Source organism: Malaclemys terrapin, chromosome 5 (genome assembly GCF_027887155.1).
Source record: "Malaclemys terrapin pileata isolate rMalTer1 chromosome 5, rMalTer1.hap1, whole genome shotgun sequence".
Lineage (NCBI taxonomy): Eukaryota > Metazoa > Chordata > Testudines > Emydidae > Malaclemys > Malaclemys terrapin.
Window position 1 is genome coordinate 6,455,862 of NC_071509.1, and position 576,716 is coordinate 7,032,577.

Consider the following 576,716-nt stretch of genomic DNA (forward strand, 5'->3'; position numbering starts at 1 on the left):
AAATCCACGGGTCCCGATTTCCCCCCCAGTTCACACATTGTTTAGTTATTTTCACTAGTCCAAAGTCTCTGTAAAACTAAACCTTTCTGAACCAGTAGCTTTTCACTCTCACTTTGCACAGGTGTGAATGGTGAAACAAGGAGCAAGATCGTGAAGAATCGGATCCGGAGGGTGGCAGCTCCACTGAAGTTACTCTGGAATTACACCTATGGGCAAAATTTGGCCATCTGGCAGTTTAGCCTGAGGTAAGGGAAGGCCTTGGGGATCTGATCTAGCTAGAGTCAAGCTGGCAAAGAGCTTTGGGATTCCTGTTGTGAAAGGCTCCATATGAATGTGTAGTGACTATGGAGTAGGTGGACCTGCAGACATTAGACATTATCTACTCCGTCTGCTTGCTATTGTGGTGTTTGCTTCATGTTTTACCAGGGGTTCATTCCAGCAGGAGCTGACTGCCAAATAGGCAGGAAGGAGGACAAACCCTTTTGATAGCCACCCATTTGTGGATACTACAAAGACAGTGCAGAAAACCAACTGCCTTGAAGTCTCTCCCAGCCCCACGGGGAGGGCCACATTTTGACAAGATTCAAAAGACACAGGGAGACAAAGAACCTGTTGAGGTTGAAAGGGGAACTGTTGAAAAACAGGTGGGGGGGAGTTGTAATAACTGGGGCCTGGCAGACCTACCCCAGTTGTAAGCTTAACTGTGGGAAAGTAAATGAACGCATATAAAATGTTTTAATTACCAATAGCAATAAATGATAAAGTACAAAAGGGAGACAAAAGAACCTGCACAAAACCCTCACAAAAAACAAAACAACCCCAGCCAAAAAAACCCCACCTACATTAATTCAAGCGGAAAGGCCCACTAATATAACCCACGGAGTGAGTTAAAATTATGTTTAATAAACAACAGGAGCACGGGACTGGAAATCACTGGTGTGTCGGAAACTAGGCCTAAGTGATGAGCAAAATAATTAGTGGATGGGCTATTCCACCCCTCACTCCCTTTTGGGGTCCTTAAAATACTTTGTGGGGAAAATCAAGTCAAATGCTAGCGGGGAGACAGGTAGATGAGAAAGACCAAGCTTCACCATCATGGCTGCCATCCCCACTATCTCCTGCAACCCCAGGATCCACCATGACACGGTTGGGCTTTTGGCATCCTAATTCTGAGCCATGTCCTGACCAGACAGGGCCAGAGAGAAGGACTCAGATGACATCACCACCTCAATCAGCTCCGGCTGAATTCTGACCACCTGGGTTGTGAGACTTTGTCCCACACCTGCAGTTCGTCTTTCCTTTCTCACCTTCTTCTTCTCCCTCTTTTTTTGCCTTCTGTTTAATAAGAGTCCGGTTTAGCCAGCCAGGTCTGTATATGTTGCAACAGAGCTGCAAGCCTGTGACCAGAAAGGCAGCTAAAAACAATGCCCTGAAGAACTGCCCAAAGCGGGTACAAGTTAGCCTGGTCTCAGAGTGGCTGATCAGACCATGTGCTGGGCCTGTGTTTGTCCAGCACTTGCTGTTGCAAGTGAGATTCAGCACCAGAGACAGAAGCTGCATTTTCTATTTGTTGCTAGTCTTCCTCAAAAAGCGTGTTGTGTGTGTGTTTGTCTTCTAGGAAATGAGGTTGGACCTCAGCAACAACAAGAGGTCCAGCCTATCTCAATTGTTTCTCCTTAAAAAGAAAGTTATTACCATTTTTAATAACTGCCTCTCTGACAGGCTCTTAGGTGGTTTCTCCTTCTCCTTCCAGCTAAAGGGAAGGGGAATAAGCGATATTGTGGAAATGAAACCCTCGCTGCTTTGTATCTCAAACATTTTAATTGTTTTTCCTTCTGTTCCATATTTTTCATATAAAGTTTTAGGAAACTTTTAATGGTGTGTTTGCCAGGGGCCTAAACAGGCCGAAGTCTCTTTAGTCGGAACTCCAAATTTTGTTTTAAACTGTTAGTGCTGTACGGTGGGTCTTGTTAACATCTTTGCCTCCCTGGGCCCATTTATTCTATCAGAATTGAAATAACAGGAGAGAGACAGGGACTGTGGGGAGCAGGCTGAGCCCAGCCCCCCCAAGTGGGGGTACCTCAGGGAAGGCTGGCCTACCTAAGCTGTAGGTGGGACAGATACAGGTGTAGACTGTTTGTTGTGTTAACCCTTTCAGTCTTGTCAGGCTCTGTTCCGACGGTTGAGCTTCAATGATACTTTGATTTGAAAAGGTTGGTTTGGGTCACTGTGTCCTCCTGTGCTGGTCCCAGCTCCTGAAGGGAAGCTGCACCCTGTTGGGGCTACTGAGAGGTCATGGCAGGGTAGCCATGACCCAGTCTGAGGCTAGGAGAATAGCAGGCCTCCATCCCAGGTCAGGTGAAGCCAAGAGGCTTGAGTGTAACCCCCGCAGGTGTCAGAGAGACTGAGTAGGGTCAGACATGTTGCTAGCACGGACCCGTGACGGTGATATTATTAGAATCTGTCCGGGGCAGACTTTTCAGCAAGCAAAAAACAAAAGACAATAAATGAGAAACGCTGAAACCCAGGTAGCTGCTAGAGTGCTGCCTTTGAACAGCTGATGAGATGCAGCGACAGTGCTCTTATCGTCTTCCTTCAGGCGAGAATGGCGGCGGCTACGGCTGCTTTTTTTAATCTCCTTTGATAACAGCATCTGAAAGCCAAAATATTGTCATTTCGATTGCTACACAAGCTGACACATTTGGTGCTGCTCTTAGCCCAGCAGAGTCTCTGAAGTAACATTGTTTTGGCTCAACAAACCTCCTGATAAAAGGAGACTTCCCTTACTGGGAGCTGGTCTCACTGGGATGTATCTGGAGTTGTCCGTACCCTTCGATAGGTCGGGTCTCTAGTGCCCTCCTGTATGCACACCCTCCATGCTATTGTAATGATCTTTGTACTAGGTATGCCTTGTGAGGCATCATCTGAAACCTCCTAACTTGCTGATCAGTAATATCATGGTAAAAGGCATGTAGCAACACTCCGTGTAAAGTTATGAACATAAGCTGAAATCATGACTGAAGTGTGTTTCTCAGATCAGTCTGGGGAGGGGGCTAAACCATTTTCTCAACTACAAAGGGAAAACTGATGCCCCAGTCAGGTGTCTACAAAGCTGATGAGCCATCACCTATCTTTGGCAAGAAGGGGGGGCAGGGACAAAGATCAAAGAGACAAAGACATAGCATAAGAACGGCCATACTGGGTCAGACCAAAGATCCATCTAGCCCAGTATCCTGTCTTCTGACAGTGGCCAGTGCCAGGTGCCCCAGAGGGAATGAACAGAACAGGTAATCATCAAGTGATCCATCCCCTGTCGTCCATTCCCAGCTTCTGGCAAACAGAAGCATGAGGTCTCCTTCCTCCACCAGACCCCCTGTCTCATGGTTCTCAGCTGGAAATGCTTTTCAAAGAGAGACTGAAACTATAAAAAGGAGAGGCAAACACCCTCTCTCTCCACCTGCCCATCTCATTCTTTGCAGCTGGAAAGACAAAGGAAACAGCCCTTAGACCCTGGGGGCGGGGGCCTGATCTGAAAATTTGGTCAGTAATGCTGTTGGAAGCACATGGTGAGAAACTTTGCTTAAATCTAATATAGTCTGTAGAGTTAGGCACTAGAAAGCATTTTTATCTTTATATTTCTTGTAACCATTTCTGACTCTTGTGCCTCATTGCGTATACTCATTTCAAATCTACCTTTGTAGTTAATAAACTTATTCTATTGTTTCATCTAATCCAGTGTGTTTAAGTTGAAGTGTCTGGGTAACTCCATTTAGGGTGGCAAGTTGTGTGTATATCATTCCCTTATAGGAATAATGGACTAAATATACTTGAACTGTCCAGGAGAGGGCTGGGCAGTACAGGGTATACATTTCTGGAGGGAAATCTGGGACTGGGAGTGTGGTGGGGTCACCCTACAGTATAATCAAGGCTGGTAAGAGCCAGAGTGTAACCCAAGTGCGGCTGTCAGGTGGCAATTACACATAGAAACTCAGGATTTGGCTGGAAGGCTGTTTGTGTGAGGCACAGGTGGGAGCTACTGTCACCACGGCATTGTAAGGCACACAGAGTTGCAGGGCAGGGGTGACACAATCCCCCACTAGTCTGGATTGGACCCCAGTACATCACATTCCCAAATCAGCAGAGCTTAGGCCGAGTGACCGGATCTGCATGCTCAGTAGGATGGTTTTGTGGTTGAGGCAAAAGATGAGGGTGTGGCAACGTGCATGGAACTTGGAGAGAGGAGCGCGGGTTGCAGGAGGGAAGAGTTTGGAAGAAGCACCCGAAAGTCAGTCTGTGCACATGCCTGGAATGACAGCAGCAGTCGCAGCATCTCTGTAAATCGTTCTCTTAATAAAGAGATGGTTTAGTTTTAGAAATATGGAGTCCTCCCATCATGTTATTACCCAGCATACAGTACATGAAAGTTACCTCATCCAGTGCACCAAATGCCCCTATAGCAACTATGTGGGTGAAAGCAATCACTGTGCTCTCAAACAAACTCACACAGGAAAAGGATAAAAGTCAAAAACAGCCTATCACCTATGGCTGAACGCTTTCATAAAGCCATCGCTCTACAGCTGAGCTCTCAGTCCCCGTCCTCAAAGAAACCTGCGCAACACTTTCAAAAGACAAGCCTGGGAGTTTAAGTTCATAACTTTACTAGACCCTAAAAATCATGGACTGAATAGAGACACTGGATTTATGACTTATTACAACAATCTGTAATCCACTAATAACCCCCCTCGGCTGCTTCCCCCCCCTTGCATTTCCTCTCTATGACTGGAGGGGTTAACAGGCCACTTCACCTTGAATGGTCCCTTGAAATACATGTTAACTACTTATACTAAACAAGTTGTACCACCTTCTATTTAGCTGTGACACTCTAATTAAGTTTCCCAGACCTGAAGAAGAACTCTGTGTAAGCTCGAAAGCTTGTCTCTCTCACCAACAGAAGCTGGTCCAATAAAAGATATTACCTCACCCACCTTTTCTCTCTGGTGGAGGTGTATTATTAAAGGTTCTTTGTGTTGTGTTGGTCTCTTAGTTCTGCAATGTTCACATGAAGACTCCTTATGCCTTTGCTGATGCCCAGCCACCACACTGACTGGTTGACCCATTCACAGCATTTCATTAATCCTTGATGTCCCTCATGGATGAGGTTTAGGATTTCTCCTCGTTTCATTTGGAATTATAATACAATTACCCTTTAATTATGAGTCCATTTGACTCACTTAATTGTCCATGGACTGCAAAGTAGTCTCTTGTCACTTCCTTCATGTCCTTTAATACTGCTCTGGGGTCCAAAGTAGGCCCCACGGCCTTTTGGTTGCTTGCATCTTCCACTTTCATTTCAATAACACCTTCTAGGAGCCTATTTTAATCAGAGGAGCTGAGCGCCTGCAGGTCCCATTGGGTGTGTTCTGCCCTTCTGAAAAGTAGGTCCTGGAATGATGTCAATTCCCCAGTTTAGCAAACTTCCTCCTGGACATAGCTATTGTGTAGAAAACAATGTATTTGAATGAGTAGCTAGAAAAATGCTCCTGATTGCTAACCATGACAGAATGTGAATTGTCACTTGGGGGGTGGGAAGGAGGGACAAACAAACCAACCTAAACAGCTGACTTCAATTAACCAATCCTGTCAGAGGTTGCTGGGAGTGGGAGGAGTATGGGGCTGTATAAAACAGTTCCAGCTTATTCCAAGGTGTATAAGAGGAGAGGTAACACCCTAGAAGACTGAAGGACTGCTAAGGGGGAAAGCTGATCTAGAGAGAGGCTGAAGGAAAGACAATGACTGTGGAGACAAGGTACAGTGTTTGGGGAGGATGGGGTCCAGGCTAGGGTCTGCCTCCCTGGGAAACTTTGGATTTGCCTGAGAGGTAACAGAAATTATGGGGAGATGGCACTAAAGATCTCTGGGTGTAGTTGCTGCTGATGCATGCTTTATTTATTTAGTACTACAACATTCTTGTTGGCTCCCTTTTTCTTCCTGCCCCTGCAACACCCCTTTTTTTCTGTGGTGGTCAGGTTGTCCTGGCCCAGCTTGGTGACCCCAACTCCTCAGCAGGTAGCCTTTCACTCCTGTTCAGCAACATTTTCTATGTGCCTCCAGAGTCCACTGTCCTGAAGTGAAGATGTTTCTCTTTACTAACACTTGAACTTGCATTGTTGGCAAATCCTCAGTTATTTATCTGAGATGTCCCGCACACAAGCACTTCAACAAGATGTTATATGAATAACTCCGTATGGAAGTCCTGTGTTGAGGTTATAAATGAGATTAAAGATAATTGAGCCAAAACTTTCCCTGTAGTTGCTATTATCACATCACTGCAAAAGCTGTGGGGTCCTGACCTCTTGTGGTAATGGAAGATCCCATAACACTCTTGTAAGAACAGGGCATTCAACCCAGCATCCTGGCTGAATTCAAACTGGGCAATTACATTCTGCCTGCCAATAAGGGCAGCCTTTCCACTGACTTCTATGGGCATTGTTTCAGCCACTAAGCCCCCCCATACAGCTTCCGCTGGAGAAGTTATGCTTCGTTTCTTCTCCACAGAACAGTTGTGCTGTAGTGTTGCTGCTGGCTACCACAATTCACCCTAGAGGTATCTGCGCTTTTATGGTGAATCCACAATCCTTGGATACTTCAGCACCAGATTTCCAGAAGTGCACATACAGCTCTGGATTTGCATGCACAGATAGACATGCAAGTCAAGGGGCAGGGTTGTGTGTGCCTATCCACGTGTATTCATGTTTACATGTGTGATGATCAGATAAAATGTGTATTGTGTGTCCCCTTTAAAGCTAGATTGCATACAGGATAACAATGTGCTATTGCTGGCTAGTAATAATTACAGCTTTAGCTCAACTGGTAGAGAACTGGGCTTTTCCGTTGGGGGTTCAAACTCTGCTAATGACCTGGTGGAGGTGGTTACACGTGCTACAAGTTGAGCAGGTGCACTCTGACAATATCGCCCACAGCTTGCGAAGCATTTTGGAGTCTTTTAAGTTGAAAGTTGCTTTATAAATCAATTGTTGGATCCATCACATATTAATGTCAAAGTGTTTGCCATTAGAAAGCCAGCATTTGCCAACAGGTACCACACAGTTGCCGAAAACTATTTCCTGCAAGCATGGGTGGGGGAGAAGGGAAACTATGGTATCTCAGATTTCTCCATGTGCTTACTGTTGCAATCGTTACCATTTAAAAAATCATCACTTGGCATGTTCTCTAAATAATGCTCGATACAGCCCAGGCCAGAGGCTATTTGAAGTCTGCATAATTGGCACTTAACAAATAGATAATAGGGGTGTCTATTATAGTCCTAATTAAGAGTGTGAAGTTTCAGGGTTTATTACACTAATATAATAAGACTGATTCTCTTCTAACTCCAGTGTAAATCAGGAGTAACTCTGCTGCTTAAACTCCAGCATCACTGGGGCCTGCCCCATAGCTCATGATAACTGGAGTAGCTCCATTCACTTTAATGGCACTCGCTCAGTGTAGCTATACTTACACCAGCTGAGGATCTGGCCTTTGTTGTGAGTTCAGAATCTGGGCCGGTGAATTCAGTGAAATTCTTTAGGAGCAAAGACCTAATTCATTTATCATGAGACTAGCTTTTGGGGGGGGGGGGAGGGAGATAGCTCAGTGGTTTGAGCACTGGCCTGCTAAACCCAGGGTTACGAGCTCAGTCTTTGAGGGGGTCAGTTAGGGGTCTGGGGATTGGCCCTGCTTTGAGCAGGGGTTTGGACTAGACGATCTCCTGAGGTCCCTTCCAACCCTGACATTCTATGATTTGACAACACACTTCTCTGGATTAGAATTGATGGTTCTGGGATTGAGATGGGCCACTGGGGACTGCAACAGTTGAAGTCTTTCCATTTAGCACATTGGATTAGAATCAAGAATTGATGTGTCAGTGCTTAATTTACTAACCTGCCCCTCCCCTGCCTTTCCCTATATATCTAAGTGACAGTTAATTCACTTGAGGTTGATGCTGTAAGTGACTGGCCCCATACTGGTCTCAAAGCCATCTGCTTCCTAGACTTTGCTCCATAGGAACCTTCTCCACAGGGAACATAGCCTTGCATGCTGAATCAGGGCATACTCTCATTTTCATCTCTTCGCTGTTCAATAATAGCTGGAGGTTAGGCAGAGGCCTTCTGAGTCCGTTGGATATTAACACTGAGCTTCAGGTTGTGTTTGGTATCCATCGCAGAGAAAAGAGACAAGACTCGGAGAAGGAATTCTTAATTGAGGCTGCTGGACCCAGACAGACCCTGTAGTTCTCCCTGGTTCTGTCACTCCTGGTCTGTGCTGTCTAGGGTCACCACACAAGGCCTCCTGAAGTCTTTGTTTGCCATAAGCAGTGTTATGGGATCATGTTAATTTAGTAACCAGAGATACCAAATAGCTAGGCTTAATTGATTTTTATTTATCAAACATTATTAGTTAAAGATTCAAACAGCATAGCGCAGATTGGTGGTAACAGATGGATCTTTCTATCTGTGAGACAGTGTAGCTGGCCGACTGACTCAAAATCTGAGCCACGCTCTGCCTTTAGAGATACTAGGGTGGAGGATTTCACCATTTCTTTGCCTCACTACTTATCTGTTCTCTTTGACTTGTTTTTGAAGACTCCTCCCCCGGGATTGCACAGACCCTGGAGTAAACAGGACAAAGTTTGTAACTAGTTAATCTTGTTTTGATCCTCGTATTCCAGAAGTCAGCAAACCCAGAGACAACCTTCATCAGTTATAGCTTGATACGGTGGGCCAGTTAGCAAAGCAACAACAAATAGTTTGTCTTGTCCATGTTCTCTAGAATGTGTCTACCTAACACTGAGATTATACTTCCAATTTTCCCTTGTTTAAACCGTTCACGAGAATTAAAAAGCTGAAATGAATAAAATTCATAGTTGTACAAAATACATATTATGTAGCGTATAGGGCTAACACTAGAAACTTTACAGACTTTCTTTTATCTGGCGCCATACATATTTGCAAGACAGAAGATCTATAGTAGCTAAGCGTAGCAGAACATTAACTAAAGGCTGGCTGGCTGAGTGTATTTCTCAGACCTACTGTGTTCTCCTGCTGTATACTGAGCAAGGGTGCTACAGCCTCCAACTATACTACAGTTTTAGAGTTCTAGAAGCCAGGATTCCAAATATAATGTACAAGACTTACTCACCACTGGCTACTTTCTTATTCTGGTTATATAACACGAGTGATTAAAAATGAGAGCTGCAACAACAAACAAACCCCATGATTTGATTAATACATTGTGAGAGCTGAATGCATCTCCCTGCTGGTAGTTCACAAAAAGCAATTTACATTCCTAGTTAATGATTCGGTTTGAACTGTTGTTCCCCATGTATTCTGGCTACAAGAGTGAGCGCCACAAACCTTGATAAAGTCCATTTCTGATTTGGTAACTGCCCCTTTGGCATTTAGCAATGGATGCAACTAAAACTCTGCAACCTCCCATTTTTGCCTTTGGACTGGTGGCAAACACCGTGGGGCCTTGGCTTAGTCCAGTCAACAGCAGCCGTGGGAGGGACTGCTACAAATGATGGAGAGCACGGAAACTGCACTGGATGTCCTATGATGTTGACCAATTACTATTTACCTGGCCTAATTTGGATGGGATTTTCAAGAAGTGCCCAGCATTGGCCTAACCCTGTGCCCACTGAAGGCCAGGATAAGAATCCCTTTGACTTCAATGTTAGACCAACACCGAAGCGCTTCTTTAGGCCAACACTGAGTGCTGCTTGGACCCTCCCCCTGCTGGGCCCATCATTCTGGCACTAGCCTTGCTGAGTTCCCACACAGGCTGTCATTTTCAAAAGTGGCCTCTGGTGTTTGAGGCACCTCAGGTTTTGGGTGCCCAGCCTGAGAGGCTGAAGAATCCCCCACCTAAAATGGGTGGCCACTTCAGAAATTATGGTGTAATCTTGATGGTGCCCCTGCTCTTCATCCATCCCTGCTACCTTATTCGGCTCCTCAAGGCGTCCCATCTGAGGCTGGTTTGTGAGCCACAGTGATCATGTCTTATTATTTGTAATAGGCAGCATCCGGCATGTTCATTTAATAAATAGGTTAATAGATGTGAAGGCCAGAAGGGACCATTGTGATCATCTATCCTGGCCACCAGCATAACACAGGCCCAGGGACCTCACTCAATAATTTCCACATCAAGCCCATAACTTCTGAGCAAGCTAGAGCGTGTCTCTAAGAAAGATCTCCAGTCTTCAAGGGTTGGAGAATCGTAATTACAATCCAGATACAAAGAAGGCACGTGGGGGATGGGTACACAATAAGAATTTAGAAGAGAATCTAGTAGAATGGGCCCAGACTTCATTATGTTCTAATTTTAGACTGGTTTCTCAGATGGTGTAAATCCAATAACTCCACTGAGTTCAACACACCTTGCCCAATGAGGCTGGGTAACAAAAGAGTAGGGAAGGAAAAGAGGGAGGCCAGTATAAGGGTTATAAGACTAAGATCACCTGGGTGGTTGGTGATTCAATAGTTTGGTTTGTTTATGGTGAGATTTTTTTTCCAAGACAGAAGGGAGGGGCAAGCTCCCAAATCCCACTGGAAGTCAATAGGAGTTAGGTGCCTAAATCTCTTGTGCCTGTGCAAAGCTTCCTCTTGACAGACGTAAAAACAAGTAGTCCAAGCCAGAAAAGACTCTCAAATCACTGGGCAAGACCAGGCTTGCCGGTTTTTAGCATAAGAACAACAAAGGGAGGAGCAGGGTGCTAGAATTGGAAACAATCAGACAGGAATTCTATGGAGCATATTCAACACAAAATAAAATGCGATTTGTACATAGTGCCATTTAACCTCCTGCCCCACTGGCTAATGAATTTCAAATGCTGGAAGATAAAAAAACAAACAAATTAGTTGACCACCAGCAAAAGAACAGCATATTTTGCAGAGCTTTCCAGCATTGTATCTTAGGGGGCATCGGTAGGAGATGGACAGGCTCGGAGGAGGACTTAAAGCTCAGTCATTGTGTGACTGATAAAGATTTTAATTACAGTGTTTAATTCATTGCTCCAGCAACACAGATCTGAGCCAATAATACATCTTAAGGGCTCGGAAGTAACATTTGGAAGATAGATGTGCAGTGTCAGCAGCCCCACTGGGACGCACAGGCACTGGCCTACTGCAGACTAGCTTTCCAATGTATTTTGAGGGGTTTAATGAGTTCTCCAGCCAAGGAAAACAATATTTTTTATGGGTTCCCCTCCCCCCGCTACTAAACACTGGACAAGATTATCGGCTCATGGAAATCCGTCTCGCTCCATTGACTATCCTCCACTGACTACCAGGCTGGGGGTCAGATCCTCAGGTGGTATAACTTCAATGCACTATGGCACAACACCGATTCACACCAGCTGAGGGTTGGGCTCCCAGTTCTCTATAATCTGGTTCATAGAACATAGTCAAGGCAATGACCGTTGTATACGTCTTGGAAGATGAGTAGCTTTTTGTTCTAAGCTGTTGGAGAAGGATGGCATGTATAGAGATCAGGAATCAGCCAGCTGGTAATATGGTAGCCCATGTGGCAGACCATCTATATAGGGCCCCGGGTTAGCAAAGATGTGCTGAACACGGAAGAGACGATTGGCAAAAGTAGGCCTCCTATTGTTTCATCAGCAGAAGAACAGCAATACAAGTCTCAAGGCTTCCAGCTGACTCGGACTTAAATTTCACTGTGGATTATGGTGATGGCCTATCAACAGAGTGTTGAAGGGGCTACTGGCTGGTATGAGGCTGGAGACAGACCAGGCAGGATGGAGCCTCCTGGTGGAAGAATGATCACTCCGCAACATGAGCGGGACTGGGGTGCAGAGGCTAATCTTACGTGGGGAGCAAAATCCTTCTGTAATGTGGTCAAGGGTTCAGAGAGGGTCCGTTCTCCCATGATGCACATAGGTAATCCCCCCCCCCCCCCCCCACACACACACATTTCTACTGTTTTTATCACTGTGGGATTGTTGGTTGGTTCCATATCTTTAAAGGAATTCAGGCCTTGATCAAAAGTAATACTCCAACAGCCAGGGAAAGCACCCTTCAGACCAGATAGAGCACAAACAGCAGCAGTGAAGGCTGCGTCCCCTGTGCCAGCCTCCCTCAACCCGGACTGGAGAGAGCCAATCGCACAGCAGCTCACTCTCCCTAGCCAAGTTTGCAGCAATGTTACTATCTTGTTACTTGTAGGAGGGCTACTCGTGGACCAGGACCCCGTTGTGCTGGGTGCTGTACAAACATGGAACAAAAAGCCGGTCCCTGCCCCAGCGCGCTTACAACCTAAGTAGTACCAAGCATGCCAGCTGTGATGGCCCTGGGCATGTCTTCACTAGGTGCTGGGTTGAGATCATTACACACCCATTACACACCGGTGTCGGTTATTCCTTTGGGTCCCTAATGTCTGGAGCTGCATTTAAACAGCCACTTAGAGGAGCCCGGTTACTTGTTCCCTGTGGCCATGCACACACCTAAAAGAAGAAAAGGAATTTAGGGGTTATTTGATGGATTCCCAAACCATTCTAGGTGCCCACTCTCTTTGCTTCCCTACCTGAGCAACCAATCAGCCTTCACTGATGTTTGGGAGGTGGGGAGCTCATGATGTATTTGGAGTTTGGATACTGATGTCTAGTTAAGTCCCTCTTTACCCATGATTAATCCTAACACTAATGCGCACATGCTTCTGGGTAGCCCAGCCTCATAACCTCGGGGTCAATCTTCTGAGCTTTGGATCCATGCACAGCACCTACGGGCCAGTTCAAAGTAGAAATCTGGCACTGCCTTCAACCCTACCCAGCTGTTACAGCAGCAGCGTCTGCTACGTCTGTTGTCCTCTCTCAACGACATTGTGACCAGAGGCTCCACAGATCCAGGGCCACGTTTTCAGCGGACCCTGAACATCTCTGCCTCATGGTGTGGCGAGAGTTCCTGTTCCACACAGAGCAGAATCCCCTAAGACCAGCTACCTACAGCTTGATCTCTGGAAACATGGGTTCCACTGTCTTTTGTCAGGCTACAGTTTTTGTGGAGTATTCTATGATCCTTCACTGATAGACGCTATGTATCGTAAGTATAGCGTATCCTTGTTCTCTTTATGGCTATAGCTAATGAATGCATTGTCCTGTCTCTCTGATGGAATTACGGCAATGCTTGTATAAGAGAACCAGAGGAACGAAAAGAATGACCAGTTTGTAACAATAACAGGATTTATTTGAGTCCAGATGGTTATCCTATATAAACCACAGCATGTGTAAGTTATTGGGGAAGAGATTTTTGCAAACAAACTTGGCAGATTCTTGTCATCTGCCCCTTCCCCAAGACAGACAATGGACTTTCTCCTGGGGTTCTTATTAAACCAGACCCTAGAGACCCCACTATCCCATATGCTGGACACATGCATATTAAGAGATCGCTCCTGCCCTGGAGAATTTTGTCTAAATAGACACCACAGATAAAACCACCCATTTTACAGCTTGGGTACTGTGCTGCTTTGGCTGAGGATTGCAGTCAATGTAGTGCCCCCACAGCACCTCTTCCAACACACTGTGGCTTCAACTACACCAATTGCCAACAGACAGCAGCTCCCCGTGGCAAATGAGTGCCCTTCCACCGGCAGGTGTGAAGTTCTGGGTGGGGTTAGGAGTGGATGTAGGCAGGCCCTCCAGTGGCTTCTGACTCACCTTTAACAAGTAACAATGGAAGTGTCTTTCCTCTTTTAACCACACACCAAGAAGGTGTTATGGATGAGAGAGACGAGCGGCAGGTGATAATGGAGTTCTCTGCATTCTCCTGACTGTACAGCTCCAGGCCTGACTTTCAGCCACCCAATGAAACTTCCCAAAAGAACGTTGTTTTTGCTTACGTGACCCTAGATGTTGTCGGGGGCAAATTTGTCTCTCTTCTGCATCCATGTAAAGTCCAATTTCTTTGTGGAAGATTTTTTGGGCTAAAAATGGTTGAGGTTTTGGTTTTAAAAAACTGAAATTCTTTGCTTAATAAACAAATATTTGGCCGAAACCTTTTTTCAACTGAAACAGAACTCCTCTCACAAAAAATAATTATTTCTTCCTAAGGGGCGAATTCTGCCTCTTCTTCCCTGCAGCCAAGCTAGCATGATCCCCCTCTCCTGGGGGCAAGTAGCTGGAGTCACATTTGAGGGCTTGCCCGGCCTTCACATCAGAGCCCAGCTGCATGGGAGCTCCTTCTCCATCCCTGCCAAGTGAAGTTCTGAGATAGGGGCTCTCTCCTACTCCCATCTCCCTCCGTCTCCTCTTGGAACATATAAGAACGGCCACACTGGGTCAGACCAAAGATCCGTCTAGCCCTGTATCTGACAGTGGCCAGTGCCAGGTGCCCCAGAGGGAATGAACAGAACAGGTCATCAAGTGATCTATCCTCTGTGGCCCATTCCCAGCTTCTGGCAAACAGAGGCTAGGGACACCATCCCTGCCCATCCTGGCTGATAGCCATTGATGGACTCATCCTCCATGAATTTATCTAGTTCTTTTTGGGGAACAGGAACTCTTAATTTCCTGCCATCCATTCATTGTAGGTTTAGGGGCTGACCCTGCAAACCCTCACAGTACTGAAATCTCACTGGCCATGTCTGCTCCATGGGCAGAGGATTTGCAGGATTGCACTCACGGTGCTTTTCATGCAAAGTTCCCAGTTTCTAGAGACCCAATGGGGCTAGTGGCTCAAGTCAGAAGTGAAGGGAAAGGCAGCTGAGAAAGCTACCTCCTGATCCACCCCCTTTTCCATGTCAGTCTATCTCTTAGGAGAAAGAGGTATCCCTCAGGGCTTGGAGGTTTTTAAGAACAAGTTGGACAAACACCTGTCAGGGTTGGGGGTAGGTTTACTTGGTCCTGCTGCAGTGCAGGGGACTGGACTAGTGACCTCTCATAGAAATGTCAGGCTGGAAGGGACCTTGATTCTTAATGAAAGGCCGAGCTTGGGATGGTGAGGCAGGACCTACTTAGCCACAGGGCTTTGGAGAGTGAATAGGAGAGTGAAAGACACCAGCTTTGGATAAGGGCCTGATGTCTGATACAAAACCTTTCACTTGGTCACATGTTCAAACCCAGTGCGGGAAGGTGGGCTGGTTATTTGGTAACTCATGTGAAGTGAGGTTGTGGGTCTGAGCCTTGTTCCTGGTGGAGATTTGTCCTCATCCTGAGACCACTGGCTTTTCTGTGGACACAGGAGCCGTTGGGAGGCAAAGTCTGGCTGGACATAGAGCTGAAGCATAAATAGAATGTGAAACACGTTCGCTCAACCAGGAGTTCTGAGCTTGATGCAGGAATCACTAGGTGAGGTTCTCTGGCCCGTGTTAGGCAGATCAGATTAGATCACAGTGGTCCTTTTTGGCCTTAAAATCTAGGAATTCATGTTGATGAGAGGGTGGAAAACATGGCAGAATTAGACAGAGTCCAGCTGCAAGAGGTACTAAAGAAAATTAGGATCTTTCCAGAATATGGTGGTGGTGAATCAGAATGTCTGGAGACCAGTGGTGTAGAATGGGTCACTTTCCTCTAATACTGAACAAGGATCTTTGTTTGCATGGGGGGGGGGGGGGGGGAAAGTATCTTCATTAAAGCTCCTCTATTTGTCTTGGCCTCATGGCAGTGCTTCTGCCTAAAACCGTCTCCTGCCCAGTTTCTGCTGCAGATAGAAAGAAGTAGTGCATCTGTCTGACAGCTGCTAAAACTTAAGGCCAGGTTCAATGTTTCTATTCCCCTATTCTGGGGCCAAAAGGGGAGCGGGAGCTGCAAGCAGATATAGTTCAGCTGTTTGGAAAGCAGAGACTATCCTAGAACAATCCCCCGTAAAAGCTGAAGAGTATGTGTATATATAGCACCTAATTTTAAACCCTCCAAGAGGGAAGATGCAAGAAATTGAAGGTCTCTGCATCCGTGAAAGGGGGGGGAAGTGTTGGCAACATGAATTGGGGAGTGTAGGAGAATACCTGAGACATGTCTAATTAAAATATAATAATCCTGGTTAATGAAATGGAAGACCTCATCTGATGACTTTGGAGTGGATTCTCCAAAGTAGTAATGCAATGAATGAATCCCTCATACAGATATTGGAGTTACACCAGAGAGGAATTTGGCCCTGTGGTTTGAGAGGGAGCAGCAGCCTTGCTGTTTGGTCTTTAGCTCTGCAGAAAATGTTAATCTATAATAATCCCTAGTTCTCCTATGGTATCTTTCAGCAGATCTCAAAGCACTTGACAAAGATCAGTATCAGTGTCCCCATTTTACAGATGGGGAAAACTGAGGCTTAGATGTGAAATGACTTACCAAGGCCTCTCAGCAGGCAATTGGCCAAACTGAGGATAGAACCCAGGCCTTCCGAGTCCTAGTCAGTGCTTTAGCCACTAAGCCACACCACCTAGGAAGCAGCACATGCCCTTGAAGATGAGCTACATAAATGTGGTGGGAACTAGAAAGGCTGTTGAAGACAGCCTGGAATTGGGACTGGGTTCAGTGTGGAAGCAGGTGGGCAGTGAAGTGTCAGGAGCAGCGTGGGGGCAGATTTTGTTCTCTAGCTAGAACCTTGGTCTGGAAGGAGGAATATGTAGAATGTGATTCAGTGGATTTTCTGTACCAGATAATGTAATTCAGCCTTCAGAGTAAGGCGGCTTGACAATCTTCCATTGAAACTCTTTGATTTAACAATTTCCAGAGTGCGCTTTCCTCAACCTTACTCTTTTTTTAATCTGAACTTTTTTCAGCCAAAATCCAGAATTTTGGGCTGAAAACAAATTTTTAGTTTTCAGCTTTTCATTGGAAAGCGGGAATTTTCCAGACACACAAGCTGTGGTTGGGTTTTTCTGGTGGAAACGGCCGCCATTTTCTCCCACCTCTATCTTCGAGGCTGGGAAGGAATCAGGTGGCTCAGGTATTGAGATAGCAAGGTGACACCCCCACACAATCTGAACCAATCAGAGCCTGTTTCTGCATTTCACACCTGGCAGATCAAAGCTCTTCCTCCCTCAGTCCATGGGCCAGATGTCAACTCTCCCAGATTGTAATGGGTTCAAAACCCATCTCTGAATCTTGCAGCTCAGGCCTACGTGTGAAATATACCTTGACCCTACAGAGCATTCAGCAGATAAAGAGGGAAAGCAGTGGCTAAGAATCGCCAGTGTGTAGCGGAGTAGCTCTGTTTTTATTGGTGAAGAGGGTAGGTGGATGACAAGCTGCATTAAATGGGAATAGAACGTTCACTGATCTACAAAACCCTCAGTGTGCCGGGCTCTGCCTTCCTCCCTCCCTTCTTGAGACCAGCTGGGATTGTCAGGGGCAGGGCAGCTAACACAGGCCAGCGAGAGGCTCTATGGATTGGGGGAGAGATTTAACTGCAGCAGGACCCCAGCTGTGGAAGATGATCCCAAGTGAGGCCAGGGGCCAGATTTGCCCTCTCGCTTATTGCCCTGTGCAAAGTAAGTGTAAATCTCTCTCAAGCCAGAATTCTCCACCCACTTACACTGGGGTCAGCGCCTCACCCGCCCCGGGCTCCTGATTCTCTACTCTGTGGTGTTTTTGCATTGGAGAAACTTAGCTGCTCCTGATTTATCGGAGTGTGCTTACGCTGCAGTCAGAGGAGGGACTGCAGCATGTGTAGACGTACCCAGGCTAGCGTTGATCCAGTTTGCTCAGGCTTCACTGCTACACCTATTTGAGCTGCTTGGATGGGCACTTGGGCTCAACAACCCCCCTGGGGACCCTATGTACTTGCGTGGCTAGCCCATGCTGCTGCAGTTCCAGTGCTGTTGTAGTTCGAGCTAGCTAATCCCGTCTCCATTGCCAGTGTACACCTAGCTTTACTCTGGTGTCAGCAAGAGGAGAGTCCCCAGCATGTGTTGTCTGCATTTCACTTGTAACTGAAAATACCTCCATGTAATCAACAGCCCCCAGCCTTTACATGACAGGGGTCCTGCTTAAAATCGGAGATGGACCCAAGCCACAGGAGTCTGATCGGAATCTGGGGCTTTGGTTGGGGAAACTTCTATCTAAAATATCCAGACTGGATTCGGGATCAGGAAAGAGGCGGAGGTGAGGATCAGTCTGACATAAGAACAAGCAGATCTGCATGGAGTTTTGGTGAAGAAACCGATCAGGGACCACAGGGTTTGATCCTTGATCTACAGGGTCCTTGGGCACTAGTAAGTGGTGACCTGCTAACAGGTACCAGAATATAAGATGAACCCTGACAGAGGACTCCAGTCCTGGGAGCTGACTGGTGGAATGCTGGGGGGTACTGATTGGCTTAAGTAGAAGCTGTGAACCAAGCACAGAAACACCCAGTTGTCTAGGCAACTGGGTTCTGCCTGCTGAGGACTACTTCCCTTGCAACACCTGTGTCTACAACCTGCCACTGATCACCTGGTAACTTCATCCTGCCTGACTCCTGGTTTGCTCTCTGGCCTTGGTCTTGCTTCCTACTCTGACCACTAGGTCAGACCTCCCAGTCTTGGCAAAACAGCACAGATCAGTCCGTTAGAAGTATCCGTATCCTGTTGTGGCGTTCCTAAGCCAAATGTCTCCATCCTGGACTGATTGCCATACACAACCTTCCTTTCAAGGAAGAATGCTTAAGGATGGAGTCGCTTCAGCTCTTGGATCCCCAACGCATTCCTAACCCAAGTAAATTAGGTGTCTGGGATTTTACATGCACATGTTCCACTTAGAGGCCCCACAGACTGAATATATCCATGACCAGGCTTGTATCCCATCTTGATGTGTAGTCCTCTTACAATAGCAAGTGCCCAGCCTCTTGGAGCTGATGACTCAAACTCTGCGGAATGCTCTCTGTTCCCTTGCATGTTCAGTGGTGGCCATTTAAAATTCCATCTGTGCTAGAGGGGGATTTCTTGCCCTGCCAGGTAAATGCCATTGAATAACACTGAGTTTATGCTGAAAAATACTTTCTTCTTGGAGGAGGTGAAGAATTTTTTAAAGGGCCCACACAGTACCTTGTGCCACGTGGCTATACAAGCTCTGAAGCCACCCAGCAAGTAAAACTTCTTTGGCTCCTCTCCTGAGCACCTCACCTGCCTCTCTTAAATAGGAATTTAAAGCAACAGCATAATCATCACTCTTGTGTATGCGCCTGCAAAGCCCCAGAGTTCAATCTGTTTCTGTTCTGATTTATGCAGTGTTTCTGTAGTGTGTAAACCGTATGTTGAAGCCCACAGGCTAATTGCTTTCTGTCGGCTGGCGCTAGCTGGCTTCTTTTCTACACCCTCTCATCTGTGTCCGGCGACGCTGCAAGTAATATGGACGCACACCCCCTGTGTGGGGATTGTTTTTTCCTTCTGGCCAGAGTCTACATTTACAGCAATGGCCTGGCTCCGAGATTCAATTGAGGGCGATTGGTCCCTAAGGAGTACCCTTGAGACGCATGCATTTCCGTCGACTGGGTCCTGAAAGATTGTCACATTCATATGCAACACACTCCATTATTCATGCCTGAAAATAGGGCATGCTGTGATATCAAAAGCAGCACCCAAACCCTCACAAACTGCAGTCTGTAATTTATGTCCTACACCTGCCTGCACAAGTACCAAGATGCTCTTTCTGGAAATGTTCTCTTCCTCCTGCAGTACTGAACATAATGTGTTGACCATTGCTACTAAATCTACGGCCAGTGGGTCTAATTCTATGTTTAGTTGCACTGGTAGAACGGCACTGAAACCAGTGGAGTTGCTAGCAATTTATGTAGTAATGCTGACCCTGCATCAGCTCTGCTGCAGTAGGCTTGAATGCTGTCTCAGGGGGAGAGATGGTTCAAGCTGCCCTCTCAGTGCCAGGACAGAGCTCAGAATCCACCCAAAGGATGGAAATGCTGAGCCAGCAGATGAACTGAAGCTGGGGTGTGAGGTGATAAAATAAGAGTAGGGGACTGGGAAGTGAGAAGAAGGAAACATTTCAGGTCAGGACAAGCAGGAAAAAAATAGATCTGAGTATTTGAGCAGACCTTATCGGAGAAGGGAGGCAGAGGGAAATAAAATCTACAGACTTGCCAGAGAATCAAGGGAAAGAACAGCAAGGAAACGTAATTGGTGGGGAAAAGGGAATCAATCAAAAAGCCGTTAGATGTCAACGAGAAGCCCACCCAGCGTGGACCTAAAGTCCATGAACAGAGAATGACAGAACATCTAGTGAAGGAATACAGGGTAAAGGAGCCTAATGGAAAAGTCCAGGCCCGCTGGCTGAAGAAACCCAGCTTGTGGAGAAACTCAGTGAAAAGCGGTACAACCATGGGAACATCAAATCAAAAGAGCACTTCAATCTAAAGAACAGGACATTAAGAGTCGAGCTTGGCTCACAGCCAAGGCGAGGAAAAGTTGATTCCTCTCTGAAGTGACACAGTATATTGTTGAATAATCTTTTTAGGGTTTTTTTGTTGTTGTTCGTTTTGCTCCCCTTACTTCAGGGTAAGGAAGAGCTCAGAGGTTAATGTGTTGGAAATCTCTAGTTTATTATTGTAATGCTCTGTTTATGCTGCGGATACAACTCCTGGCATTTTTCCTTTAGAAATTCTAAACAAAAAAAAAAACCCAACCCTTAAAATTATCCCTTTTGTCTTGGTTTGCCTCTGCCTCTCCTCAGTTAGCCTAGCAGGGTCACCACCATGTGGCCTGGTGGGTCTTGTTGGGGTGTGGGCATGTGTCTAAACTTCATGGGCCAGGTCCTCACCTGCTGTAAATCCACTTCAGTAGAGCTATGTGCTTTACCCCAGCTAAGGATCTGGTCCCCGTTCTGTTCTTGTCTAGGACACAAGATAGTGAAGTCCCAGGCAGACTGCAAAGAGTTTCAAAAGGATCTCTCAGAACTGGGTGACGGAGCAATAAATGGCAGATGAAATTCAGTGTTGACAAATGCAAAGTAATGCACACTGGAAAACCTAATCCCAACTATCCATACCAAACGATGGGGTCTGTATTAGCTCTGACCCGCTCAAGAAAGATCATGGGGTCATTGTGGATAGTTCTCTGAAAACATCTGTTCAATGTGCAGCAGCGGTCACAAAAGCAAACAATGATAAGAGCCATTAGGAAAGAGGTGACTAAAAGTAAATATCATCATGCCACTATATAATCCATGAAAAGCAACAGAGGGTCCTGTGGCACCTGAAGAAGTGAGGTTCTTACCCACGAAAGCTTATGCTCCCAAGAACCTCACTTCTTCAGGTGCCACAGGACCCTCTGTTGCTTTTTACAGATTCAGACTAACACGGCTACCCCTCTGATATATAATCCATGGTACACCCACATCTTGAATGTTGTGGGCAGTTCTGGTTGCCCCATCTCCAAAAATACAGAGGTTAGAATTGGAAAAGGTACAGAGAAGGGCAACAAAAATGATGAGGTATGGAACAGCTTCTGTATGAGGAGAGACTAATAAGACTGACTCTTCAGCTTGGAAAAGCAACAGCTGGAGGGGGGTATGATCGAGGTCTCTAAAATCCATGAATGGTGGAGAGAAAGTGAATAAGGAAGAGTTATTTACCCCTTCCCATAACACAAGAACCAGGGGTCACCTGATAAAATTAATAGGAAGCCGATTTAAAACAAACACAAGGAAGTACTACTTCACACAACGCACAGTCAACCTGCTGTGGAACTCTTTGCCAGAGGATGTTGTGAAGGCCAAAACTAGAACTGGGCTCAAACATGAATTAGGTAAGTTCATGGTGGGGCGGGGGGGATAGATCCATCAATGGCTATTAGCCAAAATGGTCAGGGACCCATCCCATGGGATTGCATATCCCTAAGCTTCTGACTGCCAGTTCCTGGAACTGAACAATAGTGGATTGATCACTTGATTGCCCTGTTCTGTTCATTCCCTCTGAAGCACCTGGCATTGGCCACTGTCAGAAATCCAGATACTGGGCTAGCTGGACCATTGGTCTGACCCAGTATGGCCATTCTTAGGTACTGGTTCGGTTCTAGTTGGCTGTGACCAAAAGTCTGAGGCTTGTCCAGTGAGCTACCATTGCACTTCCTAGTGGATAGATGTCCATGCCACAAACTGCTACAGTAGTTGGCATTAATTGACACCTGTGCTGACAGGGAGGACAAGAACTGAATGGGCTGTCACTAAACAAACCTTCCATTCCTGCCATGGACACATTCCATCATAAATCAGAGGCATTTATTGTACAGCACAGCGACAACTATAAAAAAAATCCGCCTTCCACACAGTTCAAGTTCCAGTCTAATCTCCCCATGTTGACCAGGAACACCCCCTATCTGAAATGCTATATACAGCGCACACACAGCTGGTGGCAAACGGAAGTACTGCAAGGAAACTAGTCTTTCTGGGTCAGGGTTGAGATACAGTGGCAGGATGGCGGGAGGGATAGCTCAGTGGTTTGAGCATGGACCTGCTAAACCCAGGGTTGTGAGCTCAATCCCTGAGGGGGCCATTTAAGGATCTGGGGCAAAAATCTGTCTGGGGATTGGTCCTGCTTTGACCAGCAGGTTGGACTAGATGACCTCTGGAGGTCCCTTCCAACCCTGATATTCTATGAAGGTTACCTTGCAACTGCCCCTCCTGTGTCTGGATTGTAGCTGGAGTCTTCAGAGATGGTCAGCATTGCACCTTGCACAAACTTTGACATTTACTGACTAACAAAATTAAATGTAAATAAGAGAACCTCGCTGAATGCTGGCTTAAATTGCCACCAGAGCTCCAGGCCCTTTAAATCACCAGGGCAGCTGATCCTTCCCCCCGGGTCAGCAGCCCTGCCCGTATCGGCGGCCACTTTCTTACCGGTATGCCATACAGGCCTGAACCGGCTTACTTTCACCTCTGCCGACAAGTGAAGCCAGATGCCAAAAACAGCAGCAGCCGAAGCAATAAAACAAACTCAGCCTGCAGATTCCCCTCCTGAACCTGGCAGCAGAGTGAGCAAAGTCATTAAGGGATCATCCATCTCTTAAAATTGCTGCTACTTTAATTAAAACACTGAGGGCTTCGACATTTTCATTTTCATGCAAGGCAAAAATCAAATGGATGCACTGTTGCCCCACAGTGGCCAAGAGTTTAACTGCTGTTAACAAGCAGTAGTTACACGTGTGTGTCCAGGATGGAAACATGAGTAGTCCGTTCCTGAGCATCTCCTGTGGGCAGGGAGCCCCAGGGTGCCAGGTGCTGTACAAACATATAGCAGAACAGTTCCTGTCTCAAAGGCCTTGCAATCTAAATAGACAAGACAGGTCAGGGGTGGGAGGTACAAGAGAGGCTGAATGAGTGACTTGCTTAAGATGTCACAGCAGGGGAGTGGCAGAGGTAGGAATAGAAGGTATGTCTCCTGATACCCAGACTGGTAGCCCACAGCTAGATCACACAATAAACGACTTCCATTTACCTTCTTCTCAAAATGATGGCTTCTACCCTCCGTCCCAGGGTCAGTCTTGCTTCCTGCGGGTAAGGTGAGGACAGTGAGAACTAGTTATGCCCCAACAGCTGTATGCAAACACAGCTCACCTTCAGGCCGTGTTGTTGTTGGACCAGCTTGCACAGTTCTAAAAATATAATTCACGAACAACCAACTTGTGCAGTAACAATTCTTGCCACAGAACGTCATTGTGCTCCATACCTTTCCCCACAACCGTCACCAGCAAAGCTGGTGACATCTTCCCTTTCATCCAGGCACCAATGGCCTGAAGACCCCATAATGGTTGGTTGGATCAGGACGATACCTTAGTAAAGGCCCATTCCAATACTAACGTTTGATTTGGTAGGACTACAAATCCATTCCTAATGGACCCATGTCCACATCACCAAACTATGCCTCTAGGCTCATGGTTGGATTTATAGACCTGGTGGGGAAACTTCCACTGACCTTCTGATTTTTTTTCATCGCAAGCCCAGAAAAGACTACTATGATCATCTAGTCCAACCTCTTGTATAACCCAGGCTATAGAACTTCTCCAAAGTAATTCCTAAAGCAGAGTTTTTAGAAAAACATCCAATCTTGACTTTTAAAAATTCAGTGATGGAGAATCCATCGTGACCCATGGTAAATTGTTCCAAAGGTTAATTACTGTCCCTGTTAATGTAGGCCTTATTTCCAGGATTTTTGTCTAGCTTCAACTTCCAGCCATTGGATCATGTTACATCTTTCTCTGCTAGACTGAGGAACCCATGATTAAACACATTCCCTATGTAAGTAATTATAAACCATAATCAAGTCACCCCTTAACCTCTTTGTTAGTCTATATAGATAGACTCAAGGAATTCAGTCACTAAAAGGCAGGTTTTCTAATCCTTCTCCTGGCTCTTCTCTGAACCATCTCTAATGTATCACCATCCTTCTTGAATTGTGGGCACCAGAACAGGATACAGTGTTCCAGCAGTGGTCACACCAGTGCTAAATACAGAGGTAAAATAACCTCCCTACTCCAACTCGAGATTCCTATTTATGTATCCCAGGATCGCATCCGTTCTTTTGGCCACAGTGTCCCACTGGGAGCTCAAATTAATCTGATTATCCACCTCCAGCGCTAAATCTTTTTTTGGAGTCCCTGCTTCCCAGGACAGAGTTTCCCATCCTGTGTAAATATGGCCAACATTCTTGGTTCCCAAATGTATACGTTTCCATTTAGCCATATTAAAACACATTGCTTGCTTGCACCTGTTTAATGAGTGATCCAGATCGCTCTGAATCAGTGACCCATCGTCTTCATTATTTACCACTCCCCTAATTTCTGTGTTATCCACAAACTTTATCAGGGATGACTTTGTTTTCTTCCGGGTCAATGATTAATATGTTAAACAGGTTAGGGCCAAAACCCCAGTGGGCATATCCTGCTTGATGACGAGTTCCCTCTTACAATTACATTTTAAGACCTGTCAGTTTTAATCCGTTTAATGTGTGTCATGTACATTTTATATCATTTTAGTTTTTTAATTAAAATGTTGTGTGGTACCATATAGAAATCTAAATAGATAACATCAACACTATTACCTTTATCAGCCAAATCTGTAATCTCAGTGAACAAAGATATGAAGTTTGACAGGGTCTGTTTTCCATAAACACATGATGATTTGCATTAATTACATTACCCTCATTTAATTCTTTATTAATTGAGTCCTATACCAGCTGCTCCATTATTTGCCTGGGATTGATGTCAGGCTGACAGGCCTATAATTATCTGGGTAATCCTATTACTCTTTTGAAACATTGGCACAACATTAGCTTTCTTCCAGTCTTGTGGAACTTACTCAGTGCTCCAAGACTTGGGGGGGGGGGGGGGACATTAACAGCCCAGTGAACTCCTCAGCCAGCTCTTTTAAAACTCTTGGATGCAAGTTATCTAGACATGCTGATTTTAAAATATTTGCCTTTAGTAACTTCTGTTTAACATCCTCCAGAGATACTAGTGGAATGAAAAGTATTATCACTCTACAATGAGATTCTATCATCTGTTTCCCACCAAATACAGAACAGATACATGTATTGAATCCCTTTTCTGCATTATTATTGCTAATTCTACCATTTATGTCTAGAAATGGACCAATACCATTAGCAGGATTCTCTTTGTTCCCAATATAGTTTAAAAAACTCCTTATTGTCTTAACTCTGCTGCCCACAGATTTCTTCATTGCATCCCTTACCAATTTTCTACAATTCCTAAATTCTGATTAATATGAATGTCTATCAACTTCCCCTTTCTTCCATTTGTTCTATATTTTTATAGGTGCCTTCACGTCCCCCTTAAACCAGGCCAGTTTTTTAACCAGCATGGCTTTCTTCTTAAGTAGTAAGATTGGGGCATCGACTAAGGTGTTCTCAAATGATTCCCAATTATCATTCACATTTTTCATTAAATTCTTCCTCCCAGCTGAATTGGCTCATAATTGTGTTCTGCTGCATGAAATTGGCCCTATTAAGGCTGTGTGTGGATATAGATATATCTTACTGATCTGGACTTAATTCTGCTTGCACATTATAAATGTGATCAAGTCATGATCACTTGTACCTAAGCTACCATTAGTTTTTAGTTCTGTGACCAGCTCCTCTTTATCTGTTAGGACAAGGTCTAATATCGAATCCCCCCATGTTGGCTGCCACACTTTTTGAGGTAGGAAATGGTCATTTGTAATGGTTAGAAATTCCAAGGATGTTTTAGTACAGGTAGCATGAGCCCTCCAGCATGTCACTCAAATTGAAGTTTCTCAGGATCACTCTGTTTTGGGGGGTCCCCCCCCTACATCTTATAGATAGATGCATAGGGAGTCAGTCATCCTGTTGCCAAGTGTGATTTGGCAGTCTGTAGCAGATGCCAACTAAAACCCCATCTTGTGCTTGATCTGTTAGGACACTGATCCATAAGCTTTCAAGATCCCTTTCTTCCAAGTTATCAGCGACTCAAACAGATAAAGCCATTTTTTTTTTGACAGAGCGCCACCCCCGCTACCATTTAGCCTACTTGATCCTTCCTAAGTTGGTTAGAACCATTGATTTTAATATTCCAGCTGTGTGAACCATCCCAGCTGGTTTCAGTGGGATTCCACTAGATCAAATTTATTCTCCTAAATGAGCAATTCCAGTTCCTCTTGTGTTTGCTACCCAGGCTTCTAAGCTGTGGTATTGGTGTATAAGCAATTTTGTGTCTGAACTGGTTTTCATTAGAGCAGAGTGAACAATTGATTTGGGGGGGGGGGAGATGGAGGGGTTCAGTGACCACACCAAAAAAACTCCCCCCCAATTTTTTTGTTTTGAACCAAAACGGATTTCATTTTTTTTCTCAACAAAATGAAAAACCTTTATTTAGGTCAAAAGAAATGTTCCAGTTGTTGAAAAACCAAATGCTTTAATATTTTTTGATAGAAGAAAAGTCTCAGTTCTTTGATCAAAACAATTTTGGGTTTGTGGTTCTTCAATGAAATCCCTCAAATGTGGGGGGGGAAGAATACAAAACCTATTTTTTCACTTCATTTACCCCTGCCAAAAGCACTGAGTGTCTGTGCCCTTAAAATTGTGTGTACTTTTCTCAGCTATGATAGAGAATGTTTATACGAAGTAGGAACAAATACCTTCACTTATGAAGAACATTCCCCTGTCGCTGCCTTGCTAATTAGCTGTTATTAACACTGATAATAGAGCTATCCGATTTAATAGGCAGCAGACTATGGCAATTACAATGGGTTTGCCAGCTATGGTGCATAAGCTATTCAGCTGTGGGAACAAACCAACAAACGTGACCACAATGAGCATGTGGAGCAGAGTTGCTTGTCTGAGACATCCGCCAGGACAGCTGGCAGAATAATGCAATCGCTCGTCTGCACAGGTTCTTGTATCACCCTTCTTTGAGCGCCTATTTACTTTTCACGAAATTTCTGGTGGCATTGGTGTGGGGGGTTTTTGTTTTGGTTTTTTTTCCATGTCCATGAAAATTGAAATTTCAGGGTGTTGGGTTTTTTTTGGGGGGGGGGAGGGGGGAACAGCTGTCCTGTTTCCTTCCCTTTTTCTCTCATTCCCCCCCTTTTTTTTTTCTGCTGGAAAAGTGTGCCAGAAGGGGGGGGGGAATCTCCCCCTCCCCCTCCAAAAAAGTCTGAGCTAAAATACCACTTTCATTTCATTCAAAAAGTTGTGTGGCTTTTTAGTTTTTTGTTTGGTTTGGTTTTTTATAAAGAAAATGGCTTATAGGAAAGAATTGCAACCAGCAGCCCCAGCCATGTTTTCATTAGTGAACATCCAAACCACCAAGCCTCTAAGGGTCACCCTGCACTAATGTATTTTGGATCCTTTTTCCTCTTTTCCACTCCCTTAACAGCCCCCTGCTCCACCTCTCTCTCAAAGGCTACACTTCTGTCTTAGAATATCAGGGTGGGAAGGGACCTCAGAAGGCCACCTAGTCCAACCCCCTGCTCAAAGCAGGACCAAGCCCAACCAAATCATCCCAGCCAGGGCTTTGTCAAGCCTGACCTTAAAAATCTCTAAGGAAGGAAATTCTACCACCTCCCCAGGTAACCCACTCCAGTGCTTCACCACCCTCCTAGTGAAAGTTTTTCTTAATATCCAACCTAGACCTTCTCTCCCGCCCCCCCCCCCAATTGCAATTTGAGATCCTTGCTCCTTGTTCTGTCATCTGCCACCACTGAGAACAGCCAAGCTCCATCCTCTTTGGAACCCCCCTTCAGGTAGGTGAAGGCTGCTATCAAATCCCCTTCTCATCTGCAGACTAAATAAGCCCAGTTCCCTCAGCCTTGCCTCTCCCATGTCCCTGGGTTTCAAACAGGTTCTGATTCCTCTCAACCTGCACCACCTCCCCTCTCCCATAGTAACCATTGTCTCTAAAGTACTCCGTGCAGGACTCAGCAGTGGCATATGTTTATTGGCTCTAGTACTATGTATCCCACCGTGCACTGCACATCCTGACAAGTCCAGGACCTCATTCAGTAGCAGCCAGAGCCAATCAGATGGAACAAGGAGCAATGGTCTCAAGTTGCAGTGGGGGAGGTCTAGGTTGGATGCGAGGAAACACTATTTCACTAGGAGGGTGGTGAGGCACTGGAATGGGTTCCCTAGGGAGGTGGTGGAATCTCCTTCCTTAGAGGTTTTTAAGGTCGGGCTTGACAACGCCCTGGCTGGTATGATTTAGTTGGGGAGTGGTCCTGCTTTCAGCAGGGGGTTGGACTAGATGCCCTCCTGAGGTGCCTTCCAACCCTGATATTCTATAATCGGAGCCTGACGGATAACAAACTAGCCTTTGGAAAGGGATCTTCAGTGGGATTGTGTTCAGACAAGGACAGGCTGAGGCCGAGGACTTGCAGCAGCATGGAAGAGAATGTGTCCAAGGTCTCAACGGAGCATAGATTCATAGATTCTAGGACTGGAAGGGACCTCGAGAGGTCATCGAGTCCAGTCCCCTGCCCGCATGGCAGGACCAAATACTGCCTAGACCATCCCTAGTAGACATTTATCTAACCTACCCTTAAATATCTCCAGAGACGGAGATTCCACAACCTCCCTAGGCAATTTGTTCCAGTGTTTAACCACCCTGACAGTTAGGAACTTTTTCCTAATGTCCAATCTAGACCTCCCTTGCTGCAGTTTAAACCCATTGTTTCTGGTTCTATCCTTAGAGGCTAAGGTGAACAAGTTCTCTCCCTCCTCCTTATGACACCCTTTTATATACCTGAAAACTGCTATCATGTCCCCTCTCAGTCTTCTCTTTTCCAAACTAAACAAACCCAATTCTTTCAGCCTTCCTTCATAGGTCATGTTCTCAAGACCTTTAATCATTCTTGTTGCTCTTCTTTGGACCCTTTCCAGTTTCTCCACATCTTTTTTAAAATGCGGCGCCCAGAACTGGACACAATACTCCAGCTGAGGCCTAACCAGAGCAGAGTAGAGCGGAAGAATGACTTCTCGTGTCTTGCTCACAACACACCTGTTAATGCATCCCAGAATCATGTTTGCTTTGTTTGCAACAGCATCACACTGTTGACTCATATTTAGCTTGTGGTCCACTATAACCCCTAGATCCCTTTCTGCCGTACTCCTTCCTAGACAGTCTTTTCCCATTCTGTATGTGTGAAATTGATTTTTCCTTCCTAAGTGGAGCACTTTGCATTTGTCTTTGTTAAACTTCATCCTGTTTAACTCAGACCATTTCTCCAATTTGTCCAGATCATTTTGAATTATGACCCTGTCCTCCAAAGTAGTTGCAATCCCTCCCAGTTTGGTATCATCCGCAAACTTAATAAGCGTACTTTCTATGCCAATATCTAAGTCGTTGATGAAGATATTGAACAGAGCCGGTCCCAAAACAGACCCCTGCGGTACCCCACTCGTTACGCCTTTCCAGCAGGATTGGGAACCATTAATAACAACTCTCTGAGTACGATTATCCAGCCAGTTATGCACCCACCTTATAGTAGCCCCATCTAATTTGTATTTGCCTAGTTTATCGATAAGAATATCATGCGAGACTGTATCAAATGCCTTACTAAAGTCTAGGTATACCACATCCACCGCTTCACCCTTATCCACAAGGCTCGTTATCCTATCAAAGAAAGCTATCAGTTTGGTTTGACATGATTTGTTCTTCACAAATCCATGCTGGCTATTCCCTATCACCTTACCACCTTCCAAGTGTTGGCAGACGATTTCCTTAATTACTTGCTCCATTATCTTCCCTGGCACAGAAGTTAAACTAACTGGTCTGTAATTACCTGGGTTGTTTTTATTTCCCTTTTTATAGATGGGCACTATATTTGCCCTTTTCCAGTCTTCTGGAATCTCTCCCGTCTCCCATGACTTTCCAAAGATAATAGCTAGAGGCTCAGATACCTCCTCTATTAGCTCCTTGAGTATTCTAGGATGCATTTCATCAGGCCCGGGTGACTTGCAGGCATCTAACTTTTCTAAGTGATGTTTAACTTGTTCTTTTTTTATTTTATCCGCTAAACCTACCCCCTTCCCATTAGCATTCACTATGTTAGGCATTCCTTCAGACTTCTCGGTGAAGACCGAAACAAAGAAGTCATTAAGCATCTCTGCCATTTCCAAGTTTCCTGTTACTGTTTCTCCCTCTTCACTAAGCAGTGGGCCTACCCTGTCTTTGGTCTTCCTCTTGCTTCTAATGTATTGATAAAAAGTCTTCTTGTTTCCTTTTATTCCCGTAGCTAGTTTGAGCTCATTTTGTGCCTTTGCCTTTCTAATCTTGCCCCTGCATTCCTGTGTTGTTTGCCTATATTCATCCTTTGTAATCTGTCCTAGTTTCCATTTTTTATATGACTCCTTTTTATTTTTTAGATCGTGCAAGATCTCGTGGTTAAGCCAAGGTGGTCTTTTGCCACATTTTCTATCTTTCCTAACCAGCGGAATAGCTTGCTTTTGGGCCCTTAATAGTGTCCCTTTGAAAAACTGCCAACTCTCCTCAGTTGTTTTTCCCCTCAGTCTTGATTCCCATGGGACCTTACCTATCAGCTCTCTGAGCTTCCCAAAATCTGCCTTCCTGAAATCCATTGTCTCTATTTTGCTGTTCTCCCTTCTACCCTTCTTTAGAATTGCAAAGTCTATGATTTCATGATCACTTTCACCCAGGCTGCCTTCTACTTTCACATTCTCAACGAGTTCCTCCCTATTTGTTAAAATCAAGTCTAGAACAGCTTCCCCCCTAGTAGCTTTTTCAACCTTCTGAAATAAAAAGTTGTCTCCAATGCAGTCCAAGAATTTGTTGGATAGTCTGTTCCCCGCTGTGTTATTTTCCCAACATATATATCATGGCATGGAGTGTGCGCCAAAGTCTGTCAGAGTGGGGGAGATGGAAGGGGTGAGGCTGGGCACTATTAAAGAGAGACCGGAATGAGATCCAGGGTTACTGCAGAGTCATGGAAGAGAATGAGGCCTTGGCTGACTGGAGGGTCTCAGAATGAGGCTATGACTGAGGACAGTTTCATAGGCACCGTGGCCAAAACCAGTTGGAAAGTCACAGCAAGGGTGGTGCTGTGACACCGGCATCCAGGGAGCCAAGGCTCCTAATTTGAGTGAGGAAGAGGCAATGGGGGAATTAAGGGGCTCAGTGGAAGGTTTGAGGGCCAGGGACAGAAGTGGGGGAGAGGAAATGCAAAGGGCCAGTAGAGCTCTTCCTTTTGTAACTTGGTTTCCCGCCCCCGCCCCAGCTTTCAGCTCTCCTTCCCAATTAACCAGAAGAGTGAAAGTACTTCAGAGAATAGCATTAACCAATTATCCCCTGCTGCTCTCCAGGCTGGGGAGGAGAATTTCCCTCCGCGCGCATTCTCTTTTTCCCTGCTGAATTTTTCTTCATTAAATCTGCCTCTGGGAGCAGAAACAAATACAACATTTTCCCTTCCTTCCACAATACATTTACCAGGGCCGTCCGGCCCGCTCTGCTTTCTCCATTCTCATCGTAACTCTCTTCTGACAGTGTCTTTGGTTTTCACAGCATGCGCTGCTCTCCCCCGTCCCCCTCCCCACTCAGACTTGGCTCCAGGCAGCTATACTGGTAAGATGATCTAGTGTACACAGACCCCGTAAATGGGGTTTAAATGATCATTCCAAAGGGTCCACTTTCTGCTTCTCAGAGCAGCCGTAACATGTTCCATTGTCCCAGTATGAGGGCCTTAATAAGTGGTGGAGGAAACACAAGAGGCAGCTAAACACTCAGTAGTTTTATTATTAATAATTAGGTCTACTACTGTAGCATCTAGGAACCCTGACTTTGATCAGTGCCTTAGGGCAGTAGCTGTTGTATGAACACCTGGTAAGAGAATCCCTTCCCAAACAGCTTGCAATCTAAACATGCAAAGGGGGGAAAGAGGCAAAATGACTTACCCCAGGTCATGCAGCACAGACAGGCATACAACCCACATAGCCTAAACTCGGGTGCAATTTACTGGACTCCACAGCAGCTTTCCTGCAATGATTTCAAAGCGCTTCCCCAGGAATGAACTGAATCCCACAAAACCCTGTGGTGGGAAGCGTAATATTATTATTTCTCTTTTGCAGATGGGGAAACTGAGGCACGACGGTTGAGTTGCAAAAGAGAAACCTATCGGGCTGGTGCACAGTTCTAATTGTAAGGTCGTGCCCCTGGATGGGTTGTGAGAAGTAGGATATAATCCTGGGACCTCTGGATCTTAAGGCAGGAGCCACTACTGTTTGAGCTAAAACAGCCGGCTCTGTTAGTCAAGACTGGAACATGCGCCTCAATCTCTGAGTTGCTACCTCACCATTAGAGGGAGATCTATGTAAGCTACACAGTTAAAAGACAATTAGGAAAGAGATCCTCTCGCAAAGCTGGGGAGGACCAGATGTTTATCCTGCACTAGACAACTGAACAAAAAAAGCCCCTTGAAAATTAAAAACCATTCCCTCTTGTTTTAGCCATCATAAAGCAGTGACAAACAAACAGTGGGCACAAGCTCAATTTTACAAACCTTTATTTATCTGTAAGGACAATTTTTGAACTCGAGTGCCAAAAGTTGGGGAATTAAATCTGTAATTAGACATTAACATAAGCAGCCTGATTTTTTCAAAGCATGGAGACCCTGTATCTGTCAATTAGCATGAGAGCTGGCTGAAATCTTTTATTTGAAAGGGGTTTGTTTGTTTTTTTGTTTTTGTTTTTTCCAGTTGGAGGGGAAAAAGCTAGTTATGAAAACAGACATTTCCACAGAAAATGACCATTTTCTAAAGAAAAGTCAAGGGTTTCATCAAAAACCAAAATGCTCATTATTTATTTATTTTTACAAATTTCAGTTTTCACAGCAACTGACAAATTCTGATCAGTTGACTAAAGATTTCCAAATAGCAGAATCAGGTAGCCTGTATAAGACAAGGCAGATGAGGTAATATCTTTTATTGAACCACCTCCTGCTGGTGAGAGAGACGAACTTTTGACAATCTGCTAAATCAAGCTTTCTTGTAGATATTTGGTACCACCTGCTCACATGGGGACAGCCCCTGCTTTCTGGTCCAGTGGCGCTTGTAAGGTTGGCATGATGCACAGTAGTCTGCCGAGCCTATATGCCTTAGAGCAACATTGACTTTAATGAAAGATTTCTGGAAAACTGCCGGATCTATGATATATTCTTGCATGATAGAGTGGCAACGTGGTCTGGTGCTAGGAGTACAGGACCTGCAGGCAGGAGATCCTCATTCTGTTCCCAGTTCTGTTACTATATGGCCTGGTATGTCATAGAATCTTAGGACAGGAAGGGACCTCAAGAGGTCGTCAAGTCCAGTCCCCTGCACTCAGGGCAGGATTAAGTATTCGCTAGACCAGCAGTTCTCAAACTGTGGGTTGGGACCCCAAAGTGGGTCATTGCCAGGATCAGCATTAGAATTTCTGGTGCCCATGGCTGAAGCCCAAGGGGAACCCCCACGGGGGGAGGAGGGATGGGGCTTGGGTCTGCACCCCCAGGTCATATAGTAATTTTTTTGTCAGAGGGTTGCAGTGCAATGAAGTTTGAGAAACGCTTATCTAGACCATCCCTGACCGGTGTTGGTCTAACCTGCTCTTAAAAATCTCCAGTGATGGAGATTCCACTACCTCCCTAGGCATTACTCTGAGTGTCTCAGGGCATGGCTACACTTGCAGATTTAGAGCACCGTGATTTTAAACCAGCGCTCAGAGACCGCGGCAGGGAAAGCGCTGCAGTGTGTTCACATTGTCAGCTGCAAGCTTTGGCGTGGCCACATTTGCGGCACGTGTGGTGGCATTGGGAGCAGTGCATTGTGAGCAGCTATCCCACAGAGCACCTCTTCCCGTTCTGGTGCTGTGACTTGTAGGAAGGGAGTGGGGGGGGGGGTTGCGTGGCATTTTGGGTCCTGTCCCAATGCCCTGTGATGCATTGCTTCGCATCCCAGCAATCCCTGTGCTTCAGTCCACGTTTGGTGCCATCTTTTAATGTTTTTTGTACTGCGCACTGTCTTCCCTTTCAGTCTGCGGGAATGGATCCCGAACTGCTGAGGAATATGTTGATGGGTCTCACCAGCACGTCATGAATTGCAGTAGAGTTACTCCTTAAGCTACAAAGTGACAGCGAGGACTCCGATGTTGACTCACATAACGCATATGACACGACAGTTCTTGTGGCATTCACGGACATGCTCACCACAGTGGAACGCTGCTTTGGGGCTCAGGAAACAAGCACTGAGTGGTGGGATCACATCGCAATGCAAGTCTGGGATGACGAGCAGTGGCTGCAGAACTTTCGGATGAGAAAAGCCACTTTCATGGAACTGTGTGAGGAGCTCGCCCCCACCCTGTGGCACAAGGATACGAGATTGAGAACTGCCCTGCCGATGGAAAAGCAGGTGTCTATTGCAATCTGGAAGCTGGCAACTCCAGACTGCTACTGATCAGTTGCTAACCAGTTTGGAGTGGGGAAAGTCGACCATTGGAATCGTGTTGATGCAAGTTTGCAGGGCCATTAATTGCATCCTGCTTAGAAGAACCATGACTCTGGGTAACGTGCATGACACTGTGGCTGGCTTTGCACAAATGGGTTTCCTTAACTGTGGAGGGGCGACAGATGGGACGCATATTTCAATTCTGGCACCAGCCCACCTAGCCTCCGAGTACATAAATCGGAAGGGGTATTTCTCTATGGTTCTCCAGGCACTTGTGGATCACCGGGGGCATTTAATTGACATTCACAGATTCTAGGACTGGAACGGACCTCGAGAGGTCATCGAGTCCAGTCCCCTGCCCGCATGGCAGGACCAAATACTGTCTAGACCATCCCTGATGGACATTTATCTAACATTAACGCAGGCTGGCCCGGAAAGGTGCATGATGCACGCATCTTTTGGAACACTGGCCTGTTCAGGAAGCTGCAAGCCAGGACTTTCTTCCCAGACCAGAAGATCACCATACGGGAAGTCGAAATGCCCATTGGAGACCCTGCTTACCCTTTAATGCCATGGCTCATGAAACCCTACACAGGGAGCCTTGACAGCAGCAAGGAGCAGGTCAACAAGAGGCTGAGTCAGTGCAGAATGACTGTGGCGTGTGCTTTTGGCCATTTAAAAGGCCGCTGGCGCTGTCTGTATGGGAAGCTGGACTGGGCCAATGACAGCATCCCCACGGTTATAGAGGGTACAGCACACGCATATAACATTTGTGAAGGGAAGGGTTAAAGATTCACTCAGGCATGGACCTCGGAGGTTCAATACCTGGAGGCTGAATTTGAACAGCCAGAGAGCAGGGCTATTAGAGGGGCCCAGCATGGGGCTGCAAGGATTAGGGATGCCTTGAGGGAGTAATTTGAGGCTGAAAGCCACCAGTAATGGTTGGTGGCCTGCACGGGAGTGAAGTGCAGTGGTTCCAATGTTAGTAGGAATCTGTGTTTGCTACGTATGATGCCCTGACTTGCAGTGCCTATTGCTTTCCTGGGCTACGGTATCTTTTACTTAATGCAATAATAAAGAATGTTTTCAAAGCCAAAAATTCATTTATTGAAAAGAAACAACTTTTTGGGAAACACAGGGTGTGACATATCTGTGCTGGGTGGGCTGAGGGAAGGGGGTGGGATGCGGAACGGGACAATCACAGATTTGCATATGTCCTGCTATCCTACTCGGCCTTCCTGTCTAGAATGCTGTGCAACGAGTGCTGCACTTCAGGCTGGCTAAAATGCATGGGGATGGGGGTTGAGTGTGGTGGGTAAGGGTTGTAGTTTGCAGGGCTGGGTGGTGAAGCTACAGGTGTTGGAGGCAGCTGGTGGCGATAAGAACCCAGACGTTGGGGGAAAGTGGGTTGGCAGTGACAGGCACAAGGGAAAGAGTTTTGGAACAAGGACTGCGGGGGGGAGGGGGGAAGGGTGGGCACAGAAGTGCTCCGCCTGCATTGCTACAAGTGCCTGTATTGAGTCCGCTGGGCGCTCTATGACGCTTAACAGCTGCTCCATGCTTTAGTGCCGGTGATCTGCATTCTGCTGGTGACCCTTCTTTCACTCTCCTGCCACTCCTACACTTTCTGATTTTCATGAAGGGACTGCTACATGACTTCATGCAGCATCTCCTCTTTGCTTCTTTGCAGACGCTTCCTGATTCTTTGGAGGCTTTCGGCCGTTGATAACAAGGACGGCTGGGATCTCAAGGTTGTCTCTTTAAAGCCACAATGCAACACTTAACAGAGGCAGCATTGCTCACACCAGACAGAGCAATGATTCCGCCGTACTTAAAGACAAGCACAGTGTACACAATAGCAGCACTGGCCCGCCCCAAAGCGAGCGCACATAACCCCCAGGAGCCCCAAAATGGTGAATAAGTACCGTGGCGTGGGGCACTGAGTGTTTCACGGCCATGCTGTCTTCTGGGGTTCTGTGCCTTGGGGAGAGCCAACAGCTGTAGGGGGGGCCCCTATGCTGAACATTGTCCCCACATTTTCCATAGGAGGTCATCCTTGAAGGTATCTTGCTGCTGAGGGTGACCTGGGAAGCAAGGGAGGGTCTTCTACAATGTGGCTTCCACCCTGGCCAAGATGCAGCTTGCCTGTGTGCAGCAATGGTACCCCTGCCCCTCACGGCACATTGGCACAGACATGTTAGCCTTACTGGGATGCTCGGGAGGAGGCAGGGCCGGGGCAGGGATTTGGGGAAGGAGTCGAATAGGGGCAGGGAGGAGGCAGAGTTGGGGTGGAGACTCTGGGGAAGGGGTTGGAATGGGGGCAGGGGTGGAGTCAGGGCAGGGGGGCATGAGCACCCACCAGCACCAGGAGAAGTTGGCGCCTATGCTTACCAGACACGTCCTCTGATGTTTGTTCTTCCCCAAGTACCGTCCGCTGTGATTGGCTACCATCCTCCTGGCTTAAAAACAGCTCCTAGCTGCATGTATCTAGGGATGCTGGGCTGTCTCCCACCTCCTCAGCACCCTCGCTCCCACTTTCCTCCTCCTCCTCCTCCTGCCTTGTTGAACTGGGCTCTGAAGTGTCCATGGTGATCTTTGGAGTGCAGCTGGGGTTGCCCCCAAGTATTGCATCCAGCTCTTTGTAGAAATGGCAGGTCACGGGGGCAGCACTGGAGCAGCTGTTTACCTCGCCGGCTTTGCGGTAGGCATTCCACAGCTCCTTCACTTTAACCCCGCACTGCAGTGCATCCCGGTCATGGCTGAAGTCCAACCTGTCCCTTGATATCTGCCTGAAGGTATCGTAATTCCTGTAGCTGGAGCGCAGCTGGGACTGGACAGCTTCCTCCCCCCAAACACTGATGAGGTCCAGCACCTCGCCATTGCTCCATACTAGGGATTGCCTGGCACATGGAGGCATGGTCACCTGGAAAGATTCACTGAGAGCACTCCACGCCTGGCTGAGCAAACAGGAAGGGGATTTTCAAAATTCCCAGAGAATGTAAAGGGTGGGTCTGACGGTTGGTCACCTGAGGGCAGGGCAGTAGAGTTCAAAGTGATGACCAGAGTGGCTAGAACAGACATTGTGGGACACTTCTGGAGGCTGATCAGCGCACATTAATAGACCAGGGTGTCCACACTGGCACCTGAAGAAGTGAGGTTCTTGCCCACGAAAGCTTATGCTCCCAATACTTCTGTTAGTCTTAAAGGTGCCACAGGACCCTCTGTTGCTTTTTACACTGGCACCGTGGCACTCCAGCCAGGGCGCAGAAAGCGTTATGCCTCTCATGGAGGTGGATTACCAGGAGCGTTCCAGCCACGGAGTCAGGGCGCTCTACGTGCCTTGCCAGTGTGGACGCATCAGGAGTTAGAGTGCGTGGGGCTGCTTTAATGCACTCTAATTCGCAAGCCCCTAGTTCCCCCATCTAAAAAATAAGAATAGTAACGTTTAGTTCCTTTAATTTTGTGCAACACTGTGAGATCTTTGGATGAAAAGGGCTGTTTACGAGCCAAGTTGTTGTCTTGCTAATGTGCCAGTCAGACCCCACAGTACATAAGCCAAAGCTACAAATGAAGACTCGTCTCCTGTTACTCATTCCAGAACAGGAGGCAGTGTGCAGACCCGGGGAGATCAGTGTGTGTGCGCGTGTGTGTGTGTGTGTGTGTGTGTGTGTGTGTGGTGGGGGGGTTGGGTTACTCTCTGTGTATTAGCATGGAGGGGCCAGCCAGAAATGTCTTCTCGCCCAGCGGATCATGCTGCTCCGGGTACCTCTACTGTCTGTGCTGAGGCCCAGGATTTGTGGTACGCACAGCCGGATAACAGCTGATCCCTGCTGCAATGCCTGAATGCTGTGTGTCGCTCAGCCCGGCGGTGGCTTGCAGACTTAGCCTAACAGCTGGCTGCAGTTTAAACGCCCGAGCCCAAATTGAGTCTAAATGCAGAAGCCTTAATCAAGCAGAACCAGCAGGGGAGAGGAAGGATACGGTGGTGATGTGGCGGAGGGCAGATAGATAGAACCCTGCCCTCAAAATCAGCAGAAATGTTGTTTGGGGGGGGGGGGGGGGTTAGTTCAGTGGTTTGAGCATTGGCCTGCTAAACCCAGAGCTGTGAGTTCAATCCTTAAGGGGGCCATTTAGGGATCTGGCACAAAAATCTGTCAGGGACAGTACTTGGTCCTGCTGTGAAGGCAGGGGACTGGACTTGATGACCTTTCAAGGTCTCTTCCAGCTCTATGAGGATAGGTATATCTCCATCCAATATAATAAATTGTCTGAGTATGACCTCTAGTCCACTGTGAAGGACCTAACATCATGGCCTGATTGTGCCCTTGATTTCAAAGGTGCAGGATGAGATGTTCCCCAGGCAAAATCACCCTGGGTCTAACTCCACTGCTGTCACTTGACTTGTCTCACTTTCTCAGCAAAGGAGACCATAGCCTGAAGTTCCGGTTCCAGGGGAAGTGGGTAATTGGCTTGCGGTATTAAAACAGAGCTAGGTATGGTTGTGAAGCGTAGATCGTGCCTGGGAGCAGGGGATTGACCTCTGCTGTTCCTGCACCTTAGCTGGCCCCCTCCAGGTCTGGATTGAGGCATGCCACCAGGACAGTGTGGGGAAAGTTTCTCATGCTGCTCCCTGTGGAGAGAAACAGCACTTTTCTCTCCGGGGCTGTCATTCTGATTTTGCTCCTTTCCATCTGCACTAGAATTTACATAAAGAAAAACAGATTGAAATCTCCCCTACTCTGGGGGATTGGGACAGGGGGGAGCATAACCTTCCTGGAGGGCCCCTAAACACTGCAAAGAAGACTCATGATCTACCGCGCACATGATTAGTAATACACAGTGCTGCCAGAGCTCAACTGAGGACAGGGAAACACTTTACTGGACACTGTTCAAACCAAGTCTTTCCCCCAAAGAGTTTACAGCCTGAATAGACAAGAAGGTGAGAGGAGAAACATTTTGTCCAGGGTCCTGCAAGTCAGCAGGAGCGCTGGGAATAGAATCTGTGTCTATCTGCCAGATCACACTGCCTCTCAACTCATTGAAGATACATCCTGCATTCTGTGTTAGCACATTGTATAAGGATTGTGTTTTCCTGCCAATCCAGAAAGGGTCTAGCATACTCTTGATGCTATAGAAATAATCAGGAATAATATGCCCCACTTACCAAAATCTGTGTCAAATGCAAACCAAGCGGGTTCTAGGTCAGGACAGAATTTGCTTTCCTGCTTATCCTACCAAGCTTAGAAGTGAATGAAAGAATGTTTAAAAAAGAGGGGTGGGGGAGAGAAAGCCGGTCAATAAATAATAAGTCAACTGTTTTGTTTTGTTTTTATTAAAAAATAAATAAAAACAATGAGCAGAAAATTGAAAATCTATGACACTCCTTTGACAAATGTCCCTGTTTTTAAATTAGGACAAAGGATTTGGAACAAATGGAGGTTTATGTTTAATAGTCCTCTAAAGAAAGGGTTCACTTTATGGATGAAAGGGAAAATATCCTTTCTCACACACACACCCCGGAGTTACCAAGGCTACTGCAGCCTGTAGAAAGCTTATCGAGCTGCGTGCTTGAATTGTTGTTACTGCAGATCTTACGTGGATTTAAGAGAAGTGGCTTCATCTCAATACCCTGAAGTCTGGGCAAGAGACTGAGATAGCTGGGGCCATGAGCAGTAGTTTGGGGTGTCACAATTTTTGCCCAGCTGTAGAAGGGGTCTCAAGTCAGGCACCCAGGACGGTAGGCACTCAAAATCAGTGGCGACTTTTGAAAAATGTTGACTATAAGGTATTTCTAGGGTACTCCTCACCCTTCCATCAGGTCCCTCTTGTTGCTTGTCATGAACGATTCCCTACAGCGAAAGAGCTACATGTCCATCGCTAATTAAGGACACTCTGAAATCAGACAATTTGTGGTGAAGAAAAATCCCATGTCACTTTTTTTTTGCTAATTAGGGGTGTCTGTGTTCTGGCCCTGTTCTTACTAGGGTAATTCTGTTCTTCCTATCTCCATCCCTCTTTCCTCACCTTCTGGCCAAACCTATTACATAGTATTGCTGTTAGACAGCCGCTGTATCCTGCCCCAGCAGTGGCTGCATTTCAGTGGTGGGTGAAATGATTCCTTTGTATATTTGTGGCCCAATTCTGCAAGGTTCTGGCCGCCTTCCTTTCACAGTGAAGTCACTTGAGGACCACAGCACCTTGCAGGAGGTGCCCAGCTCCAGTGTCTCAGCAGAGCTTATAAAATATGTAAGACCCTCTAGGTCTCTTATAAACTCTACAGGAGCCTGACACGTTCTAGTGGTGTCAGTGCAAAACTTCTATGTAGCATGTGTAAGTTCTGAAACCTGCAGCACCCTGCAGGCTGTCAGAGGCACTGGACTCCTCCCTAAAACTAGAATCTTTGTGGAGATTTTTGCATAGCGGCCAGGATCTTGTTTGTTCACATGCAAGTAACTTTTCTTTTGTCCGCTATGATGCTCCCCAGGGCTACCCAAACTTGTGAGGCACCTGACCACTACTTGCCCTTGACCTGAAGGAGTCTTGTCTTTGCTTGCTATGGGTTAACCAACAGCCTCTAGCAGCACAAGCACTGCTTTCCCCACACCCGGCCCTGCACTCTCTGTACCAGTGGAAACAGGCACACACCAAAGTCCACAGAGTGTTCCCTGCAGTCTCCAGCCCCTATCCACTGGACACTCATGGAATTACCAGGCCTGAGGTTTCCAAGGGAACAGTGCACAGTTGCACACACCAACCTGGAAGAGTCAATTCAGGACCAGCACATCGCTTAACAGCACACCACATACATGGATGTGGAGTGAAACCAAGAATAAGGCCCTGTCTACACTAGCACTTATGCGGGCAAAGCTTGTGTCGCTCAGGGGTGTGAAAAAACCACAACCCTGAGCGACATCAGTTTTGCCAGCATAAACACGTGTGTGCACAGCACTGGGTCAGTGAGAGAGCCTCTCCTGCTGCTCGTTGTGCTGGTTTGATGCTGTCGACGGGAGAGCTCTGTCCTGTCGGCATAACGCGGCTACGCGAGCGATCTTAAGCTTGTAAGTGTAGACGTGGCCTCAGTTAATGATCAAAGAATAGAGATTCAAGTGATAGTAAATAGGAATGTTGGAAACAAATTTAAACCAAAATCATAGCACACTTTTTAGAGACTAGACTTCACTCTCTGGCCTAAGGAAGCTTATCCCAGCCAAAGATCTCTTCTGTCCTCCCTTTTTTGTGACGCAAAAGCTCTGTCCTTTTTCTTCCTCTGTGAAGGGAGCCTGCTGCCCACGTGTCTCCTTTGCCTCGCAAATATAGTGGGGCAAACTTTTGACGAATACCTCCAGATAGGGTCCCCCCTTCCTGCCGCTTTTCTCTTTCTGTTAGATTTTTTTCCACTGGAAATCCTTCATCCTGCATTCAGTTCTGACTGGTGATTGGGGACCCATTGTGAATGAGACAATACCCAATTTAAATGTAAACCGATAGATGGACAAACCTCTCTTGTCTGGTGGAAAACCTGTTTTTCACCTTTGCTGGTGACTAATACCTTGATACAGACATTTTTGCAGTACAGATACATAACTCCCTACATAGGATCTCTACATACATTTCACAATGATAGTGATGACCAATGAGACACCGGCTTTCATTTGAGATCTCATCTGACATTCTTTGGTGAACCAGAATGTACATACCAGAGTCAGGAGATTCCTGTAACTCCTTTGCCAGCTGGTTTTAAGTGGTTCTTGGGATGTATCTACACAGCACTGTTCAATATGTCCTTGTGAAGGAGTTTTCCCTGAGGCCCAGCTAATGCTGCAGTGCTGGAGTGCCTCGAATGAATTGTTTTTAAGCTAGTGGTGGCCATTCAATATTAGAAGATGTTTCTAAAGGTGCAGTGCTTGGGAGGGATAGCTCAGTGGTTCGAGCATTGCCTGCTAAACCCAGGGTTGTGAGTTCAGTCCTTAAGGGGGCCATTTAGGGATCTGGGGTTGGACTAGATGACCTCCCAAGGTCCTTTCCAACCTTGATATTCTGTTTTAAGGCGAGGTCTCCCATAAAGAGCTGGTCTGATCAAATGGAGCAAAAAGATTCAACCATGGAGACCCAATACCCATGAAGAAGTAGGGCGGTCAAGTGAGTAAGCCACTGGGCTCAGACACCTGGGTTCCATTCCCAGCTCTGGCACTGACCCACTGTGTCATTTAGGGCAAAACTGTGTGCCTCAGTTTCCCCATCTATAATATGGGGATGAAATGATGTTGACCTTCTTCTCCAAAGCACTCCGAGATCCATGGATGGAAGGCTCCAGGTAAGAGCTAGATTGGCTCTACAATCTGTCAGGTAGAAGGGGGAGGTTGTGTCAAAACCACAAAGGCAATGGCTTTACCATCTTAACTTTGAAATTGCTACTCCAGACCCATCATTCCAAACCCTCTCTCCACCCATCTCTTCTCCAAATGGCAACCAAATACAGCAATGTGTGCGCAGAATATCAGTGCCCTCATCACAGGGATTGGGGTAATAATCAGCGGTGAGCCCTGCCTCTTAGACATCCTGCCACCATTCACATTCTGTGCAGCACTTGCATGCTTTAAAGTGTGTGGCTCTGACCTCAAACTGACTCCAGCCCCCCTTCTCTGTTCAGGACATCCTCACGCTTTAACATGTCCAGCCAAGTGTTTCCATCCTTACGCACTCTTCACTCAGTGACGTCAATGGGCGCTAAGCCTGAGCACGGTTTGTCCAACAACCTTCTTAGTTTTCATCCCGGCTCAGATCTTTGCCCCAAATGCTCCTCGCTCGTTCCCACATGGGTCCTCAGATTTCCTCCTCTGGAGTCAGTTGCCATGCTGACCTGAGCCCTGGAAGCTCTTTAGGACTCATTAATCAAAGGATCCGATTCCATTCAGTGATTTGGTCAAGGTCTGTGCATGTTATTACCCATCTAGCTCTGTTACACATTTTTTCCAAGAACATGATGGGAAAGAAAAATAACCAAACAAAAGAAACCCTTTGCCGCCAAGTACTTTTGGGCAGCCAGCACAGGTATCTTCTTGCTTCCTGCTGCAGATTGCTTTTGCAGATATTCCACATCTCTGCTCTCCAAACGTACCCTAGGAGTAGAAATGTGTGTCTACACTTAAACCGCTACAGTGGCACAGCTGAGTTGTTATAGTGCTTCAGTGTAGATGCTACCTGTGACGATCGGAAGGGTTCTCTGATTGGCATAATTAATCCACCTATCCTAGAGGTGGTAGCTAAGTAGGCAGAATTCTTCCATGGATCTAGCACTGTCTACACTGGGGTTAGGTCGGTGTAGCTACGTCTCTCGGGGGGGGGGGGGGGTTCACACCCCTGTGAGACATAGCTATGCCGATGTAATTTCCCAGCGTAGACCTGTCCTTAGAAGCAAGCTGAATACCCCACCATAAACTCCACTTGCTGCCTACCTCAGAAAAGAGCATTTCCCCTCCTCTCTCCTGCCCTCAGACACGTTTGTACAGAGGAAGGTCTGGGCCTGAGTTTTGAAGAAGCACTGGGGCCTGGATCGTCGAAGGCGTTTAGGTGCCTCACTCCAAGTGAAGTCAATAGGATGAGCACTCAGCATCTCTGAAAACCAAGCCCTGTAAAATCAAAGAAGTCAGCAGAGCTGGTCCAAAAAATGAAAGTTTTCTGCAAAAAATATTGATGTCCTCCTGCCCCCATTTTTGTCCAAATTTCACACTTTTCAAAATGTTCTGAGCAGCTCCCGAAATCTGATCTGGATACAACTCAGGCACAACCACCGTGTGGGAGATAGCCCAATCGTTTACTGTCTTGTTGATTGATGTGTCTGTCTTAGGGCATGTCTGCACGGGGATAAAAAACCTGCCGCTGGCTGATGTCAGCTAGAGAATCTTGCCCGCATGCTCGGGGTTCAGCTGATCGTCATATTTGGGGTCAGGAAGGAATTTTCCTCCAGGGTAGATTGGCAGAGGCCCTGGAGGTTTTTCGACTTCCTCCGCAGCATGGGGCAGGGGTCGCTTGCTGGAGGATTCTCAGCGATTTGAAGTCTTTAAATCATGATTTGGGGACTTCAACAGCTGAGTCAAGGGAGAGAATTCTTCCAGGAGTGGGTGGGTCAGCTTTTGTGGCCCGCATCATGCGGGAGGTCAGACTAGATGATCAGAATGGTCCCTTCTGACCTTAGAGTCTATGAGTCTAGGTCTCGTGGGATTGGGCTGCTGGGCTGAAAAATTGCTGTGTAGACATTTGGGCTCAGGCTGGAGCCCGAGCTTGGGACCCTGCACGGGTGGAGGGGCCCAGAGCTTGGGTTCCAGCCCCAGCCCGAGTGTCTACACAGCAATTTTTAGCCCCGCGGCCTGAGCTTTGTGAACCCGAGTCAGCAGACCCAGGCCAGCTGTGGCCATGCTGCAGGGCTTTTGTCCCCATGTAGATGTCCCCTTAGGGTTTCCTATAGCAGCCTGCCTTGTGGTATCTAAGCACCTCTTCCTCTCTCTCTCTCTCTGTCACTGCTACAGCAGATCTTGTGGATTCTCTCACCATCCTTCTCCCCTCCCCCAAATTTCTTATGCAGTTTTGTCTATGGAATGGCATCTTAGATCACTTATTCTACACCTCTATGCCCTAGGGCCTTAGGCAGCACAGGGCTGTCCCTCTCAGCGCATCCGTCTGTCACAAGACACAGGGCTTCTGCCATTTCTCTTGAGTGGATTGTACCACTCTCCAATAATGGAAGAAGGGATACTTGTATGGTTACGGACGTGGTTTAGCACCCAATTCTGTCTCTGCTGCAACCTTCCTGTGTGTTCTTGGGCAAATCATGTAATCGCTCTGTGCCTCACTTTTTCATCTGTAAAATGGGGATAGTAATACTTATTTTGTCTGTTTTTAAGACTGTGGTTTATAGTGGTGGTGTAGTCGTGTTGGTCCCGGGATATTAGAGAGACAAGGTGGGTGAGGGCATATCTTTCATTGTTTGGACCAACTTCTGTGGGTGAGAGAGACAAGCTTTCGAGCTCCACAGAGCTCTTCTTCCGCTCTGAGAAAGGCACTCACAGTGTCACAGCTATATACAAAGTGGAACAGAATGTTAGGCATAAAGACTTAACACATGTTGCAAGAGACTATTCAACATGAAGTGGGGTCAGAGGACAAAGGAGAGTTAATGGGTTACAGATTGTTGTAATGAGCCAGTATCTCCACTGAGTCCATGATTTTTGGTGTCTAGCAAAGTTATGAATGTAAGCTCCCAGGTGTGCTCTTGAAGGGGGTGTGCAGGTTTCCTTTGATGAGAAGGACTGAGCGATCCAATATGGAATGACCACTTTGTGAAAAGTGGTTATCCACAGGTGATAGGTTATCATTTTTCGGAGTGAGTTCATTCATGAGTGTAGCGGTTGTCTGGTTTCACCCACATTGTTGTTGATGGGGTATTTGATGCGCTGGACAAGGTATGCCGCATGTTGTGATAGATGTGTGTAGGACCCATGGATCTTGAAAGATGTATTGTTCGGGAGCACTGATCATGGTAGCAGTGGAGTGTGACCATATGTCCCGTTTTGGCCAGGACAGTCCCTTTTTTAAGCCCTGTCCTGGTCGTTCAGACTGTTTTTTTTTTTCCAGAAGGAGACATTTGTCCCGTTTTGCTCTTGCCGACTTGATCAGCTGGCAAGAGCAAACAAGACAAATGCCCACTTTTGTCAAAAGTGGAACGTGTGGGGTGGCAAGGGGCGATGCCAGCCTCGCATTGGGGGGTGGGGGAGAGCAGGCAGTGCTGGAGCAAGGAATGACTAATGCAGCAACAGCCAGTTGCACGAGGGTCAGGGAGGGCTTGGGCGAGCAGAGACTCCCAGCCCCACAGGGGAGGGAGGAGGGCTTGGACCAGCCCTGCACAGTGTCCCGTTTTCCCTTTGGGAAATACGGTCACCCTAAGTGGAGATATAGCTGCAGGTTTTGCATCTGTTGTTCTGGCAGGGATCGGTGCCACTTTGCGTTGTTCCATAGGGAGCTTGCTCTGGTGATGAGCTTGGTGAGATGGGGGGTTGTTTGAAGGGCAGAAGATGGGGTTTGGGAAAGATTTATTTCCGGATGTGGTCCCCAGCAAATATGGTTTGTAACTGTTTGATGATATCTGGTATGGGTTCCAGTGTGGGGTGGTAGATGACAACTAGAGGTGTATGGTCAGTGGGCTTTTTTTTTCTGTATTGAAGAATTGCCTTTTACCGTGTGTATGTACAGTTCCCAGCACACTGGGCCCCGATCTCAGTTGGGACCCCTAGGGCTAGTGTGACACACAGAATAATAGCAGTGATAGATTTCGCTCTTCGGAGCTCTTCTTATCAGTTGAATTTTTCCCTTTTCATCCCACTCCTCCTAATTCTGCACTCCCGGGACCACCATAAACAATTCCTCCTTTCATTGGCGTTCTGAGCCTAGCCACTCTGTTGCCTAGGGCTCATGGAGAATCACTATTCGGGATCGGGCTAGCATGATGCGCAGTGGATTTTTTAGACATGGATTGATCAATCTCTTGGCTCTGTAAGGGGGAGCAAACAGGTAAACCTCCCGGACCCATGGGGGGTGATTAATACAAGTTATAATCCAATTCACACACCCCTGCAGGGAGTGATGACTCTTCTCACTTAGCCACATTTGCAGCACATCCCTTCTGGGTGGCTGTTTCTAAGGGTTTAGCCTCCCCCAGCACATTTAAAGGACAGGAAATGCCTCAGTGTTGGGACACATCAAAGGTCTTGTCCCACACTGGACTTTCCCCATCCCCCACTCCCAGGCTACTTATAGTGAAGGAGGCCATGTTTCTTTTGTGCCATTCAATTCTCTCCAGCCTCTGCATTCCCCTGCCGGGTGCTGCTCATCGCCTAAGCCTAGCGCTGTCTCTGTGATGGGCCAAACCAGCTCCGGACGCCCTTGGATTCTGGGAACATTCAGTGCTGGCACGTGACTACGGCTCAGATTCATCTTTAGGTGAGTCTACTGCCTTCAGCAAGCTGAAAAGAGTGGTAGTGCCTTACCTAGCCGGCACCCGCTTTGCAAGAGCTGGTGCAAAAGTGGTGTTGTGCATCCAGTTTTTCTGCTCCACCGACATAAGGTGTCTGGGGTAACCCTGCTGGCTTCAGGAGAGTTGTCCTGATTGACGGTGGCGTAGGTGAGAGGAAAATCTAGCTTGGTGCCTTCAGCTGACCTTTGGAATGGGACAAGGGTCCCCTTCGCCAAAGCACCCCAGTACAGGCTGTCCAGAGAACATTGCTTCAGTGCAGACATAGATCCCACTATGCCGCCCCACTGATGCACCCTCTAAAACAGGGCACGGTGTAAAGAAAGCAGCAGAAAAGAGTGTCTACATCTTACTGCTTTGTTCCAGAGGAGAAGAGGTTGATGGACTTGGCATGGCTCTTAATGGTAACCTGACAGGAGGAAATATGTTTGTGCTTTCTTTGGTTTCTTTATGATGTGCATATAGATAACCCAGAAAGTGTGTTTTTAGTTCATTTTCCCCCCTCTGTTTTTCACACGGCTTCCCGGGTTTGTCTGGAGGACCCAGAGAACTAATTTCATCATGGCATTACAAAAAAAAAACAGAGAAAAACCCTGAGCAATTCCAGTGGGAAGGGACATTTAGCCCGACTTGAGATGTTGTTGTCGTTGTCTTATTAACACTCATTGAACTCCGACACCTTGCACATAGGTGGGAGAAAAGCTCTCTATGTAAAAGTTCACACCACCTCCTGCCCCACCATCGAATGCTCAGAAAGCTCCTACTGCACATCAGTGATTCCCAAAGGGGAGTCCTCCATCACAAAGAGGCAAGATAAGCCTCAGTGTTCCTGATGCTTCTGATGTCCATTTGTTAACCGGGGGAGGATGGGGTGAGTGTGAAGGAAGAATATGGCGGCATGACCCAATGGGTAGGTCACTGAACTGGGAATGAGGAGAACTTGGCGCTAGTCCTGATGCTACCATTGACTTGCTGTGTGAACTTGGGCAAGTGCAAGTCCCTTGACTTCTTTGCTCTATCTGTTCTGTGCTGTAGCCTTATTGCTAATGCAGTGAGCAGGTGCCTGTTACTCACATTGTAAAGGACTTTAGGAGGCAAGGATGGAAAGTTCTGTAGAGCACTCTGAAAAAAGGCACAGACTTTTTCCCTATGGAGGTCACCTTCAAGGCCATGAGAATCATCACATGAGGCTAAAGGAGATGGAGAGAGGCACACAGGGGCATGCCATGAGGTTTAAGGCAGGGAAGAGGCTCATGGAGGAGTCAGATGATGTGCCTTGGGGGTCACAGAGACGAAGGTCTCATGGAGGACTTGGCCCAGGGGTCATGTAGACTGGGTTTCATGGGGACAAGATGGGGGGAAGGAGGGGCTCATGGGGGATGAGGTCTGGGGGTCATGTGGACTGGGGGGCTTATGGAGGACGCGAGTTGAGGATCATGGAGATGCGGGGACAGGAGGTTCCTGGGGATGCAGCCAAGGGATCATGTAGATGAGGGGGCTCATGGAGAATGTGGCCTGGGGGTCCTGTAGATGGAGGTTCATGGGAACAAGATGGGTATTCATGGAGGATGTGGTCTGGAGATCATGGAGATGGGGAGCTCATGGAGGATGTGGCCTGGGGGCTATAGAGATGAGATTGGGGTTCATGGAGGAGATGGCCTCGGGGCTCCTGGAAGCCAGGGTCTGGAGCTCACGGTGATGGGGATTCATGGGGATGAGATGGGGGTTCATGGAGAATGTGGGCTGGGGGTCATGTAGCTGGGGATTCATGAGGACAAGATGGGGGCTTCTCGAGGATATGGTTTGGAGATCACAGATACTGGGGGGCTCATGGAAGATGTAGCCCCAGGGACTACAGAGAGAGGGGCTAATGGGGACAAGGGGGGTTCATGGAGGAAGGCTGGGGGCTCATGGGGAAATGGGTTTGGGGCTCACAGAGGACAACTGGCTGTGTGTGTTTCCTTTAGAGGGGTGGAAAGGGAAAGCGCTGAAGGAGGGAGAGGGGGGAGCTCAAAGCCCTTGTGTGGAGTGGCCCCTAAGTAAGGGGCCGATGCACCACGGGGGGAGGGGGCAGAGGAAAGGAACAATGACCCAGGAGGGAGGGCCCCAGAACAAGGGGACAACGTCCCACGGGAAGGGGCGGGGAGGGGGCAGAGCACGCATCCAGTGCCCCACGGGAGGGGGCAGAGCTCGGATCGGGTACCCCACGGGGCGGAGGAGAGGGGGCAGAGCACGGATCCGGTGCCCCACGGGGAGGGGTTGGTGAGGGGCAGAGCACGGATCTGGTGCCCCACGGGGGTGGGGGGGGGGAGGCGAGGGACCAGAGCGTGGATCCGGTGCCACACGAGGGGGAGGGGAGGGGGCAGAGCAGGGATCCGGTGCCCCACGGAGGGGTGGGGGGCAGAGCTCGGATCCGGTGCCCCACGAGAGGGAGGGGAGGGGGCAGAGCAGGGATCGGGTGCCCCACGAGGGGGAGGGGAGGGGGCAGAGCAGGGATCTGGTGCCCCACGGGGGGGAGGCGAGGGGGCAGAGCAGGGATCCGGTGCCCCACGAGGGGGAGGGGACGGGGCAGAGCAGGGATCCGGTGCCCCACGAGGGGGAGGGGAGGGGGCAGAGCAGGGATCCGGTGCCCCACGAGGGGGTGGGGTGCAGAGCTCGGATCCGGTGCCCCACGAGGAGGGGTGGGGGGGCAGAGCAGGGATCCGGTGCCCCACGGGGGGGAGGCGAGGGGGCAGAGCAGGGATCCGGTGCCCCACGGGGGAGTGGGGGGCAGAGCTCGGATCCGGTGCCCCACGGGGAGGGGTGGGGGGGCAGAGCAGGGATCCGGTGCCCCACGGGGGGGAGGCGAGGGGGCAGAGCAGGGATCCGGTGCCCCACGGGGGTGGGGGGCAGAGCTCGGATCTGGTGCCCCACGGGGGAGTGGGGGGCAGAGCTCGGATCCGGTGCCCCACGGGGAGGGGTGGGGGGGCAGAGCTCGGATCCGGTGCCCCACGGGGAGGGGTGGGGGGGCAGAGCTCGGATCGGGTGCCCCACGGGGGGGAGGGGAGGGGGCAGAGCAGGGATCGGGTGCCCCACGGGGGGGAGGTGAGGGGGCAGAGCAGGGATCCGGTGCCCCACGGGGGGTTGGGGGGCAGAGCTCGGATCCGGTGCCCCACGGGGCGTGGGGGGCAGAGCTCGGATCCAGTGCCCCACGGGGGGGAGGCGAGGGGGCAGAGCAGGGATCCGGTGCCCCACGGAGGGGTGGGGGGGCAGAGCTCGGATCCGGTGCCCCACGGGGGGGTGGGGGGCAGAGCTCGGATCCGGTGCCCCACGGGGGGGAGGCGAGGGGGCAGAGCAGGGATCCGGTGCCCCACGGGGGGGTGGGGGGCAGAGCTCGGATCGGGTGCCCCACGGGGGGGAGGCGAGGGGGCAGAGCAGGGATCCGGTGCCCCACGGAGGGGTGGGGGGGCAGAGCTCGGATCCGGTGCCCCACGGGGGGGTGGGGGGCAGAGCTCGGATCCGGTGCCCCACGGGGGGGTGGGGAGGGGGCAGAGCAGGGATCCGGTGCCCCACGGGGGGGAGGGGAGGAGGCAGAGCAGGGATCCGGTGCCCCACGGGGGGGTGGGGGGGCAGAGCTCGGATCCGGTGCCCCACGGGAGGGGGGGAAGAGCTCGGATCCGGTGCCCCACGGGGGGGTGGGGGGCAGAGCTCGGATCCGGTGCCCCACGGAGGGGTGGGGGGGCAGAGCTCGGATCCGGTGCCCCACGGGGGGGTGGGGGGCAGAGCTCGGATCCGGTGCCCCACGGGGGGGTGGGGGGCAGAGCTCGGATCCGGTGCCCCACGGGAGGGGTGGGGGTGGAGGAGGAGCGGCGCTGCTGCGCCTTTAAGCCTCTCCCCGCTGTTCCCTGCCCAGCCGGAGCTGCAGCGGCGGCGGCGGCAGGAGCCGGCGAGGCGGTGGCAGCGGCAGGCAGCCCGCGGAGCGCCCCCACCCACCGCCCGGCGGGGAGACCCTCCTTCCCCCGGTCCCCGCCGCGCTGCCCGGGCAGGCGAGCCAGCCCCGTCCCCCCCCCCCCCCCGCCGCCCGGGGGCTCCCCGCGCCCCCCCCCCCCCCCCGGGAGAAGTTTGCAAAAGCCGCCGGTGCCCTGCTCCGGGGCTGGCGCGTGGAGCCAGCCCGGCCCCCGGGAGCAGCCGGCTTGCAGCGGGGACCATGCCCCAGCAGGACCCGGGGTCCCTGCCGGCCAGCGCTCGTTCCCCGGCAAAGAGCCGCATGCCCCGGGGGGATTAACCCTCCCGAGCCCCGCCGCGCCTGCTAGACCCACCGAGGGTGCGACCCGAAGCCCTCCCCCGCCCCCTCCAGCTCCGGATCTGCCCAGAGTCAATAGGATGAGGGGGATCTGTTACTTTGCCATGCTGATCCTCACAGGTGAGTAGCGAAAGCCCCTGCTCGGAGCCCGGCTTCCGCGCTGACCCTCTGCCCGTGGCTCTCCGGGCTAGCCCGGCCGAGATGGCGGTGCCTTTGGGGGTCGGTCCCCTCGGCTGTCTTTGCTTTTAAAGAGAGGAGCCAACTTTCTGGGTGCGGGGTGGGACTGGCCTTTGGGATGCTCGGGATGAGTTGCTCCCTCACTGGAGGCAGAGAAGGGGAGTGTGTGCTGGATAGAAAGAGAACCGGCTTTTTCTGGGTGTTTCCCTCTACTTCTGGGGCAGGGCTGCAGTTTAAAGGACACGGGGGATTGAGTCCCAGGGCTCTGGATGTAGGAGACGCCAGCCTGGGTCAGACCAGGGGTCCATCTACCCCATGGCCAGGACCAGATGAATCAGAGGAAGGTGCAAGGAACCCTGTAGTAGCAGTTCTGGAATAGCCTTTCCCCCCCAATCTCAGTAGTCAGTGGCTGGCTTGTGCCGTGGAGGGTTTGTAGCTGGTCCAAGATGAGTGTTTATGTTTAATATTTACGGTTATAACCCTAGATATTCTTGTTATCCAGAGAAATCTTTAATTCCTTTTAAAATCCAGATGTTGCTGCTTCAGTGATACGGTTCCACATGGGATAAAACTGTGGTTCTTTGGAAGATTTTTGAAGATCCCATCTAAGTCATTTAATGCCCCAAACTAGTAGAAGGGACTCTGGAAAATAAAACAAGATTTCAGATTCCCCAACCTGTCAGATCAATTTTCTGGGTCCTCCCTCCCCACCCCCTGCAAAAAATGTGGACCCAATAGAACAGGTCTTCTGGTTGTGTAGAGTGTCATAAATCCTATGTGTATGTGAGAGTCTGCCCTAGTGAGTATATAGCCTTACATTTAAAATGTGGACATGCAACATTTTCACAGTGGAATTGTACAGGGTTTGTTATTTCCAGCGTTTGTTTGAATTGCACATGGGGGATTATCTGCAGAGGTTTCTAAAAACCTATCTAGATCACTGAAGTCTGGATCGTCTCAAGTCTCTTGGACTGGACAGAGCGAGGGGTAGATGTTCTCCTTGTAATGTGTTTCTGTTTTCCTGTGATCTTTGGGAGCAGATTAGGAAGTAATGCTGGACGGTGCTGCTAACCACTAGGATACAGTGAATGGCATCAAAACATGCACCAAATATATTAAAAACATGATGCCACATTGGGAACAAATGCTTTTTGTGTCACTTGAGATAGAAAAGGGTTTTTTTTGTTTGTTTTTTGTTTTTTTTGAGGAGCAGAAGAGGTGCTGCTAAAAAGAATTAAATGTGATGTGATTTGTTTTGACAACTGAAACCAGCGATGATGCAGGTAGCACACAGACTGAATACTAGAGACTGTTCAAAGGGGGGAGGGATAGCTCAGTGGTTTGAGCATTGGCCCGCTAAACCCAGGGGTAGGGAGTTCAATCCTTGAGGGGGTCATTTAGGGATCTGGGGCAAAAAAAATTGATCCTGCTAGTAAAGGCAGGGGACTGGACTTGATGACCTATCAAGGTCCCTTCTAGTTCCATGGGATAGGTGTCTATCTCCAGCGTTAGGTGGACAGCAGTGAACAATGCCAGTCATTTAGCTCTCTGGATTTCTCTCTCACTTTAGCTGCTATTGGCACTGTGCAATTATTCTCACGCTTCATCATATTTTGTTTTGCAAACCTGCGGCTTCTATATTGTAAGAAAATATCTCCTCTTTAAGCCAGGGAAGAATGGGACTGGACTTAAAAAAGCCCTGAACCAAGAATGTCCAAGACACTAAGGATTTGTTTTGTTTGTGTCACTATTCTTGTGCTGTATGTTGCAAGGAAGTGAAGGAGAGAGCCCTGTCGCTTGAGATTTTAAAAAGTAGACGGGACGGAGTATTAGCAAAATACTGGAGGGAAAAATCCTGCACAGTCCCATGGGAATGGACCAGATTTGCCAATAATTTATTTCCCCTGATGTCAGGGTGGGACAGTGTCTCATTTTAAAGACAAAAATAGATTCTAAAAGAAAATTCGTTAGACCATTAATTATTACACTACAAGGTGATTCCTTTTACCTTTTTTCTGAGCCAACAAAAATTCTAGATTTCCCCAAAAGCAGGTGTTTTTCTACAGCCCCGATCACCATAGTAGCTGGAGTTAGGTAGGCAATCTCCATACAGCAAGGCAACAGTTAAAGGCACAGTGTGGTCATTTCATGCAGTGCACATGCATTGCTTATCTGCAAGTTAAACCAGGGGGTAGGTCATGGGTTTGGAACAATACAGTTTATTTACAGTTTAGAATGTATTCTGTGAGGTACATGCAGTATAGAAAGTGAAGAAAGGTAATACTGCACCTAAAGGTACCACCTTCCTTGAAGTTTACTTTCACATAAGGCTGCTGGAGTAATATTAACCTGGACTAATAGAAGGGCTTTTAAAAAGAACAGATCTCTATCTGAATACGTGACTTAGGTTAGCAGGTTTCACCACAGGTGAATGACAATTGCCACCGGTCAGAGTTGCAACATTAGCCATTATCAGCTGGCTTTCACACCTTGGCATTTGCCCCTAAGTGGTAGAGAGAGAAGCTCAAAAGGGAGAGCAAAATGACCCTTTTCCCCTTTGAACTGACATTTGCCCCGGCTGGGGTCACTGGTCAATGTAATTCCCGGTGGGATAATCTTGGGGAAGGCCGTCAGCATGAGCTAAAATTCATGAGAGAGCATAGATATTTTTCACTGGTAAAAGTGTTTGACTCTTTGTAATTATTTTTATGAATTAATATTTGTCTTGTGATTGCATCTGTCAGAGATCAGGGCTCCATTGTGCTAGGCACTGTACACGTATAGCATGAAAACATCGTCTTTCAAACTGGACCCAACAATTCCTGTGATAATTCCCAGTTTCTCTGTGTTTGTTGAAATCAGGCACGAAATAAATATCCAACTGTGATGAGATGGTATTAGTCAAGTACGTGCCCTTTGTTTTGTCAAGTGACCTTGCTCAGTGTAAGAAACAATGGGACGAAACATTGGTGATGGTGGGATTGTTTTTAGAGCGTGAGACTTTGTCAGGATTCCTGGGTCCCATTCTAGGACCTGCAGCTGACTCATTAAATGACCATTTAATCTCTCGGTGCCTCTGTTTTTCCAGGTTTTTAATGGATAGAGAAAGGAAGTGGTAAGGTTTATTTAACATTTAAAGAGCTTTGGGGTCTTTGGGTGACTGATGCTATAGAAGGGCAGAGTATCATTAATTAGTTTTATTAAAATACTTAGAGTGTAGAATCCTGTTTAGTGCCTAACCCAAAGAGTTTATGACCCTCATCTGCAGACTTATTTGTAAAGTGCAGAGCAGACATTTGTCACAATAGTGATCATACTTAATAAGTAATTAACATAATGATGATCATGAAACTGAAATGAAAAGGGTGAAATGTTGGAGGATGGGAGTTGGAAATAGCCTCTTTCCATTGTGAAGTCTCCATCATGCCCAGATGTGGTTCCAGACCATTACAACTCGCCTCTATTAATGATATACCCTGAGACTGTGAAGTGGCAGCTGGGATGAAACCTTTCCACTGTCTAGTAGTGAAGTGTTTACCTGGCAAGTTTTATTGTGCTTGGTACTTAATATAATTTGTTGGCGTATGTTTCCTGCAGATTAATCGCAGCCGCAATCAAACGGAGACGGCTGATCCTCTTGCTGCTTCTTACCTGTGAGAGGAACTCAAATCCCAGGGAAAGCACAAAAAGCTCTTGAGAAACCACATGTGTGTATGTTTGGGGGGAGAGGGGAATTGGAACGCTCCAAAAATGAGTGCGTTTGTCAGCGACACCCATCTCAGCTTTGCCAGAAACAAGCCATTGTTTGCATATGAATGTCCACCTTATACTTACATTTCTCAATGACGGTCAGAGCTGCATAAGGTTTAAAACGCTTCGCTCAGCAGGCCGCCCTCAGACACGACCACAATTCTGACTTGTGAAAAGACACCCAAATCCAGGGAAATGTGGGGGTATGTACTCTGCACTAGGAGACTATCTCCCCAGAGCTGCACTTCCTTAAATAACAACCGATATTTAGACCTGACACATGTTAATCCAAGTACTTTTCACTGACAGCAATGCCTTTTCTGCCAGAATGAACATTTTCACAATATTTTTCCTTGTATCTGAAATTTTCTGATTTTTGATGAAGTTTGAATCAAAAAAATGAAGAAAAAGGTGATTCCCCCCCCCCCCCAGCAATCTTTGTTTTGTTCTGAGGGTGAAAAACACACTTTTGTTTTTTTGCTGCCCTCTTCTCTAGTGTAAAAAATGAAAAAGAATTGGGGGAGTTTCCCACCCCCTCGCTCCATAAAATATAGTGGAAAATTGCACTACAATTTTTTTTTAACAAAAGTTAATTTTTCCCATTTTTCTGTGAATATACTTACATTTTTGACCATCTCTACTAATAGTAGCACCTATTCTTCTATAGCACCTTCCCTACAAAGGATTTCAAAGCCTTTTACAGACTGGGGGTGAAATCTAGGCCCCACTGAAGCCAATGGAAGTTCTACCAATTTCACCTGGAATTTTGTTATCAGTGACAATTAATAGTATTATTTCTATAGTGATCGCATGTAGATGGGGCGCCAGAACAGTGTGGGCCAGGGGGCCATGGCCCCGTCACTTTTAAAAGGGCCTCAGAAGAAGGGATGGCGGGGGCCACAGTTTGGGCGCCGGTGCCCTCCCCCCACTTTTAGGGAGCTTCCATCACTCCTGCACCTAAGAGTATGTCTACACATCAGCTATCAAGCATTCGTAAAACTACAATACTCACCTGGGGAAGCGAGGGAACAGATTGACAGAGCAAGACGGGTACCCAGAAATCACCTACTACAGGACAGACCCAGCAAGGACAATAACAGAACACCACTGGCCATCACATACAGCCCCCAGCTAAAACCTCTCCAGCGCATTATCCACGATCTACAACCTATCCTGGAAAATGATCCCTCACTCTCACAGACCTTGGGAGGCAGACCAGTCCTTGCTTACAGACAACCCCCCAACCTGAAGCAAATACTCACCAGCAACTACACACCACACCACACCACAGAAACACCCATCCAGGAACCAATCCCTGTAGCAAACCTCGTTGCCTACTCTGTCCCCATATCTACTCTGGCGACACCATCAGAGGACCCAACCACATCAGCCACACCATCAGGGGCTCATTCACCTGCACATCCACTAATGTGATATATGCCATCATGTGCCAGCAATGCCCCTCTGCCATGTAAATTGGCCAAACCGGACAGTCCCTCCGCAAAAGAATAAATGGACACAAATCGGAGATCAGGAATGGTAACATACATAAGCCAGTAAGTGAACACTTCAATCTCCCTGGTCATTCTATTACAGATTTAAAAGTCACTATCATTGAACAAAAAAACTTCAGAAACAGACTTCAAAGAGAAACAGCCGAACTAAAATTTATTTGCAAATTTAACACCATTAATCTGGGCTTGAACAGGGACTGGGAGTGGCTGGCTCATTACAGAAGCAGCTTTTCCTTTTCTGGAATTGACACCTCCTCATCTATTATTGGGAGTGGACTACATCCACCCTGATCGAATTGGCCCTGTCAACACTGGTTCTCCACTTGCGAAGTAACTCCCTGCTCTCCATGTGTCAGTATATAATGCCTGCATCTGTAACTTTCACTCTGTGCATCTGAAGAAGTGAGGTTTTTACCCACGAAAGCTTATGCCCAAATAAATCTGTTAGTCTTTAAGGTGCCACCAGACTCCTTGTTTTTGTTTTTTTTTACACATCAGCTAGACACCTGCGGTTGGTCTGTGCTAGCTGACTTGGGCGGTGGGGCTGTTTCACTGCTGTGTAAGACTTCTGGGGTTGGCTGGAGCCCAAACTCCTGGACCTTTCCACCTCGCAGGGACCCTTGAGCCCGGGCTGCAGCCCAAGACTGGAAGTCTCCACAACAACGAAACAACCCCGCAGCACGAGCCCCGTGAGTCGGCTGGCATGGGCCAGCCACAGGGTTTTCTTGGCTGTGTAGACTTACTCTCGGCGTCCCTGTCATGGGCCAGGAGCCCATTGTGTTAGGCACTGCACAAACACAGAACAAAAAGATAGATCATAAGCTCTTTGGGACAGGGACTAAGTAATTTAGCTTCAACAGTTCCCCCACTGGGTGCATAATCACCATTATCCCCTTTTAGAGGTGAGAAACATCGGCACAGAGTCGAACACCTGACTCCCTTATCGTCTTTTGAGAATCCTAGCCCAAATGACCTCAGCAAGAATGTGGCAGGACCAGGATTAGAACTCAGGAGTTCTTGGAGCCCTGCCACATGCTCAGTCAAACTAGACTGTTGTTTTTCTCAAGTCTAGCAGATTGAAATACCTTGGGGGTTTTGTTTTGCTTTGGTTTTTTTAAGTGTATGTCGTGCTGTGAAGGGAGCCCTTATTTCCAGCTCTCTAAAGGACAACTACATCAAACAGGGATAGTATGGGCTTCCCTAACATTGCCCCACCAGGGTGTCTGAATTCGGACCTGGAGGGACCAACTACATAGGTGTAAAAGCATCTTTAAGCCTCCTTGGTCCCTGCCTGCTGTGATCTCTGCCAAAGACAATATATTGAGCACACCCGCCCCACAGTGAGCTTCAACGTGCATCTGTTCACTTACCTGTTTTATAGCACTCCCCAATGGTGTTTTGACCCTGATTTTCCTCCTCTCAAATTCTATTGAGGAAACTTTGCAGACAAATCCTCCCACTGGTCTCGGAATCTTTGGTACCTCTCCTCTTCCCCCAGTGCTCTTTGGCGGTTCTGTCATAGGGCATTGAAGGAGAGGACTGCCATTGAGTTGAGTCTCAAGGACATTTGAGTTGAAGAGGGGGAAAAGGACCATGACATACTGGTGACTTGGGGCCTGATCTGAATCCCAAAGAAGTGGCGGAAAGGACTGCAGTTGACTTCAATGAGCTTTGATTCAGGCCCTCATTGAGCACCAAGGCATGAAGGTTTATATAAATTCTTCCTTTTGGCTGAAATCAAGTGGAGCATCAGTTTAACATCTGGTACATTCTTATATATGCATTTTGCATCCTGCACTTGCTGGGGATGGATTTAGTGATTGAATAAAACATTTTTCCCCCCAATACATAAATTTTTTTATATAATTTTTTTAAAAATACAAATATACATTTTTATCACCCTCTCTCCCCACCATTGCCAGCAGATTTCTTGTAGGAGTCATAGAATCATAGAAATGTAGGGCTGAAAGGGAGCTCAAGAGGTTATTTAGTGTAGCTGCTTGAACTGAGGCAGGACCAAGTAAACCTAGACCATCCCTGGCAGGTGTTTGTCCAACCTGTTCTTCAAAACCTCCAAGGACAGGGATTTCACAACCTTCCTTGGAAGCCTGTTCCAGAGTTCAACTATCCTGATAGTTAGAAAGCTTTTCCTAATATCCAACCTAAATCTCTCTTGCTGCAGATTAAGCCCGTTACTTCTTGTCCTATCTGCAGAGGACATGGAGAACAATTGGCCACTGTCCTCTTTGTAACAGCCCTTACCATATTTGCAGACTGTTACCAGGTCCCCTCCATCCCCCCAGTCTTCTTTTCTCAAGACTAAACATGCCTAGGTTTTTTTACCCTTTCTTTATAGGCCAGGTTTTCTAAACCTTTTATTATTGCTGATGCTCTCCTCTGGACTCTCTCCAATTTGTCCACATCTTTCCTAAAGTTTGTCCAGTTCTAGGCACCACAATACTTCAGCTCAGGCCTCACCAGCACCAGTAGAAGTTACCTCCCATGTCTTACATACGACACTTCAGTTAATACACCCTAGAATGACATTAGCCTTTTTCACAATTGCATCACATTGTTGACTCACATTCAATGTGTGTTCCTCTATAACCCCCAGACCCTTTGCAATATTACTGCCTAGCCAATTATTCCCCGTTTTGTGCTTGTGCATTTGATTTTTTCCTTCTTAAGTGTAGTGCTTTGCACTTGTCTTTATTGAATTTCATCTTGGTGATTTCAGACCAGTTCTTCAATTTGTCAAGATCATTTTCAGTTCTAATCCTGTCCTCCAGCTTAACGTAATCCACAAATGCTATAAGCGTACTCTCCACTCCATTATCCAAGTCATTATCCTTGTCATAGATAATATCTGAGTCATTATCCAAGTCCCTGTGGGACTCTACTAGATACGTCCTCCCAGTTTGACACTGAACCATAGATTGCTACTCTTTGAACATGGTCTTTCAACGAATTGTGCACCCACCAGGGGGGACGGAGTCTTCCTAAAAGTGTGGGGGGCGAGGTCCTGCCCCCCCTGTGGCCCCACCCCTGCACCTCCTCTCCCCCCCCCCCCGAGGACCTGCCCCCTGGCCAAGCCAGAAGCTGCAGATGGGCTAGGGAGCCCGGGTCCCTCCACCTGCCTGGGGTGAGGGGGGCGAGAGCAGCCCCCCGCCTCCTGGGGCCTCTGCTGCCTATTCCTTATAAATGCTATTATCCTCTGGGTGTTTACAAATTGACTGATTGATTAATAATTGGTTCTAATGTCTGTCCAGGTTTTGAAGTTTGGCTAACTGGTCTATAATTCCCCGGGTCCTCTTTGTTCTAAAGCTAGGTACGTTTGCCCTTCTCTAGTCCTGTGGAACTCCCCATCCTCCATGAGTTCTTGAAGATAATGGTTCCAAGACTGATTCAACTAGTTCCTTAAATACCCTAGGGTGAATTTCATTAGGCCCTGCCGATTTGAATACATCTAACTTATCTAAATATTCTTTGCCAATTCTTTTCCTATTTTGCCTTGCATTTCTTCCCCCTCGTTAATATTCATTGTATTAAGTATCTGGTTGTGATTAACCTTTTTTAGTGAAGATTGAACCAAATAGGCATTAGACACTCCGTGTTCTGGATGTCAGCCATTATTAGTTCTCCTTCCCCACTAAGTAAAGAATCTACACTTTGATTGGTCTTTCTCTTGCCCCTCCTATATTTACAGAACCTCTTCTTATTGCCTTTACTGTCCCTTGCTAGGTGTAATCCATTTTGTGCCTTAGCCTTTCTGATTTTGTCCCTACATGCTTGTGCTATTCTTTTGTACTCCTCCCTTGCCAGTTCTCCATATTTCCACTTTTTGTGGGATTCCTTTTTGATTTTCAGATAATTAAAAACCTCTTAATTGAGTCATAGTGGCCTCTTACTATTCTTCCTATCTTTCTTTCACATTGGGATAGTTTGCTGTGGCACCTTTATTATTGTCTCTTTAAAAAACCACCATCTCTCCTGAGGTCCTTTTTCCCTTAGATTTTCTTCCCAGTTTGCTGAATTTGTTAAAGTCTACTTTAAAAAAAAAAAAAAGTCCATTGTCCTTATTCTGCTGCTCTCATGCCTTCTTTTCCTTAGAATAATGAAATCTATCATTTCATGATCCATTTCACCCAAATTGCCTTCAATCTTCAGATTACAACATCCCTGTTGGTCAGTTAAATCTAAGATGGCTGCCCCCCATAGTACAGTGTGACCCCTCTCTCCACTTTCTGAAACAAAATGTTGTCCCCAATACATTCCAAGAATGTATTGGACATTTTAGGTTTTGCCATGTTACATTTCCAACAGATGTCTGGGTAGTTAAAGTCCTCCATTACTACCAGATCTTGTTTTGGATATGTCTGTCTGTTCTAGAAATGTCTTATCCACCACCACTTCCTGATTTGGTGATCTGTAGTAGACATCTGCCATGAAAAGTCCCCCTTTTATCTTCACCCAGACACTTTCAACTGCTCTGTCTCTCCCCTCCTTCTGGACCTTAGAGCAAGTGTATACACTCTTGATGTATAATGCAACATGTCCTCTCTTTTTACTTTGCCTGTCCTTCTTGAACAAGCTATGCCCCCCTATACTGATATTCCAGGCATGAGATTTCTTCCACTAAGTCTCTGTGGTAGTCATATGTACTAATACTTCCAGTTCTTCCCCACACTCCTTGCATTTGTAAATAGACATCTAAGATGTTGAGTTGATTTGCCCACTGTTATCCCTCTTGTTGCTCCTATGACCCTATTGCCCTTCTCCATTCCCCCCAACATCTAGCCCTCTGTTAAGGTCAGATTTTTCTATATCTGCCTGTGGACTTTTGTCTCCTGCCTCCTTTTCATCTAGTTGAAAGCCCTCCTCACTGAGTCAATGCGTGAAAAGGCTCTTCTCCTTCTTGGTCAGATGGACCCCATCTCTTCCCAACAGTTCTCCTTCCTGGAACAGCCTCCAAAGCCACAATCCTTCCGTCGACACCATCTGTGAAACCATGCATTCATCTCCAGGATGTGTGTGTCTCTGCCTGGGCCCTTGTCCTCAACCAGGAGGATGGACAAGAACACCACTTGTGCCCCCGACTCCTTCACCCTTGCTCCCACAGTCCCGTAGTCACTGCTGATCTGCTCAGGGTCAGATCTGACTGTGTCATTAGTGCCCACCTGGAGGAACAGCCTGGGGTAGTGGTCAGAGAGGCAATGAGCCTCCATAGCCTTTCCGTAATGTCTCAAACATGGGTGCCTGGTAGGCAGTACACCTCCCAGGCAGTACACCTCCCAGGAGACCCTGTCAGGTCAGCAGATGGATACTTCCATCCCCCTCAGAAAGGAGTCCCTGACCACCACAACCCTACACCTTTTCCTCTTGGGTGTGATGGCCGTGAGTTTCCCAGCCATGGGGCCAGGTGGGTTCTCCTCCTGTTGCCAGTACATCACTGCCAGTTCTTGACCATGATGGATTGGGGGGATGTGATAGGGAGCAGAGCATTGTCTACTGCCCAAGGTGGCCAGCAGCCAGTCCCCTCCCCAAAGAACAGCCAGTTCTCCTTCCTCCTCTGATGCCACTGTAGTCATCTGTAGTTTGTTAGCATCCTCCATCCTGTACTTCTCCATGTGCATCCAGCTGAAGTCCTGGAGCTCCTGGATGTGACACAGGTGAGACACCGCCTCCTGCAGCTCTCTCGCCTACTTTCTGAGGGACACCACCCACAGACACCTCTCACGCCCGGTGCTTCCCCTGGCCTGGCTTTCTTCAGCAGCGACATGCAGGCCACGTTCCCAACAAGTCACCAGCAGCTGGGTCGAAGCCTCCAGGGTCAGGATGCCTGTCTGCCAGGGCCCCCCCTAGGGCAGACAGAGGAAGAGCTAGTAATGGTGTTGGCGATGTGCCGTTTTCCTCCCATGGCGGGGTTGCAGAAGCAGCTCTTGAGGAGAGGGCCATAATAATAATACCCAGCTCTTCCATATTGCTTTTTGTCCAGCGATCTCAACGTGCTTCATGAAGGAGGTCAGAATTGTTGTGCCCGTTTTACAGATGAGGAAACTGAGGCACGGTGGTGACGTGACTTGCCCAAGGCCACTCAGCAGGCCTGTGGCAGAGCAGAACCCAGGTCTTTTGCATCCCAGCCCAGTGCTCTATTCACAAGGCAAGACTGCCTCTTAGGGATCAGCCCCAGGGGGGACAGCCTATGTGTAAGGGGAAGCATGATGGGCAAGTGAGCAGACAAGGCTGACGTCATTGTCAGAGCAGAAGTGACAAGATCAGAAACAAAATCAGGTTAACTGGTGTGTGTGTGTGGAGGGGGGCGGGCTTGTAAGTGAAGACAAGAAGCTTGATACAATGGAAGACGGGGTGCCCACTCCAGGGGGTGATGTGGTCAGAGAGATGGGCGAGGGAGAAGATTGCATTTGGTGTGGATTGTGAGGAGAAGAGTTGATTGGTGCGGATGGTGATATGAGAACCAGGGAGGCCAGAAACCGGGATAGGGTGAAGGCTGGTTGAGAGTTTAGCTGTATAGAGAGAAGGAAAGAAAATCTTAGCAAGGTCCTGGAGGAAGAAGTGGCAGAATTTGGACACAGTCTAGCAGGGCAAGATAATCCCTGGGTGACAGGCCCTGGTGACGGGCCGTACGGTGATGACAGCAAGGACAGAGAAAAAGAGGAAGGAGAGATTGGGAGGAAAGATCAGGAGCTTAGTTTTGGGTGTGTTGCATTGCATTGACAGACCTCCAGGAAATGTCAGAGACATTTTATAACAATACCTAGCTCTTTTCACCAGCACAGCTCAAAGCGCTTTACAACTTACAGATGGGGAAACTGAGGTGCACACAAAGGTGGAGTGGCTTGCCCAAGGTCACCCAGCAGGCCAGTGGCAGTGGTTGCCCAGGCATAGCGCCTAGGTCTCCTAAGTCCTAGTCCCCCTGGGTGCACTATTGTTATTGAATATTTGGCTTGTGTTAGCACCGAGGATCTCCGATCCCCGATTGTGCTAGGTGGTGTACAAACACAGAACAAAGAGATGGTCCCTGCCCCAGAGCACTTACCATCTGAGTGTCAGACAAGAAACAAAAGGGGGATGCAGACAGAGAACAGTCAGATCATTGTGATCAGCATAATAAGCAGTGGGCAGAGCTCACCAGTTGCCTGACTATTTAGAATGATTGTGGGCGTCCAGGCAGAGGTGAATTCGAAGGTTGGATTTGAAAGAGGACAGTGTACAGGGCTCTCCTTCCACATGTCTGGGATGCCATGGGAGAAAGCATGACCATCGTATGGTCTTTTCTATGGGCCAGCAGCTGAGTTCCCCCCTATTTTATTTTTAGGTGAAAGTTTCCCCATCCTCCTGGCTTCTAATATATCATGTGCTAAGGTTTGCTGGAAAGATGGGGGCCAGATCCTCAATGGATGTAAATTATCATAGCTCCAACACTAAGTGTTTCTTTCAAGTGATGACTGTTTTGTTTTCTTCTTTTCTTTCCTGGGCCAGGAACCACCTGTCCAAAACTCCATCCTATTCTGTATCCCCTCTGCTCTTCATCTCTTTTACGTTCACCTCTGAAAACATCTCTTTTTCTCTCGGTGTGTGGCTCTGAGCGCCTCTCTCTTTTTTTGCCGCTATTATTCGTTACGTACCGAACTCCATAACCATATAATTCATCTTTCTCTTTAAAGCCTTCTGGGATGCAGTTTGCATGAAAGGCACTATAAAAATAGTTGTATTGTGGTTTTGATTTATTGCCTCCAACTGCAAAAATCTCTCCTCTTTCCAATCCTTGCAGCATGTGGGTGTTTTGACAGGGTTGTGCAATATCACTTACTAAGCTAACCACAGACACATGAGTTGGAGGGTACCTTGACACTCAAGTGCATGCAGCTGGTTTATAGCTCACATGTCCGGTTTATTGAGGTGGGCGGGGGAATGGAGACGGGTCCTCCAATATCCCCTCGCTAGGTATGATTTAATGGTTTATCTTTCATACACCGCTGCTCTCAGCAGTGTATTGTTTGAATCCGAGGGGAGAGCAGTCAACTTTGGCAACAAGACTTTAAAATTGTCCAGATGCTAAATGGCTAGGATTTAGGGCATAAGGATCCCAATGGGTTTTACTTTCTGTGCTTGTTACTTTTACAAAGAAGACAAAAGCCCAAGCACGTAATTCAGATCAAGAGTCACCATTATTCATTCGCTGGAATAGCATTTTGCCTGGTGGAATTGGTGTCAGTGCCTTTGTTTCTGGCTGTGTACCAGCAAAGATGAATTTAGCTCCCTATGGTTTTATAAACAATGAAGAGCAATCCATAGGGGTGGGTGAAAATGGCCAAGAGGTATGTGGTCTAGTGACTGTATTCTCAGCTCTGCTTCCACTTGCTGTATGTTTCCCCTCCCGTCCTTATCTATTTAGATCAGGGGTGGGCAAACTTTTTGTCCTGAGGGACGCATCAGGTTTTGTAAATTGTATGGAGGGCCGGTTAGGGGAGGGGGTCGTGGCCTGGCCCCCACCTCCTATCTGCTCCCCGCCCGGGACTCCTGCCCCATCCAACTCCCCCTGTTCCCTGATGGCTCCTCTGGGACCCCTGCCCCATCCACACACACCCTGCTCCCTGTCCCCTGACCGCCCCCGGACTCCTGCCGCCCAATCCAACCCCTCCTCTCATTCCTGACATTCCCCCCCCCAGCCCCGGGACCCTGCCCCATCCAACCACCCCTTCTCCCTGTCCCATGACTGCCCCTGGAACCCCTGCCCCTGACTGCCCCCTGCTGCCCCATCCAACGCCCCCTCCTTCCTGCCTGCCCCCTGGGACCCCTGCCCCCATCCAGCCACCATGCAGCATGGAGCACTGGGTCAGGCCGGGCTCTGCAGCTGCGCTGCCCCAGAAGCTCACAGCCCAGCCGCCTAGAGCATTGCGCCGGCAGTGGGGCGAGCTGAGGCTGCAGGGGAGGGGGAATAGCAGGGGAGGGGCCAGGGGCTAGCCTCCCAGGCCAGGAGCTCAGGGGCCAGGCAGGACAGTCCCGTGGGCCAGATGTGGCCTGCGGGCCATAGTTTGCCCACCCCTGATTTAGATTATAAGCTTCTGGGGGGCAGGGACTCTCTCACTGTATGTACAGCACCCAATAGGCCCAATTTTTGGTTGGGCCTCTGGCTAGTACCAAAATAATAATAAAGCTTCCTGACTAAACAGAAGACCCTTTCCATACTTCTCCGTATCCAAGGTTCTGCAGAAAATAAATGCCCATGTACGTTATTGGGTATATCCTGGTTGTCATGGGGTTGCCTGGGCATCCTAAGGTGCCAGGAAAAGAGGTAAGGCCTTTGAGTATTGATGGTGCTCAGATTCCCCAGTGATGGGGCAAGGAAGGCAAGTGAGTCTTTCGCAAATCACTCCCCTGGCAGTTCAGAACTGGAATCAAACCCCTTTCTGAGGCACCATGGTGGGCCTATGTCTCTGGGCTTCAGCTGGCTGCTTCTGGGTTTCTTTCTCCGGGTAGCATCCGTAATCTAGATTATTTTTTTTTAAACTCTTGTAAATGAAGCACTCATCTGCTGTGGTGACAAATTAAGTAAAATAAGAAAGAAACTGAGCTTTCTGTGGGCAGCTGAACACCAAAGAGCTGCTGATGTGAGCATTAAACTTGGTATTAAAAAAGAGCTAAAAATGTCATGACATAAATAAAAGCAGGGGTAGGGGGGATCCTTTCCTCCTGCCTTGTGAGGCTCTGAAATTGGGGGGCTGCTGCTGTCTTGGACTTTATTATTCTTCAGTTATGTTAGCAGCTAGAGGCACTATCTGAGATCAGGGCCCCATTCTGCTAGGCATGATAAAGCTATGGAATAAGAGAGAGTCCCTGGCCTGAATAGCTTACCATCTAAATAGACACCCACATGGTGGGAGGAAAACTTTCCAGTGACTTGTCTTTGGGGCTGGCGTATGATTCATTGATGCTAAGGCCAGAAGGCACAACTGTGATCATCTAGTCCAGGGGTCGGCAACCTTTCAGAAGTGGTGTGCCGAGTCTTCATTTATTCACGCTAATTTAAGGTTTCACGGGCCAGTAATACATTTTACTGTTTTTAGAAGGTCTCTTTCTATAAGTCTATAATATATAACTAAACTATGGTTGTATGTAAAGTAAATAAGGTTTTTTAAATGTTTAAGAAGCTTCATTTAAAATTAAATTAAAATGCAGAGCCCCCCGGACTGGTGGCCAGGACCTGGGCAGTGCGAGTGCCACTGAAAATCAGCTTCCGTGCCGCCTTCGGCACGTGTGCCATAGGTTATCTACCCCTGATCTAGTCTGACCTCCCGTTTAGCACAGGCCATAGGATTCCCCCAAAATAATTCCTAGGGCAGAGCTTTATGAAAAACATCCCATCTTGATTTAAAAATGGTCAGTGATGGAGAATCCAGCATGACCTTTGCTAAGTTGTTCCAATGGTTAATTACCCTTGCTATACAAAATGTACACGTTTATTCCCCAGCTGAATTTGTTTACCTTCAACTTCCAGCTATTGGAAGTACGCTGCTTTTCTCGGCTAGATTGAAGAGCCCATTATCAAATATTTGTTCCCCAGGTAGGTGCTTCTAAACTGTGATCAAGTTGCCCCTTAACCTTCTCTTTTTAAAAGTAAACAAATTGAGTTCCTTGAGTCGATCACTAGAAGGCAGGTTTTCTAATCCTTTCCTCATTTTCGTGACTCTTCTCTGACCCCTCTGCAATTTATCAACATCCTTCTTGAATGAATTCCTTGATGTTGATAAATTGCGAGTCTCACAATAGCTGCTGTTCTACTTCACGCCCCAGCTCCTGGCATCCTGTGTTTGAGAACATTTCACCTTTTGTTTTTTAAATCTAGAGTTGGAGCCCTTGTTTCGGGTGGAAGCTTGAAATCATGATCCAAGTACACCCTAGGGGCTCAGAAACCAGAACACACAGAATAGCAACCTCCACATTATTATTTTTAAAAAAATCTCTCATGATTTTAAAGGCAATCTTAATGCTATGTTTTGCTACATCCTAAGCATATTTTTGGTGCAGAGTTAGGGGATAGTCCAAGTGCAATTTATTTTATTCTCTCTTTCTCTGTCTCGCCCGCCCCCGCCATCCCCGAACCCTCCCAGAGGTGGCCAAACAGCATGCAGGGCAATCCCTTCTCCCAGATATCTCAGCCCAATAATAATGCCTGGCTCCCAAGGAGCACCTCTGCCTCAAGAGTTTACTCTACTCAGAGACCAAGGTGGAGAGTAAACTCTCCGCCTGCTCCCACAGATCCCTTTACCCTGAAACTTGTATAACCAAAACCTAATGGGATGATCCCCAGGGGTATGCAGAGTTGTGAGGCACCTGCCCACCACTGGCCCGCAGCGGGAAGTGGGCTTGTCTATGCCTGGTGTAGCTCAGCTCTCGGAGACCAATAGCCTCTGGGAACACAAGCACCGCTCTCCGGGCCTCTGCAGACCTTGCTCTCTCCGCACAGGTCAGTGTTAATCCTCCAAGCCCTTCCTACAGTGTCCAGCACTTAACCACGGGCCACTTACAGAAATTACTAGGTTTGTGATCCCCAAGGGTACACTCCAGCTGGTTGATTCAGCTGAGGATCACTTGCAAATTCAACACCATTAATCTGGGCTTGACTAGGGACTGGGAGTGGCTGGCTCATTACAGAAGCAGCTTTGCCTCGCCTGGAATTGACACCTCCTCATCTGTTATTGGGAATAGACTACATCCACCCTGATTGAATTGGCCCTGTCCACACTGGTTCTCCACTTGCGAATTAACTCCCTGCTCGCCATGTGTCAGTATATAATGCCTGCATCTGTAACTTTCACATATGCATCTGAAGAAGTGAGGTTTTTACCCACGAAAGCTTATGCCCAAATAAATCTGTTAGTCTTTAAGGTGCCAGCAGACTCCTTGTTGTTTCTGAGGATCACATCCTTTATAACATCACAGCGCTGAGATATATTTATAGTGAAAACAATCATACTTTTATTATTAAAGGCTTAGATTTAAAAGATAACTGAGGATAATAATGGCAACAAATGGCTACACAAACAACAAAAAGTGTAACACACTTCCTAGAAAGAACAGGAGTACTTGTGGCACCTTAGAGACTAACAAATTAAAGTGCCACAAGTACTCCTGTTCTTTTTGCGGATACAGACTAACACGGCTACTACTCTGAAACGCTTCCTAGAGTCTAAATTTAGCTTTAACAGGCTAATTCCTTGTCTGAAGTAGTCTCACCTAAAGCAAACTATCTCTCACCATCTCCAGCCAACGTGGCTGGGATCCCTCTTTCATGAATGACAAAAGCACTGTCCTTTTTTGTTTCTCAGTGAAGATAAAGACAGGTGAATATACATCCTTCGTCTGGTCAAAACCTGCTTGTCAACCCTGCTTCGATTCAGACTCAAACGTATTTTCCAATATATATATACACATGTAACTCCTTACATAGATTCAGTACGTATATTTCACAACAATATTAATGACCAGTGTGATCCAGGCTTTGATTTAAGGTCCCACATGACATTCTTTATGGATAAATACTGTGAAAGCAGTGTGCAAGGTGTAGTGAGTTTGTCTGGCTTAATAAGAGTTGCTGTTAGAGAACAGGGAATCCTTTGCCAGTTGGCAATGAGGGATTCTTAGGGTCACATCTGACATGTATTTCTTCCAAGACTAAAAGCTTGCTCACATGCTAGGAAAAAGAACTTAGAAGACTATGTGTAACTGTGCCACCTGGTGACAGCTGCCTTAATATTACTTGGATACAATAAACTGACTCCTTCTGGGAATAGATGACTGACATACCAGAGTGGCTTGTATGTTTCACCGTTGATGTGGCTCTGGAGTTGCTCTTCCATTAGAATCTTGGTACATACAGTATTGTGCACCTTTAAAAGACTTCACACCAAATGTGACAAAAGAAAGGTATGGACACTTGGGACTTCTATAATAAAGGTTGTGGGTTAAAATTGCATGTTTGCTACCTACTAATGGAGAACAAAGTAAACTGATGTGGTGAATTATTATACAGGGCATGAAATGAATCTGAACCTACTTGCTGAAGGGACTGTATGGAGTTAAATTTGCATCAGTGTTTGTTCTGTCTCAAGCAGCCTTTACACTCCTAGTAACAAAGGTTAGCTGAATTATACTGACCGATTTGCTGCCAAATTTGCAGACAACTTTGTTTCATTCCTCCTTTCCCCCCCGTAATTCAGTTCATCTTGTTTCCTTCCCTTGTTAATGATCCTGTGCAACGTTTTCTGGACTTCGATGTAGCAGTTTTCCCCCTCCCGAAGAAACAGATCATGCACCTGTGCCTCTTGTTATGGCAACATCTTCTTTTGGATGGAGTGCAGGAGCCAAAGTGTCTCTGCTAAGAGCAATCCAAAAAGAAGACTTGCATGGCCTATAAATACCTTCAAGGTGATGAGAAGGAATTATTCTCAGCCTCAGAAGAAGCTAGGACAAAGAGCAATGGTTTGAACCGATGGGAGGAAAAGTTCAGGCTCTGTGTTAGGGAAACGTTGTTTTTAACAGTGAGAACAACTGGCATAGAAAAAAGTGAAGTAGACTCTCCATTGATGTAAATGGGACTGAACCGGAGTTGGTTAGAGTTGCAGAACTGGATCTAATGGATTCAGGTACCCAACTCCCTTTGAATTTTCTAGCTGCCGTAGGAAAGCCCTGTGATAATTCCAGCCACCGCTGAAATTTAGGCCACTGACAACCAAAAAGAGGGTTAAAGGAACAAATGGTAGGAGACCTAGAGGGGAAGAGCTTCCAGGACCCAGTTTCACTAGGAAGAACTTGCTGGGATGCTCTGTTGTACCTTTGAAATGAGAAGGGATCTTGGATTAGCAAATGATGATGTGAGCTAGTGGAAATGAGGACCCTGTGCAGGATGCGAGTGGCTCTTGGGAGTAGCACATTGGAGGAGTGAAGAAGGTCAGTAGATGAATAGGGTCTGGAGATGAGATGCACAGGGGAAAGGGATGGTCAGGAACTGGATTTGGGGAAACAGGAGGGCATCTGTAGAGCAACTGGGAGTCAAGAAGGGAAGAGTGGAGGCAGCGGGAGGGTCAGAAATTGGGTCAGGAATTTGATAGATTAACACCAAAGGGTGAGGGGATTGGATTGGGTTTCCCAGTCTGATCTCACTGCCCCAGGCCCCCAAGGGGAACTCTGCATTGCTTGTCACTTGAGATTCCAATTCCACTGGATCCACCTGTCATGGGGAGCTGGGTCATGTACAATCCCAGGTAATAAAGTTTCAAAGTTAGCACATGCACCCCTCCCCTGACTGAATGGAGGTGGCTCTCTTCTGTCCTTGTTTCACTCTGTCTGCAGACTATCAGGGCAGCCCTTGGATTGGGTTGTAAAGCCTGTTTGCAATCAAGTACCTATCACAGCAGGGCCCTAATCCGTGACTAGGGTTCTTAGGTGCTTCTTAGGTATGAATACAGTAAATACGATCATCAGGAAGGCTGGGGGGTGGGGGGACTTTACATTCTGGAGAATCCTGTGAAATCCACTAGGAATCCCTTGGGGGGGAGGGATAGCTCAGTGGTTTGAGCATTGGCCTGCTAAACCCAGGGTTGTGAGTTCAATCCTTGAGGGGGTCACTTAGGGATATGGGGCAAAATCAGTACTTGGTCCTGCTAGTGAAGGCAGGGGGCTGGACTCAATGACCTTTTAGGGTCCCTTCCAGTTCAATGAGGAAGGTATATCTCCATATATTTAGTGGTTAGAATAGGGATTCAGTACTCATGGAATCTATTTTCAGCTCATACACAGGCTTGGGCAAGTGATCTGGACTCTCTGTGACTCATTTGAGCCCTCTGTAAAATGGGCATAATTATGCAGTCCCTGAGTCAAAGGGGTACTGTGTGGCTTTATAATTGTATAGCCTTTGAGGTTCCTGTTTGAAAGGGGCTGTCAACATGCAAAGTACTGTAGCGAGGTGGCTAGTGCATGCCCCATTGCCCACTACTAGAGGGACTCAGAATTGTTCTACTGTGTGTCATAGACCTTATAGGTCAGATTTACAATAGCATCCAATGTGCATCCAGGTGTGCTGAGCTCTTTTGAATATCTGGCCACTTATTTCAGTACCTAAATGGGAGCTGAGCTCCTCTGGCCCGGATTTCTAGGTGCTGGCTGATCTCTGTCCCTATGCTATTAACCGCTAAGGATGAGTCTCCCTAGCTCTTAGCACCAGTCTTGGGGGTTGGCGCTGCTGGAGTACCGTATGCTCCCGGGACGTGGGAATGGCTAAGAGAAGCAAGAAGACAATGAGGAAACACCCTGGGCATTCTAGACTGTGGTATCTTCTTAGACCCACTGATGGTGCTGGACAAATGCATTTCAATTCCACCGCCTTCCTCCCCCACCCATTCATCTTTCTTCCTACTACTTCCTGTTAGCAATCCAGCATGATAACAATGCTGTGAGATAATGTAAGATAAGTGATAGCATCGCCTGCGTTTGGATGGGGGCAAGGGATACGTTTATGCAGAAGATGCACATAGCACATTTTCACAGCTGAGACCCTCACAGAGCATGGGTATTTTAGGTTAACCTGTGGCTTTTATTTGCAAGGTTTAATCCTTCCCTTCCTCCTTGTCCAGTAGGGTCAAAATCTGAACTCTCTTTATAACAGAACCCATTGGCTGGCTGGGTGTGTCCTCTTTGCTACCAACTATGTGCAAGTCTTTCTCTCCCCAGTCAGTCAGGTAATTTGCATCAACACAGACACTAGCTTGTTTACTAGTTTTCAGATCCTTAGCTGGGTAGTAGCTGGACCTGACCCCAAAGGGAGTCCTCCCCACTGGCCAACACTCAAGAAGCTGTGCTCAGCTTTCCTTAGCTTGGAGTCACAGATAGCATGACCTTGTGAGGATAAGGCACATGAGAAGAGGCTGAGGGAACTCAATTTATACCGAGTAGAAAAGGGAAGAAGATGGAGTGGGGGAAACATGATCGCCATCTATAAATACCTTCAAAGTAACAGTGTCATGGGAGGAAGAGGAATCAGTCACACTCCTAGAAGACAAGAGAAAGATCAAGAGTAGGAAGTGGAGGAGGAAAGATTTAGGGGAAAACTCTAACCAGTCAGAGGTACTGGAGAGTGGCACAGGTTCTCAGGCCATGGCCAGACTGCTGGGTTAACGTGATTGTTCTGCAGTAGAGTTCTGTATCTTGATGAAAGCTAGCTTGATCACGATGGAGTGCATCCACTTGGCATCTACACACCTGCAACTAGGACACGTTCAACTACGGTGGAACAGCATTCAACCATGGCTTCTGGGCAGGCATCTCAGAGTTCCTAGCAAAGCGGAATTTGCTTGGCTTTGTAGGGAAATGTAGTCTGCTCACCTGGGGATTCTGGGTGGAAAGATCACATGAAGGAGAGCTCCCACAGCCCAGGGAAGTGACTGAGGCTATGTCTACACTGCACTTTTGTTGGTAAATTTTTTGTCTGTCAGGAGTGTGAAAAAAACAGACAAAAGTTTTACCGACGAAAAGCACCGGTGTGGACAGCGCTTTATTGGTGGGAGATGCTTTCCCGCTGACAAAGCTACTATCCCTCATTGAGGGTGGTTTTATTTTGCTGGCAGGAGAGCTCTCTCCTACCGGAAAAGAGCGGTTACACAGGAGACCTCACAGCGGCACTGCTGTAGCCGCACAGCTGTGCCACTGTAAGGTATGCAGGTAGACATAGCCTGAGACCCTATTCCTGTAGAAACTCAAGAGCAGAGGAAAGCAGGTGTTAATGGGACGTGTGTGTGGACAGCCATCCAACAAAACCAAGCGGGTGAGGCTGGGTGACCCAAGAAGTCCTCTCTGACTGTCAATTCTACAGCTTACACAATGGGTGAGGAGACTGTGTCCTAATTCTTCTCAGGGAAGTACCAGATAAGCCCTCTACCATAGGTCTCCCAGCCTCAGGCACATCCTCAGTCTTTCATTCCATCTCCCCTCGCTTCCTTGGAGGATTTGACAGCACCTGGAGGTTAGGTTCATCACTCTCAGCCCCTCAGGACGTCCCCTGCTTCATCCACGCAGTCCAAATTAAACATTAGAAATATGAGAGAGAAATGTAATTGTCACCTTTTATTCTTTCATACTGTGACAGGGTAAGGAAACCCCCCCACCAGATAAGCAGCTGCTCTGGGCCCAGACAGCCCCACCCCACATCTGCAAACCATGCCTGGCTTGGAGGAGGAGCTCAGCTTGGGAGGGCAGCAGAGGTGAACTGATTTAGTTGGTGTTTGGTCCTGCTTTGAGCAGGGGGTTGGACTAGATACCTCCTGAGGTCTCTTCCAACCCTGATATTCTATGACCTGCGCTCTGAGCTCCTGAGGCCCGGCTGTAGTAATGTTACCAAACTCGGGATTCTCAGAAGGTCTCAGAGTTTGTTTGACTCCAGGAATTTAATGGCTTTACCCATTGGGAAAGAGGGGTCTGGTAAAAAATGATCCGAGGAAGTGGCAGGATAGCACTTTGGTGCAGAATTTTGCTCAGTGGTGGGCATCCTGTGGCCCGCGCCGCTTCCCACAGCTCCCATTGGCCAGGAACAGCAAACCGCAGCCACTGGGAGCTGTGGGCAGCCGTGCCTGCGGATGGTCAATGTAAACAAATTGTCTCGTGGCCTGCCAGCAGATTACCCTGATGGACCGCATGTGGCCCACGGGCCGCAGGTTGCCCACCACTGATTTAGCTGTTTGCACTGGGCCCTGGATTGGAACCCAGTGGGTGCAGGTACCCCTACCAATACCTAGGTGATGCTGAAGGCAGAGGCCGACCCCTGATACTGGGAGTCTAGGGGAGAGAAGGCTCTGAGGACAGAAGGGTCAAGATCCTGAGACCTCAGCCCAGGGGGAACCCTGGAGCCCCCTTGACTAAACCAGAGGGCTACCCTGTCATTGGACCCTGAAAGGGGCGGATATAAAACACATGACCTGGCGGGACCACCACAGGACCAGAGTGGCTGCCAACATGGGGGTGATAGGAAAGAAGAGAACCTGCCACACCCTGCCTGAGCACTGGATGGCACCTGTGGTGACTGATCCCCTTCACACATACACAATCAAGAGTAAATATTGACCCAAAGATTTGGATAACCACTGCCAACATCCCTTTTGGTCTCCACATGCAAAGGTCAGCAACTTCCTCCCTGCATCATACAACAATTGGTAAAATGCATATTTCCTTAGAGGAAACTCTCCAGGGTAAGAAGAGAATAGAGCATGTGAAATGAACTTTAACGGGGTGGCTGTTAATGCTTTGTCTGCTGCTGCCTTTGGTTTGCTTCTGATTTAGCAGTGAAAGGCTAAGAACCTGGTCCAGTAGCTACTTAGAGCCAAGGAACATAAGAACGGCCATACTGGGTCAGACCAATGGTCCATCTATCCCAGTATCCTGTCTTCTGACAGTGTCAAATGCCAGGTGCTTCAAAGGGAACGAACAGAACATGGTAATTATCAAGTGATCCATCCCCTATCACCCAGTCCCAAAATCTGGCAGTCAGAGGCTTATGGACACAGAGGGGTTGCATCTCCCTGACCATCTTGGCTAATAGCCATTGATGGATCTGTCCTCCATGACCTTAACTACTTCTTTTTGAAACCCAGTTGTACTTTTGGCCTTCACAACATCCCCTGGCAATGAGTTCCCCAGGCTGACTGTGCATTGCGTGAAGTAGTACTTCCTTTTGTTAGTTTTAAAGCTGCTGCCTATTGATTTCATTGGGTGACCCCCTGGTTCTTGTGTTGTGTGCACAGGTATAGAACTCTTCCTTACTCACTTTCCCCACACCAGTCATGATTTTATAGACCTCTATTGTATCTCCCCCTGCCCCACCTTAGTTATCTCTTTTCTAAACTGAACATTCCCAGTCTTTTTAATCTCTCCTCATGTGGAAGCTGTTCCATCCCCCTAATCATTTTTGTTGCCCTTCTCTGTACCATTTCCATTTCTAATATATCTTTTTTGAGAGGGGGTAACCAGAACTGGGCACAGTATTCAAGGTGTGGGTGTATCCTGGATATATAGATAGTGGCATTATGATATTTACTCTTATTATCTATCCCTTTCCTAATGGTTTCTAACATTCTGGGTTTTTGTTATTGTTTTTGTTTTTTTACTGCCACTGCACATTGAGCAGATGTTTTCAGAGAACTATCCATAATGATTCCAAGATCTTTTTCTTGAGTGGTAACAGCTAATTTAGACCCCATCATTTTGTATGGATAGTTGGAATTATGTTCTGCAATGTGCATTACTTTGCATTTATCAACATTGAATTTCATCTGTCATTTTGTTGCCCAGTCACCCAGTTTTGTGAGAGCCCTTTGTAACTCTTTGCAGTCAGCTTTGCACTTAACTGTCTCTTAAGTAATTTTGTATCATCTGTGTACTTTCCCATGTCATTGTTTACTTCTTTTTCCAGATAATTTATGAATATGTTGAACGGCAGTTGTGAAAAATGACCATTTATTTCTAGCCTTTGTTTCCTGTCTTTTTAACCAGTTACTGATCCATGAGAGGACCTTCCCTCTTATCCCATGATTGCTTTCTTTGTTTGAGAGCCTCTTGTGAGGGACCTTGTCAAAGGCTTTTTGAAAGTTCAGGTACACTATATCCACTGAATCACCCTGGTACACATGTTTGTGATCCCCCTCAAAGAATTCTAATAGATTGGTGAGGCATGATTTCCCTTTACAAAAATTGTGTTGACTCCTTGCCAACAAATCATGTTCATCTATATGTCTGATAATTCTGCTTTTTTCTATAGTTTCAAGTCAACCAATTGGCCTGGTACAGAAATTAGGCTTACTGACCTGTAATTGCCAGGATCGCTTCTGGAGTCTTTTTCAAAATTGGTGTCACATTAGCTATCCTCCAGTACAGCGACTGATTTAAGCGATAGGTTACATATCACAGTTAGTAGTTCTGCAATTTCCTATTTGAGTTCCTTCAGAATTCTTGGTGAATACCATCTGATCCTGTTGACTTATTACTGTTTAATTAATCAATTTGTTCCAAAACCTTCTCTATCAACACCTCAATCTGAACCGTTCCTCAGATTTGTCACCTAAAAAGAATGGCTCAGGTGTGGGAATCTCCATAACATCCTGTGCAGTAAAGACAAATGTAAAGAATTCATTTATCTTCCTTGAATGCTCCTTTAGCATCTTGATTGTCCAGTGGCCCCACTGATTGTTTGGCAGGCTTCATGCTTCTGATATCCTTAAAATTTTTGCTGTTAGTTTGTTTCTTTTGCTAGTTGCTCTTCAAATTCTTTTTTGGCCTACCTAATTACCCTTTTACACATGACTTGTCAGACTTTTTCTATTTTCCTCTGTAGGATTTGACTTCCAATTTTTAGAGTAGGCGTTTTTGCCTCAAAGTAAACCACCCCTTTTACTCTGCTTAGCCATGATGGCATTTTTTGTCATCTTACTGTATTTTCTATAAGGGGTATTATTTAATTTGAGCCTCTATTATGGTATTTTTTTAAATTCCCATGCAGCTTGCAGGCATTTCACTCTTGTGACTGTACCTTTTAATTTCCGGTTAACTAGCACTCTCATTTTTAAGTAGTTCCTCTTTTTGAAGTTAGATGCTACTGTGGTGGGCTTATTTGGTATTTTTCCATCTACAAGGATGTTAAAATTTAATTATATTATGGTCGCTATTACAAAGCAGTTCAGCTATATTCACCTCTTGGACCAGATCCTGTATGCCATTTAGGATTAAATCAAGAATTGCCTCCCCCCTCGCAGGTTTCTGGACTAGCTACTCCAAGAAGCAGTCATTAATGGTGTCTAGAAATTTTATCTTTGCATCCCGCCCTGTGGTGACATAGAATCAGAGGACTGGAAGGGACCGCGAGAGGTCATCTAGTCCAATCCTGTGCACCCAAGGCAGGACTAAGTATTATCTAGACCATCCCTGACAGGTGTTTATCCAACCTGCTCTTAAAAATCCCCAATGATGGAGATTCCACAACCTCTCCAGGCAATTTATTCCAGTGCTTAACCACCCTGACAGTTAGGAAGTTTTTCCTAATGTCCAACCTAACCCACCATTGCTGCAATTTAAGCCCATTGCTTCTTGTCCTATCCTCAGAGTTAAGAAGAACAATTTTTCTCCCTCCTCCTTGTAACAACCTTTTATGTACTTGAAAACTGTTATGTCCCCTCTCAGTCTTCTCTTCTCCAAACTAAACAAACCCAATTTTTTCATTCTTTCTTCATAGGTCATGTTTTCTAGACCTTTAATCATTTTTGTTGCTCTTCCCTGGACTTTCTCCAATTTGTTCACATCTTTCCTGAAATGTGGCGCCCAGAACTGGACACAATACTCCAGTTGAGGCCTAATCAGCATGGAGTAAAGCGGAAGAATTACTTCTCGTGTCTTGCTTACAACACTCCTGCTAATACATCCCAGAATGATGTTTGCTTTTTTGCAACAGCATATTTAGCTTGTGATCCACTATGACCCCCAGATCCCTTTCTGCAGTACTCCTTCCTAGGCAGTCATTTCCCATTTTGTATGTATGCGACTGATTGTTCCTTCCTAAGTGGAGTACTTTGCATTTGTCCTTATTGAATTTCATCCTATTTACTTCAGACCATTTTTCCAGTTTGTCCAGATCATTTTGAATTTTAATCCTATCCTCCAAAGCACTTGCAACCCCTCCCAGCTTGGTATCGTCTGCAAACATTATAAGTGTACTCTCTATGCCATTTTCTCAATCATTGATGAAGATATTGAACAGAACCGGACCCAGACAATATGGGAATAGTTGAAATCCCCTATTTTTATTGGGTTTTCTATTTTTTGTAGCCTTGCAAATCTCCCTGAGAATTTCACAGTCACCTTCACCATCCTCGTCAGGTGTTCGGTAGTTTATTCCTACTGCTGTACTCTTATTATTCAAGCATGGAATTTATTATTCAAGCATGGAATTTCTGTCCATAGAGATGGGTACAATTTGATTCATTTAAGGTTTTTACTATATTTGACTCTGTGCTTTCTTTCCCATATAGTTACACTCCCCCACCAGCACGACCTACTCTGTCATTCCTATATATTTTGTGCCCTGATATTACCGGGTCCCACTGATTATCATCAATCCACCAAGTTTCTGTGATGCCCATTATATCAATATCCTTATTCAATACCAGGCACTCAAGTTCACCCATCTTAGTATTTTGACTTTTAGCATTTGTATACAAGCACTTATAAAATTTGTCAGTATTTAGTTCTCTGCCTTCATGTGATGTAATTGAACATGACTCTTTCATGTGACTGTTTCTCTTCAGTTCCTACCTGTCCTTTATCAACTTCTGTCCTCTCCTATTTACTAGGCTATAGAGAATCCCTATTAATAGATCCTCCCCCAAGGGATAGCTCTGTCTGAACCGTGTGCTCCTCCTCCTCCTCCGCATCTGTTGGCTTTCCCCAGCCCTTAGTTGGAAACTCCTCTACGTCCTTTTTAATTTTATATGCCAGCAATATGGTTCCATTTTGTTTTAGGTGGAACCCTTCCTTCTTGTATAGGCTCCTCCTTTCCCAAGATTCCCCAGTTCCTAATAAACCTAAAACCTTCCTCCCTAAACCATCGTGTCATCCATGCATTGAGACCCTGTCTAACTGTCCCTGGGTGTGGAACTGGGAGCATTTCAGAGACTGCTACCATGGAGGTCCTGGAGTTTAATCTCTTACCTAGCAGCCTAAATTTGGCATCCAGCACCTCTCTCCTACCTTTTCCTATGATTGTTACTTACATGTCCTATGACCATTGGCTCTGCTCCAGCATGGCACATAACCCTGTCTTGATGTCTCAAGAGCTCCACAACCTTTGCGCCTAGTAGATGACTCACCATGTGGTTGTCCTGGTCATCACCAACCAAACAATCTATATTTCTATTAATCAAATCCCCCATGACTATTGCCCGCCTCTTCCTAATACCCCAGAGGGGTAGTCTCAGAGCGAGAGGATGCCATGACATCTGGAAGCAGGGTCCCAATTATGGGTTCATTTCTCTCCACTCCAGCTTGATGTTCTCTTTCCCTGAGATTTTCATCCTCCTCAACAGCACAGAGGCCGTCACACTTGGGGGGGGGGGGAACACTCTACTGTGTCTCAGAATGTCTCATTGATGTACCTCTCTGTCTCCCTTAGTCTCTCCAGTTCAGATGCTGTGGTCCCAAGAGCCCTTCCTGTACTTGGTCTCTGAGGGCCATGAGTTGCTTGCACCAAATGCACACACATGCCACCTGCCCATACGGCAGATAATCCTCCATGCTGCCGTCAGTGCAATAAAGTGCATAGCCCCCACTCTGCTGCTGGACTTCCGCCTACATTAGTTTTACTCCTGTGGGGCGTTTGTTGCTGTTGTTGTTTTGTTTTTTGACAGTGTGTGTGTGTCATTGTTGGTTTAAGTTTAGAGAACGTTAGGTGTAGCTGGCTCTCCCCCTCCCTCTCTAAACTCCCTTGTTCACTAACTCTATTGGTCGCGTAGGAGCTGGCTTTTTAAACCCAGGCTCGTCCTTAGTAGCTCCACCCCTTCCTAACGGGATCAGGGATCAAGGGATGGCCGGCTAGAGCTTCGTTAGGATGCTCTCAGCTGTGCCTACCTGGCTGCTAGGCTCAGCGCTCAGCCCCCCAAAGACACCACTCTATAAACCTCAATCCAGCGGGCACATGGCCAGCAGCTGGCACAATGCAAACTTACAGACAAGAAACTCACCCCAAGGGTCACATAGTCGCTCCTCCTTCACGTGGAGAACTCCCTCACCCAGCTCCCCTTTGCGCTAGCTCCAAAAGACTCCCAGTGAGTCAGTGGCCACTGGCTCAAGCCCTGTGAGAAGGCAAGACCTTCTGAGTTGAATCTGTACAGCTCATCTGAATGCCAGCTAATGAAGGGACGTAGACGCCTGCCAGGTTGTGAAAGCTGCCCAGACCTCGTGGCTGAGGGTGGTCTCAGAGGCTCTGACCTCAAGTGCTGGAATAAGAATGAGACATGAAAACTGACGCCGAAAACTTCACGTTGGTGAGAATAGCGGCTGAGCGTGAAGTCAACAGAGCTCAGATACGTGTATAAGAGGGATAGGGTTCTGCAAAGCTCCCGCTGACTTCAGTCGAGGCAGAATTTCAACCACGGTGTCTAATCAGCTGAGTGATCCCAATGAGGAAAGAGGCTCTGTGCGTTAGGCATTGTCCTGGCTGTCAGGAGAAACTAAGCTCTTCTCCCACCTCTGCCGCTAACTTCCTGAGTGATCTTCATAGGCTGTGTGTCAGAGACCGGGACGTGGGCAGTCACGTCTAGTGGCTGGAGCAGGAGTCGGTAGCTAGGAATTGGAACCTGGAGTCAGAGGCCAGAGCCAAGTGTCCGAGCCAAAGTCAGGAATTAGGAGCAGGGCTGGGTCTGAGGCAGGAACAGGGCTGGGAACAAGCAGGCCCAAGCACTCTTGCAGCCGTGGGTGAGTGCTTTGAGCAGCCAGTGACCTACTGCTGCTGCTGGGCGTAAGTGCACACCTGTTGTTCCTCCAGCCAATCAGGCATCTGACCAATCAGGAGATCCTGATGAAAGCCAGCTGTGATTCAGCTGGGAATCCTTTGTTGCCCACTTGGGTGGTGGAGCCAGCTGGCCCCAGGATCAGCTGCAAGCCCTAATTCCTGTCATTGTGACCCCACGTGAAGGAGTATGCTATCCTTTAACGGCCAATCAGAAGCTACAATCAGGACCACCTGTATATAATCAGGGAGGCTCCCTGTTGCAGGCGGAGGACTGTCCTGTTTAAAACAGGAAGAGGAAGCCGAAGGGCATGTGTGGTTAGAAGCTGCACAACTGGCAAGGGAGGTAGATCACTGAAGATTGGTTTGACCAGACCAGGGGTAGGCAACCTATGGTACGGGTGCCAAAGGCAGCACGTGAGCTGATTTTCAGTGACACTCACACTGCCCAGGTCCTGGCCACCGGTCCGGGGGGCTCTGCATTTTAATTTAATTTTAAATGAAGCTTCTTAAACATTTTAAAATCCTTATTTACTTTACATACAACAATAGTTTAGTTACATATTATAGACTTATAGAAAGAGACCTTCTAAAAATGTTAAAATGTATGACTGGCACGCGAAACCTTAAATCAGAGTGAATAAATGAAGACTCGGCACTCCACTGCTGAAAGGTTGCCGACCCCTAGACCAGACCCAGAGACTTTTGTTTTGGGATTTTGAAGCTCTGAGGAGTCCAAAGTTGGATCCTGAGGTGTACTAGCCTTTAAAGTATTGTACAAGTTCTCCTTGCAGAGGCTTCATTAAAAGGAGACCCGCTGATGTTAATTAGAGTGCTCAGCTTCTCCTTGGCCAGGCTGTGAAAGTGAACTCATTGTTATCCCCATTGAAGGGGAAACTGAGGCAGACCTCAATAGAGCCACACCCTGCCATGAGGGGATGCATAGGGTAGCCCATACCTCCTACAGCCTATTCCATCAATGCGTGTGATATCTTCCAGTGCAAAGTGGTGCAGAAGAGGAAAGTACTATTATTGTAATCTCTTAGGTGACGGTTGCACCTGATTCCCATGCTCTCTGCAGCTTCCCACCAGGGGCGTGCTTCTCAGGAGAGAGAGCGAGAGAAGTAACATGAATGTCGTAGATATTTCTTGGCTTGCTGAAGAAGTCAGCAACAGAGTCACTGCTGTCACCTGCCCAGGGCCGGCTCCAGGGTTTTTGCTGCCCCAAGCAGGAAAAAAAAAAAAAAGCCGTGATCGCGATCAGTTCTACTGCCGCCGCTTCAGTCTTTGGTGGCAATTCGGTGGCAGATCCTTTGCTCTGAGAGATACTGAGGGACCCGCCACCGAAGAGCCAGAAGTGCCGCCCCTCTCCATTGGCCGCCCCAAGCACCTGCTTGCTGGGCTGGTGCCTAGAGCCAGCCCTGCACCTGCCTGAGAAAAGAGGAAGGGGAATTGTTTAAACTAACTCCAGGGGGTGTACATGGGTTAATGGGATTAAACAGAGCCAAGGAAATTGTTGGCTGGACTTCAGGAAGAATTTTCTAACAATGAGACTTATTAGGTCTCCCAAAAGCAGGGGCGGAAGCCCCGTTTTAAATTGAGTTGCACAAAGCATTGGAGAACAGGGAACAATCTAGGACTGGCCACAATAAAAGCGTGACATCTCAGAGGTGAGTCTTTATTCCCTGGCCCGAATAACCTGGTATATCCGGGTGCAAAGCTTAATAGTTGATAGGGGTTGGTATCCATGGACTGCAGTGTTTACTATTACAGGACAGGGCGTGGGCAGGATGAATTACTAGGTATTTTCCCAGCTTCATTGTCTGTGATCTGTGCTCAGCTAAAGCCATTTGTACGTTACCACATGTCCCTGTTGTCAAGAGCACCTGCGGCCTGATCCAGAACACACTGGAGTCACTGGAAAGCTTCCACTTTACTGGGTTTTTATCTGACACACACAACTTTGTACGGCGCTCACTAGGCAGAAGATGTGAAGGGGGAAAAAATTCCTTCATGGTGGTTTTGTCTTGTAACAATGTTGACATTATGTGAAGTAACAGAGTATAAAATCTGCCTATGAGAGTCAGTGTGCAGAAAAGATGTTATTATCTGAGTCTTTTATGCCTCCTTACACTGTCTGGATAAGAAAAGATTAATGGGGGAGATAGATAGGAGCCCAGGCTCCCATCCTTATTTAAGAGATGTCAGGTCAGGTACGTTCATGTTGTTTTATGTTGATCGTTATATAAAGCCTATGAAGAGAGATGTATGTTTCTATACTCTCAACATGTCTTATTTTAATCTATAAATTAATACAAAGAAGAAATGTTTGTCTATTATTTTGGTGTGTATTATCAGTGCTTCTCTTTCACTCTTATTCTTTTGAATAAAACAGACACGGAGCACTTAACATATGCACATAATCAGTCTCTACCTTTCTCTTTGTACCTTTCTTTGTCTATCATTCCAGTCATATTTTAATTTACATACTAACATATCTTCAATACAAAAAAGGCTCATTGCTGGAACATCAAAGGCCTCGTGCTCACGGTTGTGCGTGCACACCCTCCTCCTCATATTAACACACACACACACACTCTCATATTCCCACACAAACATGCATGGACTCGGACACACCTTGAGCCGGTTTCTCCTCTCTCGTATACTGGCTAACCCCCATTGGTTTGACACGCAGATTCTCACATATGCGAACACCAACACATGCTGACACAAACTGACATCAGACTGACACACTCGCTACAAAATACATTTGCCCATAGGCTCACATGCATGAGGAATTACATGTTCAGACATAAGCACGCAGAGGCTTGCACGTTCATACCCATAGATTATATAAACACCCAATGTGATGACAGCTAGAGCATCTCAGGAAGAGAAGAACATTGCAGCATAGGTTTCCCACTGAATATTCAGAGGTCCCCAAACAGTCTTGTTCTCATTTTGCCCCAGACTGGCTTCCCCCCATCATCTCCCTGACACATTCTTTTACTGAGCTCATGCAGTGAGATTTTTTGATGCTGAAAGTAGTGGCATAACCTCGTCATTAGGCTAAGAATCCGCATTACTTAGACATAGCCTAGTGGGACTCCAGTAACCAACTGGACACAGTTTCCTTGTGGTCACTATTGCAGAAACCGTCACTGGAGAAGGAAGGCCTACCTAAATCCACAGTTCATTTCTAGCAAAGATTTCCTGCAACTGTATCTTGTTTTCAAGCTGGAATGCTTTGGATTCCTACATTGCAGAGTTCATGTAGCAGGTTCCCACGTTCATTTCTGCCGGGGAAAAAAGGCCTTTTCCAATCCCGAAGCCTAACAGAAGCTGCAGTAGGAAATAAAAACAGAAAGCCCATTAACAACCACATAACACCCAAGTTTAGAGCTGGAGGCATTTCCTCACCATTGCCCAGCAAAGCTAATGGAATCACTTCAAAGCAGTGGGGAGGAAACAACTGCCTCCAATTGACCTCACTGACTTTTAGTGGGTTTAGTGCTATTAAAAGGTGTCAGGTTTCCAGACCGAGAGCCAGAGGGGAGCATTCACAAGAGTGATTCAGGAGGCAAAGTGCCGTTCTCCTAAATCACATTTGTAAATTTCATTCAGAGCCCCTCTGTCCTCAGCACCAGTAGGGCATTGACAACAGCAAATGAAGCTCCCTCAGCAACAGGGGCGGCTCCAGGCACCAGAGCAGCAAGTGTGTGCCTAGGGCGGCAAGCCGCGGGGGGCGCCCTGCCGGTCCCTGCGAGGGTGGCAGTCAGGCAGCCTTCGGCAGCTTGCCTGTGGGAGGTCTGCCGGTCCCGCGGATTCAGCGGCAATTCGGCCGCGGGTACGCCGAAGCCACAGGACCGGCCCACCTCCCGCAGGCATGCCGCCGAATCCGCAGGACCGGGGACCTCCCGCAGGCAAGCTGCCTTTGTTCAGCAATGTGACTGAACTAGAGCTGTTCGGGAACCGGAATTTTCCTTCCATGGGAAATTCCGACGCTTCAAAACCGTTTTTGTTATGAATCAGACCAAAAAAAAAAATCACCACAAAATTGTGTGCATCAGTTTCCTGTGAAATTTCCCATCGATTTAATAGTAATACCTGATTCTTTTATAATGCTTTTTATCGGTAAATCTCAAAGTGATTTACAAAGGAGGTCCGTTTTATCGCCCCATTTTACAGATTTTTACATGTCATTTTTGTTTTTAGACTTTTTGTTTTTAATACAAAATAAATTTCAAAACAAAATAATTTTAACACGAAAAACCAAAATGTTCCATTTGGAAAGTGCTGGAATGGAACATTTCAACATTATCAAAATGCTTCCTTTTGGTGCTTTTTCCTCCCCCCCCAAACGAAATGTCATCAAAAGCCTCGTGTTCCCGCAGAAAGTTTGATATAGGTCAAATTGCATTTTCCAATGGAAAAACGTTCCATTGGAAAACTTTCCACCAGCTCAGGGCCAGCTCCAGGTTTTTTGCTACCCCAAGCAAAAAGAAAAAAAGCCGGAGTCCCGCCCAGGGCTGGCTTTAGGCCAATTCCACCAATTCCCCCGAATCGGGCCCCGCGCCCAGTGGCAGGGCTGCCGGGGTGGGGGCAAGTGGCCAAGAATCCCTTCCCTGGCTAGAGGCTCCTTTTTAATTTTTACTCACCCGGCGGCACTCCGGGTCTTCGGCGGCACTTCGGCGGCGGGTCCTTCACTCGCTCCGGGACTTCGGCAGTGCTTCGGCAGCAGGTCCTTCAATGCCGCCGAAGACCCGGAGCAAGTGAAGGACCCACCGCCAAAGACTGGGAGCGCTGCCCGGTGAGTACAAGCCCCACGTGTTTTTTTACATGTTTTGTTTTTTTTTTTTTTAGTCATCCCTGCAGGGGCCCCGTCAAAACTGTTCAAATCGGGCCCCGCACTTCCTAAAGCCGGCCCTGGTCCTACCCCTTGAAAAGGGCTGCCCCAAGCACATGTTTGTGTGACTGCTCTGCATTGGTCTCCTGTCCAAGCTGGCTGGAAGCAGAGAGCCAGATGGGTTGTGTTTTTGTCTGGCAGTGAGCAGTGCCTGGGTACAGGGAATGCAAACTATGGCTGATTGAAAATTTTCCATCTGAACTGTTTGTGAACAGAGATGTGGGTTTGCGCCTAAATGATTTGCTTTTTTTTTTTTTTTTGCAGAAAGTGTCTGCTTCTAGCACAAAACTTAGATTTTTTGTGTCAAAAATATGAGCCCCTGATAGCCAAAGAGTTTATACTTGAATATGTTGCCTCTCATGGGAGTTGTAGTTCATTTGTCTCATGCCCCCATTCCCTGTGGGCTGGAACTCCCTGACCGGACTAGATCTCCCATGATGTATTGCTTCCTTCCCCAAGACAGGAAACTGTGGTGCATCATGGGAGCGGTAGTCCAACCAGGGAACATAACCTATAGCAGCAAATGAGAGCATGAAGCCCCTGAAATACAACGCCCATGGGGCGCAGGGGCAGCATTCCCGAATCAAAGGATTTTGATTTTTTCCCCACAAAAATTACAACTTTCCGGTAAAATATTTTTGACAAAAACATTCTTTTCCACCCAATTTTGTTGAGGAGTGGGGGAACCCAACCATTTTCCTACCTGCTTTAGCATCAACACATTCATCCCCAGACCCAGGACCTGTTCCAAATGGCTGCCAACTCAGACACTTTCATGATGTGTGAGGTCTCCTGCTGGGCCCTGGCAGAGGCTACAGCTTGTACTACCAGAGCTGTCAGCAGAGTTTCTACTTTACCTGGTCGGTAACGCCAGCCTCTAATTTCTGAGAAAGAAGAGTTTGATCTTTTAGACAAAGAACATAAGTGCTTTGAAAGATGCTTTCAATCCTCCTTGAAGCTTTCTTGTAAAAAGACAAGAGACAGCTTGAAATCAAAAGGCCCTGGAAAAAGTAGCTCAGGGTCATCGAGTCTAGTGGAGAAGTGGCTTCCCTCATAAAATCCTTCTCGCACACATCAGCATTAATGAGTTTAAACCCGGTCCCTGCTGCAGATGATGCTCTGTTCTCAGGTCCACTCATTGGAGCCTCGCTCTGATATTTGCCGCTCCTTCCCTATGTAATAACTTCTGATATCCATGGGAGAGCCACGTCTGTAGGGATACTGGAGTCCAAATCAGGTGTGGTGATGGAGAGCACCAAGTTGCCTTGCCAATTCTACGCTGTGCTCAAAATGAGCCGCAAAGGTAGCAACCCTAACGACACGTGGAGACCCTAAAGAAGTTTAGGAGGGATAGCTCAGTGGTTTGAGCATTGGCCTGCTAAAGCCAGGGTTGTGAGTTCAATCATTGAGAGGGCCATTTAAGGATCGGGCGCAAAAATCTGTCTGGGAATTGGCCTTGGTTTGAGCAGGGGGTTGGACTAGATGACCTCCTGAGGTCCCTTCCATCCCTGGTATTCTATGATTTTACTTGCTCTACCCCTCAGAAATACCAGGAACCTTGGGCCCTATTTTCCCTGGTTTTGCTCTTGGACCCTTTGGAGGACTGGGGAACTGGAGTATGATAGTGGCGGCTGAGTAGGTTGAACCCTGACCTATGATGATCCCAGCCCTCCTTTGAGGAGGGAGGAGATATCGAGTCCTGGACTGCCTCCAGGCATTGCAAAGTATATCCAGCCTGGTTCTGTGAGAAATAGGTGCCTCTTCTCACTGGGATTCAGTGGAAGCGCTGTTCCTAATTCCCAGAGATCCCTTTGGAACGCCCAACCTTAATTTTCTGCTAATAGGTACACGCCCTTAGACTGAGGTTCAGAGAAGAACCTACACATATGCATCCCCAACACACGCACACCACAAATTCTCATCACACGTATTCATAGCACCCTGCCGTACACACACTCACAGCTCCATACACACGCTGAAGCCAGTACACGTGCCCCCCCGCCCCACATTGACACCTACATTTTCTTCCCTGAAATTTGGCCCAAATTGTTTATTGAATCAAAGGCTTATAGTAGGGAGGGGTGGAGGAGGAGACAGATAGGATCAAAATCCCAGGTCAGTCCAGGAAGTTTGCAAACACTGGTTCTCTATATTCCCCCTTATATCAAGCAAGTTGGCTCCTGCATGTAGTTGAAAGCCCTGTGAGTTTGTTTATGTCACCAAAGTGTGCTACAGCGAACCCATGAGAACTGGCACAATCAGCAGGTTTGCAGAGAAAATGAGATTTTTCCTGGCCAGTTTCCAGCTACAGCAACAGCACTCCAAGGCACATCTCAATTAATTAACAGAGTCAAACTTTATAAGAGATGATTGTTGGCCAAAAATAACCCGCCCCTTGGAGCTTTCTTTCTTTCTTTGTTTCGAAACCTATCGGTGCACCTGCCTTTGGGTTCGATGACTGCGTGTGAGACAGGAAAAGCCTGCCCTTAACCGAAACTTGGATGAAGAGTTAAAGTCATGATGAAATCTACATTCCCAAGTAGATCTTTGGCTGTTGGCCCTCAATAAACATTGTACTTGGGTGCCTTTGATCCTAAAGGACACTACAGAACTTTGCAGGTCATAAATGTAGAGTGGCAGATGACTATATTATTATGAAGTTGACCCAATCATAGTAGATATTTTTCGAAACTGCAAATTGCCGACTTCAAAATTTATTCTTAGGGTATTATTTTAAGGTTGATGTGTGACGGCTACTCAGAGATATAATACATCTAATTCAAGAAATCAGTTAAATTCAGAGTATGCAGAGAGATGTTGGGAAAGTCCTGCACTTAGGACGGAAGAATCCCATGCACTGTTACAGACTAGGGACCGAATGGCTAGGTAGGAGTTCTGCAGAAAAGGACCTAGGGGTTACAGTGGACGAGAAGCTGGATATGAGCCAACAGTGTGCCCTTGTTGCCAAGAAGGCTAACGGCATTTTGGGCTGTATAAGTAGGGGCATTGCCAGCAGATCGAGGGACGTGATCATTCCCCTCTATTCGGCATTGGTGAGGCCTCATCTGGAGTACTGTGTCCAGTTTTGGGCCCCACACTACGAGAAGGATGTAGAAAAATTGGAAAGAGTCCAGCGGAGGGCAACAAAATGATTAGGGGTCTGGAGCACATGACTTCTGAGGAGAGGCTGAGGGAACTGGGATTGTTTAGTCTGCAGAAGAGAAGAATGAGGGGGGATTTGATAGCTGCTTTCAATTACCTGAAAGGGGGTTCCAAAGAGGATGGATCTAGACTGTTCTCAGTGGTGGCAGATGACAGAACAAGGAGTAATGGTCTCAAGTTGCAGTGGGGGAGATTTAGGTTGGATATTAGGAAAAACTTTTTCACTGGGAGGGTGGTGAAGCACTGGAATGGGTTACCTAGGGAGGTGGTGGAATCTCCTTCCTTAGAGGTTTTTAAGGTCAGGCTTGATAAAGCCCTGGCTGGGATGATTTAGTTGGGAATTGGTCCTGCTTTGAGCAGGGGGCTGGACTAGATGACCTCCTGAGGTCCCTTCCAACCCTGATATTCTATGATTCTAAAGCTGTGTCATACCAAGGAGTGTTTTGTTGGTTTTGGGAGGTGGGGGAGATTTTTTTTAGCATCAGGTAGAGACTGTGCAATCCTTACATGTGCTGATGAGCACTTCAAAATATTACCCCTGAGCACAAGGGATTATTATTTATATTATATTAATACCTAAAGGCCTCACACTGGATCAGGACCCCATTGTGCTAGGCACGCAAATGTATAGTAAGAGACAGGCCCTGACCCAAAGTTCTTACAATCTAAATAGATAAGGCACTCACCATGTGGGAGGGACCACACAGGCATGGATTTAGCCCCTAATAATTTTTTGTTTCTTTGGCTGTCTAACTAGCACCCTTGAATTTAGGGTACCAATCTAAATGGTGTAATTCATATTCCTGGGTAATTATTATGTTTGCTGTGTACTTAGCACCATCAAAATACATTGACTATGAGGGCGAAAGTAATAGGATACAGATCTTTTCACTGATAGATCACCAGTTCAAATCCAGCTCTGGCTTGGTGGACCAAAAACCACCACCATCTTCTGACTCGGCTGTTCAGTGACATACGTGTCAACACCATACACATCCCCTTGGCAGGGCAGACAAGCACTGGAGAGGCCTGGGGACAGAGTTCCCCTCTCACCCACTGAGTTAGACACACCGGTATAAATGGAAGAACTCCATTCAGGTTACTGGAATAACGTGTTAGAGAGTGATTTCAAACCAGGAACCAGTCCAGTCCTTCCATCTCAGAGCTGAACGTGACAAGATTGGCTCTGACTTTGTACGTGTTCTGCGAATAAACAGGTGTGCATTCTCCTGAGCGATCAATCTGGCACCTTTAACCAGACTGAAATTAAAGAGGTGGGGGGAAGCATTAATAAAAATATGGCAGCTTTCCTAGGCCATTTCATTAACTATATCAGTGAAGCATATCGCCCAAAGTCCTGTATTTCTGCTGAATACTAACGTTCCCCCCAAACACTTGGCTCTTTCTTAGAACAATTGCTAGTTTGTACCAACTCAATTTAGTCATGCAAACAAAATTCAAAGTAGGGGGGGGGGGAAATCTGAGATGATAAAAGCAACAATTCTGCTGTCTCTGATTAGCTGCCTTCAAGGCCAGATTCTGCTCAGAGTGACAGTGTTACTTGGGATGTACACTGCTGTCACTAAAACCAGAATTTATCCCTCTGCACCAGTCACCTTGGTTTTAGCTGGGTTGGAAGGAAAAGGCTAAAAAAGGCAATTTCACATTCCCCGTGGAAAGAGGGACAACTCAAAAAAGAGCTTCTGTCATTTTTATTCTTCCTTGTGTTGCTCTTTCTTGAGAGCACAAAGCAGGAGGAAAAGGAAGATACCGAGACCATTATTAAAGCTGGTCAAAACTATTTGAACACCCAGGTTTTTGTTGAAAAGTGGCCTTTTCTCAGAAAACATCTTTTTTTTTTCTAAATTTGTTATCAGAGAACTTCTAATTTTTCTCAAAGAAGGCAGTATCTTTATTTGCAGTGTCGACTTGAAGAAGAGCTCCATGGAGCTCGAAAGCGGGTCTCTTTCACCTGCAGAAGTTGGTCCAATAAAAGATATTACTTCACCCACCTCATCGATCTCGTTATTTTTATCATCATTTAAATCAAATTTTTTATCAAAAAGGTTTTGAGATTGTTTTTATTGAATGAAAACTGGCTTCTGAGAAATGAAAAATTTCTATAACGGTTTCAATAACATTTTTGATGAAAAATCAGAGCAGTTTATTTGTAAAATGAGCCTGTTTTTTTAAATTAATGGAGATATCCCATCTCCTAGAACTGGAAGGGACCCTGAAAGGTCATCGAGTCCAGCCCCCTGCCTTCACTAGCAGGACCAAGTACTGATTTTGCCCCAGATCCCTAAGTGGCCCCCTCAAGGATTGAACTCACAACCCTGGGTTTAGCAGGCCAATGCTCAAACCACTGAGCTAACCCTTTATTATGAAACACCTTTAAAATGTAGAACTTTTTCATGAAACTAGTTTTCCATTTTTTCGACGAGCTCCAACAATTCTGTTACAGAGGGTAGTTATTCTGTGTTGCACAATTACCGTTGCATTAGAATGAAATGCAAATAGTACCATCAAAGCCAATGTGACTTATCCCAATTGTAAGGGGAGCATGATTTACATGATTTATTATTATTTGCATTGTGGTAGCACCAAGGAACCTCAGTCATGGAAAAGGACCCATTGTGCTAGGCACTGTACAGAACAAAAAGGCAGTTCTTGCTCCCAAGAGCTAGCAATCTAAGACAAGAGACCACAGGTGGATACAGATGAGAGTACAAGTAAATAATGCGACGTTATTGGTCAGCATGGTAGGCAGTGGTCTCTACACATTTAGTTTACAGTTGGTAAATGGTGGTGGTAATGAATTTTTCCCTCCACCTACAAAAATTCCCTTTACCAATGATGGAATGTTACAAATGTGTGTTTTGTTGCACTTCTGGAGAGCTAGTGCGATCTTTGCTTGTCAGTTCCATCTACCAATTGGCTAAATAACATCGCTCCAATTGTCCTTGTCTTTTGACGTTCGTTCCTCATCAATGTGGGCTTTTTTATCATTGCATATTGGGGCGGGGACAGATCCTCCTCATTAGGTCAGCGGGGCAGGAAAGACAATTTGGGCCATCCAGTCATACTCCTGCACCGTGTTTCCAGCTCTCACAATTTCATCACGAGGGTTGTGATATTTGAAGGGTTTTTTAATTAAATCCCCAGCATATGGAGACATATGATCACGTGGGACTCTCAGCTTTCTTTCTTTTTTTTTTTTTTTTTAAGGTAAATTTTCAGGCCTCACAGTTATGGGAAAAGGCTGGAAAAGGGGAAAGGGTCAAAACCCAGAAGGCAAATAAAAAGAAATGAACATCTTATTTTATTTTTAAAATCTCATGATTTTAAGTCAATCTGCCGATTTGGCGTGAAGCCTGGCTCGTGATTTTTGAACGTTTGGGGTGGGTGATACTGACCGCCTCGCCACAGCTGTAGTCGTGAATCTGAGGTGTGATGGGGTTCTGACCCGTCTCCCTTCCGGAGTCGGTTTCAGTGCTATGTTACTCTTCCTGGGTGAAATCTACCAGTGCAGCAAGCCGGGACAAGGCCTGTGCCCTGATTGGCTTTAGTTGGACTTAAATGGTGCCTAGGCCTTCTTGTGTAGCCGCTGCATGGGGGGGATCTTCACTGTCTGCAAAAAATGTTTTCCTTAATACGCTGTCTTAACTTTCCTTTTCTTAGCTTCAGGCCATGGTTCCTGGTCCTCCTGTTTTCTGGGAGTGTGAATGAGCTCTTTCCTTCCTATAGACTGTCGTCATACCTCCATGGGGTCTTTTTTCCCCTAAGCTCTATAAATTGAGCTCCCTTGCCTCTCATCCCTGGATCATTCTTGTTGCTGTTTCTTGTATTTCCTCTATGATGATGGTTTCTTCATTGCTATTCTGGTAGTGTCCACAATATTCTAAGCAAAGCGCTGCCAACACAGGGAGAAGGTAACAGGCCAGAGTCTCAACATGGCTTCACTGAACTCAACAGAGCTTCAGTGATTTACCCCAGTGGTCCAGTGACTCCAACAGAGCAGCACTGATTTACCCCAGCGGGGGAGCAGCCTACTGACTCTAGTGGAGCCGCACCGCTTTGCCCCCACTGGGGAGCTGTCCCACTGCCTATTTACACCAGCTGGGGATTTGGCCCCATTGGTGCCAATGGAGCTACACCTATTTATACCAACTGGGGCTCTGGCCCACAACTCCCTGCCTACAGCAGCTACCCTATAGTTTTTCTAAATTATTTGTGTATGCACCAGGGAGAGCGAATGTAGTGCTTGAGAGATGTTTATGCACGGACCGGTCAGCACATAGGCAGTGGCACTGCAATGTCCCCTCAGGCCAGCCCATCGATGTGCCTGACCGTTAACCTGCAGGGGCCACGCCTTGGCACGCAAGAAGAATTCACTCTCCACACCCATCCGGCGCTTGGTTTCTCTGCTGAGACTGCCAAGAAGAGTCCGCTGGAGAGGTGGGTTTTGTGGTACAGACACCGGGCGACTAGGAACTGGTTTGAGACCAACAGACTCATTTCATGCCCCTAGACAGCCATGAGCTGGGTGTGAATTAATCCTCCACCGCTGGGGAGATCAGAACTGCCCACAGCGCTCCAGGTTCAGTGACCCCAGGGCTGTTTAAAGTGGAATTATTATTACCACTCCATACAATCCCCCTTCACAGACATCTGAGGACAGCACTAGTACTGCTGGTACAACACCCTGGTACTGCTGGAGTCCTCTTTGTGGTGTATTTAGCTACATAACTGTTATTTGGGGGGGAAAATAGTGGGTGCTCGGTACCCATCAGCCACAGCTGTTCGGTGGCCCCGTTGATCAGCTGTTTGACAACTTGGGGAGGTGCTGGGGGGAGGGCAGAGAGCAACGAACTGGCAGGGGGCTTCAGGGGGAGGGGTTGGAGTGGGGGTGGGAAGAGGCGGAGCGAGGGTGGGGTTTTGGGGGAGGGGCAGGAAGAGGTGGAGTGAGGGTGGGGTTTTAGGGGAGGGGCAGGAAGAGGTGGAGTGGGGGTGCGTCCTCAGGGGAAGGGGCAGAGTGGGGGCGGGGCCTTGGGGCAGAGCACCCCCGGGGGAAAATAAAATTCAGTGCCTATGCTGTGTTGTCTGCAGAGGCAGGCAACAGGGCTAATTGAAAAACAATTTGGACAGAAAATAGGGTTTGGCTCTAAACACATGTTTTCATGAAAAGTGGTGTATTTCTGTACCCTCAGTACCTCCTGGGAGTTTTAGTTTGATTGCCTCATGTCCCTGTTCTCCTCTATGGGACAGGCTCCCTAGCCAGACGACATTTCCCATACTGCACCATAGCCAGGGGCTCTCATGATGTACCGCTTCCCCTCACCAAGAGGGAAGATGGTGGTTCATCATGGGAGATGTAGTCCAACTAGGGAGTCCGGCCTACAGATGAGAATGAGCACATGAGGCACTCAAACTACAGCTCCCATGAAGCACAGTGGGAGTACAGTATTTCCAAATCCTAGCATTTCCATTTTCCAATTAGCTCTAGCAGCAGCCATGTTGCGTTGAGTTCAGAGCAGATGGCTTCCGAGGAGACCCAAATACACTGCACTCACTCTTTGAGACACTGACTTTTATCCTTCCCTCATTTATAGTCCTAGTACAAATTAAAGGTCACTGAAACTGAAAGCACAGGGCTTCTCTTTGGGCATGGAAAAAATCTAACAGCTTTTCTCATTCTCGTAGCCGTCTGACACCTCAGACCCAAGTAACAAAGCCAATAAAAACACCGTTGATCAAATCGATCTTGCAAGTCAGATAGCCCCAGAAGGAATAAAGCTAAGCAATGAACCAGAATTCATATGCATGTAACTTCCACTGCGTTCCTACAGCCCTCGGTGTGTGGCAGGCGTGTTGAGCATACCATTGCTGTTCATCAGCCCCACAGCCGTTCACTGGCCCTGTCTAGCCATTGTCTCATTGTATCCCCGCAACCCAGCAGTTAGGAAGCCACAGAAACAAACTACCACAGGTATATCATTTACCCCTATCACCCGGGGTTCTTTTCCAGTCCTTTTGGCCTGAATTCTCAGCCAAGCGTAGGCTCCTTTCCACTGCTCAGGCCTGAATTTACACCTGCGTTAAGGTCCCGTTGCATTTCTAGCGTGCACAGCGGGGTGTCAGTGTAACTGAGAATCACGCTCTCTGTCGTAGAGGAACAGGAAGTGCATAGCACAAAGAGGTTGGAGGTGAGAGGATGGGGAAAGTGGACGGTGCTGGGGATAAGCCATCAGTCTTCTCCCGCTTATCACCTCCAATCCAGGTCAGCCACTATTAAAAGTTGCCCCTCTCTGTTAGCATATCGACGGTACAATGAGTCAGTGATTTTAGTGCAGAACCTACTAGTCCCGTGTCCACACTAGTGAAACCACCACCGCAGCTGCCTTCTTTACACGCATTTTCATTAGAGCCCAGGGTTGTAGCTGGCTTCCCCTGCCTTTGAAACCCAAGGGGAGGGGGAAATTGATGGCTGACACATGAGAAAAGACAAACTCAGGGAAAAGGGGAACGCTGCAAACAAGGGGGCTTTGATACAGGAGAAGGGCAGGGGATGTTTTGACAGTGATACTCTTCAAGTACATCTATGCTGCAGCTGGGGGCGAGACACTCCGCCCGGGTGAACAGACCCGGGCCAGCTCTGCTTGGCCTAGCTTGTCCTAATGCAACAGGGGTGGTGGCTCAGGCTAACCTCCAAGCGTGGACTCAGGGAGTTGAGCACCCTTGGACTCAGGCAGCTAGACCATCGTGCAACACCCAGAGTGCTGTTTTTAGCATGCTAGCTAGAGCGAGTCTGTCTACCCAGGCCCAGAGGCTCGATCCCAGCTGCAGTGTGGACATCCCCTTCCTGGCCAGAGTGTAGCTGATGTTAATCAGGCAGGCGAGAGGAGAAGCTAAGTGTCTTTATGAGGGTAAAAGGGAACGTGATGTCTTTGCTAAGTAAGAGCTGAACAGTGTTACTGCTTAAGTCAATGGCAAAACGGGCAGCACAGTGCCTTACTTTATAATGCAGATGGTGGTTGGGTGAGGGGACGGGGGTTTCTTTTAAAAGACCCTTTAATGGTATTGGGTCCAAATAGTTCTAGTCACTTTGATCTGGGCTGTCTGAACTTTGCCCCCTCCCAGAGGGGATAAGGCTAATGAATGATCTGTGGAGCTCTGCAGCCCCCCCCTCCCCTACCCCCACGCACAGCTGTTCAGTCTACATGGAGAAAGGAATAATAAGTCTTAGCCGTCAGCTGCACACAGCGGGGCCCTTCTCACACCCTTCGCACTCATGACTCTGTGTGCTCGCTAGCAGGCAAGGGAAAGAACTGGGGTTTGCTGCACCCCCAAAGCAACCCTGAGTCAGATCCATTCCAGGGACCTCACTGGAGCCACACCACGGGGGGCCTTGCCCTGCCTGTGTTTATAGGGGAGATCTGACCCAGATTTTAGGTTGATTACGGAGAGGAAATGAGATTTTACAAAACTTGCAGAAATATTTGCCTGGAATTTTTTTTCCAGCGGGGAAAGAGGTTTTTTTAAATTCTTTTTCAAGAGACCCTACGCCTCTAAAGCCTTTGAAATGCAGACATTGGGCTAGTACATCATTATTTATTACTGGTTAATTTATGGAGTCTAAAACTGTGCCGGGTGCTTCACAGGCAACCAGAAAAGATGCAGTTCCTGCCCCCAAACAATGTATCATCTCGGGGCCTAATCCTGCAACACTGCTGATATTAAGGGACTCAAGTAGGATTGTTCAGAGTAGCAAACACTCTGGCCCCAATCCTGCTCTGTACAATGGGGTTCTGTGGGGCTGCAGGAGTTACCCACACAGAGCAGCTTGCAGGCTCAGGGCCTTTACTGTTTAAGAAATGTTTGCAGGGTCAGACCTTGCATTTTAGATGTGCCTCCGGCTGATACCCAGTAGAGAGGTGATGGAGTGAAGAAGGATGAGAGTTAACGAAAGGAATGCATGAGAACTGGAAAGTGAAACTGACTAGAAACAAAGTGGTCAAAATAAATAATGCTTGGAGGGTGACATAGCACAAGACCTATGCTAGGGTGACCGGATTTTATAGGGGCAGTCCCGATATTTGGGGCTTTGTCTTATATAGGTGCCTATTAGTCCCCAGCCCCGTTCCAATTTTTCACGCTTGCTATCTGCTCACCCTGACCTATGCCCCATTTTCTGGTATATGGAAAATTGTGACTTTAATTTGTAAGGGGTTCTTGCAGGCAGGAGAAGCATGTGATCAGAGTTGGGCTGCAGACAGACAGCCTATAGCAAGCTAGGGCACCAGAACAGGGGCGCGGGTGTCGGGGGGCCATGGCCCCATCCCTTTTTACTGGCCATAAAGGCAAGTGACAGGGGGAGGGGGAAGGGAGGAGAGGAGCGACCGGCACGGGATCTTGGAAAGAAGAGGCGGCACGGGAGCAGGGTCTTGGGGGGGAAGGGGCAATGCAAGGCAGGGTGCTTGGGGAGAAGGGGCGGTGCGAGGGCAGGGCCTTGGGGAATGGGCGGTGTGGGGGCGGAGCCATGGTTTGGGCACTGGTGGCCCCCCACTTTTAGGGAGCTTCCACTGCTCCTGACAGTAAGGTGGGGTGAGTTGTGCCTCTCAGTTTTAGGGAGCAGCCTGCTTTGTCTAGCTGAGGTTTGGCGTTCTTGTGTGGTATCGTTAGGAGTTGTAAGACACCAAGTAGTGTTACGTTGCAATCTTCTTACGGGAGTATTTTATATTTTTATCCACACATTGCAGAACGTGTAAGTGAGGCCTGGACCTTGTGCTGGGCCAATGCACAGGGATGAGTTTTGCTCACATAGGGCTTGTCTACACTGCTGTTTAAGTCCATGTAAGTTATGTCACTCAAGGGTGTGAAAAAGCCCCCCCCCCCGAGCAATGTAAATTACATCGACTTAAAAAGTTGTCCTCATCGCACTGTGTCATGGGAGACGCTCTCCCGCCGACATAGCTTCCGCCTCTCGTTGAGGTGGAGGGTACATCTACACTACCCGCCAGATCAGGTAGTGATCGATCTATCAGGGATCCATTTATCGCATCTAGTGGAGACGCGATAAAATCGTTCCCCGATAGCTCTGCCGTCGACTCCGGAACTCCACCGCGGCGAGAAGCGGCGTCAACGGGGGAGCGGCAGCTGTCGACTCGCCGCCATCCTCACGGCCAGGTAAATCGACCTAAGATAAGCCGACTTCAGCTACGCTAGTCACGTAGCTGAAGTTGCGTATCTCAGATCGACCCCCCCCTCCTAGTGTAGACCTAGCCGGAGTAATTATGCTAACAGGAGAGCATTCTCCCGTCAGCACAGCGTGGCTTCCCCAGTCACTCTACAGCAACTCAGCTCGGTAGTGTAGACTCGCCTGTCATATAAGCAAGACTGACTATTTGATTTCCATTGGCCAAGCTGAGAGAAATGCAAAAAGGAAACAAACAGCACGAAGCCACGTGGGAACCAGGAATTTTCCTTTTTTAACATATACTAGGCCAGGTCCTCAGCCAAAAACCTCGCTGACTGCAAGGGAGCAATGCTGATTAATACCAGCTGAAGATCTGGCTCGACATTTTTTAAACCGACATTGTTCCTTTAAAAGATAAATCAACCCTTTGGAAGCTCTCTCCACCACACACATTCTATCTACCTCCTGCCCCGGGATAAAAGATTCCCCACGCATAATAATTGGCCAAAATGGAAATCACACATATTTTTCCCTAAGGTATGCACAGCCAAGCATCTGTGGTCTCAGCTGGGAAGTTCAGTTTTCATTTCACCATTCAGCTCCGTGCTCAATAGAAAATGCAAGAAGGACAAAAACTCAGAGGGCAAGAGAGGGTAATATCGCTGGCGGCTAAAAGTTCCTTTTAATCTGGGCCGTCCTCCTGCTTCTGAAAGGAAATGGGGTCTTCATTAAAGCCAGAGGAGAGAGCTGGAAACCTAGGTGTGTCGGGCTGGAGTGGTTTGTCGAGATAAGATTGTATTTTCTGAGCCAAGCACTGGAGCTTGGTTGTTATATCAGGAAGGGGTGGGCTTAGGGGGTAGGAGATGTTTAAACTTTGTAGGACGTCAGGAACACGAGGGGCACAAAAAGCAGCCTTCTCCGCGGGCGGTCTGATTAAGTTACATATGCACAAATCCAAGGAAGGAGGCAGGAGCCGGAAGAGCAGAATGAGCCTAATTGGTTTTTCCTTACCTTCCGCTCGGCAGAACCTCTCCTGCTTCAGCGCTGTTTGTGTTTGTTTCTCAGAGGCCGACGGGCGGTTCTTTCTGAGCGTGAGATGGAGGGACAGGAGGGAAAGAGGCTCAGAGTCAAAACGCAGCTGGAAAATATGTCAGCCTGACACGTAGCTATGTTAATATATACGTGGACCTAGGGTGGGATCCTCTTCTCACTACACCAGGGTGAGTAACCCCAGTGAAGGCAATGGGGCGACAGTGGTATAAAACGGAGGTGCGATCAAAATAAGATCTAAAGTCTATAAATGTGTGTAATAATATTCACGTGGGCTTGTGTAAATGGATGGGGCATACTGGTTAAAACACAGTCGCAGGTGCAAATCAGGTGTGAAGAATCACTAGGATCACTAGCTCATTCACACAATGCAAATTGTGTAAATCTTTCTTCAAGCCGCGCAGCGCCACAGAGTCTGTATCCTTTCCAAGCTGATGTCTTGAAGGGTGACGTCAGAAATGACCCTGAGAGAATCATCAAAGGATGGGAAATGTTAGGGGAGTAAGACATGCCACGGCCGGGACTGGCAAAAGGTTGTCAGTCGATAGGTTTTAATGCTACACTCGATTTCAGTGCTCTGGGGAGGTGTACGTCCTGTGAAGGGGGAGTTTAATCTGTCACACAGCAATATACCATGGCCACAAATAAGAAAAAGAACGCAACTGGCATTCCGCTGTCTGTGATACCTGAGGCGGGGTGTATCTGAAGCTCACGGAGGGGATGCTAGCCCAAGGAGACCAGTGAAGTGTGCTTGGTCGTATTTTTGCACATCTGCACAATCAACTGTGCATAGCAATTCAGCTTGTTGTCACTAGTGGGCAGGATGTGGTTTGTGGGTGGAGCTTGGAGGAGTACCACCCACCTCTTTCCTCTCCCTTTGCAAACCCTGAACCGAAGGAGGCTAAAGAAAAAGGGCCCCTGGATGTCTCAAGTCATTATTAATAGAGCTGTAAAGTCAATGGGGCTAATTCTATTTTCGCTCTAGTTTTACACTAGTGTATCTCTATTGCCTTCAGATTTATCCCAGTGTAAGTGAGAGGACAGGCCCTTTAAATCCAGAGCTGATTGGTAGTGATTGGTGGTTGTTAGTATCTGATGTCTACCTGACAGACTACGTGCAATGAATAAGGGAGTCTCAGTCCAGTTGCTAAAGGATAATTAAACCATCACTGCAGTTTGCAGTAGCTGACAGGCATATCATCAGCCTCAGAAGAGAGGGAAAGGACTGGGTGGGCCATGGAGACAGACCTCCCGTCTCCTCCAGAGAGCTGGATTCCCACAGAGCAGCATTGCAGAGGGGCATACGAGCAGGCTGGGAAGGAAAGATTGTTCCCATCCCACAAGAGATTTCAAGATTTCAAATTTTATTCCCACACCAAATCAGGACAAAACACCAAAATCTCGACCATTTTTGCAAATCAAGAACAACATTTTGGATTGGCTCAGTTGGAATGTTTCATTCTGACCTTTTAAAAAAAAAAAGACATTTTTTATTTAGTCCAAATTAGCTACATTTGTGAAACAAAAAGTCTTTTTCAAATGGGAAAACGTTTTTTCATTTCAAAAACGTTGGAATGGGACATTTTTGACAATTTCCAAATGTTTTCGAATGGGGATGTTTGTTGAAACTGAACCTTTCCCGGAGTTTAGACAAATCGACATTTAAAAAAAAAAAAAATTTTAACAGAAAATTTCTGTCCTGTTTGTTGTAAGTAAAGTACTTGTAGCCCACAACCACGCGGCGGGGGGGTGCCCTGTGCCTCTGTAGTTCTGGCTGGGCCACTAACCGCGCCGGATGAGTCTGCCATGGCCTTGACTAACAAGAGTCAGCTCTTTCATGCTTTAAGTTTCCAGAGGTCACAAGTTCAAACCCTGCTGCTGCTGCCCACCCACCCGGGGTGTCTTGTCACAAGTGAGCAGGTGTGGGTTACACTTGCACTGCCTGGGCCCTATTTGTTCTGTACAGAAACAGAGTATTGCAGTGTCCGGGATTGTCAATTTGGCCTCTCTCAAGGATGCTCTGCTCTGCTGAGTTAAAGACAGAGAGAGAAAAACCCCTAATCAGAGGCACTAACAAAAACATGCGGTTGGGCACCTGCTGGAAGGCTTTAAAAAGCTATGGGGTGTGCAGTGCTGTTCTGGGAAAAGGTCACCGGCAGAGCAAGTGTGAGGAATTAGTCAGCTGGGTGTGGGGGGAGGAAGCGGGAGAAGAGGAGGCGGAATGAGCAGCCCTGGGAGCGGCGTTATCCGACTGCAGACTTTAGAGGGAAGAGCAGCTGGAGGCTTCAGCAATTCCTCGTGTTTTCTTCTGTATTTCATCTTGCCACGGGGTGGATTGTGAATGATGCAGGAAGGAGGCATGGCCTATGGGAGGGATTGTGGGTAAGGCCCAGGCGTGGCAATCGGGAGCCCTGGGTTCCCTGCCCGGCTCTGGGACTTTGGGCAAGTCATGTCACCTCTGTTTCTCAGCCTTCACCTGTGTAAGACAAGGGTAACGAGTGGCCTGTCTCTCACAGGGGATTGTGAAGGATAACTGATGCTTATCAGCATAGGTGTTGACTCCATGGGTGCTCTGGGGCTGGAGCACCCATGGAAGAAAAACAGTGGGTGCTCAGCACCCACCAGCCACCCGCCGATCAGCTGTTTGGCAGGTCCCATGGATCGGCTGTTTGGTAGCAGGCAGGAGGCGCTTTGGGGAGGGGGCAGAGCAACCGTGGGAAGAGGTGGGGCTTGGGGGAAGGTGTGGAGTGGGGGCCGGGCCTTGGGGCAGAGTGGGGGTGGAGCCCACCTGGAAAAATGAAAGTCAGTGCCTGTGCTTGTCAGGTGCTTTGAGATCTCCTGGGAAAGACACCTTGAAAGCTTTAGAATTGTGTGATGTTGCCAGGGATCCATTTAATTTATTGAGAAATAAAACATGAGATGGCCGTTATGTCCGGCAGTGATTAGAAATCAAACGTCAGGTGGCCAGGTCACTACACTGGGACCCAGGAGCCCCGGTTTCTAATCCCAGCTCTGCCATAAATCTCCTGTGTGACCCCTCTCTGTTTCTGTGGTTCGAGCCTTTCGGGGCAGAGCCTGCCTGTCATGGGGCTTTCAGGAGACAGCTGCTACTGTGATACAAATTATAATGGGCACGAAGAGTTCTCCAAGGCTTCATAAAGGGTCAGTTTCAGAACTAGGAGTAGAACTCAGGTGTTCCTGGCTCCCAGTCCTGTGTGCAGACCTCTCTTGTGATCAACTTGCCTGTTTTCTTTTTAATGAGAAATGCAGCTTTCATCCGTGGTACCTTAGTTTTCCCTGGCGACAAGCACATGTTCATCTCAAGCCAGACATGTTTTGCTATAAAAGCTGTCAGAGATTATGGCCTGTACCGCCGCTGTCACCGAGGGATCAGAGTGAGACAGGTGTGAACAAAACTGTTGTTTGTGTAACACTCAGACACATCCTGCATTCAAAAATTGGGGTCAAGAACACCCTTACCTATGCTAACTTCTCCAGCCCCATTCCCCTGAATGTCAGATGCAATAAAATAGTTCCCCAAATGCCAGACGGAGCATAAAGGATATTATAAACCTAATGGAGCACGTTCATAGTTCTAATTGCAAGTAAAATACCAGCAAATGACTGAATATTTCAACAGGGTAGTTTAATAATTACACTGGGATGTGAGAGGCAGAATCAGGTTTGCTGCCAAGATGAGCTGAAGCTCGTTACCAGCGGAGTAGAAGGGGCTTTTACCAATGGATTTTGGGGGAAGCAGGGAATATTAGCCAGCAAATGCTGGAATAAATTACAGAGGATGTGACCTCAGCATCTGCAGCCTACCAGAGTTCTAGCTCCCCGGGCAGACCCACACGGGAGGGGTCTTCTGTAGGTGGTGTGATAACGGATAGGGTTGGTTGAAGAAGGGGCTTTTGTATGTGTTACTCTGAGGTCACTAAAATTCCGTCATTCTGAGCTCCGCCAGGTGTGAGACCCAGAACAACAGGCTGGCGAGGATGGCTTGGGATGTGAGTCTACGAGCTTGACAAGTGCTTTGTAACGTCATTGTTTCTAGTCTGACTGTAGTACAGTTTCTCCGTCCAAAACGGACAGGAATATATATATTAATTAACCAGGCTAGCTGGCCGGCAGTGGTTTCAGCACCCCACCTGCCCACCATGCTGACCGGTTCTCATTGTTTCCCTGTGCTCCTCCGTTTGTCTGTCCATATCCACCTGTTGTCTCTTGTCTGATACTTGGATTGAAAGCTCTTTTGGGCGGGGACGTCTGTTCTGTGATTGTACAGCACTCGGCACAATGGGTCCATGACCGAGGATTCTAGGTGGTACTGGCATGCAAATGATAAATAATAATAATTATACCTGGAACCCCTGGGCAGGGCAGGTGATGAACAGTGTGTGTGTATGTGTGTGTGTGTCTGGAAAATGTCCAACAGCTGAAATACCACTAATGCTACTACACTGGTGCTGACAATGCCAGCAGGGCAAATATAGATGTGGCACAGATGGCATCCACTTCTGGCTTCTATCCCCGGGCTAGGGTAGGGGGAATCCAGCTGCCTGGCTACCCTAGCTCTTCCACTGTTGCTACTATGGTGGTGTCAATGGAATTGCGCTGCTGATAGATTTCCCCAAATAGTCCAGTGTAGACACAGCCAAGGCGCGTTACAAGTGTGCTAGGTGGTAATTGCCTGAGGCCAGGTCTACACTACAGAATTACTTCGGTATAACCGCGTTGCTCAGGGGTGTGAAAATCCACCCCCCCTGAGCGACGTGATTATACCGACCTAAGCACCAGTGTAGACACTGCTGTGTCGTCAGGAGGGCTTCTCCCACCAACACATCTACCACCTCTCATGGAGGTGGATTAACTACGCCAGTGGGAGAGCTCTCTCCAGTTGTTACGTAGAGTGTCTTCATTAAAGCGCTACAGCGGCACAGCGGTGTCGGGGCAGCATTTTAAGTGTAGATGTGCCCTCAAAAGAGCATCAAACAGGAGTACAAGCCCTAATTTGGACAAAGTGTGTTAGGTTACAGTTGACAGTGTTCATAGAATCATAGAATCTCAGGGTTGGAAGGGACCTCAGGAGGTCATCTAGTCCAAGCCCCTGCTCAAAGCAGGACCTAATCCCCAACTAAATCATCCCAGCCAGGGCTTTGTCAAGCTGGGCCTTAAAAAGCTCTAAGGAAGGAGATTCCACCACCTCCCTAGGGAACCCATTCCAGTGCTTCACCACCCTCCTATGCAAGTCAGCCAACTATTTCATTGAACTCTGTGGGAGATGCTCAATCTATGAGATCAATTGCAAGAAATAGGAGGCATTGTTGGGTCCCTGCAATTCCCCTTTAAAGATGTGCATATTTACGAGGATGCCCTTTACACCTCTGTGTTCAGTAGACCATTGTCTACAGTGGCCTTGGGAGGGGAGGGGGTGAGCTCAGAGAACCTCACAAGCTAGCTACTACACGGACAAGCACAATACAGACATCTACATAGACAGGAAGAAGTAATGTTGGGTCTGGTCTGTACTCAGAGGAAGGGATGTTGTGTGGACAAATACATGAAGGATTATGAGGAACTCAAATACTACAGGGATGAGGCCAGAGAAGTACCTGAGAGAAAGAGAGACAGATGTGTATGGGTGGTGTTCTTCCTACCAATGCTCCAGTGTAGTGCTTAAGGGCCCACTGACTTTAAGATGGGATATAATTCTGTGATCTCAAGCACTGGTGTTTATTAAAGCTGCTGCAAAATCAATGGTGTGTTCGCTCTGGCCTCCTGGCTGCGTTCCAGCTGGAGTAATTATATCCCTCCTCCCCAAATTCCTCTTCATTTCTATTAGACATAATTTTCTTCTTCACTTCCTGACCCAAACAGCTGCATAGGTTTGTTGTGCAGTGTTGATTAAACAGTTGATTCCTATAGATGGTTGTCAAGTGCTTTATGGATCCTTTGGGATCTGAGCACTGGTGAAATGGAAGATATTAATAGAATTAATGGGTTAATTCCCTGCTAACAGAAGTGCCGCAGTAGAAGTGAGTCTAATGAAAATGCCTATATTCCCTAAACTGTTCCATTTGCAGCAGATGATTCACTCGCTGCTCCCTTCAAACAACATTAATGAGATTAAAAGCACATTTGCTAAATGTGTATGATCAAGGGGTAAGGGAAACTGCAATTAGCTTTTGACAAACCTTGCATTGCCAGCTTCCCACCTTGGTGGGGCACCCCGGGCTAGAGTAGGGGGAATCCAGGGGTGACTGTTGGGTGGTCTTTGTTGCAGAGGGATATGAAAGGCGGGAATCTTGCCTAGTGGTTAAAGAATGGGTTTGTTTGGATAAGGGTCTCCTGCCCCGCACCTTCACAAGAACATAAGAACGGCCATACAGATCAGACCAAAGGTCCATCTAGCCCAGTCTCCTGTCTTCCGACAGCGGCCAATGCCAGGTGCCCCAGAGGGAATGAACAGAACAGGGAATCATCAAGTGATCCATCCCCTGTCGCTCATTCCCAGCTTCTGGCAAACAGAGGCTAGGGACACCATCCCTGCCCATCCTGGCTAATATCCTCCATGAATTTATCAAGTTCTTTTTTTGAATCCTGTTATAGCCTTGGCCTTTCATCAACCTCATCAAGGTAAAAGGTGTTAATCTTTGTCTACACTAGGGAAAAGATCAGGATCATCTAACATTAGCTAAACCTGGACTGCCTCAACCTCTTCTCTTTTTTTTTCCTACTCCAGAGAGACCTAATCAGACTGAAAGCTGAGTTCTTTTCCTTTCCTTCAGCACTGGCTTGCCGTTTGAACTTGTAACCTCTCTGTGCCCTAGATTCCCCATCTATTAAGTGGGGAATAATGAAACCTACTCCCCAGGGCTTTAAGAATTAATGTTTGGAGAACACTTGGAGATCTGTGGGTAGAAGAGGCTAGGTATAGTTTGAATTTAGAGCTAAAAATATTCAGTGATTACGGTGTTCAGCTCCAAAGTTTCAGTTCAGCTCTGTCTCTGGTAAGCATGAAGTATTGTCACTATGGGGCTTCCTTTTGTCACCAATGGGAGGCAGCTACATTTGGAAGTATTTGTGGAGTTTTCTGTTTAGTGTTCAGTGGCCTAGCAGGAAGTGGGATTCAAGACCAGCACTGGCTAAAATAAATGTCAGCTTAGATGTCAAGGGCTTAAACATCAGTAGATACTGTAGTTGCTATAACTAGATAGTGTAATATAGGCTGATATTGTAGCCAAGCTGATACCGTAGACCCTATAATAATGTAGTGATACAAATACTGTAGATGTATTGGAGTCATTCAGGTGATGGTTATGGGACTCCTGCAAAAGAAAAGGAAAAGCATTTAGGAACGTATACCTAATAAGGGAGGCGAGTGGTCCAACTTTTTCAGTGATGTGGGCTACGGGCATAGCACGGGCAACATACAGAAACAAAATGGCGTCCTCTGCACAGCACAACTTTGTGTAACCCACACACCTCCTGGGTGTGGTGTTCTGTCCCATCTGGTGTCACTGAGCCCACTTAGAGAGAGGTTAATGGGTCTGCTCCACAGCCTTAGCTACCAGCCATGTGGCTTTTAGCTCCAGAGGTCCCAGGTTCAATCCTGCCCACTGATGACCAGGGTCTGTCGGTGTTACGCACTAGTCGTGCAAGGTCCCACTGCATGGAGGATGCCATGTGGTAGCATCAAATGGCAGGGGCTGAACAGGATTGTCCTAAAGGCCAGATCTTGCCAGCTGGCCACCAGTTGGACCTCCTAGAAGCACTGAACTGGGATGCAGGAGACCTGGATTAAAATCCTGGCTCTACTGGTGACCTTAGACAAGTCATTTCCCTTCCCTGTGCCTCAGTTTCCCTGTCTGTAAAATGGAGATAAAGATACTGCTCTCCTTTGTAAAACCTTTTGAGATCTACAGATGAAAAGTGTTGCATGAAAGCTTGGTATTGTTAAGCAGAGCTGGTGAGAAAAAGCTTTTTTTTCTGTAGCAAATGTTTAGAAAAACTAATGAAAATTCATTTTCATCTACATTTTTCCATAGAAAATTCTGAGTTTTTGCCAAAAACAAAAATAGTTCAAGCAAAAATGAAAATATGTTGCATTGCGGCTGCATTTCAGAGTGATCATGGGAGATGAAGTCTGGTCAGGGAGCCTGGCCCATTGGGGAAAATGGGAGTACAAGGGACCTGAACTACAACTCCCATGGGTCATCATGGCAGCATTTCAGAATCAAACTATTTCCCTTTTGCGGCATTCTGTTTTTGACAAAAAGATTTGTTGTTTTCATGGAAAGCAGAAACATTTTTGTGGAAAAAAATTTTTTTTTTGTCCATAAACCTAATTTTCATAGAAAAACAGATTTGACGGAAACTTTTCAGTCAGCTCTATAAGTAAGTAATTGTAACCAACCTTGCCAGCGAAATAAATTATAGTGCTATGTTTGGCTAATTTAAGATAATGACAACCGACAATGACACTTGTGCTTCCCTCCCACCAAAGACAAGGATGACTAATGGTTTGTGGCCGCCTGGCTGTGCGACTGCTGCCTTCTCTCCCTGAGCTAGGAATTCCCTTCATGATGGCCAGGCATGGTGCCGTGCGAGGCATAAGCAGGCTAAGCAATTGTTTAGGGCCCCAAGCAGCTCAAGGAGCGTCCCTTTTGCTTATTATAAGAACTTGCCTGTTTTGGCATTGGGGTGCCCTCCCCTCAAATAGTCCTGCTTAGGGCCCCCAGTGGGCTAGCTCACAGTCTCCTCCCCTCCCCTGCCTCTAGATTCGCCAGCTGTGCTTCGCTGTTTAAAAATGCTGTGAGGTTGTGTTGCTCGGTAAATGCAGCAGGCCCATGAGTGAAAGGCTGGTGTCTCTTTAAAAAGAGCACTTTGTGAGGTGCAACAGGAAGACGGGCCTTTCCAGCCCAGTGTGGTCAACACTCATGAATTTACTGTGAGTCTTGCAGTCCTTGGTGTTTTTCTTAAAGTCTCAGCTGCTGGAGTCATGGTGTTACCTGAGAATCTCAGTTTTTTGTGGGGGTGGGCAGGAAGGGAAGAGAAGTTTCGAACCCTCATGGTTCAAGAAAAGCTTGAAAACATGTATAGAGCCCGGCACGGAGACAAAATTTATATCCGCGGATGTGGATATAAATCGGATATCCGCGGAGCCACAGGGATCTACTGGGAACTGAAAGCAGCAGCATGTCGGGCCGCCGCTCGCAAGATCTGGCGTCCCATGTGGGCAGCTCCTCTGGCCTGGCTGTACCACCCCAGCCCCTCCCACTGGCGCGGATACCAGGCTGACCATCAGCTGTCCTGTTCATGCTAGAGTATGCAAGAGGCTCTGCCGATGTACCTCAGAAAGCTGGAGGGAAATGGAAAGAATCCAAAATGTATTGATTGTTCTAACAAAAATAAAACTCACGATTTTTAAGCAGTCTCATTAGTTTGGGATGTTGAGACCTGGAAATATTGCTGTTGGTTTTTTAAGATTCTTTGTTTTCCATGGGGAAGAAGAGAGAGATTTTTTTTTTAAATGTTGCTATTGTTGTAATAAAATCTGGAATTGGTGAATAGCAACCACTCGTGGAGAATTCCTTCTCATAATCGCCAGACTTTGGCAAGCCTCCAGGCAGCCTGCCCGGAGGAAAGAATTTATTCTGAATTATCACACTGTCCTTCCTCACTCTTCCAAGGAACTGTGCTCTGTGCAGGTCCTGAGTGGAGTGGTGACCCACCAATCACTCTGCATTTGTATAGTGCATAGCAGAGTGAGCCCCTGGATTTGGTTTGTCCCTAGACACACGCAGCAGTAAATCTGGAGTGACTCCACTGGAGTCACTCCAGATTTACATCACAGATGAATGTTGTCCAGAGCATTTACTCCACAACCAGCCATTTTTCAGACACACATGGGGCTGAATGTAAATGGATGTGCTTCCATTAAAATCAACAACGTGATGCTAACTTACACCAGGTAAGAGTTTGGCCCCATCAGAACTAGTTCTGAGTTCACACTTCAATTACAGCTTTGATGTTACTGGAGTTACACCAGATTTCCACCAGCATCATTGAGATCAGAATCAGTTCTGCCCTCTCAATCGGCATATGGGGCCAGAATCTGACCTGGGATATTGGTGCAAATCCAGAGAAACGCTACTGAAGTCAATGGAATTCCTCTGGATTTAAAGTGGGTGCATCTAAGATTAAAACCTTGCTCCCACATTGACTTGTTTATCACCGGCTTCTTTCCGATGTTTGCTCTTGTAACTTCTTGCGAAGTTCCTATTGCATGTTCTAGAATCGCTCTGTGTTATAGATCTCAGTGGCTCGTATGTCAAAGAAAAGTTAGATACTATGGGCCGGATTCTCATCTGGTGTAAACCATTGATGCTTCAATTGACTTCAGTGAAACTACAGCAATTCACACGGGCTGACTATACGGTACCATGTGAGCGCTCCTGCTCTCACGAAGTCAGTGGGATCTAAGCAAAGAATGGCATTGCAACAAATAAAAGCTGCAGGAAGATAAAACAAAACTTGCTGGAGACACTTGTAAAGAGAAGTACAAAGAAGCCAGCCTGCCAGCGTAACCTGGAGGCATCACCTGAGTGACACTGCCTGATGTGGAAAAGAATTCAGGTTGTAGGAGTTCGGCGCGCAAAGCACCTGGTTCACGAGGCTGTTAAAAGCCTGAGACTTTGGTTCTCAGAATCAAACACCTTCAACACAAGAGTAAAACCAGGGCAATCTGAAATCCATAAACTAAGGGCCGGGCAGACTGTACAGTTCTCCCTGGAATGTACTGACATGGATGAACTTTTTATTTTGGGCACTAACGAAAGCTGCCAAATTCCCAAGTATCTGAAGTTTATTTTTTTCAGTAAAACTTTGAGGGAGCCTCCAGAGGCCAAGGCTTGTCAAATCTTTGACAAAAACACAAGCAAGGAGCATTATTTGGGAACATAAGAAGGGCCAGACCAGGGGTCCATCTAGCTCAGTGTCTGGTCTCCAACAGCTAGAGCAAGGATAGCCCTGTGGCCCAGCCTAGTGCTCCAACTGCTGGATGCCCTGGCTCAGTTACTGCTGTGCCACAAATATGTACCTTGGCCAAGTCCCTTAGTGGCTCTGTGCCTCAGTTTCCCACGTGTAAAGAGGGCAATTATGGAACAATGGGCTCATAGGGGAAGTTTCTTCCTAACCCTGTTCGGCTAGTGCTGGGCTGAAGCCCTGAAGCATGAGGGGTTTGCTCCCTTGTGAAAACATTTAAAACTGGGTAAAATTTTCAAAAACACCCTAAGCCTCATTTTCAAAAGTGACTCCGGCACTTAGGAGTCCAAACCCCATGGATTCTCGAGCTTCTGGGCTCAGATCCACAAAGATATTTAGACACCTAACTTCCATTGATTTAAAATCCTTTGGGGATCTGGGCCCTGAGTGTCTGAGTTGCTTAGGCACTTCAGAAAATACTATCCACTATCTCATGTAACTGTATGTTCTCACTATTTGTATAAATGTTTTTAGGGGTTGAATCTTCAAGTCACTTTCTATCTATCTGTCACTCCCATTCCCTTGTTATGTGTGGGCCTAATCCTGAAGTATGCAGAGCCCATTCCTCTCCACCTAGTTCTTATCATCCTTAGAACTTTAGAGTGCTTTACAAAGGAAGGCGCTATCATTATCCCCATTTTACAGAAGGGGCAACTGAGGCAGAGAACTGAGGACAAGTGACTTGTCCAAGGTTACCAAGCAGGTCAGAGCTGGGAGTAGAACCCAGATCTCTTGAATCCCAGTCTAGTGCTCTGTGCATTACGATGCACTGAAAAACACAGTCAATTCTAGGCTATGGCAAACCCAGGCAGGGTTCAGACAGGAGAAATCCTGCATAATTCAAATAGTAACCCTTTGTGTCCACTGTCTATCGATGGGCAGCCACCGCTTTATGTGAATTTCATAGATTTCCAAAAAGCCCTTGACACAGTGGCTAGAACAGTTTTATGGCAGTTGCTATGCCACTGTGGAATCCCCCAGAAATTTGTGAATATTATTCAGACTTCCTTGAAAATATGAAATGTCAAGTAATACATAGCAGTAAACTGACTAAGCCATTTGACATGTGCAGTGTTGTTGTAGCCATGTTGGCTCAGGATATTAGAGAGACAAGGCGGGCACGGTAACATCTTTTATTGGACCGACTTCTGTTGGTGCGAGAGACTAGCTCAAAACAGAAGTTGGTCCAATAAAAGACATTGCCATTTGGAGTAACTGCCGGCATCAGACAAGAGAGTTCTATCCGTGACCGCCTCCTGGTAATGGATTGGGGAGAAATCATAGAGCAACTAATGGACTTCCATTTGGAAGCTAAGGGCTAGTCTACACTGGGGGGGTGGGGCGGATCGATCTAAGGTACGCAACTTCAGCTACGCTATTCGCATAGCTGAAGTCGAAGTATCTTAGTTCGACTTACCTGGCCGTTGTCCTCACGGTGGCAAGTCGACCGCCGTGGCTCCCCCGTCAACTCCACTTACTACTCCTGCCAAGGTGGAGTACAGGCATCGATTCGGGGATCGATTTATCACGTCTAGACGAGCCACGATAAATCGATCCCTGATAGATTGATTACTACCCACCGATCCGGCGGGTAGTGTAGGCGTGGCCTAAAAGACCTCGATTTTGCAGAGAATGTCAACCTGCTGTCCCATGCTCCCACGGATATGTAAGCTAAAACAAATGATCTCCAGACCTCTGCACAGTTCGTAGGGCTGAAAATCAAGACAGAAAATTAAAACCATGAGCATTGAGACACAAGAAACACCAATAACACTTTCTGGAGTTGATGTAGAAGAGGTCAGATGCTTCACGTATCTTGGCAGCAGCATAAGCAAAACAGGTGGAAGAGAGGAAGACATTAAAGCCAGACATGTCTTCTCGAGCCTAAAGCCAATTGGGAGAAACAGAAACCTAGCCATCCAAACTGAACTTTGAATATTTAACACCACTCGAAAGTCTGTCTTACTGTATGGTGCTGAAACTCGGAGACTTATCAAAATGATAGTGTCCAAACGCCGTGTGTTTATACATAGCTGCCTTACACAACCCTCAACATCAGATGGCCAGAAAAAATCACAAATGAAGCGCTTTGGCGGTAAGGAACACAAAACAGAAGTTGATGGAACAGGAGATTACGGAACGAAAATGGAAATGCCTAGCACAGACACGGAGCAAAAAACTGAACAACCTAACAAGATAGGCGGTGGACTGGAATCCCCAAGGCAAGAGGCAATGAGGTAAGTCTAGGACAACTTGGAAATGCACAACTGAAAGCTATTAAAATGACATGGGAAGAAGCTAAAACTGCAGCCGGAGATTACCCAAAATGGGACGTGGTGGTGAAGGCTTTGTGTTCCACATGGAATAAAGGGGGATAAGTCAAGTCAAATTCTCACCATTTCACAAGAAGTGCCCTGTACTTTGCAGAGTCGAGACCCGTGCTCTGTGGCCTCTTGAGGCATAGTTCATAGTAAATTGCATATATAAATTGGAACGATCCCATTTATGCTACTTAGATTGAGAAGGCTATTGGGGCCTCAGTACTTCCTGGATGCACTTGTCTGTGATTAAGGCAATTAGGAAGCCCACAAAATGTTTCCTTCTACAATGTTCAGGGCATTGGTGGCTTCAGTGGGGATACGCTGAGTTCAGTGAATGCATTTCTTAAGATGTACATAGTACTTTGGAGAGACCCTGCCAAGGTAAAAATATCTCTCTCACACACACACAACTGCACTAAGGTTGCAAATGTAAGGGGACTGTTGCCCCCTTACTAACACTCAGTGGGGGTGTTTTGGTTGGCTAGCTCCCAGCACTAAAAGGGGAGGGGTCGATGGCAAATCAGGAGCCTGAGACTAACTGTCCCCAGGAACAATGGGGAGAGGCCAATGCTCCAGATCAGCCTGATTGACAGGGCGGGCAGGCTAATCAGAGAGTCAGGAGGCCGGGGGGGGGTCCCGTCCTCCGTGTGAACTGGAATGGCCTGAGTCAGACAGAGTGGGGCCGAGCTAAGGAGAGAGCAGGGGCCCGAGCTGAGCTGGGGGCAGAGCTGCAGCCCCAAAGCCAGAGCACAGCCCAGAGATAGCAGAGCTGCCCTGGGAGCAGAGCTGTAGCAACCAGAGCCAGAGGGGCCAGACAAGCAGCCAGGGAGCAGGTCAGAGCTGGGAGCAGAGTCACAGAAGCAGCCTGCAGAGCAGAGCTGTGCTGGGGGCAGAGCTGCAGCAACCAGAGCCAGAGAGGCCAGAGAAGCAGCCCAGGGAGCTGAAGGCAGAGCAGCAGCAGCAGCCGTGCTGAGGCAGAGTGGAGCTGGAGCAGTCCGGAGCTGGGGCTGGGGCAGTCCGGAGCCGTGTGCAGTCCGAGTGTGGTGAGCAGCTGGGGAGAGTGAGGGGGACCCTGGGCAGTGGGCCCAGCACAGGGAGACGCCTCAGCCAAGAGGCCTTGCAGGCCAAACTTGCAGGGGGATCATAACCCCGACTGGGCGGGGGCGACGCTGGGAAGAAGGGTCCTGCCACCTAGAGCCTGAGAGCGTGTGGCCACCACCAGAGCAAGTGTCCAACCCACAGCGTCCCTGCAGCACAGCCAGGGCCTGAGAAGCAGGCCTGGGACCTACAAGGAACAGACTGAACTGCCCTGACGTTCCAGAGACACTGTTTGTAATGTTCCCTGCCACAGAGCAGGGTGATGTGTTTCCTTTAATCTTTCCCATTTTTCCTTATTCTTTTTTAAAATTAATTGTTAATTAAACAACTTGTATTGGCTTTAAATTGTATGGAATAATCAGTGGGTCAGGGAGGTGCCCAGTGCAGAGAAAGTACCCCGGAGTGGGGACACCCTAGCCCCTGTCCTAGGTGACCACAGCAGGGTTGGGGGTCGAGCCCCCCAGAAATCCTGGGCCCAGCCTTGTTGGGGTTACGAGGACTCAGCCAGACAGGAGAGTGGAAGGGGAGCCCTCAAGGGCAGGGAGGCCTCTGGGTAAAGGAAGTGGGAGCGGGGACTCAGATCCTTTCGCTAGTCCACTTCACCGGGGTATTGCAGAAGCCAGGAAAGTTCCCCACAATAGCGGGACCATTCCCCCGCTTACATAATTGGCGTCACGAACAGGATCCTATCCACAGGGTCCATCCCATTGGTTTTCTGGTTAAGTTCTAGTAGCATGGTCCGGGCCTAGTTGAGCACCCTACCATGGCTGGAATTGAAGAACTACGAACCCAGTTTGCTGAACTTCAGCGCAGATTATCAGACCAAGCGGAGGCATTACAGCAAGCTAGAACTGAACAGAGAGAAGCCTTATCGCTGGCCAAGGCAGTAATAGACCAACAGACAGCAGAAGCTAAGAAACCCCCTACTATTTACGTCCCACGGGAGCGGAAGGTCACGGAGTTTGGTGGCTTCCCGACTAGACCAGGAGACATTACAGTAGAGGAGTGGGTCAAGTCTGTGAAGGTGGCTCTGCGTGTGCTAAGAGTACCTGAAGAAGATCATGTGGACTTCATAGAGGAGCACCTCAAGGGCCAGGCCAAGGCCACAGTAAAGTTCATGGCAGTGGCAGACAAGAAAGATGTGGAAAAGGTATTTGAACTCCTCCTAAAAGTGTATGGAGACAAGGTACCTATTGGAACCCGACTAAAGGAGTTTTTTGAGAGAAAGCAGGAGCCTGGTGAAACTGTCCGGGCATACGCATATGACCTCCAGGAGAGAATGAGCAAAGTGGAACAGCGAGACCCTCAGCGAGTTCCAGACCCAGATACGGTTCTGAAAGAGCAGTTGGTGCTGGGTCTCCGTGATGACTCCCTCCGACGTGAAATGAAAAGGAGGTTTAAAGAAGAGCCCAGTAAGAAGTTCCATGAACTCATGCAGGCTGCCATTATGTGGTCAGAAGAAGAGGAAGTTCCTGTGGCAGAGGCGGCCAAGCCTAATCCCCATACACAAAGTGGGGGCCTAGTGAATGCAGCTGCTGGGGAAAAGGTCCTGCCCCAAACAGAGCTAACATTGGAAAGCTTAAGTGAAGCTGTCCAAAAACTGGCGGTCCAACAGGGGGAGATGCTGAAAGTGATGACCGAGTTGATGAAAGAAAAGAATCCCATTAGTATGCCAAAGTATCCAAGGGCACCGGGATCCCGAAGAGCCCCACTGAAGGATGAGCTGGGAAGATACATTTGTTACACTTGTGAAAGGCCAGGACATACTAGCCGAGAATGTCCACTGAGAAGGAGAACAGAGTCCCAGGCAATCGAAACCAATGGGGCACCAGGAGCAAGTGGTCCCTCTACAGTAGAAGGCCAAGCAGTGGCAGAAGGATTCCTAGGCCTGTCCTTTGTGGAAAATCCCTCTGCATACAGTGTTGAGAGGAACATGGGCAGTGCCAGCATATCTAGCGATTTCTGTAAGCGAGCATTTGGAGATTGTCTAACTGCTGAAGTATGTATAGCAGGGGTGAAGACCAGATGTTTGTTAGATACTGGCTCAGAAGTCACCACCATTACTGAGTCGCATTTTCAAAAATATCTGAAGGACAAGGACCTGACCATGCACAGCACACGGTTTGTACGTCTAACAGCTGTTAATGGACTGGCAATCCCAGTGGTGGGGTGCCTTGAAGCAGACATAGAGTATATGGGCCAGACACTGCCAGGAAAATGCATCTTCATCCTGAAAGACAAAGCCTCAAAAGGGAGCCATATAGGAGAAGGAGTCCCAGGGATTCTAGGGATGAACATCATTAGTGAGCTGAAGGAGCTACTGCTGCCAGGAGAAGGAACCAGGAAGATGAACTGTCATGAGCACTCTATGAAGAATGCTGTGCTGAGTAAAGTACTGGCTCGAGAGGAGAGGCAGAGTCTTTCCCTGGGCCCCACAAGGCATATGGGAAATGGTAAAGTGGGCAGAGAACGGAAGACCATTATTCCTCCTTGGAGAGGGAAGATCCTTGACGAACACAGCTGTGTACCAGGAAATGAGCTGCAGGTGACGAAGGAGAAGGGAGGACGAGTTACCTTTCTTCAAGAAAGATGTGATGGGAGACTGCAAGTTCCAGTTCAAGCGGCACGTCAAGGGCTGATTCCTGCACATGTGGCTAACATAAGGGCGTTGCCAGAGAAGCATCAAGAAGTCTTTTCTAAGAATGAGATGACCAATTATGATGACCAGGTCAAAGGTCACCATGACAGGCTGAAGACAGCCTGGAAAGTTGCTCTCAGAACAACTAAAGACAGAGCCCAAAGTAGGAAAAGGACTTATGATAGCAAGTCCAGTGGGGCTCTCATCAGATCTGGTGACTGTGTACCACTTCGTAGCCGTAGACGCCGGAGATGTAATAAAATACAGGACAAATGGAAGCCAAATCCCCCCACTGTGGTCACCCACAACAATCCCGAACTGCCAGTGTATGCTAACCAGCCTGAACGAGGAGGTCCTGGGATAGTAGTACATAGGGACCAGTTGAAACATTGTACTCTTACTCCAGACAGGGACCATAGGAGGCGTAGATCAGTACGCCCTGAGGAGGCTGAAACCAATCGGGAAATGGTTCTAGTCCCACAAACCGAATACAGAGGGGGACAGAGTGGGGCAAACCCAAACCCTAACAAGAATGGCCAGATCCTTCAAACTGACCCAGTATTACCCGAGGATAGGAAAATAGAAAATATGGGTAATGAACCGCCAGTCTTAAGAAGGTCCCAGAAAACTAATAAGAGCGTACTTCCTGTTAGACTTAAAGATAATTATGTTATTGGTTCTATGTAGTGTTTTAATGAATATTGTTATGTATAGTATTAAGAAGTAGATGTGGAATGTTAAATATGCTAATTGTTCTTTTGATAATTGCTAATGGGTTGTTGATATACAATGACGTGGGTATATGTTGTTACCATGGGGCCTGAATGTACCGATGTAAATATTGTGGATGTGGCAGTATTTTAGCAAGGGGGAATGTAAGGGGACTGTTGCCCCCTTACTAACACTCAGTGGGGGTGTTTTGGTTGGCTAGCTCCCAGCACTAAAAGGGGAGGGGTCGATGGCAAATCAGGAGCCTGAGACTAACTGTCCCCAGGAACAATGGGGAGAGGCCAATGCTCCAGATCAGCCTGATTGACAGGGCGGGCAGGCTAATCAGAGAGTCAGGAGGCCGGGGGGGGGTCCCGTCCTCCGTGTGAACTGGAATGGCCTGAGTCAGACAGAGTGGGGCCGAGCTAAGGAGAGAGCAGGGGCCCGAGCTGAGCTGGGGGCAGAGCTGCAGCCCCAAAGCCAGAGCACAGCCCAGAGATAGCAGAGCTGCCCTGGGAGCAGAGCTGTAGCAACCAGAGCCAGAGGGGCCAGACAAGCAGCCAGGGAGCAGGTCAGAGCTGGGAGCAGAGTCACAGAAGCAGCCTGCAGAGCAGAGCTGTGCTGGGGGCAGAGCTGCAGCAACCAGAGCCAGAGAGGCCAGAGAAGCAGCCCAGGGAGCTGAAGGCAGAGCAGCAGCAGCAGCCGTGCTGAGGCAGAGTGGAGCTGGAGCAGTCCGGAGCTGGGGCTGGGGCAGTCCGGAGCCGTGTGCAGTCCGAGTGTGGTGAGCAGCTGGGGAGAGTGAGGGGGACCCTGGGCAGTGGGCCCAGCACAGGGAGACGCCTCAGCCAAGAGGCCTTGCAGGCCAAACTTGCAGGGGGATCATAACCCCGACTGGGCGGGGGCGACGCTGGGAAGAAGGGTCCTGCCACCTAGAGCCTGAGAGCGTGTGGCCACCACCAGAGCAAGTGTCCAACCCACAGCGTCCCTGCAGCACAGACAGGGCCTGAGAAGCAGGCCTGGGACCTACAAGGAACAGACTGAACTGCCCTGACGTTCCAGAGACACTGTTTGTAATGTTCCCTGCCACAGAGCAGGGTGATGTGTTTCCTTTAATCTTTCCCATTTTTCCTTATTCTTTTTTAAAATTAATTGTTAATTAAACAACTTGTATTGGCTTTAAATTGTATGGAATAATCAGTGGGTCAGGGAGGTGCCCAGTGCAGAGAAAGTACCCCGGAGTGGGGACACCCTAGCCCCTGTCCTAGGTGACCACAGCAGGGTTGGGGGTCGAGCCCCCCAGAAATCCTGGGCCCAGCCTTGTTGGGGTTACGAGGACTCAGCCAGACAGGAGAGTGGAAGGGGAGCCCTCAAGGGCAGGGAGGCCTCTGGGTAAAGGAAGTGGGAGCGGGGACTCAGATCCTTTCGCTAGTCCACTTCACCGGGGTATTGCAGAAGCCAGGAAAGTTCCCCACAATAGCGGGACCATTCCCCCGCTTACACAAAGTTAGGAAATGCCCTAATTAAGGCTGCCCATGCAACCATAACTCAGTCTCCTTGTGCATGCGCATGATCGTACCGTCTTTACTTACATGACTGCTATTGTTGATAAAATGAGTGAACACCAAGATAGGTGCAAGGGGAAATAGTGATGAGGACGGGGCTGTGGTCTGGGTCACTTGGTAAGCTGGGCCAATTCAAACAAAAGGCCTACTACAGCAAATGAAAGGCCATGCATCTAGGAAGAAGGAACGCAGGAATCCATAGCTACAGAACGGGGGCCTGTATTCTGGAAAGCAGCGACTTTGAAAGGATTTAGGGATCATAGTGGACAAGCAGCTTCCAGTGTGATGCTGTGGCGCAAAAAGTCTAATGCCAAACTGGGATGTGGACATGGGAGAAGTGAGTAAGAGCAGCCAGGAGATTTTACCTCGGCATGCGGCACGGGTGAGGCCAACCTTGGAAAACTCTGTACAGTTTTGAGGCCCAGATCTTTTTTAAAAGTATGTTGCCAACTTGGAGAGGATGCAGGGAAGAGCCACAAAAATGGGACAAAATGCCTTAAAGAGATTAATCTGTTTAGCCAATCAAAAAGAGGATTGGGAGGTGACTTGATTATAGAGCAGAAGTACCTTCACAGGGAGAAAACACTGGGTAGCAAAAGGCTCTTAACTTAGCAGAGGAAGGCAGAACAAGAAGTGGCTGAAAGTTAAAGCCAGATGCATTCAAGATACAATGCACCATTTTTTAACAGTGAGGGTGAATAGCCATTGGAATAAACTGCCAAGCCAGGTGATGGATTCTCCATCTCTCACTGTCTTCAGATCCAGCCTGGATGCCTTTCTGGAAGGTCTCTGTAGTCAGACAGAAGTGATAGGGTTCACTGCTGGGTTAACTGGGTGAAATTCTCTGATGTGTGTTATATGGAAGGTCAGACTAGATGATTCAATGTCCCTTCTTAGCCTGAAAATCTAAGCGCCACATTCTATGTCTTCCACAGAGCTCCTGCCTCGTTCAGTATGCCAGACATATGGTGCTCGGGGAATTTATCAGCCATTTGCTGACGACAGAGGAATGTTGAGACTTAGAAATCCAGGGTTCTACTCTGGGTTCTGATGTGAGGTGTACTCAAGTTCCCATAGACCCTCTAGCCCCTGGCCCCTTCTGTCCATGACAGCCTCTCCTTGTGTCAGTTCTAGTCTTCCTCTCTTCCCCTCCCCACTCAGCTCCTCATCCCAGTCTCTTGCCCCATCCTATACTGCCTCCATGTCCCAGTGCCAACCCCGCTCTGGCTTCTCACCCTTCTGCAAGCCAGTCAGGCTGCTTCCTCTTCTTCCTCCTCCTCACTGCCTGGGCACCAGCAGGGGGACATTGTCTCATCCGGGTTCTCAGTCTCCCTACTTTCAGTTCCCAAGCTTGGGGCTACAAGGTTGCTAAGAGGAGCAAGGGCCAGGAAAGTCCTACTCGGTTCCGATGACCCTGGGATGGCGCATACACAGTACAGGCTGCGCTTGGAGAATTTGGCTGCCAAACGCTAACAAATCTCTACTGCGCATATACCGACTGAGACTTTTCAGGGGTTCATAACTCAACCAAATTGGGGCAGATTTTCACGGGGATGGCCTAGAGGCCTATCTGCCAAGTTGAGAGCCCCATTGTGCAAGGCACTGTAGTAAAGAGCTTGCACCTGGAACAGAAAAGATGGACAAAGGGAACCAGCAAGTAGAGGCACAAAGAAGTGAAATGACTTGCCAAAGGTCACCCAGCAAGATATTGGCAGAGCCAGAATTAGAATCCAGGACTCCTGGCCCTAGTTAGTTTTGCAGGCAGCATGTCTCATAACTTTATTCAGTTCTCATATTTATAACTAAATATATGAAAGGGGGAGGAGGTGCAGCACCTGAATTTTTTTCCTTTCTTTCTAGGACACCTTTTAAAAGTCAGCATCTGACCAGCATTACCAGAGGGTGGTATCTAAGATACTGTAGCAATTCCACATTCTAGGTGTCAGGGTTGTCTGTAGTTTCTCAGAACCTACTGTGTGCTTGTTAGCTATTGAATAGTGACCACTGTAATTTCATTAATAGCCTGTTCCCTTTATTGACCTTTCCTGTCTATTCTCAGGAAGCAGCATAATCTAGTGAGTAAGGCACGAGACCAGCACTCAGGAGACGTGAGTTCTAATCCTGGCTCTCCTCCTGTGTGAGTTTGAGAAGCCATTTTCCCTCTCTGTACCTCTCCTTCCCCTTGCAACCTTTGTCTGTCTTGCCTCTGTAGACTGTAAGCTCTTTGGGGGCAGGGACTGCGTGCTTACGATGTGCTTGTACCTTGGGGATTGTGCGTGAGACCCTAGACTGCACCTTCATAAAAATAAGGGGGAACAATTAGTGAGAGGAAGGAAGAGAGGAGGGGAAGAGCTGAGGTAATTAAGAGGAGAAATTCTGCAGCAGGTTGGAGGTTCAGCTGCCAGCTGGATTGATGTGCAGCCTGGGGAACTTCCAATGGTTTTCTTTGACTTTCAAATAGGAAAAAAATAAGGAAAAAAAATAGGCTACAATTTGCCAGAATGCGCACATAGCCCTCACGCCCCAGCTCGTTTAAAAATTGTCCATTGAAAAGATTTTTCAGTTGATGGCAACTATGGTTGTTTCCTAAAATAATGACCTTCATGCAACAGCATCCGTGAAAGCATGGCCAAGCAGGCTGAGTACAAACCTGGGAGCCAGGAACCCTGAGTTCTATTCCTAGCTGTGGAAATGGTTTCCTTGAATGGTATTCAGCCAAGTCCCTGTGCCTCACTTTCCCCATTTTTAGATGGGGGTGATAATACCCACCTCAGAGGGGTGTTCTGAAGATTGGTGATTCTCTGCTTTTTCTGTACCTGGACTCTTCCCCCATTTACTACTCCTGGGGGAATTCTGCACCAAAATTTGAAAATTCGGCACACAATATTTTAAAATTGTACAAAATTCTGCATATTTTATTTGTCAAAATAACACAATATAATCACTCCCGTTTCAATTATTTAAACTACAATACAATGGATGGAGAATAGGAGTGGGAGCATTGGAAGAAATCCCCAACTCCCCTCTGTCTAATGGTAATATAGCTAGTATTGATCCTTTTCTTCTAGTTATTAGTCAACAAATATATGCAGCCATATGCTCAGTGTTACATCACCGGCAACTGAAGAGCAAGTGGGGGGAATCAAACTCGTGATTTATATTGGCTACTGACCATCTCCAGGAAGGTCAGTAGTAAACAGTTCATGGAGCATATTTTGATAGGAAAATTCTTCAGTCCAAAAATGTAGACTAAACACTAAAGCACCATAAGCATTTCTAAGGCCATACTGTCCTTCACACCGCTCTGGCAATGTAAAGGAGCCTTGAAACTTTTACACCTGTTTTATACTCCTGGGGAAATTCACAAAGACAATGGGAACAATTCACTAAGCAGGCAGACTACTACATTCTGCTCTGCCTGAGGGAACAGAGCCTGCCCCATGCCTACCTCCTCAGAAACACCCCAAAGCCCTGCCCCACCAAACTGAGTGTGCCACAGTAGCAAGTGAGAGGGACAAAGTGTCTCTCTCTCTCTCACATGCATGACTGCCCAGCTTCCCCGCCCCACACGGCAGTGATTTACATCTCCACCAGCTGCTCTGAGTGCCCAAATCGACCTGCCTCTGCTGCCAGGGAGGGGCGCTTGACCACTCTCGTGGCTTCCCTTTGCTTCCCTGTCAGAAGTCATTTTTCTGCAGGGAAGCAAAGAAATCTGCGGGGGCCATGAATTCCGCGCACGTGCAGTGACACAAAATTCCCCCAGGAGCAAAACTAAGCGGGATCTATTTAGTGATATGGGAAGGGCATTTTAGTTAGGAGTGCTGATGTTTGGGGGTTGAGACCCCCTGAGCTAGTTCATGTCTGTCACATGCTTTGAAGAGTAAAAACACAGAGCCTTCTGTCATTGTTTACTCCTGGGCCCAGCAGGTATAAAATACTCCCCATCCTGACTCAGTAGCATTTTGCAAAGGGGAAGATGACTCCATAAAGTGCCAGCAGTGGAGAATCAGGCCCTGGGAGGAGTATTTATTTTTGGATTGGCACCAAGTAGCTCTGACTACTTTCTAGACATGTGACCTTGGAAGGGTTCACCTGGAACCAGATTCTGGTCTGTTTCAGCTATGCAAACCTTCAGTAACTCCATTGACTTTAATGGAGCTACTCCTGATTTACCCCAGTGTCAGTGAGATGAGAGCAAAGAATAGCATATTGAAATAATAACAACGAATGCCATTGAAGGAGAGCTGCAATTAGATGGTCACCTGAACAGGTTATTAGGGAAAAACTGTCTGTGACTGAACTTTATTACTTCTTGCTCTTTCAACCGCCATGGTTCAAGCCAAACTTCATGGTGCTTAACATCTGAATAAATGTTAAACGTCTCTAGAAATGGCCAATTGAAGTCAGACGAGAGAGAGCGGCCGCGAGGGCCCCATTAACCCCAATTGATTATATGATAGGAAATGTAATTTACCTTTAAGGCCCTGTCGATCTAAAGGACTGAAAGTCACTGACGTACAATGGGGTTTTTAATAGTACACTTGTTCCTGGTAAGCCTCCATAATCAATTTCTCTTATCCACGTCTCTTGTATTATCCATTATAATCATTTTTCCCTCACTCCCGCAGCGAGCGGTTTTGAATTCAAAATTTGTTTTCAACCCTGTGACCTTTTTCGGTTTTAATATGAAGCCTCTGAATAATCATTTAATGTGTGTTATAAATAATTACACATGTACCCAATCAAACCTGAATCCTGGAATTTAATTACAGGGTTCTGCTGCTGTTCCTGGGTGTGTTCATGCTTTTCGGAAGTTAACAGCAGCCTTCAATTGAATTACAGACCTGTGGCGGGATCGAGTTATCTTGGATTACATTTCTGTTTTACAGGATGGGTTATTATTTGGAGTGTGTGAGCGGAGCCTGGAAACATACTCATGCCAAAGGAAAGAAGGGGGATGGAGGGTGGGGAGCACTGCTTAATCACTTTTTATTACTATTATTATTATTGTTTATTATCAGCAGTCGGATGCCCTGTGCTTATCTTCTCGGATGTATTTGCAGAGTCTGTCTCAGTTGCTCAGAGCTTGGGGTGGGGGCTTTTTTATCTAGCACAGTAGAGACTCCCAAACTGTTCTGGTTGGGTCCTTCTTCTTCATGGGAGTCACAGAGCAGCTCCTGCCCATCTGGGGCAGAAAGTGACAACCCCCGCCCCCACCAAGGGCAGGCAGGCAGTTCATAGCCGGGGCGGCAGCAGGACTTGGCAGCCCCCATTTCTAAAAGAGCAGTGCTGAGCAGACCGGGACCCCTTGTCCTCCCTCCCCTCTGCCCAAAGCCTCTTGCTCCCCTCAGGTTTCAGGGGGTTTAACAGGCAGGGTGGAGGCCAGACCAGACCAGTGCAGCAGCGGGGAAAGCACGCAGGGAGTTCCCAGTGGTCAGGGATGGCAGGGGGTGAGCATCGGGGTGCTGCTGGGTTGGACAGCGCTGTGTTCTCCCTCGCCTCCTCCCAACCCCCCGCCATGCCCAAACTGCTGGGGAATTCCTATGTACTCTTCTTACTGCTGCCCTCATCTGGCCAGCCACAGCCCTGCACCCCACCTCGCACCTCTCCCCAATTAACCTCATCGCTCCGCCCCCCAAGGGGGCATCATGCACAGTTTGAAAACCAGTGCATTAAAGGACATAAATAGAATATTACGCCCTGTAGAGTGAGAATTTATATCCCTTCCACAGGCAGATTTTAACCCCAAACTCTATTATTATTTATCTTATGGTAGCGCCTAAAGGTCCAGACTGAGATCAGGACCCCATTATGCTGAGTTCTGTAGACACACATTGCAAGAGACAGTCCATGCCCTAAGAGTGCATCTTGTAAATAGACAAGAGTGGCAGGGGGTCTGAGGGAAGGGGGAGGAATATGTGATAATATAATTAAAGTAATGTAATGTATATGCACAGGGGGACTGAGTTAAGGTTACATGGGCAGCCTTAATTCTGGCATTTCCTAACTTTTGAGTGCTTGACTTTGCAACCTTAATAATGTTATTTTAATGTAGGGTTGTGGGGGGGAGAGGTGTTAATGTAATTTCCTAAGATGTTTAAAACAGGTTCCAGCATGTGAAACCAACATGACTCCCCACATGTGGGACATCAGCAGAGTTGGTACCTTTAGACCCACACCACAGATCTCTGCCTCTTGAGCTAACAGAGTATCTAGTAGCAATAGCAGGTTGTTATCCTCTATATTGACCAGCGCTAGAGGGGGCTGAGACACACACTTTGCCAGTGAGTTTCACAGTTGTTTGCTAACCGCAGAGGAATGGTGAGACTCGGAAATGTTGGGTTCCGTGCCAGGCTCTGGACAGCTCTGTGTTCCAATGGTCACAGACCCTTCTGCGCATTCCCCCAAAACTTGACCCCTTCTGACCCTTTCTCTCCAACCCGTCCCTTTCCCAGTCCTGTATCTTATCCCCCACCGATTCCTCATCCCAGTCTGTGTCCCAGCCCCAGTCTCCTCCTCTCAGTCCCCTCACCTAGCCAGTCCCAGTCTCCACCTTCCTGGGCTCCTCACCCCAGTCTCCCCCATTAGGCTTCCCATCCAAGTCCCAGTCTTCCCAGAACCCTGCTCCCAGTACCAGTCTGCCTCTCTGGGCTCCTCCTCCCGGCCATGCCCCCAGGCACCTGTGCTCGTCTCCCCATCTTGGGGAGTGCATCCCAGTGTTTGCATCCCAGGCCTGAGGCAGGCCCCCAGCATGGAAAAGAGCAGCCAAAATGCTTGGCAAATTTATAAGCAACTAAAAAGTGGGTCTTCTAACAGGAAGTGCCAGGCAACCTGAACTACAGCGAGCCAGCTTTGCCTCTAATATAAATGTGATGTCCTTCAGCCCTAAATGTCACTGAAAAGTGGCATGAAGAGCACCCTTTGAAGCCCAGTGGTTGTATAGAGTCAGAAGAAGGATCAATGGTCCTTTATTCTAACCAACAACATTCGTCTTCATAAAACTTCAGGGTTTTTTTTTTTTTTTTAGCTTTTGCTTTAATGAATTTTGTGACTTCCAGAGAAAACACACTGGGAAAAATGGAGTGGGGGAGGATAATTGAGAAATTGCTTAGCTCTGTATTCATCTTAAAGCACGGAGTGCAGATCGCATAAGCAAGTGTGGAATTATATGTGATTAAAACCTCCCCAGCCTTTGTGAAAACTGGTCGTATCCACCACTTAGTCATTCAAAAAAACCCTAATGCAACAAAGGAAAAATTAATCATCAAAAAGGCCGCTACAGCTCAAGCTTGACCTAGAAAAAATTTGGAAACCAGAACTAACGATTGATGCTGAATGCAATGACTCCATCAGACATTGCAGGGGGTTCGCCGAGCGGTGGGCTTCACCGTTGTTCCTTCACCCATCCGTTTTGTACATGGTGGGGGGAGGGAGAGCCTCATCACTCACTTCTTGAGTATGTACATTCCAATGTGTGCACAGCTGTGCCAGCTTATTCTTGGACTTGCTGAGATTTTTGCTAGCTCAGCAGAGTTGGGGCTAGATCATTGCTTGCTTGGGGGAGACCTCTAACCACATAGGTGCTCATTGGAATGGTGATGCATGGCCTTTCATTTGCTGTAGTAGGCCTTTTGTTTGAATTGGCCCAGCTTACCAAGTGACCCAGACCACGGCCCCGTCCTCATCACTATTTCCCCTTGAACCTGCTCGTACAGAGGTTGCAGTGAGTAGAAAATTGCTTTCCAAAGCAGGTGCTGAAGCCTGTTCAGCAGATGCGGAAAGCAAGCAGACCCATCCTGCATGGGCTTGTTCACCCCTCCCCTGTGTTTTTTGGCCAGGAGAGGGCAGGAGGAACTGGACCTACCCCAGATCCTGGGGTGCACAAATGAGTGAGTAAGAGCCACCTTCCTTCTGCTATGGGTGACTCCCATCTTGATGGTGTCTAGCAAGTAATTCTGATTCCAATTCCTGTGGTATGTGATTGATTCACAGCAGGGCCGTTATCCTTATGGAGCGGAGAGGTAACCGAGTCACAGAGCTTGCCCAAGGTCGCTCAGGGAGTCTGTGGCAGAGGTCTCCAGAGTCCTAGGTTAGCATCCTAAGCACTGGACCATCCTTCCTCTCCCACAGTGGCCATCTAGTGAGCTAATTCCCTGCCCCACATTTGAGACTGGTTTTGTGGCGGCGATACACCTGCCTTGGGGCACGCACCGCACTGTGGAGGTGGTTTGCCCAGTCAGTCACTCATGGAGTAGTAAGGTGGAAGCCAGCTCCATGGTGAGGGAGGGAAGCATCTATGGAGGACATGAGCAGGACATGTGCAGGAGAAGTATCCGAGCCTGTCTTCTGATCCCACCGACACCCGTTCTGCAATGAGCCACTCCCGTGTCCATGTGGGAGTGAGAGATGCAGTAGGGAATTTACAGCCAGACATCGGGTTTTTCTGGCTTCTCAGAAACTCTGGGATCAGAACCATTTTCTGAACAGCATCAGATTCATTTCCTCCTCTCTCAGTGACCTTCTGAGGGCTTGGGACTTCTTCAGCATGATTGAGGGGCCGAGGGCATCTCACTTGTTTGTGTATCTAAAACAAAGGACACTTCAAACCATTGGCAGTAAATCTGGATGCCACAAAGCCCCAGGCCTAGTGCACAGTGATCCTCATGGAGGCTTGTGTGCATGAGGCAGCGGCGGGAGGGGAAAGGCTGGGTATGAATATCAGAGGCACCATCACCCTCCTTCATAGAATGTTTGCTCATATCCCAATCCCAGCTCTACCAGTCACATCTGAGTCTTTCTGCTCCCTTTAGAAACTTGAGGGCTTCTTAAGAAATGAATAACATGAAGCTAGAGATGTTATCTGTAAGGGCTTGAGCTGCAGATCACATGACCTAGATTAGAGGGGAAATCCTACTTGCTTTACTCACAGGAGTAATCGCCTTCCTCTTGAGCATTGGTTTTACACTGGTGGAACTCTGATGACTTCAATGAAGTTACTTCTGATTTACATTGGTGTAAATGTGAGGACTCAGGCCCAATGTCTTCACCAGAGCCACCCCCAAAAATTTTTGACCATGTACCTGCAGCAGCCACTGGCCCGAGCATGTCGCCTTCCAGTCTGGCCCGCCCAGATGCAGTGTCACTCCCCATCCCAGAGAGGGCAAGGCCAGGCTGGGACCCCGGGGGGAGGCAGACCCACAGCAGTGGCAATGCAAAAGAGTCAACTTGGGTTTGGTGTTGTGACCCCCGTGCACCAAGTCGCAATGTAACTCATTCAATTTTGGCCGCACTGCCCCGCCCTCTGTCATGACGGAGGAGCTGCCGGGCCGGAGTTGCATAGGCAGTGGGGTGGCCATTGGTGCTCCTTCCCGCCATTGCCAATGGTACGCAATGGTCTTCACTAAGCCTATTCCAGTGAGGAGAGAGGAGCCGAATTCACATGCCACTGTGTGATTTGATCCATCTCTCACTTACCCAGGTTTGCCTCTGTTGACTTCAGAAGAGTTATTCCAGATTTACATTGGGGTGAGGCTCTGCTGTTATATATTTTTAACAAAAACACATACACACACACACACGCATCCCAAGACATCTTAAAGAATCACAAATTAGTTATTCATTAATATGATGATGTTCTGATAGGACCTTCCAACCCAAACCATTTCATACATTGTATACACACAGCATCACTAATATGCACCCACCTCTGCGTTGGAGAACAGCCACCGTTTCAGCAGAGGACCTGCTGTACCGTAAGTCCCGGTGCTGGGGTTGTGGGACAACTGGACAAATCTCTACTCTTATGAAAAGCACTGTGAGATGTTGTAATGTCCCCAAGAAGTAGGCAGGACTTGGGTTCTAGCAGTCTTACCCAAAGACCCTATCTAGATAAACTGAGTTCTGGTTCTTTAGAATAGTTGTACTTTCTTCTGATACCAGTGTTACCCCTCTGCTGAGCAGTAGTAGGTGTCTGGGATCTTGCAGGTCAGTTTCTCAGTAGAGGAGAAATCAGTGATGCAGAGTCTGGTATATTCTTAGTGTAACTTGTTTTATTTACACATGTACATCAGTCCTGGAACAGAAGTGGTCAAACAGCATGCAGGGCTCCCAGGAATTTCAGCCCAACACCAACATCTGGTTCCCAGGGAGCAACTTTGCCTCAAGAGTTGACTCTAATCAGAGGCCAAGGCAGAGACTAAACTCTCTTGTTGCTCACACCACTCCCTCTCCATAGACCCTATCCCTACACAGAAGCTTGCCCCAAACTAACAACTCATTATGTCTTTTTGAGACTGAAAATGTGCTCACACGCTAAGAAAAAGAACTTGGAAGATTGTTTCTAACAGGTGACCTGGTGATGCCTGTCATAACAGTATCCTGGAAGGTTGAAGTGCTGAGTCATCCATGTCAATATCTGAACATGTAGCTCCTAAGAAGCTAAATATTCCAATATAACAGACTTACCGTGCAGACTGACTCATGCTGTCCTGTGGAGCTACTTATAATGAGTAAGGAGTCGTGGTAGAAGCAAAATCTTACCGGGGGCTTTAACCACTCCCTCTTGGTTTGACGGCAGAGTTCAGCCAAGCATACAAACTCTACACATAGAAAGAACAGAGATAATTTTTAACAGGGAGGCTGATTAACCACTGGAACAAACTACCCAGGGACGTGATGGATTTTCCATCTCTTGATGTCTTAAAATCAAGACTGGGTGCCTTTCTGGAAGGTGTGCTTTAGTCAAACAGAGTCATAAGGCTCATTCCAGAGGTAACTGCGTGAAATTCTCTGGCCTGTGTTACACGGGTCTGATGGTCACTTCTTCAGCCCTTAAAATGTCTGTCGTGTTGTTCAGAAGAGTTGACATTGTGTCCTGAAGGCACATTCCAAACATGTTTCCGGGGCAGCTCATTGGGCTTGTCTCTTCTGGGTGTGGGGATGAAAGTGAGGGTGAAATGACACAACTCCCCTTGACTCCAGTGAGGTCAGGATTCTACCTATGGTTTTTACAGCCATTAAAGGAAATGAGATGTGAAACGCAGAGCTCTCTCCGTGGTAGAGGGGCTATGGGGAGCCATCAAAGTCTGCTTTACTAGTGCTCAGGCAGGCTGTGATGCAGTGGCGACAATCTATTTCCCCTCCAGACTCCTGATCTGGACTATGGAACAACCAAAGAACCATAGAGTCCTAGGACTGGAAGGGACCTCGAGAGGTCATCTAGTCCAGTCCCCTGCACTTGTGTCAAAGAAGAGACTGCCCTATAGAGACCCTCTCCCAGCGATTTTGCGCTGAGCAGAGTGTATGTTGGGAAGGGATATGGGAGGGTCAGTCAGTGCTTGGGGGGATACCACTCACGCATCCCCAGTTCACCAGACATTCTGGTGCTGCTGGGAATGGTGTGAACCTGCCTCCACCGGCATGGCCTCGCACACACGGTGCATATGAGGTTACGCCACATGAAGGATGCCATTTTGAAGAGCACATTGCTCCACCCCTATCGGCATGACCTTGTACACATGTATGGTGGATTCTGCGTAACCTGAAGTCTTTAAATTGAGATTTGAGGACCTCAGTAACTCAGCCAGAGGTTAGGGATCTTTTACTAGGAGTGGGTGGGCGAGGTTCTGTGGCCTGCGATGGGCAGGAAGTCAGACTAGATGACCAGCCTTAAAGTCTGAGATTCGGATCAAGGACAAAACCCCCGTCTGGTTTTGGCTCGGTTCCAGATGGGGGATAAAGCACCCAAAAAGAGGACTGTCTGGTTTCAAACTGGGCGTATGGCCTGCCTACTCCTGCAGTGGAGACGTGCTCAATACATGTTGTAGTTATATTTCTCCATGGTAAAACATAACAACTCCCATCCTCTACCCAAGAGCTGATCTCTGGCGGTGTCGAACAGCAGGGCTCTAGTTTTTCAGCCTAGGGTGCCTTCTCGGTATGGCCACTGACTTCCAAAAGGGCTGGATCAGCCCATTTTTAGCCCATCCAGTTCCCCTTTAAAATGTCCAGTCCAAGGGACTCTGGAATACTCCCAATGCCCTGGTTATGGCCAAGTATTGTAAGCGGATCACTGCTTTCTTCTGGGAGGAATAGATACGGTAGGGATGGGCACCTGAGAAACAGGAATAATATTGGCTGGAGGGCAGACCTGACGAATTGTCTTTCCTGTGGAGGCTGGAAGGCCAGACCTAACACAATTGCAGCTAGTGAAGATTTGTCTGCCGTTTGGGTGTGGAAGATCTGTATAAGCACATCGCACCTTGTTGATGCTATACAAATAATCCTCAGGTGATCGGGAGTGCTGTCACTAATGCTGCATGCGTGCTTCTTAGCTGCTCTTCGCCGTGTCTTTATATATGATCGTCTCATTTTACACTGTGCTTTTCCCGTCTGTCTATTGCATCCACCTGTTGGGGCGGGGACTGTCTTTTTATTATGTGCGTAGAGTGTCTCGCACAATGGGTGAACCCTGATTGGTGACCTGTCGGTGCTAACACAATACAAATAAATAATAATATGGGGTTAAATGAGATGAACTAAAGCCTCAACTCAATAAGGCACATTGACGTCACTGGGATTGCTCACATGCTTAAATTTAAGTGTGTGCTTAAGTGCTTGCTAGACCAGGGCCTACAAAATGTAATCCATAGACCTGAATGAGCTGTAAACGTAACACAGATCTGGGACCGTGTGATGAGTAGAAATGGAGTGAGCCGTATTGTAGTTCAAGTGACTAGGACATGATTCATATCCGCATTTCCCCGTATGTCAGCAGAAATATTCAAAAATCAAAGTGGACTGCTTGACACTTTTCCTGATCGTCATTTTCGTGTCCTCCTCCCTCTATAAATTCATCAAAGCCCCACTTTCTGCTGGGTAAAGAAGCAGAACCACAGAAGGAAAGACCATTTTATTTCTGTACTGATAAAAAATTTGCTCTACTTCGGAATGAGCCTTATTTTCACACTGCGTCTCTGCGCATGGGGCCACATCACATTTAGAAACAGTGAACCGCTGGGATGTCGCTTTCCTCCTAGAACTCCCCCGCATAACAGCTTTCTTCTCCAGAGCTGCTGAGAGGGAAGGAGACCTAGCCTGCACCTAAAACTTAGGTTGACCTAGCTGTGTTGTTCAGCAGTGTTGAAAAATTCACAGTCCCTGAGTAGAGTAGAAACGGCTAGGAGCTGTACAGGGAAGCCACACGTTTCACCTGCTGTTTGCTCACTTAAATCCTAGCGTTCTCTTTAGAACACTCACACTCTCGTGGCATGCAGAGTCAACTGAGATGAGGGGGATGTATGTGTCTAAGGAGGCTTTCATCCCCCAAAATCCCAAAGTGCTTAGCTAGGCCAGCCAGAATAGTGGCTTGAAAAAAATCGGTGATGGATAGGCTGATAAAGCAATCCACTTAGAGCTCAGCCTGTGAGATCTAGATACGTTCACTCCACTTCACGCAGCGCACAGTCAACTTGTGGAACTCCTTGCCTGAGGAGGTTGTGAAGGCTAGGACTATAACAGGGTTTAAAAGAGAACTGGATAAATTCATGGAGGTTAAGTCCATTAATGGCTATTAGCCAGGATGGGTAAGGAATGGTGTCCCTAGCCTCTGTTCATCAGAGGGTGGAGATGGACAGCAGGAGAGAGATCACTTGATCATTGCCTGTTAGGTTCACTCCCTCTGGGGCACCTGCATTGGCCACTGTCGGTCGACAGGATACTGGGCTGGATGGACCTTTGGTCTGACCCAGTGCGGCCGTTCTTATGTTCTTACTTCCCCTGTGTCTTCACTTCATTTCCCCTGTGTCTTCACTTCACTTCACTTCACTTCCCCTTTGAGGAGGGAGCAGCATCTCCTACACCTTTCCATTCCTCCCTGGCTGCTTCCTCCTGTCAGCCCGGGCGTCCATCAGGGCTCAGGTTGAGATTTTTCAAAGAGCCTAAGGATGTTAGGTGCCTATTAATGTTTGGTACATCGGCCCCACTCACTAGAGTAACCTACCACATCACAATCTTCAATACATTTATCCTCCCGACACCCCTGTCAGGCAGGGCTACTCTGCCCATTTTACAGATGGGGAACTGAGACACACAGAGACTAAGGCCCAGTTGATTTCAATGGAAGTTATGTACCGAAATACCTTTGAGGATCTGTGCCTAAGTGGCTTGCCTTAGATCATACAGGAAAGTCTGTGGTAGCACAGAGAATTGAACGGCGCTACCCTCCATTGTACGCTGTGCTCTTACCACTAGACCATCCTTCTCAACTTCCTTTTGCCCTGTTTCTATTGCATTTCGACCCCCCCCCCTTTGAAAATGCCAGCCTCTGCTTTTATAGTTAGCCTGGGTCATTCCTTGAGTGTGTGTGTGTGTGTGTCTGTCTGTCTCTCTCTCTCTCTCTCCTGCACTCTCTGTGTTCCCCAGACTGGCATTGCCTCGAGTCCCCAGTGCCCTCAGAAGCACGGCTGCCCCTCCCAAAGAGGGTTACACGGTAAACGCCTGGTGACAGATGTTCTCTAGCATCACCCGTGTCCTTGGAGACGGGCTTTGTCAGAAAGCTGTTCCTTTTCCTCCGGCTGGCTGGCTGCGGTTGAGGAACGAGAGGGAGCTGCCAAAGGAAGGAACTGTGTGCCTGGCGTGTGGGAAGTGAAGTGCTTAGGACACCGCTAGACCTCTTGCCTTGAGCTCTTAAAGAGGCGCTTTCACACTGGAGTAAGCATGAGAAGAGAGAATGCCGCTGCCAAAAGCAAACCTGCTCGGCCAGTCGGTCCCTTCACTTCCTCGGCTATTGTTCCATAGAATCCAAGGCCAGAAGGGGCCACTGCGATCATCTGATGTGATCTGCTCGGTAATACAAGCCAGAGAACTGCCCTGAAATAATTCCTGTCTGAACTAGAGCCCGTCTTCTAGGGGAAAAAATCAATCTGGATCATGGGCAACGAGTGAAGCCCCCCATTGGGGAGGCTAGCCTGCTGGCCCTGCCCCTTCCACCCTAGCCACCCTCCCCCACTTGCTGGAGGAGACCCAAGCTGCCCTTTCCCCCACCCCCATGGCCAGAGGAGCCCCGAGCTGCCCTCCCTCCCGTGGCCACAGGAGCCACATGCCCCGGCTGCACTGGCCAGCCCCCCCGATGCTAGGCTGCCTGCCCCAGCCCTAGGCCACTGCCCTCCCCCTCCAGCACCACCCCAGGCTGCTGGTCCCCCCCAGGCCGGCACCAGAGCTGACCCCCCACAGCCGGCCCCAGGGCTGCCCCGGGCCGCTGGCCTGACCCCCCCACAGCCGGCCCCAGGGCTGCCCCGGGCCGCTGGCCTGACCCCCCCACAGCCGGCCCCAGGGCTGCCCCGGGCCGCTGGCCTGACCCCTCCACAGCCGGCCCCAGGGCTGCCCCGGGCTGCCCCTGGCTGCCGCTGTGCCTGAGCTCCAGGCCACCAGCTGGAGCTGAGCCCTGCCGGCTTCAGGGTGGAGGGGGAGGCAGGGCAGGGCCTCGGGGCAGGGTGGCGGCCTGCGCCAGGGGAGGCTCAGCCTGCCCTGACCTTTGATACCCGCCGCCCATGATCTTGACTTAAAAATTGCCAGTGATGCAGAATCGACTGCAACCCTGGGCAAGTTCTTCTTACGGTTAACTACCCTCCCTGTTAAACATTTGTGCCGCCTTTCCATCTGAATTTGTCCAGCCATTGCAGCTTGTTGTCTCTTTGCTAGATTGAGGAGCCCATGATCAAATATTTGTTCCCCAGGAGGTGAAGGCACCTGTTAACCTTCTCTTTGTTAAGCCAGCTTCTGAGATTTCCCCCCCTCTCCTTTATCCCGGATTCTACCCGCTGCCACATCCAGCAGTGAAGCTATCTTGTGTTTGTGTCATACTCCATGTCCTGTGATGTCACGAATGGCGTGTTGTGATGTCACAGCTGGAAAAAACTGACCCGGAGAAGCAGGAAGCCTTGGTTTAAAACATGTGATGACGGCCCTGGTTGTTACACATGCAGGGACTGAACCCAAGTCCCGTGAATGGGGAAGCAGGCGCCTCTGCCGCTTGAAGTAAAGAACCCATTCCCTTAATTCAAATGCAGTAGCAGACTCATAAACAAATTCATGTGGGCCATCCACTAGTGGGAGACAAAAATCCGAAAGGCCAAAAATATAACTGGGTTCAAAAAAGAATTAGGTAAGTTCTTGGAGGTCAGATCCATCAGTGGCTATTATCCAAGATGGTCAGGGATGCAACCCCCTGCTCCGGGTGTCTCTAAACATCCAACTGACAGAAGCTGGCACAGGGGCCGGATGACTTGAAATTACCCTGTACTGTTCGTTCCCTCTCAAGCATCTGGCACTGGCCACTGTCAGAGACAGAATACTGGCCTTCACAACATCCCCTGGCGATGAGTTCCACAGGTTGACTGTGCAGTGTGTGAAGAAATACTTCCTTATTTGAGTTTTAAACCTGCTGCCTATTAATTTTATTGGGTGACCCCTGGTTCTCGTGTTATGTGATAAATCACTCTTCTTTATTCACTTTCCCCACACTGCTCACGATGTTATAGACCCTTATCATAGCCTATCTTCGTCATCTCTTTTCTAAACTGAATAGTCCTCGTTTTTTGAATCTCTCCTCAGATGGAAGCTGTCCCATCCCCCTAATCATTTTGATGCCCTTCTTTGCACCTTTTCCAATTCCAATATATCTTTTTGTTGGGATTCTGAGACAGTTCAAGGAGAGAGTCTGCGGGGGGGTGGGGGGGGACAAGAGGGGAGGTGACAACTTTCCAAAGCTGCCAGGCAGTAGAGGTGAGAGCATGAGAGTGGATGTGAACTGCCAGAAGCATGAGACTCTTCAGGGATAAAACTCAGCTGAGTGACATCCAGGGAGCAGGAATTTCTGAGGTAGCAAGCCCCAGCGAGGAAGCCTGAAAAGGCCTGTGGGCCTGAAGACAGGGCTATAAGGAAGGGGAAACCCTCAGAAAGGCCTGGAAAGACTCTGTGGGGAGAGCTGTGTAGAAGCTGAGAACCATTATAAACTTCTAAGACTCAGTGAGCCAGGAGAAGTATTGAGTATTTTATGGTAATAAACTATCCCCAGAAGAGGAGTGGTGTTCTGAGAACAACGGATGTGGCAGTTTGTTGGTGAGATGGATGGTAAACTGAGGCAGTGAGTGGGTTTAATGCCAGGCAGGAGAAGTCCCTACTACATGCCTAAAATTGAAATTGAACGGAGACACCAATACTAAACCAGACCGGAGATGGTGCATACGGAACTGATCGAGTTTGGAGGCGATATGTTTGTCCATGTCTCACAACCATACAGAAGTGTTGTTATCACAACTGTCCGACAGACATTTAAAACACCTCTTCAAATCCTGAGAGGGCTAGGATGAAAGGTCAGAACCCACCCCTGGCAGGTTGCCAATGTTACATTTCACCCAAAAGACAGCACCGGTCTGAAGTATTGGCTGGTTTTGACTTTCAAGGAAGAGCGGTAGATCATGAGCATCACTTCCCACAGCATCTGGCTTCCCCAATGCTCTAATAAAGTATTGACCCTGCTCAGTTTGTGCAATTTGATAGGGTCACAGCATGCAGAGACATGGAGGCAGGACAGTTTCAGCCACCAACAAATGGGAGAAAACTGATGACAGTGAAAAGGGGCTGGATCTGGATTTTGCAGTTGACACAGTACGTTGGAGAACTTGCTGAATATAAACTCTTACAAGGGCCTATAGAAATGTATACTAGGGGGGTCCCAGGGTAATGCTGGGCAAACCTTTTTTTTGGAGAAAAATGCAGATTAGGTGACACCAACATGTTTTGTGAATTGATGTTGGCTTTGCTCAATGGTGCATATAAAACAAATTCTGAAAGAGTCAAAACATTTAGTTTTGACGTTTTCTTTGAGGGGGGAAATCAATTTTTGTTTTGAAACTACTTTTTGTTTTGAAATTCGAGATTCTTTATTCCATGCACTAATGAGAGAGGCCAGGGCCGTGCTGGGTGGCCAGCAGCCAGGAGAAATGCATCTAACGTGTCTGCTGAAAAAGTTTGTCACAGAGAAAGAAAAGGCCTTGAGCTGGACTGTATTTGATCCTTGTGCACAATGTAGCTACCAGGGAGTGTGTTTCTTATGTTGGTGTCTGGAATAAAGAATCCTGACTCATATCCTGCATGAGAAGGTGCGGGAGGTAATATATTTTATTGGACCAACTTGTGTTGGTGACAGAGACAAGCTTTCAAGCTTACACAGAGCTCTTCTTCATATCCTGCATGTAACTGATGAGTGGCTGCACTGAGCCGAGGGCTGTGTTCCAGTATCCTTCTTAGACTAAGACCCACCACAGACAATGCTCTGAGGTAATGCCACATCAGTATCAGATGGTGTGGATGTAACTTTGCAGGGGAGCATCTGAGAACTTGTCTGATGTCAGGACATCCCTGCATGGTATAACAACTACCTGGTGAGGCCACATCTGAAGTATTGCATCCAGTTTTGGAGAAAGTCCAGCGGAGGGCAACGAAAATGATCAGGGGGCTGCGGCACATGACTTACGAGGAGAGGCTGAAGGAACTGGGCTTGTTTAGTCTGTAGAAGAGAAGAGTGAGGGGGGATTTGATAGTAGCCTTCAACTACCTGAAGGGGTGTTCCAAAGAGGATGGAGCTCGGCTGTTCTCAGTGGTACCTGATGACAGAACAAGCAGCAATGGTCTCAAATTGCAGTGGGGGAGGTCTAGTTTGGATATTAGGAAAAACTATTTCACTAGGAGGGTGGTGAAGCACTGTGTGGGTTACCTAGGGAGGTGGTGGAATCTCCATCCTTGGAGATGTTTAAGGCACAGCTTGACAAAGCCCTGGCTGGGATGATTTAATTGGGCTTGGGCTTGCTTTGAAAAGGGGGTTGGACTAGATGACCTCCTGAGGTCTCTTTGAATCCTAATCTTCTATGATTCTACCTGTGGCTCTAGCCACATGAGCTAAGCAGGGTCAGATCTGATCAGGACGTAGAACGGGAAATGTCAGGGAAGATACGTGTGCTGCAGAAAGTGATGCTATTGGTTCAATAGAGGGCGCTCTTCTCCCTGTGTCTGTACTGTACGTTTTTTCTCTTACTTAATTGGCCTCTCAGAGTTGGTAAGACAACTCCCACCTGTTCATGCTCTCTGTATGTCTCTATATATCTCCTCATTATATGTTCCACTCTATATGCATCCGAAGAAGTGGGCTGTAGTCCATGAAAGCTTATGCTCAAATAAATTTGTTAGTCTCTAAGGTGCCACAAGTACTCCTGTTCTTTTTGTGTCTGTACTGGCTCTGTCTTTGCATGGTGCTCGGTAGAACTACGATGCTACAGGTGCTATCACTAGTTATATCTCTAAGGGTAAGAAAAATACATAAGCCCAATGGATAGCGCATTGGACTTGCATTACCTCAGATCTCTCAGACCTCCTATGGGACCATGGGCAAATCATTGCACCTTTCAATGCTTTTCCTTCCCCATCTGTAAAATAGGAACATGGGTAGTTGCCTCCTTTGTGAAGTGCTTTGAGATCTCAGATGAAAAGGATTAGCCAAGATAGGGATTATTAATCTCAAAAGAAGTCAAAGGGCCTGATTCTCCACCCACTTGCATCATTTGGTGTCCTTCACGTCTGCGTTTGCAATGGTAGCATCCTATATGCCCTTTGAAGAGGTATAAATAACTCCACAGGGTGCAAAGGGATTGGATAGGGGAGACTTGGCCCCTACAGGATGGCTGGATGGAGTCTCATGTCGGTGTAGGCATATGAGAATTCAACAATCACTATCAATGAATATGTGGGAGATCAGCTCGATCCAAGAATTGCAAATACAATTGCATGTGGGACGCACACAATTTGTCCATGATCATTGCAGATTGTTGTATCCTTGCTTTGCACTGTTCATGTTTTTCGCATGTGTTAATAACTGCTTGGAAATTGGGTGTAATGGCAACATGACAAATTTACCCCCACCTTGCTCTGTCATGGGTTGTTGCTTCTCAGGTACTGGAATCAACCTGAAATGCTTTCAAGTTTGACCTCAGTGTATCTTTATACCATTTGTACTCACCACCATGAGAGCAGGTGCCTCACTTTAACCGACCACAAAATATGGCCTTGGGGATTCTTGAGTTGGCCATATGAACAAGATGCCCAGACCAACATAGTCGGAGCTGTTATGAGCATGCTTTGAATGCTGGACATCTGACAACAATTAAGGATTTAGGTGTTAGGAATCTTGTCCTACAATTTGACCCTGAAAACAGAGTGAAGATAGCACATCTGGAACTCACCACGTTTCCTGATATGGTGGTGATATGTTGTTAGCACAACTGCCTGATAGACATTTAGCTTAGTGCTTATTCCGAGACCCCAATTGTTCGAAAGGCAGCCGACAACATTCCTCGCCTTGGCTGTGCGAGGGGTAATTCCGGAATCCGTTGTGGCATTCTGTGCTGGCATGCTCCGTCGGCAAGAAAACTTACCCACGGACTTGAGAGGAGTGGTGGTGTTATTAATAATTGGGTGGGCGTGTGCATCCCCCAGCAAGTCTGGTACAACACTTCAGTTTTCTTTAGGCTAATTGTGAAACCAAAGCAGTTAACTGCATGAGCAAAAAGATGAGTTATAAATAGAATGTCATTGATCGACTGGTTTCAGAGTAGCAGCCATGTTAGTCTGTATCCGCAAAAAGAACAGGAGTACTTGTGGCACCTTAGAGACTAACAAATTTATTAGAGCATAAGCTTTCATGGACTACAGCCCACTTCTTCAGATGCATATAGAGTGGAACATATATTGAGGAGATATATATACACACATACAGAGAGCATGAACAGGTGGGAGTTGTCTTACCAACTCTGAGAGGCCAATTAAGTAAGAGAAAAAAAAAACTTTTGAAGTGATAATCAAGATAGCCCAGTACAGACAGTTTGATAAAAAGTGTGAGAATACTTACAAGGGGAGATAGATTCAATGTTTGTAATGGCTCAGCCATTCCCAGTCCTTGTTCAATCCTGAGTTGATTGTATCTAGTTTGCATATCAATTCCAGCTCAGCAGTCTCTCGTTGGAGTCTGTTTTTGAAGTTTTTCTGTTGTAAGATAGCCACCCGCAGGTCTGTCATTGAATGGCCAGACAGGTTAAAGTGTTCTCCCACTGGTTTTTGAGTATTATGATTATGATTGATCGATTGAGTGAACTACCAGTGCATGGTCATCAGCACATAAATGTGTTTTCTCCAGGAATGTGAGGATCCATCCTGACAAATTCTGGGCATGCAGGCACCTAGGCCCAGATCTTTAAAGGTATTTAGGTGCTTAATTCCCATTGACTTCAATGCGGGAGAGGGCCCAGATCCTTAGAAATATTTAGGCACCTGGGAATAGGAAAGCATGGGTAACTGGTGTTGTTTTGTAATCCTGCCCGAGAGAGTTTTGCATTCATGTGTGTTGCTCTTCGTAGTACTTTGATCACTCATGCATGGCACTACCCTGGTTAGCACTGTGTGGTTTGGATCTATCAGCAGCAGGGACTGAGCATAGAACCTTTCAAGAGTCTCATCTAAAGCCCGTGGAAGTCAGTGAGAAGCTTTCCATTGGTTTCAGTGGGCTTTGGATCAAAGTCCTCTAGCCACTTGAGCTAAAGGGGTCATTTCATTAGCTGGTAGAAGTAGTCCACTATCCAGCCACTAGGGGGCGAGGGACACACTTAGCAAACGTGATAGCATTTTTATTATTGTAGCACCCTTGTTGTGCTAGGCGCTGTACAAACGCAGCACAAAAAGACGGCCCCCACCCCCAAAGAGCTTACAATCAAAGTCTAAGACAAGCGCCAGCAGCTAGGTACGGACAGACCAGGAAATAATGAGACAGCCTTGGTCAGCTTGATGGGCAGTGGTCTCAGCACAGAGTTGTGCAAGCTGCTGCTGCACCTACCAGCTGGCGTTGCTCCGAGAACCTCCCGAGTTCGGTTGCTGAGCCGCTCTCACCAAAGAATTCTGAGCAAAACATCTCCCTAGCCAGGAGGATTGTTAGTAACAACCGACCAAGCTGGCCTGTGTAGTTGTTTCATTAGCGGCACGTTTTGTTCTGGGGTTTGAAGCCTGTTTTTACACCAAATCTCTAATTCCACCGAGCACAACTAATAACAATCATTATCAATCAGCGGCCACTTGTGTTGGCTGCTCTGACCTAATTCAGTAAAACAATAAGCCAAGCAGCATGTGCCGTGCAATGTGCACGGCGGGGATGGCTCTAAAGAAACACTCCCCGAGGGGACTGGTGGAAGCTCCGGCGCATGGGTTATTTAGAAGTGGGCTGGCTACCGCCCTGGAGGAGGTGCTGGGAACAAACCTTCACTGGTTCGGTTTCACAATGTGAAAGTGGCCTTACATGTTGCTGGTTCTGTTGTGCTTTTCACAGCATACTAAGGAGCTGGTGTATTTCGTTTCCGGCTTAGCATAATAACATGCTTCTCAACAGTCCCTTTCATGACAAGGCAACCTATTCATTATTTTTGTACAGCACCTTCAAGCATTTGGTATTGTAACAAATCATTGGCTAACTACCCCGTAGGGTTGTCACTAGGCTGCCCGTCACAATAACTCTGAGCTTCCTGGAATGGGTGGGGATAGAAGCCAAATCCTCTTGCCTCTAGCACTTATGCTAAAAGAGAATCTCTAGTAGCCTTAGCAGTACGGTGACTATGACACAAAATTGAGCAATACTGATTCTCCTTGTGCAGGCAGCGTATTCGAAGCACATTAACCAGTCATGATAGCATTATCATTATTCCACCGGCACGTGTGAAAACAAATCGTTGCTGTCTATAAAGGGCTCTGTCCTCATGTACACCTGAGCACCTGACCACGCAAATCTACATACGCAAGCTACAAATGTAATCTTAACATTGGTAACGACAATACAGATGAGCCAGGGAACTTCACAACTGCACGGCTGCATCCTTGGACACCAAAATTTGGTGTCTGTCACCCCCATTTTGTGGTTATCTTCTCCATCAAAGCCATGTTTGACCATTTTTTGGACCATTCTGAATAAACTGGAGGTTCGTTTTCCGAGTATTAAGTATTTTGCTGCTAATAGACATATCAGTATCGAGTAACCAGTTTGAATTTCACTGTCAGTATATTAAAACCAGGATCGTCTAACGGCCGTTTGGTGGCCCTTCCATGAAACTAGTTGATAGTGTTAGCCCATCCCCTACTAGGCAGGTGTCCACACTACAAAACTCCCAGAATGAGCTGGGAATCTTGGTGGAATGGGGCTGGAGACTCACAGCATCCTTTGGCCCTGAAAATCAGAGTGAAGACATGTTGCCGGGTGTAGCTGTCCATGGATAAACAGAGGACTTCAGGCCCTTGTGCTTTCTGGAATCTCTCATCAATGCTTAAGTGAATTAAGTAAAAACCTTTCAATTAAACTAGAATGACAGTAAATAGCTACTGCCACCTAGTGGAGGATCTGGGTGGCCATTTTCCTCTGAGCAGTAGAAAACAAGGCAACTGACACTCTCCCTAGAGTTCAGAGTTGCAGCCGCGTTAGTCTGTATCAGCAAAAAGAACGTGCCTTGTGGCACCTGAGAGACTAACAAATTTATTTGGGCATAAGCTTTCATGAGTTTAGCCCACGAAAGCTTATGCCCAAATAAATTTGTTAGTCTCTAAGGTGCCTCAAGTGCTCCTCGTTCTTTCTCCCTAGAGTGAATAGTTTGTCTCGGAAATAACGGCGATCGCTATGGTCATCCTCAGGACTGTGCCTGAATCCTAAACCCTTCGAGGGTTTTGAATCCACACCTTGTAAATGCGGAACGTCAATATTTAAAGGGACGTTGGCAGATCGTGTGCGAACCGAAATTTTCAGTGGAAACAGGTTTTATCTGCCGTAGGTTTGCAACCTGAACATTGCAATGCTGGGCTAGTGTCGGAGAATTGGGGCATGTGAACCTGGCGTCTGAGTACCCTGCTCATATCTTAACCTGACACTCCCCCTGCAGCCTCAGCTGGACAAAGCATGTTTCACGTCATTCCCCAAACTCTTGCCCAGCGTCACCATCCACATCACTGCGATGTCTGGCCCCAGAGCCAGCTACGTTTCAGTGCTGGATGGAGCTGTCCCCATAGCGTAAAGTGGGACCTGCTTGGTCAGTAAAATACTTTGAGATCCCTGAGTGAAAAGCACTATAGATGTGCTGAATACTATTTAAAACACGGGATGATCCTGATTTCCCTCACATGGTGAAAATCAGGAGTAACTCCGCTAAAGTAAGGAAAGCTACTCTGATGTGAGATCAGAAGGATCAGAAATATTTCTAAGGATCTGACATTGGGTATATATGGCCATATACAGGATGTGAAAATAAACTTCTGACCCCACCTGCCCACAGTAAGAGTGTGGAATTGACATCAAGCAAAGGGAATAATACAGGCAAAAGGACTTTCAAAATACACAAATAAAGAGAGACGGGAGCTGAAAGTTCTGTTACAACAAAGAGGCAGTAGGGGAAAAAAAACATATCCATGGTCCAAATGCCAGGGACCTGAATTTGGCACTCACATACTATGGTGATGGGCAGCAGTGTACAAATCATAAGGTAGAATTGTGTTGAGAGAGACCCCTCAAAGAACATGGTGAAAGCAAGACCATGAACTTGCCCATCCTTGTCAAAGAAGATCTGATTTAGGGCGTGCAGATCTGGTTGCCCCATCTCAAAAAAGATATACTGGAATTGGAAAAGGTTCAGAAAAGGCCAAAAAATTATTAGGGGTATGGAATGGCTGCCATATGAGGAGAGATTAATAAGACTGGGACTTTTCAGCTTGGAAAAGAGACGACTAAGGGGGGGATATGATAGAGGTCTATAAAATCATGACGGGTAGGAGAAAGTAGATAAGGAAGTGTTATTTACTCCTCCTCAGAACACAAGAACTAGGGGTTGCCAAATGGAATTAATAGGCAACAGGTTTAAAACAAAGAAAAGGAAGTATTTCTTTACACAACGCACAGTCAACCTGTGGAACTCCTTGCCAGAGGATGTTGTGAAGGCCAAGACTATAACAGGGTTTAAAAAGAACTAGATAAGTTCATGGAGGGTAGATCCATCAATGGCTATTAGCCAGGATTGGCAGGGATGGTGTCTCTAGACTCTGTTTGCTAGAAGCTGGGAGCGGGTGGCAAGGGATAGATCACATGATGATTACCTGTTCTGTTCATTCCCTCTGGGGCACCTGGCATTGGCCACTGTTGGAAGACAGGATACTGGGCTAGAGGGACAATTGGTCTGATCCAGTATGGCCGTTCTTGTGTTCTTATGTCCCTTTCGCTCATGGGCAGGTTAAGACGCATCATCCATATTGTAAATTACACAGATTTTCTCAGAGAGACACTTTCTTTACGTTGCATAAAATGACTTCCGAGGGCCATGCTGGGGGAAAGGTGATGTTATGTTGTCTGAGCAGCAAACATACCGCTAACAATAAAAATCCCCCAGATCTTTTAGTTAGTAAATAACACGATTATGGAATGGGTCATTTGTCACATCCCAGTTAAAGTTGCTTCCAGTGCCTGCATCGTAAACAGAAAGCACCAGCATTCAGGCCATTAGAACTTGATCTGTAAATCTTGCTCCCGGTCTCTCTGTTCATGTGAGCGGGTCTCAGCTTGAGAACATATTCACTTTATATTTTGTAGGCAAATTTTTGAATCCGTGAATGTTTGATTTATTTTAAGTAGGCTCCCAAAGTACCTTACGGTCTTTGCAGATTGTCTGTGTTTATACCCGGCATGGTTAGTATCTGCTGGAGTTCACACTGGGTCCCAACATCCATTCCAACCCACCTTTGCCAGTTGCTCATGTGATGCTGACAAACTAATTCCTTTTAGGCTGAAATTTTGCACATTTTTTCTTAGCCCAGACACTTTTTAGAACATCTGAGCAAAATCTGTTGTCCGTTTTTTTCAGTTTTTTTCAGTAAAAAAAAAATATTTAGACCTTTTCCCAGTATGTTCTGCTCAGAAAATTTGTGCATGGATAACTCAGCAGTGACTGAAGGCAGAGACACCAAACTTAGCTTGTTTTATAGATCTCATTAAGATTTAGAGAGCAAGCTCAGTTTGAAGAAAGTTGGTTCAGTAGTTTTTAAGGTTATAAGAGCTGAAGGGGGAGTTTCATGCATGCCTAAAAGAATGTTTCTATCAACCTTTTGGAGTGATCTAAACAATCCTAAAGTGCTGAATAAATTGAGATCCATGAATAAATTAGGCTTGCCTTGAACTAAAATTTGTCTAAAGTTTTGAGACAATTTATGCTTTCAGAGATGGGGGAGTTTGAGATGATTTGGAGTTTGACAGGATTGCTGTGGTTGAGAGCCAACCTCGGCATTTCAGAGCAGCCATGTTTGTGCTGGCCAGGAGCTTGGATGGACAGAATTTAAACAGCCAGATTCCAGCTGGTGCCCTCCATTCTAGCCAACACAGAAGCAGCTCTTACCAAAAACATCCTAATGCTGCAGAATGAGGCCCCCTCTCACTGGGGTGGGACACAACGGCGCTGAGCAGCCATTTTGGACAGGGAGCAAATGAGAACGTCACGTTAGTTTGAAATGGCAGCCGGGATGGCAAGGCCATTCTCTCACGCCAGGAGGATGTCACATCCACTCTGTAACCTGAGCGTCCGTCCCACAGGATACCCTCCCCCCAACTGTCACCCCCGGCTCTGGGGAAGAACAGCCACCTGCGATCCAGGCCAGCATTGAGCACCACACCCAAACGTTGGGGCTGTGTTCAATTGTGACGTGGTCACAGGGGCAGCTTGGATGGCTGAACGAACAGAGGGCAGCGAACGCATGTCAGCCACTTTCCTTCAGGCCGGGCCTTTCCTGGACTTGGTGTTCTCCCCTCTGTCTGAGATGCTCCATCTGCTCTCATGCCTGTTCACCGGGGAACACTGGGCCACCATCACGCTGCGTGCATGGCAGCGTCATGACGTTATGTCATCATAGTGCTGCACGGAGACCCCAAATTCAGCACCCATCACGGCACGGCTTTGTGTTAGTCCCTGGGCTTTTCCCAATGAGCTCTCTAGGGTGTCGTAGGCCAAGGCCCCAGGGCTCTGCAGCCCCTCGGTCCAGAGGTGCCGACTCCGTGGGTGCACAGGGGCTTGCAGCTCAGACAGACACACCTGTGCTAGCTCTAAAGTAGCCGTGTCGCCGCGGCTGCACCGGCAGCGAGATGAGTTAGGTGCTCTGAGTGTGATCCTGTCTGAAACCGTAGGTACCTACTCGGGGCAGCTAGCGCCCCCTGGTGCAGCTATAGCTATGCTGCTATTTTTAGCTAGCTGGCTCGCTCAGAGCTAGTGTGGGTCGTCTCCAGGAGATGTAGACGTACCCTCAGAGGGGAAAACTCGAGACCCCTCTGCCGAGACATTGGAAATGATCGGACCAGGCACGAGCCCTGGAGGGGTCCTAATGGCTCGCCGGTGACAAACTGGCCTGCCCCCGGAACATACACCGACCCAGTTACCGCACACCGGGGGGCTTGCCGCTGCACATCCAAACCTCCCCGCAGTTACTGAGGCTGCATGCACTTAACGTTTGGAGAATTTTCCCATCCGCCGCCCCACCGAAGGCGCGAGAGCGAGAACGCGCGCATGCGAAAGGGGCTGATTCTCCTCTCCTCCCGCATACGCCGCTGCCCTCCCTGTGGCGGGCAAGGCAGCCGCACCACGCTCAGCTGGTGGGAGACGGAGGGGAATCGGCAGCAACGCAGTAGGTCTGTCCATGCAATGGATTGCAGGGCTGATCCACTGCCTTTCGTCTGGGATCGTACAGTCAAAGAGCCAGATTTTTCCACTGGTGTAAATCACCTTTGACTTCAGTGGAGCTCTGCGATTTCCATGGGCCACAAAACAGTGAAAGAAGACATAGAATACCAGGGTTGGAAGGGACCATGGGAGGTCATCTAGTCCAACCCCCTGCTCAAAGCAGGACCAATCCCCAGACAGATTTTTGCCCTGGATCCCTAAATGGCCCCCTCAAGGGTTGAGCTCATAACCTTGGGTTTAGCAGGCCAATGCTTAAACCACTGAGCTATCCCTCCACCATCAGTTCATTCCCGGGGCTTTCCCTGTGCCAGCGTAGGGCAAAGGGGGCATGTTGTCCTCCCAGTTCCCCTGTAGGCGAATCTGTAGAGGCTGTGGGATGGTGTTGCTACACACTGTTAAGCAGCTGCTGTATTCCACCGTAGGCACATTAACAGCAGGAGGGGAGGTGACTGTATGTTGAAGTCCTGATTTTGCAGTTTCGACTTGTGCCCTTGAGATCAATGGGAGTTCATGAGTAAGGACTTCATGAGCGGGCCCATTGTTTGTAAGGTGCTTGGGGGAAGCCAGGCCATTGGGCTTGTATATTTAAGCAAAGACTTATTCAGAGCCTGGCCCAGAAAGTGGGAGTTGTTGTTGAATTGCTTTGATCTTCAGTCTGGGAGCATCGCACCCTGACTCTCTCTCTTGTTCTCTTGCAGAAGCCATGACGGAAGCAGTGAGTTCGGGCAGAGATTGCCTGCAGGCCGGGGAGTCCTGCACCAATGATCCCAGCTGCAGCTCCAAGTTCCGGACCCTCCGGCAATGCATCGCAGGCAACGGCGCCAACAAACTGGGGCCGGACGCCAAGAACCAGTGCCGGAGCACGGTGACGGCCCTGCTGTCCAGCCAGCTCTCCGGCTGCAAGTGTAAACGGGGCATGAAGAAGGAGAAACATTGCCTGAGTGTCTACTGGAGCATCCACCACACCCTGATGGAAGGTCAGTCGGGGCCACGTCTCAGCGGGCGGGTTTTCCAAACCGGGTCTTAAAAAGGAAATGTGTGTTGGTGAAACACGCCAGTTCCTGCTCCTTCTAGCCACAGAACAGGATCAGTGCAGGGAGCAGCTGGGCTAGCGTCTTCCCCCCTTGATATGGGCAGACTGAAACCTTCTCCAGGCAAGTTGAGTTGCCATCCAGATGGTGGCCTCTCTGCTGAGATGCCCATCTGGTTTGCAGTTAGTGCTGCCTCTGGTGGTGGTTTTTCATGCCCACTCAGATCTCACCTACCCATTTTCCCCAGGTTTCCCACCAGCCACATCTGATGATAGAGAGTTTTGGTTCCTTCAATGGACCAGCAGTGACTTAGACATGACAGGCTCTGCAGTCAGTCGCCTGGGCCACTCAGGTCGGGTCTACGCCTAAATCTTAGGTTGCTCCAACGACGTCACTCGGGGATGAGAAAAATTCACTCCCTGCGCAGCGTAGTTAAGCCAACCCAAGCCCTGGTGTAGACAGTGCTAAGTTGATGAAAGAAATCTTCCTTCGACCTAGCTACTGCCTCTCAGGGAGGTGGATTTGCTATGGTGAAAGAAGACCCCCTCCCATTGCTGTGGTGAGCATCTACACTACAGCGGTGTAGCTGCAGCGTTTCTAGTGTAGACATGCTTCAGTTCTGCTACCAACGGTATCCAGAATGGTGTTAACAAGGACATATCAGAGTGGCTACTTCATGCCTCAAGCTAAGGTGAGCCCTGGGCCGGGGGTATGTGTGCAGAGCTGCTACGCCAGCTGCATCAGCTAGACCATTTCATCTTCAAAGCCTTTGGTCTAATTCTGCATTGCCCCCTTTATCTATCATCATTATGACATAGCGCCCAGAGACCCAGTCAAGCTCCATCATTCTGGGCTCTTCACCGAAAGCAATCCCTGCCCCAGAGAGCTTGCAGCCTGCATTGTAACGACGTCTCTGGGCGTTCCATGTGGAAGGCACTTGGGATCAAGCCCCAAATTCACTTAGGGTACATCTACACTACAGCGGGGAGTCGATTTAAGATACGCAAATTCAGCTACGTGAATAGCGTAGCTGAATTCGACGTATTGCAGCCGACTTACCCCGTTGTGAGGACGGCGGCAAAATCGACTTCTGCCGCTTTTTGTCGGCGGCGCTTACTACCACCTCTGCTGGTGGAGTTAGAGCACCGATTCGGGGATCGATTGTCGCGTCCCGACGGGACGCGATAAATCGATCCCCGAGAGGTCGATTTCTACCCGCCGATTCAGGCGGGTAGTATAGACCAGACCTCAGCTTCATTTCTCCCCAGCTGTGGGGTGGGGAATTAATTATTATGAAGTGATTTTTCCCAAGGCTGCAGAGAGCATCAGTGACAGAATGTGGGTGTTCCTGCCCCCTCGTGCCTGTGCTGACACCACCTGGACACAACTCACACATTAGCACAGGGATGTTGTATTTGTGTTTCCAGCACTGGGAAAGAAATGCAAAACACAGGGGATACTCGGTGTGGTTAAAGCACAGAAACTGGGAGCCAGGAGATCAGGGGGTAATAGATTTATACATTTTAAGGCTAGAAAGGACCATTGTGAGCGTATTGCAATCTCAGCCAATGATTCCTGCATCAAGCCCATATCTCCTGGATGAGCTAGAGTTTGTCTGTTTGTTTCATACATCTTGATTTAAAGACACTCAGTGGTGGGGAATCCACCAAAGCCCTTGGTATGTTGTTCCAATGGTTAATTACCCTCACTGTTAAAAACATCCACCTTACTTCTAACCTGATTTTGTCTAGTTTTAGCTCCCACCCATTTGATTTTGTTATGCTTTTGTCTGCTACATTAGATCCCTTCCCATATAGGTACTTCTACATGGTTCTTTCCCTAACTGTGCTACAGTTCTGCTTTGTCTAAATCTCTTTACTGCTTTGTACCTCAGTTTCTCCATCTGTATAATGAGGCCAATAATCATTATCTAACTCCCCGGTGGCTATGAGACTTAATCTGTAATGTTTGTGTCCTGGGTAGAGATCTGTAACTGGGGAAGTGCAGCATTTTTCTTAAAAAAAGGAATAAACTAAAACTGTTTTTTGTTGAGTTTATATAAATGTCCCTTTCAAGTCAGTGTTGAAGAAATAATGTGGTGTGGGTGACAAAAAAAAAAACCAAAACAATCTGGGAGTTGTGATGGATCACAACCTCAACATGAGTCAGCGATGCGATGCTGTTGCAAAAAAAGCAAATGCAATTTTGGGTTGCATTAACCGAGGCACAGCATGCGAGTCACGGGAGGTGATAGTAACGCTCTACTCGGGCCTGATTAGGCCTCAGCTGGAGAACTGTGTCCGGTTTTGGTCAGTGCCTTATAGAAAGGATATGGAAAAACTGGAAAGGATCCAGAGGTGAGTGACAAAGATGATCAAAGGGATGGAATACAAGACACATCAGCAAAGGCTGAAGGAACCGGGTATGTTTAGTTTGGAAAAGAGGAGATGGCGGGGGGACATGATAGTGGTCTTCAGACACTTGAAAGGCTGCCATAAACAAGCTGGAGAAAAGCTGCCACAGAGGGCAGGACAAGAAGCAATGGGGTCAAACTACAGCACAGCACATTTAGATTAAATCTCAGGATAAACTTCCTGACTGTAAGAACAGTAGGACAATGGGACAGACACCTAGGGGGGTTGTGGAAGCTCCTTCATTGGAGGTTTTCAAAAAGAGGCTGGAGCCATCTGTCTTGGATGGTTTAGATACAACAAATCCTGCATCTTGGCAAGGGCTAGACTAGACGGCCTTTGCAGTCCCTGCTAACCCTGTGGTTCTATGTTTCTAAACCAAACTCTGTTGAGTTTCCTGCCTGACCGTGTCTTTAGGATGTGTAAGATTTGCGGCGCATGCTCCTGACACTGCATTTCATCCCCGCACCCTGCAAATATTTTAGTAAATGTTGATTTAATATTTTTTAAGCGCCCTTATAAAAGTGCACATCAGCAGCGATAACTCTCCCCTGTCAGGCCTGCCAGTGTTTTATGCACCATGAAAATTAAATGAGGAATAAAATGGCCCCTTCCAACCATAGGCTGCAGAACAGATAGGTTAATAAAATGCTGACAGGAGCAGAAAGCAAAGGTGCCGAGGGCGATGTTTGGATCGAGAGGCTGAGCAGAACAAAGTGAACGGGAAAGGCGCTGCCCAGACCTACCAGCAGCAAGGACCGCGTTGCCCATCTCTCAGAAACCTGAGTGCAGCTCTTAGGCTGAACCTACAAGGCGCTGAGTGCTGTGAAGTGAAGTCATTGGGAAATAAAGGGCTCAGCGCCTTGCACGATTGGGCCCTTCTTTTGGTTTGCTTGTTGGTTGAGTTCACTGTCAATGAAATCCCCAAAGCAAGGCATTTCCAGGGCTATTGTGGAGAGATACACAACCCGGGGCTCTGCTTCCATTAGCTATTGTTGTTGTTAATTATCTGTGTTACCCTAGCACATAGGAAACTGTTTTATCACCTTTTTCAGATTAGTCCTTGCCAGCAGGGGCGACTCTATGTTTTTTGCCACCCCAAGCATGGCAGTCAGGCGGCCTTCGGCGGTGTGCCTGCGTGCAGTCCGCTGTTCACGTGGATTCGGCGGCGTGTCTGCGGGTGATCTGCCGCCGCCGGTCCCACGCCTTCGGTGTGCCCGCCACTGAATTGCCACCGAAGCCACGGGACCTGCGGACCTCCCACAGGCACGCCGCTGAAGGCTGCCTGACTGCCGCCCTCACAGCGACCGGCAGGCCGTCCCCCGCGGCTTGCCACCCCAGGCACGTGCTTGCTGCGCTGGGGCCTGGATCCGCCCCTGCTTGCCAGCCCAGTGAGCAATAAGCCAAATGGAGAGTTTCCTTTTTCCCCCTACATATCGCCACTTTTCATCTTCATTTTACGGAATGAAAAATTGATCGTATGAAGGTTTGCATGACAAGTGGCTTAGCTTACGCTGATCTTTCAGGTTACCGTCACATTTGTTGGCTGCTGGGTGATACAGAAACTCGGAAATCAACATGGCTAACAATGATTGGAAGACTATGCTAAAGTCAGTGCTCAGGGGAGGAGCAAACAACATGTGCAATCATGTGTGGCAGCTCTGCAGGTCACGAAGGGTCACCGTATCAAAGCTTGGTTTGATAAACAAGCATCTGAAAATATTAAGAAATGTCAAGTACTAAAAATATTGCTTGGCATAGTCAAAACTTCCGCTACTTTAGGTGTCGCCTTCCACGGCCACCGTGAGGTGCTGGAGAGCAGCAAGTGTGGTATTTACCTGACAGACATAATACAACTTTTGCCCAACAGATCAGCGACACCAAGATAGTCAAATACTTGAGCAAGACAATTACTGGGGAACTTATACGTCTTTTAGCAGGTGATGCATACTTAATATCAGCAAAGAAGCTATGTTTTTTTTATTGTCATTGTAGATGAAGTCATGTATATTAGCCATGTTGATCAAATGGCCATTTTGCTTCGCTTCGTTAATGTTGATTGTGCCAAAGGAGTGGCAGATATAAAAGAGCAGTTTGTAAGCTTTGAGCAGTAAGTGAGGCAGATGCTGCATCCTTGTGTGACCGGTAATGTTTTATCCTGCAAATATGGATTAAACGCCAAATAGATGTCTGGACAGGAATAGGATAGTGCCAGTGTTATGGCCGGAGATCATGGAAGATTGCAAGCAAAAATGAAAGAATATCCTTCAGGCAGGGGAGACAAAGTGTGGGCACCATACATCCATTGCCCAGCACATCACATTAACCTCGTTTTGGCACATGCTGCTGAAGGTAAGGCCAGTCCAGATCTGAAGGTTTTCTTCACAACTTTGCAGGAAATATATAAATATCTCAGAGACTCTAACCATCGATGGGAAAAATTAATGATTAAGTCTAAAGAGAATCTTTATCTTCTTTATCTGTATCGTGCTTGAGAGAGTACAGCTTTGCAAAAGGAAGAGGAGATAATGATGCATTTCAAGCCCCCCACAGAAGTTGACAGGATTGATGCAGCAGATGAAATTGAACACGCTTCTGAAGAATGAAGGAGACCTTTACATCTAAAGGTACGCTGCAAGTCTAGATGGGCAGCTTGAATGAAATGAGGCAACGAAAGTAAATTTTGAGAATGTAATTGAATGCCTAGAAGATTAAACTGTTGCCGAACGCAGGAGTAGCGAGGACATATGTTGAGCAAAAAGCAACCTGTCTTTGATGGCTTGGATGGTTTACCTCAATCTATTATGGTGGCATAGGATCTTAGTTATCACAGCTGCAGCCTCTGGAATCCTACAGTCAAAGCAAATTGTCCTGTTCTAAGTCCTCTGGACTTTTGAGAGCACAGTGAATGATCTCAGCAAACTCAGAGCTGAAGAAAAATATGATAAAATTGTAAAAACATCTCAGAGCAGGTGGGAAGCAATAGGTTTTGAAAACGCAAACTATCCAAGCCACAGGAAGAGATGCATATGCTACATGGATGATGAATTTGCACACAATTCTGCATTAGAAGCAAAGGTAACCATCAAAGAAAATATTTTATACTTAAACAATATGATCGTGGAACTAAAATCTCAGTGTGAGGGATTTCAAGAGATAGCTCCTCTATTTGGTTTCCTCCATCCCAGGCAACTTCAAAATATAACTTTAAAGAAGGAAGTTCTTAAACTGATGGGAAAATACTCATATTTTTCTTTTAGACTTGATTCATGAGATTGCCTTTCAAGATGTATTATTTTACAAAGAACACATAAGTGTTCATTTTGTTGCTTGGAGTCCAAAGCTACTTGAATTTCAGTGTGTCAAGTTCTCTTGATGCTGTTTTACCAGAAATGGAAATGTTGTTTTACTTTTTCTCACCGTAGCAATTGGAGTGGCTAGTGCTGACTGCACAATAAGCACATTAAGACATGTCAAAAATGACATGTGTTCAGTATTATGACAGACATGGCTGAGTGCCTAGTTCTCCTGGCCGTTGAGAAAGATGAGACAGCTGGACAGCATCGTAGAATAATTTGCCAAGGGAAAATGTCGTCGGGGTGTGAGGGTCCAGTAATTGGATATACACAAGCCAACACAATTTGGGTGAGAATCCACTTTCGTTTAGGCCTGTGCTTTTTGTTTTATGGGACTTTTCTTCACTTTTTATCTTTAAAAAAAAGCCGAAGTTGATGTGACCATTGAGCCCTAAGCTTCATGTTTGGTGACCAGGCTCTGCCCCTTAAATCTGCCCCTGATTTAAGAGAGTCCTTCCAGTTTGACTTTTATTCTTCTGGCAAGGTTCTCAACATAGGGCTTAGTTCAGCCTTTCTACCTAACCATTGCCCTGTGGGTGGTGTGGAGTTGTGCAAGATGTTTCAATTTTACAGTAGTGCTGTAACTTTCTGAATAAATTATTTTCAAACTCTGCCCCTTGGTCATGATGGATCCTTTCAGGAAAACCAAATAAGTAATTGAAGATCATGTTTGCCGCAGTCTTGCCTGACTTGGTGGTGGTAGGGTAGGCTTGGACAAACTTAGTGAAGTGATCCACTATTACTAGGATATATTCATACCCTCCTTTGCTTCTGGCTAGGTGCAAGAAGTCCATTGATACAAGCTCAGACGGTTCTATTGTAATTATGTTAGTGGAGCTCTGGAATGCTGGTGAGGTTTTGACACACACGTACAGACTCTAGTGGTGCGATGTTCAATATCCCTCTTCATCTGTGGTCTCTTGTGAGACTGATTTCTTGCTCTGCTCCTAAATGTCCCATCTCTTGGTGTAGTTCTTGATATTTCAAGTGATCCAGCTGATTTCATAAGTAGGTTTTCTGCTAACGTATTCCATCTGTATCCAAATGCAACCAATGCCATTCACCCATCAGGGGCAGAGATCTTACCACATCCTCCTGTGCTCTTTTGGTTGTTCAGTGTATGCCCCCAAGGACTTATAATAAAGAATTTTAACAATAGATGGATCTTCCTTCTGAGCTACAAAAATGTCTTCTCACTGAATAGGCGTTACGGTGGATTTAATAGCCATGGAGAAGTCCTCTGCTGCCAAAGGGTTGGTAGTAATAACTGCTAACCAAGAAGACAGCATTAATAACATCTTTGCTGGTCTCTTCTGTGCCTTTCATCATATATTTTTTCCACATCAAGGGGCATTCTGGATAAAGAATCTGCAACCACATTAGATTTCCCTGGACAATATCTAACTTTAACGTTAAAGTCAACAACTTCTTCAACCTAACGGTGTGCTTTGGCATTCAGCCTGGCAGAGGGGAGGACATAGGTTCATGGGTTGTTATCCCTGTAAACTGTGAAGGATTGTGCATAGTGGAGGTAGTCACAGAATTTGTTAGTTACAGCCTGCTTCAAAGCTAGGAACTCCAGCTTCCCTGAATGAAGGTGATCATTTTTCTTAGCTGTAATTAGTGTTCTTGACCCATAACCAATGATTCTCGGTTTACTTTCCAGACGCTGGTATAAGACTGCACCTAATCCCTTACTGGAAGTGTCTTCTTTTTCCAAGTCCACTTTTGATGGTGTTGTGTGACAGATTCCAATGGAACAGTCAACAAGTCATAGAAATGGCGTTGCTACTTGAAAAAAAGTCTTGAAGTAACTTGGATAATAGGTGAGGAAGCCTAGTAGTTTGCGAAGTTCCCCGGGGATATTTGGTGGCTTATCTTCAAAATCATGAACAGCCAACGTGTCAGATGAATCCATCTTCTAACCTTCAGCAGGTACCTTCATTCCCAAGTAAAGTACCTCTCTCTTAAAGAGCTCACGTTTGGCAGCTTTCATCTTAATTCCATGCTTCTGCAATACTCTCCTTACATTCTCCATGTGTTCTTCAAAAGTGCCGCTGCACACAAGGACATCATCCAGGTAGGGAATGCATATCTCATCCCTAAATTCTGCAAGGCTCTCTTCCATACGTTGCTGGAAGGAAGCAGCCTAATCCATTCGTATAGACCTCATGGAGTAATGAAGGCTGTGAAGTGATGGGTTTCTTCAGTTAATGAACCTTGAGGGCCTTCCCTTGATCTAAGATGGAGAACCAAGATTTACCTCTTAATCCACTCAGAACATCTTGGATTCGAGAGATGGGTTGCTTGTCTGGTCTGGTTCTTCTATTCTGTTCCAATAGCTGATGCAGAATCTTAGATTATCATCCCTTTTCTGGACACATCACACTGGTGATGAACAGGATGACTTTGATTTTGTGATCCATCCCCTGTTTAGGAGATCTTGCAGGTATTCCTTGACTTCTTTATACAGTGGATAAGACACTGAGATGTAAGTCTTCTGTACATGTTGCTGGTCATATAACTTGATATGCATCTGCAGACTAGGTATCAGTCCCATGTCTTCGACTCCTCTTTCAGCATCTGCTGGGCCATTTTCCTTTGCATCTCTGTTAAACGGCTTAGGTTCAGTGCTGGTTCAAACAGACCTTGATTATCCCCTCTGGCTAGAGGTAGTTCTCTTTGTTGGCTTAGCCTTTGATCCTTGGGACTGTCATCTCTCATTTTTGACACTACTGCCACCAGGAAGGATTTTATCTACTGAGTATCCACTGGAATTTCAGATTTAATCTGCTGTAAAATTCCAAGCGCAGTTCATCCTTTCAGAATGATGTCAAGGGATATGTATCTGGTAAGACGATTCTTTTAGGTATTTTCACTGGTGTTCCTTTTTTGTCCAAATTCTCAGGTGACTGAGCAGCAGACATCTGGCTCAAATATTGCTGTTAAACTTTCAGTATCCAGACCTGTATGAATCCATCATGTTACATTAGTGGGGTTTTTTTTTCCTTTGGGGATAATCACATTCCTTCTCTCCATTTGAAGCATGCTCGGGTTTCAGAATTGTCGTTTCGGATGATGTTCACAAGAGCTTCCACTTTTGCCATGGCAACGTGAGGAAATACACATTGAATATTGTCAGTGAGGCTACATGCTGGTGCCTCATCAGGTGAATTTCAGGATTTGCAGCAGTGATATTTGACTATCTTCGCAATAACATTGTAGTGTTCTACCTTGCTCTGACCAGTCCAGGAACATCAGAAAGTCACCATCTTTGCTTAATTGGAATGGGACGTCAGTCCGTCCTTTATAAGGGATTTGAGTTCCACTGGCAGCTTTAAGGCCAAGACCATCTTCTATTTCCCGTAACTCTTTGAACTTTCTAAAGTGTGTCTCTGGGAGATTATCTTCTACCTACCAACTTGAGACCTTGCGTACCTGTGCTCTAGTGTCCCATAGGACTTGACAAAACACCACCCCGTGCATTTATTTCTAACTAAAGTAGCTATTCTTGTTTCCTGCTTCTGTGTAAGATGGCAACGGTAGGCTGCTCCTGGTAGATCAGACGCCGTGTCAGCTTTGTCTCTGCTCTCTTGTGATTTTCCTGCATGACATCCTGACTGATCGTATTCATTACTGCCACATCTGAAACAGTGGTCACAAGTACTGCCTCTGGCAGACTGCCTGCAGCCGCACATCCTTTTCTCTGGAGCTGCCTGTCTGCCTGTTTGATCAAGCCATTATGACTTCTGGACAGCTCGCTGTAATATCTTCATTTCGGCATCCACACCTTTGATTTAATCCCCACTAGTCTTTAGTTCCGTTATCTCATTCATTAATGAGTCACCTTTGGAGACTCCTTTCCCCTTGGGAGGAAGTGCTGCTTTGCTGTGGCCTTGGCTACACTGGCAATTCACAGCGCTGCACTCGCTGCGCTCAGGGGTGTGAAAAAACACCCCCCCTGAGCGCAGCGAGCGCAGCGCTGTAAAGCACCATTGTAATCAGCGCCTGCTATTCCCCTCGGAGAGGTGGAGTACTTGCAGCGCTGCGAGAGAGCGCTGTGAATCCGCAAGTGTAGCCAAGGCCAGTCTGCTGCTCTGTGTAGGGCCATTCCGCACAAGTACATGCTCCAGTCCCCAACTTCTGCTGCTTCTCTACCACCTCACCTATAGCAGCATGCAACGTCTCAGTCAGGGTCTCCCCGCAACCGGTCTGTCTTTTAAATAAAGTCACATCACAGTCTGAATATTAGAGAGAGAAGGTTGATGAGATAATACCTTTTATTGGACCAACTTCGGATGGTGAGAGAGACAATCATTATGCTCTCCAATGAACTCACATAGGAAAATGCTAAAAGACAAAAACACCCTATCACCTGTGGGTGACCACTTTTCACAGACTGGTCACTCTATGTCTCACCGATCAGTCCTCATCCTGGGAGCGTAAATTCATAACTCTTCTAGACACTCAAAATCACAAACTGAACAGAGACACTGGATTTAGGGCTTATTACAACAACCTGTAACCCACTAACCTCCTCCTTTTGTCCTATGACTGCAGAGGTGTTAATGGGCCATTCTGCCTTGAATGGTCCCTTACAATGTGCTAACTATTTATGCTAAACAATCTGTTCCACCTGGCAGTTAGCGGTGATGCTGAGAGTACCTTTGCCAGATGTGAAGAAGAGCTCTGTGTGGCTGGGAAGCGCCAGTGAAGCTATGACTTCACCCACCTTGTCTCTAATGTCCTGGGACCAACACAGCTAAGGCTACACTGCATACAAGTCTGAATATTGGCATTTTGCTGTCCTGCCAGGACTGACTGGAGGAACAGGTTTTGTACAAGGACAGGTCGTATCTTAGGTCAGATTCAGCTTCTTATGAGGCAAACTGTACTCTCTGTCTCAAATCAAGCGTCTGGGCTAGGAAATCCTGAGGTGTCTCTTCTGGCTCTTGGGAGCTGCAGGTGAAGTTCAGTTGCATCTTTTTCCTAGTAATAGGACCTTAAAATGTACATCCGTTTTTGGCAGACTCAAATTTAGGGTTACCATATTTTAATTTAAAAAAAGGAGGACACTCCATGGGGCCGGGGTCCCGGCCCCGCCCCAACTCCGCCCCCAGACCTGCCCCAACTCCGCCCCTTTCCCACCCCGCCCTTTTCCAAAGTCCCCGCCCCAACTCCGCCCGCTCCCCTGAACACTCCGCCCCCCTGCTCCTCCCCCTCCCCTGCTTCCCGCGAATCAAATGTTCACAGGAAGCCTGAAACAGGGAGGCAGCAGGTAAGCTGGGGCTGGGGCAGTGGCGGGGCGCGAGGAGGCGCGGCCCAGTCTGGCCCCCCCCGGCCGAGCGGCTCCCTCCGGTGGCCGGCCGTCCTGGCCAAGAGGCTCTGGCCCCGGCGTCTCCCGCCTGGCTCAGCTTGGGCCCTGGGGCGGCAGCCCTGGTTCCAGCCGAGCGGCGCCGGCCCCAGTGGCTCCAGCCCTGACCCAAGCCCCAATACCCCTCCCTCCCTATTTTCCCGGACATGTCTGGCTTTTTGGGATTTCCTCCCAGACGGGGATTTGAGGACCAAAAAGCTGGACATGTCCGGGAAAATCCGGACGTATGGTAACCCTACTCAAATTAGTTTTCCTTCCAAGTAGCCCCTGAGCCTCACCCCAAGGCAGACTGCCCTGATCACAGCTTCCGTGATCTCTGCTTCACTGTACCCCTTGGGAATCCCACTTTCAGTTGCAATCTACAAGGTGCTGAGTGCTGTGATGTGAAGTCATTAGCAAAGAAGGGGGGCTCAGCACCTTGCAGGATTGGGCCCTCTTTTTGGTTGAGTTTACCGTCAATGAAATCCCCGAAGCAGCGCGCTGCAGGGCTGTTGTGGAGGAATACGTACCGGGGTGTCTGTGCTTCCATGAGTTATTGCAGTGGCGGCTACAGGCACCAGCACTCCAAGCACGTGCCGGGGGCGGCAAGCTGCAGGGTCGCCCTGCCGGTCCCTCCGAGGGCGGCAGTCAGACTGCCTTCGGCGGCATGCCTGCGGGAGGTCCGCTGGTCCCGCGGATTCGGCAGCAATTCAGCGGCGGGTACGCCAAATCCGCGGGACCGGGGACCTCCCACAGGCGCACCACCGAAGGCAGCCTGCCTGCCGTGCTTGGGGCGGCAAAAAAGCTAGAGCCACCCCTGGCTATTGTGTACCCCATTGCAGGGCCCCATTGTGCTAGGGGCTGTACAAACCCAGAACAAATAAAAAGTCCCTGCCCCAAGGAGCTTCCAACCTCAGCATAAGATAAGAGACAAGAGATGGATATAGACTGATGGGGGAGTACGAGGGAACAATGAGGCAATTCGGTCAGCATGACAGGCAGTGCTGTCTGCACACCAGCAGCCCGACCATCGTCCAGTTTTTTGTAGGCTTCACGGCAAAGGAGAGTTTTGAGACGGGATTTGAAGGAGGACAATGGGGGCAGCTTTTTGGATGTTTATGGGGAGCTCTTTCCAGGGGTGACAGATTCTTCCTAAAAGTGGGGGGCCACAAGGCCCTGCCCCATCCATGGCCCTGCCCTGTCCCTCCTATTCCCCCTGAGGCCCCACCTCCTGGCCAAGCCGGAAGCTGGAGCAGGGCCAGGGAGCCACGGACCCTCGACCTGTCAGGGGGTGGGTGGGGGCCCGAGAGCAGCCCCCGAACCATGTCCCTGCCCAGTTCAGATGGAGGGTCCACTGCTGTCCAGGCTTCCCGGGCTGCTCTTACCCTGGTGGGGCTCCAGCTTCCAGCCTGGCCGGGAGGCAGGGCCTTGGGGGGAAGAAGACAGGAAGGGGGCCGGCCTGTGGCGAAAAGTGGATGGGCCAGGCTCGTCCACTCTCAAAAGTGACTAAGTGATTACAAGAATGACGGAGATTGACTGGGAGGGGCCTTGGAAGTGAAGACAAGCAGCTTCTGTTGGATGTGATAAGCAAAGGGGGGGAGGGGATCCGGCGGAGGGATGCAAAGCGAGGGGTGATGAGGTCAAAGTGACGAGCTAGGAAAATAATCTTTGCAGCAGCCTTCTGACTGGCTGCGAGTAGGGCAAAGTTGCATGTGTCACGACCAGAGAAAAGGAAGTTGCAGCAATCGAGACCCTGGGGCCCTACCAAATTCACCGTCCATTTTGGACAATTTCACGCTCCTAGGATTTTAAAAATCATAAATTTCATGATTTGAGCTATTTAAATCTGAAATTTCACGGTGTTGTAACTGTAGGGATCCTGAGACAAAAAGGAGTTGTTGGGGGGGTCGCAAGGTTTTTGTAGGGGGGTTGCAGTTCTGCTACCCTTACTTCTGCGCTGCTGCTGGTGGGGCACTGCCTTCAGAGCCAGGTGCCCGGCTAACAGCCGCCGCTCTCCGGCCGCCCAGCACTGAAGGCAGTGCAGAAGTAAGGGTGGCCATGCTGCCACCCTACCTAAAATAACCTTGTGACCCCCCTGTAACTCCTTTTTTGGGTCAGGACCCCCAATTTGAGAAACACTGGTCTCCTCTGTGAAATCTATATAGTATAGGGTAAAAGCACACAAAAGACCAGATTTCACGGTCCGTGACGCGTTTTTCATGGCCGTGAATTTGGTAGGGTCCTATGGAGACCCAAGACGATGACAGCTTGGACAAGAGTTTTGGCTGTTTGGATGGAGTCGAAAGGCCGTAATCTAAAGATGCGAGACAGTAAGAATTGGCACGATTTAGACGTAGCCTGGATGTGAGGATCTAGAGAGAGGCCCACGTGGAAGAAGATGCCCAGGTTACAGACCTGAGTAAGAAATAAAACATTGGTGGTGTGGCGTCCCCAGTGATTGAGAGAAAGGAGGTGTTGCTGAGGGCTTGGGGGAGATTAGTCAGATCCACTTCCCCCAGGGACTCTGCAGGCCATCGTTTTAGGTTCTGCCAGGGTAAGCACCTGGGCTGGTTTGTTTACCTGCCGCGTCTGCAGGTTCGGCCGATCGCGGCTCCCACTGGCCGCGGTTGGCTGCTCCAGGCCAATGGGGGCTGCGAGAAGCCGCGGCCAGCACATCCCTCGGCCCGCAGCGCTTCCCGCAGCCCCCATTAGCCTGGAGCAGCCAACCGCGGCCAGTGGGAGCCACGATCGGCCGAACCTGCGGATGCAGCTTGCCAAAGGTTGCCAGTCCCTGACCTAGAGCATCCCAGGTAAAGAGGAAAGCCTCCGCTCTGAGGTTCCCCCATGGAAAAACTAAAGCCTTGGAGGGCGGGGGGCAGGTAACTTACTGTGTTCTAGTTGTGTGAGAAATGCAGCTGGTTTCCCATCCAACAGTTGAAAGCAGAGCAGGTCATGGCCACTAGACCCCATTCCTTTCCTATGCGGTGCTTGGCCAATCTACTCTCCGATGGAAATGGTTCAACAACTGAGTAATAAAGACAGTTTGATCCACATTTTGGCCTTTTTCAAGCAAGAGAGCATTATCAGCGTCCCCGGAGCCTGAAAGCCAGACCTCGGAGTGGAGTGCTGCACAGAGGGGTATAGACAGAGGTAGTGACCAAGGTTTAGGGTGACCATATTTCCCAACGGGAAAATGGGACATTGCGTGGGGTTAGCCCAAGTCCCCCCATCTCCTGCAAACGGGGCTGGCCCGAGCTGCTCTCCCGAGCCCAGCCCCCCCCCACACACACACACACCCAGGGCTGGCATTGTTGTTCGCCCCAACCCTGCCTACCCCCACCCAAGTCTGCCATCCCCTCCCCCCCCGAGCAAGGCTGGCATCACCGCTAACCCCCCACCCCCACATGTTCCTCTGCACTCTACGTTTTTGAGAAAAGTGGGCATTTGTCCCATTTGCTCTTGCCAACTGATCAAAGTTGTGATGGCCGGGACAAGGCTTAAAAAAGGGACTGTCCTGGCCAAAATGAGCTATATGGCATGGGCGGCGGGTATCATAGGCTGGGGGAGTTCAGCCTCCCCCAGCAGCCAGGGGTGGCCCCGCCCACATGCCGCCCCATTCCCTCTCCTGCTGCCCGCTCTATGGGTGGCTCCTCCCCTGTGCCATGGCCCCGGCTGGGGCTGCGCTGCCATCTCCCAGGGCTAGGGTTACCATACGTCCTCTTTTTCCCGGACATGTCCGGCTTTTCAGCAATCAAACCCCCGTCCGGGGGGAATTGCTGAAAAGCCACACATGTCCGGGAAAATGGCCGGCACTTCCTCTCCCCCTGTGGCTCTGCTCCACTCCTCCTCTCTCAGATTTACAGAGCCAAGCTGCCCGAGCAAGCGCTACTGGCTTCAGGCAGCACCCCCCCCCCCGCCTCCGGACCCCGAGCCCCCAGCCAGGCACTTCTCCTACCCGGCTCCAGCTGAGCTGCTCCCACGGTGCAAGGTCCCGAGGCAGGGGGGGTGCTGCCTGAAGCCGGTAACGCTGGCTCCTGCAGCTCTGCTCTGTAAGTCTGAGGGGGCGGAGCCGAGCAGCTCAGTTGGAGCCGGGGGAAGGGACGTGTCCAGCCAGCTCTGGGTCCTGAGGTAGGGGAGGGCTGCCAGAAGCCAGCAGCTCGGCTCTTACAGTCTGAGCTGGGAGGAGCAGCTCAGGTGGAGCCCAGGTAGGAGAAGTGCCTGAAGCCGGTAGCACTAGGGCAGCTTGGCTCTTAAACAGAGCCGAAGAGTCAGGGAGCAGCAAAGCTGGGAGTACCATGCGCCGCTGATTGCACAGGTGGGGGGCAGCGCTGGGGGAGCTGCTCCGGGGAGTCGCCAAAAAGCACTGACTGTGGTGGGGGAGGAGGGGAGGGCAGTGTGAGAAAGGCAGGAGTGTGCAGAGGGATCAGAGCTCTGGCTGCGATGGGCATCGGGCTGCCTTGCCTGCAAGTGGATCAGAGCTCCTGGGGCTGGGGTGTGCTGTATGGCACTCAGCTCCCCATTTGTGATGAGACACAGCAGTGTGGTGGATCACTGCGAAATACCTGCCCAATCAGAGCTGCGGGGGCAGGGCTTGCAGGGGCTGGCTCCGACAGCTCCCATTGGAGCTTTTCCCAGCCAATGGGAGCCTCTGAGCTTGGCTTGTGGCGGGCCAAGCACGTGGAGACCCTGGCTGCCCCTGATCCTAGGAGCAAACACAATGCCAAAACGAAAATACAAAGTTCACTACATATAAAGAATTACGTTTTAGAATTAAAGAATTAAATAGCTCAAAATGTCCGGGATTTTACCGGGCAGGGAGGAGAACTGGGTGCTCCAAGGCATCTGGGGAGCTGGGAAACAGAACAGTGTGAGCTGCGTGTCCTGACCGCTCCCAAAAACTGAGGGCCGGGGCAGATCCTCCACTGAGCAGCTTCATTAAAGTCATGGGAGTCTATACTAGTGGAGTGCCTGACTTTAGAATTGGTGCAGCTGTTTCGTGTGGCTGGGAGGGAGGAGGGGGAATGTGGGGTGCTCAGGGGAGGGGGCGGAGACTTTGGGGAAGGGGTTGGAATGGGGACAGGGAAGGGGCGGAGTTGGGCGGGGCCGGGGGTGGGGAAAGGGGTGGGACCGGGGGAGGGGAAGGGGCGGAGCCGGGGCCCCATGGAGTGTCCTCTTTTTTCAATGTTCAAATATGGTAACCCTACCCAGGGCTGGGGGAGGGGCTGGGGCGGTGCTCGGCGCTCTAGGGTTGGGGGGGCTGGGGGCACTCTGGGGTTGGGGGCGCTAGCCTGGGGCGAGGGCCAGCAGCTGCAGTGATGTCCAGTGGGACGGGGGGATAGAAGGTGCGGGGCCTCGGGCGGAAGGAGTGGAGCTGGGGGCTTGAGCCAGCAGTTCACCCACCACCCATGCCGTATGGTCACCCTACCCAAGTCTGTAATAGCAGGGGGTGCTGTAAGTCAGGGCTGAGACACATCGGCAGAGTTGTGTGGGTGCTCTACACTGGAATAGCAGGGGAGTTGCGGGTCAGGATTGAGACGCATTGGCACAGCAGGGCTGGAAAGGCAGCGAATGCTGTAAATCAGGATTTGACTAGGTTTTGCTTCCCACTGCTCGTGACCCGGCTTAACTCGGTGTCGTGAGCCCCTTATTTTCTCTGAGCAGCAGATTGACTCGCACGTCCATTAATCACCACTGGATCTTTGTTTGCTCTGCTTTCATTTCCTTTGGGACACATTTTTCTAATACTAGTTACATATTTAAAAATCCCACATGTCTAATTGGCTAAACAAGGAAGCCGATCTGAAACTGACTTGCAGAGGCTTTGCTTTCATCCATACGTACCCAGGAGGCCAGAAAAGCTTCCTAGAAGCCTTTATGAAAATCAGTTGTGGAACCATATGCCCAGGGAATTTACATAGCCTAGCATTTACTCAGCATCTATTGAGCAAGTCTGTGTTTAGGCACTTCAGTATTTGGAGACACACTACCAGATGCCATGTGGTGTCATCAGAACATAAAAACTGCTCCACTGTAGCACACGAATGGTCCCCTATGCAGTCAGTGGCAGTCCCAGGTAATTCAAAGAAAGCTGTAAACTTGCCTTGTCATACACCGGTGGTAACTGCATAGAGCTGTGCATCAAGGCGGCGATTTCTTCCTGACCCCAGCTGGTGATCAACATATGCCCTGAAGCATGAGGTTTGATAGCCCTTTTATCCCAGCTAGTGCAGCTCAGGCTGCTGATCTTATCCATATAAATGTCTAATTCCCCCCAGTGTTTGTTTGTTTTTAAAACTTACTAAGCTATTTCCCTCAGTAATACTCTGTGGCATCAGTCGGTAGGATGGCACATTATGGTCCTTGGAGTTGATAAAAGGAGAACTCTGATGGAATAAAATTTCCGATATCCTTAATCTAGACCGGGAGGCTTTTGCTGGGGCTGCGTGTCATTCACTCTATGCTCAGCTGGAAAGAGCAGCATGCATTGGGAGCAGATGCAGTGTTAATAAATATCAAGGCACACCCAATCGAGGGTAAGGCAATAAGCAGCAAAACCTAGGGATGGCTGTCTGGAAAGCAGCAAGTTCGAGAAAGACCCCAGGGGGGGATAGAATGCTGGGTGCGTAGTGAATGAAAATGGCTACCATCACATGTGTATTCATGGAGTCTGTCCAGTTCCTTGTATAACTGGGCCCCTCATTGGTAGCAGAGAGGCCAAGAACTGAATAGTCCAAGGAAACCAAACAGCTCTCTCGCCCATAGAAATTAACCCACCCAGGCCAAGGTTTAGGTTCATTTTCAAGGGGTAGCCTTGGTGAAATCTCCTGTGGCCTGTGCCGGGCATAAGGATAGGACTTGGCTCCCCAGGGTTGTTGATCTGGCGTCTTCTACCAGCCCCTAAGATACTGAGCATTACTCTGGGGAAATGGACTCGCTATAAGAATAGGCATCATGGAGACCCATAATGCAAAGGCTGTTCTGCAGACTTTTGCACTGAGACAGGTTTCTAAAACACAAATCTCAGAAGCCAGAGCTACCTCACTTTGCTGGGGTTCAACCTATCTTCCTTTCACCTCAGGTATGAACGTGTTGGAGAGTTCTCCGTACGAGCCATTCGTCAGGGGCTTTGACTACGTCCGGCTGGCATCCATCACCGCAGGTAGGTGGGCTGGAGCGCCTTCTCCTACTTGTTGGCCCAAAGCAGGTTGCTCGTTGGGAGGGAGCCCACAATCCAGATCTGGGAGGGACGGACTGATTAGGCCTCTCCCTGCCCCGCCGCAGTCTGTCGCGCTGCACGGCCCCTTCTCGCATTGTCTGTGCCGAGAATTTCCGTGCTAAGCTGTTGAGACAAGAGCACGTTTTCAGGGGAGGCACTTTATATGATTGGACCGGGGCCATAAAGAGCAAGGGACCAGGGCAGAGATAGACAAGGGCTGGATAGGCAGCCTCTAAGGCTCCCCCAGCTGAGGTAGAAAACACCATGACTCTGGGAGAAGAGCTCTGGCCAGAAGAACCCTGCTCTCTCGGCGCCCATCCCCTTCAGGGCAGAGACGGCTGGCCGGATTTTTAAAAGAGATCAGCACTCATTGGCCCTATTCAGGGGCCTCAATGGAAGAAGACCTCTTTGGTAAATCTGGCCCCATGCCTGCCTGATGGGGCGATGGCAAACCCCCAAATGGTACCATCTTGCGTTGCACAGAGATCGGTACAGCGTAAGCTCCTGAAATTCGCCCCCTCCCTCAATGTGGAGGAAGACATGCAACAGCTTTGTGCCCCCGCAGTTATGAATTCCACACACTGGTTTTAGACAAAACAAAACAAGTTTATTAACTACAAAAGATGGATTTTAGGTGATTATAAGGGATAGCAAACAGTTCAAAGCAGATTACCTAGCAAATAAACAAAATGCAATCTAAGCTTAATATACTAACGAAATTAATTATAAGTAGCAAATTCTCACCCTAAATGCTGTTTTATGCAGATTGCAGAGATTCTTGAGGGCAAGCTACACTTGCTTACAGCTTAAAACTCCAGTTATTCCTTTCACAGGCTAGAAAACTCTTTAGCCTGGGTTCAGCCCTTCTCCCCCAGTTCAGTCTTTTGTTTCTTAGGTGTTTCCAGCAGTCTTCTTTCTTGGGTGGGAAGTCAGTGAAGAATGAACCACAATGATGTCACTCCCCTGCCTTAAATAGCTTTGGCATATGGTGGGAACCCTTTGTCTCCCCGTTTGATTCCCACGCCCGGTCAGTGGAAAACCACTAATATTATGATGGAGTCCAATACCAGGTGACTTGGTCACATGTCTCTATAGAGCCATAGCAGCCACAACTCGGAGGCTGTTGGTAACATCCTCAGGAAGGCCTCCTAGTGGGAGATTAGCATCTTCAAAGACCTATTGGGTTCCCTAATGGCCCTTCCCAGCCAGCCATCTAGACTGATTGCATTCTGTCTAGTGGGTGTTCCCCAGGTGTAAACGTAAATACATTTGTAATAGATGCATAGACAATATTCCTAACTTTAGATACAAAAATGAGACGTGCCTACAAATAGGATAATCACATTCAGTAAATCATAAACTTTTCAATGATATGACACATGACCTATCTTATACAAAATACATCATAATTATGCCATACTCATATCGTAATAATATTATTATGAAGAATATGGGGTGTAATGCCACAGGGGCACTGGAGCAGGGCCTCGGGGGAAGGAGCAGGACCTCGGGGGAAGAGGAGGCACAGGGACGGGACCACAGTTTGGCCGCTGGTGGCCCCCCCCCCACACTTTTAGGGAGCTTCTGTTGCCCCTGATTCAGGGCTGTGAGGCATTTACGGTAGCAGGAACAGCTAATATTGTCGATGGTACTAACTGAGACACTGGGTAGGTCTATACTTACCTCTGGGTCCGGCGGTAAGCAATCGATCTTCTGGGATCGATTTATCGTGTCTTGTCTAGACGCGATAAATCGATCCCGGGTCAATCCCGGAAGTGCTCGCCGCCAACGCCGGTACTCCTGCTCCGCGAGAGGAGTACACGGAGTCGACGGGGGAGCCTGCCTGCCACGTCTGGACCCGCTCTAAGTTCGAACTAAGGTACTTCGACTTCAGCTATGTTATTCACGTAGCGGAAGTTGCGTATCTTAGTTCGAAGTGGGGGGTTAGTGTGGACCAGGCCACTGATGCCGCAAACATTAACACGTGTGTTTAATTTGCACAGGCAAATACCCTCATTGACTCCACTTCGGTTACTCACGTGTGAGAAGTGAAGCACACGTGGAAGCAGTTGCAGGACAGGATCCTTATTCAGTAGTTTGCCAGTTCCATGATGAATCCTATGGTGCTCTCTCCTGTACATGTAGACTCTCTGTACACTGGGACTTTTATGCATGGCCAATGCCTTGCCATTTTTTGAAAATGGGATGAAACTGGTTAGGTAGCAAAGAAAAACAGACCCAGAACAGTAGGGCTCTGGAGCAGTAATGAAGGATTCAGAACCCAAATCTGTATCAGAGAGGTATTGAAAAACCTGTCTCGTTTTTTTACATTTTTACTTGTATTACTCCATGGCGATACCATTAGTCATAGCGTAGATCTGCCTTTCACTATGTGCCTGTGCAGCACCTAGCACAGCAGGGCACTGGTCTACTCTGGGACCTCAGCACTCCTGCCAACCTACTACTAAAATGCAAAGGAACTGACTGAAGCATATATCGTTACAATACCTCAGGGCAGAGTCATATCACCAGATATTTTTAACCAGATTTTACATAAATAATGTATTATGGCCACTAAAAAACATACAAATGGAATTACATCTATCTACTGTAGTAATAGTAATGATTTTAAAAGTGTGTCCTACATTGTTCTGTGGGTGGAGGAGAAAGCTAGCGTACTCAAAATGAGATTTAGGGCTTGTCTACGTTACCCGCTGGATCGACGGGCAGCAATCGATCCAGCGGGGGTTGATTTAGCGAGTCTAGTCTAGATGCGATAAATCGACCACCGAGCGCTCTCCCGTCAACTCCGGTACTCCATCAGGCGAGAGGTGCAGGCGGAGTCGACAGGAGAGCGTCAGCCGTTGACTTACCACAGTGAAAACACTGCGGTAAGTAGATCTAAGTACGTTGACTTCAGCTACGTAATTCACGGAGCTGAAGTTGAGTAACTTAGATCGATTCCCCCCCCCCCCCCCAGTGTAGACCAGGCCATAGACTTCAAGAATAATAAAGCCATTTCTACTAGCTGTTTGCTATACCCCAAACTGTGGGTAGTGTAAAATGGCATAACAAGACTCATGTCTGTGTATTATTAAACAGGTCTACACCATAGTATATCTACAGCAAAAGGTGCATCCACCAAAACAAAAAAATACCCTTCAACATCATTATAACTCAAAGTTAAACTTTTTATTCAAGTTAAACATTGTAGGCCAAAACAATTCAGCTAACATCAGGGATATTCCATAGCTTCAAGAGAAGGCAAAATATCACAGTCAATTGTTCTCTGAGGTCATCTTGAAATTCACAGCAAGATTGAAACTGACCTCTTCGAAATTTTTCAGATGTGGAGTGGCTGGTTTCAATGACTCACCAAAGATATTTTTTGTCTTGATATTGCATTCTAAATTTAGCAAGAGACTTGGCTTCTTCCTCCATAAAATCTTCTCTAATTGGCATAAAGTCCCTCCTGCTTCGAGTCTCAAGTTGACAGAGATGAAAAAGTTTGTCTTCAAATTCTTTTTCTTTGCAGCCAGAAGGAATCTCACTTTATCTCTTTTATCGCATAAGGAGATTTGTGAAGTCTCAGATGAATCACCTGACCACTCCTAGCAGGGATTCTCCTGTGTAAGAGGGATCATCTTGCATGCTTCAATCAAGTAGTTTAACGTCAAAATCAGAAAGATATGGATATTTTCCTTCCTCACCGATCCCTAATATTTGCATATAATGTGATTTTTTTTATCTGGTTTCCAAGGTCTCTCCTTTCCTTTCTAAGACAGTGTTACTCCCAAGTAACCACAGTATTGGTATTTTGAAGCATTCTCTTTCATGGCTTTGTGCATCTGTTGACCTTCCTCACTGGAGTAACAGCATTGCTTTGGGCACTCTTCTATCCAGATTGCTAGTCACTGAGACATTCCTATGCTTGAGATTCTGCTCTTTGCTTGCACTGGTGTACATCAAGGGTGGTTTTGCTGAGGCCAATGGAGTTACACCCTTTAGAAGTGAGTGGAAATAGGCCCATTGACTCTGCATTTCCTGGTAGAGACAACGTCAAGGTTTGAAAGGCATCAGATTTGCTCTGACTTTTCTTCCAATGATTGATCTCAGGCTGGGGAATATTATTATTATTTGTAATTTGAATTATCGTAGTGCCTAGGTGCCCCAGTCAGTTACCTGCTCTTTGCAAAGAAGGCCCCATCAGTCCACCAAATCCTCTGTAGGCCATTGCCTGAGAACATCCTCCAGTGACTTGCTCTTGAACGTTGGCTTCTTCAGTCATTCACCTTTCTCCTCGCTGTAGCTCCTGGACAATTACAATCGTGTAGCATTCACAGCCCTCCAGGTGTTTCCCGTGATGGTAGTTTGGTCACGCCGGTGAAAGTCCTTAGAAGCAGCCTTGAAGCACAGTCTCCATGTTGGAAACTAGGCTCGCCCGCACACACACCATCAGAGAGCCTTGTGCTGCTACTGCTCTGCAAACATCAGTCAGGCCTCAGAACAGTGCAGTTCCCAATGGAGATGACTCTAATCACCACCAGGTTTGGCTCTGATTGGCTAGGATGTATGGCTACAGCACCTGAAATCAGGGTGGCCTCAGGTGGTGACCCCGCCCAGAGCCACCAACTTTCCCGGACCTGGGTCACTGCGGATTGCATGGCCTTGGCTCCCATCCTCTGCCACCTCTAGCAAACTCTCCCCTTTCCCCCAGGCCCCATGTCCATCCCCAGCCTTGACCTTGGATGTCGTCTGAGGAGGCAGCGGAGTGGTCTTTCCCGTCTCCACTCATCTGTGATACAGGGTGGCCCCTTCCCCAGCTTCCGGGGTGGGAGCACGTCATGAAGGCTGAACCTCCTCCACTCTCAAATGCTGGAGTCCGCAGTGCCCCAGAAGCCTTCCCTAGCAACCGCGCAGCAGGGTTGATGGGATGTCCAATAGAGCATATGGTTGCCATGGAATCCCAGTAGACAGCCGAAGCTCTAAATGAGTTGTGGAGACAGAACTGCCAGGTGGCTCATCCCACCAGGCCAGGGTCACGGCACTTTCCGTGGGGGAAGTTTGCTGCCAGTGCTGTACTTGTCCAGTTGAATAGATGTAACTATGCCTGATGTAACTATCAGATTGTACAGTGTAACGACAACCAGGTGTGGAGAGATGGTGTAGGGTAGTGGTTAGAGCAGGAGACTGGCTGGGTGTCAGGATTCCTGGGGTCTGCTCGCAGCTGTGTGTGACCTGGGGCATTTCACCTCTGTACCTCTAAAAGTGGGAATTAATGGGCCCATCCAATCCAGTATCCTGGCCAGTACCTGAAGCTAAAGCTGGCAGAAAAATAATCCAGACAGGCAGAAAGAATTCCTTCCTGGCCCCTGGGGTGGTGATTTGACACTGTAGCATGGGGTTAGATGAACTTAGCTGAGGTTGTTCATCTACAGATGTTATCGCTGCTCATGAAATTCTCCAGCCTCTCTTTAAATCCAGCTCCACTCTTTGACTCTCTGACCTTTGGAAGCTGCAAATCCCAGTCTGGCTCCGTGCTGTCCGGAGAAATCTCTCTCTGCATTGACCTGCCCCAGACCTCACCGAGCAGCCTTCTTGTTCTTGGACAAGGGGGGGCAGGAAAAGAACAGATTCTTTCTGTAACTGATCTGCACTCAAATTCCCGCAAACTCTCCAACTTTCAAGGCTATACTCTGCTGGCTTCTTTCTTCCCACCCTGCCATACACCTCAACCTCCCGTTTCTTGTTCTGCCAGCCCCTTTAGCTCACTCATCCCTGTTCTCCCACAAACCAACATCTTCCATGCTGCCCCGCAAGCGTGGGACCCAACTCACACAGCCACTACCCTGTCCTCCATCAGAACCTTTCTCAAAGTCATCCCAACTGTGGCACTATCCTCCGGCTAATGGCCGGGCAGGTGGCGTATTACCAATCCACTCGGCTCTCTTGTCTTCTTCTCTTATGAAAGACTCTGATGCCTCTATTCTGCGCACTTTGCTGTGAACCTCTGTGACCTTGCGGACCTGTCTCTGTCAGGCTCCCATCTCTCCCACCCCTCTTGTGTTCTGCATCCCCTGTTGGGTTTTGACCCTGTTTAGATTGTGAGGGCCATGGGCAGGGACTGTCTTTCATGTTGTGTGTGTCACAGCCGGAGGGAGAGGAAGGATGGTTGAGCAGTTAGGATGCTAGCTTGGGACTTAGGAGATGTGGGCACAGATCTCTGCTCTGCCACAGGCTCCCTGGGTGACCCTGGGCAAGTTACTAAGTCTTTCTGTGCCTCAGTTTTCCATCTGTACAATGGGAATAATAATCCTGCCCTGCCTCACAGGGCGTGGTGAGGAGTCATGCATTTAACAGTGGGAAGGTGCTCAGATATGAGGGTGTCTAAATACCTTGTACCCAGTACAGTGAGGCTGTAATTCTGAATGGGTCCTTTCAGTGCTACTGTGCCACAAACACGGGCCTTGCTAGTCTCCGCAAACTCCAGCCCCATGCGTTACTCCCAGGGAGGGCACGATAATCTGAAATGGCGTTAGCGCAGAGTCATGGAGAACTGGGGCTTTCGTTAAGCCCGTTACAGAAATAGTGGGCAGTCCTGGGGGGAAATCCTGGCCTCACTGGAGTCCATGGCAAAAGATTTCATCCAGCTAGAGCTGCCCTTTGGGAAAACGGCACCGATCACGCCCCTATTGTGCCTCACAATGCACTGTAACAGACCTGCCTCTCACTGCCCTGGCCTGTCCTGAGAGACCCACCCCACCCCAGGGGCTCAGCCCACACTTCAGAAATACTGGCTTACCCAGATGGAGTGTTTGCACTTGTCTCTAGTGGCAGTAGGTTCTGGATGAGGAATTGCCAGCTTGAATCAGCCCTAAGGTCCATCTAATCCAGTATCCCATCTCCACAGTGGCCAAATGCTTCCAAGGAAGGGGCAGGAAACACCACTCTTTGTAAAGGACTCCACTGCATCCTGCTGCATGCTGTTCCTCAGATACCCACGACTGGCATCATCCAACGCCCACTGACATTCACGGGCATCTTCAGTGCTCGCTGGCTCAAGCCCCCACCGTGCCCTAGTCTCTCTCACCACACTGCTGGCAGGGGCAGAGTTCATGAAAGCATTTGTAAAGCAGTTGGACGTGCTCCCTTGAAAGGCGCCACAGAGTGTAAAATGTTGCGATAAATAATCTTAAGGTCACTTTTTGACCAGTTTACAGTATTTGCAGACTGCCTTCATTTGTCCTTTTGGGGAGAGTGGCGTGGCTTGGGGTGCAGCGTGGGCCAGGATGCCTGGCTTCCACTCCCACCTCTGCCAGCCACTGATTCGCTATGTGACTTGTTCCCTCTCCCTGTGCCTGGGTGCCCCCCTCTGCAATCTGGGGGTGGGGGGGCTGTTGTGCTTCTCCGTCTCGCAGGGGAGTTGTGAGGCTTACTTCATGCTTTGAGATCCCGAAACAGGGCAAAGCTTTAGACTTGTGGGGTTCTGGGGGAGAAAAGTGTTTCCCGAGTGATCTGTGGTGCTACGCGCATGATTTTGCAGCAGCCTGGTGTGTGTGCATAGCCATGACTTGTTACACCAGTAGGCAGAGTTGGCAATGCCAGGAAAGGTACTGTCATCGAAGGGGGGGGGGGAGTTGGCTCTGCCAGGTCCAGGATAGCCGGAGGGGTCAAGAATCTGGCACGGCCAGGTCAGGGATAATCAGCGGGGACTATCTGGGGAGAGATGGAACTCACATGTCAGGGATAGCCAGCTGGGGAGGTGAGCATAGGGGCTGGCACTGCCAAGTCTGGGATACCCAGCAGTCCATCCCCCACAGGGCCGGCTTCAGGCACCAGCAGAACAAGCAGGTGCTTGGGGTGGCACATTTCTAGGGGCGGCATTCTGGCGCCGGCCATCATAGGCGCCGACTCCGGGGCATGGGGGAAAAGTGCCCCTGCTGCCCCAGCTCGCCTCCACTCCACCTCCGCCCGCTCCCCTGAGCGCGCCGCCGCCGCTCCGCTTCTCCCCCTCCCTCCCAGGCTTCCCGCCGGGAAACAGCTGTTTTGCGTAGCAAGGCTGGGAAGAAGGGAGGGAGGAGAAGCCGAGCGGCGGGCGCTCGGGGGAGGCAGCAGTGGAGGAGCGGAGGCGAGCTGGAGTGGGGAGCGTTCCTCTGCCCCCCGTTACTTCCTGCGCCCCCCACCCTAGCTCACCTCCGCTCCGCCTGCTCCCCTGAATGCGCCGCTACTCCGCTTCTCTCCCCTCCCTCTCCTGAGAGGTAGGGAGAGAAGCGGAGTGGCGGCGCGCCCGGGGGAGCAGGCGGAGTGGAGGTGAGCTAAGGCGGGAGGTTGGGGGGGGGGGACGGAGGAAGCAATTGGGGGGGGAATGCGGTACACCCGGGGGAGGAGGCGGGGCTGGGGATTTGGGGAAGGGGTTTGGAAGAGGTGGAGTTGGGGGGGGCTGGGGCCAGGGAGGCACGAAAAAAAAGGGGGGAGCAGCCAAAAATGTTTTTGCTTGGGGCGGCAAAAATCCTAGAGCCGGCCCTGATCCCCCACCTGCTGCTGATTGGTGCTTTCTCGCCCGTCTCCTCTTTGCCACTAGCCCTGCCACCCTAGCCGGAGCCGCTCCTTCCCCCTCCGGAGGTGACATGCTGCTTCCACATGGGAGTGAGGGGGACAGTCTGAGTGGGGACAAGGGCTGTCAGCACAGCTGGGGAGGTGATATTTGCTTCAATCCAGAGTCTTAACCTGGCCCGTACCTGGCCCGTGACCAGAAACTCCCCCTCCTTCCTGGAACAGCGTGTGCTCCGTGAGCTAGTTTTCTAACGGCCTCGTCAGGACTAAATCATTAACCCCAGGGTGAATCCCAGCTCTTCTTGCTCCCCGGGCTCTGGGCTAGCCGGGGGGGGCAGCCCTGCTGTCCTCTGCGAGCTCGAGGCCCCTCGGGTGCTGGTGTTGCCATGGCCATTGCTAAACTTTGTTGGGGTCTCTGGGTCATGCAGGTTCCGAGAACGAGGTGACGCAGGTGAACCGCTGTCTGGATGCCGCCAAGGCCTGCAACGTGGACGAGATGTGCCAGAGGCTGAGGACGGAGTACGTCTCCTTCTGCATCCGGCGCCTGGCCCGGGCCGACGCCTGCAACCGCTCCAAGTGCCACAAGGCCCTGCGCAAGTTCTTTGACCGCGTGCCCCCCGAGTACACGCACGAGCTTCTCTTCTGCCCCTGTGACGACACGGCCTGCGCCGAGCGCCGCCGACAGACCATTGTCCCCGCCTGCTCCTACGAGTCCAAGGAGAAGCCCAACTGCCTGACCCCCCTGGATTCCTGCCGGGAGAACTACGTCTGCCGGTAACACTCACGCAGCACAGTGGGGCCCAGTCAGCCCCACCCCATGGAGGTCCAACCCACTGAAGCCTGAGGGGAGTCCTTCCAGTGACTCCATTGTGGGCCTTGAAGCAGGCCCTAAAGTGAGACCCTCTGCTCCAGGGGCTAAAGCAAAGGGTTGGCTAGGAGGAGCCCAGGGTCAAATGTAGGGTGAGCTGCTCATGGTGCATTCTTGAGGCAAATCCCTTGGATTGTCCCCCTTTTTGCCTCAGGTAGTGTAGCTGGAAACCTGGGAGATAAAACAAATGTCAGGCTGTATTAATTGCACCTGCTGTCCCAATGATCCCAAATCAATTTACAAGCGCTCCCTGCTAAGCCTCTCAGCAGGCATTGGAGCTGTGTTACCACTAAGGGGTAAACTGAGGAACAAAGAAATCAAGCCTTTGCCCAAGGTTATGCAGTGACTCAAGGAGCAGTGCCCAGCCCTGCTGACTACTAGGTGCATGTCTACCCACTAGGCATCACTGCTTCTCTGTGTAGGGAAACAGGAAGTAAGAGCCTCACTGGGAACCAGATGCTTAGCAGGAGGGATAATGGAGGAGGGGTGCACACAGTAACCATCACTCGCAAATGGGGTGGGAGCCCTCAGGAAATGTGGCAGACTGCAAGGCCGTTCAGCGGCTTGCATATATCTCCAGCCCCGCCTTTAACCCTAGCAGCCTCAGCAAGGGAGATGGCACGTGGTCACAGAAAATGGCTCTTGACTGAGACGTCCTTGGCAGGATCGAACTGTGTCTCAAGGCGTCGGTTTATGGACCTGCTAAGAGAAGTCAGAGCCGGAACTCACATGTTGTCCTTGCTGGCAGGGCCGGCTTTAAGCCGATGCCCCGGAATGGGGCCCCGCGCCTAAGAGGGCCCCGCAACGTCCGGGGCTGCCGGCGGAGCGGGGAAAAAAAAAAAGCCGCGTCCTGCTTCTCCCCCCTCCCTCCAGCGCTTGCGCTGCCATACAGCTGATCAGCGCAAGCCTGGGAGGGAGGGGTGAGGAGGAGGAATGCGGAGTGCTTGGGGAAGAGACGGGGCCAGGGTGGGGATTTGGGGGGGGATCCAATGGGGCAGAGAAGGGACGGAGTCGGGGTGGGGCCGGGGTGGAGTTGGGGTGGGGGCAGAGAGACAATTTGTGTCCCACCATGGGGCCCTGCACCTGCTAAAGCCAGCCCTGCTTGCTGGTGCTGATATGAAGAGTGGGAAATAACTGGCTGAGGCTAGGCAGGGTGCGTGTGTGTGTGTGAGAGAGAGAGAGAAGGAGAGAGAAACTACTGCGTTTTCCTGGGCCAAAAATAATTGGTGGGGGTGTGGTTTTGGTCCTTTTGTCATTTCTCTGCAGAAACCTCTATTAAAAGCCACAAAACTTCAGAAAAGTTTAGCTGGAGAGGCTGCGATACACGGCGTGTGCCAGCTTCCCACAGCTGCCTTCTTTAAAGGAGCTTTATCACTGCTCCAAGATGCCTTCCCCAGCTCTTTGGTGGAGTTGCTGCTTTGTATGTGTCTACACTGCAGACCTGGGGTGCGATCGAACCTTGAGTAGACATCCCTGAGCTAGCTTGAATCTAGCTAGCTAGTGAAGCTGCAGCAGCATGGGTTTCAGCGTGGATTAGCTGCCCATGTAATTACCCAGGGTTCTGCACAGGCTTGAACAGAGAATCATCGAATATCAGGTTTGGAAGGGACCTCAGCAGGTCATCTAGTCCAACCACCTGCTCAAAGCAGGACCAATCCCCAACTAAATCATCCCAACCAGGGCTTCGTCAAGCCGGGCCTTAAAAACCTCTAAGGAAGGAGATTCCACCCGTGTTGACGTCCATGCTGGTGTTGTTCTACTGTCCTGGGACCGGGGCTACCTGGGTTAAGCTAGCTCAGATATGTCTTCATCAGCTGCACCCCAAGCTTTTTCAGAGTGGGGACCAACTTCCATCCCCTAATTCAGCGTTGCCAACTCCTGCCATTTTATTGCTAGTGTTGGTGTTTTATTGCTACTTGGTGATGTATTTTGGACAGCCCCATCTGCTGGAATCCAGAGCTTACATGAGAATCTCAGCATTCATTAATTAAAAGTATGGCTCTAGCCTTCGTGACTGCAAAGAAAAGCTCGAAAATACAACCCAAGTGTACTCTGAAGGGCCAGAAATTAGAGCCAATGTCCAAAGCAGCAAGGAAATGCGAGATCCGGTCAAAGTCTGCAGAAGGCACAGAAACCAAAACGAAAGCCATGAACAAAAGCACAGCTCTTTAAAGACACATTTAGAGTAAAATAATACCGGGTTAACCCAGTTTTATACCCAGCTGTAACCCCTTGAATTCAAAGTGAGCTGGGTACTCGGCAACCCTTGTGCACCCACATGCTAGCTTAGAGACTGACACATTTATCTGGGCATAAGCTTTCGTGGGCTAGAACCCACTTCATCAGATGCATGGAGTGGAAAATACAGTAGACAGGTATAAATATTCAGCACATGAAAAGATGGGAGTTGCCTTACCGAGTCGGGAGTCAGTGCTAACGAGGCCAATTCAATTAGGGTGGATATGGCCTATTCCCGACAGTTGATAAGAAGGGGTGAGCCTCATTAGCACTGACCCCCCACTTGGTAAGGCAACTCCCATCTTTCCATGTGCTGTATATTTATACCTCTCTACTGTATTTTCCACTCCATGCATCTGATGAAGTGGGTTATCGCCCACAAAAAAAATCATATAATATCAGGGTTGGAAGGGACCTCAGGAGGTCATCTAGTCTAACTCCCTGCTTAAAGCAGGGCCAATCCCCAAATAGCCCTCTCAAGGATTGAACTCACAACCCTGGGTTTAGCAGGCTAATGCGCAAACCACTGAGCTATCCCATCCCCACACCTATGCTCAAATAAATTCGTTAGTTAGTTTCTAAGATGCCACAAGGACTCCTTGTTGGTTTTGCTGACAGACTAACACGGCTACCACTCTGAAACCAGTCACATGCTAGCTGTTTCTCAATATGAACCCAGTAAAAATTACAAACAAAGAAAAACCAGGTGAGCATAATAAGGCAGGAAGAAACTGTATGGTGCAGAACTCGCTGTTTATATATAGTTTTCTTTCCTGCCTTCAAACCCCCTTAGCCGTTGGAGTGCCTGGATCTCCTTCCACCACGCAGTCTAGTAGTCTATTGTTATTTGTGCTGCAGTCTTGTCTGGCAGCCCCAGGCAGGGCTTGGGGCCCCAGTGGGCTAGGTGCTGTATGTACAGATAACAAAGACAGACTTCTTTGTCCCAAAGAGCAGCCAATGTAAATGAGAGGGTACGATTTAAGTCATATTTTGCCTCTTGTAGAGGCCAGTTCTGGGCTGTGACACTGCGACATTTAGATTGCACTTGATAAAATATTAGAAAACAGTCTCAGACTGTGGCCCATGAAGTATTAGCAAGACAGGACAGCTTTGTGATATTCAGCCAAGGAGGCAAGAGAGCTGCATTCATTTCACAGCTCTGCCACAGACTTCTTGTGTAACCTTGGGCAAGCCGATGGGAGTTAGGCACCTAAATACCTTTGAGGATCTGGGCTTTAGTGTCCCTGGGCCTCAATTCCCCACCTGTATAATGGGGCTAATAGCACTTCCATGCCTCACAGGGATGGTGTGAGAATAAACACATTAAAGATTGTCAGGGACTCAGATACCATGGTGATGGGAAGCCATATAAGTCTCTTTGATAGTTTTGCTACCATTGCGGATGGTATGTGACTGAAACTGGAAGGATAGGTAGTCGGGGGAGGGCGGGGAGGGGAAATTGTTCCATGAGTCAATCTCTCTAATGAGACACAGTTTCCACAATGAAGAAGTTTGAGAGCCCTGCACTAGACTTCAGAGGACAATCCACTACCAGCCAGATAGGAGGGGGAAAGATAGACTGGATGATCTAATAGGCCTTCTGTGACAATCTGGGAATCTGTCTGGACAATCTATGACGTCTGTGGGGGATTATGAACTCTCTGTAGCTTTATGAGGCTGCAAACTCCATTGTGAAGGTGCAGCCCTTTGTCTTTTCTATTGTCCGTTTGCCTCTAAGCTGGCTGAAATTCCACCAGCTGGTGGCAAAAGAGCAACAGAGGTGTCATTGACTTAAAACGATCAACCACTGAAATGTAATCACTCCAGAAAATAAGAGCGCTCCTATCCAGGAGAGCTTGTTTGTCAGGGGAGAGGTCACCTTGGCAGTAAAGTCACCTGGCAAAGGTCTCGGCTCACCTGGGGAAGCTGGCAAGGGGAGGGTCACCTCACACAAGAGTCTGGATTGTCATAAAAATGGGTCTATTTGGCCATTTTCAGCAGCTCAAGCTGATGGAAGCTGATGTAGCTTTATGAGGCAGGGGAAACCTGCCTGCCAGCCTGCCTTCTTGAGCCTGGCGGGGGAGCAGCAACTATATGTGAAAGGAAGCGTAGAGTCAAATATAGTAAAAGTCTTAAATGACTCCAAGAGTGCCATCGAATCTCTGTGGATAGAAATTCCATGCTTGAATAATACGAGTATAGCAGAAGGAATAAACTTTTGACCACCTGACCAGTGTGCTGATGGTGATTGCAAAATGCTCAGGGTGATTAGAGATGCTACAAAAACAGAGAACCAAATAATAATGGGGGATTTCAACTATCCCCATATTGACTGGGAACATGTCACCTCAGGACAGGATGGAGAGAGAAAATGTCTAGGCACCATTAGAATATTAGGGTTGGAAGGGACCTCAGGAGGTCATCTAGTCCAACCTCCTGCTCAAAGGAGACCCATCCCCAGACAGATTTTTACCCCAGTTCCGTAAATGGCCCCCTCAAGGATTAAACTCACAACCCTGGGTTTAGCAGGCTAATGCCCAAACCACTGAGCTATCCCCCCAATGACTGCTTCTTAGAGCAATTAGTCCTGGAACCCTGAAGGCGAGAGGCAATTCTTGATTTAGTCCTAGGTGTCGCATGGGATCTGGTCCAAGAAGCTGAACCACTCGGTAATAGCAACCATCATGTAGTTAAACTTAACATCCTTGTACGGAGGAAAATGCCAAAGAAACCCACCACAGTAGCATTTAACCTCAAAAGGGGGAAGTAAATAAAAATGAGGAAGCTAATTAAATGGAAATGATAAAGAACAGTCCCATGAGTAAAATGCCTGCAAGCTGTTTGGAAACTTTTTAAAAGCATCATAATAGAGACTCAATCTAAATGCAGTGCCCAAATCAAACAAAACAGTCCAAGGCCCCCCCCAAAAAACCCAGTTCGATACAAAAAGACATCCTTTAAGAATTGGAAGTGAAATCCTACTGAGATAAATAGAAAGGACCATAAACTCTGGCAAGTCAAGTGTAAACGTATAATTAGGCAAGCCAAAAAAGAATTTGAAGAGCAGCTAGAAAAAGACACAAAAACCAACAGCAAAAATAAAAATAAAAATTAAGTATATCTGAAGCAGGAAGCCTGCCAAACAGTGGGGGCCACTGGACAATTGAGGTGCTAAAGGTGCACTCAAGGAAGAGAAAGCTGTTGCGGAGAAGCTAAATGAATTCTTTTAATCGGTAAAAAGAACAGGAGTACTTGTGGCACCTTAGAGACTAACAAATTTATTAGAGCATAAGCTTTCGTGGACTACAGCCCACTTCATCGGATGCATCAGTCTTCACTGTAGAGGATGTGAGGGAGATTCCCACACCAGAACCATTCTTTTTAGGTAACAAATCTGAGGAACTGTCCCAAGTTGAGGTGTCAATAGAAGAGATTGTGGAACAAATTGGAAAATTAAACGGTAATAAGCCACCAGTGTTGGACTGAGATTCACTTACTCAGCAGAAGGGTCTAACAAATCTTTATTAAGGCAAAACACTCAGCAAGTAGTGATCAATTTCTCACCAATGGGAAACTCACTGGAACGATTGCATCCCAGTCGCCTCCAGCACTGGATAATTTAGTTTCAATTTCCCTTTGTTACAAACGTGTACAAACGTATTTGTAACTTTCGGTTATCTTTTGTTATGTATTAGTCTCTCATTTCCATGTTAACTCTCCTCCCCCACCGGTACAGGTTTAGTGTTAGTTCAAATCGGTCATTTCTAGCTTTTTAGTTACTTTCTCTTTTCTTGTTCTCACAAACATGATTATGCTGCAATTTCTTACACATAGGCAGTTCTGCTTATGCGTATGCCATTAAACATTATCAGCACAGACTCTTAAAATCCACAGCAGGCTTAAATATGCCTTCGCTCCCAATACTTCCCACTAGGAAGCCATAGAATCCTTTCTAAGGTTTCATCAAAGCCTGCGTTTCGTCTACATCTTTTCTCCTTCCCAGCTGCCTAACCAAGCTCCTATCCTTCTAAAGGGATGCGATTAACACCACTACTAGTTTGACTTACACAAAGCCCATTGGTACCCATGGATTTTCCCCAATATCGTCTACTAACTCTGACCCTGGCCCATTTCCCACCAGACCCTAAGTCACTGTGAATATTTCGACTTTCCTGTCTTAAGGTCAACAGACATTCTGGATGTCTTTCCATTAAGGCCTGCACATTTAATGCAATTGTGGTATGACATTGCTTAGCTGTTTAGCGCAGTACCAGTCAGAGGGGCACTGGTTGATACATTGTGGATCTCATGCTGGGGAACTGGAATAATTGCCTTGTCCTCTGTTCGGGTAAGTTTCTTGGATCTAAGCAGAACATTGGCCAGTCACAATCATATGTTTGTCTTCCATATTGGAAGTGCCCGAGCCACCAGGGTACACAATATTTGCCTTCTCCGGCTTTTGCCACCTTGGCTTGACCTTGTCCCCATTGCCTCATCCCAACTGTGCAATTTTGGGTTTTTTTGCCAGCATGTGGACCCACATGTCAGCAACGTACTCTGCAAGACATCACAATGACATAACCAGGTACTACGTCTCTTGGAACAACATGAAGTATCTGGGGCTTTCCAGACCACCACCCTTTTTCCCTCCCAATCCTTACCACTATCTGAGGATGAGTGACATGTTCTTTTAAGATGTAACCTGCCATGGTAGGTTCCAATGAACGAGGGACTGGGCACTATTCACTCTTAATGCCTCATTTAGTCCTGTGGCCACTGGTACTGCTAGCACCATAGGAAGGATCCATGTTTCATCAAGCTTGCATCTTTTCTCAGCATAACAGACCATTGAGCAGCACCGAACCCCGCATCAAGCTACTCCTTCTGGTTTTGTCCACTGTTCTAGCATCTTCTCTGTTATGAACCTAGGCACTTCCCCACCTTGAATTTCCTTTGGTCCTATCGGTGTAGCTCCTGTATTAGGAAGCTGCCATCCCATGAGCAGGTAAATCACCTTTGATACGTGAGGCTGGTTCAGGATTTTTCCCATTTCATTGATTTTGCTGCTTCCACTTCCCTAAACACCTGTCCTGTTATCCTAGCGTCCTGAATATCTTTTAAATCCTCCCCTACAGCCTCGTTCTGTTGTTTATTTAAGTTTAACAGATTCTGTAACCGAAATCTCATTTTCTGATTTTCCTCCCACAATACTGTGATACCCATATGAACAAATGCTGAAGTTCCCAAAGCTCCAACTCCTTATACTGTTCCTCTATCTCTTTTATCTCCTTTTCCCTGACTCTGTCCCTTCTCAGGCCACCAAATTTCCTTCAATTCCATCCCATCCATCTAGCTTTTTAGTTACTTTATCTTCTCTTGTTCTCACAAACATGATTATTCTGCAGTTTCTTACACGTAGGCAGTTATGCTTATGCTGTTAAACATTATCGGAACAGACTCTTAAAATCCACAGCAGGCTTCTGTCAGGCCTAAATATGCCTTTGCCCCCAACAACCAGGACCAGATGCTATTCACCCAAGAGTTCTGAAGGAACGCAGATATGAAATTGCAGAACTACTAGCTATGGTATGTAATCTATCGCTTAAATCAGCCTCTGTACCGGATGACTGGAGGATAGCTAATGTACCGCCGATTTTTTTTAAAAGGCTCCAGAGGTGATCCTGACAATTACAGGCCAGTAAGTCTAACTTCAGTACTTGGAAAATTGGTTGACATGATAGTAAAGTACAGAATTATGACATACGTAGATGAACACAATATGTTGGGGGAAGAGTCAACACGGCTCTTGTAAAGGGAAATCATGCCTCACCAATCTATTAGAATTCTTTGAGGAGGTCAACAGTCATGTGGACCAGGGTGATCCAGTTGATATACTGTACTTGGGCCTTCAGAAAGTCTTTGACAAAGTTCCTCACCAAAGGCTCTTAAGCAAATTAAGAGGGCTAAGAAGGAAGGTCCTTTCATGCATCAGTAACTTATTAAAAGATAGTAAACAAAGGGTAGGAATAAATGGTCAGTTTTCAAAGTGGAGAAATGTAAACAGCTGGGGGAGGGGGGTAAGTATCTGTCCTGGGACCAGTGCTGTTCAATATATTAATAAATGATCTGGAAAAAGGGATAAACAGTGAGATAGGAAAGTTTGCAGATGATATAAGAAGATATATTAGAATTGGAAGAAGAATAGAGAAAGACAACACAAATGATTAGGAGCATGGAACAGCTGCTATATGAGGAGAGATTTAAAAAACCGGGACTGTTCGTCTTAGAAAAGAGATGATTCCGGGGGATATGATAGAGGTCAATGCAATCATGAATGGTGTCGAGGAAGTTAATAAGGAAGTGTTATTTACCCCTTCACCTAACACAAGAGCCTTGGGTCACGCAATGAAATTAATAGGTAGTAGGTTTAAAACAAACAAAAGGAAGTACTTCTTCACACAATGTACAGTCCATCTGTGGAACTTGTTGCCGGGGGATGTTGTGAAGGCCAAAACTATAACTGGGTTCAAAAAAGAATTAGAAAAGTTCCTGGAGGTTAGGTCCATCAATGGCTATTAGTCAGATGGTCAGGGATGCAACCCCATGCTCTGGGTATCCCTAAGCCTCTGACTGTCAGAAGCTGGGACTCGGTGACCGGGGCTGGATCACTCGATAATTGCCTTCTTCTGTTCATTGCCTCTGAAGCACTTGGCATTGGCCACTGTCAGAAGACAGAACACTGGGCTAGATGGACCATTCCTGACCAGTATGGCCGTTCTAATGTTCTTAGCTATTCCTTGTAGGTAGTTTAGGACATCAGTCAGCGAGCATATCAGTGGGCCTAGTTATATGCAAGTGCAGTAAATGCAGCAAGTTAAGTAGTGTTGACATCTCCCTTTGCGCTCTCTGTCCCATGCAGGTCCCGATATGCGGAGTTTCAGTTTAACTGCCAGCCATCCCCGCAGTCTGCGACTGGCTGCAGGAGGGAGAACTACGCTGCCTGTCTGCTGGCGTACACAGGAATCATAGGTATGAGGCTGTGCCCGTCAGTTGCTGATTCTCCTCTTCTCTCTCACCTCCTGTTCTGGACCATTGCTAGCCCCTCAGATCCAATGAGCATGCTCCATGTCCCTTCCGCCTCTTGCCTCCTCACTGACAACAGAGATGCTGCAATCAGAGCTCCTCTGACAATCCTGGTGGGGATGACGATGAGCCACGAGCCGGATGAGAATCCAGCTCGCTCCCCCATCACGGTGCTGGCTCTGCAAGGCTAATGGGTAACAAGTCACTTGGGTGGGTCAGCAGAAAAAGCAAATATGATTCAAAAGGTACCCAGGAAGCAGATTGCAGGTTTGGTCCTAATGGGCGCAAAGGTGTCACTCCTTATTCCTCGCCACCTGAGAGGTACCTGCCCATGGTCCATATAGTGTACAGTACGTGATATCAAGGTGTTGGAAGATTTAGTGTTGAATGCTCCCAAAGAACAAGGGCAAGTGTGGCATTTACAGCATATTTTTGGAACAGCAGACCCCACTCCTCCATGTTTCCAGATCCTGAGCGTCCATGGATTGGCAGTCCCAGCTCACCAGGCAGAATCACGTCACAGCCACCGCCGGTGGAGCCAGGTGTAAACCACCTTCCTCCACACTTCATTGGCTTCAGAGGGTTTTGGCTCAGGCCTCAGACAGAAGCTCTGAACATAGCATGGGTCAGTCTGGAAAAGCCATCTGACTGCTGCTGGAGCCTGGGAAGTGGGCTAGGGAGATGGGAAGGAGAAGCTGGTTTGGGCATATCCTGAACTTTTAGAGCCTATGGAGCCATTCACTCTTAATCCTCCCTTACTGGAGCCATGACCTGACCATGGCAATGGGCAAAGTGTCTCTGTGTGGATCTAGGTTGCTGCATACCCCGGGCTACACAACAAGCAGACTAAGGACTCCAGGAAGACGTACAGCGTTGTAGCAAAGGCAGTGAAGTGGGGGTGTAATGTCACGAGCTGAGTACATCACCCTGGCCTCTCTAACCCAGGGGTGTGCTGGGTATGTGAACGAAGCAGAACTGACCTGGAAAAATGGCCAGGAAAGAAGCAGGGTTCCCCACAGCGTCACTTCTTAGCAGGTAAACTGCAAAGGGAAAGAGGTCCTGGCAGCTCTAAGGGCAGCAGCGTGGAACCCACAGGAACGTGGCTGAGCAGGGAAGGTTTGCTCTGGGGAGCCCATGTGGTTTTGGTTCTCGGCCGGTTCCTCCAATAACAGCGACTCTGCTCCGTCCTTCTTGGCAGGTAGTCCCATCACACCTAACTACGTCGACAACTCGACCGCCAGCATCGCGCCTTGGTGCACCTGCAACGCCAGCGGCAACCGCCAGGAGGAGTGCGAGAGCTTTCTGCACCTCTTCACCGACAACCTCTGTCTCCGTAAGTAGCAGACGGGGCAAATCCACTGCAGGGCTGGGGGGCTCCTGGGTGCCTCTCGCAAGGGGGATGGAAAGGCCATGTGAAAAGAGGTCCTGCCACCAGCTCTGCACCTGCTGGTGGTAGGTGAAGTGGTCAGAGCATTGCCTATGCCTGCCGTCACCCAGACATGTCCCCTACAGGCTAGCAATGCTGCACATGACACAGCTAGCCTTCTCCCTTGTGCTGCCCAGACAAATTACAGCTGCCCCATGGGTCGGAGGGGGTCCCAGTGCCCTCTCACCTCCGGCACGTCCACGCTACACAAGGCAGAATTCAGCCCTCATGAGTGTTCCAGGAGCACCGAGAGGTCCCAGCTGAGATCAGGGCCTCGCCTGTGCTAGTGAGAGACAGCCATTGCCCTAAACAGACAAAGCCATCAAAGGGCGGGAGGGGAACCAGGCACCGAGAGGTGAAGTGACTCCCACAGCTCACCGAGCGGGGCAGCGTCAGCACTGGGCATGGATCCCAGCTCTCCAGACTCCCAGTCTGGTGTCCTAGCCACTGACCCATATTAGTTACAAGTACATTTAAAATGTAACCCACCAGACCCCAAGGAGAACTCAGAGGGCTGGACTGCTGTGTAAAATGGATGTCCTAGCCCTTGAAAGAGCTAGGAGAAGGTGAAGGCTGAGATGCAGTCTGAATTATGTAGACTGGCTAGAAACATCTTTATACCCCTGGAAAAGATGACAAGTGCTGAGGATGTCAGAATCCATCAGTGTCCTGAGACGACACGCGCTCCGTCCAGCAGCTGCCGGCGAGGCCCTGGGGCCATCACGCTTGAGAAAACCCGACAAGGGGGAACACTTGTGCCAAGAGAAACTAACTTCGCCAGCATTCTCCTGCGCTACCGTTACTCTGGCCGGAGAGAGCTGCATGTTTCTCCTCTCTCAGCCAGGCTTTCCCATTGGCCTGACCCTGCAGTGAAACCACAGCCATCCTGCGCTCAGATAACGAACGCATCACCTGCGTGATGGCTTCTCCTCAGGACCCGCGAGGAGGCGGCTGCCGGGCTGCGAAGCCACAGAGCGCCATCGGGCAGTGTGCAGAGGGCTGACGGCAGGGTGTGGCGTGCTGCGTGTTTAAGAGGGAATCCTGGGCCTCGTCTTGCAGGAGAGAGTCTGCAGCCGGCTGCCAGGCTGAGCGGCCCATGTGAGCTGCTCCCATACAAAGCCTGAGCCTTCGAGACTCCATGAGGGCCAGCAGCTCCCATTATCCCCTGGGATAACCGCTGCTGTAAACGCATTATGCCCTGATGTCACTGCATATCTAATGCTGTGAGCGATTGCCTTGCTGCTCGGCCTGTCGCTCTGCCCGGGCAAGAGGGAAGGTTCCATGTTGATTTTATGCCCCATCCAGTATCGCTCTGGGGTGAGCACCCAGGGCCCGATTCCCTCCGCTCAGCCCCTCGTGGAGTCACTTAGGCCCACATCCTCAAAGGCGTTTAGGAGCCTAATTCCTGGCTGAAATCAATGGGTCAGCAGGTGGGGAATTCCGGCATGTTGCTCACTTCTGTAGGCGACTCCACCCGGAGAAACGCCAAGGGGAACCCCGCCTGCTGGGTGCTCCCCATCCACAGCTGGCTCCGATGGTCAGACTGCACACGGGACGTGGCTGTGCGGGGCAGTGGAAACGGCTGCCAAACTTACTCGCTCCCGCGGAATCGGGGAGACGAGGCCGAGCCTTTCTGATGGGCTTTACAAACCAGACTGAATTCCGCCTCTCGCCACCCCCCAGGACAGCCCTCCCCGTTTTTACCGGGCAGGAATCTGAAGCTCAGGCAGGAGAGGCAGTGGGAGGCGATGGCTGGTCCATGCCCAGCCTGGCCTGGGGAGGGAGGCGCTGGTTTGGGGGTCTCGGGAGAGGTCGGGAGGGAACATTAACACTTTCCTTGAGAGCTTTGCTCTGATCACTCTTCCCCCTCTCGCCAAGAAAACGCCATCCTGGCCTTCGGCAACGGGACGTACCTGAACGCAGCACTGGCCCCGTCCGTGCCCCCGACGACGCAGATGTACAAGCAGGAGCGAAACGCCAACAGAGCCGCCGCCACCCTCAGAGGGAACATCTTTGAGCAGCTCCAGCCCACCAAGGTAGGGGTAGACCGAGGAGCTCACGGAGCCTTTGCACTAGCGCTCGCAGAAAATTCACGCTCCTCCTCGGCTTCCTGGACCTCATCTCCCTCCTTGTGCTGCCCTCTGCACCCTCTATGCTCAGCCCCTGCCACGTGTCCGGTGCCTCCATCACCTGAGACTCCCAGACCCCCCTGCCACACTGCACCCTACTCCTTCAGGCCCTTCCCAAGCCCCACTCCTTCATAAGCTCTTTTAATAAACCCAGTTCTAATCATCGGGTCACGCTGTCCTCACTCTTCTCCGCCTCTGGTGAGCTTGTCACCTGCTAAGTGCCCGGTGCGTCTATGTCACGATAGGAATAAGTGATGTTAATAGTATTGCCAGCAGCAGAGGCTTGGGAGTCAGGACTCCTGGCCCGGATGTGGCTTCCTGTGTGAACTCAGGCAAGTCACTGAACCACCCAGTACCTCAGTTTCCCCACTTGCTCTATCCCGGGGATGTCAACAATTAATCAATGTTCATTCAGCACTTTGAGATCCTCCATTGAAAGGTTCGAGACACAAGAAAAATATTGTTACGTTATTAGTTGTATTTTATTATTATGCTGAGTGGAGCCTCTCTATCCGACAGTCATCGTCAATGATTATTAGTTAAATAAACGATACCCCTGGTTTACGGTGTACTACAGTCATAGAACTATTACGTTAGTTCATCATTCCATAATAACAGTGCCCCTGATTCACTGCATGCCAGATCGCCGAAGCGCCCCAGTCCCTGGCCTGCAGTGACGAGTACTGGACCAGCTGGCCGTCGCTGTCTTTCAGGCTTGGTGGAACCACAATGCCGAGCTGGGGAAGCCGTTTCCCACGTACACTTCCCCTGCCATGCAATAAGGCAGCACGTCACAATCTGCCTCCAAACGCCTCTGTCGCTCAGCAACCACCTGCCACTTCCTGCCAGTGGCTGAGGTGGAGACGATTGAAATGCAGCTGCAGCAGCACTGATGGCTTGTCAGGACCTTGCAGTTGGCCCCTGACGTGTAGATACCTTTATCTGCACCACAGATAAATGGCCACGATTTTGGCTTCTACTTGTGTCCTGCAGAGACGCACAGAACTGGCTTAGCTTGTTACCCGCAGCTCCCTTTGCATTTGCCCTTTGAGTTGCATGTGGGGCCTCTCCCCGCTTTCCAGAGAGATACTGATCTCTTCTTGGGGAGTGTCTCTTCCCTGCAGAGTTAACCCAGGCTCTCTTCTGGGTTTTAGCCCAAACCCCTCTACCCTGTCGTCGTGAATCTTGCAAGAAGGTGGTGGTGAGGGGGAGTTTGTGCCGTTTGAAGTTTATACCCGAGTTATGGGGGGGACTTTAGGGTGACCAGATGTCCCGATTTTATAGGGACAGTCCCTATTTTGGGGTCTTTTTTCTTATATAGGCTCCTATTATCCCCCACCCCCTGTCCCATTTTTCACACTTGCTCTCTGGTCACCGTAGGGGGCTTTGTAAATTGGATTGTGGTGCGAAATTAAGGGAAGACACCTAAAACGGAAGAAGCCGTAGCGCTGGGGCCCGGTGACCCACACTCTGAGATGGCGGGGGGAGCTGGTTTTATTTTAGCCGCCAATAGGTTGGCACCTGTCCAGATATGAGAGTAGACGCAGAGCGTAGTAAAAGCAACCCTGAGCCATCCATCACGGAGAGATCATGCCAGCTTGCCCCTCGCTGCCATGGTGCGCAGTGGGTCCCGACAGGGTAAATACCCCTTGAGCCCCCAGAGCAAGCTAGCCAACCAGGGAAGAGAAGGAAATGGCCCCTAACCCTCTACAGGTTAACTCTGGATGTACGTCCCCTCTATTAGGGATGGAGCCAGCTTAGCCTTTGGGACGTGTCAGAGGTGAGTTAATTGTTAACCGGTTAGCATGGGAAGGGGTTTGCCATTCTGGGAGGGACGCCTCTACATTCATTGCTAAACATTGTGCAGATTTAGAAAGTCAGCAGGTGCCGTAGGTCATGTGGTAAAGGAGTCGTCCTGCGCCTCCCTCGGGTCCCTGCTTGGGCTCCATGGACTCCAGCCCTCTACCTGCACCCTTTTACCTGGGTTTGGAGGTGCCTGAAGCCTAGAATAGTTTACATGGCTGGGGGTGCAGGTTACAGCCTGGCATCCACTTTAACGCAGGCTGGACCCCACCTACTCTGCAGTGAGGATGTGGGCAAAAATCACTCCCCTGCTGATAGTCCTCCAGTGCCGTCCCACAAATCCCCCCCGTAGGACAGACAAGTTCTCCTGCCATTGACGCTGAAGCAATCCTAGAGCGTCTCAGCACACAGAGCCATGGGACATGTCCCCAGACACCGATGGGCGGGCAGCAGCAATGAGGACACAGTAATCCGAGTGTGGCTGCTCCTCCCCGGGTGAGGCTAACCTGGGTGCTCACACCCGGCACCCGACCCTACGGGTTATTAACTCTGCAGCGAAGACATCATCGCCCAAGATTACAGCCTCAACTCGATGTGCAAGAAGCAAGCTCTGCGGCCCTGGCTCGCGTTCCCGTGGAGGAGCAAGCTCCCGCCTGCATGGGATTACACATGTTGCCCTTACATTGCACGGGATCACTGGGGACAAACACAACAGGGTGGATGGAATAAATACAGCCTCAAACCTTCACCCACGGCTCAAGCCCAGCTGCAACCACAATCTTCTGGGAGGTTTGAAAACGTGCCAGTAACTTCCCCCATTTCAGGTATCTCTGCCCTTCCTGGTTCCCTCTGGGAGTGGAGGTGCAGACACATTTGAGGTTAAAAGTTGGCACTGCTGGTCCTTCCGGCTGCATACTGGAAGAGCCTGTTCGTAGAAGATTTTCAGGCCAGCGGTGCAGGCTGAAGGAGGACGGCTAGTCCTGATCAGCATCCAAACATTAGAGGGCTGCTCAGCCCTGGCACGTGGTTTGTGTCGTCCCAACTCATTAAACCCCCAGCCAGCTCTAAAGTGCGGGGTCAAAGTACAGACCCCCACCCATGCTCCAGATGTCCCTAAACCTCGAATTGCCAGAAGTTGGGACTGGACGACAGGGGACAGCTGCCTTGAAATTGCCCCGTTCTGTTCATTCCCTCTGAAGCGTCTGGCCCTGGCCGCTGTCAGCAGCACGATACTGAGCCAGACGGACCATCGGTTTGACCCGAACTGGCTGTTCTTGTGTGTATCATAGAATCATAGAATAGAATCATAGAATCATAGAATATCAGGGTTGGAAGGGACCTCAAGAGGTCATCTAGTCCAACCCCCTGCTCAAAGCAGGACCATTTCCCAACTAAATCATCCCAGCCAGGGCTTTGTCAAGCCGGGCCTTAAAAACCTCCAAGGAAGGAGACTCCACCACCTCCCTAGGTCACGCATTCCAGTGCTTCACCATCCTCCTAGTGAAATAGTGTTTCATAATATCCAACCTGGACCTCCCCCACTGCAACTTGAGACCATTGCTCCTTGTTCTGTCATCTGGTACCACTGAGAACAGCCGAGCTCCATCCTCTTTGGAACCTCCCTTCAGGTAGTTGAAGGCTGCTATCAAATCCCCCCTCATTCTTCTCTTCTGGAGACTAAACAATCCCAGTTCCCTCAGCCTCTCCTCATAAGTCATGTGCTCCAGACCCCTAATCATTTTTGTTGCCCTCCACTCGACTCTTTCCAACTTTTCCACATCCTTCTTGTAGTGTGGGGCCCAAAACTGGACACAGTATTCCAGCTGAGACCTCACCAATGTCGAATAAAGGGGAACGATCACGTTCCTCGATCTGCTGGCAATGCCCCTACTTATACAGCCCAAAATGCCGTTAGCCTTCTTGGCAACAAGAACACACTGTTGACTCATATCCAGCTTCTCATCCACTGTGACCCCTAGGTCTTTTTCTGCAGAACTGCTTCCTAGACATTCGGTCCCTAGTCTGTAGCAGTGCATGGGATTCTTCTTTCCTAAGTGCAGGACTCTGCACTTGCCCTTGTTGAACCTCATCAGGTTTTTTTTGGCCCAATCCTCTAATTTGTCTAGGTCCCTCTGTATCCGATCCCTACCCTCTAGTGTATCTACCACGCCTCCTAGTTTAGTGTCATCTGCAAACTTGCTGAGAGTGCAGTCCACACCATCCTCCAGATCATTAATAAAGATATTAAACAAAACCGGCCCCAGGACCGACCCTTGGGGCACTCCGCTTGAAACCGGCTGCCAACTAGACATGGAGCCATTGATCACTACCCGTTGAGCCCGACGATCTAGCCAGCTTTCTATCCACCTTACAGTCCATTCATCCAGCCCATACTTCTTTAACTTGGCAGCAAGAATACTGTGGGAGACCATATCAAAAGCTTTGCTAAAGTCAAGGAATAACACATCCACTGCTTTCCCCTCATCCACAGAGCCAGTTATCTCATCATAGAAGGCAATTAGGTTAGTCAGGCACGACTTCCCCTTCGTGAATCCATGCTGACTGTTCCTGATCACTTTCCTCTCCTCTAAATGTTTCATAATTGATTCCTTGAGGACCTGCTCCATGATTTTTCCAGGGACTGAGGTGAGGCTGACTGGCCTGTAGTTCCCCGGATCCTCCTTCTTCCCTTTTTTAAAGATGGGCACTACATTAGCCTTTTTCCAGTCATCTGGGACCTCCCTCGATCGCCATGAGTTTTCAAAAATAATGGTTAATGGCTCTGCAATCTCATCCGCCAACTCCTTTAGCGCCCTCAGATGCAGCGCATCCGACCCCATGGACTTGTGCATGTCCAGTTTTTCTAAATAGTCCCGAACCACTTCTTTCTCCACAGAGGGCTGATCACCTCCTCCCCATACTGTGCTGCCCAGTACAGCTGTCTGGGAGCTGACCTTGTTCGTGAAGACAGAGGCAAAAAAATCATTGAGTACATTAGCTTTTTCCACATCCTCTATCACTAGGTTGCCTCCCTCATTCAGTAAGGGGCCCACACTTTCCTTGACTTTCTTCTTGTTGCTAACATACCTGAAGAAACCCTTCTTGTTACTCTTAACATCTCTTGCTAACTGCAACTCCAAGTGTGATTTGGCCTTCCTGATTTCACTCCTGCATGCCTGAGCAATATTTTTATACTCCTCCCTGGTCATTTGTCCAATCTTCCACTTCTTGTAAGCTTCTTTTTTGCGTTTAAGATCAGCAAGGATTTCACTGTTTAGCCAAGCTGGTCGCCTGCCATATTTACTATTCTTTCTACACATCGGGATGGTTTGTTCCTGCAACTGCAATAAGGATTCTTTAAAATACAGCCAGCTCTCCTGGACCCCTTTGCCCTTCGTGTTATTCTTCCAGGGGATCCTGCCCATCTGTTCCTTGAGGGAGTCAAAGTCTGCTTTTCTGAAGTCCAGGGTCTGTATTCTGCTTCTCTCCTTTCTTCCTTGTGTCAGGATCCTGAACTCGACCATCTCATGGTCACTGCCTCCCAGGTTCCCATCCACTTTTGCTTCCCCTACTAATTCTTCCCTGTTTGTGAGCAGCAGGTCAAGAAAAGCTCTGTCCCTAGTGGGTTCCTCCAGCACTTGCACCAGGAAATTGTCCCCTAAACTTTCCAAAAACTTCCTGGATTGTCTGTGCACTGCTGTATTGCTCTCCCAGCAGATATTGGGGTGATTGAAATCCCCCATGAGACCCAGGGCCTGTGGTCTAGCAACGGCAGCACTTTAAAGTCAGCTGGCTACAGGATGGTACCGGTGGCCACTTTTTACCAGAACGCCGTACCGGCTTATTTTCACCCCTGCTGTTAGGTGCCCAGATACCGCTGAGGATTTGTGCTTCCGTTCCCCATCTGTATAAAGGGGATAACAGCACCGCCCTGCCTCACGGGGGTGAGGGGAGATCAACTCATTCATGACTGTGAAGTGCTCAGACACTACACTGGTGGGAGCCATAGAAGTACCTAGTTACAGCTAGATACCTCCTGAGGTCCCTTCCAACCCTGATATTCTATGATTCGATTCTATGATTCTATGATTCACAGCACATGCTAACAAGAAGACCTTTTTGGCCTGTGTAGGGACACCACCTCCCCCAATGACATTAGTTACAGCGAAAGACATTCTCTTCCACTGGCGTAGCTGCAGCTGCCCCGGGGGGTTTTTCTGGCATTGCTATGTCACTGGGGACATTGTTTTGTTTTCACACACCCCTGATTGGGAACTCTGCCAATATAACTTTTAAGAGTAGACCAAGCACAAAAAAGTGTTTGTCCTCTGTGAGTGTCGTGACTATTTTGCAGAGCCAGCGTCCATAACGTCCTCAACTGGCATGCTTTGTTCCACTTCCGCGTCCCTGCTTAATGCTGGGCTTGCCCTGCGGCATTCATTCTCCTGGGAACAAGAAACACTAAGCTGATTACACAGAAGTAGCAAAAAAAGTCTCCAGCCCCCCCCCCCCCCCTTAATACATGGAGAGGTGGCTCTGCTCAGAGGCGTGGTGTGAGCTGTACTGAGAGAGCCTGAGGGACTGTGAACCATAGGATGTGCCCCAAAAGTCTGGGTGTTATACCAACAGACCTTGGTTGTCGGCAGGTGGGATCCAACCTGGAACCTCTGGAGCTTAGTGCATAAGCCTCTACCGCATGAGCTAAAAGCCATATGGCTTTCAGCCAAGGCTGTAGAGAAGACTCATTAATTTCTCTCTCTAAGTGGTCTCGGTGCCACTAGATGGGACAGAGCACCACACCCAGCGGGTGTGTGGGTTACAAGGGCACCACACACACTTGCATACAGCACCGGGGGGGAGAGGAAACATTCCAGCAAACCCTCCTGCCCACCACCAGGGAGGGAACTGGACCTTAGATCATTGAGTTCACTCTGTACTATGGATGCATCTGCCGACAGTAACTGAGCAGGGGGGGGCTCTGTTATAGAATATCCATGTTGGAAGGGACCTCAGGAGATCATCTAGTCCAACCCCTGCTCAAAGCAGGACAAATTCCCACGCAGGTTTTTTTTTTTAACCCCGGTTCCCTAATGCCCCCCTCAAGGACTGAACTCACAACACTGGGTTTAGCAGGCCAATGCTCAAACCACTGAGCTATCCCTAATTTTTTAATAATATATGGAGATATACCTATCTCATAGAACTGGAAGGGACCTCGAAAGGTCATTGAGTCTAGTATTTCCAGCAGAGACAGGGAAGGATTAATTCCATTGTCCGAGGCACTGGTAAGACTTTATCTGGGTACAGTTCTGGGCGCCATGTTCAAGAAAGATGAATTCAAACAGGCCAGGTATCAAGAGGCACGACTAGGGTGATCGGGGACTGGAGATCCCATCGTATGAGAGGAGCCTAAAAGAGCTGGGCTTGTTTATAGCCTATCAAAGCAAAGGCTGAGAGGGGATCTGGTTGGTCTCTATAAATACATATGAGGGGTAAACACCGGGGAGGGGAAAGAACAACTTCAACTAAAGGGCAGTGTTGGCTCTAGAACAAATAGATCAACTGGCCAGGAATACACAGAGGCCGGCAATTAGAAGAAGGTTTCTAACCAGCGAATGAGTGAGGCTCCAGAACAGCCTCCAGTAGGAGCGGGCATGGGAGCAAACAACCCATCTAGTTTGAAGCTGGGGCATGGTAAGTTTAGGAATAGGATGGCGTGAGAGGGTTGCCTCTGAGAGCAGGAGACTGGACTGGATGACCCAGGAGCCTCCAGTCCTTTGGTCCTGTGTTATCTGGCCTCAGCCCAAAGTGAAGTCACGGTCAGGCCATTCTGCTCCACCGCTTGCCCTGTTAATGGTAGTCCTGAGCTCTGATTCTGAAAGGCCTCCCTTAGAAGCTGATGAGTCACTTCCACCCTCATCCCAGTGTAACTATCGACTTCAACAGTGCTGGTTTGAGACCAGAAGTCAGGCCAATGCTTCATAACAGGCCTCCATCCGCCTGGCCCTCACACCCATCCCCACCATGCACAATTTCGCCCGCAACACAGTTAAATGTCATGCGATGCCCTCGGCTCCTGTCTTTTACAGGCGTGGGAGGATGAACATGGGGTTGACCCTCAGCACTGTCTCTGTTCTCTTTGCAGGGATCTGGAGAGGAGCCGCTCCTAAGGGGCTCCACCCAACTGGCATCTGAAACCTCTGGCTTGGTATCCACCTCCTGCGCTGCGGGGTGGCTGCTGATGTGGGTTTCCATGGCTCTCGCTGCGCCACTCCTGCTTGCGATGTGAAACGGAGCGAGCACGCAGCAGGCGGTGACTCTATGCGTGTCTCTTTCTTTTTTTAAAAAAAAGCACTCGTTGGGGGCGGGCGGGGCTGTATGTGGAAATTGCCCTGCTCCCTCCCCGCCCCCCCAGCCAACATATTTTATTTTGTAAAATCGAAGGCGTCTCACCAGCTCGCTCCTGGTCACCCTTCCCGCTCTTGGCTCGCTTCTCGTCTCCAGCGCCCTGTAGCGTATCCATGGCGTTGCAGACCCACAGACGGGTCCCTTCATAGAGCCCAGCACAAGAAACCAGAGAGTCAGAGGCCCTGAGCTCTCCTGAGACAGCCGACCGAGGAAAGACTCCTGACAGATGAGCTGTCGGGAGGGTTTCATGAAACGCTGGCCTACAGGGACATGGTGGGTCTCACGATAGGCCATGCAACTTTCTACACCGTGACCCGAGCTGCGGCAGGACCAACAGAACCCCATCCCTGGCTCAGACTAAAGCCATCATCCACTTTGTCAGCAAGGTGTGGCCTTTGCCCACCAAGGAAGACACTAGGCATCTCTGCGGGGTAGCGCAGAGCCAGGGCCGTTGCCATCCCTGACCTAGCTGGTTTTTCGACATGTCTGACAGCATCCTGTGTAACTGGCGTGTAACTCCCAGCCGAACGCTGACCCTTTCCCCCTCTCCTGTAGAAAACCGTCTTCATGCGTTACTGGTCTTCAGGAAGAAACACGTGTGTCACTTTCCATTTTTTTTTGCCAGCTTTGGCAATTCATGGTGGCATCCCCTTCTGAGCCCGGAACATTCTAAACTGGCCCTGTCCAGTCTTTGGGGTAGTTTTTGTCACATCCAAGTGTGAGGTGAGAGTAGAATATATTGTCTCACGCAACGCTAGTCTTTTTATAATCGCTTGGTATGTGTAAGCCTCCAGGCAAGAACTGATGTTCGTGTCACTTGACTCATGTTCACATATGACAGGCGAGTTGTTTGGTCTTAAAGGTTGTGTCTACACTGCATCAGAACACCTGCAGCTGGCCCGGGTAGGAATCATAGAATATCAGGGTTGGAAGGGATCTCAGGAGGTCATATAGTCCAACTCCCTGCTCAAAGCAGGACCACTCCCCAGACAGATTTTTACCCCAGTTCCCTAAATAACCCCCTCAAGGGGGGAACTCACAACCCTGGGTTTAGCAGGCTAATGCTCAAACCACTGAGCTATCCCTCCCCCCGGTCAGCGGGATCAGGCCGTTGGGGTTATACAATTGCTGTGTAGATGTCCGGACTCTGGGACCCCATGCGCCCTGATGTCTACACTACAATTTTAGAGCCCTGCAGCCTGAACCAGCGAATATGGGCCAGGTGTGAGTGTTTTACTGCAGTGTAGACACCCTTCGTGACACAAATGATGTTCAGTGGTTTACTTGGTATCTCTCTAGTCACAGAAATGAAAGATGGGCTGGAAAAGGTTCAGCGGAGACCTAGCAACCAACCAACTCACCCACACAAATGACCACTGGGGGATACTCCAAAACCCAGCCGCCGTATGAAATGATCCAGGCACTAAATGTAGCAAGGCATGGCTTGCTCTGCTTCACATGGTTAAATAGTTAACAAGAGTTGCCCTTGTTAGGTTGGCTCATGCCCTCATGCTTCAGCCACTAAGTCAACCTCTAAATAATGGGATCTGGGAAGAAGCGTTCTCTACACTTGCTGCTTGCTGGATTTAGTGCACCATCTTCTGTCGGTGCATCAGGGGCTGGGCTGCTGGGCTAGATGGCCCATGGGTCTGAGCCCACATGGCCACCCCTACCTTTCTGTGGAGCTAGAGTGTATGATCCTGAGGGTGATGAGTGAGCCCCTAACTCCTGTTGGTATCAGTGGCCGAGCTGAGGGGTCTCTGTGCTGGATCAGGCCCATAGAGAGGTTGGTGAATTGCCCTCTCATTAAATACTCAGCCTGGCTGCCCCACGGAGGTGCCTTTCTTGAGGGCCTCCTGCACTTTGGGCCGCTGGGTTCCAGAAGCACATTCCCTGGGTCACACGTCTCCAGCGCCACCAGCAGCCGTTTCCTGCCACGTGGATTTGTTGGAAGGACTTTGACAGGGCCCAGCAGTGGCAGGTAGGGAGCACGAGCACCACCCAATGGAGCGCTGCAAGCACAAGGCCCAGGATAGGGGTTTGGCTGCAGTCCATTGCCCTCCTCTCCCAGTCCCCTCAGAAGTTGATTTCTTAGCTTGATTGCTTACATTTTAAAGGAAAATTGCAACAGAAGAGAAACATTCCCAGGCTCTTAGTCCAGTGTGAAATATGACCAATTAATACTCATGCTGGAGTTCTGGGCCTAGTTTAACCAAAGCCCTGTTATGTTCCCCCCACCCGGGTTGCAGTGACCAAAGCCGGCTCCAGTGGTGCACCTTGGCACACTAACATCTCACTGGCCTGGTTTGACAGAGGTCTCAGCTGTCCCAGAGATCTTCATAAAATCAGGGCTTATGGGCAGGGACACCAGGTTTAAATGTGAAACAACAAAGCTGGACACAGACCTATCCTCAGCTTGGTGTTATGCAGCCAGCTGGGAAGATGAGAGCTACGGAGAACAGCAGACAATGGCCACAGCTCATGGTACATTTTTCAGTTGTGTTTTTAGTGGGATGGGGTTAGCATGCACTAGCCTAGTCTATATAGATCCCGGTAGCACACTATGCATGGGCGAGCCTTTTAATAGTGCGTTAAATCACACGACTAACAGCTGTGCTATGCAAATCATGACCACAGCTGGCACAGCAGAGGCAGGATTTGAACACTGACCCAATGACAGCGAGACAAGGAGCTTACCTGTGTACCAGGAAGATACCTCATAAAGAGTCCTTTATGTGCTACACTCCTTACCTTTAAATAGCTGTGGAAATTTCCTGCCGTTCTGGCCGCAGTATCCTGAACTGCCATGCCAACCTTCTTGTGCTGAGCCACGGAATCACGCCCTGTTACTGGTTAGAAGGGTCATTAAAATGGCTGCCTTCTGGGAACTTACCCCACTGTCCAGTTCACGTCCCTGGGGCTTTTGAAATGCCGGGTTCCCATTTCCTGAGCTACGTGTGTTCTAAGTGAATGAGGTTTTTTTTTCCCCCTGCAGCCAGCAGTAGGAAAAGTCATTCCAGCTTTCCCTTAACATTGGTGTGGAGAATTTTAGTCATCACACGCTCGGCAGGGCGTAATTAGCTATAATTAAGGGGGGAGTGGCTCAGCTGGTATAAATTGGCTGAAGGAACTGGCATCAGCTGTCTTGCGTACTCCTGCTTAACGCCACCCTTTTTTGAGCGGCAGAGGGTCGGCTGGCCAGACAGCGCCTGTTCTCAGCCTCCAGAAGACTGTGCTCAATTGTTCCTTCAAAACCAAGGCTTGAAAAGCAAGCGGTCACGTTTCACACCTCAGACATGGTGGTTGGTCTTCAGGAAACCGGCCCTAGTTCTTGTAAGCCAAATAGTTATTGTTTTCCCCAGGCCACCCTTGCAAGCGCGGCAAGGCCAACACATTTCAATGGCGGCAAAAGTGTCACCCTAATTTTCTTCCCCGCGTGAAAGCCCCATGTTTTATGGATTCCAAACACTGGCAAGTATGGGCGGGGTTAGCCTACAAAAGGGGTCACAGAACTGCAATGGACGTGGATGCCATTTGATGCCTGGATGAAATGAACAAACTGTTGTGTATTTTGTTGGCCATGCTGGACGGAGTCAGCAGAGATCTGGCCGGGAGCCCAGTAGGTTTCCTACACCTATAGGACTGGGGGGGGTTGCCACTCAATTTAAAAATTCAGAGCTTGTTGATGCTAAGCAATGGCCAGGTGGAGAAGATGTGTGGAAGGGTTAACACAAGAGTTCAAGCCAACTTTCTCTCTCTCTCTCACACACACACACACACACCCTCCATATCTCTTCCCTCCCCCTCCACAAAATGGGATGACATTTTTATATGAACATTTCATCCCTTTTTTCCCATCAGCATTTGAACTTGATAAAAAAATTCATTACAAACTTCAACATTTGCAATTTCTTCTTTAATCAGTTCTTATACCCAATGAGAAAATATAATCACTTTTGTTTGGGGGGGGAGTTCCCTTTATGCTATGGGCCAAAATGATTACATTTTTCAATCCGCTCCACTAACCAGGGCCCTTGGCGTATCTGCTTGCACTGGAAAGGGACTGAGACAGCCCAATCCGTACCCCACAGACTTTCATAAGCACAAAGCTACGTACTTTTTAATAAAGCAAAATTCTGTGGCATCGCTGAGCTGTTTTTTCTGATGGGCCATTGCCGGAGCGGTTTGGGAATTCAATCGCCAAACCAACAACGCTACTGGTGAGGAAGCCATTTCTGCGGGAAGGAATAATCTCTGCAATAAAACAAGTGATGGCAGGAGATGCTAAGTGACTGTGTGTGCGCGCTCGCGGGGGCGGGGGGTCGAATGGCTGATGTTAGCGTATACTCCGGGGATATACTCTGTACTTAACTAAACTTCTATAAGCATCAGTATTCAAACATGTACATGAATAAAGCACACATGCATTTTCCTGATCCGTCGCTCCTCTTTATTTCACCTCTGATCCCATGAGTGTGGCCAGTCTGACACGCCTCCCCTGCGCTGGCCGGGCTCATTGTGTGAGAGCTGACCATGGTGGTCGGTTTGGGGCTGTGGGTGCCATTGTTTGGGACGGAGGAGCAGACTCATCAAGTGCTAGCCCGAGCCGCTGTCTGGAACAGGTCTGCTCAGGTTGGCAAGAAGGCTGGTGTTTTACTATGGGCATTACAGTAGCACCTAGTGGCCCTATCAAGGACAGAGCCGGGTGAGCCTGACTAGGAGGGGCGCAGGGCCGTGAGACCATCGCGCCGAAGAGATGCTAACCCAAGTTCCTGGACTCAATGCGACGGGAACAGGGTATAAATGTGGGGTCTACGTTAGCCAGGGGGTCACCTAGCTTGTGTCACGGTCCCGTCTGGCCTTAAACGCTACGACTATTAACTGAAAACATTTGTGCAGCCTTGGAATGTTAATAGAGACTCAGGCAAATCATGGTCATCCCCCCTACTCCCGAACCAGCGCCACCTTTGGTTTAAAAGCACACAGGGTTCCTGCACCATTTAGGACAGGGAAGAATAGCTTAAGTCAGGGGTTCGCAACATTTTGCTTTCTGAGACCCCCTGCTAACATGCTATAAAAATCCAGAGAGAGAGAGAGAGAGTGTGTGTGTGTGAGAGAGTCTCTCTCTTCAGCCGTAGCATGTATCAGCAATGATTTTAGTAGACTGCATGGGAGCGCCAAGGGGATTTCTGGTTAAGGAGAAGCAAAGGGGTTTTAGGAACACAGACCACTCAAGCATCTGCAGGAATTTCCCTAGCGGTTGCTTGAGACCCTATGTCCATCATGGCCACGGGCTTGGAACGAAAAGCCTATTCCCGTTCAAGCTGTGAAGGCAGGGTCTGAAATCTTAGTCTAGAGCCCAGCGATGGAAAGATGTTAATCCTCATTAACTACCCAACAACAACAGGAAGGGCAGCAGATGTTGGGGGGCGGAGGGGAGGGATGGGGAGACGGGGACCTGAGCTGGGTTTTTTTTTTTTTTTTAAACGGGCTCCCCTGCCTTTGAATAATGCCATGGAGCTTGGCAGGCAGTGCGGCCGTTTACCTGGTGCTCTATAAGCCAGGTCCTGGCTGGGTGCAGACTTGGCTACGTATCTGAACAAATGAGTTGCCACTATTACTCAGCCCGGTGCCAGTTTCTTTTAGCAGCAAGACAGGTCCCCCCATACACTGCCTATGCATAGCCTCTATACCCGCCGAGATCCCCTCAGTGATGTCAAGCAGTCGCCAGGCAGGCACGGTGTCATACAGGGTTTCTCAAACGTCATTGCACCACGATCCCCCCTTCTGACAACAAAAATTACTACGTGACCCCGGGAAGGGGGACCAAGACAGCAGGGCCGGCTTTAGGAAGTGCGGGGCCCGATTCGAACAGTTTCGACGGGGCCCCGACAGGGATGACTAAAAAAAAAAAAAAAAAACATGTTAAAAAAAACACGTGGGGCTTGTACTCACCGGGCCGCGCTCCTAGTCTTTGGCGGCGGGTCCTTCACTCGCTCCGGGTCTTTGGCGGCACTGAAGGACCCGCCGCCAAAGTGCCGCCAAAGACCTGGAGCGAGTGAAGGACCCGCTGCCAAAGACCCGGAGCGCCGCCGGGTGAGTAAAATTTAAAAAGGTGCCTCTAGCCAGGGAAGGGATTCTCTGCCACTTGCCCCCCACTCTGGGCGACCCTGCCACTGGGCGCGGGGCCCTCTTAAGCGCGGGGCCCGATTCGGGGGAATTGGTGGAATTGGCCTAAAGCCGGCCCTGCAAGACAGAGCTGCTCCGCCCGGGCTGGAGGGGCAAAGCCGAAGTGTGAGGGCTTTAACCCTAGGCGGGCAGAGGCTGTAATCTGAGCCCCGCCTCCCAGGGCTGAAGCCGTCAGGTCCTGGGCAGCCGGGCTCGGCCATTTGGCTTCAGCAAGTCTAATGCCAGCCCTGGCCACCTCATTAAAACAAGGTTGCAACCTGCTCCCGTCCCAGGGTTTGAGAGTCACCGGGCTACGTCATTTAGGGATACACTTTTCCACTACATCGGAATTGGCCACAGAGAAGACTGGAAACTTGGTGTTTCCATCATGCCAGCTGAAGAGGTACCATTGGCAAGCTCAGAACTGACACTAGCACCAATTGTGCTGTGGCAGCCTGTCTCCTTAAATACCAGGCCCACGGGAGGGTAGGCCCCTGGTACCTTGTGAAGAGCGGACACAGCCATGTTTTGAGACAGGGGATCTCACGGGGAAAAACGTGTTTGGTAGCTGGGCAGGAGAGTGAGACACCCAGGCTACTGCAGCAGTCTGCAACTTCCATCATTGCGCACAGCGGTGGGCCCCTAACAGTATAAAAGTGGGGGCGGGGGGAGAGGCGGCTTCGTTATATATTGCAGCCTGAAAACACTTGCAGCTGCGCGTGCTGAAAGGGGGGATGGAGTGAAGTGTACAATCAAAGCTGATTTTACTTTTATCGGCACAAAAGGTTTCAGTGGGAAAGGACAGATGTTTGGCCCCACAGGCACGCGTAAAGCTCAATGGTATTTTTTGTTGCTGTTGCTAAACTCCTGCTGGTGAACAGGGTCTCCTGTGGAGGCGGGGGAGAGGACATGCTGAATTAAGGACTCATTGTGCTCAGCGTTTAGGTTTATCGTCATCTTGCCTGATTCAAGCACAGAATGCTACAAGAGAACGGAAGACGCACTGAAACATAGCTCCTCGGCAGGTAGCGAGCACCCTCAGGGCCTGCCTTCCTAGCGCTGCTAGGACGGCCTAAGGGGCAAGGCACTGGGACTCAGGAGACGCGCGTGCCCTGCCCAGCGCTGCCACACACTAGCTGCATGATGTTAGGGAAGTGATTTTATCTACCGGGCGCCTCAGTTTCCCCATCTGTAAGGCAGGGATAACAAATCTATCAGCGAGCATCTGAGTTCTACTGTTTGATTAGCTGGGGCTGAGTCTGGCTTGGAGCTGGCTGGGAGTTAAAGCTAGACAAATTCAGACAAGCAATACAGCTTACGTTTTTAACACTATGGGTAATTAACCACTGGAAAAACCTTTAAGCCAGAACCCTTTCAATCCAGATGGGTTGTGTGCCTGCAGAATCCGCTCTAGTTCATCCACCGCTACTGGACTGGAAGCAGCAAATAATTCAGGGAAGTCCTATGGCTTGTGTTATACAGGACATTGGACTAGCATATCACAACTGTCCCTTCAAATCTCTGAATGAATCCTTCCGCTGGCGCTTACACCTGTAGAAATGAACTGATGGTAGCAACGGTGGGAAACTTTTGAGCAAACCTGCCTAGTGGGTACACGCAGGCTTCTATTTTTTACTAATAAGGCACAGCTGGAAATATCCCAATTCTTGTTCCACTTGCAGCTACTTATCTAGTGCATTTGTCCCCATCTTAGTATCTCAGGGATCTCTGAGCCATGGCTAGACATGCTGGAGACTCCAGCGAGCAGACAGCCTGCCAGACTTTTGGTCATGTCTGCTTGATTTGAATGGGAACCTAGAGGCCAGAGTCAGATCCTTTTTACCAATGGGCTCGTCTATCTGGCTGAGAAGGCAGAACACGAGCCAATGGCTGGAATGTGAAGCCAGACAAATTCAGTCTGCAGATAAGACGTAACTTTTTATCAGTGAGAGGAATTAACCTTTGAAACACTTTACCAAGGATCATGGTAGATTCTCCGTCAGGGGCCATTTTTAAATCAAGTCTGGATGTTTTCCTAAAAGCTCTGCCCAAGCAATTATTGTGGGGCAGGTCTCTGGCCTGTGTTAGACAGGAGGTCAGAGGAGAGGATCACAATGTCCCCTTTCGGCCAAGGAATCTGTGAATCGAGTGCCTGCCCCAATGGGTTTGCAGTCGAAACAGAGAAGACCAATAAAAGATGGGAGAAAGGAAGTAGAGGGGCCGAGGGGTGAAGTGACTTGCCCCAGGTCACATAGCGATTTAGTAGCAGAGCCAGGATTAGAACCCGAGTTCCCCAAAAGCCAGGTCCTTAACTACTGGCCCACACTGCTGTCAATGCAAGGGAAAAGCAGTGGCACAATGAACTTTGACAGGGGACGAGAAAGATGCAATGGGGACGATACTGATGGCCCCTGGCTGCAGTCACAGCACAACAAAAATTTGACAGCTGACACCCAGCTCCCATAAGGAGAGGATTAACATGGAAACAGAAACTTCCCATCAGCTACTGCAGTGCAAACAGTGCTAGAGCATTAACATGGGAGGAGCTGTCGCATTTTGGTTGTTAAAAACCTCATCTTTCCTCACCGAGCACAGAGACAGCTGTTGTTAGCTAACGGGCAGTGCTGGAGGGGTAGCTCTGACATGACAAATGTTCAAAGCCCTTCTTTATAAGGAGGAAGTACAGCTTGTTAACACGAGAGATTTCTGTTAAGAGCAGAGATCTGGGCCAATGGAAACATGGCTGGCCAGACTGCTGACAGCTCCCATCACATCTTGGATGACGGCTGGAATCCACTCCTGACCGGATTGTCAGTGGGCTGCTGACAAGGTTGCTGGAACAATTTGTGGGGGTCCTGAGAGCCATTGAAGCCTGTATATGATGGAAACCACTTCAAGCCAGGCAGTGCTGCAGCTATGAATTGGTCCTGCTTTGAGCAGGGGGTTGGACCAGATGACCTCTTGAGGTCCCTTTGATTCTAGGGTTGCTGATAGCATGGAAGCAGAAGCTTGTTTATCAAAGTCAGTCTATGGGGTTGATTTCAGTTTCCTCACAACGCCACCCCATGATCAACTGCCATGAGTCTGCCCTTCCTTTTACAGCCCCGGTAATCCCTTGCCTTGGTTTCGATGCTGATCTCACTCATACCAGCAAGAATGGGGAGTTGATTTACTGAAGTCACATTGATGTGAGATTAGAACCAGGCCCCTAGACTGTGTAGGGAGAACTGGACTGCTGGTGATATAACTGGGGAGCTGTTTTGGCATGAATAACACCAGCACATTAATTATTATTTGTAATACCGAAGTGCCTTGAAGGCCTTTCCTTTTTTCAGGGGCCGTTCTGACCTGTGTTTGTACACACTCGTTGCATTGCTTTCTGGGTACCTACCCAAAATTCCTGGCTAAACTCTCTGCGAGTACGGCTGCACTGCATTGTAAACCCTGGGTTAGAAGAACTCAAGGTAGCAGACCCTGGGTTTGTTAACCTAGGGCTTAAGCATCTACACTCGTTTGTAGCCCCAGGTTAGGAATTATTGAACCCTTGGTCCCAACCTGGAGCTCCAGGGTCTACACTACATTATGCGGGGCTGAGTCCAACCACCTAGATCCCAGACTTCCCAATGCCCTTCCAAAAGCTGGCCACTTAAGCCTTCTGTGGGGCAGTTTGGGGAAACTTGACTGTTCAGAAGACAAAGAAAGTCTGCCCGTAGGATTGTGAAATATTTTTGGCAGACTCCCAGAGCATGAGTCTAGTGGGGGTTGTGTCTACACTGCAAAGCAATAGGACTTGAACCCTGGGTCTTAGCTTGACTCAGGCTTGGAGCCTCCACTGCCATGGGATCCTGGGGCCAAGGCCTTGGTTAACACCATTTGTGTGTAGACAGAAGTGGGGTGGTTTAGGCTTGAGCCTGAGTTTGAACGCTGGGCTTACATAGGAGATTTGGAAAGGCCTTCTGTGAATCATGGTGGAAATGTGTGTGTGGGCAAGTGTCCAACACCCATAAATCCCTGGGAACTATCGCCATTTCCATAGCATATACTCAAAATGGAGGCCAGACTGAACAGTCAGAGCTTGCTCAGGCAGACAAATTTCTGCTGGAGCTCCTGGAAATAAATTGCCAAGCACCTCAGAGGAGGCAGGACGGTGGTTTCCACTCATATGTGCAGGGATCTAGAGAAGCAGCAGTTAGTGAAATTCGTGCTGCAAGAAGCACTCAATTCTCCTGCAACCACACAGTAACCAGCCGTATGTGTGAGGAAAGAGTCCCCACTCAAACTTTCTCTGGCTTTGTCCATCAGACGACAGAGACCAGAACCTTGGCTGGAATTGTTACTCTGGCATCGGTGTTGCCTTTTGCTGGTAAGTAGATGGACTGAAGCCAGGTTTGCAAGCAATGGAGATGGACCTGGCAAAGGGTGTCACATGTGTTCATGAGGCCATGTGGCCGAGGAGGGAAGGGCAAGTTCTGGCTGAAGTCTGAGGTCTTGATGACCTGTTTTATGAAATTGCCCATAGCATGAAATCCTTGGATAGGTAGATAAGGTTCTTCCTTATGTTGTCCTGTCTACATCCTGCTCCAGGATCCTTCGCCCACCTGAACTTGGATCCTGGAAAGATCCTGTAAGTCATCATGTCAACCCCTGGTCCCCTACTTTGGCACCCAAAAATGCAAGAGAAGAATGAAAACCTTCTCCAAATCAATGTTACCGAAACTGTAGAAAGTAGTATCTATTTTCTTCAATGTCACATTTCTACACATTCATTTTCTCCCCTCATCTCACCAATGGGGAAACTCAAATGCTTGTGCCATAGCTGTACTGAAGCATTATTTTACTGCTGATCACTGACGGGACTCAGGAAAGAGCCACACATTTGGAATACTTTTGTTTTAATTCAGATTTTTTTGTGGGGCATGTGAGTTAAACAGATAAATTTTTAATAGAAGCAAAATCTGCCTCAGTTCCTTTAGTTGATAATATATAGCTAAAGGTTATGGCAAGAGAGATGAATGGTAAGAATTTGACTTGATCCCTCTATTGTATTCACAAATACTACACAGCAAGCGAAAGAGGAGCATCAGACTGCCGACTCTAGTGATGAGCCCATAGAAACATGCTTGGATTCTGCTTCTCTCTTCTTCCCCACAAGAGTAAAAACAGCTCTGGAACAGAATACTCCTCCACCGTCTAGCTTTTAACTGGTGTGCAGAATTAACTTTAAAAACCCTGTTCTCCACTCCCTCTTGCCCCCACTACTTTAGTCTTGGCTACATGAGGCTGAATTTTAGGAACTGTGTATCCAGTTGAACTTCATAATCCGACCAGACTTTAGTAGTACAGAGTGAAGCAGCACAAATGATTAGGGGGCAGTGCTGATGGAAACCTTCAAGTTTCATAAATGCCAGGTTCAACTCTGCTTCCTCTCAGCTAGTGCTTAATCTGAAGTTGAAGAGGGACATAAAAATAAACAGAGAACAACAGACTCTGACTCTGCAGAAATCCCTGTTTCAAACAGCCGAGCCTACCACATTCTGGGCTGTCTGAGAGGGTCAAGTTGTCTCCTTTTCTTGGTTCCTTGCACATATGATTTGCCAGTTGGCTCCAAAATTTGACTATTTGTGGAATCTTTAGTAGAACTTTAAGAAATACAATCTCTGTGGATGTCAAATTATTCTTCTGATCTGTAGGAAGTATTGATTTACTTGCAAGAACTCTGGGAAAACTAGCAATGAGGATAGGAAATGGAAAGGCTGAGATGATACTTCATCCCTTTACTCCAGAAGCAACAAGTTAGTTGTAACTAACTCAGTGATATGCATTCCTGCCACCTCTGTCACTCCCAGTGCTTTCTAGTTTACTGGTTCTTAAGAATGAAAAAGCAAAGAAAGGCCATCCATGTAATTGTAGGTAACATTCAGAAACACAGTGGAGGTTGGGGGAAAGCTAAGGAGAAACATTCCAGATTAGTGAGCCTGAGGAAGGAAAGGAATCTCAAATCCAGATCATTTTCAGCTGACCTGCACATTGGTAGGAGCCCTTCGCACAGGAATCTCAGAATTTCTGTGACGAAAGCATAGCACTCCTTACTCTTTGGAGAGGGTTATGGGTGGATCAGGAAATACATTATTCCATGCTGCCATTCCCTAGGCTGGAAATCCAGACAAGAGCTCACAGTAATATTACCTCCATCTGGGTCCTAGCCTGGCAGATGCTAAGCTGTCACAGGGGAATGCAGATAAGAAGCCTGACTCCTGCAGGACCTGGACTCCAAGGGAGAGGAGTGATCCACAGCAGAGTGGCAAGGATGTCATCTATATGGACATCTCTATGGAAGGGTGTTGTCCTTTCCTGCAAATCCACCTGGCCTCTATGCTCTGCCGCTCTCACCTAACCCACCAGAGCAAGGCTGGTGCTTGGAAATCTCTACTAGGAAAACCCTACAGAGGTATCCTCCTCTGTCCTACCACTCCTATGGTTTTTCTTCCTGCCAACTTGGTGGGTCACTGTAGCCCACAAAAAGTATGGTTGTCTAAGGCAACAGGATCTAAGGAATAACAGGCAGAGCAGCTAATAGGGAATTGCTGTTGAAATTCTCAAGACACAATGAAAAGGCGGAGTAAGAAAAGTGCTCTGAGTTAGGAGGAGGCAGGAGAACCATCCAATCCGGATGTACGTCATAGAACTCAACCATCCGCTGGCTATGGGTCTAGCATCTCTTTACAAACTAAGCTGAAAAAAATACCCCAATGTCTCCTTGAAGGGGGAAAAAAAAGCCGGAAGCAAAATAAAAAGACATTTTAACCAGATTTTCTACTTTTTATTTCAGAAGAAAGTTTTGCATTATTTACTTTGTATTTATGTACATGTACTTCACATTTGTGTTGAAAATGTACCGATTTCCCATGATTCTCTTGTTCCTGCTTAAATTAGCTGTTATTTTACAATACAAAAAATTATACCAAAAAACTGCAGTCCTAAATACGTGTATGTATAACACCCACAATCCCCAGCAATGAAATAGTTTACAATACTTACTTGGTATTTACATATGAATGCGATAAACGCTAAATTATACATATTAACAAACTAAGCTTGAGTCGGAACACAGATAAGGACTGTAAATAACTACAGAACAAAAAAAATGAAGACAGAATTAGTTCAAGGATCTTAGCGTAAAGAACATTTAGTGTGCACAAATTTCAGAGTAATATAAAACCTATTTTTTTTTTATTTTTATTTTTTTTTAAAAATGGACCGATGTATTTTACACTCGTCCACAAATAGATTGGTAGTGGGTTTTTTTTTTTTCCTGGTGAGCATTTTGGAGTGGGTGGATAACACAGGGGGAAATGTCTTTAGTATCTGGAAGACACACAAAGGTAGCTTATTGTTTTAGAAAGACACAGTAAATTGGGTGACAATCATCCTTATCCAGAAGCAGAATAAACAGCGTGAGTGTTATTGTAGGCATTACTGGCACGTGATGAACTTACTTATTTCAAGCAACTAGAACAGAAAGCAAGGTCATGACTAAAATTATCTACAGCATGTCAGAAAAGTAAAAGCATCTCTTATCCCTCTTTTGCCCCCACTGCACCCCAAAAGCTAGTGCACATATATTCAAAAATGGAGATGGAGATGCACCTTTGCATATGAAACGTGCACATTTCTTCACAGAACCTGATCTTCCAGCTTACTTTAGGAGTGCTTTGTAAAACAAACTGTTGTATTCCCAAATGAAGATTTAAGATTAACCTTCCCCCACCCCGAGATTACTATGGAAACTTAAATGGCTTAGTTTAAAAGTCGCTCCTGACATGTACCATTAGTTTTTGTTTTAAGTTCAGTGGTGGAGCATACACATTTACAGATACAATATTTAAAGCATTGTGGCAATCCAATAGCCAACAGATTCAAAGTTCCATTTGACACTCCATCCTGAATGTAGGCTTTTATGAAAAAGAAAAAAAAAATCTCTAATGTTCATGTCAGTTCAGGACGGAGAATCAGCAGTCTTTGAATTGGCTTCCCTGGTTTTATTTCAGTCCCTTGGGGGCGGGGGGCATGTATTTCACTAAAGGGTCATTGAAGCTAAATTTAGGACTGGCTAGATGAACAGCCATTTGAGAAAACCCACTCTAAACCCAGTAAATATATAGTTTGGTACAGTTTTGCCAGACAGAGAATGACATACAAGAACTTCTCGGCTCTCTATGAGCTGAGGGATGAAAATATTGCATCCTACTTTTAAGGAAGTATATATCTGGCACAAGACACCTTTTATGGCCTGTCATTCTTTCCTATACAATATCACCATATTTTGGTACATTATATATTGGGAATTCACAGGCACCATGCACATCTGTACACTGGCATTTTTGGTACGGTATGTTTTTAACGCAACAGCTCTAAAAGAGACTCGATGGGTAGGTGTACCCATAAATCTTCCTCTGTATACAAATTACTGACAAACATGACTGCAGGGTCTGCCTGTATCCTATCATGCATGCTAAAAAATTCCAAATGGAATTCTGGTGAAACACTGGAGCAGGTTTGTGAACAAAAATTGGTTTCAATTAATGTATTTTTGTATCCAGTGGCACTAATTGACTTTTCTACAGTAAGCAGGTTGCAACATTTCCAGTTAAAAAGAAAAAAAAAGTCTCAAAGAATAACAATGTTCCCAGTGACCAGTGTGAGACCTTGTGTATCAAATTTCACCCAGGGTTATAAACCCCCTGAAAATAGTGATTTGGAATGGAATCACTAGCACAATCTTAATGAACAGCACGCCAACGACTTTATAATCTCATAATAGTGGCTGCTTTAAGTATAAATATCACCTTCTCTAATTGTTCTTTTTGAAATGGAAGAGCTGTATTTCGAACTACTTTGCTTATATTGTTCAAGTGAAATGCATTTAAATCCATTAAAATGTCAGATTATGCCCTCCTTGCTTTCTACTGCCAGATATCAGGAATTAATTTGATGACTTTTTAAAGCTCTGGAAAGTTACCTAATCATCATATGAAGAAGATAAGACAAAACTCATACATCATTTAAAATGCATCAAAAAAACATTAGATATTTCTGTTTTATATACACGCTAACTCTTTCCACATTCTGCACACTACTGTATAGTTTATGTACAAGTGCAAAATCAGTGTGTTATTTTTCATTTATTTACAGAATTACAGGTTGTTGTTTTTTAAAGAATCCCCTCCCCGACCCCCAATCATCCACTTTTGATGTTGGTACATTGATGAAACACCTGCAGTTTGTTTTCTTCTCCCCATCTCCTCCCCTCTCCTCACTCCTTCCCTGATAATTTGTTTTGAACTGGGATGAAAGTCCTTGCAGCTGAGATATGTATGAGAGTTCTCTTTTCCCTTGTCCGTATGGAGACAAGATTCAGAGCAGGGCTAAAGCCGAAAGGATCTTTTTGTTTCATTTATATTAATAAAGTCTTATTCCTCTATTTACAGTTTTTGGCTCAATTAAACTTAATGTTGATCAATGTCGCTCATCTTCCTTATTTTTAACATCTGACCCTTAACTCCTTTCTTGAGAGCGTTCTGGGCACACTTCCGCTATAAGCAATTGAGACAACAATCTGAGCGTAAGACAATTCTCTAAAAGGGAACAGAAATTATTTTATCTTTTAAGTAAAAATAATTTCACTTAATGGCCCCCATTTAGCAAAGCATTTCTTTACAGGGAAACACCTAAGCATAGGCGTAACTTTAGGCACCTGTTTAAATGCTGTCCTGAATAAGTATGGACTTAAACATAAGGTTAAGAGCTTTTCTGAATTGTAGCCCATGTTCGTTTTCCCAGTGTGATGGGTAATGGAGTAAGGGTCTATGAATTCTAGATCTGCATCTGAACTGAACATTTGTGAGGTAATTAAATATACAGGGGGGAAATTTTATCTTGTGTTATTTCTCTGGTGTGTTCTAGCCCGGGGCAGCCCTATAAACAAGGGAAGTTGCAAGTTCTTTTGGGAGGTGACTCTGAGGTAATCTGTGCACCAGCTAATATTCAAGTTGACTGAAACCCTTCACTCCACAAAGTTTCTCCTTATCATCCCCTCCTGAGGGCATTTAACTTGCAGGTTTAGAAATAGATTTTAAAAAAGATGGGTTTTTAACAAGAATTTTTCTGGAGTGTTGTATTTGTTAGGAGAAGATTCATTCGAGTTCTTGTTTGTAGGTTTGTGGCCCACCAACTTACAATCTTTACCACCACCACTGTTGTTCTGAGATGTGCAGTGATTTATTTTCCTATTCAAATGTTACACCTCAAAGAAAGAATTCCAGTTTTTTGAAAAACCTGAGGGATATGTTGTAGATTGCCAAAAACACAAAAGAAAAAAAAAAAAAGATGCAGTTACTTCAGTTTTATCTTGGGACGAGGGCATTAACATCAAACAATATTCAATAGTTACTTTGCAGTTTACATTTTTTCCTCCAATCAATTTATTTTTCAGTTAGTAAGTAATACCCCAGACTCAATCCCAGTGTTCTGAATGGAACTGAACTTACTATAGTTATTTAACAACTATACCTTGTTTGGTACCTTAACACAACAACGTGTGTCAGCATCAACATCGCAACTACTCTTGGCTGTGGTGTGGTAACAAAGTCTGTTAGTTAACAGTTACACTTTGGGTTTAAAAGCACTGGCGATACCGAGAATCTGCAACTCCTCTTATGTCAGATTCTAACAATTACAAGGTAGGCTGAATTTTGAGTCTAATAAAACTTGTCAGCATCATTTTGAGGCTCAATTGCAAAAAGAGTTAGTAAGTGTAATAAATTCCTTGCTACACGAAGCCCTCTTCTACAACTACCGGGTGTATCCTATCAGCAGTAAGTTTCCCTCAGATGTCCAAGGCAGCTACCTCACATTGTACAGTCACTGGGGGTAATTCAAGATTGAACATTCAAACACAAGGCGAAACAGAGCTACTATGTTTTTTTAAATTAAAATCCTCAGACCGACAAACAGGGAAGGTCAAATGGGCAGAAAAGGACTCAAAAGGTAACACAAAGGGATAATTAGGTAGCAGGCCACAGGTACACACAACTTCCATTTATGCCAGCTGGGAAAAACAGCAGCGTTCACATAAAATACAGGACCTCAATTCCAGTTTCCCCCAAAGATGCTGCCACCAGGTTAAGTAGTTCCTTGGGTGGGAAAATGCCCTCATCTTCCCTGACTACAAATGATGCATTACAAATGGCACAGATTGCCTTAGGTGACTAATTAATTTTTACAGGAACATAGGAACACAATTATGTAAAAACCTGCGTGTACTAATTCCCTCACTTCCTAGATCTGCTGAAGTCTAGGCACTTGTGTGCACGTATTTCAACTGGATTAAGACAATAGAAACACTAATGCTTTAGAAAACTACATTCAACTTTGCAAATATTGAATTCAGCGTAAGCAATGTATAATATTCAATCTTTGCTTCATTCTTTCCTACCTTGATGCTATATATTAAGCTGGACCGTATAGGACAAAAGAGCACTAATTAAATAATGTGGGAATAAACAGAAAATCTTTGAAATTATTACATCTGAAAAGAAAGCGACGAAGTTTAATATTGTTTTCAGGAGTTGAGGGCTGAGACTTACCTGGAAATGCGGCATCTTTTTTTTTTTTTTTCTCCTTTTGGCACAGTTTGATAAATATATGTACTATAATGCTCTTTCCAAGCAGAAACCTGAGTGTCATTTATGCTTGTACTACTGTTTTATTGACGTTGACCTTCAGTGGTGGTGATTAGAGGTTACTGGACGTGAAATAATTTTTTTTTTTTTAAACCGGGGGGGGGGGGGGGGGGGGGAAGGGGAAGGTTGAACCATCCAGTGGCATATGTCAGTAAAACTTAAGTGGAGCAATTGTCAAACAAAGCCAACTATCAAGTATATGAGAAAAAAGACTGGGCTCAAGGAAGTTGCGTTTTCCATATATTTTTAGTCTCTTTTGTGTCACAACTGTAAAATCTTTCTTCTCTTCCTCCTCCTATGTGTTACTGGTGTTTAAAACCCTAGAGAGACAGTTTATGATGTCCATGCATCAAATACAGGTTCCTGGCTGTGCTGGGGGCTGTTGTTTCCGATTTCGTACTGCTCCTGATTTCTCTTTGTAGGCAATTGGCATTTGTTGTGAAACGTCCACCAAAGCGCTGGCCACTGCAAGACCTGAAGTAGTAAATCAAGGTGGTTACAGAAGTGGAAGTCTGTGGACTGCAGTTGCATAAAATCTTATCCAAAAGGTGATTGATTTATTTTTAAAGAAGCATTTTGATTTGCAGATTAAACTTGATGGGGTACTCAGAAGCAAGCTATTCAATAATGTACGTTTCCATCAAAGCAACTGCTTCCTGTCACCCGCCAAAGATAATCTTCTGAACATAAAAACTGGGATATTAATTTAAACCGCTTTTATTTGAAGCAAGTAATCATTCCACAGAAGAACAGCAGTTTCCTTAAAGAACTTGGTGATGGCAGGTCCATTATGCTTCACAAGCACTCTGCAACCACACCTTCCTGGTCTGAAGACTAGTCACCCTCCCAAAATAACCATAGATGAGAGAAAACCAAAGCATTTACCTGGACATCCTTGAAGGTCTGAATCTGGCCTCTATTTAATCCAAATCCCTAATTACCCAATTCCCCCCTCATTTTGCAAAAACAGAACTCAGAAGCAATTTACACCCTCTTCTAGTCCCATCCTCCCCTCACCACACTTACTGACTTTGCTGATCGCTAAAGACAAAGATCTTGTCCTGACCATCCTCCAGCTGCAGGCAACAGAAGCTGTTCCAGAGGCTATCTATAGCTCAATTCCTCACAAAGAAACCATTAACTGAGGGGCTGGGAAAAGCTTGTAGTTTTGGGGGACTGTGTGTGTGAGAGAGAACAATCACATCTAACCTGATTTCCCTCATATAAAGTGTTAGGACAGGAGTAGGAAGAACAGCATCCTACTGCCCCATGCGCCCATCAGAAGAGAGAAAGAAGCAGGGCATGGCCTTTGAAGGTCAGACAGGTGGACCTCTCTCTGTGAGGGGAGTGGGGAGGCAAATAAGGCCCTTTTAAAAGTAACTATTGAAAACTTCCATCCACTTGTGGCCCCTGAATTTTTCCCAGTGACTGGTGTTCAGATGAAACGTATCCCTATTTCTTCTAAAACACCCTGAGGGGAAAACAAAGACAGACACCACAGCATATGGCTCTAAATTTTCACCAGCGATTACCCTGCACAAGCTCAGTGACGAGAAAAGCATCAAACCTCAGTTACAGTAAGTCTAGCATTTTCACCGTTAGCAGAAGTGGCCTGGTGAACCCTGCATGCCGTTTGTTTAGGGCTTAATTATGCCACCCTAACTCAAACTGAGCAGGTCCTTATTCTGCTAGTGAGCCCACCCATTTCAAAGAGCTGACTGGAGGAGTAAGGTTCAACCCAACTGGAGTCAAACGGAAGAATCTAACCTGTAGTAAATTAGATTACCTACTCTGTAAAATAAATTCCCACTGACTGGGGAATTTTATGTATTCCTGAATTAATCTGTAAGACATAGAGACCACGGTGATGGGCACAGTATAAATACCTAGACAGATTAGAAACATGTCAAAGCATAATGATATCATTCACCTGACTGCCCTGGTGGCGGGATACCTCCCATTCCTCGAGGCAACCTCACAAATACTGAGAGGACTGCTGCTCTGTTTCCAAAACAGGGTTCCAGAGCTATTGGTTTCGGAACAGTCTGTAGCAAAAAAGAAAAAGAAAGAACATTGTTGGTTTGTTTCCTCCCTGTTCCCTCACCCTTTGTCTTGTTAGATTGTACATTAAAGCTTCAGGGCATGAACTATGACTTTATCTATGGTTGACTAGTGCCCAGCACATTGCTGTCAAAACTGAAATCAATATTATGAACAATCATAAACCTAGTCGCCATAACAAAACACATTTACTTAATGAAGTCTAGTGGTTAAAAATCAAGTCTAGCACAAAGCTTCTCTGTATGAAGTATTACACTATTTACTCTCCTTGCAGGAGGTGCCGAGAGAGAGAGAGAGTGTGAGTGAGTGAGTGTGAAATGTAACTATGAGAGACAAGGATAACAGGTGAATTAAAAAGTGAAAAGGGGAAGACTGCCAAAGACACAAAGAGCAATTCAGCACCCAATGCTCACCGACGGTGAGTGGGAACTGGGTGTTTGATCTTTCTGCCATTTAGAAATCCCCCCCCAATGTATTTCTATTAACATTGGGCATTTCATTTAAAAAGATCAGCAGCTAATTTCAGTGGGTTTTGTTACTAAAAAGACAAGGTAATGAAAGAGTGACATGCTTATCTGCCTTTTAAAAGTAACAGCATCACGCTGATATAAAAATAGGTTATTACCTGACCCTGCAGGATCAGGGCCTATTTGCCAACACTTATGCACATGCTTAATTTTACTATGTAACAACTCTGCAGTAAGTGAAGAATGTGTAAGTATTATATAAACCTTAGAGCTCAGGTACTGAGGGTGAGCTCTTGCCTCTCTTGCGTCATATCAGCAAGCAAGCTGAGGTGGACTTTCTATCGGTTATGCTTTGTGGCTTTTAGTTTCCTGTTGATTATGAACACACAGCACCTAGTGGATTCTTTGATACTAATGAAATACTTATTGTGTATAGGAAGGAACAATCAGCTGCACACATACAAAATGGGAAATGACTGCCTAGGAAGGAGTACTGCGGAAAGGGATCCGGGGGTCATAGTGAATCACTATGTTTCACTTCTGTTTTGGTCCCCTACTACAGAAGGGATGTGGACAAATCGGAGAGTGTCCAACGGAGGGCAACGAAAATGATTAGGGGGTTGGGGTACATGACTTATGAGGAGAGGCTGAGGGAACTGGGGTTATTTAGTCTGCAGAAGAGAAGAGCGAGGGGGGATTTGATAGCAGCCTTCAACTACCTGAAGGGGGGTTCCAAAGAGGATGGAGCTCGGCTGTTCTCAGTGGTGGCAGATGACGAACAAGAAGCAATGGTCTCAAGTTGCAGTGGGGGAGGTCTAGGTTGGATATTAGGAAACACTATTTCACTAGGAGGGTGGTGAAGCACTGGAATGCATTACCTAGGGAGGTGGTGGAATCTCTATCCTTAGAGGTTTTTAAGGCGCAGCTTGACAAAGCCTTGGCTGGGATGATTTAGTTGGTGTTGGTCTTGCTTTGAGCAGGGGGTTGGACTAGATGACCTCCTGAGGTCTCTTCCAACCCTAATATTCTATGATTCTATATGAGTCAACAGTGTAACACTCAGAGGGTCCTGTGGCATCTTTGAGACTAACAGAAGTATTGGGAGCATAAGCTTTCGTGGGTAAGAACCTCACTTCTTCAGATGCAAGAAGAATGCTTGCATCTGAAGAAGTGAGGTTCTTACCCACGAAAGCTTATGCTCCCAATACTTCTGTTAGTCTCAAAGATGCCACAGGACCCTCTGTTGCTTTTTACAGATTCAGACTAACACGGCTACCCCTCTGATACTTGAGTGTAACACTGTTGCAAAAAAAACAAACAAACATAATTCTGGGATGTATTAGCAGGAGTATTCTAAGCAAGACATGAGAAGTAATTCTTCCGCTCTGCTCTGCGCTGATTAGGCCTCAAGTGGAGTATTGTGTCCAGTTCTGGGTGCCACATTTCAGGAAAGATGTGGACAAATTGGAGAAAGTCCAGAGAAGAGCAACAAAAATGATTAAAGGTCTAGAAAACATGACCTATGAGGGAAGATTGAAAAAATTGGGTTTGTTTAGTCTGGAGAAGAGAAGACTAAGAGGGGACATGATAACAGTTTTCAAATAGATAAAAGGTTGTTAACAAGGAGGAGGGAGAAAAATGGTTCTTCTTAACCTCTGAGGATAGGACAAGAAGCAATGGGCTTAAATTGCAGCAAGGGAGGTTTAGGTTGGACATTAGGAAAAACTTCCAAATTGTCAGGGTGGTTAAGCACTGGAATAAATTGCCTAGGGTGGTGGTGGAATCGCCATCATTGGGGATTTTTAAGAGCAGGTTGGACAAACCCCTGTCAGGGATGGTCTAGATAATACTTAGTCCTGCCTTGAGTGCAGGGGACTGGACTAGATAACCTCTTAAGATCCCTTCCAGTCCTATGATTCTATTTCATTAGGCATAAAATTGTAATACTGTATTTAAATGCTCAACGGAAACTCAATATAATCCAAGATTCTAGAAAGGGAACAGGAATCAAACAATGCAATTAAATTACTGGTGCCTAATAAAAAAGGATACAACAGCAAACAAAATGAAACTTTAACCTATTTTTATATTTCATATTAACCCTAATGATTACAATGAAGATTTATTAGTCTTTTTGAAATGTAGATAAATTAGTATTTTACAGCCTAAAACAACATAAAGGCAGTCTGTAAAAATCTGCAGTCGTAAACAAACCAATCTCCCCCACCGAAAAGGAAAGAAAAAAAAAAAAAGGATCAAACTCAAAACAATTATTATTCTATAAAGCAAGTGAGCATATACATGGGTGTGTGGGCTGTATTATCCGACTAGCAACTCAATTACTAGGGGTAATGGAGAGAGCACAGGGAAAGCTTCTTGGAAACTGAAGCAATACACAACATCCAGCCTTCTAGCCTACTCAATGGAGAGGAGATGCTGGGCATTTAAAAGTTTATTCGCAATCTCTGAAAAAGAAAAAAAATCCAAGCAAACGTCGTATTCCTTCCACTGTCCAAAAATGCTACTAAATTTGTGGGGTGTAATTTAGTGCTGCAGCATTAGCCCGGTGCTTAATCTTACTCCGAGTGTTAGCAACAATAAATAGCAAAGTCCCTGGAGAATACAATGGCATGGAACAAAGTAGTGGGTGAATGAAATGTTGGAGCAAATACAGAACTCATTTGTTTTATGATCTAATTTTAATTTATTCTCTTTGCACCACTCTTGGATTATAAAATACCTTTGCTACACCATTCCTTCCCCAAACAGAAATGCTAGATGCTACCCTTTTCAAATGGAAGCATTATAGATAACCTGCAGTGTCATGCTAGTGATTCAGCAGATAACCATCTTCCTTCTGCCAGTACTAAGCCAAAGCCTTTATACTAATGAGGATGGGCTGTGCGGCTGGAGGTGATATCTTTTGGGTGAGTTACAGAACACATCCTGACCTGCTGTAGTCACTCAAAATTCAATGCCACGGTCACAAGAGTGAAGTTAACCCTCATGCTCTGGTTAATTTCTAAATTAAAGTACTTACATTCTGTCTCCCTAAATGTCTACTTCAGGTTTATTTACTCATGGTAGTCTTCTCTTCCTGCACTAAACTGATCAGAAAAGCTGTGTGCTGTTAAACAGCTGTCAATTTTTCACCACAGAGGTGGTTGCATTTCCGTGGTGAATTAAGAGATTTGTGAATATACAATTTGTACAATAGGTAGCCAAACTGATTGTTTTAGGATATATTTGGAAGAAAGGGGTACAATAAATGCCCTATCATGTTGCTTTGGATAACTCCAGAATAAGTGCTATGTACTGCCTACCACTGTGCACTGTTTTGCTAAGACAGGCCCGTCATTAGTAATAACAAATACAGCATATAAAACAGAATCAAGTCTGGTGAATTTATTTCTGACAGCACCAACTCAGTCACCTGCTTTTTGAACTGTGACTCGCATGACACCTCATCTTCAGCTTGTGTTAGTGAGGGCCAAAAGCAAAAAGCAGCGTGGGGATACGACTCGTGCATCAGGCAATGGCAACGTTCAGTTTGATGTTGGCAATGGCTCAGCCTGTAGAGAAGGACATACTATGCCCTCTATTACATCTGGCAACTGATCACTGGAGTCTGGGGAATGTGTTTTACAAATATATAGACACACTCGTGAATAAGTCAAACAGCCATTTACTGGCTATCTTGATTGTGATCTCACCAACTGTGCAAAGGTGGAGCTGGCATCACCATGGGCCTAGACATTACCATGGTACATCTTAGCCTGTCCCACATAGTAAGGGCGTTTGACGCACTAGTCCTATATTCATATGGGCCACACCAAAGAAGCTTCTCTTATTGCTAGCAGATAACAGGGCTTCCAACTGAGCCAAGAACTATCTATAACCATGTATTTGTACAGCACTCAACACAATAGGGCCCTGATTGCGAGCATGATTTCTAGGTGCTTCTGTACAAACAAACAATAAGCAGCCAATGGGGAGAGCTTGCTCAGACTTCATCATGTTATTACTTCTCTGCCACAGACAGACAGTCCAAAAACAGTCCCTGCTTTCCTCACTCCCAGCCAGTAACCAAAGCATTAACTTGCTCAGTTTCCTAATTTTCCCCTTCTTTCCCATAACAGAAATTCTAGCTACCTTCAGTCATCTCCCCTATGACAAAAGCTCCAAATGCCTCATGCAAACTCCCCTACTTCCCTTGGAGACTGGAGTCCTATGTTATGAGATTAGGACTGCGAATGGTAGGCCACTGAATTCTCACACTGGAGATCCAGGTCCTCTTGCAAGATCCGAGGGAGGCAGACACAGCATGGACACTGAGCAAGGCTTGCAGTTTTCCCTTTGGGTGATAATGAATTATTGTGTTTTTGTATGATTGATGGCTGCTATTTTCCTCTTAGAATAGGCCTCTCCAAACTTTGCCACACCTCTCAGTAGCAGGTTCACCCAAAACAAATCACTATGGGGACTCTGACATTGAGTATTTTGCTAAGCCTGTCATTGAAATATAAAAGCAATTCCTTTTTATTAAAAACCTAATGATACAATAAAAGTGCACATTATGCAAAGCTATGCAAATTAGGTACAGCCCTCAGACTCTTGGCACATCACTAGTGCTGCCCTTGGTGTCCAAACACTTGGATGTCCAGATTTTAAAACCACATGGGGTCTCTCAGTTAGAACAGATGGCCAGGGATTGTGGTTAATGAGATACAAAAGATTTCACCTTTAGGGCACTGGTTCAAATGCACATTCCTATCATTGCTAGCTGATGGCCCATCAGAAATGAGTTGGTGCTTTTAGTCTACACATCACATAAGCCACGACTGGCACCCTTGTTGGCGGTTTCAAAGGCACCAAGGAGTGAATGGCAAAGAGACTTATTTCCTTCCGGTTACAACTGAGAGGTGGTCAGTGTCGGAGAAGCTTGCAGTGCTGCTGTCAATGCCATATCTGGACTTCAGTCTCCAAGACTGTCAATTTGGCACTTTTCATCAATGCTCCCTCCCCCCCTTTTAAGGAAAAACGTAAATGTGGCCAGAATGACGACTTTGCACAGGTGGTAAATGCCTGCACTGGCTCACCTCTGCCATTAAAGCTACTATTAATGGAAGGGTTCTTGTTTTCTTGTTGAACAACAAAATGCTAGGAGCCAAGGTAACTTGAATTTTATATCCAAGTTATGTCACATGACTTTAGTTCCTAGATCCCATAATATACACACGTCTGAGGGCTGAACTGCAATGTCAGAAAATGATGAGGTGCCACTGATTTTTATTGGCCAGAACAGCCATGAGTTTTGCACTGGTCAATATTAGAAAAAAGTGCCCTTTTTTATAATGTAATTTTAAAATGAATGGTATCTTGTTAACGACTGAGGCTATAAAAAAAATCTATTTTGGCATTTCTTCAATAAAGCTGCTATATTGACCAGAAATGCTGTGGACACAAGCCAAGGAATTATTTTGTTTGAGTGTTGATGTGTGCGTAATATGTAGAGTGTTATAGAATTATAGAAGTTAAAAATGGTCAAAGCCTCAGTTAGATCATCTAATTAATCCACCTCCCCTGGCAATATTGTTCCCACACTAGCAGTACATTTTGTAGTACTTCCTCTAGATTAGTTTTAAATGACTCAGGTGATGTGTCTACCAGCAGTTCCCTTGGGAGCCAATTTCACAGCCTAATATAGCTCACAATCGGGAATCATTAGGTGATGTTTAGCCTAAATTTGTTTTATTTCATCCCATTATTTCTATTAATACAATTAACATACAACACATGCTAACAATTATGAAAACTAATGAATACAGAACAATAAATATTCTATAGAATTTAAAACATTGAACAGCAATTTTATTTTTCTAGAACACATTTTAAGTATACTGGCATGTTTAATCCAGTTACTATGCAACACTGACAGGCCAAGCCAATTGCTTTTCGAACATAGTAGGACAAAATGTATTTTTAATGTTTTTATATGGCTTAATAAATAGTCCCAAACCATCACAAGCTTTCAATTTCCAGTAAGGCTATGTGCCTCACAGAGTTCCTTAAATGGAAGCAGAACCTATGGCATTATTACTGAAATAGTTAAACAGAGTTTCAGCTATGAGTCAGATGACTTCACTGTTGTAGAATAGTGTCAGGCTAAATTTCCAGAGTTTTTTTGAATGATATGATTGAAAACTGACCAAGCATTCATAAAATAAAACGTAAGCAATTTTCCATAAAAAGACAGATTAAATGAAGTTCTAAAAAAATCACATCCCCAGAGTATTTCATGTGCTTTCTCATATGGAGACGAATTAACTTCTTGTAATTATTTGAAGTGCACAATTCTTGATTAAAAATTCATATTCATCTTTGAAACCTTGGCCCTGATATTTAACTAGAAGCTGGCCCACCGTAAATTGGTCTTTTTCCTTGAATTGTTCAGCCCATTTCAATACTGGGTTTATGTCTGGAGTTTAAGAACATAATTTTTAAAAGAGGTGCTCAAGCCTTCGGGCTAGCCCTAGCATAGTCAACATTTGGGCATGACCACACTGATTCATCAGTATCTTGTATCAGAAATGCAAACGGCCACAAATGAACAGTAGAAAGATCAATGGGGAGTTATACCCAGCTACGTTTAATAAATAACCACCCCACTTTTAATGCAGGAAGCGTCAATCCAGCAAGCATTCAATGCAAGGTCTACGTGAAGGGAAAGATTAGTAACAGGAGAACTTGCAATGTTGCCAGGTAATGTTAAATTACAAAACCTCTGGCCCCATAACGTTCTCACAAATAAGGTAATAATCGCATTTATCTTGAAATTCTCCACTGCTGCCCTAGGGGTAGCGTAAGACAAGGCCACAGCATACAATATGGCCAATATGCATATGGCAAATGTTGAAAGTTCACCTTGATTTCACATGTACCAGAGGGTAGTTATGCTGTTAATTTCAATAGTAGGTTGCTTTTTACAATAAAAGGTGCACATAAAAAGGATGAAACAGCAGTTAGATTATCTCAGACACAAGGCACTTAAAACTTCTGTGCACAAAGGAATGCAAATAGGTCCTCTCCAATAGTTTTCAGAAGCTGTTGGTGTTGTTAGTGTTTCAATCAGAAAATTTCTGCCAAAGGGAAAGAAGAGTTTAAAAAGACCCTTTACTCAAAGCTTCACAGAGTTTGCTTTCTCTCCAGCCATTTCCCTCTCATCAGCTAAAATCAGAGTAAAAGCATTTCCAACTGGTCAGTTTTACTGAAAATATTATCAGCTTTTCAGTTTTATTTATAAATACTTAGCTCATACATTTACAAAATGTGGACAGTTAAAACTTGCCATCATTCCATTTACAGACCAAAATGTATACCCAGGGGGCAGGAGAACCAACCTTTGCAGACACATGGTCAGGACAAACAACAGATCACAGAGCATCACCACCAAATGTGTACTGCATAACAATGCAAAAGCTTTCTCGAAGCAGCAAATTATGTAAAATGAAACCCACACTGACATTAGCTGGAAATAATTCATTAAGTGAAGGGTTTAGCATCTTTTGTTGTTTTCACAGTACAGAGCGTTATTAGAGTATATTAAATTCTAGTAGAGCTAATCAGTTTTACACACCTCACTTGTCCACACGATCTCTAGGTTCTTACCACTAGCAACTACACATTACCTTGACAGGTGTTCAACGGGTAGCACACACTTCTATAAATTAGAAAGCAGGAGAACATAGGCAGAGTCAACAACAAATATAATTTAAAAGGCCAAAATGGATAAATCTCACTTTGTTCTTATGTTCCTCTGTACTGCAACATAACAGTAGCTATCCTGACATCCGTTCGCCTACGTGGATCACATTTGCTGAACGGACATTCTGGTTCCACTGTTGGTGCGTATTTTCAAAAGCAAACAGCGCAGTTACACACTGATGTGCAATCTGAGTGTTTTAGTATTAACGAATCAGCAATTATTCTTTTAAAAGGGAAATGATACCCTCTCAGAAGAATGGAACAAGTAATAAATTAGAACTAAAAACCTGTTATAGCAGCCCTTCTGACTGAAATGCAATGGCCTGTGGTATGTGAGAGGTCAGACTAGAGCAGGGGTGGCCAACCTGTGGCTCTGGAGCCACATGCAGCTCTTCAGAAGTTAATATGTGGCTCCTTGTCTAGGCACCGACTCCGGGGCTGGAGCTACAGGTGCCAACTTTCCAATGTGCCGGGGGGTGCTCACTGCTCAACTCCTGGCTCTGCCACAGGCCCTGCCCCCACTCCACTGCCATGATAGATCAAAATCAATGGTTCAATTAGTCCAGTACCCTGTCTTTGAAATTGGACAGCATCACAGCTGCTTAAAACGAAGGTTCAAGAACCATTATGCTAGGAAGTTATGGGATAACCTGCCTCTAGGTAAGCTTTAAGACAGGATACTTCTTTACAGTACATATAAAAACTGGACTGGATCATTACAAAATGTCCCAAGTGATGGAAGCCCCATTACTTCCCTGAAGTGACTATTCTGCAGAGCTATAGCTCTCACTAACATTTTTTTCTGATATTCAGTTTAAATTTTCCTCTCAATTTCATCCCATTCCTCTATGCAATATCCCTTTGTTGCAGCTTAATTCATTCCTCTCCTCACTGCCCCTTTAAATAGATATAGACAGTTGTGCTCCTCTCAAACATTGCTTAGTCAAACTATACAGTATATACTTGGCTTTTAATCCTTTTAGAAGTCAGGCCAAGCTCTCTGAGAAGTTGGGTTGCTCTCCTCTGAACTCCTCTAATTGAATCAATTTTTATAAGAACATAAGATCGGCCATACCGAGTAAAATCAAAGGTTCATCTAGCCCAGGATCCTGTCTTCTGATGCCAGGATGCCCCAGAGGAATGAACAGAACAGATTATCATCAAGTGATCTATCCCCTGTCGCCCATTCCCAGCTCCTGGCAAACAGAGGCTAGGGACACCATCCCTGCCCATCCTGGCTAATAGCCATTGATGGACTTATCCTCCATGAACTTACCTAGTTCTTTTTTGAACCCTGTTATAATACAGAAGTGCTCAGAACTGAATACAACAATCAAGGTGCACTTACAGCAAGGCTTTAGAAGTGATGTCTATGTGCAATTTTGTATTTCAAATTATTCCCCCCACCCCTCCACCCAAATGCAATAGCTTACAGTTTTCCAAGTCTGCACCTCATTTTTTTTTGGTTCAAATGTCTAACCGTTCTAGCTATTTCCTGGCCTTGCTGATATTCACAACTCCTCCCAAGTTACTGTGAATGTCCTGAGCGTGCTGTTTACCACCTTCTAGATAACTAACAAAGATGGTAAGAGTGGACAGAGCACAGGTCCCAGTGATACTCCACACCCATCTGAACATACTACTGTTTATCTCTACCTTTTAATAGCTGGGGCCTTCAGGCAGTTTTTGATCCCGTTGACAGCATTTCTTCCCATGCCAGTATGAATTGATTACTAGACTGACACAGGCTACACTTGTGCCACATTTCTGCTCTTTCTAAAGTAGAAATCAAGCTTGGTGTCTTGATGCCTGATAAAGGGACAATTAAGAATTTGCAGTGAAACTAACTTTGGCCCTATGAAAACTAATGTGGAATTAAATGCACGTCCATACCTCAAAGACATTAACATTCCAAACAAGCTGCAGACTGTTTTCTTGACAAAAGCCACTATTATTTAGCTATTTAGACTACTTGTAGACATGAATAGCCTCCAGTTCACCAATGAAAGGATAACCATCTATCAGTGCTGGATTCTAAGTGTGGATAACAGAACACAATACAGTGAAATCTGCACTAATGGCCATCTCTAGTTGACAATCCTGTCTTATGAGACTGCTTTACAATCTCCCTCAAGGTTTCCAGCACAATTTTGTTTGACCTGTTATGAAAGACAAACTTTACTAGGTATCTGTTTGTTGATCCCTGGGGTAGCTGCTTAGGACGACTTTCACAGTATATATCTTTACCTCTGCTGAGAATGTAAGTACTAGTTGAATGCTCTTCCCTACTTTAAGATACTTAAAGATCATCTATGCCAACACTCTAAAATATTCTCTAACTTCTGTTTGAAAAGCTGATTTTTAAGTCTATTTCCGACTGACTGCAAGAATCTTCTTAGAGTAGTTCAAAGAAAAATATCTAAACAATAGCCTGACTCCAAGTAACTCAGTTTAAAACATTTGCACAGGTTCTAGATGACCAAGGGTCTTAAATAGTCTTATAAAAGTTGTAATGTTCAGCGCGTCAGGAAGTTCAAACAGCTGCAGCCAAGGGCCAACAGTTTTTGTAATGGCCAACCAAATTTAAGAGAAGATTTGTGCTCTACTGGGTATCTGAATGGAAAAACTCCCAAAGGAGCTAGTTATCTGTTGCTTAGCTGCACACTAATAAAATTGTTTCCCTGCAGGTAAATGACTTTCTATTACTATGATGTGCCCTAGGAAAAATACTAATTGAAAACACTGTTCTAATATGTCCAGCTGGAAAATATTAGCTTAGGATGGAACTAGCTTGACGCTAAGCTGCCAGCTGGCCATGCACAATGGAAAAGGAAAGAGGCCACATTCCCCATTTTTCAACTCTCTTTTGTACCCCAAATAAAGTAGTTATTAACCAAAAACCTCTGATTCATGTGAAAAAAAAGCCATGGGTTTGTGATTAGCACTAAGAAATCTGTAGTTCTGGTGCCAAATGTGTACAGGGGAGGGTAAGCCAAAGAGAGGATCAACAACGGTGGCACACTGAATGGTAGAGTGACTGGATAACTACTTACGGTTCAATAACATACCCAACACTTCTGTTTTCAATCTCCCTGTTCTGGCAATAGGAAACAGAACGCAAAATATGCAGTTCCATAGTTGCGCATCTGCCCACTCCACATCAACTCGGATTCCTGCAATTCCCTTCAGCTAAGAGGATTTCCTACCAAAGAGCAAGGGGAGTGTGGACTAAGATGGTGGCTTCTCCTTTGCAAATTATTTGGGGAATTCCAGTGCAAGTGGAAAAGGACTGGGAGAAAAACTGAAATTGACCAAAGGGACATGTAGACGACATATTCAAAACTGAATATACCTGTTAGGTGTAGTTTCCATCACTTTCATTGGAGTATTAGTCAACAATCTAGACCATCTCTCTGGGAATATTTTCTGCAATACTCAGAGCCTACATTTTTGCATTGCAGCCTTTTAATTTCTCCCCCAAACCATCCCACCTGCACTGGAATGCTTCAGAAAGTTTCTACACATTAGCCTCAATTCCCGGTCTCTGGTCCTATTCTCAAATTCAGCAAGCTACAGAAATGATTGGAATTCTTAACTATCCTTTTACTCTTGAAAAGCTGGCCTTCACATCCAATTCCTGGGCCATGTAAGAATGTCAGAGCCTGCCAGGTCTGACAAATCAGATAAGAAAAGATGGCAGCCAGACAGCAGGCATCACGTAGAAGTGAGAAAGGAAATGAATGAGGTCCTATATGTGTTGCTATTTATGGAGCCCTTCACAACAGAGGGGCAGCCCTGTTTAACGTAGTTCTAATCAAAAAGAAAAAACAAAAGGAAAGGATAAAGAGAACAGAAAAAAGTCCAAAGGAAAAAAATTAGTTCAGAAAGCTAAACAGGAGAGGAGAGGAGGAAATGAACAGATATTGAAACACCCAAAGTGAAAACAAAAAGCGAACAGAAGATATTAACTGCAAACAAACTTGTCATGAAGTCAGAAAAGTTTAGGACAGCTCTACAATGTTTGGTTCTGGGCTAATACTGCAGGAGTGGTGTTTTCAGTTAGCTTATTTCTAGAAAAATTAGTTTAAGTAATGGAAAGAGGGGAAGGGGAAGTGCCTGCAGGAAGACTGGTTTCATATAGCATCTAACTCATTGCCAGTTCTTTTTGCCGTTCTAATAGCAAACGTAAAGCTGCTTTTTTTCATGGTAAAGGTCATTTTAGTTTAGATGATAGATCCTGTGAAAAGTCAGAGCAGAACTTTAATAATTCATGCTAGTCTGAACTTCTTAACCCTGATCTGAATTTAACAAAGACTGTCTGTTTTCATACTAATGATAAACGTATGCATGGTTTTTACAGTATTATTTTTGTTTTAAAGAAAGCTGGCTTTTCTGTAAACTCTATCAGTTTACTTCCCCAGACTAAAAAGATTAAGAGGGAAACATACAAACAAGTGAGTTGCGCATACAGTGTAAAACAGCAGGTGAAAAAGAAGGCCCCTGTAATATATTTTTATAGTACACCTATGTGAACTAAGCCAATATGTCAACATCTCTGTCAAGTAATACAGCTGTTGCATTTCCCCTAAAAAACAATGATGTTCACAGTAGTGCTGGACTGAGTTTGCAGAAACTGAAGTCAACTAATTTAGTCACCAAACAGGCATAGTGCAGGCAAGCTTTCCTGCAGTGGCCCACCAATATGCTTTGATCTTGATTTGGAGGGACCTTTTTTCAGGGAGAGAAGAATGTCCATAACCATTCATTGGAGCCTCGGCTGAGATAACAAAATTGCCAATTTTTATGATCATGTGTGTGATATGGACAACTGGTTCCATAAAGACTTCCTGTAACCACCTACTTCAGACTCTAAAAATGGAAAAGACCTAATAGGGCATCCAGGATATTAAAGAATCATAGAAATGAAGGTCTAGGAGGGACCTCAGTAGGTCATCTACTCCAGTCCCCTGCACTGAGGCATGATGAAGCATTATCTAGACCATCCTTGACAGGTGTTTGTCTACCCTGCTCTTAAAAACCTCCAATGATGGAGACTCCACAACCTCCCTAGAAAATTTGTTCCCACGCTTAACTACCCTGACAATTAGGAAGTTTTTCCTAACGTCTAACCTAAATTTCTCTTGCTGAAGTTTAAGCCCATTAGTTCTTGTCCTGTCCTCAGTGGAGAAGAAGAACAATTTATCATTCTCGTGTTGATAACAACCTTTTACGTACTTGAAGACTGTTATCACATCCCTCCTCAGTCTTCTCCAGACTACCCCCCCGCTTTTTCCCCCCAGTCTTTCCTCATATAGGTCATGTTTTCCAGACTTTTAATAATTTTTGTTGCTTTCTTCTGGACTGTCTCTAATTTGTCCACATCTTTCCAGAAGTATGGTGGCCAGAACTGGATGCAATACTCCAATTGAAGCCTTATCACTACTGAGTAGAGTGGAAGAATAACGTCTCATGTCTGGCTTACAAGATCCCTGCTAATACATTGCAGAATGATGTTTGCTTTATTTGCAATAGTATTACATTATTGACTCTCATTTAGTTTGTCATCTTCTATAACCTACAGATCCATTCCGGCAGTACTCCTTCCTAGGCAGTTATTTCCCATTTTGTATTTGTGCAATGTATTATTCCTTCCTAGGTGTAGTACTTTGCATTTGTCATTATTGAATTTCATCCTATTTATTTCAGACCATTTCTGCAGTTTGTGAAGGTCATTTTGAATTCTAATCCCGTTATCAAAAGGACTTGCAACCCCTACCAGCATGGTGTTGTCTGCACACTTTATGAATGGACTCTCTATCCCATTATCCAAATCTTTTATGAAGATATTGAATAGAACTGGATCCAGGCAGACCCCTAAGGGACCCACTTGATAGGTCCTTCCAGATTGATTGTGAAACAGTGATAACTACTCTGAATTTGCTTTTCCAACCAGTGTGCACCCACTTTATAATACATTTATCCAGGCTATATTTCTCTACTTTATGAGGTCATGTGAGAGAGCATTAAAAGCCTTACTATAGTCAAGATATATCACATCTACTGCCTCCCCCACATCCACTAGGCTTGTTACCATGTAAAGAAGGTTATTCGGATGGTTTGATATGATTTGTCCTTGATTTATCACCTTATTTTCCTCTAGGTGCTTACAAATTGATTGATTATTTGCTCTATTATCTTTCTGGGTACCAAAATTAAACTGACTGGTCTATAATTATGGCTCTGTGTCCATCATGGAAGTCATGGATTCCATGACTTCTGCGACCTCTGCAACAGTGAGTGTGGCTGACTCCAGGGCCGCCAAAGCATCTGGCTCCAGGGCTAACTGCCCAGGTGGCCCTGGGGACAGCCACACCAGCCACTACTTGGGTGCCCCCCACGAGTGGCCGTGGTCCATGTCCGTGTCCTCCCCCGCCGCCCCTGAATGACCCCCCAGACATGCCCCGCCCCCAAGATTTAGTCACAGGTATTTTTAGTATAAGTCATAGATATGGTCACGGGCCGCGAATTTTTGTTTATTGCCCGTGATCTGTCCATGACTTATACTAAAAATAGCCGTGACAAAATTGTAGCCTTATCTAGAATTCCCTCGGTTGTCCTTATTCTCCTTTTTATAGAGAGGGTCTATATTTGCCCTTTTTCAGTTTTCTGGAATCTCTCCTGTCCTCCACGAGTTCTCAAAGATAATCACTAATGGCTCATATCTCCTCACACAGTTCCTTTAGTATTCTAAAATATAGTTCAACAGACTCTGTCGACTTGAAGACACCTAATCTTTCTAAGTAATTCTTAACTTGTATCAAACTTTTTCAGTGTGTGGATCACATCTTAACAAAAAGATTGTCTTTTGGTTCATCTCTCTGTCAATTCTAACTCAGAGGCATTTATTTAACACCCTTTTAGAAATTACAGAAACTACCTACCAGTTGGACGTACCGAGGGCTTACTGTTCAAAAGAACTGAGCACTCACAACTCAAATTAAAGTACATGGGAACAGCTGATGTTCCAAAAATTCAGGCCCCGTAAGTATCTCAACCGAGTTGCCCAATCATCAGAAACGCTTAAAATTAGTGGATACTCTTGCGAGTTTTGGCCTTACTTTCTCTATTGCTCAGTTCCCTATTTGCAAAATAGGGACAATACCTCCCTGCCGGAGACAGAGGTTATGATAAATTGATGAAGCACTCAGATGCTGTGGTAATGCAAACCCGAGAAAACTCTGAACAAAATTAATTCTAAATTCAATGCAACGTTTGGACAGTATATAGCAAATACGGTAGGGGGTGCACATTGAACAGTGAGGCTGAAAAGCAATGCTGAACTGCTGCCTCACTTATGGAGAGCTGTCCATCCTGTGCCCTGAATGAGGCAGAAGTCCTATGGAAAAAATAGTATGAACATGTAATTAAAGACTACCAATTCATATGCATTAGGTGCAGAACTAAAGTCACATGGGCATCCTAATTCTGGCATTTCCTGGCACCTGAATTCTGGACTTCGCAACTTTAACATTCTTTTATCAATATTTTTGTTATATTTTATATACATACATAAACACACCCCACATATATTCTAAATATAGAATAAATATAAAATTCGGGGGGAGGGATAGCTCAGTGGTTTGAGCATTGGCCTGCTAAACCCAGGGTTGTGAGTTCAATCCTTGAGGGGGCCACTTAGGGATCTGGGGCCAAAATCAGTACTTGGTCCTGCTAGTGAAGGCAGGGGGCTGGACTTGATGACCTTTCAAGGTCCCTTCCAGTTCTAGGAGATAGGATATCTCCATTAATTTATTTATTTATTTAAATGGAGGGAATATTTTTTTCATCATCATGGTAAGGGCAGGCAAGAAGATTTTGTGCCGAGGCTCTTAAGTGAGAGTGCCATAAACTTATAGACTAAGTATGTGTACAGTAGATAGACAAATTGTACTCAGGAGAGCTTCGCTTTGCTTTCTAGTGTACAGGTCTTATATCAGAAATTTACCACAGCCATGATCTCTCTCAAATGCTTCATCTTCACTTTTAACTCTGCAGTTTCCTACAATTACAACATACTGCATCTAAAAGTATTCCAGAGTAGGGGGGAGACACTTTGTAATTCTCTCCTCCCTCCTACTTTGTATGCATCACATTTTGCTGTGAACATTTATTTGCATCAAAAAATACATTTATATCTTCACAGAATTCAAAGACAATTACTCTTCTGTTCCTTTTGAGAGACCTCACAAAAACTGTTTCTATTTGCAGCACCTACAGCTATTTCCAGCCAACTGTTCTGCTGTGTTAAGCTGTATCCTTCTTCATTACAAGCATAAAAACTAAAAATTGGTGTAACTTTTATTAAAATCAGTGTAGTCCAAAATATGTAAATGCATAACCTGAAGGCACAACATTAGGTCAAAACAAGATGATGGCTTTCAAGTGCTTATAGTTCCTTACAGGTTGCCAATGAGCAGCAGATGAAGATTAATTACAGGTAGGACTGTCCAAACAGCATGAACTCTCACCTTTATGCTTCCTCCAATGAGATCAGGCGGCTCTTCATCTGTTTCTAAGGCAACGTTGATGGAGGCAAAGGGACGGCTCGCCATCTGTTGCATCTCACGGAGTAGTTGCTAGTGAATAAACACAGAGGTATTAATACACTGTTCCAACATAAAGAATACAAAAATGTTCGACAGATTTTACTGAATATGGAAAGATATGGACTCCAGCATGCAAACGCTTCAAAACAAATTCCTGATGCTTTCACTGGGCATAAAGATGGCACAAGGGAACCTGATGAGAACAATTTCTAAATAAAACCAATTGTATAAATATAAACAGGTGTAAGTCACTCCAATGTGAAAATTTTGTATGTCTACACAAATCAGACAGCTGCCAGTATACTTGTCATATCGGTATACCACAAATTAATATTAAACATCCCTGTGTATTATTCTCAACACTCCAAATGCATCTGTGAACAGCAAGCATGGCTTGCAGGAATATGTTTTATTAAAATACAGTACACGTTCCTGAATAATCTTTAGAAGCTCCTAAAACACAAGAGGCATCTTTTATTGTTCTCTTTACAAGTTGAGTTTTAGTGTTATGGTTCTCTCTCAAACATACAATGGCAGTCTCTACATGGCAGACTACAGTTCCAATTTTAGTTCAGCAGTAGTAGGAAAAGATATCCTTTTTAGCTCCTGTGGTTAAAAGTCCCTTGCTCTAAATGCAAATCAAGTCATTGGTAATGAGATGTAGGTGTCAAACATCAATTCCAGCAGGAATGGGAATGATGTGGCACCCTGCCCATAAATAATCAAATAGCATCAGCCACTTAAAGATCAGCATACTAATGAAATCCCTTTGATTTATATACTGTACTGTATTTAGTATTACACTTTTGTATTACTATTACCTGTCAGTCACCTTACTAGAACTACTACTTCTGATCCCAAAGCAACTTTGCAGACATATGGAACAGTACTGTATCACCATTCATTCCTGTCCATGGCTTGATCATGTCCCTCCAGATGATGTCTGACCACCTAGTCGGTGGATGGCCTCTGGGTCTGACTGACTTTGGTTGTACTTGCACTATTTTCATTGGCATCCTATCATCTGTCTTCTGCAGTGTCCACACACCATTGTAATCTTCTGAATTGCAGCCAATCCCATATCCCGATTTCACATCCTACTCTCCTTCTAACTTAACTTGTCTTAAAGTCATTCCACTATACAATTGTTATCTTCTGAAGAACTTATCTTTACTGCCTCCAACCTTCTCATGTCTGTTCATTTAACGCAGCTGCCTCCAGAGTAATACCGTTACTCTATGGTCTGGAAGTAAAGTAAAGTATAATTTCCAACTGTGAGCTCTTCTGTATCCAGAGAATGTTGTCTCCTGTATGGCAGCAAAGGAAACTTGTAATTTCCTTAACTCCATCGCTACTAGCATGGGTCTGGCCTGGAGCAAACAGGGTTCTGATAGTCTAGCTTGGAATACATGTAATATGTTTAGCTGTTACCTGAAATGCATGACCATTTCCATTTGCTAGGTTTGATAAGGCCTGGCTCGAATACCATGTAAGTCAGTCTTGACTTGCTGTACTCTTTTTATAACAAGTAAGTTTCAGATGTAATGGCTTACTAGGCCAATCCGTCATATTCAGTTAATAATGATTTAGTTGGTGTTGGTCCTGCTTTGAGCATCTAGTCCTGCTTTGGACTAGATGACCTCCTGAGGTCTCTTCCAACCCTAATATTCTATGATTCTAATAGGAATGACATGTCATAGCCTGCTGGCCTATGTTTCACTCTAGTCCTCTTGCCTTCCCAGGTTAATGAGCATGGATATCAGTACTAAATGTATTCTATACTCAAAAAGCTAGACTACTGATATGTTGCCAAAGATTGCAAGTTAAAAATACTCCCCCCCACCCCATCCTTTCAATGTTCTTACTATTGGTAGGTCAAAAAAATCAACTAATTATTATTTGCAGGACTCAAGATGTGTTATGCAATTTGCAAACAAAATAAGATGAGTCCCTTTCTCGGCCAACCTAAGACTACAGTCTCAGGGTGGCAGAAGAGGATATAACATACCAGCACAGGGAACAAATTTAGGTTTAGCAGACAGTCCTTTAGAGCCATAATTTCTGTATTTTCTTTAAACAGTGCACCTCCTTCTGTCTCTCTTCCTCTCTTATCCAGCTGACTTCTGCTCAACTCATTCATTGCTGACCGAGGTTAAGAACATCCTTGTTCCTCATCTCTCTTCTACTCTGCCATTTCCACCCACAGACAGGAAGTGGGGAGCGAAAACACTGACTTGGTGAATTTGAAATAGGATATATAGCTGCAGGTCTCTGGTGTGAATGTAGACACGGTCAATAGTGACCAATAATCTCTGCTATGTAGTCTTGTTTCAGTTTGGTGCTTTATGTGAAAAGCTGTTTTACTGTAGTTCCCATGGATTGGTATCCACATCATACAAATCATCATCCGGTTTTGCACTCTTGTTGGCAGTATCAGCTAAGGCACCAAATAGGAGACTAAGAGACCACTCCTCTCATCCCTAGAGTTGAGACACATTGTACTCTTGGGGGAATTCTGCACCACTGCGCAACGCAGAATTTGTGCACAATTTCACGTTTTTCCTGCAGGACTGGGGCTGCAGAGCTTCTGGGAGCCACTAGGGGCTGCTGGACGCTGCAGAGCCCAGCTCTTAGTGAGCAGAATGCCCAGCCCGCGGGGATAGAGGTTGCATGCTCTGGCTGCCTGGTTTGGCAAAGGGTGAGGAAGGGCAGGGCTGCACCACACCACGGTCCCTGGCAAGACAGTAAAGAAGCTGGGGTGGATAAAGGCTCTGGGGGTGCAGGTGTCTGAGACGGGTGCTGCCCCACGGCTGGGCTCTGGAGGGAGTGGGGTGTGAGTGTCTGGGCAGGGCAACTCCAGGCACCAGAGTAGCAAGCAGGTGCCTGGGGTGGCAAATGAAGGGGGGGGGGGGGGGGCGAAGGACCTGCCATCGAATTGCCGCAGTGGAATGAAGCGGCGGTAGAGCTGCCGCCGATCGCGGCTTTTTTTTTTTTTTGGCTGCTTGGGGCGGCAAAAACACTAGAGCCGGCCCTGTGGCTGGACTCTGGGGAGAGGGGGTGCGGATGTCTGGGCTCTGGGGATGCCCATGGCTGGGCATTGGGGGGAGGAGTGAGAGTTTCTGGGTTCTGGGGGTGTCCACGGCTGGGCTCTAGGAAAGGGTGGTGTGGATATCTAGGCTTTGGGGGTACTCCGTACCTGGGCTCCAGGGTGGGTGTGAGTGTCTAGGCTCTGGGGGAAGGGGAGTGTAAGTGTCTGGGCTCTGGGAGCCCCACCCAGCCCCCTTCAGTACCCCCCAAGTGGAACTGGGTTGTCATAGGGATTTCTTTAACTCTCTACTCTGGGGGTGGGGTGGGGAGGATCTTTTGTTGTTGTTGTGTGTATTGTTGACATGCTTGTTGACAGGTATTTTGAATAAATTACTGGTGTGATTATGTTATGTTATTTTGACAATTAAAATATACAGAATTTTAAAATATTGTCTGCAGAATTTTTAATTTTTTGGCGCAGAATTCCCCCAGGATGATGTGGTGAGGCTCAGACCACTATGCCTCTTCTATGGACAGAGAACTTCACTTTGTAGGATTTCAATCCAGCACCTTTCACCAACACAAAATTAAATAGCAAATCTTGGTCTGATTTCTAAAAGATTAGCAAAAGCAACAAGCTACACAGTAGCACTGATTTGAGACATCGCCACAAACAACGTAAAGGGAAATCCTAGAAATCAGATTTTCTGTGCCTATGTTGATCTTTTTGACTACTTGCCAGGCAAACTCAGCAGTGGTAAGGAACCACTCACTGATCTATTAAACCTCCAGAGTTTTAGAACACTTAAAATACACTCAACAGATCGCAAACTAAAGCAAGTGTGAAGCAGATTGTTGAGTAGTCGTTCCCATAATTGTCCCCTTCAGCTATCATAAAGTGCTTTGTATAATGGCTGCAAAATCAGAGAACAAGCTGTCCTGAAAAAGATGTCCAAAAGAAGAATGAACCAACTCTTACAAGTAAGTTTAGTTTACTAAGCACAGTGTGAGGTTTAGCAACATCACTCCTGTTGAAATCAACAGAAACGTTATGGGATAAAATCCTGGCAACACTGTGAAAATACAAACAACTTTGAAGTGACATTACTGCCTACATTTTCACAATTGGACAAGGATTTAGCTCTGCAACTACCATTCATTTCAACAAAGGATTGTACCTTTCAGTATGAGTAATCTGAATATGTGGAATACTGTATAAATGCTGGCTATTATTGCCAGTTATTACAACAGACATCTATTTCAGAATAAAGTCTGGCTCTATCTCAACAACTGTATGGTTATATTTTAAGATGGAAAACCATTTCCTGTGTTTCAAACCGACTGACAGCTCATCTAAGGATAAGGAAGTCCTTTCAAAAGGCAACCCAACAAATATAGCCTGCGTACTTAACCTGCACCGGTTGAAGTTTGGCAGTTCAGCCTGTGTGCATATTTTAACGATATTGCCCTAGTTACGTGTCAAGCTCCCTGATGTAAAGCCTGGTTGCTTTTCATATTTGTATAAAGGAAATCATGTATCAAAAAATAAGATCCACTATAAAAATGGGGTTCTAGAAATAAATATTCCTTAATGAAGACCTTATTTTTCCCCAAGAGAGAGACATTTTGTACACTTAATCTGTGCACATATATCCCTGCTGAAAGACTGTCAATGGGGTTGATGGTTTAATGAAGGTTTTGTGTTATAGAGCTAGGGAGATACATTTTGCATGGGCAGTGTGTGTTCTTATCTGGAGAGAGAAAAGAAGATTCTAGTGAAAATGCGAAGTTTGTCAGTGGAAACATGCTATGTGGATATTAGGTTATGGTAAAGAGATGTCCCATCATTTGGAATTGCCTTGCTTTCAGTGGTTTGCTTTGTGGGATGTCACACAACCGACCTTAATCAATCACTTTTAAACAGTGTTGTTATTTATATAATACATAATTGATAGGGCTGCAGGAGTGTTTTAAATCACTTGTGCCCTGAACGAATACTTTAAGTCAAAATGTACTGTAAGTTCACAATATGATATAACATATACCGCCATTTGGAATGGCCAATACTCAGTACTGATGCAACTACATTTTTAAATCAGTGGAACACGTGCAAGTCTAATTCATACTGAGCATCACAAGCTAAAGAGATTACAGGGCAGTTGGCATAGAAACAGAGTCCCAAGGCTTTGGTACAACAAGAGACTAAGACTATTTGACAGTAACAAACTGAGCAGACAGCATGTGGTAGGGAGAAGAGGGTATCAAGAACGGACGACAATTGGGGGTGCCCCTCACATGGACCCAAGATAGCAAGTTGATGTTGAAGAAACTACACTGTTTCAGATCAGTGGCTCTTTAAAATCTAGTAGCTGTAATTCTCAGAACTGCATATATATGGACAGACACCCCAGTGGTGGGGAAACTCCACATTAATATTGATGTGTTACTGATCTGAGAAGAAAGAGCTTGAGAACTTAGGGAAATTGTTCAAGTGTCTTGCAATGGTGGAGTATTGCACGAGAAAGTGAAAAATGGCCATCTGGGTTGCTGGGTTGATTTATTAAAATAACCCAAGATGTATTTATTCTTGGGCAATGAAAGCTTGATCATTATATTCAGAGTAATAAAACAGTCCCCACTTTCTGTGTAATCATCCTGTTACCATCAATCTAAACAAACAACCCCTTCCTGAGTCTATCCCCTCCTCGGATTCTGATGGCTTCTTGAAAGGGACATCAATTCTTCTATGAAGGAAAAAAAAAACCAACAGTATTTTGGGTCTCAACTGCTACTTGTAAATCTTGGTTAAAAAACAGCGACATGATTTATTACTAAAAATTGTAATGAAGATAAAACAAACACTCATTTTTACCTTTATCATCTTATACTGTTATGCACTAAAAAAGGAGCAAGAGTAGAAAACAGCATTTCACCTTTATTATTTCTTTGACTGATGCCCCAAAGGGGTTTAGGCACCTACCAAAACAAAAAGATGTGATCCTTAAGGAGCTTACGCACTCCAGTGCTGTGTGACACAAAAAGGGGGAAACAAGAGAGTAAGGAGGGGTTGTGGAAGTAAGAGTAACATCAATATGGTTATGCAGTACTAGAGAACAGACATATGTCAAGAGGCTGATTGACACACAATGCAACATTAAGACTCTAAAGGGATTCTAGGGTCAAATTATCCTTAGTGGGGAGAGCAGGAATAATATAATGGGGGGCCCTAAAGTTGAAAATGAGTAGCAGAAGGCGAAATACAAGAGGAAGAATTCCAGAAAAATAACTTCTCTCTTAAAAAAGCCACAAAAGCTGAAAGAATATAAAGTGTTTTTCCAAGATGTAGAGATTCATTAATGGTTTTTAGAGCAATCTTAAATACTTCATTTTTCAGAATCAGTTCTGGAGACGCAGATCCTTCTGGAGCCTTAGTTTTTAGAGCTGCAACTGGCCTGTGCATCCAGTGCAAAGAAGATCTCCAGAAGACAAAGAAACACAGTAAACTGTACGCTACTCACTATCTTCATTAGAAGAACAGGAGTACTTGTGGCACCTTAGAGACTAACAAATTTATTAGAGCATAAGCTTTCGTGGACTACAGCCCACTTCTTCGGATGCATATAGAATGGAACATATATTGAGGAGATATATATACACACATACAGAGAGCATAAACAGGTGGGAGTTGTCTTACCAACTCTGAGAGGCCAATTAATTAAGAGAAAAAAAAACTTTTGAAGTGATAATCAAGATAGCCCAGTACAGACAGTTTGATAAGAAGTGTGAGAATACTTACGAGGGGAGATAGATTCAATGTTTGTAATGGCTCAGCCATTCCCAGTCCTTATTCAAACCGGAGTTGATTGTGTCTAGTTTGCATATCAATTCTAGCTCAGCAGTCTCTCGTTGGAGTCTGTTTTTGAAGTTTTTCTGTTGTAATATAGCCACCCGCAGGTCTGTCACTGAATGACCAGACAGGTTAAAGTGTTCTCCCACTGGTTTTTGAGTATTTTGATTCCTGATGTCAGATTTGTGTCCATTAATTCTTTTGCGTAGAGACTGTCCGGTTTGGCCAATGTACATGGCAGAGGGGCATTGCTGGCACATGATGGCATATATCACATTGGTAGATGTGCAGGTGAACGAGCCCATGAAAAAACTCGTACAGATACAGACAGACATCATCTTCCTTTCCAAATGCAAGCAGATGGACATCATACCAAAAGGACTAAAGGTAAAAAATCCATTACAATCTATATATCACACAGACTATGCTGAGAGACTGTGTCACACACTCTCAAAGAAACTGCGAAACCACCTGATCAGCATCCTATACAGCAAACAGGGAAAGATTAAGAATGAGCTCTCAGAACTGGATACTCTCATAAGAAACCAACCTTCCACACAAACTTCCTCATGGATAGACTTTACAAAAACTAGACAAGCCATTTACAAGACAAACTTTGCCTCTCTACAAAGGAAAAAGGACACTAAACTATCTAAACTGCTACATGCCACAAGCAGCCACAACAGTAGTTCCCTTAACCCACCCAGCAATATTGTTAATCTTTCCAGCTATACTCTTAGCCCAGCAGAAGAGTCTGTCCTATCTCAGGGCCTCTCCTTTTGTCCCTCCAGACCCATGGATATGATACAGTTCTGCGGTGACCTAGAATCCTACTTTCGACGTCTCCGATTCAAAGAATATTTCCAACATACCTCTGAACAGCATACTAACCCACAGAATCCTCCCTACCAGCACTACAAAAAAAAGGATTCTGCGTGGACTCCTCCGGACGGTCGAAACAACAGACTAGATTTCTACATAGATTGCTTCCGTCACCGTGCAAAGGCTGAAATTGTGGAAAAGCAACATCACTTGCCACATAACCTCAGCAATGCTGAACACAATGCCATCTACAGCCTCAGAAACAACCCTGACATCATAATCAAAAAGGCTGACAAAGGAGGTGCTGTCGTCATCATGAATAAATTGGAATATGACCAAGAGGCTGCTAGACAGCTCTCTAACACCACATTCTACAGGCCATTATCCTCTGATCCCACTGAGGATTACCTAAAGAAACTACACCATCTGCTAAAAAAACTCCCTGACAAAGCACAGGAACAAATCCGTACAGACACATGCCTAGAACCCCGACCAGGGGTATTCTATTTGCTACCCAAGATCCATAAACCTGGATATCCTGGACGCCCCATCATCTCAGGCATTGGCACCCTAACATCAGGCTTGTCTGGTTATGTAGACTCTCTCCTCAGACCCTACGCTACCAGCACTCCCAGCTATCTTCGAGACACCACTGACTTCCTGAGGAAACTACAATCCATCGGTGATCTTCCAGAAAACACCATCCTGGCCACTATGGACGTAGAAGCCCTCTACACCAATATTCCACACAAAGATGGACTACAAGCTATCAGGAACAGTATCCCTGATAATGTCACAGCTAACCTGGTGGCTGAACTTTGTGATTTTGTCCTCACCCACAACTATTTCACATTTGGGGACAATATATACCTTCAAGTCAGCGGCACTGCTATGGGTACCCGCATGGCCCCACAATATGCCAACATTTTTATGGCTGACTTAGAACAACGCTTCCTTAGCTCTCGTCCCCTAACGCCCCTACTCTACTTGCGCTACATTGATGACATCTTCATCATCTGGACCCATGGAAAAGAAGCCCTTGAGGAATTTCACCATGATTTCAATAATTTCCATCCCACCATCAACCTCAGCCTAGATCAATCCACACAAGCGGTCCATTTCCTGGACACTACTGTGCTAATAAGCGATGGTCACATCAATACCACCCTATACCGGAAACCTACTGACCGCTACACTTACCTACATGCCTCCAGCTTCCATCCAAGACACACCACACGATCCATTGTCTACAGCCAAGCTCTAAGATATAACCGCATTTGCTCCAATCCCTCGGATAGAGACAAGCACCTACAAGATCTCTATCAAGCATTCTTAAAACTACAATACCCACCTGCTGAAGTGAAAAAACAGATTGACAGAGCCAGACGAGTACCCAGAAGTCACCTCCTACAAGACAGGCCCAACAAAGAAAATAACAGAACACCACTAGCTGTCACCTTCTGCCCCCAACTAAAACCTCTCCAGCGCATCATCAGAGATCTACAACCTATCCTGAAAGATGATCCTTTACTCTCTCAGATCTTGGGAGACAGACCTGTCCTCGCTTACAGACAACCCCCCAACCTAAAGCAAATACTCACCAGCAACCACACATCACTGAACAAAACCACTAACCCAGGAACCTATCCTTGTAACAAACCCCGATGCCAACTCTGTCCACATATCTATTCAAGTGACATCATCATAGGACCTAATCACATCAGCCATACCATCAGGGGCTCGTTCACCTGCACATCTACCAATGTGATATATGCCATCATGTGTCAGCAATGCCCCTCTGCCATGTACATTGGCCAAACCGGACAGTCTCTACGCAAAAGAATTAATGGACACAAATCTGACATCAGGAATCAAAATACTCAAAAACCAGTGGGAGAACACTTTAACCTGTCTGGTCATTCAGTGACAGACCTGCGGGTGGCTATATTACAACAGAAAAACTTCAAAAACAGACTCCAAAGAGAGACTGCTGAGCTAGAATTGATATGCAAACTAGACACAATCAACTCCGGTTTGAATAAGGACTGGGAATGGCTGAGCCATTACAAACATTGAATCTATCTCCCCTTGTAAGTATGCTCACACTTCTTATCAAACTGTCTGTACTGGGCTATCTTGATTATCACTCCAAAAGTTTTTTTTTCTCTTAATTAATTGGCCTCTCAGAGTTGATAAGACAACTCCCACCTGTTCATGCTCTCTGTATGTGTGTATATATATATCTCCTCAATATATGTTCCATTCTATATGCATCCGAAGAAGTGGGCTGTAGTCCACGAAAGCTTATGCTCTAATAAATTTGTTAGTCTCTAAGGTGCCACAAGTACTCCTGTTCTTTTTGCGGATACAGACTAACACGGCTGCTACTCTGAAACCTATCTTCATTAGGAGGTTTAATTTATTTGTAGTGGAGAGAGGTCAAGAATCGAAAATATCTTTCCCAATAATTTCTATTCTGCTAGCAGCACCTCCCACAATTTTGATACATATTGCTATTTCCAGAGGCTGTCCAAAATTGCAAAAGCGGTTTCAGCTTCACATGTGTCAGATCAGAGAACCAGTTTCTCCCTGGCCAGTAGAGTCAGAGCACGATCACCATTGCTTCTTCTCACCTTTTGGATCACCTTCCCTAGGAGAGAGAAGGGTGCGAATGCACATCACAGTCCTTGCAGGCATCTGTCCCCGTGGACTTGGGGTGTATTTAGTTGAAGGATTTTGTCTGTTCTGCATCCCTGCACTTGGCAAATAGGTCAACTGAGGGGAGACCGAACATTTGCAAGATTAGAGTGAAGGACTTCCTGGTTCAGACATCACTCCAAGTACTTAACCTTGTATCTGCTGAGACAGTATACTTTTTGGTTCAGCTCTCCTTTTATATGTACTGCCTTTAATGAAAGGGGAGTCCTGTCTTCCCATTTCATTGTCTTTATTAATTTGCATGCATAGCTACAATCCTTGCTCCCCCTCGGTTGTTTCTGTATGCAACCGTGGCTGTGTTGTCTAATCGGACCAAGGCCTAGTTGATCTCTAGATAGCTCTGCAATCTCAACAGAGCTAGTTTGACAGCTTGATGCTGTGGTTCCTTTCCCCTGAGCTCCAGTTACTCTTATGCTGTTCTGGGTCCCAGAAGTGCTTCCTATATATTCAGAATGGTGTCTGTTGTGAGAACCTACAGGCCTGGAAGACACAGAAAGACCCCTGAGGACACTTTTGGGTCTGTCCATTGTCTTAGGGGATCCAGCATCTGGTTGGGCACCAATACCTGATCTTGCATTTGCTCTGGGGAATGATCCCATACTCCCAGAAGAAAGGCCTGGAAACTCCTGATATTTGATCTTGCCCATGGGAGACCTATCTAACTAAACACACCCAGAAGGCCCAGTGGGTAGAGTCACTGAGCTATGGTTGGTCTCATACATTTGTCCAGCATGGATACTGTGTCCTGGATCATCTGAAATCTGTCTAGTGATTGGTAGCTCTTTGTCATTGTAGTGTCTGTCTCCACTCCCAGGTGAATCATGGGTCGAGGGAATCAGGCAGCTTTTCCTGGTGTTATTGAGAAGCCATGTTCTTGGCAGCAATCCAGAGTTTGGGTTGTGGCACTGCATGCTGTGTCTTGCTGTGACTACCACCAGTCACTGGGTGCAGAGGGTGTAGTGTATTAAATTGCTCCCTGTAAGAATGTGCTGCTTACGGTGTACTACTTACGGCTGCCAGTCCTGCTGCTCTGAGTGGCATGGTAAGGAGGCGGGGAGCAGGGGGGTTGGATAAGGGGCAGGGAGTCCCGGGGGGCAATCAGGGGACAGGTGGGTTGGATAGGGGGTAAGGGACTAAAAAAATAATTGGATAATAAAATCTGTCTATCAGTCGTACAAGGGAATCTGCAGACTAAAAAGACGGGCATGAGTGTATGGATGGTGAAATAAGGTAACCACATAACCGTGTTTAGCCCATTGGGTTATCTTTAGTCCATGCATTATACTTTTCCGGGACAATCGCTAAACATCCTCCCCATAAAAAGACAAAAAGTGGGGGAATGTAGAAAGATGAGGCCTTGAAATATAAACCCTTGGTATCAGAGGCCCAGTATGAGGCCTGAACTCAAGTAACGGTCAAGACTTTGCGAACATAAAGCAAAGTTAAGCTGTGAGCCAGAGGCAGGCCCTGCTCACAGAAGTTGGCAAGAAGAAGGCTGCAAATTTCACATATACACATATCTAAAAGGTATCAAGTACTAACAGGATGAATTTGTACCCGGATGGCACCAGAATATTCTGGTACGAACACATTCCACAGCGATAACGAGGAACAGGCTGACCCATCCTAAAGACAGGGTCAAAAAGATAATATGATGGATAGAGTTGTTTGTTCGAACCAACATGTACCAGGAGAGAGGCACACATAGAGGGGTTGTACCTCAATGCGTCAGGAGTGATGTGTAACTTGTTTGTACCTGTGTATAAGAATGCACCTCTGAGTGGCTGTCTTTGTCCGGCCTAGGGGCCAATGGAGAGTCCCGCCACTGACTGAGCTGAGTTCATTGTCAGGGGGCACAAATTCGAATTATGTCCTGTACAGTCTGCTGGATATTTTATTAATAAATTCCTTGCAGCCCATTGACTGACATTCTGTCCTGGAAAAAGTTCTGTAGGTTGGTTGGCTTATTTTTGTGTTGTGTTCTTTTGGTGTAGTGGGTTTTGTGGTTCCTTTTTTCTTTTTCTTTCTTTCTTCCTTTTTTTTTTTTGGTATGTGTAGTACTTCTTTCCCTGGCTAATCCCAGGGGGAGGTTGTACACTACTGATACTAATCTGGGGACCAAACAAGAGAGATGGGCTCCTGGTACATATATCTCAATTGTGAAAATAGCTTGTTAGCTGTCCCCAGGAGCCTGAAAGGCTGTCTTGCCTGTTCCCCCAGGCTAGCTAGCACCCAAGTAAATGCTGTAGGAGCAACCTGGTACCACTTCGGAGCTTTTACTTAGGAAATCAGGATAATTTCCATCTTGAGAAGGGATTTATAATTTATCCCTCTGTAATCCCGTGACAGTGCAGCTTCATGGGGGGAAAAATCCTCATGTATCTCTGGTCACAGGCTGCCTGAAATACTCAAGCCTTTAATGTGGAGGCAGTTTGGGGTGGAGAGAGAGAGACCCTTTCCCGACTTTCAGAGTGCAAGGGTTTATGGCTGATGATCAGAAGGCACAACTCCCATTCTTCTGCTGCCTCAAATCTGAGCCCCTTTCCCTGGCAGAATGAGGGTCCTTGGGCTGAAAGCCAGACAGGCTCAGTTTCCATGAGGCTGCAATCTGAGGCAGGTACAGGCTTCTCTGCTTGATCAGACATATTGCAGGATGATGGAGGGCTGCTGAGCACGTTACCGAACATTGTGAGAGAGACTATGACAGAGACAAACCCCAGCAAATGCTCCCTCATGGGGCAGAAGGCAAAGGAGAAGGTGGTTTTATCCCCTGGCTTTCACCTCACTTATTTATTAATGATGCTAATTGCTGCTTTGTGAAGGACACACTTGCCTTCGCCTTTTTGGGACACGGAGTCTCTGGGTTTTGCAGGACTTACTTCAAAGTATAATGAGAACACCCCAATTCACAGTGGGAGGAAGAGAGCAGTGTAGGTCCCCTGCTTCTTTTCCAAGGGATTCTGGGACCCAATTTATAACTTGCGGAGGGGTAAGAGGGGGAGGGAAGGGGGACACGGAGCCAGGAGCCCAGACAGGGTCTTATTTTTACAGTCCTTTGTTACGCCAGGACCTACCCCGGGGTCAGCCGGATGAAGTCTGCATCCTCAGAGCCTCTTCCTATTCTGCGCTGTCTCCTGGTCAGGTTTCCCTGTGGTGGAATCATGGCTTCTTGGAGGGTTGGGGCCACAACATGCCTGTCCGACTCAGAGCCTCGTGCCTTAGCAAAGACAGGGTTTGCTGGCTCGGTGGAGGCTGGGCATTTTTTACCTTCTGCCATGCCTGGGAATGCTGCCTCATATACAGAGCACCTTTTGGATTCAGCCCACTGCTCTGGAAAGGGGAGCTCAGCAGGGAGGCTCTGTAGCAGAGGCTCCAGGTGGCTGTGACCACCACACTGCTCAGATCTCGGACCAAGAGAAGGCTTGAAAACAAACAAACAAAAAAACCTTTAACTGCCCGGAAAACACCTAAAAATAACAAATCTAAAGGAAAAGAACAGGAGTGAAGCAAACCGCCATTTTGCTGCTGCGGAGGCAGAAGATCTGTCAGCAAGCAGGAGACAGGCTACGCTGCAGCTTTGAACCTCCTCTGGAAACTGCAGACAGGAGGGGAATAGCCCATACATATCAAAATTGTGGGAGCCTCTGGGCTGCAGAAAACAAGATTTTATCTACCTTGAAAATGATCTCTCCAGCAGCTTAGGCAGCCTTATGAGTCCTTGCCATGTTCCTAGTATGAGAAACTTGCTTATTTTGCTACCCTTCTTATCTGCCCCTTTTGCATTTTCTGCATAGAAGCTCTATACCTCCTTTCCACTACAGAATGGTTTCTTTTTAATATTCAATTCCAGGAGCTTGGGAATTTATTCATACATAAACCCAGGCAAGTCCTCAAGCTCTCTCATTAGCAATTCCTTACACTCAACATTTTTAACTCTCAACTGATTCTAGATCTTCTGTCTGCAGGGATGTTGATCGTCATCAGCTTTGGGGTGAATTTTGTTAACTCACCAGATTACTTTTCATTGGGATTTTTCAGTGCCGCTCTGATCTGGACGGAGCTCTGTTTTACAATGATGTCCAACCCTCATAGCTGTCCATGTGCACTACAGTCTCTTCAAGTGAAATTAGATTTTTGCATTTAGTTCATCTTGCCATGCAAAACAGCAATCATTTCTCTCAGGCATCCTTATGGATTCTCTCTTTCCTCTTTCATGGCCTTCTGTACAAAGCTGCACTGGAGCACTTGATGGAGACCAGTAGCTTAAAGAAATTTGCCTCATCAGCTCTGTATCTCTTTGTAATTTTTAAATATGCAACAATGGTGCAAATCTATCCATTGGAGGGAATGTAATGAATAGTTACAGTTACACACAGGCTTCAAAGGAAGTTTCGCTCTGTGTGAAATGCTGAAACCCAGTTTCTTCTTGATTAAAATTCTCAAGTAGACAGTAGCATCAAAACGGACCCGACCTGTGGTCTGTTACTTAACACTTTAGGGAAAAAAGCTGATGAGATTTCAGATTGTGCAAGCAGCACCAAACTGCTGACCCTATCTTAAGTGAACAGTTCCTATCTTCCTATCACACAACACACTAAATTTAGTATATTTGAGCAGAAATCTGCAGTCCAGCAAGCACAAACTCAGTCCCCCCATTTCTTAGAAAAAATCAGTCTTTTCCCAGGGCAAGACTGAGAGCAATACTGATGCAGAATGAAAACGTCTCCTTTTCACTGACTCGTCTTTGATAAATACCTTCAATTCTAGCACCACCAAACCAAGTAGGATGCCGAGATGAAAAATATTCAAATCTCTCTGACCTTTCCTCAAAGCCCAACGCAATGTATAACACGGGTAATTTAATCAAAGATCAAAAACCAAAAAATAAATGGCCTGTGTGAACTGGTGGATTCCCACTGGTACAGGGAATTTGGCAGATGTTGGCTAAAGTGATTTGGCTGTCCAGCTAAGGCCCCAAAGTCTAGCCTCTTCTGGAGCATCAAGTCCAAAAAGTCTTCCACCCTGCTCCTGGGCTCCACTACAGCCCTTTTACTCAGTCTCCAAACTCAGCTGGCAGCTTTGAGGAGGGGCACACAAACACTCAGCAGGCAGCCCACCCGGGAGTCACCCTGCTCCAGGACCCAATCTGCATGCTGTGGCTCTCTCCCTTTCCCCAGGATCTCCTGCAGGAGTAGTCTTGCTCCCTGCAGCTCTTACCCCAACTGGGCTATATGCTTGCTTTTATAATCTGAATGCACACACAATTGCATGCATATATTTTAGGCTCTTAGAAATATAAGATGTGTAGCTACAATTCAGATATTGGGGTTTGATTCAAAGTTTGAATGCATATGGTTAGTTTGGCATCTGTTTATGTGCATACACAAATACCTATTTTTGTGCACACACATCAGGTATTACCCTACATTAGTCAGGCATGCACCAATGTACATGTTCTGTGGTGCATGCCTAACTCTGAAAAAGGTGTCCCACAGCATCTTTAAAACCTGCTCTAGAGTTCTCATTCGATACCATGTGACAGAATTATAGTTTCCAGGCTATTGACAGTCACTCTTTGAATTTTAATTCTGTAAATAGGATACAGATAAATGCATAGATACATAAAATATAACTACCCCACAGAGAGGATCTCTGTTTTTTCAGAAATAAGTGAACAGCAGCATTTGGCTACAATTGTGTTAGGTACTATGCATGTCAACAAATAAATTTTCTCAGACACTTTCATCATCACCGAAAATTAAGTTTTAATTCCCTGGAGCGGTGTTTGTATTAATGTTAGCTAATTAGTTTTGTAACTGACTTTGCAGGCTGTGTTAAAAAAGAGAAGAGGAGGGAATTAATATCCAAATGCTTCTCACCAGGCATTTCCACACTTCAAATTATAACAAACCTGGCAAGTAAAGCTGCTGGGAACTTGTCTCATGCTGAAATGACAGTGCATCTTTACTTAATCAGTCCTGGATTAAAAAACTTATTTATCATAATCATGCCCAATAGGAGAGGACACAAAAGCTGACCTTTAATAAGCCAACTAAGACGTCATTTTTAAGAAGGAAGAGAGGTGCATGGTACATACAAAATACAAGACATACAATGACAAGAAGCACCTTTGATTGACTATGGAGCTTTTAGCATAATAATGAAAAACTGTATCTGTCACTCATTTTTCAAATGGTCAAATTAGACACTTATACTACTGACTTCCATTGTCATAGAGAAAGATCTATTCCTCTGAAAATGCAACAGGCTGAATGAAAAAAAGAAATTGTGCTCTCGCTAGTGTTAAACTCTCACCACAGCCTGGAACATTGGGCTGCAGCTCTCTTTCAGTATATATCAGAAGCAGCGTCTTTATTAATACACCTAGATAGTTATCTGAACTGCATCAAAACTGCAGGTATAAAAAAGTATGTGCAATTGCATGTCTGATTAATTCTTTCAATTGCCACTATGGTGCATGCAAATCAGAAACTTACATGTATAAATGGTCAGCCACCCACAAGTTCAACTGTGGCTGAGGTAATCGGGCACACAAATTGACTTTCTTTGCACATGCAACCAGCCTTGAATCTACTCCTGAATCTCTCTATAGGTTAATAAATTGTTGCTGGACTTCCCTCTACAACCTCTCTCATTTCTGCTACACGTTTCTTAAGATGGTGACCATAAAGCAAATACAGTATCCACTGTGAAGATAACTTAACATTTATATTGTGGTGGAGCTTAAGAGCGACAACCAGGGTGGCTCCCATTCATATATTTCAAGGCCACATGGAACATTATGATATCTAGACTGATCATCTGCATAGCAACACATCACAGAATAATAGCAAGTGATTCCTGCATCAAGCACGTAACTTGTGGTTAAGTTAGAGCATACTTGACAGCCAAATAAATCTTCATTTACGTTTTCAAGTGATCGAGAATTCACCACATCCTGACCCCAGATAAATTGTTCCAATGTTTAATGATCTCATTGCTAAAAATGTGCACTTTATTTCAAGCTTGAATTTATCTAGCTTCAGGTTCGAGCCCCTGGAGCTTGTTATGCCTTTGTCTGCTGGACTGAAGAGGCAGCTACTTAGTCAGGCAGGTTTTACATAAGAACGGCTACACTGGGTCAGACCAAAGGGCCATCTAGCCTAATATCTTGTCTTCCGACAGTGGCCGATCCAAGTGCTTCAGAGGGAATGAACAGAACAGGTAATCATCAAGTGATCTATCTCGTTCCCCATTCCCAGCTTCTGGCAAACTGAGGCTAGGGACACCATCCCTGCCAATCCTGGCTGATAGCCATTGATGGATCCATCCTACATGAACTTATCTAGGTCTTTTTGTGAACCCTGTTATAGTCTTGGCCCTACAACAGCCTCTCGCAAAGAGTTCCACACGTCAACTGTGCATTGTGTGAAGAAATACTTTTTTTTGTTTGTTTTAAACCTGCTGCCTATTAATTTTATTTGGTGACCCTATTCTTGTGTTATGAGAAACAGTTAATAACACTTCCTGACTTTCTCCACACCAGTCATGATTTTATAGACCTCTCTCATATTTCCTCTCTAAGTCTTCTCTTTTCCAAGCTGAGAAGTCCCAGTCTTATTAATCTCTCCTTATATATAAGCTACTCCATACCCCTAATTATTTTTGTTACCCTCTTCTGTACCTTTTCTAATTCCAATGCATCTTTTTTGAGATGGGGCGATCACATCTGTATGCAGTATTCAAGATGTGGGTGTACCAGGGATTTATACAGAGGCAAAATATTTTCTGTCTTACTATTTATCCCTTTCGTAATGATTCCTAACATTCTGTTCGCTTTTTTGACTGCCGCTGCACATTGTGTGGAGGTTTTCCAGATAAGTCATTCTTGTAGCACTTTCCTGAATCCATGCCAATTTATCAACATCCTTTTTAAAGTGTGGACACTCCAAGTGCACACAATGCTTCAGTGACAGTCTCACAAATGCTGTATTCAGTGGTAATCCCACCTCCCTACTTTTCCTCTATAGTCCTCTGCTTATACATCCAAGGACCTCATTTGTTCTTAGCCACCTCCCTGCGCAGGGAATGCTTGCATAGTTGGTTATTCACCATGACCCCCATCCCTTTCAGAGCCACTGACTTCCAGGATAAACTCCCACATCTTATGTAACCTACATTCCATTTTCCTGGATACATGACCTTGCATTTGACACAATTTTAAAACATATTTTGTTCAAATAAGCCCAGAAGGCAGAAGCTGGCCTTCTGAAAAGATGACAGGTCTGATCGGTATGGTGAGGAGTCAATTGTGGAGGACTTCGGAAGTAAAGACACGAGGTTTGTATTCATTGCAGTGGGAGAGGAGAACCCAGTAAAGGGACTTCGCATGATGTAGTACAGGGGTAGGCAATCTATGGCATGCGTGCCAAAGGCAGCACGCGAGCTGATTTTCAGTAGTACTCACACTGCCTGGGTCCTGGCCACCAGTCCGGGGGGGGGGGGGGGGGGGGGCTCTGCATTTTAAATTAATTTTAAGTGAAGCTTCTTAAACATTTTAAAAACCTTATTTACTTTACATACAACAATAGTTTAGTTATATATTACAGACATAGAAAGAGACCTTCTACAAACGTTAAAATGTATTACTGGCACGCAAAACCAAATTAGAATGAATAAATGAAGACTTGGCACACCACTTCTGAAACGTTACCGACCCCAATGTAGTAAGAGCAATGAAAATGACTTTAGCAGCCACATATTGAATGGATATGAGGAAGAATCAAGGTCAGAGAAGGAGGAGGAAAATGGTGGCAGTCAAGCTCGAGATGATCAGGGCTTGGACAAGTTTTGGCAGTGTGGGCAGAAAGAAATGGTCAGGTCTTGGAGATACTGGGCAGGAAGAAGGGGCAAGAATTAGACATGGCTTGGTGCATACGTCAAAAGGGGGGGCTGAGTTGAAGATGCAGCCAAGATTATGGACCTGAGCAATAAGGATAATTGATGTATGCAGTATTGTTGTAGCTGTGTCGGTCCCAGGCTATTAGAGAGACAAGGTAGGTGAGAATATCTTTTACTGGAACAACTTCTGCTGGTGAGACAGACAAGATTTTGAGCTTACACAGAACTCGTCTTCAGGTGCAGGAAATTTACTCAGGGCATCACAGCTAAATACAAGATGGAACAGGCTGTTTGGCATAAGTAATTAATACATTTCAAGGGACCATTCAAGGCTAAGTGGCCCATTAATACTCCTCCAGTCATAGGGAGGCTGGGAGGGAAGCAGCTGAGGGGGTTGCTAGTGGGTTATAGATTGTTGTAATAAGTCATAAATCCAGTGTGTCTATTCAGTCCATGATTTTTAGTGTCTAGCAAAGAGATGAATTTAAGCTTCCAGGCTCATCTTTTGAATGCGTTGTGCAGGTTTCCTTTACGGATGAGGACTGATATGTCAGATACAGAGTGATCGCTTTGTGAAAAGTGGTCACCCAGAGGTACAGAGTTTTTGTTTGTTCTGACAGGGTCTGGTGCTGCTTTGAGTTGGTGTGTTCTGGTCTGTGGGGAACTTGCTTCTGATGAGGAGCTTGGAGAGGTTGGGAGGTTGTCTGAAGGGCAGAAGAGGATGTTCAGGAAAGATTTCTTTCAGGATGGGGTCCCCATTGAGTATGGGTTGTAGTTTAATGATGTGCCTTATGGTTTCCAGTGTGAGGTGGTTTCCACTAAGGGTGTGCGGTCAGAAGAGGTTTTATTTCTGTATCGAAGCAGGTTCAGGGAGAGTTGATGGCATTGGGTAAAATTTTCAGAAGCACCTAAGTAACTTGGAAAAAAATTGTACTGATTGTTAGTGATCAAAATAGGGAGGTTTTGGCCACAATCAGGCTCACTTGATGGCTGAACATTCACAAGGAGATATGGCAAAGAGAGGGCAAGATTTTAATTTGGATGGAGGAAGACAGGTCCAGAGTACAGAGGCAGATGTGCAAGTCATGGCTAGTTGACAAGATCATGTTTGTGGATAAGATCACCCAGAGATGGAAGTGGATGGAGAAGAGGAAGGGGCCAAGGATAAAGCCCTGAGGGACTGCATCAAGAGAGGAACAGGAGAAGAGGACCCTGCGCTGTACATGGCTCTTGAAGAAGAGATTTGAAAGACTGGAGGGAGAACCAGGAGAGGATGGAATCACGAAAGCCCAAGGATGACAATTTCAATAATGACAGGTTTCAGAGAAGCAGCAGTTTTAGTCTGTATCCACAAAAAGAATAGGAGTACCTTAGAGACTAACAAATTTATTTGAGCATAAGCTTTCATGGGCTACAGCCCACTTCATCAGATACATAAAATGGAACATATAGTAAGAAGAGATATATATACATACAGAGAACATGAAAAGGTGGAGGAGATATCTATCTATCTTCTTACTATATGTTCCCTTCTATGCATCTGATGAAGTGGGCTGTAGCCCATGAAAGCTTATGCTCAAATAAATTTGTTAATTTCAATAATAGTGTTGTTTGGTTGTGTCACGGGCACCCGGAGGGGTCAAAAAGGATGTAAATGAAGTACTGGCCCTGAAATTTAGTAGGGAATTAGGTCACTGGAGACCCTGGCAAGAGCTGTTTCACAGTGGGGAGAGAGTGCGTGCGCTGGGGAAGCGGGGGTTGGGAGAATGCAGAAGCCAGACTGAAGAAGATAAGGAATGGAATCTGAGGCCTGGAATTTAAGACAGCAGTTATAGATGGATGTATTAACTTATAATGCCACTATCATATTTTGTGCATTATTCTCTATCGCCACCTTGATAAATCTTAACATGTCACTTTCCAAAAGGCATGTGATAAAAGGACAAATGATTTCACATACCTAATAAACTACCATGTTTCATTTCATTCTAAGCCTCCTAAAAGCAACCTGTATCCATTTCCCTCTTTAAAGTGTCTAAAAATATTTAGTTATGTTGTTCACCGGAGAGAAAACAAGTGCACACTTTACAACCCTCTATCTTCTCTTTTCTAGCCCTATATAACACAAAAGATATGTAACTGCATGCAGAGTCCCTGTTTTCACTCCAAAACATGTTTCATATCATGCCAGAACTGCGTTCTTGACAAATGCTTAAAACTCCTTTATTTTGCTAGGAAATTTTTTTTTCCACACTATTTTCACATCCCAAAGACACCTCTTGGCTTCATGAAGCTGATGCAAGTCAGTGTAGGATTAGAGCCAGACTGTCCTTGTGTATTTTTAATTCTTTCTAGTTTTTTCCTGTATCTTCAAATATCTCAGAAGGTGATGCGAAAGTGTCTGGTTACAACCTGCAGTAAACGTTTTTGCTATAAATCTGCGCTGTCCCTCCTAGCTGCCTGGAGGTTAGGTACCATGGCATTACTTCTCTACAAAGGTTTCAAGCCATTTATTTTCTCTTAAATAATCAAGTTTTCAGCATGCAGCATCTGATTTGTTTTAGGTAATTGCTATGTCTTCAAAGTGCTTCCTCCTCAACTCCCCCTCCCTGGGGTTCAGCTTCTGCCATATGCTTTTCATCCAAATGTGTACCTTGACCAGGCAGATATTAGTTGAGTCTAGGTGATATTTGCACTGGAAGTAAAAATGATATACAGCCGGGTATCATCTGCATCATGCTGGTAATGAGACCAGAGCATCTTAGAATTTCATACAACATGTTCATGTGCACATTAAAAAGAATGGGGAAAAGCATCCTTGTGTGACTCCACAGGTGAGTGCTCCGGAGGCAGAGAAATAGCTATCCAGTTTCTGTAAGCATCCTGAAAATAAAGACTGGGCCCCATTTCAGAACTCACTTGCCAACCAAGTCACTTGGGGGGAGGGATAGCTCAGTGGTTTGAGCATTGGCCTGCTAAACCCAGGGTTGTGAGTTCAATCCTTGAAGGGGCCACTTAGGGATTTGGGGCAAAATCACTACTTCATGGAGCAGGTCCTCAAGGAATCAATTATGAAACATTTAGAGGAGAGGAAAGTGATCAGGAACAGTCAGCATGGATTCACGAAGGGGAAGTCGTGCCTGACTAACCTAATTGCCTTCTATGAGGAGATAACTGGCTCTGTGGATGAGGGGAAAGCAGTGGATGTGTTATTCCTTGACTTTAGCAAAGCTTTTGATACGGTCTCCCACAGTATTCTTGCCGCCAAGTTAAAGAAGTATGGGCTGGATGAATGAACTGTAAGGTGGATAGAAAGCTGGGTAGATCGTCGGGCTCAACGGGTAGCCATCAATGGCTCTATGTCTAGTTGGCAGCCGGTTTCAAGTGGAGTGCCCCAAGGGTCGGTCCTGGGGCCGGTTTTGTTTAATATCTTTATTAATGATCTGGAGGATGATGTGGACTGCACTCTCAGCAAGTTTGCAGAGGACACTAAACTAGGAGGCGTGGTAGATACGCTAGAGGGTAGGGATCGGATACAGAGGGACCTATACAAATTAGAGGATTGGGCCAAAAAAAACCTGATGAGGTTCAACAAGGACAAGTGCAGAGTCCTGCACTTAGGACGGAAGAATCCCATGCACTGCTACAGACTAGGGACCGAATGGCTAGGTAGCAGTTCTGCAGAAAAGGACCTAGGGGTCATAGTGAGAAGCTGGATATGAGTCAACAGTGTGCTCTTGTTGCCAAGAAGGCTAACGGCATTTTGGGCTGTATAAGTAGGGGCATTGCCAGCAGATCGAGGAACGTGATCGTTCCCCTTTATTCGACATTGGTGAGGCCTCAGCTGGAATACTGTGTCCAGTTTTGGGCCCCACACTACAAGAAGGATGTGGAAAAATTGGAAAGAGTCCAGCGAAGGGTAACAAAAATGATTAGGGGTCTGGAGCACATGACTTATGAGGAGAGGCTGAGGGAACTGGGATTGTTTAGTCTCCAGAAGAGAAGAATGAGGGGGGATTTGATAGCAGCCTTCAACTACCTGAAGGGGGGTTCCAAAGAGGATGGAGCTTGGTTGTTCTTAGTGGTGGCAGATGACAGAACAAGGAGCAATGGTCTCAAGTTGCAGTGGGGGAGTTCCAGGTTGGATATTAGGAAAAACTTTCACTAGGAGGGTGGTGAAACACTGGAATGCATTACCTAGGGAGGTGGTGGAGTCTCCTTCCTTGGAGGTTTTTAAGACCCGGCTTGACAAAGCCCTGGCTGGGATGATTTAGTTGGGAATTGGTCCTGCTTTGAGCAGGGGGTTGGACTAGATGACCTCTTGAGGTCCCTTCCAACCCTGATATTCTATGATTCTATGAACCAGTGCTGCATCTCAGAGGAGACAGTAACCTGCCATGTTAGTATCTCAGAATGAAATACTGCATACAGATCCCAGAGGACGAATATGGATGTCCTTCCCTTATCTAGGGGCAGGACGTGGCCATCCATCAGCACTGTCTGTCCCATGACCTGGCCAGAACTCCGATGGTAAAGGGACTAAAATACTGGCAGTATTAGGAAGCAGCTAGGATTATCTTGCCTAAAAATGGGAGATTTTACATTGGATCATAGACTGCAAGGTCTGATGGGGCCAAAGATGGTTTATTGAATTGGCCAGACTATGGCAGGTTTTCCTTTACAAAAATGGTATTGACAATCTGTCAGAAGAAGTCGTACTCTAGATACTCCTGGGCACATTTCACCAGATACAATAGGCATGGAACTGAATCATAGATGGTGACTTAGCTTTCAGTGCATTTTAGAGTGTCCTGCCCCAGTGATGTGCCAAATACTGAAGTGTGTTTTCTGTCTTGAATTCAGTGGTGTTGTTAAAGACTGTATGAAGGTAATCCTCTGCAAGTAGTCATTCAGCTGTGAGGCAGCTGTGAGTGAAAGTGATTTGCTTTTGGAAAAACACTGCAAGATGGAATTTAGCTGCTGCAATGGAATCAGAACATAATAATGGTCATACCGGGTCACACCAATGGTCCATCTAGCTCAGCATCCTGTCTTCTGACAGTGGCCAGTGCCAGACGCTTCAGAGGGGGTGAACAAAATGGAAATTTTGAATGATCCATCCTCATCATCCAACCCCAACTTCTGGCAATTGAAGGTTTAGCGACACCCAGAGCATGGTGCTGCGTAAAAGAAAGGTCTTTTCTCTACTATGGCAGTAGCATAGTATATTTCTGTTAAAATTCTAACTGAATCTGCCAGTTTCATGACACCATTGCTCCAGATTCCTTCTTTCCCACTTCATCTGATGCATATCAGAGAATGATGGTGCTCTGCAGTGGCTATGGGGGGGTGGGGGTGGGAGGTGTGTTTATAGTAGTGGCCAGTGTCTGGTCCTATCACCTCAAAGTATTCATGCTCTGTGACCCAACAATTGGGTAAAGTTTTCATAGAAATGGTTCTACTCCCAAGAAACCAGAAGAACTACCATATCTAGAGACAAAATAGAAACATTTAAAACCAGATGGCGGACTACCCTCCAGCACTCTGAGTGAAAACCCATTAGAAATTGTACATTCAAAGACCTAGAGATACTGAACTGATAGTAATTACTTTTTTTATTTTAATGGTTCATTTTTAAAGGTAGCCCTGATATGACCGTTTCTCAGGAACCAACAAAAAAAAAGGTTCTTGGGGTGCTATCCCAAAGTCTAAAACTTAAAAACAAACTCTACAGAACAAAGGAAACAGAATCACAGGGTGGAATGCTATCTAAGTTCTAATTTCAGTCTGAAGACATCTGCCTCTTACTATGGAACATCTGATAAGTGACTTCACGAGGGAGGCTTGAAAGTTGTACCACAGGCTGGGTTTAAATGAATTTCCCTAAGTTTCACAACTATTTGTTTAAAAAAAGGAAAAGTCAATGGCACAGACATATAGGCCACAACAAGGACTGAGACTGATGATGTTTTATAATGAAGCCCATTTATAGTGAATTCTGATTCAACGGAACAACTCTGTATATAATTGCAGCAGGGCCTGCTCACTCCCACCTCTGCTTAAATCCGCAAACAGCTCAGAGACAGTTTTGCTGGTAAAACATCTCAGGCAGTTTGTTTACAATATTCATTTCCACCACCCTGTACACTATGTAGCCTTAAGCCTACAGTCCTGGGGAGCCCAAAGCGCCTGAAGAAAGCAGGGAAGAGCAATCTCTCTCCCCCTCTCTTTTCCTGCTTTCTCCCTTCCTTCCTCTGCCTTTTGTATCATCTTTCTAAGGGCCTAGCTAGCCTCTTCATTCACTCAGCCCATCAATTAGACATAGCTCTAAGGTAATTAGGCCTGCTCTAAAGTAATTAGAATTGCAGTGACCAGAGTGCTGGCTAAGCTGCTGTTGCCGGTCACAATAATAAGGAATTAAATTCCCTATTTGTTTCAATGAACTACAGTGCACTGCATTTTTCTCATAGTGCACTGTACACAATCCAATTGTATTTACTGTATACAATAAAAACCACTCTTTGAACTAGTAGAGCATCTTTCCCCTGAGGATCCAAGAGTACGTTATCAATATTAAGAGTATGGAAATGATAACTTGACTATATTATGGTTTTACTGAATACAGGGAAGTGAAACAGTCAAAGAGAGAAGAGAGGGATCTTTCAGAAAAAGAAAATGCTGACAAGCTGTCCATCAACCGTAATCACATTTGTAAACAGAGTATAATAAACTTAGTGTAATGCTAAGATACCCCTTCACTTCCATTTGTGACTTAATGTCCCCACCACCAAAGGATAACTTTACACCAGTGACATTTTCTATTTAAGCTCTCATTAAATGTCTCCACTCCAGGTGGAACGTGGTATAATTTCTCAGCCTACATTCACTATAAACCCTGATTAACATTTTATTCAAGAAGTCAACAGGAAATTTTCTATTGAACTTTAGCTTTCTTTCTTGCCAAGAAGTTGAAGGGTGGAGGGGAAAAAAAAAAAAAAAGATGATCTGTGCTAAATTTAGCTACCTTCGGAGAGCAGGTAAAGTTTCAATGATTTAGATTATATTAATGTATAGTGTTAATTTGTTTGAAAATATTAAGTGACATTATCATTAATGTTAAATATCTAGTAATAGAAACAGCATCTTATGTTTGACAGAAGAGGAAGATGGAAAATATCATCATGAAGCAGGCTGTTGAATCAAATAATCAGAATGGGCATTCTCAAATCTAGCAAAGCTACTTTATTTACATACTTTACAGTGAAATAAAACTAAATGTGGATCCTTGAAGATATGCAGGAAAATAAGCACTTATCCAGAACTTTAAGTCTTCAAAGCACTGTAAAAATTAATCCACGGAACACCCGTGAGGTAACTACACATTATCCCCACATTGCAGCTGGAAACTTAAGCAGATAAATTAAATGACTGACCAAGGCCAAACAGCAGAGACAAGATTAGAACTCAGAACCTCTAACGATTTTGTGCTCATTCCTTAACACCATACTACCCTCTTTCTTCCCTATTACACATTTAGCCCACTACTTCACCCAAACAAAATTATACTTTGCACTCCTATAGCACCTCCCATTTGAGTTCAAAAGTGCTTTATAGATATTTATGAATTTAGCCGTAACTCCCCTGCAAAAGATAAGTATGACTATTCTTATTTAAAGACAAGGAAACAGAAGCACAGAGAGGCTGCACATGGTCACATAGGAAGTTTGTATAGTAGTTTGGAATGCAACCCGGACTAACCTGCTCCAAGTCCTGTATTTTATGTGGAGACCCATCCTTTCCGATTATAGCAGCACTCCATCATATAAGCAATAAGACATGATATGGCATGCAGCATCCCACATTGTCATATCTATGGTTTGTTTTCCTAGTATTATACTTTTGGAATAACATACCGTTGAGAGGAAATAACTATATATTTGCACTTTTAAAATTAGAAGTAAAGAGATCTGACTGATCGAAGGAGTAGCTCACAGGACTGGGTCTTATGATTCTACATGGCAGACAATTTGCCAAGTTTTAGTAGACAAAGGTAGCATATTTACATGTGCAACCCAGATTGCAAAATTAGAGCACTTTACTGAAAACAGCAAAAGTTAGCATGGTGAAAAGTCATCACACATTTATCAGAGACATACGTGCATGAAAAGTACATTTCCAGTGTGCTGTGATATACATTTCATATTCTGCGTGCAAGAAAGGGAAGATGGGAGCCTGGCTGGGATCTCCATAAAGTGGGAGGAAGAGCAATGTTATGGTAGCCTGGGTGCCTTTTTCAAAAGTGTACTCTTAACCCTCAGCTATTCCCCCCCCCCCCCCCTTAGAATTACAATATTTTCCCACAAACCACTGACGTGGCCCTATAACTTTAAAGTGAGAGTTAGAGCCATTCTGCTACAGAGGCAGTTAGAGGCAGGAGCTAATTGTAGTTTAACACTCCAGCAAAGGAGATGGGCTATAATAGCAAGTTTCTGATTTTCAAATTTCCGAACTGATTGAAAAAAAAGAACAACAACAACAACATTCCTACTATATACTGTTCTTACGCTTACAAACTCTGGAGTCTGAGTTTCTGGAACACAAGATGTTCCCCTGCCACACTTAGTGCATGACTTAAACTGCAGAACCAGGATAGCAACATAGGATAGCTTTCCATCAAAACGCTAATCAATGTATTTTATTATATACCTCTGCAAACAGAAGTCTATAAGCTTAACTCAAGGTAAATACTGAATGTGTCTGACTAAGTATATGTAAGAGATACACAAAAGTAGCAAAAAGTCATTTAGAGAACATTCAGTACTGTCATTTGACCTGCCTCTCTTCGTCGTGATGCCCAGCAACTTTGTTTAATCTTCCAAACTACGGCAGCCACCAGGAGCAAAGACAGGAAACAACTGTAGAGGAGAAAACACAAATGCTTACTGTCCTCATTCAGAATATATCAGCATTTGAAAGCTATAACAAAATAAAGGCTAGACTAGTCCTCTGATGAAAGGCTAGTCCTCTGATGAAAAAAGCTATAGCAGTGCAAAGTGCTTTGCAAACATTAAGTCTCATTAGGTACTAGGTCCACTTTACGGAGAGATAAACGGGAGACACAAAAAGGTTGTTAAAGCGACTTGCCCCAGGTCACACAGCAAGTCAAATGACAGAGCTGTGATTAGAATCCAGAAATTCTATTAGCAGTTTAAGACAATAAGGCGGCAAAAAGTGAATCACAAGGACAATGCCATACAGCAATCTTTAGCAATATTTATTTTAAATGAGAGGTTAGCTCAAACAAGGAATAATTTAGTATTCAATATGTACATCAGACAAAACTAATATATTTTTTCAAGTTTCAAGTGAAATATTTTAGCAAATTAAACTATGATTATTGGAGTCAAGTATCAGAGGGGTAGCTGTGTTAGTCTGAATCTGTAAAAAGCAACAGAGGGTCCTGTGGCACCTTTAAGACTAACAGAAGTATTGGGAGCATAAGCTTTCGTGGGTAAGAACCTCACTTCATCTTTCTTCACGAAAGCTTATGCTCCCAATACTTCTGTTAGCCCTATGATTATTGGAATTATTTTTCAAACAAAAAGCGTGTTCCCCCAGTGTTACATACATCATCAGACCTTACTTTCATTAGCCTATATTGAATCCCAACAAGGAGGAACAGAGAAAGATGGAAATCTACATTAACTGTTCGGGCTTGCAACAACAAACGTTTGTTTTGCGTTTTTCATCTCAGATGACATCTATTTCCCAATACAGCCGGATTTCCAAAAACACATTTAATCTGAGGTATTCAATTTTGATTTTACTTTGGTCCATTGCAAAATCATATGAAAGTCACTTTTCTACAGTTATGTAAGAAAAATTCAGACATAAAAGTACTTTTGAAGTTTATTTTATAGCACCCTATTGGTCCTACGCTTAATTGTGATATATTTTATTTTTTTATTTTTTCAAGTACAGAAACAGCATGCTCCACTCTCAAACCAGGAAGACATTTAGATTAATTTCTTGCCATCAGGACAAAGAAATGCACACGCATACAACGGTTGATTTATGATTTTATAGCTTCCGTTTCCCCTTTCTTTCAAAAAATAAATCTACTGATGTATTTAGTGAAGTGTAAGAACAGAATCTGCATGACCTGTAAATGGCATTTCTCCCACAAACAAGGTTAGATTTTGACTAGATGAATTTTTGCATACATCACACTTGAACAGGCACAAGTAAATGATGGAATAGCAACCTTTTTGAGCTCCAGAGGTTGTCCTGAGGCTGCCGTTAGCTTCCCCAGCATGAATGCCACAATACTTATTGAATAGTTTGGTAAGCTTTTTCCTCCTTTTCCCATTCCCAAAGAACCCTGAAGGCTCTCTGCAGGGCACAGCCTCCACTTTATCACAGAGGCCTACCCACTCTAAGACTCCTTGCAGAGAAAAATAAACAGAGGAGCATCCAACCAAAAATGGTGGAACTGAGACAACATGCTGAATCTTCACTCTTCTATCGTGCTGCTTGTTGGTATATCCGATCCCCAATCCTCCAGTTGTACGCTGGATGTTTAGACTACAGTCCTTGGAGTCAAATATCTTTTATTCTTCCTGTCCACAACACCTAATACAGACACTAAGTAAGTAATATCCAAAGGTCTGCAGGATGCCTCTCAAGACTGTCTAGGCCAAAGCAACGTCTATATCCTAACTGTAGCTAAATAAATAAAATAAATTAATGGAGATATCCTATCTCCTAGAACTGGAAGGGACCTTGAAAGGTCATTGAGGCCAGCCCCCTGCCTTCACTAGCAGGACCAAGTACTGATTTTGCCCCAGATCCCTAACTGGCTCCCTCAAGGATTGAACTCACAACCCTGGGTTTAGCAGGCTAGTGCTCAAACCACTGAGCTATCCCTCCCCCTGGCTGCTTGCCAGACCATCGGGCTAAAGTTCTGGTTTCAACAGCAACTTTCAGCTAAAAGCAAATGGATGGCACTTGGCTTATGGAAAACAGCTACTGTCATAGATTTACTGATTTTGCCATGACTCTCGATATCGCTCAACTCCCAAGGAAAAGAGATCTAGAGTTTTAGACTGTTCAGCAGCTCTTGACTGTTAGGACTGGCCCAGTCCTCTCAGATGGATTTTCTTTGAGATCCTAACTGATCTTTTCAGAAAATTTCTCTTGGAAATGAGGTACATAGCGCAGGATTGTCTACACTGTGTAATGCAGAGCATAATTGGGGAAGTTAACCAGAGCCTCACAAGAATGTACATTGGGGCTAGGAGATTCTGCCATTCCTTTAATTGCTCACATCTGTTAAACATTATTAATGGAACTCATATTTAAAAGCTCATTTGTCCAGTTGGAAACAAACAAAAAAGCCCGATTGTGAATTAATTGGATGATCGCTGTCATACAACAACAATCTCTAGAAGACATGAAGCATTTTTTAGAACTGTACATGCCGGTTTTCTCTTTTGCCCTTTTCCATATCACAGCTCCCCTTTTGTTTTTATCGCTGATATCACAGAATCATAGAATATTAGGGTTGGAAGATACCTCAGGAGGTCATCTAGTCCGACCCCCCCTGCTCAAAGCAGGACCAACACCAACTAAATCACTTCAGCCAAGGCTTTGTCAAGCTGGGCCTTAAAAACCTCTAAGGATGGAGATCCCCCCACCACCTCCTCCCAGGTAACCCATTCCAGTGCTCCACCACCCTCCTAGTGAAATAAGGTTTCCCAATATCCAACCTAGACCTCCCTCACTTCAACTTGAGACCATTGCTTCTTGTTCTGTCATCTGCCACCACTGAGAACAGCCGAGCTCCATCCTCTTTGGAACCCCCTTCAAGTAGCTGAAGGCTGCTATCAAATCCCCCCTCACTCTTCTCTTCTGCAGACTATATAACCCCAGTTCCCTCAGCCTCTTCCTGTAAGTCATGTGCCCCAGCCCCCTAATCATTTTTGTTGCCCTCCGCTGGACTCTGTCCAATTTGTCCTCATCCCTTCTTTAGTGGGGGGGACCAAAACTGGACACAATATTACAGCTGTGGCCTCACCAGTGCTGAATAGAGGGGAATAATCACCTCCCTCGATCTGCTGGCAATGCTCCTACTAATACAGCCCAATATGCCAATATCATAACCAAGACTATTTGAGAAAAGTATAAATAAAAATTCAAAATTAGCACTAGTTATCTGATTTTTCTAAAACATTTTAAATGCTACACTACATTTTGCAGAGGAACAACACTGATAAGCTTTTTGTACTGTCACAAGGAGGCAGCAAATACATGTGAAAGATATAAAGCCAATAAGGAACACACATATTCCCCCCCACTGCACTGCATCTTTCAGCAGCACGCCTAGAGGAGTAAAACGCAGTGTTTACTTGGTACACTTTTTAAAAGGATGTCATCTAATGGCAAAGCCGCAGGACCAAACTGAAAGCAAGATCTCTTGGGTTTACTCAAAGTAAAATAGTGTGAAATAGGTAACAGCATTATACTGTGATTCGGAGAGGTCTGCTTTCTGCTAACATCCCCATTTCTTCCACCTGTTTCACAAGCAACACCACAAACACTGAACTAATGGACAGTATTCTCCAGAATTACTAACATGTGGCAGTCATGTGTCGGCACCAAGAGTCACTGCTCTCCACACTTCAACACAATGCTGCTGGCTTGCCTTCACACACGTGGCCATGATGTTCTGTATTCCACTCTCATTGTGAACTAAGACCATTCAACAATTTCAAAATGCCCTTATTTCAAACAAAAGCCAACTGATTCTCCCCGTGGAACTTACTCCAGCCTCTTTCTGGCCTTAGCTCTGTCGACTCCACTCCCTTCTATCTCTGTTCATCTAGCAGCAGCCTCTTCTGTCCTGCAACACAATCTGGCCACTGCTGGGTTAGGTCTTCTCTTTGCAGCTCCCGCCACCCTGAACAGCACCTCTTCTCCATCTTTTCTCCACCTACCTACATCTCTTAAAGAGGTGCGCAGGAGTGATATTCACTCTGCAGTAAAAGCCTCAGCGCATTTTGAAAAAACAAGGCTAGACTGTATTTTAGCACAGGTACTGGACCCACCAATGCTGCCCACTCTGAGAAGGCTGAAAATAATTATGTGGAGCATAGTTTAAGACTAGTTCAGTTTTTCAAATTGAGGAGGGCAAGAGAGAAAATCGAGGCAATAGCTAAGTGTAAGACAATGGTAACTGAGCCACTGAAAGACAACCACATTGGGGTTTTTTTTAGCCTCTATGGGATGAAAACTAAGACCCATGCTCAGGACTAGATCCTACCACATTTAACCGCAAGTCTATTTTTAACTCTTATCTACAGCAGCGACAGAAAAAAAAATCTTAATGCTTTATATTAAGGGTGCATTTATAGTTTATAAAGGATTAATCAATGATAAATAGATGTTATAAGGCTATTACATGAGTTGTGCATGTTAGACAGTCATAGGCACATCAGCAGAGAGTATTAACCATTTAAGTGTCTATAATTTATTAACTTCTTATAATCCATAAATGTATCCTTAAAATAAATTCTGACCAAAACCTCAAACATCCCAGCCGCCTCTCTGACAATTTCCTTGCACTCTTAAGTGTCCTTAAAATTCTTAGAACCAGTAAGTTTTCATTTTTACATGACACTGGAGAGGAAGACATTGTAAGAGGAATCCTGACAATGAGAAGAGAAAATCCAGCTGGCACATTAAGGCCCAAATGACTGAACTACCCTACAATATTTATCAACATTAGAATGGCTAGTAAAAATGGCAGTTTTAAATCTCGAAATATACTGCAGCTTTGGCTCTAATATGCCTTAGCGTGTGAAAGTCAATTTGTAATTTCTGAAAGCACCGAGATGATGACTAGAAAAACATTTCAAATTATTCTGATGAAGTGGAAACTATTTAAGTGCTATCTGAAAGTAACTTTTAATGTGTGGAGAGTTATAGGTCACATTTTAGCTGTTCCGTGCATTAAAATCCAAACAAGATAGAACCAATACATAAAGCCTGAGTGGTTGACTGTATAATGATGCTAGGCTAAACAGACTGGTTAAATAGCTTCTTTAGTAATGCATGCATTGACATTGCACAGCTGGTATTTGCTGAACTGCTACCTGATGCTAATAGCAAAGGAGGGAAGGACCTAATTTACAGATTAATGAACTTTCCTTATTGTGGAAGACACCATAAGGGTTTAATAAACCATCACCCACTTCATCTTGAACAGTTGCCATTATAAGAGTGTTACAGTCTGGTACACTCTTGAATTTTATCATTCGCAGCAGGATGACTGAATCAAAAATACCTTTTGGGTAGGAAATTGTTTCATCTTCTTTGGCCTCGCTCAGAAAACACACTGGCCATTTGAACTCTGAAAACGGTAGTTAAACCTACTTGCAAAGTCCCCCTAGTAAAATGAGAATGATCCTGCAATATCTAGGAAAGGTACCAACCTTATTTATATTTAATGAGTGAAATAGATTTGCATGAGTGGCACATGAAAAGCCTGCCACTTTATTCACTGCCTGAGCAGAATGTCCTATTGCCAGTGCTGCTGCTCTTCTACCCATGATAACAAAGAGCAGACTGGTAACCTTCCCCATATACGAGGATGGGAAATGTCCCCAGGAAAAATATCAGTCCTACCTAAGTATTTATAAAATATTACTATAAATTTAATCTTACTTTCATCTAGTGTCTTTTCATCTCAAATTTCTCCCAGTACATGCATGTATTGATCTTGCTACAACCATCATTGGCAATTTTAAAATCAAGATTGGATGTTTGACTTGAAGATCTGCTCTAGGAATTATTTTGGGAAACTTCTCTGGCCTGTGTTATACAGGAAGTCAGACTAGAAAAATCACAATGGTTCTTTCTAACTTTGGAATGTGTGAAAACCTGAAATGCTGCCACTTCCAGAATGGACACAGCATCTGTTAGTACACAGCAGCTGTATCCAATTTAAAGAAGTGAAGATAATCAGTTGAATTCGGTAGGATTCTGGCATTTGTAAGGACTACTATGAAAAAGCACTCTCTCAACCCTGAAGGAAAGAGAGCAGTTACTGTGGGAGAACAAGTCCATAACATGCTGACACTGAAAGCTGCCAAAGGATCAGACTCTGCCCAGGACACAAATCTGCGTCACCTACAAAACAGAACTTTGAACTTCTGCCTCCTCCCACCAGTTTTTAGTTATGAAACTACATTGCTGTAGAATTAATGGACCAGGAGGTGGTTCTCTCTGGAGCTAGATAACAAACCTGAGGAATGCCAACTTTCTGCCCTTAGGTCCAGTAAGTGTCTCCTCTTCTTCTGGGGAGGACCACAACCATTATGTGATTATTGCTATTTGAAGTGCAGTAGTGCATATGGCCCCATTCATAGGGTGCGCCCCATTGTGCTAGGTACTGTATAAACAAAACTTCAAACTTTCAGCCATTGGATTATGTTATACTCTTCTCTACTAGACTGAAGAGCCCATTACTAAATATTTGTTCCGCATGTAGATACTTCTAAGCTGTAATCAAGTCACCCCTTAACCTTCTCTTTATTAAGTTAAACAGATCAAGCTTCTTGAGTCTATCACTATAAGGCAGGTTTTCTAATCATTTACTAGTTTTCATGGATCTTCTCTGAACCCTCTCCAATTTATCAACCTCCTTCTTGAATTGTGGACACCAGACCTAGACACAGTGTTCCAGCAACAGTCGCACCAGTGCCAAATAAAGTAACCTCTCTACTCCTACTCGAGAGTCTCCTGTTTACATATTCCAGGATTGCATTAGCTCTTCCGGCCACCGCATTACACTGGGAGTTCGCGTTCAACTGATTATCCGCCATGACCCCCAAATCCTTACCAGTGTCACTGATTCCAGGCTAGAGTCCCTCATCCCATAAATATGACCTGCATTCTTTGTTCCTAGACGTATACATTTACATTTAGCCATATAAAATGCATATTGTTTGCCTGCGCCCAATTTGCCAAATGATCCAGATCACTCAGTGATCACTCAGTGACCTGTCCTCTTCATTATTTATGGTCCCTCACAAATCAGTATGTGTCTCATCTACAAACTTTATTAGTGATTTTATGTTTTCTTCCAGGTCATTGATAAAGATGTTAAATAGTATAGCATCAAGAACCTACTAGAAACATTCCCATTTGATGATGATTCCCCATTTACAATTACATTGACCTTTCAGTTAGCCAGTTTTTAATTAATTTAAAATATGCCTTATTAATTTTATATTGTTGGGTTTTTTTAAGCAAAATGTCATGCAGGGCCAAGTCTAATGCCTTAGAGAAGTCTAAGCATATAACATCAGCACTATGACCTTTATCAATCAAGCTTGTAAACTCTTAAAAAAAAAAAAAAAAGGTATCAGGTTGGACAGTATCTGTTTTCTATAAACCCATGTTCATTTGCCTAAATTACCCCCCTTTAGCTCTTTATTGAGACCCATATCAGCGGTTTCATTATCTTGCTCAGGATCAGTGTCAAGCTGACAGGCCTATAATAACCTAGGTTATCTTATTTGCCCCTTTAAAAAAATTGGTATAACATTAGCTTTCTTCCAGTCTTCTGGAATTTGCCCAGTGCTCCTACAACTGCCTTCACATCCCCTCTAAATCAGGTTGTTTTTTTTTTTTTTTAATCCAGCACACCCTTCTCTCTCAATTGTGGCTTCTAGGGCACCTCATAAGGTGTTCTTAAATGAGTCCCAATTACACTGCTCTACAGCCAAAATGCTTCTGAAATAAATGTAGTCAAACTTTACTAATTCTGGGTCACTGAGAATGAAAATGATGCTTAAAATTGTTGATTGGCTCTAGTTTTCAAGATATGCTATTGGGTCAGTATATACGACCCTTGACTTGGGAATGGCGGAGGATGAGTTATAAAGGGAAGGGATCCCAATTTAAACCAGAAATGACTAAAATACATCTTTGACTGGATCTATGAATAAATCTATGACTGGGTTTGGACAGTACTTGCTTTTTAGGCAAAACAATGAATGATGCAATCTGAAGCTGGTATTGCGTCATACATGATATGAATTGCATCATGTTAGTCCTAGAAGTCATGGATGATGCAATCATAACGAAACTTACATCACTCTGCTGAACAAATTGCCCTATATCAGCTCTAGAAATGATACAGTGTTGTGCTCTCTTATTTGTCAGTGTTTGATTTTGCAAAGGGACACATTTCTGTTTAGCCAAAGTGAGCAGAGATGCCTTGTAATTGTGTGAACAGTGCGGATAACTTCTGCTATGTTTGTGGTGAGGTGACTTTTGCATCACAAAAGCGCAGTATAACCACTATGGTTAAGAAAGCTTATCACCTTTATTTTGGCTGCAAAATTGGAGATCAGGACAAGAGGTGGGCCCCACACATATGCTGCAATACTTGTGCAACAAATCTTCGCCAGTGGTTGAACAGGAAAAGGAAATCTATGCCTTTTGCAGTGCCAATGATTTGGAGAGAGCCAACAGATCTTACCAGCAATTGTTACTTCTGCATGGTGCCTCCAGTTGGGAAAGGTGTGTCAAAGAAGAAAAAGTGGACTGTGCATTATCCAAACATTCCATCAGCTATACGCCCAGTACCCCACGGAGAAGGACTGCCGGTTGGTTCCTGATGCACCAGAATCACTCTCACTTGAGTCAGATGAGAAAGAGGAAGAGGATGAAACTTCTGGTCCTGAACCATCAATGTCACAGGGCCCACATTTTCTCCCATCCTCCTCCTCTGAACCACACCTCATAACACAAGGTGAACTGAATGATCTTGTCGGGTAGTTCCAAATCCTTAAGAGTAAGGCAGAGCTGTTGGGCTCCAGACTACAGCAGTGGAATCTCCTGCCAGGTGATGTTAGGGTTTCCGTGTTCCGTGACCGTCAAAAGGATCTTGTCCCATTCTTCTTCATGGAAGGTGATCTTGTAGCCTGCAACAACATCGATGGTGTGATGGCAGCCCTCAACATCGTTCATGATCCAGATGAGTGGAGATTGTTCATTGATTCATCGAAGATGAGTCTTAAAGCTGTTTTACTGCATAATGGCAATGTTTTGCCATCAATTCCAGTTGGTCATGCAGTCCACGTGAAGGAAACCTATGACAACATGAAACAACTTTTGAGGTGCATAAACTATGACCAACATCAGTGGCAGCTTTGTGGCGATTTGAAGGTTGTTGCTCTCTTGCTTGGTCTGCAGACTGGATACACAAAGTACTGCTGTTTTCTCTGCGAATGGGATAGTCGTGCAAGAGATTCCCACTACATCAAGAAAGATTGGCCACTCCGACAGTCATTGGAGCCTGGGAGGAAAAGTGTTCAGCATCCACCACTTGTTGAATCAAGGAAGATTTTGTTACCACCCTTACACATCAAGCTGGGTCTGATGAAGAACTTTGTCAAGGCCATTGACAAAACACAAGCAGCTTTCAAGTACCTCCGTGGAGAATTTCCAAGGTTAAGTGAAGCTAAGATAAAGGAAGGTGTCTTTGTTGGTCCTCAGATTCGTGAACTTCTTCAAGATGATGCATTTGACCATGCACTGCGTGGCAAGGAAAAGACGGCATGGAAAGCCTTCCAGTTAATGGCAATAAATTTTCTCGGAAACAACAAGACAGACAACTACAGGTTGTTGGTGGAAAACCTCCTCAAGGCATACAAAAGCCTTGGTTGCAACATGTCACTAAAGATACATTTTTTGTACTCTCATCTAGATTTTTTTCCACCCAACTGCGGAGCAGTGAGCGATGAGCACGGTGAGCAATTTCACCAGGACATTACAACAATGGAGAAACGCTATCAGGGCAAATGGAGCCCATCAATGCTTGCAGACTATTGCTGGACAGTGACAAGAGATGCTCCATTTAATGAATACAAGAGACAAGTCAAGAAGCTCCGAGTAGACACTGAATAGGACTAAACTATGTACATAATAGTTTTTTGCCTTTTGTTTCATAATAAATTTTATTTATATAACCCTTTTGCTGATTTTTAAAGAGTTACATAAACAGGACAGGTGAAATATTATCATGTAAAGCAACCATAAACACATGAAAAGACCTAGGTCTACAATTTATGATTAAAACTCTACTATCTACACAATATACATAGACATAAAATGTAAAAACTTAAATATCTTAGAAACAGTAGCCAATCAGTTGTTTTAATTGTCATATTTGAATTCAGCACATCAAAATACATAATAAATAGCACATTTTATCTCTGAAGCAGATGACTTCTCAAAAATTGTAGACCAGTGTAATCATTCACATTTTTCTGATTGAATTCTTCCTACTAGTTGATTTGGCTCATAACTGGTTTCCAGTTTGGTGGAATTGGCCCTGTTAAAGCCCCAAGTGTATATACATGTATTACTACTCTGGACTTTATTCTGCATACATACTATAAATGTGTTCAAGTCATGATCACTTGACCCAAACTGCCATTAATTTTTAGTTCCTCTTTATCTGTTAGGAGAAGTTCTAATATAAACAGAATTGCCCGGTGTTGGCTGTAACACCTTTTGAATTTGGAAATTGACATCAATTATGTTTAAAAAAATCTAAGGATGTTTTAGTACTGGCAGCATGACACCTCCAGCTTATGGCTTATGGCACCCAAATTGAAGTCCCCCACGATCATGCAGCAATTTTCCTACACATTGTAGATAGGTGCTGGTCTCAGCTCACCCACTACGTATTTTTTCTTTATAGGCTTCACTGCAAAGGAAGAGTTTTAAAGAGATATTTGAAGGAGAATAGTAAGGTATTTTGCAGAACCTTACAAGAAATAGTTTCCATGCATGAGGGACAACATAGGAGAAAGCATGAAGGCACTTGTTAAATTTTCAAACAGGTGGAAGGGGGTGATGGAGGCTTGCATTATGGGCTGACCAGAGGTAGGAATTGATCGCTCAACAGCATATGAGAAATGATAGGTAGGGTAGAGACGCTGCAGTGGGCCTTGCATGGGAAAATCAATAGTTTGTGTTTGATGTGATATAGAATGGGCACCAATGGAGAGGGATGTGATGTGGTCAGTGATGAGCCAGGAAACTTTAGCTTTGCAGCAGAATTCTGAATGGGTAGCTATGGGGTAAGATTGCATTTGTCAAACCAAAGAAGAGGATGTTACAGTAGTTGAAACATGAGGTGAGCAGAAGTTGGGAAAGAGTTTCAGCTGTGTGGATGGAGAGGAAAGGCTGTTATTTTAGAAATATTGTGCAGCAAGAATAGAAAGATTTGGAGATAACCTGAATGTGAAGATCTAAAGTGGGGTCCAGTTGAAGATGATGCCAAGGTTATGAGACTGAGTGACAAGGAGGAATATCACGTTGCCCACAGTGACTCAAAAAGGAAAGGGTGTATGTAGAGATTAAGAGCTCTCTTTTGGCTAGCTGACCTGAAGCTGATAGCTGGACATTTAGAAGGTAGGGATCTGAAAGGCAGGCAGAGATTTTAGTTTGGACAGGAAATTTTTCTGGTGTGAAGAGGTAGATCTGAAAATCAGCAGCACAGAGACTATTAGTTGTGGATGAATTGCCCAGAGACAATGTTTAGAGGGAGAAGAGGACCAAGAACAGAATTGTGTGGGGAACCCCCACAAAAGGTTTGAGATGGATGAGGAGGATTGGCCAAATGACATACTGAAGGAATGATTAGAGAGATAGGAGAATTTGAGGAGGACTGAATCTCAAAAGACGAGGTAGGACAAGATACCAAGAACAAGAATGTGATTGACGTGTCAAAGGTGGCTAACAGATTAAGGAGGAGGAGGATAGAGAACACGTTCTGAGTAAGCACAGAAAGATGTCAGACTAGTGAGAGCACTTTCAGTGGAGTGCAAAGGGCAGAAGCTGGATGGGAAAGAATCTAGGATGGAACTGGAGGAGAGGAACACCAGACAGTAATGTTGGTAGAGGTGTGCAATGAATACAGAGATGAAAGGGAGAAGAGAGATGCAGCAGTAGATGGAGACACAAGTGGGGTCAAGGATTTGTTGTTTTTTTAAATAAGTGAGAGATTAAAGCATGTTTGTATTAAAAGGGTCAGAATCAGAGGAAGAAGAGAGGGTAAGGAGGGGATGAAAGTGGGGTGAGGGAGATGAGATGGCATGGGGTCATTAGAGCAAATGGAAGGGTTAGCAGGAGCCCAGATGAGAAACTTCTGTGCCTATGACATCAGGGGAGGAGAGAGAGAGTGTGAAAAAGATTTACATGCATTTCCTTGCCTCAGGTTCCTCACCACAATCAAATTGAACAAAAACTCTTTTGTATTTGTTCCAGGAGAGACTGCTTACAACCTTGTCACCAAATAATAGATTCCGCATCCACAAAGAGGCATTTCATGATAAAACATGTTTCATAATTTTATAACATCAGCCAGAATTCATAAGTTGTATGGACAGATTTCCCAGATCTGGGAAGGTCTTGTCATATTTCAATTTGAAGAGATCAGTAAAATTCTGTTTAGAGCGGAAACTGGGGGGTAGGGGAGTGGGTTTGAGGAGGGAGTCAAAGGTGGTGAAAAACTGGTTGGGATTACAGGCATGGAATTCAACGAGGGTGAGAAGCAGTGTGACTTGGCTATGAAGATGGCAGAACCAAAAAGAAGAGAGAATAAATTCATAGTAGAGGAAGTCAGCATGGTCATGAGATTTCTGCCAGACACATGACTCTGAGCAAGAGCAGGAGTAAAGGAAATGGATATTTGAGGTGAATCAGGGCTGGGAGTGGCAGAGTGGACCTTACAATAGGAAAGAGGAGCAAAGGAGTCCAGGGTGAAGGAAAAGGTGGAGTAATGGAGGTCAGCTCCTCAACTGCATAGGTTTGGCTCCATTGTCAGAACTTGTGGGGTTGGGAAACACACAGAGAAGCCTCACTGCTTTATCTCAAATGTTCTATGCTGTAATGGACTGGCACTTGTCTCTATCAAGTGTGGGGATGGACTTCATACTGCCAGGAGAAATCAGCCTCTCTCACCTGTGGGATTCAAGTCTGTGCAAGACACGAGGTGGTTAAGGTGCTGAGAATAGCGATGGACCATGTCTGACAGAGACTAGGCAGGAGAGACTGCACTTCGGGAGGGAACAATACGTTTGGCTGCATATGCAGGTCAGAAGTCTTCTGAGCTGATACCAGGGAGATTTGGCTTCAGATTGTTCATGAATCAGTGTGCCTATATTATTTTTAGAGTCTAGCTGGGACATGAGCTCTGCTGTTTCTCAGAAAAATGCATCTGAGATTGGATTTTGTGTGATCTTTATAAATAGTAACATATAATGACTATAAAATAAGTCAATGGATAATCAAAGAATATCAAAGAAAACATCTACTGCAAGACTCCAGGAGATCTGAATTATTGCAATGTGACATATTCCTGTTTTGCAAAAACAATAGGGAAAGGCTTACAACAAGCAGACCAATATATAGTACGTAAAAGTGTCTCCTCAGCTATTCACAAAAAGAAGAACAGGAGTACTTGTGGCACCTTCTCTAAGGTGCCACAAGTACTCCTGTTCTTCTTTTTGTGGATACAGACTAACACGGCTGTTACTCTGAAACTCCTCAGCTATTGTGCCACTATACACACTGCTCCCCCTAATGGTGATTCCTGAAATTAAAATAAAATTAGCCACTTCATCAAAATAAAATAAGCAGAATTATATATGGATAATCACTTACATAGCAACATAAATTTATATGGAGCTTTACAAACAAATAAAAACACAATGCCTCCCCTAAAGATCGCAAAGAAAAATACACAGAATACCAGTTCAAGAAAGATAAGACTATGATGAAACTGGGGAGAAACAGTAGCAAATATCCCTGGAAGCTGCAGGCTTTAAGGAGGGATCATAGAATCATAGGACTGGAAGGGACCTCCAGAGGTCATCTAGTCCAGTCCACTGCACTCGTGGCAGGACTTAGTATATCTAGACCATCCCTGACAGGTGTTTGTCCAACCTGCTCTTAAAAATTTCCAATGATGGAGATTCCACAACCTCCCAGGCAATTTATTCCAGTGCTTAAACACCCTGACAGTTAGGAAGTTTTTCCTAATGTCCAACCTAAATCTCCCTTGCTGCAATTTAAGCCCATTGCCTCTTGTTTTAGCCTCAGAGATTAAGAACAACAATTTTTCTCCCTCCTCCTTGTAACATTTAATGCACTTGAAAGCTGTTATGTCCCCTCTCAATTTTCTCTTCTCCAGACTGAACAAACCCAATTTTTTCAATCTTCCCTCATAGGTCATGTTTTCTAGACCTTTAAACATTTGTGTTGCTCTTCTCTGGACTTTCTCCAATTTGTCCACATCTTTCCTGAAAGGTGGCGCGCAGAACTGGATGCAATACTCCAGTTGAGGCCTAATCAGCGCAAAGTAGAGCGGAAGAATTACTTCTCGTGTCTTGCTTACAATACTCCTGTGAACACATCCCAGAATGATGTTTGCTTTTTTTTGCAACAGCGTTACACTGTTGACTCATATTTAGCTTGTGATCCACTATGACCCCCAGATCCCTTTCCGCAGTACTCCTTCCTAGGCAGTCATTTCCCATTTTGTATGTGTGCAACTGATTGTTCCTTCGTAAGTGGAGTACTTTGCATTTGTCCTTATTGAATTTCATCCTATTTACTTAAGACCATTTCTCCAGTTTGTCCAGATCATTTTGAATTTTAATCCTATCCTCCAAAGTACTTGCAACCCCTCCCAGCTTGGTATCGTCTGCAAACTTTATAAGTGTACTCTCTATGCCATTATCTAAATCATTGATGACGATATTGAACAGAACCATACCAGAACCGATCCCTGCGGAGAGAAACAGGATGCTAGTAAAAAGATAACAGGAAATGAAATCAGATGTAGGTGGCATGAGATTAGTAGGGACTGAAGGCTTTTCATAATGCCTTTTGTACAAAACTATTTTGCATACTGTAACAAAAATTACTAGAGAAGTGGGAATGGGGAGGAATAGATTTTGAAGGAAAAAATTGACACTTTTTAAAAACCAGTCTGTGCATACAAAAAAACCCACCTTTCAATAGTTTAAGCTTTGAGGGAAGAAAACAGCAGGAAGGGAAGGAGGGGGAAGAAAACGTTTCCTTACAATTCATTCGGTTTTAGAAAAGGTTAACAGTGGTTAGAATATCATTTCTCTTACAGTTTCAATTATAATGAAATATTAATGAGCCAGTAAGAGCCATTTTTCTCAACCTTTATCTGCTGACATTTTTGAGCTTAAAATAAAAAGCTACTGTATGGAATAATAACTGTAAAGTTAACTAGCAAACTTGGACCTGATTTTCAAAGTTGTTGAGGGCCCTAACTCCAACTGAAAGCAAAGGAAGCTGCAGGCATTCAAAATCACTGAACTTCAAGCTCCAAATCTTTTGAAGGAGAGGAACTTGGTTGTTAAATAAAAAAGGAAATTAAGTACAAGGCCAGAGTAGAATTTAGTCCCAGACAGCCCTACGTTACACTATTCTCTGGAGTATGAATGTTCTACTGGATTACTGGCTTTCAGCAACCTATGACTTTGTTTGTCCTGTAGAGCTTTTGGGGCTCTGCAGGTTTCCCTGTTCCTTCATAAGCTGAGCTGAGATTTGGAATCGTGCAATCGTTTGGAATCCCAGTAGGACTCCCCATCCTACTGGGATCTTTGAAATTACAGAGTTCTTGTCTCTTACTGCATCTCCTTGCCCTCCTTGCACAGCTTAACACATGTATGGAACTATGAGACTTGGAAACTCGATCAATGCAAAGTAATGCACATTGGAAAACATAATCCCAACTATACATATAAAATGATGGGGGTCTAAATTAGCCGTTATCACTGAAGAAAGAGATCTTGGAATCACTGTGGATAGTTCTCTGAAAACATCCACTTAATGTGCAGCGGCGGTCAAAAAAGCTAACAATGTTGGGAATCACTAGGAAAGAGATCGATAATAAGACACAGAAAATATCATATTGCCTCTATATAAATCCCTGGTATGTCCACATCTTGAATGCTGTGTGTAGACGTGGTTGCCCCCATCTCAAAAAGAGAAACCCTCTTCTGTACCTTTTCCAATTACAATTACAATGTGACAAAAATGATTAGGGGTATGGAAGAGCTTCCATATGAGAAGAGATTAATAAGTCCGGGACTTTTCAGCGTGAAAAGAGACAACTAAGGGGGGTGATATGATAGAAGTCTATAAAATCATGACTGGTGTGGAGAAAGTAAATAAGGAAATGTTAAGTATCAGAGGGGTAGCCGTGTTAGTCTGAATCTGTAAAAAGCAACAGAGGGTCCTGTGGCACCTTTAAGACTAACAGAAGTATTGGAGCATAAGCTTTCGTGGGTGAATGCCCACTTCATCAGACGCAAGTAATGGAAATTTCCAGAGGCAGGTATAAATCAGTATGGAGATAAAGAGGTTAGTTCAATCTGCTATTGTGTGGCCAGGGAGGTTGAAGTGTTCTCCTACAGGTTTTTGTATATTGCCATTCCTGATATCTGACTTGTGTCCATTTATCCTCTTGCGTAGTGACTGTCCAGTTTCACCAAGCATTCTTAAAACTACGATACCCACACAAGGAAATAAAGAAACAAATCAACAGAGCCAGACATGTACCCAGAAGCCTCCTGCTACAAGACAGGCCCAAAAAAGAAACCAACAGAACTCCACTGGCCATCACCTACAGTCCTCAGCTTAAACCTCTCCAACGCATCATCAGTGATCTACAACCCATCCTGGACAATGATCCCTCACTTTCACAGACCTTAGGAGTCAAGCCAGTCCTCGCCCACAGACAACCCGCCAACCTTAAGCATATTCTCACCAGCAACCACGCACCGCACCATAACAACTCTAACTCAGGAACCAACCCATGCAACAAACCTCAATGCCAACTCTGCCCACATATCTACACCAGCAACACCATCACAGGACCCAACCAGAACAGCTACAACATCACTGGCTCATTCACCTGCACGTCCACCAATGTTATATATGCCATCATATGCCAGCAATGCCCCTCTGCTATGTATATTGGCCAAACTGGATAGTCACTACGCAAGAGGATAAATGGACACAAGTCAGATATCGGGAATGGTAATATACAAAAACCTGTAGGAGAACACTTCAACCTCCCTGGCCACACAATAGCAGATGTTAAGGTAGCCATCTTACAGCAAAAAAAACTTCAGGACCAGACTCCAAAGAGAAACTGCTGAGCTCCAGTTCATTTGCAAATTTGACACCATCAGATCAGGATTAAACAAAGACTGTGAATGGCTATCCAACTACAGAAGCAGTTTCTCCTCCCTTGGTGTTCACACCTAAACTGCTAGCAGAGCACCTCACCCTCCCTGATTGAACTAACCTCATTATCTCCATACTGATTTATACCTGCCTCTGGAAATTTCCATTACTTGTGTCTGATGAAGTGGGCATTCACCCACGAAAGCTTATGCTCCAATACTTCTGTTAGTCTTAAAGATGCCACAGGACCCTCTGTTGCTTTTTTAAGGAAATGTTATTTACTCCTTCTCATAACACAAGAACAAAGGGATAACCAAATTAAATTAATAGGCAGCAGGTTTAAAACTAACAAAAGGAAGCATTTCTTCACAAAACACACAGTCAACCTGTGGAACTCTTTGCCAGAGGATGCTGTGAAGGCCAAGACTACAACAAATATCAGAGGGGTAGCCGTGTTAGTCTGTATCCACAAAGGACTATAACAAGATTAAAAAAAAAAAAACTAGGTAAGTTCATGGAGGATAGGTCCATCAATGGCTATCAGCCAGGATGGGCAGGGATGCAAAACCATGCTCTGAAGTGTTCCTAACCTCTAAAAAGAAGAACAGGAGTACTTGTGGCACCTTAGAGACTAACAAATTTATTAGAGCATAAGCTTTCGTGGACTACAGCCCACTTCTTCGGATGCATATAGAATGGAACATATATTGAGGAGATATATATACACACATACAGAGAGCATAAACAGGTGGGAGTTGTCTTACCAACTCTGAGAGGCCAATTAATTAAGAGAAAAAAAAAAAAACTCTTTTGAAGTGATAATCAAGCTAGCCCAGTACAGACAGTTTGATAATAAGTGTGAGAGTACTTACAATGGGAGATAGATTCAATGTTTGTAATGGCTCAGCCATTCCCAGTCCTTATTCAAACCGGAGTTGATTGTGTCTAGTTTGCATATCAATTCTAGCTCTGCAGTCTCTCTTTGGAGTCTGTTTTTGAAGTTTTTCTGTTGTAATATAGCCACCCGCAGGTCTGTCACTGAATGACCAGACAGGTTAAAGTGTTCTCCCACTGGTTTTTGAGTATTTTGATTCCTGATGTCAGATTTGTGTCCATTAATTCTTTTGCGTAGAGACTGTCCGGTTTGGCCAATGTACATGGCAGAGGGGCATTGCTGGCACATGATGGCATATATCACATTGGTAGATGTGCAGGTGAACGAGCCCCTGATGGTATGGCTGATGTGATTAGGTCCTATGATGATGTCACTTGAACAGATATGTGGACAGAGTAAAGGGGCATATGTTGGCATATTGTGGGGCCATGCGGGTACCCATAGCAGTGCCGCTGATATACCTTCAAGTCAGCTATTAGCGTCGATTTCCGTCCACACCTACCCTAATTCAACATGGCCATGTCGAATTTAGCGCTACTCCCCTCGTTGGGGAGGAGTACAGAAGTCGAATTTAAGAGACCTCTATGTCGAACTAGATAGCTTTGTTGTGTGGACGGGTGCAGAGTTAATTCGATTTAACACTGCTAAATTCGACATAATCTCCTAGCGTAGACCAGGCCTTAGTCTCAGAAGTTCCGGATGGTGACTGTGGCAGATCTAATCCCTTCTAAATATACAAGAGATTGGTTTTTAGCCCTCGAACTGCAGGACAGTTATTTCCATATAGCAATATGTCCCGTGCACAGGAGATTCCTGCACTTCACCATGGGCCAGGATCATTTTCATTACTGAGTATTTCCCTTCGGCCTGTCTTTTGGCCCCAGTGGTGTTCTCAAAGGCTTTAGTAATAGTGCTGGCTGATCTTTGTCGAGAAACAATTGTAGTCTTCCTGTATCTCAATGACTGGCTACTCAAGGGCTGATCTTTTGAAGCAGTACTAAATTCCACTCATACAGCTCTCTACCTTCCAGGAGTTGGGTCTCCAGCTAAACACAAAGTAGTCCAAGTCAGCCCCCGTACAGAGAATACAATTCATAGGGACATATTTGAATAGTTGGCAGCCACTTGCTATGATGCAGCTGGTGCTTTGCCTCCCCAGAGAATTGTAGCACACTGTGCCAGATCAGAAATAGCTTCCAAGTGTTACTCAAAAACATTCTAGTGTCTGAGACACACAGAGCTGCTACATGGGCTTCAGTGCATATTTTATCTAAACACTTTGCCTTGGTCCATGCCATCAGATCTGACTCAGCACTTGGTTCTGTTGTACAGGCTTAAGTCTTGGACTTGATACTGAAGCTCCCTCACTCTGCAGACTCCCAGCAAATGCTTTACATCAGTGGTCCATTGACCAGTGCTTGAGATCCCCAGGTCTAAATGATACAGTAAAGAAGTATTCCGCTGATGCTATCATATTAATAGAAAGACTTTAAAAAAGAAGATACAAACATGAAATATATGCTAACACAAACCTAGAATTTAAAAATAAAATTAAGGGAGTGGCTGAATTGGACCGTTGATGGTGGTAATTTTTCTATAAATCTCCTAGAAGGTGATACTGTAACATTTTAATAAAAACTTAACATGCCAGAAGAATAAGAATATCTAAGTTCACAATAGTGCTGTTTATCAATGTTTTCCATCCATCCATCTATAATGCATTTACTCTCTAAGCGTAGCAGTGACTATTAGCCTTCTTTCACACTATTTTACTTCACAATCCATGTAACATGCTAAATAACCAACCGCATTAGAACAGTATGATTCATATTTGCTGTTTAGAGTTAAACTGCGTTGAGATTTGTCTTGCTTTTGAAATTCCACGATGGAATGTTAGTCATGGTTCCATAATTAAGGTTGCAACCAGGCTCCATGATAAATAAGTCTTATTTTTAGTCTCTTATAACTTTGATTAGCAAAATAGAATTGATATGAAAATTTCCAGACTGATTTTTTTAAAGTGAAGGAGAATTTTTCTGCCAAGTCTGAAGAAAATTGTTAAAACTGTATTTGAACTATGGGCCATTTAAAAAAGAAAAAAAAACACCCTAACTTTGAAATTTTGATTAATGTCTAACATTTCTTTGAGTGCCATTGGCACACACATAAAAATATCTTATTTCATTCCTTCAGATTTGCCATGTAGTTGATCCTCCTTGAAAATTAATGCACAGACTGTATTTTTGTCATCACTTTGAAGGTTCTGCATAGTTATGCCCTAGTCTACATCAGCAGCCATATCTCATCCTATTGCCTCCTCTGGCATACCAATTATGCCAATCACACTGTTCAGTTTGTCTTGTTTTGCATACAACTGTCTTTGTGGCGTTTTCCATGCCAACCCCATACATAGAATGCCCTTCCCTTTCTGGTCCAACAAAGCATCATCCTCTCTTCGCTGAAATCCTTCCTAAAAACTCTCTCCTCCAGGGCTGCTAAAAAGAGACAGAGTGGTCTATTGGATAGGGTACTAAACTGGGTATCAGGACATCTGAATGTCACAGTTTTAGGGCAACTGCACCTGTATTCCCCCTCTGTGGTCCCTCGAAGGCACCCACTATTAGGCTTTGTGGAAGCAAAAAAAGAACTAACAGAAAGGGAATGCAATGCATAACAGTTTGTTAGCAAAAGTCAGGCTAACTGTAACCCTAATAACGCAAAATTTATAAAAGCAAGAATTATGTAAGGCAAGTAAAAAAGAACTGTGTAAAAAGTTGTTGCGACCTTGTATAAATAATGTGTAAAAAAATATTGTATGTAAACTAAAGTCAAAACAAGTAAAAAAAATAAAATATCAAAATGGCCTCTGTATAAACAAAATGCAGCTGTTGCTTATTATTGTCTGTAATAAAAGGTATAAAGGTTTGCTGTAATCGTTTACCTGTAAAAAAACCTGTTTAGCTCTCTCCCTCTAAGCAATTGTTAAAAAAAATAAAGTATCTGACTTGCTGTACCCAAACAAAAAGTTAAAACTCCCACAGTGCACCACTCTGTTGACGCTCTGGACAGCAGTCCGAGCTCGGATGCTCTGACCAGCCACACAGGAAAAGCCCCGGGAAAATTTGAATTCCTTTTCCTGTCTGGGCAGTTTGAATCTCATTTCCTGTTTGGACATCGTGGCGAGCTCAGCAGCACTGGCAACGATGCAGAGCTCTCCAGCAGAGATGGCCATGCAATCTCAGAATAGAAAGAGGGCCCCAGCATGGACTGATCGGGAAGTCTTGGATCTGATCGCTGTGTGGGGCGATGAGTCCGTGCTTTCGGAGCTGCGATTGAAAAGACGGAATGCAAAGATCTATGAGACAATCTCAAAAGCCATGACAGAGACAGGATACAGCCGGGATGTAACGCAGTGCCGCGTGAAAATCAAGGAGCTGAGACAAGGGTACCAGAAGACCAAAGAGGCAAATGGACGCTCCGGATCCCAGCCCCAGACATGCCGTTTCTACGAGGCACTGCATTCCATCCTAGGTGCGGCTGCCACCAAGACCCCACCACTGACCGTGGACTCTGAGGATGGGATATTGTCGACGCCCGCTTCCTCGGAGATGTTAGCAGACGGGGAAGATGAGGAAGGACTCATAGACTCATAGACATTAAGGTCAGAAGGGACCATTATGATCATCTGGTCTGACCCCCTGCATGCTGCAGGCCGCAAGACCCTTCCCTGGACTCTACCGTTGAAGTCCCCAATCCTGTGTTTTAGTGACTTCAATCGGCTGAGACCCTCCTGCTAGTGATCCCTGCCCCATGCTGCGGAGGAAGGCGAAAAACCTCCAGAGGCTCAGCCAATCTACCCTGGAGGAAAATTCCTTCCCGACCCCAAATATGGCGATCAGTAATACCCCGAGCATATAGGCAAGAGTCTCTAGCCTGACCCTTGTTGGCCATTATGCTGTTCATGTACCATTGCTTGGTTTTCCTTGGCTACTATGTTTTATCATTAAACCATTCCCTCCATAAACTTATCCAACTTAATCTTAAAACCAGACAGGTCCGTCGCCCCCACCGTTTCCCTCGGAAGGCCGTTCCAATATTTCACCCCTCTGATGGTCAGAAACCTTCGTCTAATTTCAAGCCTAAACTTCCCCCCGGCCAGTTTGTATCCATTCGTTCTCGTGTCCACATTAGTACTAAACTGGAATAATTCCTCTCCCTCCCTTATATTAACCCCTCTGATATATTTAAAGATAGCAATCATATCCCCCCTCAGCCTTCGCTTTGTCAGACTAAACAACCCAAGCTCCTCTAATCTCTTTTCATACGACAGGTTTTCCATTCCTCTGATCATCTTAGTCGCCCTTCTCTGCACCCGTTCCAGTTTGAGTTCATCTTTTTTAAACATTGGAGACCAGAACTGCACACAGTACTCCAAATGAGGTCTCACCAGCGCCTTATACAACGGAAGCAGGACCTCCCTATCTCTACTAGATATACCTCGCCTAATACATCCCAAGACCGCATTGGCTTTTTTCACCGCCACGTCACATTGCCGACTCATAGTCATCCTGCGGTCCACAAGGACCCCTAGGTCCTTCTCCTCTTCCGTTACTTCTAACCAATGCGTCCCCATCTTGTAACTAAAATTGTTATTATTCGTCCCCAAGTGCATCACCTTACACTTTTTACTATTAAATTTCATCCTATTTCTGATACTCCAATTCACAAGCTCATTCAAGTCTCCCTGCAGAGTATCCCTATCCTCCTCCGAGTTTGCAACTCCTCCCACCTTCGTATCATCCGCAAACTTTATCAGCCCACTCTTGCAATCGGTCCCGAGGTCAGTTATAAATAGATTAAATAAGATGGGTCCCAAAACCGAACCTTGAGGCACTCCACTAGTAACCTCCCTCCAGCCCAACAATTCACCCTTTAATACGACCCGCTGCATTCTCACCATTAACCAATTCCCTATCCACCTCTGGATTTTCATATCAATCCCCATGTTTTTCATTTTAACCAATAGTTCCTCATGGGGTACTGTATCAAACGCTTTACTGAAATCCAGGTATATTAGGTCCACCGCATTTCCCTTATCTAATAAGTCCGTTACTTTCTCAAAGAAGGAGATCAGATTCGTTTGGCACGATCTGCCCTTCGTAAAACCATGCTGTAATTTATCGCATTTGCCATTAACTTCAAGGTCCTCAACTAGTTTCTCTTTCAGAATCTTCTCCAGCACCTTGCACACTACTGATGTTAAACTAACAGGCCTATAGTTACCCGGGTCACTTTTTTTCCCTTTCTTGAAAATAGGAACCACATTGGCTATTCTCCAGTCTAACGGGACTACCCCCGAGTTTACAGATTCATTAAATATAGTCGCTAATGGGCCTGCTATTTCCCGCGCCAATTCCTTCAATATTCTCGGATGAAGATCGTCCGGTCCACCCGACTTAGTCCCATTAAGGCGTTCTAGTTTTGTTTCTACCTCGGATGCGGTAATCCCCCATCCCGTATGCCCCTCTGTAACGGTGCTAGTATCCCTAATACCTTCATTGGCCTCATTAAACACCGATGCAAAATATTCATTGAGATATTGCGCCATGCCTAGATTATCTTTAATCTCCTCTCCGGCTATAGTCTTCAGCGGTCCCACTTCTTCTTTCTTTGCTTTCTTCCTATTTATATGGCTGTAAAACCTCTTACTATTACTTTTAATTCCCCTCGCTAAGTCCAACTCTTCCTGGCCTTTGGCCTTTCTCACTCTATCTCTACATTCTCTGACTTCACTAAGGTAAGTTTCCTTACTGATCCCTCCCCTCTTCCACTCTTTGTACGCTTTCTGTTTTTTCCTAATCGCCCCTTTCAGCCGGTCGCTCATCCAGCTCGGTCTAAGTCTCTTGCTTTGTAATCTTTTTCCCTTTTTGGGGATACAGGCCTCTGACAGCTCTTGCATCTTTAACTTAAAGTAATCCCAGGCTTCTTCTGCCTTTAGGTCCCTTAATACGTTTGCCCAATCCACTTCCCTTACCAGTCCCCTTAATTTGTTAAAATTGGCCTTTTTAAAATTATAAACCCTAGTCTTTGACTTAATTCTGGTACTCTTTCCATTTAGTTTAAAGCGAATTAGCTCATGATCACTGGAGCCCAAGTTGTCCCCCACTACCACTTCCTCAACAAGGTCCTCACTACTTACCAGAATCAAATCTAAAATGGCCTCCCCCCTCGTCGGCTCAGTTACCACTTGATAAAGGAATTGATCCGCAAGCACATCTAGGAACATCTGAGCCCTATTATTGCTACTAGCGTTTGTTCCCCAATCTATATCCGGGAAGTTAAAGTCCCCCATAATTACACAGTTTCTATTAGTATTTACCTCCCTTAATACATTAAACAATTCCTTATCCATATCCTGGGTCGATCCCAGCGGTCTATAGCACACCCCAAGCACTATCCCCGGAGAGGCTCTAGTAGTACTTTTACCCAGCTTGAGTATCGCCCAGAAGACCGAAGGAGAAGGAGATGAGGAGGACGAGGCAGTCGACAGCGCTTACAACGCTGATTTCCCAGACAGCCAGGATCTCTTCATCACCCTCACCGAGATCCCCTACCAACCGTCTCCAGGCGTTAACCCGGACCCAGAATCAGGGGAAGGATCAGTCGGTAAGTGTTATAAACATGTAAAGATTTTGAACAGAACATTAATATTAACAGTGGGTTTTTCATGATTACTTTGCCCTAGGTGCTTAAAGTTTTATTCTTTGGCAGTGCAACTACTGCCAAAAAAATCTAACAATGTCCGGTTTATCATGATTGGTTTGCCCTAGGCGCTCTACTGTTTAGTCCTTGCCAGTGCAGCTACAGTAAAATTCGGTCTATATGTCCGGGGATAGAGCTGAAATCCTCATGGGACATCTCCATGAAGCTCTCCTGGAGGTAATTGGAAAACCTTTGCATGAGGTTCCTTGGGAGAGCGGCCTTGTTGTGTCCTCCGTAGTAGGAAACGTTCTCGCGCCAGGCTAGCAGCAAGTACTCCAGGATCATTGCCTTGCAGAGCATGGTGGCATACGACCCTGGTCTTTGCAGGCATTCACGAAGCATGCGTTCTTTGTCGCTCTCTGAAATCCTCATCAGAGTGATGTCGCTCATGGTGACCTGCTTTGAATTAGGGGAATGTTAGTATTGGGACTGCTTGCCTGTTCCTTTACAGAACTGTAACCGGCGGTTTACAGCCATGCGGTGGAGGCGGGAGAGGGGCAGCATACAGGGATCTTTCCCGGGGACAGCCGCGAGGGGGGTGGGACAGGGGCAGAGTTCATGCTTGCCAGATTGCTGGCAGCAGGAACTGGCCAACGCTAGGAGCATTGCTTTGAACGTGAAAGTAGGGCAGTGCTATTATTAAAGTTTTAAGCTGCCACAAGTCTACGGCTTACCATGTCAGCCTGCTACCCAAATTCTGCTGTCCGGCCGCGCTTGTCTGATCTGCACTGCAAGACCCCAGGCACTGAATGCGAAGGCCGAAAATTCGACCTTGTCCTGAGTGTGCATGTGATAGGTGCTGTGCATGGTCTTGTTCACAGAGAAAGACTTTTTGTTCACCAAAAAATTTATCTTTCTGAGGAATTCACTCCCTTTTTCCCATCCCACAGCTGTGACTGTCTCCCGACCTACCCTGGCATCACACTCCCAGAGGCTGGCCCAGGTTAGGCGTAGAAAGAAAAGGACACGGGACGACATGTTCTCAGAACTTATGGGCTGCTCCCGAGCCGAGACAACCCAGCAGACCCAGTGGAGGGAGAACATGTCGCAATACCAGCGAGCACACAGCGAATGGGAGGAGAGGTGGCGGAGGGAAGACCAGCAGGCGACTCAAACGCTGCTTGGACTAATGAGGGAGCAAACGGACACGCTCCGGCGCCTTGTGGATGTTCTGCAGGACCGGAAGCAGGAGGACAGAGCCCCGCTGCAGTCTATCTGTAACCACCCTCCCCCGCCACAAAGTCCCATACCCCCCCTCACCCAAAGTACCAAGAAGGAGGGGCGGCAGAGTCCGTGAAAACTGTCACTCCACCCCTGCAGACTGCTCAAGTACCAGAAGGCTGTCATTCCCCAACATTTGATAAGTCCTTTCCTTCCCGCCTCACCCAAGCCCCCATCCCAGTTTCATCCCCTAACTGTGTAGTTGCTAATAAAAAATATGTTTCTGTTAATTACTGTTTCCATCATGTTTTTTTAGAGGACAGTCTGTTTGAAGTGGGGGAAGGGGGTTGGTAATTGGACAGGACAGTCACCTTTACTAGGGTACAGACATGGGGGCAGGTTCAGCAGCAGGTCACACACACATTGCAGTCACTAGGCACCCTGGTCAGTCTGGGAGGTGGTTTTCATTTTTGGGGGGGGGCGCGCGGCGCAGGGGGGCTATGTGACTTTGTGGCGGGGGAGGGCAGTTAGAGATCTTATGCAGCGGTCCTTATCCTGGATCACAGAGCCACGCAGCAGGGGATCTGTAACCATCCTCCCCCTGCCAGAAAGTTACATAGCCCCCACACCCAGAGTCCCGAACAGGAGGGGTGGCAGGCTCCGTTGAAACAACCAGTCCACCAGTGCGGACCACTGTAGAAGCAGGAGCACGTCATTCCTCGAGTTTAGAAGCGTCCTTTGCATCACTACACTACACCTGCTCCCTACCACAGTCTGCGTCTAAGTTTCAACACTTTACCGCAAAAACAGTAATAAAGAAAACGGTGTTCATTAACAAATTTCCAGTGATTTTATTTTTAAACATGTGTTGGAAGGGGTGGAAGGGGGTGAACGGGGTATGAAACTGGAGAGGATAGTGAACATTCACTGGGTAAAGAAACGGGGGCAGGTTCAGCTTCTCTGTAAACAAATGTAATAGTCACAGGTTACCCTGCTCACTCAGGAACCTAGCTTTCAAAGCCTCCTGGATGCACAGCACGTCCCGCTGGACTCTTCTAATCGCACGGCTGTCTGGCTGGGCGTAATCAGCAGCCAGGCTATTCGCCTCAACATCCCACCCCGCCACAAAGGTTTCCCCCTTGCTCTCACAGAGATTGTGGAGCACACAGCAAGCTGCAATAACAATGGGGATATTGGTTTCGCTGAGATCAGAGCGAGTCAGTAAGCTTCTCCATCTCCCCTTGAGACCTCCAAAAGCACACTCCACCACCATTCTACACTTGCTCAGACGGTAGTTGAAGAGTTCTTTTTCACTGTCCAGGGCGCCTGTATAGGGCTTCGTGAGCCAGGGCATTAGCAGGTAGGCTGGGTCCCCGAGGCTCACTATAGGCATCTCCACATCCCCAACAGTTATTTTGTGGTCCGGGAAGTAAATACCTTCCTGCAGCCATCTAAACCAACCAGAGTTCCTGAAAACACGAGCGTCATGAACCTTGCCCGGCCATCCGACGTTGATGTTTGTAAAACGTCCCCTATGGTCCACCAGTGCTTGCAGCACCATTGAAAAGTAGCCCTTTCGGTTAATGCCAGGTGGTCCGGTCCCAGGATAGGGATGTGAGTTCCATCTATAGCCCCACCGCAGTTTGGGAATCCCATCGCGGCAAAGCCATCTATGATGACCTCCACGTTTCCCAGGGTCACTACCTTTGACAGCAGTACCTCAACAATTGCGTTGGCTACTTGCATCACACCACCACCCACGGTAGATTTGCCCATGCCAAAGTGGTTCGCGACTGACCGGTAGCTGTCTGGCGTTGCAAGCTTCCAGAGGGCTATGGCCACTCGCTTCTGGACAGTCAAGGCTGCTCACATCCGGGCGCTTCAGGGCAGGGGACAGCAACTCACAAAGTTCCATGAAAGTTCCCTTCTGCATGCTAAAGTTTCGCAGCCACTGTGATTCATCCCAGACCTGCAGCGCTATGCGGTCCCACCAGTCTGTGCTTGTTTTCCGTGCCCAGAATCGCCGTTCCACAGCATCAACATGACCCATTGCCACCATGATGTCCACGGCGCGGGGTCCCATGCTTTGTGACAGGTCTGTGCCACTCTCAGACTTCATGTCCTCACTGCGCTGCCGTAGCCTCCTCGCCCGATTTCTCAGCATCTGCCTCTGGAAAAGGTGGATGATAAGGTGCAAGGTGTTGACAACGGCCATAACTGCAGCGATGGTCGCAGCGGGCTCCATGCTCGCAGTGCTGTGGTGTCCGCGCTGTCACTCACCAGAAAAGTGCACGAACGGATTGCCCGCTGGCGCTTTCAGGGAGGGAGGCTGGGAGTGACGGTTGGATGACGACAGTTACCCAAAACCACCCTCGACACATTTTTTTCCCCAGCAGGCATTGGGGACTCGACCCAGAATTCCAATGGGCAGCGGGGACTGCGGGAACTGTGGAATAGCTGCCCACAGTGCACCGCTTCCAATGTCGACATTTGCCCCATTAGTGTGGACTCGCACAGTCGAATTACTGTCCTTAGTGTGGATACACACGTTCGACTTTGTAACATCGATTTCACATATTCAATTTAAGTAAAATTGAACTACTCTCGTAGTGTAGACATACCCTAACAATTTGTTCAGTTGTCTTAGATTGAAGATTGGTCTCCACTGTCTGTCCTTCTTTGGCATGAGAAAATATTTTGAGTAAAATATTTTTCACCTGTGCGGGGATGGAAATGATTCTATTGCTCCTAAACAAAGGAGAGAATGTACTTCTTGACTCAGCATAATCTCATTAGAGGGCTCTCTAAAGTGGAACAAGGAAGGGCGGTGGGGTTGCGGATGAGATATAAAGTTATAACCTCCATGACCCACCTGTCTGTTGTAATACGCCACCAGTCCGGTTACAAATGGAAAAGGCAGTCTCCAAAAGCGGGAAGGTAGGCAGAAAGTAGCAGCTTGCAAATTAGAGGTGGGGGAGGAGTTGAGCCCTCAACCAACACATCAAGATTGCTGTTTTGATGATGACAGGTTAGTTGTTGAAGGAGGGTGGGAAGCTCTTTACCTTTGGAATTTGTCTTTTTCTAGCAGGCTCAGCAGTTCTCTGAAAACCAGAGAACTAAGCCAGGCACGATCTCTGGGAAGTTTGAGTCCTGCTAAATCTCCTCTTGTTTGTAGGAGTGTATATAACAAGATACCTCAATGTGGCCCTGGAGACCTTCACATGTACAGAGACTAATTCATAGCTCCCAAGAAGAGCTTCTGACCAAACAGGAGGTCTTCCACCATGTTATGAACCTCTCTCAGGAATCTTGACAACTGGAGCCACAACTCCTTGTGCATGACAACTGCTGTGGAGATGGATCTAGTGGCAATGTCCGTGGTATCCAAGGACGCTTGGAGAGGGTCTGGCTAATAACTAACCCTTCTTAACAACAGCATGGAAGCGTTCTCCATGCTCCTGTGGAAGATGTTCAATCGAGGACGCAAACTTGTTGTAACTCATGTAGTTATTCTTGGCCATGATTGCCTGACAGTTTGTGATTCGAAACTGGAGGGTCATAGATGAGTAGGCCTTCCATCCAAAAAGGTCTAACCATTCTGGTCCTTATCATAAGGAGAAGATCTGGAGTAATTTTGTCTCTCTCACTCGTTTACGGCAGCCACCACCAGGAAATTAGTTGGGGGTGGGAAAACAAAAATTCTGAGTCCCTGAAGGTAATATGTTTCTTATCTGCCCATTTACAAGTTGGCTGTACGATGGCAGAAGTTTGCCACACAGTCTCTGCAGGATCTAGGAGTGCTTCATTAACTGATAGCACTACCCGGGTGGCTGTCACCAACTGCAAAATGTCCAGGAGCTTGTGATGTGAATCTTTAACCTCCTCAAGAAGTATCTGGAGGGTGTTTGCCACTCTCTTCACAAGGTCCTGGAATTTATGAAAATCATCAGTCACCGATGATAGTAGAAGCATGACTGCCGTGTCTGGAGATGAAGAGAAAACAGGGGCATTTGTGACCCTAGATTCCTGGTGCAGTGGAGCCAGAGGTCTGGAAAATTGCTGCCAATAAGTTGTCTAAGGATCCCAATAAGACCATTGGAGAGGCCCATATGGGAGAGGGGCTAATACCGAGGACTGATTCCACAATCCCTCATGTGGCTGAGGGTCTTTTTGTCAGAATATGAGTTTCTGTAATGATGCAGAGGGGAACCCCACACAGATAAGGAGGAAGCTCATTGAATGTCTCCTTTATCCTCCTCAATGTCCTCCAATGTGGGAGAGGGGGTGGGGGCAAGTAAAGAAAGGTGGAGAATTCTGCAGTAGCAGGAAGCACAGGTAATCTAGAGACTGATCTTGGTACTCAGTGTCATTCAGTACCCTTAAGTAGTGGAGACTCCAGCTCATCCAACACTGACAAGTCCATGGAGTAAAGGAATTTCTGAGGCTCCAAGCGGGTCTGTACTGACACACCAGTTGACATGGGCAGTAACGTAGGTTTGGAGTGCGTAGGCATTGGGGCCGAAGGGGTGTGCTTTTATTTTGTCAGTACTGAGGGTACCAAGTGGGAAGGCACCATTGGTAAGTCTGAAATAGATGGTGCTGATCTGGAGGCAGATGGTGCTGAGGCTCTGACTGCATTATGTTTCTCTGAAGTGCTCTGGGGTCTCCCTGCTCCACTGGTACTGGAGGAAGAGTCTTCTGCCTCGAAAGTACCGAGTTGAGAGACTGAGGCCTCCAACACCATAAACCTAGCAGGATATCAGAACTTCTTGGGAGCTGGCTCCTTGTGGTGGGAGACTGAGCTCCTCTGCTTCAAAACCTTCCCTAAGTCCTCTGAGATCTTCCCCCTTCTAGGCAAGACCTTAGCCAAAGGGACACTGTCTGGAGACAGATGAATGGCAGGGGGAGGGAAAGTGGAATGTGTGTGGTCTGCTGACCTCAGTCGGAAGGAGGTCAAAGGGAGTGCTCCATCAGCAGCAGCTTCAGTTTGGTCTCCCAATTCTTCTGAGCTCTAAATTTTAGAGCAGGCAAAAGTTACACTTTTGGGATGATATGGGACTCTCCCACGCAATGGATATATTTAGAGTGGCTGTTGCTGATTGGAACAGTCGCCCAACAAGAGAAGCCGCTTTTGAAACTTGGTAAGCCAGGCATACCCAGCCAGACCAAATAAGCTTACCAGAAAAAATGGGGGAGGGGAAAAAAAGGAGGGGCAGGGGGAGAAAAAAATGAAACCTCTCACATCTATCTAACTGATTTTATTCTAACAACTAACAAACACTGAACTAAACTACAAAACACCCTGAGGCACACACAAAGCAGGCACACTAGAGCTCCGTCTCAGGCGGAGGTTGGAGAGAAGGAACTGAGGGCGATTTGCCCACGCAGCCCTATATGCCCTGGGAGCGTGGCGCAAAGTTGTATAGTATGCATGCATAGGTCGAACAGATGCTACTAACAGAAAATCTCCAATCAAAGGCTTGAGAGGCACATGTGTATCTGAAGTGGAGCACCCTCAAGGACACTACTTGAAGAAGAACCCTCATTTACTTCAATGGGAAAAAGATTTTACTCCATATCAACATGAATGAGACAGGAAGTAAACCATATACAGTAGATGCTTATTAGTAGGAACAGATCGGCGCCCTTTTGCTGCATTGCGCCTAAGTGACTGTTGCTGTTATGGGGAGTGTCAACAATTCACAGTAGGGAAAGTGTTCCCAGGGGAAATGTTGCTCACAAGCAGCAGTCGCTCTTACAAGTTGTTGCTGTAAACAAACATCCACTGTAAAATGTCCTCACAGCACTATTTTAAGATGTAGTCCACACTACGAAAAAGGTTTGATATAGGAGCCCTGATAAGTGATCTTCATGAAATGCCAACTCAGTTCTCTTAGGTTTTATGACCTCTTCTGCCACTGAATGTCTGCAAAAGCTCAGGCAGGATACCATTTCTGTATGTGTTTACTCACGAGTAAAACATGTATAATCCTTACCTACTTCACAAAGGATTGTGAGGCTTTAATGTTCATAAGGCACTTTGAAATGTTTACTTGAAAGTGCTACTTAAGTAGCTTATATATAGTATTATTATGGTTATGAAATATTAACAGTCCCTACAATTAGAAAATCCAGCACATCAGTTTATGAAATCCTAAGGACCTAATTTTCATCACTTCTGGAGACGTCCCATGTTCTTATTAAGAACACCCTTTTGAAGAATGGAAGAGGAAATAGAATATTTTTTTACTTCTGTTGATTCCATTCTTATGGCATTGTGAACCTGTTTCACACTGAGGATAAGGGCTCATTTTATTCAGAGGATGGTGTGCGCTTGCACTGACGTGTAGCCAATTTCTCTAATTTAACCTTACCAAGAAAAAATATTTTAAAATGTTAATAGTAGTACTTTCAATTCACTAGACTTAAATGTTAGATAAAGATGATGGTTTAACTTTAATAAACTATAAATCAGTGTATTGATCAAAGGAGCTTTCTTAAAACAGTTGAAATATTTATCTGCCTAAAATGAAAAGTACCTGAAAAATGTCACAAAGAACTGTACGAGGTCCATAAAGTTGCTGTGCTGTGAGAAAGCAATCTGTAAAAGAAAAGCAAATGTTTTCCTGTTACTTCACTGGCAGGTAATTTATATCCAAAATTCATCATTACACTGCTGTTGGGATCAACAATTACTATGAAATACTGCTTCATTTTCTTCAAATGTACACCATGTTGATTTTTTAAAAACGAATATTACGTAGTATTCTGAGGAAGAAGAAACAGACCTCAGATTAAGGTTTGAAATGCTTCATCCAAATTTCTTTTTAAAAACAAAACAAATAATTCAGCTCTTCCAGTTACAGTCCAGGAATAGATCACTTTGGTAAATGAGGCAAAAGAACATGGTAATCATGTCTGAAAAGCTCCAAATCCAAAATGATCACAATACTCATGAATAACAAGCAGCATACAGCTAAAGTAGAATATTTTGAATTACTGCAGACATATTAACCAATAAAGTACAATACTAAAAAGTTTAAAAGTAAGCAGAATTGCTTGCCCCCATTGAAATAATACTCTTAAAGTAAGATCTTCTTGAATAAGTAACTTACACCGAGAGCAGCAAAAAGGCATGAAACACAGAAGATAATAGATACTGTAAAAACAACTATGGCATTCATTTTAACCCACTTTCCTGCAGCCACTCAAACTGAAAAGTGAAAAACAGCCCAATTTTTTGGATACAAAACAGAAGGAAGAAAGGAACAGGAAATTGGGAGGTGGTTAGAGGCAAAAGGAGAGATTAGAGAGTCTGGTTAAAAACAACAAAGCAAAGGGAAGGCAAGCCAACAGAAAGGCAACTTGTGATTGCTAATATTGCACAAATTCTTTCCAGGTACCTCCTATTTCCTCTGACTATCAATCCCAGCACCACAACAGGAAATTAACTCTTTCATGAACAATCGGAACTTTTCCCAACACTAAATGGAGGAAGTTTATACAGCAAAGCTTTTCATTTTTATGGAGTGTCTCAAAGCATCGTTTCTATTTTCCCATTAAATTACACATCATAGCAATATTGGTATCAAATTTTAACCTATTCCCACTGTTAGCTACAGGTTGAATATTATGAATACCATAAAAATTAACATTGGTATATTATTTTTTTCCAGAAACAGTCTGGAACAGTCTGCCATATTTGCTTTAAATATCTATATAATATTACATCTGATACAGTAGCAGGCCAGAACCATTTGTTTACAAATACGCTGAAGTGATCTTTATACACTGTAATCTCCTTTGGAGTGCATAATGGTATACTTTCTGTTTTGCTAGAAAGCTTATACCCAACAGCACTGAAAGCTGCAGACTGTATGATTCCATGCTTTCAATCCTACTGCCTATATACGACGGGAAGATTCAGCAAGCTGTATTTTAAATTTAATTTTAATGCACTACCCAACAGTCTACTTGAATTGTCCAGTTAAAAAAAGGACAGCAAATGTATTGTGAGCTGCACTTACAGCACTTTACATTTTAAGCACAGAGGGCTAAATCTCTATTTTCCTTAAAACAGATAATATAGGAATAGTAATAATTTCAAACAAATCAAATAATTTCAAGTTCATGATATATTATAGAAACAAGAAGTGAGAGTAACTAAGATACTTGTTATGTTATGTAATACCTAAGATACTTGTATGCAGTAGTGTTGCAGTCATGTTGATCCAGGATATTGGAGAAACAAGGTGGGTGAGGTCATAGCTTTACTAGACCAACTTCTGTTGGTGAGACTGATAAGCTTTCGAGTTTACACAGCTCTTCTTCTTCTGTGTAAGCTCAAATGCTGGTCTCTCTCACCAACAGAATTTGGTCCAATAAAGATGTTACCTCAGCCACCTTGTCTGTCTAAGATACTGAAACATTACAGGTAATGTTATACAGTCATACATTCACAATACCAACTATATTAATGAGATAATATGATAAAACTGTATATTTTTAAACTAAAAGCTTTTATAGAACAAGGAATCTAGAAGCAGAAAGAGAAACTGGACAGGCAACCAATCCTCCTGAAAGAATCATTATCAGCCTACTGCATATGCTGGAAGTCAAAGCCGATTGCAACTGAAATACGAGTAAACAAAATTAAACAAGTGGTAGGAACCTCTTTCAATACATTGGAGGACAAATGACTAGGGGCCTAGACCTTCTTTTAAAACAGACCAAAGTGGGATTTATAGATTAAAAACAAGCTTCTGCCCTTTCAGTGCAGGATGGATCCCAGAAAAAAACTGAGATGCTTATGTGCATTCCAAAGCTGTAAACCACCTGTGATAACAGAATCGAGGAACTCATCTCTAAGCTAGAGACTAGACTAGAAAAGGATGGCCGGAGACAGGAGTCTGAATAAGGAATTCAAGTGAAAATACAAAGATGGATAAGTTCTAGGTAACACAGAAAAGTCAGCTTCCTCTGGTGCATCATAAGTGACCTAGTAAGTGTGGTTTCTTGATTCATTTGGCAGAGCTTATATTTTGGGAGGATGCAACAGGGGAGTTTGCACCTTGTAAAAGGGTAAAAAAAATCTCAGGTGACTTCCATAATTTACTTCTCAGAAATTGAGAACACCTTGTAGTGTTGACATGACCCCATCTGTAGCCTATCATCATCATAATTAGATATAACAACAATTAATAACTTTGCTCAAGTACAGCCTAATTTCTTTGAATACCGCCTATACTCAAGATTTAATTAATTTTATCTATATGGAAAGGTTGAAGTGTTTGTGTTATACTTTTATTAAACTCATTCAGGAAAAACAAAACTGATATGTAAAATTTCTTAATGGATCCAGTTTTTGATTAATGTTAACTCACACTAATTAAAAAATCTACTTATAAATTGTTAGAAAATTCATTCTGTACTTTAAAAAAGTAAGTGCCGTACTTTTGGGGAGGAGTCACTGTATTTTCCCATGTGAAACAAAGAGGTTATATGTGCAAAATGGAACTCAATCTTAACTATGGAGTCATGACCTCTGGTTCTTCACTAACTAGTGTCACTGTACATGCCTAAGAATAATTTTGTACTATTAATAAATGGTTAAGAGTAATGAGACCAGACCATTCACCACAGTAGTTCAACATAGCACTACTAGTAGAATCTGTTTCCATGTAGTGAGAAGATAGCTGAAAGAAAGCATACAAACTATCACATTTTTTGAAAACCCAATGACTTGCAGTATCACATAAAACTGCTTTTCAGATATATGGAAACTGGATTTTAATGAGATATAAGCTAAAAATTAAAGAGTGTACCTTTCATTTGATTATAGTAAGATCTTATAGTAAAATAAGATTAGAAGTGACATGTGGTTACCCCTACTGGTGAATTTCATAAGACATTTGAAATAGCTGTAAATCATTAAGTGGATTTTGTGAGTGCACATAAGGAAAGGGCTTGGCGATGAAATGCTTTCTAGGAAGGCAATTTTGAACTGAAATTTCAGTATTTAAATAATAGCTGGTATTTCTAACTTTAGAATCACTTTTAGTTTAACTGTCATGGATCATTTTATAGATTTAGATTGATGCAAATTGGCACTGCACAAGACTAAGCATCTTTAGTTGTGGGCTGGTATCACAATTAGTACCTCAGTACTGGAGAGAATTAAAATAAGTTTAATAAGACAAGAATAACTATGTCCAAATACTGATTTACTGAGATTGTTTTTCACTCCATCAGTTAAAATCTCTAAATTGAAATCAGTTCATTTAAACTTTGTAAACACTATTATAAACATATTTGTTTAGCTTATGTTTACATTCTTATTTAATTTTGAGTAATAAAAGCTATAAATAAAGCTCTTCACATGCTTGCTCGTATCGATTCCAATCTAGCTGTGTGCGCGCCCACGTGCACGGTTGTTGGATATTTTTGCCTTAGTGGTATCTGTAGGGTTGACAGTGGCACCTCTTGAGTGCTGCGCTCCTGGGTCAGTGCCATGACCCTACGGATCAGGCGAACCGACCCTACGCCCTCTCAGTTCCTTCTTACAGCCCTTGGTGGTTAGTCGGAGCGCCTTTCCTTGCATTGCATGGGCTAGCGGTTTTCGTCTTACTGACTTGGAGCCTTAGGACCTTGTAAATAGTGTTAAGTAGTTGTTAAGTGTAGTTAGCAGTTAGGATCCCAGCGGGGACTTTGCCCCAGGCCGGGCATGCTCTGGTCTCCTGGGTTTAAGCCCTGCGTGGACTGTAACAGGCCTATGCCTGTAAGTGACCCCCATAGCAGCTGCCTCCAGTGCTTAGGAGAATCACACAGTGGAGATAAGTGCCAAATCTGTAAAACCTTTCGGCCCCACATGCAGAAGGAGCAGGATATTCGATTATGGGCTCGCCTCATGGAGACCGCCCTTTGTCTGGCTTCTGTGCCATCCCGCCAGGACTTGCCGAGTACCTCGCCGTGCTGTGTGCGCCTGGCACCATTCCCTGTCCGTAGTGCCCAAAAAGGCTAGGAAGCATGGTTCCGTGGCACCAGGCAAGAAGAGCCATGGGTCATTGGGCAAGGGATCTACTTCGGGGTGCCCGGCCACTCCGGATCCACATGTTTGTGCCTCCCTAGTCAGGGCCCTTAGCCCCTTGAAAATTCCACCACCAACTCCTGGGAGCAGCATGGGACCTAACCCCCTGATGGCACTGACGGCTTCACAGGCTCCCCCGGCGCTGAGAGAGCAAAGGCCTCCACCCACACCACTGATGCAGCACATGCCTCAGAAACCAGCAAAGGCTCCCTAAGAGGGAAAGCCAGCTGCTAAGATCCTTCACAGGGCAGTGGAGTGTCGCTGATCCCCCGAGAGGAAGAAGCACTCTCCACCTCCACGCTGCAGGAGTCCAGACCCTCTGTGGTTGCAGTCCAGACCCTCTGAGGCTCGCCCTCGGTCATCGGCACCGCGATCGCGGTCCCCGCCATCTCGATGTGGATCGCCTAGATCGCCATATTACTGGTACCGTTCACCCTCCCATCGGTCATCCTCTCAGCGCAGGTCCCAGCCACCTGCCTCGTTGGAGTGCTCCCCATTGCGTCTCCACTCCCCCCCAGCGGCAGCACCAATCCCCTCGATACCTGCACCGATCCCCTCGTTCTGAGCACCGTTCAACGGCGACAGTCAGCAAACAAAGTCAGGTGTCGATGGCCCCCACCGTGGTCACTGGAAGTGGATTCCTCTGGCACGGAATCTCAGTTCAGCCCCTCGCCTAGGCTCCCAAGGCCGTGTGGACGTCAACAGCGCCAACTTGGCAGCATGCATCCGATACTGTTACTAGCTCATGAGTGTGCCTCCACCGGCAATAGTCAAAGCGCACTTGACTAGAGCGCAAGCAGCATCTGCGGCCTTCTTGGCTCAGGTGCCAATCCAAGAGATCTGTAGAGCTGCTATCTGGTTGTCTGTCCACACGTTTATGTCCCATTATGCGCTTATCCAGCAGGCCTGGGACGATGCTGGCTTCGGCAGGGCAGTGCTGTAAGCTGCAAGACTGAAAACTCTCAGCCCACCTCCTTTGGCACTACTTGTGAGTTACCCTCGAAAAAGAAAAACGGTTACCTACCTTTCATAAGTGTTGTTCTTCAAGATGTGTTGCTCATGTCCATTCCATTACTTGCCCTCCTGCCCTTCTGTCAGAGTTGCCGGCAAGAAGGAACTGAGAGGGTGTACGGTTGGCGATGCCTGATACACCGGCACATGAGCATGGTACTCAAAAAGGCACCACTGCTGACCCTATGGATACCACGAAGGCAAAAATCTCTGATAACCGCGTACATGGGTACACGCACACCTAGATTGGAATGGACTTGAGCAAACCATCTCAAAGAACAATGGTTATGAAAGGTAGGTAACTGTTTTTTATAAATTCATCAAAAATGCTTGAATCTGCACAATTACGTGACAAAGTTCAATACATTCATGAGAAATACGGTAAGAGTAATTGATTAATTAAGAGTACTTAAATGTGTGACTCATTGTACTTAACTTAATATTCTGACATACATTTTATGAAAACAACTACACACAAATTGGAACAATATAATTCCTGTAGGATGTTATAAATTAATTATCCCTAACTGCCATTACAAGGAAAATGGAAAGGGTATAATTATAAAAGAATAAATTACTTACATTAATTGCAATTCTAAAAGAGCTGTAATAGGGTGCTAGCATTTCATTTAATATAATGTATTAATAGTTTTATATTTCTGAAAGTTTTTTTTAAAAGATACTTAACTATTTCAATTTTCCTATTAGAATATGCAGCATTTTTGATGTCTTGAAGCCCAACTCAGCCTTCCCATGCATTCATTCACAACACATGAATCATGTTGTCTTTTCCACCTTGTCTTCCACTATGAACTATGAACATGCCAAACTATGGACATGCCAAATTTAGGTTTTTGCCCATACCCAGCAATTTGTAAAGCATATGCAATTTGAACCATTAGAGCCCTTCTATTCTCGGTCCTCTCAGATTCTGGCTGACAACAGAAAATGAAGCTAGCAATGATATTTTGAACAGGAGGCCATCTTTAAGTACAAAGTACAGCTCAGTTAACATATGCAAAAGCATAAAATGAACTGGAGAACACACACACAAACAGGAAACAGGGTACTAAAGTTTTGAATTCACTGAAAAGTCAAAAGATTTATTTAAACAAGCAAGAAAGCTTGTCCTGTCAGAAACAGTAACCTATTAACTGTGAGAACACTACATACTGTACGTTTTCTAAGTCTATGGGACAACATGGTATTTTGAAAAGTGCAGCGGTCCGAGTAGAGATTCAGGCTACCTTAATTTATATTTAGACAAAACCGGAGTGCCAAAACAAATCAATAAAAAAAGGACAGAACAGAAGGCTAATAAGATTGGCAGTGTTTCCAAGTCTCAGGGTTTCCGAACAGATAAAACAAGCATCCAAACAGTAAATAAGCTACATGTGGCATTTACGTACATCTATGTTTATTTCCTCCCCCATAGCTCGATTTTTTGCCATTTTTATGAAGCATGAATTCAGTTTGACTTTGGAGAGTGCAAACAACAGTAACAAGAAGCCATGGCCAGAATTTTAAGTGCCTGCATTTTTGTCAGCTTATCAGCTAAACATTTTTAAGTATTCTTCAGTTATTTAAAGTATTAATTTTGGCCCTTTACAGCTTTTGGTAGGGAAAGCAGGTAACGCTATTCTTCCTCTCAAGATGCTATGACTGTTACTTGTTGCAATGCTTCTTAAAACACAGCTAAAACCTGTGCCTTTTGCCCAATTATGTTCTTTAAAAGTATAACACATTCACAGTATACTGTCAACAACTGATAGCAAATAGGGAAAGGGAAAAAATCTTTCTTGATAATTTCTTCAAGTTCCTCTTTACTGAAACAGATGTAGAGGATAGAAAATAGCACCAAAAAGTGAGTGTATCTGAATAAAAGTGTATGTCTACACAGCAAAGAAAAACTTGCAACTCCCCCTTGCCAGCCAACTTGGACTCAAGAGAAATCATGTGCAGAATGCGAAGCCCCAGCCCGAGCTTGGAAGCCTACACTGCAATGAAACGGCCTTGCAGCTTGAGCCCGCAAGCCCAAGTCTGCTGTCACAGGTTCTTCTTTGCCAAGTACACGTACCCTAAGAGGCCAAACTTCCAAAGCTCAGTGGAACCTTCTGAGGAAGGTTTGTGCTCTCCTGTAAAGATCAGAGTTCTGATTTGCCAATCTGTAATGTTCACATTTCCGAGTATGCAAAAACTGCAGAAACATTAGCTGTGTGTTCTTCTGGCCATACTCTTCGAAGGTTCATCTCTTGGTTCTCTTTCATTCTGGCTCCTCCTTACAGATTTAGACAACCATGACTGCTCAGAACCATTGCCTTGTATACACATGATTTCTGGCACTGTGGCTCAGAATTTTTGGTCAGCATTTCCCAGTACTCGAGATTCAGAATGCATCTCCTGACCTTTCTCCAGCAGAGAGGATAAATGATCCAATAGTTAGGACTCTAGCCTGGGACTATGGGGAGACAGGTCCAATTCCCTGCGCTGCCACAGACTTCCTGTGTGACCAAGTCACTTAGACTATGTGCCTCAATCCCCATGTAAAAAAAAAAAAAGGGAATTCCTTACCTCACAGGGGTGCTGTAAGGGTAAATAATACATTAAGGATTGTGAGGCAATAAGATGTTAGGGTGACGGTGGCTGTGAGAGTCCTTTGATTAATTCTTGGTTTTAATCATGTGAGGCAGCACCAGATAACTCTGCAAACTTCAAATTCAGCTTTCTGCAAGACAGCAAAAATAGCTGGGGTGTTCTCATGCTAAAGCGAGTTCACAGGCTACTGTGAATTCCTGGGCCTGGAAGCAGTCATATTATATGTGCACTGAGCTATTCCTCTTGTAATGGCTTGAACCATATACCTTGGATGAAGACTGATAAACCAATATCTTGTACAACTGAGCTCCTACATATACTAGTGCAAAGGTAAGTCGACACTACAGAGACTACATTGGCATAGCTATGTCACCATAGCTGTGCCAGCATAACCTCGTAATATAGACACAGCCGACACCGATGCAGGGGATTTTTCCATCTTTTTCCACCTGTGTAGGAACATCATCTTCCCAAAGTTAGCCAAGTCAATGGGTTCTTCCATCAACAGAGGGTACATCTACACTGCAAAACACCCCTCCCCCCCACGGCAGCAAGTCTCAGCTCCCGGGTCAACTGACTTGGACTTGTGCTAGGAGGCTAAACACGGCAGTGTAGATATTCACACTTGGGCTGAAGATCGAGCTCTGAGACCCAGCGAAAGGGGAGGGTCTCGGAGTTCACACTCCAGCCTGAGTGGAATGTCTACACTGCTATTTTTAGTACAGTAGGGTGAGCCCAAGTCAGTTGACCTGAGCTCGCAGATTTACTGCTGCAGAGGGTTTTTTTTGTTTTGTTTTGCAGTGTAGAAATACTCATAACTGCATCTGCACTAGATGCTGACCTAGCTACAGACATGCCAAACCTGCGAAAAAAAAATGTAGAAATTGGGCTTTTTTGGCTTAATTGGCTTGTGAGTTGCTTGTTAGCTAGTTTTTGGCTTGTAGCATGTTGCTTGTAACTTGTTCCTTTTGTTTTGATCGGCTCCCAGCAAGCAGGGGCAAAGGGGGGAGAGAGTCAGGGTGCAAAGCGGGCCCACCATAGTCCCAGACTGCAAGCCGGGGGGGATCTAGTCACATAGAGTGTTGGGGTTCTTAGGGATTGGTTTATTTTGAAATGGGATTAGCTTGATTTTTGGCTTATTGTGAAAGTCGGGGTGCTTATTTACCGTGTGAAGTTGGGAATTGTGCCTAGCTATGGCAGTCAGAGGCATGTATTTCACACCCCTGATCAACATAACTAGGTCAACCTAACTTTTGAATGCAGACCAAGCCTGAGTTTAAGTTACATACTAGCCAGTGGCCAGCACCTCAGAAAAGGCCCTTAATGCTGTGGTCAGTCTCAACAGCAGAGCTTGATGTTGATCATGCGATCCCCATGTTTGCAAAGCACAGGGAAGCAGCCACACTACAGGGCTGATAGGTTAAGTGTTCTGCAGCTCCAAAAAAGCAACCCCCCCCGCCACCCCCCAACACTGCCCTAATGGTCAAATCAACACTACTTCTAGCAGTCCAATGAAAAGAGTAAATTCCGGAGTTGGTGTCTTCACCCAAATTCTGTAACCAGTATCTGACTTTAAATCTAAGAAATGTTAATAGGGCTGCTTCATCTTGTTGCAACTGTTGAGCAAGTCAAGACTCTAACCGCATATGATCTTTACATTAAATACTAACATTTTAAAGGGAACTAAGAAGGAAATAGGAAGGTCATGCACTATACAGCACACACGTGTAATGTGCTCGATAATCAATTATTGATTGTTTGATTACCATAGCACCTGAGAACCCTAGACATGGCTCTCATTGTGCTAGGTGCAGTACAGACACAGACCAAGACAGCTCTGTCCCGCAGAGCTTACAACGTAAATATTAGACTTGCGATAACAGATGGAGACAGGCAGACAGGGGAGCACAAGGAAAGGAGACAGTGTTGGCCAGTATGATGAGCACTGGTCTCAGCACACCAGCAACCTAATTGTTGTCAAGCTTTTTGTAGGTGTATCCAAAGGGGGAAAAAAAAGTTTGAAGGAGGGATTTCAAGTAGACTAAATGAGTTACTTTTGTGGCTATGAGGGGCAGCCTGGGATGTTACTGAGTCTGTATACGGGGGTTACAGTGTGGAAGTTATTTAATCATCTGAAAAAGTTGACAAATCTGAATAAATAATGCAATGAGAAAGGGTATCAGATGAATAGTTGCAACATTGATTCATCTGGCATTTAGAGGAGGGGAAGATAATAGAGAGGCTTTGGGCACATGCCTTGTTGGTCTAAGGATTAATCTCGTATTAAAAGTATCAGCCATTGTTCATTTAAACCTCCAAAAATAATTTTCTATCCCTCCTCCTCTATATGCAGCTTTATAATTTTGTAGAAAAAATGCTTGCACCAAACAGAGAGTTTCCCACAGTAATACTTATTTCTCACTATGAATAAATGGTCAAAATAAAGCTTCCATTCAAATTGGATTTTCTGACCTATTGTTGAGGGCTATGCTGTTGAAAAATGGCATCACTTGTTACATCAGTGTGGGAGACCAATGCAAGAAAGGATTGATTTATTTCCTGCTTGCCTTACCTTACTAGCTGAGCCCCACAACTTTATGGCACAAATGTAAAATATGGTGCAAATACAAGAACCAGCTTACTTCTGATATTCAGCTGAGATGAAAATTGATTTACATTCTACCACTGGGCTGCCTTACTGCAGTAGTCACAAATTGTCACTTTTCAGCTAACTGGCTGCAGTCAGCAGTTGGCTCAGAAATACCATTTATATATATTTTTGTCTCTCCCTGTGAGCTTTCAGATTGCTGTGCAGAGCAAAAAGTGGGAATAGTTTTCTTTAAATTACAAAGAGTACTTAAGATCTAGTCCCCCCCATTTCTGTGTGTCAAAGAACTTCCACACAAATCTATCAGACTGGCAGGGTCCACTCAATAGATAGCCAGGTGCAGAATAGTGATGCCCATCTAGATGAAAGTGCACAAGCAAGCAATATCAAGCAAAGGCTCATAATTGGTAGAGGAACCTTAATTCAGGTCCCTTATATATACACACATGATAGAACACTGCCAAACATCATGTACAAAATGTGTGGCTCAGCAAGAGAGAGAAACCAGCTCTTCTCACAGCCTTTTGCCTTATTCACTTTCCAGCCTGCCTGCACACTGAATGAGATAAGTGTCTTGTAGAGGAAACAGAATGTAGTCATGTAACTAAAGACAACTATAATGCATACATGCAAGAAGTCTGAATTAAAGTTGCGTTGGCAACTTTACTTCTGGCATTTTTAAAAAACGTTTGTAGCCTTAAGCATTCCTCTCTACGTAATTTCCTAGCGCACACTCAATGGAGATAGAATGTTCAGAGCTTGCAGGAGCAAGTCTAAGAAATTCAAATGAACCTGTGTGATTGGTATTTGTCAGGAGTTTGTAACTCGAACATGTGGGTGCATTTTCATGTCGACAGCATGACCACAGGACTACTCCTTTGGCAAATTTCAATCCTGAACACATGGAGGCACTTCAGCTTTCCAAAAATACAATAGGAAAAACTAGGAAATTTTCCCGCTCACGTGGATCCTGGAAACAGCTGAAGTGGTTTTGTTGAAACTTTACATAATATTTCAGCCTAAAGCAGAGGGCCAGCATGGAAAATTTCATCTCAACTGGTTTAGTTTGGCAATGTTATCATCAGCTGAAAACAAAGGCTTAGGGTGTTAAGCAAATTTAACTATAGATATGTCTACCTGCTCAGACTATAAAAAGGGAAACGTCCTAAAACCTTTGTATTTGCCTTGTTTTAATGCTGTGGGGAACAAAACTACCAAATTGAAATAATCTCCAGATTTTATTTATTTCTAGTGGCCCAAGCACTCTATCACCAACTTTGCATCCTCTCCCCAAATCCTTGTATTGTGCACATAAGCACACTTTATCCTGAGTTCAACGAAAGGGGATAGAGGACTAATAAAGCATAATCAAGAGATGCTGGCAAGGTCTTCCTGGCCAAAGCAGTTTGCCTCTGAACTGGTCCTCTTTTTGGCTATGTCCTGACACTACGACGATCCTATTGTCTTCACTATCCATCCTTTTTTATCCAATTGTGTCTAATTCTGAAGACTGCATCAATGCTGAATAAAGTTGCCTCCGGTCAGATCTCTATTTCTGGAATGACTGTGTGTTTTAATTTTACAGTTTAAATGCTTAGTATTTCTTCTCAGCACATTATAAAAACAAATGTTTCATGGTATATTGCTTTCAGAAAAGATAAGACAGACTAGACTACAAAAAAAAAAAACTTTGTAAAAACATATCATTCGTTATTCAAAACCTAAGTTAGGAATTTGCTACAGGATGTGGAATTCATCTGAAACTAAAAAGGAAAAAAAAAAAACATTTGATTTAAAAAAAAAAAAAATCACATTTTCCACAGCTAGGTTTAAAAGCATTTGAGTTCAAACTATGAGACTTCCTGAAAAACCTTTACAATATCAACCCTTATACTAGACCTCAGATGTGTTTATGCTGCAAAGCTGTTTTGAGTTATCTTGAGCTTGGCAGCTGGGATATTAAACTAATGCATTAGCCTGAAAGTCTGTCAGTTGGCAAGCTTCTTGCAAGGGAAATGGGTACTGCTAATGGAGTCTAGCTGCAGGAGACAAATCTCAGCTACAAACAGCACAAAAATTACCTTTCCTGGTAAACCACAGGCCAGTCTCTCCATACCACAAAGGCAGGAAAAAAGTTATTTAGAATGTCATCTGGAGTTTAGGGCAACTTTGCAGATGCTAAGTGGACATTGCTACTACTGCCATTGTCTTTGTACCCCAAGACTCTATCCTACATGTAACGATAGTTTACATTTACTTATTTTAATTTGATTTTGTTTTATAAATTAATATAAGAGTAACTATGCCAGAGACTAGACACCCTTTAACAACAACAGAACAAGAACAAATCCAACAGCCAATTATATTACACAAAAACACACAAACTAAACCATTACCATTGAAAAAGTCCCGCCTTTCCCAGTTATCACTCAATGTTAGTATTCACTATAAAATATTGCTGTTTGAGCATGTTTGTAAAGAATCAAACTAGTTGACTGCATGCTGACCAGGACTTTGCAAGTCAATGTAAACCAAGACAAATTGTGTTCATCAACATATCAACTCATTGTGAAGGATTCAAAATTTGTAGTGCAGGCCAGCTCCCAAACATTCTCCATCCCCTAAAACCTAGGAAACCAATGAGCTTTACAGAGGGTAGGTACTTTACAGACATGTTAAACAAAAGGTGCCTGTAAACTGACCAGAAAACAAGAAGAAAATGAAACTAAGGATTGACAAAGATCAGTATTCATGTCACTTTTTGTTTTGGTTTTGGTTTAAGCTGTGGAATAGTTGCCAGAAGAGAGGTGATAGCCTCATTACTTCATAGAATCATAGAATATCAGAGTTGGAAGGGACCTCAAGAGGTCATCTAGTCCAACCCCCTGCTCAAAGCAGGACCAATTCCCAGCTAAATCATCCCAGCCAGGGCTTTGTCAAGCCGGGCCTTAAAAACCTCCAAGGAAGGAGACTCCACCACCTCCCTAGGTAACGCATTCCAGTGTTTCACCACCCTCCTAGTGAAATAGTTTTTCCTGATATCCAACCTGGACCTCCCCCACTGCAACTTGAGACCATTGCTCCTTGTTCTGTCATCTGCCACCACTGAGAACAGCCGAGCTCCATCCTCTTTGGAACCCCCCTTCAGGTAGTTGAAGGCTGCTATCAAATCCCCCCTCATTCTTCTCTTCTGGAGACTAAACAATCCCAGTTCTCTCAGCCTCTCCTCATAAGTCATGTGCTCCAGACCCCTAATCATTTTTGTTGCCCTCCGCTGGACTCTTTCCAATTTTTCCACATCCTTCTTGTAGTGTGGGGACCAAAACTGGACACAGTATTCCAGATGAGGCCTCACCAATGTCGAATAAAGGGGAACGATCACGTTCCTCGATCTGCTGGCAATGCCCCTACTTATACAGCCCAAAATGCCGTTAGCCTTCTTGGCAACAAGAGCACACTGTTGACTCATATCCAGCTTCTCGTCCACTGTGACCCCTAGGTCCTTTTCAGCAGAACTGCTACCTAGCCATTCGGTCCCTAGTCTGTAGCAGTGCATGGGATTCTTCCGTCCTAAGTGCAGGACTCTGCACTTGTCCTTGTTGAACCTCATCAGGTTTTTTTCTGCCCAATCCTCTAATTTGTCTAGGTCCCTCTGTATCCGATCCCTACCCTCTAGTGTATCTACCACGCCTCCTAGTTTAGTGTCATCTGCAAACTTGCTGAGAGTGCAGTCCACACCATCCTCCAGATCATTAATAAAGATATTAAACAAAACCGGCCCCAGGACCGACCCTTGGGGCACTCCGCTTGAAACCGGCTGCCAACTAGACATGGAGCCATTGATCACTACCCGTTGAGCCCGACGATCTAGCCAGCTTTCTATCCACCTTACAGTCCATTCATCCAGCCCATACTTCTTTAACTTGGTGGCAAGAATACTGTGGGAGACAGTATCAAAAGCTTTGCTAAAGTCAAGAAATAACACATCCACTGCTTTCCCCTCATCCACAGAGCCAGTTATCTCATCATAGAAGGCAATTAGGTTAGTCAGGCACGACTTCCCCTTCGTGAATCCATGCTGACTGTTCCTGATCACTTTCCTCTCCTCTAAATGTTTCATAATTGATTCCTTGAGGACCTGCTCCATGATTTTTCCAGGGACTGAGGTGAGGCTGACTGGCCTGTAGTTCCCCGGATCCTCCTTGTATCAATTCAAACCAGACAAAACTCTAGAAATATGCACAACAGAAAACAATCCTGCACTGATAGGAGATGGAATGGATGGCCTAATAAAGTCTTGGCTATCTACAGGTTACTGGGACCTAAAAGCGATTTCTATCAATTACACCTCTACCCTCGATATAACGCTGTCCTCAGGAGCCAAAAAATCTTACCACGTCATAGGTGAAACAGCGTTATATCGAACTTGCTTTGATCCACCGGAGTGCGCAGCCCCGCCCGCCCCGGAGCACTGCTTTACCACGTTATATCCGAATTCGTGTTACATGGAGTCGCGTTATATCGGGGTAGAGGTGTATATGGAATGAATAACGAAAACTCACAGATTTTATTAATATTTGTAAAGTGCTGAGCATTAAAGTCGCTATAGACGTGATAAGTGTTTTATATAAAGCCCAGTAACAAAAATATTTTCTAGTAACGACACTTATCATTAGACAATACCAAAGCTGCACACCATTTCAGATTGCTTGTTGTGTTATCTTACTGCATGAAGCAGCTGTAATCAAAAAATGTTTCTCAACAGCCTACTTATTTCTAGGAAAAAAGATAAGAGAACCAGAGTTTTCACACTGATTAAAGGAACTGTATGGAGGTACATTTCAACATTATAAAAATCATTTGTTTGCTCACTGTTTATATAATGAACTATTGGAAGCCTGAAAATGAAATTGGGCCCTTTAAACTTTTTCTCTTTATTGTGTGCATATTGGTTGCAGGGTTGATTGTTTCTGAGTATATGGCTGGTGGTATTTTTGTTTTGTTTTTTAAATAAAAAGGAAGAGCAAAGAAGCATGTGCTTTGGAAAGAAACAGGATTATTCCAGCAGTGTATCATACCATATTAAGGCACATCTAGCAGATTCAGCAGCAACATCTGACAATTCATTATTTATTCAGAGTTCCTATGCCAGATTGTGTGTCATATGCTGGACTTCGTTTGGGTAGATTTTTTCCCTGGGTTTATGTTACAGGAGAGTTGAGCTGGAACTAAATTTCACTTTTCTAGCAGGCAAAATAAGCAAGCCATTTAAACGACTTCAGGACACTCATTATCAGTAACCAGCAGTTCCCTTTCATTCCACCAGTTGTTGAAGGCCCAGATTATGTGGAATATTTGTCTTCTATTGTGACATGGAGAACTTTCTCATATAAAGATGATAATTCCGAATTAATGACTAATTTTGATCCTGCTATCTAAAACATTTACTAATACTTTCATATCATTTAGTGAAGCAATGGGTCTATAGGAAAAACACCTTAATGTGTTCTTACTGGTCCTATAGATTAATGAATTCTGGAAAAGAGGCAGATTGTAGGCAATAATTATACACAACAGTTAAGATTAAATAAAAAGGGTGGGCTTTTTAAAAAAAATAAAATCTACTTGAGCAGTTTTGTCATATGGTAATACAAATAATATCCATTTTAAAAATCCTGCCTTTTTCCCTTTTATACTCTGCAGGGCATCTCTACCCTGTTCCATATTTACAGGACAACTAAATTAACTTTTTAATTGGGATTTTAAAAGAGCATCTATTCCTATTTACAGGCAACTAAAACACTCTTACACATTCAGATACAACAGCAACTGGCATTATAATTATGGCAACTGGCATATAAACACCTAGACAGGTAAGTCTCCTGCAATTCAAGCATCATATAAGCAGCGTAAAACTTACCACACCCATGTAAGAGAGACAAGGTGGGTGAGGTAATATCTTTTATCAGACCAATTTCTGTTGGTAAAAGAGAGCAGCTTTCAAGCTACACAGAGCTGTTCTGCAGGTGCCAGAGAAGACCTCTGTGTAGCCCAAAGCTTGTCTCTTTCACCAGCAGAAGTCTGCCCAAAAAAAGGTATTACCTCACCCTCCTTGTCCCTCTAATATCCTGGGACCAACACAGCTGCAACAATACTGCACACACCAACATTAAACCAATCCGTAAGGCCACCAAAAAACCCTTCTTGCTCTAAGAAGCCCAACACCCACAAATCCCTCAGCTGTCACATAACACTTGAGAAAATAGATGGGAGTTTGCAGCATACACGGAAGGTCAAAGGCTGGCTATTTTAGAAAAAGGGGAGCCAATTCAAGAATGAAGATTTTTTTCACAGGAGACAACACTGCCTTTTACATGATGAAGGCCCAGCTTGGGTACCTCCTTGGACCACAAATCTCTTACACAGGCATGTTCCAGATCTCATACCAGTAAATATCCTTCTATCCTAACACCATTTCAAGTAAGGAGATAGCAGACTTCTCATTTCAATGGAGAAGGGAGCTGCCTTATTTTTGGAGCATATGCACTTCTACCCCGATATAACGCTGTCCTCGGGAGCAAAAAAAATCTTACCGCGTTATAGGTGAAACCGCGTTATATCGAACTTGCTTTGATCTGCCGGAGCATGCAGCCCCACCCCCCGGAGCGCTGCTTTACCGCGTAATATCCAAATTCGTGCTATATCGAGTCGCGTTATATCGGGGTAGAGATGTATTTAAATTTAAGTAGCTCCCTTTCTTGGATCTCTCTGTTAGGTATTAGCCATTTGGGACCTGGAGTTTTACATTTGAAGAGGTACAGTTTGTTTTTGTAAAACAATCACCATCCCCCATCTCCCCATATCCCAAATGGAAACCCAGCTCTTCAAGTAACCCCATCTAGTCATCAGTAAATTTCTCACCCTACATCTCTTTCATCCTGCAGTTTACAATGCTGTACGAATGTATTATAATAAAACTGGAGAATGAAAAGATTGAAGCATCTGTTTAAGACTGTGAAACCATTTAACACAACTTAATGACCCAAGAGGCAGAACTACAAAAAGAATAGTAGGTTAATTCACTTCTAAAGGTAACATTTTCTGGCTTCAAGAAAAACCATTTCTTCATCATCAAAACACTTTATACATTGCCATAACTACAGAGACATCCTAAAACCATTATAGATAATACTACATTGTTCCTCAAACAAAAACTGATGTCAGCAACATAGGGCAGTGGTACCATCACAAAGTCCAACTTAACTGAAATGGCTTTAGAGTCGCAGTTCACTCCAAGTGCAAAAACCCCACCATAATATATGGATTACATAGAAATACATGCCATACTACTGTTCTACAATAAAACATCAGCAACCTTGAAAAAGAAAGCTACTCATGCTGATATCACCTATCATCGGAAAGTCATTACCTTAGGTGGCAAGTCCTAAAAGTTGCAACACCTCCTGAAAATGGTGGACTGTCTTCTAAAACAATTCCTAATTTTCAAGGATTTAGAAAGCTGCTTGCAAAAATGCTCCCTAATGTTAAAGGGAAGAACTTCTAAAAAGGGAGAAAAATGTCACCAATTGATGCCAAAAATAAGAAGGAAAGAGCAGATAGAAAGGAAACAGCTGTTTCATGTTTTAAAGTATCATTTAACTGTTCTGTTTCAAATCTCCCCATACCCAACAGGAGATGTCAGTTTGCCTGTTCTGGAAATCAGCATGTAATTGCATATCACTGAAAGTAATTACATTCAACAGTAAATTTCACAAGATTAAAACAAACTGATTTATCTTTCATTGTTCAGTTTAAAGCAAGTATCCCATCATGGTCAGGAAAAGATGTAGTGTGATGGGCTCCTAGGCATATGCAATTATATTTATCCAAAGGAAAGAGACACCATGAACCATCATTAACAAGAGACTTGAATATTCTACTGCTGTCAGAGTCTGACAATGAAGAGTGTGAGGGGGTGGGGTGTACATATCGCATACTGGCTTTACTCCATCACCTTTATCCATCCCTAATGCAGGGAGCATAGTAAGCATACACAGTCAACATACTGAAGGCCTTTCAGGAAAGTTACCAAAACCACCACATTTAATTTGCTTATGAACATGGAATCGGTTATCATCCAGTCTTAATTTAGGGTAGTATTTCCATTTTACCCTTAAAGCCTACCAGATGCATTACAAAACAAGCTTTGTAGTTAGTCTGTAAAGCTCCTTAGAGAGATAACACTCTAGGTGGGCTTTCTGTACTGGATACATGTACCCTTAAAGAAAGAGAAAGCTTAAAATAAAAAAGGAACTATAAATCCAATATTACACATTCACCAAGTTCCATTCTTATGCTACAGCCTACTGCTAACCACCTGTCAGAGGGTAACTGCATCTCAATGTTTGTTTTGCTGAAATGTTTTGACTCCGCATTCTCACAAATGCTTCCCAAGCCATACTAAACAGTGTATTGCATGTAAAATTTAAGTCTAATTGAAATGGCTATGCCAATTCATACTAATGATGGTCACCTGGTTTAACAGTGACAGAATTGGTGAAAACAGCAGCACAAAGAACCAAGTATCATAAGGAAGGAAACGTAACTCAAACCTGCTTTAGTAATGGTTTAACCTTTCTTTGGTTTTGAAACAAGAATTTAATGTTTAAGCATTTTGCTTGAATAGTCCTAAGAACCCCAGACATATTATGTTAGTGATAACATGATAATGAATGTCCCTTACATTGTATGAGGGTTTAACCTCTACTAGTAATATAAATTTATGGCAATTTGCAAAATATTGGTTAATATTTCACTTCCAAATAGCTGAATTGAGTATAGCAGGAGATGCGCCTGCTGTATTCAATAAGAAGTCCATTCTTTGGAAGTATCTTAATTTATCTTAAATTAGAGATGTACTCTGAAATTTGACTAACAATGGTATCTTAGTGTTCCATGTGTGCTGTGTCTTCAGAATGCCATATCGAGTGCCATATCTAGCTGCCAGCTCTGCAAACTTTGTGCATTCAGAGTCAATTTCAATTCTTGCTTCTTGCACACAACGAAGAGTATATGTTTTGGAATCAAAAGAGACATTCAGTGACAACTGTGCAACTCAAACACCTTCAATGGGATTGCACGTGCATTCATTAAATTGACCGGCAATTAATTCTCTTGATGCACAGCAATATATAGAATCCAGTTCATTCCTTCTTAACTGTGCTGGCACTGAATGATTAACAGGAGAAAAAAAGCAGTAAAAATGGCATGAAAAATAAGTACAGTAGCACCTCAGAGTTACGAACACCTTGGAAATGGAGGCTGTTTGTAACTCTGAAATGTTCGTAACTCTGAACAAAATGTTATAGTTGTTCTTTCAAAAGTTTTCAACTGAACATTGACTTATTACTGCTTTGAAACTATACTATGTAGAAGAAAAATGCTGCTTTTAACCATCTTAATTTAAATGAAACAAGCACAGAAGCAGTTTCCTTACTTTGTCAAATCCGTTTTTTTTTTGTTTTTTTTTTTAAACTTTCCCTTTATTTTGTAGTAGTTTACGTTTAACACAGCACTGTACTTGCTCTTTCTGGGGGAGTGGAAGGGGGTCTCTGCTGCTGCCTGATTGCATACTTCTGGTTTCAAATGAGGCGTGTGGTTGACCAGTCAGGTCGCAACTCTAGTATTCATAACTCTGAGGTTCTACTGTAGCTATGACTCCATAAACAAAGGAAGCAGATTTGTTACATGAGGTGCCATTTTATATAACCACTTTTTAGAGAAGAACAGTACTCCCATACTTATATGTTCAAAGGTTTCATTTCATTACTATTTGATTTGGAAAAGTGATATGTTCATCTTTCTACAAGATACAACCATCTTGACCAAATTTGATAAGAAACTGGAGGAAACATAAAAAGCTATGTACAATAGAATCCACTAATAAGAAATTCCATTTATAATGAAATAGAATGCAAGTCCCAAACTGTTCCAATGTGCCAATTTCACTTTCAGTCCCACTGACACATACTCCTTACAAAATGCTTTCATTTCAAGAGTAATTGGTGTGCTGTGTAACTTAAATGTGTACATTTATATGAATGGTTAAGCTGCCCTCATCTAGATTATCAATGAAAAGAATACTTTACGTAAATTAAAAAATGGATTTATTTAGGATGTGTTACAGGCTGAACTAAATTTTCAATTTTGCCATGTGTTACAATTTCTATGCTTGAGTTTTCAGCCTTTAATCATAAGCCAACTATCAATTTCACAAAGGTGGATGATTTCCATCTTCATGCTCCACATTCATTTATTTCACTAAATAAGTTTGTAAGTGATTCGATATATTAAATGGATTCACAAAATACTCTGATACCATGATGGGAAGCACCTTTTAAATACCTAAAATGCTTGGCTTATGAGCACCCCAGAAAGTGGGACACATGCTATGCAGGTGATTTAAAATATCCGCAAGTAGGAAGCGTCAAAGCTCTATATAGGGCTTAGTTTCTGAAATAAATGTGCTGGAGAAATACAAAAAAATCCACCAAGATTGAACTTCACACAAAAACCATTTCAGAGGTTGGGGATATGCAGATATCAACAGCAGAAACAATTTCATCTATACTCCACTCCCCAATCCCTTTTCCCCCTCCATGGTAGTAATTAAATCCAGGGCCGCCCAGAGGGGGAGCAAGTGGGGCAATTTGCCCCAGGCCCCATGAGAATATAGTATTCTACAGTATGGCAACTTTTTTTTTTTTAATGTAAAGGGCCGCCGGAGTTGCTTTACAACTTAAGTGAACTGAAGCCGTCCCACTGGTCACCCCATATTTCAGGTCCTCAAAACCTAAACTGTCCAATTGCAACATGATGCTCTACTCTGAAATATTATGCTGTGATGGCCGCTGCTACCACGGAAGTTTTCTTAAGCCTCATGTAGTTGGGATGGAGTTCTTCAAGCCAATGGCACATAGTAAGCATATAGTGAGATTCTGCAAAGGAATATTTAATATAGTTCATATGCAAGAGGTTGTAAAAGTCGCTATGCCTTTCTTGCTCTTTGGAACATGTGGTTCATAAGGATGCTAATAAATTAGAAAGGGTTCAGAGAAGAGCCAAGAGAATGATTAAAGGTTAGAATACATACCTTATAGTGATAGACTGAAGGACCTCAATTTATTTATCTTAATAAAAGGAGGTTAACGGGTGACTAGATTACAGTCTTTCAGTATGTACATGGAGAACAAACATTTTATAATGAGCTCCTCAATCTAGCAGAGAAAGGTGTAACATGATCTAATGGCTGGAAACGGAAGCTACACAAATTCAGGATAGCGAGTATAAAGGCACAATCTACCGTGGGTAGCAGTGGAGTCTCCATTCGAGCCATTTTTAAATCGAGACTGGATGTTTTTCTAAAAAATCTGCCCTAGGAATTATTTTAGGGACATTCTATGGCCTGTATTATAGAAGAGGTAGACTAATTGATCACAATGGTCCCTTCTGGCTTTGGAATCTATGAATAACTTAACCATCAGGTCATTCAGTAAAGAGAACTCAATCCAACACAGGAGAGAGAAATGAACCAAACTGATGGTCAATGATATGGTTACAAACTATATCTCCAGGGACCATGTTAACTTGTTATATACAGAGGCAAAAAGAGCCAGACTTTAGAATTTGTGTACTCCCAATGGCCTCAGTACAAGAATCATGACACAAGAAAACAACGTATATATTAATTTTGAGGGTAAAAATACCATAAATACTAGATTTGCAAAATACGCTTGCCTGGCTAGCCTCTTACTTTATTAGAAAACTTAAAGCTGTTAAAATCGGTTTCAAATTAGCTATACTAGCATCTATATGTTTGATCTACTAGCAATTTTGAAGAGAAGTTCATTTACTGGAGTTTGTTCAAAGTAAATGTACGTCAGTTTAATACTGCTGATGTCTACACAAGTATCAAAGAGGATTTCACGTTCTCTCCATTAGGTGATTGTCAGATACTGTATTTTAGTTTCACAAATGTAAACTGAGAGGGAAAACACTGTTTTCAATTCAAATAATCAGTAAAATTCCACTGCACGTTCCTATGTTGAATTTCCTTCCTCCTTAGTTGTGATATTCTAAAGCTGTATTATTTTTATAATCCAAGAGATTATTTTCCTGTACAAATAGAGCAACAGTTTTATAAACTGTCATAAAAGACAAGGATTACAGGTAAAATAAAACGTTAGCTACATCATACCACTTTCACATGACCATTCAAAAAAAAAAAATGATATTTTTAGAGGTACATTGTCTCTCCTGCTTCTGGTAAGGATTACTTAATACAGCACATTCAAGACAGAATAGACTGAAGTGGAAAGGTCAATAGTATGCCTTATACAACGCTCAGAGGCTTAATATGATTAAGCCAAACTAAATCTACTAACAGCGAAGAACTAGAGGGCAAATAGAGAAGAATACCAAGACATTTTTCAACAAGAACTTACCTGTGTTTTCAAAGGAAGCTTGGCAAACTAAGTTTTTAAATGAACTCCACAACGTGGCTTTCATAAAATGGAAGTTATTCAGACAGAGCTAACCCAGAAACAGATTTCTGTAACTTTTTTTAAAAAGGCCCTCTACATTTTGCAGTTTTAATTCTGAAAGGATTTAAAATGATTATTTTCTAAAAGTAGGGGAGGAAAAAAAAAGACATCCTACACCAATATACTTTAAAAACTAACTGAAGTGGTTTTGGAGAGAGGTGGAGCAACCAGGGGAAAAAAGCCAGATTTCAGCATTGGCAGGAACATAGCTATCTCTAGCACAAAAGAGCATTTATATGCTCAGAGTCCAGCTTAAAAAGGCAAGGAGAGGGGGTAGGAGAGCCAGAAACACAGGGCAAATTTGAATTAAGAACCTCAGGAGCAATATTTTTTAAAAAAAATTAAGTAGTATCATCTACTGTAGATTTCTACAGCTTTTTAAAAAAGCTTTGTACTAGACAGACTTGATCATGCAGAACATGACAAAGATGAGAATGAGCTAGTACAACAGAACTTGTGTACTAGGAATATTCATTATGCTATTCAAACTAGAAAACAAAAAGGCCAATCTGAGCAATACACATCATTAGATATGAATAAAGAAAAATGGCTAAAAATGTTTAAGTTGCAAAGAAATGACATAGAACTACTCTGTCTGCTAGCTTATCACACAAGCCACAATTTGAAATTATCACATTTTAAATGAATTCACCACAATTTAAGAACTGAAAACAGTAGTTTCAAAAGAAAATTAGCACATTGTAAGTATTGGCAGAAAGTTTAAACATGAAACATGTTGCTGCAATGATCAAAACTGCAGGAGGCAGCCTTCTTAAAAAAATACCTCCTAGATACTTTGCAACATGGAGTCTGAACTAACAAATTAAGCCAAGCTACTTGTCCCAAAGGACTTGCAATCTAAATTCGATAGGACATACATGGTAAAACAATGAACAATAATTTAGGAACGCGCGTTGAGTGGAGAGATTACTAGAGAGGCGGAGGCAGGAAATATTCTTGAAAAGTGTGGGATTTAAGATAAGGAGGAGGGAGGGGATGGACTGTTTCACTTAAAAAAAAATCCAGTAATGTCTAGGAATTCCGATCAAGGAGCAGTTATTAAGCAGTCCCTTCCCAAATTAGTTCACAAGGTAGGTGAGGAAACACCACCACAGAAGGTAAGAAGCTGAGTGTGGAAAAACAAGGGAAACAATAAGGGAGAGGAGTGGGAGAAATATAAGATGCTAGTGAGTGAGTAGGAAAAAATGAGATGAGGTAGATTACACAGAGCCTTAAAGGCAAGGTTAAATCCCTCACTGCAGACCCTGGAGGACAATTATATTTTCTCATCCACCTTTTTCAATGATCCTTTAGGAATTCTTCCCCGTACATCTTTTATACAAAAGCATTCTGTGAACAGCTATGCAAGAATTATGAGGAAGTGGAAGGAGCAACTGTTGGAGCAAGAGACCCTAGGTTTATCAACATCATGTATAAATCTAGACTAGCTCAAGTTCATGAGGAGAAAATTGTGCAATATAAAGAATTAAGGGAAAAGAAGAAAATAATTGGACTGTGAGATACTAATTTTTTTAAAAAAGTTATGGCAAAGATCAGAATTTTCCCAGGGGAAGCAGAGGAGAATTTAAGAAATCTGCGCAGAACTAAGGAAAATATGCTACTGTTGGTGAATGTGCAATGCGGAAGAAGCCACATAATTCAGATGTGGCATTTAAAAGAGCCAAATTAGGCAGATTCTGGCATTAGAATGGGGAGCATAATGTGGGATGATATACGGTGTCCTAGAATTCATTATGGCAAATCTTTCAAGTAGTATGAAGAAAAGCAAACCTGCTAATGCATCTGTAACAGTCATACGATAATTGTGAGTCAAGGGAAACCAAGGTAAATAATACAGAGTAGTTTAGTAGTTAGGATCTGACAGATGGCAAAGTTGATTTTTGTTATTGGCAAAATAAAAAGTTCATTGAATTCTTGAAAAACACTGTCTACACAAAAAATTGCTTTGAACATTTCTCAAGCACTCCTAGTACCTTTACAATTACATCTGCTCAAAGCAAGTCCCATCAACGCCTCACACGAAACTCAATAGGACCAAAGTATATGGTGGTGTGGTGACAGAAAGAGCAAGTGTCACCAGAAGGGGAACAAGGTCAGGCACCATAGAACCCGCTGTCACAGACGTGTCACTGAGGATAATGCAGAGAACTCAGGTAATGAAAGAAACTCAACACATGACTTACGATTTCATCTTTGTATTAGCTAGAGAATGGGAGTGAAAAGGAGTACAAGAGTTGGGTTTATACTTCACAGAGTGCGGTCACTATTACTCTAAGGGAAAAAAATGTCTTCCCTCTCCAGGGAGCAAACAAGCAGGGCACAGAACACATTCTGGTTGCTATTTAACAGCTGCAAGAATAACGGTCCTCCAGGCCCATCCCCAAAATACCCCTTTGCCTGCACCTCCAGATGCCAATTAATCTAGCTCAATGGTTCTCAAAATGTGGGTTGGGACCCCAAAAATGGCATTAGACTTGCTGGGACACAGGGCTGAAGGCCGAGCCCCACCGCCCAGGGGCTCCGGCTTCAGCTTCAGCCGTGGGCCTCAGGCTACAGGCCCCCTGCCTGGGGCTGAAGCCCTTGGGCTTTGGCCCCCCTGCCCAGAGCAGCGGAGCTAAGGCTTTGGCCTTCCCTTGATTCCCCACAAGGGGCTTGGGCTTCCCTCCCCCTCCTGGGGTCATGTAGTAATATTTGTTATCAGAAGGGGGTCATGGTGCAATGAAGTTTGAGAACCTCCTGATTCTAGCTCAAGGCCATCAGTATGTTTCATAGAATCATAGAACTGGAAGGGACCTTGAGAGGTCATCTAGTCCAATCCCCTGCACTCAAGGCAGGACTAAGTATTAGACCATCCCTGACAGGTGTTTGTCCAACCTGCTCTTAAAAATCCCCAATGATGGAGATTCTACAACCTCCCTAGGCAATTTATTCCAGTGCTTAACCACTCTGACAGGTAGAAAGTTTTTCCTAATGTCCAACCTAAACCTCCCTTGCTGAAATTTAAGCCCATTGCTTCTTGTCCTAGCCTCAGAGGTTAAGAACAATTTTTCTCCCTCCTCCTTGTAACAACCTTTTATGTACTTGAAAACTGTTAGCATGTCCCCTCTCAGTCTTCTCTTTTCCAGCCTAAACAAACCCAATTTTTTCCAATCTTCCCCCATAGGTCATGTTTTCTAGATCTTTAATCATTTTTGTTGCTCTTTTCTGGACTTTCTCCAATTTGTCCACATCTTTCCTGAAATGTGGAGCCCAGAACTGGACACAATACTCCACTTGAGGCCTAATCACCACGGAGTAGTGCGGAAGAATTACTTCTCGTGTCTTGCTTACAATACTCCTGCTAATACATCCCAGAATGATGTTTGCTTTTTTTGCAAAAGCGTTACACTGTTGATTCATATTTAGCTTGTGATCCACCATGACCTCCAGATCCCTTTCTGCAGTACTCCTTCCTAGACAGTCATTTCCCATTTTGTATGTGTGCAACTGATTGTTCCTTCGTAAGTGGAGTACTTTGCATTTCTCCTTATTGAATTACATCCTATTTACTTAAGACCATCTCTGCAGTTTGTCGAGATCATTTTGAATTTTAATCCTATCCTGCAAAGCACTTACAACCCCACCCAGATTGGTATCGTCAGCAAACTTTATAAGTGTACTCTCTATGCCATTATCTAAATCATTGATGAGGATATTAAACAGAACTGGACCCAGAACCAATCCCTGCGGGAACCCACTCGTTATGCCCTTCCAGCATGACTGTGAACCACTGATAACTACTGTCTGGGAATGATTTTCCAACTAGTTATGCACCCACCTTATAGTAGCTCTATCTAGGTTGTATTTCCCTAGTTTGTTTATGAGAAGGTCATGTGAGACAGTGTCAAAAGCCTTACTAAAGTCAAGATATACCACATTTACCGCTTCCCCCCATCCACAAGGCTTGTTACCCTGTCAAAGAAAGCTATCAGGTTGGTTTGATGCTATTTGTTCTGGACAAATCCATGCTGACTGTTATTTATCACCTTATTATCTTCTAGGTGTTTGCAAATTGATTGCTTAATTATTTGCTCCATTATCTTTCCTGGTACAGAAGTTAAGCTGACTGGTCTGTAATTCCCCAGGTTGTCCTTATTTCCCTTTTTATAGATGGGCACTATATTTGCCCTTTTCCAGTCTTCTGGAACGTTTCCCATCTTCCATCACTTCTCAAAGATAATTGCTAATGGCTCATATCTCCTCAGTCAGCTCGAGTTTGTTACTGTGCTGATGCAAACAACCAACCTTTGAGAGCATCCCCCTAATCATAGCAGCATGCCTATTGCTCTCAGCCAGTCTGGGGTTCTGAACTACAGGTTCTGGGTCTGGTGAATGAAATGCTGTTGCCTCACTTCCCTGGCCTGTCCACCCAACATGGAAAATAGCTTTTTCAGATGACAATCATGCTTGCTGGGCAAAGAATAGAACTATGGTTGTCATCAACAGTCCAAGCACAATTTGGGAAACAGCTTGCAAAAACACTTCATAATCTCAGAGACATTGTGCACTTTGATTACACATGCTATGTAGGGCACTATGTATTACCATCTCCAGCTAAATAGCCCCCACAGTAGGCTTAGCAACATGAAATGCATATATCCATCAGCAGTACTCATCTGAGGTTGCCAGTTTTCACAAAGTAATTACTACTCTCGTTAACAGCAAGTACACGTGGAAGAATTTATGGACAAGTTCCCCAGAGATACAGAAACTGTATTACTCATTAAGACATTCTATACCAACAGCACCTCATTCTAGGTCTCGATCACAATCCTGTTCCCCCAATCACTGGAAGTATTCCTGGCCCAAAAGTGGCACTTGGCCCAGTAGAAGTCCAGAGTCAGCTGGCAGTTGACCTAGGCCTGAATAAAAGTATGGCCAGATCTTCTCTTACCTACTTGCACTGTCAGCAGCTGCAACAAGGACTCCATGGACTACAGTTCTTGCTCTCTGGAGCTTTCTCCACTACCATTTCTGAGCCTCTGCTGCCATTTGACTCTGCATGTCTCCCAGGCCAGGATATCCTTCTGGTTTCCACAACACCTTACAAGTTCTACACATCCCTATGCCATGAAGCTGTGACAGGGATAGGGAGTTTGGATTATACAAAATGTTCTGGTACTGAAGCACCAGAAGTGAGTATTAAGGCTAGTTAGTGTGGATGATGAACCTTCCTAGGGTCAAGTGGTATTATAAACACTTATCTGCAATATTTAACCTTGAAACTGTTAAAGATGCACCTCTCATTAACTGTACTGGTTCCATGCCAACAACATAAAATAGTATAAAAAACCCCCCTGCTTTTTTTTGCCACCATAATTAGCAGGAATGATTCTGGTTACCTGGGTATTCAATCTGTTGAGTAGGAGGTGCCACATTATTTGTAATTTTTCTGACTACCACCATACCTTGGGCAAAAAAAGTCTTACATTATCCTGATGTACTGTACCTGCTAATGAGTTCTAAAAAGAGTAGTCCAACAAACTATATATAAAAAAGAAAGTTTAAAAAAGTTTAATCTAGAAAAAACAAAAAGAAAAAGCATTTTAAAGTAAAAAGAATGTGCAGATTCACTAGGTTAAAAATGGCAACTGTGGTGTCTATTGCAAAGTATCTGAGAATATGATTTCAGAACTGAGCAAAAATATAAGCAAAGTGTCTGACCCAGTATGGCCATTCTTATGTTCTAATCCCTCTGATGATGTAGGACTACTGTAATGAGGTGTACTTGCGCCACATGTGACCAGAACAGAAAGAGATATACACAGGACACTGAACCAAAGAAGAGAACTAACCCACAGGCCCCATCGCTCCTGGAGCAAAGCCTCCAGCTGTGTGTAAGCAAGAACAAGAAATAAAAAGAGGCAGCAGAACCAACAAAAGCTTCCTCTGTTCGTTTCCACACCAACGACCTGCGTTTTTTGACATTTGGTTACTTTTCCCTGACAGTGAGGAACAATATAATATATTTGTTATAAAAGCTAAAGACTGGGTTTTTTTAATATATTTCTATGACAACACTGGACCATGCTGAGTGCCCCCTGAAATAATCAAAAGCCCAATTTCTTTGCTTCTGGAGCAGCAGATTTCCCCAGGTCCATTTTCAGATCTGTAGGAGACAGCAGCAATGCCAGAAGATGGGGGGAACGGGGCACCATTTTATTATTAGTCGTTTTGGAATTGCTTGCCAAAGGAAAGATCTTTGTTCATCCTTTGTCTGGTGCTGTGTTCCACTATCTGAGGCTGTGGCTCAACTCAGACAATGCACAGCATATCACATTTACTGACGCTTCAGGGAAGGAGGAGATGACAAGTTGTGTTAATAGTGTACGTCTGTTAGTTATTAAGAGAGTTCTTACCTGTATTTTTATTGGCCAGGTGAAGTTGCTGACATAAACAAAGAAAGTGATGTTGGGATTGCTCCGGAAATCAAATTTCTCATTGGAGAAGCTGTCCTTGTATTCCTTTATGTTGGACTTTGAAACAACTGGAATCTCCTCTCCTGCCTGTGTGCCAGCTGTTTCAGAATTTAAAAAGTAGCATTAAAGTTTGCTCTCAGTGCAGATCTTAAGTGATTTTCAAAGGGGACCAATTATCCTACGGCTTTGACAGTAAAAGGAACTATTCATCTGAAGACTGCAATTTTTAGTTGTATTTCACTAGTGACATCAATGAACACACAAAATATTGCATTATAAAAAATTAGAGCAGCATTTCAATGGTCTCCAATGCACATTATCATGATGTGAGAATTGGAAAACTGGAGAAGAGAAAACTAAAATTCCTTTCTTAATTTCATTTCTTTCCCACATCCCAATTTCTAAAATGTAACGTATAGTATTTAATTATTCTCATACAGTTCATATTCTGGTTTACTTTTCTCTTTTACCTGCAAAACTTGTCGACCAAGTTATGTTGAGGTTGAAGTTTTTAGATGCGTTGATAAACATGTCCAGGTCTCTATTTTGCTGATTTAGAGAAAAAGAGAGAGAAGAAAACCGTTATTTTTAACAGATGTCATTCCATTAAAATTGTTCTGTTTTGAAAGCAACTCACTAAAAAAAAAAAAAGTGTCAAAATGAGAGTTATTTCACAATATGTTAACTAGAATACTCGTCTACATGCGAGAGCACTAGCATCTAGGAAGACACATTTTAAAGACCCACTGTATATAAAATAGAACATAGCTGTACATTTTCATTTGGATCTCCCCACAAAAGAAAAGTTTACTGCAGTGTAATTCCAAACCATATTCATTTAGGGCTCTTTGCAGCTATCCTAAGTATTATTCTGGGATGGTTGGCACTAGCAGCATTCAAATATATTTTAATGCAAACACAGATAATTTTTTGTTTTAAATACTCTCCTCCCCACCCCAATAAAATAATTAATTTTGTATTCTCACAAAATATCTGCCCTGGTCTAGATTCAAATCATGTAATCATGTTTCTTATTGGTATTCCTCCCCAACTCCGTGTTTGCTCTGACAATGGACCTCCATATGTTCCTCTCACTCCAATATCTGTGCCTCTTTTATAATATGTAATAATATAATTTTTTATAATATAAATTTGTAGGCTCTTTTGTGATAAGTGGGCCTACAAATTTTCCCTAACTCTGAGCTCAACTGTGAAAAATGAGTGAAAGTTCACAAAATGTCACAGTAACTCATAACAAATGTTGACGGGGAAAAAGTGCCAAAAGACTGAATTAGCTTGAACAAAAAAAGGCCTCCTGATATAACTCAAGGACTGTGTTAAGATCATGCTTGGTCAACAAGACAAGTATGGGACTGGAAATTAATGAACCAAAATTGGTATGTCAGAAAAGAGGCTTAACTGGTGGACAAAATAATGAGGGGATTGGACTATTCTGTCCATCACTCTCTTTTGGGGTCCTTAACAAAAAAGACGTGGGGTGAGGTGGAATACAGATGGGTGGCTGCCTAGAGAAGAGGAAGGTGAAAACTTCATCATGACAGTTGCCAACCCCACCATCTCCTCGGACTCTTCATCGTCCTGATACTGAGAGATGTCCTGAGCAGACTGGGCCAAGGAAGAGGGACCCCAGACGACATCACCATTGCCAACACAACTGGCTCATGCTAATCCCAAATATCACCGGACATGTGAGGCTTTGTCTCATACACATCCTTCTCTTTTCCTTCTTTCCCCTATTTCCCAAAAGGTTCTTTTCCCCAAAAGGTTCTTTTCCTTCCGACCATATTTCTTCTCTTTCCTAGCACTCTCCTTTTTCCTTTTGACCAGCTAATTGTCTTGATTAGACAACAATGCATATTTTGCAACATTGCTGCAAGCCTGAGCCTGGAAAGGCAGCTAAAAGCAATGCCCTAAACATCCCGATGCTGGTACAAATTTGTCAGGTCTCAGAGTCGCTGATAAGACCTTCTGCTGTGCTTGTGTTTCTCTAGCAGTGAAGGTGCAAGTGAAAGATAACACCAGAGACAGAAGTTGTATTTTCTATCTTTGTTGTTCTTTACTGTTCCCTTTTGTGTGCATTTCTCTTGTTTTGTCTTCTAGGAAATGGGATCAGACTTTAACGACAGTAACAATAGCTCCTCCCGATTGTAAGTAACTTTCTCTTTTCCCCCAAAACGATAGCTAACATCCATAATACCATCTAAGAGACTTTCAGACAAGTGGGCATGTTTTTAAAGACTCTCTCTGGCTAAAGGGAGAGGGAAGAAAGGATGTTGTTAGGATGAAACTTATTAATACATTCCTTTTTAAATGCTTTTTAATGTTTTTTTCCCCCCTTATTTTCTGTATTCCTAATAAGGGATTCAAAAGATTCTTAATAGTGTTTGCCATGGTACTAAGCAGGCCGGGGTCTCTGAATACCAAACCCCAAACCCTTTTTAACACTGGTTAATGCTGGACAGCAATAGCACCATGTTAATGACTTTGACTCTTTGGGCCCATATATTCCATTTAACTGAATACAACAGAGCCCCTACTTGGAATGACACCCCTGGTCATGGAGTGCAGGTCCCATGGGGCCTCATTACACTGAAGGGTGCCAAGGGGAGGTCATCCTGGCCCCCAAAGCCATGGTTTCCACATTATTAGCCTTGAGGCTGTGGCTGTTGACCCTGAGGGAGAATGCAGAGGCACCTTAAGAGCAGCCAGCAAGAAACTGTAAGCTGCATTCCAAGGAAACGTCTCTGCTCAGGTGTGTGTTTGGAGAAGTTCCTGTACTCAGCTGGATTGAGCAGACAGAGGATAGTACTGCTTTGACTTATCTCATCCACAGCATCTTTTGGCAGGAATTATGTGAGCACTGAAAAAAATGGGAAGTGATTTTGTGTGCGTCATTCACTGCATCAATGAGCCTCCTGTTTGTACGGCAATAGCGCCACAGACCACAAAGATGGACCAACGCCCCGTTGTACTAGGCAATGTACAACCAGCTCCGTGCTGGTGGCCTCTGAGCTACATTCTGATGTTCTTGGAGTCTGACTGAAGAAATGGAGTACTGCTGCTTTTTCCTGTCTCCCCACCTCTCAGTTCTAAGGATGAGCCTGACAGCATTAACTCACTGCAGTGTTTGGACCAACAGTACTTTTTCTGCCCTACAGGATATGAGGCATTTGGGGATTCTGAATTCACCTGGTTATTAAACCTAGAAGGAGCCCTGGTGTTAACTGACTAAGAGTTATTCTGGCTAGCCCATGGGCTTTTTCCCTGCAGAGTGACTGGAGGCTGACCTCTCTTTGAGCTCTTGAGGTGAAAGAGAAGCAACGAGAATACCTCCCTAGCAGGTGAGCTTCACTGATGCACAGGTGTCACCATGAATGCGGAGTTGCATTTGAAGTTAGATACCTTATGTGACTGCTCCATATTTCCATTCCAAAAGGAGATGGCCTTTTGCACCAGGAAGAAAAGCAAAATAAACAACAAAATGAACTGTGCCATGGCATAATTCTACACTGACTAACTATATTAGAGTAAAAGAAAGTGAAGAAATAAGATACAAGACCAACGGCAAGCAACAAGAGAAAGCTAGAGGGTTTGACTACATATTCCAGCAGTACAAAGCAACTGAACCGCAGGTTTAGGCTGCGGTTCCTTATGCCCCACTTTGGCCACAAACATTCGGTGCTTCAAGGAAGCAAGATGTAGCTACACAGATTGAGGACATTCTGGCTAGGATGTGAACTACGCATGTGCACCAAGACGGTAGTTCTGTTCAAAGAACTGTATGAGCCACTCTCTTCAGGGCAAGGAGATGGCAGACATTTGAAACAAAGTATGAAATGTGGGAGTCCACAAGGGAAGAGACCATACTCACCTCTTCAGGTGTTGCTACAAAATTGATTGCAGTATAGTAGCGATCATCCTCTTGGGAAAGGCTGAAGGTGAACTGATAGTCAATAAGAAGAGTATCTATAAAGAATACATGCAAAAAAAGTGAAAAAATGTCTTGAAATAAAACAAGCTTCTGGAAGGCAAGGCAGGTAACTGATTGCTTACACTAAATTAGAAAACAGCGTACTGCAAGAAGAGAGAGTTACTGCACTGTTATAATCTGCCCCCAACAGAAATTTGAGTTTGGGAGAGAATAAGGAACACTTTAGACACCTCACTATCCCGACCTTGGAGGGTATTATATCCTACTCTATTAAAGTTAACCCAACCTTTTTTTGGAAGAGGAAGGGGGAAAAGGATAAAGGTTTACATTTTTCAAGCAGGACATCTGATAAAAGCCTCCATCCTAAGAGAACTTGGTAAAAGGGAAATGTGGATGACTACATAATTTAACCACATTTTGCTTGGTTCTTGTAGTTTCACCAAGTCTAAAGTATCTATTAAAACTGCTTATCAATGTTATGGGAGTTTAAGGAAGACCAAACATATTCTCGGATGGCAGAATACAATGTTCCCATTAGAACAGGGTGGGGAAAAACATTCACCCATCTAGCAAAACTGGTGATCCACCACGTTTTCACTGCATTTGGGAAAAATCAAAGGCCAGGCAAATACAATAAAATTGTCTAATAAAACAAGGCCTTTTTCAAAAAGTGGGTTGGGGCTTCATGACCCACCGATATCTTATCTTGTTCTTTTCTCTTTTCCCCTCCCCTCCCCTAACGTGAAAGAAGCCTAATCCAGTCCACTGCAGACTCTACTGGGCTCAAGGGAGTGTACAAAGGACCTAAATATTTAATGAAGTATTTGTGGCTATCATGACAATAGATAGCACTGACAATAACATTTTTAAAGATCATCATAATGTTCCCAGTCTACTGGGCTTCAAAATTACTACCAAGAAGCCTCCCCTACACTGTGCTGTTTCTCCTTTCCCACGTGGTTGGCATAAGCAACATTGTTGTGTTTGATAACTGCACAAGATTATCTTAAAACCTATCAATGCTGCTCCTCAACTGCCCAAGCAGGATTTAGCACACTTCTAATTTCCACACCCCCTTAGAAATCCTGTCTGAACCCTTCATTGCTATTTAATTTAAGATAATTTTCCCATCTAATGTCTTTCTAAAAGTGTTGATCTCAAATATTTAAGAGTGGTAAAATAAGAGTATCCACTAGGATAATCTGAGTTTTAATAGTGTAATGACAATATTTCCTAACCCAGGGGTTCTCAAACTTCATTGCACTGTGACCCCTTTCTGACAACAAGAATTATTACACAACCATGGGGAGGGCGGGGGGTAACCAAGCCCGAGCTCACCCAAGCCCCGCCACGACTGGGGTGGAAGCGTGGGGGTGAAGCCAAAACCCGAGGCTCAGGCTTCAGCCCTAGGTGGTGGGGCTCAGGCTTCAGCTTTGGCCCCAGGCCCCACCAAGTCTAATGTTAGCCCTGGCAACCCCATTAAAACAGGGTCGCGACCCACTTTGGGGTCCTGACCCACAGTTTGAGAACCACTGTCCTAACCCACCTGCATATAAACAGATGCTGTGCTACGTAAAATAGTTGTAACTTATTTGGTCATATATATCAAATAAGACATTTACTATTTTCAGGCAAAGAAAAGCAGTTGTACTTACAATAACATGTTCCTTTAAGTGGATTTCCCTGGTATCGATTTTCTACTTCACACCTAAAAAGAATATTTTTTTTAAAATCAATGTTGGTTTTCAGTCTTATTTTCTCTTTTTTTTTTTTTTGGCTTGAATCTCTACCCATTTAAAAACAATTACAGAACACAGCTTGAGCTCAGAAGATAACTGTATACAATTAAAAACAAAAAGGAAGCTGTAATGAGATATTGAAGAAACCATGGAAACTTGGAAGACCCAAGCAAGCGAGTAGAAAGCGATGAAACCGAAGTATAAAAATTACAGGAAGGAGAGGTTACTCACCTTGTGCAGTAATGGGAGTTCTTCAAGCTGTGTCCCCCTGCAGGTGCTTCACTTTAGATGTGCACGTGCCCCTGTGCCTCTGAACAGAGATTTTTGGTAGCAGTGTCCATTCTGCCCACACATGCGCCCTGCACATCCTTGTGCCCCGTACCAAGGCTTCACATGGTGGAGCGGGCAAACCACTCTCAGTTCTTCCTCTATCACAAAGCCTACACAGGCAACTCCTAAACAGACGGGAAAAGGGTGGGTAGTGGAGCACCTACAGGGGAATGCACCTTGAAGAATTCCAGTTACTGCACAACATGAGTAACAACTTCTTCAAATAGACTCCCTGTGGGCACTCCACTTTAGGTGACTCCCTAACAGTAACCCTTTGAGGAGGTGGAAGTTTTGGAACAGAATCCATCACCAGAGAGAAAACGGTGTTGCCTATTGCCGCATCTGATCATGCAGCGTAAATTAGGGCACAGTGGTTAGAAACCATGTGCATCAAGGACCATGTTGCAGCCCTGCAGATTTAAGCAACGAGAACATCTCTGAGTAGAGATACAGACCGTGATCTAGTAGAGCGTGCACTCACTCTTAGGGGAGGTGTAACTGCAGGGAAACCAAAGCCGCAATAATACATCCAGGAGATACATTTAGAAAGTTTCTGAGTAAAGATAGGTGCTCCATTAGACTTATCTGCAACGGAAACAAAGTCTGGGGGGTCTTCCTGAATGGCCTAGTCCTGTCCAAGTGAAAAGCTAATGCTCTCTTAACAGCTAATGTATGAAAAGGCGGCTCTTGTGTAAACTGATGCAACGTTTTTTCCACCTACAAAAGATGAACAGTTTGGTTGATATGAACTCCTGAGGACATCTTAGGTAAGAGCTTTGGATGAGGTCGTAAATGTACCTTCTCCTTGGAGAACTAAGTAAAAGGGAGGGTCTTCAACTAGAGCCCCCCGTCTCCCCATCCCTTTGAGCAGAAATGATGGCCACCAAGAAGGCTGTCTTCATAGACAGATATAAAAGTGAGCACATAGCTGTTTCATGAGATGGTTAAAAACCAGGCTGAAAACCCAAAGCAGTGTAGGGGCTGTTATCTGTGGGAAAAGATTTATAAATCCTTTTACGAATCTCACTGTGGTTGGATGCGTGAAAAAAAAAAAACAATAAACCTTCTCCTGGCACGTGGAAACTGTTATTGCTGTTAAATTAACCTTGATGGAACTCCAAGAAAGGCCTGAATTTTTCAATTCCAACAGGTAGTCCAAGATTGAGGAAAGATGACTGGACAGAAAACAGATGGCATTGGTTACACCAAAGGCTATAACGTCTCCATTTCTGAAGGTAAGTATGTCTATTAGATTTCTTTCTGCTATTCAACAGTATCTTTGTACTTCTGATAAACATAAGGTCTCTTGTCCTGAGAACCACTGAGGAACTAAGATTGGGGTGAAAGGTCTGACTCACATCCTGAGACAATATTGGAGGTTTTATCTGTAGCCTTCACAAAGAGTGAGAGGTGAGTCTGAGGAGGTTCGAAAACCAAACTTATATTGGCCAAGTTTGGTGCAATCAAAATGACTTTGGCTTCGTCCTCTCTGTTCTTGATAAGGACCTTTAAGAGCAATGGAGTTGGAGGACCTGCATGGAGAAGACCCTTTGTCCATGTAATGAGGAAAGCATCTCCTAGAGATTGCTGATCGAGACCCCCTTTGGAACAGAATTTCCTTTCATTTTGTGTTGACTGCTGTGGCAAAAAAATTCATCTCTGGAAATCCCTAAGTCAGGAGTATTTTATTGAGCACTCAAAGAGTCCAACTCCTATTTGTAATTTAAGGACAAATGTCTGCTCAGATCATCGGCCATGGTGTTTTGTATATCTGAAGGTAAGAAGCCCAGATGACTATCTGGCTATGAAACAGTTCCAAAGTTTTACCACTTAGAGGCAGAGTGAGAAGAACACACTGCCCTGATGATTGATTTAATACATGCATGCTATGTTGTCTGTCATGATCTTGGTGGACTTGTTTTTGAGTAGGGGAAGAAAGCAAAGGAAAGCATTTCTGACCACCCTTAATTCCAACTAATTGATGTGTAAGCGGTGTTCCTGTTGTGACTATTTTCCATGGTCTGCGTGAGGACCCAAATGTGCTCCCCATTCCAAGAGGGAAGTGTCCAATGTTAATATGACTATAGGAGGGATTGGTTGAACAGAAATCGTGCATAAACTTTGGATAGATTCTGCCACCAGATGAGTGACTATAGGACCTGATTGGGTACAGGTACTTGCTTGTTGAGACTGTTTGCACTGGGTGTATGAACAATCCTGAGCCACCCCTAGAGGCATCAAAAGATGCAACCTGGCGTTTTGTGCCACAAAACCACAAGCTGCCATGCATCCCAGCAGTTGCAGACATGTCCTTGTTGGAACTTGAGGGCTGAGCAACGCTGTTTGTATAAGGCTATTTAGAGCAAAGAACCTGTCGGAGATAAACTCTGCCATTATAGAATCCAGAAGTGCCCTATAAAGAGAATTCATTCCGTAGGGGGTCAAGACTGATTCTGAGATTTATCTGCAGGCCTAAACTTTGGAATAGTGAAGTTATTTGAACTGCGCCTCCTCATGTGACTGACCTGTGAGGAGCTTGCCATCGAGGTAGGGAAAGACAACAGAGGTAAAAAGCACCAAAGAGTCCTGTGGCACCTTATAGACTAACATAAGCTTTCGTGGGTGAATAACCACATGCGAATGATGAAGTGGGTGTTCACCCACGAAAGCTTATGCTCCAATACATCTGTTATCCTATAAGGTGCCACAGGACTCTTTGTTGCTTTTTACAGATCCAGACTAACATGGCTACCCCTCGGATACTTGACACACCAGAGGTAGGCAGCTATGACCACCATACTGTTTCAGAATACCCTTGGGGTGGATGACAGGCCAAGAGTAGGACCCAATACTGGTAATGACTGTGATTGAAAGTGAGATTCACCTGTCTCGCAAAAGTAGTAGGCGTTTTTAGATCAAAGGTCGCAAATCCGTCTCCTAATTCCAGGGACAGAATTACAGCTGCTAAGGACACCATCTAGAATTTCAGAAGTCTGACATTCTTGTTCAATTGTCTGAGATCTAGTATCGGTCTCCAAACCCTGTTTTTCTTGCGTATCAGAAAATATCTTGAATAGAATCCCTTTCCCCTGTGTTGAAGTGAGACTGGCTCCATGGCTCCTAGACTTAGGAGTGATGACATCTCTTGTGTCAGCAATTGCTTGTGAGAGGAGACCCTGAAGAAGGACAGGGAAGGGGGTTGCAAGGGAGGAACAGAGGTAAATTGGGTAGTATAACCCAAAGTAATGGCTTCCAATATCCATTTGTCCAATTTTATAGCCTTGTACGCTTGAGGAAATAGAGAGAGGCAGTGTTCAAATTGAGGAAATGGAATTGTGTTGTGCAGATGATAAAACCTGGTCATTGGTTGGTCTGGACTCAGGCCCAAACAATCAAAACTGGCATTTGGACGACATTGAAGGCTAGTATGAAGCAGTCGAGGTAACTGAAGGCTTTTTCTTTGAAAAGCGTGACCTCTGGTAGTTAAGGCGTCCAATGGAAGGCTGAAAATAGAGCAGACCGGGATTTTGCGCTAACTGAGACCTGCTGAACTTTCTTTTATTTGCAGGTATGTATATCCCAAAGACTTAAGTATTGCCCTAGAGTCCTTTAGGGTATGAAGCAAGTCGTCCATGGAATCTGCAAAAAGCTTCTGGCTATCGAAAGGTTAATCTTCCACAATCGATTTTCCTTCCCGCAGAAAACCAGACAACTGAAGCCAGGAAGGTCACCTCATCACTAATATAGTGAAAATAGACCTGGCTGCCATCTCTGCCACATCGTGTGAGGACCACAGTGAAATTTTTGCCAACAGCTCACTCTCCTTTGTTATGGAGCTGAACTGTTATTGATGTTCCTGTGGTAAAAGATAAATAAAAGGTCTCCTTGGGCTAAGAATGGGGAGGAGAGATGCACTGTACCAGGGAACCAGGTCTTCCATGTTCCCCGAGGGACTGAGGTGAGATTGCTGAAAACTGCCGGTGATCCATTGCCCATGGATCCCAGGAAGACCAATGACTGAGACCATAAGGCATGCAGGGAAGAATTCAATGCTGGTCATCCCAAAAGTTGGATGGCAGGAGTCTGGTGTCCTGCCTTTGCAACAGGGAATAACATCTCCTGGAATAAATTGGAGATGCTTGAAGTGCAAGCTCTGTGTGGAAGTGAAAGCTCTTCCACCTTGTATCAGAGGTGACAACCACTCCTCATGGATAGTCAAAGATGGAGAAGAGAAGTCTCCCAGAAACATGAGCAGTTGGTGAACCAGCCAACCTCATTACTGAGAGGCATCCAGAGATTGCAAGGAGCGGAGACTCAGGCTCATTCAGTACCATAATGTTTTTCAGGTACTGGAATTTCTGTGGTACTGGCACAACCAAACTCGGTATCGGCACCGATGGTGTGGCAGAGGTCATCATGCGACGCGCTGACGACAATACCAAAGGAGTCGAGGATTCCATTGAAGCTGGTCTCCTGGTAGTGGAAGTCTTTGGTACCAATCTCTTTACTGCTGAGGTATGGGACTTAGTTGAAGTCTTAACATGCTTCATGGTACCTGAAGTACCCAGACCCTCACTAGCACTCCTCTGAGGGCCTGAGGTCTCTGGTGACTAGATCTGCTTTGATGAGGAACTCTCTGTTTTGCCCCTCTTATCCCTTTTTTAAGCTTGGACTGCGAAGCTCTCAGTATTGGCAGTGAAAGGGGGAACAAATGTTCCAAGTATAAGGTAGTAGGGTTGCAAGGAATAGTTTCATGCCAAACCAACCTAATTTCCTTGTTTGACAGGGCTACTGACCCAATGGATAAGGAGGAAACAGCAGACATGATTTTTTAAAAAAAATTTTAGTAAGGCTTTTGTCACCGCCTTACATGACATTCTCAAACAAACTAGGGACGTGGTCTAGATGGAATTATTAAAAGGTGGGTGCACAATTGCTTAAAAGACTATACTCAAAAGTATCGGACTGTCAAATTGGGGGGACATATCTAGTGGGGTCCTACAGGGGTCTGTCCTGGGTCCAGTACTAGTCAATATTTTTATTAATGACTTGGATAATGGACCAGAGAGTATGCTTATAAAACTTGCTGATGACACCAATGTAGCACTTTCAAGGACAAGATTAGAATTCAAAACAAGCATGATATATTGAAGACCTGGTCTGCAATCCACAAGCTGAAATTGAATAAAGACAAGTGCAAAGTAATTCATTTAGGAAGTAAACATCAAATGCATAACTACAAAATGAGGAATAACTGGATAGGTGGTAGTACAGAAGAAATGGCTCTGGTGGTAGTACAGAAGAAAAGGATCTGGGAGATGTAGGGAATCGCAAATTAAATATGAGTCAGCAATGTGATACAGTTGCAAAAAAGACCATCATCATCCTGGGGTGCATTAACAAGAGTGTCGTGTGTAAGACATGGGAGGTAACTGTCCCGCTCTACTTGGCACTGGTGAGGCCTCAGCTGGAGTACTGACCACTTCTGGGCACCACATTTCAAGAAAAAGGGGGAGGGGGAAATGGAGTATGTCCAGAGAAGAGCTATAAAAAATAATAAAAAGGTTTTAAAAAACTGACCTATGAGGAAAGGTTAAAAAAATTAGGTATGTTTAGTCTTGAAAAAAGACAACTGAAAGTGTTTTTGAGTATGTTAAGTGCTGGTATGAAAAGAGGACAGTGATCAATTGTTCTCCATGCCCACTGAAGAAAGGACAAGACGTAATGACCTTAATCTGCAGCAAGGGTCATTTCGATTGGATATTAGGAAAAACTTTCTAACTCTAAGGATAGTTAAGCACCAGAATAGGCTTCCAAGGGAGGTTGTGGAAGCCCCATCATTGGAGGTTTTTAAGAACAGGTTGGACAACCACCTGTCAGAGATAGTGTAGGTTTAGCTGGTCATGCGTCCGTGCAGGGGGCTGGACTTGATGATCTCTCCAGGCCCCTTCAAGCCCCATATTTCTTAAGTGCTTAAGAATGGGGGTCCCATTGTGCTAGGCCCTGTACAAACACAACAGCAGACAATCTCTGCTTCATAGAGCTTAAAATCTAAACAGATAAGACAGATGCAGAGTAGGGTTGTGTAAAAACTTTTCTACACTTATATTTTGTGACTGTTTACACCTCATTGTGCTCCTTTAAAATAGAGTTTGTTCAAATCTCTTTCAAAACTTACCTCAGATTTATCTATATTTCCTATATATTGACTCTCCACCCCTGCAAGAACTGCTTAAACAGAGTGCCCTAAAAATGACAGTTTACATCTATTTAAAAAAAAAAAAAAATAGGGATACGTGCAGTGGTATGTCAATTCTGAAAGAAAAAAAAAAAACCCTTACTTTTAATCTTTTAAAATCTGTATAATGTTCTCTCTCAGTTGATAAACTCTTAATATAGTAATTTTGAGAAAACCATTTTGCTCACTACCACAATATAAAAACTACGGCTGGTTTCATTAATGGTGAAGTTAGTTAAATGTCAGCACTAGGAAATGTTTAATGCCATACTAAATACATCCATTTTTCATTATTTAGAATTAGTTTATGTACAGTATTTGGATAGCAAATATTTATAAGAAATGGCAACTCACAGTTGACACTCATCTCCTTTAATTCCTTTGGTAGTACAGAAACACTTTCCTGTATTTGTATTACAGATAGAGGCATGGCCATTACACTTGCAAGCTGTAAAGGAGATAAAAAAAAATAGTTTTGAGTAAAACAGTAGGGACAGATTTGTTTATAGTGATTAAAAACATTTAGGCAGAGAACTGCAATGTGTTAAAGATGAACTATACCAAAAATGTACTTGTGCCCATTTGATTCTTTATGATGCTTAAAGACCTCAATATCAATTGGGAAGTTATCAGATTTTTGGTTTGTTTTATGTTTTTTGGGGATGGGGTTAACATTAAAAATATCACCATATACAGGAATCACTGGGTGAAGTTCTGTGGTCTTTGTTATGCAAGAAGTCAGACTAGGTGATCACAATGGTCACTTCTGGCCTTAAAAAAAATATAAGATCTATGAATCCTCAACTGCCCTATTTCTGCTGGAGGACACTTTGAAGAACTGGTGTACTAATGTGATGACATCACAACGGAATGAAAATTCAAAAAGGAGGAGCTGGTCATTGTTTACAATACCAGACAACAATATTAATACCTATTTTACTCAAACTCCTGACGAACATTTGGGAGAAAAGCTCTGCGCGAACAATTCAACACTTCTACCTCTTCTTTTGGGAGCTGAAGGTTTCTCCAGGAAAAACGAAGACTTGATATCCCTGGTATTTCCAATGGTAAACAAGCAGAAAAAACTCTTGTATTTTCCACTACATGAATCCGATGAAGTGGGCTGTAGCCCATGAAAGCTTATGCTCAAATAAATTTGTTAGTCTCTAAGGTGCCACAAGTACTCCTGTTCTTTTTGAGAAAAAACTCTGACATCTTTATTCATAAAGGAGTAGTAAAGGCACAAGACATTTTTTCTTTAGAGTTAATTTAATATAATTCATAGGTTCATAGATTCCAAGGCTAGATGGGACCATAGTGATCATCTAGTCTGACTTCCTATATAATACAGGCCAGAGAACTTCCCCAAAAATAATTCTTAGGGCATATCTTTCAGAGAAACGTCCAATCATTGTCAGTGATAGAGAATCCACCCTGGCCCCTTGTAGATTGTTCCATTGCTTAATTACCCTCCCAGTTAAAACTGTATTCCTTATTTCCAGTCTGAATTTGTTTAGCTTTAACTTTCACTCACTGGCTCATGTTATATCCTCCTCTGCTAGATTGAAGAGTCCGTTAATAAATATTTGTTCCCTTTGTAGATATTTACAGATTGTAATCAAGTCACCCCTTTACCTTCTGTTTGCTAAAATAAACAGATTAAGCTCGAGTCTATCACTATAAAGCATGTTTTCTAATCCTTCAATCACTCTCATGGTTCTTCATTGAATCCTCTCCAATTTATCAACATCCTTCTTGATGTTAGATGAAAATTAGATGAAAGGCTATCACAGTTCCTTTCAAACAGTGTCTAGATTCCTTTTGTGAGCTGTTCAGGTAAAAGACTGAAAGGCAGACTTATCTCCTGTACCTTCGCAAGGGATGCGTGTGAAAGGGAAATGTACATGGCTTTTGAAGAAGTACTGAACTAGACACTTCCAGGATTATAAAAGCAGTTTCTTCAGCCTTCTGATGTAAATTATTTGACCTTATCAGGATGGCTTGATTCAAATTAGAGCAATTTACATCACTGATTTTAATCATGATTTAAATAAGCAAGCAGAAAACCTTGATTTAAATCACTGATTTTAATTGTGTTTTGCATTTGGACTTTTTAGTTATTTTTCAAAGATTGATTCTCTTTAATTCACTAAAACAAGCTTAAATGTGCTGGATACATTAGAAAAAAATATCAAAGTTTATCAAACATATTTTGTATTTAAAACTAACTGATTTATTAAACCAAAGAAGCATTATCCGTAATCAGTAAACTGAACTGATTATTTCTGGTCACCCTTCAAGATTTCAGAAGTAGTTCTTCTCCTCCTCTCACATCTAGCCATAGTTTGAAAGAGAATAAAAAAAAAAAAACACTTTCCTGCTTTTTCAACTCCCAATTGGTTTCTTAACTTTGAATGACCTAGTCATTAAACTGAACTAGTTGAATAAACTGAAAAGAAAATGTTCTCTCTGCACCTGAACAAAGGGTACTGCTGTCCAACACTGATTTAGCACTTCAGCAAACTCTGCTTTCAGCTACTTAGCCAGTGACTTCCATCAGTAGAGCAGTTTGATTTTCTTTAAAACTTGGCAGAAAACATGTATTGCTTATTATTTCTTGTATTTAATTTAAATGATAGATTATAATACATTTCAGCATTAATACAGGATGACAATTTCCATTTTTGTAATAGTATTTTTTTAATTCCTGTATTTAAATTAAAAAAATCCAATTTGATTTAAAAATATGGATTTTATTTATTTTAATTAGTCAATTTTTACCCACTGTGGGCCTCATAAAAGCCAAAACAATTTATGAACTATAGATTAGCACTCCCATAGAGTAGAGTTCCTCAGGCTTTTTCCACAGAGTGGACTGCAAAATAAAGAGATTATCTCAGGGACCACCTCCATTCTCATTCACTCTCATGAGAGCAAACTCCCTCCTCATTCATGACTTCATAACATCTCAGTGGCAGCTACTGCACCCTTTACATGGAAAAGGATTGATATAGTTTAGCTGTCTTTCAGCGCAATTTAGCAACTCACAGGGGCAAGTTCAGTTCCCTGTCACCACCAGCTGCCCGTGGACCACCAGCAAGTGTTCCAGGCAGCATCATTTTAGAATCATCACCAGAGAGGAAATGTATTTGACCTCAGGGATAACAGTGCCTTCTATTTTATTCCAAATACCTTTTTTATCTAGCACTAACATTTCTTCATGTGAAAGTTCCATCAGAAAATTCAAAAATACTGAATAAACTAGAGAAAACTCCCTTACAGCTATTTTTGCGTTTAGATTGGTTATATTTTCTGCCCTTAGTTAACACACTGTTCTACACAGGACAACACTATTTTTAAAAAGCAGCTGCTGAGGCGTGAATTAGCTAGCATCCTGTTATCGCAAATGGCAAGGGGCCAATGAGAAAAGGGAAAAGAACTCTCTTTTGACCAAATAGCCACAGCTTTATTAAACCTTAAAAACAGCAGCATCCTAAAATAACCTGTCTCAGCAAAACGGAAAAAGGGGAAGACCTCAGCTACCCCCACTTTTTGCTGCCAGCTTCCCACGCTTTTTGTCAGTCACTCAAATTCCAAGTATACCTACATTTTTAGGGTCTACAAAGCCTACATTATTCTGAGGCCTACAACTATTGCAAGACCTGACCACAGTTCTATGCAGACCAATGCACAAGTCAGCCACCAAGTCAGATACAAGAGCTCAATTCACAGGAAAGAGGGATTTTTTCCAACTTCCTCAGGAAAGTTGGAAACACCAACCCTGCCATCCCTGACATTAATGTTATCCCATTTGAGGGGGAATCTAACCCATGCTGCGCCATACTGCCAGAACCAACTGACTAAAATTGCAATCCTGTAAATCAAAGGTATGTTGATCATACTGTACAATCATAATTATCACCAATAGCTGGTGAACACACAACTACTTCCAAGTATTCAAGCTCCCGCAAAGGCTGTGACTGAAACACGGTGTGTAACAAACTGACCAATACAGACAGAACAAAGAGGAATTAATACCCAAATAATTCCAGAGAAGAAAAAAGGAGGCAGCGTAAAGGATTAAGATAATGGAAAACTGCTCCTGGTACCCACCAGCCAATCCAGTGCCAGTAACAAACGCTAGGAATTCACCAGTGGCAGCCTTTCCAACAAAAAACAGCTACAACTGGCTAGCAATTGCTCTGGCATCATGGGATGTAGCCTTCCCTCCCTGGTCTCCATCTATAATCCAGGCTAGCCCTCATGGGTCAAACCGTTTTTTTCACCTTGATAGTACATATTGATAGAATGAGGGTAAACTAAAAACTTGGCCAAATACAGTATATTTTTTCTTCTGACATTATCTACTAGCTTTATCACCTATGGATTAAATGTTAATTGCTATCCTATTAATACTTAGCACGGTTTCTAGTTTTTTCCATACCTTTGAATAGAATTTGGCTTGGGTTTTATAAGGATACTAAGAGAGAGAAAGACATTCCACTCTCACTGCATACGAACGGATTTGAGCATCTAACTCCCTTAGGTCCATTGAAAATCTCTGCTTCAGTGCTTTCCACCTTTGACAGATTTTCATTAGCCAAGTCCCTAGTGGATGTCATTGAGTCTCTGACTCTTCTCTTTTTACGTGTTATAGAAAACTCTGCTTGGGGGAGGTTCTTTGGAAGTATGGATGGGTGGGAGGATACTAACCACAGACTGTGACAGGAAGCCTTCCCCTCTGTGCCTCTTTAAACCTTCTTATTCCTCAGGCTGTAGACCATGGTGTTCAGCAGTGGAATAATCAGGGCGTACAGCACAGAACTAGCTTTGTCCTGCTGATCAGAATAGCTTGGCCCAGGCCACAGGTACCCCAAGATCAGAGTTCCAAAAAAGATGGAGATGGCTGTGAGGTGGGAGGTGCAGGTGCAGAAGGTCCTGCACCTGCCCTGTTGGGAGGGGATCCTGAGGATGGCTGTAAGGATGTACAGGAAAGAAATCAGCATGGTCAGGAAGGACATGACCCTGACGATGCAGGCCAAAGCCAGGGCAACCACCTCGTTCTGGGTCTCAGCTCAGAAGAACTCCACCAATGGCATGATGTTGCAGGAGAAATGGTTGACATGATTGGCTTCACAGAAGCACAAGAGTCATACAACACATGAGCAACAACATAAACTGTTTCTGTATCATGCTCAGATAAATAGGCTGGACCCTCCCCCACCCCTAAAAAAGTAACTTATTCTATGTCAAATTCTGTGTCACAGGGACACACTATAATCCAGTAGTTAGAACTGATTGCTGGGAGTAAAAATTCATGCCTTCTATTGCCAGCTCACTCTCAAATTCATTGCATAGCTTGGGCCACTCATAACTCTGTACCTCAAAGCACCATATGTAAAGTCAGTTTAAGAATACCAACAATAATAATTCACATAGATGTTACGTGGTTTAATGTTGTATTAAGTATATATCATGCTTACCATATTCCTAGTACTGCCAATACCAGCACACAGCATGGGTTCTACCTCTCATTCTGCAACAGATTTCTTATGTGATGTTTGACAAGACTCTCCCATAACGCATATGCACAGGAGGACTGAATTAATGTTGCACAGACAGCCTTAATTCTGGCATTTCCTATTTTTTGAGAGCTTGGCTTTGCAACCTTAATGTTCTTTTAGTGTAGTTTGGGTATGTAATAAATGAAATACATTAGCTGATATACACAAGAGGGATCTGATTTCCACTCAGATACTATGGCGATAAGCTGCAGTATAAAATCCCCAAGATTTGATTATACTACAGATGTAAGACTTCACTTACACTGGCATGTTCCTCCATTAGTAGGATCTCCATAGTAGCCGGATATACAAGTCTCACAGTGTTTGCCAGTTGTCAGGTTCTCACACTTTTCACAGATGCTTTCATTTACACATTTACTGTGCCCATTGCACTGGCAGGCTGAGGGAACAAAGAGACACTTGATAGTTGTGCTCAAATATAGTGCTTCACACAATGTCTGAAGAATCTGATCTGCATTTTGGGTTAGCAGCTTAATCATGTTATGAATGGAACTACCTCATGCAAGTTCTGAATTGGAAAGAGACCCTAGGCCGTGACATCTGAGACCATCAAGAAGATGACTGTTTCAAATTTAAAATGTTAGAGAGGTAGAAAATAAATTGATTACCAAAGTATACAACAGAGATACTGTTCTGACTGGACTGGAAGCAACAATTGGGAGAGGTTCATGGGGTTGGAGGGAGGCAAGCAGTCCACATATTTCTGGGATCCTCACTACATAATTCAACACAAATGTGCTGCATAAGAAATTGGGCCTTGCTAATAGTCAACTGAATGTTTTATTTAGAAAATAAGAACTGCATTTCTTCTTATTTTCATTCATTCCTCCTGTTTAAATATACTCAAAAGTGATTAATATAAAGACTAAAATGCTGTAGTCTGACTGTGGACTCCTTCCTTTTCAAAATCAAATTTACATTCTTTGTGCGTATTTCACTTTTTTCCTCTTCATTTAGTAATAGGAAATTAAGTTCTGCAATCATTTAAGCATTTGGTCTTTCACCTGGAGTCTAAGGCTATGTCTATACTACACAGCTTTTAGCAGGGGTGAAAGTGGGCTGGTACAATACGGCGTACCGGTAAGAAGCTGGTACCGGCCCGTACGCAGCCGATGTTAAAGCACTGTCGCTGCCCCTTTTGCCTCCCCGTCGGCAGCCCTGCCGGTAGGGACCATACCAGCAGGGACGCTGACGGGAGTGGGTAGGGGAAAAGGGGCAGTGGCGTTAAAGCACTGCCGCGGCAAGGGACCCTCCTTAAAGCACTGTGCCCCTTCTTTCCCCTCCACCCCTGTTGGCAGGGCCGCCGACGGGGGGGGCAAAAGGGGCAGCTGCCCTGGAGCTGGCGATTTAAAAGGTCCCATGGCTCCCAGAGCCCCGGGCGCTTTTAAATCGCCACCGGCGCCCCGGGTGGCAAGGGTCAGGCAGCACGGATGGGCTGGCCGGGGGAGGCTGACTCCCAGCCCTGCCCCTTCCGCCCGAGGTCCTGCCCCTTCCGAGGCTCAGAGCCGGACCCCTGTACCGGTAAGAGTTTAATATTACTTTTTCCCCTGGCTTTTAGCAACATGGCTGTGTCACCACAGCCGTGCCGCTAAGAGTCAATCAGCGTAGCCGCTGTTTGTCTGCTCTCCTGCCGACAAAAAACTTCTATTCCCAATGCGGCGTTCACGTTGTCGGCAGGTGAGCACTCCTGCCGACAACGTGCTGTTCACACTGACACTTGCTGCGGCAAAACTTTTGTCTTGTGGGTGGGGGGGGGGGGGGGAGGGTTTAACACCTCTGAAAGACAAAAGTTTTGTCGTTCAATTGCCAGTGTAGACATAGCCTAAGTTGTATGACCCCTGAAGTGTTTCAATTATTAAAAAAACTGCTCAGTTACCTGGACACTGGATAAAGGACCAGTTGTATTTGTTCTCTGCTGGACACATGCTGACATTAAGGATGGGTTCCAGGTAGGATTTTCCTGTTGTTGGTGGAGATGGCATCTTTACTGGACCTCTGTAGGAGCCTTCCATGCATTTCCCCTTTCCTGTGTTACTAGGGTCCGTACACCAACCACAGCCAGGCTGTTCCAAACAATGAGCACATGTGCAGTAGCCAGAACAGTTTGCAGCTTTGAAAATAAATGTCAAATGGTAAAATAAACCATTGGATGCCTCACAAGACAAGACAATATTTGAAATAAGAATCTTCATATGCCTTTTATTGACCTTGAGACTGATCCTTACAAGTTGGAATCAACGTTCATTCTAGTACATTTATAAACAGATGTATTTTCATGAATTTCTATTAGTGTACTTAATCCGACAAACTTTATTACAGACTAAAACAAAAAACAAAAAAAAGGCCTGTTATCCAAATTGGTACAGTAAGGCACAGAGTCTAAATCATTTAACCAGTTACAGAGAAAGCCATTAAACAGCAGAACAACACCCAGTCCCTTTCTAACATTTAAACAATGCACACGAAAATTTTGCTGAATGTTTTCAATTAACTATTTGAATTATAACTGTCTTATTTACAATAAAATATTAGAAAGATAAAATACATGATCTCCAAATGAAGGAAAGAAACACATTTAATTTGATTAACCAATGACCGGTTTCAAATCTTTACTGAGATGTACCCCACTTTATTTAGACATGAACCATATACAGCTTAATATTACATGATTCTATATCAATTATAAACCTACATTAGAAAGAAGGGCTTATCAAGGTAATTTGTCCTCAGTCTACTGTCTCCACAGAACCACGTGGTAGAAATTGAGTGCAGCACCATGCAGACGCAAAACATTCTAAAGCAAACTTGACAGTTAGGGGGCATATGAAGATCCCTCAAGCCCAGCGTTCTGCTGAGCTAGGGTGTAAATTCCATACACCCGTTAGCTATTTCTCCGTTCCTTGTTAATAAGTGTGACTGTCTTATTTGCAGGATCAACCTCAATGCTGTGCTATTCTACTTCAATACACAGTTTCATTCAATCACAAATCTGAGCTTGAACAAATGAAGAAAGATTTTCTGTTCTCAGAGGGGACTATAATGTCTTTCTATCTTAACTACTGAATTCTTGGCAGCGTTTGCATTTTGACTTTAGAGGTAGAAAATATGCTTCTATTATTTTGCTCTATTCAATCACGTCCCCTATCACTTCCTTCAACTTCAGGCATGTGGAGTAAAATACCAACTATCTGTTTATGAATTAATAATTTAAAACTAATCATTTTACAGTGTTTATAAGTAATTTTCATATTCACTGAAGAGAGAATGAAAAGAAACAACCTATTGCAAATACTGTAGAAGGAAAAATAAGCCAGCTTCATCTATGTCAAGGTGTCCCCCCCCACTCTGAACTTTAGGGTACAGATGTGGGGACCTGCATGAATAACCCCTAAGCCAATTTAGGCAAAACAGTCGCTGCCACCACCAAATGTTTTTAAAAAACGTTTGAGGGATTGCCATTTGGGAACTCTGCCTTCCCCCAAATATTTCCCCAGTCCTTATCCCCCCTTTCCTGGCAGGATTTGACTAATTTCCCTCCCCCAAGTCTCTATACCCTTTTTCCTGGGTAGACTCAAGAAAATTCCCCCCACCAAATCCTTGGATCTTAAAACAACGAAAAATCAATCAGGTTCTTAAAAGAAGACTTTTAATTAAAGAAAAAGGGTGAAAGGAATACCTCTGTGAGATTAGAAAGCAAGATGATCTCACAGACAACAGATTGAAAACACAGAGGATTTCCCTCTGGACAAAACCTTAAAGTTACACAAAAACCCAATTTGATTCTCCCTCTATGTTTGCAAAAGAAATTACAAATAGAAATAAAAGTAATTTAATACATTCCTTCTCTAATTACTCACTACCCTGTTAGGAGTGGGATGGTTCCTTCTCCCTGTCCGGCAAAAGCACATACAGAACAGACAAAGACTCCCTCCTCCCAACTTTGAAAGTATCTTGTTCCCTTATTGGTCCTTCTGATCAGGTGTCAGCTAGGTACTGTGAACTTCTTAACCCTTTACAGGTAAAAGAAGAATTAACACTTAACTGTCTGTTTATGACAGTCCAGAACCATATCTTCAGACTCCCTGACCAGCCTCCAGCAGTTTCTAGATCCTAGCAAACTCAGACCCCTAATTTCCCTCTAAAATATTTAATGATAATTCATTCCCCCAACTACACCATTCTCTATTACCAATGACTTTGCCCAGACCCCCATTCCCCGAGGCTGCTACAAAATTCTATAACCTCTTTATGGTTTCAAAATACACAAAACAAGAACCTTGCTGTTTTCCTCATTGCTCTTTAGCTTTTAGAATAGCTCTCATTTCAATACACAGATCAAATTAGAAATGAATACTTCTAACTTAGCAAAAATATTTTACATATGTTTTGCTAATATAAACGTTTCAGAATGACACGTTGAAAAATTGACAAAATTCAGAAAAAAATACTGGATGTGTTTTCTTCCTGAAAAAAATGAGTTTTCATAACCCCATTTGAGAGCTTACGTTATTTGCTGTTTAGGTTAGAGCCATACTTTAGTGCACAATCCTGCTTAACACCTTCCATGAAACATAACACGTTCAAGGATTGGTCCTTACATTTGCAGAGCTCATGCAATCAGGGAATCTGTGATTTTTCTAACACTATGTAACTGCATATGATCTTGTCACATTAAATTGGTTAGCAATTTATGCAAAGCCAAGCTTTCTTAGACCATCTTTCCAGGTACAGAGGAAATTACTTACGTGGACAGCTGCTCATGGTGTACCACTCCATGCACTGGCCATAGGGGAAAGAGGCCACGTAAGCATTTGAGTCCACGCACTGTTTCATGTTACTGCACCACATGCACTCAGAGCTGCCACTCGTGCACTCTCCACATGCCGCCCTCAAGGCACAGGGTGTGCGACATTGCTTGGCACTGTGGTTAGCTGGGCATTAAGAAACAACACTTAATGACATGGGAAAACAGATTACACAATATTCTATTTTACGGTAGTAAATTACAGGCCCTTGCTCATTTGCACAATAAAAAAATATAGAGGTGAATCACTCGTTGTCCACTAGTCAAACTGGGAAGTTCAGTGTGACTAATATACTAGAGCTGGGTGAATACTGGTTGCTGGTTTTTTTTTTGGTTTGCTGGCAGCTCTGAAAAATTGAAAACAGCTTAGTTTCAGGTTGAACCAAAAATAAAATATTTTCAAAATTTCTGATGAATCAAGAAGTCAACAAAAATTGAGTTAGGTTGAAACAAAACATTTAGTTTTAACCTAACTTGAAATGTTTTTGTTCCATTTTCAGAATGAACTCTTCCTTTGCTTTTGTCAAAATGCCCAAATTTGAAACAAACAAATCTGGTCGAAACAAAATGGCATTGCCAAAAAATTTTGATATTTTTGGTTTGGTCAAAAAACTATGCGATTAACTCGTGCCCAGTTTGTGAATAATTTCGGGTTGGCCGAAACTGCATTTTTCAGTGATTCGTTCATTTGCCAAAAAAGAAAAAAAAAATAGCTTAACTCTACTACTAATTGAAAAATCTCTCAAAATGTAGTTTGAGTATTTAATCAGTTAGTTGTTGCTGAACTGAATCATTTCATCTGTAAACTGGCCAAGATGAGACACTTTATAATATGAGATCTACGCAGTAGGAAATATATCAGTTACAGCAATTCATTTTTCAGTAATTATGAATTCTCTTCAGTGCAAATGCAGAGTAAAACTGAAAGGAAACAACTTAAATGTTATTGCTATTTACATCTCTACAGTGCTGCATATACGTTATCCATGCAGTCCTCTTCACGCTTCTGGGAAGTTAATAGTGTCAGCATTTTACATGTGGAAGAGTGGGATAAAGGTAAAGTAACTTGACCAATGTTACAGATCAAATCGGTATTAAAACCAGAATTCTAACTCAAGAATTTTTGGCTCCTAGTCCAGTGCTTAATCCACTAGACGACAATTTAAAACTAACCATTCTCAGACCAAAAAAGACAGACCAAGTTAAGTTTTAAACTAGTTATAGACTAGGTTAAAATATTGTGAGAATGTTTAGTTAGAAAATTAGTGACTCACAAATAAAGTTTCTGCAAACATCTTCATCTCTGACTTTAGCCTGTACTAGCACAAAGCAGGACTTACATTGGTGTGGCTAATTTAGATATGTAATCAGCCAGCCTTTCTAAAAAATTAAAAAGAAGGCTCTAATTGTTATTCAGAATAACTATCTAGAATGGAGAGTTAACAGACCCAGCCGTTTGAAAGATATGCAGTACCAAAAATGACAGAGGACATAAGAACATAAGAATGGCCATACTGGGTCAGATCAAAGGTCCATCCAGCCCAGTATCCTGTCTACCGACAGTGGCCAATGCCAGGTGCGCCAGAGGAAGTGAACCTAACAGGTAATGATCAAGGGATCTCTCTCCTGCCATCCATCTCCACCCTCTGACAAACAGAGGCTAGGGACACCATTCCTTACCCGTCCTGGCTAATAGTCATTAATGGACTTAAACTCAATGAATTTATCTAGTTTTCTTTTTGTTTTGTTTTTTCAAAACTCTCATATTTCCAAAGTGTTTTGCTCAATTAACTTTAAACTTCAAAAAAAGAAAAGAAAAATTATCCTCTGGCTAGACAACATGTACAAAAAAATTCAGGTAGAGAATAGTTTTTATTTTTTAGTAAGAAGATTGTTCCACACCATAATTAACCTGAATGTCACATACAAATACACAATTGGAAAAAAGAGTTAAAGCTAATTATTGCTCAGTCTCATTGTACTTATGCTGTTTTTTTAAATGCCTGATTTTTGTACAGAAAAACTAAACAAAACTATTGTTCAAACTGGTCTGTTTGGTTACTGAATGATGCAAACATTCAAATTTACCTGGGGGGGGGGGTCTTATTTGTATTACTTAGACAATAAAATACTTCCCCATAAAAAAACCCATTCATCAGCAGCATATTTACCAGGCCTTTCACAGATACTGCCATTAACGTGGTTGATACACGTTGCGGCCTTCAATCCCTGGTGGTAAGGCTCAGTTAAATATCCACAAAATCCAGCATCACTTGGTTCCCCAGGCAGCCACTGGAGCAAGGTGTTTGTAAACGGAGACATGTCTTCCCAGCACCAGTACGACACATTGATCTTCCGCAGCCCAACCCATGGGGTCAAAGTTTTGGGCTAGAGATAAAATAAATGTTCGATTGAATGAACACCACAATTTTACCACTTCACATAGTTGAGAAGCAGGACGTTTAAATAAGTAAATAAATAAATAAAACACTAATGTCTTGCAATGTGTACGAACCACTCTAGCAGATTTGGAAGTGCCAACATTAATTAAGGGCATACTGTTTTCTCAGTCCCACTGGACTTACAGAGCACATCAACTGGAGAATTAACATCCTTCAAGCATGTGCCTCATTTATCTAATTTAAAACATGCTCCCTCCCATCTCCCAAACCACTCCACACATAGTTTTTAAATAGCTGAAAAAAGGTCAGAACTAGAGAGGAAGCAGAACATTTTAATACATTTTAAACCTGAACAATTCTGAAATTAACAAAAAGAGTTGGTCTTAGATGCTCATGAGTGTACTGTAAAAGGAGAGAAATAGAAACAGCAGTTTTCTGGAGTTATTGTTATGCAGAACGTAATGGTGACTTAAAGAAAACAGCTAAAAATAGTTTATCTAAGCAATGAAAACAGTTACTATCATTGGGCGGCCCACAAAGTAATCCACCTACTTCAGAACATTTTATCTTCGATTAACTTAAACCTGCAACACTTACTGAAGCACTGTGGGTACTCAGCACCTCTGAAAAAAATCAGGCCACATTTTTTCAGAGGAACTACAAATGAACAGACAAGCTGCAATCACTGGACTCTTAATCAGTGAGCACTCCCCCTCAGAAAGTCATTACCAGAGTGAAACTAGCACATCATTGAAAGGCAGAGTTCAAATACCAAATGCAGTGTAGCTTTCTACCAAAGCTATTTTTAGAAATTACAAAACATACTAAAACAATAAAACATACAAATATAAACTAAAACCAAAAGATTCCTTAAAAATCTGCACAGTTTTTTCTAAGACCCTCACCATTACCAACTCTCTAAGAATAAAGTAACCAGAGGTAAGTGAACGACATCCTTTCTAAAAGAAGTTCAAATGTTAGAGCGCTTATGGGAATGGCCATCAAGTTCATCAATTTATGCAGCACTCATCACCACAGTATCTAAAAGCCTTGAGTTTTGAAAACCATGTACTTTTACACATTTCTATGTTTCTCCCCCTTGCCTCACAAATGATTATTTTAATGTGTAATCTTGTATAGAAAGTACCTCATATAGGGTTGATAAAAATGGAGCACCCTAGTGTCTTATAACTGTTGAACTGTTTCATTTTAAGATCACGGAGGGAGCAAAAGTGGGAAGAAGGAAAATGTTCTTGTTTCAATTTAACAATTCAGTTTTTCTTTAGATATTTGTATTCTACATATAAAGTATGTTTCTGCTCTGAAAAGTAACATAATATGACGTTCCATGTTTATTACCTCATTTCTTTCTGTTGACCATTTTTTCCGTTTACCAATAAAAAATTAATGTCACTGACTGCTAGCCCTGCGCAGTCTTGGCTCTGAGAGCTTATATAAGTTCTTCTTCTGTACCATCAATAAAAATGGTTCTGCAAGCCAAATTAGGACCTCAATTACATCCATGGACCACCACTACAACCTTAGTAACACTTATGCAACCCCGCCATTCATGTCTTTGTACAAGTTTAATTGATTAGAAAGTCAATTCTATTGATGTGCAAGTCGTAATAAATTCTAAATCATTTTATTAGTTGTGTTGGCTCTGTAACATTAACAGGGAAAAATGTTTGTCACTAGAGCAGATCTAACTGAATATTTCACATGGATCTGTTGAGTATCAAACCACTTTTCAGAACAGTACAACAATTTAAGTGCTTTACACTAAGTATATATGGTGCCCCAATGGAACCTTTATTTACAGTCTAGGGTGCCATGTGCAGTTCACATGAGAACTACTCACCTTCATGTTGCAGTCATGTATCCCAAATCAGACGTGTGTGTGTGATTTTATTATGCAATGATATCCTTGAGGCACCCTGCATGTTTATATTTATGTTACACATTTACATTCTTTACTATTTCACTGCAAAGCTGCCATGGAATATGTTGAATTTAAAAAAAAAAAAAATCAGTCCCCTGAGTTAAGGAGCATATTTTGATTTTGGTAAAACACACAGTACCACAGTAAGTACTCTTCCATATTCAGCGCTCTACTACTCACATGGTATTCAAGAGTAACACTCACCAAAGACTGCATTCTCTGCAGCTCCTTTAGAACAAATTCCACCTTCTTCTGGGTTGTGAGAGATGCCAGTAGAGCATTGTGAGTTCTGCATGCCAACTTAGCATTGTCGTAGCTCTCTTTTGTGCCATTGATTTTCAAACACGAGTTGCCAACCAAATGCCAGTTTGCTCCACAGATATTTTCTATGAAAAAGTGAAACCAATTAATGATACACAACACCTTTCTCCCCCTATTCAAAAAACATCACTTGGAGATGGTGAATGTTCTCCAAAAGGGGCCCTCAGCATTGGAGCCTTAGTCCAAAAGAGCTCGGTTCACCAACCTTCCCGCCATGGTAAAAGGCACATCTATTAACAAAGGCTTTTGAAGAAGGAGAAGCTTTGATGGAAACCGATCTTTTGGCAGGAGTGGAGTTTTGTTTGGGATATGCAGGTTAGCTACTAGTTTTAGTTGGATATTGGTCTCTAATTTATGTCAAATGCACCTTTTTAATATTTTTGTCAACTGAAAGAAATTAAATATTCAACTACTAAATTCTAGTAGAAGAGATGTGCTCCTGCCCTCGGAAACAGCCAAAACAGGAGGTAGGGTGCAGTACTGCCAATCCCAAGAATTAAATTTTGAGTTAGATTTACACACACACACACACACACACACACACACACACACACACACACACACACACTCACGAAATTGGCTTTAAAATGATTAAATAAAAACGAATACATTTGGGGCTTCAACTGCTTTCAGTTCCAGAAATTTTTAGGGTGCATTCAGGTCACACTTTCAAGCCTCTCTCTATAACCATATGGGCTAGAAACTTATTTTGTTTTAAATAAAAGCCTTTGCTTGTCACATGACTCCAAGCGCTTAGGACTAAAGAAAAATGCCAAACATTGAGAAAGTAATGAAATTATGAAAGCTGGCAATTTTGGAGGTGGGAGGGAAGAAACATTTCTCTTTCAGATTTTTTGATAAATAAAGTATTAATTCAAGGCAGTATACTCATTGCTCTACTTCATCCAGCTGTGGGAATATTCAGGATACAGAAGTACTAGGAAAAATAATAGTATTTAGTATTTTATAACATGCTCTTGATTCCCAAATGAATAATACAGTTCACCTCTACCCCGATATAACGCGACCCAGTATAACACAAATTCGGATATTACGCGGTAAAGCAGCACTCCAGGGGGGCGGGGCTGCGCGCTCTGGCAGATAAAAGCAAGTTCAATATAACGTGGTTTCACCTATATCACGGTAAGATTTTTTGGCTCCCGAGGACAGCGTTATATCAGGGTAGAGGTGTAGCAATCTCACATTAGACAACAGATCATGGGAAAGCACGCAGTTTTTGATAATTAAATTAACCTTGATTAAATTTGGGTCTGACTGGGATATAAAATCTTTTGAAACAATTACATAAATAAAGAAATAGATAAAAGAGGGACAAAAGCAGATCTGAAATATTTTGCTTGGAGCTTAAGTACTAGCTCTTCATCCACTACATTACTACTGCTAGGGCTGTCAATTAATCACAATTAATGCATGTGATTAATGCAAAACAAATTAACTAGATAAAAAAATTGTCACGATTAATCGCAGTTTTAATCACACTGTTAAAAAATCATAAAATACAAATTTAAATTTATTATAAATATTGTGGATGTTTTTCTACATTTTCAAATATACTGATTTCAATTACAACACAGAATACAAAGTGTACAGTGCTCACTTTATTATTTTTATTACAAATATTTGCACTGTAAAAAAGATAAACAAAACCTCATAAATCCATTCAGTCCTACTGCTTGTTGAGCCAATCGCTAAGACAAACAAGTTTGTTTACATTTACGGGAGACAATGCTGCCCACTTCTTATTTACGTCACCTGAAAGTAAGAACAGGCATTTGCCTGGCACTGTTGTAAGTGTCGCAAGGTATTTACGGGCCAGATACGCTAAACATTAGTACGCCCCTTCATGCTTGGACTTGTAGGCTCCAAAGTTTTACATTGTTTTGGTTTTGAGTGCGGTTACATTAAAAAAAAAAAAGTCTACATTTGTAAGTTGCATTTTCACAATAAAAAGATTGCAGTACAGTACTTGTATGACATGAACTGAAAAATAATATTTCTTTTGTATCTCTTTTTTACAGTACAAATATTTGTAATAAAAATAATAATATAAAGCGAGCATTGTATACTTTGTACTCTGTATTGTAAATGAAATAAATAGATTAGAAAAAAGTCAAAAAATAGCTTTAATACATTTAAATTGGTGTTCTGTTGTTTAACAGTGCGGTTAAAACTGATGAATCACAACTTTTTTTTAAATCTTGCAATTAATTGCAATTTTTTTAATCATTTGACAGTCCTAATTACCACTTATAATAATATTAATAATACTAAGCTTCATATCTAATTTGGAATGAACAGACCAGAAATGCCAGTCTAAGATTTCAGTTGGATTTCAAAGCAGATCTCACATAACATTAACATATACATAAAATTAATTGTTCCTTACAAAGAACAGTCCTTACCTCACCGTAATCTTAAAAACATACCATAGATTTTGAGCAGGAAAAATAAAGAATCTTTTTGGATTTAGGGATTTAGTATTTGTTTTTAAATACAATATATACGTACCAGGTAAAGCTATGCACTCTTGATTCCTGGGCTCCCACTGACAGTTCTGATCCATGGCACAGCTTTTACAACTTGTCTTTTTGTTACAATAATATGCAGGGTTATCCTTGGGGCATTTATCATATTCAGTAATAGGTACCTAAAACACACGGCATGTTTAAACTTTTTTTCTTACATGTCTGTTCACATTCACGAAGACCACCACTATAATTCTGTAGAAGAGGCAACAAACTAAGTCTATAGAAGGACCAATATTTTCAAAAGATGCATCATGTTCAGAATTCCTTCCCCAAATCTGCACACTAAGCCACCTCTCACCATGCTCAAGTTCTTCTTAAATTAATTGTGCCATCTTGCTTATAAGATGTGAGGAGGGAATCAAGGGTTTTTTGACCTTATGAATGGAATTATCAAGATGTGCATATGCCTTATCAAATAAATCATACTGATGCCCTCATCTTTCCTTGCCCCTTCCCATTGTCTCTTTAGGATACAGCTACCTAAGTAGTGAGAAGTATAATATGATCCAAAAGCCACTGAACCTCCTCAAGAAATTCAGATGTTTGTAGTTAGTTATTTTCACAGCAGAAACACATAAATAGAGGTAATTGTGACACAGATTAGTTTTCCTGACATTTGAAACTTCATAGCGAGATTAACATTTTTAGAGTGATATTTAAACACCTTTACCTGATCTTCTGTGCAGTTGTTATGCTTTAAGATACACTGGTCAGTGCACCATTGACAGTTATTTGTATTCGCTGTACAGCTATAGCAGTCTGTAATCTGATTACATTTGTCATGATCTACAACAATTAAAGAAAAATCCTGCATGACCAAAAACAAGCATTTCATGACAGAGTTCTAAGAAACTGTTTACACACATGATATAACCAATGGCTGTGCCAACAGATTTCCCATAACCCATGAGAGCTATCAATTAAACTGGACTTCTTGATTTTACTTTAATTTAACTAAGTTGAAGGAAATTCCATTAATTTCTTCTGTCAATAATTTTAAGTCATTTTCAGGAAAGTGCACATGCAATTTAATGCAGAAAGACACACAAATGTTGAGATTGCCCATGCAAGTCCAATAGATAGATGTCCATTTGTCATTTGCATATACAACAGGGCAATTTAGGTGTGCAAATGCAGGCACATTTTTCCGAAATCCTGGCTCTCAATTGGGAGTTTCATGTGATGTTTAAATCTTCCAGTTCATCTTTTTCCTCATTTATCTTCTCTGCTTATGCAGTACTTTGTTTATACATTAAAGATCTCAAATTACTGTCCTTTTACATCAATTGTTTTCACACAATTAAATCTACTACAGAAGCATGTTTCAGAAAAAAAATCAACTCTGGGAGCTAGCAGAGCACTGGCATAAACTACTACAGACTTGATAGTTGTTAGAAAATGTAATAAACGGAGGCCAGAATTAAATGTAGTTCAAAGAAATTGCTCAAAGATTGGTAACTCTATGAGCCCCCTCTCCCCACTCTAGTTGAAAAAGTGATAGCAACAATCATCTGATGACACCTCCTCTCTTGATGAGCACAAAGGAGTGCAGCATGGCCTGTCCAATCTTTCCCAATGGTGCTTGTCAACAGAGTTGGTGGCTCTCAGAATGACAAATCTCAGTCATTTTCTATGGAACAATGGTCCAAGCCTGGCTCCTATTGGGAAATTTAATAAAGGAGCAAAGATAATAGCAACAGTCTGAGTTGGGTAGATGTTTAAAGGAGAAAAATTGAGGAGTTTTAACTGTCCACACCCCAAACTGCCAAGCAATCATTTCAGCAGCAATCTGTGGCCCTCAAGCTATTTCTATCACTTTACTGTAGCATTTAATTTGTAAACTGTCCAGTTTTTATTAAAACAAAATTAAAGTCATGCTCTCACAGTAATACACATGAGGCTGTTTATTAGAAGTCTACAGGTGCACCTTCTTCACAAGGTATGTAGCAATAGCTTGCTAATGCACACGCTGTTGATGTTTACTGCTAGAAGAAACAAATACTGAACACATTCACATTATTTTTGGGACCACAGAGAGCTAACTCTTGGAATGCTGAATATTTTCAAAAAAATAACCTGAAGTTTATAATGGCAATAGTGAAAAGATTTGGCATACCCAATAGAGTGGGTGCAGTTGACTTGTTCATAACTATATCTGAAGTTTATATCATATAGAATCTTGGCCCACAGTCCCTGATTTTGGCTATTTAGTGAACAATGTAATGTACAAAAATGTGAGGAGGAACAGAGAAGATTTGAAACAGTATGGAAAGAAAAAAGTAGAAGTCTATTCTATATACGCTTTTATACCACACTCATCACCATTGTATCTGAGTACCTTCCAGTAGCACATTAGGATACGTGACTATACATCGGTCATGTAATGTTTGTTCTTTTATACTCTCCTCAGATAGAGAAGCATGTGCACTGGAGTATCTTGTTTTGGTGGTAATGCATCTTAACACAAATATACTCATTGCTATGTGTCTATGTTATGGAAGTGTAATGCATACATACCTGGTTTAGAAGGACATTCTTCGAAAACTTTTTGTTGTTGCTCTACTGTTGCTCTTTCCCATGGGACACACAGAGAAAAAGTGGTGTTCCACACACACCTGACTCCAGGACCTGCTCTCAAGCAAGACGTCTCATTGTCATAAGCTTCACAGCTTTCTGGTGTATACCTCAGGATATCGCTCAGGAGGAGACTGTTGAACCCTCCAAATATATACACGGTGCTAAACATAAATAAGAAAATTGAAGTAAATGTTATGTTGATATATTTGTAGACCATATATAGCTCTTGATAACTGTGCAGGGCACCTAGAGTATATGGATAGGTGCCCTTTGCTAGTAAATCCAACTAGATCAATAGATGTTGTTAGGGAACACATTAAACAGAATGGTATCTCAGCTTTTCACTAGTTCAGTGAATCTCAACCCATGACTTTTAAGCCATAAACTGCATCAGATCACTCCTCAGTCTGGGACTGTTGTGATGTATATGTTGTAATATGCTATAGGCCATACGGGCCTAGTATAAATGCTGTATGTGCATGTGAGTTGTGTGCTGGAAGCTGAAGCAAGGACTTAAGGTTATGAGCAGTCAAGAATTGTCATGCAAAATAAACTTTGTCATGTCCATAAGAGGAAATGGAAGGTCCTGGATTATGGCAGCCTGCCCGGAACTGCTCTGCTGGAATTATGGGGAAAGCCTAAGTAAACAGACAAAGAGCTAATGACGCGACAGACGGGTCTATAAAAAAGGTTGTTTGCTATAGCTGAAGTCGGACCAGACACCGACCCAGAGCCCTGAAAAAGAAAAAGCGTGTAACGTGTGGCTCCCCATGCCTTGTGATCGGACTGAATTTCGACTGGCCATCGGGATTTCCTTCGGATCAGACTCTGGCATAGCATGAAAGGAGTGTGAATGTGGAGTGAGTGGGGTTTATATTGTAATCAATAACATTTAGAGTATTATATACCAACACTGGTTTCAGAGTAGCAGCTGTGTTAGTCTGTATCTGCAAAAGGAACAGGAGTACTTGTGGCACCTTACAGACCAACAAATTTATTTGAGCATAAGCTTTCATGGGCTACAGCCCACTTCATCAGATGCATCTGTGAATATTGTTTCCAGTATCTGCCTGCTCCCCCCCATCCCGTAGGGAGGCCTCTATCAGAGCCTAACATTTGGTGAAGAATTTTGAGGGGAGGGAAGAGATATAAGAAGTGCCAGATTGTGAGACGGGGTCTCACAGGCGACTCCTTATTTGTGGGATTAAAAGTACGCATGGGGAGATACTGCGTGGAGTTTTGGGAACATGCAACATTAAGTATAACTGAATGAGAGCGTGTGGGGAGATTCCCCATGGGGTTATTGAGATTGCATTTGCGACCTGCCCTTGGATGGAGGATACAGTAGAACCTGACGTGATAATTGATACATTAGAAAACATGTTTGAGACGTATGTACAGCTGTACAAGCCTAATGCCAGCAAGAAGCAGACAGCTGTGATATGGTTGTTGTGGTGGGCTAAAAAAAAGGTACACCTCTTCCCAGATATAACGCGACCTGATAGAACATGAATTTGGATATAACGCAGAAAAGCAGCACTCCGGAGGGGGGCGGAGCTGCGCACTCCAGCGGATCAAAGCAAGTTCGATATAACGTGGTTTCACCTATAATGCGGTAAGATTTTTTGGCTCCCGAGGCATCAGAGTTGGGAATGGAATATTGGGGAACAGACTCTGTGAGCGTGTAGAGCAGGGGTGGGCAAACTTTTGGGCCTGAGGGCCACATCGGGGTTGTCAAACTGTATGGAGCGCTAGGTAGGGAAGGCTGTGCCTCCCCAAACAGCCTGGCCCCTGCCCTCTCCCACTTCCCGCCCCATACTGCTCCCCTCAGAACCACCCGACCAATCCAACTCCCCCTGCTCCTTGTCCCCTGACCGCCCCCTCCCGGGACCCCCATCCCCAACCAGCCCCCCGGAAACTCACCCCTATCCAATCCCCCCTGCTCCCTGTCCCGACTGACCCGACCCCTATCTACACCCCTGCCCCCTGACAGGCCCCCCCAGGACTCCCACGCCTATCCAACTCGCACCTTACCAGCCGGAGCCAGCCATGCTCCCCGGCAGGAGCTCGCGGCCGCACCACCCAGAGCATTGCGCCAGTGGCACAGTGAGCTGAGGCTGCAGAGGAGGGGTGACAACGGGGGAGGGGCCGGGGGCTAGCCTCCACGGCCAGGAGCTCAAGGGCCAGGCAGGATGGTCCCGCGGGCCGTAGTTTGTCCACCTCTGGTGTAGAGCTATGAATATGTTTGCTCGGAATTAAGCCCAATAAACATTGCAGTGCCTGCACTTCGGATTTCTGGTCTTGTGCTCTCTGTCTGTGTGACAAGAGCTAGCAGAGAGGGTGGAGGAAAGGAGGCACTTAAATCCACTTGTAAGAGGTTTAGAGTAAAGGCACCATTATGGGAGAGTGCCAGTATTTTTTCTACGTTTGGTGCTACTTCAGTAAAGGCAACTGGAGGATTGTAAATTAAAATTAGGGGCGGTTAAAGACGACTTGGCACAACAGGGTTTGGAGACAGAAGCAAAGTGAATAGACCAACTTAAGAGACAGGAGCTGTGACTTGGTTGGAGTGAAGAAAAGTTAAAAAAAGTTTTTCATAGAATCATAGAATATCAGGGTTGGAAGGGACCTGAGGAGGTCATCAAAGCAGGACTAATCCCCAACTAATGGGTTCCTTAACCCCTGAAGTTGCTCAGAAACAATTAACTGCAACAGAGAATAGCACTTCTGCAATTCAGTTGAGGTGTAAACAAAAACAAAAAGCACAGGGAAAGGCAGCTGTATTGCACCTTAAAGAACTGAATGCAGAAGTAAGTGATTTAAAATAAGTGAAGAGTTACAAGTAGCTTTTGCAAAAATGAATACTACAGACTTTGTAGGGAAGTAAGCACTTGGGAGTTGTGAAAAATGTTAAAAAGTAACAATTGTGTTATAAAAAGGAAATTCTTGGTTTAAAAATAAAATTCAGTTATGTAAATATAAATATATGTGCAATGCGGTACAGTCACACTGAGAACCGTGGTAGTTAAACAAATTATACAATTGGTCAGGTAGAGTGGCTACTGCTACCACTGTGTGTTATCCCCAGAAGTTTTTACAACTATTCTGAGGGGAAATGGGCCTTTTTCCCACAGGAATAGTTTGTAATCAAAATCAGTATTGTGTGTGTGTGGGCGGGAGGGGTATTGGAACTTGACTGCCTTCAATTATACAAAATGGGAATGTAATCTGGGTATAGGGATATTAGGCAAAAAAAGAATGTGTGTGGGTAAATATTTTTGTGTAATTATGTACGGTTTTAAGGACCTAAACCAACGCTCATAGTTTGTAAAATTCTGTTTGTAGGTTTAAGATAAATTGGGTTTGTTTTGTTTTTAAATAAAAAAAATAATGCCACTAAAACTCCATTTGAATCTCACATCCAAAGTTGCAACATTGACAGACCCTTTTTCCAGACATGGCCAGCTAGTACGATGAGGCTTTGGTATTTAGCATTTAACCCTTTGGGTACTTCCATGTGGTTATAAAGTTTAATATCTTTTTAAATGAGGAGCAAAGAATGTGGCCATGGCAGGGGCAGCCACAACTGGGACAAAAAGGTAAAAGACAGTTTACCTCTAAAGCAAGAGCAGGGGTGCAGTGTACAAAAGAAGCAATGTCAAAAACAGGGAGCGCTGAAGTGGCTCTAAGTAATCAGACTGTCACAATGTTATACCTTGACATAAATGCTAGTGAGTAAACCTGTAACAATGTGTAATGTGTGTAATTTTTTTTTGGGGGGGGGGGGGGGGAGGGATTTTCAGCATGTTAAAAATGATAATTGAAAATAAATCTCATGCTCAAAGATCTCATAGTAATAACCTCAGCTATTACCTGTGAATAAACTTAAAGCTTAGCACAGCAGAGAAGCCATTACAAACCTGGTCTGCTGTACAAGAAGGGAAACTGAGGTACTCCACCTCATGAATTTCATAAACAGTGGGATAATTCACCCTTTTCTTTAAGGGTAGAAGCCATTGAAATCTGGCCTGTCTATAGAACAAATCGCAGGAAAGTATAGAGGTAATTCCTCTGGGGCTTTTTGCAATCAGTAAGGAGATTTGTAAAAAAGATATTTTTGTCCCCATAACGGGGTAGGAAATGTTTGTTTTTCAGACACTATACAGGCAGAAATTTGGTTGGCAAAAGTTCATTCCTTTCATCTTATAGATATTTTTGGTCCCAATTAAGGAAAAAACTTAAGTATGCCCTTAAATGCAATTCACAAAAGTCATTGCATTGAAGGTATTTAGTATACAGTCAAACTGCTATCTATTTTGTGTGAGATTTTCAAAGGCACGAAGGGCAGCTGGAAGCTCAACTCCCTTGAAAGTTACTGGGAATTACAGGCCTACCTCCCATTTGTGATTTAAATAATCTCCCCCCTTTCATGTGTTTAAGAGAGGCATCCTCAGAGAGAGATGGCCCTGGAACCAAAACCAGAGACTTAGCAAATCACACACTCCTTAAAACGTGGATATTATTATAGCAAATGTAGCCAGCAAAATGGCATGGACCCCCAGCTGTATTTGTGCCTACAGCATACGTTTTGTGGGTGGCAAAGAGAGAAGAGGCCAGATAGGAGGAAGGCTACAAGCAAGCAAGAAAAGGTAACCAAGATGTGGACAGAGGTCTTAGGAGTAGGAGCAGTGAAGAAAGAGTAGATTTTTTGAGCTATTAAAGCTAATAAAAGCAGAGATGACAATGGAGATAGAGAAGGGAAGAGAAGAAGTATTTGGAGGGAAGATGAAAAATTTGAGTTCTAGAGATGAGTTGGTCTAGTCGGAGAAGAGAATGAGTCAGGGCAGCTAAAAATAAGAAACTGGATGGAGTCAAGAGTAGGGTTACCATATTTCCACAATCAAAAAAGAGGACACTTGGGGAGAGGGGGAAGAGCCCCGCTTTAACCCCACCCCCGACCACTCCCTCCCCCTTCCCACCCCCTGACCCCCTCAGAACCCCCAACCCCCCCCGCTCCTTGTCCCGACTGCCCCCTCCTGAGACCCCTGCCACTAACTGCCCCCTAGGACCCCATCCCCTATCTAAGCCTCCCTTCTTCTTGTCCCCTAACTGTCCCCTCCTGAGATCCCCCCACCCTAACTGCCCCCCTAGGACTACCCTACCTGTCCCCTGACTGCCCCGACCCTTATCCACGCCTCCACCCCATATTCACAGCCCCGCCCCCAGACCGACCCCCAGGACTCCCATGCCCTATCCAACTGCTCCCCACCCCCGACAGGACCCCCAGAACACCCGACCCATCCAACCCCCTCTGCTCCCTGCCTCGACCTCTCTCCACACCACTGCCGGGCGACATGCTAAGGCTGCAGGGGATTGGGGGAGGGGGGGAGCCGGGAAGGGGCTTTGGCTGCCGTGGCCCCAATGCGAGCGGTGCTTGGCCGCCCTGTCAGCTGCTTTTCGATCGATAAATAGCCGACTGGGGGGAAATCCCGGACATCTTTAGATTTTTAGAAATCCCCCCCGGACGGCTATTTAAAGAGCGAAAAGCCAGACATGTCCGGGGAAATCCGGACGTATGGTAGCCCTAGTCAAGAGGTTATAGGTTGGAAATCTTCAGCACAGAGATGCAAACTGAAGCTATGACAGGAAGTAAGGTCACAGAACTTCAATTTGGTTTCCAGTTGAAGTTCTCAGTGACCTTATAAACACATACATATATGTCTGTATATGGGCTCATTTAAGTACACAGTATGCAGATTTAAAGTAAGATTTTTTTTTTTTTTTTTTGGTCTTCTGACCTGTCACTCAGCACAGCAGAATGTCCAAATCTGTTGACGTCATGATGGAGATCAGGTCGAGGAAGTACTGACCAATGATCACAAGCTAGGATTAAGGAAAGCTCACTTCAGAAAAGTTCCTCTAGCATAATTAATAACTGACATTTACATAGCACATTCCTTCCTGAAAGATCCCAAAGTACAGAACTTCAATAGCTAAACGGAAACCATTTCACCCCTCACCACAATGCAACCACCTCTACAGTGGAATGGGGTAGCTGTTTAAAAGCACAAGGCACCACCCACTATACAACATTTCAAGACAAAATGAACGCTGTATCCATTTGAAACCATCTTAGGGCCAGGTACAGCCTGGCCCTTACACGGGTCTCTGGAGGGCAGGAGTGCAATGAGCCCTACGCCCTCATGCAGCCTGCATAAGGACTGGGCACAACAGCATTTCCTGTCCTTCAGGGAGTTAAGAAACTGCTCTTATCCCTACTTTCCCATGGGGCCCCCAAAGAGGAGGAGATGGTATGCAATGGTTCTTCCTCAACCTACGCACCCATCCATGCAGAGGGGGAGTAAGTTGTACTGCTGGAGAGCTAGCTGCTCCTGCTGGCCTCACTTTGAGGGGACTCAGTGGAATAACCTTCAAGGACTTTGGACACGATTTTTACCTATTTATATGTGAACATGCTCAATTTTGCCCTGAACTGACATAATGTGGAGCAAGGGCTTTAAGATATATATTACACATATCATTATTATTTTGCAATTATGTGATTTGAGGGTAGCCTTGCATAATAGTTTTGATTCATAATTTTTTTAAAAACTATTGTGTGATTATTCCATCATTTATATTAGCATAACATAGAATCATAGAACAGGAAGGGACCTCGAAAAGTTAATGTAGTCTAGTCCCCTGCACTCAAGGGAGGACTAAGCATCTAGACCATCCCTGACAGGTGTTTGTCCAACCTGCTCTTAAAAATCCCCAATGATGGAGATTCCACCACCTCCCTAGGCAATTTATTCCAGTGCTTAACCACACTGAGGCTAAGTCTATACTACCCGCCTGAATCGGCGGGTAGAAATCGACCTCTCGGGGATCGATTTATCGTGTCCCGTCGGGACGCGACAATCGATCCCCGAATCGGCACTCTTACTCCACCAGCGGAGGTGGTAGTAAGCGCCGCCGACAGAAAGCCGCAGAAGTCGATTTTGCCGCCGTCCTCACAAGGGGGTAAGTCGGCTGCGATACGTCGAATTCAGCTACGCTATTCACGTAGCTGAATTTGCGTATCTTAAATCGACTCCCCCCTGTAGTGTAGATGTACCCTGAGAGTTAGTAAATTTTTCTAATGTCCAACCTAAGCCTCCCTTGCTGAAATTTAAGCCCATTGCTTTTTGTCCTTTCCTCAGAGGATAAGAACAATTCTTCTCCCTCCTCCTTGTAACAACATTATATGTACCTGAAAAAACTCTTAGCATGTCCCCTCTCAGTCTTCTCTTTTCCAGCCTAAACAAACCCATTTTTTTTTCAATCTTCCCTCATAGGTCATGTTTTCTAGATCTTTAATCATTTTTGCTGCTCTTCTCTGGACTTTCTTCAATTTGTCCACATTTTTCCTGAAATGTGGCACCCAGAACTGGACACAATACTCCACTTGAGGCCTAATCAGCACGGAGTAGAGCGGAAGAATTACTTCTCGTGTCTTGCTTACAACACTCCTGCTAATACATCCCAGAATGACGTTCACTGTTTTTGCAACAGCGTTACACTGTTGACTCATATTTAGCTTGTGGTCCACTATGACCTCCAGATCCCTTTCCACAGTACTCCTTCCTAAGCAGTCATTTCCCATTTTGTTTGTGTGCAAATGATTGTTCCTTCCTAAGTGGAGTACTTTGCATTTGTCCTTATTGAATTACATCCTATTTACTTAAGACCATGTCTCCAGTTTGTCCAGATAATTTTGAATTTTAATCCTATCTTCCAGAGCACTTGCAATCCCTCCCAGATTGGTATCGTCGGCAAACTTTATAAGTGTACTCTCTATGCCATTATCTAAATCATTGATGAGGATATTGAACATAACTGGACACAGAACTGATCCCTGTAGGACTCCACTCGTTATGCCCTTCCAGCATGACTCTGAACCACTGATAACTACTCTTTGGGAATGGTTTTCTAACCAGTTTTGCACCCACCTTATAGTAGCTTCATCTAGGTTGCATTTCCCTACTTTATTTATGAGAAGGTCATGCTGGACACTATCAAAAGCCTTACTAAAGTCAAGACATACCACATCTACCGCTTCACCCCATCCACAAGACCTGTTACCCTGTCAAAGAAAGCTATCAGGTTGGTTTGACACGATTTGTTTTTGACAAAAACATGCTAACTATTACTTATCACCTTATTATCTTCTAGGTGTTTGCAAATTGATTGCTTAATTATTTGCTCCATTATCTTTCTGGATTCAGATGTTAAGCTGACTGGCCTGTAATTCCCTGGGTTGTCCTTGTTTCAGTTTTTATAGATGGGCACTATAGTTGCCCTCTACCATCTTCCATGACTTCTCAAAGATAAATCGCTAATGGCTCAGATATCTCCTCAGTCAGCTCCTTGAGTATTCTAGGATGCATTTCGTCAGGCCCTGGTGACTTGAAGACATCTAATTTGTCCAAATAATTTTTAACTTGTTCTTTCCCTATTTTAGCCTCTTCTGAGCCTACCTCATTTTCACTGGCATTCACTACGTTAGACATCTAATCACCACCAACCTTCTTGGTGAAAACCGAAACAAAGAAGACATTAAGCACCTTTGCCATTTCCACATTTTCTGTTATTTTTTTTCCCCTCATTGGATAAGGGGCCTACACTGTCCTTGGTCTTCCTCTTGCTTCTAATGCATTTGTAGAACGTTTTCTTGTTACTCTTTATGTCTCTAGCTAGTTTTATCTCATTTTGTGCCTTGGTCTTTCTAATTTTGTCCCTACATACTTGTGTTATTTTTTTATGTTCATCCTTTGTAATTTGACCTAGTTTCCACGTTTTGTAGGACTCTTTTTTGATTTTTAGATGATTGAAGATCTCCTGGTTAAGCCAGGGTGGTCTCTTGCCATACTTCATATCTTTCCTACGCAATGGGATAGTTTCCTTTTGTGCCCTTAATAATGTCTCTTTCAAAAACTGCCAACTGTCTTCTATTGTTTTTCCCCTTAGACTTGCTTCTCATGGGATCTTTCCTACCAACTCCCTGGGTTTGCTAACGTCTGCCTTCTTGAAATCCATTGTCTTTATTTTGCTGTTCTCCCTCCTACCATTCCTTAGAATCATGAACTCTATCATTTCATGATCACTTTCACCCAAGCTGCCTTCCATTTTAAAATTCTCTACCGGTTCCTCCCTATTTGTCAAAATCCAATCTAGAACAGCCTCTCCCCTAGTAGCTGTCTCCATCTTCTGAAATAAAAAAATGCCTCCAATACACTCCAAGAACTTATTGGATAATAAACTACATTTCTGAGTGCTGCTTATTTACTTTGGTTTCTCATGCAATTTCTTTCTTTAGGCACTATGAAGAAATCACACAAGAAACACAGAATCCACTAATCAGCCAAAGGAACAAAAGCAGAAAAAGCTGGCTAAATTGAAGTGCTATATGTTGGGCCAAGTAAAAGGGAATGCTGTGGAGGCTAATGTCCAAAAGACTGCACACTTTTTATCCCTGCTGGTGTACGTAGAGCCTCTCTCATAGTTTGGCTTCTTCCACATCAGAAGAGGAAGACATTGAAGTTTGTTAATTGATCTACAATTAGTCAACATGTTTCATAAGATTGAGAAACTAGAAATCTCTATGCAATTAATAGGGAAAAGTCAGTATGTTATTAGGGAAGAAAATCTAAAGAGCTCCGGACTGTTGACAAAGTCTTTAATTTGAGGTAATGCTATGTTGCATCACAGGTTGAAGCCACTGGGAAATAAATCCACATCCTCCAACAGGTGTGCAAATCGACTTACAAGAGGGTGCAGTGAGACATAATCCTATTATTTCTTTAGGGAAGTTATTTGAGGAACTGTAGGGTAAGAGATTTGATCTGGAACTACCCTTCCACAGAGAGAAAGTCATTGATTTACCTTCTTCCTGTGCAATACCTAGACAAGAAGGCGTGGTGAGAAGAGAAATAGATAGGACTCTACTAGCTGCATTTCATGCTCTAGCAAATGGTTATTTTGAAATTGATTTTTTTTTTTTAAGTTATCTACTAAATTGTTACAGGATGTAACCTTTCCTGACATCATTCATAAGACTAGCACACATGGTTCAAGTTTGTAACGGAAGACTTCAGCAAAATTGGAGCATGATTTGCAATTTTATATCCAGCAAGTTGTGAGTTATGAGGGGCCAACAAATATATTTTTCTAGATTATTAGGAGACTTGGAATGTTTTGCTTTCTAAGCTCCTTTCTCAATCTAACAGAAAATCAAATATTGGAAGAAACTAATGGTTTAGAAATTACTAAGAATTCTCTCCTTCCAACCTTTGGATAATCAATACATTGTAAATCTAACAGAATTTATGTGCTGTCAAAATATACAGCTTTACTCAGTAATTGGTATCATAACCGAGTTTGATAGAGCAAACATTAGAGATTTATTTTTTCCTCTTTTGGAAGGGAGAGTAATTGTATTCATGACCTTACTGTAAATGATTTTTATGTTGACCTTTTAAAATGATAAATAGTTTAAAAACTTGCTTAAATCAAGAAATCAAAATTCAGAATATTAACCTTATTGCAAGGAATCAGGAAGGGATTCTTTACTTCAGGGAATTTCAGTAGGTGAGATCTATATTTTGCTGTATTTAATACCTAAGGGGATGTCTACACTGCAATTAAAAACCCACAGCTGGCCTGTGTCAGCTGACTCCGGCTCATGGGGCTCGGTATAAAGGGCTGATTAACTGCAATGCAGATGTTCGGGCTTGGGCTGTAGCCCAAGCTCTGCGACCTTCCCACTCTGTAGGGTCCTAGAGCCCAGGCTCCAGCCTGAATATGTACACCTCAATTAAACACCTCCTTTGCCCAAGCCAGTTGGCATAGGCCAGGTGCAGGTGTTTAATTGCAGTGTAGATATACCCTAAGATACAGCGATTTGAATTCTGTATGGTGCTTTCTCCTCAAATTTCAATTCTCTGGATACGCATGTATTTTCTCTTTTTAAATAATTTCACCTCTTATTTTTATTTAACATAGTTTCTGGACTAGGCATTTGCAAATAAATGCTGCCCTCTTCTGGCTACACAAAGTCACCAACATCTAATCCTTTGAAATAAAACCCAGTCATTTGGCTTGGTTACTCAATAGCACTTGCAGAGACATTTGGATTTATGGAGTGTACACATTAATCAATCAAGATTTATCTTGTTGTGATGCTTTATATTCAGGAGACCCTGCTCCTAGACCTAAGCTCAACTAACTAGAGAATGCTGACTACATGGAAGCTCCAGCAGCATCCAGTGTTTGTATTTGTCACGACATACTACGTTTCTGTTCCATCACAAATACAGAGAGCCTATGAGATGTCGGATTAGTTCCCTGGATGAGATGTTAAAACTACATCCCTTGTACTAGAGTGTTGTTTACCCAAGCTAAACATCCCCAAACACTTTCCAAAATGAGTAAACAAAAAACTTATTCCAAACCACATATCTCCTACTCAAAAATGGGGTTTTAATATTCCAGGTTGTATGTGAGCTCCTATTGACTATATAACTGCTGCTGTACTTGCCTACAAAGTTGCTGCACTGCTAGTATCCAGTTCAATTGTTTTGAAATGTGTAGTAAACCAAGCTGTCAGTCCTTCCTCTTTATGCATTCTCCTGCAGCATTCGTACAATTGAATACGGTATCATATACACCGCATGTAAATTAGTCTTTTTAAAGACAGTTTTCTCTTTTCATCTCCATGGAAAAGTTTTTGCTTGGGAACTTACCAATATCATACGCCATAAAATCTGAAGAAAAGCACTTAGCACCATGGCTCATTGATGTGTCATTGTGTGTATTTCCTCCAAACACCAGCATGGTTCCACTCATTATCACAGCAGTGTGCAAATAGCGGAAAAATCTACTATCTTTAAGAATTGTCCTTCAGAAATGAAAAAAAAAAAAAAAAAAAACACATTTTTTTTTTTAAAGAAACTAACCACCACCTGACAAGACAAAGTAATTTCCAAACCCACTTTGGAGAGAGATTTGTGGTAGTAATCCACTTAATTATTTTTCTAATATAATATGCAATGGCCTTTTCTTTCCAGTCTGCTCCTTGCCTCCTATAATTTGATTTCCTCTTCTCAACTACCCTCCCTCCCTCCCCCCCTCCCCCCGATTCTTGGGCCATCTTCATTCAGTGGCATTCCACTGAAACATCTTGTCCTGGACGAGGATGTAATACATCCATCTGCCACCTCCAGTCTTCAGCAAAAATCAGTATTTAGCATACGGCCAGCAACAGCCATTGAGCCAGAAACTACCTGGGAGAATTTCATGATTATCCTGTGGTTACAAAACCCTAAACCAACCCAAATGGGTCATCATTTAAATTGGATACTGTCCCTCCCTCAAACGAAGCCTTGACTAAAACTTCTGAACTAGTAATATAGCCCTGCAGATTAATACATGTAAAACTGGATGCCTCATCCATGATTAAATCATGGACAGCATTAATTATATTAGCCACTGACCTTGCATCAAATCAACACAATTAACAGTACTGAGAGCTAAACAGAGCACTCTCTTCTGTGATTTCCCCGTTGTTTTGAGAGAATAAGGCCTTAAAAGGTTTTGGGCGGAATGCATAGCTGACTGAGTATCAGTTTGCTGGCTATGTGGGTTCATGCCACCAGAACCAGCAAAGTTGTTGTAGCTGGGATGCTGCTGGACATCAACATTGTGATTGTAGTTCATGTGGAGGGAAAGATTTTCCCTACCTGTAAGTCACATTTCTACAACAAAGCACTCAACAATGCAGCCCAATGACCTGCTCTGATTTGGAATACAGAGCTGAGCGCTGTGGTGCTTCCTGCATGGAAGGACTTCCTGAACACTGCTCTGTTCCTGGACGGAGGCCGGAATGCAAAAGCCTGTTGAGCAACCAGCCAAAAGCATGGGTGGGCTTTTGAAGCGCCATTCCCCTTAAAGGGGAGGGAAGTGCTAAGAAAAAATGGGCTGCCAGAAGGCAGTTTAGGAGATCTTATGGGAAGTACCACCAGTCCTGAGAAGGGAGCGAAACTTCTAACGTTAGTTGGGCAGAAAGGAGTGAGCTCACAACCTGAAACCCAACTCACAGAAAACAGTAGTATTCTACCTTCAGTTTAATTAACCAGATAATACTTCATCATTCTGCGAACAGCCAGTACCCTAATACATTACATGCAGATGAGGTCAGAAGGTGAAAAAATACTTACCACATCCGTGTATCAACTTCATATTTGTATAAGTCATCTGCTAGTCTATACTTGTTGGCACTGAACGCTTTGTAACCTCCATGGATATAGATTGATTTGGTGTTTGGATCGTAAACACTGCTGTGACCATACCCTCCCTGCACCAAGGCTCCACTTGTTTGTAAAATAGTCCATGTATTTGTCGCTAAGAAGAGAAAAAAAACTTGTATGTGACAAAAGACTTATAATGTATCAGCACTGAAAACAGGTCAATAGATTTAGCTAGGAAACAAACTCTCCCTTAACTCAAAACCATTAGCACTGCATATTCCATAACTACAGCCTCTCTCTGTCTTTTACTGTTTAAGAGGCAGTCTGAGTTACTCCTCAAAGAAAAAAACCTACTCAGTGGGTAAGTTAGCTGCCAAGAGGTACTGTGATGTCAGATTCTTTTAATTAGACCATAAGCATTCTCCTCCAACACTCATTCATTAAACTTCAAAGACGAACCAAGAGAGTGAAATACAAAAAGCATTAAAATTATCTGTCACATTTTGGTGACATCAAATCACCAGTAAAGTTATTGATTTGTTATGGTATCCGAAAGCACTCTTTCTGAATATTCTAGAGATTGAAGGCAAGAAAGCATAGAAGCCAAACTCACTGGGATATATTTTTTAAAAGAATGCCCGCCTGGCGGCCTAAATATAGTGTTCTTCATAGCCACGCTTGAGAGCCCAAGCCCTGGTCCCTCACTCCCTGGAATGGCAGGGCTTGGAGTATAACGAAGGAAACATCATAAGCCTGAGAGAAACATTTTACCCAACTAAACACCAAAACTCCCCTCCCCCAATTAAGGAGCAATGCTGAGAGGCTCTGAATAAAATGCCATGCAGACTTCCCAAGACAGGCAAATACGGGAAGAAACAAAGTAACTTCAAGGTTCTGACAGATATTCAAGGAACTTCTTCCGAAAAATTAAAGGAAATGAATGGTGTAGCCTTTGGAAACTTATGCATGTGCGTGTCTTTAAGAACTAGGAAGAAAATCATACGGTTCCCACACCATAATTTCCTAAAGCAGCAGACTCTAGCTCTGAATACAAGTCTATCTTCCCAAAGGCATTTTTCCATGCAGGAAATAGAAAACTGAGGATGAAGGAGACTCCCCTAACGAACCAAGACGGTCTCTTGGTTTGTTTCTATCACAATCATTTCCTCTGTTTGACCATAGATTGGGACACAGCTGTTGTTCATATATCTGGAGACTATGTATTTCCTAGATACCAAAACAAGTTTTGGACTGTTTTTATTTAAAGGACAGGGTGGCACACGGGGAAAAATGCCTCTTCCCAGCTTTAATACTACGCAACAATCAGCTGTATAGAATTTTTGCCAAAGTAATACAGATAATCTGAATGACCAGTGAGGGAGATTTTGGTATCCATATTTGCCATAGCTTCTGATGCCACCATTCAACATGGCAGTCTAGAAAACCTGTTTCCTTTTGCTCACTTCTTAAGAAAGTCACAAATTCCTATCACCAGCTATTTCAGATACAGTGACTACATCCCAGCATGTCACCTAATGGCACTGCATGCCTAGATTAAACAAAAACCTATCCAGGTAAATCAAAAAGTCAAACTAATTCCAGGACTGTGACATTAGAGATTTAAAGGAGGACTAGTAAAAACTCAGCCGTGGCTAACTACAAAATTTGGCCCCAACCAAACGTTGGGTATCCCTGCCTTAAAATCAAGATAAAACTGCAATGAATTAAGGAAGTAAAAAAGTTATTTATGAAAATGAACTGGACGAGCTAACACATATATGAATACAATGTATAAACCAATAATATACTGCAAAAATTATGATTTGCTGTTTATAGTATGCTAATACTTATAGGCACCAATTGAGATCAGTGCTTTACTGTCTTGGACATTGTATATAAATACAGCAAGACACAGCAACCATCTGGGAGAGCATACAGTCTAACATTTACTGTATTTTCTGGCGTATAAGACTACTTTTTAACCCAGGAAAATCTTCTCAAAAGTCGGGGGTCGTCTTATACGCCGGGTGTCGTCTTATAGGGCGGGTGCTGAAACTTCCGAGCCGGACTGGAGAATCTGCGGTCGCCGCATATGGTGGGGGGAGCTCAAAAACGGCCGCGGCCGCATCCCCGCCCGATGACGAGGTGAGGGGGCGCCTCACCGGGAAGGTGTAAGTGAAGGGCGGAGCAAGCTGCAGGCGTCCGGGACGCCCGGGGTATGGAAAAAAGAGAGAGAGCGGCGCTGTGCCCAGAAAAACACGCCTCTTTCACCCGTCTGGCCCGCCCTTGTATCCTATTACCGTACCTCCTTCTCTGCCTCTCAGATCTCGCTCCTGAGGACTGCAGTGAAGCGGCGCAGGCGCGCATGTGCGAGATCTGAGAGGCAGAGAAGGAGGTAACAGGATACAAGGGTGGGCCAGACGGGTGAAAGAGGCGTGTTTGCGCTACCGCTCTGATAGTCTTGGAGACAGGGAGGGCTGGGCAGGCAGGGAGAGCTGACCAATCCAAGTAGGCTTTGTATACAACAACCAGCCAATCGCCGGTAAGGTACATCGCTTGCCGTGATTGGCTGGTTGTTGTATACTGGGTACCACATACAGTACAGCACCAGTATCTGTACCTGTTCATACAGTATAGCACCAGTACATACAGTACAGTATACAAATGTCCAACAGTCAAAACCCCATCATGGCTCCACCAGCAAGAAGAAAGAAATATGAAGCCAGTTTCAAACTTAATGTTGTAAACTTTGCCATGGAACATAATAACTGCGCTGCTGCAAGACAATATGGAGTAACAGAAAAGATGGTTCGGGACTGGAAAGCAAATGAAAAAGCATTAAAGAGTATGCCAAGGGGTAAGTGTGCATTAAGAAGAGGCATTCCACATTGGCCAGAACTCGAAAAACATGTAGCAGACATGGTGAATGAGCATCGCCAAAACGGTTATGTAGTGACACGAAATAAAATACATTTGTTTGCACTTCAGTGGGCCAAATCTAACCCAGATCACAGCAACAGATTTAAGGCCACTGTATCCTGGTGTACTAGATTCATGGGAAGGCATAATATGGTACTGAGGCAAAAGATGAAAATTGCCCCAAAATTACCTGCAGATCTTGATAGCAAAGTAAATAGTTTCCATCGATACGTAATACAACAGCGCACTAAACATGGCTATGCGTTAAGTAGTATTGGAAATATGGATGAAACTCCAATGAATTTTGATATGGTTGGAAATAAAACTGTCCATCAAAAAGGTGAAAAAACAATTTTAATTAAAACAACAGGACATGAGAAGTCCAGTTTTACAGTGGTACTAGGATGCACAGGTGATGGCGCCAAACTGAGACCAATGATTATTTTTAAAAGAAAAACAATGCCGAAATTCAAGTTCCCTGTTGGTTGTTTTGTACATGTGAATGAAAAAGGCTGGATGGATGAAGAAGGGGTAAAGCTATGGCTTGATAATGTATGGAGCAGGCGACCAGGTGGACTTATTCAAAAATGTAGTCTACTGGTGTGGGATATGTTCAGGGCTCATTTAACTCCCAGCACCAAGCAAATGCTTGCAAGACTAAACACAGATGCGGCAGTTATTCCTGCAGGATTGACATCGTTGGTACAGCCACTGGATGTGTGCCTAAACAAGCCATTTAAAGATCGCATTCAAGAACAGTGGAATGAATGGATGGTTAGCGGCGAAAAGTCATTCACAAAAGGAGGAAACATGCGTGCTCCACAGTTGGATGTTTTGTGCAAGTTTGTCATAAAAGCCTGGAATGATATTGATGCAGAAACAGTAATCAAGTCTTTCAAGAAGTGTGGCATATCAAATTCGTTAGATGGTATGGAGGACGACTACTTGTGGCAAGATGAAGAGGAAGCCGAAGCTGAGACCACACCATCTGATACGGAATTCGATCCATACGATGACTGCCTTACAAATGTATCACAAGATGTCATTGATGTACTTATGATATCAGATGACGAACAGGAGGATTTTGAAGGCTTTTAAAGGGAAACTGTCACGCCAGCAAAACCTGTAAAAATACCGTAGCTTGCAGTTATGATGGGCGTTGCTAACTCGCCAGGGACTTGCCCGGCACTTGCTCTCTCTCTCGTTTGTTATCTTCCTCCTATCATCATCAGTTCCAGTTTGGTTGACCGCTTAGAAAACAAACAGTATGGCAGCTCCCATGGGTTTATTGTCTTATCCTTCCTTTCAGCTTTAGAGTGAATTAGGAAAAGTTTAATCCACTTGCACTGTTTTATGTTTACATGTTTGATGACAAACAGCCTTATGTTTATAAGTGACAGTTTTCTTGCTAAGTACCTGCATGTCATAAGCATTTGAATTAAAATTACCATATTGAAATCAAATCTGATGTTTTTTTAATTTTTTTTTGGTGTGCGTTGGAAGAGGGGTAGTCTTATACGGCGAGTATATCCCAAACTCTATATTTTAACTGGAAAAGTTGGGGGTAGTCTTATACGCCCAGTCGTCTTATACGCCGGAAAATACGGTATATCTGAACTTCTCTAAAAGCTGATGAACTTCTGAGATACAAATTGCTTTTGCTGAATGTATGCATATGTGTGAAATACAATACATGAAATGTGAATCCAGTCACCCCCAAAGAGGATGACGTTACATTACGTTTTATCTGGGCTCTAGGTACTGAATGCAGCAATATATACACAAGAAGAAAGGCATCCCACTCACAAGTAAAGAACAGAATTGTTTTAAATTCATTTCATAATGAATCTGACTCAATTATTCACATACCATGCATAATGAAAGCTGCTACAAAACAGAGTTTGTAGCTTTCCAAACTTCAAGAAAACATCATGGAGAGTTTGAGGTTTCATTCTGCAGGCATGGTAGGGAGACACCAACACTTCCCACAGTCAAAAAAGGCTCTCCACAAGCCTTGCAAGAGTGTGGCGTTCCTGGTATTTTAGTTACATATCTACTTTGCTGTGTATTTTTAGAATGCTGTCAACAAAACTCAAAGTTGCTTCATAATCAGTTAGACTTGCCTCATAATTCATTGCAGTTCTGTCACATATGCTGGATAGCCATAAGGGGTACATGCCTTTCTAGTCACTGTACAGATATTCAAGCATTTTGTACACGACATTAGATTCAAGTTCTAAAAAAATATACTGTAGAAAAAAAAAAAGGAGGAACTTGAACATCAATAAGTTCAATATATTGTTTTTGCCTGGATCTGGTTAATGGTTGCAAACTGAACACTGAAATACAAACAAGTGGTAAGACTGTACCTACCAAGGTTATATTCCTGCACATTGCTGATATACCCATACAGAGGGCAGTGCCCAAAGATGATGAGCATAACAGCACTGCCATCTTCCAGCGTGACAATGTGTGCTGAGTGGCCAACAACTGCATACTGCTCCTTGGCTTTTGGTGTCACTTGAACCCATGACTCATTGTGTATATGGAATACCCACAGCTGATTGGTCACATTCCCCGTTGCATCTATTTTTCCTCCATACATATAGATTTTATTCTGGAAAAAAAGTTGGTTTAATAAAGAAATGATCAGACTTTTTGTCATTAACACACCACACATACAAAAGAAACCAACTGCTATGGTTTATAGTTCCCCAACAAATGTCCACCACATATTGTGCAATGTATAGAAGGATTTATACTAATAACTCCTGCTAATGCTAATGGAAAATTAAATGAAAGTCTTCTAAGCATCCATGGAAGATCCAACTGTTTCACTGGATGTTAAACAAAAATTAAGAAAAATTGTTTCTCATTATTTTTCCTTCTTAGTATAAGGTATATAAAACTATTTGACTCCTCCTCAGCCTCACTCTGGAAAAGCACTACAGTAAGTGTAACTTTTTCTTGTTAACTATTAAAGAGTTATGGTAGAGTTTAACAAGGGCAATGCAAACCTAAGGCAACATCTGTCCATCTCCTCCTGGTCTTATTCAAATTATGTTGTCTGATGCACAACGTACTTAGGGAGGAAAAAAAGGGTAAATTCCCTATGCTATCATCCCTACCTCAAGAAAAATAAAAATGAAAAGTCTGTTATTTAAAAAGTCTATCAATACTAAGCAAGTGAAGAGCCTCAAAATATTTAACCAGTTAGGATCTATCAAAAGATGACGAAGGCTGAAATTATGCTAATATACAAATGACACATCCAGCCGTATTCTTTGTGTATTTGTATTCAAAAAAATTCCAACACAATGTATATGCCACTAAATTTAACTGTCTGGTAGGATTATCTTAAGGTGAACTTTTTGTTTTCTTTTCTTTTATCCCTTGGGCTGCCCTTGCCACTCAGCTAAGTAAGCAATGCTTCTCCCAAGACATTATATACACAGAACTAAAACAACTGAAAGCAAGATTTAATTAGCACTAATACATCTACCTACCTCGTGTAACGCCAATGAATGACCATATCTGATCTCTACAGAGTTCACAGTGCTGTTCAGTGCAAGCCACTCCTCAGAAACAAGGTCATACCTGTATAAATGAGAATTTGAGATTTTTCTGCGTAATTTATATACAAATTTACCTGTCCTCCTCTGGATTTGTTAGGAAAGATATATTAATAAAAAGTGTGAAGACACATGGTTACAAATTATATACAAAAAAATCTTTTATGGATAAAAGTTAAACTTAAGCAGTATATTTTAAACAAATATACTTTTGTTTCTTTACCATACTTAGTGTTGCACTTCCCTATGCAAAACCAAGAGTGACAACATTCGCAACGGAGCTATGCCAATTTATATCAACGGAGGATCTGCCCAAAGGTGTGCCAAAAATAGGTTCTACAAAAGCTCAGGGTAAATTCCAACATTTCTACAGGAAACCGTCAGTATTCATAGCCTAGTATTTTTTAATTACACTTTCATCATTCAACCATAAAAACTCTCCCTAAACTTAATTTGGCACAGGAAATCAACAAGAGAAAGACCCCATCAAAAAAAAAAGTTCATTGGCTTTACACCTAGGGAAGTAGCTATATATTTGCAATGCTTATATTTATGTAAAGAAAAATCAGCTTTAAGATAAATCTTTAATGAAGTCTATTCTCATGTGTTTAGTGAGATGAAAAAACAAGGCAAGTCTTTGAAAAACTAGCTAGTGAAAATGAGGAAGGACTGCCTTGCAATGATATGTGAATTTTCGAATAACCTTCAAGTATGGCTTAGAGAAACTGCTACTTATGGACCAAACGCTGTCCCCAATTCTGAATGCTGAAGCTGAAGCTCTTGCTGAAGCTGACGGAAGCTATATGTATGCATTTTGGGCAGAATTAGGCCCTATACCTTTTAGTTTGTAACACTATCTGGGTGATTTAAAAGCTTTCCACAGAGACTATTAGTGTGCACTTAATGATAGTTGTATAAGTGATATAACAATATTCTTCACAACAGTGGGCGTCATCCTCATTTTACAGATGAGGGCACAGAGTTTAAATGACTTGCTCAAAGTCATACAGCGAGTCCGTTTTGAATTGGCCTGGTGACAAGAATAGATCCAGCATAGCCAAATCTCAGTCTGGTGCCCTATCCACTGGGATATGGTTCCTCTCTTTCTAAGTTCAAATATCCATTTCAATAGCCCATAGAGCTTCATTAAGCAGTCACAGCCTGAAATCATGCAGGTTAAACAGCAGAAACTGTTTTATTAGAATGAGTTAATTCAGATGGTCTCTGAGAGGATGTAGACTCAGCCTCACTGAAGGTGAGGCAAGACAGAACTCGTGGGGCTTATGGATGAATATACAGAAAGTAATAACAGTGAGACAGGATAGTGTTATAGGAAGAATGGCGTAGGTCAGCAGTTACTGAACCTCACGTCTCTGTATGAAGTTTTTCCAAAACTAGCTCCCATCAAACATTAGTAAACTCATGTTGACAAATCCTAGCTTTGGGTAGGGCGCAGGTGTGGACACAGTTTGCAGAATGATGTTTTCTAAAATTAATTCTTGACATCTAATAATATCTTGTAGTTGAAAAAGCAAAAATGATATCCAGGTATTTGGGTTTACTCACGCTAAAACCATATGGGAATCGGAATGATTGAACATGTAGCCTCCAACAACCCACATTACATTGCCATTGACAACAGCTTTGTGAGACGCTCTGGGAAGCTTCGGACTAGAGTATTCCTCACGAGTCCAGAATGACTGATTAGCTGGTACAGGGACTGCACAGCCAGGACCTTTTAATGAAAAATAAGTTTAAAATGTTGAGAAACATTGTTACAAACATACATGTAAGGGACTATTTATGGATAAAATAAAGCTTCAAAGTAGGAAAGTAAGGACACAGCTTGTAGCTGTGCCATATTGGGTGGCAATTTCATTGCAGATTTCACAACCTAAGCCCAATACTTGTATGGTAGACCTCAAAAACACTACTAAAATTCCTGAAGCTGAGGATTCAGTAAAGAGAAATCTTCCCACTCTGTCAGTACTCAATCAGTCCTCTAACACATTATTTGGAGGCCTGGTGTACATAAGATGCGGTGCACATAAGATCTGGGCCCTAATCACCTGTGGCCATTAACATTCCATGGGTTTTTCCCCCCAGGAGTAGAACTGTTATCTTTGATGCTCTGGTACATTTGGATAATCCCTGGTGCCCTGGATTTGGATAATTTAATTTTGTTCATCTAAATTCCTTCTAAAGTTTCTGCCAATATACTATTCACAATTCCTTCTCTAAACTAATTTGCAGTGTTTCTATGTGCTGTCAAACAGCTGCTGTGCTTAACCCTAGAGGTGGCTATATTTCAGTACTATACACATTCACTTCTTAAAGTATGTGGGGATTTTTTTTAACGTGACTGACTAATTTTAGCAATTAAAATATACTTATACAAAGAAAATCAATTTTATGTGAGAAACTGAAAATTGCCAGAAGTGAAATTCTAGGGTTTTTTTAATTAAAAATGGAGCAAAGCACCACACTTCAGTGTGGCAGTACCTGAACAGAATTAGAAACAAACATGTTTAATTTATTTTTGAGACAAGTTAAATCCTACCTGAAGGCTCAACTTTGCCTTCAGATACAATCGTACATCCTTATATGTCTTCTAAGATCCATATTCACTTGCTCACATGGACAGTAAGCAGATTTTTTTTTTTTTTTTTTAATAAGAGTTACATGCTAATGTTTGAGAAAGGAGGACCAAGGCTCTGATGCATGCAGGTCAGAAAGGTACAGCTGGGAGGAGAATGGAATCCGAATGTCTGCTGAGTGAAAACATCTGCCAGACACTATAATAGGGGTGGGCAAACTACGGCCCAGGGGCTGTATCCAGTCCTTCAGACATTTTAATCTGGCCCTCGAGTTCCCACCAGGGAGCGGGGTCTGGGGCTTGGCCCACTGCGGTGCTCCAGCCGGGGAGCGAGGTTGGGGGCTTGCCCCACTACACGTGTGCCGTGGCTCCGCGCAGCTCCCGGAAGCAGCAGCATGTCCCCCTTCCGGCTCCTATGTGTAGGGGCAGCTAGGGGGCTCCACATGCTGTCCCCACCCAAAGCGGCGCCCCTGCAGCTCCCATTGGCCGGGAACCATGGCCAATGGGAGCTTCAGTGGTGGTGCCTGCAGACGGAGTAGGACACAGAACCACCTGGCTGCAAGTAGGAGATGGGAGTGAGGGGGAACATGCCGCTGCTTCCGGGAGCTGCTTAAACTAAGTGCCACCCGAAGCCTGCACCCCTGACCTCCTCCCACGCCCCCACTCCCTGCCCCAGCCCTGATCCCATCCTGCCCTCCAAACCCCCCAGTCCCAGGCTGGAGCACCCTCCTGAATCCCTCACCCCTCACCTCCACCCCAGAGCCCTCACCCCCTCCCGCACTCCAACCCCCAGTTTCGTGAGCATTCATAGTCTCCCCCCACCCCGCCATACAATTTCCATCCCAGATTTAACTGCAAATGTCACACAGGCAAAAACATCCCCCTCTCAGTAAAAAACCTGTCCGTGTTTATCAGGGCACTTACCTTGCCAGCCTGAATTGCACAAGCATCCTTTGGTCCCATTCATGTTGCACTGACCTCTCGCAGGATATCCACAACCATCTGTGCAATAAGGAATATCGCACGCCTCTCCTTTCCAGTGTTCAGAACATTCACATTTAACAGTGTTACTGCCGTTATTGTGTCTGCACTCTCCTCGGCCAGAACAATTATTGGGACACATGTCGAAACTGCAAACATGGGGAAAATAATGTTTGTCAGCAGCTCAATTGACTACTAAGCCACACATCTTATTGCACAAAGAGGTGCTGAACAATGTTAATACAAAGGTATAAATGTTTATTCTACATATCTATGCTGAGATAGGATTTGAAGTTATGAGTCTATACTTGTTTTTGGTCTAGCTAATATTTTAGAGTAGTAACATTAAGAGCGATTTCTATAACTGAGTCCCAAATTAGGTGAGCTGATGAGGAAACATTAGTGATTTGCCAAGTTCTTAGTGCTCAGCAGAAAAAGTGGTACTTTGCTTAGAGTCCCAAAATAACTGACTGACAAGTTATGCTTTTCAGATCTGAACCACCTTTATAAAAAGTTGTGTTGATTTGGTCCACAATTTAAAGAGCTGGCTCGCTTAACAAGTTAAATCTGCAGCAATGCTTCTAAAACAATCCATATACATGTCAGTTATTTATAATGAAAATAAATCACCCCAACACCACTACAGTGAAGGATTTCATCAGCTCACATGAGGGCTTTGTGGTAACAGTGTGATCTATCCAACCAAACTAGTCCCAATTACACTTTATTCTGGGACTCACTTAACAAATGCACCACAGGGTGCATGTCAATAACCCAGCCACACACAACCCTTTGGATCATGGTGCACAGAGTACTCAAGTGGAATCAACTATGACAAAACTAGTCCTCCAGTATTTTTAAGCAATATCTCTGTTACAGATTCCACGATTTGATAAAGAATAAGGCCCCTGAATGTGAAAGCTGAAGTTTATTTAACCACTGACTTTGCATTCAACAACATGAATCAAAGATAGGGATCACTATCCAAAATCCAACTGCACCAAGACTAAATGAAATAAAAGGATTTCACTCTCCTTTGTAGTAAGGGTCAGAGTGAATGTCAAAGCTTGACTTTGAATTCAAACTCCAGCACAATACTCTGAGCTGGTTATAATACATCCAAGTTTTAAAACAGAAAATCCTTGCATCCTCTCTGTTAAGGAAACATTAGGAGGAAGTCTCTCACCCATAACACATAGAACAACCAAAAATTGAAACAATATTTTTAAATTTTTTTAAAGAAAATTATCTGAAATGAGATCGAGCATGTAGAATTAAGAGAAATTTTAAAATACAGCTTAATATAGCAAGTTCATACCACCTTCTTTTAAGGGAAGGTAGATTAGTTGTAAGCGAATTTATTCATTGCATTGTTATGTTGCAGTCTCCCACCGTAGTTGATGTATGAGAGTCAGTTTGTTTCAGTGCATCTTGTGCAAATGTCAACTCATGAAGAATCCACAGATGCGTCCACATCTTAAGCAGACATGGCCTCATGTTTTTGCCACAGCCTGCTTTCTTCACTCACACTTCTCTTTGGCTTTTTTCGGTTCTGCCAGTTATTGTCACTATGTAGTACTGGCAGCTGCCAGTAGATGGTATCATGGTTTTGGGCATCAGAGTGACCAAGATATTCTAAATTAGATGTCTAAAATAAGGCTGCTAAATACATTTTGGCATGACTTTGGAAAGTGCTGAGTACCCTCACCTCCCACTGAAGTCAGCAAGAGCTGCTGGATGCGCAGCACCTTTTGGAAAAAAAAAGACCACTTATTTAGGTGCTTAAATATGGATTAAGAGCCTAACTTTAGGCACCCAGTTTTGAAAATCTTGGCCAGCGGGTTTAAGCCAAGGGCTCTCTAGTAGACAAAAATGTATGAAGTCGAAGGCGAGCCTGGGAAGACACGGATGGCTTGGCCGTAGCTATAATATGTCCCCCTGAATAAGCAGCACGCCATCCACTCCCTTCTGACTTTTTTTCCTATTTAAAACAGCCCAATATAGATAGTTGGGCCACATGACAAATGCATTTCACGGGTTGATCCACATTTAACATCCAGGGATGCTTAAACTATTCCTGTGGTAGACAGTCATTTGTAACTGAATTTCTTCAACCAATCAACATTAAATGTTACCAAGAGCTAAAATTTCCTGCACACGAACACCAATTCACACCCACGGTAAAACAAATCCCACTCCATACAAAATCCTCATGCACAACTATACTGAAATAAAATTCAGAGGCTGTCACACCCACAAAAGCAACAAATTCAATTAAATGTCCAATACCTACAAGGATCTCTACTAGCATGTGTACACTAGCATCTTCTACTTCGGTCTCTACAGTGACCATCCTGAAAATAATTAGCCCATTAGGGAATAGCCTAAAGGTATTTCAAAAACAGCACTGAGCATAAAGTATACTATAGCAAATGTTTACAAAGAACTGATGCGTATTGTTTCTTAAAATTATAAACCGGGAAAGCGAGGAAGTTTATTCATAGTCGTTAGTCCCAGAGGGGTAGCTCTGCTAAGGCAGCCTAGTAACCAACTGGAACTGAGATGATCTGAAGCTTTTTAGAGATGCGTCTACACATTTCTCTTTACTATAGGTTTAGTCCAGTGGCCCGAGGAAAATTCTTGTGTGTATGCAGGAATGTGGGGAAGAGAAAGGAAAAAGGCTAAGAAGTCATATGCATAAAGGGGATAAATTCTATTGATTGCATGTGATTGTACAAATCTAACATTTGCTCAAAAATAGTCGCTATTACTCATCTTGCATTTACCCAAGTTTACAATCCACATGTGAGATTAATGCTAGTGACAAAATATTAGACACCTAACACAAATTATGTGATTTATTTGGAAGGCCAAGAGGCAAATTAGCTATTTATTAACGTCATGTGTTAAACCATGCATTACAAAAAGTTCACATGAGTATATTTACCTTTTTAGAAAAGGTAATTAAGGATTAAAACTTAAATTAACTTCCAGTTTCATGTTTCAAGGGCAGCTGCCAGTACCAAGAGAAATAGAGAAAAGAAGTGATACATAAGACAAGAAGGGACCTCCGGAGTAATTAAACCTAGAACCCTGCTCTCTCAGGCAATGCCATCATGTCATCCCATTCATAAACATATCAAGTTTTGTCTTAAAACTAGTTAGGTTGTTTGCTCCCACTTCTCCTGTTAGACTGCTGTTCCAGAACCTCCAGAACCACTTCTCCAATGCTTAGAAACCTTCTAATTTCCTGCCTAATTTTATTCCTGACCAGTTTATCCCCATTTGTTCTTGTGCCAACATGGCCTTTCAGTTTAAATAGCTCTTTTCTGCCTTGGTGTTACCCCCTCCCCCACGCGCCATATATGTATAGAGACCAATCATAGTAAAGCAAAAGCTGAGAGGGGTTATATGTTGACCAAGCCAAGCTCTTTTAGCCTTCTCCCATACGACTGGTTCTCCATATCCCCGATAATCCTTCTCTGCACCTGTTCCCATTTGAATTCATCTTTCCTGAACATGGTGCCCAGGATTGTACACAGCTATCTAGGTGGGGTCTTGCCAGTTCCTTGTACAGTGGAATTCATAATTCCCTAGCCCTACTGGAAATACCTCTCCTGATCCATCCTTGGAGTGCATTTAGACTGCTCTCTCAATATGCAACATTTAAATTTCCTCAAAACCATTTGGAAGAAGTATTACTTACTTATAGGTGATGTTAAACCCTGTCAAATTATAGGCAGCATCACTAAAGAAATGCAGTAGGACATAGCCAGAAGTGGCTACAACTTCTGGGATGGTTTCATTGCCATCCCTCTCAGGAACAATAAGACCACTGAAAAAGAAAGACAAGGTACGATGTTACATATACAGTCATGGGAGCATAACAATTATAGTAACTCCACTATGCACACGTCTCAACTATGTGTAAAAAATGTAATTCAAGACACAAGCCAGATGATTTCTTAAATTTTATCACTTTGAAGTATTACATATTTACAATAGTGACCAAAGACTTCCCAATAGAAATATTATCAAATTTAATGTTTTGTTGAAAAAACTCCTTGAAAACCATCTTGAGAAGGGGGGGAAAATGATAACGCCCTTAACTTCTTAAATATACTGTGGATTTCTCCAAAGCAATTAACTTAGTCTCACATGACATTCTGATTTTAAAAAAATTGCATTACATAGAATTAATAGGACACACAATTAAATGGATTAAAAACTAGTCATTGACAGGTTTCAGAGTAGCAGCCGTGTTAGTCTGTATCCGCAAAAAGAACAGGAGTACTTGTGGCACCTTAGAGACTAACAAATTTATTAGAGCATAAGCTTATGCTCTAATAAATTTGTTAGTCTCTAAGGTGCCACAAGTACTCCTAGTCATTGACAGTTCTCAAAATGTGGTTGTTAATGGGAAGATATCAATGAGTGGGCCATTTCTAACAGGTTACAACAGGGATCAGTTCTTGGTCCAAACCTATTTAGCATGGTTGTAGTAGTTCCTTCTGACCTTGGAACCTGAATATATGAATTCCCCTTCTCACTCCCTGCTTTTATAGACCATAGGGATTACAGGTTTGCCTGCATGCTCTTAACACTTGCAGCTATGTCCTAAGACAATAACTAATAATACCAACTCACCCTTATCATAGCACTTTTCATAAGTAGTTCTTAAAGTGCTTTACAAATGAGATTAGTATCATTATGTATAATCAAATCTCATGCTTCAGGGCTTTTGCTGGTCACCTATACGATCAAGAAGGATCTGTATTTCCCCCCAATACACAAGTGGCCAGATGTAATCTGGGTTTTTCCCCCCTCCTGCTAAAACACTGATAGGCCACTGCGAGAGATGGGGTCTAGCTACAGTTTGATTAAAGTCATTGGGCTCAAAATAGGGGTACCTGGGTGAAATTTAGTGGCTGACAGACACAGGAGATCATACTGAATAATCTAATGGTCCCTTCTGGACTTCAATTCTATTTAAAAAAAAATCTATGAAATACACTATCCCCAACAAATAATTACATATCATAGAACCTCAGGGTTGGAAGGGACCTCAGGAGGTCATCTAGTCCAACCCCCTGCTCAAAGCAGGACAAATCCCCAGGTTTTGCCCCAGATCCCTAAATGGCCCCCTCAAGGATTGAACTCACAACCCTCGGTTTAGTAGGCTAATGCTCAAACCACTGAGCTATCCCTCCCCCAAAGGCATAAGAACGTATACAAAACAGTCACTATGGTGAAATCAGAATCTTTAGAAATGTGATGCATACGGCCATTCAGCAAATGAGTATAATAATTTGCAAAATCATCTATTTTTAAATTAACAATGTCCAAAAAAAAAAAAATCATTGCTAACATAATAGATGAAAAATACATACTGCTTTTGGTCTTTGTATAATCTTAACTATCACATGTTTGAACTGGTTCCATTTTCTGTTGGTTTGCCAGTGATTTTCAGGCATGAAAAAAGCATGTCATCAAATGAACTGCTGAAACTGCAACTGATTGTTGGTGTGCTTGAGCTTTGCTATGCTGAAGGCTGTTCTACTGAACTTGGGGCACTTGTGCGTGAATGGGACTATATGCAAGTTGACCACTGCTCTTACCAATCTGCTTTTGATACGGTCAGAGAGGGTCTATGTGCTATTCTGCATAAACTGGGCTGCCTAAGAAGGTCCATACGAATCACCCATCTGTTCCATGACCACATGACAGAGCAAGTGCTCGCCAGTGGTGACTTTTCTGACACATTCTAAAACTCGAATGGAGTGAAGCAAGGCTGCATACTTGCTCCAGTGCTGTTCAACTTCTTCTTTGTCTGTGTCCTCAGCCATGCCACAAGGGACTTGGTCAGGGGATATATATATATCCGGTACCAGCTTGATGGCTCCCTCCTTGATCTTCAGAGCCTCAATGCTAAGACCAAGACGCTGGAGAGACGACTTATCCAGGTATTTTTTGCAGATGACTGCGCCTTGATGGCCTATAGACATGATGACCTTCAGGTCACCATTGACAGATTTTCTGAAGCATCCCAGCTCCTTGGCCTCATCATCAGTCTTGGGAAGACATAGGTCTTGTTCCAATCAGCACCTCATTCCAATGCCCCTGTGGTAGCCATCTTCATCCAAGGCACACAGCTCAAAAATGTGGATCAGTTCAAGTATTTGGGCAGCACCATCTTGAGTGACAATTCCCATGATAAGGAAATTTCCTCCAGAATTAGTAAAGCCAGTCAGGCCCTTGGTCGACTCACAAAAGTCCTTAACCAACACAACATTCGTCTCTCCACTAAAATGAAGATCTACAGTGCAGTGGTTCTAACATCTCTCCTGTATGGATAGAGACGTGGACTCTCTATAGACATCACATTAAACAGCTTGAGCAATTTCACATGCACTCCCTCCGCTCAATAATCAGAATTCACTAGCAAGACAGAGTGACCAATATTAAGGTCCTTGAGAGAGCAAACACAACCAGCATTCAGGAAATGTTACTGAGAGCACAACTTAGCTGGACCGGACATGTCATCAGAATGGAAGACCACCATCTACCAAAACAGATCTTCTATGGGGAGCTGAGTCAGGGCAAAAAGAAAGAAGAGTCATCCATATAAGTGCTTCAAAGATAATCTGAAGAGCAGTCTCCAGTGGGCTGGCATCAATCCCAAAGAACTTGAACAAATGGCTCAGAACAGAACTCACTGGTGGTCTTGGACAAGATCAGCATGTAACAGATTTGAGCAGGATCCACAAAATCATCTCCAGGCTATACGTGAATGGCACCACAGAGCTGCATCATCAATCATCATAGATACAGACTTCCCATGCCCTCAGCGCAGCCGACTCTGTGCATCAGGGTCATATGTGTTGCCATAGATGAGAACTCCGATAATATCACAGTCATCGTCAGCGATGGACTACCAATCTTAACTATGCAGAAAAAAGAATGGAGGTGGGAAAGCTTAAAGGAACCAACTCGGCTCTTGGAAAAACTATTTTCTTTATATTTGGCTGGAGTAATCTTCAAGATGTCTCAAAACAGAAATTCTACTCAAAGAAAATACTTCCCTCTTTCTCTCACTCCTCCTTATCACTGTGCCATACAAAGAATTTGGATCATCTAAGGTCACCGAAGGTCTGAGGCAAAATTTTCAAAAGAGCCTAAGTGCAGTTTTCAAAAGAGATTTAACTCCTAAGGGTCTAAGTCACTGGAAAAATAGGGCTTAGACGCTTTTGAAAATGTTACCTTTCTATACTAACCCATTATGGGGTTGGCTAAAAAAATCTTTGATATCTGAAGAGAAGGGTTGAATTCTTTAAGTTTAACAATGAGAAAATAGTCAGTCCCCCTCCAATAAAGACACACCCAATATGCATACATCCATTTTTTATCTTTATGTATTAAAGCGCTGTATTTAACACCTGTGTTTAATGAACATTCTGCTTTTCTGTTCCTAACAGCAAAACTTTTCCCGCATTCCATCAAACTTCCTCCCACCCTCAAACTCTATTCTATTTTCCAGCAGGAATATTTTAACAGTAGCTAAATCGAATTTAAATTAAAAATAGAAGAGTCAAATCTTCCCCCCAAAACCTTGACTGGCAAGAGAAAGAACTGTTTCTAAGGAAACTTTAGATGCAACAGTTAGTTCTGTATGCAGTCATGCACCCTGTAGAAATCTAGTGTCCTGAAGCTCATGTAAAGAAGCTGATTCTACAGGGATATGTAGATGAGCTTGACTTCATATAAGGGCAGGACTGACTAAAAAGCAATGCTGAAAATGGAACATTTTCCCAAGTTAAAAATGTGCATTTTTATATTCCCTTTCAGAATCTAAAATAAAACAAATTAATTCAAAGACTCGTTCACAAGGCTACATAAATAGAATGCTCCTATTTATCCTTGAGTTTTCCAGCAGTGAAACTTTTACTAACCACCCTGCTAATCACACTTAAATGTCCTAATTGCCTATAAAATCTCAGTCCCCACATAAGTACTTCCATATTAATGATGCTATTATATGATTGCCTGCTTCAATAGCTAGGAACATACAGACCCTTCCTGCCCATTTTCACTATGTTTTGACACCTGAAAATGAAAACAAGACGTTGCAATAGTTTGCACCATGCACGTTACAAAGACACATTTTGGCCGTGGTAGTACAGCTAAGCTGTCCAAAGACACTACTTGTTAGAAGCTGGCATGTGGCCTGCACGTTACCAAACTAAGTACGTGCTACATGCTTCATTTCATTGACATGCCACAAAATTCTGCATCATCATCTGATGTTTTGGCTAGACAATTTCCATTCCAGTATGTCCACAAACATGATTTTGTAAAACATTTTTTTGTAAGAAAGCCAGATGCATTTTTTTTATCCCAGATCCTGGAAATTTTAAATCAATAGTACCCAATTAATTCCTTTTCATAGTTTATTCAAGCATAAGAGACATTTGTTTCATTTTGAAATTTTAGACTGCTGATCTGAAGATGATCTCCCTTGAGATACTATCTTCCAACATGTCAAAGATGTAAAGTCTAATAAGTTTCTCTTTGTTGCTTGAGGAGTACCGTTTTACTTTGTAAAAGATGAATACGGGAACAACATGTCTCTGCCATATGAAAATAGTCATCTCAACATAATTCAGCCAGGGCAGAAGAACAACTCATGGACCAGAGGGACAGCATACCTTTCTCTGCCTCTCGAATCATCCACCATGTACTATTAATATCAAAGCATAGCCAATCCAGAATTGGAAGGCACTGGGATCAGCAAAATCAGGAAGAAAATACAGGCAAAAGAAAGGAGTACAGTAATGATAGAGGAACAACATGGAAGAGAAAAAGTGAATGAGAAGTAATAAGAAAAGGAATAAAACAGATATAAACTTAAGAAAATTACTTTTAAAATGGCTGAAAGGTAACAGGTATTTGCCTCATTTTAGAGGAAGTGGTGTTCAGGATTTATGTGGCAAGAGTTAAGATATATATCTGTCACTCCTCCAATCTGTCTCTTGCTGCTTTTCCCTTATTTCAATTAATTTCTCTCCATTTTCTTTGAATGGCATGTTGGCCTTTCCACATGCGTTTGTCACACTCTGTGAGCCCTGATGTAATCAAGTTACTGTTTAGTACCAAAATTCTTTAGACAGTTTTACAAACATGTATTTAACTGTTGCAAATATAAGGGGTGGGGGAAATAAACTAGACAACTCTAGTGACTACATATCTGAAGAGGCTGAAGAGAATAAATTAATCCAGCTGAGAGAGAAACCGGAGAAAAATCAGGATGGATTTGAATGTTTAATGGTACTGCATCAACTAATTGTTTAATCCAACATGTATGGAATCTAAGGCTAGGTCTACACTACCCGCCTGAATCGGCGGGTAGAAATCGACCTCTCGGGGATCGATTTATCGCGTCCCGTTGAGTCGCGACAATCGATCCCCGAATCGACGCTCTTACTCCACCAGCGGAGGTGGGAGTAAGCGCCGTCGACAGGAAGCCACAGAGGTCGATTTTGCCGCCGTCCCTACAGCGGGGTAAGTTGGCTGCAATACGTCGAATTCAGCTACGCTATTCACGTAGCTGAATTTGCGTATGTTAAATCGACCCCCGCTCCCGTAGTGTAGATGTACGGTAACATTCCTCTTTGAGTACTCTCTGAAAGATGGATGATGTGGTGATCTTCATGCTGCTATTTGCAGAACTGCATCATACCCGTGATCCAAAACATATGGCAAAAGCCTTTACACACAAGTACGAAGTCTTGAAAATGTGTAATGAATATTTGACAATATAGCTGCCTTAAAAGGCAGGCCAACCGTGATTATGTTAAACAATGTTTAGTATCATTCTGGAGTAAGCCAAAATTGGACTCAGTATTCCAGCTGGGGTCTCACCAGTGGTGAGCAGAGCAGTACAATTACCTTCAGTGTCTTACATACAACACTCCTGTTAACACACTCGAGGATAATATTAGCCTTTTTGGCAGCTGCATCACATTGACAACTCATTCAGTTTGTGGGTCACTATAACCCCCAGATACTTTTCCACAGTACTACCACCTAGACAGTTATTCCCCATTTTGTACTTGTGCATTTGACTTTTCCTTCCTAAGTGAAGTACTCTGCACTTGTCTTTACATTACCGAATTCTGATGAAAGTAAATAATGGGGAGAATTGGAAAGATGACAACCTTTAAAAAAATGTGCTTTAATCTGGTCCACAATCTCCTGGAGCCCTTATTCTGTTCTAGACTAGCCTGTTTCAGAGGTTGTCATCCCCACATTCTCTCAGAGGATCTCGGAGCACTTCACAATAGTCAGTCTCAACATACAGGTAAGGTAAGTAAAATTTCCCTATTTTATGGGTGCGGGAACTATTGCAGCAATTGTCTGAGTGGCAGAGTCAGTGGCAGAGCTGACAGCAGTACCCAAAAGCCCTGTCTCCCCTGCTCTATTATATTCTCTTTCCACTGCATGCTTCATTTTTAACAATTCCCATTTTTGTGTGGTCTTTTCTCCCTGCAGGATGCAGGCAGCACAGTGCATATACAAGAATTATGTTCTCTCGAGACATTACCTTCCAGCATATCAAAGGTCAAAAGTCTAATTAGCGCTGCCTGCCCACAGAAGAGAGTGGAACAGCTAAGAGACAACTTGAGAACTGTGATGGGACAGAGAAAAATACAAAGATACAAAGGACAACAGGAAAAGAAAAAGGACAAAGGTAACACAAAACTGTGGTAGGAAGGCTACCAGTACACTTATTCCCCGTACAGTGATGTAAGCAAGGGAACACCATTTTATCTTAGTTTAACATAGACCCAGCAGCTCAGGTCCTTGAAACCATTCCAGGTCTGATCCTACATTAAGAGCAATGAAGGTGGACACTTTCACCCATGCAGAGTGCCCCAGAAGTCAATGATGCTTCATGCGGGCGCAGGGGCTTGTTCAAATGGTTCTTTTTTGCTTGATCGGCACTTTAAGATCTAGGTTACATTGTCCTTCTTCTAAATTAAGCTAAGAAAACAGTATCAATCTTAGTTTAGCAAATATGTCCCATGAACAAGCTTAATAACGAATTCATGCCACTTTAGATGCATTACTGTAAAGCCCATAATTCATTACAGTATGTCAAGTGAAACCAACTGTTGCTAGGGACAAGTGTAAGAACAACGAATGCCTTGTTTTACCACCACAGTGGTGACTTATTAAAATATTTCCAGTGTGTTGAAGTAGTTATTCATGGACAGATGCCCTATATTAATTTAACCATGTTAACTCCTATGGTGCCAAAACTTATTTTTCAGCATGAATCCTATTGCTATCAATTAAATATCTGGCACCAAAGACTTAAGCTCCTGACAAAAAAAATACCATATTCTTCTTCAATCCATCAAGTGACAATTTTCAGTTCAGAGTCCTTAGTTTAAAAAGACCAGGGACACTTTCTACTCTCAAAACCTCTTCAGCTGTAAACAGAGATCCACTTCATGTAAACTTCTAAAGACATTTGATTAGGTACTGCATGACATTTTGATAAAGAAACTAAAATGACAGCAAATCAACTTAATACACATTATTAAATAGATTAAAAACTGGCTGATGGGTCTCAAAACATAATTGTACACAAAGAATGATCACTGAGTGTGTGTGTTTCTAGCAAGGTCCCACACAGACTGGTTCTTGGCTCTATGCCATTTCATGTTTTAATCAATAAATCTTAAAGAATCATAAAATCACCACTGATCAAGTTTGAAGATGGCACACCCTGGAGTAAAATAATGAAGAGGACAGGCCACTACAGAGCTATATGGACCCTTTTGAAAGCTGAGCATAAGAAAACAATGTGTGTTGCAACATGGCCAGATGTTAGGCCTTACATCTAGGAACAAAGAATGTATGCCATATTTAAAGGATGAGGTACTCCATCATGGGAAGTAGTGATAAGAGAAAAGATTTGGGAGTCATGGTAGATAATCCATTGAACATGAGCTCCCACTGTGATGCTGTTGCTTAAAGTGCTGATGTGATTCTGCGAAGTATAACCAGAGGAAATACTGAATAGGAGTACAGAGGTTATTTTACCTCTATAACTGGCACTGGGGTGAGACCACTATTGGAATCCTATGCCCAGTTCTGGCATACACAAATCAAGAAGAAGTTGATAAATTGAAGAGGGTTCAAAGAACCACCACAAGAATGATTACAGGATTGGAAAACATGCTTGACAGTGAAAGACTCTTGGATCTCAATCTATTCAGCTCATCAAAGAGAAGGTTAAAGGGTAACTTGATCATAGTTTACAAATACCCACATGAGGAACAAATATTTGATAACAGAGGGCTCTTCAATCTAACACACAAAGATAACAAGATCCAATAGCTAGAAATTGAAGCCAGACATATTCAGGCTAGACATATTCAGATTAGAAATAAGGTGTGCATTTTTAACAGAAAGGGTAATTAACATGGAGACAACCTGTCATGGGTAGTGGTGGATTCTCCATCACTGGAAATATTGCAATTAAAATGATTTTATCTCAAGGATATGCTCTTGTTGAATCACCACTATTGTACTTTAGGCAGGAATTAATTAACAGAAGTCCTGTGGCCTGTGTTATGCAGGAGGTCAGACTAGACAGTCCAGTGGTCTCTTCTGGCCTTAAAATTATGAACCTATGCCTCTCAAACGGAAAAGTCCATTAAATTTACTTCCAATCAAGGTTTTTATATAAACATACAGCGTGCGTAGGTGTGAAGAGCAGGTCTTGCCTTTCTCTGAGAACTTCCAGGACCCTGGATACTAGAAATGAAGACATTTTGAGCAACCTAGCTCACTCCATTGCAAATTCTGGGTTTTCCCTGCAATACGTTGTCTAGAACTTTGAGTTGAAAGAAATGTAAAAAAGCTTTTGTTCAGACATCTCTTCTCCAGCAAATATGTAACATCCCTTCCTGCATAAACAGAATTCAATGGATGTATGCACTAATGTTCTGTAATAAGAAATGCAGTTATTTTTTAATGCTTAACTTTACTGTAGTTCAGCGCCATCCAAAATATCAGATTTGGACTGAATGAGGCATAGACGTTCTCGGAGCATTTTATTCCACTGCCCATCACTGAACAGCAGTGAACAGACCTATTTTTGGCACTGATTTGTTAAGTGTCCCTGGCCATATAAACTTCTTGGTGCTACAGTTATTCCATTTGCAAAATGCAAGCAATGATATTTGTCTTCATTATAGAGTGCTGCAATGCACATATAACAAACCCCAAGCTCATTCTTCTAGGCCCTGGCACCTTTGTGTAGAAAGAGCAGGAAGAAAAGGCTCAGCATATGCTCAAGAAGTGAGAGGCAAAGTTCTGATAGAACAATTCTAGGTTGGTTGCGATGAGATATTTCAATACACCACTGAGCAGCTGCGCTTGCATATGCAAGCGGATTTGTTAAGCTAATAGCTATGAGCAATTGGAAACGTACCACAGTAAATCTATACCAGTATATTCGAAGATACAGGTGTCTAACTAATGCTTATCACTCCAGATAACAAATCTTAACTTAGCAAATAGGGAGCAGAATAGAAAAGGAAATGTGCAACATAGACTATTACTACTTCTACATCTCATGTTATAATAGGGTCCTGAAGGTCTAGTCAGATCAAGGCCCCACTGAGGTAAGCATTATATAAAAACATTGTGAGAGACATTCCCTGTCCCAAATGTATGAGTTTATTAAAGATCAGATACATCAAGTGGTTGTAACAAAGAAACGGAGGTAGGATGAGGAAACAGCGGAAAATATGGTTACTAGACTAGCAGTGCCCACAAATTTTCAAGTCAAACAAACGGAATGACTTGAAACCTGCATTAGGCACATTTTCTTATCCCTATTCCCTCATCCTCCCTACATTTGTTTGTTACACCCACTTTTTGCATTTTGTCTAAGCTCTTTAAGGATAAAATCTGTCTCTTCCTTGTGTCTGTATTCCCCCTTTTGACTGGGGCTCTGGATGCTATTGTAATACAAATAATACCCCTCTCACATGTTTTGAGCATAACAGTTAACCGTGTTGGCACCTCCTCAGCCATTATCAGTTGGCAATTTACTCTAGGCATCATGGTAGAAGCATATCTTGAGAGGATAGGGTACATAGATCTTGCAGATTAGTTGAGGTAGGATGTACCGGGCAGCATGGAAGTAAAAAAATGTTTGTGGGAGAAACGGACAACAAAGGCTAGTATCACTGGTGGAGCACAGGCCGGTTGCAGGGGTGGGGGGCGGGAGATGTGTTCTAGGAACATGCAAGCGGGGGGTTAAGTTGTGAAGCGTATTAAAGGTACGAACAAGAAATTTTATCTGATGTGGGGAAGAAGGGGGAGCCAGCAGAGGGGCTCAATTAACAACACGCTCAGGATGACAAGTCAGGAAAATTATTTTAGCAGCCATATTTTGAATGGTCAGAAAGGCACAAGAGGAAGAGTTAAGAGCTTGGACATGTTTTAGCAATATGGAAAGAGGGGGGAAAAGGCTACATCTTAGAGGCGTTACATAAGCAGCAGCAAGATTTGGGTAGCATTCACATTATTTAATACCAAATTTTGAAGGTTTAAAAGCATACACCCTGCAACCTTTAATTCCTACAAGTTCTCTGTCAGCACAGTTAATAAGGGAACGAGGTGAAAAGCTAAAGAAAGTGATAACAATAAATATTAAAATTCAACCCAAGCAAAGAAAAGTGAGACAATATGGCCATAGTTCCTTAAAAATTCTGAACAGTTCTCTTGTGTTATGGTGGTAGGAGGAGAATTTTTGAACAGATGCCTTTTTTCACCCTTCATCTGCTATTTCTTCAAATCAGTTTAGAGAGCAAATCAGCTCTGTACTAATGAAGAGTGCAATTCAAATGCCAACTAAAGCAGCAATTAAACAATAATTGAATATAATTTTTCTACCTCAAAAGCGCCACTGCATTATGCTCAAATTTTCAGGCACAGACTTCCTGGTGATTTGCAACATGATTTTAAACTATGAATCACAAATTTACCTATAACCTCATTTTAAAAACCAACTAATTTGGGGAAAATATATAAAAACTGGAGGCACATATCATGCTTATTCCACCTGTTCAGCAATGTACTAAGAATCAGCTTGATAAGAGCTGATGATTGAAGTCAGGAAAATGACATTTTTTTCCCAGCTCAGACATCACCGAAATTGATGACCAAAGCCAAGTCACTTAATTTTCTTTTTAAAGCCCAAAATTTTCCCATATATAAAATAGGAATGAAAATAATATGATATCCTAATTGTGCTTCCTCTTTTTGAGCCCTAAATACAGGTAGAGTGTTTACAGCAGGGGTGGGCAAACTTTTTGCCTGAAGGCCACATCTGAGAATAGAAATTGTATGGTGGGCCATGAATGCTCACAAAATTGGGGTTGGGGTGCGGGCTCCAGGGTGGGGCTGAGGGGATGATGAGTTCAGGGTGCGGGAGGGGGCTCCGGGCTGGGGAGGGGGAGTAGGATGTTGGGGGGGGTGAGGACTTCGGCTGGGGGTGCGGGCTCTGGGGTACAGGAGGGTGCTCTGGGCTGGGACCGAGGGGTTCGGAGGGCAGGAGGGGAATCAGGGCTGTGGTGGGGGGTTGGGGCACGGGGAGAGGCTCAGGGGTGCAGGCTCCGGCCAGCACTTACCTCAAGTGGCTCCCGGAAGCAGCGGCCATGTCCCCACTCCGGCTCCTATGCAGAGCCACGGCCAGGCAGCTCTGCGTGCTATCCCTGCAGCTCCCATTGGCTGCGGTTCCCGAAAAATAGGAGCTGCGGGGGCGGCACTTGGCGCGGGGGCAGTGCGCAGAGCAGAGCCCCCTGGCTGCCCCTACGTGTAGGAGCCGGAGCAGGGCCATGCCGCTGCTTCCAGAAGCAGCATTGACCAGCCCTCGACCCTGCTCCCCGGCTGCAGCGCCGGAGCGGGACAAGCCCCAGACCCCCTCCCTGCGGGCTGTAGTTTTCCCACCCCTACTTTACAGGAAGCATCTGTAAGGTATAACAAAATGTTAATATTTACATTTTCAATCAAAGTAACAAACAAACACACACACACACACACACACACACACACTCATTTGTTTTTAATAAGTTACAACCTTTTTGGTCTTTCCTTTCCCTGTCTATTGTCTCTACCTCATTCTTGTTCCCTTTTCTACGTACCGCGTAGAAAGGCTGTCGTGTCTAGAGCAAATGCAATGTATTTTTCGAACATTATACGAAAACTGAAGTGTAAATTAAGTATGATGGTAATTCTGGAAACGGTAGCACAGCTGGCCCATAGGAAAGGATTCGAGTCCAATGTGGGTATTACCAATTGTAGTGAGTCGGTGTGGCTCCCCTCCTGCCCAGAAGAGGGAGCCCACGTGCCGGCACCAGAGTGGGTGGGACCACCACCGCCTGTCCCCGCCCCCCGGAAGTCAAGGGGCGGGACAGGAAGTATAAAGGCCGGCCGCCAGAGCTCAGTTGGCGGCCAGCCACCACAGGGAGCAGACGTGCGGCCGGGAGCTCCCGGCCAGGAGACCGTCGAAGACCCTAGCTGGCCTGAGCTACCCCGGGCCCGCTACGAGGAGGAGCCGCCGGAGCCCGTTCACGCCCGCCACTGGGAGAACCCCTGGGAACCGAACCCCGCTAACCCTGAGGGTGAGACTGGACCCGAACCCCTCAGCCCCTGCTGCTATCCAGAGGAGCCGCCTGAGGACCATTGGCCGGACTTCCCGGCAGAGCTACCAGACTTGCCGCCGAGCCCGGGCAGAGAGGAGCCCATGCAGGTGGACTGGCCCGATCCCGGCGCAACGACCGAGGTAGGCTGTGAGGGGGATCACGGAAGTAGCCCGGGGGTAGCCGACCCCGGTCCGGCTGCAACTGAGTGTGAGCCTATGTCAGTGTGTTGCGGCCTGGATACCCCACTGACCAGCAGCGGCAGCAACCGCTGTTAGGGCCCCGGGCTGGAACGCAGTGGAGTGGGTGGGCCTGCGTTCCCCCCTGCCACCCTCCGTACGGGTGGCAGGCTTCCCCCTCACCCAACGCTCGGCTACAGAAGCCTGGGCTTTGAACTGCTTGCTCGCTCAGCCCCTGCAACAAGGGCCTGAGTTAACTGTGTTTGCCCCGCCCTGATCCAGGGCCTGGGCTCTGAACTATTTGCTCGCTCAGCCCCTGCAACAAGGGCCTGAGCTTAACTGTGTTTGCCCCGCCCTGATCCAGGGCCTGGGCTCTGAACTATTTGCTCGCTCAGCCCCTGCAACAAGGGCCTGAGCTAACTGTGTTTGCCCCGCCCTGATCCAGGGCCTGGGCTCTGAACTATTTGCTCGCTCAGCCCCTGCAACAAGGGCCTGAGCTTAACTGTGTTTGCCCCGCCCTGATCCAGGGCCTGGCCTCTGAACTATTTGCTCGCTCAGCCCCTGCAAACAAGGGCCTGAGCTTAACTGTGTTTGCCCCGCCCTGATCCAGGGCCTGGGCTTTGAACTGTTTGCTCGCTCAGCCCCTGCAACAAGGGCCTGAGCCTAACTGTGTTTGCCCCGCCCTGATCCAGGGCCTGGGCTTTGAACTATTTACCCGCTCAGCCCCTGCCATAAGGACCTGAGCCTAACTGTGTTTGCCCCGCCCTGATCCAGGGCCTGGGCTCTGAACTATTTGCCCGCTCAGCCCAGCAAGCAAGGGTCTGAGCTAACTGTGTTTGCCCCGCCCTGATCCAGGGCCTGGGCTCCTGAGCTTTAACTGTGGTTGCTCCGACTCTGCACCAAAGAGCCGGAGTTTCAGGACTAACTGACTGCTTATTCCCAGAGTAGTGAGTCGGTGTGGCTCCCCTCCTGCCCGGAAGGGTCGAGCCCCGGCTAGGACCTACTACACCAATTCATATGTATTCTATTTACCTCAGCTGAAGAAGGCAAGAACATAAGTTGGTCTGTTGCTACAAGAGTAAACTATATTGGATTTGGTCTTTTTTCTGCACTTAAAACATTAACCTCTTGGCACCAGTAGCCATAATGCCTTAGGTTACTACCAATACTGCCAAATCTCCCTCGTCCCCAGGAGATCATCACTCTACCTGTATTCATTTTTAAAAGGTCCATCACTGTGGTATCCAAATGACTTCATGAGAAGTAAACAAGAATCTCTCTTCCAAAATTACTGGAAGAAACTAGCTTTACGTTTTGGGTTTTATTTAAACTATATAATTGAGGGGGTTGCTGATCTGTTTGTGAGGCATGTATGGCTATAGTTCTGCTTGGTTCCAGTCACACAAGCAAGACCCAAACTTATAACATAGTAAATTCACTACCAGATGTAAGCCTGATACTTTAAGGGCAGATTTTGTAGTTTACATAAGGCTTGCATAATGAACATCAAATTAAACATTTTCGATATTAAAAAAAATCAGGGTTTCTGTATTTCACACATGTGCCAGCAATACCCCTCTGCCATGTACATTGGCCAAACCAGACAGTCTCTACGTAAAAGAAGAAATGGACACAAATCAGACGTCAAGAATTAGAACATTCAAAAACCAGCCGGAGAACACTTCAATCTCCCTGGTCACTTGATTACAGACCTAAAAGTCGCAATATTACAACAAAAAAAACTTCAAAAACAGACTCCAAGAAGAGACTGCTGAATTGGAATTAATTTGCAAATTGGACACCATTAAATTAGGCTTGAATAAAGACTGGGAGTGGATGGGTCATTACACAAAGTAAAACTATTTCCCCATGCTTATTTCTCCCCCCTACAATTCCTCACATCTCCTTGTCAATTGCTGGAAATGGGCCATTGTGATTACCACTACAAAAAGTTCTTTTTTTCTCCTGCTGATAATAGCTCACCTTAACTGATCGCTCTCCTTATAGTTTGTGTGTGTGTGTGTGTGTGTGTGTGTGTGTGCTGTATTTTCCACTACATGCATCCGATGAAGTGGGCTGTAGCCCACGAAAGCTTATGCTCAACTAAATTTGTTAGTCTCTACGGTGCCACAAGTACTCCTGTTCTTTTTACACAAAATAAGGATTCAAGTGTACTACTGTTAAATCCCCTGATCCATCCCTCAGCAAAATACTAACAGTTTTTACTACTGGTTGGCTATGGTTTGAGTAACAGTACACTTATCACCAGTACACACACAGCTATATATTCATGATACTTAGACCCTTTTTTCCCCCCCTTGGAAAGCCAAATCTTCATTTAGGAGTCAAGTAAAACAATAGCATAATATACAATTAGCTTCATACTGTGTGGTAGGACTTACCTAAAAGCTGCCACTAATGGAGCATAAACTGAGTCTCCGTCATACACGTACAAATGGTCCCAACTGCATTCTGTAGCAAAGTGATTGAATCGAAGCCTCAGGATTGTATTTGGCCTAAACAAAAAACAAACCCTAAATTAACCATACAAAAACCCCACAACGGACAGCATCCCCAAACAACTGCCTTGATGTGAAGTTTCACTCTCAAAGTGACTCTGAAAAAAAATATCAGTTATTCACCTTACAGTAACTGTGATTTCTCAAGATGTGTTGTCTATTTAGATTCCACTCTGTGCACCCCAAGCGCGAGATTTGGCTAGCAGTGTCCACTGGGGCCGCCCCACCCCAGTCCCCCAAAGGCATTAAAAGCAGGCTGTTCCTATGCCAATATAGAATTCTGTAGTTAGAGGCCTCTAAAAGCAGGAAAGGAGGGTGAGTCATGATATCTTTGATATCCATGATATCCACACATCTCATTTTCTGTAAGGTAGATATTCAATTATTAGACAATGACTTGGAAAAAAAAAATAGATTCCACTATTGGTGACTAACAAACATTTCTCTGTTTGCACGGAATTGGATAAATATGGTATAACAACATATACGGAACAGCATAAGATACTTAAACAATGACTGGAGAGGACGAAAGAGTAGTGTCTTGCAAAGGTGTGTACTGAGCTCCGAGTAGCTGCCCTATAGATTTCAGAAATAGGGATGTTTTTGAAACAGTCAGCAGAGGCTGCCTGAGCTCTAATGGGACCAGGTGACTAACTTAGCTAACCCATAGCAAGTCCACATACAGTTGGACTCCCACTTAGATATTCTGAGAGAATGACTGACTGACCCTTAACCATTTCTGCAAAGGCCACAAACAGTGTAAAAGTGTGTTCCTGAATGGTTTTGGCCTGTCAATATAAAAAGGCAGTGCCCTTACGACAAGCGTGTGAAACTCAGCTCTCCCCGGGGCTGAGTAAGGCTTGGGGAAGAAAACTGGGAGATGAACAGACTGGATCATATGGAACTCAAACAATTTTTGGAAGGAACTTGAAATGAGGTCTGATTGTGACACTATCCTTATAAAAACTATACAAGGGGGACCTGCTATGTGGGCCTAAATCTTGCCTATCCTTTGAGCTGATGCAACGGCCACTCAAAAAATCAGTCTTCACTGGAAGGTGGTACAGGGAACAAGCTGCTAAAGGTTCAAAGGTGGGGCGGGGGGAACCCCATCAACCTTGCTAATCCTCTACTGAGGCACAAAGAGGAAGGGGGTTCCTAAATTGGGGAGAAATAAACAGGTTCCTGAAAGTCCTCATACATATCTACTGCAGCTGTTCTCAAACTGTGGGTTGTGACCCCGAAGTGGGTTCTGACCCCATTTTAATGGGGTCACCAAGGCTGGCTTAGACTTGCAGGGGCTCGGGGCCAAAGCCCGAGATCCACCGCTAAGGGCCAAAGCCCAAGGGATTCAACCCTGAGTGGCGAGGCTTAGGTTACAGGCCCCCTGGTGGGGGCTCAGGCTTTGGCTTTGTCCCACCCTCCGTGACAGTGGGACTCACACGGGCTCAGGCTTCAATCCCTCCTCCTGGGGTCGTGTAGTAATTTCTTGTTGTCAGAAGGGGGTCGTGGTGCAATGAAGTTTGAGAACCCCGATCTACTGTATGATGAGAAAACACAATATGGCCCTGGATAGGAGGGTGGTGAAGTATTTTAAAGTTACATGAATTGAAATGCTAGTGGAGTCTGAATAAATATGGGTACCTTATCTCTTCCTTCTTGGAGCTGAGACATACAGGCCCAGGGAATGAGGATCAGCCTGGGAGTCATTTAAAGAATGCAAGGCCTCATCTGTCTTTGAATTAAGAAATGCATTGTCGTCAAAGAGAAAGCCCTCAATTGTAGGGCTGTCAAGTGATTAAAAAGATTAAACACGATTAATCCCACGATCAATAGCACTGTTAAGCAATAATAGAATACCATTTATTTAAATATTTTTGGTGTTTTCTACATTTTCATATATATTGTATTGTGTTGTAATTGAGATCAAAGTGTACAGTACTCACTTTATATTTTTGATGACAAGTATTTGCACTGTAAAAAAACAAAAGAAATAGTATTTTTCAATTCACCTAATACAAGTACTGTAATGCAATCTCTATCATGAAAGTTGAACTTACAAATGTAGAATTATGTACATTTAAAAATAAAACAATGTAAAATTTTAGAGCCTGCAAGTCCACTCAGTCCTACTTCTTGTTCAGCCACTCAAACAAGTTTATTTACATTTGCAGGAGATAATGCTGCCCACTTCTTGTTTACAATGTCACCTGAAAGTGAGAACAGGCGTTCTTGTGGCACTATTGTATCCGGCATCGCAAGATATTTACGTGCCAGATGCGATAAAGATTCACATGTCCCTTCATGCTTCAATCACCATTCCAGAAGACATGCGTCCATGCTGACGACGAGTTCTGCTCAATAACAATCCAAAATATTGGAGGGAGGGATATTTTGGATTGTGGGAGGGATACCTCAGTGGTTTGAGCATTGGCCTGCTAAACCCAGGGATGTGAGTTCAATCCTTGAGGGGGCCACTCAGGGATCTGGGGCAAAATCAGTACTTAGTCCTGCTAGTGAAGGCAGGGGGCTGGACTCGATGACCTTTCAAGGTCCCTTCCAGTTCTAGGAGATGGGATATCTCCATTAATTTATTTATTTATTTAATTTAAAACAGTGAAGACCAACACGTGTTCATTTTCATTATCCGAGTCAGATGCCACCAGCAGAAGGCTGATTTTCTTTTTGGTGGTTCGGATTCTGTAGTTTCCGCATTGGTGTTGCTCTTTTAAAGACTTCTGAAAGCAAACTCCATACCTTGTCCCTCTCAGATTTTGGAAGGCACTTCAGATTCTTAAACCTTGGGTCGAGTGCTGTAGCTATCTTTAGAAATCTCACATTGGTACCTTCCTTGCGTTTTGTCAAATCTGCAGCGACAGTGTTCTTAAAATGAACAACATGTGCTGGGTTATCATCCAATACTGCTATAACATGAAATATATGGCAGAATGCGGATAAAACAGAGCAGGGGACATACAATTCTGCCCCCAGGGATTCAGTCAGAAATTTAATTAACACTTATTTTTTTAAATGAGTGTTATCAACATGAAAGCATGTCCTCTAGAATGGTGGCTGAAGCATGAAGAGGCATATGAATGTTTAGCATATCTGGCACGAAAATGCCTTGCAATGCAGGCTACAAAAGTGCCATGTAAATGCCTGTTCTCACTTTCTGGTGACATTGTAAATAAGAAGAGGGCAGCATTATCTCCTGTAAATATAAACAAACTTGTTTGTCTTAGCGATTGGCTGAACAAGTAGCAGCACTGAGTGGACTTGTAGGCTCTGAAGTTTTACATTGTTTTGTTTTTGAGTGCAGTTATGTAACAACAAAAATCTACATTTGTAAGTTGCACTTTCACTACAAAGAGATTGCGCTACAGTACTTGTATAAGGTGAATTGAAAAATACTATTTCTTTTGTTTATCATTTTTACAGTACAAATATTTGTAAGCAAAATATACACTGATTTCAATAACACAGAATACAATATATATGAAAATGTAGAAAAACATCCAAAATATTTAATAAATTTCAACTGGTATTCTATTATTTAACAGTGCAGTTAAAACTGCAATTAATCACAAATAATTTTTTTAATTGGGATTAATTTTTTTTAGTTAATCGCGTGAATTAACTGCAATTAATCGACAGCCCTAATCAATTGTTATTTGGACCTCCATGGGAATCCCGAATGCTTGTAACCAGGATAATCTTCACATCTCAGATGTGACCGTGGTGAGTAACGCTGTATTAGAGGCATCTAGTGCAGCTCATAGAGAAGTGCGAGATATCAGCTGCTCCTCATTTATCATAGATTTGAACTCTTTCCTAGACTCTAGAGAAAGTGTGACTGTAAATTGAGACAGCTTGTCCCAGGGCAAGTAATTGTATTTTGCTAGCAGTTCTGGGTAATTAGTTTCTCACATCTAGGGACTGCCTAGTAAGTAAACTTTATTGCCCAAATAGACCCCACAAAGCGGGAGCTTTCTCCCTTTGTGTTTGTTTGGGAGGTCCTTGCTGTTTGAACTTCTCCTGGACAGCTGCTTCAAGAGATCCTGGCACTGGATGAGAACACAAGTATTCAAATCCCTTTGAAGGGTGGAATCTTTGCTGGAGTCTGCCACAAGTGCTTCGCAGGTTCCAACAGTCCCTGTTTTATAGGCATTGTGAGCCTACCAAACATGAAAACGTAGGGAATATTCAGCAGTCATATTTCCGGTCTGAATTTGTCTAGCTTCAATTTCCAGCTACTGGATCTTGTTATACACCTTTGTCTATAGATAGTCTATAGTAGACTCTAGCAACAGAGGGTCCTGTGGCACCTTTAAGACTAACAGAAGTATTGGGAGCATAAGCTTTCGTGAGTAAGAACCTCACTTCTTCAGACGCAATACCTCACTTCTTCACTTCCATCTGAAGAAGTGAGGTTCTTACTCACGAAAGCTTATGCTCCCAATACTTCTGTTAGTCTTAAAGGTGCCACAGGACCCTCTGTTGCTTTTTACAGATTCAGACTAACACGGCTACCCCTCTGATAGTAGACTCTAGAGCTCTCTTAACAGCACAGGATGCACTCCAAGCATGAGGTGAAGACAGACACCTGCACAGTTGATAGTTGTATAGAAACTTTTCAGAGTGGAACTATACTTCAGAATTGCATACCTTTACATTTGGCAAACCAGAGATAGTATAGACTATTTCTCTAAGGATGTGTACTTTGTTTTTGGCAGCATAATTCTCTACTATCTCCTTTCTGCCCAGCTTGAAGCCCCCATTCCCACTATCCTCTGATGCCAAGACTAAAATCAAGTGAGAAGGTGAAGCTGGAAGAGCTTTGGGTGTAGCTCAGCACTTCGACTAACACATGTTCATTTTGTTCATCTCCTAGCACCAAAGATGTGGTATGACTGAGGAAGAAGATTTCTAGCTCGCTCACTCATAAAATATATGTTTTCCTGGGAAAGCAGCAGGATACATGCAAGGAAACACTGCACATGAACTAAGATTAGCTATGTTGATATTTATCAGGGAACTGTGAATAGAACATTTTCTTGGGTAAAAAAAAGTTAATGAGTAGAAAACTTTAGCCTAGTGCTATGAGATTAAAGCTTGTTATAAGAGAATTGCTGAGCTTTGGGGAATTTTAAGGAACATACCACAGAGACAAACACAGACATCTTCTATTATTTGAAATTCAAAACAGGGTGGAGTCAAATCTTCCTACAAAACCAACGGAACCTAAGTGTACAGAGAACATAGGTAAAAATGTATTCGTTGCTGTTTCAGGATCTTCGGGACCCTGATCCTGCAAGATGCTGAGTGACCTCAACTCCCAGGAATTTCAGCACAGGTGAAGTCACTCATTCCATCACAAAACCTAGTCTTTACTCAGCAACCTGCCCATTTAGCCTCTTTCCAGAGTCCCACAGTTCTGCTTCAATCTCATTTAAAGCTATGTTGCTTAATGCATGACAGCTGACAGTTCAAATATTTAAAAATTAGACTGATTTTGCAGCTCTGGTGCCGGCACTCACACACACAAACACACACACCTTTATGATGGTTAAACCACTAATCAGATGATCGTCAGAAGCTAAACACTGTAAGTGTCACTCTTAAAATTACTGCAAAAAAGTCAGAAAAAGCAATAAAAAATTATCAATGTCACAGTGTAACACTGACAGACCCCGGTCATCAGCAGGCAGGCTTGAACCTGGGACCTCTGGAGCTAAATGCATGAGCTAAAAGCCACCTGGCTCTTAACTAAGACTGTAGCAGACTCATTACTCTCTAAGTGGTCTCAGTGCCACTAGAGGAGAACAGATCACTATACCCAGGAGGCTGTTGTAACCCACACACAACAGGCAACCTTTGGCACGCGGCCCATCAGGAAAAGCTGCTGGCGGGCCGAGACTGCTTGTTTACCTGCAGTGTCCGCAGGTTTGGCCAATTGCAGCTCCTACTGACCGCCGTTTGCCATTTCAGGCAAATGGGGGCTGCAGGATGTGGCGGCCAGTACATCCCTCGGCCCGGAGCGCTTCCCACAGCCCGCCTTGGCCTGGAACGGCGAACGGCGGCCAGTGGGCGCTGCAACTGGCCAAACCTGCGGACGCTGCAGGTAAATAAACCATCCCGGCCCGCCAGCAGCTTTTCTCGATGAGCTGCGTGCCAAAGGTTGCCGATCCCTGATGTGGGAGATTCCTAACTGCCTTTTCAGACTTTAAGAGACCTTTGCAAGAAGGGCAACCATTCCTCTGAAGTCATTGGGAACTAATGAGTAAATACACATTTGGAAAGCAACAGAAGCTCAGCATTTATTTGAAAATTGATTTTTTTTTTCATGCACAGGATTTTTTAAAGTTAGAGCTCTCTGCTTTTGACATTTGGGGAAAGAAAAGAAAAAAGTTACAAATGCAGTCTAGCCAAACATCTGAAATTCGGAAATCTGGAGAGTTTGCAACCATATTTAAATCATTTTAACACCAAACCAAACTTCTATTTGTTTTGAGCTTTTCAACTATCCAATTTTATAAAGCAGTCAAGTCCTTGAAAATCATCATTTAGAAAGAAAGGGCAATGTTGATTATTGTGAGTGTGTTCTTTCCCATAATAATTCATAAAAGTGAGTGAAACCAAGGTCTAAATGTGTTCACTAATTGAACTGCACTTAAAATTATTGTAAATAACGCGCTATAAAAATTAAGATGTTTGTTACTTACTTTCCTTCAATGAGCCATGTGCATTTTGTTTTGTATTTATAATGTCCAGGCCCATCTGTTACATATCCGGAAGATCCAGTTAGCCTGTAAATAAAAATTAGAAATGTAGGTTTCTAATGTGATTAAATACCTGAGTTTTTCCAAACATCTTAGGTTCAAAAAATGCCCTGATTAAAGCACCCAGCTTTAGGTTTGCATTTATTGAATGGCCGTTATAAAAAAATACACACACAAATCCATCAGACAATTGGGATTCTGCTACTGTACTCTTGGTCTGTACCCCTTCTCGTAACTAGCCAGAGTACCCACAAGTTGTGCCAGGAAGTTCAAAGTGGTGTTCTCATCTGGCTTCCTTCTCAGACCAGCAACTCAGCCAAATGGTATTTCTTTCATAACGGAAGACAGGTACAGAAAGAGTAATGTAGGGAGGATGGCAATAGAACTTCCCTTAGTATAGCAGCCAAAAGTGATGAAATAAGGTACTTGTTTTTAAGTACTGTAGTGAAAACAAATAGAAAATGAAAGATTTGTTGAAACAATCTGCAAAGTTACTACAAAAGTAAAACTTCCAAAATACAAAGAAATATTACTTTCAAAAGCAGAGTCTAGAGGAATGCGGAGTACTTGTGGCACCTTAGAGACTAACACATTTATTTTTGTTAGTTTCTAAGGTGCCACAAGTACTCTTAGAGTCTAAAGGGTAATTCATGGTCCAGTCTAGATTGGACGTATGTTATAGACTCTTCTCCAAGACCTATGCGCTCAACTCTCCTTACTCTCCACTCCATTTTCAAATGTAATAACCCTCTCTGTCAGTGCCTGGATCAGTTATAACTCATTTCTGCTTCGAAGACTTTGATAACCCACATTGCGGGCAATGGTCCCTGTTCCTGGTATAAGTTTATTTCTTAAAAATGCTGCCTCTTCCATCAATTTGTTTCCCCTTAGACTACTCAAAATTATTTTCCATGGTCTTAGTTGAAATGCATCACTGCTGGACACAGACTGAATGGATGATTTTAGCCACTCCTTAGCAGATTCATTAAATCTAGCATTTGAGGTGTTGGTGTAAAAACAAAAACAAAACCCTACCTATGGAAGAATTTGAGAGTAATCGAGGATGCACCCCAGCTGTACTGGTGTGGAGTGAGTGATTAAGTGTCTTCAATTAAACCATATTTCCCTGATGTTTCCTTTTCTCCCTGGGAGTAATTATTTTCACTTTAGCATTTCAATTGGCCAGTTAAGACTCAGGCCTGTGTATCACCTGAAAGGAGTATACTAATACTCCATTTCAAGCAACACAAATGCAAATTTTAAATGATATAAAATCCAATCTTATTAAAAGGTACAGACAAAATTATTTGTAACAGCAGGTACCGAATAGAACCTCATAAGTCAAGGATAATTAGCAATTTCTATCATAACATGTTATAAAAACTAGGGCTGTCACGCAATTAAAAACATTAACTGCATGATTAAAAACATTAACCGTGATGAATTGCGCTGTTAATAATAGAATACCATTTATTTAAAATATCTTTGAATGTTTTCTACATTTTCAAATATATTGATTTCAGTTACAACAGAATACAAAGTGTACAGTGCTCACTTTATATTTATTTTTATTACAAATATTTGCAATGTAAAAATCAGAAGAAATAGTATTTTTCAATTCACCTAATATAAGTACTGTAATGCAATCTCTTTATCATGAAAGTTGAACTTACAAACGTAGAATTATGAACAAAAAAATAACTGCACTAAAAAATAAAACGTCAAACTTTAGAGCCTACAAGTCCATTCAGTCCTACTTCTTGGTCAGCCAATCACTCAAACAAGGTTGGTTACATTTGCAGGAGATCATTCTGCCTGCTTCTTGTTTACAATGTCACCTGAAAGTGAGAAAGAGGCGTTCGCCTGGCATTGTTGTAGCCAGCGTCGCAAGATATTTACATGCCAGATGCAGTAAAGATTCATATGTCCCCGCATGCTTTGACCACCACCTTTCCATGCTGATGACAGGTTCTGCTCAATAACTATCCAAAGCACTGTGGACCCACATATGTTCATTTTCATCATCTGAGTCAGATGCCACCAGCAGGTTGATTTTCTTTTTTGGTGGTTCGGGTTCTGTAAGTTTCCACATCAGAGTGTTGCTCTTTTAAGACTTCTGAAAGCATGCTCCACACTTCGTCCTTCTCAGATTTTGGAAGGCATTTGAGATTTTTAAACCTTGGGTCAAGCGCTGTAGCTATCTTTAGAAATCTCACATTGGTACCTTCTTTGCGTTTTGTCAAATCTGAAGTGAAAGTGTTCTTAAAATGAACAACATGTGCTGGGTCATCATCTGAGACTGCTACAACATGAAGCATATGGCAGAATGTGAGTAAAACAAAACAGGAGACATACAATTCTCCCCCGCCGAGGAGTTCAGTCAAAAATTTAATGCATTTTTTATCATCAGCAGCACAGAATCATGTCCTCTGGAATGGTGGCCGAAGCATGAAGGGGTATATGAATGTTTAGCATATCTGGCATGTAAATATCTTGCAATGCCGGCTACAGAAGTGCCTTGCGAATGCCTGTTCTCACTGTTAGGTGACATTGTAAATAAGAAGCGGGCAGCATTATCTCCCGTAAATGTAAACAAACTTGTTTGTCTTAGCAATTGGCTGAACAAGAAGTAGGACTGAGTGGATTTGTAGGCTCTAAAGTTTGACATTGCTTTGTTTTGAGTGCAGTTATGTAACAAAACAAAAATCTACATTTGTAAGTAGCACTTTCACGATAGAAATTGCACTACAGTACATGTATGAGGTGAACGTAAAAACACTTATTTTTAGTACAAATATTTGTAATCAAAAATAATATAAAGTGAGCACTGTACACTTTATATTCTGTGCTGTAATTGAAATCAATATATTTGAAAATGTAGACAAACCATCCACAAATAGTACACCAATTGAAATTTATTAAATATTATTTAACAGTGCGATTAAAACCGTGACTAATCGAGATTATTTTTTTTAAATGGAGATTAATTCTGAGTTAATCATGTGAGTTAACTGTGATTAAAACCGTCCTCAGGCTGCAGAAAAGCCATTACTCCAAGAAGCTGCACTTCTGGAGAGTATTGGCTTTGTATCTCATATCCTACCTCTGTTTCAGTTATTAGATCAACTGAAAACTCTATTTTTTAATTACACACTGATAAGTCCCCACTATTTCAGGTACTATGGAAGCAAGAGTCCTTCCCAGGAGATAAATGTGAAAAATTTCTCCAAATCCTGCCTCTCAGCCTCCCTTCCGAAGAGAACTGAGTACTAAGCCATGACATCATTCACCCTCCCCCTCATGTAGGTCATTCCACTGTTTACAAGCTCACCAGGCTTCTGGAATCCAAGGGCTTGTGAGATTTAAAACCACTACAAGTCACCGATTCCTTCCTTTTTCCTCAGTTTAACTATTGACTGGGGCTGAACAACATCCTTTCCCAAGGGAGGAGCAGCAGTGCACACGTGCAGCCCATCCTGAGAGAATCTGAGAATCCATTGGAATTTAGGGGAGAGTGCAAGATCAAGACCAGAACTATCCGGCCCAGTTTGACTGATACAGATAAAATGAGACCGAGTAGTCCTAGTGGGTCCTCACAGATGCATTATAAAAACAAGAGTTCCAAAAGAATTTTTACAAGAGAATTTTGGCATTAAAAACATTGTGAAGTAGAAATCAACATGTTCCAGCAACATTTTCTAGCAACTGAGCAGCTACATGACGCTCCACTGGAGAACATGCTTGTATTTTAAAGCAACTTAGCAAGTTCTCAGAGAAATATATTTTATTTGAGCTGGTCAGGAAAAAGTAAGACAGAACCATTTGCGGAGAATGCAGCTCCATCAAAATGAAACATACTTGATGAAATCATGTTGATTTCATCAAAAATGGAAAGAAGTTCCAACTATGTCAAAATGTCCCATTTCAACATTTAAGAAAAAAATGTTTTCACTTTTTCCTTTCTAAATGACTTGTTTACATTTTTTTTTAAATGTGTAGGCTATATATGATAAATAAAAGTCAAATGGAAGTGAAATGTTCCAGTTTTATTGAAGCTGACTATTTTAATTCACCCAAAATGAAATTTTGGAAAATTTTCTTTCACTCAGAAATTTCAAATTTTGGGTGTTTGTTCCTAACTGGAACTAAAACAATTTTGATGTCTTGATTGAATTTTCATTCTCCACACAGCTCTATATTTTATACTTTCCAACTTAAAATATCTGGGCCCAAAACTTTTCAGCCTGAAGTTCCGCACCGAATCCATTTTTGGGCAACTAGAGCAGTGGCCCAATTTTCAGAGTTATGCTAAGCTCCTGCAGATGCCGTGAACTTCAGTGAGGCGGCTTTGAGTATTTTTGTTTGTTTTTTCAATTGTTCAACATTTCTGAAAAGTCAGACTATCCATTTATATTTTTAAACATGGACTCAGGTACCTAATCTAGGCACTACGAATATTTGAAAAATTTGGCCCTCTTTTCTATATACCTTAATCTTTTGAAAACAGCGGCAATGGGGAGCCTGGGAATCTTACTGTTTTAAGTAAGCTAATGTTTCAACTCTGAAGGCACTTTGCCTGCAACTGATACTGTGCAGACTTTGGAAACGGAGTAAATCTCAGGAGCTAAAAAACAATCAGCCATTACCCAGGAATCATTGTGAACGACCTGCTCTGGAAACAATTACTCTGGGATTCACTACAGAAAAACTATCAAAGGCAATATAAGATAATGTCTCAAACATTCCAGGGAACCTTGCATGCTCCAGTGTTGACAGAACTTAGACATATTTGAACAATACAAAAACAAAAATGAACTGTTTAAGTTAAAAGAAATAACCCAAAACTTTATCAACAAAGTTTCCTTGGTAAAAAACAAGATCTGAATACTAATCTGTAAATGATTTACATCCCTCACTAACCTTTGGAACATATTTCATTAAACACAAATAAACCCACGTATACTAAGTATCATTACAGAGAGTTCAACACCAAAGCAAATGAAATTGAAGCTAAGTTGTCATAACTGCACTCTGGTATTACACAACACATGGTACTGTATGAACAACCCACAAGCTGGAGATAAAAAGAAATACCTGGCACAAAAGCAAGCTAAGGCTGGAGTCTTATCCTTAAATTAAACAAAAACAAGCTGATAAGAGGTTAAATTGCATTCCCAATACTAATGAAAAACAAAAACCCTAGAATTTTTCTAATATTGGTCCTCGGTCTACACCACACAAATATCTACCATATTTAAGCACTGTACTTGAGCCTGGCAGAGGCCCATCATTCCTTAAACATGGTTTGGTTTTCCCTATGTAAAAAAGATCAAAACATGATCTAGGTACTTAAGGTCTGGGGAAATTTGCAGTGTAGCTGGTGCCACCCCAACACCAGATGATATGACAACTAGAACCATTATGAGAGAGATCTTTTTACTAACATACTATTGGGAATAAAAGTCACTTGAGTCCTATACTGTCACTGATTCTCATACAGTTTGACTCACTAACATCAGTATTTCGTATATTTATAATGTTATCACCTAGATACTAAGGATGGGCATCCTAGAAATGAACTAAAAATTGTACTCTTATATTAATTCATAACTTTGAATGCTGTGTATTCTGACTGTTCTATCCTAAACCAGCAGTGCATTATATCATTCTGTAAGAAGGTCTTCTGGACTGCTCAGGCTTTAACTGGCTCCAGCCTCTCTTCTTGACTGGGACAAGCAGTTGCAGTAATGTAAGGACAACAGGCAAACAAATGAAGGGAGTGAGTATAGAGAAGCTTAACACCTTCAGAGCTCTAAGAGGGACTTGGAGGACCTCCAGAGTGGAAAAATGCTATAAACAATATCTGTTTTACAAATACACCTCAGAGACTTTTTGGATTTAAAAAAACATCAAAAGCAATTAGTTCATTTTTAACATTAACAGATGGCAAAACTGTAATTTACAGTATTGAGGTAACATTTTCCAAAGCACTTAGGTGACTTAAAAGTCTAAGCATCATTGGCTTTCAATGGGACTTAGGCTCTTAAGTACTTAAGTCACTTTTGAAAATCGTAGTCCTGAAGTCCCGTTTTCGAAAGTAACTTTTTTCATGCTCCACAGTTAGACATATACAAGAGAGTTATCAAGCCATGAACACTGTGGGTTTCATTTTTTTATAAATCAAAAGGAAGATGAAGCAGTACAAAGGGTCAATAGATTTTGCTGAAAAAAAAGCTTACAACATTTAATGTGAAATGTTTTATTATTTAAAAGCATTTTCTTTATTTAGATCTTCCTGTGTGGTTCCAACAACCCACACAAAAGCAAAATCCTAATACAAGTGAACCAGAGAGTGAAACCTATCAATCAAGTTTCAATAGACCAACAGAATGAAATGCAAAAACTGACCACAAATCAGAAAATCAGATTTAGCAACTTCAGCTCTCAAACTCAGATTTATTAATACTGGAAGGATTTTTTTTAAACACACAAATGATTGTATATTCACAGAATTACTCTAAAAACACAGACTGCAACCAGACTAATACATCAACTCAGTTACTTAAAATATCAAGTAGCCGGCTTTGCTAACAACAAAGTTTAAAAAACAACAACAACAGACTAAACAGTACTACAATAGAATTACCACTCAGTCACATAACAATGTGTTTATTAGCAGAGAAGAGCAACATTTGAGGTAAATTTAATACTGGTGACAAACAGTAAAAAGTACTTGCCTTCTATTTATCTACAGAAATAGTACAAACACAAACAGCGTAAAACTCCCCCTACCCTTCCTTCATTGGTCTTTCACCATCATGACTTAATAAGGGGCCATAAGGCCAACCCTAGGGGAAAGCGGATAATTCTATCGCTATGGCCCATCAAATCCTTGACGTCTCTAAAATACCGTCGACAACAATGCTCATTAGTGCTGGCTGTGATATGGACCCCTCTTCACTAGGACCTGGAATGAGACCATATATTAATTCCACATAAACCACTTACAGCCATTATTATAGATGAATTTAAACTGCTGATCTATAACTAAAAGGTTTTATATCCTGTTTACTAGTCCCACAGCATCCCATCCTAAATTAATTAATGTTGCTCTTATTTCATAATTGATTATTTTCTCAGAGAGTGCACACGTTGCTTGAAGTGGAAAGGCCCACGCATATGGTTCAACATAAGTACGTTTTTGTTTAAACTGTAGACAAAGAACAGCTGCCAAAAATTCGCAAGAGAGAAATAGACAAATTAACCTGTGCCTCTATCTACCTTATGATTTTCTAACTCCTATAAAAGCGATGTCTCTTTTCCTTACCAATTGCAAAGGTCATTGGTACACCCGAGAACCAAACCTTAGCTAGGCAGGACAGTGTCCCTTCAGACACAGACCTCTTACAAATAGAGTTTGTACTTGTGAAAACTGTGGTTATGTACATGAAAATTTTAAGCTTACAATGCTGAAGACAAGGGTGAACTTTTCATTTGCATATTAAAGAAACTACCTAAGATGGTATTACATGGATTCTTTTGTGCAACAGTTAATTAAACCTGTATCTGTGCACATTTTTCATCTAGTTATCAGGGAGCAAAAGGAAATCTATAGGATAATACCACATGTATTGAAAGGATGGAAGTTTTAACACCCTAAGGATATGTCTACACTGCAATGTAAGCTTGGGCTCAGACTCAGGCTTGAGCCCAAACCCCCACACCACCTACAAACAACTTGTGCTAACCCTGGGCTTGAACCCAGGGTCCCAGGACCCCACAGGGATGGAGAGTCCAAACCTGAGGCAACTCAGGACCCAGGGTTCAAGCCCTATTGCTTTGCAGCGTAGATGCAGCCCCACTGTATTCATGCTCTGGGAGTCCACCAGAAGTATTCCACAGTCCCATAGGCTGACTCTCTTTATCCTCTAGGGTATGTCTACACTGCAATTAAAAACCCACGGCTGGCCCAGGCCAACTGACTTGGGCTAAGGGACTGTTTAATTGAGGCGCAGATGTTCAGGCTCAGGATACAACGATACAACTGGAATTAGACTCTTGAAGTCTTCCATCATCAAAACCTGTTTTTACAATAGCTGTGGAAAAATGAGGCATCTTTAAGAAACGTACTAGTAGTTTTTAAATTGCAATATATGTTTTAACTGTGTATATTTCTTACTGATAAGATTTGATTTTTGGTGGGGAAGGGTTTTTATGTTGCCTGGGCTCTAAGACCCTGAGAGATAGGAGGGTCCCAGAGCTCAGGCTGCAGCCCGAGCCGGAACGTCTACACCCCAATTAAACAGTACCTTAGCCCAAGCCCCACAAGCCCAAGGCAGCGGTCCAGCCAAGGGTGTCTAACTGCAGTGTATACGTACCCCTAAAAAGAAAAACAGGAGTACTTGTGGCACCTTAGAGACTAACAAATTTATTAGAGCATAAGCTTTCGTGGACTACAGCCCACTTCTTCAGATGCATATAGAATGGAACATATACTGAGGAGATATATATACACACATACAGAGAGCATAAACAGGTGGGAGTTGTCCTAAGACCCTACGCTACCAGCACTCCCAGCTATCTTCGAGACACCACTGACTTCCTGAGGAAACTACAATCCATCGGTGATCTTCCAGAAAACACCATCCTGGCCACTATGGACGTAGAAGCCCTCTACACCAATATTCCACACAAAGATGGACTACAAGCTATCAGGAACAGTATCCCTGATAATGTCACAGCTAACCTGGTGGCTGAACTTTGTGATTTTGTCCTCACCCACAACTATTTCACATTTGGGGACAATATATACCTTCAAGTCAGCGGCACTGCTATGGGTACCCGCATGGCCCCACAATATGCCAACATTTTTATGGCTGACTTAGAACAACGCTTCCTTAGCTCTCGTCCCCTAATGCCCCTACTCTACTTGCGCTACATTGATGACATCTTCATCATCTGGACCCATGGAAAAGAAGCCCTTGAGGAATTTCACCATGATTTCAATAATTTCCATCCCACCATCAACCTCAGCCTAGATCAATCCACACAAGCGGTCCATTTCCTGGACACTACTGTGCTAATAAGCGATGGTCACATCAATACCACCCTATACCGGAAACCTACTGACCGCTACACTTACCTACATGCCTCCAGCTTCCATCCAGGACACACCACACGATCCATTGTCTACAGCCAAGCTCTAAGATATAACCGCATTTGCTCCAATCCCTCGGATAGAGACAAGCACCTACAAGATCTCTATCAAGCATTCTTAAAACTACAATACCCACCTGCTGAAGTGAAAAAACAGATTGACAGAGCCAGACGAGTACCCAGAAGTCACCTCCTACAAGACAGGCCCAACAAAGAAAATAACAGAACACCACTAGCTGTCACCTTCAGCCCCCAACTAAAACCTCTCCAGCGCATCATCAGAGATCTACAACCTATCCTGAAAGATGATCCTTTACTCTCACAGATCTTGGGAGACAGACCTGTCCTCGCTTACAGACAACCCCCCAACCTAAAGCAAATACTCACCAGCAACCACACATCACTGAACAAAACCACTAACCCAGGAACCTATCCTTGTAACAAACCCTGATGCCAACTCTGTCCACATATCTATTCAAGTGACATCATCATAGGACCTAATCACATCAGCCATACCATCAGGGGCTCGTTCACCTGCACATCTACCAATGTGATATATGCCATCATGTGCCAGCAATGCCCCTCTGCCATGTACATTGGCCAAACCGGACAGTCTCTACGCAAAAGAATTAATGGACACAAATCTGACATCAGGAATCAAAATACTCAAAAACCAGTGGGAGAACACTTTAACCTGTCTGGTCATTCAGTGACAGACCTGCGGGTGGCTATATTACAACAGAAAAACTTCAAAAACAGACTCCAACGAGAGACTGCAGAGCTAGAATTGATATGCAAACTAGACACAATCAACTCCGGTTTAAATAAGGACTGGGAATGGCTGAGCCATTACAAACATTGACTCTATCTCCCCTTGTAAGTACTCTCACACTTCTTATCAAACTGTCTGTACTCGGCTAGCTTGATTATCACTTCAAAAGTTTTTTTCTCTTAATTAATTGGCCTCTCAGAGTTGGTAAGACAACTCCCACCTGTTTATGCTCTCTGTATGTGTGTATATATATCTCCTCAATATATGTTCCATTCTATATGCATCCGAAGAAGTGGGCTGTAGTCCACGAAAGCTTATGCTCTAATAAATTTGTTAGTCTCTAAGGTGCCACAAGTACTCCTGTTCTTCTTTTTGCGGATACAGACTAACACGGCTGTTACTCTGAAATCTACGTACCCCTAGACAGTCAAGTTTGGTAGATAATAAAGTTTTCCCACAGTGCACCACAAACAAAGGACTAGAAAGGTCACATTTTGGGAGGACACTAGGAAGTCTAGGGCACAGGTGGTTGGACTCAGGCCGGCACTATGCAGTGTAGAAACTGGAGCCCCAAGCTAAGATACAGGGTTCAACAATTCCTAACCTGGAGATTAGAAGGCAGTGTAGATGCTCAAGCCCTAGGTTAACAAACCCAGGGTCTGCTAAATTTGAGTTCTACTAACCCTGGTCTTGCATTGCAGTGTAGACATACCCTCAGACTCTGGTTCAGACACAGGTTCTTAGGACTCTGTGGGAATGAAGGGTTTGAGTCAGAGTCAAGCTGGGACCCAGGGTTCAAGTGCTGACACAGTCCCTCTCAACGTAGGTCCTGGAAGTCCACCAAAAGCATTTCACAATCCCATGGGCCAATTTCCTTCGTCTTCCCTATCCCCAAAACTGCCAATCAACTCCAGAGAAATGGAAGCAACTCCCCTTGTGGTAGTGCAGCAGCTCGCTGAGTCAGCAGTTAACTCTTCCATTGTTTTTGGACCACTGAGCTGCACACACACCATCAGAGAACCTTCTATGTTTGCAATGGAGACTGAGCAGAAGAAGTCCTTCGCAAAGCACACTGCTTCAAGGTCTGGGAACAGAGTTAGATTTTGGTGAATCTCTGGTGCAAGGCCAGCAAAAAACAGTGGACTTTAGTAAGGGTACCAGGAATTATCACACAAACCAGCAAATAGTAAAGGAGCTTGCAGCGCCGCAAATTTACCAGACCGGTAACAAGTGCAGAGATTGGATTAACTGGCTCAATACCAAGTACCAGAGAATCGGGAACCCAGAACTGCACCTTGGGCAACTCACCGAGATCATGCCCATTTTAGGAGTTTGACCAGGTGCTGGGTGCTGCACCCAGCACAGAGCAAATAATGGCACATGATGGCCTGTAAGCCGGAATAGCCATCTGCTGGCCCCAGAAACCAGCATGGGGACTGGTGGGAGCAAGCAGAAAGTGCAGAGTGAGACCAGCGAAGTGTCTCTGCTGCTGAAACCAGTCCCAGAAGAGACTTTGCTGCAGAAGCAGCAGCACATCTTGGGGCTGTACCCGGAGAAGCTTTCTGATGCCCCCTCCCCCCAAAGAAACAAAGCGTCATGGAACTGGCAGCAGACACAGAAGGGACAAAAGCATGTATCCACTAATGGTGGAATGAATGCCAGCAGCTTGGCTCCCTCCTCCACCCCACCCCACAGAGTTCAAAGTGGCAACTGGGAAATGCAAACAGGAAGTCTTGAAAGTACATTTTTCTGGAAAGGAGCACATATTTGCCAGGGCCTCTGAAATCAGGGTACGGTTCATAACCCCCAGACAAAAGGGGGTATATGTTGGGTCCCCCAGAATAACAGTGGAGACAGTAACTACACATTTATGACAAGGTCATCTGGTGGGAATAGTGTCCCAGCCTGTTCATGAATATAGGCTACCAATCAACAAAAACAACCAACCCTGGCATCATGAACTTTTCCAGTGCAACCCACGTTGACATTCATAAATTGACCTCTGTGGTCCCCGAGGGCCTGTATAACAATGGAGTAGTACCCTTTTATGTTTATGTACTCATGTGCTCCTGAGGAGGGCAAACATTGGATACAAGTCCTAACAATGGCCCTAGTGTAGTTTGGAAACTCCATTCTCTCAAAGCCAGCAATTACCTCAAGAATATCTTTTATGCCTGCTACCTTGAGGTAAACCACACGCCTGACTGCCTCAGAAACCTCTCCCACCACTTTACCCACAGTCAACTTTTCCACACCACACTGGTTAGCAATGGACCTGTAGCAGTCTGGGGTAGCCAGCTTCCAAAGTTACAGCAACCCATTTCTGGACCGGTTTGGCCACTCATGTGTGTATCTTTATGCTGGAGGCTCAGGGCAAGCTGCTTACAAAGCTCCAGAAATGTAGCTTTCTTCATGTGTTTCTTCTGGGCCCACTGCTGGTCATCCCAGGTCTGCTTGACGATGTGGTCCCACCAGTCTGTGCTTGTGGCCTTGCTCCCAGAAGCAACTGTCTAAGTAGGGGGCATCAGCAACTGTACCAAGTGACATGAGCAGCATCAGTCAATTCGAAGTCTGCCATGTCTGTGTCCTTCTCCTCCTCCATTATAAGCTCTGTCATGTTTCTTCAGTGAGTCAGAAAATGTTGCTGAAATGTTCACCAGCGTCTCACAGAAGCTCTGCCCTTTTCCTGACACGGGAGTGAATGCGTAAGCAACAGAATTTTTTCAAAAGGCGCCTCCTCCATACTCCTGGCTTCAGTTGCTGGGAGAACACAGGCCAAAATGACTGCTTGGCAGGATGTGTTGGCAGGCTGTGTCAACTTCCTGTAACATGCAGGATGGACAGTCAAGTTTTCCCACCGTGCACCATGGGGCTAGAACGGCCACATTTCAGGAGGATGCTAGGGAGTCTGGGATATGGTTGATTGGACTCCAGTCTGCACGCTGCAGTGTGGACACCAGAGCCACAAGTTCAGGCCTGGCTTAGTCAATTCTTAACCTAGGGTCGACAATCAGTGTAGATGCTCAAGCCCTGGGTTCTTGAACCCAGGGTCAGCTGACTTGAGTCCCACTAACCCTGGGCTTACAATGGAGTATACACATACCCTTAAGGACTTAGTGTAATTAGGGATCTCTCTATAAAGAATCACACAACAATATTTCACTGTGCCTTCAAATGACATGACAAGTGGCTAAAAACAACAGTGATGGTCCACAAAGTCAACAACAGGTGAATCTTATATGTGCATCATACACAGGTACACTGACTGATTCCTGTAATGGGTTAGACACATGGCTGTTTTGCTGTGTGGGCAAGCAACCCTAACCATGACATTGTAACTGGTAAAAAACAGTACTCCCTCCTCCCATAACTCTGTGCGCTTATTTGTAGATGTCAAGGTCAGAAAGGACCACTGTGATCACATAGTCTGCACTGATGCAGCTGTGCCACTGTAAGCTCTCTCGTGTATTAGCTCTAAACCGATGGGAGAAAGTTCTCCCGTTGACTTAATTAACCCTCTCCAATAAGTGGCGGTAGAGCTTCTCCTGCCAACATAGTGCTGTCCACACTAGTGCTTAGGTTGGCGTAATTTATGTCGCTCGGGGGTGGGGGGGTGTGTGCAATCCAAGTTATACCGACATAAGCAGTAGCGTAACCATAGCCTGAACGTTAGTCCTCTGGTTACAATGAGTTTGCTAAGTTTTATAAGCCCCGTCTAGAGCAAGAGTTCAGTTAGCAATGACTATTTTTTTCACAAGGGGTTGTTTTAAATAATCTCAGGATACAATCTGCACCTGTGAATCTACTAAACTGAATCAGTACTTCTAGCAGTCACTCCCTTTTCACTTTTTTCCCCCCTCAACCTCCGTTCTGTTTCAAAGCTCATTGTGATTCATACTCAGTTACCAACAGCAAGCAAGGTTTGCCTACTGATAGTTCAGCAGTTTCCCAAAATTAGAAACATACAATTAGCCAAAAATGTATCTTAAATACATGTGCGAGAGTTTAAATTACAGTATTCTGCACCTGTGTACCTTGTAAATATGGCATCATAATTATAATTTTTAAAACCACACAAATGTTTCAAGATTTATAGTCACATCAATATTCCTCCCCAGTTTGAAAGAGCTTCTACTCTGATAGGAGTAATATCTTGAAGACTTACATTTAAATACAGTTAAGAGGGCTGGGCTAATGGCCTAATTGTGTATCCGCTTTGTTATGGGATTGAAGAGGGTTTGTTTTCCAGACATGTATTCCTCCCTCCAGGACAGTAGGAGTCGACAGTATTTTAAAGGTATGTGGTCGGCTCCTGGGAGCAAAGTGCACCATTTTGCTCTGTGACCATGCAGATATTTAATGCCCCAGGACAATGAATTACATCATGGAATTAAGAGATCATCAAAACCTCTGACTTCCAAACAGACATGTTGACCTCCCTCTCTGCTCCTCTCTCCTCCCACAGCTACAAACATGAAACTCCTCCTTAAATTCTTCACAATCTCTACACATCTGGAAACTGGCCAAATTTGAACCCACAGCACCAAATTGCTTCTCTCCCCACATCCTAGTTCTATCCTAGTCTGGATTCCTCCCCACTGATGATTCCGAGTCAAAGGTGAAGGACAAGAATTGGTAGCAGGGAAGCAGGTTGATCAGGGAAGTTCAGGCCAAAGATCTACCAGTTTTTCAGGCCAAAGGGGGGCTACTGAAATCAAGACTTCTACAAGTAAGCATCATAACCTAACCCGCATTCCCCTCACTGCTGCAACTACTCGCAGATGTTTTAAGTAAGCTAATGTTTCAACTGTGCCTAACGTTCAAAACCCTCAGCCAATTTCCCAGTGCTATCCACTTGGGAAATAGTCAGTTTCCTGCAAGTTAAGCAACTACTATGGCCCAAGAATAAAGTTTTGTTCAGCCTTCAGCTGGAAGAATGAAGGACTTGTACCTTGAATGTAGAGCATTAAAGTAACAGATAAGCAAGGGATGCCTTAAGTTCCAGCTGGGATGTGATGACGCTCCCAGGGGAAGAGGAGTATATAATAGCCAAGCAGATTCTAAAACTTTTTCAGCTACACTGACAAACAGATGCTCATCTATAGATTAACAAGTCAATATCTACAGATCGGTTCCAAATTGCAATGTACATTTTAGGTAACTTGTCAAAATTGATTTTGTTTGTATCGATTTGATGCTACAGAAGAACACCTGACACTACCCAAACACTTCCTACCGACTCTGACAATAGAGTTGAACAAGTATCAGAAAGCAAACTCTAAAGACGTTTTCAAATTACATTTAATAATGAAATAGGTCTTTACACAAAAAAATGGATTGGCTAATATTTTTGGGAGGCAAGCTTAAACTAACTGTAGGCAGGGTCCATTTATTTAAATGAAGGCGATTAAAATCAGTGATTTAATCATGATTTAAATAAATCAATTTTAATCTTGTTTTGCATTTGTACTTTTGAGTTATTTTCCTAAGGAAAGGTTGAGTCTCATTGGTTGACATAGTATGGTATTTTTTGCAAACAAGTTTGGGACACACTACATCTATGCGCATTTAAGCAATTATACAGTTAATTTTTACGTTTTCTTTTATATTATTAGAAAATAGTGAATGATATTTCTTATTTACTAGATAATAATTAATGGTTTACTCACAATTTGTGTCAAGCTGTGTTTGGATGGGAATTGGACTTCCATTAAAAATGCACAAAAACAGCACTTTAAAATATTTGTTTTTATTAGTTAAATAAAGCTACTTTAAATGTGCTGGATAAAGAAGAAAAAAGTTCATCAAAACATGTTTTGTATTTATAATTAACTGATTTATTAAATGAAGCAAAAGGTGTCTGTAGTTAGCAAATTAACCTGATTGTTTCTCATCAGCATGTCCTTCAAGATTGTAAGATTGTAGAACTAGATCTCATCCTCTTACATCTTGTTTCTATTCATAGATTCAAAGAGATCAACAAGCTTTCCTGCTTCCTCAACTCCCAACCAGTTTCTAAATTTTGAATGAACTCGCTGAATAAACTGAAATGAAAAAAAACATTCTCTGCGCTTGCAGACGAGCCTACTGCTATCAAAAATTGGTCAGGTAAGTACCACACGGACAGAGCCCGCACCCTTCACCGCCTTCCACACCCCAATCCCCTGCCCCAGCCCTAAGCCCCCTCCTGCACTCCGAACCCCTCGGGGCCTTGGAGAAGGGACAGGACAAGGGTGTTCGGGTTTGTGCGATTAGAAAGTTGGCAACCCTAGGTACCAGGTGATTAGCCAGTGACTTCCACCAGTCCAGTGGTCTTACTTTCTTGAAATCTTTGACAGCAAATAGGACTATTTGAATATTACTGATGTAATGTAATTGTTTTTAATAGATTATAGCAAGTTTAGGCCTTAATGTACATTGTCATGATTTTAAATAGATTTTTAAAAGAAACAATTTAAAGTAAGAAATCTGATGTTTTAAATTGTAATCATTTAAATTTTCTAATCCCATAAACATTTTGCCCAATGGTTAGGCTCCACTAAACCCCTCTCTCCTGCTGGAACTCCTCTAAACTCCTCTTCTGGAACCACTGGCCCCTTCAAGTGGTAGCCAGCAGCTCCTCCCCTCTTCTTGCTCTAGTGGCGCAGTAGTCCTTAGCAGAAGCAGTTAGTCTGGTTTATCCTTGTTTCCAGCTGTTTTTCCAGACATCCAGGCTCTTCCAAGGCTTGTAGAACAGCTGGAAACAAGCAGCAGCCATCTCTCCATGACCGAAGCAGGCAGTATTTAACTTCAGATTGGGAGGGGTCCAAATGAGGTAACTGAAGACAAAGACTTTTTTCTGCTCTATCTTCAAGTCTTATTCAGCAGTAGGAACTCAGTGTATTTGCATATTTACAGTTTGTACAGCACTGTGTTCATTTAATGGCACTATATAAATATCAAGAACGTTAGGCTTTTCATTTAGGCATTTGCACATTCAAGCCAGCTGTTTCTCCTAACCCACAAACTGTTTTGATAAAATGATAATTTCCTAATGACCCACAATATGACAGTGAGACAGGAGAACAATTGCTGACTTATTGTTCCAGAACATTAGGACTGCGATTTTCCCCTGACTACTCCTCTTTAGCTAAAAAGAAAAGCTATTTTGCATAGTTAAGGAGAAGTTATGGGAACTAAACATTAAGTACTCCTTAATATCTGGCAAGCCTTATTGATTGGTCAATTTAGCTCCCCTGAGGAAGAAGTGTCTTCTTTGTTAAACAGAACAAAACCTAAGATTAAATAGAGAATCCCAATGACTACAGTTCAGAAAGGACTACACTCAGACACTGTTCAAAATTCACATTTTTATTCTTATGGGTAAGAAGTCACATTTTTCTAATGTTTTTGTTGCCACGAATATACTGTAATTATCTAAAGTTATAACTAGGGCCCTACCAAATTCATGGCCATGAAAAACACATCACTGAGCATGAAATCTGGTTTTTGTGTGCTTTTACCCTATTATATACAGATTTCACAGGGGAGACCAGTTTCTCAAATTGGGAGACCTGACCCAAAAGAGAGTTACAGGGGGTCACAATTTTAGGGGAGGAGGGTCACGGTACTACCACCCTTAGTTCTGCGCTGCCTTCAGAGCTGGGTGGCCAGAGAGCAGCAGCTGTTTGCCAGGCGCCTAGGTCTGAAGGCTAAGGGCGGCAATACCATATCCTGCCATCCTTATTTCTGTGCTGCTGCTGGCAGCAGCTCTGCCTTCAGAGCTGGGCTTCCGGCCAGCAACCACCACTTTCCAGCTGCCCAGTTCTGAAGGCAGCCGCCACCACCAGCAGCACAGAAGTAAGGGTATCAGTACTGCAACCCCCCCTGCAATAACCTTGCGACCCTCCCACAACTCCTTTTTGGGTCAGCACTCCTAACATTGCAACACCATGAAATTTCAGATTTAAATAGCCAAAATCATGAAATTTACTATTTAAAAATCCTATGGCCGTGAAATTGACCAAAATGGATCATGAATTTGATAGGGCCCTAGTCATAACCAATTGATCCCAGGATTAGAGAGACAAGGGGGATGAGGTCATATATTTTATTGGACCAGCGTCTCTTGAAGAGACAAGCTTTCAAGCTTACACAGAACTCTTCATTAGGTCTTCTTCAAAGCTCTGTGTAGCTTGAAAGCCTGTCTCTCTCATCAACAGAAGTTGGTCCAATAAAACATATTACCTCACCCACCTGGTGCCTCTAACATTTATCTAGTCAGGCTTATAAACACCTCTTGCTGGACATCTATCTTATGGTCTGGACAATTATTTTTAATTAAAATCTACAATATCAAATAATATGAAAGACTGATCCTCCCACATGGACAAACGATCAGCTTCTCTAAATATAAAATAAACCCAACTCCTCAATTATGAGGCACACCTCTTTCAAGAAAGCCTGGGAAAACAAAAAGACATACTCTCTCTTGATCCACCAGCACTCAGATTGGAGCAAGTTTCAAAGTTAGGGGACCCTCATTGAGCATACTTGCCAACAACCACCTACCATTTATAGCAAAGGAGTTTAGAATGCCCTCACAACATGTAACAACAGCAATATTGTCCAGGGAGAAAGGCACCAGAAACCAGGGTCCAAACTATTACATTTTAATAATTTTTGTAATAAACTTCAAATAGCCCCCATCATATTTTGGAATAATCTGCAAGTGCATTTATTTTCAGCTACCAAAATCCACAAATTTCTTTGCTAGAGGGTTCTGGAAAAGAGAGACAGACTCACTAAAAAAAAACATCCAAAAAAGGATTGTTTTTAAGGGCCTGTATCTCACACTAAACTGAAGTTGCAGTTTTTCAGGATATTCTTTTTGCACTTAGAGAGAAAGTGCTGTAAATCTGGTGAGGATTCACTACGCATATATAAAGCGGAGAGTAAGTTTTCATCAGTGTTACCTTAACTATGGATCCACTACAGAATCTTCATAATACAGGAAGTGTTAGTGTTTACGTTACAAGCAGCTGTGAGTGTTTGTAAAATAGCTCAGACAGTGCAGTGGAGGCTATGGCCAACAGCCTATTGATTTCTAAGGGCATGTCTACACTGCAAAGAAAAAATCCCTGTTCCAAGTCTCTGAACCCCAATCAGTTGACTCGGGCTGCGGGGCTAAAAAGACATTCCCCAGGTTTCAGAGCCCAGGCTCCACACCCAACCCAAATGTCTATTTTAGCCCCGCAGCCCAAGCTACACAACTCAGTAGTGCCACGGTTTGTTCTTTGCAGTGTACACATACCCCAAGTGGAGGTGGGCTGTAAACATACATATTTAATTTCCTTCCTCATAGTAATCCATTTTCCCATGTATAGTTATTTTTATCCCTTGCTGAAAAGACCCTTATGAACATTATTAACAAGAGACCACAGAAACTCTTATAAATCAAATTTAAAGGGGATTTTTAAGGGACCAAACTATTTAAAGCATGCTCTACTCAATTTAAAAACATATCGGGTTGACCTTATTCCTTTAAATGCAGTCAGTTCAAGCAAACTAAACCAAGTAAAAGGATAGTTGTCGGAGAGAAGACTTAGTTGTAATATCATTGCTTCCAGTTCCCCGTCTGCTACATGTACCTTTCCCACCTCCTCAAAGATGATTTAATAGGAGTTATTCTTGGACATAATTGTGAGATAAATCAAATCCCATCTGTTCTCACCAAATTAACAAAAAACACTTGCTCAACACCACTCACACATCATCAAAAAGTTTAAAAGTAAACAGCCTTGGAGTTAAAGGAAATTCTGCAGGATGTACTGATCTTAAGAGTAGGTTAGATAATGTCTATCAGGGATGGTCTAGACAGTATTTGGTCCTGCCATGAGGGCAGGGGACTGGACTCTGACCTCTCGAGGTCCCTTCCAGTCCTAGAGTCTATGAATCTTGCCAGTTGCTCTCAATATAACCTTTCTGGGGGCAGAGGAGGAACCAACAACCAAAAAACCCCCAAAAAAGCGCCATATTTGTCACCTGAAAATCATGACTTTTGATTGATATGGCCCATTCAGATCATAAGTAAAAAAAAAAAGTTCATTGACAATGTGAGTTTTGTTTTAACATCACCACTTTGCACAGTTACCATATTTTTATTAAAATATTTTTTCCTTGTTCTGTCCTCCCAATTTGTATCTGCTTCGTTCAGTTTTACTTAATTATGACTACAGATGCTGCTGTGTGGCATTTTAGTTATTAAGAAGGGTCAGCAATAAAATACAATAAGGCTAGAAATGCAATACACTCTACAACGAGCACCTCTAGTAGCCCCTTACTTTCACGTAGAATGTGATTTATTTATTTTTTTAAACCAGGCAGCGAGAGTTGGGAGGGTGGGGAGTGAGAGCAGGGATGAACAGCGGAGTCAATAGCATCCTTGCTGTAAGTAGGAAGAAGTGGAGGAGTAAAAGGCAACAAGTCTGGGTGGTAGGGAGGTTAGAGATATAGGGGAGAGCAAAAACTGTAATGAATCTTATTTTCCTTTGCCCCCTGTTGTCCCAGGACGGACGGAGGGTGAATTCCCTCAGGCCTGTAAAGTGCTTTGAGATCCTCAGATGAGTGGTGCTCTAGAAGGATAGGGCATTCAGTTTCAGGGGTAGAGGCTGTGTTCCTGCCTTCCCAATACTTGACTGCAACAGACAATACTGCTGGTTCCTTAGCAATCACAAATTTTGGACTGAAGGGGCGTGGTGCCACTCATCTGACCAATTCCAAAATTTCAAGGGCTGTTCTAGGTATCTAGGGAAGAACCTAATGATTTTGGTAAAAATTGGAAAACTGGAAAAGCCTGATTTCCATTGATGTAAGGGAGAGAAGAAGGACCGCCGAATGCCCATTGGGTGCAGCAGGCAGAGGAGTGTCTCTGGCGCCCCCTGCTGCTGCCTACACATCACAGACAGCAGCTTTATAGGATGGTCTTTCACCAGGTGTACAACTCAGCCTACATAAGCAACAATGCATCAGAGCCGCTATCGTTTATTGTCATTTCAATTATCTGACAGGTACCTCAAATGTTCACATAGGGCCTCTTGTTCCTTGTTAATTTACAAATCTAAATAAATAAATAAATAAAAATAATAAATTCCATCGTTGAAGAAAAGATCACACGTAGTAGGACAACACACTGGTCACCAGACATAAAATTGTCAGCACTTGGATGTGTTTCTTCAGTAGTTATTTCCCCGTGTTGCTGACATAAGTAAACATGAACTTGCCTTAGTGCCTTTTCTACCTTACATGTAATCAAGTAAGTTTCATAGTGCAATGTACTTTGAATAATGTTGGGTGTGTAACAATTGAGTTTCCCTTCTGGCTTTACGACCCTAATTTAACTCTATTCCCCTGCATGGACAAAACCTTGTAAAGCCTTGCATTGAAGGATCTCAGAGCACTTGACAAAGGTACGTGTCTTGTTCCCATTTTACAAATGGGAAATGAAGACATGGCCCCATGATGTTTCCTCTGCAACCTCAAAAATCAACATTTCCTTTCTTTAAGGATCAATTTAACAATGCAAAAGGCCACGGAGCACGCAGGCACATCCCAGTCCCCCGAGTCCTTTAAAACAGGCAACTGTAATTGCAGACCACAAGACTAGGAACAAGCATATGACCTATACAGGAAGCCAGATATTAGGCTTCCTGCCTCTCACGAGGGGCAACAGACAGGAAAAACTAAAGATCAGGGAAGGACCTGCAACACCGCCTTACAGAGTAGCCAGGAACGGCTAACCAGAGCATACTATCCCTCCCACTTCCCCTCCAGCTAACAGAAAGCAGGAAAGTCTTTGTTTTTAAGGGTATTACTTTGAGTCTCTTGCATCTTCCATTATTTAATAAACCTACCCTGAAGAAAGAGACACGAAATTCAACGCAAGCACTTAGGCTTTATATTTGCACTGCCCCGGGCTGGTGAATCCGCCAACTGGCATACAGTCAAGATATCCTACTAATTAGCATCCTATTTTAGGGAGTGACTCCAAAGTCAAAAGTTTTCCAACCACCTAACATCAACTTTATGGACTTGAAATCTAAACTGAACATATATTACCATACTTGCATCTGAAGAAGTGAGGTTCTTACCCACGAAAGCTTATGCTCCCAATACTTCTGTTAGTCTCTAAGGTGCCACGGGACCCTCTGTTGCTTTTTACAGATTCAGACTAACACGGCTACCCCTCTGATCCTTGATACCATACTACAGTGCATGGAGCATCCAGCAACCCACAGACCACAAAACAGCATTCCTAATGAAAACATCTCAATATAAAATCTCAGCTAGAAAATTAACCCAAGTTAAATCACTTGACTAACCCTAGTGGAACGTTACCGGCTCAGCCTACACAAGCAACAAAAACCAGCCGCACTAGGTACAATAGCACAATGGTGGCACAATATATCCACTAAGGACTAGTAGCAACGTTACTATATCTACAGGATTTAAAACCTATATCATTAAGCCTATCAGAAGCTGCATACTAAAAGCTATGCTGAGAGAAGTTCAACTTGCCAGGTCAGGCACTCAGAAGTTAGGAATTGGCAAAACTTGACAAGCAATGGGAGGGGGAGGCTGCTCAGCACCTTTGAAAGTCAAGCCATTTATTTAGGTACTTAATCAAGGCTTGAAAAGCCTAACTTTAGCTACCCACTTCTGAACGCCTTTGCCAGAATGCTTCTAATATAAAATCCAGAAATGCTTCATTACCTACCTAAATACAAAACTACTGAAACAGAGCCACCACCTCTTTGGTGAAAGGCAGCAGCAGGGTCACACTGCACAATAGTAAGAAGAGAAGCTTCAGCAAAGTGTCTCTGGACGAACCCTTACTCTTAACATCCAGACTGGGTAGACAGGAGAGCTGTTTTTAAAAACCCTCATTTGAAACACAAATTGGGTGTGACGAATCTTACTGTAGCTTTTGAACCTGTAGTCCAAGCGTCTAGTTACTATCTGGATGATAGACAACACTATGGTGTTGATACTGTCTGGCAGTATAAGCAATAGGCAAGCCACCACATGAGTTTTTTTCTAATGCTGTTGTTTGTTTAGGTAAAAATTGGATCCAAAAAGTACTCTGAAACCAACTCTAGATTGGACCACAAACATTTTCGTATGAGAACTTATCCTCAGCACTCTGAAGACAAAATGAATTCTACAAGAACAATACTGTAGCACATCAGCTGCCTTTAACATAACATAAGCAAACATGCATTAGCAACTCAACCCTTGACCCTCTAACCTAGACCCTGCCATTGAATGACGTTGGGTGATTTTCTTCATTTGTACATAAGACTTTATTCACATGAGTAGTGACTATTCACGTGCCTAAATTAACTATGTGCACATACATGCCTGCAGCATCAGGGACTAATATTGTGGGAAATGGGGGGTTCCCACTAAAGATTCTCTTTGTGGCATAAAATCTTTGTCTCTTCAGAATGAAATTGCTTCAGTGCTAACAAGGAAAAGTTTAGAATTTCTGTACATTAACTTTATACACAAGACAAAATTTGCACAACTAGGAACCTATAGTTAGGTTCCTAAGCCCATATTTCAGCACCTAAAGCATGAGATTTTCAAAAGCACCTAAGTGATTTAAACATACCAAGTCCTACTGACTTCAAATCAAATAAGATGGGTGAAGCATTTCAACTTTCTTGACTTGTGGAAGTTCAATAGATCATCACGTGATGTTGTATGCAAATATAGTACAGGCCATTTGCTTATCAATTTTGAGTCAGAGTTTGTGTTGTTCTCACATCAAGGATGTTAATGAGACCCTTGGCTTATCTTTCAGTACAGATGAACATTTCTTAGAAAAAAAGACTATATAAAACCTGAAATTCTACTAACAATTACAAAACTTCCCTTTTATCAATTTAAGAATAATATGTTAAAAAGTAAAGAACTAGCAACTATAAATAAAAATAAAACCAATTTAACTTTAAAAAAAAAAATCAGTAAAAGTCCCAATGATTTTAAATCATTATTTTTATCCACCCTGCAATGAAGATCTGAATAGACATCTCAAGTGATGAAACCCCAGTACACAATCCAATTTCACTACATCACAATTCTAGTCAGATCCTGACCACAACAAATTTTACACACAAGTATAGACAGACACAAGATGGTCAAGTGACTTACTTGAGGCACAGTGAGTCACTGGCTGACCCAAATTAGACCAGCACTACTTTGAAGTCAAAATGAACGGCTTTTCCAATTCTTTAATCACAAGACCATAATTGCATGCTAGCCAAAATTCACTCTCAGTATTCTGAAAATTGGTTAATATCTAGTACTCTCATACCACTGTTCCAACATTACCTATTCCTCACAGAGATAAAAAAAGTCAGCGCTAGTCACACAGTATCCAGCACCTAATAATGACCGCATACATAATGACCAATGCTATATTTTAATAACAGTTCTTCAGTACTTGTTTCCAATACTTAAATATTCAGCAACTAAGGAGAAATCTTCATTAATGGGAAACATCACAGATATACAAGAACTTCCCCATGAAAAACTAAATTTGAAATTTGGCTAAATATGGAGCTTACTTCATACATGTTTAAGTATATTTTATAATCAGATGAGGATTATGCAAGGCAAGAAAAAAGTGAGCAGACTTAAAATCTGACTTAATTGAGAAAAAACCATGTCCTAAAATCATAACCATGGTGCTAATTATAAGAACGGCCTCCCTAAGATATCAGCAAAAACAGCTATATGCTTTCTTGTGTAAGTGTTTCAATTAGCAAAATGGACACAGATTTAAAAGTTCAAAACACACAAATGAAAAAAGCAGATTCTATAGGACAGAATAAAGCCTTATTTCAAAATATATTATAACCGAGTAAAAGCTTATAGCAGAGCAAGCAAGTTTCCACTGATGGTTGTTACTTCATAACTCAAGAATATAGATTTTCTAGCTCAGAAATCAATTCATAGTTGTAGAGTCAATTGGAACTTGCATGTTCTGCAATAGCTCAGGTGGACTGCTGGTGGGGTTCACACACTGACATGACTGCTTGGATTGCTACAGACGGCATTTTGTTTCTCAATCATAATGGCTATTTTCCAAAAGCTTCAATGTCCTGTTTATTATTAGTTACCCATTTGTTGCCATCCTCCAACTCCTCCATGATAACATGCCCATAATGGTCATCAGCAGAGGATGCGAGACAGACCACTTCCTAGTCAAGCAAGGCTGTGTCATCACTCCAACCTTTTTCTCCATCTTCCTTGCTGTCATCATTCTTCTCATCGCTGACAAGCTCCCCTCCGGATTTGACATCCAATACAGAATGGACAGCAAACTCTTTAACCTCAATCGCTTCCAATCCAAGACAAAGACCATCTGTCATAACTATAAAGGGAAGGGGAACAGCCCTCCCGTGTACAGTACTAGAAAATCCCTCCTGGCCAGAGACTCCAAAATCCTTTTACCTGTAAAGGGTTAAGAAGCTCAGGTAACCTGGCTGACACCTGACCCAAAGGACCAATAGGGGACAAGATACTTTCAAATCTCAGTGGGGAGAAGGCTTTTGTTTGTGCTCTTTGTTTTGGGGGTTGTTCGCTCTTGGGGACTGAGAGGGACCAGACATCAATCCAGGCTCTCCAAATCTTTCTGAACAAGTCTCTCATATTTCAAACTTGTAAGTAAACAGCCAGGCAAGGCGTGTTAGTTTTTAATCTTTGTTTTCTCAACTTGTAAATGTACCTTTTTGCTAGAGTGTTTATCTCTGTTTGCTGTAACTTTGAACCTAAGGCTAGAGGGGATTCCTCTGGGCTCTTTAAGTTTGATTACCCAGTAAAGTTAGTTTCCATCCTGATTTTACAGAGATGATTTTTACCTTTTTCTTTAATTAAAAGCCTTCTCTTTAAGAACCTGATTTATTTTTCCTTGTTTTTAGATCCAAGGGGGTTGGATCTTGATCCACTAGGAGTTGGTGGGAGGTAGGAGGGGGGATGGTTAATTTCTCCTTGTTTTAAGATCCAAGGGGTTTGGATCTGTATTCACCAGAGAATTGGTGAAGAGTCTCTCAAGGCTACCCAGGGAAGGGAATTAGCACTTTGGGAGTGGTGGAAGCGGACCAGATCTAAGCTGGTAGTTAAGCTTAGAAGTTTCATGCAGGCCCCCACATTTGTACCCTAAAGTTCAGAGTGGGGAAGCAGCCTTGACACCATCATTAAATCAGTCACTGAACTCCAATATGCAAATGATTGTGCCTTGTGCGTCCATTTGGAAGATCTCCAAAAAACAGTCAAAATCTACTCTGATGGCTACAACCAAGTAGGCCTCACACCCAACACCAAGAAAACTAAAGTGCTCCACAAACAGGCTTCAAACAACCGGTAGCCTGATCAACAAAGAGACCTTGAGCAGGTCCCCGACCTTGGCAACTTTCCCTAAGATAAAACAGTTTAAAATAAATTCAGACACAGAAGTATCTGCCAACAAGTAAAAGGATTCTAAAGCCAAAAACAGAACATACCCAGAATATTACCACACAAAATACCTTCACCCACAGACATTACAGTGATGCAAGAGTATTCAGGACCAGGAATGAGTGATTTTTAAGAGATGATCAAGTCACTTAGTTTGGCTACATATCTAAAAGCTAAAATTAGAAACACGTGACCTAGAGAAAAATCTTCTGAGGATAAACAATGAGGAGTCCTCGTGGCACCTGAGAGACTAACAAATTTATTTGGACATAAGCTTTTGTGGGCTAGAACCCACTTCATCAGATGCATGGAGTGGCACATACAGTAGGGAGGTATAAATACACAGCATATGAAAAGATGGGAGTTGCCTTACCAAGTGGGGGGTCAGTGCTAATGAGCCAATTCAATTAAAGTGGAAGTGGACTATTCTCAACAGTTGACAAGAAGGGGTGGAAATCACTTTTGTAGTGCTAATGAAGTCAATATAAACAACGTGGCCCATTTCAAACAGTTGACAAGAAGGTGAGAGTATCAGCAGGGGGAAATTAGTTTTTGTAGTGACCCATCCACTCCCAATCTTTATTCAGGTCTAATTTGATGGTGTCCAGTTTGCAAATTAATTCCAGTTCTGCAGTTTCTCGTTGGAGCGTTGTTTTTGAAGTTTTTTTGTTGAAGAATTGCCACTTTTAAGTTTACATGATTTCAATTCAAGTCCCGTCTTAAAAAGCGATTAGCAAAGAGGAGAATCGCTACCAGAAGTGTGAACGGGTTCACTGGATGTATTCATTTATTTCTACCACTTTTAATGTGATTAAAACAAATCAGATGATTTTTTTTAAATAAATTCAACTGCAGATTAGTGTAAGAGCAACTTGTGCCAAAGTCAGAATCATGTCCTGTTATAAATTGTTACCTCATCAAAAGCCAATCAGGATTCTATATTTCCTATCAGAAGCTCTTATTTTATTGGCTATGGTACCTTATGTTGTTCTCAGAGTGTAGGGGAATTTTGAAACTCTATGTATCTGTCTGCATCCTAATGAATAGTTTCTCTCCAACAAAGATAACAGGCCTCCCTTTGTATACTGGACTTACTATGGATAGCCAACTTCTAGCCAGAATTTATTACATTCTTTATTTTTAATTTTTTCATGTGAATTAAATACTTATGGCCACACTCAGTCTGGGAACAAAGAATGAAGGCCATTCTGACAGGATTGGGGATGCTATCCTAGGAAGCAGTGACTCAGAGGTTTAGGAGTCATGGTGGATAATCAGCTGCACATGAGCTTTCAGTGTGATGCTGTGGCCAAAATAACTAATGCGATGCGGAGATGCATGAACAGGAGAATCGAGTAGGAGTCAAGATTCATAGATTCTAGGGCTGGAAGGACCTCAAGAGATCATCAAGTCCAGTCACCTGCCCTCATGGCAGGACCAAATACTGTCTAGACCATCCCTGATAGACGTTTATCTAACCTACTCTTAAATATCTCCAGAGATGGAGATTCCATAACCTCCCTAGGCAGTTTATTCCAGTGTTTAACCACCCTGACAGTTAGGAACTTTTTCCTAATGTCCAACCTAAACCTCCCTTGCTGCAGTTTAAACCCATTGCTTCTTGTTCTATCCTTAGAGGCTAAGATGAACAAGTTTTCTCCTCCTCCTCATGACACCCTTTTAGATACCTGAAAACTGCTATCATGTCCCCTTTCAGTCTTCTCTTTTCCAAACTAAACAAACCCAATTCTTTCAGCCTTCCTTCATAGGTCATGTTCTCTAGACCTTTAATCATTCTTGTTGCTCTTCTCTGTACCCTTCTCCACATTTCCTGAAATGCGGTGCCAGAACTGGACACAATACTACAGTTGAGGCCTAACCAACACAGAGTAGAGTGGAAGAATGACTTCTCGTGTCTTGCTCACAACACACCTGTTAATGCATCCCAAAATCATGTTTGCTTTTTTTGCAACAGCATCACACTGTTGACTCTTATTTAGCTTGTGGTCCACTATAACCCCCAGATCCCTTTCTGCCGTACTCCTTCCTAGACAGTTACTTCCCATTCTGTATGTGTGAAACTGATTGTTCCTTCCTAAGTGGAGCCCTTTGCATTTGTCTTTGTTAAACTTCATCCTGTTTAACTCAGACCATTTCTCCAATTTGTCCAGATCATTTTGAATTATGACCCTATCCTCCAAAGCAGTTGCAATCCCTCCCAGTTTGGTATCATGTGCAAACTTAATAAGCGTACTTTCTATGCCAATATCTAAGTTGTTGATGAAGATATTGAACAGAGCCAGTCCCAAAACAGACCCCTGCGGAACTCCACTTGTTATACCTTTCCAGCAGGATTGGGAACCATTAATAACTACTCTCTGAGTATGGTTATCCAGCCAGTTATGCACCCACTTTATAGTAGCCCCATCTAAGTTGTATTTGCCTAGTTTATTGATAAGAATATCATGTGAGACCGAATCAAAAGCCTTACTAAAGTCCAGGTATACCACATCCAACGCTTCTCCCTTATCCACAAGACTCGTTATCCTATCAAAGAATGCTATCAGATTGGTTTGACATGATTTGTTCTTTGCAAATCCATGCTGGCTATTCCCCATCACCTTACCACCTTCCAAGTGTTTGCAGATGATTTCCTTAATTACTTGCTCCATTATCTTCCCTGGCACAGAAGTTAAACTCACTGGTCTGTAGTTTCCTGGGTTGTTTTTATTTCCCTTTTTATAGATGGGCACTATATTTGCCCTTTTCCAGTCTTCTGGAATCTCTCCCGTCTCCCATGATTTTCCAAAGATAATAGCTAGAGGCTCAGATACCTCCTCTATTAGCTCCTTGAGTATTCTAGGACGCATTTCATCGGGCCCTGGTGACTTGCAGGCATCTAACTTTTCTAAGTGATTTTTAACTTGTTCTTTTTTTATTTTATCTTCCAAACCTTCCCCCTTCCCATTAGCATTCACTACGTTAGGCATTCCTTTAGACTTCTCAATGAAGATCAAAACAAAGAAGTCATTGAGCATCTTTGCTATTTCCAAGTTTCCTGTTACTGTTTCTCCCGCCTCACTGAGCAGTGGGCCTACCCTGTCCTTGGTCTTCCTCTTGCTTCTAATGTATTGATAAAAAGTCTTTGTTTCCCTTTATTCCTGTAGCTAGTTTGAGCTCATCTTGTGCCTTTGCCTTTCTAATCTTGCCCCTGCATTCCTGTGTTGTTTGCCTATATTCATCCTTTGTAATCTGTCCTAGTTTCCATTTTTTATATGACTCCTTTTTATTTTTTAGATCATGCAAGATCTCGTGGTTAAGCCAAGCTGGTCTTTTGCCACATTTTCTATCTTTCTTACCCAGCAGAATAGCTTGCTTTTGGGCCCTTAATAGTGTCCCTTTGAAATACTGCCAACTCTCCTCAGTTGTTTTTCCCCTCAGTCTTGATTCCCATGGGACCTTACCTATCAGCTCGCTGAGCTTACCAAAATCCGCCTTCCTGAAATCCATTGTTTCTATTTTGCTGTACTCCCTTCTACTCTTCCTTAGAATCATGAACTCTATGATTTCATGATCACTTTCACCCAAGCTGCCTTCCACTTTCAAATTCTCAACGAGTTCCTCCCTATTTGTTAAAGTATTTGTTATAGGCATATAGATAGTGCTATACATCAGTATCTTATATGCTGCTTCCCCCCAGTAGCTTTTTCAACCTTCTGAAATAAAAAGTTATCTGCAATGCAGTCCAAGAACTTATTGGATAGTCTGCGCCCCGCTGTGTTATTTTCCCAACATATATCTGGATAGATGAAGTCCCCCATCACCACCAAATCTTGGGCTTTCGATGATTGTGTTAGTTGTTTAAAAAAAGCCTCATCCACCTCTTCCACCTGGTTAGGTGGTCTGTAGTAGACTCCTAGCATGACATCACCCTTGTTTTTTACCCCTTTTAGCCTAACCCAGTGACTCGCAACACTTCCATCTCCACCTCAGTCCAAGTGTGTACATTATTAATATATAAGACAATACCTCCTCCCTTTTTCCCCTGTCTATTCTTCCTGAGCAAACTGTACCCATCCATACCAACATTCCAATCATGTGTATTATCCCACCAAGTTTCGGTGATGCCAACAATGTCATAGTTGTATTTATTTATTAGCACTACCAGTTCTTCCTGCTTATTACCCATACTTCTCGCATTTGGATATAGGCATATAAGATACTTATGTATAGCACTATAAGATGTTCTATATGCCTATAAGATGTTCTATTAACTCTGTATTTGGCGTTTGTGCAACCACTGCTTGAATACTGTGTCCACTTCTGATGCCCACAATTCAAGAAGGATGTAGATAAAGTGGAAAGGGATCAGAGAAGAGCCACAAGAATGATTAAAGGATAAGAAAACATGCTTTATAGTGAGAAACTTAAGTAGCTCAATCTAGTTAGCTTAACAAAGAGAAAGTTAAGGAGTGATTGGATTATAGTCTAAGTACCCACACAGGGAACAAATATTTAATAATGGGCTCTTTAGCAAAGAAAGGTATAACACAATCCAATGGCTGGAAGTTGAAGCTAGACAAATTCAGACTGGAAATAAGGCATATATTTTTAACAGTGACAGTAATTAGTCAATGGAACAATTTACCAAGGATCGAGGTAGATTCTCCATCACTGACAATTTTTAAAATCAAGATTGGATGTTTTTTCTAAAAAGCTATGTTTTAGGAGTTATTTTGGGAAAAGTTTTATGGCCTGTGCTATACAGCAGGTCAGGCTAGATCAGGGGTCGGCAACCTTTCAGAAGTGGTGTGCTGAATCTTCATTCACTCTAATTTAAGGTTTCAAGTGCCAGTAATACATTTTAACGTTTTTAGAAGGTCTCTTTCTAAAAGTCTATAATATATAACTAAACTATTGTTGTATGTAAAGTAAGTAAGGTTTTTAGAATGTTTAAGAAGCTTCATTTAAAATTAAATTAAAATGCAGAGCCCTCTGGACCGGTGGCCAGGGCCCGAGCAGTGTGAGTGCCACTGAAAATCGGCTGGTGTGCCGCCTTCGGAAAAACTCACGAAAGCTTATGCCCAAATAAATGTGTTGGTCTTTAAGGTGCCACCAGACTCCTTGTTGTTTTTGTAGATACAGACTAACACGGCTACCCCCTGATACTTGACATTCAGCATAGAAGACATGGGGAGTGAAGAATTCCTTCCCACGGTTGCATCCTGCTGTTCCCCAGACCTACTGGTCCTGATTTGAGCAGGGGGTTGGACTAGATGACCTCCTGAGGTCCCTTCCAACCCTGATATTCTATGATTCTATGGAGGATATCAAACCATATCTCCTTCAAGGTACTCTACAGCTTTTAGGGTCAGTCCACAAGAAAGGAGATGGGGGACTATGGGTAGCAGGGTGCTTAAGGAGCAACAGAGCAAGAGACCTTCTCCCTTCCCCACCTGTGCAACTTCTGAACTCTGCAAAAGGGAAGCCCCCTTTCTGTGAACCTCGTAGTCACCATAGGAATGGAGTACTACTCCGGCAGACTTTAGGAAGTTCCCAGAGGACAAGGGAGAGAAACCGAGGATAAAGATGATGGTTTGAGAGGGCACCCACACAAGGAAAGCACAATGAAAAGTGTATTTGAATCAGATAGTTTGTACTTATTTTTAAAGCAACTGACAAAACCTTAAGTTTTTGCTCCAGTACCTGATATACCGAAAGTGCACCAACCCACATGAAGTTAAATAAAAGACACCTAGAACACGTGGCAAATACCACTGCACTTTGCTCCAGCTAACAGCAAAACAAGTGACATCATAATGTGGACAGAAAGTCAGTATCTTCTTAGACTCCAAACACTAACAGTACAGAGCTTTTGCAGTGTTATTCTACACATGCAAACCTTTACTACTATATTTCAGTCAAGAGACCCTCAACCCCACTTACCTTCAAATGCTGTCAAATGGCAGTTAATTTTCATATTGGAACCAGCCCATTTCTTACTAGGTGTAGCAGTAATGGTCATGTTAGCCTAGGAATCAGAATCCTCTAGCTACTCAGTCCTTGTTATGCGCCATTTTGTGTTTACACCTAAATAAGATCTGAAACTTTTTTTTTTTTTTAAACAGGATTTGCAGTTAGTTTTATAGAAAGTTTATTTAACAAGGTCATGGACAAAGGGTTCTCACAGGACCCTTTTTCTCACCAACTTATTCACTCATACTAAGCACCCTCCAATTATGATTCTGAAATAGCTACTAGAGTTGGTAAGTATCAAACAAGGCTAACAGGTAAGGCAGGGAAGTCAGGCATCATATTTTCCATGAAAGATTTTCATACATAAAACAAGATTTAGGATGTGCCGTACTATAAAATGGGCCCTAACTCTTGCATTTGAAGAAAACATAAGATCTGACTGTCAACAATGAATTTCTGTAGCAAAATCAAGGCTTCTAGTTTTCATATCACTTTCCATTTTGCAAAGATGATAATTATCGTCGCAAAATGAGATTTTTATTATTTGTGATGCATAGACCTAGCGGTGAGAGAAGTCAACTGGAAGTCATAAAGTTGGTTATTCTCTTATGTGTAGGGCCCTATCAATTTCACGATCGTGAAAAATGTGGCACAGACCATGAAATAAGCCGTTCCCCGTGAAATCTGATCTCCCCCTTGCTGCTCAGAGCACCATCTGTCAGGGGGCTCCTACCTAGCTGGGCTGGGGAGGAGAGGACTTGTCCTTCCCCTGTATGATCGCGATCACTCTCAGGGGAGACCAGGCCCACCTTGGAGTGCCTCTCTTGCTGCAAGAAGCTCCAGCCCCAGAGGTTCCTGCAGCTGGAGGAAACTTGTGGAGGTGGGTCCGATATTCCCCTGCTCCTGGAAGAGCCCCAGCCAGAGAGCTCCTAGCTGTGAGTCCCTGCTGGGCCACGGAGAGACAGAACTTGTCCTTCCCTTACATGGCAGCTCTAGGAGGGGAGGGAAGGGAAGGGGAGGAGATCAAACCCACTTCCGAGTATCTTTTGGGTTGGGACCGCCATGGTTACAACACCATGAAATTACAGATGTAAACAACTGAAAACATGAAATTGACCAATTTTAAAACCCTCTGGCCATGAAATTGATCAAAATATACTGTGAATTTAGTAGGGCCCTCAAAAGCTAGCAAAATGGGTATAGTACTTACCTACTTCACGGGGGGTTACATTAATAAGTTCATAAAGAGCTTTGAGACACACAGCATCGTTCATCTAAAGATATAACACAATCCAACGGCTAGAAGATGAAGCTAAACAAATTCAGACTGAAATAAGGCACACATTTTTAACAGTGACAGTATTTTCATGATTAACTATTTTGAAGGCTACACTAGCTTCTAGCATTTTCCTTGTAAACCTCCAGTTTTACCCTATTCTGAGAAGGAGCTTTTCTCCATTGCATTAAATGCACCAAAATGACATGATGTAATGCAACTTCCATGTCAAGAATTTCAAAGCAGCAGAAAATTTGAAAAGCTTAATATGTTTTCAATGTCACACCACTAGATGTTTCAAGCGTTTATGGCATGAATTCATAAAAGTTTGGATATGCAAGTCTCCTTATCATTTTTGGCCATTCCCTTGTATTAAGTTAAAAGCAGCCGTGAGAAACAAAGATACATTCTAGTGGATTAGCTATAAAATACCTGTCTTAGAAACCTAAGACACACACACACACACACACACACACACACAAGCAGAATAGGGGAAAAATCAGCAGGCATTCTGATTTCACCCAAAATCAGAGACCACATCATAATCTATAATCGAGCCTTGGCTAAAAGGCCAAAAAAATCCAACATAAGATGACAAGAGAATTCATGGTTTCAGAGTAGCAGCCGTGTTAATCTGTATCCGCAAAAAGAACAGGAGTACTTGTGGCACCTTAGAGACTAACAAATTTATTAGAGCATAAGCTTTCGTGGGCTACAGCCCACTTCTTCGGATGCATACAGAGTGGAATAAATATTGAGGAGATATTATCTCCCCTTGTAAGTATTCTCACACTTCTTATCAAACTGTCTGTACTGGGCTACCTTGATTATCACTTCAAAAGTTTTTCTCTCTTACTTAATTGGCCTCTCAGAGTTGGTAAGACAACTCCCACCTATTTATGCTCTCTGTATGTGTGTATATATATCTCCTCAATATTTATTCCACTCTGTATGCATCCGAAGAAGTGGGCTGTAGCCCACGAAAGCTTATGCTCTAATAAATTTGTTAGTCTCTAAGGTGCCACAAGTACTCCTGTTCTTTTTAAGAGAATTCATCATTTTCTTATTTTTCCGGGATCACACTATTTATCACCATTTACTATATCTCAGTGAACTTATCAGAAGTATTAAAAGGCAAGGGCAGACATGAAGATGATAGCCTGTCCTGATCTTGACTTCATTTATACCATATCATAACTTTCTGTCAATACTAAGGTTAGAAGCTAACTGAGCATCCACATCAGAGTTGGATTTTATTACTTTCAATAAGCATCAAACTTTTTTTGTAAGCCTCAGTAAAGCTGGTATTGAGAATGATTTAGAAATATGTATTACAGGTTAACTGTACTTCTATAGGAAAATATTGTTCTAACAGTAGCCAAAAGTTTCAGGATAATAGTTGCAATACAAAATAAGCATTTTATACTTTTCATTTTCAAATTGCTATGTAAATATTAATCATAATACACCTGATAAATGTAGATGAGTAACTTGTCACTAATTTGTAGATGGAGAAACTAAGTCAGTGAGGATCAACGATTTGCCCAAGTTGTGTGGTTATCAAATCTTTACGACATTTGCATTTTCCTACATCCTACCTTTGTGTTTTCTTTTTCAATGATGACATCCAATTCTTACTAAGGCAAAATAATCATGAAATTATACAAACCTAAATATCATATAAATTTGCACATCATAATTTGGCCAAAACTGTAGTGATGCTGGCCAAACTAGAAAAACATTTCAAGGCACTAGCAGGGGTACCATTCTCGCTTCCATTGCAGGTATAATGAAGTTACTTCCCTGTAACTGGAGGTTCTTCAAGATTGTTCTGCCCAGTTGAGGCTAAAGGTTCTTTAGGGATTCTCGATGCAAGACTGAAGTGAATGACCCAGGATGAGGAGAAATGGATCCAACTTCATTTTATTGTAAGATGGTAAGTATGGTAAATATTTATTACACGGATCCTTATCAAACCACTACAATAATATATAACTAAATTTATACAACTATAGCTGCCATATATCGAAATTTAAGTGAGCAAGGTAAGGGGAAGATAGCATATAAGAAAATAAAGCCCTTTGTTAATTAAACACAATAGGGGATAATGAGCGAGATAACTACAGACAAAAACACATAAAAAATGATGATTAACTAATAACTTATGACCATGCAAATAACAGTCAGATGGGAAAGCATATACATAGTGAATTCAAGCCGGCTACACAACACACGCTCGGGCTGGATTTGAGAGCGGGAGGGTCAAGCCCTGGTTGATCAGACCTGGACTGGCAGTGATGTTGAATCGTTTCGGGACACCTCTAATTGTTATAGAGGGGTGACTAAGTATATAGTTCAGAAAATAAATGTGGCACGCGTTGATTGGCTTTTAGTGCCCAAACTGTCTTCCTCTTATTAGGAAGAACAATATAATGCCGAAACTGCAGAAACGGTTTTTGCGGTAAACACTATGGATACATCCCCCATAAGTTTCCTGTGATAAGCACTATGCCCTAATAAGGTTGTGCAGTTTATTGGGGCCTCTTCCCTTGCTTCGGGTTCGCCGCGGGGTTGAGAGGCGGCCTGGCCAAAACCAAATGGGGGGGTGGGTAGGCTGTATTAACAAAGATGTGTGGTACTTATCCACTGAGGGTTATGCACATGTGCCATGAGCTTGGAGCCAGAGCTTTTCAAAATAGTCTGGTTCGGCAATCCACGTGTGCGCCCTGCACCGCCTTGTGGTTTTGCCCAAGGCGATAAAGGCCGCAGCAGGCCACCGGCATCTCCAGTTCCTTCTCTACCACAGTCTCCTGTTAAATCTATAGCAGAGGGGAAGGATGGTGGATCTGGAATCTCAAAGAGCCTCCAGTTAGAGGTAAGTAACTTGTTTTCTTCTTCAAGTGATGGCCCCTATTGTATTCCACTGAGGGTGAATAACAAGCAGTACGTATGTGGGAGGATGGTGCGAAGAGACTGTGGAAGGGAGGACTGCTGTATCGAATGAAGCATCCACTGTGGAATCAAGCATTAGAGCATAGTGTGTGGGAAAGGTGTGTACCAAACTCCACATGGCTGCCTTGCATATGTCTGCGAGGGACACATTGTGAAACCCAGCTGTGGCTGATGATTGCACTCTTGTAGATGTGCCCAAACCCTTTAGGTGGGGAACGTCCCAATAACTGATAGCAGTGCATAATGCACTCAAAGACCCATTTGGAATTTCTCTGGGTGGAAATGGCTAGGCCTTTGATTCTCTCTGCTACAAAAAGCCCAGGAGATTTTCAAAATGTTTTTTTCCGCTCAAGATAAAAAGCCAAGGCCCGCTGAACATCTAACAAGTGAAGTCTGTATTCTTCATTGGAGGCGTGAGGCTCGGGAAAGAAGGTAGGTAAGTGTATGGGTTGACTAAGGTGGAATTGGGAAACCACCTTGGGTAGGAACTTGGGGAGAAGGCGTAAAGAGACCTTGTCTTTATGGAAAGATGTGAAAGGGGGATCAAACCACCATGGCTCCCGGTTTGCCAACCCTCCTAGACGATGGAATGGCGATGAGGAAAGCAACTTTCATGAAAAGGAGAGACAGTGAGCAGGAGACCATAGGTTCAAAGGGAGTGGTGGTTAACAAGGTGAGGACTAGGTTAAGATCCCATTAGGGGGGCAATATGCTGAATGGGAGGGTATTTTCATAGGAGGCCCTTCCAGAATCATACATTTAAGGAGTAGGTAAAAATCAAATGACCTGTGGGTAAAATTTACCTGTGGGTAAAAAGTGCTAATGCACCTTAATGGAACTAAGGGCAAGTCCCGAGTTTTTCGGATAGAAGAAATATTCTACAAGTAGAATGCCTCCAGCTTCAGGGACAAGGCCTTGGCGTGTAGCCCAGGAAATGAAACACGTCCAGTTGGCTCAATACGAGCATCTTGGGGAGTCTTTCCTGATGCTTGAAAAGACATCTCACACTGCTAGAGAGCACTCCTGCACTAGTGGAGGTGTCCATCCAAACACCAAGCCGTCAGTCGAAGGGTGCGCAGGTTGGGGTGTCTGAGTGCCATTGTAAGTCAAGTCATTAGCTCTGGGAATGTTGCAGGCTGCTATGGGTCCATCCGTCTCCCCACCCAAAAAAAAAAAAAAAAAGATTTTGGCTGAAACCGAAGAGCCTGGAAGTCACCAAAGTGACTAGTTCTTGCATTGTCTGGAATCTGTCCCATGGTAGATAAACTCAGGCGGAACTCAAGGGATTATGTAGGGTATAAAGTCCAATTTTTGATGCTGACGCTGACCCTAGGGAGGAGAGGAGTAGAAGCAACTGGAACATCGATTCCTGGGTCTCTTCTTTAGACCATTCTGCTATCAGTCAGTCATAAAGATAGGTGAAAATGACGATCCTCTGATATGAGCTGCCACCACAATGGAAACTTTTGCGAATATTCGCGGAGCAGTGGTAAGTCCAAAAGGGAGACCCTTGAACCTCAGGAACCTTCTGTGTGTCGGGTGTATATAGATATGGAAGTAGGCTTCCAGCATATCGACAGCTGTACACCACATGCCTTTTTCTAGGGAACGAATGACAGTCGCAAGCATGACCATGTGGAATCTTGGTTTGGAAATCGAAGATCCAATATTATCTCCATACTCCATTCTTTTTGGGAACTAGGAAGTAGCTCAAGTAGAATCCTGTTCCCTGACACAGCTCCCCTCCAAAAGAGGGAGTCTACCTCTAGTTGGAAGAGGTCATCAAATGGGTGTTCCATGCATGTAGACCAAGGAGGAAGGCAAGATGGGGCTCTCTCTGTAAACTGGACACTACTGTGCTAACAAGCAATGGTCATATAAACACCACCCTATACCGGAAACCTACTGACGGCTATACTTACCTACATGCCTCCAGCTTCCATCCAGAACACACCACACGATCCATTGTCTATAGCAGGGGTGGGAACGTTTGGCACGCGGCTCACCAGGGTAAGCACCCTGGCGGGCCGGGCCAATTTTATTTACCTGCTGACGCGGCAGGTTCAGCCGATCGCGGCCCCCACTGGCCGCGGTTTGGGAAGCGGCGTGGGCGAGCGGTGTTGGCCGCGGCTTCACGCCGCCCTCATTGGCCCGGGACGGCGAACCGCGGCCAGTGGGGGCCGCGATCAGCCGAACCTGCCGCATCAGCAGGTAAATAAAACTGGCCCGGCCCGCAAGCGTGCTTACTCTGGCGAGCCGCATGCCGAACATTGCCGACCCCTGGTCTATAGCCAAGCTCTAAGATACAACTGCATTTGCTCCAATCCCTCAGACAGACAGAGACAAACATCTACAAGATCTCTATCAAGCATTCTTAAAACGACAATACCCACCTGCTGAAGTGAAGAAACAGATTGACAGAGCCAGAAGAGTACCCAGAAGTCACCTACTACAGGACAGGCCCAACAAAGAAAATAACAGAACGCCACTAGCCATCACCTTCAGCCCCCAACTAAAACCTCTCCAGCGCATCATCAAAGATCTACAACCTATCCTGAAAGATGATCCCTCACTCTCACAGATCTTGGGAGACAGACCAGTCCTCGCTTACAGACAGCCCCCCAACCTGAAGCAAATACTCACCAGCAACCACCCACCACACAACAAACACACTAACCCAGGAACCTATCCTTGCAACAAAGCCCGATGCCAACTCAGTCCACATATCTATTCAAGTAACACCATCACAGGACCTAATCACATCAGCCACGCCATCAGGGACTCATTCACCTGCACATCTACCAATGTGATATATGCCATCATGTGCCAGCTATGCCCCTCTGCCATGTACATTGGCCAAACCACATTTATTCTATGCATAAGAATAAATGGACACAAATCTGACATCAGGAATCATAACATTAAAAAACCAGCTGTTGTTGCTTGGAATGCTCTGATGCCACCTGGATGACCAATGAGCTTGGTGGAGGATGAGAGAATAGGAACTCTGAACCTTTTGGGGGGACAGTACCTCTTCTCAGCTCCTTTCAGGGTGAGTGCACAAATGGCCATGGTGCACCACACAGTGCGTGCCAGCTGGAGGATAGCATCATTGATTGGTAGGGCCACCAAAGTGTGGAAGATGTCAAGCAGCTGGTGTTGACTGTCCTGTACTACATCTAATGGGATCTCTAGGGCATTGGCTATTCTCCACAGCAGCTCCATAACAGGCAAGAGTTATCCGGAGGAAAGGAGGAAATTGAAGAGGCGGCCACATCTGGAGAAGATGAAGGATGCCTCTCCAATCTATCGGAACCATCAGATCAGGCTAATCGGTGAGTGGCAAAGTGGAGGTGTCCTCCCGAACTGAGCAGGACTGGTCAGAGGGCAAATATTGTGGCCACGAGCTCCAGTATGGCCAACCTGATTGACCCTACTGTTGTGTGGTGCCAAATCCCAACTCTGCAGGGAAGATTGGGAATTGCCACAGTGCCATTGGAGCCTTCCGGCAGTCATGCTTCTGGAACAAGCGCAGATGGACCGTGTCGGACATCAATGTCTTCCGAATCAGAGGTGTTAGGAATCTTACCAAACGATGGTGCCGTCGGAACTGCTGGAACAGGAGGCAGCAGAAACATAGCAGGGAAAGGATCCCTGTGAACTGATGATCAGATCGGGGCTCGTGGAGACCACAGCCCCTCCAGTGCAAACACCTTATGGGGAGCAGGAGTGCTTCTGAGTCTCCCAGGGGTCAACGGTATCTGTTCCGTTGGATAAGTCAGTACAGGTAACTGCATCTGTCTGGAGACAGACAGTTCCTGGGGTACCAGCAGAGCCAGAGCAGGCGGAGTTGCAGGATTTGGCGATCGGTGCGGGTATTTCTCAGTCTTGTGAGTGTAGGAACACATGATTCCTTCATGTCCAGAACTCGTGGACGGTGCCAACTCCTGCTTAGATTTGGAGGAAGACTTACTACCATGCTTATGTGCATGCTGTCTTGGTTCATGGCTAGGCTCCAGCACAAGGTCCTTAGCATTGTTACTGGCAGAGCCCGATGGAGATTCTGCAGTAGGGGAAGAGCTCTTTGCCTGTTCAGGCCAATTTATAGGGGGGTTCCCCAGACAGGTTCTGATGCCAGTCCCATGGCAGTCTCCATAAGGTGTTTCCTGAGGCAGAGAGTCTGGTTTTCTTGAGTATGGGCACAGAAGGAGAGGCAGTACTGCACCTGGACACGATGTGGGCTTCCCCAAGGCAGTACAAACAGCACTGGTGCTCGTCGCTGATGGAAAATGAGCAGGGGCAGAAAGTACAGATTTTGAACAGTACTAAGAAGTACTTTTGTAAACTTTTGGAAAATGTGTCAAGGTCGACAGGACAGTAGACGCTCCACTTGGACCATATGGCAGTGAGAAGGAACTGGAGACGCCTTTATCACCTCAGGAGAAACCCCAAGGCAGTGCCGGGTGCATGCGCAGACTGCCGAACAGTACTACTTGCAAAAGCTCCAGCTCTGGGCGCATGTGCATACCCCTCAATGGAATACACTAGGGACCATCACTAGAAGAACCCCACAACTCAAACTGGTATAAAGTCTAGGCGTCTTGTTTGATTTACAATTAAGCTGAAATGACCGGATGCCATATGGGTCAAAACATACCAACTTACATGTTCAGTTTGCTGGCAAACTTTGCTCTTCTCCCTCTGAGAAGAATTAGGCAACAGCAAGCCATACTTCTCACCTCCAACGTGCCTTATTGTAACACACTGAACTGGAAGCACTACAGATACTCCAACTTGTACAGTATGCAGCCACCTGCACCCTCAGCAAGCATATCAACACCACCCATGTCAGTTCCTGATCTTCAGAGACAGTGATGAATTAGAACCTTCCTACATCTGCCAACTACATCTCTATCCACTACCTGACAAGACAGATGCACAACTCTGGGACAACACAGTTTAAAAAAAAAAAAAAAAGAGATATGCACAAGAGTCTCTACCTTCAAAAAATTATCAGAACTTATGACTTACTCACCATATGCCATGTTTACTGGTTTTAATCTTGATCTCTTCTTTCTCTGTCCCCTTTCTTGCTCTCTTCACCTTAAAAGATTATAAACTCTTTGAGGGCAGACACTATCTAAAGCACCATACAAAGTATTGGAGTTATAAAAATGTACTACAAGAAACTACAGACTACATATACCATACAATCTCATTTTCCAGCACAATTCAAATCTTTAACTTTTGAAAAATCAGCCACATTTAACTTCATTATCTGTATTTATGTAACTTGTATCATCTGAATTACAACAGAATTACACAGTGGGATGCATCAGACCCAATGTTTTATTTGCCATTTCAAAAGTCTTGCTGGGTTTAGATTACTGATAATTTTAAAAATGGCATATAATCCAAGGTAAGGTTGGGCTTTTAGGGGGAGGGAAGGAATTTTTTTTTTTAACATAAAATTTTATTATCGAATCTTTTTACCTAAAATTTGTAAAATGAATAAAAAAAATTCAATAAACATTTTGAAAACTGACAGTAACATCAGAACGGATTTTTTCATCACCTCCTATACAATATTGATTTTATAAAATATGTTTCCTAAATAAAGGCATTTTAAAAAGCCAAATAAAGGCCAACTAAATCAGACATGTTTAAAAGCCTATTTCCAGCCCCAAAACAGAGGAGACTGATTTTAGAGATTCTTTGCAACATGAAATGACAAGGAACAAATACTGACTGTTTACATTAGGGCTGTCAAGCGATTAAACAATAATAGAATACCATTTATTTAAATATTTTGGATGTTTTCTACATTTTCAAATATATTTATTTCAATTACAACACAGAATACAAAGTGTACAGTGCTCCCTTTAAATTTATTTTGGATTACAAATATTTGCACTGAAAAAAAGCAAAAGAAAAGGTATTTTTCAATTCACCTAATACAAGCACTCTAGTGCAATCTCTATCATGAAAGTTGAATTTACATATGTAGAATTATGTACCAAAAAAATAACAGCATTCAAAAACAAACCAATATAAAATTTTAGAGCCTGCAAGTCCACTCAGTCCTACTTCTTGTTCAGCCAATCGCTCAGACAAACAAGTTTGTTTACATTCGCAGGAGATAATGCTGCCCGCTTCTTGTTTACAATGTCACCTTAAAGTGGAACAGACATTCTCATGGCACTGTTGTAGCCAGCGTCGCAAGATATGCACGTGCCAGATGGACTAAAGATTCACATGTCCCTTCATGCTTCAACCACCATACCAGGGGACATGCATCCATGCTGATGATGGGTTCTGCTCAATAACAATCCAAAGCAGTGCAGACCGACGCATGTTCATTTTAATTATCTGAGTCAGATGCCACCAGCAGAAGGGTGATTTTCATTTTTTGGTGGTTCGGGTTCTGTAGTTTCCGCATCGGAGTGTTGCTCTCTGAAAGCTCCACACCTAGTCCCTCTCAGATTTTGGAAGTCACTTCAGATTCTTAAATCTTGGGTCAAGTGCTTTAGCTATCTTTAGAAATCTCACATTAGTACCTTCTTTGCGTTTTCTCAAATCTGCAGTGAAAGTGTTCTTAAAATGAATATGTGCTCATCATCCGAGACTGCTATAACATGAAATATATGGCAGAACACGGATAAAACAGAGCAGGGGACATACAATTCTCCCCCCAAGGAGTTCATTAACACAACACATTTTTTTTAAACGAGCGTCATCAGCATGGGAGCATGTCCTCTGGAATGGTGGCTGAAGCATGAAAAGGCATACGAATGTTTAGCATAGCTGGCACGTAAATACCTTACAATTACTGTTCTCACTTTCTGGTGACATTGTAAATAAGAAGAGGGCAGCATTATCTACTGTAAATGTAAACAAACTTGTTTGTCTTAGCGATTGGATGAACAAGAAGTAGGACTGAGTGGACTTGTAAGCTCTGAAGTTTTACATTGTTTTGTTTTTGAGTGCAGTCATGTAACAACAAAAATCTACATTTGTAAGTTGCACTTTCACAAAAAAGATTGCACTACGGTACTTGTATGAGTTGAATTGAAAAATACTATTTATTTGTTTATCATTTATACAGTGCAAATATTTGTAATCAAAAATATAAACTTTGATTTCAATTACAACACAGAATACAATATACATAGGAAAATGTCGAAAAACATCCAAAATATTTAATAAATTTCAATTGGTATTCTATTGTTTAACAGTGCGATTAAAACTGCGATTAATCGTGATTAATTTTTTAAATCAAAATTAATGTTTTGAGTTAATCATGTGTGTTAACTACGATTAATCAACAGCCCTAGTTTAAATGTAAACGACTCTCTCTGCTACAAGATATGTATTGAATAGAGTGAATCAATCAGTTTACAAAAATGCACTCAAATGTGGTCAGGCAAGCAAAAAGCAGCTATTAATAAATACAGCTAAAAGTACAGCATACCCTGTCCAACCGACTTAGTTCACATTTTAAAAATTTGCAAGCCACTGACTATAAAAATCGTATGTTGACCCCCGGTCCAAACATAAGGTGTTGAAAAGTTTTAATCATCAGCAGCCTCAAAAACCATTCTTTCTTGATGTACCATTTAAATTCAGCATCTTCCTTCCACTGGACAGGCATGTTTTATGTCTGATCACACTTGGAGGTAGGCACACACGGTACACTTGAATAAAATGACAGTGAACCTGTAATAAGTCTTTAGGAAAAACTGCTGCATGCTGACCCTTAACATTATATTTTGTCTTAGAATAACAACATGCATGGTCAGCACTAAAGGTATAAAATACTTTTCATTTTATTTAAGACTTGCAGTAACTAAAAAAAGTATTTCTTGCCATAATGTCCAATAACAGCACACAAGACTAAATATAGGAGGTAAAGGTTGAAATTTCCTATATTGAGCCCTGGAGTCAGGTGTGATAAAGTTAGCAATAAAATTAATTTGGCATTCCTAACTTAATACCAACAGAGCATCTGTCTACTAATCAATCACTACACAAAGCAGCCCAAGACTTCAGTAGTGAGCTTGCAATAGGTCATCATAAAACAGCCTGGACAAAGCTGTCTCAGAAAACTTGCTTTAGCATGACTCAAACATACATGGCTCCACCCAAAAATATTGATCCTTGAGCTCCACAAACTCTGAATTCACAAAAGTTGTAAAACCAAAAACCAGGACTTATTCCAGAAGCTCACAAATGAATCAACTGCTTATTTAGATTAAAATAATTGATGGAAATATGCATGACATAGCACTGAATGAAACCATTTCAACATTACAAAACCATGAAAGAGGGGGCACAGAAAGTATAGTAATATGCACACAAAGACTGAAAAAATAAGATCCATTCAATAGTTTTTGAAGTTTTTTTGTTGGAGAATTGTGACTTTGAGGTCTGTAATTGAGTGACCAGGGAGGTTGAAGTGTTCTCCAACTGGTTTTTGAATCTTTTGCAAAAGAATACATGGACACAAAACTGCAGAATTGGAATGAATTTGCAAACTGGACACCATTAAATTAGGCTTGAATAAAGCCTGGGAGTGGATGGGTCATTACACAAAGTAAAAACTACTTCCCCATGCTAATTTTTCCCCCTACTGTTACTCACACCTTCTTGTTGAAAATGGACCATCCTGATTATCACTACAAAAAGTTTTTTTTCTCCTGCTGATCGTAGCCCACCTTAATTGATCACTCTCATTATAGTCAGTATGGTAACACCCATTTTTCCATGTTCTCTGTGTATATATATCTGCCTACTGTGTTTTCCACTACATGCATCCGATGAAATGGGTTTTAGCCCATGAAAGCTTATGCTCCAATAAATTTGTTAAGTCTCTAAGGTGCCATAAGTACTCCTTGTTCTTTTTGCTGATACAGACTAACACGGCTGCTACTCTGAAACCTTTCTGTTTCAGTTTCCCACTGAAATCATAATTTATTCTCTTTTTAAAAAAATAAATACAAAACAAGTTCGGAACTCTGTAAATCTTACATGTATTGTACTTACGTTTATAAAACAATTTTACTGAACAAAGTGCCCATTTGTTTTTTCCAGTATTCTTAAAGTCTCCTTAAAGATAAATCACTCTGTGCAGAGTCGTAGGTATTCAGTTTCAGCCTCAAGCAAATACTCAATAACAAAAAAATTTCATTAAAGGGGAGTTAAGAGTGTTTAGCAGTGCCCCCAGAATATGAAAATTAGCTACCAAAAACAGAAGCCTCTCAACACCAGAAAATACACTCAGATAAACAAGACAAACATTAGAAAGCCAGGAAGTGTACAGTCACAGTCATGCCTCCCACACCACACATGTAAACAACCTTACAATGCATCCATGGAAATGGCAAGACACATTAGGAACCTTACTCATTCCAACAAAACCTGTTATTTTCTCAGTGCCTACCATCTCAAATCATGACTGTTTGAACACTAGTGACATTCACCAAACATGTCTGCCTCAGGGGGTCTGCATGTCATGCACCAAGCCTGCCTGTTTTCAGTTCCTAAACCCAGTCTCAGCATGTGATGCTTGTGACATGCACTGAGCAAGCGTTTAAATAAATAAATAAATAAAATAAAGGCAATTAAGGGGCAGGCTGTATCTCAGGAACCCCTTAATTAAAATGAACTTATATTTTCTTCAGACAATCTCAGACCCTCAATTAGAAAACCCATTTTCAAGCCAATCCAACTCTGCATGTGGATTTTAGAGCACACTGAAGATTGAAAATAGCACATTTAGAAGGGTGGGGGTCTATATTTCAGGAACCCCTTATCAAAATAAGCTCAAAGGTGCATCACAAACTCTACCCCAAGCTCTCAGGTGGTATAACAATTTTCAAACCCATCTGACTGCCTATGACTTTTAGAACACTGAAAATTTGCCTTTAAACAGAAATGCTGCTCAGTAGTGTATTGCAAAACTTCACACTATAATTTTCACATGATCTATACTAAAAGCTGTCTTCAATGTAAATATGCCTCAGCATAATGGATCTGTTTTCTTTAAAACATGGTCTTAGCCTGGGGGTGGGTGGCATTCTCGGGTTCAGTATTCGCTGACTCGAATTTCCATACCAAAATTGCTTAGTTTGCATGTAAAATAAGTGTATTCTAACTACCAAACCCTACACATCCAACACTCAAACTGAGGGTGTGTCTACACTACAGAATAGCTACGTCGGCATAACCCCAGAGTGAAGATGCAGCCTACACTGACAGTAGGAGCCAACACTGTGGGAACAGCACCTTCCCAAATGAAGTTTGCTTCCACCAACACAGCTTTGTTCAATGGACATAGCTGCAGCCACACACCTGATGACATAGCTGTGTTGACCAAACTTTTAAATGTACACAAACCCTGAGTTCTGTCCATCTTGAACAGAACCCATATTTGAGATTCTGCAAACCAAATTATGCCATTAACTACATCTGTACAATTCCATGGTCTTCAGACATCTGGGCAAACTCATGTTATAATTTGGCCTATGGAATCATTCTCGTAAAGATGCACAAGATGGAAATAATCTAATTTGACTTTCAAACCCCAGGCTATGTGAGGCTTTTATGTTTTTAACTGACATCTTTTTACTTGCAGATTTAATACATTTGTTATGGAAATCGGTGAGACAATTAATATAAAACCTCATTATGCCATTTTTACAAAGTCATTTTTAGAGCAGAAATGCACTTAATATTGCTAACTACTTCTTCATGGAAGTCTTCTATATGGAATTTAAACTAGCGACTAAGATTTGAAAGTTTAACAAGACAAGTACAAATAAATTGAAAACCGATTTGATTAAACTGAGATAAAAATGTATTTCTAGATGTCAAGTACTGAATTATATTAAGTAGTAATACTGCATTTAACGTTTGGCACCAACAATAAGTTTGACATTGTATACGACACAAAGTTTCAAGCAAGAATTGTCCTAAGAATCTTACAATTTAAGTGACGGAAGAAAGGCCATAATAAGAAATCCTCACTTGGGAATTGCAAATTTTGAGAATTTTTTTTTAAATTGGGCAGGTCGAGCTGGAGGGGATTATGCACTCAACCTGTGGACACTGAGGCACTAAGAAATTGATGATGGATGCAGGAGTGATAGTAGTGGCATTCTTAAATAGATTGTAAGGTAATTTCATGCAGATCAGGCCGCATGGAAAAACGGCAAGAAGAAAGAAGCAGAAGATGGAAACGAAGCAATTGTAACTGAGCTCTGGTCAAGTGAAAAAATTCTCTAAATTATTTCTGAATTTTCCACTTGCCGAGTCCAGCTTTCAAAACAGTCCAAGGGGTGCACAGAAATACCTTAATATATAATTAGATGGGGGTTAAATATTATTAAAATTACTCTAGTCCTGCCCCTTAGACTTATTTCAAAGGTTTGTTATGGTTTGTTCCTCCATCACCCGACCCCTCCTCTGTCAAGTCCCAAGTCTCAATCCTAATTCCTAACTTCTTTTTTAATGTATTAAAGGCTTGAGTTTAAGACACCTTGAAGAAGTGATTTTTGAGAATGGATTTAAAGAAAAGAGGCAGGCAAAATGGCATACGGGACTGAGAAGGAAGTTCTAGGCATAGAAAACACAGACATACAGCTGGTCAAAAGAGGAACATTTGAAGGATGACTCCGACTTCATAGCACTCTGCTATTATGAGAACGGGATCTTAAAAAAAAAAAATGTTAACCTGCCCATCCAACTATTTAGCGAGCAGGTGTCATTACCCTCAATATGCTGCACATTTTCAGAGCAATTTGTCACAGCCGAATTATGTGAAGACCACAGTTTTACCTTTACTGCTCGTAATTTGCAGAGCTTAGTGAAATAAACCAGGAGAGTGAAATTTGTCACACATACTGCATGTGGTAACATTTAGCTTCAACTGGATGCAAGTGAACAGCATTATTGGTCTCGATCTTCTCAAAACTTAAAGACTGCTCCTGTGAAGTCAGCATTCACCAGAAAAGATGAGCTCACGTAAGTCGATAATAGAAGTGGCAATAGGAGACATGGAATAATGAAAAAATCCAGAATGGTAGCTGACTCAGAAGGCTGATGCATGATATTGACACAGAAATTAGTAGAGGAGACGAAAACAAAGAAAGGACCAGAAATTACTTTAGCCTTGACCAGTGGAGACAAGGGGACTTTTATAAATAATTATTTCCCTTCAGCATCTGGCGCTCGTCTGTGGCTACGGAGTTACACGTTAAACCCCCATTCACTCGGCTTCATTGATCTCCCGCTGCAACAGTCTTTACAATCAGTCTTTTTCTTTTCAGCACTGGTATGTTCTTGGATTTGGCAGAGGAAGTAGGAAATCTCCAGTTGTGTTGTTCACACCACAGAGCTCTTAACTCTTAGAGAAACTTAGGAGGAAGGAGGCTGTTGGATGCTGCTCTCCTCAGTGGCCTTCAGTTGAGCCCACGAGTGTTTGACAACTCAGATAATTACACTAGAACAGTTCAGAGGTTTGACATAAAAGAAGCAGAAAGACCCAGACTGAGTTACATTATCTCACCACAAGAGGTACACTTACGTCTTCCACTTAACCTTCTCTGACTTTTCAGCCATTGCTCAATTGCCATAAGGTGGAAAGTTTGAACTGAGGGGAAAAACAGAGTTTAAGGACAATTATGAAAAAACATAGCAGCAAGCGACATATTTGTGCTACTCATTTTGTGCAAGCCAGATGAAAGTGAGGAAGCTTATATTAGCCTAGGAACAACCAAGAAAAAACTCCATACTTTCATTTGCCAATCCTTCCTGTCAAATTGTGACCTATACAAAATCTCAGAGACTGCCTGTAGAGCAGTGGGGGGCAACCTGTGGCCCATCAGGGTTATCTAATTGCGGGCCGTGAAACATTTTGCTGGCATTGACTGTCCGCAGGCATGGCCCCCCGCAGCTCCCAGTGGCTGTGGTTCACCATTCCTGGCCAATGGGAGCTGCGGGAAGCAGCGGCCAGCACATCCCAATGGGAGCTGCGGGGGGCCGTGCCTGAGGACGGTCAACGTCAGCAAAATGTCTCGCGGCTCACAATCAGATAACCCTCATTGGCCGCAGGTTGCCCACCACTGCTGTAGAACATAGGCCTATCTGATAATGCGATGGTTTTAAATTGAGTTGGAATATTAGCATGAACAACAGGCCCAAAGCATTGAACTAAAAACAAAGAAATAATGAGAAAAATAAAAAGAGTTGTGTTAAATTTGTAGTGACCCTTCAAAATACCAGTAAAGTGAAAGTACTTTCACTCTATGCATCCGAAGAAGTGAGGTTTTTACTCACGAAAGCTTATGCCCAAATAAATCTGTTAGTCTTTAAGGTGCCACCAGACTCCTTGTTGTTTTTGTAGATACAGACTAACACGGCTACCCCCTGATACTTCAAAATACCAGTGTTATCTTATTTAAGGTTTGGGCTAAAGTAACAGAAATAAAACACGGTTAATTGGGTACTGTGAGCAGTAAATATAATTGGCTATAATTGAATTCCTTCATCTGGCTTAGCTAAGGTCTGATAATTGCTAATGCCATCACACTTGTTTGTTAAATGCAATAAAAAATAAACTCCTAAGGTTCATTGCTAATACCTGCCTGACCATGTTAGAACACTCCTGGTTTTAGCCCATTTGTAAGTATCTTGATCAACTACTTACAAATGTTTTGTTACTGTTTGCATCTAGTAAATTGCTCATTATTTTGGCATGTTTAGAAGAATTGTATAAATATCATTTGATGTTTGGATTTATTTAAGGAATTTAAAGTTAAATTAGTATTTTGGTAATATCCTGCATAAATAATAAGAAATCCAACATTGCCCTTGTCCATTAAGAGAACATTGGTGAAGATGAAACAATTTGAATTAAGGGTGAAAGTGTCAGCTAAGATTTCCTGCCTTAAAGGGACACAGTCAATTTAAAAATCACAATTCTGCTGGAAAAATGATACATTCTATAGTTAAAAGTATAGCCTAAGATGACTAGAACTGAAAGAGATTGGAGAAAAAAAAAGTTTAATTTTCAATGTAATGTATACCTACTGGTTCCCCTTGTATTGTCACTGTCCACTGTTTGTGTGGGTCTTTCATAGAACAAGGAAGGTTTTCTTTTCTTTTCAATATATATGATAATATGATAGTAAAAACAAACAAAATGGCATGTGATCAGGGCAGCTGCAGTACCTGAAATTACTTTTTAACTTTTTTTTTTTTTTTTAATTGGCAACTTGAAATCTAGTCAATGTACCTTCAACTGTTGCTTGAGGGGTTTTATTTTGTTTTGACAATAGTTCTGACAATACTGTATCACTCAGCATTTTGGCAACTGAAGATATTTTGCTTGTTTGTGTTTTTCCAAAAGTTCCATTTTATTTTTAAGAGTGAAAATTGTGATAGTACTTTGCTAGCTAATGGCTCACTCACCTAGTGATTTACCCACATTTTTCTAGTTTACTATTGTATTCTTTGGTCATGTAAGTACATTACATACTCTATCATAATCAACCAGTAATCTAGAACTACTTCCATTAAGCGAATTAAAAAAATTATAGTATTCTTGTTGAACTATTTTATTTCTTAAAGTGTGGTTTTGTGGGGCCAAGCACTATTGAACAGTTTCTACCTGACCTCAGAAGTAGCTGTTATGTCAGTAGCAGATGGAGTGTCCCCTATACATGCAGTGTGTAATTTTTAAAAGAGTTAGGTATACAATTGCACATGCAAAAGCATTTGGCCTTTTATGTATGCAACTACAATCATACATCTAGTTGTCCAGCTGCGTGCACAAATATCTTATTTTCATTCAACTAATGTTTTGAAAAGACAAAATCAGTAATGAAGATATTTGTAGCCGAAACCAGCAACTGCCTCTATGAGTTCAGTTTCAGTGGCTTTCTTGGTGTAGATGTATGAGGACTGAAGACCAATTAATTATGAAACATGTTTAACAAGGAATGCTGCTACATGGCCGGAAATCAGGTGGTTGCCAAAAGCTTCAGTGGCACAATCAGATTGCCAATAATGGACATAAACTGAATATCAAACCAGACCATCTGAAGGAACTAGCTATGGATTGAGCCAGGTGGTGCTTGATTTGCAAGGAGGTTACATCCCTGCTTGATTTGCCATGAGAGTGATGAATGTTTTGAAAGTCAAACCCAGAATTTAAAATTCAACAATTTGGGAACTTTCTGTATGAAAAGTACTGTATAGAATGGTGTTAATCTTTTAAGCATAAATTCTACCTAGTCTACACAGCCCTATCTTTCACCATGTACAACCAGACCAATGCCACCAAGGATGAAGAACAGCTGGTTGAAGCCAAACCCAAGCAAGACAGAGGTTATGCTTATGGGCAGAAGCATCTTGAAGAGTTCACAGCCATGGCACAATCTCTTTTTGGTGGGTATGCACCCACAATTGGTCAATTCACTTCATAATTTAGGAATGCTCCTGGATTTCTTGCTGAGGCTAAGCGCTCATATGATAAAAAGTATTAATCACAGATGCTACTGTCTCTGGTTGGGTAGGTGAGACTATCCCATCCTAGCAGACTATGACCTGACTGCAGTTACCTCTGTCATCTCCTGTCTGGACTATAACAATGTAACATTCCTAAGGGCTGATGGCTCCATGTCCAGTTAACTCTATGCAGTACAGAATGTCTCCTCAGCAACAAAGGCTACCTCAAACACATGAAGTCTGTCCTCTGCTCTCTAGACTGGCTTACCACAGAATATTGAGGTTAACTTCAAGGTCTCAGTCCTTGTCTTCAAGTTGGTCAAAGGCCTAGGCCCAGCATATCTCAGATCATCTCTTCGCTGAGAACCACAGTTGACCATTCTGCTCCTCAGGCAGAGTGTAATTTTCTACAAGGGTAAAAGCTCAATTGTGCAAGAAACAGAGCCTCCTTGGAAGCTAGTAAGAGACTATGGAATGAACTCCCAAAGGAACTAAGAATCATCACCACCTTCCTTGAACACTTTTCTGACCTTGCCTTCTCTAAAATGCCGAGCAGGTGTGTACATTTAAAAAAAAAAACACAAAACTCTACTAAAACAAAAACACTTCACTACACACAAAATCTGAGGAAAGAATGAGAAAGAGAGAGAATATAACCTGCACAAGAGTTGTTAGCCATGTCATTTAATGCATTACAGAAAGGTGCTCAGATGCTACAGTGATGAAGAATAAGAACCTACACAGAAAAGAAAAAGCAGATCAGAAGCCAACAATTTAAAGCTAGGGCATTCATTCTTCCATTAACAAATATGTAACTAACCTTTACATATCATTAACATCTGGGAGAGAAGTTTAGTAGGTCAATGAACCAAAATATGTACTAGATGTCAAACTAGGTGTTGCAACACAAGCATACAGAAATCATGGCCAGATACACATTAATCGTTAACACCTAGATAGGAACAGAGTTACTCATCTGTGTTAGTCATGAAATTCAAATACACAGGGAAGTCTGCCTCCAGACTCCATAAAATGAAACAACCTGAGCGATATCCTAAAACTAGTTGCACACAAACTGACCTAAATATCAAATGATGATTTCAGGATCAAACTGGACTCTGTCAACAAGAGAGTGCAGACAACATTCAGTTCATGCTACTGACTCAGTAAGAACTTTAAGAACCAAGCTATTGATTTCAGGAGCTGGCATGGCCCAGGGTTATGTTCCTCACAAATACTTCACAGCTAGCACATCAAGGGGAACTAGGATCCAGCCACACAGGCTGTCTACAGAACACTCAACGTAGTTCATCTACGTTAGCTGGATTTCCTTCACACATATCCAGTTGCCCTCAACCCCCGAGATACCTTTCAGACGGAGGAAGAATCATCCTTAGCCAAAAGGACCAAGTACCTAACATTTGCTTTCTCACCCCAACAGCTGGCCTTAACAAAGAAACTGGACACCTCATTCAAACACGATTTTGCTTCCCCATCAGAGATGCCACTGCCTAGAAGAGCCAAAGCGCACAAAACATACTCCACGGTCCCCTTGTCTCCTCTAGAGCTCACCGTACCCACAGGAGCCTAGCCCTTGACACAATCATGACCCATGATCCCTTCGTTGCCAAGACTGGATCTACCCAGAGAAGCCAGAGCCCTCATACCCACATCCATCCCACTAACCCAGGGGTGGGCAAACTTTTTGGCCCAAGGGCCACATCTGGGTATGGAAATTGTATGGAGGACCATGAATGCTCATGAAATTGGGGGTTGGGGTGCAGGAGAGGATGAGGGCTCCGGCTGGGGGTGTGGGCTCAGGGGTGGGGCTGAGGATGAGGGGTTGGGGTGCACGAGGGTGCTCCAAGCTAGGACCAAGGGGTTTGGAGGGTGGGAGGGGGATCAGGGGTGGTGCAGGGGGTTGGGACACAGAAGGGGGTCAGGGATGCAGGCTTTGGGGGGTGCTTACCTCAAGCAGCTCCCAGAAGCAGCATGTCCCCCCTCCAGTTCCTACAGGGAGGCACAGCCAGAAGCCTCTGTGTGCTGCCCCGTCCACAGGCGCCACCCCTGCAGCTCCCATTGGCCATGGTTCCCGACCAATGGGAGCTGCGGGGGTGGCACTTGAGGCATGCAGAACCTCCTGACTGCCCCTATGCGTAGGAGCAGGAGGGGGAACATGCAGCTGCTTCTGGGAGCCATGCGGAGTGGGGCAAGCCCCCAACCCCGCTTCCCGGCTGGAGCGGGGCAACCCTTGGAGCCCGCTCCCCAGCAGGAGTTTGAGGCAGGCCCGGATTAAAATATCTGGAGGGCCGGCTACAGCCCCCAGGCCGTAGTTTGCCCACCCCTGTACTAACCCCTTACCCTTTGATGTGGAGCTACCCAGAAACCTGCGCCCCTCGCACACATACTCCTGCTGCACTCCTTCCCCTGGGGTTGCCTCCCGGGGGAACGGGGGGAACCAAGCCCCTTCTCGCAGCTACCACAGCGATCCTCAGGGCGAAAGCAGCCAGGCCCCTTCTCCCACATTACGGCACCCACCCGCCCACCACTCCCCGCTGGCGGCCGGCTCTAGCTCACCTGAAGCGGCCCCCGCAGTGCTGGCACTGGTCCCCCACCCAGCCGGCCTGGCACTCGCACTGCCCGCTGCCCGGCTGGCAGCGCCCGCCATTGGCGCACGGCTTATCGCACTCCTTCCCCTCGACCGCCGCCGCCGCCGCCTCGGGCCCCGGCACCAGCAGCATCAGCAGCACCAGGAGAAGCTGAGCCGGGGGCCGCCCCCCGGAGCGCCGCGGCCGGCCGCCCTGCGAGCCCAGTCTCCCTGCCGCCGGCTGCCTCCGGCTGCTCCGCTCCATCTGCTGCCGCCGACTTGGGGGAGGGTGAGAGCTTCGGACTCCTCGTCTCCGTAAGCCTCCCGGGTGGGCTGAGCGACCGGACGGTGGCCGGCGAGGGAGCTGCGGGCTTCCGATACGGTGGCCGACGAGGAAGGCGGCTGCTCAGCAGCGCCGCTCGCACTCGCTCTCTCCCGACTCTCAGCGGCAGGACTGAGGAGCCCGTCGGGCCGCGGCCGATGACGTCATCGCCCGCACGGCGTCCCCTGACATCATGTCGCCGGAGCGGACGGGGACGGCCATCGAGAGCGGGCAGCGGCGGCCAGAGCGGCGCGGGGTGGGGCCCGTCTTCTGCTACAGTGCCATAGAGCAGGGGCGCCCAGCAGCCAGCGATGGGACCGGGCGGAGGCGCCGCTCCCCCCTGGCGTTCACCGGCTCAGCAGCGAGCGGGACAGGAGGGGGCCATGCCTCGGAGCTCAGATTAATGCACGAGCACTGGGGGGCTGGCTGCTAGTTAAACCAGAGCCTCGCCAAGCTGGGGAGTCTTCCCCCAGCCCCCACCACGCTCCCAAGCCCGGAGCCAGCGGGCACTGGGAGCAAAACCGAGCCTGGATTTCCCTGGTTATTTCACACTGCTGGCCCAGTCCCGGGGGGATGTCTGCAGGGCGGCACGGTATCCCACACATACAATTCTTCTCTCTTCCCAGTAGCTGAAGAAAGCCTAAGGACTCGCTCCCAAAGCCCATCGCAAAGTGCAAGAGAGAAGAAACAAGTGTCCACACAAGAAAGGCCCGACTCAGTGCTGAGATGAGGTGGAGCCTGCAATGGGAGAAAAACGTTCTTTATTTCTCTTGCAATGTTCATAGAGTCTAAGACCACTGTGATCATCTAGTCTGATCACCTGTATAACCCAGACCATAGACCTTCCCCCAAAATAATTGCTAGAGCAGATCTTTTAGAAAAATAGCTAATTTGATTTAAAAATAGACAGTGACGGAAACTCCACCATGACCCTTGGTAAATTGTTTCAATGGTTAATTACCTTTGCTGGTAAAAAATTACTATTTATTTCCTGTCTGAGTTTGTCTAGCTTTATCTTCCAGCCATTGGATCATGTTACATTTTTCTCTGCTAAAGTGAAGATCCCATTATTAAATATTTGATCCTTATGTAGATACTTATACTCTGTAATCAAGTCACCCCTTAGCCTTCTGTTTGTTAAACTAAATAGGTTTAAGGACCTCTATCACTATAAGGCGTGTTTTCTAATCATTTCATCATTCTTGTGACTCTTCTCAGAACCTTCTCCTGTTTATCAATTTATTATCTAAAGACTTCATTGCACTAAGCACTGTACAAAATAACAGACATCCCAAGCCCCATAGAGTTTACAGTCTAGGTCCAGGATTTAGAGAATAAACAACAGGTGAATAAACAGTTAACAGGTGGAACAAGAAGTACGAGGGAAGAGAAAAACGTGGGTATTTGCATTGATAGTGCTCACCACTAATGACTAAAGGACATAGCAGTATGTTAGTTTTACACTGAAACTCTCAAATTTCATACTTCAGTTACTACTGTGTAGGCAAAAAGTTTGCAATATCACAATGCTCAATGTATTCCAAAGAATCTGTAAATGGGAAGGGAAGTTGAATTCCCATATCTACATTTGGGAGTAGTTAAAACAGATATTACTCGAGAAAGGGGTATGCTCTGGGCTTGCTTGAATAAAGAAGGAGTTGCAGTTGAGAATCTTCACCATTGTTTAGGGGCTGGTCCAGGAGCGCAAAAGAGTGAGAAAGAGCAAGTAGAACAATATCATCATTACAGTGTGATTGACCTGAGTTATCTGAGTGAGGCGACAAATACCTTTCTAAACAGACTAGTCGAAATGAGGTTGTTATTTGCAATGGGAAGAAGGAACAGAGCTCAAATTAATGGTTTTGTTAGAAATAAGTAAAACCTCAATTATGGATTTGGAGAAGTATGTGAAGTACTTAAAGTGACAAGAGGCTAAATTTCACTGAAGTTACTGGGTCAAATTCATCCCTGGTGGCTCTCCATTGATCTGTTTAATAGTAGTGAAGTTACACTAAGGGTAAATTTAGTTCATTGTTTTAAATTTGGAAAGAGGTGCATGGTAAGGCTGAAGATTAAATTATTTTATTAAGTGGGGAATCAAAAGTGAAAGTTTTGGAAGCACTGTAAAAGGGAGAGGTTGAAATAAGGTGCAACAATGCAAAGAATTATGTTTTTGAGGGTTGGGTCAACATTTCATTGAAGTTGATGGGTGTAACAGTCACCCTTCATTTAAAATAGCTGTAAGAAACCAGTGAACTTCTTTATGGAACCAGAAATCTGAAACAATAGCAACCGCCACCTAAAACATAAGTATGTCACCACCCAGAACAAAGGTATATGTGGGCAGAGAGGTTTTGCTGTGTGTGGTTTTGAGTAGATGTGTATGAGAAAGAGAGAGAGAAGAAAGAAAAACACTATAGAAACATAGAGAGGAGGAGCATAAAGCTAGACATAACCTGAACAAAAACTGAGAGTATGGCCGTTAAAAAAGCCTAGAGAGAGAGCTTTTGGGCTGAGTGCTGGCTGAAAGATGCTCGAGGCTGGGAGCAAAGACACTATTTCCAGTTGTTTGATTCCTGCTGTGTTCAGTGAAACAGGATTTTGTACATTCTTTGTAAATAAACAAGATTGTATCAAAGATACCTGATTCCATCATCAATTTCTCCTCCTAATGGAAACAATGCACAGAGCCCTGAACCTTGGCTAACTGGTCAGGTAAAAAATCTAAAATAAAATAGTTAATCAATTACTATATTTAATCCAGACAGATAATTTGTATTTAGAAGTAAAAAAAAAGCGCACTTGCTTGTTTGAGCTGAACCAGGTTCCTGATGGTTTCAATGTGGTTTCTGAATGGGTTACTGAAGAGAATGAAAGTATTGATTAGAAACACCAGAAAGTAAATCTAAAGATGTATGCAAATGGATAATCTAGTCAGTCAAAGCACTTACCTGACACAGTCATGGTTATTAAATTCTTTACCTTCCATGCCTGAGAGAGTGGCAGAGCCTGTCATCATAAAGAAAGTTTGCGACATAGAGCTTGTCTACATTTACCGGGGGATTGATGAGTGGTAATCGATGCATCAATGGTCGATTTAGCGATCTAGTGAAGTCCCGCTAAATCGACCGCAGATCGCTCTCCCATTCGAGAAGAGCAGGGGGAGTCGACAGGAGAGCATCTCCTGTCGACATCATGTAGTGTGGACCCCGCAGTAAATAGATCTAAGCTATGTTGATTTGAGTTACGCTATTCACGTAACTCAAATTGCGTAGCTTAGATCAAATTTCCCCTGTAGTATAGACAAGGCCTTAGTTTAAAAGTTCTGTGCTAAGATGTCCTGGCACCCAAACAAAGACAATAAAGTAAATTGTTAGAGACTTAAGATAGCTATTGCAGTTAAACCCTCCTTTCCATACTATAAAGGTGGAGGAATGGAGGGCTCTTTCCAGGGTGCCCTATACTCACATTCCTGGAGCTGCAGACTGCTGCCAAGGTATAGTGGGTCAGAGACTTAATCAAGCACCCCTAGGCTAGAGATACCAGCAGTGTATGTTACTCGTACTCAGCTTCTGCCCTGCGTGTGCTATATAGATGCTACTACTCTACCTTGCTTCATGCTGTAGGGATCCTACCAGTGGAAACTTCTCTGAGGCAGCTCTGTTCCTCATGTGTCACAGAGATCTTGCTAGTTCTTGCATCTGCTAAAGAGATCCTGCCTTCAGACTCTGCTCTGACTCGCCAGGTCTGGCCTTGCCTGCAATTGTCATAGATAATAATACTTTTGTTTCTGCCAAAACACATGGATGTTGTCCAGGAGAATAAAATCAATTACAACACAGTAATATAATAAAATACCATCAACTTAAAATAAAACATCAAAACAAATAAGGCGTGAGTGATGTCTCTCCATCTCTGACTCTCCTATATGTGTAGGTATTTCTCTCTAGTATAATGGATTTCTCACTCAAGTGTTTTTTCTTACAGTGGAAATTCCATTGGATTTGACAATAAAAAGATATGTCTTAAACTGGGTAACTAGAATACTTTGCCTGTTGGAATATAATAGATTTGTTTTTATCAAGTAAACTTTGAATCTCTCAAGTTACACTGTAAAAGTTAAGAAGAGTTCAGCTCTACAGATTCACTTTGAGTTGAAAAGTAGAACAAAGGAGTTTTCATGGTGAGACAGACCTCTACTCCATCAAAGACAGTATCCTTCCTCTGGCAAAGGCCAATCTTGGATGCTTCAGAGAGAGTTGTAACAATCACAAACGCCTTTTAACTGCTTGATACTATACCACCAGAAGAAATTCCTTCCTAAACAAATTGTGCCCTGAAGCATGATAGTTGCTAGCCCTTTGCATACACAATCTCAAAGTCAACAACAAAACTCCCGCTGACTTTAACAGGGCCAGTATTTCACCCACAGGGGCTGAGTCGCAGCTGAGCTGAATATCAGGGAGAGAAGCAAACAGTGGAAATGCTTTGGGAAGCTGACTCCCAGGCTGTCTAACTTGTGTGTCAGTCACCATGGTGTCAAGATCACAAGAAAGTGTAACTACAGCATGCTCACCACTGTATTAATGAATCTTTCCCTCCTTTGAGAGAGGAATGGTTTTGCAATGACCCGTTCCTTGTTGTGTCTGTCCTCTTATCTCCATTACCTCTCCTGTGGAAACAAATATAACTCCCTTCTCAAGTTATTAGACACTGGGACCAGCTACTGCTGACTAGTGTGTCGCCTAACTTCAGTAGCTTTTCATTCCTTGTCGGTAACCCATTCAGAGCAGATTTTCTCCTCAGTTGCAAGGAGCCATCTCCTGACTCTCACCCTCAACTGCCAAGGAACCTTCTGGTCCCAGCATTCCAGCCCTTCTGTTAAAGGGGCCTCCAACAATCATGCCCAACTGCCATGGAACCTTCTGGTCCCAGCATTCCAGCCCTTCTGTTAAAGGGGCCTCCAACAGTCATGCCCAACTGCCATGGAACCTTCTGGTCCCAGCATTCCAGCCCTTCTGTTAAAGGGGCCTCCAACAGTCATGCCCAACTGCCATGGAACCTTCTGGTCCCAGCATTCCAGCCCTTCTGTTAAAGGGGCCTCCAACAGTCATGCCCAACTGCCATGGAACCTTCGGCTCTGAGCATTCTGTCCCTTCTGGTGCCACCCCCAGATTTTGGGCCTGGATCTGAACTCTGCAGTATCAGGCCTCTCCTAGTCCCTACACAATATTTACTTGAAATACCCAGTTAGCTTTGAAGGACAAGTACTGGTCAACCATTAAGGCTGCAGGTTTGTAACAGATAGCATGATTTTCCCATTGTCGGTGGCTTTTTTATGTCGGTGATGCACCACACAGTGGCAGCTCCTGTGTCCCATGGGGCTGGACCTAGCATCCTGCTCTTGCCATTGAGTCCAGGTGTGCAGGGTCACAGCATGGCTCAGGTTTGACCCAGCTGCCTCTGTGTCATGCTGGGGGTGGGCAGGCCAAACCTGAGCAGCATTGTGATCTGGAGCACCCAGAGTGGGGAACAGGACCCAGCCCTGCCAGGCACAGGAGGTCCTGCTGCCCAGGGTGAGTGAGGGGCAGGCTCCCTCTCCGTCCATCCTGGCCTCTCCTCTGCACTGGGTCTAGGAATAGGGTTGTGGTACTAAGGCAGAGAGTGCTGCTGGGATGGTTGGTGCCCCCTCATCTCTCGCAGCATTTTTTTATCAAAAATCACGGCGCAATCACTAAACCCGTCAGTTTTATTACATTTATCGTGAATGAGCTGTGATTTTTTTGATTAAAAAAATACCATGACAAATCTGCAGCCCCACCAGTCATATATCTTAACTAGTAGTTGAAAGCTCCCGTGCTCTCACACAGGTGTGGCACTTGGGCCATGTAATCTACCAGCTGCGCAGTGTCCCTTATGCGACCAATGAAATTGTTGCATGGAAATCAGCTGTAGCATAAAGGTGGTGATTGGTTAAATTACCTCTGATATCACAGTGATCGAGAACTCTTGGCCTGGCATAGATAACATGCCTTACCGTACAGTACACTGCCTGGGTATAATTCATAAAGTCAAAATGGCTGCAAACAAAAATTTGATGGTAACAGACCATGAATGCCAGCGATGATTGAACATGGGGATATTCTGAGCAAAAAGAGCTCTCAAGCTATGCTTGTGGCTGTTTCATCTCTTCACACTGACTCAACAGATATTCTAGGCTTCACAGTGACACGCAGACAGGTGATTTTCCTCCAAAGTTTTGTTTCAGTAGTTTGAAGAAGAGCTTTGGGGTTTTTTTCAGCATTAAGATTTCTTGCAAACAGCTCACTGTTGCTCTAGTTTTGTCTCTGTTGTAGTATGTAATACACCAGGGGTAGGCAACCTATGGCACACGTGCCAAAGGAGGCCCGCGAGCTGATTTTCAGTGGCACTCACACTGCCTGGGTCCTAGCCACTGATCCGGGGGGCTCTGCATTTTAATTTAATTTTAAATGAAGCTTCTTAAACATATGAAAAAACTTATTTACTTTACCTACAACAATAGTTTAGTTATATATTAGAGACTTATAGAAAGAGACCTTTTAAAAATGTTAAAATGTATTACTGGCAGGTGAAACCTTAAATCTGAGTGAATAAATGAAGACTCAGCACATCACTTCTGAAAGGTTGCCAACCCCTGTAATACACCATCTTGGCACTAATTCTGCTCTCTCTTACACTTGTATAAATCAGGGGCATATCCACTGAAGTCAGTGGAATTGCATCAGTGTAAAACCAATGGGAGTGAGATCAGAATCCCCTATTTTCTATTTATCTACATGGAAACCTCATTGCAAGTATATTTGACAACACACTGGTCTCTCATTACAGTGAACTTATGTATAACCCAAGATATTGCAAGAGGTCTCATTTGACCTTACTTTTCCTTTCTTTAGTTGTGAGTATAATTGCCAAAGAGTCTTAGAAAATATAATTAATGAGAAACGCACATATAACTATGAAATGTCTTTAATTAATCAAATGTCAGTGAAATTTACAGACAGAATAATAATAATGAATAGCTGAAAAATAATAAAGCACCTTCTGTTCAACAGGATTTTAAGATACTTTGGATTCATCCTCAAATGCAGTCATCTCTGGAGTTGATGGTAACAACTGGTGCATATCAGCACTATACAAGTTAGGTCAGTAAGTGAAGAATATCATACTTCTTCAGAACTGTAGTGGAAATTGTAGGTAGACAGAAAATAATTACCAAAATGAAATGTAGTTAAACAAACCTATTCTTGCATGAATTTCAGTAGGATCTCTAACAATCACAAGTTGTTAGGACCTTAGTTTTATATCTTATTCAGAAGACAGTGCCTTCAATAGTACAATGCTCCTAACACCACAATGAGGTATTGGATCAATTATGATCCAAAAGGAAGAATACCAGTGGCTGAGTCACCAACACTACTTCTTGCAGCACCTGCGTTTTCCTTGTAGGTTTCCCATCTATGTATTGACCAAGCCTGACCCTTCTTATCTTGTGGGCACCAAAATCTCCAGGAATTCAGTAGCAGTGACACTGACAGAATTCAGTCAGTTTGAGCTCTGCACGGATTATACTAAAGTCAAGGCCTAAATGTTCACAAGTGTCCACTAATTCTGAATGCCTTGAATTTTGGGTGTGCATCTTCAGCCACCTGGGGCCAGATTTTCAGAGGTGTGAGGCCCATGCAACTCCATTTGGCTTCCATGGGGAGCTGTGAGTGCTCTGAAGATCAGTCCCTAATTCTCAGAAGTTGGGCACCTAAAAAGCAAAGGTATATAAAAGTAGCAAATACTTAAAAATGTATATGCCTTCCCAGAGATCACACAGCAAGTCCGTAGCAGAGCTATGAATGGCACCTGGAGTAAAGAATGCCAGTCCTGTGCTATAACCATTACTCACCAACTCTTCCACATTCTGAAATAGACTTGCCACTGTTTTTAAGAGTCTTATTATTCTGCAAAGAGTTAAAAGGAAATGGATTACACTATTCAGTAACAAAAAATCAACTCAATGGGCTGCAACTGATGAGTATTCTCAGAGAAATACCACAAAGCGAACAAGAAGTACTTATAACAATTTTGAATTCCGGTATTGCAAGAATAAAGGCTTTGTCTGTGAGCCACACTTCCTTAAATTCTAATTGTCCAATTCTAAGTTGTTGGGGTTTTTGGCAAGCATGTGCTTTATACATCATGCTATCTTCTGCTAGAACAGACTGTGAAGTCCCAACTTCAATAAGTAATTTGCAGACTATTAGCTGACAATCAGAAGTTAGATAATCCCTGAAGAAAGCCTAAATTGCATAAAAAAGCACCCTCTTTCCCATCTCTCCCCCTCAAAAAAAAGATTCCGTGAAAGATAATGAAAGGCATTCAGATTCATTAGAATCATAGAATATCAGGGTTGGAAGGGACCTCAGGAGGTCATCTAGTCCAACCCCCTGCTCAAAGCAGGACCAATCCCCAACTAAATCATCCCAGCCAGGGCTTTGTCAAGCCTGACCTTAAAAAACCTCTAAGGAAGGAGATTCCACCACCTCCCTAGGTAACCCATTCCAGTGCTTCACCACTCTCCTAGTGAAAAAGTTTTTCCTAATATCCAATCTAAACCTCCCCCACTGCAACTTGAGACCATTACTCCTTGTTCTGTCATCTGCCACCACTGAGAACAGTCTAGATCCATCCTCTTTGGAACCCCCTTTCAGGTAGTTGAAAGCAGCTATCAAATCCCCCCTCATTCTTCTCTTCTGCAGACTAAATAATCCCAGTTCCCTCAGCCTCTCCTCAGAAGTCATCTGCTCCAGCCCCCTAATCATTTTTGATTCCAATGCAATGTGGACAAGTATGTTTTATTTACAGTCTTCAGTCAATTTGCTGTGAAGAGGTGTGCTGCTGCAAATATGCAGGACACTCAATGAAAGAATAAAAGGAATCAGGGCAGCTGTTCAGGAATTATTTTTTAAAAGAGAGGTTACATACTGGCAGCGGAGTTTATAGAGGCCTTGGCAGAGAAGCATGTCTCTTAAGGCTGACACAAACTGCTTTGTTACTCAGTGATGGAGTTCTAGGAATGGCCAAGATCAGCAGTGATTTTAACATTCAGAGCACGTCTACACTGCAGCCACAGGTGTGATTTCCAGCTTGTGTAGATATACCCAGGCTAGCTGTACTCTAGCTATCTTGCTAAAAATAGAGGTGAGGACACGGCAGCATGGGCTTCAGCATGGACTCTACAAGCCCACCTGACCCCCCAGGATATGTACTTGTTTGTTCAGTTGGCACTGAAGGCTGTGCGCAGTGTCCTCACTGCTATTTCTAGCTAGAATGCAGTTCACGCGGGTATGTCTACATGAGCTGCAAATCACACCCCTTGGGGTATGTCTACACTGCAGTTGGGGGCCTGCTCGCAAGCACAGGTAGGCAGACCCATACTAGCTCTTCTCAAGCCAGCAAACTGAAAATAGCAGTGGAACCAGGGTAGCATGAGCAGCAGCTGGGGCTAACCGCTGGATTACAAACCCACCCAGGTCCCCTGGATATATATTGAGCTGACACTTGTGTTACCCCAGTTACACTACTATTTTAGCATACTAGCTCGAGCACAGCCAGTGCGTGTCTATCTGCTCAAGCTGGGAAGCATGTTCCCACCTGTAGTGTAGACGTACCCTAAGAAACCAATCCCATACATTACTTTACCTTCATAAGGAGTGCAAGATTGGGTCTTAACTAGTGGACCTCTACTCCTCCCTCTCACCCACGCACACATTACACCAATCCTTTCTGGTGTTTGGGAGGAGGTCTGCTTGTTATTTAAAACTGGTAAGGAACTTCCTATTGGTGCAAGATGCTGGCCTATTTAACCTCAACTGAGGCTGAAGTTACCTGTTCTGGGCACGAACAAAAAAGCAGTAGCAATGGGAATTTACTCTGTCCACACTGCCCCACCAATGGGCCTCAGTCCTGTTTTGGAGGACCATCTCAACTGAGAAGGTAGCTTATGATTCCTGTGCATTCAGCCTCTGCTGAGGCTCCCAACAAGGGTGCTAGCTAGTGCCAGGCATTGTAATATGGACACCTGCGCACTGGAAACTAGACCGAGACCAACAATCTAGTTCATTCGGTAGTCACCCCTTTGGAAGACCTATTTTACAACACAAGAGCACATCTTGCTAAAAATCCAGCCTATATACTAAACTGTTCTCACAACGGACTCCTAAGTGCTGTAGACAAATTCTATAGTCGCATGGCTCTCACCCCATTTTGTTTCAGCTAATAAACTCCCTCCATCTTTCCATGCTGTTAACAATGGTGCCGTGTGGGAGTATAAATAGCAGCCCTCACAAGCTGCCTCATGTGACCTAAAACAGAACTAAGAGTAAATACTGGGGACTGCCCCTGGATCTGGAGAAACTTTGGGGCAAAAAGATATTATCCCCCAGGAAAGAATACCTAGGTCCTTACGTTAGGTAGTAAGGATAGAAGAAGAAAAAGTTCAGTATTTGGGTTTTCCCTTGGTCATAATACATATGTATAATTTCAATGCAATTAAAATTCATTTTTGTATTAACCCTTTCATAGTTCTACTCCTTGGATTGTTTTCTCTCCCTTGCATATATACTGGAGGTTGATGTTGTTACAGGAGTGTTCAGTATCTATATATATGTAAATAGATAAGGTGCCAGTCGATGACAATCAAGAATATGTATAGGGCTTTTGAATTTCAGTTTTAGCTGACAAAACTGATAAAACAGTTTTAACTCATAAAACACTGATAAAACTCCCCCAGTATAAAAATGAAATAAAATAAAATCAGTGTTTATCCACTAAGCACTGGTAATAGTTACTTGCATCAAATGGCTTGTCTACGCGGAGGAGTAATGCAGACTACGGGGATGTAATTTCTAAAGCACATTAATTGGTCCATGTAGACCCTGCTGGCATGCACTAAAGATTCCCTTGTGAGCTTTAACATAGTGCAGTTTGAAACGGTATTACATTAAAGTGCACTAGAGAACATTACAAAGAGAATACTTATTACAGTTTAGACTACTGTGATGAGTAATGTATATAATAACATTACTCATTACAGTATATAGAACAAGTAAGCGCCAACAAACTTTGCTTTTTGGACATCTACATAAAACCCAACAATTATTTAAAAATACCACCCCCCATGAAATTATTTAAAAATACCACCCCCAAAAACAAAAAACCAAACCCAGAAAGCCCTAAATATGTAGCATAGTTCTTTCTTGGGTTTTGTAGGACCAATGAAACTTGTGCACCCTAAATGGATTCTTGTGTGTAGTTTTTCACATCAGCTCTTAACACATGTTAATAATTCATGGTACTGGAAAGACCTCTTGGGTTTGGAATGATTGGTTCATAGATCTTTGAAATTACATTTCTGTAAGTCCCTCACTCCGATTCTACACTTTTATTTAGAATCACAGGTTGAAGTGAGAGAATTGTAATCCATCTACTTTAAAACCTGGATGAAATCATATTGTTTTAAATCATGTTAACAATGGGCTCTGAGCTGGGAACTGTGTCTGCAGAACCAATTTAAAGCGTGATTTGAAACCCTTTCAGGCTAACTTGGTTTAAGCACAGTTTGGCCTCTTGGGTCTGGGTCCTGTAAAGAATTACACATCTTCTTGACATTTAGAAGGTCAGTAACACTGTTGACTTCAGTGGGACTATTTACATGCATGCTTAAACTTAAGCCCAGGCCTAAATCTTTGCATGATTGACACCCCATTGTGAATGGGGCTGTTGGGGTTACTAGGCCTGCCTGAGCCAGAGTTCTTCCATGTTTAAACTCTGTCCTTCCATGTTTAACTCTAATCGACCTCAACAACCAAGGACAGGAATTGGAATGTGTAAATAGCCAGTTAGCAATTACGACCTTGTTCATACCAGGTACCAAACAATAATGATGAGGTTTGCATGTTTCTAGCTGGGGAAGGGGTAATAAACTAAGGGTAAACAGAACCAAATAACTGTTTAGGGAGAAGTTACTAACAAGCTAGATTTATAGCCCTAGAATGATTTAATTGCTTAAATGTATAAACATGCCTTCGGTAGAGAGGGGAGGGGGAGTAGAGGGGGAGTAGTAGGGAGGGGGAGAGAGGGGGGGCTTAGTTGTAAAATGTATAAAGAAGAGAGAAACTGTTTTTGCTGGTGTGCTCGATTTGAGACTTGCCTGTCTCCTTGCACCACTTTGAGATCTCAAATAAACTTTGATTGTTTCTCCACCCCGGTATGTTTATTGACGCGAAGCACTCCGGGCAACGAACCCCACTGTCGCTGTCCTCGGGCCCCTGTGCCGGCAACAGGGCCATTCTGTGTTTAAACAGAATGTAGTGAACCTTGTTTCCAGATTCAGTCAGTAAGTTTTGTCCCTGCCCCACAATGACTGGTCAACCCATTTTAAAACCATGTTTGAAACCAGTTCAGTGATCGGTGCCAATAAAATGCACACAGGAAATAATTTTGCAAAGTATAATATTATACATCATAAAGTCCAAGATAAGTATAGTACTGTAAATAGTATGTGATTAGGAGTTGGCTGAGTCACACTGGAAAGTATGAAGTTCCTGAAAGACTATTATATACAAAGCAACAACAACAAAAAAGCTGTACACTGTTTTACAAACAAAGGTCACCATACAGCCATTGATAAAGCCCCAGAACAATAATTAGAGAAGGGCTGGGGAATCCTGGTCACATGCCACCTTAGACAAGTTGCAAATAGTTAAGAAGCTGACCCAGGCCAGCCACCTATGTTTAATTGCTGTGTAGACATACCCATAGAGTTAAGGACAAAAGGGATCTTTAGATCATCTAGTCTGACTTTCTGGATGCCACAGGCCCTTACATTTCAGCCAATTATCCTGTACTGTGCCTGTATGTAGACTCTTTGTCCACCACATGCCACTAATGTGTCTGTTCATCCCTCTGCATTTCAGTGTGCTGTCATGGATCACTGCTCCGTAGCACACTGTGGGTTGCATTTCCACTGCAATTTGATCCTGGTGCAGCTGTTCAGAAGCACGTAGGAGTTGGCTCCAAAAGACTATTGCTACAGAATCTCTTGGGTTGCTTGCAAGGAAACATTGTCTCATTATAATCTAAATATTTTTTTAAATAAAAATGTAAAATCGATTGTGATTTATTCAAGAAATATAAAAGGGATTAGTGTGCCGTTTCTTTGCTTTGAACTACTCTTGCAGAGTTCCTGTGTGAGAGGTGCTGGATTGAGTAAAGGCAGCATGGGATGAGCAACTGGGGGTGGATCCAAGAAAGGTTACGGTCAAAGGAAAAAGTGGGGGCACTGCTTGAAAGGGTGAAGTTCTAATGTTTTCAACAGAGGAGTAAAAAAAAATCTGTCAGGAAATTAGCATGATGGTGAGTGGGCTGTGACAACATGTGGTTGGTGGGTGGGGTAGGTCTGTAAATACTTTACTAGCAGAGGGAGCTGGCCTGCTGGTGAGTCATGGGTAGCCTTGTACCAAAAGAAGATACTGCTATTTTGGAGGCAGAGAAAACCGTTAGTGCACAGCAGTTCCAGGAGGTTTATAAAAAAGTGTCTAAAGTATGTCCGTATGTGGTAGCTGTAGCCACATTAGTTGCATTTGAGGAGGTAGATGGACAAAAGAGAGAGTTCTCAAGTGACTATTGTTTCCCAAGAGGTGTCATTATACCACAGTGATGAGTGCTTCATAAATAACCTCAGACAGATGCATCTTGGGATCTGTGAACAACCTTATGTTCAGTATTTTTAGATTCGTATGATAGTTGAATACTACTAATAATACCCACCTCCGAGACTAGGGAAACAGCTCAATTACAAAGACAGTAGCTATGTCCGGTATATATTTTCAAACTGCAGACAGCCATCTGTGATAATAGGCTGTTATGATTAAGTGCTCATTACTCCGGGAATGCCAGGGAAATTCACTGCTCTGTAGAACAGGACGTTAGTTGTGCATAGGACTTGTGCTGGCCCTCTGCAAAGACATGAATGCTACCCTAACTCCTCCCCCTTGGGCGTCTGCCCTCCAATAACATCATAAGATCACATGCTATTTTTCAGATAACAATGTATCATAAATTTTTCTACAAGCTTAGATACACACGTGTTCCATTTTTGTATATATCCACTAATTTCACTGTCATAATGGTCCAGTGTATTATAACTGAGACAGTGCCAAGTACTCCTCTACGTTGTGGGCCTGATCCAGAGCTCTTGGAAGTCAATGAAAAGGCTCCTGTAGATAGTGACCAGATAGCAACTGTGAAAAATCAGGACAGGGGCTGGGGGGGTAATAGGCACCTATATAAGACAAAGCCCGAAATATCAGGGCTGTCCCTCTAAAATTGGGACATCTGGTCACCCTACCTGTAGACCACCATGAGAATTTGGTTAGGCCCTATAAAGGCTGCGTTTTAATAGTGGTATAATGCACTGCTTAAATGATACCTCTCCCCAGGGAACTCCAAGAGGCAGTCTGCCCCTTTAAGGCTGGGCAGGTTACACTGTCCTCAGTGCAAGACCATACCCACAAGGCATTATCTAGGCCGACATTAATATCGCAAATGTTGCTTCTCAGAACAATCTAGAGTTCTATTGCCAGTGCATATTTGTAAGGACTTGTTGCACTGTGGGCTGCAGTTGAGCAGAGCACTTAAACACATGATAACTTGCATCCCAGGAGCCTTCCCACTGAATGCAACGAGACAAAAAATGTGCATCCGTGCTCTGCTGGACTGGAATCTCAACCCCTTCCGAAGTGTAAATATTTGGAAATTCTCCTGCGACGACGCCTCAAATTGCCTTAGTCAAACTGCAGTATGCTACAGGCTGGGTTTTCTTTAACATGCCATTAATCTCTCTTTCTTAATGAGAATCGGCCAACTGAATTTGTACTCTAACTCTACAGATTTAAAAGAGACCAACACATTTCTAATGGGAATATACAAGTAAATGGAAAATAGATTTTTCCCATCGTCTAACATGGGAATATATCCTAGTCCAAATGATTTAACTGAATCTATTATTGATTATATATATTTTTGTATTACACTAGCAACTGCGGACCTCAGTTAAAGATCAGGGGCCTGTCACAGGGTCGCTGGCCCATTAAGTGAAACTGGGCTCAGTTTTCCTATGCCAGTCCAGGTGCTCCCAGCTGAGCTAATTAAGAGGGTGGGGGCAGCACCTGGGGGCTATAAAAGGTCAGTCAGGACACAGCACACTCTGAGTTGATCAGGAGAAAGGCAGCAGGGAAGAGCTGCTAGCAGGGCTGGATTAACCTTTTGTGGGACCCCCCCTGGCAGCAATGGATCATGGTGTGGGGAGGTCAGTCCCCAGAGTGAGCAGCCAGCCAATGGCAGTGGGGCATGACGTGGCAGGGGCAGCCCTGCTCTGCCCAGTGCAGGGCACTATTTACAAACCAGCAGTTGCCAGCTGCACAGTGGCCCCCCCCAGCTCTATGCTGCCAGCATGCCCCTTCCCCTCGGGGGTGGGCCCATGCAATGCCACATAGCCGCCCCCAACACCCCATAAGTACCAACTAGGGTGACCAGCTAGCAAGTGTAAAAAATCAGGGTGGGGGGTAATAGGTGCCTATATAAGAAAAAGCCCTCAAAATTGGGGCTGTCCCTATAAAATTGGGACATTTGGTCACCCTAGCACCGACTCCAGAAAAAAGTAGTGTGGGCTGAGCACCCACCAGTGGTCCTGCCGATCAGCTCCTCCCCCTCGCCTCCAGCACCTCCTGCCTGCCGCTGATCAACTGTTCAGGGGGAGGGGGAGGAGCAGCGGGCAGGAAGAGGTGGAGCGAGGGCACTTGGGGGAGAGTGCAGAATGGGGCAGGAAGAGGTGGGGTGGGGCTTTGGGGGAAAGGGTGGAGTGGGGCCTGGGCAGAGGGGAAATCAGAAAGTAGGCACCTCTGCAACACCCCCACAACTCCCTATGGCCAGGGCCCCACTATGCCCAGCACCCCTTCCAGACCCCCCCCCCCAATGCACAATGCCCTGCACACCACCACCCCTGCCCAGTATGCCCCTGCTCACAGCCCCACCACAGCTGCCCAGCACCCCACACACAGAACCCCCACTCCCTAGTGCTCCAACACACAGAGATCTTCCCTGCTCCCTCATAGCCCAGCACTTGCCCCCCACACACCCACTCCCCCATGCCCTCCCTCCCGGCCACACTCACCAGCCCTGCTGGGAGGCAACTGTATCTGCCAGGCTGAGCCGGCAGCGCAGCCAGAGCTGGTCCTGGGGCGGAGAATCACTCCGGCCCCTCGGGAGTGGCACAGTCAGGACCCACTTGCCTGGAGGAGCCCAGCCCAGGCCCCTGCCACCGTTCCATCCCACCCCCAGCTGGCTGAGACTGGCCAGGCTTCTGCACCTGTCCCAGGTGGCTCAGCTCTGGGGAGACAGGTGGGGTCCCACAGGTGGTGGGAAGCAGAGACTGCCCAGAGCAGGAGGTGCACTGGGGTCCGGCCAGGGGGCAGAGAGGAGCCGGCAGGTGGGGCCAGGGGATGGAGAGGAGCTCTCGGCTGGCTCGCCAGCCGGGCGAGAGGAGCAAGTGATGGGCAGAGGGGAGCCAGCGAACTGACACGGTCTCAGGGCACAGTGCAAGCAGAGCAGGCCGGGGCCCCTTCTGAGCATGGGCCTGGCTCTGTGGCACCACTGGCACATTTGTAAACCCGGTACTGGCTGCTAGGGACAGAAAGTGGTTCCTGGGAGAAAGTTGAAAGCAGGAGAGCAGAAAGAGGGCTATGCTGGCTGTTATCCCCAAGTCAGAGAGCCAAGGCAAGAGGGCTGAAGGTGGCAGCGGCAGCAGCAGTGGGAGGTGTCTGCTGGCTCCAAGCTGGAGCCAAGAGCTAGGGAGTGCTGAAGGAAGGGGGAGCAGTGGAGGGCTGGACCCTGAGGGCCAGGGGCAATGAGGGATGCTCCCAGCAGAGAGACTGTGGGAGTTCCTGCTGGGGAGATCAAGGTTGCACCCCAAAAGGAAGGGCTGTGGTAGCTGTCCTGACAGAAGAAGACAGATGAAGAGCGTGAATGGTGGAAGCTGCTGGAATGTGGTGTATCAATGACAAGAGAAGATGTGATTTTATAGGACTACTTGCACTGGGGGGATGAATGGACTATTTTTGAGACTTATGTTTTAGACTATTTGCACAAGGTTTTTGTAATAAACTGTCTCCAAGGAGGGACATTATTGAAGCAAGAGAGCTTGAAGTGGAGTCCCTTGGGGTACCCAAGAGAGAAACTGAGGTGAGGTGCCACTTGCAGGGCTGCCATGGGGTGGGTGCCTGGGAGGAAGCGTTTGTTTACAGGCCCCTTTGTGCTAGGTGCTGCACAGACATAGACCAAACAAGAGAGTCCCTGCCCCAGAGAGTTCACAATCTGCATGTCAGACAGGACTCAACTGGTGGATGCAATGGACAAACGGGCTGGAAGGATGAGGAAGAACTAAAGCAATGGTTTTCAATCTTTTTTTCATTTGCTGACTCCTACAAATTTTCAAATGGAGGCGTGGACCCCTTTGGAAATTATAGATATAATCTGCAGACCCACAAGGGTCCGTGGACCACAGGTTGAAAACCACTGTTCTATGGTAACGACAACTCCTGGACACAGTCTGTGGACCGCAGACCACAGGTTGAAAACCACTACTCTAAAACAAATAAAATGTAGCAGAAGCCCAAGCTTACCGCTGGCCTAATCAGTGTCAATTGGGAGAGATGACAACAGAAGTAGGTTTAAAGGAGAGATTTAAGAGGATACGATGGCAACTTTACAAATTTTTACAAGGAGTCTTCCCACGAGAGGGAGAAGCAGGCAAGCAAGTGACAGAGTGATGGCAGGTGAGACAGCTCAGTAAGCCAGTAGTTTTGACAGAGATGGCAGAGCTAAATGATGAGGGGCCTGAACGGCAAAGACAAGGAACTTGCATTGCTAACCCTTGTTCCAAAAGGAGGGGTAGCTCAGTGGTTTGAGTATTGGCCTGTTAAACGCAGGGTTGTGAGCTCAATCCTTGAGGGAGTCACTTAGGGATCTGGGGCAAAAAAAACAGTAGTTGGTCCTGCTAGTGAAGACAGGGGGCTAGACTTGATGACCTTTCAAGGTCCCTTCCAGTTCTATGTGGTAGATTTGATGCAATATAGGAGGGGGAGCCAGTGGAGGGATACAAGGAGGCATTTGGAGCAGTGAGCCAGAAAGATGACCCTCACAGCAGTGCTTGGAATAAAGTAGCAGCAGAACTACAAGAAGATGTATTAAAGAACCACTCCTAGGACCAGATTCTCTCGCTTCTATCCCCAGGAACTTTAGCTGTAGAGATTTTCATTAAAAGCTGTCCTGGGTATTTTTTATAATGGGCCAAGTGCATTTTTTTGATCACTGTGACCTCTCTCAAAAAAACAACCACCATTTGTGGGCACACCTAGCACCAGAAAAATCATTCACCTTTGGGCTGAGACCAAACCTGGAAAATTTTAACTCAAAAAGTGCCATTTTCAGAGTGACGGGTGACTGCCAACAGCGGCCTGGGAACAGAAGTAACCCTGGAATAGCAGTGACAGCAGCTTGTGACCAGCACCTTAGTATAATTAAGTATGAAAAAATAACCTACCATTAAATGATCTTATTATAGTCTCAATAATGACCTCAAGCCTGGATATTCACTATGAACAGTTGAAACAAGAGAGCTTCCCCACCATGCGGTTATGTCCAGGAAATGCTTTGGACCTCCATTGTTATTACTTAAATAAAACAACTAATGACATAGTTTAATGTGAATGTCATATAAGAATGTCAGAGTAGAGGGTATAGGGAGTGGGGTATTTTTACAAAAGTATCCGCAGTTTTTAAATTTCCCCACCACATGAGCCACTCCTGACAGCGTGACAGGGGAAGCTTGCTCATTTTGGACAGTGACATGGTACCCAAAGAGGGGTGGTTTAACTTGGCTGGAGAGCCAGATACAAACAGGGCCCAAGGGAGGAGAAAACAATGTGTTGTGTTAACTGCCTCAACTGGCTGCACTGTATCCTGGAAGGCAGAGAAAGAAGTGGCATTGGAGAAAAGGAAGTGGGTGTATGTCTGAGCCTGGGATCCTTTCCAGTGCTTTCCTGAGAAGCACCCATCCTGTGCTTTAGATGTCCCTGCCAGTATTGAAATTAACCTAATACATGTAAAATGGGGATAATTAGTGACCTCCTTTGTAAAATGCTTTAAGAGCTACTGATAAAAAGTCCTGTCTGAGCTGCCAAAATCCAATACTGGACACCAGGAAGCCAAAAATGTATTCCCACCTTACACCGCAATTAACTACTCTGTCCTCAGCACTCCCTTCTCAAGCTGAGCAATCAAGAACAGGGCAAGGGCTGCAAGCTAGCTGCAGATGAGGAGGGAAGGCAATTAATGCAATGTGCAGCTCTAGAAGCTATACACAATCCCAAAGGACCCCCAGATTGTGACTCATACTGGAAAATGGCAGCACTACATCCCCAATAGAAAGTGCAAGCAGAATCCCTCTGTCATAGTTATGGGGTTAGCTGCACCTCTCTTCCCTTTCTGGTGTAAATGCACCCCCTCAGGTCTCAGGCCTAAGGCCTTTTCCTGACTTGGGGTGGAATTCTGCATTTCTCCCCCTCTTAGGTTGGGCCCTGGGCTACAGTACTGTGTATCAACTGTTCTTACCCTGCACGTCTGACTGAGTTTGGACACCTGTGGCTCTTATGTTGTGGAATCTGTAACCAGTGCTGTATAGTGACCAGACAGACTTCTTAAAACAAAACTAGTGCTTACTTAGCAGGAGGAACAAAGCGTAAGAGAGATTTTAAAACAATAAAAAGCCTACATGTCTGTGTGTCTTAGCTAGGATCCTACCATCCCGTGACGACTACCTGGGCAGACCTAGTTGCTCCAGGCACCCAGAAGGCTTTGTATCCAAGTCTCATTTCTTTCTGATTCCTCTCTTGCTCTGCCTTGCTCTGAGAGAGTTCCCGCCTTTTAATCCTGCCTGATTTTTTTGTTCTCCAGTGTTTGGTGGTGTCATAACTACAAAGGGAAGGGTAACAACCCTCCTGTGTACAATACTATAAAATCCCCCCTGGCCAGAGACACCAAAATCCTTTTACCTGTAAAGGGTTAAGAAGCTCAGGTAACCTGGCTAACACCTGACCCAAAGGACCAATAAGGGGACAAGATACTTTCAAATCTTGACGGGGGGGAGGCTTTTGTTTGCGCTCTTTGTTTTGGGGGTTGTTCGCTCTTGGGACTAAGAGGGACCGGACATTAATTCATGCTCTCCAAATCTTTCTGAACAAGTCTTTTATATTTCAAACTTGTAAGTAACAGCCAGGCAAGGCGTGTTAGTTTATCTTTGTTTTCTTAAATTGTAAACGTTTCTTTTGCTAGAGGGTTTACCTCTGTTTGCTGTAACTTTAAACCTAAGGCTAGAGGGGGTTCCTCTGGGCAATTTGAATCTAATTACCCAGTAAAGTTATTTTCCATCCTGATTTTACAGAAATGATTTTTACCTTTCTTTCTTTAACTAAAAGCCTTCTTTTTAAAAACCTGATTAATTTTTCCTTGTTTTAAGATCCAAGGGGGTTGGATCTGGACTCACCAGGAATTGGTGGGGGGAAAGGAGGGGGAATGGTTAATTTCTCCTTGTTTTAAGATCCAAGGGTTTGGATCAGTGTTCACCAGGAAATTGGTGAAAAAGTCTCTCCAGGCTACCCAGGGAAGGGTTATAGTACTTGGATGGAAAATATTCGGGGGGGGGGGAGGAGCGGGGGAAACAAAGTTTCCCAAATAACTCATAAATAATTTGGGTGGTGGCAGCAAAAGCAGATCTAAGCTGGTAGAGAAGCTTAGAGGTTCTCATGCAGGTCCCCACATCTATACCCTAGAGTTCAGAGTGGGGAAGGAACCTTAACAGGTGGGCCGAGTCAAACCAGTATCATGGGTTGGTAGGAGACTAAAGCCAGAATCAGCAAAGCTAACAGTTCTGGCATTGTCCTGTAACAAGACAGCCTGCCCATTTTAAAGGCCAGGTGGCCTGGGGCCAGTCAGCCCTGTTCAGTTACTCTTGCCCTGTTCACATATGCCGGGCATCCGATATAAGAGGAAGGAAGCCCAGCAGCAGGGAACTGGCTGGAGAGGAGAAGGCTCTGAGGAGAACACAAGGCAGGAGGAGGGCAATGGCAGACTCCAAGTAGGAAGTCCTGGAGTGGCTGCTCAGGGAAGAGCAAGAGCAACCCAGAGAGCCCAGAAGGGGCTGTGAGGAGAGATGGAAAGGAACCTGGGAAGGGCAAAAGCTGAGCTCAGTGGGGAGAAGAGTGCTTGAATTAGACTTTGGCTGCAGTGGCTTGGCCTTCCAGCTATCATCAAAGCTGCCCCAAACATGCTTTGCGACCAGGGGCTGCTAACAGGGAGTTTCGCAAGGGAGTTCTCCAGGTGAAGGAGGAGCAATACAGCATCCTTTTGGGGTAAGTGACTGTCTGTAGTGTGTGTTTGTTTGTGTTTGAGGGTTACTTGCTGTGTGCTGAGCTTGTGTTTGTCAGTCTGTTTGTTTGTTTTGGTTGTTTGAAGGACCGTGTGCTGTGGCTGGCAGTTGGAAGCTGTGAGCTTCAAAGGAAGGTTTGAAAGCTAGAAGCCTCTGGTAAGTGGCTGAGCCTTCATCAGTGGGCGGGGCATTCATACAGGCCAGGGCTTTATAAAGCAGCGCACAAGCGACCAGGGAGCTTTGCGACCAGGGGCTGCTAACAGGGAGTTTCGCAAGGGAGTTAGGAAGGGGGCGAGGGTCCCTTGCCAGTTCCATCTGTTTTCTCTTGATTCCCCTTAATACCTATAAAGCAACTACATTCTAACTGTTTGCTTAAACAACCCTTTCAGCTGACAGGAGGCTGCAGACGGGAGTTTGACAGAGGGAGGCTTACGATGGTTAGGAAGACCCGCAACACCTGTGCCAGCACTGCTACTGTCTCCTCCACCTGTGCCTGTAGCCAGACAGAGTGCCTAAGCATGGATGCCTCTACCCAGATCCTGGTGTGGTTTTGCAAAGACTGTAACTTGCAATTTCCACTTACTGATATCCAGGCTGGGGGGACCATCCAATGTGAGAGGTGCCTGCTGGTGGAATCTCTCAGGCAGCAGGTGGGAGAGCTACAGGAGGAGGTGGCTAGGTTGAGGAGCATCCGTATCCACGAGCAATTCCTCGACAGTGTCCATGTGGAGACAGCTGAGGTAGCTGTCCCAGTACACAGGACTGCTGATACACCACTGGTGGAGGAGGAGATGGCTCAGGGTGGACACTGGCAGCTGGTTACTTCTGGCAGCAGGCAGTGCTCCACCCTTGCTCCGAACCTTCCTGCCGTGGTTATAGGTAACCGTTATGCTCTTCTTGATACAGGAAAGAAGGAATCACTCCCTACAGTAAAGGAGGAGAAGCCTCGTACCCCTAAGGCTGCAGAGTCTGCTGCCACCACTGCGAATAGGAAACGTAGGGTAGTGGTGGTCAGAGACTCTCTGCTGAGGGGGACGGAGGCGCCCATCTGTCGCCCTGACATTTCATCTCGGGAGGTATGCTGCCTGCCGGGGGCCCGTATCCGAGACGTTACGGAGGCATTGTCGAGGATTATCCGGCCCTCTGACTACTACCCCATGCTACTCATCCATGTGGGCACAAATGATACTGCGCGGTGTGACACTGAGCGGATCAAGAGTGACTACAGGGCTCTGGGAGCACGGGTGAAGGAGTTTGGAGCGCAGGTGGTATTCTCTTCAATTCTTCCTGTCAGAGGTAGGGGCCCGGGCAGAGACAGATGCATCATGGAGGTGAATGCCTGGCTGCGAAGATGGTGTCGCCAGGAGGGCTTTGGCTTCCTAGACCACGGGATGCTATTCGAGGAAGGACTGCTAGGCAGAGATGGCGTTCACCTTTCGAGGAGAGGGAAGACCCTATTCGGACACAGACTGGCTAACCTAGTGAGGAGGGCTTTAAACTAGGTTCGACGGGGACAGGTGAGCAAAGCCCACAGGTAAGTGGGGAACATGGAGACCGGGGAAATGAGTCGGAAACAAGAGGGAGTGTGGGCTATATTGGCAGAGAGAAAGGAGAGTCAGGAAAAAACTGGGAGGAAAGATCAAACCAGTATCTTAGATGCCTATATACAAATGCGAGAAGTATGGGGAATAAGCAGGAAGAACTGGAAGTGCTAATAAATAAATACAACTATGACATTGTTGGCATCACTGAAACTTGGTGGGATAATACACATGATTGGAATGTTGGTGTGGATGGGTACAGCTTGCTCAGGAAGGATAGACAGGGGAAAAAGGGAGGAGGTGTTGCCTTATATATTAAAAATGTACACACTTGGACTGAGGTAGAGATGGACATAGGAGACGGAAGTGTTGAGAGTCTCTGGGTTAGGCTTAAAGGGGCAAAAAACAAGGGAGATGTCATGCTAGGCGTCTACTACAGGCCACCTAACCAGGTGGAAGAGGTGGATGAGGCTTTTTTCAAGCAACTAACAAAATCATCCAAAGCCCAAGATTTGGTGGTGATGGGGGACTTCAACTATCCGGATATATGTTGGGAAAATAACACAGCGGGGAACAGACTATCCAACAAATTCTTGGACTGCATTGGAGACAACTTTTTATTTCAGAAGGTTGAAAAAGCTACTAGGGGGGAAGCTGTTCTAGACTTGATTTTAACAAATAGGGAGGAACTCGTTGAGAATGTGAAAGTAGAAGGCAGCCTGGGTGAAAGTGATCATGAAATCATAGACTTTGCAATTCTAAGGAAGAGTAGAAGGGAGAACAGCAAAATAGAGACAATGGATTTCAGGAAGGCAGATTTTGGGAAGCTCAGAGAGCTGATAGGTAAGGTCCCATGGGAATCAAGACTGAGGGGAAAAACAACTGAGGAGAGTTGGCAGTTTTTCAAAGGGACACTATTAAGGGCCCAAAAGCAAGCTATTCCGCTGGTTAGGAAAGATAGAAAATGTGGCAAAAGACCACCTTGGCTTAACCACGAGATCTTGCACGATCTAAAAAATAAAAAGGAGTCATATAAAAAATGGAAACTAGGACAGATTACAAAGGATGAATATAGGCAAACAACACAGGAATGCAGGGGCAAGATTAGAAAGGCAAAGGCACAAAATGAGCTTAAACTAGCTACGGGAATAAAAGGAAACAAGAAGACTTTTTATCAATACATTAGAAGCAAGAGGAAGACCAAAGACAGGGTAGGCCCACTGCTTAGTGAAGAGGGAGAAACAGTAACAGGAAACTTGGAAATGGCAGAGATGCTTAATGACTTCTTTGTTTCGGTCTTCACCGAGAAGTCTGAAGGAATGCCTAACATAGTGAATACTAATGGGAAGGGGGTAGGTTTAGCAGATAAAATAAAAAAAGAACAAGTTAAACATCACTTAGAAAAGTTAGATGCCTGCAAGTCACCCGGGCCTGATGAAATGCATCCTAGAATATTCAAGGAGCTAATAGAGGAGGTATCTGAGCCTCTAGCTATTATCTTTGGAAAGTCATGGGAGACGGGAGGGATTCCAGAAGACTGGAAAAGGGCAAATATAGTGCCCATCTATAAAAAGGGAAATAAAAACAACCCAGGTAACTACAGACCAGTTAGTTTAACTTCTGTGCCAGGGAAGATAATGGAGCAAGTAATTAAGGAAATCATCTGCCAACACTTGGAAGGTGGTAAGGTGATAGGGAATAGCCAGCATGGATTTGTGAAGAACAAATCATGTCAAACCAATCTGATAGCTTTCTTTGATAGGATAACGAGCCTTGTGGATAAGGGTGAAGCGGTGGATGTGGTATACCTAGACTTTAGTAAGGCATTTGATACGGTCTCGCATGATATTCTTATCGATAAACTAGGCAAATACAAATTAGATGGGGCTACTATAAAGTGGGTGCATAACTGGCTGGATAACCGTACTCAGAGAGTTGTTATTAATGGTTCCCAATCCTGCTGGAAAGGCGTAACGAGTGGGGTACCGCAGGGGTCTGTTTTGGGACCGGCTCTGTTCAATATCTTCATCAACGACTTAGATATTGGCATAGAAAGTACGCTTATTAAGTTTGCGGATGATACCAAACTGGGAGGGATTGCAACTACTTTGGAGGACAGGGTCATAATTCAAAATGATCTGGACAAATTGGAGAAATGGTCTGAGTTAAACAGGATGAAGTTTAACAAAGACAAATGCAAAGTGCTCCACTTAGGAAGGAAAAATCAATTTCACACATACAGAATGGGAAAAGACTGTCTAGGATGGAGTACGGCAGAAAGGGATCTAGGGGTTATAGTGGACAACAAGCTAAATATGAGTCAACAGTGTGATGCTGTTGCAAAAAAAGCAAACCTGATTCTGGGATGCATTAACAGGTGTGTTGTGAGCAAGACACGAGAAGTCATTCTTCCGCTCTACTCTGCTCTGGTTAGGCCTCAGCTGGAGTATTGTGTCCAGTTCTGGGCGACGCATTTTAAAAAAGATGTGGAGAAATTGGAAAGGGTCCAAAGAAGAGCAACAAGAATGATTAAAGGTCTTGAGAACATGACCTATGAAGGAAGGCTGAAAGAATTGGGTTTGTTTAGTTTGGAAAAGAGAAGACTGAGAGGGGACATGATTGCAGTTTTCAGGTATATAAAAGTGTGTCATAAGGAGGAGGGAGAGAACTTGTTCACCTTAGCCTCTAAGGATAGAACCAGAAACAATGGGTTTAAACTGCAGCAAAGGAGGTCTAGGTTGGACATTAGGAAAAAGTTCCTAACTGTCAGGGTGGTTAAACACTGGAACAAATTGCCTAGGGAGGTTGTGGAATCTCCGTCTCTGGAGATATTTAAGAGTAGGTTAGATAAATGTCTATTAGGGATGGTCTAGGCAGTATTTGGTCCTGCCATGCGGGCAGGGGACTGGACTCGATGACCTCTCGAGGTCCCTTCCAGTCCTATAATCTATGAATCTATGAATCTATGTTGGTGGCTGCGTGGAGCTGCAGACGACCAAGGGGAAAGTGAGGTGAGGCTGGTGCAATGCCCCTGTGTTGTGAAAGAGTGTCAGACAGTGAGTTCTGTAACGTGTACCTTAACAACTCTAATGTGTATGCTGAGACGGTTTACCATTCTTCTCCTTCCTGCTGTATCCAGTGAGACCCCTATTGAGTTAAACCAATATATTCACACAGTAAACACCGTCCCAATGACCAAGCCAACACACAGTGTTCATAAATAGCACAGGCAGCTCCAGACCTGTCACACCTTCTACAGTCCTCTAGACGTGTTCTTCCTCACCATCTCCTTCTTTCTTTCCCCACTACTACATGCCTAGAATTTCTTCAGGGGATAGATACAATTACTGGGTCAGAACCTTGGGCCTAGCCAGAGAGCCCTCAGTGCAACTTGTAGTGATGTAGGAGCTGCAGAGGTGACTATAAGATACCCTTTTGCTCCCAGATCCTGGGCTGTCAGTGTGCAGCCCAGTCCCCTGGTGCAAATCCAAGCTGCCTGAGGTCTGCTCTCACTTGTGCTGATGGCCAATAGCCCGAGGGCTATTACAGCTGAGTGGGATTCCCAGAGCCCAGGGAGACGTCACCTGTGCAGTGGGAACCATTTGGTGGCTGGCCAACTGCCCAGGATCTGCCCCATTGTGTCTGACAACTAAAATTCCCCACACTTAAGCCAGCAGCCGGCAAGCTCGGTTTCACTTTGCCTCTGCTAGATGAGGGGCTTTACCTTGAGCATGTATAAATCAAGCGCCTGACTAACTGGGAACAATGGGTGTGCAGTAAGAAACCACCCTCCAGAAGGTATAACCTGCCCCTCACCCCATAGGGACCGTCAAAACCACTTCTCTCCGGAAGTAAAAGTCTGCTCAGCTTAAGGGTTTGCTCACATGGGGAAGTGGGGAGTGTGCAGTAAGCTAGGGTGTGAATTTAAAGTATACTCTGCCCTAACTCCTTGCCTGGGCACTCTTACCACGCACTTAGGCGACGTCTACTATAGGCGCGCTTCCCCTGCCCGCGTGTACACACAGTCTCATTGAGCTAGCATGCGTAGGTAGCCACGGTAACCCTGGTAGTGGCAGTGGAGGTGCGGCTGAGCCGGGCCTAGTACACACCTGCCAGAAACCATGCCTACGCTGCCACTCCCTGTCCTACCGGGGCTATGCTGCTATTTATGCTCATGCTAGCTCAATGAGAGCGAGTGCGTCTACGCGAGCAGGAGCACCGCACCCCAAGCTCGTAGTGTAGACGAGGTGTAAGAGCACCCTTGTGCATCAAGCCTCCCTTCCAAAGTGCAGTAAGCTGCTGCAGACAAAGGCACTCTAAGTGCACCGTATGAGTAGCCAAGTGGAATTAGGGGAGTGTAGCTAGTGAGCGCTCGTGGGTGACTTTGCCCTACGTAGACAAGCCCTGAGTTGCAGCTGCTCGGGCTAAACAGGGCAGAGCTGCAGTCAACTCCGTTTTTTTATTTCTGTAGGCTAAGGCGCCAGTCATGTAGAATCAGTGGGGGAAGGGGAAAGGATGCAATAGAAGGAAGAATCCACCAAAAGCAAAGGGAGTCATGCTGTTTTCTATCTGGGTCAAGGCCTCTTCTCCTGCGGCTTTTCTTCCTCCCTAGCCCTTTGTTAATATGGACAGATAACATACAAACGTCACCCCAGAAATGAGAGAGAAACGTCAAGGGTTTAAATCTAGCTCTGAAACCTTGTCACTCTTTTTGATCTCCAGCTGGAATCATCCCATCTATTTTTGGTGCCGTGGCTCTCGTGCCATCTGCTACGCTGTGCTTAGAAATGCTCTGTCTTGTCTGTTTCAACAGCAAGTCTCTCTGTTGCTTATTTCGCAGGGGCAGCACTAAAGGTCATCCTACAATGACTGCATTGGCCTCCGCTTCAGAATAGAAGCTAATCAGTCATGAAAATGCCCCTCCATGCTGTCCTGGAAGAACTGACTCTAATGATGAGGCATGCCCTTCTGCAGCTGGGCAAAAGCGAAGGCGGCTTTCAGAACCCTCCCCACCCCAACTCTTCAGAACACCACTCCCTAGTGTTTGCACAGCATAGTGCTTCCTGTTAACCCTTTCTTTCCCTTGCCATAGTGGCTCGACTGTCTCCTAAATACTCTATCAACACAAGGCCTAGTTATTTATTTAATTAATCGCTGCTTTAGGAGACCTACACTTTAGCCCCAATCTTGTTTGTCTTACCTGCGCCTGAATGCTTGCAAATCCATTCCTCCCCGCTCCAAGTAGGGTGACCAGACAGCAAATATGAACAATCGGGATAGAGTATGGGGGGTAATAGGTGCCCATATAAGAAAATGCCTCGAATATCAGGACTGTCCCTATAAAATCAGGACATCTGGTCACCCTACCTCCAAGGAGTCAACGGGAGGTTTGCCACTGATTTCAATACCAGCAAACGCAGGCCCATTGACTTCAGTGGGAGTTGCAAGTGCTCACTGCCTCTCAGGGTTTGGTGGTCACTCATGTTAATAAGCAGGATTTGGCCCTGGATGTGTCTATATTTCAGTGAAGGAAGCAAGCAGTGAGTAGCCTTCATCGGGGTTCTCAGCAGTTCTGTTGTGAGGGCCCTTATCGGAAAGCCAGTTAATAAAGATAGTACCTACCTCATTTGTCCCATAATGAGCCAGTAAAAGCCCTGATGGGGCAAAATGGCTGGGATCTGTCATTGTGTGTACACAGACTCCACCCCAGAGGCCAGGATGTTTTGTTTTTGTTTTTTAATTAGTGGTGGTAGAGAAATGGGCCGAAATTGTTAGAATCATAGAATCATAGAATATCAGGGTTGGAAGGGACCTCATGAGGTCATCTAGTCCAACCCCCTGCTCAAAGCAGGACCAATTCCCAACTAAATCATCCCAGCCAGGGCTTTGTCAAACCGGGCCTTAAAAACCTCCAAGGAAGGAGACTCCACCACCTCCCTAGGTAACGCATTCCAGTGCTTCACCACCCTCCTAGTGAAATAGTGTTTCCTAATATCCAACCTAAACCTCCCCCACTGCAACTTGAGACCATTGCTCCTTGTTCTGTCATCTGCCACCACTGAAAACAGCTGAGCTCCATCCTCTTTGGAACCCCCCTTCAGGTAGTTGAAGGCTGCTATCAAATCCCCCCTCATTCTTCTCTTCTGGAGACTAAACAATCCCAGTTCCCTCAGCCTCTCCTCATAAGTCATGTGCTCCAGACCCCTGATCATTTGACTTATAGCTTATCCATTAAAACAACGTTTTTCTGATACAAGGTGGTTCAAATCTCTGTACTTGGCGAACAGAATTATCAGACTAACAATCCTTACCATTTTAATGTGCTTTGAGATGCAGTGACTAAGAAATATTCCGAGAGCACTGTGACGTTATCTAATTAAAATATAGGGTTACCATCCGTCCGTATTTCCCTGGACATGTGCGGCTTTTCCGGGAGGCATTGGTAACAAGGTTAAAATGTCCAGGGTTTTTTTCTCCCTCGCCTCCCTCCCTCCCTTCCATGCAGAGTGCGGCTGCTGATCGGGCAGCTGGGCCAATTGACCCGCTCCCATTGGCCTCTAGCAGCTGTTATCAATGACCCATCGGTTACCTCCAGAATCAAACTCTTGCAGGGGCTATTCCTGCATAATAAGTTACCCTTGACCCCCTGGTACTGGCATGCCCAGTTCATGACATGTTTGTCTAGAAAGTTCATGCAGTCATAGGGTATTGCACACATGAGATCGGCACTGTATCACCAGTATCAAATGGAGCAGCTGAGTGTCTGTTGCAATAATTTTAAAAGGGAATGCCAACAGAGTCCGTGTTTGGCTTGCTCTCCCTGTGGTCGCAGTGTGTTTGGGAGGAATACTAGTATTTCCCTTTAACAGGGTGGCTTGCCCCTTTAAAACCTAGAGGCCTGGGATCAGCCAGCCCTAATTACTAATTGGCTGCAGAGACTAGAAGGCTGCAAGAGTGTTTGGGTGATGAGGAGGAACAGGGAGGGCTGAGAATGGGCTGCTAACAGTGGGGAATTGATTCGGATTGTGGGGAGTTTAATTTGGGACTTTGAGTTTTGTTTTACAACTTTATGTTAATAAACACAGACCCTAAGAAGGCTGTTTACAGAGAAGCCTGTGTGGAGCCAAGTAAAGGGAAACTGAGGCAGGGTGCTGCAGAGTCACTCCTGGCCACCAGGGGGAGCTCACATAGTGACTGACCCAACAACATTCTGTCACTGCAATATGGGTTGTAATCTAGCCTTTTTTTTTTTGCCCCTGTGGTATGACTCTAATTCTTCCTTTTTCTTCCCATTTCTGATTTGGCCTCCCAAGCTGGCCTAGTCTCTGCTTAGGAACTTAAATTTAAGCCAGGGGAGTGGATGTTTGCTTAAGCATGTCACCCTGGGGGTTTAAAGATTGGATATTCTTGGTGCAGTGGACTAGTTCCAGGCTGTCTAAAGGTTCATGTAAATCCGTTCTTGCTGCATGGTGTTCATACACAGCAGAAATCAGAGGTTAGAGGCTCTTGGGTTGGGGAGGAGTACTCCCTCTGCCAGTACAAATTGTAGCATGTCATCGCCAATATCCCAGTGCATTAGGCACCCTCGGGACAGGCTGGATTTAAAACAAATCTCCAGGTCAGGACGCTGGATGTTGTTTTGTTAGTATAATTCCTCACTTAGCAATGTAGCTACAAAGGTGCAGCGCAGTTAAAGTTAGTTGGTTGAATTTATTGTTGGGAGGTGTCTCTGCTGTCGTTGATGCCTAACTTTTGATGTATTGTTATAATTTATGACAGTAGCACCAGAGGACTCGACTTAAGTCACGACCCAGTTGTGGGGGGTGTTGTACAAACACAGGAAGAGACCGCGCCTGTTCTGAAGAGCTGACAATCTAAGTAAGCCTTTCTCTCCGAAAGAGCCACCATCTCAATGAGCAGAATACGTTAATAAATCTGTCCCTGTTATTCTAGGTGCCTGGCTCTGCCCACAGCAGATTCCAAAATGGCTCTTCCTAACCATAGTTTTAAGGAGACCCCAGCATCCCATTGGTTATTGAGGTTTCTGAGGTGGGAGACTGTACTCATAGCTAGATTATTTTGAAGACAACAAATTTGCACTGTGTTTGTTCTCAGAAAGAGAGACCCCACGTGCCTGACTGATACAAACAGGCTCCATGTCTTTAAGGTCTTTTTTTTATCCTCTCTAGGTAATGTGACAGATCCAGACCAGTGGGGTACAGGAATCTGGTCGAGGGCAAATATACTGGTCACTGGATGAGTAGTTTACTGTTCCCTCAGTGACCAGAGAAGGGGCTGCACTAGAGTAATCAGGAACCTGCTAGAACCAGTTAAGGCAGGCAGGCTCATTAGGACACCTGAAGCCAATTAAGAAGAAGCTGTTAGAATCAATTAAGGCAGGCTAATCAGGGCACCTGGGTTTTTAAAGGAGCTCACTTGGTGTGAGTGTGAGGAGCTGGGAGCAAGAGGCGCAAGGAGCTGAGAGGGAGAGGGAGAGGGTGAGCTGCTGGCGGACTGAGGAGCACAAGCATTATCAGACAGCAGGAGGAAGGTCCTGTGGTGAGAATAAGGAAGGTGTTTGGAGGAGGCCATGGGGAAGTAGCCCAGGGAGTTGTAGCTGTCATGCAGCTGTTACAGGAGGCACTATAGACAGCTGCAGTCCACAGGGCCCTGGGCTGGAACCCGGAGTAGAAGGCGGGCCCGGGTTCCCCCCAAACTTCCCAATTGACCTGGACTGTGGGTTCTTCCAGAGGGGAAGGTCTCTGGGCTGTTCCCCAACCCACATGGTGAATCTCTGAGGCAAGAAAATCTGCCAATAAGTGCAGGACCCACCAAGATAGAGGAGCAACTTTGTCACAGTAAATTGTGACTGTCTTTGTGGCACTGAGTGATAATATCTTTTATCTTTAGAGACCTCAATTTGCCACTTCATATTCAGTGGCTCCAGCATGAGGCTATCCTGGACAATGGGAATAATATCCCAGATGATACATGTAAGCAACAGAGAGGAAGGAAAAAATTATGATAGCAAACAATGCTGAAGTACAACCCATGCCAATCAGCTCCTACCTCAGCTGTGTTTTCTGGAGCTTCAAACCATCAGCATCAGGAATAACAACTAACACAGTAATAAGAGGAAGCCAAATGAACTCGGCGTGACTTGGTGAACAGGAATCTTCCAAATTCCTGGGCAAATTGTCAGTTCCAGAACAGTTGCTAGTAATGGGGGTGGATGGATACAGCATGGTTAAGCTTTAATTAAGAGCTTAAAATGTCACTGAGTGGAATTGTATGGTCTGCTTTACCTCAATACTCTTTCTCTCTCCCCGCCCCCTTTCCATGGCTGTAGTAATAGGGCCCAGTAAGGTATAGTCAGAATATTAAAGACTTCAGTCTCAGGAGAGGGTGGTAATGTGTTTTCTTTATCTACAGACTCACTAACAGAGGCAGTTCAAGCTTCATCCTATTCACTGTCCCTTCCAATGTGCCTTCATACTGACCTGCCTGGATGAGAAGGGAGGTCGGTCTCTACTTCCCATTCAATCCTTGGTCCTCTCCTTAGATGACTAGAAAAGGGAATCAGTCAGTGATAACGGTGGCTTTGTGATGCCGCACCTTCCTTCCAGATGACAAAGCCCTGGCTGGGATGATTTAGTTGGTGTTGGTCCTGCTTTGAGCAGAGGGTTGGACTAGATGACCTTCTGAGGTCTCTTCCAATCCTAATATTCTATGGTATCATGGTATCCTCTTGCATTGAAGATACCCCTCCAGGAGAGGGGGCCCCAGTTATTAGGACGAGACAGGTAATAATAATGAGGAATTCGATTATTGAAAATATATAGTTAGGTTTGTGATGACTGGGAGAACTGCATGGTGACTTGCCTGCCGGGTGCAAAGGTTGCGGACCTCTCAAAACATCTAGACAGACTTATATGCAGTACTGGGGAGGAGCCATGGGCATGGCACATGTAGGTACCAATGCCATAGGGAAAGATAGGAGAGAGGTTCTGGAGGCCAAATGTAGGCTGCGAGGTAGAGATTAAAGACCAGGACCTCCATGGTAGTAGTCTCGGAAATATTTCCAGTTCTACATGCAGGGCCAGGTAGACAGGCAAAACTGCAGAGTCTCAATGCGTCGATGAGACAATGGTGTTGGGATGGGGGGAGGGATAGCTCAGTGGTTTGAGCATTGGCCTGCTAAACCCAGGGTTGTGAGTTTAATCCTTGTGGGGGCCACTTAGGAATCTGGGGCAAAAATCAGTACTTGGTCCTGCTAGTGAAGGCAGGGGACTGGACTCAATGACCTTTCAAGGACCCTTCCAGTTCTATGAGATGTATATCTCAAATTATTAGATGAGGGATTTAGGTTTATTAGGAACAGGAGAATTTTTGGGGAGAAGGGGAGCCTATATAGGAAGGATGGGCTCCACCTACACCAAAACAGAACCAGATTGCTGGCATGTAAAATTTAAAAAGGACACAGAGGAGATTTTAAACTAAGGGCTGGGGAAAGCCAACAGGTGCAGAGGAAAACACAGTTCAGACAGAGACATCCCGTAGGGGAGAATCTATTAAGGGGATTCTCTATATCCTGGTAAATGGGAGAGGATAGAAGTTGATGAAGTACAGATAGGAACTGAAGAGAAACAGTCAAATGAAAGAGTGCCATTCAATTACATCACATGAAGGCAGACAACTAAATATTGACAAATTTTATAAGTGCTTGTATACAAATGCTAAAAGTCTAAATACTAAGATGGGTGAACTTGAGTGCCGGGTATTAAATGAGGATATTGATATAATGGGCATCACAGAAACTTGGTGGAACGATGATAATCAATGGGACATGATAATATGAGGGCACAAAATATAGGAATGACAGTAGGTCATACTGGTGGGAGAGTGGCACTATATGTGAAAGAAAGCGTAGAGTCAAATACAGTAAAAATCTTAAATGAACCAAACTGTACTATAGAATCTCTTGTATTCCTACTGCTATACTCTTATTATTCACTACTGACCACCTGACCAGGATGGTGACAATGATTGTGAAATGCTCAGGGAGATTAGAGAGGATACAAAGACAAAAAACTCAATAATAATGGAGGATTTCAACTATCCCCATATTGACTGGGCACATGTTACCTCAGGCCAGCAAGCAGAGGTAAAATTTCTAAACACCATTAATGACAGCTTCTTGGAGCAGTTAGTCTTGGAACTCACCAGAGGAGAGGCAATATTTGATTTAGTCCTAAGTGGAGCACGGGATCTGGTCCAAGAGGTGAATATAGCTAAACAGCTTGGTAACAGTGACCATAATGTAGTTAAATTTAACATCCTTGGGGGGGGAGGGGGGGAAATACTAACAAAACTCACCACAATAGCATTTAACTTCAAAAGGGGAACTACACACAAACGAGGAAGCTACTTAAATAGAAATTAAAAGGAAAAGTCACAAGGGTGAAACACCTGAAAGCTACATGGAAACTATTTTAAAAACACCATAATAGAGGCTCAAACTAAACAAATAGCCCAAATCAAACAAAACAGTCAGAGGACCCCACCCCCCCCCAAAAAGCCACCATGGATAAACAGAGTAAAATAGGCAGTTAGAGACAAAAAGCCAACCTTTAAAAACTGGAAGTCAGATCCTACTGAGGAAAATAAAAAGGAGCATCAATTCTGGCAAGTCAGGCGTAAAACTATAATTAGGTAGGCCAAAAAAGAACTTGAAAAGCAACTAGCAAAAGACACAAAACTAACAGCAAAAAAAGTAAGTGCATCAGAAACAGGAAGCCTGCCAGTCAGTGTAGTCACTGGACAATTGAGGTGCTAAAGGAGCTGTAGTGAGGCCTTATTGGAAATCCTGGGAGGTAGGCAGGCACAAGCCCATCCGTGTTTAAAGGCCCCTCCCCAAGCCTTGCGGGAGGGACAACTGGAATTCGGGGGACAACTAATGAACAACAGGAATGGGAGTGGAGGTCAAAGGTTTATAACTACAGATCCAGCAGGGGACACTGAGCAGAGAACCCCGGACAGCACCCACTGCTCCTCAAAGCTGTCTAGGGAGCCAGCGGACACCGCCCAGAGGAATTCTGCGCAGATGAGTGAGACCAGGGAGGAGCAGAAATAGGCCCCATAGTCACAGAGCACCCCCTCATCCAGCATCTTCCTCTTGATGTTGAAGATGGCCACTTTGGCCAGGGCCAGGAGGAGGTTAACGAGGAGGTCTCGCGACTTCATGGGGCCATGGACAGGGTGTGAGAACATAAACAGGTGTGGGGAAAAGTGCAGCCAGAACCTCAACAGGTTGGACAGCAAGGGGGAAGGGGCAAACTACGGCAGGGAGGCTGGGGGGCACTGCAGAAGGGTGGGCCCCACCAGCCAAACATGGCTGGGGAAGGGAAGTCCTAGGGGGTAGGGAGGCATGTGTGCTTGTGTAACTTAGTCTTTTTGCTTGCTGCTGTAAACAGTCCCAGATGGATAAAGTGGGGAAGCAAACAGCCACGTCGAGAGATGGCTCCACGCCACTCCCCACAACAACAGGAGTTACCACCCCCACAGGAGCGAAGATGTGAGAAGTCCCTCCGTTCAAGAACAAACCCCTCCACCATGTCCTGCAGCTGGTCTCCTCTTCCTCCTCCACGATGAAAGCAGCAGACTCCAACACAACGGCCAGTCAGCCGAGACCCCAGAGCATGGTGGGGTCAGTCACTCCACTCCAGAGAATGGAAAGGCCGGCCTCCATTCCACCCTGGTCCCATGGCCCGCCGGGGATATCGGTTGGTGGCTCCTCCATGAAGCTGTGAGCACGGGCGTGTACCTGGCACGGTTCACCCCCATCCCCGACACCTGCCTCTTCTGCGGCATGAGGGAGACCCTGGCGCACGCCTTTCTCGAATGCGCCAGGTTGCAGCACCTATTCCAGCTGCACTTTTCCCCACACCTGTTTATATTTGCACACCTTGTCCCCAGCCCCACCAAGTCGTGAGACCTCCTCATCAACCTCCTCCTGGCCCTGGCCCAAGTGCCCATCTTCAATACCAGGAGGAGGATGCTAGACGGAGAGGTGCTCTCTGACTGTGGGCCTATTTCCACTCCTCCCGGGTCTCGCGCATCCGGGCAGAGTTCCTGTGGGCGGCGTCCGCTGTCTCTCTAGACAGCTTTGAAGAGCAGTGGGTGCTGTCCGGGGTTCTCTGATCGGTGTCCCTTTCTGGATCCCTAGTTTTGAGCCTGTGGCCTTCACTCCTGACCCTTTTCAGAGTAGCAGCTGTGTTAGTCTGTATCCGCAAAAAGAACAGGAGTACTTGTGGCACCTTAGAGACTAACACATTTATTAGAGCATAAGCTTTCGTGGGCTACTGCCCACTTCTTCGGATGCTATATGCATCCAAAGAAGTGGGCAGTAGCCCACGAAAGCTTATGCTCTAATAAATGTGTTAGTCTCTAAGGTGCCACAAGTACTCCTGTTCTTTTTACTCCTGACCCTGTTATTCATTAGTTGTCCCCCGTTTTCAGTTGGTTCCTGGGTCCAGTGGTGCCTCCCGCTAGGTTGGGGAAGGGGCCTTTAGAAGTGGGCAGGCTTTCACCCGCCCACCTCACAGGCCTTCCAATAAGAACACCCAGCAGCTGGAGTGGGGTGGAGGGAGCTCCCAGAGACCTGGAGCGGGAGGAACCCCTCACTAAGCCTGGTGGGTGGAGCCAGGCCATGCTCACCCCTCCCACTGGAAGTCAGTGGGCAGGACAGGAAGTATAAAAGCCAGGGCTGGAAGCGCAGTTGGGCTGCAGCTGCTGGACGAGCGGGACACCACCTGCTTACTCCCGAGCTGGGAGTCTGCTGCAGGCCCCCAGAGAGCTGAGGATGGGTCAGAGCCACCGGAGCCGTATGCTGACCCGACCACAGAGGAATTGCCAGGACTACCACAGGCCTTCTACCCTGATGATCGGGACAACCCTCTACAGATCCAAGTACAACCCCAGGGGGAGTTAGGAAGTGGCCCAGGGCAGCTGACCCTACTCTGGCTGCAGCACTACCTGAATTTAGGTCAGTGTGTTGCGGTCAGGATCCCTGCTGACCCAGTGGCACATCTCGCTGCCACTGTTATGGGCCTGGGCTGGGGCACAGTAGAGTGGGTGGGCCTGTGTGCCCCCCCCGCCACCTTAACCTTGGTGGCAGTCTCCCTTTCTCTATGCCAAGGAGCCAGTGTTTGTCAACCGGCCGCTGGAGCAAGGATGCCTGGACCCCTTGCTGCTTGGCCCTGAACGCAGGCCTGAGCTATAGACTCTTGCTACGCTGCTAATTCCGCACAACAGGCAACGCCCAGAGACATAGTGAGGCAGGCTGGCCTCCCATGGACCCAAAAGGGGAGGAACCCCGCCACTGAACCACTACAGGAGCACTCAAGGAAGACAAGGCTGAATAAATGCTTTGCTTTCATCTTCACTGCAGACGAAGTGAGGGAGATTCCCACACCCGAGCCATTCTTTTTAGGTGACAAAGCTGAGGAACTGTCCCAGATTGAGGGATCACTAGAGAAGGTTTCAGAACAAATTGTCAATTGAACAGTAATAAGTTGCCAGGACCAGATGGTATTCAGTCAAGAGTTCTGAAAGAACTGAAATATGAAATTGCAGAACTACGAAGTGTGGCATATAACATATTGCTTAAATCAGCCTCAGTACCAGATGATTGGAGGATAGCTAATGTAAAACTGATTTTTTTTTTTAATGACTCCAGAGGCAATCCTGACAATTACAAGTTGATAAGCCTAACTTCAGTACCAGACAAATTGGTTGAAACTATAGTACATAAGAATGGCCATACTGGGTCAGACCAAAGGTCCATCCAGCCCAGTATCCTGTCTACTGACAGTGACCAATGCCAGGTGTCTCAGAGGGAGTGAACCTAACACATAATGATCAAGTGATCTCTCTCCTGCCATCCATCTCCACCATCTGACCAACAGAGGCTAGGGACACCATTCCTTACCCATCCTGGCTAATAGCCATTAATGGACTTAACCTCCATGAATTTATCTAGTTCTCTTTTAAACCCTGTTTAAAAACAGTCCTAGTCCTAGCCTTCACAACCTCCTCAGGCAAGGAGTTCCACAGGTTGACTGTGTCCAGTGTGAAGAAGAACTTCCTTTTATTTGTTTTAAACCTGCTACCCATTAATTTCATTTGGTGCCCCCTAGTTCTTATATTATGGAAACAAGTAAATAATTTTTCCTTATTCACTTTCTCCACACCACTCATGATTTTATATACCTCTATCATATCCTCCCCCTTAGTCTCCTCTCTTCCAAGCTGAAAAGTCCTAGCCTCTTTAATATCTCCTCATAGGGGACCTGTTCCAAACCCCTAATCATTTTAATTGCCCTTCTCTGAACTTTTTCTAATGCCAGTATATCTTTTTTGAGATGAAGAGACCACATCTGTATGCAGTATTCAAGATGTGGGCGTACCATGGATTTATATAAGGGCAATAAGATATTCTGTCTTATTCTCTATCCCTTTTTTAGTGATTCATAACCTCCTGTTTGCTTTTTTGACTGCCGCTGCACACTGCGTGGACATCTTCAGAGAACTATCCATAATGACTCCAAGATCTCTTTCCTGATTAGTTGTAGCTAAATTAGCCCCCATCATATTGTATCTATAGTTGGGGTTATTTTTTCCAATGTGCATTACTTTACATTTATCCACATTAAATTTCATTTGCCATTTTGTTTATTGAAGAACAGAATTATCAGACATGTAGCTGAACACAATATTTTGGGGAAGAGCCAACATGGCTTTTGTAAAAGGAAATCATGCTTCGCTAATCTATTAGAATTCTTTAAGTATGTCAACAAGTATATGGACAAGGGTGATCCAGTTGTAATGGTGTATTTGAACTTTTAGAAAGCTTTGGACAAGGTCCCTCACCAAAGGCTTTTAAGCAAAGTAAGCAGTCATGGGATAAGAGAGAAGGTGCTGTCATGGATCAGTAACTGTTTCCTGCTTTTAACCAAAGGGTAGGAAAAAATGGTCAGTTTTCACAATGGAGAGAGGATAAATACGGAGGTCCCCCAAGGATCTGTGCTATTCAACATATTTATAAATGACCTGGAAAAGGGGATAAATACTGAGGTGGCAAAGTTTGCACATGATACTATCTTGAGTAATTTTGTTCAGTCCAAAGCTGACTGCAAGGAGTTACAAAAAGAGCTCACAAAACTGGCTGGCTTGGGCAACAATATGGCAGATGAAAGTCAGTGTTGATAAATGCAAAGAAATGCACATTGGAAAACATAATCCCAACTATACATACTTTGGGGTCTAAATTTTCTTTACCACTCAAGAAAAAGATCTTGGAGTGATTGTGGATAAGTTCTCTGAAAACATCTGCTCAATATGCAGTGGCAGTCAAAAAAGCTAGCAATGTTAGGAACTATCAGGAAAGGGATAAACAATAAGACAGAAAATATCATAATATCACGCACTATATAACTCCATGGTATTCCTGCACCTTGAATACTCCGTGCCATTCTGGGCACTCCATCTCAAAACAGATATATTAGAACTGGAAAAGGTACAGAGAAGGGCAACAAAAATGATAGGGCTATGGAACACTTTCCATACCAGGAGAGATTAAAAAGGCTGGGCCTGTTCAGTTTATAAAAGAGATGACTAAGGGATAGAAGTCTATAAAATCACGAATGGTGTGGAGAAAATGATTAGGAAAGTGTTGTTGTTTACCCCTTCACACAACACAAGAACCAGGGGTCACCCGCTGAAATTAATAGGCAGCAGGATTCCAAAAAACATAAGGAAGTACTTCTTCAGACAATTCACAGTCAGCTGTGGAACTCATTGCCAGGGGATGTCATGAAGGCCAGAAGTATAATAAGTAGGTTTAAAAAAAAATTAGATAAATGTATGGAGGATACGTCCAACAGTGGCTATTACTCAAGATGGTCAGTGACAGAACCCCATGCTCTGGAAGTCCCTAAGCCTCTGAATGCCAGAAGCTAGGACTGCATGACAGGTGGATCACTCAATAATTGCCCTGTTCTATTCATTCCCCCTGAAGCATCTGGTACTAACCACTGTTGGAAGACAGGACACTGGGCTAGATAGACTATTGGTTGGACCCAGCATGGCCATTCTTGTGTTCTTATACCTGTCCACTAGGAATTGGACTGAGACTGCTAAACTCATAGCACATAGTTAATAGCCATAAGAGGGTAATGACTCTCAGTCACTGCCTAGCTGAAGTGAATTTTAACTTGTAACTAACAGGAGAGAGGCTACATAGTCAATTATCAACCTGTAGCGGGGTGGACACCCGCTGCTGCCTGAAAGGGCCTGAAACAGCCCTGGGAGAAGGCTGGTGGCTGGGAGCTGCTAAACTGGGCTGATTGGGGAAGCAGCTGCAGCTGGGCCACGCCCCAATCAGGCCTCAGCTGGCCCTATATAAGAGTCTGGGAGCCAGGAGCCTCTCCCTTTCTTCAGAGGTAGAAGGGCCTGGCTGCAGGGAGCTTGGCACAGGGTACCTGAGTGGAGCAGGGTTGGGGAAAGGCTGGGAAGCTCTAGCCTGGATAGCCCTAGGCTGCGGCCTAGTATTAGGCCAAGGGGTACTGGGGGTTGCAGAGGGCAGCCCAGGACTAGGCCCAGGCAGCAGGTCCAAACCCAACCTTGCCGATGATGAGTGGCCTATACTGCAGTCTGCCCCAGGGAGCAGGGGCTAGTTGGTGACTGGGAGTGGCCTAGTGCTGAGGCAAGATGGGGATAGTGGGTGGGGGTTCCCCAGGGAGGGGAGACCCAGACCTGTGGGGTACTGCCAGGGGGCAGCATCCCAGTAATAGGGGCACTGGGGTCCTGGGAGGGACATGGGGGCCAGTGCAGAGGACAAGGTGGATCACCGGCCTGTAGAGGGCGCTCCAGAGGCTGGTGAGCTAATTCCCTGGGCGACCAGCAGGAGGCGCCCCAGGGGTGAGTCCGGACTTCTACAAAACCGCTATAGTGAAAAACCTACTACAGTTTTCTATAGCAATTTATCCAAAGGACATATCAAGGCTTCTACCTTACAGAGTCACAATTAACATCTTCAGTCATTTAGAGTTGTACAAATGAGCAATATAAATGAATATCACCAACAGATGAGGAATCTGCAACGTTCTCCCTCTCATCTGGTTTATTTTGAAAGTGTTTTACATTTTCGGCAGTTCGATGTCTTACAAATGTACTTTGTGACCTGGATATAAAGAGCAGAGTCCATGACCTTCCATAGCTTTAATCTTGCATCGCTCATTGTCTTTAATGTTCCATCTTGCACAGCCCACCACCACCTAACGTTTGACGTTGCCAGTTAGCCCTCTCTCTTTCCTTCTAATCTCTGCTACGTGTGTTCTCCATTACAGTCAAATTTACTCCTTTCCTATCTCTCTTGTAACCTGGTAGCCATTTTCAGCTCCTTCCCCTCTGCCCACATCCAACCCATGTCACTTCTTAGACAACATTTTGAAGTCTGCCTCTTCCCTTCGCTCTTTTTCATTCATCCTAAGACTATTTTTCCTCCCTGAAAGAACACCATCATATTATCCTGAATCAATGTGTTCCTGGCATGTCCCCGCATGTTTATCACGTATTGGGTCATCTGGTTTTGTTTACTGTTAAGAGGAGTTAGGGGAAACCATGTGCTCAGTCAACTATGTTAATTAATGGATGATGTTACTCTTAGGGAAAGGAGACAGAAAATCTACTCGACGTGTTTACAGCAACATGCCATTATAAATTGTACATCACAGCATCTCTCTGCTTGTGCAGCCATGTCTCACGTATTCTAGGTCTTAAAGTTCAAACAAGAGTCAAAAGCTGTGTTTCAAATCCCCTGTGTAACTCCACAAGCTTTCCGAAAGCAACTCGCCAGCAGAACTGTTGATGTTACGGAAGAATGGACAGCTGTTTATGATTACAGAACCTTCATTTTCCAAAGGGGGTCTCTTAGATGGTTAAATGTCTCTGATAGCAAATTTATGTCAAAGCACAAGGATGAAATTCTGGCCCCACTGAGGCCTTTGATTTCAGCAGGCCCAGGTTTTTACGCAGGATGATTTATCTATTGAATTCAGGAAGGGTTACTCCCCACAGCCACCTATAAATACAACATTGCCCAAACTGAGAGTGCATGGTAGAGTACTTTCCTCTCAAGCATTAGATATGACCCAGAGACGGACTACTTAACAGGCAGGATTCCACGCTACTCAAAAGGTCCTATACATTCTAATAAAAATCTATATTCTTTCTATAGGTCTTTTAAACCATTTAACATAATTTAATAAAGATGTATATCCCTGCTCTAGGATGGTTCCAGAAACCATGGAAAGATTGTACCTTCTTAGATTGTAAGAACTTCAAGGCAAGGATTGTCTCTCTGTTCTGTGTTTTGTACAGCACCTAGCATGTTGTGACTTGGGCCTCTAGGCACTACCCCTGTTCAAATAATAAATAAGAATAAAGGATGTCTATTGGAATGGATAAGAGTTTAAATTAATTCTTGTAGAACCCTAGTAGTTTCATCCCTAGTAAATCCTATAGGAGTTTTACTTAAGGTCGGATCTCAAGAACGATTAATTAGTTGTGCTAAAAATCCAACCTTTTATCTGGCAAGTTGGAAATGGAGATTTTCCTTATTGAATCTGAAGGGGAATGAAAGACTTCATATCTGAAATGGTTTCTGGAAAGAACATGGAAGAGACAAAGGTTCATCATGATGGACTCTCCTGGCTAGAGCTGTCCGGTATTTTAAGGTCCAATTTTTAAACCTATGGGCTTTAATGGTTTTTTAAATCCTATGTTTGGAATCTCAGACCAACCCATTAGTTGACATAAATGCCAGTTTATGCACCTAGATGCTAATTTGACTGTCCAAATATGAGATTGAGACAATTAGGAGCCCACCTTTGGAAAATGTGCTTCCTCGTGTGGCCTACAGAAATGACTGAATTTAACATATGTTCACATTATTGTGAACTGTTCTTTTTTTGGGTCTGTGTGCTTACCCAGTGGTTGTGTGATTATGATCGTAAAATGAAATCAGAGCCAGACCTAGTCCTACAGTGAAGTAATAAACTGGTATGTCATGAGCATGGAATTCTGGCCCAGCTTTTGGTCTCATTTATACTGGTGTAAATCAGGAGTAACTCCGTAGGGAAGCAGGAGCTGAAGAAAACCTAAGCATCATGGAGTCTCCTTTCATTCAGATTGTAATAGGTATGTAGGGCTGGAAGGAATCTTGAAAAGTCATCAAGTCCAGCCCTCTGCACTGCGGCAGGACCAAGTAAACCTAGATCATCCCTGACAGGTGTTTGTCCAACCTGTTCTTAAAAACCTCCAATGATGGGATTCCACAATCTTCATTGAAGGCCTATTCCAGAGCTTAACTGCCCTTATAGAGAAGACTGAGAGGGGACATGATAGCAGTTTTCAGGTATCTAAAAGGGTGTCATAAGGAGGAGGGAGAGAACTTGTTCACCTTAGCCTCTAAGGATAGAAACAGAAACAATGGGTTTAAACTGCAGCAAGGGAGGTCTAGGTTGGACATTAGGAAAAAGTTCCTAACGGTCAGGGTGGTTAAACACTGGAACAAATTGCCTAGGGAGGTTGTGGAATCTCCGTCTCTGGAGATATTTAAGAGTAGGTTAGATAAATGTCTATCAGGGATGGTCTAGACAGTATTTGGTCCTGCCATGCGGGCAGGGGACTGGACTCGATGACCTCTCGAGGTCCCTTCCAGTCCTATAAGCTATGAATCTATGAATAGTTAGAAAGTTTTCCCTCATATCTAACCTAAATCTCCTTTGCTGCACATTTAGCCCATTTCTTTTTGTATTATCTCCAGTGGGACATGGAGAACAATTGATCACTGTCCTCTTCATAACTGACCTTAACATATTTGAAGACTTATCAGATCCCCACCTCAGCCTTCTTTTCTCAAGACTAAACATGCCCCTTTTTCTTAAACCTTTCCTCACAGATCAGGTTTTCTAAATCTTTTTGCATTTTTGAGGCTCTCCTCTGGAGTCTCTCCAATTTTTCCACATCTTTCCTAAGTGTGGCGCTCAGAATTGGACACAATACTCCAGGTGAGCCTCACCAGTGCCAAGTAGAGTGGGACAGTTAGCTCCCTTGTCTTACATACGACACTCCTGCAAATACACCCCAGGTTGATATTCGCCTTTTTCACAACTGCATCACATTGTTGACTTATAGTGGATCACAAATTGAGTATAACACCCAGATCTTTTTCAGCAGGACTACCACCTAGCCAGCTATTCTCCATTTTGTAGTTTTGCATTTGATTTTTCCTTCCTAAGTGAAATACTTTGCAGTTGCCCTTACTGAATTTCAACTTGTTGAATTCAGACCAATTCTCCAATTTATCGAGGTAATTTTGAATTCTAATCCTGTCTTCCAAAGTGCTTGCAACCCCTCTCAGCAAATTTTATAAGCATACTTTCCACTCCATTATCCAAGTTATCAGTGAAAATAGGGGCTAGTTCTGGACTGACACCTCTGGGACCCCACTAGATACATCCACCCAGTTTAACAGCGAACCACTGATAACTACTTCTTGAGTACAGTTTTTCAACCAGTTGCACCCATCTTATAGTAATTTAATCTAGACCACATTTCCCTAGCTTGCTAATGAGTATGTAGTAGAATCATAGAAGGTTAGGATTGGAAGAGACCTCAGGAGGTCATCCAGTCCAATCCCCTGCTCAAAGCATAACCAACACCAACTAAATCATCCCAGCCAGAGCTATGTCAAGCTGGGCCTTAAAAACCTCTAAGGATGGAGATTCCCACACCTTCCTAGGTAACCCATTCCAGTGCTTCACCACCCTCCTAGTGAAATAGTGTTTCCTAATATCCAACTGAGACCTTCCCCACTGCAACTTGAGACCATTGCTCCTTGTTCTGTCATCTGCCACCACTGAGAACAGCTGAGCTCCATCCTCTTGGGAATCCCCCTTCAGGTAGCTGAAGGCTGTTATCAAATCCCCCCTCACTCTTCTCTTCTGCAAACTAAAAAGCCCCAGTTCCCTCAGCCTCTCCTCGTAAGTCATGTGCCCCAGCCCTTAATCATTTCCGTTGCCTTCCGCTGGACTCTCTCCAATTTGTCCATATCCCTTCTGTAGTGGGAGGACCAAAACTAGACACAGTACTCCAGGTGTGGCCTCAGCAGTGCCAAATAGAGGGGAATAATCACTTCCCTCAATCTGCTGGCAATGCTCCTACAAATACAGCCAAATACACCATTGGCATATTGGTGGAAAATCAGTCATGTGGTACTGTGTCAACAGCCTTACTAACATCAAAATATATCACATCATCTGCTTTCCCCCATCCACTAGACCAGTAAACCTAATTTCCATTTTTGACAGGGTATCTTGTTATTGGTTGTTCTTGACAAATCCATGTTGGCTATTCCTTATAACCCTATTATTCTCTAGGTGCTTACAAATTGATTGTTTAATATTTTGTTCCAGTAACTTGCCAGGTTTTGAAGTTAGGCTGACTGGTCTATAATTCCCTAGGCCCTTTTCCCTTTTTTTAATGACAGGTACTATGTTTGCTCTTCTCCAGTCTTCTGGGACCTCACCTATCTCCATGAGTTCTCAAAGATAATTGCTAAGGGTTCTGAGATGGCTTAAATACCATAGGGTGAATTTCATCAGGCTCTGTGGACTTGAATCCATCCAATTTATCTAAATATTCTTTAACCTGCTCTTTCCCTATTTTGGCTTACATTCCTTCCCCCTTAATGTTGCTAATGTTAATTGTGCTGAGTATCTAATCACAATTAACCTTTTCAGTGAAGACTGAGGCAAAATCTTAGTCCTAGTACTATAATTAAAAACAAATGGAGGAAAAAATCCTCTCTAGAAAATACTGGATGTATCATACCATGGTTATAAAATAGGGTTTTTTTTTTTCCCCAAAAAACTTTCTATGAAACCATCAGTGATTTTAAAGAGAGACTCCTTGATGAAAGAGCTATAATTATTGTGGTGGTGTTGTCAGCTCATCCTCTGCCAGCATAAAATGGTTCCCTGTGGAATATTGTCAAGTGCTTTCTAGCTTGGTATAAGCAACTTTTAATGACCCATGTGATCGAGTTCCCTTGGGAGAGCTAGTCAACAGTGTAATTCATCATATTCAAGCATAAAATATTAATATTTAACTGAGTCATTTCTTAGCACATAAAGGATAAAGGCAACAGGCTATAGACAGTCTGTGCAGGTGCTATCTGCCTTGCATGGACCTATGGCATTGGGAGCAGGTCAAAGGGAGGCCAGGAGCATGGCCAGTGAGTCTGCAAAGCAGCCAACTCTCCACTCTGTTAGGGGATTGGGAGCAATAGCAGTGGAAGCTACTAGGCATTGCTGGCATTGCGCATCCTGATGGGGAGGTTTCTGTCCCCAGCTGCCATGGAGCAGCTCCGGCACAAAGCTTGTGGAACTGGACTTCGTACAGAGAGACTGGTTTTGCTCCTATGGCTGTTGAGCTCCTCCGAGATACCACGATATAATAAAGTGGACTTGCTCCTGTAAAGCAGACTCGCTCCAGGCATCTGCCCTCTAAGCCGTTCTTGAGCTTGACTTTCTGAACCACAACTGTACACGTTATTTCAAACTGGCTTGCATGGGCTAAGGGAGGTTTTTATGTGTTATCCCATTCGCTTTCTCCCCCTCCCTAACCCAGAAAGTGCAGTACTGGTGCTGTGTAAGGTAAACGAGTCTTTTTAGGCTTAAAAACAAAACAAAAAAATCAGGTTCCTGAATTTGCTTGGTACGTGGCTGCTAGAGAGGAAAGTGATTACTCACCTGGAGAGTCTCTTGTTACTTTGCTATTTATTGTATTGCTGGGAGCATGGTTTTTACAGTGCCTTGTGGTTATGTAGAGCTTGATGTAAACTAGAAGGGAACACATTTGGTTTGAGCTCCATGGAGACACATACACCACTCTTTTGAACTATATTTTATTGAAGTCCTCTGGTTTCTTGAGACTTTCATAAATAAGTTTCCCCCCCCCCCCCGCCCCCACTAGCTTCTTGGTTGTAAAATTAATGGCACTATCTGTGTTCATGGAAATGTGGATACTTTTTAGCATTGCACTGTGATTTCCTTGGCCATGAAAGAAGCCCTCAGATTTAGCATTCTATAGAAGCTAGGGTGACCAGATCACAGAGGTGAAATATCGGGACGTGTGGGGGGGGGGGGGGAGAGGAAGGGGGCGGAGCCAAAAAATAAAAAAGCCGGTGGGGAGAGGAAAAAGGGAAAAAAAGCACAAACAAGCAGGAAGCGCGTAGGCTGGCGCCGGCCACACGCAGATGTAAACAGCGGCCCCCGGGTCCCGGGACGCAACAACCCCTGCCTGGAGCCTGAGGACTGACACCCCGACATCGCGGAGATGGGCACGGACGGGGGAGCACCCCCGCCAGGTCCCTGCGCGGAGACCGGCCTGGGCTGGCCGCGGGTGCGCCAGCGTGGGGCAGCCCCTTTCCTGGCAGGCTCCAGCTCCCCACGGGCCCGGGACTGCGGATAGCAACCTTCGTTCCACTGGGCTACACCCCCCTGGAGAAGCGGGACCTTGCCGTGGCCCCTAGGCCGGGACTTGCCCAAGCATCGCGGGATGGGATCTCCTCACCTAGGGTCGCACACCCAGCCAGGCACGCACTGCTCCCCCCGCCCTGCCCCCCAGAGGCAGACAGACTCACAGATTCTAATTATCCCCAGCACCGCGGCGGAGCCGCCGCCCGACCGGCCCTTCCAGCTGCTACTCCGCCTCTCCCTCTCCGCGTGTCAGGCAGAGGCATACGCCTGGCACCCGGCGCCAACTACACCCCTCCGGGGCCGGGGCACACGTGGCGGAGGTGAAGCCCCGAGGAACCGGAGTCCCCATGTGGGCAGCTGCTGCCCCTCCACACCCCCACCCATGGGCGCGTAGGGAGCCAGTTCCCCAGGCCGGACCCGGGGCTGCCCCCCTGCAGGTACTGCCCCGCCCTCCTCCCTGCACTCAGGCCAGGGCCAGGCCGGACTCATCCCACCATCCCCGGGCCTCCTCCCTCCAGCGCTTGCCTGGGAGGGAGGAGGAATGCGGCGTGCTTCGGAAAGAGGCAGGGATTTGGGGAGGGATCCAATGGGGCAGTGAGGGGGTGGGGCCAGGGCGGGGATTTGGGGAGCGATCCAATGGGGAATTAAGGGGGCGGAGTTGGGGCGAGGGAGGAGGCGTGAGCCAGAGGGGAGGGCAAAAATTGCTTGTTTGTCCAGTGTCCCGACCAAACGGGATACGGGACAAACGAGCAAATATTGGGACAGTCCCGATTAAATCGGGACGTCTGGTCACCCTAATAGAAGCCCTATCTCTGATGAATCTGAGAGTTTCAATGATTTAAGAATGGCTCCCAGTAGGAACAGACTATGATGGTGTCAATGAAAAAATGGCTTGAATAGTAATATTAGTTCTAGTGAATGCTACCGCCCAGAAGCCATTAATGGCTGGGAATTCTACTTGTGTGCGTATCAAGGTGCAATCTTGTCCCAATACGTCCTGCAAGCATCGAGCACCAACTCTAGATCATGGTAGGGGGTCCAGTGTGATCTACATATAACGTCTTGTTGTATGAGCGGGTGCCAGGTCGAATGGGGTTTCTGTGACATGGTCACATCAGGGATCATCGTTCAGAGGATATTGTAATAAGCTGGCTATTCTTTCTGGTTTTCTTCTCATCCCAGATAAAACAAGATACTGCGATTAGATCTCAGCTCACGCTGTTAGTAACGCAGCGCTTGCTTTCCCACAGCAGTGTTGGCACCACCATGCTGACAGTAGAAAGGATCATGTGCACATCGGTAATCAGATGTGACTTGAGCACACACCCGAGGCAGATCTGCTGAGAAAGAAGCAGCCAGTTCCTTTCACAGTCATATTGTGACCACAGCCACACAACAAACAGACCCACTATTGTTCATGTAGACGCCCTGGCACCCTTGGTTAGTACGCTGGACGAGAAGCAAGAAGGGCTTTGTGAAGCCTTCAGAAAAGGGCATTATGAGCTGGAGTTGCATGGGTGGGAGGTGCCGATGCAGGGTAGGGGAGCACAAGTCACTAGGTGACATTCTTACCTCAGAGTCGTGTCCGAGCCCATAGAGGGGGCACTGCTGGAGCTGCCGTTGTTCAGAGCTGATGTAAAACTGCAGCTCCTACCACTCATGGGCTTTGTAGTAACCTCAGCGATGAGTGAGTGATCTCTGTAGTCTTTAAAATGTCTGCTGATCCTTCAGAACCATGGGACTATGGAAATGTAAGTTGTTGTCATTATAACCAACGTAGCAGCCTGTTGGTGCAGAGCAGCAAGAGGACATGTTCTTAACTTGCTCTCGGCTGGAAGAAGCTGTATAATCATACTAGAGAGACAGTCAAAACCAAAGCCTGGGATACACAAACCTCTCAAACATGGGCAGGTGGGTTCCAGGGTCCAACATCAGAGCTGAATTTCGTAGCTTGTCTCACGTTGCATAATGGGCTGAAGCCCAAGAGTCAAACAACTCTGAATTTCAGAGGGTTTTGAAGGGTGGATTTAAACTTGGTGGCATGGAACCATCTCAAGCCCAGTTTTACCTGGGTAGATGAAAGCATAAGGCTGCTTTCCTTTTGTTCACAAACCTCAAGGTTAATCATAGAATGTCAGGGTTGGAAGGGACCTCAGGAGGTCATCTAGGCCAATCCCCTGTTCCAAGAAGAACCAATCCCCAGACAGATTTTTTCCCCCAGATCCCTGAACAGCCCCCTCAAGGATTGAATTTACAATCCTGAGTTTAGCAGGCCAATGCTCAAACCACAGTGCTATCCCTCCCGCCTAATGACAGACACTCCCTGGTGGAACACCCATTGGAGATAAATGGGTGGCTGTGCCATGGTGAAGTACCGTAATTCCTGTGCTACACCCCATTTGAATTTTTTAGAAGGCTGCTGTGCAGTCATAGCCCAATGCTGATTGGGACACAGGCAGTGCCCCTCTATAATAGTAGCACTTAACACTGGAATCCCAGGTGAACAGCTGTATTAGTTGATTGTGCCAGTATCATGGGGCTATTTTTAGCCCTCTGTGAGAGCTCTCTGGTGGATTAATAGCAGCACTGTCCTGGAAGCCAAGGGGCAGAGGGAACAATGCTTGGCTCTGCAGGAAGTATTGGCCCAGGCCCAGAGGGAGACCATTGTGAGGCTACAACAGGGATACCATAGAGACCCAGAGTTCAGCAGGGGACCATGGGAACTCAGGTTAAAATACCCAGTGTGCTAACTAGCACAGAGCCCAGACAGAGTCGCCCCAGAAGGGAGATGTGAAAGGGGTATAGAACAGGACCCTAGGATAGGGAAAGGGAGTGGCACAGGCAGGCTTTGTGAGCTTCCTCCTCTGAGAGGATCACCTGGTGAAATGACGGAAGGCAGCAGAAAAGGAGCTGCAGGATTTCAAGTTCAAGAATGAACATCTGACCAAAGATCTCCAGTTCACCGAGGAGGAAAAAGAGCACTTGATCCACACAGTGTACCAGATGCAGTTAGAGGCATGGCGTACCAAGACCCCAAAGCCCAGGAAGCAAAAGTGAGTCAAGGGATCCCAAACATGCTCTTCAGGTAAGAAAGACCTGGGAGAGTAAACTCCGGGAAACCAGAGGAAAGCCTGGGTAGAAGCTCTCCAGACAGTGAGGTCGGGGGAGAGGCCCCCAATTAAAAGGGGGCAAGGACTAATACAGACTCTGAAGGTGAAGAGGCCTGAGAGAAAAGGACCCTGGTAGGTTGGGGCACACAGACTATAACGAATAGTCCCCCAGACAGAGAGGTCTGGGAGAGAGAAGACCCTGCTAATGTGGGGCAAAATGGGGTAAAAAGAGAAAGTACCCTTTACAGTGCTACCACCCCAATCTTATCTGGGCAGGGAGAGGTGTGATGGGATGCAGTAGGCCCAGAAGCCCTCTGCTGGAGGACTCAGGGTCTTGCCACACTCATCTCAGGAAAGGAGCAGTGGAGAGATCCTCCACAAGGGCTAGAGTGGCTGCAGGGGAAGCAGCCAATCAGTGAGGCTGCAGGAGCATCCAATCAGGGCCCAGGAGGGCCCTATAAAAAGGAGCTACCGTGCCAGAGACAGGAAGTTCCTTGCTAGAGCTAGAGGAGTGCAGATGGTGCTCCTGGTTAGTCAAAGGAAATTGCAGCATAACATTCAGCTCAGTGCTAGTAGGGACCCTGGAAACAAGGAAAAGCTGCTGGGTGCTGGGCTTGAACTGTGAAGGCTAGGGCTGCAGGGAAATGGCCCAGGGAGCTGAAGGCAGTTTTGCTAAAGGGATGTGATGGTACGTGGCTGCTATTCTAGGAGTCCTGGGACCCAGAGTAGTGGGTGGGCCCAGGTCTTCCCATAGACCACTGGGGACGGGCCTACAATTGGACAGCAGTAAATCCCCAGAAGGGGACTGAAGTGTTAGGAGGCCCAGCTGGAGAGCTGGGGCCAGAACAGACTGAAAGGGCTAAACCATTGCCTCCAGGGAGGAAGCCCTGATACCAGGGCCGGGATTGGTTTGAAGACAGCAAACATACCTGACCAGAAAGGGGCACTTGCAAGGAGCGGGTGCCATGCTGTTCTAGGGCCAGACAAGTGAGGTTTATATCATAAAATTGTTATATATTGCATACCAAAAGCCTCCATTAAAGCTCCAAAATCCAGCACTCAAATTAGGAAACGCCCAAATTTAAGGTGGCCTGTGCAGCCTCTACTTCGCTCCCTGGTGCATAGGTATCAGGATATATGCTGAACACATACTATTTTTTTGCCGAAGACCCCAGCCTCATTAATGTTCTGCTGCGGCTCCCTTTGCTGCACACAACTGAGGGAAATGGCTATTATGTATAGTAACCCCCCCCATCCCGAGTTTGCACGTGCGCACACATGTGTGCAGGTGATGTGGGAATATCTGTTTTAAGTGTTTATATAGATGGAACACTGCACTGTGTCTGCCCCAGCTGCAGGCTCCCCGGGTCCCTCCCTTGTAGCTGCCCCTTCTTTCCCTGCTGCTGGTTCTCCCGATTCTCCCACTCTGTCTCTACCACTAGCTTTTATCCCTCTGGCTCCGCACGCTGGCTCTCCCTGGTCCTCTCACTGCTCCACACTTCCCCAGTGGCTGGTAGAGGGGCTGGGATATCAGGACTCCAGAGGTTGCTGCAAATGGCTGCACTCATTCTAACCAAATAATCTTTTCAGTCTATGGCCTGGGGCAGAAGATGAAAGAATAAATAAAAAGCGGCACAGTTGAGTTAGTGAGTCCAACCAGTGCTATCTCCCCCGCATCGGCATGGATTGGGAGTTTGACATGGATTTGAATAGACAGCTGTGCCTACCCATCAATAGGGAGGCTATTTGTGAAAATGAATCAATTCAGCACAGTCTGCCTGTAAAACATAATTTAACCCACCTCAGCATCATTTTGGAAAGCACTGAAATGTAAAGGGCAGAGGCTTGATTTCGACGCAGCTCCTCTCTGGAGTTCTCGAGACGCAACCAGCACTGAGCGATTCACCTTTTCAAAGCGCTGAACCAGAGCTAGCTAGTTCACTCTCGCTAGCCAGGAGCCGGGTGTAACGCTACCGACTTTTGTTATAGGACAGCAGGATATTAACCTTTGTAACCGGACCCAGGTCAGGTGACTGGAGTCTGGAAATAAAATTCATTCTCTTCCCACTCTTATTCCAATAGGGAAGCATTACTAGGCAGAAAGTATCAGTGCTCAGTAATATTTTATAGATGATGAAACTGCAGCAGAGATGCGGGCCCCCATCTGTGCTCCCGTGCATGAGCCGAACGTTCAGCTTATGCAGTCAGTGTTTATCTTTGCTACAGGATTCCCATAATATAATCATCACAAACCTCTTCCTGCTCTCAGAAAGGAGAGAGAACTCTAGCTCTACGGATACATCTGCCATTTGCACGTAAACTGTAAGGGGCTCCGATACTTTAGTGTCCTATGGGGGGGGATGGGACAGGAAACTGCAGAGAGGAGCCAGCCCGGGTATGTCTTTGCAGCAATTAAACACCCATGGCTGACCCCAGGTCAGCTGACTCAGGCTTGCAGGATGGTAACATTTCTGTGTAGGTGTCTGGGCTAGGGCTGGAGCTCTGGGACCCTGCAAGGGGAGTGGTGTCCCAGAACCTGGGCTCCTGCCTGAGCCCAAACAGCTCAACTGCAACTTTTAGCCCTGCGAACCTGGGTCAGCTGACCCAGACCAGCCGTGACTGTGCCACGGGCAGGGGTGGCTCCAGGCACCAGCGCAGCAAGCGCGTGCCTGGGGCGGCAAGCTGAGGGTGGCGGCCTGCTGGTCGCCGTGAGGGCGGCAGTCAGGCAGCCTTCGGCGGCATGCCTGCGGGAGGTCCGCCGGTCCCACGGTTTCGGCGGCAATTCGGCGGCGGGTACGCCGAAGCCGTGGGACCGGCGGACCTCCTGCAGGCATGCTGCCGAATCCGTGCTACCAGCGGACCTCCCACAGGTGCGCCGCCGAAAGCCGCCTGACTGCCGTGCTTCGGGCAGCAAAAAACATAGAGCCGCCCCTGGCCACAGGTCTTTTATTCCAGTGCAGCTGTACTGCCAGAGACTCCAACAGGTAGGAACAGAAGCAGCCAAAGGAGGGACTGGTGCACTCAGCAGGGCGGGGGAAAGGGGTAAAATGGGGCCCAGCTGGGGTCATCCCTTCCCCAGCAGCTCCCTGGATGTAGAACTGCCCAGGGGAGATCTCATCCCCAATTCTGGGTTCATGAGGACCCAAGTGGTGCCCCGCACCCCTCTGCAATGTGGCCTGGGTGGGGGGGAGGACTGCAGAGCGGAACCAGCCAGAGACTCCAGCCAGTAGGAAGAGCAGCAGCAAAGCCAGAGACCTTTGTCACTTTTGCAGTCCCTGCTACAGCCTTTCCCATCTCCCGCCTCTCTCTCCATCTCTTCTTCAATCCACACCTGGCCCTCCCATCCTCTTCTCTCCTGGCCTGTCCCCCTCAGCCCCTTTTCCTTCTCTTGCTACATAGCTGATCCCCTCCTAACTAAACCCACCTGTCATGGGGTGCTCTGCTCGCCGCTGAGTGGCACCCTCTTCTGGCAATTCTGGGGATTAGCTCCACCCACTTCAGTGCCTCCTTCCTGGTCCTCCACTGTTACAGCTCTCCTCCCGCTGATGGAGTCGCAGGACGGCTGCTTTGTGACTCGGCCCTCCAGCCAGGTCACACTGTGAGTTCCCCTCCCGGCGCAGTCTTTCCAAGTCTCTTTGCACAAGCAGCATCAGGCAGTCCTCACACCCGCTGCCCTGACTCTGTCACTTCCGCAGTGATTCAGGCAGTCTTGCTGCCCCCAGCAATTCCACTCTGCAGAGAATGGCAGGGGAACCCAGGCCCACGCTGTACTCTGGGTTCCAGTCCAGCGCCCTATAGAGAGCAGCGAAGGTCTGGGACTCCACCAACCTTTCTGCTCTCTTCCCTGGACAACTTCCTGCTAAGCGTCTTTAGGCTTCTCCTTCACCAGCATTCCTAATCAGACCCCTCTCTCTTAGGCCTATTAGTACCTCATGGGTTCCTATATCTCCCTTACCTCAGCGAGATAGGCTGCAGACTTCCTGCCTGCTGTCCCCCTTGAGTCAGCCTACATCTTCCCCCTTTGCAGTTTAATTGTCTGTTTGTGCCTGCCTGGCCTAATTCAACTCTTTCAGGGCTGGTATGGGGAGCGCTCTCCTCCACACCACCCAAACAAAATCTCGTGGCACTACCATGACACTTGCTGCCATCACGTTGGTGGTGTGTGATTCCCTTTCCCCCACCCTATGTCTGTCTTGCCTATTTACAGTCAGCTCTTGGGAACGGGGACCATCTACTACTGTTTGTGCAGCGCCTAGCATGATGCATCCCCAATCTTGGTTGGCCCTTAGGCATGTAATAAACATTAATAATAAATGCTCAGGTTCATAAATAGTATGCAAGATTAGTTCTAATTTTGGTGGAAGACCAGGGCACCGAAAATGAAGCTGCTTTGATGTGGGGGTGACAATGCTAGCCTCGCTCACTTTTTCCTTGTTCTGGGAACTCTCCGATTTTGAGCAACAAGACCGCTCTGTAACTCAGCACCCAGTGAAAAAATATTGTTCAAATAATGCACATAATTTGGTCTCCTTTTCTGCTGCTTAGAAAGGTCATATCTAGTCAATATACAGCCAAAACGGACTAGCTGCCTGGAAGTCTGGAGACTTTTTGGTTAAGGCATTTAAAAAATTCAATGTTTCCTCAGTGCATCGCTCTTAAAACAAGATGATTCTAACTTGGAAAACATACTAAAAGCGGGTGTGTGGTGGTGGGGGGGGGGGGGGGGAGATTTGCTTTGGCTGCAAGTCAGAATCCTTGTCTTCTATAACTGGGTAATAATCTAATGTGTTTATAGTGTCATGTTTATAACATTAGGAAAACTGACAGTGCTAAACAAACAGACTGTAATCCTTACATCTAGTTGTAACCAGTTGCCTTTAAATAGCTTCTGCAATAAACACTGACCTTTTTTGGCACCTGCCGGCACCAGAGGCAGTAACTCTCATTGGAATGTGGATGATTTGATTTTTCTTCCATTGAAAATAGTTTCTCAGCTTTACCCCTGATCTTTTCCTAATCAGGATTCTTTTCCCTGTGGACCTTAGTGTAATCAGGATCTTATAGATTCAGCTCTATTAGCAAACCTGCTTACAACATAGTTGTCTCCTGATGTGTGTCAAGGCATAGTTCCATCCTGAAGTATGGATGGGGTGTAGTGTTCTAACCATTTCTTCAACTCATGCTAACACCTTTGACTTTAATGGTTTCTAACTAGATTTCTCCAAGGCTTTAGCAAATGGCTAATACATATTTTGACTCTGTCTGCATTGCAAGATGGATCTATGTTTCAACATATCAAGGTACGGCCATGTTGCAATTGGTTCTCTCTGCATTGTGGATCCTGTCTACACTACAAAAATCTAGCTTTCAGGAAGCAGACCACCAGTACTTGCATCTGAACCAATTCCCCTGCCTTCTTCTACAAGCAGTGGCGGATTAATGATTTTGCCACCCCCAGGCCCTGAAATAATTGCCGCCCCCGGCGGCTGGCCCCATATGAACTTGGTTTAGTTTTTTTAGTTTTAGTCTGTATAGCGCGATTGCGGTTACCACACAGGACCGCACACATGGATTCAAAACGCCACGTTCAAGCGGGGGTCCGGTGTATATCAAATATATATATATTTTTTTTATGTAGATATAATGAAAGAAATAAAAGTATTTGGGTAGTAAGTAATTACATTTGTTTACGCCTACACCTTTGAGCGGCAAATTTATTAATTAATTCTGTATAATCCAGAGAAGTTGTTAGATCCTTTTCAATTGTCAGGAGAGAGAGGGTGTTTAATTTTTCTTCACTGATATTAGCCCTCAAGTAGTTTTTCATCCTTTTTAAAGCCGAAAATGATCGTTCTGCTGAACAGTTTGTAGCAGGTGTGCAAACGAACATTCGGAAGGCAATATCAAGATTTGGATATACTGAATAAATGTTTCGATTTCGAAGAAGGCTGCAATATCTTATAATTGACTTCTTTTCATTTTCAGGAATTTCAACACATTCCAAATACGATCGAAAATGTAGACACTCATTCACAAATGATTCTTCTAAATCTCCTTGGTAGCATAGCTGTAATTTTTTAGCATGAACTGTTATATCTGCTGTTGAAGTATTGGTAATGTTAGAGAGAAACTGAAATCTGCTATAAATTTCTTGATACGCATTACTTCTGCGTTTCAATTCAGAACATACAAGGTCTAGTATTGTTAAAAAGGTATCTACTTTAAATTTATCTCTACCACACATTTCCACTTCAACTTTGCGTGTCTCCTCAGCTCGCAGTTTACGTTTTCTTTTTCGCTTTGTGTCAAATTCGTAGTCTTCAATTTCAGATTTTTCTTTGGCTTTCTCTTTGTACATATCAAACAAGCCCCATATAGAGTTAACGTAGCCTATTAGTGAGTTGTAGAGTTCTACAACTGTCTGTATATCAATATAAACATTTTGCAGTTTTTGGCTAGTTCTATGAAATCTTTCCAAGAGTGAGCTCCAAAATACAGCCATAAAAGCTGCCTCAAGTCGATCGAGTTTTCGCTGCAGGCCTGCAGCTTCATTACGTGTAACAGCTTTCTCAGTAGCATCTTCCTTCATTGTTTTTAAGGCTTTAATTATAGCATTCCAGTTTTCACTCAAATTATGACAAGTTTCCACTCGAGATGACCAGCGAGTCTCAAAGTCTTTTTATTACTTTACTGCCTGGCTTCAAATTAGATAGTAAAATCTCCCACCAGTGAGTAGAGGCAGAAAAAAATGAATAAAGATGTTGGACAGTTGAGAAAAATGAACATGCTTCTTGACAACTTTCTGCTGCACATACTCCAACCAGATTTAAAGAATGCGCAGAACAAGGCACATACACAGCATGAGGATTTATATTCTTAATTCTTGCTTGCAACCCGCTATATCCACCAGACATGTTAGTGGCATTGTTGTACGACTGACCACGGCAGTTTGCGATATCTAATCCATAACAATTCAAAGTTGAAAGTACAGCATCAGCTAACTGTTCTGATTTGTGGTCAGTATTTTGTAAAAAACAAAGACACCTCTCTACTGATATGCCAGCATCGTTTACATATCTCAGTATAAAAGCCAATTGATCAACATGAGATATGTCGGGAGTTGAGTCAATGGTTATAGAGAAATATTTGGCTTTTTACTTCTTTAATAATAATGGAGATCACATTTGAAGTCATCAATTTTATAAATTCATTACATGTGTAGGATGAAAGATAAGATATGTTACCTCGACCTTCATTTCCATAACGTGCAATGTGACTTGCTAAAAATGGGTTGAATTCTGCGAGAAGCTCAAGGGCTATCATGTAATTCCCATCATAACGTGATCCAAATTTTTCCACCTTACCTCTAAATGCAAGTCCTCTGCTTGAAAGTTTCTTTACCACTGCTACAATCCTTTTCAACACATTTCTCCAATACATAATGTCTTCTTCCATTTGAAATTTTAAATTCTGGGACTTTGCTGACCTCTGACAACTAGTTGTGAGGGGGTGCAGTGGAGGGGGAAAAGGGAGTGGCATGTTAAAGGGACTTTAGCACTAACTGTCACAGTGCAAGGTGGGAAACTGAAGCCCAAGACTACAGCTCAAGATACTGTGGGGAGTTTGTTTACTTATTGTTGCATACTTTTGAATCATTGATGGAGTTTTTCCCAAATTAACGGTGTGTTCTTCCTTGTAATACAAGCTTTCTTTTTATACACTACTATCTTCTGTTGATCTACACAGTGCTTGGGGGGGGGGGGGAAGTATTGCCTCCTAAAGGCACTCAGAGGTGGTGTTTAGTTTTCCCAGAATTCTGGACGCGGTGCTTGAGTCAAGTCCGTTTTGTAATGTTAAGAGGAACCCCTAGATATTGAATCTGGCCTTGTTGCTGACACCACCTGGCAGCAGGGTTACACTAGCACATGTATTAGGCAGCAGAATAATCTCCCAAGGGGAAAGGTCCCTTCCATTGTATGGGATTTTAAATCTGGATCAGACAAAATCCTAGAAAATGTCCTGTGGGGATAATCCTGCAGAGGGGTTGGGGGATCTCACATTTTTCATTCTGTAGTTTCTGTGATTTTCACACCTCGTCAGAGAGTTGTAAAACCAGCTTTGTAACTGATGAGAAGGTGCAAAATTAATTGCTTTGAAAGCACAAAAGGAGCAGAAAATGCTGAAGGCACTGGGATGGAGCATGCGGTGTGTATTCCTAAAAGGCTTTAATAATTTATTACCAGGAGCTGTATAAAGTTATTTTTCCCCTCTTCCACAACTGCTCTTTAAGGACAACTGAAGGCAGCCACGTTTCTACTCAAAGTGAAAATCAAAGCACTTGGTGAATTCTTCTAAGCAGGATCATAATTAACCAGAATACCTTGTTTGGCGTTTAAAAAAAGGAAAAGGACTTTTATTGAATGTAGGGCTTATGAAAGATGCCCTGGAAATTAAAGAATTGTGTTAACCCAGGGCCTGATTAAGGAAAGTACCCCTGTTCAGAAAAGCATTTAAGTACATGCTTAAATCTCATTGACAACAATGGGACTTAAGTGCATGCTTAAACTTAAGCATGTGGTTAAGTGTTTTTGCTGAAGCGGGGCCACACAGAGCGGGTATGGCATTAGCAGCATGCATACAGGCTTCCTTTGTGCCATGTAGACAAATGTGTTTCAAGCCCACGAAGGACAATTTTTTAAAAATATTATTTGTATTGTGGTGATGCCAAGGAGCCCCAGTTTTGGCCAGGAAACCACTGTGCTAGATGCCGAACAAACAGATAGTCCCTGTCCCCAAAGAGCTTATGATCTAAGTAAGCCACTTCTATAGATGAGGCTAGTTCAGGGTCCATGGCTCACTGTGTCCCTGGCCTCTCTTGCTTTGTTATTATCTGGGCATTATTCATGACTAAACTCATTCAACAGAGTCCTGTGGCACCTTATAGACTAACAGATGTATTGGAGCATGAGCTTTCGCATGCGTCTGACGAAGTGGGTATTCACCCACGAAAGCTTATGCTCCAATACAACTGTTAATCTCTAAGATGCCACAGGACTCTTTGTTGCTTTTTACAGATCCAGACTAACACGGCTACCCCTCTGAAACTAAACTCATTCAGTCCTTGAATTCAGGATGCAGAGATTTTTAAGACTAAATTAAAATCTTGACGACAATCTAGTTTCATCAGCTGGCCCAAACCTGGCTTAAAATCATCAGCTGGTTTAAATCCATTTAGCTCCCGTAAAGCCAAATGAATTGTGCATCTGAGGATCTGGTCCAGAGAGACTAATCAATACTTTAGATTGGGACTGCAGCAACTCAGAGAAGCGAGAGATTATATGAATAATATATCAAGCCAGACAGGACGTAAAGGAAATGACTGACTGTATTGGAAGGTACAGGGTGGGGTTTTTTTTATAATGAAGGAAAGATGAGACGGAGCACGCGTGAGACAGCTGAAGTGCTTGTTCAGATTCATTTGGAATCTGTAGCTGTGGTGGAGAACGTGGCCAGTTGACTATGAGTTATCGCAGTTTGCCACTATGAAAAGCATCTCTGCAATCTGCTGAGATGGCTCTGTCATAAATGACTGGAGCGCGCTCAGTCGAGGGGCAAGGCCAAGCCAGATTATACTGTTGCATGACACAAATGAAGGTTTTATACCCACATACAGAACAACTTGCTAGCCCTGGTCTGCAGGACCTACAAGTCACTCAATAATTATTTGTAGAATCTAGAGATGAAGAAAAAGACATTACTGGTCATCTACTGTGGATGAGAAGCTGGATGAGTCAGCAGTGTGCCCTTGTTGCCAAGAAGGCTAACGGCATATTGGGCTGCATTAGCAGGAGCATTGACAGCAGATGGAGGGAAGTGATTATTCCCCTCTATTAGGCACTGGTGAGGCCACATCTGGAGTATTGTGTCCAGTTTTGGGCCCCTCACTACAGAAAGGATGGTGACAAATTGGAGAGAGTCCAGCAGAGGGCAATGAAAATGATTAGGGGGTTGGGACACATGACTTATGAGGAGCGGCTGAGGGAACTGGGCTTATTTAGTCTGCAGAAGAGAAGAGTGAGGGGAGATTTGATAGTAGCCTTCAACTACCTGAAGGATGGAGCTAAGCTGTTCTCAGTGGTGGCAGATGGCAGAACAAGGAGCAATGGTCTCAAGTTGCAGTGGGGGAGGTCTAGGTTGGATATTAGGAAATACTATCCCACTAGGAGGGTGGTGAAGCACTGGAATGGGTTCCCTAGGGAGGTGGTGGAATCTCCATCCTTAGAGGTTTTTAAGGGCCAGCTTCACAAAGCCCTGGCTGGGATGATTTAGTTGGGGTTGGCCCTGCTTTGAGCAGGGGGTTGGACTAGATGACCTCCTGAGGTCTCTTCCAACCCCAATCTTCTATGACAGTGGTTCCCAAACTTGTTACGCCGCTTGTGCAGGGAAAGCCCCTGGCGGGCCGGGCCAGTTTGTTTACCTGCCGCATCCGCAGGTTCAACCAATCGCTGCTCCCAGTGGCCGCGGTACGCTGCTCCTGGCCAATGGGAGCTGCTGGAAGTGGCAGCCAATACGTCCCTCGGCCCATGCCGCTTCCAGCAGCTCCCATTGGCCTGGAGCAGCAAACTGCGGCCAGTGGGAGCCGCGATTGGCCGAACCTGCGGATGCGGCAGGTACACAAACCGGCCCGGCCCGCCAGGGGTTTTCCCTGCACAAGCGGCGGAACAAGTTTGGGAACCACTGTTCTATGATACTCCATTCTCCCCTCACTGTTTTCCTTAGTCTATTGAAGTTCCTTGTTCAGTGTTAGGAGAAAGTGGCACCTTCTGTGATTCCTCATCATTGTCATGTGACCGCAAATAGTCCCATTGATCTCAGTGAGACTACCTGCAAGAATGAGGACTGTGGGCACGAGCAAAGGTTTTCAGGATCATGTCCACAAACTCTTTCCCATCTGTAAAGGTATTATAGACGACAGGCCACCGGTGGTCTTGGCTTCATCTTCTAAATTCACTTTAGGGGAGTGGTATTTAGGTGTTCTGCTAACGTTGCAAGGCCTAAGTCTCCTTTTCAAAAGTGACATAGGCACTTAGGATCCTAAATCCTATTGGATTGGCTAAAGCTTGTTTGGTCTGCACTATTTCATGGAAGAAATTCTAGTCTATGGTGGTCAGATTGTTGGTCACATCATTGATCCGTTTTACCGGTCTTGCCTGGGTTTGTTGCAGCTCTACTTCCCAATCTGTCCAGACTCTTTGTAGTTGCTGCTCCAACAGAGATTGCCTCTGCCAGCAAGTCATCTCCGAGCCCTTTCACACAAACCTCCAGCTGCTGCTTTAATGCCTTTCATGATGCCCCGAGCTCCTGTTTTAGGTCTTGTAAAATCCACTGGCCCTTTTTCATTTCGGCAAGCACCACTATTATTTGTTCCCTCGTGGTTCAACAGGAATACTAGCTCACAATCTCTGCCCTTGGAAACTGCATCCGGCTCCTGACACCAATGTTGTTCCTTATTGAGCTGAGCAGCTAGTCAATTTTGGGGTCCCTGGGATGGTCCAGTTGGAAGCAGAAATTGAGAGACCATCTCTGTCTCTCTCTCTCTCTCTCTCTCTCTCCTTTTAATGGAATCTTGTTTTATTTACAAGGAATGTACAAAACCCTGCTTCATGCAACTCAGGAGGAACCAGGAATAAAAGGAACAATTTCTTAGCCTGCAGCCCCATGCCTTGTTAGCCAATAGAAGCCCTCAAAGCTCTCTTTCTCTAGTTTTTTCCAGGATCACATTGCACTCACAGGCTACTGCTTGGCATTCTTGCTTTTTGCCTCTGTCTCTCTCTTTTCTGGTCTGTTCTCAGATTCTGTGTTCTCTTTCACCCACACCTGCTCACAATACCCAGTGGAACCCCGCCCCCACATGGTGCCAGTTTCTGGGCAGACTCTAATAGGCCTTGTTTTAGGTGTGACCCCTTACCTGTCTCTTACAACTGTCTTAAAAGATGGGCACGTTCACGTATCCGTTTTAACTCAACCCATAGAAAGGTTGCACCCAGCTCATAACAATACCTTTATTAATCTTGGGCTTAGTGTAGCTCAAAATCATCAGCAATCAGATGGGGATAGAAAAACATCCTTTGTTAACGGGGAACCCAAATTCATTGCCAGCTCTACCCATATCTGTAATGTTCTTTCAAATCTGTGCGGAAGAAGGGCTATATGGTATCAGCCAGATCTTCACTGTTTTACAGTTGGTGTTTCAGAGGAGCAGCTGTGTTAGTCTGTATCCACAAAAAGAACAGGAGTACTTGTGGCACCTTAGAGACTAACACAGTTATTTGAGCATAAGCTTTCGTGGGCTACAGCCCACTTCATCGGATGCATAGAATGGAACATATAGTGAGGATATTTATTTAATATATCTCACACACACGCACAACATGAAAACTCAGTGGGAGTTCTGCTGACAACAGTTCATCTTAATTAATTAGCCTCGTAGAGTTGGTTGGGCAACTCCCACCTTTTCATGTTCTCTGTATGTGTGTATATCTCCTCATTATATGTTCCATTCTATGCGTCCGATGAAGTGGGCTGTAGCCCACGAAAGCTTATGCTCAAATTTGTTAGTCTCGAAGGTGCCACAAGTACTCCTGTTCTTTTTTTGTAAAATAGTGTAACTCTGTTGAACTGCATCCATTTTTACCATCGGAGGATGTGGTCCTATAAGTTCTCAATAGCATTACATTTTCCCTATGTAAATAAGGACAGTGTTCTCGTACAGCGCCATCCTTAGGGTTTAAGGGGTCCTATGGAGTATTATTAAACTGGTGCCCCTATGCCCGACGGCAGCCCGGGCTCGCATGTGTATTTTAGATAAGGGGGGGGGGTCTTTTGAAGGATTTATTTAAAAAACTATGTCTGAAGAGCCAAGATTTAAGGCTAAAGATGAATACTCAGAGATTGTGCATCTAAAAATCTATGCAAGGATTTTTTTAGAGATGTGATTTTATAATCTTCAGCCACAGGTGCCAACTTTCCTTGGCACCGGTGGGTGCTCACGCCCCCGCCCCCTCCCTGCCCCATTGGACCCCTCCCCAAATCCCCGCCCCTGCCTTTTCCCTGAGCGCACTGCGTTCCTCCTTCCCCCCCCACAGTTTGCCGCGCAAAACAGCTGTTTCGCAGCACAAGCTCTGGGAGGGAGGGAGGAGAAGCAGGACTCGGTGGTGCACTCAGGGGAGGAGAGGGAGGTGGGCTGGGGCGGGGAAGCAAGTCAGGAAGCTGTCGGTGGGTTCAGAGCACCCACCAATTTTTCCCTGTGGGTGCTTCAGCCCCAGATCACCCATGGAGTTGGTGCCTATGTCTTCAGCAACACACTAATGAAATATTTTTAAAGCAAATTTTAAACTAAGGTCCTGTAGACGAACATGTTCTGAGTAACTAATGCATAACTGTTGTCAGTAAATTCAGAAACTGACAGTATATACCTGGGGGTTGGCAAATGCCTGTTAAATGGCTTCATTACCACTTCAATGGATCTTTAACAGTTTCAGTGTTGTGCTAATCAGGCTGGAGGCTTTTTCACTTTTAAGTACTAGATCCCCTCTGGAGGAAGACTCACCACACTGCAGCAGCCAGCTGTGGTGGGAGCCTGTAGGAAGGGTCAGATTAGAACAGGGATAGGAAGAGGCGGGAAGGTGGACACTAACATCTATGGGCACCCCAAATTTTCAAGTGCCCAATGCAGCTGCATATGCCTAAGGACGGCCCTGTTCTTGTTACACCAACAGACTCTGGTCGATGGCGGGCAGGATCAAACCTGGGACCTCTGCAGCTAAATGCATGAGCTAAAAACCACATGGCTGTTAGCTAAGGATGTAGCAGACTCATTAATCTCTAAGTGGTCTTGGTGCCACTAGAAGGGACAGAGCACCACACCCAGGAGGTGTGTGTGGGGGTTACATTCTCTTGTTGAAATACAGCCTTGGAGCTGCTCATTATGCCAAGCTGGTCTCTTGTTTTCCACCAAAATAATATATTCATAATGCAAATCTCGTAGTTGATGCTTGTTCTCAAGTTCTCCTGAGTTCTTTGACTTTTCCAGGCATTTTTCTCCACTACCGATAATATCCTTCAACACCATTGTCATCTTGTGGTCAAGACCAATCACAGGGCCAAGAAAAGACCTTGGCATTAAATATTTAATTGCCAGGGAGCATAAGATATTAACAGGAACAGTTGATAGTAAACATTGTCTTCGTGATTGGGAACACTGCATTACTTGTTTCCACAGAGGCTATGGATGTCATGGTGACATCTCTCTAGCCTGCAAACAGATGCCTAATAATAGTATAAATTAAGCCCTGAAGAAGGGATCTTTTGGGTCCTAAGAGCTTGCGTATTCTAGAACATGCTGGCTGAACAGGTATCTTATGTCGATGTTACACTGAGTATTCCTGAAAGTCTGAATGTGAGGTCTCATTTAAATCCTTGTTGATTGAACTATGGCATGGAAATCTCAGTTCTGCTATCTTGTTAGAAACAAGGCATAGACCAATTTAGTTTGTTTAATCCATTTCTCTACTAGTGTTTCCCCACCTCTGGAACTTCATCTCCACTTTGTCTCCAAGATAGAAACAGTCCCCCTCTAGAAATCTTGCTTTAACACCTTCCTTTTCTCTTTAGTTTATGGACGCTCTCCATGAAGTGTGTTGTGGTGATTTAGAAAGGACACAGTAGAATATTGCCACTGGGCACTTGTGGACAGATTGTCTTCTCATACTGGTGTACACTGGGATTTAATGCCAGGGAAGTCAATGGAGGCAGGTTAAGAATAAGTTAGACAAACATCTGTTAGGGATAGCCTAGGTATGCTTGATCCTACTTCAGCACAAGGTGGTGGACTAGATGACCTCTTGAGGTCCTTTCCAGCTCTACATTTCTGAGAGACAGGTGTATCAGTCCCTTGCTTACCTCTAGTGCAGTGATCTCAGCCTTAATTCAGCAACTGTGAAATCAAACAGACGGCTAATGTTAAGCATGTACTTCGCTGAACAGGGATGGACTGCTGAATACATTGATAGATTTCCAAGGCCAGAAGGGACCATTGTGATCACCTGGTCTGATCTCTTGTATAGCATGGGCCAGAGAACTTTTCCCCCAAATAATTCCTACAGCAGTTGTTTTAGAAAAAACCTCCAATCTTGATCTAAAAATTGTCAGTGATGGAGAATCCACAATGAACCTTGGTAAGTTGTTCCAATGGTTAATTACTCTCATTGTTAAAAATGTATGCCTTATTTCCGGTCTGAACTTGTCTAGTTTCAACTTCCAGCCATTGGGTCATGTTAAACCTTACTCTGCTACAATGAAGAGCCTATTGTTAAATATTTGTTCTCCATGTAAGTACTTAGACTGTAATCAAGTCACCCCTTAACCTTCTCTTTATTAGTTAGAATCCAGGATCTCAATCTATTTATCACTATAAGGCACATTTTCTAATCCTCTTGTGGCTCTTCTCTGAGTCCTCTCCAATTTATCAACATCCTTCTTGAATTGTGGACACCAGCACTGGACACAGGATTCCAGCAGTGGTTGCACCAGTGCCAAATACAGAGGTAAAATAACCTCTTTACTCCTACTTGAGATCCCCCTCATTATGCTCCCAAGGATCACATTAGCTCCTTTGGCTACAGCATCACACTGGGAGCTCATGTGCAGCTGATCATTCACCACTTTTTTCTGAGTCACAGCTTCCCAGGATAGGGGACTCTATCCTGGGAAGCTGTCCTACATTCTTTGTTCCTAGATGGACACCTTTACCCATATTAAAATGCATATTGTTTGCTTGCATCCACTTTACCAAATGATCCAGATCGCTCTCCAATAGTGACCTGTGCTCTTCATTATTTACCACATCCCCAATTTTCGTGTCCTTTGCAAACTTTATCAGTGATGACTTGGTTTTATTCCAGGTCATTGATAAAATTGTTAGAGTGTAGGACCAAAGACCAGTCCCTGCAGGACCCCACTAGAAACGCACCCGATCGATGATGATTTCCTCATTCACAGGTCATCCTGTTTACCTTTTCTAAAGATGGCACAACATTAGCTTTCTTCCAGTTTTTTGGAACACTGGGGAAGTGCCAGGACTTATTGAAAATCAACATTAACCAGAGCCCAGCCAGCTCTTTTAAAACTTTTAAAAATTACCCAGATTTGCTGATTTAAAAATATCTAATTTTAGTAGCTGTTGTTTTAACGTCCTTCTGAGACACTAGTGGAATGAAAAGAGTGTTATGATATCAGTAAAACACATTTCTTTCCCAAATGTAGAATAGAAATATTTATGAAACTTCTGTCTGCATTATTATTGATAATTCTACCACTTTTATCTAGTAATGGACCAACACCACTGTTAAGATTATTTTTGTTCCTGATAGACCTAAAAAAAACAACAACCCTCCTTCTTGTCTATAACTCTGCTGGCCATAGATTTCTCCTTATGTCCCTTTGCTTTCCTTATCAATTTTCTACAATTATTAGCTTCTGATTTATATTCATGACTGCCAACTTCCCCTTTCTTGCATTGCTATAGATATTTTTATTTTTTATATCTGCCTTCACTTCTCCTCTACATCAGGCCATTTTTTTAAAACCAATGTGGCTTAAAAATTATGGAGGCCATAAAGTGCATTGGAGAAGGCGAAAGCTTTCACAGCTGCAGTCAGTGCTGTTACTGCTCTGTGCATTCATCAAGGATTTCAACCCAATGCCTTTCACCAGCTCTAAATTCAAATCATTGCCATGGAAATATAGCCACACTTTACTGTGGGGTGTGTGTGTGTGGGGGGAGAGAATGAGACATCCTGGTGACTGGGCTTGCTGGGGAGGAAATGGTAGGAAAGGCAGGTAGGTTTGTCTAGTCTGCTCTGGGTTGGGCTGCATATAAAGAATGATATTGGTGACAGTGCGTGGGGTGGCTTTCATTCCGAGTGGCAGTTTTATTGGCTTTTAAATTTATGTTGACAATGAGTCAGTGACGAATACTGTAGTTAGCAATTCACCCAACCTGAGAAATGGCACTGAAGCAGGCATGCTCATGCTGCTTCGATCCAGCCATGCTGATGGCAGTCTTAAACTTGAATTATAAATAGCTTCCCAATGGCCAATAACAGAGCATCTCGTTTAAAAAGGATCAATTAGATCATTAATACCGAAGTCCCTGTGGTTCCGTTTTTTATTTATCTTTTAACTTCCTGGGACTTTCCAGTGTCTCTTTCCAAATTTAAAGATGGGTGAAAATCAGTGTAAAAAATGAACTTCACAGTTTTCCAGGTAAATAGTAGGGGATGAGGAGACAGAAAACAAAGCAACAAATAGAGAAAAGTAAGACTATATCATTTATGAAACCATTCTCTCTAATCCTCACTACAAAAATAAAACTTCCTTTTAAAAACAGTTGATTGTTAGTGACTTTTGCAGTTATATTTGATATAAGCTCTGTAGGCTTACAGTAGTTTTTGCAGAGTGTCTTCTCCTCCTCACAGGGAGGGAGGGGTGCCCAGCACCCGGGTGGGGAGCAGGTTGGGAGGAGACCAGTACTCGCCTCCCTGAGGCCTGGCCCTGCAGCAATTAGCAATCTCGGCTAGCTGCCTGCCCATCTCATGCCTGCGCTAGGCAGTTGCAGCAGGCACCCACCCACCACAGTCACATTTTCCCATGCAGGCGCGCTGTGCCGGTCCCTAGGAATCTGCGAGCAAGGAGCCAAAAAAAATCTGAGTAGAAATTGGAAAAATCCAAATACTAGTTTTTTCAAAAGCAGGGAATTTTCCAGAGGTTTTTGGTAAAAACTGAAAATGAAGAGCCTTATTAATACCATGTTCATACTTAGTCACTCACAGCCAGGCGAGTATTTCTTTAATATCCTTCAGAATGCTTTTTGCATGTCTCTGGTCAGATAAGCATAAGTCTATTATTAATATTCTGGTAGCATGCAGATGCCCCAACTGAGATCAGCACCCATGGTGCTGGGTGCTGTACAAAAGTGTGGTAAGAGACAGACCCTGCCTGGAAGAGCTGACCATCTAAAACAGGGGTCGGCAACCTTCATTTATTCAATTTAATTTAAGGTTTCACTTGCCGGTAATACATTTTAATGTTTTTTAGAAGATCTCTCTCTATAAGTCTATATATTATGTAACTAAACTATTGTTGTATTGTAAAATAAACAAGGTTTTCAAAATGTTTAAGAAGCTTCATTTAAAAATTAAATTAAAATATTGATCTTATGCCGCTGGCCCGCTCAGCCCGCTGCTGATCTGGGGTTCTGTTCACCTAGGCCGGCAGCGGGCTGAGTGGGGCCTGCAGCCGGGACCCCAACTGGCAAGGGTTTGGCAGCTAGAACCCCAGACTGGCAGCAGGCTGTGTGGGGCCAGCAGCTAGGACCCCAGACCGGCAGTGGGCTGAGTGGCTCAGCCCGCTGCCGCTCAGGGGTTCCATCCGCCGGCTCCTGCCAGCCGGGATCCCGGCTACCGGACCTGCTGAGCCTGCTTCTGGTCTGGGGTCCTGGCCCTGCAAACATACAGTGGGTACCTACCTTCTCCCTGGTTCTGGCCCATTCTCTTCCTCTCTCTCTCTCTGCACTGAGCTGAGGGTGGGAGTGCACTGAGCACAGGGCTGGAGGTGAAGGAGCAGGCTGGGGATTGGGGTGTAGGGTCTGGCCAGGAGCTAGAATGAGGGAGGGGGCTCAGGGTTGGGGCAGGAGGCTTGGGTGTGGAGCGCTTACTGGGCAGCTCCCATTTGGTGTGAGGGGTGCAGGTAGGAATGTGGCGGGGAGGGGTGCAGGAGCTCCCGTTTGGTGCTCAGGGTGGGTGTGGGGATGTAGGGGGTGCCCGAGTCAGGGCTGGGGTTGTGGGGGTGTGTGTGTGAAGAAGTCAAGCAGAGGGCTAGGTGTGTGTGAGGATGTGTATGAGGGGGGGGTCAGGGCAGAGGGCTGGGGGTGTGGGCTGGGGTCATGGGGTGCTCACAGCAGGGGGCTGGAGGGGATATGCCCCTATTCCACCCCCCCCCTTCCCCAAGGCCCTGCCCCCGCTTCTTCTCTGCCTCCGCCGGGAGCAGCGAGCATGCTGACTCCACTCCTCCCGCAGCCCCTCCCTCGCAAGGGCCATCAGCTGATTGGCTGGCAGAGAGGGAGGGACGGAGAGGAGGAGGAGGGGCAGGAATCCAGCACGCTGCAGGAAGAGGAAGGGGAGCCGGCAGGACCAGGCTTCTGCCGCCTGCCCCTTGCCCCCTGCCTCTGCGGGAGGGGGTGAGGGCGGAGGGTGGAGAAGAGCGGGCCGGGCAGGATTTTTAATGGCACGCTGCTGCCTGCCTGCCGGGATTCCAGCAGGCAGCAACGTGCCATTAAAAATCTGCACGCGTGCCATAGGTTGCCGACCCCTGATCTAAAAGAAGAAGACAAAGGGTGGGGAAAAGGAAATATCACTATCCCCATTGTACAGATGGGAAGGTTGGACAAGTCAGTCTTTCTGTGCCCTAAGTCACACAAGGAGCATGTAAGGATCAGATCCGGGACTGTCACCAGAGGTCACAAGTCCCTCCCCAGTGCTTTAACCCCAAGACCAGCCATCCTCCTGACTCTTAACATTAGGTTTCCAGCATGAATACTTGCAAATACAAATTTGAAATTTTGTAAATACGCTGTAACGTTGGGTTAAAATCCACTCTTTTGGTGAGCATCCAGCCAGCATGTTCACTTCCTACGATATTTGGTGAAAGCGAATTTGCCAGGGAGATGAATTTGTATTTTTTCAAACAAATATATGGATATTCTTAGTCACTGTACACTGACCACCTCTATTTGTAAAATGGGTGTAAAGATAGTTTCTCCCTTCCCATCTTTTGTGCATTGCTTGTCTCCTAGGCTTAGACTGTAGCTCTTACTTAATCCGTGTGTACACTGTGCTTAACACAATGTGGCCACAATGCTGACTGGGACCTCTGGGCACTCACTGCAATAGACCTAGTTAATAATAACCTACTAGTTAACCGCCTCAAAGCATTGCAAACGTTAAGTGCTAAGTCTGATTAATAAGGTCTTGCTGCTTTCTGCGCTGACTGACTTATACACATGACATAACAGAAGGCGGCACTGCTCGGCCATTTTTGCTCTCTGAGGTACTTCAGTTGCTGTCTTTGGGGAATGATGATCTATTTTTAAATTGCTTAAGGGCTAACGCTCTTCTTTTTGACAGCAAACGCCTCCAGGGAACATGCTGAGCACCTAGGAAAGAAAAGCAAAGGAGAAATGCACAGGAAACGCACTGTAGCATGTGCACATACACCCTCTTTATCTGCCCTGCCTGGGGTATCTTTCCCTTAATCATTATTGCCCTTGGGTTCAGAGGCAATTTCCTTTAATGGAAAATATAACAGACTACCTCTATAACTCAGTAAAGGGGAAGAGAACTGGAGAAAGAGGCCTAAAGGAGAGTTTAGACTGGCACTATGAACAGAACAAATGGAGTGGCAAAGTAAATCAATCGTAGGGTGGAAAAGCAAATGAATAACCTGTCTCAGAGAGCTTCCTTATGTCACTGCACTATAGAAACACCTGCTCCTATTGAAGCCAATAGCAAAGATGCCCTTGATTTTTAAGGGGCGTGGGATTGGGTTGTTAGAAAACTGTATAATGAATTGTGTTAGTCTTATTTATTAAATAACAACGTTCTATATATAGTATTATAAGAAGATATGAAGGAATTTTTGCTTTTTGAATGTGTCTCTGCTGATGCAGCATTTCAGAACTTAGCTGAAACAGCTTCATGAAACCTGATTTGTGTGTCTTTGTCAAATCTTTGATCTGTGTAAGTAGCGAGGTAAAGCAGAGTGTCATGATGGAATTGTTAACTTCATGTCCCTCCCACCCCTTCCTAACAAAGCAAACGAAAAAGTAAAAACCTAAGACCACAAGAAACAGGCCAGTAAGATAAGAACTGGATGGAGCCAAAGAAGTGGACAGCAGAGAATAGTTGACAGATAAGACAGATAAATTGTTGTTTATCCTGCTAAAACGTATTGGTTTAGGTTAGTTATAGTGATTTATGCATGGGAATGTTTTAATTAGGTAGGTAGACAGATGAAGTAACTTGGTAAACTGAGTCTGTACAAAGTTACGGACCAAGGGATAAAAGACAGTGATTGACAATAGAGGTGGAGAAGACAAAGAGGGAAAACCTAGCAGAAACCAGAGATTTGAAATGAGTCTTCCTTCTTCTGATCTTCCTTGCCTTATCTGGTTTTGCATAGCTATGGAATTCATAGCTGATAATAGCATCATCTTAAAACATACAGAATAAAGCTAAAATCAACTGGTTTTAAGCCAGGCTTATTTTGTACCCAACAGGGTCATAAGGTAGAAGATTATACAGGTCTTATGATTCTTTTCTGCTCAACACAAAGCAGTAAATACACAGTAACTGCCAGCCTACGGGATACATTTCTCTACAGAGTATCTCAAAAGGAAATAAGTTCAAGGAGGTTTTGTTGTGGAGTATTAGAAAACAACAGAAGGGAAATACATGCATTTCAGTGAAATTGGTATAGTCCCAGCCCTTCTCATATAGTCCAGGTGGAGAGACTAATACCATTGATTTAGACAGACATTTCTATCGTTCATTTTTTCCATAGGGATCATGGATTCAAGAGACAGCTGGATTGTATGCCACTTACTCTAGCACTTATCTTTTGTCTTGCAAAACTGATCTACTAATTTACCTAGCACGGTTATGGAACTGAAGCAAAACAATGATTGCAAACACTAAGCCAAATTCTCCCCTGTAGTTAAATTCCACCAAAGCTATAGAATCCAGGGGTTCGCTGATGTAACTGAGGGCAGCATCTGGCCCTTTGTTCTTAGAAGGTAACATACAAATGGAAATCAGCTGCAATTAAAAAGCTTTTCCTAGACATGTACTATAGGAGCAGCTGGTAATGTCAGTAGTGCAATGCTAAAAGTATTATGTTCAGCCACTAGAGGGTGACATGTGTAACATACCTTACTTCAGAGTAACAGCCGTGTTAGTCTGTATCCGCAAAAAGAAGAACAGGAGTACTTGTGGCACCTTAGAGACTAACAAATTTATTAGAGCATAAGCTTTCGTGGACTATATTACAACAGAAAAACTTCAAAAACAGACTCCAAGGAGAGACTGCTGAGCTAGAATTGATATGCAAACTAGACACAATCAACTCCGGTTTGAATAAGGACTGGGAATGGCTGAGCCATTACAAACATTGAATCTATCTCCCCTTGTAAGTATTCTCACACTTCTTATCAACCTGTCTGTACTGGGCTAGCTTGATTATCACTTCAGAAGTTTTTTTTCTCTTAATTAATTGGCCTCTCAGAGTTGGTAAGACAACTCCCACCTGTTTATGCTCTCTGTATGTGTGTATATATATCTCCTCAATATATGTTCCATTCTATATGCATCCGAAGAAGTGGGCTGTAGTCCATGAAAGCTTATGCTCTAATAAATTTGTTAGTCTCTAAGGTGCCACAAGTACTCCTGTTCTTCTTTATACCTTACTTCAGCTCGTAGCATTAAAGTGTCTTAAAGTGAGCACATCTCTGGTGTATCTCTCTGGTAAGGAAGCTCTGTGACCATTCCTTATCGGGTACTGAATCATAACCTGTTAGTAGCAGCCCTGCAATCTACTGTGTACTAGGTGTCTACGACATTGTATTGGGAAGAAAACTCGTGCCAGAGGAGAACAGAAACAGAAAACAGCAAGAAAAAGTTGCAGGATTGATTTCATCAATGTGTCACTCTCCAGTGCCCCAGCAAACTTCAGTTGACACATCTTTAGAATGGAAGCAAGATTTTGCATTGCTACAAAACTCCACCAAGAAACTGGAGATATTCGGGTATCAATTTTAATGTATGCTATGGGGAAGCAAGCAGAGTCTATCTTAATTTAATTTAAGCCCCCCTGTATTCAGACCTACATACTATTATAATAAACTTTGTACAAGGCATACCCTTGTGAGGTATCATTTGAAAACTAATAACTCACTCATCACTAATATTCTTGGAATTATGACTAAAGTGTGTTAAACCAGGCATGTTGGGGGAGATGGTAAACAGCTCTGCTGAGACAAAGGAATGTGTATTTGATTCTCTGACCTTCCCAATCTTCAGGCAAAAGAACAATGAAGGTCCATATTTACATATAAGCTGTACACTGTGCCACCAAGACAGCAGGGGGAGAAGATGACTGGAATCAGAACAATTTGCATTTCAGCAAACACCAGTAGGAGAAAGACAGACAGAATATGAAGCTTCCTTCACCACCAGACTCCATGTTACCTTCTTCACAGCTTGAATAAACTTTACTTTGCGGGGTAACCCTCAGAAGAATACATTTCAAAGGTTTACTGGCCTATAAAGACAGGTGATCTGAACCTCAAGTGATAAGCAATTGAATCAACTGATTGTATACAATATTACTCTATTATAAAAATGCATTGAGTGAGGTCTTTTCTGAATGTTAATGGGGATTAATATCATTGTGAAATGTATGTATTATTATATGAGGAAATATAGATACTTAATTATATGTTTTAAAGACTGTGGCCAAGCAGAGAAACACAGGTTCCTTCCCAGACAGAAGAGAAAGCAGCTATTTACTTGTCTCCTATGCAAATTAAGCTAGTGCAATCAAAACAATGGAAGCCCTATTTACATACTGGGAGATGGGAAGCCCACAGGAAGGGAAACTGGATGAGGTCATCCTGCCTCCTGAAACAACATCATTGAACACTGGAAGATATAAGCAAAGGCAGAAGCCACATCTGGCATCCATTACAAGACAAACACAAGGGAACACAGCTCTTGCAAGCTGAGGAAAATGGGCTCTTCAACTAAGGGAGGTTCAAGGCTCTGCAAACTGAAAGAAAGAAATAATGGAGATATCCCATCTCCTAGAACTGGAAGGGACCTTGAAAGGTCATCGAGTCCAGCCCCCTGCCTTCACTAGCAGGACCAAGTACTGATTTTGCCCCAGATTCCCAAGTGGCCCCCTCAAGGATTGAACTCACAACCCTGGGTTTAGCAGGCCAATGCTCAAACCACTGAGCTATCCCTCCCCCCCATATAGGTGAGAAACCTGCTTAGATTCTCATGAAACCGTATGAGTCCAGGAGTTGGAGCTTTAAGAAAAACCCATCAAATATTGTGAGAATTGCAATATAATCATGGCAGTTGGCAAGAATGTAGTCCTGGCCAAAACAGGACATCTGGCAGTTGTGGAAATGTGTTCTAGGAAAGATCTGAGTCAGTGTAGGCTGGTTTGTCTTTATCTAGGTACTTTATATCTGTGCATCTCATTGGGCACACAAGGACTGGAAGGAAAATGCAAGAATAAAGGTATAAATAAACGATGGCACAAAGAGAAATATTTTTTTTGTACCTCTTGTCTGACCTCCTTTCTCTTTCTTACTGTGCCTGCTGGAGGGAAGGCTTGGGGGGTGCATAGTAGTACTACCAACCCCACATATTCAAAAATCATGTGCCAGGAAGTTACTTTTTTTTAAAATCCGGGGGAGTTTTAAATATATTTTGTTTGTTTTATTTGCCTTCTGCTTGAGCCGTCAAGGGTGCACTTGAGTCATATTTTCAAATTTTTCGTCTTCATCAAGGGCTTAAAAACATACTCAGAAAGAAAGAGAAATCCAAGATTCTCACTTTATTGCACGAGACCAGAAATTGTGCCTTCAGGAAAAAAACACCAAATTTCATGGGACTCACAATAAAATCTCAAGAGTTGGCAGTACGGCATAGGGATAATGACAACTTAGTTTAGGGTCCCCCAATTAGGTATTGATTTCTTTCAAAGGGGTGGAAGGGAAAGTTACAAAGCCTAATAGGAGAAGAGGAGAGGTGTTTGAATTAAAAACAAACCCAATAATCAGTTCAGAAAAAGGTATGTTTTAATCTAAACATTCAATGGAGATATCCCATCTCCTAGAATTGGAAGGGACCTTGAAAGGTCATCAAGTCTAGCCCCCTGCCTTCACTAGCAGGACCAAGTACTGATTTTGCCCCAGATTCCTAAATGGCCCCCTCTAGGATTGAACTCACAACCCTGCATTTAGCAGGCCAATGCTCAAACCACTGAGCTATCCCTCCCCTCATATTAATGGGATTATATAATGAGGTTGCTGGTGATAGCAGGGGACTTGAGTTGATGATGATCTTAGAAATCTCTTCCAATCCTGTGTTCCTAAACCCAGTCACAGGAGCCTTGCACCCATGAGTAAGAACCAAAAAGCACAACTGTGTAGGTGCAAAGGGAATTCTAACACACCGCTGCAGTTTCATTCTCCATGCTCAGTGAAGTCCAAAAAAAGCAAGTGAAGAACATCAATGAAGGGAAGTACATTTTATTTTTAACACTCTTTTGGTGGTAATAATCCCCAGCGAGAGAGGCCAAGGAAAAGGGAGGATTTTGACTCCATTGCTCTGAAATGTCCCTGGGCATACTCAGTCTCTCTCTGGGCAGGAGACGGCCCTGCAGGGGGCATGAAGACTCCTGCAAAGCCAGGGAAGGACTTCAGGGCAGCAGAGTGAGGAGGAAGCCTAGGGGAAAAGTTGGTTGTAGCCGTGTGGACTCACCCCTGCGGCGCCTCCTGCTGATTGGCTCTGGGAATTAGCTCATCCAGCCTCCCGAGCGCCCTCTGCAGGCCGGTGTCCTGCTGCCGCTTGGCCCCCTGTGTCCCTCCCAGACCCAGTGCCCCGTTATCTGGAGTGCTGCCCCCCGGCAGTACCCCCTCACTCTCAAGGTCTCCCCTCCCCGGGGAACCCCCACCCCCCTATCCCCACCTCGCCTCAGTATACAGCTACTGCCAGTCATCGTCTAGCCCCACGCCCTGGGGCAGACTGCAGGATAAGCCACTCATCACAGGCAAGGTTGGGTTTGGATCTGCTGCTAGGATGACCAGACGTCCCGATATTTAGGTGTTTGTCCCGCGTCCCGTCGGATCTTTGGTCAGGACGCAATTTGACCCCATATTTCGCTCCACCGGCAGGTTTTTTTTTTTTGCCTCGCCCTCAGACCCCCCCCCCCCCCCCCATGTGTCCCAATATTTTCTTCCTCTCATCTGGTCACACTGCCTCTGCCTAGCCTTGAGCTGTCCCCAGCAACAACCAGTACCTATTTGGCCTTCTACTAGGCCACAGCCTGGGGGGTTTCCAGGCCAGAGCTCCCCGGCTCCCTTGGCCTTCCCCCAGCCCTGCTCCACTCCAGGTACCTTCTCTAGCTCCCTGCAGCCAGGCCTATGTCCCTCTACAGCAGTGGTTCTCAACGCGGTGCCCGCGGGCGCCATGGCACCCGCTGGGGCATTTATGTGCGCCCGCCTAGTGCCCAGCAGGGGAGAGAAGCTGCGGCCCCGCACCTGACGGGGACAGAACTCAGGCTGTGGGTGCGGTATTCTCTGTTCCCGGCAGCCAGGGGCCCACCTAGTGCCCAGGAGGGGAGAGAAGCCAGGGCCCTGCGCCTGCTGGGAACAGAGAACTCCGGGGCTGCAGGCGCCGGTGTTCTCTGTCCTCGCGGCTTCTCTCTGGATTCATATATTATGTAATATTAAATATGATGTTTTTCGTATTATTTAACGTACAAATACAAAATAAGCCTTGAAAAATTGTTGGCGCCCGCCACACTCTTCTGAACACATGAATGTGCTACTGGCCACAAAACGGTTAGGGACCACTGCTCTACAGGAAACTGTGTGTCTGCCGCTGGCTTCCCTGTCTTTTATAGGGCCAGCTGAGTCTGTTTGGGGCATGGCCACAGCTGAGGCTGCCTCCCAATCCGCTCAGCCTACGGCTCCCAACCCCAGCCTTCTCCCAGGGTTGGCTTTTAACCCCTTTCAGGCCAGGAGTGGGTGACCACCCCGCTACACTGGTCTTGAGAACCCCTTTCCTCCCACCATACAGAATGCTGACCAGAGGTCAGGAGAACCAGGGAGTAGCCAGCAGGGTGGAGCAAGCTCCAGCAGTGGGCCTTTATAAAAGGGCAGGGTCTGGATCTCCAGGGAGAAAGTTCAGGGATACGTTCAACTGGGGAACAGAGCAGAGGGGAAACTTAAGAGGGATGACAGTTCAAGCGAGAGGAGGGAAGTGGTGGTTTTAATTTACTTTTTTTTTCCATTTAGGATTTGTTGGGAGACTGCGGGGGCAAGTCTTGTGAGTCCTTGCCCTGAAAGAAGGGTGACCCTTAAGAGGTCATGGAGCCTGGGAAGAATACAGGCACACAGTGGGCCCAGAAGGGTTTGTGGGAACAGCCTGTGGACAGGCTGAGGGAGGCAGAAGCCCAGGGTGCAAGCAGGAGGCCTGAATATGCAGACCTGGGTTGCTCACAACAGAGGAACTGGAATGGAACCAGAGAAGAGGGAAGGCCTGGGTTTCCCTACTAGCCACTGGAAAAGGTGATGCAAAGACCATGGACAGCAGGGGCGGAAGGACTAAGGAGTCTGGACTTGATCAAAGACGCAACGTGAGGCTATTGGACTTTTGTCTCGTTGGACTAAAAGTGACTTGGCCAGAGGGCTGAGTAGAAAGAAGAAGCTGATGACCGCAGGGCTGGAGCAGTGGCCATCAGGGGGCATTAGATGAGGAGAACCTGTTGCACTGTGCCCAGCTATGAGGAGGCATGTCAGCAGTGAGTCCACTCAATGACACCTGTCCTCCATTTTGGATTTCTTTTCGCAAACAAACACTGCACCTGGTCCAGGGAGCAGCAATAAGCACCTAAGGAAGGAAGCAAGATCTGCACGAAATATGGCTGCCAAAGTAATTTTTCTCACCTGCTACTATGATGGTCTTAATGGCTTTTTTGAAGTCCTTCACTGGCTCCATATTACTCTGCATATTAAGTTCAAACTTTTTTGCCCATACCTTTGTAATGATACCTTGACTTGCAATTCCTTAATCATCCATTACATATCTCTGTGTGCTGCATAGAATTCCAGACAACCTGTGGTCCCTGGTAAACAAGGGAGACAAAGCTGGAGCTCAAGTTGCGTGGAAGCCTGTTTGTAGATATAATTAGTTTCCTTAATAAAAGCCTCCTGTTTAAGATGGACTGTGATTCCACATATCAAGATAGCCTTCAAGATTGTACACTCCTTAGCTCCCTTTGACATTTCTTGGTCTGTTTTCCCCCCTTTATCTCTTCTGCTCTGCTAATGAGATATTACTACATCAGGCAGATATTACTAACCTCCATTTTAATCTGTTTATTTTAGTATCCTTTATAGCTCTGTGCGTTTTGTTTTTTACTGTTCACTTGTGTCTGCAAAGAAAAAGTGGGTAGAAAGGTTTAAAAGATATTTTTGTAGCTGAATCTACTGCTGTTTGTTGACCTGAATCTCTTCAGCATTTTTGATGAGTTGAGTCAGGCATATTGATTTCTCTAGTTCCTTTTGTCAGTGCTTCTCTTCTTAATAGGCAATGACTCAGCCACATGTTTACATGAGCAGAATGTATTGGGGCAGGGCTGGGGGGGTGCGGGGAATTAAAGAAACCATGTTTAAGTTGAGAATTCCAGTGCATTAAGGTTGTTGCATCACTTTGAGAATCTTGAGACTGTTGAAACAGCTTTTCCTTCCATCCACTGTCCTACAGGGAAATACAAACATTAACCATCTTAGTGCTGCCTCACACCCGGGTACAGGGGACAGGAAGAAAGGGAGAAACCGCTCTTCACTGCTGCTCCAGGGCTGCTACAAAGATCCTTGCTACATTCTACTGCCACAGAATGGCTGCCGCAGAGTCCTTCTAAGAAAATGTAATTGTTTCAGGTCACTGTGTGATTCGCGTGCTGCTGAGTCAATACTGAGCCAGTGTCTCACTAGGGTGGGTGGGGAAAGTGATGCTGAAGGAAGTGTCTTTTTTGGTAAGGTGTAGAAGTGAAGTCCTACTCAGATGAGCTCATTAAATAATGTCCCAGGCACCAGTTCATGAGTGGAGGTGTTAAGACCAGTGCTCCAGACCATTTCTAACATTCTCTGTAACCAAATTCACCCAGCAGTGTCAATTACATAAGGAGTTCATCTTCACTGCCTGTCCTAAATGATTGTGTAGTGTTCCTATGCAGTTAAATGCCTGTTCCGTTTCACCCCAGAGGTGGCTGCATTTCAGAAGCAAGTACAATGATAGCCATCTGTGCATCAGTTTTTTCGGTATCTCATGAGACTTTTGGATGAAGGCTGCTATATAAATGCAAGCTATAATAACTAACCCCTGCAGAAAATGTGCTTTGAGAGAGTTTTTCTTGTATAATACAAGGAGTAGAAAGGGCACTGCTAGCCTCCTAGTTACATTGTACATTGTTCAAATTTCAAAATACCCAAGTTCCTCTCCAAGGGTAAAATTCCCTGGGGAGGATGGGAAAGGGGAGTTGAGAGATTTACGTGGTGCTAGGCCTTTTGAAATGGCCTTCTGCACAGACTGTAAGCTGTTGTGTGCTAAAGATCACTTTCTCATCATATTTACAGATGAAAAATGAAGCAATTCAAATAGGTGCTGTTATGGCTTCTGCGTGTCTTCGGTTTTCTCCAGGAAACTTCCTGCCACTATTGCCAGAAGCTAGGGCAGAGCAGAAATAACTTACTCCGTGGGAACGCCTCCTCTCCAGAAGTCGGCCTTGTGAGGAGTTGCCTAGAGGAGGTACAAATTTACAATGGGAGCCACGATGCACTTCAAACAAATTGATCTGTTGAAATGGCTGGGGGAATAAAATTGCTAATTCATCCAGAACTTCAGGGAGGCTCATCATTCCACAGGCATGGAAAGTAGGGGTGTGGGGGGGATGCTGCAGCACCCCCAGGTTTTATGCGGGGCCACTGGCTCCGTGCCCGGGACCCTGCTCCTGGCCTTCCACCTGGCCTTCCGCCTCACCTCCGCCAGCCTTGTGCCTGGGGCTTGGGTCCCAGCCACCGGCCCCACTACCCAGCCGCCGGCTCCACACCCCGCACTCCACTCCCCAACCACACACCTGGGGCTTGGTCCCAGCCACCGGCCCCGCTCCCTGGCCACTGGCCCCACTCCCAGTCACGGGGCTCTGCTCCTGGCCCTGCATGTGGGGTTCCAGCTGCCAGCCCCTGCCCAGGACTCCGCTCTTGGCCCCACGCATGTCCCCAGCTGGCCTCCCAGAGACACAGCCCTGCTCCCAGCCTCAGCTGGGGGTGGGGCACGGACAAAGGTAAGGGGGCTGGCTTTCAGCACCCCCAATACTAAAAATGTTCCAGCACCACTGCATCATTCACCCATGTCGGAGTGATGATAAAGATCATAGGCTTTGTGGGACAAAAAATTGCCTGCAATCTGCTTCTTGGAATACCTATCTGGTCATCTACTGCTGTCAGCACCATGATGTCCGAGCCCCTTATGCCAAGCATACCGTATGTCAGACACTAGCAACTCCAACTGCCTCTCTGCTACCAGGAATATGTTAATTAATGGTAAAAACCAAACAAAAGTACAAGTGTAAACCCTGGAGCGCAGTTCTGGAATGGCTTAAAAGAAAAGCTCATTGGCTCAGTCAAAATAATCTCTCATGTTACAGGGGGGGGCTTTTGAATGGGGGCGGAGAATGGATGTTCAGTGCGCCAGGCCCCACATGAACCTGATGACTAGGAGCTGCAGAGAAACTGGCCTGCCTACAACATGTCAGTGAAAGGCCAGGCTAACTGCCTGATGAACTCCGAGGAAAGACGCCTACAACTGAGAAATAAACAGCAATATCCATGTCTATTCTTTAGAACAAGACTGTGAACTTCTTCTGGCCAAGACTGCATGAATGTGTCTGCCCTCCTGGTAGAGTATGAGGAGCTGAGACACCTTCTCAGAAATGTCTTCTGGCTTCCTCTTAATAGCGTTCACTGTTATTACAGTACAGTCTAAGCACTGGATAGACACACAGAAGACCGCCCAGGCCCAAAGAGCTCACTAGCCAGGTGTTAGACAGGGATGCCCCAAGCGGACAAAACAGACAAAGGCAGCAGAGGATGAAACAAGTTTAGCAGAGAAGTGGGAGGCTTGGCTCAGGGCTGGCCTAGCAACACTTGACAAGCAAGACTGGTAGGCACTATGGCAGAGGAAACACCATGCCTCTTGACTTCTACTCTCTCAGAAATCATGCCCACAGGGAACGAGGTCCTGTTCTAGATAGGATTTTATACTGTCCTCCTCACCATGTGACCCTAGGAGCCCCTCAATGCCAAGTGGCAGAGGGTCCACTACACTGTAACTCATCAGGCCTGACACACTCAACACATTGTTGTCAGAATATTTCTCTCAACGGTGCCTTGTAAGGTATCACGAAAACTGGGGACATGCAGGTCATGAATATCATTGCATGATATATGTATGGGTTGAATATAAAGAGTTATGTGCGTGTGCGTGAAATGTTCTTAAAAAGGTGTTTGGGGGGCTGTGAGGCTCTGTACCTCAGGGGAACACTCTAAACCCCCATGTTTATCTTTATAAAATGATTGTGTGGTATCCAATGCAAAGTTTGTCATGTTGGGTGTCTTCGGAAGGCTCACGAAGCCTTCTACTCTCTCAGAAAACTGAGCGTGGTTTTTATAGCGATGTTATAGTAATTGTTACATGAAATTATAACCTATAACCAGGGGTGAAAGTAAATTAAAGGACTTACCGGTACGCTGGAGTTCTGAGCAGGGGCGTGGCCTCAACCAGAAGAGGCGTGGCCTCACTCGGAAGAGGCGGGGCCTTTAAATCACCCCTGGAGCTACCTGCTGCAGAGGTGGCTGGGAGCCCCTGGGGCTCTGGCAGCAGGGCTCGGGAGGCAATTTAAAGGGCCCTGGGCTCCAGCTGCCTGTTACCTGCCAGGCAGCGGCGCCTGCTAAAAAGGGCGAAGAAGGTGCAAGGGCCAAGGGGAAGTGGCCCAGGGACAATAGGCAGACAAGGGGAGAGAAGGAGAGCAGAGAGAGGCAGAGAGAGGCTGCTGTTAGAGGGTCCCTGGGTCGGGACCCAGAGTAGCGGGCAGGCCTGGGTCCCACCCCGCCCTTCCTCCTTAGGCCGCACCTGGCCACGGAGGAGCTGGAGAGCAGCGTGTGTGTTGGGGGCAGAAGGACCTGCCGGCTCAAGCAGGAGAGCTGTGAGTGCGTGCATGTGAGAGGGACTGGGCTTCTCCAGTCAGGTACGATTGTGGGTGGGGAGCAGCGTGGGAGCACAAGGGTGGAACAGGACTCCTCTGGACCGTGCCAGCCCTCAGAGCAGTGGCGTGGGAGACCTAGTTCCTCTGAACCATGCCAGCTTTTGCAGGAAGTCGGGGAACCCGTTCTTCTCTGCTCAGAAGAATGTGCAAAGGACCCGACTCTGGAGAGCGTCAAGGCTTGCGGAGGGGTCAGAGACTCTGCTCTGGAGGATCTTTACCAATGAGTTCAAGTGGCATGGACTGAATGGTGTTCCTCCCCCTCCTCCCCCAAAGGGTATCGTCCATGGAACTCCTCCCCTTTGCAAAGCCTCTGCGGTTGGCTAGCGCCATGGGCGGTCTTGCCCTTTCTCCCCGGGCTGTTTGCACAGAGCCAGTGTTAGCACACTGAAGATATTTTTGCTTTTTTACATTTTCTGGACATGGATGGTCGAGACGTCCCTGTGGGGTTCCATGCTTGCTGCTTCTCGGTGACCCCACATCAAATGGGATCAGCCTGCAGGAAAAAGGAGGTTGGTGCTGCTGACCGCTAGTCCTGCAAATGCAACACGGGCTCACAGTTGAGCCGACTTATTTCCTCTTCGGGCATTGGCAAGTGGTAAAGATTGTGCAGGCCAAGTTCTCAGCCCAGTGGCACTGGTGCACCCCCATTGCTTTGTATGGGGGGGTTACCCAAATGTATCTGAAGAGAGAAGACAGAGAAGAAATACCAGCTCCCCCTCCCCAAGGCTTTGTCTAGATTTAAAAGGTTTGCCGGTACAGCGATACCAGCAAAATTTCCTGTGTCAATGCAGCTGGTCACGGATCCACAGAAACTGGGCTACGCCTCCACTTTTATACAGAGGAACCCCTGCAGTGTGCCAGGCCTCCCAAGGGGCCCCGCTGTTCAGTAAGGGGAGGCCATGCAGCCTCAATGCTTATGACATGGGACTCCAGCAGTCCTATTTCACACCAGGAATCTCTCTCAGCTGGACCTGCTGGTCAGAGCTGCTGGTCAGAGACTTTTCATGGTTCAAGGAGCAATACACCTCAGCCTATTTGCAGTGACATCAGGCAGCCTTTTCAAAACAGAGCTGGATTTATTAGGTAGCTGGAACACAGCTTCAGGAAGTCCTTACGGTAGCGTAGAGAATCAACGGTTAAGACATGGTCCACACTGGCCAAGCCAGCATAATCATCCAGTCACACTGCTGTGGAATCCATTTCTGCCCTCTCGCCCTGTCCTTGGTCAGTCCCAGGTGAGAGCCCTGTGTCTCTCCGAAGGCCAGCCTCCTGTCATCTCTTGGTCCACTGTCGTCATCCTCCTGCAGGGTTCACGTGTCCTGTTTGCTGGAATTTCCCATTGTTAAGTGCCAGTTGTTCATTCCTTGGGGTTCCCACTGTCTTTCCGGATCCTGCATTGATATGGGGTCAGTTTCAGTCGGTCCTTCATGATCCTTTCATACCTCCCCAAAGAGTTACATGATCCCACACTTCACATCTCCTGTTCTGCCCAAATCTTTAGCACTTTTGCACCCACCAGGTAGCAATCCCTACTCGAGTAACTCCGTGCCATGCATCTTATTCATAAAATTACAGCAGATTCCTAGTTTGTCACACAGTTTATATCAGCAAAAGAGTCCTCTGGCTGGGATAGCTTATACTGGTTCCCAGAACAAAATATTCTGTATTCGGGGGAAAAAACCACATCAGTGTAACTTCATCAACACAAGGGCTTTCGTGGGCACAGCTATGCTGGGGGGCGGGGTGTGGAAGAAATCACATTCCTAACTGACATAGCTATGCTAGAAAAACTTTTAAATATAGTCTAGGGCTTAGCTACACTGAAGGGCTAACGGGGGTAAAAAAACCTCTAAACACGTAGTTTTGTCACACAAGTCAGCAGTTCTGACTTTACTTATGTGTGTTGGGGGGTGTGTGGGTGGATATGTTGAGGTGGGACTGGTTTTTTGCGTATTCTTTTTTCAAAGTTCTCAGGACTGCAATGGTCTCTAGGCCTCATACTGGTTCTCTGCACAGGGGTGGGTTTGACCCTCTGAGTTCAGAACTCCTAATAGGAGGCCTTGCAGAGTCAGTTCTCAGGTACCCAAAGTCTGGTTATAGCTGCAGCGTTATCAATTCTCGTGATTTTTTCCCTCTCCCTGTCGGGATTTCAGCTGCGGCTGAAGCCAGCTTGATTGGGATGCGAGAAGCTCCATCCCTCTCGGGAATGTCTGTGCTGTCCAGAAGAATGCCTCCTTTGATTGGCTGCCTGCCCCACTTGCCTGCCTCCTGGGGAAGAGACGCCAATTAAAGCTACTGCAGGAATCAAGCCAAGGTCTCTCCACCACCCCTCGCCTCTTGGGACCCGACACTGTTCTCATAGCAGGAAGGAGGGAGCAGAAAGAGCCCCTCCAGCTCAGAGCAACTCCACTCCCTCCTCCCTTCCTATGAGCAACAGGATGGCTCCTCTGTTACTTCCTTCCCCCCTACAGTACCTGGCCTGGAAAGGGGAGGAGAGGTGGGTGAAAAGCCACGGGATCTCCCTTTTCCCCCAGACTGGAAGAGGCAGAGGGGACCCCACAGCAGCCCTCCAGGCTTGGGAGAGGGAGGCAAGGCTAGGTGTGGGAAGGGGGCCATGTCCCAGGGTGATGACCCACCAGCGCGGCGCCTCCTGCTGGTTGTCCAGGGAATTAGCTCTTCCAGCCTGGAGCACCCTCTGCTGTCTGATGTTTCACCTGCCGCTGGCCCCCCATGTCGCTCCCGGACCCCGATGCCCTTTGGCAAGGGGCTCTGCCCACCACAGCACCTCCTCACTCTGGGTCTCCCCTCCCACGGGAACCCCCAACCTCCTGTCCCCACCTTGCCTCAGTGGCTACTGCCAGTCACCATCTAGCTCTTGCTCCCTGGGACAGACGGCAATCTGTAAACCCCTCATCATCGGCAAGGGGAGTTGGACCAGCTGCCTCTGTCTATTCCTGGGCTGCCCCTCTACAGCCCTAGTGCCCTTTTGTGGGCCCTTAACTCAGCCTGCGGCTTTGCTAGGCTGGAGCTCCCCAGCTCCCTCCCCAGCCCTGCTCCACCTAGGTACCCTCCTCAGCATCCCAGGCAGCCGGGTCCTTCTCTCTCTGAAGCTAGAATGTCTGTCTCAGTCTCTGGCCCTCAGCCCTCTTTATAGGGCCAGCTGAGGTCTGATTGGGGCATGGCCCCACCTGTGGCTGCTTCCCCCGATCAACCCAGCTTTTCCCCTGCTACAGCCCTCTCCCAGGGCTGTTTTAAGCCCTTCAGGGCAGGAGCGGGGTGACCACCCCACTACAGGCCTGAACTGATGTGTGGGCAGAATTGCCCTGGAGGCTGGATGGGGACTAGGGGGGGCAGGGGCAGAACTGGTGCAAGCGCCAGGGGCAGAGGATTGATTTAGAGATTAATGGGGCAGCATTCGTTGCTGGGCAGATGTGGCAGGGTGAGAACTTCTGTAAAGGGGTCCAAACTGACCTTACCCACTAAAGCCGGGAGAGTTGGTGACACTAATTGTCTCACGTGCCCTAGGGATGGGGGAGAGTGTGACGTTGCACTCTGTATGATTTTATAAATATATGTGTAAGCAGAGTTAGGATGAGCTCTACCCTGACATCTGGTGGTGAATTATGGCGAGTGTGGAAAAGAACTCCAGGGGCTGATCTTGTTTGCATAGGCACACCCACTCGCCTGGCATGAAACAACAGCAACTCAAAGTGGTTACTTTGGCTGGTGTGGGATCCCCAGTTTTCTCTGTTTATTGGGGCAGGAAGAATAAAGTTTTGTTACCCTGATTCTGTGAATCAAGGCCAGTGGAACTGTTGTATGACAGAAGGACTGAGTGAGTCCTTCACCATTACCTAAGTAGCACTTGCTTGACAAGGGGCATGGGTTACAAAACCCAGTGAATAGAGAGAGGATGGGGATAGGTATTTGTACCTGATAGTATGGGCCCTCTTTGAGGGGTTGAAACACCAATTGCACTACCTCCTCTCTCCACTGTTGAATGTCAGAGCTAACTTTGATTCCATTAGGAGTCTAATTACAGGCTGCTGAGCTGAATTCACTTTGGGCCAATGGTGCACCAGCACTGGGGCTCCCCTACTATGAGCTGAAATTGCTAAGAGCTGAAATCACAAAAGAGCTAAAGTTATTAAGAGCTGAGATCACCGAGGCTGTGTTAACTAGCGGGGGAGCCTGAAGCTATATTGTTAAGTGGCTAGCGGAGCAGCTAGCAGAGTGGAGCCTTGCGGGGACGGTTGGAGCGGAGCTGAGTGACTCACAGGTCGGTGAGCAGAGTGGAGCAGCTGCCAGAGCAGTTCATGGACGGCGGGAGCGGCTCACGGGACAGCTGGTAGAGTGGAGTGGAGCGTCTCGTGGAGAAGGCTGCGGCGGAACCCCACGGAGAGGCAGCCGGTCAGCCTCAGATCACGTAAGGTGCCCCTTAACACCCTGCGTGCCCCCCCCCCGCTTGAACTCTGGGGCTGCACTGACCAGGGACAGAGACTTTGGGGGGTTGTTGGACTTTTGGGACTTTGGTGATCCTTGGGTTGCTGGATCCACGAGTCTTTGGGGTTGTTGGACTTTTGGGACTTTGGTGATTCGTGGGTTGCTGGTTTCAAGAACCAAAAGGAAAGGACACAGCCCAATTTGCTGGGGTGGGTTTTTGCTCATGGTTTGTGTTATGAATCCTGTTTGTGGTGGTTTTCCAATTTAATGCTGATGTCGTTTACCTCATGTTATTAAACATTTTCTGTTACACTCAGACTCCGTGCTTGCGAGAGGGGAAGTATTGCCTCTTAGAGGCGCCCAGAGGGTGGTATGTAATTGTCCCAGGTCACTGGGTGGGGGCTCAAGCCGGTTTTGCATTGCGTTATTGAAACGGAACCCCTAGATACAGAACCCGGCCCTTGTTGCTGCCAACTTAGATGGGCAGAAGGGTTACATATGTTAATGAGTGAATATAATATAACTGGAATATGCTTCATGCAAAAGGTCTCTTGTAAGGTATCATTACAAAGCTTATAATCTACTGAGTGTGGTCATCCTATTTGTATAAATGTACCACTCTTGTATCTGAAACTAGAAATATGAAATATAACTCTGAGGGCCTATTAGAATTATGCAAAGTGTGGGCCATTAATGGTGGTTTGGAATCTTGATGGCTCCCATCAGCCAGGACAATTGACTGTGGATGGCTCTGTTTGCAGGCAAGCCTTCCTGTAAGTCAGGCTGGGAGGAATGAAGACCTGAAGTCTTACAGTGACATGTGATCATGTCACCTGAACTGGAATCCATCTTTAACCTGGTGTCTTTCCATTGAGAAGGAGGGGTGGGAACCCGGAGGGACAAAGGATTCCCACCTTATGCAAAAGATAGATAAATGGGTGGAACAGAACAAAGGAGAGTCGTCATGAGAAATCCCCTAGCTACCACCTGAGCTGGAACAAGAGCTGTACCAGGGGAAAGAATTGTGCCCAGGCCTGGAAGGTGTCCAGTCTGAGGAAAAAACTTACTGAAGCAACTCTGAAGGTGAGATTATCTGTATTCAGTTTGATTAGACTTAGATTTGCGTGTTTTATTTTATTTTGCTTGGTGACTTACTTTGTTCTGTCTGTTACTACTTGGAACCACTTAAATCCTACTTTCTGTATTTAATAAAATCACTTTTTACTTATTAATTAACTCAGTATCTGTTAATACCTGGGTGGACAAACAGCTGTGCATATCTCTCTATCAGTGTTATAAAGGGCGAACAATTTATGAGTTTACCCTGTATAAGCTTTATACAGGGTAAAACGGATTTATTTGGGTTTAGACCCCATTGGGAGTTGGGCATCTGAGTGTTAAAGACAAGAACACTACTGTTAGCTGCTTTCAGGTTAAGCCTACGTGGTTCAGACCTGGGTCTGGGTGTGCAGCAGGCTAGCGGGTCTGGCTCAAACCAGGCAGGGCACTGAAGTCCTAAACTGACGGGGCAGGAAAGCCGGGGCAGAAGTAGTCCTGGCACATCAGTTGGCAGCTCCCAAGGGGGGTTCTGTGATTCAACCCGTCACAGAGGGGTGTTCAGAAATCACAAGAGCAAAGGAACACAATATACGCTTTATTAAAAAGATCTTATCGTTTTCGGAGGTTCTGACTCATGGTTTCTGAACCTTTGAGGTTGCCAGTACTGTATCTGGGGCCTGGTAGGAGGTTTAATTTTGCTATAATGTGGAAATGTGATGTTAATCTACATGCTCTGTTTATACTGACTGGATCTTTTGGGTATGTAACAAACAAGCCTGGAAATTGCAAGCTCAGAACAAAATGCACTTGGCGGCTTGTACGTAATAAACATTCTGCTGCAGTTTCTACAAGTCTGTAACAGGGGGCAGCCGCCTCCCATGCGCCCCCTCGTGGCCAGGGATGGCCCTGCCACACCCTGCCTCTGTTTCCTGCCCCCAGGGCCCCTTAAGAACCGCACATAGTCTCTCTCGCATCTAAAACCCGCCTTGCAGCCTGAGGCCAGTTTAATAACTGAAGCCATTTGAAACCAATCCTCAGGGTCCCAAAATAAAGTCCGTCACTGCAATGTAAGAGTTCGTACTCAACAGTGATGTCTTCTATTGCACCTGGAGCTCTTCTGTCCCCGGCTGCCACCACTCCCAGCTCTTTCTAGCTGGAGCTCGGTCTTTTGGTTTCCAGGCCCCAACCATTCTCCTGGCCCGGCTTTCCTCAAGCCTCCTGCGCCTTCCAGCACTTTCTCTTTACCACAGATTCCTCTAACTGGGTCCTATTCCCCTCTGGCTCTTTATAGGGAACATCTGTCCCTTCCCTATCAAATCTACTAATAAGGCACAGCAGGGCTGCTGCAGTTCCCTCTTAAAGGGCCCAGACTGCCCTGTGACAAAGACATTGTATGGCCCTGATCCTGCCATGGCAGGGAAGACCTTTGCCTGCAGGGAGCCCCCCCCCCCCCCCGCCCCAAATCCAGGGAGACGTAGTGGGTCTTTCTGCATGGGGCTTACTGCAGGATCAGCCCTTAAATGATCACATTAATTTCCTTGCAAGAGCAGTTTAATTTCAATTTAGAGCTACATTTCTGAATGTTAGTATAAGCTTTATATCCCTGTTAAATGATACTGAAATACAAGCATCGAGGTGTCAGGAGTTCGTGAAAGTTGTTCCATGCTGAATCTTTGCAAATAAGGTCTTAGCTAAAGAGCATTTTCCCCCGCATCCGTATATGTACTTTTTTAACTGGAACTTGGTTTCCTGATTACAGAAATCCCAACTTTACTAGTTTCATATGCTATTTTAATGCTCAAAACGGCCTTTGATTTCAAAGTGGTTTTAGGCAAGCAAGTGTTCTGTTATAGTCTGAGTGCAATGATTGATTTGAAATGTTTCAAGAGGATGTTGAACTGTGGATGTCATTCTGGTGTATGAAGAACAATCCTTCAGGGGAGGCATGTCAAAGACTTTTCTGGTTTTCTAAATGTGTCTATACAACAGACCGTAGCAGCTTCAAAGAATCTGCTCTGGCTTGTATGTTAAAAGGCTAGCTAGACTGTGAAAAGCGGACAGTTGGGACTCTGTTTTTCCAAGCTTAGGCAATAGTTGAACTCTTTGTTGCTCAAGCTGAAGCTCTGAGCCGTTCTCTTGCAGTGCTCTGAGAAAGGCACTTACAATGGGCTCCCTCTCCGTGACTGTCATGGGATATTCAGTGGGTTAGAAGATTGCTAACATATTTTGAATGGTGAGGTTTTGGGTGGCATCAGAACTACTAAATCAGTCTAGCTTGGAAAGAAATCAAACTGCGGTGAGGCAGTAAACGGCTTGATTTTTCTGAAGCCAACTGAATGCTTCCGGACTGCCTCAACGCAGCAAAGTGAAATGAATCGTTTTCTGTTTTAAACATATGGGGGAGTTTTTAAAAGGCACAAACAGGAGTTACATATCCAAGTCCCATTGTTCTTCAAAGAGTGGGAGTGCCTAACTGCCTTGGACCTTAGGAAAACTCCCCTTAAAACAGCCAGAGTATATTCAAAGTACACTAGCATCATGGAGGTATTTGGCTTAGGGTTTTTTTTGTTTGTTTTTGTTTTACACTTTGTTTTTAATGGGAGAATTTACAAAATCCTCTTTTGTGGACCCCAGTCAGTGTAGAAATGTGAAAATGAAAGATTATTTTGTGTCCATGGGATATTTACCCCGATAATAGTTCAACAAATCTATTAATCTAAAAAAAACAAAACAAAAAAAACCCCCTCACTAAATTAGTGATTAAATACACTTCGACCAGATGTCCCAATTTTATAGGAAGAGTCCTGATATTCGGGACTTTGCCTTTATATAGACACCTATTACCTCCCCACCCCATGTCCTGATTTTTCACATTTGCTAGCTGGTCACCCTACACTAAAGTTAACCTTCCAGAGTGCTGTAAAGTGCCCATAAATACACCAGACAATTGGTTTAGATTTCACCGAAGACGACATTTTATTCTAGCTTAGGTGCCAAATAGCAACCAAACTATTACTGGAGATTGTGCAGTCTGTTTTATTTAATATATATTTTTATTTCTGAGGCTGTGTCTACACTAAGCCATTCCAGCGGCAAAGCTACAGTCAGTCAGTGGAGCTTGAATGGGACCAAAGCATGCTCCTGCTACATGGGGAGGCAGGATAAGTGTCATGATGAAAGTGTGGTGGTGTAGCAGGAAGGGATGCTGCTTCCTGTGTGATTTCTGCCCTTCAGTCAGGAGTTTTTGGTAGCCAGCTCTAGCAATCGTAGTGCCGAGCAGATATTCGCATTCATTAAAGACATTTCAGTTATACTCTACTCCCAACTCTACCACTATTCTCTACTGATCCCTTCCTTCTCTTTGGTATGTTGGCAGATAGTACTTCCCTCTCTTTCTAAGGCCTCCTTGCAGTCCCTGAGGGTTGTTTTTGTTCTTTCACTGACTAGAACCCTGAGCGACAGCAGTTGAAGCCCCCAGGGCAGGGGTGGGTAAGCATTTTGGCCCGAGGGCCACATCGGAGTTGCGAAAATGTATGGAGGGCCAGGTAGGGAAGGCTGTGCTTCCCCAAACAGCTTGGCCCCTGCCTCCTATCTGCCCTCCCACCCCCTGACTGCCCCCCTCAGAATCTCTGACCCATCCAACCCCCCCGCTCCTTGTCCCCTGACCGCCCCCTCCCAGGACCCCCCACCCCTATCCGCCCCCTCGGACCCTAACCCCCCCATACTCCCTGTTCCCTGACCCCTATCCACACCCCTGCCCCCTGACAGGCCCCCTGGGACTCCCACGCACTATCCAACCCCTCCGCCCCCGTTCCTCATCCCCTGACCGCCCCCTCCCCGAATCTCCTCCCCATCCAACTGCCCCCCTGGTCCCTGACTGCCTCCCAGGACCCCATGCCCCTTATCCAATCACCCCGCCCCCCACTCCCTGCCCCCTTACCATGCTGGAACCAGCCACACCGCTGCGCTGCCCGGCAGGAGCCTGCCACCTGGCGGAACCAGCCACACTGTCACACTGCCCGGCAGGAGTGGCGGGCCAGAGCGCTGGCAGCGTGGCTGCGGGGGAGGGACCGGGAACTAGCCTCCCCGGCCGAGAGCTCAAGGGCTGGGCAGGACGGCCTTGAAGGTCAGATGTGGCCCACAGGCCGTAGTTTGCTCACCTTCACCCCAGCAGCTGCAGATTGCATTAGTACAGTCATGCCCCACTGGCCAGAAGCCCTGATGGGTCATGTCAGCAACACCAGCTCGGCTTGAACCCTGAACACACAGAAGACAACCCTTGAAGGGTGAAATCTCAGCCCAATTGAAGTCAATGGCAAAACTCCCATTGAGTTTAGTGGGGCCAGGATTTCACCTTACGCATGTATTTTATCTGTAACTTGTCTGTTACGTTGCTGACACAGTGGGGTTATTTTACATTTTTCTGCAAAATGCTTTTTCCTGAGAGGTTCTGGTTGTGCAATCCCTGCACCAGCGAATCGGTCACTTTGGACTTGTGAGGAATACTCCAGTAAAGCTTCCCAGAGCAGCCCACAAAACCCGCAATTAATGGCAATGTAGCATGGGTGGTTGGAAGCTCCATGGTCAATCTGATTGATTCCCATATAGTTTTGGTCTGAGAGAAACCAAATATTACATCTTGTGATGAGGTGTCCACTCCACACAAGCCTGGAAGGAGCTAAGATGGCCATTCAGACTAATTCACTCCACAGGCTGTAGCAGGGAACAGGGAATTAATTGAAAGTGGGCTCAGCTGGGCAGCCTATTAAGCCAGGAAGCTGGCAACAGAGAGGGGCTGCTGGGGAAGGCTGTAGGAAGCAGTCCAGAGAAGGAGCAGTGAGGGATGAGTGCGTAGAGCCCAGAACTGCTGAGCTGAGGGGCCCTGGATTGGAACTCGGAGTAGTGGGTGAGTCATGAAGAGGTGGTTGTAGTTCCTAGAGCAAGAAGGATCTGCACGGCGAGAGGATGATGGAAGAGACACCACCAGGGAAGGTCATGATACTGGGCTGGAGTTTATCCCCAGGATGGCCAGAAGGAGGCGCCACCAGCAGTGAGTACACCTGTTGACACTCCACTTTTTTCCCCCCAGAGTATAAGAACTGCATAGATTGAACACTGTTTAGACCCCACTCCATTTGTTAAACTGCAGCCCCATCACCACCAAAAGGGTCTCCTCAACATCTCAGCCCAAGTTGAGCTATGACAGCATGAGTAAAGCTTCTTAAACCAGGTGCTCTAGTAGGGAGGCATTGGCTGTGCAGGGTGATCTGACCGTTAAAAGTAACCACTCTAAAGCTGAACATTAAAAGGGGCATCTAACATTTCGGTTAAAGGAAAACTCCAGTGTGCTTTTGTCAAAGGATATGTAGCTAAATATTTAAATATGGAGGGTAAGGCATGTAAAGCGTAGAAAAATCATAAATTAAAAGAATATTCAGGTTGCAAAGCCAAGGACGCAAAAATTAGGAAATGCCAGAATTAAGGTTGCTTGTGCAATTGTGACCCACTGGTGAGTGTGTATTATAGGGCCCTCTAAGTGAGCTGGGGTGCCTGGGGCAGCCCTCACTGAAAATGCTAAGGTCAGGGCAGGCTGCAAAAAGGGGGAACAGACACTCCCAAAACTGGTGATTCACACTGAATTTAAACTCACCAACCGGTCACAAACTGTGCTTCTGATCCTCCACATTGGTTATCAAGAAGCAAAAAAAAAAAAAACAAAGGAAATCACACAGCCCCCTTTATTGCATTCCAGTTCTCTGGCTCCCAATCAGCACCTGGGTCCAGTACAGTGAGAAGTTATTTAAAAACTCTGCTCACTTATTCAAAATGTTCTTCTGACCCTAAAGGGCTAGCCACAATACCAGGCCAATATTCGTTAGGATCTTACCCAAAATATCATGCTGCCAGCCAATCCTTTACTATTTAAAACTAAAGATTTATGAGGGAAAAAAGAACAAGAAGAGTTGCAAAATGATAAAGCACTCAGATACATACAGAAACTTCAAAGTCCATATATCAGGTTCTTATCCGCTGTATTGGTGAGTTTGCTGGCTTGAAAGTTCTTCTGGAACACATCCACAGCTTGGATGGGTCATTCAGTCCTTTGCTCAGAGCTTTGTTTGTAGAAAAGTTAATACAATAAGGGAGCTGTGTGATTCCCCCCCTCCTTGATAAGCAATGTGAGGGATCAGGAGCACAGTTTATTCCTGGTTGGTAAGTCTAACTTCAGGTTAACCACCAGTTTTGGGAGTTACTGCTTCCCCTTTTGCAGCCTGCCCGAACCTTGGCATTCTCAGTGAGGCACCCCTGGTCACACCCTCATTGTGCCAATCCTCAGAGAATATGAGCTGTTATAGTTCCTCGTTACTGAGGTTTGGTTTTTTTAGCTCCAGCTGTAGCAATTCATTCTTCTAAGTCTGGAGGTCCTCAGTTTGATTCCCAGTGGCCTGGGCAGAGGTGGAGGTGGACCCCTCATGGACCAGCCAGGAGGAGCAATTGCAGATAAAGTCCTGCACAGTTCCAGTTTTGATCATACTCAATGAGCTTTGTGGTGGGTGGGTCATGGTGAGTGGGCACAGGTAACCTTAATTCTGGTTTTCTGGGTTTGTTTGATTTTTGTACCTTTTGAATGCTTGATTTTGCAACTTTCCTAGTTTAACAGTTTTTAAACATATATTAACGTCCTAGGTTTTTACAAAAAAAAAAAAGTTCAGAAATGCCATCATGTGGCACCATATTGACCCCCCAATCTGAGTTATCAGCAGGGTTAGAACCTTAGATTCAGAGCACAGAGCTCTGCCACTTGAGCTAATTAAGAAATGGGTAGCACTAGTAAGCTGTTACCCTCTGTAAGTGATACTCGGACCTTGGTGGTCCGGGAGCCAAATAAATTAGCGATCAACATTACCCAAAAGAGCCACAGTAGTGTGAATTCATTAGTACTATAGTAAATGAAACATAGATTCCTATTTAAACAGTATGGCAGGGAAATATCTATTCCTATTAAACAGTATGGCAGGGAAATATCTATGTATCACATCAAAATGACTGACCAAGAATTATTATTTTATCAACTACACCTGGTCAATAACATAGGTATATCTCCATATATTACTATCTCATAGAGCTAGAAGGGACCCCAAAAGGTCATTGAGTCCAGCCCCTGCCTTCACTAGCAGGACCAAGTACTGATTTTTGCCCCAGATCCCTAAGTGGCCTCTTCAAAGGCTGAACTCACAACCCTGGGTTTAGCAGGCCAATGCTCAACCCACTGAGCTATCCCTCCCCCCAGTAAAAGCATCCTGATTGGTTAATAACTTAGACTGACTAATAATTAAGTCACACAGTGTTTTAACATCCTGTGCTGCAAAGAGCCTCAGGAGATGCATTAAAGAGCCACCCATGGCTTGGAAGCCTCCGTCTGGGTATCACAGCTCTGTGTGGACTAGCCACTAGAGGAGGACGAGACACGTACATTTTGCCAATGGGTTTCACAGCTAACTGTTATACATGGATGTAACCATGCATATTCCTGAAGAAAAGTGTAGATCAGAGAAGAGTGTGGTGGAGGCACAAGAAACAGCTGTTGCTGAGTTTAGTTCCTTAAGTCTAGATGATCCAGGACTGTGGACCCATTTGAGCAGTAGCCTGAGGGACTTCCTTGTACTGCATGGGCCACAGCAAGTGAAAAACTTCATGTTCCCCAAAGACAATGAAAATAGAAGTTTCCATCCAACACGTTACTGGCATGAAATCCCCAATGGTGGCAAAGTGGAGAGGCCATGACTTATGTACTCAAAAACCCAGAATGCTGCATACTGTTTTGTGGCAAACTCTTCCAGTCTAATGTTCCAGCCACATTGGGTTCTACTGTTGGGGCATGACATACTGTTTGAAATAAATGTAAGCAAGAGACTCCAAGGTGTTTGACCTTGATATATTTGGAGCAATGGAACAACTGGACAAAGCAAAGTCATACCTACAGTCTTACTAGTCAGATGAGGGATTTCAAAACGTTCTGAAGAGTGCACAGAAGTTGGCAGAGGAACTTCACACTGAAGCTATTTTCCCTCCCATTCAAGAATACAGGAGTCGCTGAAGAAGACATTTTGATTACAAGGCAGGGGATAATCCTATAAGAGACCCCAAACAACAATTCAAAGTTGAATTCTTTAACCAGGTGCTAGATTGTGCAATACAGTCAGTTGAAGAACCTTTCATGCAGCTCAAGGAACACAGCAGTATGTTTGGGATGTTGTATGATATTCCAAAACTCCGCACTATACCTGAAGAAGACCTACACCAGCAATGCAGGGCACTAGAGACAGTGTTGACACATGATGATATGGGCAATATTGATGCGAGTGATTTAGGTGATGAACTGAAAGCCCTTTCAAGATACATTTCAGCAGGATAACCTCCAAAGGCTGTTCTGGAATATATGTGCACAAATAAGATGACCATCCTCTTTCCAAATGCTTTTGTTGCTCTGTGCATACTTCTAACACTTCCTGTAGCAGTTGCCAGTGGAGAACGCAGCTTCTCCAAGCTGAAGTTAATAAAAACACATCTACGCTCTACAATGACACAGGAGAGGCTGGTCGGCCTTGCAACCATCTCGACAGAGCATGAGCTGGCCTAGACTGTGGACCTTCAGCAGGAAGCAGTTCAAATCTTTGCAACCAAGAAGGCATGGAAAGCACCACTTTGATTATTCAAACAGATTAAAATGCCAGTGTTTACTATGCAGACAAAAAAATTTACATTTGCTGTTCAGGCGTTTGAAAGTTAAGTGTTGCTTAAAATTGTTGAAGAAGGCATTTTAAGTTGTTAGTTCTCCTTTACTGGGGTAGGTAGCAGAACAGTATCATGAGAGGAGTAGAACAGGAAGAAGGCAGAATTGAGACTTTTCAAAGTTTTGGCCCAAGCGAGGGGGCAGGGGGGCATCACTTGAGCTCCCCGCCTCAGGTGCCAAAATGTTGTGGGCCGGCCCTGCTGATTCTCCTTTTCCATACTGCCTGGGTATGAGAAGGGAGCACTGAACACAACAAAGACAGCCTCCCTGCTCTCAGTTTTGGTGCACAGCATGACCATGGTCCGTGGCATCCAGGTGGAGCAGTTGTAGTGTGACCCTGAGCTGGAACGCATTCAATGAGCTGATTTGGGGTGGGCATGTTCAGTGTGATTGGCATGGGGTGTGGTGATAAATCTCTAACAAACACTCCCAATTTGCTGTTTCACAATAGCACTGACATAGTACCCCGAGCAGTGGTTAGAATTTACTCCAGGACTTTCCATGCAGGATTTTTTTGAAACCTAAAAACACACTTTTTGATTTGATTCTTCATTTTACTTAAAGAAAACCAACCAGGGTGTAATAATGAAAACATGTATCTAAAATAAAGTGCTTAAGGGCAGATTGTGGTAGGGACAAGGAGGGGGTTCTTCAGCCTTGGTTAATCAGGAGTAGAATGTCGAATACAGTCATTACTTTATGTATATCAGACTGAAAATATGCCTCCAATGCTTATAATACAGGTATGACCTTGTTTCTGGGGAGTGGCTTCCTTTGAAAAGCACCGTGAACTCCTTAGATATCAGATATGATCATTCTTTGGCAATGCACAAGGTAAATAGTTCACTTGCAAAGTTAATCATCTTTAGGGTAGTCCAGGGAATAAAAGGAGGAAAGGAAAGATAGGAGAAAGAGTTCCTGTTTTATCATGTATGGTTGTGTGTCTCAGGCAGACCGGGTCTGCCCTGGAATATAAATTGTACATGACTTTAATTTTTGACCTAAGAACATCAATAAAACCAAAGGTCAAATTCCTCTCTGCTATGTCATCTGGAGTAGCTAATTGATGTCCTGTATGCTGCTTTTCCTGCTATAGTCCCACTCTCCTTTCATCCTCTCTGCTCATAAATGACACTCACGTTATACTACTTCTACCTTACTGCTTACATTCAACATGACACTCCTGCACTTTTAGGGTCAAATTCTCCTCTGAGGCTGGGTCTTCACGGCAGCGTTAACTCCCCTGGACTTAGCCTAGTTTGAGTGGAAGCAGACACATTGTGAAATAACATTTCAGCAGCACAGAGTGATTAGATTAGGAGCTGATGAGCTGGGCCATGGCCTATACTCCTTGATTGGCCCAGCAACTCAAGTTAAAACACACTCAAGGTAAGGGTTTGTCTGTGGACAGAACTCAAATTAAGGCCAACACTTGAGTTAACTCTGTAGTGAAGACAAGTCCTGAGCTACTCCTGATTTGTGCTGGTGTAACTCCAATGAAGTTTATCTAAGTTCTTATATGACTCCCCTCACCATAGTATTTGAACAGATTTCAAATGGGTGTGGATCTCTTCTTTTTTTCATGCATCTTTCAATTTGCAATAATAGACATTAATGCATAAATAATCTGTGTAATCAACCGAAAGGACACAGCCTACGCTGCTAGGAAACTCTAAAAAAGGAGTTACTAAGGGTACGTCTATACTTACCCGCTGGTTCGGCGGCAAGCAATCGATCTTCTGGGATCGATTTATCGCGTCTTGTCTAGACGTGATAAATCGATCCCGGAAGTGCTCGCCGTCGATGTAGCTGAAGTTGCGTATCTTAGTTCGAACTGGGGGCTTAGTGTGGACCAGCCCTAAGACTTGGTGTATTTCTCTGGTGTATGTGGCTTGTTCGTGGCCCAAAAGACTGGCCATTTAAAAAAACAAAACTAGCTTTTTCCAGGATAAAATCTACATGGCTGGAAGAAAAACAGATACAGCTGGGAATGTGACCAAACAGCTGTAGGCATTCCAAAGACACAATGAGTCAGAGGGCTGGTATGCTCATCAGCTTTGGCCACCGCCCTCTGTGTGGGTATATCAGCAAAGTGTAGGAATGTAACGTTGATCGGGACAGTCTTATTGCTGGTTCTGTGAGGATTCACAGCTCTGGAAGCCGAATCTGCTGGCTCTGCTACACTGCCACCCAACAGCTCTGGTGAAACGAGGAACAGCAGCCTATCAGCCCTATGGGTTGAAGCACCATCAGATGCCCTGCCCGGGGCAGTCTTGATTGGCCCAGGCACTACCCTGATTGGCCCAGGTACACTATTTTAGGCCTAGGGTAGAGGTCCCCAAAGTTTGGGGCATGCTCCCTTAGGGGGGTGTGGAGGAACGTCCAGGGTGTGTGTGTGACTGGTGTCCTAGGGGGGCCACACTGAAATTGCTTAATCAGGGCAAACTCCAAAGAATGGGGCAGACAATCCTCCCCCCCCCCCCCCAAACTGGTGGTTATTTCTAATAATTAGATTCACCAAGCCAGCAACAACAACGAGGAGTCTGGTGGCACCTTAAAGACTAACAGATTTATTTGGGCATAAGCTTTTGTGGGTAAAAAAAACACTTCTTCAGATGCAAGCCAGCAACAAAACAGCTTCTACAATACCTTACTGGTTACCCAGAAGCCAAAAACCACAGTTCCCTTAAAGCAACCCAGCCTTGAGCTCCCCCCCCAGCCCGCCAAGTCAAATATGATGAGAAGTACTGAAAATATTGTTCACCATATAAAAAGTTCTACCAATCCCAAAGGATCAGACACATTGCCCACCAGGTCAATGAATATTTCAGATCTTACCCAAATACATGCTTACAGCCAATTCTTATTAACTAAACTATGATTCATGTGGGTTATAGTCATTAATGCTTGTATTGTTCCTTTTTTATACGGAGGTTGTTCCTGTAATGGAAATTGTATATTTAACAATGTTTGGAAGGCTGATACTCCCCACTCTCCTCCTCTCCGGTATAAGCCATCAGACTCACAAAGGCTTGTGTCTGAAATTCCAGATCTTTTAACCCCTTTATATTATGAAGCCTCTATAAGCAGGTGAATCAGGGTTGGGGTGAGGGAGAAATCTATTTTTAGACCCTTAGGGCTAGATTGTGACTCTGACTACATGCCTGCACGGAGGAATGAATGCCCATTATGCCCATGTGGCCTCCTGTGTCTACTTGTCCTGCACTGGACAGGGAAGGGTTAACCCTGCACTGTGGGCTGAGGAAGCCCCGCCTCCTCACCCCTGCTGGGCATGCTCCAAGTGGAGCACAAGTATAAAAGGGAGCAGCTCGGCTCAGTCAGGGCTGACTGCTGATGAGGGAGGATATCTGTTGCCGTCTCCAGTCTGGGAGCTGCTGGAGCCCCAGATTGCAAAAGCCAGACCCACCGAGACCCAGGCTGATACCTAGCTATCTGAGGACACCTGAGGGAGAGTGGAGCTGCAGAGAGCTGTACGGACCGAGAAACCTGGAGACCTTGGAGATGCCCGGACTGCTGCATCGAGAGACAAGGTAGGAAGTAGTCCAGGGGAACTATACATTGATCTGGTTGTGGAACCAAGTGATGAAACAGTGTTTCAGTAGGATCCCTGCTGATTCAGTGACAAGTACGCTCACCACTGACAGGGCCTTGGGCTAAGAGCCAGTGAAGTAGGGAGGCCCTGGGTCCCCTTACCCTGCCACCGCCCTCTCCCCCTCCCCGCTCCCCGAGAGGTGGCTCATCCCCACCCCCACAGCCTTTAAACTTCACCTACATTGACTCTGGTCACTAGGCAGCACAGCCCTGCAAGGGAAGGCAGCTATATTGACTCTGGCCACTACTCTGGCAAGACTACTCTGAGACTAAGGGCAGATAGACTCATAGACTCATAGACATTAAGGTCAGAAGGGACCATTATGATCATCTGGTATGACCCCCTGCATGCTGCAGGCCGCAAGACCCTTCCCTGTACTCTACCGTTGAAGTCCCCAGTCCTGTGTTTTAGTGACTTCAATCGGCTGAGACCCTCCTGCTAGTGATCCCTGCCCCATGCTGCGGAGGAAGGCGAAAAAACCTCCAGAGGCTCAGCCAATCTACCCTGGAGGAAAATTCCTTCCCGACCCCAAATATGGCGATCAGTAATACCCCGAGCATATAGGCAAGAGTCTCTAGCCTGACCCTTGTTGGCCATTATGTTGTTCATGTACCATTGCTTGGTTTTCCTTGGCTACTATGTTTTATCATTAAACCATTCCCTCCATAAACTTATCCAACTTAATCTTAAAACCAGACAGGTCCGTCGCCCCCACCGTTTCCCTCGGAAGGCCGTTCCAATATTTCACCCCTCTGACGGTCAGAAACCTTCGTCTAATTTCTAGCCTAAACTTCCCCCCGGCCAGTTTGTATCCATTCGTTCTCGTGTCCACATTAGTACTAAACTGGAATAATTCCTCTCCCTCCCTTGTATTAACCCCTCTGATATATTTAAAGATAGCAATCATATCCCCCCTCAGCCTTCGCTTTGTCAGACTAAACAACCCAAGCTCCTCTAATCTCTTTTCATACGACAGGTTTTCCATTCCTCTGATCATCTTAGTCAGGTGGACATAGCTGTGGGGCAGTAATGTCCTTGCCCCACCACAAGAGGGGGACAAGATGTACTCACTTTGTGACACCTCTCCAGAGCTCAAATGTGGGTGTGCAGGAAAAAAAAAACAATGTTGACATTTACGACAGGCCAAGAAAGATTTTCAAGCTTGCCTGGAAGCAAGACTCCCATGATGCTTTGCAGTTAAGCTACAGCTAACTTTAGAGAGTGGGGTTTTACTGAGCAGTAACCCTTAGCATTTTTTGAAAACTGTCGTAGGAGATAGCTTAGCAGTGTATTAACCGTAAGATATGAAACCAATAAATGGTCTAAAAAGAGGCACAAATAATGATTAACCAGCAAGGGTTGAGACCGTTGGCAAGTTAAATGGAACAAGGAACTTTGGAAATAGCCCGAGAAGAAGTGTGTGCCAAAGAGAGGAAATAGATAAGGACCAGAATAATATACAATAATAATATACAAGAAGGGTGACAAGGATATAAGTGCCTCTAAATCATTGGGGGTGTAAGACCGTCTGGACACAGGCTGTCGGAGAACTATGGGGAAAGTCTACCACAGCTGTTGATAATTGTATGCCCCCTTGCAGATGTGCTGCCTTTACTAACTGTTAAATCAATAAATCCAATCAAAGCTGACTTATCTAGGATTTGTTATTTGCCTGCAGTGCATTACTACCCTCTCCCTGGAGTGATGGGGGAGCAAGGAGGGGTCTGTACTTAAGAGGCAGTGTCTCAGTGCCTCCCAGGGCTGCTCTGGAGTGGGGCAACTGGAAAAAAATCCAAATTTTAACCATTTGTGTCACTGCATCTACTTGTTCCTTAATGACACCAAAATAACTGGCCTGATAATGTCCTGTGCTGACTCCCATGGAGTCAGCAGCAAGGATTGTCCGGTCACACAACGGGAGTGGGGAGCGCGGAATGCAGGAATGGTCATCCCACAGCTACACGGCTTTTCCTCACCAATCCCATGGAAACCCCTCCGTAACTGCTGTGCCTTCAGGAGAAGGCAGGGATAGGGAGAGCTGCTGTTGTTGTCCTCATCCCTTTCAGAAGCACATGGCGTGAGATGACACTGACCTGGGAGCTGCATAGGAGCAAGACTTGTGAGGGAGCCATGCCACCATGGGCGGAGGGTTGGCTTAAGGAGTTTTTCAATAGATGGACCTCATTTCTGGGGGCACCTCAGCGTCTATGGGTTTGGAGAGCCAAACCTCCTGTTTGTTTATTCAGTGTGTGCGCATGTGGGCCCCTGCATTTGTGTACAGAGGCACAATGATTAAATGTATCGGTAACTGGTTAAAAGATAGGAAACAAAGGGTAGGAATAAATGGCCAGTTTTCACAGTGCAGAGAGTGGTGTCCCCAACAGATTCAGATTTGGACCTGTGCTGTTCAACATCTTCACAAATGATCTGGTAAACGGGGTCAAGAGTGAGATGGCAAAATTTGCAGATGATACAGTTACTCAAGATAGTTAAATCCAAAGCAAACTGCGCAGAATTACAAAGGGATCTCACAAAACTGGATGATAGCAACAAAATGACAGATGAAATTCAATGTTAAGTGCAAAGTAATGCACATCAGAAAACATAATCCCAACTATACATACAAAATGATGGGTTCTAAATTAGCTGTTATTACTCAAGAAAGAAATCATGGAGTCATTGTGGATCGGTCTTTGAAAATATCCACTCAATGTGCAGTGGCAGTCAAAAAAGCTAAATGAATGATTAGCAAAGGGATAGATAAGAAGACAGAAAATATCATAATACCATTATATAAATCCATGGTTCGCCCACACCTTGAACACTTTGTGCAGTTTTAGTCATCCCATCTCAAAAAAGATATATTAGATTTGGAAAAAGTACAGAGAAATGCAACAACAATGATTAAGGGTATGGAACAGCTTCTGTATGAGGAGAGATTAAAAATAGTGGGATTTTTCAACTTGAAAAAGAGACGACTATGAGGGGATACGATGGAGGTATATAAAATCATGAATAAGGAAGTGTTATTTACTCCTCCACATGACACAAGAACCAGAGGTCACTCAATTAAATTAATAGGCAGCAGGTTTAAAACAAACGAAAGGAAGTATTTTACACAATGCACAGTCAAGCTGTGGAACTTGTTGCCTGGGGATGTTGTGAAGGCCAAAATTATAGTGGGGAGGGGGGGGGGGTCAAAAAAGAACTAGATAAATTCATGGAGGCTAGTTCCATCAATGGCTATTAGCCAAGATGGTCAAGGATGCAACCCCATGCTCTGGGTGTCCCTAGCCTCTGATTTGCAGGGGCTAGAAGTGGACAACAGGGCTGGATCACTCAATGATTACCTGCTCTGTTCATTCCCCTGGCATTGGTCACTGTCAGAAGACAGGATACAGGGCTAGATGGACCCATTCGTCTGACCCAGTATGGCCCTTCTTATATTCTTATGAGCAAACTTTGCCCCTGGTATATAGCACTTTGCATTTTAACTCAAAGAGCTTCTGCCTAAATTTCCTGCTGTCTAAGTGGGTTTTTTTTCCTGCATAGAGGATGACATTGGCCATGGGTGGTGCATAGCATAGGCTAGGGAAGGCTGTGCCTCCCCAAACAGCCCCACGTGGCTCTGCCCATGTTCCGTCTCAAGGCCCCCTCCGGCTACTTGCCACTAGTTGCCCAAGTGCAGGCAGGCTGTCTCCTCTTCTGGGAAGCCTGGTGGGTGGGGCTGGGGCTAGGGCAGCTGGCCTGTAGCAGGGACTTGGGTTGGTTGGGGCCGCCCAGTGCCACGGGGCCTCTGGCGCTGGGGCCGCACTGCCCGGTGCTCCGCCTGCCTGCCACTCTGGGGCTGTATTCATTCACTTCTTTCCTACTTTTCTGTGGAGGAGAATTGTGGAGTAATATATAATGACTATCCTGCAAACAGGCAATCTTTAAATGTATTCTGATATTTACAGAAGCTGGTTTTTATAAATGCAGATGTTCTTCCTTGCTGGAACTGCAAACTTTTTATTAGATAGGAACAAATCTGTCAGGAAGGATGGTAGCCTCAAGGTGGCAAGCACTTAGGGCACTCTGGTGGGAGTGGGGCAACCTGGCTTCAGTAGGCTTCTTGAGTGACCATAGACAAGTCACTTAGTCTCTCTGTGCCACAGTGTCCCCATCTGTAAAATGGGATAATACAATTTCCCTGTCTTGCAGGAGTGTTGTATTAGCAATTGTGAAGCACTCGGATACTCTGGAGATGAGGGCTCTATAAATAGATCAGTAGTGAGTTACAAATAGAAAAATGCTTGTTGGAGGAGAGGGGATCTCATTTCCTCTTCCTGCTAAACTGTCTGCGATTTCAGGTGAGGGCTCTGGGAACTGTTTCAAGGGGACTGTGTTACCAACGCCTCAGCTGTAATCCTGTGTTTGACAATGATTTTCTTTGTGTTTTTGAACCAGTTATTTAATCTCTCTCTATTATCATTTCCCCTGGGGAATAAATGAGGATCATACTCACAGCTCTCACAAGGTGCTATGGGATTAATGAGTGAATGTCCATGCCACACTTTGAACAGTGGTAACGGTTATTATATTGCCCATGTATTAAGGAGGTGTAACATCATCGAGTGATCTCTACGGCGCCGTAGTCGATCTGCAGCTGCAACTGTGTCATACTGCAGCTTTATTAATTGTATCTCAGGTCTAATATTTCTTTCATAATATGCCCACACCTGGCTTCCTCCTTAACATGTTTCAGTTTGCTTTGAACAGGAAAAAACAGGCCATCTTGGGAGAGGGTGGGTTGCCATGGCACCCACCATCAAGCTTTAAGGAAATTCTGTTTTGTTGTGCGAGGAGCTGCTTCTCATTGGCAGGGCCGGCTACAGGCACCAGCTAAAGGAGCTGGTGCTTGGGGCGGCCAGTACCAAGGGGCGGCACTCCGGCTGCTATTGGGGTGGCACGTCCGGGGTCTTTGGTGGCAATTCGGTGGCGAGTCCCTCAGTCCCTCTCAGAGCAAAGGACCTGCTGCTGAATTGCTGCCGAAGAGTGGAGCGGTTGAATCGCGCTGCCGCGGCTTTTTGTTGTTGTTGTTGCCGCTTGGGGCGGCAGAAAAAAACCTGGAGCCAGCCCTGCTCATTGGGCCTTCATGCTAAGGCTGGGTACTTTCAGAAACAGTCCTGATTAAGGGTGTCTGGGTCAAAGAGACAGAATTAAATTATTCAAAAAGAAGGAAAGCGACTGAAAGGGAAATTTAAAACGAGGCCCATTGCACATCTCAATAGAAAATGTTAATTATACGAGGTGCATCTGCAAATCAGTATCCGTTTTGTTTTCGTCAGCTGGAAGAGTCTCTCTCAAAGACAGCTTTTCTTTGCTGGAGGACAGTTCTTAAGCACGGTGGCTTTCCCGGCTACTGGCACACTGCTGTGATAATGTGAGGGACCGTGCTGGTGTTTGGAGGGAATATGCACAATGACACATCAAGGAGCCAGGGTGTTAATTGCTGTTCTTCAGATTCTCTGGCATTTGATATTGGTAAGTTCCCATTCGCGCCAAAACAAAACAAAACAAAAAAATCATGGCCATTCAAACTAACAATTGTCCAAAAAAAAAAAAAAAAAAGACTAATTTACATACATCGGGACAAAATCTGCTTTCAGTTACATGTGTGTAAGCTGAAAGATACTCAACATTAATTTGAGTGCAGTTGCACTAGATCTACACATGTGTAATGGACAATATAACACTTGGCCTACTACAGAGTGTGTGTGAGAGAGAGCCAGTGTGTTTTCCCACAGGAGGGGGACTGGAGGGGAGCAAACCTCAGACTTAACCTCATGGCATGATTTGGGGATAACTCTGAATAAGGTGGTACACCTACACGTATGATCTTCCATAGACACCCCCTGGCCCTAGATATCTATTGACTTTGAGAAAATACTGTTCATGACTGCCAATCAAAATGCTTTCTATATTAGAGTATTTTGAGTTGCTGAGAACAGTGGGAGTTGGGTACTCAGCACTCGTAACCAGGTGCCTAAATATGGATTTAGGAGCCTAACTTTAAGCTCCTATTGTTGAAAATCTTGGACACTTTACTTATGTAAAATTCCCTTGGTAGCTTCATTCTGATACGATATTGTTCCTTTTCAGTCTTGAAATGTTGTATCAAGTCGCTGTGTGTTGTTTAACAAACACCTTGTTCCAGGTGGCTGCATTTGGATGGTGGTGTGGAATAATTTCATATGAATGACCCAGCTCTTGATGGGAAATGGCCAAAAGCTGTATGCGCTCACCTAAATGTAGCTGCAGTTTATGCCCAACTTGGACTTCTGTTTTTAAAGAAAGTGGTTCTGGTTTTTATGGTTGTGAAGAAAAATCCTTCCAGACGTGCATGAATGCAGGGCTGGTTTATGAACTCTGAAGAGTCTATAATCTAAACAAAGGCTCTGAAAAAGGATGTAACATACAAAGCAGCTGGATGGTGAATTTAGCTATGTATCTTTTTGGGATCATTCTTTTTGCATTGCCTCTTCCCCTCCCCCCGCCCAGCTAAAGTGATCCACATGTGACCCAGTTTCCAGTACTGTTGGCTCCTTCAATATCTCGCTTTCATTCATCATCCCAGCCTTGCGGCTGAATGGGAGATAGCCGGGGCAAAGCAACCTGACAGAGTCTACCGCTGATGCTGCACAGGTCCAAAGTGTCTCCGGAGTGCCATCAGCTTGGAGTCCGGAGCAATGGAGGCTGCAGAAATGTCCCTGAGAGCCGAATTTGGCTTGCAGAAACCTCATCCGTCTGGGAATGATTCCTGAGGAGGAAAGAGCCCAGTCTGATTCTCAGTACCCCAGGGGAATTTGCAGGGCTGGGCATTAAGGATGGGGTGGGAGGGGACATTTCTACTTGCAAACCGAGAACATTTGATCTCAAGTCGCTGAGAGAAACAAACAGGAAAATCCATACCACCTCTTTTACAGAGTGGCTTTTCACAGCAGAGCTGAATTTGACATGGTAGACGCTAGGGAAGTACCATTCAATTCACTTACTATTCATTCATTTACTAGAATAATTCTTTATATAATCTCTCCGGAGAGCTGTTGACTATATCCATTAGCAACTGCATGGACCAGTTTGTGCTCAGAACTCTTCAGGGAATTGTCTCCTGTTGGTCACGTAGGTGTCTTTTTAATCTTAAAGAATTGTAGGTGATGAAAAACGTGATCAGATTACAGACCGCTTTAACTGTACAGCAAACAAACAATTGGCAATAGTGCACAGACCAGTGTGTGTCTGCATTGAAGGCCAGGTAAATGATTTTAAGTTTCCAAGAACTCCTTCTTCTAGTTTACCCTCTTTGTGGTAGGATAATGTTAATTTTAATATGCCAAGGTTATCGGTACCAATGTTTTCTTCGTAATTTTGTTTTTTTTTCTTATGTTTTCTTAAAAAAAAAAAATCAAGGAAGATTTAGAACCAGATTCAGCCCCCCTTACTCAGAAGTAGTACCTTACTCTGTGAGTAGCCCCCAAGTGTATGTGTGGATGTCTTTGCCATGTGACTTGGTTATATAGTTAATGTAATTAATTACTACAGCATTATATGACATAACTTCACACTAAGACATCACAATTTTTGTGAAACCTTTTTGAACCCATTCTAATCTCCTTGTTTGTGTACTTGTTGAACACCGCACACATTCAAGTGGACCAAGTTCATCCTTGGTGTATCCAGTGGAGCCAATGGAGTGATACCATGGGTTACGCTTTTGCCCAATCTATTTTCTCCCCTGTAGAGTTGTACTGGTACTTGCTGCGAATGTTTTGAACAGACATGTAAGGAAATTGCTTAAATGTACCGTGTGTTTTAGGTTCCCAGAATCTCATATGCTGATTGCCCCAAGGATAACCCCTGTAATAAAAAGACAAGTTCTACCAGCTGTGCCATGGGCCACAACTGCCAATGGGTGTCCAGGCATCAAGAGTGCATGGTTTTACCTGGTATGTGTAAATAAATAAAATCATTTGATTTTATTATTATATGTATTACAGTAGCAGGTAGGAGCTGCACCAGAACTCTCCTTGTACAAACACAGAACTAAAAACTTCTACCATGCACTCCCAGAGAAGGGGGAGAGAGTGTTTATTAAAGGAATAATTACGGTATGTAGTGTTAATGACAATGGTTTGGGGTTATGCTATATGGAATTTGGACTGGAATCCAGTTGGACACAGTAAGTATATTTAAAAAAAAAATAAATCCATTTCCAGTCTGATACATATCCGGCCTTTGCCAGAGGATGTTGTGAAGGCCAAGACTATAACAGGGTTAAAAAAAGAACTAGATAAGTTCATGGAGGATAGGTCCATCAATGGCTATTAGCCGGGATGGGCAGGGATGGTGTCCTTAGCCTCTGTTTGCCAGAAGCTGGGAATGAGCGACAGGGGATGGATCACTCGATGTTTACCTGTTCTGTTCATTCCCTCTGGGGCACCTGGCATTGGCCACTGTCGGAAGACAGGATACTGGGCTACATGGACCTTTGGTCTGACCCAGTATGGCCGTTCTTATGTTCTTATCTATTCATTCTGTTCCTTAAATTAAAGTGCTTGTTTCCTGGAGAAGACAGACTCAAATGAAACAGTCCTTCTCCCTTATGAGATATGTTGCTTCCCTTAATTAGCTCAGTCAGATGAGACCAGAACTATGAGGGCTTGTCTACACTAGAAGAATTATCCACTGGTGCTAGCTACAGGGGATGCTACAATGGCAGTGGAGATGGTTTAGCTGTGTGTGTGGACAAGGACAAACCCCATATTATGCACTGTTACAGCTCCATCCATTGCTGACACTTGTTCTTGGAAGCCGGTCCATTTCCTTGTAGAGGCAACACTTAATCAGAGGGGTATACAAGCCTGCAAATGAAGAATACCACATGCCAGTGTCTCTATTGGTATTGCGCACACAGTCCCTGCCACAAAGAGCTTACAATCTACGCTATTAAGGATATAGACAGACGGGGTACTAGTGAACACTGTGACAATACTAGGCAGTGTGATAGGTAGTGATCTCTGCCCACGAGCAGAGATCAGTGTGTGCCATGCTGACCAGTACTGTAAGGGCACATTGTCGACAATTACTCTTAAATTTCTTCCTTTACATTCTTAGGTTATGATATGCTGGATAAATTACAAGATAACTATGGAGCACACCCAGCACATGCTGCTAAAGTTGGCTTGAGTTTGGCACATTACCTCTGTAGGTAAGACATAATCAACAATTTAGGTTATGCCCCAAAGAAGTTACCATGTAAACAAAACAGACTCCGAGTATACCCACTCTCTCTCTCTCCCCACATACAAACAACACACTCCACTGCCCCCCCCCTCATTTGAAAAGCACGTTGCAACCACTTGAACGCTAGGATAGCTGCCCATAATCCACCGCTCCCAATGCCGCAAATGTGGCCACGCCAGTGCGCTTGCAGCTATCCGTGTGGACAGATTGCAGCGCTTTCCCTAGTGTGCTCTCCGAAGGCTGGTTTAACTCAAAGCGCTCTACAGCTGCAAGTGTAGCCAAACCCCGAGACTCCTAGAAGAGGAAATTACTGTGTGTGTGTGATAGTTATGCTGAAAGGTGCTAATGGTTGCTATCAAGGGGGAGCTTAGACCCAAAGACAATCACAGATCTTATTAAAGTCAATGGGTGTGCCAAGCACGCTCTTGCAGACTCCATGGAAGGAGCAATTAAGCCCCTTTATATAGTAAAGACAGTGGCAAACAATGGAAGCTACCACTCAAGGCCCTAGGCCGCATGGCAAATGAGTGCTAAGCCGTGTGAACTGAGGGGTTTCCGTGATCACAACCAGAGGGGCTAGGATATCCATTTCACTGGCTGTGTGTGTTAGAGGCAGATAGCCAACAGGACTTGTGAGCATCACCATGAGAGGAGACAGAGCTTTCTGGGCACAGAACTCGCCAGAGTCGCAGACATGAGGATTTCTTAGCAAGGAAACTGCCTGCTGCTCTTTGTTCCTACTGTGTTTGGGGAAACAGGACTTTGTGCTGGGTTTTTGTAAACAAAGTTACATCAACAATACACACCTGACGCACACAACTGATTTCTCATCCTAATGGAAACCACCCAGCAAGGTCTTGAACGCTGGCCAGCCCCTGGGGCCAAAGAGGTAACTATATATTTTATATATATATATATACGGCTTCTGTTTTTCGATGTTTTATTTTTTAGCAATTTTTGAGTTCTATGTAGATGTCCAAAACTTCGTTCTAGCTCATTTATCATACTGCTGTTTCAAATACCACTACGTTAAAGTGCACTAGGGAACATTTAGTGTACAGCAGCATGGTCTAGATGGACCAGTTAATGTGCAACACATTATCATGCTTTAGAAATCAGACTCCCATAGTCCACATTACTGCTCAATGTAGACAAGCCCTTAGATACAAGCTAGGGAGTAAGGAAATTACCTAGATAAACAAACTTCACTGGGAAAGAGGTGAAGTAACCACTTCCGGTGTTTTTCCAGAGTTTATTGAAACACTGATTTTTTTTCTTGACATTTTTTTTAATCACGGCTGTTTTATCTGTGTGTATCAGTTAAAACCGAAAACCAGAATCCTTAAATATATATCAAAGCATCAATCATGGATCCATAGTTAAGAATGAATTGAGTTTTGCCCTTAAACTAGGGATTCAACTTCTTTGTAATGCATGAAGAATATAGCCTATTCCACACAATTACAGAATGAATTTCTCAGGATTTACAAGTAAATCCATTAGTCTATAACTTAACATTCATTTTAGAACTGGGTTCATGGGGTGTCAGATTGGTTTTTCTCCCCCCTGCTCCAAAATTGTCACGATAATGAATTAACACAAACTCTTCAAAGGTTCCATATAGTTAGAACTCACGGACATCTTGTGCATAGGTAAAATGTTTAAAAAAAATTAGGATCAATGGTAATTTTTTTTTTTTTACTGTGATCTCCTTGATTGATCGGTCCTCCAGCCCTCATATAGATTGTGCTGATCAAAACGTGTCTTCCATTGTTCTCTTATCCTGGCCTTCCTTCTCCATGTGCGACCATGCCTTTTCAAAATAAAATCTTTCTATCTCTTTGGAGATTGGCCAAGTGGTCAATTCAGTTCCCATGGGTACCACTCGGTGACAGCTGCAGTCCATCGATTGTCAGTGAGCCTCGCTATATGCCTGGCCCATCGCATTTTACTGTACCTGCTTTCAACAATTACATCCTGCACTCCACTCTGCCGTCTGATCACTTATTGGGGACTTGGTCGCGGATTGAAATCCCCAAAATTCTTCTTTCCATCACCCTCTCCATGATAGACAGTTGTTGCGCCTCTATCTTCATCAGCGCCCATGTTTCGCTGCTGTACAACATTGCTGGCAGCATTGTGGAGGTGAAGAGGTTGGTGCATGTTGCCTGGTTGATTTTTTTTCCTTGGAGGACATGCTTGATAGAACTGAATGTGCACCAACCTGCTTTCATTCTTCACAAGAGTTCGCCTTCCCGATCGTGGCGCATGTTAATTTCTTGGCCCAAATAAACATATTGCTCAACTTCTTCCATCTGTTCTCCCTTGACTATTATTCGGGCTTTTGGCAAGGCATCAGACTGCATACATTTCGTTTTAGAGCAGTTCATTTTCAGTCCGACTTAGCTGCGTTCTGGTGTTGAGTTCTTGCAGAATTTTCTGTAGTTTGAAAGTGTTTTCAGCAATCCACACGATATCGTCTGCGAATCTGAGGTGGTTTAACTGCTCGCCATTGATGCTAATTCCACCCTTCCAGTTCATCCGCCTCATTACCATTTTGAGGCAGGCTGTGAAGAGTTTTACTGTTGTTCATTACTAAAAAAATTGTTTATTTGGAGCAGCAATGTGGACTTCAGGTTGTGATTTCTAAAGAACACTAATACGTTGCACATTAATTGGTCCAGCTAGACCCTGCTGGTGTGCAGAATAATATCTGCTTCAAAGAATTCCATGTAGAATTGCCCTTTTCCAAAATGACTGCCATCTCCCATCATTCTCAATAGGACTGAGACCACAGTGTGCCCTTAGCAAAGATGGCCACACCGTCCATTCAAAACTCTGACTTCAGGGAGCATCAAATTAGGCCCTTAAGTGTACAGTCTATAATTACTGATATAGGACACTGTGCTGCTGCCTGTCTCCTTTGGTAAAGTGACCAAATGAAGTGGTCCTGTTTGCGTTGCCTGATGAAATAAGGGAACTAAGCTTCTGAGGGTCTTTCTACTGCTAGGGCCTTATCCAAAGCCCACTGAAGTCAATGGGAATCTTACCACCGACTTCACTGGGATTTGGATCAGGAGTTTACCCTTCACACTGGCCTTCTCTTTTCAGTGTGGGTAATCAGTAAAGAATGATTCACCTCCATTTTTATTTCTATTGTGCAAATGAGCAAGGGCCAGAAACCTATTTCTTACCAAGGTAGCGTCAAGTTTTGTGGTTTCCTGTATCTATGTCTTGTTTCTTAGTGCCCGGCATGTGGTGAATGCACAACTGGCAGCTCTGAATGCACATGGGGCAGTTGTGATGCTGTGTAAAAAGGAAGGTGGCCGTCTACACTGTGTTACACAATTGTGATAAATCATGTACATGCCTTGTAAGATACCATTGGAAAAGCTGTAATCTGTGGAACAGTGGTAGCTTGAGGAAAGCGTGTGCCATCATTAGGTATGAAGTTACAAAATGTTACTGTATGCTTGTTACTAAACGTGTGTTCCTGAGTAGTACCCACAAGACAGATTTACATCAAGACTAGCCAGCCATGCGTTTATGGGCCACTAAGGAAAATAAATCAACTCTTCCAATGGGTCCCTTCCGCTGATGCCTCAGAACATATGGACAATGGATACCCCATGACTCAGCAAGGCACATAGACCATGTGATGCATAGCTCCATGTTCGAGCCATTACTTTCCCATGCACATGGACTGGGGGTATAAATTGGAGTTAGTGACATCACCTTCTTGCCTCAGTCCTGCCCCACATCTCTGGACTGTGTTTTCTAACAAGGGGACCTTCGCGCAATGGACCGAGGACCCTCATCTTGTGGGTGAACCAGAGAGACTTATTGCAAGCTAGCAGATGTAACATCACTGCTATGATCTTGATCTACAGACTCTGAAATCAATTGCCATGTATGATTCACTTTAACCTTTACATAATTCTCCTCTTTTTATATTAATAAGCCTTTAGTTTACTAGAAGATTGGTTATCAGTGTGGTTCTTTGGGGAGATCCTGGAGTACATATTGACCTGGGGCGAGTGACTGGCTCTCTGGAGCTGGAATAACCCAATGTGTGATGAATTGTGGGTTTAATAGCCTTTTGTCATAAAGTCTGGTTTGTCTGGGTGGTACAGGAGGGGCTACAGGGCCTGAGGGGGGGATGTCTGTGGCTTCATAATAACTAGT

The 576,716-nt window shown here is 44.8% G+C and overlaps 2 protein-coding genes and 1 long non-coding RNA gene across 4 annotated transcripts; 2 read left to right on the forward strand and 1 right to left on the reverse strand.

Annotated features, from left to right (window-relative positions):
* The first annotated feature begins 52,003 nt into the window (after window positions 1–52,003).
* On the forward strand, window positions 52,004–202,035 carry GFRA4 (GDNF family receptor alpha 4). Its single transcript, XM_054030666.1, has 8 exons — window positions 52,004–52,318; window positions 148,423–148,701; window positions 166,954–167,034; window positions 176,073–176,418; window positions 185,670–185,779; window positions 187,032–187,166; window positions 189,138–189,295; window positions 197,337–202,035. Exons 1-8 carry the CDS (start codon window positions 52,279–52,281, stop codon window positions 197,478–197,480), a joined length of 1,293 nt encoding a protein of 430 aa, XP_053886641.1. The 5' UTR covers window positions 52,004–52,278; the 3' UTR covers window positions 197,481–202,035.
* Window positions 202,036–210,561: 8,526 nt separating this feature from the next.
* ATRN (attractin) lies at window positions 210,562–462,407 on the reverse strand. Its single transcript, XM_054028816.1, has 29 exons — window positions 461,944–462,407; window positions 407,171–407,254; window positions 400,332–400,445; window positions 384,733–384,861; window positions 380,970–381,175; window positions 379,016–379,184; window positions 377,384–377,474; window positions 376,251–376,494; window positions 370,929–371,112; window positions 369,456–369,610; window positions 363,471–363,555; window positions 357,613–357,833; window positions 355,766–355,881; window positions 355,076–355,214; window positions 352,430–352,611; window positions 350,053–350,269; window positions 347,823–348,008; window positions 344,954–345,187; window positions 343,319–343,456; window positions 337,847–337,940; window positions 330,841–330,893; window positions 329,126–329,220; window positions 325,704–325,782; window positions 325,174–325,331; window positions 295,392–295,453; window positions 262,558–262,636; window positions 234,329–234,436; window positions 217,439–217,553; window positions 210,562–215,982 (listed from the first exon to the last, which is right to left on the reverse strand). Exons 1-29 carry the CDS (start codon window positions 462,216–462,218, stop codon window positions 215,858–215,860), a joined length of 4,137 nt encoding a protein of 1,378 aa, XP_053884791.1. The 5' UTR covers window positions 462,219–462,407; the 3' UTR covers window positions 210,562–215,857.
* LOC128837583 (uncharacterized) lies at window positions 358,406–442,801 on the forward strand. 2 transcript variants are annotated; one of them, XR_008444987.1, is made up of 5 exons: window positions 358,406–358,532; window positions 359,159–359,287; window positions 391,575–391,773; window positions 423,121–423,263; window positions 442,692–442,801. It is a non-coding gene; the product is annotated as an uncharacterized LOC128837583 (long non-coding RNA). The 2 variants fall into 2 exon arrangements; XR_008444986.1 differs by lacking the exon at window positions 442,692–442,801 and adding an exon at window positions 432,316–433,010.
* Window positions 462,408–576,716: the final 114,309 nt, after the last annotated feature.

Excerpts from the sequence above, each read along its gene's own strand:
- ATRN (XM_054028816.1), bottom strand. The coding sequence starts at position 462,218 with ATGGAGCGGAGCAGCCGGAGGCAGCCGGCGGCAGGGAGACTGGGCTCG. Across the intron at positions 345,188-347,822 it reads CACCATGAGCAGCTGTCCAC|CTGCAAACTGTTCTGGCTAC; the intron begins GTAAGTAATTTC and ends TTATTTTCAAAG. Across the intron at positions 325,783-329,125 it reads TTGTAGCAACACCTGAAGAG|CAAAATAGAGACCTGGACAT; the intron begins GTGAGTATGGTC and ends TCTCTAAATCAG.
- GFRA4 (XM_054030666.1), top strand. The coding sequence starts at position 52,279 with ATGAGGGGGATCTGTTACTTTGCCATGCTGATCCTCACAG. Across the intron at positions 148,702-166,953 it reads CCACCACACCCTGATGGAAG|GTATGAACGTGTTGGAGAGT; the intron begins GTCAGTCGGGGC and ends CTTTCACCTCAG. Across the intron at positions 189,296-197,336 it reads AGCAGCTCCAGCCCACCAAG|GGATCTGGAGAGGAGCCGCT; the intron begins GTAGGGGTAGAC and ends TTCTCTTTGCAG.